The sequence below is a fragment of the Ambystoma mexicanum genome, chromosome 7p, assembly GCF_040938575.1.
Source record: "Ambystoma mexicanum isolate Mex_15411 chromosome 7p, UKY_AmexF1_1, whole genome shotgun sequence".
NCBI classification, from domain to species: Eukaryota; Metazoa; Chordata; class Amphibia; order Caudata; family Ambystomatidae; genus Ambystoma; species Ambystoma mexicanum.
In genome coordinates this window covers 151376274-151952989 of record NC_090939.1, presented here as the reverse complement: position 1 = coordinate 151952989, position 576716 = coordinate 151376274, and the positions used below count along the sequence as shown (strand labels likewise).

General features: G+C 46.5%; 1 protein-coding gene, 1 long non-coding RNA gene and 1 pseudogene across 2 annotated transcripts; 1 reads left to right on the top strand and 2 right to left on the bottom strand.

Annotated features, from left to right (window-relative positions):
* Nucleotides 1-221481: 221481 nt before the first annotated feature.
* On the bottom strand, nt 221482-521050 carry GPA33 (glycoprotein A33). Its single transcript, XM_069635968.1, has 7 exons — nt 520806-521050; nt 422059-422210; nt 344334-344547; nt 256729-256893; nt 256192-256308; nt 231093-231219; nt 221482-222184 (listed from the first exon to the last, which is right to left on the bottom strand). Exons 1-7 carry the CDS (start codon nt 520846-520848, stop codon nt 222025-222027), a joined length of 978 nt encoding a protein of 325 aa, XP_069492069.1. The 5' UTR covers nt 520849-521050; the 3' UTR covers nt 221482-222024.
* Nucleotides 225212-228384, bottom strand: LOC138526549 (large ribosomal subunit protein eL8-like; annotated as a pseudogene).
* A 20219-nt stretch (nt 521051-541269) lies between the features above and the next one.
* Nucleotides 541270-542281, top strand: LOC138526519 (uncharacterized). The gene is made up of 4 exons (XR_011283603.1): nt 541270-541367; nt 541474-541561; nt 541658-541735; nt 541850-542281. It is a non-coding gene; the product is annotated as an uncharacterized lncRNA (long non-coding RNA).
* The last annotated feature ends 34435 nt before the right edge of the window (nt 542282-576716 follow it).

Genomic DNA, 576716 nt, shown 5'->3' with positions numbered 1-576716 from the left:
TGGTTGGGTGCTGTATGTATGTTTTCTATGTAAAGCGCTTATGTGTAAGCGCTATATAAATAACACATCATTAGATCCTAGGTGTCATCAACGGGGGGATGCTGAGTTAAGATTATCGTCACTTCACACATCTGCTGATTTTCAAGGGTTTTGTTGGGTTAAATCTGATCACCTTAACTAAAGTTTTTTCAATAAATATATATGTATTGGGCTGATTCACTAAGCTCAATTTACACCAAAAATGGCCTTAAGTTCTACTTACGCTATCTTTTTTGAGCTTAGTAAATGTAGTCTTGCTTAAGCTACTTGTTTAGCCTAGTTAATCAGCTCCATATATCTACTGTAGGTGCTTGGCACACTCTATCTTAAAGGAAACAACCTTTAGTGCCATATAACTCTGGTGCCAAAAATGTCTCGTTTACAGAACGCTTTCACGCGATCGAGTACTGTGGAATTCAGAGTAGGCTAACGAATCCCTTGTGAAATGCCAACAATGTAATTACTCCTAAAACAAAAAGTGGCACCACCTCACCAGATAATATGCATTGCCCCGAACTGGTACCTGGCAAAACTAGCCAACGCAAGAGAGCTAAAACAGAATGAATAACCGAAAAGGTATACAGGGACAGAACAACAATGGAAGTGACGAGGCAAGTGTAAAGCTGGAGACCATGCATGGTCTGAGTAGGCAGGGAGTTGTGCAGATTTGATGGCTCTGTACTATTTTTTGCTCTCTCTGTCTCTGTTTTATGGGGTGTCTCAGCAGCCCCGGCATAGCATGTCAGTGTCATATTTTTGGTATAGCATAATACACAGATTTCTGTGAGACTGTAGACTTTTTCTATCTAAGCATGTTTTGTATACTGTACTGTACCAATGCTCTTAAATGTAGTAGAATGGGCATGTTGGTACTGTGGGAAATAAAGCAAGATAGCACAGTGGATCAGTATATCACATGTGACCTATCACAGGCCTGACATTTAACCGGGCACTCGCACTTGTCTGCCCACAGTTTACTTTGCACAAGAAGAGACAGGTGGGTGGTCAGATACCATTGCCACAGCGGCATTACAGTTTCTGTAATGGTGTTTCTATTTGAATGAGTGGACCTGAAAGCTGTCGGTACATGTGCCAGTCCAGTTAGACTTGTTTTAGGTTGATACATTAATGGACTCATTGTTACATTAATGGACTCATGATTCTTGGTCAATTGCCACCAAAGCAGCCTCTTTTCACTGCCCTCTGGGGTAACGCTGCTGGAATTGGGAAATATTCTAGCCTCTTTAAAAAGCCACTTTTAATGGCAGCGTGGGCATCTGTAGATTTATAATTTAAGCTGTTATCGGAGTTGTTAACTGGGGAAACACCCATGTCTTAAGCAAGTCCCAGAGATGTCTGCTCCCGCGACGGAGAAAAACCAGCCTCCCATTAGAATTAGGTGAACACTTAGTTTCAACCCTTTTATATGCCTGGTGGTCATCTATTAAGTATCCATTGGCAGGGAATTGAGGTATAACCCCGTAAAAAACGGTGATACAGTTATACTAAAACACCAAGTGAACAGTCTAAGGCACACGACCCTTTACTGGGCTAGTCTGATTACAATGGTACGAGGACCTGTCGATCAATGTCAATAATTGCCCATGATGTCAATTCCTGAGCATATGATGACCGTATAATGGCAAAGACGGACATGTGATGTGTTCACCTGGGCAGTGCCTTACTTTTTGTGATTACTTGTTATTCAGAACACATGGTATGAGATGTTTGTAACTTTAAGTAAACATAACTCTTGCCCATATGCAAAACTAACGTTGAATTGATGATGCTTGGTCAATGCGACTGTACTACACATCCAAACCTTAAAATGAATGCACGCCCATGTTATTGGAATTCAGATGCCGGAACACACCCAAAGACCTTGGAAACATCCAATGCACAAACAGAAGCAACTTTGGTACAATCCATTCTTAGGGTGGCCAAATTGAGTCTTTTGTACAGAGGTCAGAAGTCATATGGAGGGGCTCGGTGGGGGAGTCCCCAACCAACCCATTGCTTAGACATCTCGGACCTGTGATCCTCCCCATGAACCAGATTGTCTTTGTATTACAGAAACTTGGCTATCGGAAGCCAGTCCACCATATATTATTCAAGCGCTCCCCCACACTTATGCTATGCTTCAGGGGAACCCTTCCAAGGGGATGGGGAAGGGTTGCCATCATTTTCAAACGTCATTTTCTGTGTGCCGAAGTCACTTCTAGCCCTTGTATTCATTTTGAACACTTACTAGTTCGACTCTCTTTTTCAGCTAAAGAAACGGTACACTTTCCTATAGCCTAACGCCCTCCAAAATGGGACACCCTGTTGGTTATGAGTTTTGTTGATTTCATCTCCTCGCTCGCTTTCTGTTAGGGAGAATTCTCATTTTATGGCTAATTTCCCTCCCCTAGTGAGTCCCCCAGCAGCTTTGCTGGATTTCTAGAGTTTATTTTTTTCACTTGGTAAGAGTGTGAGCTTTTCCCCCACTCTTACCCATGTTTTGCCTTGTGTCTTTTACCTGTTTTTGTGATTATGGACTCTGGAGTACACCACTTCAGTAGTCACCTTCTTTTGTGTGTTACACAGCACCATCAGTGCAGTGACACAGGGTTGTCTTTTAGACTTCCCACCAACTCCATTTCTGAGGCTGACTACAGTCCCCCAGAAAAGGGTAAAGTTGCCATTAACTTTACTTAGTCATTTAACCACAGATCCAGTACACCCCATCTTACATGGAGTACTGGAAAGGGTTGCTCCGTATACCTTTTTATCTGTACCTCCTAGAGCATTGTTTCGCTCTTTTAACATTTAGACTTGGCTGGTGGCAGTGGTATCTACCCTAACTTTCCTACCGCAATTATACTATATAAAGGTGGTATTGTTTTAGGCTATTATATTAGCCTCGAACTTAAACCCACATGACCAAATACTTTTTCTTTTGGCTCCGGTTGGGTTTAATCACCATTTCTTTTTGTTAGTCCTTCTTGTGTTTTACTTTGCGCGGCAAACCAGTTTTGCCTCCTTTCTTCACTGTCTTTTGGCGGGCTTCTGCCAAGAAGCCCTGCTCTAGGAGCCTGGGTGTCTATGTGGGCTGAATGTGAGGGAGGGGTGTAGTCACCCCCTGCTCAGGGTATCCTAGGAAACCCAAGTCACACTTTGCCATGATTGGCTGAGGTGGCTGTCCGGGCTGGACAACCCCCCCTGCTGCGTGATTGACAGCCAGGCTGTGTGAATAGGGGTTTTTCGCATAAAAGGCAGGTCTCTTGGGCTAAAAGTCAGTCGCCACTGGAACTACAAGGAACCGAAGAGAAGCAGAGAAGAAGGCGGCTGCTGCAACTACCCCGTCCCGGTGAAACCCTGCTGCAGTCCTGAGCTTTCTACCCTTCAATGACCAGAGAAGATCCAGTCCGGAGTCTTCTTGCCTTGAGCCTGGTGGGGATAACCAGCTCATCCTCCACAGCCAGAGGATCCTCCTCTTGGTCGAAATCGCTGCACACTGCTGTAGTGGTCCGGATAGCCATCTGAAGAGCCCCTCCTGTTTTTAAGGAGCGCACCTTTTATTCACCGTCGCTGCTGCCGGCCTCATCCCTGTGTGGTGCAGACCCCTCCAGACGTCGTCCTTCACACCGAAGTTCGAGGAACCGTGGGTCTGCAAGAAACTACCAGGAACAACTGCCGTGGCACCAGCCTTTTCTTTGAGTAAGGTACTGTGTTCTGCTTGAAGAAGTAGGGTGAACCCCTTTTCTTCGCCTCCAAGGCTTGCCCTTGTTTTCCCTCCTTCTTATAACTTTTGCTTCCTCTGTTGACAATATCCAAGTACTCCTGGCAACGTTGAATCTCGAACTATCCGACTGTGTGATCCTCGACAACAGGAACCCGGTTCCACTTGACACTGGCTCCGGCCTAATGACGCTTGAATTTCTGTCTGAATGTTCTCTGATTCTGTCTGTCTTGACAAAAGTATTGCCTGTAATTTTTGCCCCCAACTCTCTCTGGTTAACTCAGGTGGTAAGTGTGTTTTTGCCCCGGTAACATTTCTTTCTGCGGATACGCGTTTCTTTAGTAAGACCGAACTGTCATTACTGTCAAAAAGTGATCGCAAGTGTATTCCTGGTAACGTCTTTTGTTTCACAACACCGGTCCGTTAAAACATAGGGCACTTACTTTGAGTTAGAGTGTACCAAAGTGAATTAGTTGGTTGTAGTGTATTTTATGTGTGATTTTCAATTAATAGAAGTGTTCTGTTCATAATGAATGGTTTAAAAATAAATGTACTTATATTTTTTACCTGAAACCTTGAGTCAGTGTTTCCTTGAGTCACAGTAATTGTGGTCCCTTTGTGTAATCTTTGCTACGGCTCATATACTCTTGAGATAAGCCTGGCTGCTCTGCTACTGCTACCACTTTAACATTGTAGTACAGGCTTGTGCCAAAGGTAAAACTTGTATGGCCACCTGTAGTCTTAATTGTGTGTAGTGGTCCCTAAGGGCACTGCACAGGATTCTGCCTAACACTGGTGTACAGCGGTGAGGATTTGGAAGTAGAGTGATCACACTTAGAGTACTACTGTTGCTTGGGTTCAACTAACCACAAGGCTAACACCACTAATTGTATTTAACTAAGACATCATGCCAAATATGGAAAGCTACACTGAAGAGGGTCTCTTAAACTACACTGCTGAGGTTTTGAGAACCATGTGTAGGGAGAGGAGTCTCTCTGGTAAAGGAAAGAAATCCGAATTGGTTGCAAAGATAATAGGAAAACAAAGTCTGGAGAGTGGGTCAGAAGGGCCTACCCCTCCAGCAAATGTGGATACTGATGTTTCTGATTCTGAGAGTGTTACTTTAAAAGGAGTAGATGAGTCCTTGTTAGGAAACCCTACAACTCCTTTGCCTGCTCAGAACGCACAACCTCTGTCCACAGGGACCCCCACAGGTCCTGTACTTACTCCTGAGTTTATTGCACTTGAGAAAATGAGACTTGAATTGGAAGTGAAACGTATTGATGCACAAACTGCCATGAAACATCAAGAGTTAAGGCTCAGAGAAATGGAGCTGAATCATGAACTAGAAATGAAGAAATTGTCTTTAGAAAATGCTTCTCTCCCAGAGTCTTCTAGGTCTTCCAGCCCTAAGAGACCCCGTATGCCAAAGGAGATGATTGGTATGTATGAGACTAAACTTGATGTTTTGGATTGGTTAGCAATGTTTGAGTACAATCATGGGATTCAAGGTATCTCAGGGAATCAATTGATTCCTTGGCTTTTCTCTAGGCTCCCCCCTGTTCCAAGTGATGATGTAATGGAGTTGGGGGAGGAGGATAAACAGGATTATGAGTGTGTGGAACTAGCATTAATAGCTAGGTTTGGGAAGACCCCTTCCCAGTATCTTAAGAGGTTTAGAACCCTCAAAAAGCATGATGGTACCCCTTGGGCTACCTGGGTGTGTGAATGTTTGAAAAACTTAGATGGTTGGGTTAAGGGTTACAATGTGAACACTTATGAAGGTTTGAGGAATCTTGTGATGTTGGAGTCTATTTTTGATGTCTGCTGTCCTGAGCTTAGACAGCACTTGGCTGATTCAAAGGAGATAGATCCTAAGAAGCTAGTTAAAGCTGCTGACTTGTGGGTTGCCAACAGTGCTACTCACAAGGATTCTGGGGCTACTCAGAAAAAAGATGAGGGGAAGCAGCCCAAGAAAGACAACAAAGGGAATTCCAATAATTCCAATCCAAAAGAGGGCCCCAAACATAACCAGTGTAAAGCCACAAGGGAAACCGAATCAGGCTAGTGTACCATCTGGTCCCAAACCAGATGGAGGTCAGAACAAACCCCCATTCCAGAGAGCATTTGGGAAATGCTTTGTTTGTGGGTTAACTGACCATGTGAAAGGAGATCCCAGATGTAAGGGTAAACCTTCAGGGGTCCAAACTGTCTCCTTAGCTTTCTCCCAGGTGGATGAAGTACCTATAGCCAGTGGAAACTTTCAGTTACTAGATGATGAGCCCATGAGAGTCTCAGCTAGTGTTTCTTTAGTGTCCTTGCGTCTTCGGGAACAACAGAACTTAGATGTCTATAACTCAATCCCAGATAATACTAAAGAGTATTACAAAGATCGTGTTCTTGTGAATGGTCAGGAAACCCCTGCCATCAGAGACACAGGAGCCAGCATAACTTGATTAATATTTTTGCAAGGTGGAGGATGTTGCTAAGGCACCCAAACACCTAACCAAGTTAGCTGGAGGCCCTGTGCAAATGGTTCCCCAGTTACCAGCTCTCATCCAGTGTAATGACTTGACTGTCAGAATACCTGTTAAGTGTGCAAAATAACGTACCTGGGAGGGTTCTGCTGGGTAACGACCTTAAAACTCTTAGAGTTGTGTCTAGTACCCCCAGGTCCCCCAGCAGAAGGAAGCAGGAGCTCATTAGGTCTGCAAGGGAGAGAAACTTGGGAGGCTCTCCTAGGGACATGATAGAGGAAACTATCACCCCAAGTCCACAGGACTTACTTACTGCTATTGCAGGTCAGAAAGAGACAAAGGGGAAACCCAAGTCTGCCAGCAAGAAACCAGCAAGCACTCCTGTGCCCAGAAGGACATCTCCAAGCAAGACTGTCCAAAGTCACATCTGTGACTCCTCCATCAGCTAAGGCTGAGTGTGAGGTTCAACCCTGTATGGTTCAGCTAGATACTGAGGAATCCGATCTAGAGGAAGATCTTACTCTGGTAAGAGATCTTGACCCTGTTGACCATCCTGAGCTGAAGTCTTTACTGGCAGAAGGAGGACCCAACAGGGCAGACTTCAGCAAAGGACAAAGAGAGTGTCCTACCCTGGAAGGTCTTCGCCTACAGGCAGCTTGTCAGCTCAATGGGACTAAGCCTGGGAAGTATAGGTTGCACTGGGAAGATGGCCTCTTCTACAGTGAACCAACTGGGTCAACCCCTGGAGACTGCAAAAAACTTGTAGTACCTCTAGTGAACCGACTCCAGTTTCTGCACTTAGCCCACGAGATACCTTTGGCTGGTCACTTAAGCTTTAAGAAGACCAAGGAAAGGCTCTCTCTTTACTTCTACTGGCCTAAAATGGGTTAAGAAGTAGACAAATTCTGCAGAAGCTGCCGCACTTGCCAAACCTCTGGCAAGAGTGGAGTCAAGAATGTGGCAACCTTGGTGCCTCTCCCAGTGGTGGGAGTTCCTTTTGAGAGGGTCTGGATTGACATTGTTGGTCCTCTTAACCCTCCCACATCTTCAGGCAACGGGTTTATCCCGGTTGTAGTAGACCATGCCACTAGATTTCCTGAAGCCATACCTATGAGGACTGTTATGGCTCCGGCTGTGGCTAAGGCCCTACTTGGTATTTTTACCAGAGTAGGTTTTCCTAAGGAGGTGCTATCTGACAGGGGATCACATTTTATGTCCCACTATATGCAAGCCATGTGGAAAACCTGTGGAGTCACCTACAAGTTCCCAACTGCCTACCATCCCCAAACCAATGGGTTGGTAGAGAGGTTTCACAGAACTATGAAGAGCATGATAGGTGCTTTAGAAGAACCCCTTAGAAGAAAGTGGGACCTTCTACTGCCATGCCTTCTCTTTGCATATATAGAAGTCCCTCAGGAGGGAGTAGGATTCAGTCCCTTCGAACTTCTCTATGGCCATCCAGTCAGAGGTCCAATGGCCCTGATTAAGGAGGGGTTGGAGAGTGTTCCTTCCCCAAAGCCAGTCAGAGTGACTGACTATGTGATAGGTCTCCGGAGGAGAATGTCACACATGATGACAGAGGCAAGTGATAACTTGAGGGCTTCTCAAGTTCTGGTCAAACATTGGCATGACCAGAAGGCTAACATGGTTGAGTTCTCTCAAGACCAGCTTGTTCTTGTTATGGTCCCCACAAGGCAGAGTGCCTTGCAGGACAAATGGATAGGACCCTTCAAAGTTGTGGGTAAACTTGGAGAGGTGAACTATCTGGTGGATTTAGGCAATCCTAAGGAGGCTCCCAGAGTCTTTCACACCAACCGTTTAAAGGCTTATGTCTCTAGACCTGACATAGGAGCTTTGCTTCTAGCTTCAGCTCAAGAGGAGGAGGAGAGTGAACCTCTGCCTGACCTCCTCAGAGGCTTACCTTTAGATGAGTAAGTGGAAGGAGTGAATCTCTCTTCCAGTCTCACATCTAACCAGCAGGATGAGTGCAAGTTACTGTTGAATCAGTTTGCCTCCCTGTTCTCACTTTCACCAGGCTTGACCTCTTGGGGCCAGCATGATATATTCACTGGTGACTGTTTGCCTGTCAAAAGCAGGGGGTACAGAATGTCAGACAATGTAAGAACCCATATAAGGAATGAGGTCAACAAGATGCTTGATCTCGGGGTTATAGAGCCCTCTACCAGCCCATGGTCTAGCTCAGTTGTGCTTGTACCAAAGGCAGGATCCACAAAGTTGAGATTCTGCGTGGACTATTGTGGACAAACTTGGTGCAGCCAAGTACCTCAGCACATTTGACCTAACGTCAGGCTATTGGCAAATAGCCCTGGCAGACCATGCCAAGGAGAAAACTGCATTCTCCACCCCAGCTGGCCTCTACCAATTCAAGGTAATGCCTTTTGGACTAAAGAATGCTCCTGCTACATTTCAGAGGATGGTCAATCAAGTTCTGAATGGGATGGAGGACTTCTCATGGCATACTTGGATGACATTGCAGTGTTCAGCCCTGCATGGAAAGAACATATTGAACACCTAGGATATGTATTGCAGGCTCTGGAACAGGCCCATCTGACCATAAAGGCAAGTCAAATTGGTCAGAGTACAGTGGTCCACCTTGGACATGAGGTAGGAGGAGGTGAAATAAGGCCATTGCTTATCAAAGTACAAGCTGTACAAAACTGGGCCATCCCTACTACTCAACCCCAAGTAAGAGCCTTCTAAGGTCTCACTGGGTATTACAGGAAATTCATAGAGAACTAAGGGACCATAGCTTCTCCCTTGAATGTCATCTCCTCTCCCAAATATCCAAAAAAGGTCAAGTGGAATGAGGAGTGCAATCAAGTCTTTGCAGATCTGAAGAAAGCCCTTTGTCAAGCTCCAATCCTAAGAGCTCCTGACTATCACCAACCCTTCATTGTACAAACTGATGCTTCTAATGTAGGTATAGGTGCAGTCCTTAGTCAACTGGATGAGAAAGGTTGGGAACACCCCATTTGTTTCATCAGCAGGAAGTTAAAGAATCCTGAGACAAGGTGGGCAACAATAGAATGAGAATGTTTTGCTATTGTGCGGTCACTGAAGAGGTTTAGACCATACTTGTATGGATCTACCTTCACCATTCAGACTGACCACCAACCCTTGAGATGGCTGATGTAAATGAAAGGGGAAAACCAAAGTTACTCAGATGGTCAATTTGATTACAAGGATTTGATTTTTCCATTGAGCACAGAGCAGGGAGTCCTCACCAAAATGATGATGGTCTCTCTAGGATGTTTTTAACCGACTAGAGGTATGAGATCCATCCAGGAGTGGATTAAATCCTCCTGTCCCATAGTCTGGGGGGGGGGGAGGAGGCGAGTGTTAGGGAGAATTCTCATTTTATGGCTAATTTCCCTCACCTAGTGAGTCCCCCAGCAGCTTTGCTGGATTTCTGGAGTTTATTTTTTTCACTTGGTAAGAGTGTGAGCTTTTCCCCACTCTTACCCATGTTTTGCCTTGTGTCTTTTACCTGTTTTTGTGATTGTGGACTCTGGAGTACACCACTTCAGTAGTTCCCTTCTTTTGTGTGTTACACAGCACCTTCAGTGCAGTGACACAGGGTTGTCTTTTAGACTTCCCGCCGACTCCATTTCTGAGGCTGACTACAGTCCCCCAGAAAAGGGTAAAGTTGCCATTAACTTTACTTAGTCATTTAACCACAGATCCAGTACACCACATCTTACATGGAGTACTGGAAAGGGTTACTCTGTATCCCCTTTTATCTGTACCTCCTGAAGCATTGTTTCGCTCTTTTAACATTTAGACTTGGCTGGTGGCAGTGGTATCTACCCTAACTTTCCTACCGCGATTATACTATATAAACGTGGTATTGTTTTAGGCTATTATATTAGCCTCAAACTTAAACCCGCTTGACCAAATACTTTTTCTTTTGGCTCCGGTTGGGTTTAATCGCCATTTCTTTTTGTTAAAGTCCTCCTTGTGTTTTACTTTGCGTGGCAAACCAGGTTTGCCTCCTTTGTTCACTGTCTTTTGGCGGGCTTCTGCCAAGAAGCCCTCCTCTAGGTGCCTGGGTGTCTAGGTGGGCTGAATGTGAGGGAGGGGTGTAGTCACCCCCTGCACAGGGTATCCTAGGAAACTCAAGTCACACTTTGCCATGATTGGCTGAGGTAGTTGTCCGGGCTGGACCCCCCTGCTGCGTGATTGACAGCCAGGCTGCGTGAATGGGGGATTTTCACATAAAAAACAGGTCTCTTGGGCTAGAAGTCAGTCGCCACTGGAACTACAAGGAACCAAAGAGAAGCGGAGAAGAAGACGGCTGCTGCAACTACCCCGTCCCAGTGAAACCCTGCTGCAGTCCTGAGCTATCTACCCTTCGATGACCAGAGAAGATCCAGTCCGGAGTCTTCTTCCCTTGAGCCCGGTGGGGATAACCAGCTCCTCTTCCACAGCCAGAGGATCGCTGCACACTGCTGTAGTGTTCTGGATAGCCATCTGAAGAGCCTCATCTGTTTTTAAGGAGCGCACCTTTTATTCACCGTCGCTGCTGCCGGCCTCATCCCTGTGTGGTGCAGACCCCTCCAGACGTCCTCCTTCACACCGAAGTTCCAGGAACCGTGGGTCTGCAGGAAACTACCAGGAACAACTGCCGTGGCATCAGCCTCTTCATTGAATAAGGTACTGTGTTCTGCCTGAAGAAGTAGGGTGAACCCCTTTTCTTCGCCTCCAAGGCTTGCCCTTGTTTTCCCTCCTTCTTATAACGTTTGCTTCCTCTGTTGACAATATCTAAGTACTCCTGGCAACGTTGAATCTCGAACTATCCGACTGTGTGATCCTCGACAACAGGAACCCTGTTCCACTCGACACTGGCTCCGGCCTATTGACTCTTGAATTTCTCTCTGAGTGTTCTCTGATTCTGTCTGCCTTGACAAAAGTATTGCCTGTGACTTTTGCCCCCAACTCTCTCTGGTTAACTCAGGTGGTAAGTGTGTTTTTGCCCCGGTAACATTTCTTGCTGCGGATACGCGTTTCTTTAGTAAGACCGAACTGTCATTACTGTCAAAAAGTGATCGCAAGTGTATTCCTGGTAACGTCTTTTGTTTCACAACACCGGTCCGTTAAAACATAGGGTACTTACCTTGAGTTAGAGTGTACCAAAGTGAATTAGTTGGTTGTAGTGTATTTTACGTGCGATTTTGAATTAATGGAAGTGTTGTGTTCATAACGAATGGTTTAAAAATAAATGTACTTATATTTTTTACCTGAAACCTTGAGTCAGTTTTTGCTTGAGTCACAGTAATTGTGGTCTCTTTGTGTAATCTCTGCTGCTGCTCATATACTCTTGAGATAAGCCTGGCTGCTACGCTACTGCTACCACTTTAACATAGTAGTACAGGCTTGTACCAAAGGTAAAACTTGTATTGCCACCTGTAGTCTTAATTGTGTGTAGTGGTCCCTAAGGGCACTGCACAGGATTCTGCCTAACACTTTCATGTTCTCAATTAATTATTATTGGCGATTTCAATCTTAGATTCAATGATTCGCTAAATACCCATGTATTACACCTGCAAACAGCTATGGCCGACCTGCAATTTGTTCAGCTCATCGAAGGCCCTGTGCATGAAAAAGGCCATACGTTAGATCTAATCTTTGGAAATCCTGGAAAAATGACAGCCTTTGTTCCCCATCCTGTACTCTGGTCCGATCACTTCATTATCCCTTTCACTTATTCCATTGACGCTAAGGTTCCACCACAGCGCCCAGTTGCTAACAAGGAAGCATGCAGCACCTTTGGAATTGTAGAACTATATTAAAGACCAATTCCCAAGGTCAATGGCAGTGAAGGGAAAAGAAAGTAGTCCTTGCTGGTTCTGCAGGAGGCCTTTGAAAGTGCCGCAGAGGCCCTGGCCCCACTCATCTTAAAGAAAGGGAAGGGGAACTCATCCGCCCCATGGTATTCACCTCAGTTGCATTACTTGAAGATTGTATATAGACAAGCGGAACACAGCAGGCGCATCCGGTATTTAGATACAGATCAGTGCACAATGCAATGACAGCGCATCATCTACTACAATGCTAAAACATTGTACTTTTCAAATAGAGTATGATCCGTGCTAAATACTCCTAAAGAGATGTTTGCAGTAGCCAACGAATGATCCTCGCAAGCACAATACTCCCGCTTCCCAGAATCTATGCGATTCTCCATCAACTGTCTTCTTTCAGAAATGTGCTGATATTCATGACACAATTACAAAGACTCTCTCCCCGTTGAGCGAATTACATTCCCCTTGCAGATAATCTCCACCTAGTAGTTGGACAAACGACTTCTCGGTCTTTCAGCCTACGACAGTGACTGAGGTTTTGGATTTTATTTCCAAGCTTCGATCCACTTGACCTCTTGATCCCATTCCTCTTAGAGTTCTGAAAGATATTCAGTCTAAGCTAGCTCCAATGATCTCAATGGCAGTTAATGCGTCTCTAGGCACTTCATCCCTGAAGCATGCCCTTGTCACACCGCTCTGAAAGAAGCCATCCTTGGACCTGTCTGTCCCTGCCAACTTTTGCTCAGTATCTCTTCTCAAGTTTCTCATGAAGGTACTGGAAGCAATTGTCACCCTGCAGGTCCGAGACTATCTGGAAAAATAATTTGTATTAGATCACAATCAATCTGGCGTTAGGCCCTGCATGAGCACTGATTGAGTTCCGGTGGCAGTCGGTGATGACTTGACTGACAGGTTTCAAACAGCTGTTTTGATACCCTAGACCTATCGGCAGCGTTTGATATAATTGATCATGACCTCTTGTGTCAATGCCTTGAAGACAGTATTGTTTTCTGGCTTAGCCCTCAAGTAGCTAAAATCATTTCTGGCCAGCCGGTCTCGGACGCTCTCCCTGCCTCCTTATAAGGCAGAAGAAGTCTCTCAAGAATGGGGAATTCCTCAGGGCTCGGCCTTTTCCTCCATCTTATTTAACATATACATAAATCCTTCTATGCCCATCATCCAGTCCTTACCATGTTTTTTTCCCCATATGCAGATGATACACAATTGGGTTTTCGTATTGATCAGAACTGGCTCAAGTTATACGGGGACAAGACCGATATTTTGAGTATCGTCCCTCCGTCTACAAAAAAGTCTTTGGACCGCAGACTTTTGGCCATCGGACCTCAGTCCTCTACCCACACCGGTTAAATTGGTAAACAAATCAAACTTGGGGATAAAAGCCCTTGTCTCCGGCCAGATGCAGTGCTGGCCACATGAAAATGTTATGGGAAATTCTTCTTTTCTTACCCCATGAACTCCGGGCTCCTCTGCTTTCGGCATCCATTTCTGGTGTCATTGATTATTGTAACCCCACATTGCTGGTGCAGCCCAAACACCACATGAATTGTCTACAAGTTTTACAGAACTCTGCCTGCGAGGTTGGTAACTAGTGCACCCAACTCGGCTGGTGCTTCCCCGCTTCTTAGGACACTGGATTGGCTGCCAGTGGACTGTCGGATTACGTTTAAGACCCTTTGCCTTGCACATCGGGCATATTATGGCAAAGGTGCCACGTATCTTCAGGAAAAGCTTTGTGAATATATACCATCTCGAGTACTTCATTCTGCTGATCGCCTCCTTTTGACTGTACCGCGATTTCAAAAGAGCACGGAAGGCCGCGCCAAAACTCTGGAGTAGTCTTTCCGACGCCTCTCTGAGCTACTGAATACCATCTAGTGTTCAGGAAATCTCTTAAATCCTTTTTGTTTCCATCTTGTGCTTAGCTGCCCTGTTGTCTACGTTTGCTACCTTTGTTTCTCACTCTCTACTCACTTCCTGCTCTTGCTTTAGCGCCAGGATACCCCTTGGGTCGCAGCCGCGTACTACAAGTCCTACTACCAAATCAAGCTTGCCTGATCCACAGCCACTTTCATGAGGCGCACGCATGTTATGTGTTATGTTAATTGCACTTATCAAGCGCACGTACACCCGAGGGCATCATGGCACTGAGAGGGAGGACGAGGGAAGACGAGAAATCCAGGGCGTCATTTTTAAAAGAGCGGAGTTTTCAGGTTCCGCCGAAATGTGAGGTGGTCAGTAGTCTCTCTGAGGGGGAGGGGCAGGTTGTTCCATCTTTTTGCGGCCGCCACCGAAAAGGCACGGCCGCCTTTGCGGAATATAGGTTTCATCATGGGTGTGTGCAAGGCACTGTAGTCTGCGTGGCGGTGAGACCACAGGGAATAAGAATGTATACATGCTCACACACACACCCCCATCAGTGGGGCCACATTAAGCAACGTTTACGTGTAAAATGAATGGCCTGCAGACGCCATATTGTGAAAACCTTCCCTGAAGTGTATTGAAAACGGATGTGCCTGCCATGGGACAGTGACATCATCATTCCAACGGATATTCCCCTTGGAACGCAAATGGAATGCTGTTGTTGCAACACGTCGGCTTCGTGTCTGAGCCTTGGAGGCAGACAATGGTTCTTACATGAAGTCGGGTGATGTTTGTCCTACTCCTCACTGATGAGCCCCAACAAGGGCGAAACATGTTTGGGGATGCTTGTGGTCTCGTGTAGAAGGGATGTGGCCTAGCAGTTCGGGCTGGACTGCCCCTTTTGGGGTGGGGCCAAGCCTGATTTGCATATGGTCTTTCCCCTTCTGTAATAGCTTGGCAGGCAGAGAACGGTGGTCTGGAGGGTTGACCAGAGCATTGCCAGTGGTTAAGATTCATTCTAAACCTTCCAGCCATCACCTCTTTGTTTTTGGTTTGTCCTCCAATGACGTATTGGAAGTCCAACTGAAATATGGCGGGCTTTATTCAAATGCGTGCTAAACCACTGAAGGGAAGCCTGAGCTGATCCATCATGCAGGGCTGAACTCAGCCTTTCTCAGCCTGAAACCAACCAATGCAACAGTCTGCACTACAGCTTAGGTGCACCATTGTTTGTTATTTGAACGGGGACACTTTTTAATTTGGGCAACACCTATAAGCTGAAACTGTTGCACTAGAGTACAGATGCGGAGAAATGGCACATGCGGAGGCACACAAAGCTTCTAGGTGTTGTGTGCTCAATTACCCGCCCAATGACTGCCCAAGGCCATGCTAATCCCTATGGCCATTCCCACCCATTTCTGCCTCTGCCCACCCAACACACCACCTCATGGGAACTCTGAGCTTACTTTAATCAAGCCTTATCATCAACCTTTGCACTTAAAGTGCCTGCAACTCGTTTTATATGCACTCTGTGTCCTTCACTGAAGTCCTGTTAAAACAAGCATTGGCAAAGCCAACAGTTTTGGCATGTGTATATGTATTAGGCATTTTCCATGCACTACTGTTAGATGCCCAGGTACTCGCACCATTGTGCACCTGCTGCCATCAATGGGCAGTTAATACCACTAAGGCTGTGCCTGGCGTGTGCCTTTCCCATGGCTACACAAATGCCCAAACTGTTGACATTGCCAATGCTTGTTTAAACAAGTTTCCTGACTTTCTTAAACTGTACACACATCCACTGGTGCAACCACGTTAGATCCAATGACCAGCAATCCATCAATGCACAGTGCCTCCTGCAGAGAATAAGCGTATGCTCCCCTCATTAAAAATCATTGTGTCAAAAGACTATACAAACGAGAGAACTGCTGTGCTTTGGGATCCCACTTCGGCAACCCTTTTTCCAAAATCTGATTACCATTCCAAGCCAGGGAATACGCAAGTGAGGCTTCATTTTGCAATTCGAAGAGAGACGTACTGTTGGGCAGTCTCTTTGCTACGGAGCTGATGGGACTCTGGGGAACTGTTGCTGGCCATATTCTCGCTTGGAGAGAACACTGATGCCCCTAATTTGTCATCGACCAAGAAGGAAAACCAAGGGCTGCTGCCTACTCACAGCATTGCCCTGAAATTAAAAATACCAGAGAAAAGCTTTGCTTTATTACACCCCACTAAATGACTTGAAATCAGTCCTGGAAATGGAAAAAATGTACTGGGGGAACAAGAGGGTGATAGGGGTGTGGGTGAGACTGAGGGGCAGAGGTAAGTGTCGAATGACGTGCGTGCCCTGAATATAGGATGCTGGCTGCTTTGCATAAAAACAAAGTGCATTTTGGGAACATAAGAATGACCACCAATTTATGAAATATGTTTGTGCGTGGTTTTTAAACGTGCATTCCTTCTGAGCATTTAATGCACACTTGGTATGGTGCGTGTTTCCTCTGTCAGAATAGTCACCCTGACAGTAGAATATGTGCAAAGTCTGAGGCATATATACAGCTTTGCACAATTTCATTAAATTAAGTTCAGGCTCTTGCAATTTGAATTTCAGATACAGTCTGTGAAAATCAGAGAAAGAAGTTGTTAGGCAGAATCCTGTGCAGTTCCCTTAGGGAGCACTACAGAAGATTAAGACTACAGGTATATGCCAGAAAATCCACTTTGGTATCAGTCTGTACCACAAAGATTTAGTTGGTAGCTGTGGCTAAGCAGTCAGACCTATCTCAAGAGGGAGATAAGCATTATTCAAGGTTTACACAATAGGACTACAAATCTATGGAACAAGGAAACACTGACCAAAGCTTTGTATCAAAAAGAAATATATATATTTATTTTACACACTCTGATGTTCACACACAAATCACTATTATTAAAGCAAGTTAAAAGTCAAGAAAAGTATACACAACTCCCTATTTAAATTGTAGCCAAGTTTGAGCAAGATTGAAAACTGAGCAAAACAGCACAGTGTAAACCAAGCAGAAATGGCACACTAACAATTTCTCAGAAGGGAGGGAAAGGACAAGTTATACAGGTTTAGACTCTTTAAAACACCAGCAACACTTCCCAAGTAGATTGTGAACAAGTTAGGCAAGGCAGTACTTTAGCATGTGCAATACCGAGGTGAAAACCGAGCAAAATGGCACTTCACAATATTAAAAAGGGGAAGGAAAAAGGTGGCTATAAGAGTTAGGTGCACCAACACATTTCTAGGTGAGAAGCAATCTAGAGAAGGCAGTTGTAACAGATTTAGCCAGAGTCAATGGGCCTGTGCCGGAGTCAATGGTACAAGGCAATGTGCCCAGGATCAAACTGTTCTAGTAGCTGCAGTCAAGTCTTTATTTAACGATTTGAAAAGGTGGTTGCTGAAGGTAAAAGATAATGTTAGACGATAGCGGCGGCCAACCCAGTAGATAAATAAAGGATTTAAAACACCTTTAGCAATACCCAACGAAACGGGAGGCCTGGCGGAACAATGTACCTTGAAAGTGGAAGAGGCTCCTGCGGTGGCGGTAGTTCCTGGCAGTTCCTGCAGTTTGGGGGATCCAGCAGAGGAAGAGAGGCTCTCGTCGTGGAGGAAGGTTCTAGTTACAGCACTGCCCAGGGATGAAGCCAGCCGCAGTGCTGCCAAAACGAATAAAAGGTACGCTCCTTTAAATCGCGGTCATGGTGGACGGGTGCCTTGCTATCCGGTCTCCTAGTGCAGGGCACTGGCGATTCCACCAAGGCAGGTCCTGGAAGGCGATTGGTGAACTGGTTGGCCCCACCAGCTCAAGGGAAGAAGACTCTTGCAGAGGAAGATCTTCTCAAGTTGTTGGAGAAAAGTGGTGAGGATCTGCAGCAGGGCTTCACCGGTGGTTCAGTCGTTGCAGGGGTCTTCAGCGTCTCTCCTCTTCGGTTTCCTAGTTCCAGTGGTGACGTCTTGTCGTCCAGTCGTCAGGACCCTGCTTTTATGCAGCAAGACCCCCATTCATACAGCCTAGCTGTCACTCACACGGTGGGGTGGCTCCCCTGGCGGTAGAACCCCCCAGCCTATCAGGGCAGAGTGCTACTTGTCTACCCCAGACTCAGTGGTGCCGAGAGGAGGGCTTCTGTGCAGAAGCCTGCCAAAAGGACGAACACAGGATCCCCGACCTGGGTTAGGATTTCAGAGAAAGACACGAGAAAGAAATATTATTAAAGTTCTGGCAAAGAAATCCTACCAGAGTAAAGTTAATATTAAAATAAACTGGTGGTATGTTAGAGGCTGTCAGTAAAAGTGGTAGCCTCGAGCAATGGGAAAATCTCATAGGAAAATATTCGCAGTCAAATATTTACGGTAGTAACCACTGCCACCAGCCAGAAACTTTTGAGAGAGGGACTGTAAGGTACCCCTCGAAAATGAACGTTAGGGAAGAAATATTAACCCTTCCCAGTACCTCCATAGTAAGATGGGTTGTACTGGTTTAGTTCATAAGTATTGACTAGTAAAGTCAATGGGGACTTTACATGCCCAGGGAGACAGTAGTCAGTCCCAGGGAATGGAGGGTATGTTTGGGGGTCGCTAGGGCACGGAGGGTGCTGTGTACCACACATGTTAAAAAGATGATTCCTATGAGGGTGAGAAAAACCCCATAGACCATAAGCACACACGATAGCCTAAAATACACACTCGCAATCTGTCTAAGAGTGGGAAAAAAGGGTCTCACTCTTAGCAGGTGAAAAAAAATAAACCCTTTAAATCCAGCAAAGCTGCTGGGGGACTCTATAGGCAAGGGAAATTAGCCTTAGAATAGAATTCTCCCTAACAGAAGAGTCATATAAATCATTGGTACGACGTCCCATGAGTTCATTTTATTTTTAAAGTGGTACCCTTTGTTCAAATGGTCAGGAAAAGCTTCTTGGGCGCAATTTCTTCTCCTGAGGCAAATCTATAACCAGCTGGACCCGGAGGATAAAGCACTGCCCAAGGCAGCACCTCTGAAATGCACAGGAAGCGCCCCTGGCTCAGAAGCCAACACGTTTCTTTTGTTCTCAGCAGCAGACCTTCTGATGCATGATGGGTAATTTCCAACTAAAAGACCTGCACAGCAGCTCTCACCTTGCAAAGCGATGACGGTTCAAGCCAGCAGCACAACAAAGCACCCTCAGCAGCACAACAAAGCACGCCTTGAACATTGTTATTTCTGGCTAATCAAATGTTCTTAACATCATGCATGGAATCGTTCTGGAAGTTTATGATGAAGATTCTCCATATCTAACCGAGTTTCTTAGACAACTAATTTTATTGTGTGTCTTAAAGCTTTGAACGTACAGTGGGTGAATAGATTGTTCAGGCTTGCATTATTTTGCATTCTGGGACTTTTCGTTTTTCATTCAGGATGTGGAAAATTAAGCTACAATGATATTATTTTGGCTTACCATGTAGCTGTAAGGATTTACATGTTGTCATGTTGCTTTCCTATGCAATTATTTGCATTTTGCTCTACAAGACAGTATTATTGCAGACTTTAGCATACAAAGCATAGATAGTTGTGCCAAGTAAAGCTTGGAAGATATGTGGTCAAGTGTCTAAATTGAGAGTGTTTTAAACCCCCCTGATTCACTGTTTAGCCAAAATGTGTGATCCTGGGCAAATAATGTAATCTTACTCTGAACTGCAAAAATTGGAATGCTTCTACGTGATTAAGTTCCCACCCTTACAATGGGGCAGATTTTCAGGCCGATTCATGTAATTCCTCACAAAAGTGTCGCACGCGGCTGGCGCACAGCGTGCCCGTGCGAATGTCAGCGCCAGCCCGTGCGATAAAATCAATTTCCGCGCACAGTGTATTCATCGATTCTCGCCTCCAAAAGCAGACGTGGCGCAGAGTGGCGCAGCGACCCTGCAGCAGCGGCAGTTACGACCCCAAGAACGCCCTTGCGCAAGGAAAAGCCATCAAGATCGCAAAACCATCGCAAAGGGCTGCGCCAACCCTGTACCAGTTTACCGGACTGGCAAACAGCAAACGCAAAGCGGGGAACGTGTATTACGGGTTTCGGGAACACGCGTGCGCGAGAAGTCTCACACGCGATCTGGCTTGGGGGAAGCGTGTGCGTGAATTTCAGAGGTGCGCGAGAAGTTTCACACGTGAACGGGCTGGGTGCGTGTATTTCAGAGGTGCGCGAGAAGTTCCACACGCGATTGGCCTGGGCGCGTGTATTCCAGAGGTGCGCGAGAAGTTCCACACGCGATCGGGCCTGGGGGAGCGTGTGCGTGTATTTCAGGGGTGCGCGAGAAGTTCCACACGCGATTGGCCTGGGCACGTGTATTCCAGAGGTGCGCGAGAAGTACCACACGCGATCGGGCCTGGGGGAGCGTGTGCGTGTATTTCAGGGGTGCGCGAGAAGTTCCACACGCGATTGGCCCGGTCGCGTGTATTTCAGAGGTGCGCGAGAAGTACCACACGCGATTGGGCCTGGGGGAGCGTGTGAGTGTATTTCAGGGGTGCGCGAGAAGTTCCACACGCGATTGGCCTGGGCGCGTGTATTTCAGAGGTGCGCGAGAAGTTCCACATGTGATTGGCCTGGGCGAGTGTATTTCAGAGGTGCGCGAGAAGTTCCACACGCGATTGGCCTGGGCGCGTGTATTTCAGAGGTGCGCCAGAAGTTCCACACGCGATTGGCCTGGACGCGTGTTTTTCAGAGGTGCGCGAGAATTTCCACACGCGATTGGCCTGGGCGCGTGTATTTCAGAGGTGCGCGAGAAGTTCCACACGCGATTGACCTGGGCGCGTGTATTTCAGAGGTGAGCGAGAAGTTCCACACGCGATTGGCCTGGGCGCGTGTATTCCAGAGGTGCGCGAGCAGTTTCACACGCAATTGGCCTGTGCGCGTATATTTCAGGGGTGCGCGAGAAGTTCCACACGCGATCGGGCCTGGGGGAGCGTGTGCGTGTATTTCAGAGGTGCGCGAGAAGTTCCACACGCGATTTCAGCAGGGTACGTGTATTTCAGGGGTGCGCAAGAATTTTCACACACGATTTCAGCAGGGTACGTGTATTTCAGGGGTGCGCGAGAATTTTCACACGCGATTTCAGCAGGGTACGTGTATTTCAGGGGTGCGTGAGAATTTTCACACGCAATTTCAGCAGGATACGTGTATTTCAGGGGTGCCGGGGAGTCCTACTTGTGATTTGGCAGTGTGGGTCCTCCCAGGTGTCCCCTGTACACCCTCCACGGCCCCTGCAGGCAGCCCACACCACAGGGGACTACCCTGCATCCCTGGTCATGTCCCGCAGGCAGCCCACCCAACATGGGCATGCCCCCCAGCAAAGGCACATGTCTCCTTGCACTACTGATCACCAACTCATGTCCCCTTGCACCCCCACCCCCAGCATTGCGGGGCACCTGCCAGCAGGCCCCCACTCATGTCCCACTCATGTCCCCCTGCACCCCCACCCCCCAGCATTGCAGGGCACCTGCCAGCAGGCCCCCACTCATGTCCCACTCATGTCCCCCTGCACCCCCACCCCCCAGCATTGCGGGGCACCTGCCAGCAGGACCCCACTCATGTCCCCCTGCACCCCCACCCCCCAGCATTGCGAGGCACCTGCCAGCAGGCCCCCACTCATGTCCCACTCATGTCCCCCTGCACCCCATCCCCCAGCATTGCGGGGCACCTGCCAGCAGGCCCCCACTCATGTCCCACTCATGTCCCCCTGCACCTCCACCCCCCAGCATTGCGGGGCACCTGCCAGCATGCCCCCACACATGTCCCCCAGCCAACATGTCATCACAATCTAGATCCCTGGCCCTTATGGTCAGCCTCCAAATGCAAAACACCCACTCGAGTATTGCATCCACCCACTTAGAAATGGCAATGACATGATAGAACCCCAATAGCAAGTTTGGAAATGAACACATGGCCCTCACATACACCCAATGGGTGTCAGTGAATCTCAAAACCCATATCATGATATGCATGATACCAATGAGATGATACTACACATTGAAGTTTGATGAAAAAAATGTATTAAAAACAGCATAAATGGAATTAAAAATAAACAAATGACAATGGGAATCAAAAAACAAAAGCAGCATGTCCGTAAAATAATGAAAAACGACAAATCATAATCCAAAGGAAAGGTGTCCAAAGTCACAGTTCAAGAAAGTAAATCCAAGGTAAAAACAAAACCGAAAACCATTGCTCCATGGGTAAATCAAAAAAAAAAAAAAAAAAAAAAAAAAAATCCAACAGTCAACTATATACAGATAAACAAACCAGGGTCCATGATCCCAACTGAAGAAATGAAACCTACATAAAATACCACCTAATAAAATAAAACTATATACAAAAATGTGGCCCATTGTCCAAAAGGTCCAAAATAAATAAATAAAGCAAAGGAAACCTAACACTAACTACATAACTATTTACAAGGGCAGCGGGCTAGTCCGACGGCTCACTGGTTGTTGTCATGGGCCAGGGCATCATCGAACTCCTGTTCAATGGCTTGGAGGCGGGCATGTTCCCTGGCCCCAAGGTCCCGCAGGGATAATGCAGTGTCCAGCTCCAACTCCCTGCGAAGACCCTCGAGGCACTCAGCCCGCCTCAGCGCCCTCCGCATGGAGTTCTCCGCCCTGACCATTGTGAGCCGTTCCTCCTCTGCCCGCTGCTGCTCCGCACCTATCTGCTGGCCCAACCGCTCCCACACGGAAGCCACTCCCATTCCAGGGTTCTCCTGCCCTCTGGCCGATGCCTGCACCCCTGATGTTGATGGCCCCGAGCCATGATGCCTCCCATGTTGAGCCTGCCGCTGCCTCCGACGCAACTGCCTGTGCCAGCACGACGGCATCCAGGCTGATGGAAACCACTGACGCCGTCGTGCACGTGCCCTGCCCGATGATGCCATCACATCCTCCATCTGCTGGGGTCCAGTTGCTGGTGTGTCCACCCCTGCTGGACCTCCGACTCCCGACTGTGGCAGGGATGGGATCCCCACCGAGGTGGCTGCATTGGTCGGGGCAGGTCCACAGGGGGCCCTGGTGGCATCTGGGCCGGAAGACGGCATGGAGTACGACTGGCGCATAGCCTCCACAGAGGAGGAGAGGGTCGCCAGAGTGCCCGACACATGTACGAGACCCCCGACCATGACCGCTCCCAACTGGGCCACGTTGGCACGGTGCTCTTCGTGATGACGTGCGTGCTCCCCCCGGGAAGCACGCACCTCATCACGAATGACAGCCGTGCGCAACGCGACTCCAATCAGGACCTTCTCCATACGGCCAGGGGTCCCCTCGTCCGCAGGTGGAGGGGAGTCAGATGACATGGACATCCCCCCCCTACCTGCGGACGGGCCTGGGATGGGGCATCCCTGCTGGTGCATGGTGGTGCAGTCACAGTGTCAGGGACAGTGACATGCACAGGCACCTCCACGGCGACCTGTGCTGCCTCCTGCCCCTGGACTGCACCACTTGCACCAGCAGGGATGCCCCCACCAGGCCCCATGTGCGGCTCAGTAGCGGCCTCCTCCTCCTCTGTGGAAACCACCAACCTGGATGGCTCCACACCGTCTTGTGCCGTTGCAAGCCCCTGTGGGGGCTCACCCAACCCTTCCGCTACAGCCGTGGGGGCATCCCCGCCGCTTAGCTCCACAGCGCCGTCTCCGCCCTCTTCTTCACTTTGCGCTGTGTAGAAGGAGACATAGAACACAAGCATCAGGGTACTGTACAATGGTCCCCTAGATAGGAAGCAATAGCAGATGAGTGGCACTGTCAAAGATCAATTCCATCATGTCCCTCCACAACACATGGGTCAGTGCAGGCAAAACACATGCAGTAACAGGCATGGCGCATGCTATGGACATAAGCAAACATGTCCAAGGGACTCTTGAAGCATACAATGTTCTTTTTGGACTCACATGCATCATGGGTCATGCCTATCACATGCACACACTTCAACGTACTTTCATCCATCTGGACTCGTACACCCCAGACACAGTGGATGCAAGGATAACTAGGCTGCATCAGTGAATCTGAACATTGTCACAGACATGTGTCATGCATCCATGGCATCCACAAGTCACAGACACGCAGGTCAGAAACACAGACATGGACACCATACATGTACATGGCATCAGCACCCATCCCTCACCCACACCCATGTCCAGGAACAGAGACTGGCATGCTCTCATGTGTCCATTCCGCATAGGGCTCCCCATGTTACATTTAAACACATACACCAACCGTGTGCTTCACACATTACTGGTCTCACATGCATGACCATGATGTCCCTGCACACACACACGCGTACATGGCCTATGTCACACATACAGGCAAGTATCAGACAACCAGCACGCTGCAACATGCCCTGTCTCACACAGCAATGCTTGGCCACTTACCGCTCGACTCCAGACCGGTCTGCCTCTCAAGGATCTGGGCATGGAGCGCTGGGCGTACGCGTTCCAGGACCCTCAGCTGGATGGTACTCATGCTGCCACGGCCCCCCTCCACGAGGCGCCGGGCCTTTATGAGGGTCCTGGACCTGAAGTCCTCCCAGCGCTTCTTGACTTGCTTGATGTTGCGGGTTGCCACCCCCTCCGCGTTGATGGCAACCACAAAGTCGTCCCAAGTCCAGTCCCGTCCTTCCTTGTCGGCGCGTGGTGATCCGAAGAGGGCATCATAATGCCCCAGGACAAGCTCCACCAGGACACCAACTTCCTTCTGACTGAAGCTGGTGGCCCTCTGCCCCTCTGGCTGGGGGTCGCCAGTGGTCTTGGATGGTGTTTGCCCCGACATGGCGACCCCCAAGGCAGGCGTGGGTGGGCAACTGGGTCCTGGGGCTGGGCTGTGGAATGATGGTATCCCAGTCGGGAGTGTTCTGTTCCAGCAGGGGTGGACACAGCAACTGGACCCCTGCAGATGGCTGATGTGCAGGCACCAAATGGCAGGGCACGGTGGCAGCAGGCAGGCAGCAGCAGATGGCTTGTGGGAGGCTGCTCGGGGCTCTGGGGGGCAGTAATTCGGCCTTTTGGGCAGGAGCGTGGTCTTCCGTGTGCTTACGAGTGATTCCAGATTGATATGGAGTGATTTGGCACGTGAAAATTCTGCACGTCAGCGTGTGAATCGAGGAAAGGTCCTTAGCGCGTAAGCGCGTCAGCACGCATACGCGATTCCATTGGACCAAAGGCCCTTAGCGCGTATGCGTGTCTGTGACGTATCGCGCACGGGTGTTGCTTTTCGTGGGGTGCGGTGCGTGTGTTTTGCAGGCGTTGGGGTTCACATGCTATTACTTCACAGCGGGTGGGTGTTGGCTACGCGTTCTTCTACACCCGCGAGCCCCTGAAATACACTTCCCCCCGCTCCCCCAGGCCCGATCGCGTGTGAAAACACCCGCGAGCCCCTGAAAGACACGCGCCCAGGCCAATCGCGTGTGGAACTTCTCGCGCTCCTCTGAAATACACGCGCCCAGGCCAATCGCGTGTGGAACTTCTCGCGCACCTCTGAAATACACGCGCCCAGGCCAATCGCGTGTGGAACTTCTCGCGCACCCCTGAAATACACGCGCCCAGGCCAATCGCGTGTGGAACTTCTCACGCACCCCTGAAATACACGCGCCCAGGCCAATCGCGTGTGAGAAAATTCTCGCGCACCTCTGGAATACACGCACACGCTCCCCCAGGCCCGATCGCGTGTGGGCCTTCTCTGGCGCACATTTTTTTCCTGCGCAGGGACGCTACCGCCTGCTTTCGTGTGGCGGACATGTATGGGCCTGTGTGCGTCTTTGGCCGTGCGCTGTTTTTCCCTATTCGATTCCATGAATACGTGTTGTAGGCGAGCGTGTGGGCGTTCTGCGCACTTGCCTCCTGTACTTCCCCCGTGACGCCCACATTTTCACGAGTTGTTCCCCATTCTGCGTGTGACGCCCCGTGTTACGCCTACTTTTGTTATGTGCGCCGCACTATGTGCGAATTCGCTGTGGCCTTATCGCACGGCGTTCGATGACCTGTGCGCCAGCGTGCGCCGCGCACTTTTGCAGCGCACATCCCACATTTTGCGCATGCACGGACTTCCATGAATTGATGTGCGATGTTTTCTTTGCGATAATCGCACTTGCACTGCGATTTTCGCTATTTCACTGCGAATTGCACGTTTTCGCACGCGTGCGCCTTTTTTTCGGCGCACATTAATTCCATGAATCGGCCTGTTTATGAGTTTACAGACAATATGGTGTTATGGTGTACTCCGGTGCTCCTTTTTTAGTGGCTCCAAAGGATGTACCCTACAACTGCATTATTGTTGCACTAGCCCACCCTCAGCCCCATATCACTTGATTTGATTGGGAGATGTATAGTCTTACCAGCCAGTCTGTGCACCAGAGGTTCTAGTACAACGGACAAACTGTGGCAGAACTAAAATTAATTTTCTCCCCTGTTGCTGCCAGTCACTGAAGTTGCTTGGGCCATCCAGAGTACTGTCCCACAGGAGAATGACAAAGTCATTGCTATGTCCTGTTATGCTATAATATTGCATCTTTTGTTGCACACCATCTGCCATTTTCACACTTTCTCGGAGCATCAGGATATGCAAGAGATGGGGAAGGGGGCTAATGGAGTAGCAGGGGGGGGAGGGCATGATTGGTTTGTTTCATCATTGACGGGTACAGACCTGAAAAGATCGGGCTTTCTGTGCAGTGTAAGATTTAGATGTTTTGTGAGCTGTCTGGAGCAGTGGTCAGTGTGCACTCCATGATGCTAAGGTACCGGTTTGTGTGATTGCATGCAAGTCTGTTAAAGAGCTGCTTGAGGAATGGGAGGGGGAGTTGCATGTATGTGTATATGGGATGGGTTAGTTTGCTGTTTAGGAAATTTGAGCGCCTTTGGATGGTGTATGTTCCATTGTATAATCTGTGTTTTTCTGGTGGATGGATTGAGTGCCGCAAGGTATTGCCAGTTAGGGTTGGAAGTAGAGGATGGATTGAGTGCCGTGAGGTATTGTCAGTTCGGGTTTGAGGTAGAGGATGGATTGAATGCTGCAAGCAATTGCCGGTTATGGGTTGGAAGTAGAGGATGGATTGAGTGCCGTGAGGTATTGCCGGTTAAGGTTGGAGGTAGAGGACGGATTGAGTGCTGCAAGGTATTGTCTTCTAGGGTTGGTGGTAGAGGGTGGATTGAGTGCCGAAAGTTATTGTTACTTGGGGTTAGAGGTAGAGGATGGATTGAGTGCCGCGAGGTATTGTCAGTTAGGGTTGGAGGTAGAGGATGGAGTGCCGGGAGGTATTGTCAGTTAGGGTTGGAGGTAGAGGATGGAGTGCCGGGAGGTATTGCCAGTTAGGGTTGAGGTAGAGGATGGAGTGCCGGGAGGTATTGCCAGTTAGGGTTGGAGGTAGAATGATTTTTGAAGTGGTTATTGTTACTGTAGCTTTCTCCAATCAATGCTGAATTTGTTTGCATGGACACACCTGCAAGAGTGCACTTTAAGCAGCAGCAGCAGCACGCAGAAAACTGAAGCCTTTTGCTTCCGGTTGTTTTTGCTGGTGACTCACCCTGGAGCCAAAGACCAAAAGAGGGATGGACCAGAGGAGCAACTGGCAAGGGAGCCAAGCACTAGAAAAGAGTGACTCACCAGAGCAGCCAAAGAGCGCAGGGTTAATGGCCCAGAGCACTGAGTCCTGTATAAACAAGCATAGACAAAGTCGACAGAGTTAGGCATATGACTGGCACTCATGCCACATGCCAAGATAATCACACCAATTTCCAGCTGCTGCCACCTTTTGGCCAGGCCATCCCGTAATGGCAGTGCCTGGCAAATGCCTATTCCGTGCCTACCCAAAAGCCAAAACTATAGTCTTTGCCAATGTTTGTATTGAACTGCAGAGACTGCAGCCAAATGATTACTGGCAACTACCAAGTGCATTGAGTTTAAGGTAGGGGCTTGCCTGAAGGATTTAATGTCTGTTTTAATCAATTGCCAATATTTACACATGAAAGTATTTATTAAGAGAAAAGGATACAGGAACAACATAAAATGAACATTAATGTGTCACCTGTCATAGTTACATTAACTCCCTGTACCATTCATGTAGAAAAATGACACTCTACCTACGGACACTATGATATGATTGTTTATTTAGAGCCATGTCTCGTTCACATTTAATGACAATCACAGTGTGTTAAGCTATTTTTGTAAGTGTGTGTTTGGTTGAATAAGGTCTGTCAAATCCTGGGTATTGCCGACATAATCATAGAATTGTTGGTTTTAAACCCAAACAAAGCTAACGAGAAGTTATATTGTGTTGACTGGATTAATACCTTCTACAAATGTATGCAACATCAAGGAGGTGATACTAGCAGATTTCCACCCAAAAAATTGTGCATTCTTCCACCCTATTTGTTGAGAGTCCCGACACCAGCTTATAAACTGGCTATCATACGTCTACGGTTTATCTTATGGCACACAAAAGAGGTGCTGACAAAACGGCATCTAATGCTACCTATTGTTAACTTTTGTCGCTTTTGTACCATAAGAGGGGTGCCAGAGACATTAGAACATCTGATAACCCAGTGCCCGTGTTTGAGGAACCGTAGACACATTCATTTTGCAAAACATTGTAAACAGCTGGGGAATCTTGAGGAGGAAACGTTGGTCTACTATCATGAGTTGCTCTCAATTGTCGATCCAATTGGCTGAAGTGAATTTCTTAGCAAGTTTACAACTGGTGTCAGATCTCAATGTACAGCATCCCTGTGTGCGATGTTGCATAAATATGTAATGTTTAACCAAGCAGTAACCACTCTGTAGCTGGTGTGAGACGTCATTAATGACCGTTGCTAGAAATGTGTCCACATGGATATGATACTTGCATCCAGACCAGAGAAGCATGAGAATAATTATTTTTTTTTCTTCTATATTTTGTTGATTCAATAATGTGTATACATATACATGGGTTGTAATATGATTATGGTTGGAAAAATTAATTTGAATATGTTCTGTTTTTAGATTGAGTTTGTACATTTTTCTTATTGTAATGTGGTTGGAAAAAATGAATTTGAATATGTTCTGTTTTTTAGATTATGAATTTGTTTGTATACTTTTCTTTCTTATTGTAATGAAAGTGTAAGGTTGATTAATTTCAACTAAATCAATAAAAAAAATCGTTGTTTTAGTGTAAATGATGATCAACAGATTAGATGTGTGTCAAATGGTAACTTGTTTAATTTGTATTCACAGTTGGATCAAAGATTTAATATTTGTCAAATATAGTGCCATTTCATTCCAAGATATGTCTGGTCTACTCTAGTCTAGCCCCAAATCAACAAGCGCCACTGTAGTCGGAAAACCAAAGGCCAAGCTCAGACCTGTCATGCCCCTCCCCCATGCCCTTTCCCCACCCCTGCCGACTGCTATTGTCATCCCACTCCCTCCTTTTTGAAAGAATCCAGAGTACCACTAGTTCCCTTTTTCCACTTCCATCACTTCTGAAAATGTGAGCTGCGCAAGACACACCGTTTGGAAGACTCAGTCAGGGGCAGAGAGCTTTCTCAACTTGGGGGGGTTCGGGCCTCTTGTCTACATGGAGCTACGCTCTGGCAAGACAGTTCTTGTTCCGGCCAATTCCTCCCCTGCTCGAACACAACTCCTATCCAGGATAATTGACATACTCTGGAAAAATGAATTAACATCTTTGCTTTCTGAAATTGTGTTGTTAAGCTCCCAGCTCATTTGAATGAAATCTACTGTACCCCAGAAACCATCTGGACAGAACCCCAGCTTGGATAGAAACTCCTGTGTAGGCACCGCTCGTGGAAAGCCGTGTGGGTGTGTGCGCCAAAATTACAACCTTCTCTCAATGTTTGGGTATTAACAAGGGATGAAAGAATATCTTGGCTGGTGTATTATTTTTTTCTGTATCAAGCTTCTCCTTTAGAGAGGACATAGAAAACCAAATATGAACATTAATTCAGAAATAACTCTTGCTGGATAATACAAAGTCAATTGGCTATTTGAAGTGTATCGGTTACATACAGAATTGTATGTACTCCGATCTTCGTGTAACGGGGCTGATCTAGCATGCATGTCCCAAGGAAAATGTGAAAGTACAGTGTAAAGGAATGGAAATGTTAGTTAAAGGCAGCGTAGAATTGCCATTTTACCCATGTGACTTGTGATTCAAAAATCCTAGAAAATAAGTAATCAAACAGAAAACCTACAGTCTTATACACATTTCTGGTTTTCGGCAGTGCATGTATGATACAGTAATATACTGGCGACTTGCGCCACTCATGATTCAATGGCGGAGCAAACTTTTTCCACAATTTGGATTTTGCAATCGTCCTTATGTAGCGTGGTGGAGGGCTAACGGTATCCAGTCAATGGGCCTCATTACGACCCAGGCGGAGGACCATGATGCTGTTAGCACCATGGTCCATGCCGGTGTCCGCCATGGCGGAAAGGGGAATTACCACCCCATTCCGAGGTTGGTGGGGCGGTAATTCCCCATGCCGCCATGGCCCTTCCCCATTCCCATTTTTGCCCCATAGGGCTCAATGGGAATGGGGAAGGCGCTAATAACGGTACCGCAAATTGCGGTACCGTTATTAGCACCAAAGTCCCTTTGCGGGTCCCTACTTTAACGGCTGGAAAAACCAGGCGTTAAGGTCGGGTCCCGCAAAGGGACCTCGTAATCAGGTGTTAAGGGTTTAACGGCGCCGACACCTTTTACGGCGCCGTTAAACCCTTAACGCCAGGGTCGTAATGAGGCCCAATGTATCTAAAACATTACAGAGTGGACCATAATACCGAAAAACACAGCAAACATGAAGAAATGAAGCGTAGTGAGGTAAAGGGGTTCAAATGGGTCGGGTTGGGGTAGTGGTGTTTATTTTGATATTTGTATGGCGCACCGAACCCAGAAGAATAAGGCTCTTTTTGCATAAGATGGTTGGTTACAAGAGTTGCTTCCATGGTAGGTTACATACTTTAGTTACAGTGGTTACATCTTGCATTAGGTTATGATCTTACATAGTAGGTTACAAGGGTATATACGGTAAAAAAAGAAAAACGGGGGGCTGGGGGGCCGGGGGACCCCCCACCCCACCACAAGGAAATATACCTGAGGAAATATATCAACCTGTGCTAACTACCTGAACCACCCATGATGCACCAACAGAATAGAAAAAAAACAGTTCAATAAAAGACATTCAAGGACTCATAATGAGGCAACAGAACAGATGAACCAATCAAATAGTGTCACTTCAGGGAGTACATACAATTCTGCATGTTGTTTTCAAATACACATTTGTGTTGTTTGAAACACGATAGTCTGCGTCTTCATTACCATAGAAGTAGGATGCAAGTTGAAGGCTGTATTGCATGCAACTGAGCAATCCAAGAAATCCTGTAAATAAACAATTGTTTTTAGGAATTGCTGGTTATCAACTGAAAGGCCCCCTCCCGCGTCTACAAACAGAGCACTCGTTATGAGGCTCCTAGAAACAATGTTTCAATAATGGAATCATATGTCCTGTCCTGGGCAATCTAGGTTAGCTATTAATGTGCGTGTGTGTTCCCTCCCGTAGTTATATTCTACGCAAACGTTTCTGAGACAGCCCTGCAGTTGGGTGAATACTGCACCGCTCGCCCGCTCAGACACTCCCTCCTAGCGAGCTGTACAGGGGCGACTTATATAACTTGCACCAAAACGTTTATCGTTAGGAAAGTCGTAAATCGCTCCTACATCATTTAATGAATTGGTGTTAACTTACTCCTGGCTATGCGAGTAGTTTTTTTTCTCTCCATGTGTAAATTAAGCGTACTCCGGAAAAAGCTTCGTGAATCGAACCATAATCTAGTATTGAAAGACACACACGTGGGAATTTTTTAAGGTGCACATGGAGGGCTGTTATTAAAACACACACTTCGTAGTGTTGTATATTTGTCTGGTAATTACAAAGCAGGAAGCGAGCTCTGGAGGAGCAGAGTGTATTGACTGAGGTCAACAATAGGATGTTCATTAGAGACATACCTTGGGGCTCATTACAAGTTTGGCAGTGTGGGGAAAACATTGGTGGTAATCCTAGTTGGCTTTCATCCAAGAAATCGGTGGTTACAGAAATACCGGGTTTTAACTCCGCCACCACTACTTGTAATCTGATGGTAATTCCGCCAGACCAAGTGGCGGTAGTGGATTTACAATTTGGTGGAATATGGGTGGATTTACCATCCACGATGCCACCAGACTCGTCAAGAGGCCCACAGAGCAGGCATTTATTGGAAGTTTTAGAACACCGCAAGAAGGTGATGTGATTATTTAACAACATGTGGTGCTATTACCTCACTGGTCACACCAATCTATGAGTGTAATTAAGACGCCGTTGGAAATAAATGAAGACTGTTTAAAAAAAAGGGGTTTGGGGTTGGACAGAGGATAAATGAAAGTGGAGAGTGGCACACATGCTCAAGTTAATAGCAACTTGATTTCTAAAACAAAAGGAATTAGAGCTTGAAAGACACACTTAAATAAAGTGAACACATGGTCATTTATACCCATGTTCCTGTGGTTTCAGAAGAGAATGCAGAGTTGTCTAGAACTTACTGTACCTGTGCATATCGAGTGGCAGATATTATAGATGTTGCTGAACTGTGAAGTAGAATTCAGCTCCCACAGACAGTTATTTTGTGGAAAGTCGGAGCCGGCGTGCCCCTGAAGAAATTCCCGTAGACTCTTTTTTTTAATGCAGAAAGAGGAATGAAACATGTTGGGCATATGCAGTATGAGTTTGTGCAAGAGTATATTGAGTTTGGGAATGAATGAACAGCGACGTGTAGCTCATTGAAGCGTACTGTAAAGCCATGGAAATGAATAAGTCAATGCTGGCCGCCATTGCAGATCTCCAGCCATGGAAATGAATAAGTCAATGCTGGCCGCCATTGCAGATCTCCAGCCATGGAAATGAATAAGTCAATGCTGGTCGCCATCGCAGATCTCCAGCCATGGAAATGAATAAGTCAATGCTGGCCGCCATTGCATATCTTCAGCCATGGAAATGAATACGTTAATGCTGGCCGCCATTACCGATCTCCAGCCATGGAAATGAATGTCAATGCTGGCCACCATCGCAGATCTCCAGCTATGGACATTAATGTCAATGCTGGTCGCCATCGCAGATCTCCAGCCATGGAAATGAATAAGTCAATGCTGGCCGCCATTGCAGATCTCCAGCCATGGAAATGAATAAGTCAATGCTGGTCGCCATCGCAGATCTCCAGCCATGGAAATGAATAAGTCAATGCTGGCCGCCATTGCATATCTTCAGCCATGGAAATGAATACGTTAATGCTGGCCGCCATTACAGATCTCCAGCCATGGAAATGAATGTCAATGCTGGCCACCATCGCAGATCTCCAGCTATGGACATTAATATCAATGCTGGCCGCCATCGCAGATCTCCAGCCATGGAAATGAATGTCAATGCTGGCCGTCTGTGCAGATCTCCTTTAATGGAAATGGATGAGTCAATGTTGGTTGCCATTGCATGTGGAGATCTCCCTGGATTCACTTCATGCATGTGGTGAAAGCCACCAGAACCCGGGTGGATCCTGTGTTTCCAGCATTTCACCTCTTTTATTTATTTACTTATATTTATATAGCGGGCAGGCAGCCCAAGGGCATTGAGGCGCTGTTACTTGCAAGAGCTTAGTTAGAAGGGCACAGGAATAGTAGCATTCAATGGCACATTATGAATACTACAAGGCATAGTACTGATATTCAGACTTGTACAATTGGTCATTACATTACAGCTTATGCAGTGGGTCATATGAAAGGTATTCAACTGATGCGACGCATATGATAGGCATTCAACTTTCATGTGGTGACTCCCTAATCCGGTTCTACTACGGGCAGGGGCGAATCGGAATATCTAGAAAAGGCACGGCCATGCAGTGACAAGCAGAAGCTCACGCTTTTTTCCAACGATTCAGGCACTCTCATTGGAATGATGCCCTATGGCTCACAGTTTGAAATAGCATTCTCTATCAAGCTTCATTGCACCTGTCTAGTGACAGTAGCTGACCAATCCCAGTGAACCAGTAACTACAGTACCTGTGTTCAGCACAGAGAAAACCAAACAGAGGAGTTAGGAGCATGTCCATAGGTGCACTAAATTCTTATCTGGGTACACAGCTGTGCAGATTACCTGTGTGGGAAAGGATTGGCTTAGCTGAGAGTTTCTTTTCGATGCTGCAGCTGCTGCCGAGAATTGGAAGATCCAATTATGTGTAATAGTGTTCCTGTTTCCTGGAAGTCTTGGTTTCACAGATCGCCTCATTAGCTAATGTTTGAAGGCCTGTTGAAACGTGTACACGGCTCAGCATGTTGTGCTTGCCCTGCTGCCTTAATTATTGGCAATACCTTTAATAGACATCTCTGGGATCCCAGTTGGCTTTTACCCAAGAAAGCGGACAGGAGCGCGTTGGCCGCTGACACCAAGTATTGGCGTACGTTGAAAGCAGATAGAATCTCACCATCTGAGGGGGAAGGTTGGGAGCCGTCGGTCATGGCTAACAAGTTTCTATCTTCCAAAGCCAGTTTGATGGTGATTTCCCATGGCTCATTCCTGGCTCTTGGAGCAGTGTCCAACAGTGCTGCCATCTTGATTTTGACCTGCTGCTCGGGCAAGAAGTGGGCGGCGCAGGAAGTCATCGTAGTGAACCTCTACGTTGCCAACGGACTCTTCAGCATCTTCTACAACAGTGTCACTATCATCAATGAGTTCTCGGCATCATGCCTGATGGGAAGGATCCCTTGCAAGATCCTCCAGCTGGCATACATCGAGCCATCAGTTGTTAGTATCTGGGTGACCTGCATGCTTTCTGTATTCTGGTGGCTCAAACTCTACCCTGTTGGCCCCTTCTCTCGGGTAGCTCTACAGAGACCTTGGATTGCCCCAGCAGTGCTGGCAGCTACCTGGGTTTTTTGGTATTTACTTTTGTTGCCTTTACTCTTCTTTGAAACCAGACCAAATGTGAACAATTCCATTAGTAGCCGGTGCTTGTGTCTTGCCCCTTCCACCGCAGCTGGGTTTACGTACCAATACGTCACAGTCGCTATGGGCATAGTGGTTCCTGTTGCTATACTTGTCGTCAGCAATTCCTGCATCATCCGCGCCATCATGCGGCACCGCTCCAGAGTACACCAAGATGGCAGCATTCAGCAGAACAGAAGTGGGGCACATTTCCAAGCAGCTAAGAATGTTCTGGTGCTGACGATCTTCTTCGGGATCTGCTGGTGCGTCCTTACTAGTACGTATGCATTGATGAATGCAAACCTAAACATGTTAAAGATCATGCTGAGGAGCAGTGCAACCAACCTCTACTCCATCCTCAGCCCCATTATTCTTTGTTGGGGCAACAGGCACTTTCGGGAATTTTGCTGGAGGCTGTGGTTGAGACTCTGGGGCAATAATGCAGCTGTTGTGGTTCGGAATGACTGAGAATGTGTCCATCTGTGGAAGGGAAGGTCGAGGGGACTGAATCACTACTCAAGAAAGACATTATTGGAACGGTATCCACATCTGGAGAACCACTTTGTGAAAGGGGATCTATTTAACGATGATCAGAGCTAAGTGATAGTGGTTGTGGCTGGTTAAATAGAAAAATGTACTATCTGTTCAATTAATTTTATTAAATATGTATCTCGGCCAGAATAAAAGTTGTGGATTTTGCACATGGGTGAACATTTCTTGAAAGTGTGCACTCACTTTGAGATATATAAATATCCACACCTGCGTGTATTTGTATATATATATGTTTATATCGAACAAGAAGGAGGAAATGGCGAACCGCACTCCCGCGGGCCAGGCATGAATAGCAAAACTCCAAAAACACAGTGTTTGTAAATACGGATGCTTTTAGGGGGTAATTCATAGAATTCAGCGCACAAGTGGCGCACGCGGCTGGCGCACAGTGTGCGCGTGCGAATCCCTGCGCCAGCCGCGTGCGCTAAAATCCATTTCCGCGCACAGCGTATTCATGGATTCCAGCCACCAAAACTAGCCGTGGCGCACAGTGGCGCAGCGACCCTGCAGCAGCGCCAGTTACGCCCCCAAGAACGCCTCTCGCGCAGGGAAAAGCCATCAATATACCCAATCCAGCGCAAAGGGCTGCGCTAACCCTGTACCAGCACAGCAAGCGGGCTACGTGTATCACTGGGGTGCGCGGGAAGTACCTCACGCGATTGGCCCGATGCGAGCAGGGTACGCGTATTTCAGGGGTGCGCGGGAAGTTCCACACGCGATTTCATCATGGTACGTGTATTTCAGGGGTGCGCGGGAATTTCCGCACGCGATTGGGCCCGTGCGAGCATGGTACGTGTATTTCGGGGTGCGCGTGAAGTTCCACACGCGATATCAGCAGGGTACGTGTATTTCAGGGTGCAGGGGAAGTTACACACGCGATTTCCGCAGGGTACGTGTATTTCAGGGGTGCGTGTGAAGTTCCACACGCGATATCAGCAGGGTACGTGTATTTCAGGGTGCAGGGGAAGTTACACACGCGATTTCAGCAGGGTACGTGTATTTCAGGGGTGCGCGGGAATTTCCACAGGTGATTGGGCCTGTGCGAGCAGGGTATGCGTATCTCAGGGGTGCGCAGGAAGTTCCACATGCGATTCCATCAGGGTACGTGTATTTCGGGGTACGGGGGAAGTTTCACACGTGAAATCAGCAGGGTACGTGTATTCCAGGGGTGCGCGGGAAGTTCCACACGCGATTCCATCAGGGTACGTGTATTACAGGGGTGCGCGGGAATTTCCACACGCGATTGGGCCCGTGCGAGCAGGGTACGCGTATCTCAGGGTTGCGTGGGAAGTTCCACACGCGATTCCATAAGGGTACGTGTATTTCGGGGTGCGCGTGAAGTTCCACACGCGATATCAGCAGGGTACGTGTATTTCAGGGTGCAGGGGAAGTTCCACACGCGATTTCCGTAGGGTACGCGTATCTCAGGGGTGCGCAGGAAGTTCCACACGCGATTCCATCAGGGTACGTGTATTTCGGGGCGCGGGGGAAGTTTCACACGCGAAATCAGCAGGGTACGTGTATTTCAGGGTGCAGGGGAAGTTACACACGCGATTTCCGCAGGGTACGTGTATTTCAGGGGTGCGCGTGAAGTTCCACACGCGATATCAGCAGGGTACGTGTATTTCAGGGTGCAGGGGAAGTTACACACGCGATTTCAACAGGGTACGTGTATTTCAGGGGTGCGCGGGAATTTCCACACGCGATTGGGCCCGTGCGAGCAGGGTACGCGTATCTCAGGGGTGCGCGGGAAGTTCCACACGCGATTCCATCAGGGTACGTGTATTTCGGGGTGCGGGGGAAGTTTCACACGCGAAATCAGCAGGGTACGTGTATTCCAGGGGTGCGCGGGAAGTTCCATACGCGATTCCATCAGGGTACGTGTATTACAGGGGTGCGCGGGGAGTACCACACGTGAATTGCACGTGTGGGCCCTCCCAGGTGTTCCCTCTACACCCTCCACGGCCCCTGCAGGTGGCTCACACTACAGGGGCCTACCCTGCACATGTCCTGCAGGCACACCATCCACCATGGCCATGACCCCCAGCCAACCCACATGTCAACTTGCACTACTGCCCACCAACGCATGTACCCCTGCACCCCCAGTCACCAGGGGCACCCTCCACCAGGCCCCACCCATGTCTCCCAGCACCCATGTCTCCCAGCACCCACACCCCCCAGCCACCAGGGGCAGCCTCCACCAGGCCCCCACCAATGTCTCCCACCACCCCCACCCCCCAGCAGTGCAGGGGCACCCACCACCAGGCCCCCACCCATGTCTCCCAGCACCCACACCCCCCAGCCACCAGGAGCAGCCTTCACCAGGCCCCCACCCATGTCTCCCACCACCCCCACCCCCCAGCAGTGCAGGGGCACCCACCACCAGGCCCCCACCCATGTCTCCCAGCACCCCCACCCCCAGCCACCAGGGGCAGCCTTCACCAGGCCCCCACCCATGTCTCCCAGCACCCCCACCCCCCAGTCACCAGGGGCAGCCTCCACCAGGCCCCACCCATGTCTCCCACCACCCTCACCCCCCCAGTCACCAGGGGCAGCCTCCACCAGGCCCCCACCCATGTCTTCCAGCACCCCCACCCCCCAGCACTGTGGGGCACCTGCCAGCAGGCCCCCACCCATGTCCAACTCATGTTCCCCACCACCCCCACCCCCCAGCACCGTGGGGCACCTGCCAGCAGGCCCCCACCCATGTCCAACTCATGTTCCCCACCACTCCCACCCCCCAGCACTGTGGGGCACCTGCCAGCAGGCCCCCACCCATGTCCAACTCATGTTCCCCACCACCCCCTCCCCCCAGCACTGTGGGGCACCTGCCAGCAGGCCCCCACCCATGTCCAACGCATGTTGTACACCACCACCACCCCCAAGCAGTGCAGGGGCAGCCACCACCAGGCCCCCACCCATGTCTCCCAGCACCCCCACCCCCAGCACTGTGGGGCACCTGCCAGCAGGCCTCCACCCATGTCCAACTCATGTTCCCCACCACCCCCACCCCCCAGCACTGTGGGGCACCTGCCAGCTGGCCCCCACCGATGTCCAACTCATGTTCCCCACCACCCCCACCCCCAGCACTGTGGGGCACCTGCCAGCAGGCCCCCACCCATGTCTGCCAGCACCCCCACCCCCCCAGTCACCAGGGGCAGCCTCCACCAGGCCCCCACCCATGTCTCCCACCACCCCCACCCCCCCAGTCACCAGGGGCAGCCTCCACCAGGCCACCACCCATGTCTCCCAGCAACCCCCCCCCCCAGCACTGTGGGCACCTTCCAGCAGGCCCCCACCCATGTCCAACTTATGTTCCCCACCACCCCCACCCCCCAGCACCGTGGGGCACCTGCCAGCAGGCCCCCACCCATGTCCAACGCATGTTCCCCACCACCCCCACCCCCCAGCACTGTGCGGCACCTGCCAGCAGGCCCCCACCCATGTGCAACTCATGTTCCCCAGCCAACATGTCATCACAATCTAGATCCCTGGTCCCTATGGTCAGCCTCCAAATGCAAAACACCCACCCGAGTATTGCATCCACCCACTCATAATTTGCAATTACATCACAGAACACCAATTGCAAGTTCCGAAACAAACACATTTCCCTCACATACACCCAATGGGTGTCAGTGAATCTCAAAACAGATATCATGAAATGCATGAAACCAATGAGATACCACACATTGAAGTTCACCAAATAAAATATGTATTAAAGGAAACATAAATAGAATGAAAAATGAAGAAACAGAAACGTGAATGTACAAAAATGAAAAGAAGCATGTCCGTTAAAAAAAGCAAAACCAAAAATAAAATTCCAAAGTAATGTTGTCCAAAGTCAATGTCCACAAAACAAAATCCAATGGGAAATAAAAAAGAAAGCCATTGCTCCATGGTTAAAAAGTGAAAAAAAAATACTATCCAACTGTGAACTATGTACATGGGAACAAGCCAGGGTCCATTATCCCAACAAAAGAAAGGAAACCTATCTAACTACACTAACTAATAAAATAAACTATATACAAAAATGTGGCCAATGTCCGAAAGGTGAAAATAAAATAAAAACAAAAATGAAACCTAACACTACCTACATAACTATGTACAAGGGCAGCGGGCTAGTTTCACGGCTCACTTGTGGATGTCCCGGGCCAGGGCATCATCGAACTCCTCCTCAATGTCCCGGAGGCGGTCCTCCTCCATGGCCCCGAGGGTCCGCAGGGCCGTCGACGTCTCCACCTCCAAACCCCTGCGGATTGCCTCGAGGCACTCGGCCCGCCTCAGGGCCCTCCGCATGGAGTTCTCCGCCCTGACCATTGTGAGCCGTGCCTCTTCCGCCTGCTGCCGCTCCGCATCTATGGCGTGGCCCAACCGCTGCCACACGGAAGACACTTTCTGTCCTGGGTCCTCCTGCCCTCCGGCCGATGCCTGCCCCTCCGATGTTGAAGGCCCAGAGCCTTCATGGCTCCCACCACGTTGCTGCTGCTGCTGCTGTGCCTCTGCCCGTGCACTGCCTCCTGCTGCCTGCACATCCTCCGCCGGCTGGGGTGCAGTCGTTGATGTGGCCACCCCTGCTGGACGTCCGACTCCCGACTGTGGCAGGGATGCCTCCTCCACCAGCCTAGCCGCACCGTCAGAGGCAGCTCCACAGGGCACCCAGGTGACTGATGGGTGGGAAGATGGCACAGAGGACGACTGGCGCGTAGGGGGTCCAGTTGAGGAGGGGGTCGGAGCAAGCCCCATCAGACGGAGGAATCCGGCCTGGGTGACCTGTCCCAGCAGGCTGACGTGGTCAACGAGCCATTCGAGATGACTTGCAGTCTCTTCATGAAAAGACTGCAGGTCACCTCGCATGGCCCGTTGACGCAACGCCACACCAGCCAGGACAGGCTCAACCCGGACCTGGATAGCCACGTCCGCAGGTAGAGGAAGGCCAGTTGACGTGAGCTCATCCCCTGCCTGAAAACGGGTCTCTGGTGCTTGCATGGCCTCCTCCTCCACCAAACCCCCCACCAACCTGGATGTCTCCGTGCCATCTTCCCCTGTTGGGCCCTGTGGGGTCCCAGCTGCCCCTTCTGCTGCCGAGGAGTCCAACTCCAACCTCCGCCTCTTGGACCTCCCCCCGGCAGCTGCGGCCTGTGACGCGGCACCGGCCTCCTCACTCCCCGACGAGATGACAACATGGGAGGGGAGCCGGGCCTTGCGTCTCCGGCTGGCAGTGGGATCCCCGCCGCTGTGCTCCACAGCACCTTCTCCGCCCTCTTCATCAGTTGACGCTGCAGACAGGGAGAAACAAAACACAGGCATCAGGGCACTGTACAATGGACACATACACACATGACAGTTGTACATGAGTGGCATTGGCAAACCTCAGACATGTCATCACAATACCCAACACACATGTCATTACAACTCGCACACATGAGCCATACCACAGCCATATCGCAACTGCCACCACCATACATACACATACAACAGCATGAGCAGCCAAAGGTGAGCCAGACATCACATGCAACACAGGAAGTGCACCACACATGTACACACACCACCACACTTGCATGCATGTGTACACCTCTGCCAAGTGTCGCACTGTTCAGACGGGCATCCATGCCACATCTGCCAATCAGGCTTCCACATACCGCTGTCACATGCATCCATGTTGCATCACTGTTGCACCCTTGTCAAATACACACACATGCACATGTACACAGTGCTGATACATGCAGCCAAAAACAACATACATGCGTGACATCATGGACATGTCTACTAACATACACATTCATCCAAACATGTGTGCCCACACAACTGCATTTGGCATGCAAGCCTACACACACAAGCACCATCCATGTCTCACACATTACAGCCCTCGCATGTGTCAGCCCCTCGGCCCTGTACACCCCCACCCATACTCGACCCCATACAAACAGATGTGCAACCTGCACACTACTGAATAATCACCACACGCACTGCTCACAATCAGGATGCATGTACACTCACCGCTCGACTCCAGACGGGTCTGCTTCTCAAAGACCTGGACGTGGAGCGCTGGGGATATGCGTTCCAGGACCCTCTTCTGTTCTTCCGACAAGTGGCCCCGGCGCCCCTTGGCATCCGCTGCCTTCAAGAGGCGCCGGGCCTTGTTCAGGGTCCTGGACCTGAAGTCCTCCCAGCGCTTCTTGACATGTTGTAAGTCGCGGACTGCCACCCCCTCCGCGTTGATGGCAGTCACGATGTCAGTCCAGATCCGAGTCCGTCCTTCCTTGTCGGCGCAGGAACTTCCGAAGAGGGCATCATACTGCCCCAGGACTTGCTCCACCAGGACACCAACTTCGGTGGCACTGAAGCTGGTGCCCCTCTGCCTCTCTGGCCGGGGGTTGTCAGTGGTCCCAGATGGTGTTTGCCCCGACATGACAACCCCAGAGGCAGGAGTGGGTGGGCAACTGGGTCCTGGGGCTGGGCTGTGGAGCGATGGAGTGGTACCCCGCTCCCCCTCACGCGAACCCCTGATATACACGTAGCCCGCTCCCCCAGGCCCGATCGCGTGAAAAAGTTCACGCGAACCCCTGAAATACAAGTAGCCCGCTCCCCCAGGCCCGATCGCGTGAAAAACTTCCCGCGAACCCCTGATATACACGTAGCCCGCTCCCCCAGGCCAGATCGCGTGAAAAACTTCCCGCGAACCCCTGATATACACGTAGCCCGCTCCCCCAGGCCCGATCGCGTGAAAAAGTTCACGCGAACCCCTGATATACACGTAGCCCGCTCCCCCAGGCCCGATCGCGTGAGAAAGTTCACGCGAACCCCTGAAATACACGTAGCCCGCTCCCCCAGGCCCGATCGCGTGAAAAACTTCACGCGAACCCCTGATATACACGTAGCCCGCTCCCCCAGGCCCGATCGCGTGAAAATGTTCACGCGAACCCCTGAAATACACGTAGCCCGCTCCCCCCAGGCCCGATCGCGTGAAAAACTTCACGCGAACCCCTGATATACACGTAGCCCGCTCCCCTAGGCCCGATCGCGTGAAAAAGTTCACGCGAACCCCTGAAATACACGTAGCCCGCTCCCCCAGGCCCGATCGCGTGAAAAAGTTCACACGAACCCCTGAAATACACGTAGCCCGCTCCCCCAGGCCCGATCGCGTGAAAAAGTTCACGCGCACCCCCGAAATACACGTACCCCGCTCAATCGCGTGTGTTACTTCCCGTGCACCCCCGATATACACGTGCCCCGCTCGCACAGGCCACTTTTGTAATGCGCAGGGACGCTACCGCCTGCCTTCGTGTGGCGGACGTGTTTCGGCTTGTGCGTGTCTTTGGCTGTGCGTGGCTTTGCCCTATTCGATTCCATGAATATGTGTGGTTCGAGTGCGTGTGGGCGTTCCGTCTGCTTCCCTGCAGTACATCCCCAGTTACGCCCTTATTTTCGCGCGTTGTTCCCCATTCCGCGCGTTACGCCCCGTGTTCCGCCCACTTTCTGGTGTATGCGCCGAGGTTGTGTGCTTTCACTGTGCGCATCGCGCACGCCTTTCGGGATGTTGCAGTGACTTGTGCGCCATGCACAGCTTTGGCGCACATCCCGAGGTAAACACGTGCAGGGACTTCCATGAATCGCACACGTGCGCCTGTTTTTTTGCGCTTGCGCCTGCTTGCTCGTTTGTTCCATGAATCGGCCCCTTAATGTTTTCAAAAAGAAAAAGATTGTACAAAATAATATATAGTACAATAAGCAGCAACACGTAGACAAACAGAGGCAGGACGCTGTGGTGTACAACCTGCAGACAACGCGCTTCGCGCTACACTGAGCACTTGATTACGTGAGGGGAGAAAGAGTAAACTGATACAAATACACATGGAAAATGCAGTCCTATTACTCTGTCAGTCAATTAAAAGAGCCATGGCTATGGATGGAAATACAGGCGGCCATGATGGAAAGGGGTAAAGTGCATGCAGAAATATAAGTAAAGTAATAAAAGAGCAGAAACAAACCGTCATTGAATGTTGAAATGAGGGAAAAAGCCACAAATTAAGTACATAGTGCACATAAAAATCTACAAGAGTGTGGCAATGCAGATAGCAAAATCTAAACAGCCAGTTTTAAAACCAAATGTAACAAAAATTTCATAGATTACAATAAACATGCACATTGTACAGAACAATACCCCGTATTGGCAATCAGTTGGTGAAAAGATGACAATCATACAGTGTAAAAACCATCAAAACTAGGAAGGGGCATGACCAAAGCTATGGGAGATATATACAGGATACATTACGGATACTGACAACAGTAACCAAATTATGCGATAAATAAATGTAATAAATTACAAATGTACTATAGAATATAAATAGGACAAAGAGCTAAATTGCTAATGTAAAAATGAAGATGAAGTCATCATCAAGGGAGGAAAATGAAGTAATAATCCCAGATTCGCAGAAAAATAACCAATCCCTGGTCCCATATATAACATAGCTAAAATCGACACATATGATTACAAAAGGTTGAAACAAAGGTAAATAGTAAAACCGCAATATTAAAAACTCAGCCATATCTGACCATATACAAAAAATAATTATACACCCAGACATCCAACTTGAAAGTCAGCCTAGGCTACTAAAGCAGGCAGTGATCACTGCAATTGTGGTAAATAAAAGCATATGTTATGTGTTATATAAAGTGCAAGTGCAAGGAATGTTCACCAATAAAGTGCAGCAAGACAACAATGTGTCTATCAAGCCTAATGATGGCGAAGCCATACTAAAGTGCAAGCGCAAAAGCAGCAGGAACATTCCTATTTATCAAATGCCTCAGTTGGCGATAAAAGTAAACACATAACAGTAAAAGCCCAGAATGAAATTGCATTAACTAGATGGAATGCTAAAACGGGCAGGACCAACAACCGAAGACAGAGAAAAAAAACAAGTAGCAAAATATATATACAATAGTCAGTAAAAAAAACATTAGGTACAGGGACGTTAAGGCAAAAACTTAACGTAACAAAAAGCCCCTGAAATTCAGCTAACGCCACTTTAACTTCACCCCCTGTTGCGCAATGTATGACCACAGTGATATCATCACTGGTGACATCTATGACATACACAAAAGTCAATGTATTCAACAAATTGGATACTATTTAAAGATAATTTTTTACTTTGTACAGTGTTTTTTCCAATTTTAACATGTTAATCACTTGCAAAAGACACATGTTGAATTGTAAAACTTCATTTCTTTTGTATACACATATAAAGTTAGAGTATTCAATTGTTTGTCCATGTCCATATGTGGCAGCTTAACATATATCCTAATACATAGTTGTTCCTTGTTTTAAAGCGCTTATCGTGTCCTTTAGAAAAGGATACTTGCACAAATTAGTCTTACAATAAATCAATTGAGTATTTACATATGTTTATGTTAAAACATAGTAAATAATGTGGGTTCCACATGTGTCTCTTTCTAGTTATTTCTGCACATTTTGTTTGGAACTGTATATACATATTATTTTATAGTGAACATCTCTTACATATATTTGGCACAAACAGGACCATTTTAAGCAGTGTACATGTGTTTTACTTTATTGCTATTAAAAGAAAGTAAACATATTCGTGAAATATTCCATATCATCTTTTACCAAAGAACTACACAGGAAAGCTTCACAAGTAGTGATGTGAGGCATGCGTAGCTGCTTACTGTTTTAAACAATATACTCATTCTTTGGAACCATTCTAAAATGCTAATATCACATATGTAGAAAAATAACGGTTGTCTAAATATGTGCAAATACATAGTGATCTGATGTCTGATACCATTAGTTAAATAATAATTCAGGTCACACGTGCTGCTATTAGTGATGTCACAGATGGCATTCGTGATGTCAGCAGGGGTTGTGAAGTGAATTTCAAGGGTTTTGTTATTCCATATAATTTTGCCATGCCCACTGTATATTTCAGAACACTACCAGAGCACTAGCCATGGCCAGTGGGCACAGCCTTTTTTAAAACACTAATACGCCACAAGCCATGGCCTTCGGTGCATTCTTGTTATCTCCCCATAATGCCATATCCCCCATAATGCCATTTTGCCTATAATTCTAAATTCCTTCTCTTATAATATGTGCTCTTGGACTTTGCAAAGGGAACGCGCCAAGTTAAGCCGTTCCTCAGTTTCCCAATGAGCTGAATTTCAAGGGTTTTGTTGCATTATGTTTCCTCACCTTAACTGCACTTTAACTAAAGTTCTTTCCTTGAATTTCAAGGATTTTGTTATTCCATAGTTTTTTTTTCCGCACCACATGGACACAGTGTATTTGAAAAACACAAACGGGCCGTACCCACAGTATATTTGAAAACACAAACGGGCCACAAGCATGGCCTCTTGCCACGGCCAGTGAGAACCCCTGAACACAAACCAGCCACTAGCTAGGGCCTTCAGCCATGCCCACTGTATATTTTAAAACACTTGCAGCAATTGTGGCTGTGTGGTCGAGCAAGAATTTACCTTTTTTGTCTATGGAAAATTAATGGGGTAGGCCGAAACTGTGGGTATTTTTTGTTTTCTTAATAACATTTTTATTTTTTACCAAATTTTGCCCAACATTTGCAGACTGGGGGCCCACACTTACAAAATTGTCTGAAAATGTCAACCAAATTCATTGTATAAGTCAAAATTTACAAGCAATTCATTTTTGGGGTTTCCTGTGGAAGTCCAACTCACCTCAACTAAAACCTTTTTTGTAAATTAATTTTTGCCATAGCCGCAGGTATAATTATAATTAGGGTTTCCTGTTTTTATTGTTTCTTTTTTTTACTTCTGGGGGTGTTTTTCCTGTGTTTTACAAAAATATCAGAATCTGCGTTTATCAGTGTGTCCATTTAAACAATCACGGATATCTGTTTTTTTCCAGTGTAAACACACACAAATTCCTTTATTGTTTCATGACGTGCATAATTAGGGTAATATCTCTAATGACCAGCTCTAAGAATAACATATGCACAGCTTTGAGAGGTTAACCCCGAAAATCCACTCTAATACAACCATCGCTCAACGACGTTCATCAACCACAGACTGATTTTGACAGTGGTATTGTTTTGTAGAAAAGATGGCAGGCTTTGAGAACTCACAATTGTTTTAGGCAATGCACAGTGAGATTAATCGATTTTCCACGGATCACACACGTTAGTTAAGTGGCGTGCTATTGGCGGTCTGTTGGTGACTTTTGTGATACACCGTACAACCCCAACTAACCACATTGAAGCAGCACTGAAAAGGGGAAAAAAATTACTGGATGCAAGAATAACATATGTGCAGGTACTTTGGCCCCATAGCGAAAATCAAAAGTTTTCACCCATGAATATATGCATAAAAGTGAACATATATCTTAAAGTGAAATATACAAATGTAGTTCAATTGACATTCCCCTTAGAAGAAAGTGTGCAAGACAAAATAGCATTGGACATTAAAAACATTTTTTTTTATTAACACCAGAACAATAGCCTGAGAGAGGAAATCTTCCACTAAATATGCTGGCAAAGTATAAAAGGTGCTCACCTTTAAATCCAGCAATCTGTACTGAAAGATTCCCCGGAAAACAAAATCCCAATACAAGACAAGTGCTTGTGGTCTTGTGGGTAAGTGTCTGCACTAGGAACATAACAACCTGAGTAAAATCCTGGTAGCCAAATACTTGAGCAAGCTTGCCAACCTTAAAACAACCCAAGGGGTTTGAAAAAAACCCTCTGAAAAAAAGTTATGCTGTCCACCCACATGTGTCCTTTACTTGAGCCCTGGAAAGCAACCACAATAAGAGGAGAATAATTGCACCAGTGTCCAGGACTGCAACCTCTCTTGCCACATCCTGGGCAAATACTCATGACTTACTTGCTCTCTCATAATTTTCCTTCCTCACCCCAATGGCTTTCAACAATACTCTGCTTTATAAAGATAAGTTAAAAAGTACACATACCATTGTGTCACTCAAACCTATAAATCCCCATAGAACTATGGTGGCAAAAAGTGTACAATTGTGGCATTATTCCTCCCATCTTGACTGGGAGACTACAAACACCAGAATGCAATTCAGCAAAATGCAAAAAAAATGGTCTCTCAGAGAGCGCTGGAATATAAAAGATCTTTAAACCATATTCGGGCATGTTATATATATATAACATAAGGTTATTCTAGTTTGCCTTCATGTGTGCAAGCTGGATTTGCAATTCTCCATGTATTAGCAGCTCCTTACTCCGCTATAGATGTTCTTTTAACGAGGGCCTCGTGTTAGCTTGCCCTTCAAAGGACTGTCATGATCTCTGCTTCCAAAAGGTCAGGGTTTTCCCAACTCCCTTGGAAGCAGATCCATAACCCAGGTTCCGAGTGCCAACCAGTCCCAATTGGGACCTTTTGGACCCAGTCCTGGCGCCAGTGGCACCAGGCTCATAAATATGCCCAGTCCCAGCGCTGGAAGCTCCGGGCTCATAATGCTTGGGTGGACTTACCTTCAGCAGACCATGCTGCTTACTTGCCTGCCAGTTGAGCCTCTGATCCTCTTCTGTTTGGAACTACTTTTCCTGTTGGGTGGGGCTGGAGCCACTCCCTAGATTCAGAACACTGGAACTCTTCTGGAAGGCAGGAACTCTTTTCTTACCAGGAACTCTTTTCTTACTTAGGCGTGGCTGTGGAAGGAGACACCTAAGCACTACAGGAGGCTATTTAAACCACACCCGGTGGATGAATCTTGCTTTGCGTTATTCTGCAACCTCTGCAGCAGAACGCTCATCGTGTCTTCTGCATCCGGTCCTGGGCCTAAGGAAAAAGGCTTACCATCCTGAATCCAGTCTTCAGCAACACCTATAAAGACAAGAAAGAACAGGTTAGCATTCCGGCATCTGAAAGGCAAAGGCTTACCATCCTGAATCCAGTCTTCAGCAACACCTACAAAGACAAGAAAGAACAGGTTAGCATTCCGGCATCTGAAAGGCAAAGGCTTACCAACTCTTCGCACGCTCCGGAGGCCTTCGGCGCTGCATCCCGCATCTGAAAGACAAAACAAGGTGCGTTTAAAGACATTGGGGAACTTTAATACTCACGTGCCATTACTCCTTTCCACATCTAATCCAGTGGGTATTCCGGCACCCTGCAGCCGCTCCGAACTCGTACCTGCAAAATAAAAAGACAGAGCGCATAGTGAAGCAGGCAACAAGCGCTTACTTACGTGCTTCCAGGCGCTTCTATTCATCACACGGGCTCCATCTTCAACTCACTTCAGCCCGTCATCCGCCATCGCCGGAACCCTGCAAAACAAGAGACATCATTACTAAAGACTTTAAAGACATTTGAATGACTCGAAACTTACCGTTCGTGCAGTAAACGACGGACAGCAGTCCTCTGAAGTCAAGAGGCCTGCGCTACCTATCCAGTGAAGAAACTGGTTACAGCACCCTGCCCCGAGGCAGATGGAGAGCTCGGCATTCACTTACCTAAGGTGAGAGCGTTAACCTTTGGGGGTCTACAGGAGAGGAGAAGAGGAAAGAGATAGGGACACCCCAATAACCCCAGTTCATTAACCCCATATTTTCTATCTGCAGACATCTTACTCTACACGTCAGGCATACAGTGCACAGAGGTCCAGCCCAAAGAGCCAACCGGGTGCTACACATCACCTTTGAAGACCGGCGCCTCTGCGAGAATCAGGTGAGCGTTACAGAACGCAAAGCCTACCGCAAAACTCTCGCCCAGGCGCTATGGAAACCTCGGATACTGACCCCCTAGCCCGGTTACTTGGGGAACTAAGGGCAGAAGTGCATGCAGCTCGTCAGGAAACGAATGCTCTAAGAAGGGAACTAATTATTTCCAAGGAGAGAACAGACAATCTTGCTAGACAAGTGCTACAGTCACAAGCCGGACAGACCCCGTTACCCGCATCAGGGGCAAATCTTCCTTCAACATCCTCTATGAATCCAGTGCAGATCAACCTACCTGGGAATGTACCTCTGGCTCCGCCCGAACGATTTTCTGGTGACCCAAAGAGGTTTGCAGTATTTATCAATCAGTGCCGGTTGCACTTCTTATGCCGGCCAGCAGCCTTTCCAACTGATCAAGCAAAAGTAGCTTTTGTACTTTCGTACCTTAGTGGCAATGCGGCAGACTGGTCGATCCCTCTAGTTAATCAAGATGATCCGGTTCTCCATGATTTTCAAGCCTTTCAGCTTAGTATGGAAAAACTGTTCGCAAGACATTCACAGGGGCAGGCCTTGGACAATGAGTTTCTTTCGTTGCGACAGGGTAATCAAGACCTTTTGGCTTATATTGCATCTTTCAATAGACTAATAGTGGAAACTCAATGGCCTGAGGACAAAAGGATTACGCTGTTTTATAGAGGTCTACGTGGAGAGCTTAAAGACGTTTTAGCCCAAGTAGTGAATCCCCCACAAGACTGTTCGGATTATATAGACTTGGTCGTTCAAATAGATCACAGGCTGCAGAACAGGAAGGCCGATCGTTCCAAGTTTGATGCTCGAGTATTTTCCAAACCGCCAACTCCTTCCAAAGGAGTAGACTCCGGGGAACCCATGCAAATAGGGGGTCTGAAAGGTCCTCTAACACAAAGGGAGCGGGAAAGGAGGAAACAGTTGCAATTATGCCTATATTGCGGAAACTCAGGGCACTTTCTTCGAGACTGTCCGGTGAAACCTGCCAAGAAGGCAGTAGGAGCTGCAGTTACCAAAGTTACAAACTCTGAGCAGGGAAACGACCTCGCCCGACAAGAATAGAGGTCCTCTTGCCGAGCGTGAAAACCAGTTCCGTGACCTCGCATTTCGTGATACCTATGGTCCTCATTAGCCCTGATAATCCGGATCGATTACATGCAATTGAAGCTTACGTCGACAGCGGTGCCATCGGCAATTATGTGGATCATGAAATGGTTTTGAGGATGAATCTAACTCTTTGTCCCAAGGCTGTAAAGGACGTCATTACTACGGTGGATGGTACGGAGATAGCCTCCGGGCCAGTAACGCATACCACTCAAGAGGTGACGCTAGTAAGTCAAGATGGACACCATGAGAAGATCGTGTTCGATGTGATCAAGGCCCCTCAGTTTCAGATTTTTCTAGGAATACCTTGGTTAGAGAAACACAATCCTCTGATCGATTGGCGAGCAAGAACGGTCCAGTTTCCAGAATGTGTCTCTACTTGTCACCCTCCACCTGGTGTTGCACTGGCCGCAATTTCTTCAGAGACTCCCCAGTTACCTCCCGAATACCTAGAATACCAAGATGTTTTCCGGAAGGATCAGGCTAACTCTCTACCTCCTCATAGGTCTTATGACTGCCAGATAGACCTGATACCTGGATCTACTCCTCCTTGTAGTAGAATGTATGCCCTCACCGAGCCTGAGAAACTTCACCTTCGACAATACCTGGATCAATACCTGGCAAATGGGTTTATTCGTCCTTCCAAGTCCCCTGCTTCTTCAGCTTTGTTCTTCGTTCCAAAAAAGGAAGGAGACCTTAGAACTTGTATCGATTATCGCTCCCTGAACCAGATCACCGTTAAGAATAGATATCCGTTACCTTTGATCCCTGAACTCCTGGACCAAGTCAGAAAAGAATGCATATATACAAAGCTGGATCTTAGAGGAGCTTACCACTTGGTACGAGTAAAAGAGGGCGATGAATGGAAGACGGCCTTCCGCACCAAGTATGGGCTATTTGAATATCAGGTCATGCCCTTCGGACTTTGCAATGCCCCGGCCGCCTTTCAATATTTTATGAATGATGTCCTCAGAGAGCTCATAGATGTATGTGTTGTTGTTTACATTGACGACATCCTCGTTTATTCTTCATCGGAATCTGAACATCGGAAACACGTGAAAATGGTCCTCGAAAGATTGCGTCAACACAAACTTTTCGCTAAGTTGGAAAAATGTGTTTTCAACGTGACAGAAGTTGAATTCTTGGGATTCATATTATCACCTGGCGGAGTGCGTATGGATTCAAAAAGGGCGATGCAGTTCTCAAATGGCCATCACCATCCTCCGTAAAAGGTGTGCAAAGCATGTTAGGCTTCGCTAACTTTTACCGCAGGTTTATCCCCGAATTCTCTCGAATAGTCCAGCCCATCACTGCCTTGTTAAAGAAAAACAAACGTTTTGAATGGTCTACCGAGGCGGAACAAGCTTTCCAGGATTTGAAGATTAAATTTATCTCTGCACCAATCTTAAAACACCCTCGCCCCGAACTCCCCTACATCGTGGAAACTGATGCTTCAAGCCTTGCCATGGGGGCAGTTCTATCACAAAAGGACCCGGTAACCAATCAGTTGCATCCCGTGGCATTTTGGTCCCGCAAATTCTCGCCTCCTGAAATCAATTACACGATTACTGACAAGGAACTTCTGGCTATCAAGTCTGCCTTTAAGGCTTGGCGGCATTATCTGCTGGGGGCCCGACACACCGTTACTGTGATTACGGATCACTGAAACCTGCAATATTTGAAGACCGCAAAAGCCCAATCCTCTAGACAACTCCGTTGGGCATTATTCTTTGCCGGGTTTGACTTCATAATTACCTATCGACCTGGTACAAAGAACGGTAAAGCCAATGCCCTTTCTCGGATGGGAGTGGAAGAACACTTGGTCAACCCTAAACCTGTACCAATCATTCCCGAACAAAGAATTCTGGGTGTAATCGCCACAGAATCCATAGAGGAAGTTAAGGATAAAGCCAGGCAACTTGTAACTCCAGCAGACATACAGAATTGGCATCTGCAGGGAAAGGACTTTGCAGTAAAGGACAACTTATTGTATTTCCAAGAACGATTATACCTACCCAGCACAGATTTACAGAAAAAAGTAATCTCTTGTTATCACGACTCTTTAATGGAAGGTCATCCCGGTATAGCCAAGACCTCAGAAAAGATCAAGCGCTACTTCTGGTGGCCGTCTTGGAAAAAAGATATCAGAGACTTTATAATGTCCTGTGGAGTATGCGCCCAAAACAAGAGTCAAAAGGAAAGACCAGCAGGCCTCTTACGCCCTATTGACATCCCACCTCGCCCTTGGCATACGCTTTCTATGGACTTCATCACCGATCTACCTCCATGCTCCGGATACAATACGATTCTAGTAATCGTGGACTTATTCTCCAAGATGGCGCATTTCATTCCGCTCAAAGGCTTGCCAACAGCAGCAACTCTGGCCCGAGAATTTCTCGAAAACATCGTCCGACTGCACGGTTTTCCTTCGGTTCTAATTTCGGATCGAGGTAGTCAATTTATTTCTCATTTTTGGCGAAGTTGCTGTCGGTCGGCTCAAATTGATGTGAGACTATCGACCAGTCACCACCCTCAGACCGACGGACAAACCGAGAGGACCAATCAAACTCTGGAACAGTATTTACGCTGCATGCTGCAACAAACTGAAAAAACTTGGAAAGATATCCTTTGGATAGCCGAGTATGCCTACAATAACTCTGTCCATTCGGGAACTGGTCACCCTCGAACCTCGGAGTTGGATCCCCTCCAAGACCTTGAAACACCAGCAGTAGACTACCTGCATTCTACAATCACCCAAGCCTTTAAGGAAGCTGTTTCTCACCTTCAAAGGGCTAAAGAACAATACAAGAAAGGAGCAGATCAACATCGGAAGGAAGCCCCTCACTATCAAGTAGGGGATCAAGTCTGGTTATCCACCAAATATCTATCTCTAAAAGGGCCACGCACATTCAACCCAAGATACCTTGGTCCCTATTCCATCACTACCATAGTAAACCCAGTAGCGGTCAAGTTGGACTTGCCCCCGCACATGAAGATACATCCGGTCTTCCACGTCTCTCTATTAAAACCTGTGCAACCTCAAACCCGACTAACCAAATCTCCAAAACCTATCCTAGTGGATGGAGAACTCGAGTTTGAAGTCAAAAGCATTCTGGACTCCAAGATCTCCAAATCTAAACTATTCTACCTAATTGACTGGAAAGGCTACGGCCCCCACGAGAGATCCTGGGAACCTGCTGAATATGTCCACGCTCCTCGCCTAATCAAAAGATTTCACCGAACATTTCCTGACAAGCCAAAACCCCCGGAGAAGCCCGGTTTGGGAGGGGCCTTGAGGGGGGGTACTGTCATGATCTCTGCTTCCAAAAGGTCAGGGTTTTCCCAACTCCCTTGGAAGCAGATCCATAACCCAGGTTCCGAGTGCCAACCAGTCCCAATTGGGACCTTTTGGACCCAGTCCTGGCGCCAGTGGCACCAGGCTCATAAATATGCCCAGTCCCAGCGCTGGAAGCGCCGGGCTCATAATGCTTGGGTGGACTTACCTTCAGCAGACCATGCTGCTTACTTGCCTGCCAGTTGAGCCTCTGATCCTCTTCTGTTTGGAACTACTTTTCCTGTTGGGTGGGGCTGGAGCCTCTCCCTAGATTCAGAACACTGGAACTCTTCTGGAAGGCAGGAACTATTTTCTTACCAGGAACTCTTTTCTTACTTAGGCGTGGCTGTGGAAGGAGACATCTAAGCACTACAGGAGGCTATTTAAACCACACCCGGTGGATGAATCTTGCTTTGCGTTATTCTGCAACCTCTGCAGCAGAACGCTCATCGTGTCTTCTGCATCCGGTCCTGGGCCTAAGGAAAAAGGCTTACCATCCTGAATCCAGTCTTCAGCAACACCTATAAAGACAAGAAAGAACAGGTTAGCATTCCGGCATCTGAAAGGCAAAGGCTTACCATCCTGAATCCAGTCTTCAGCAACACCTATAAAGACAAGAAAGAACAGGTTAGCATTCCGGCATCTGAAAGGCAAAGGCTTACCAACTCTTCGCACGCTCCGGAGGCCTTCGGCGCTGCATCCCGCATCTGAAAGACAAAACAAGGTGCGTTTAAAGACATTGGGGAACTTTAATACTCACGTGCCATTACTCCTTTCCACATCTAATCCAGTGGGTATTCCGGCACCCTGCAGCCGCTCCGAACTCGTACCTGCAAAATAAAAAGACAGTTAGAGCGCATAGTGAAGCAGGCAACAAGCGCTTACTTACGTGCTTCCAGGCGCTTCTATTCATCACACGGGCTCCATCTTCAACTCACTTCAGCCCGTCATCCGCCATCGCCGGAACCCTGCAAAACAAGAGACATCATTACTAAGGACTTTAAAGACATTTGAATGACTCGAAACTTACCGTTCGTGCAGTAAACGACGGACAGCAGTCCTCTGAAGTCAAGAGGCCTGCGCTACCTATCCAGTGAAGAAACTGGTTACAGCACCCTGCCCCGAGGCAGATGGAGAGCTCGGCATTCACTTACCTAAGGTGAGAGCGTTAACCTTTGGGGGTCTACAGGAGAGGAGAAGAGGAAAGAGATAGGGACACCCCAATAACCCCAGTTCATTAACCCCATATTTTCTATCTGCAGACATCTTACTCTACACGTCAGGCATACAGTGCACAGAGGTCCAGCCCAAAGAGCCAACCGGGTGCTACACATCACCTTTGAAGACCGGCGCCTCTGCGAGAATCAGGTGAGCGTTACAAGGACTGACAGTAGCGTGGTTTAAAGAAAATAATGTGGATGCTGTGTGTTTTGTTAGTTTGTGTTGAGTTATTTAAAACTTAGAAAATGCACAGCATCAGGGACTGTGGACTGTCTCCCATCTGTGCGGTAACCGGGACCGACCCTCAAAGTGAGGAAGGGGCTGCCCCCCTCAGGTCATGTTGCTCTAAGTGGTCAGGTATCTTGTGCTAATTTATTAGGCAACATGGCCTGAGGGGGCCAGCCCCTTCCTCGCTTTGAAGCAAAGCAGGGTCAGTTCTGTTACTCCATGGATGGGGGTCCCAGATGCGCATTTCCAGTGTATGGGCTACACATAGCCTCGAATTTCGGGAAAACGTCTAAAAACAAAAAAGGCTTTTTTCCCCTCACTAAGTGCCCACCTCATGTTTGCCAGCCCCTCACCCCCAGTCACCTTACTGCCTCCTCACCCCCACCACACACACTGTTTCTGTGATGCAGTTCGCCTTGAGGTGTCGGCTATTCGTGGCTATACCCCAGTTTACAACCAAGGGTATGGAAAAAATGTTTGAGCCTAGTGTTGCAAGTGTTGCAAACTTGGTCCGTAGCTCCCCTACAACACTCTACCTTGGTGGCATTTGCATGTTTTTTTCCCTGCGTTTTTCTGCATTTCATTTTCCGATACCCTCGGGTATAACTGCGGATATCTCTCGCATGGTGAAAAAAAAATGCTGCTGTTTCATTTATAAACACCCGGTTTCTTGTCAATTTACCCAAGATATAGCTATCTATTTTGGAGAAGGGGTCACCCTATTTTCTGTCAAATACAAAAAAAAGGGACTGGGCAGAATACCTCCCAACCAGAAAAGCATTGCGAGTCAACGCTTCTTGCCCATGTTGTTTTGGACCTGATCCAAATCTGTCCAGCGGTTTTGGCTGTGCGGTCTGGCAAAAATGGACCTTTATTGCCTGTGGGAAAATGAATGGGGACTAGGCTGAAACTACATGTTTTGTTTTCTCATTAACTTTTTTATTTCTCAAAGAATTCTTCTGAACCTTTTCAGTCTCGGGGTGGGCGTAGGGGGGGGGGGGTCGTGACAAACATTTTGTTTGCATAGTTTCAGCCAAATCCACTGCACGAGTCAAAAGTTAATGGCAATTCATTTTCTGGATTCCCTATGTAACTGTCTTACTGTATCTATATATACACACACCTGTTTTTGGAATATCCTCCAAAAGTTACATTGCTAATACTGTGATGGGAGTTATTGCCCTTTAAAATTGTACAACATTAAAGTTTCAGAACATCATTTATTTTACTTTTCTCCCTTGCTTTATTTACAAAACCCAGTAGCCTGTTCCTTATCTCAGCTCCATTGTGTGTTCTGCACTTTGTTGCTGGTGATTCTGCTACAAGTATTTCCTTCTACACAGTCTCCCGATTTTAATGCAACTGGCCATATAGAGTTGGTATTATAAAAACAAAAATAGAGAACATACTAATAATGCTGGATTAACAAAAATAGAACTGTTAATAGTGCAAGTAAACAATAAAAAAAGATTTTCTTTTTTTAAAATTGCTATGTTAGTAGACTTTTATAATGAGCACATCACCGCCACAGTGGTCTTAAAGTGCTGAGCCGTGTCCACGTTGAGGAGAATTGTGAACCCGCCCGGGGTGGCAGCCAGACCCATCTGTCATATGTTAACAAGATTTTGCAAGTCACAGAGGAGTTTCGTGACCAAATAGATTAAATACGCTGGTGGCCCGAGTTCCTTTATAATATCACAGAAGGACAAAGTGACTTGTAATACCCCTTTTTATTTACAGTAGGAAGAATTTAATTCTGTGCAAAACATGTTTGCACTCAGGGTCAGACTGGGCCATACAATGCACTCGGGCACCAATGAAAAAGTGGCCCACAATTTGCAAATGGCAGTTCATTCCTTTTGAGACACTGTTTGAATAGTACCCAAGGGGGAGGTTTTTGATCAAATGTGATGCAAATTGTGCATTTAAAAGAATCTTTACTCAGCAACACTGGTCAAAGCTACTAGCCACATAGCGTAACTCATCAAACTGGCCCACATTGGCTAAAAAAGTGGCCTGAGTAAAATCCTGGTAGCCAAATACTTGAGGAAGCTTGCCAACCTTGAAAAACCCAAGTGGTTGTGTAGACCCTCTGAAGAAAAGTTACAATGTCCAACCACGTTTCCTTTACTTGTGCCCTGAAAAGCAGCTGCAATTAGAGTAGACTTTGACCAAAAAACTGTCCCACACCAGCATTTTTTGTTTTTGGTTTGGCCATGAGCCTATTGCCCTGTAGGCCAGCCCGAGCCTGGTTGCACTGTCATCCCGTAATACTTGGTCTTAGAATTACTGTATGTAAGAGATCTTCCAGTTGATACATATAATCAATTCAGATTTGGTTCAGTGGAAAACGAATTAGCATGTAACGTGTGTGATGATTCACAAGGTGTTATCACTTCTCCCCTTCTCCCCAGGGGGAGCCCTTTTCCATGAGGCTAGGGAGGTGCGGCCACTGGCCACTAGCCCCCCTAGGGGTGGTTTCATGTGGGATGACTCCCCCTCTGGAGATAAGGATGATCACCTGAGTTACAGCCCATTGAATGTGGTTACTCCCCGACATTCCTTAGCCCTAGCTAACGTCCAGAGCCACTGCATTGAAAGCAATTGTTGAAGCATAGGGCCTAAAACCAAAAGTACTAGGTCAAATAAGAACACAGGAGAAACAATCATTGGCTTTGATAACACTAGTACTAGGTGGCCCCATGGAGGCATGAGGATTAAGCCAGTAACAACAAAGAAGAAGGACTTATGCAATCTGCATGAGAAAAACTGGATACAATGTATAAAAAGGAACAAAGGACTAGATGTGTCAAGCCCAGCCGCGGAACCAAACGCAGCTGTAACAAGAAGCACAGTAGTGGCAGGTGCTATGGTATCCAGTCCAGTTGGGAAAAGCACCTGGCGTCCAAATTCACCAGAGCATGAAATTCAAACACCGACCAGCAGCTGGGGAAAAGTGGGGAGTGGCAAGAGGATGCCAAGAAAGTTCTCTGTCGAGTAGAGGTGGACCAAATCCCAAAGTCAGGAAGACGCTGCAAAGCCACAAGTGCAGAGGTCAGAAGCCCACAGATCCAGAGAAGTGTGCCCCAGACCCAGGAAGGCTGGAAACATACCAGAGACCTTTAAGAGTTAAGCGGAGGTACATAAGAACCAGAGGGGAGCCAGGGGTTGGCACAGAGGCTAAGGTGGCTTTTCCCGGCCCAGTATTAGCGGGCATAACGAGAGAAGGGTCGAGGAAACCACTAGCCGCCAGAAAAGGTTCTGGAAGCCAACAGTGAGAAAGAACTGTGACAAGCAGTACCAGGAGAAGGGAGTCATTCCACTGAGATCTAATGAAGAGCTAAGATAAAAACGCCAGGGGAAGGGAGTCATTCCCAGAGGCCTTGTGGTGAACTGTACAAAGTAACACCAGGAGAAGAGAGGTATTTTCTTGGTACTGGGGACTGAGAGTTGTACTGGAGACACCAGGGGAAGAAGTCATTCCTCCTGGTTGTGTTGGGAAGTGCATACATTTGCACCAAGAGAAGGAAGTAATTCTCCTGGGTATTGCATAAAGACTGAGTGAAGCCGTAATCCGGAGGAAGGGAGTCATTCCCCTGCCATTTTCTGTTGGAATAGAGCATTCTCTAGACACTATTTAAGAAGCAGGAGAAGGGAGCCATACTCCTGAATAAGGAACTTTCTGGTAGTTTATCCTTTAGTTATAGTGTGAGGGTTATAGTAGAATTTGACACAGGAAGGTGGAACTTTGACGTGATGGATATTGTGACAATCCCTTTAGTTTTTGTTTGAGGCCGGGAAGCCCCTCCTAGAGGTAGGGATAGTGAGGTTTTCTATTCAAGAAATACAAGTCTATAACCAAAACCATGCCTCCTTTTTGTCAGCTTCCTTCTTTGACACCCTTACACGTGTTGCAAAAATATGTTAAAAGAAATTACAAAAGATTGTTTCATTGGAAACGACAGCACTCAAAAATAAATCAATTATGTGTCCTAGCAATTAAAGCAAAGAATGAGTTAGATGGGAATCCAAAGAAATATTAATAAGCATTTATACATCATTTTAGCAAATACTCAGAGTGGTCAAATTTATTAGACAAAATAAACATTATTTCAGGAGTTATATTTTGAGTAAATCTTTATCTACATCTTTATACAACATTATCCTGAAAATACGAAGTACACACACTACAGCAACACAGTGAGTAACTAAGTTGTAAAAGCCCACAGTGACCTACAACAAAAAAATGTGTTAAGGTGGTAAAACACATATACTTCAAAATAGCAACTAATTCTGGTAGAGATCATAGGCTACAGAATGAACCACAGGTGTTGTAAACAGAGGTGTGAAAACACCAAATCAATCTGAGCATAACAGAAATCAATTGACAAGATAATTTATTGCACGCCACATTGGTATTGCTGAAGCTAGTAAAAGTAGTTTGAAAATAAATGCTTCAAGTTAAAGCAGTACAAAATGTACTGGAGGTGTAAGAGGGTCAAGTGAGTGGAGGGTAAGTGCTTCACATTATGTCAGTACAAGGTCAACTTTAGCAAAAGAGTGTTGACGTTCATCGACAACTTGCGAGAACTTTTTGCCGTATACAAAGAATAAACAACACCTTCCTCAGGACCAACAGAAGAAAGACTCTGTACAATGGAGGCAATGCGTGAACACTAATAAGTGAAAGGGGCGGAAGGGGGAGTGACCATCAGAAATTTCGAAAATAATGAAGCTAATTATTAAAAACACCACTTACCAAACTATAAGTGTTGATTTGGGCACATGACGAGAGAAAGCAAAAAGTGTTCAAAGCTGTATCTTAGGTATGAAGCTCACCAAGAAAAAGCAGGGGGGCACCTAAAAAAAAGTCAGAAAGCAACCAGTCTATAAATACTGGAAAGTTAAATGCCTGACCATAGACAAATTGTACAGTGCAAAAGGAGGACCAAGTCACATTAAAAAGTAGATCAGACCTTCAGTGTAGGAGGTTAACAGAGGAGGGGGCTCATAAGAGAATTGAACTAGTTGAAGTCATTAAAAAAGAGAAAAAGAATACTGAAGCAATCGAACAAGTCATCGGGATTAAGTGCACAGCGAATAGAGGCCTGGCGATGATGGGTCTGGAGGGCACATTGGAGGCCATCAAGTATAAGTCAGACCGCAAACTGTATGTGATCATGATGATGGCGGCTGCCCTAGTGGTGGCTCGCAAATGGAAGGCAAAATGCCCGCCACAGGACCACAAATGGGTGGCAACAATCTGGAGTTTAGTTGCAGTGGAGTGGCTCACCTACTCGATACAGGGGGACTATCAAAAATGTAAGACAGAATGGACTTTTTTACTGCAGTACCTTCGGCGGGGTGCCAGGGGAGCCTGGTGCCCAAGAGCCATGGGCCTATTGGGGATAACAGAACCCCCGGGCGAAGGGGTAAACTGAATGGGGGTATAAGGACGAGAGACCCAGCCTCAATAGGAGGAAAAGGGACCAGGCGAAACAGGAACCCGGTGCAGAATTCTCGAACCAGGAGGGTTGGGGGGTAATGTTCGTTACCAGTTACTGTTATTCATAAATGCCAATAAAAACTTATTAAAAAAACAAATGAAGGGGTCTTAAGAGCATGTACCTGACAGTAAATCAGTCAGTGAAGTAGTAACCAGAATACCCCAAACCCTTACCTGAGCAATGCTTCCCTGTTCGTAAAACAATAATGCTCACAAGGCAGTGGCAGCAAGCAAAAGACTGCAAAAAGATTTGTGGACCTAAATACCAACAAATGTTTTACTCTTGATGGTGCCATCATGCCAGGATGCAATGACATCACTGTGGTAGCGTAGATGTTGCCTCAATCTTACTTCAACCTTTATTGTCAAATGACTCCTCTCTCTCAGTGTTGGCAGATAGACAGTACAAATCTAAATGTAGCTTACCTTGCCTTCAGAACTGCTAGTAGAGATGAGAAGTTCACCTGCCACACTCTCTTTGTGCTCACAAATGAAGCAACAAGAGACCACGGCAGGGAAACCCTCGAAATGGAAAAAACCCTGTGTGGCTTGAGTGCGCTGGTCTGGAGGAATAGGGATCGTCGCTAGTGAGCGTTGATTTCCCCCTTGGAATGGAAGGATGTAGGACTAGGTATTTTCTAATTCTCGAGGATGTAACTAAAATAAGAAAAGGAGAGTTAATAGGGCAATTTCAATATGGGACGGTAAGAGTGGAAAGAGAAACTAAGGTACCTTTCTGGTATACGGATATGATTGAAAAGAGTGCAGACTGGCAGGAAGTCTTGCTGATTGTAAACACGCTTGATTCCTTTAGGAACAAGAAAAGGGAAAGGATTGGATTGAAAGCAGGGAGAGCTTGACTCAATAACTAATCTGTTAGGAACTTCCGCTTACCAAAGGCGCTAAGGCGAACGTCTGCGGCATGAGCGGAAACAATTCTGGGTACTGTAGTTTTGTATCCACGGGACTTCTTTTGCAGAGAAGGAAGCTAACACAAGAGTGAAGAAACTATTGAATGAGGGATACCAGCAAGACACAGATTAGATACTTGATAAGGAACGGCACCTATGTTCGGAATAGGGGTCTGCGTTCTCTTAGGAATGGCAAGGTTAGCATCCGAGCCCAGCAGACGCGTGGAAGGGGGTTGCCTGGAAGCACAAAAGAAAGAGAGGTAAGGAACGAAAGATGTCGGGAAGAAAGGTAAGGATTCAGTAGAATGTTCAGAAACTATTCTTCGATAACTCACGTAGCGCAACCACAATAAGCAGTTCAGAAATACTGTTGCCAAATCGACCAGGTCCGTCGGCTCTTCATAACAGTAGGCACATAAGATTAACAGACTAATGGCAGCTCTACTCAGGGCACAAAGCCACCACATTTATCCATACCTTGACAACTGGCTAGTCAGGGCGCTGTCTCCGGAGGCAGTACGTCACACAGCTACCACTCTCATGCATACCCTATACGAACTGGGATTTTCTATCAATCTCAAAAAATCACAGCTACTACCCACTCAAACTCTGACATTTCTGGGTTTTATATGGGATACGAGGACTGAGAGGATCTTTCCCTCAACGGACAAGATTGCAGCAATCAAAAGGGCTACAAGGCATTTCCTCAGCAGAACAATAGCCTCAGCCTGGTAGTACCAGCACCTGCTGGGAATAATGGTGGGCTGTCTCCTCGCTGTACTTCATACAAGACTCAAGATGAGGAGGCTGCAGCTTCATTTCTCAGCTTCCTGTAATCAGGAGAAGGGTTCTCAGGCAGAGCCAGTCAGCATACCACAGCATCTCCACCAGGACCTTGTCTGGTGGGGTACAGACACCAACTTGCTGGTAGGCAGGCCACTCCAGCAGCATTTACCGCAGGTCACCATGACCACAGACTCAAGGGATGGGGGCTACCCTGAACATCCACAGTCTCTGTAGAATCTGGTCTCATCAGGAGCAGCTGGACCACATCAACTGGCTCGAGATGAGGACCATCTGGCTTGCTCTCAAGGCCTTTCTCCCCATGATCAGCAGCAAATCCTGACAGACAGCTCCACCTCCATGTATTACATCAACAAGCAGGGTGGTACCAGGTCTCTGCCTCTCTGCAGGCTTTCGATATACACCTAGGAGTGGGCACTGTCGAACAATATTTACTTGTCAGCGGTCCACCTTCCTGGTGAAGCCAACCTGGAGGTGAACAGACTCAGCAGACTGGGGATGGACAATTACGAGTGGCAGTTGAACGAAGAAGTCCATTGCAGATCCTGTGGAACAAAAGCGTACGCTTTTCCCTCCTGTTTGGTTCACAACGTCATCTGCAGTATCAGGGAGTCTCGGAGCCTCCGCCTCATCCTGCTAGCACCATGGTGGCCCGCGAGACCCTGGTTCTCGGAACTCCTCTGTCTATCGGATCAGCCCCTGGTACACCTCCAGGTGGGCCCAGCCCACTTACACTCCCAACAGGGGGGGCACAGTGGTTCACCCTGCTCCGCAGAAGTTAACCCTTGCAGCTTGGTTCCTGAACAGGTTGCCCTGAAGCATCTGTACCTGTTGTGGGATAACCTGGCAATCATACAAGGGTTAGAAGTGACTCTGCTACAAGACAAGAGCAAATGAACTAGGTTTTCTTACTGGGTAGCATCAAAGAAGAATGATCCATTAACATGCTTGCTGGATGACGTTCTGTCCATCTCAGTGTACCTGGCTCATTCAGAAGTGCAGGTGGACACATGCCGGATGTATATAGTGTCCATAGGGGCCTACAAGAACTCCAGTGACAATATTTTCTAATTCTCCAATCCAGTGGTTAAGAGAAACCTGGCGGGACTAACCAGGTTATATCCGCCTATCAACGGCCACATCCAGTCTGGGACCTTAATGTGGTGCTCAATGCCCCGGTGCACAAACCATTCAAACCCATGGTGTCCGCGGACAGCAAATTGGTTATCATTAAGACAGCCCTGCTGGTGGGCCTTACATCGGCACACCGTATCAGCAAAATTCAGGCACTGGTGGCTTCAGAGCCCTACACAACATTTGACTGTGACAAGGTGGTGCTCAGAACGCATCCTGCCTTTCTTCCTAAGGTCGTCTCCTCCTTTCACCTAAACGAGAAGATGGTACTCCCAATGTTCTTTGCTGACCCTAAGGATGAGGGCCAGAAGGTACTGCACTGTCAGGCTGTCAGGCGTGCTTTAAGATTTTATCTGGACAGGACTAAGAGCTTCCATAAATCAGACGTGCTATTCATCACATTCAGAGGATCAAAACCGGGTTGTCAAGCATCCAAGGCTTCTATAGCAAGGTGGATGGTTATGGCGATCAAGAGGCATACAGAGGCAAAACAAGCCTTTGCCAGCAAACATGCCTGCCCACTCCATCAGAGCCAAGACCATGGCAGTGGCTTTCCAAATACACGTGCTATGGCAGGCTATCAGCAAGGCGGCTACGTGGTGCTACCCCTCTGCCTTTTGCAAGCCATGGTGGTTGGATGCCAGAGCCAAGTCAGACGCAGCATTTGGCCAGGCAGTTTTGAAGAACTTGTTTTCTTGAAAAGAGGCAACTCTCCTCCCTGAGGCTGCACGTAGTGACTATCGTACTCCTAGTCCATAGTCCCCTTTCCTCCATACGTCCCACCGTCCTCCCCCTTAATAAAACATGTGTCATTAGGCAATCTTAATATTGTTGACGGGTCAAAGGGGACTGAGGAGTGACGCTGGTGGGCGTAGTCATGGGAGCACGTGCATCTAAATTTAAAGGGGAAGATGATTTCTTTCTGGTGAAAAAGGTTTAGTTTCCATTCCTAGCGAGAGACGCCCCATAGAACAGGGAGGAAAGGGGAGTATGGACTAGGAGTAAGTTAGTCACTATGGTGAGTGACTTCTAATGAATTCCATATAGTGGCTAACTAAAGAGGCTTCAATGGTTTTACATCTGATGTGAGAACTGTGTTCAGAGATGCAGATGTGTGCTGCTCTTTTCATTTGACCAATGTATCTGGAGCCACAGGGGCACTCGATGCAGTAAATGACACATTTAGTTTGACACAATTTGTCATCTCTCTAATTTCCCAAGTGCTGCCTCTAATTGTCAATCTGTTCATTTTTCGAATGAATTTGCAGACTGTGCAAGAGCCACAATGGAAATGAACAGTTAGTGGTCTCAGATTCCACAATTTTGTTTGTTCTTTCTTTTTTAAAATTTGAGCATGCACCAGATGGTCCCTGAGATTCCTAGATCCCAATCAGGCATGCCTAATTGCACTAGTGGGCACTAATTCCTGACTGTTTATTTTTTTATTTCTGTCTGTTGAGGCAGTGAGTAAATACACAAGTGATACAACTAGGCTGAGCATTGTTGGTACGTGGTTCAAAAAGGGGTTCCCTAAGGGTAAACCTTGCTCGTTTCTTGGAGTGTGAAATCAGTTTCTTTGGATAGCCTCGTGAATGCAGTCTATCACCCAAAGTGTCTCCATGGAGGTAAAAGTGCTCCAATTTAGTGCAATTGCGTCTGAGCCGAAGATATTGACCATATGGTAAATTATCTTTGAGACTGCAAGGGCGAAAGCTAGAAAAGTGAAGCAGAGTGTTGCGATCACTGGGGTTTCTTTTTTTTTTTTTTAACTTTCTTTATTTGTCTTGACAACACACCAGAAACCAACAGGGCGCCACATGGCACCAGCAATGAGCCAAAGAAACCAGCAACATACATAATGAGCAACACATCATGCGTCAATTACAGTATACAGAGAGTGAGGCAGTAGACTGGACATTAACAACTGTATCAGGGGAAGACATCATTCATGGGGAGCCTTCAGGGGACGACACGACAGAGTTTGTGGGTGAGGCCATGGCAGCCATATAGTCCCGAAACTTCCGCCAGATGTCTCTTGGCCTTGAGTGTGAGTGTTGCATTGCATTCCAGGATTCCTCAGTATCATGAACTCATGTAATTGACCTGAGCGGAGCCAACACAACAGTATACAGCGGACTGCCAACAGCATGCCTAGACCTGCAAGTTTTCTTAGAGTCGCGGGGCAACTGTGGAAGATCATGAAACAGGCAGTGTAATGGGGTGGGGGCTATAGTGTGTTCAAGGATATCCGATAGTGTGGAGCAGACGTTTAACCAGAATTGGCTGAGACGGGGGCAGTGCCATAACATATGAATGTAGGAGGCTCGATCCATGCCAGACCTGGGGCAGCTGGGAGGAACGCTGCTGAACATGAGATGTAGCCTTACTGGTGTATGATGGCATCTGTGTAGCACCTTGAATTGTATTAATTTAAATTTAGTGTTATAGGATACATTGTGGGTGCGGGAACACATTCAGGACCATCTCTCGTCAGTGAGCTCAACTCCAAGATCCTCCTCCCATGCGCGTCTCAGCCCTGTAAAGGAGGGGGCCGCCCCATTCTGCAGTAAAGAGTACAGTCTCGACACCTTGCCCTTGAAGGAGAGGTAGGAGCAATGTTCCGCCACTATAGGCTCGTCAGGGGGTAAAATGGGGAAATTAGGGAATTTGGATTTGAGATTCTTCCGTAGTGAGGAGTATTGTAGCCATACTGAAGGCCAGCGTCTAAGGGGTAAGGGAAGATCTAGCAACTCAATAAAGTTCTCCTGTTTGTAGGCATCTCGGAGTGCCAGGAAGCCAGCATCTGCCCAGTCAGATACAACTGATTGTGGGATATGCAGGACATCGGGAAGAAAGTTCCATAATGGCAAGTCTCCGTGGAACGGGTGAAGCGTGCCGACCATTGTCCAAAGTTTGGTCAATGCTAAGGACGTGGTAGCAACCGGGTCTGCGGAGTCTGGGTCAGGGGGTGCTGGTTTGAGAATCAAGGAACCTATCACGCGGTCCGAGACCGCCAGTTTTTCCAGCCGAACGTGTGGGGGGGGGGATCAGTGGTATTAAACCAATATGACGCAAACTGCGATTGGGCTACTACCCAGTATCTGATGAAATCTGGAGCGTTGAACCCACCCAGTTCCTTGGGAGCGGTCAATGTGGACAGCTTAAGGCGGACAGCCCCTGAATGCCACAGAAAAGTGTTGCTTATCTGGCGCAGTGTTCTGAAAAAAACATCCCCAGGCCACACATGGAGGTTAGTGAATCGGTACAGGAGTTGGGGTAATACCACCATTTTAAGTATTCCAATGCTGCCTGCTAGTGAAATGGGGTGTTTGGACCAGCTGGAAGCCCTCACCGCGAGGCTAGTTAAGTAAGTCTGATAATTATCCTCGTGAAGCTTGGCCACGTGGCGGGAAACCACCACCCCCAGGTAGGTGATGCTGGAAGGCGACCAGTTCAATCCACATAAATCTGAGGGAGGATGCGTGGAGTCCGTAAGTGGGAATAAGGTGGACTTGGAGCAGTTTATTTTAAGGCCACATATGTCCCCAAAGCGAGCCACATCCGCCAGTATGGGGGCGAGGTTAGAGTCGGGAGACCGGATGTACAGAAGAGCGTCGTCTGCATATAGGGAAACTACATCAGATTGGCCGACTTTGCGCAGGCCCCTATGCGAATGTGATTGGCGTACCATGTCCGCAAAGGGTTCCATAGCAATAGCGAATATAAGGGGGTAGAAGGGGCAACCCTGTCGTGTGCCTCTGGATATCTGGAAGGGAGTGGAACATCTGTCCTTGGTACGAACTCTGGCCGACGGGGCAGTGTAGAGCAGCTTAACCCAGGCACGAAAGTTGGGGCCGAACTTGCACCTCTCGAGGACTCGCCATAGGTACCTCCACGAGACCAAGTCAAATGCCTTCTGCATGTCTATGGTGGCTGCAACCACCTGTGTGGTCGGACTGATTCTGCCGATTACATTGAAGAGCCTCCTCAAATTCAGGGATGTAGACCTGCCCGGGACAAATCCCGCCTGGTCGGGGTGGATAATGTGCAGCATGTATGGGGCTAGGCGGTTGGCCAGCAGTTTAGCATATATTTTAACGTCGCTGTTAATCAATGACAGCGGTCGGTATGAGCCGCACTGAGTAGGGGGCTTACCCGGTTTGAGGAGCACTGTTATCAGTGCCTCCCGGAGAGATGGAGTGAGTATACCCTTTTCACACGACTGCTGCCACAAGGCCAACAGTTGCGGAATCAGGATTGACTTATATCATTTATAAAAATCCATGGGGAGCCCGTCAGGGCCAGGAGCCTTCCCTGATGCCAACGACGCAATGGCCTCATCAAGTTCCTCGGAGGTAAACGGTCTCTCCAGGAGAAGGCTGGTTTCAGTGGACAGTACTGATAGGGGAAGGCCCTCTAAGTAGGAATCAATTTCCGGAACCTGGGGACCATTGGCAGCAGAGTACAGGGAGGTGTAGAAGAGCTGAAACTGGGAGTTGATGTCCTGCGGTGAGGTGGCGAGTGAGCCATCAGGTCGCACTATCGCAGGGATATGGGGGGCACCGAACTCCCGGCGCAATAGCCTGGCGAGCATACGACCGGGGCGTTCACCCTCTCTGTATTTCCTCACCACCTGAGGGGAGTCTAGGGATTTAACCTCTCGCTGGGCGAGGTCGCGAAACCTGTCTAGCTCAGAAACCCAGTGCAGTCAGAGTGATTGGGGAGTGGTCTTGGGCATATTGGGACTCAAGGATAGCCAGGGCCGATTCGCTAGCAGAAATGTCAGAACGGATTCCTTTAAGGATGCCGCAGCACTTAGATATGGCCATCCCCCTCACATATTTAAACGATTCCTACAGGACAGCGTGCGATGTTACTGAGTCTTTATTGATCTCAAAGAATTCCTCGATGGAGGATTCAAGTTCGGCTGCGAAGGCCGGGTCGATAAGCGCATATGGTCCCAGCCTCCACTGCCTAGCTTTTCCGGCACCCTGACCCCAGTTTAGGGACATGAGTACCGGTGAATGGTCTAAAGCGTCCTAGGAAGGATAGCCAAGTGAAGCAAGGATCTGACCAGTGTGTCCGTTATAAGCCATCTGTCTATCCTGGAATGGGAATCGTGAACCGAAGAGTAGAAGGAGAATGTGCGGGAATCGGAGTTCATTAGGCGCCATACATCCACAAGTGCCAGACGGGGAAGGGATGTAAGGATAGTGTAGGCTATCTTGGAAAGTTGGCGAGGTCTGGTGCCTGACCTATCTAGGGTGACATCTAGTATGGTATTGAAATCGCCCCCCCCCCCATAATATTGGGAGCAGGGGGTAACTTTCAAGGAGGGCAGCTAAGTGCAGGTAGAATTCAGGGTCGTCGATATTAGGACTATATATATTCAGGATGGCTATCTCTTGGTGGAGCAGTTTGCCCGTGATCAATACGTATCTGCCCAGAGGGTCGATATGCGAGTGGTGGCATGTGAATTTCAGGCTCTTGTGTATCAGAGTAAGGGTGCCACGGCTTTGCATAGAATAGTTAGTATAGTACCTCTGGGGCCCCCATTGCCTCGCAAACCGCTCACACTGCTCCGATCGGGCATGGGTTTCCTGTAAACATAGGATCTTCACCCCATGACGTTCAGCATGTAGCTGTATCTGTATCTGTCTCATCTTTCTGTGATTGCCTAACCCCCGGATATTCCAGCTCCTGAAGGTCAGGTCAGTGTTAGCCATACTTGTGTGGGTACTGCTTGTATTCCTGCCACGGGGGCACCAGCCACAGGGAGCTAGTGGATCCGGCGGTGCGTGGAGCCCCGTCTGTGTACTCAAAACGCATTGCCTTGGCACATGGGGTGCCTCTAGTGGCCGTCAAGACTTTTTTAACCATAATGTCCCCTCCCCATCCCCCTGCCCACATTCCTCCCCCAATCGGAGGGACGAGATCCAAACTAACCCATATGAACCAAGAACTTCTAGGCATCAACGCCTGGGGGACTGTTAGCTGCCGGGCAGTGGTGCACCGGACTGGGGAGAGCGTGAGGAGAGTATGCAATCTAGTAGTATTTGCCATAGTGTTCGAGGCATGTACAGGTAATAGAGGGGCCATGGCTAATGGGAAGTAAAGCCAGTGAAGCCGGAGGGAAGCAGCCATGGGTCTCGATATACCATCTGGGGAGCAAAATGTGGAGTCCGAGTGGTAAGGGCGGGACAGTGGTCCAGGGGCCCACCCTCGGGGGTCTGGTACTAGTCATAGAATAGTCACCCGAGATGGGGTCTTGTCAGGGAGTAATGCCTCTGGAGACAATGGGTCAGCCTGGCACACAGGGCCACAATTGCATAGGATAAAAGGAGCAACGTGAACAAACCAGCAACCAATAAACTTCACCAATAAGGTGCCATCATAGGGGGAGACGCCAACAGGGGTCCCCCGCGTGTCCTAGGCACAGCAGTATGCAGAGTAGGAACACATCCCATCTAGACAGTAAGTGGCTCAGCCCGGGATGTGTTCGTCTATAAATTTGGAGGCCTCCTCTGGGATAGTGAAAAAGAACGTCTGGTTGGAGTGTTCGATTCTCAGCTTTGCGGGAAAAAGCATAGAGTATTTAACCCCTAAGTCTAAAGAGGCTGCATACCGAATGGCCCCGGACATGTCTGATGGTGAGGTCTAAGAAATGTATCCTTTCCTTACTATATTCCATGGTAAATTGAATGTTAAGGTTACATAGATTAAGCCATGAAAATGTAGTAAATGTAGTAGGGATTGTTGGGGGTCAGTTCAAAGGAGGTTTCAAAAGCTACCATAAACAATTTAGCCAGGCTGGGAGCAAACACTGCTCCCATGGCTCCCATGGCAGTACCTTTAACATGTACGTATATTTGTTTGGTTTGTTTGCAAGCCTTACCTGATAGTAAGCCCTTTCACGCTTTTGTGTGACCCTTGAACCACTTGTTTTTTTTTTCTTTTCGGCCACCATGGAAAGGGAGAAGGGACTATACGTAGTCCCTTTTCCCTATCCATGGCGGGCATTTTATTTAAAAAATGTTTTCAATGTAATTCAATGGACGCCATGCAAAGGGAGAAGGGACTACAAATAATCCCTTCTCCCCTTTCTTGGCGGCTATTTTCTTTGTTTACTATGGCCACCACGCACAGAGAAAACTGACTGTTTCCCTGTCTTTGGCAACCATTTTTTTGTACTTTTTTTTTTCCGGCTGCGAAACGCAATGCGTCTTGCAGCTGAAAAAACCCCCACCATTAGTACCCTGGTCTAACGGGCCGGGGTACTAATGGCAATAAGCCCCTTGACTGCAGGCCACTAACGCACAAGGAAATCCCCCGGGCCCTTTGTTGAAGCCCTCGCTACGCTGGGTCCTGTAACTATGGGCCCCGGGGGCATTACCTTATGCGGTAATTGCCCAGAAGTCTCAGGGCTTATTGCCTAATTGATCATCTTAACTATGATGATGTATAAAGGTTTAGTATTTCTTTGGATGCCCATCTAACAAATTCTTTGCATTAATTGCTATTTCACATATAGTTGATTTCATTTTTGAGTGCCGTTGTTTCCAAGTGGGACAATCTTTTGTAATTTTATGTATTTTCCAGTCGTCGCTGAATAAGGTTTGCAATTTAAAATAAATGATAACATGCAGAAAAATTCTTGCTCTCCTGTGCTAAACCCCAGCAGTGCACACATTAAACATACTACCTTTAAACAATTACTTGTGAATTATTGAAAATTATTTCTGAAAAAAAGGAATCGGAAACCTTAGTCACACCTTCATTCGGCACCCTTGATAACATGTTGACACCACGGCAGCCAATAAGGACGTGAGGATTGCAGCCATTATTAGGTGAGACTATCCTGCATTTCCTTAGTCCATGTGTCCCCCCCTAAACACAGAAACTCTTCCCAGACATGTGACATGTGCTAAAGGCGATAATTGCCCTGTAGGCTGGCTGAATGCTCTTAGTATTGACTTTCATCACTGGTAATACTTCTGCCTTGGTTATGCCTTTACTCAAGATGGTGGATCCTTACCAGATGGTGCAGCCAACCTACATCCCCACTGATTAACATATTAAGTGCTACTGTGTTCAGTTGCATCTTAGATTCTGCTTCCTCAGATAGAAGGCATTGTGACATCATAACGGAACTGTAATAAGTTGTTACAGTTACGTGAAAATTACATTTTGTACAGGCGTGGAAGGCTGCAATACATTTTATATACATATACTCACACATGTATATTCATGTTTGTGACTGTATAGTTTTTGTCACTTTACAAAAGAAAATGAAAAAACATTTTCCTATGTACCTTGTCCATCACATTTTCCAGAATCTGGCAAGTAGCTGTTCTGTCCAGATATGAACGTCCATGTCAATCTAAGTGTGATTTCATACAATGATAATGATAATGATGTTTAAAATCATTGTTGAATAAAGTGTTTTTTTGCACTGGAATTTCCATACACGTGTAAAAACCTGCTTTCGGGATTTATATCTTCTCCCGCCATGGATTATTCATAGATTCACATGCTATGAATATTCTCTGCTGTCAGGCTTGGAATTCTCTGTAACCTAGAGCAGCTTAGACAAACTGAAACCTTTAGTCACTTTTGTGCTCTAGCGTAGTCACTTTGGGTCATACTGCCCACAGCTAATAGGAACATCTCCCTTAGCTCCTCCACTGTCAGCCATCTTCTGATTTCTTACCACACATTTGTGTTGGGAGTACTCAGAAATCTCTCTCTACATTTTATCTACAATAAAACTGTATTATTTATCATCTTTATCATGAAAAGCATTTATTGATGATTTGTCGACAACCATTGTAGGCAGCGACGGTGCAGAACCCGTTTCCAACTCCAGGAGGAAGAGCTTTTTCAAGGCCTGTGCCCGTTATGGCTTAAAGAATGTGTATGTCGAAGACCAACATGACGACTGTCTATATTGTCTACAACCGGATCACGTAATACAAGACTGCAAGATCTGCCAGTCCTTTTCTGATAAAATGCAACATGATCGTCATTGACGCCTAGTCGAGTGGCTTGAAGATGCCGAAGTTGAAGACGCCGGTGGGGCCTTTGACTCCGCTTCTGTATGGAGCCATGCCTCAATTCGGCAGGGCAGTGCAGCCCAGCAAACCACCTCCAGTAAGAGGTCTAGTTCGCACAAAGAGATTTCCAGCGGCAGGAAGAAACACTGGGAAGTGTCTGGCAGCAAGCCAAGATAGTCTCATGAAACAGCGTTGCGATCCTCTCAGAAGACGGTCAGTGCCTCAGGCGTTTCTAGGGACAGGGAAATCCAAAGCCCTTTTTCCCGATCAGCGGACCTCAAATACTCGTAAGACCAGTAAGACCATACAGCTTCCAAAAACAGTTGGGCATTCTCTAACGTCAACTGTCAAATCTACTCTTTCGATGGCAAAATCGGCGATGACCAAGCCCTAGTCGACACCCAGACCTCCTTCAGCTTTGGCGACGCCAAGACCTTCAGCCCTGTCGGCGAGTACCCAGCCATCAAAGTCACCCACGACAACAAGCAAGTCTGCTACCCCATCGACAACAAAGGTACCACTGTCAACGGTATCATCAACAAACCTGTCGACAACTAAGGCAGTGTCATTAAAAATGGTCATAACCACAGCTACTACAACATCATCCACCGCCACCAATACTGTGTCTGGGATGGCTGAGCTCCAACGCTGGTCTTATCCCACTCTTGGAGTTGGGGTAACCCAAGAGGCAACCATAATAGTGGAGCCACGCCTGTCTTCTCCTGATGAAAGGGATGAGAAGGATGTCATGTCCCCTTCCTGTTCTCCACAGAAGCCTAACAAGCCATCACCGTCCGGGGAGAGGCCGTTGTTGCCACATAGGAAAGAGGGCCCAATAAGGCCATCAGTCTTACCACCCTTGCCTCTGATCCCTTCTGGGGTCAATTTGCCTCCAGTGCAATCTGCTCAATCAAGAAACATATCTCTGAGCATACTAGCCACCCTCATGACAATGGTGTCAATGTTGCAGCAATGTCTACCAGGCCCGTCACCGGCCCCAGTACCATCACAATGACCGACTGGAGTCACCCCCGGTCCCTCGAGAGGGTTGGAGCAACTGTCTGACACAGGGACCGACACAGATCCAGAACAACAAGACGATGTGCCTTCTATTCATACTTCGCACATGGATGACTCCTATGATACTCATACGTCCCGTCCCCTTTCCTCCATCCTTGTGGGCGTCCCACAACATGGGGATGGGACTAGAAACTTTGGCACAGAAAAAATGTGCTTCCCCTTAAAATTCATTATAGCCCTTCAATGCCTCACCTCCGCGGCGCATGTCAGCCGCAGGAGGATTTGCAAGATGTGCTTCTTGCGACTGCTCATTCCCAGCCTTGGACCCCCCCCATGCACCCTGTCTTCAGTGTTTGGGGCCTGACCACCACTGGGACTCATGTGTGGCCTGCAGCATTCTGGGTCACAGGGCATTGAAGAATCATCTGTAGCGGTGGAGGGAGATCTTCCACATTTCTCCTCCACCCCACCTTGAAGACTTTGTTTCTGGGACCTCTCATCAATACAAGGTGGGACCTCTGTTCAGCACGGCTCCACAGCACATAGACTCCTTTTCGGGGGTTCCCACAGATCAGGGTTTCTTGAATTCCCATTCTGGCATGCCTGAAGCTGTTAAGGCTAATGGCTTCGAAGCTAAGGGGCCCCGGGGTTCTTCTGGGGGTTCCGGGGATAGACCTGAGGATTCCCAGGCCACCGGTTCCCAGGCCGAGGGGCTCAGGGGCCCTACCAGGCTGTCCACATAAAGACGATCAAGCTTGTCTTCTTTTTCTACACCAGGGGGTAAGGGATCATTGAGTGCCACCTCCATCAGTCATTCCTCAGCTATATCCAGCACGGCTACCAGCTCAGGTGCGAAGAGCTACCAGCCTACCGGAGCTTGCTCTGAGGCCATCACCCTTGGCATTTTGACTACCGGACATCCGGCTGAGGGCTCAGCGCCTACCAGAGGGATCTCTGAGATCGACGCCTCTGCTTCGGGTGCAAGTCACAAGCTATATCCTCCCGTGTCTGAGACCTCTTCTAGCTCAGAGCCTTTGCACCCTTCCCTCCCAGGGTGTGGTGCAAGGCTTCAAAATGGCGCAGCGGCACATGGCAGAGCCTGCCAGCCAGGTGGCCATCTTGGATCTGGCTCAAGGCCCATCAGTTCTTTCGCCCATCGAGTGGGCTTTACAGGATGATTACAGCCCCTTCCCTCTGTAAGCAGCAGCTGACCCTACAGTGCAGGGTTTTGGATACCCTCAGGGGTACATCTACCCATCACAGACTTACAACTATGTGCACCAGGTGCCTCGGCGCTTTGACCAGGAGTGGAGGCCCAGCGTTTCGGAGGGCAGGGCCCCTAAGGTCCCAGCGGCTAGTAAGGACCACTTCTTCGAACGCTAGGTCTTCCTCATGCGTTCCCCTCATATGAAGGGGCTCTTGAAGGACATTATGAAGGAAGTCATCCCTAGACGGTGCCACCAACGCCTCTCCCTCACTAGCCATTGGACTGGTCTTCGGATCCAGACCTGAGGGAGACCCCTCCGGCTCCTGTGTCACAGGGCCTGGATTCCTCTCAGCCTATGAAAAGGGTGGGGGCAGTGATGATGATGATGCCCAGGACGACGAGCCCTTGGCATACATTAAGGCCTTTCATGACTGCCTTCAGGCCCTGGCGTAGTTCTTGGGAGTCCCTCTTCAGGAGGAAGCCCCTCAGGAGTCGGGGGTGCTTGCAGAGGTCTTGGGGAAGGGTAGCATGGTCCGGTCTGGCATTCCCCTCCAGAGGGACGTGCTGCAGGTGGCGCAGAAGGTCTGGGAGAACTCCAGGGCCAACGCCCAGATGAACAAGAAGTTGGACAGCAGGTTCAGGCTGAAGGACAGGTAGCTTATCCTCCTTGCCTCCCACCCGCAGCCCCATTCCACTGTGGTGGACGTGGCCTCGCTTTATTCGAAACCATTGACATCATCTTCCTTCATGGGAGCCTCCTCCAGTTGCCTTTTCTTGAGTCCTTGGGAAAAAGCTGTTACTCCATCTCAGGACTGCATCTGCAGCAGGCCAATGTAGATGCCTTCTTCGCTGCGGCTAACCAGAAGCTGTGGTGGGAGGTTGGGAAATGTCTGCCCGACCTCTCTTTGGACAAACAAGCCTCCTTCAAGGCCAGGCTGGCAGATGCCCGGGACCTCATGTAGTTTCCAGCCTCCCACACCGACACAGCCAGCAGATGGCTGTGCCTTGGGGTCGAGATGAGAAGGACGGCGTGGCTGCATGCCACAAAGTTTTCATCTGATGTGCAGGGCGTGGACCTTTATCATTCATCCACCGATGATGAATTGACGAAGAAGAAAACAGCCACTCAAAATGCCAAGTCCTTGGCCATCCTGACAAAAGCCAGGTCAGAAATCCTTCCCTCAATCTCAGAGTAGGACAAAGTTCAAACTCTGAATATTCTCCAGCTTCGAGGGGTTCATAGACCGCGGTACACAGAGGCCTGACCGGTCACCAAGTGACAGCAGAAGGAAGCAGCAGAGGACGTTGTGCAGGTTTTTGCACTCTGCCTCCTCTGCCCCCTCCTCTGACGCCAAGAAGCATTGACGTCTGGGTCGGAGAACTCAGCTTGCCATTTGGCTCTGTTCCAGGACACGTGGCAATGTCTTTTCAGCAACCCGTGGCTCCTATCTGTAGTGTCCAGGGGCTTCAGTCTCCCTCTTTCTTTTCCTCTACCATCATCTCCTCTTCTTCGTCAGATCGGGTCCCCGGCTCGTTTACTGTCTCTATTGGAGATGTAGGCAATAGAACCGGTTCCTCTTGCAGACAGGGGCTTTGGTTACTATTCCAGGATTTGTGTGGTAACCAATAACAACCAGGCCGGCCTGAGGGTAGTCCTGGACCTATCATTTCTAAACCTGTCTTTACTGCTGGAACGCTTCAAGATGATTACTCCTGCGCACATAGCCAAGTGTCTTTGTGCAGGGGGCTGGATGTGTTCTTTGGTCCTCAAGGATGTGTACCTGCATGTACCCACATATCAACTGCATCAAAGGTTTCTGCGGTTCACAATTATGTTGTACCACTTTCAGTACAAAGTGCTGCCCTTCCGCGTGAACTCGGCCCCTCGTGTCTTCACGAAGTTGAGGAATGCTGTGATGGGCCTTTTCCACTAGGAGGGCTAACACCTGTACCCTTATTTGGATGATTGGCTGGTGAGGGCAGGGTCGCCCAAAGCAGTGGTGCACTCTGCCAGACATTGGAGGATACGCTTCATCAGCTGGGGTTTTCCCTAAACTAGAGGAAATCTCAGTTATGTCCTTCTCAGGATCTGGTCTTACTAGGGGCACGTTAAAACACTACCATTCAGCGGGTGTTCCCCACGCCTGAGAGGCTAATGTCCCTCCGCAAGGTGGCAGGGCACTTTCTGGCCAACTCGACCACCTCAGCATGGTGGTTCCAGCACATCCTGGGCCTGATGGCCTCCTGCGTGCTGACTGTACAGCACGCCCATCTCAAGATGAAGCACCTCCAACTCCACTTGGTGACCATTTGGGATCAGGAGACGGGGTCTCATTTGGACAGGATTCCTATTCCACTGCTCCTTTTGCCAGATCTTTGCTGGTGGCTGATGGATGGCAATGTTTCAGTGGGAGCCCCCTTCACCTGGCTAGAGTCTTCCCTGGTGGTGACGACGGATTGAGGGCTACTCTGGAGGGCTATGCAATTCATGGAGCATGGTCCAGGACGGAAGCCCTCCTACATATCAATCTGCTTGAGCTCCGGGCAGTGGGCCTGGTCCTCAATGTGTTTTTTTCAGCAATGCAGAAGCAAATCAGCTGAGTTGCTTGGGGTTCAAGTTCAACATCTACGTGTGGGAGTTGCACAACAACTCCTTGTTGCCCCTGTTTGAGCATTGGGGGTTCACAGACCTGGACTTGTTCACCTCTCTTCTGAATGCCAAGTGCCCCCAGTTTGCCTCATGGGCAGGTCAGGGTCGGGGGTCACTGGGAGACACCTTCCAGATTTGCTGACACAGCCGCAGGTATTACGTGTTCCCAGCCCCCCCTCTGCTCCAGCGGACCCTCCACAAATTTCGGAATTCCGTGGGCTGCAGCCTCCTCTCGATTGCCCCCCACTGGCCTTTGAGAGCCTAGTTTTCGGATCTTCTGCAGTTGTGCTGCCTGGGTCCCCTCCATCTTCTGATCCCTACCAGGGACTTACTGATGCAGCACGACAGGGCAGTGGAGCATCCAGCCGGCCTGGTTCCTGACCAGCTGAGGCTTCAGCATGCTCAATTTTCAGATGACAACTGGAGCATTATTCAACACACCAGAAGGCCCTCTACTCAGTCCCAGTATAAGAGCAAATGGACTAGGTTCTGCCTTTGGGCTCGCGACAAGGGTCTGGGTCCTGTCTCCTGTCCTCTGGATGACGTTTTTAGCGCTCCTGGCTCGTTCCAGAGTTCAGGTAGATACCTGCTGCACTTATTTGGTGCCCATTGGGGCTTACAAGAATTCCCCTGAGCATTTTTCTCTGGTGCATAGGCCGCACCCGGTCTGAGACCTCAATGTGGTTCTGGTAGCTTTCTAACCCAAACGTTTCAAGAAGATGGCCTCTGTGGACATCCGCTTGGTAACTGTAAAGAGTGGAGGGGGGGTATCTGTACTTCTGCCCCATACATGGTAGGCTAAAGGCACAGAGCATACCCAGCAAGGCTCTCAATTTGGTAAAATGTGGTGGGCATACACAAAGAAAAGAGGATCCAAAGTTGAAACGCTCCTGTCCCCTGCACACTGTCAAATCCCATCATAAGACAGTTAAATAAACAATTCTGAAGATATGAAGCATTTATATCAATGATCTATTAAAAAAAGAGAGACTTTTTGGTTTGTAATTAAAAAGCACAGAGATGTAATCAATGAACAATATTGTCAACAAGCATGTACATAAAGTCCAATATGAATGGCTGACGCGTTTCGAGCTTATTCTCTCTTCTTCTTGAGCCAAAATTAACTGCGGACAGATAATGTATAAAGGGAGAGATGCTGTGAGCACGTCTATCAACTCAAAGATATTTATTACATAAGTCAAACACAAGTTGAAAAAAAACAATCAACACATTTTCTTAATGCCCAGATTAAGTGCCACTATGTTATCTGGATTCCACACTCCCCATGACTGGTTTCACAGATATCTTAATTCCATACCCGGCTCACCTAGATTGAGACTCAACTAAAAGGTCAGAATAGTGAGGAGTGAGTTCAACTCCTGTGGGTTTACCTTTACCGTCCTTCGTGCCTGTTCACCTAATTCAATATAGTTCTAAGTCATATCTCGAATCAGGAAATCATCGGAATCTTTACATATTATTTGGGTATACCTTGGGTCTGTCCTGTGGTGCTCCTTACTTCAAAGGTAATCTTTGTGTCGTAAGAAAATGACAACACAATCATAGAGTTCGTGATCCTAAGAAAAAATAGAAAAGGGAGCCTACATGTAATGCTACCCAAATGTCTCAGTCTCTGGAAAGGGAACTGAAATTGCTGAGAAGTCATGAAATGATTAGAGTCATCTCACCGTAAGCATGGTGCTCTGAATCACATATATTGTAGTAATTGGCGGTACTCCAACCTTCAGGCAGTCTGATCTATGAAAGCCTCATCAAAACAGGTTCATCCCTGTTCCTCTAAAACCATCAAGGACCCCATTGACACCATTGCTAAGGCCCTTGATTATTTTTGCAACCACTCCTTTGCCTCAGGATCCTTCCCCTCCCCTCTGAAGCACTCTCTTGTGCATCCACTTCTCAAGAAACCCACAGCTGATCCTTCTTGTCCGGCTAACTATTGCCCAATTTCCATTACTCCCTTTCTGGGCAAACTCCTGGAAAAGTTGGCCATCTCTCAGCTTGACCTTCATTCCAATTCTGTTGGCTGTCTCCATGACCACCAGTCTGGCTTCAGAGGTGCCAGAAGCATGAAAACCGCTCTTCTGAACATCGATGAAGGTCTGCTCTCCAACGTTGACTCTAACATTCCCTCTGTCCTCATCCTGCTCGATCTCTCTTCTGCCTTCGACACTGTCAACCCTACCATCTTCCTCAGCCGTCTCCGTGAAAACCTGGGTATCACTGATCAGGCTCTGGCCTGACTGACCTCTTTCCTCTCTGATCGACCCTTCCAGGTCCAACTTGGATCCTTCCTATCATCTATCTTCCTCTCTACCTGTGGTGTTCCCCCGGGGTCTAACCTCTCACCCTGGCTTTTCAACCAATACCTGGCAACTCTCGCCCACTGTTTTGCCCTTTTCTGCTCAAATTTCCAGTGCTACGCTGATGACACTCAACTAATTTTCAGGCTGCCCTCGGCCACCTCCTCTCCCTCTCTCATCTCTGATTGCCTAACTGCCATTCAAGATTGGTGTGCCAGCAAGACGGAGATCCTCCTCATTGGCACACCTTCACCATCCTTTCCCCTCACTCTCTGGCCAGCCTCCCTTGGCCCTCCTCCTACCACCACCTGCGAGTCTAAGTACCTCGGGGTCATCTTTGACTCCACACTTTCCTCTCCGCCCACATCTCTGATGTCTCTAAAAAGTCAAACTTCTTACTGCACCTCCTCAGAGGTACTCTGCCTTTCCTCTCCTCCCCCCAGAAGCTGATGGTCTCCCAAGCTGTGGTTCTCTCTAGGTTGGACTATTGTAACAGCCTCTTTCTAAATCTACCTGCCTCTACTCTCTGCCCTCTGCAACTAATTCAGAACAGGACTGCAAGACTTGTCCTTGGCCTCAAGCCCTGGGATCTTATCTCTCCAGCTATGAAATCTCTCCATTGGCTCCCTGTGGATGCAAGGATTAAATTCAAAATCCTCTGCATTGTCCACAGGCTTTCTGGGGCCTGGGTTCAAAATACCTTCGGCTATCCCTCCGCAAATGCCTCCCTCTCAAGATCTTCGCTCCTCTAACTCCCTCAGGTTCAGTTGTTTAACAAAGAAACGAGCTGGGGGTAGATCTCTGTCTTCGGCTGGGGCCTCCCTCTGGAACAGCCTACCTGCCACTCTAAAACTTGAAGAGAACCATCCCCGGTTCCGGAAGCACCTCAAGACCTTCTTCTTTGCTTCTGCCTTCGCTCCCCCTCTCCCCTGCTGATCTGTTCTCTCTTGGCACCATGCACCTGACCACCCTCTGTCCTTTGGGCCCAGGTACCCCCTCACCCTGCCACCCTCCTGCACTGCCTCCAGGCCACCCGTTGCACTGGGGTCTGTATCTGTACCCATACAGCCCCCCCTTTTTCTTCCTGCACTTATCAGATCTACCCTGTCTGCTGCCTTAAACCCAGCACTGCCAATTTCTGGCTGCACTACCACTGTTTGTTGCCTTTATTATTTATTTATGTATTATTATTTATCTGTTTCTCCTTTGCTCCACACTCTCCACTTCTCCCCTCTTCCATGCACTTTTCCCCTCCCCCTCTCCCATGCATTTGCGCGTTCTCAATGTCACTGGGCCTAGTAAGATTGTTGTTTTGTTCTCCCCTGTTCCCTTCCCTTGCCTTGTCGCTCTCTGAAACACTTGTGTATGAGCACGATAGAAATAAAATATCAATATCAATATTTCCTCATCTATCTAATCACTGAGAGAATTTTGGCGTAAACTCTTCTTTCTCAGAACCATAGCTTAATTCCTGTAAGATAATGGTGTTGAGTTACTATTAATAGTGTGGACCCACTCCTGTGTAAACCCATTACAAAAATCTATTCAATGTTCGCCAAACTCACCATGAGAGGGTGATAAATCGACATAAGATGCCTTCTGGTGCCCGACCAGCATGCAAATTCAAATGAAGATACTATGCAGCTGAGAATCGGAGGTCAAGCCGCCGTTTCTGCTCAGAACTGCAAAAAGAGGCAAGTGATGTTGTCTGTTGCCTCTAATAATAAAAGATGTAACTGTTGCTAACGGAATATATGTAAAGCGTGTGGTGTCTTACCTGCGCTAAAACGGGCTCTCCAAGTCTGTGTAGCGCATGGTGCTCTTCCGCGATGGTTGTCAAGGAGATGGTAAAGCACGCTGTATATTCAGCGCGTGCCCCTCTTAAAGTAATCGGCTTACGGAGCCCCTTTCAGCATCGGTTACTAGAGAGATGGCCGGCAACGATGTGTGTGCAGCACGTGCCCCTTTCACTCTTTAGACAAATTAGCTGTTGTCGCTAGAGACAGACAATGGACTACTTTCCAAAGGAAATCGCTACGTGGATCAATGAACCATGATAGTTGAGAGTGCAACAAGGAATCCATCTTGAAAGGAATCAAAGACAAATGCAAAACCCATCTAATTAGACAGAATCATGCAAAGGACTTGAAGGAAAGTGAACTTCTGATAAGTGGGTGAAATCACGTATGATGTGAGAATTGTAAAAACGATATATACTAGGAAAAAAACAGTTTGTGGCAGAGTTTGACAGATCCAAAATCGTAGTGGTATGTGGTTTCTTGTGGCTATTAAAATATTACTCAATGACTAATTATATGTTGTTGGTGACAAAAATCATGCTAGGTCTATCAACATCCATGGCAACACAATCTAAGGGATATTCCACCATCACAGTTTATCCTTCAAATAGGAACAAAACATGCATTTCTTAAAACATGTGCAATTATAGCACTTCATACACACATACGTACGTCTTAAGCCGGCAATCAGATTTTTCTGCGAAATATACAAAATGCATTGCAATCTTTTTGGGAATTACAGCAATCCATTTTGCAGTAGGTGTTGACCATTTGAAGTTGTTGAAACAGAAAAACACCATAAAAAGGCTCTTTTCAAAGCCACCACTTCCTCCCAGAGAAAAGTGCATTGGTTCTGATAGGGCAGTACTCCCAAAAAATATTTATGTCTGCGGACTGTCTGCGGACTTCTAAAAAATGCACAGGGCCCTGCACTATTTATTTGTCACTTCTATTTTTGAACTGTGAAAGGCGGCTCTTGTTTTATATTTTTTTTGTTCTTTTTTAAACACAGCACACAAGGAAAGGAGCTGTAAGGAGGGTAAGGAAGGAACACCAACCACAGGGATAAGAAGGGGCAGGTGGAGAGAGGAAGATGTAGGGTGGGCCTTATTGAGGTAGGTAGCAGTTCTTCTCGTGCTCCTTGACGGCAGTCTCGAAAGCACTCCGAAGGTTCTCCCCCCTGCAGTGTACTGCGTCGCAGTACATGCACAATATTGTGACCCTCAAAAAAGGGTCAACAGCATCATGAATGTCCTGTGAGGCAGCTTGGGGGATGCGCTGTCCCACTGGAGTGTCTCTTGTGGTGACAGGAGCGGAAACGGAGGATGCTGCAGAGGAACTCAACCTACTATGTTTATTGTAAGGTACGGCCTAGATATGTCAGTAAAGGAAAAAAAGAGGAAGCCAGACATGTGATGCCATCAGTGATGTCATCAATGACATTTGTGATGTCATCTATGATGTCCTGGGTGTTAATATTAGCAGTGCACGGTGGTGACGTGAGTTATCATTGCTTAGTTTACCATAACTGGTGAATTTCAGGGGGTTTTCGGTTTTACTTGAACCATAACGTCCCTTTAACAAAGTTTTTTTCACTGAATTTCATAGGATTTTAGTAGCGCAACTTAACCATAACGTCCCTTTAACAAAGTGTATTGTTAGGAACATGCAATTTACCCCTCCCCCCCACATTCCTAATTTTACCCTCCACCAGTTCGCCAACTCTCAAATTTGGAGCATGTTCAGAGCAGACAGGAACACCTTTCAGTTGGTCATTACCATTCCCTAAGTCACAGGTGGATCAATTTTATTTCAACCAAATTGCCTAGAAATTATAAAAAGAAATTGAAACATGTGTATTCAGTGCGACTTGTGGTTTCTGGGAAAATGCATCAATTGTATAGTCCAATTAAACATAGGTAATCTTCATATGTGCAAATATGAGATTCCCCTCCTCCAGGCCATTTGCCACTGTTAGCCAGCCTGTGACCAGAGTATTTTTTTATTAGTATTTTTGTTGTTTGAATTCAGAGTTCAGCCTTGATTGATGCACCTGTTTTCACACCTCCCCCCTACATGCTGGTCATGCACTGGCTACAACATTTGGCCTGCACAGCACTGCCTTCAGAGACAGAAGGTCTAGGGGAACTTGGTTTTCGACACCCTTCAGCCAGGACACATTTTATTGCAGTTGTAAAAAGCAGGGCTTTCAGTGGGGAGTCCTTTGTGAATTTTGCCCGAGACCCACCATTTGTCCTTGGCTGAAAGGAACTCACATATTGCATTTTCTAACATCGCTGTGATTTTTTGACATACAGTGTGTTTTTCTGATCACGGTTCACTTTTCTTTTTTCACTTAAATCAGGCATAAATTACTGAAAGTTGGCTTCATGAAGCCTGTGGGCATTAGCCTTACCTATAGGGCATACTCTCCTGTGGAATGACAGACCCACCTCCAGGGGAGGCAGACCCGCTTTGATTGTGACAAGTTCACACATCCATTGATGGGAATAGGGACCTTCCCTCTCTTAAATCCTCACCAACCCCTACCTGCACTATCACCATTCACCTTATCTAGGGCCTGCCTGGCCCCTCTCCAAATCTTGAGCAAAACTTACTTCATATCCAGCAGGATAACCTAAACGCCTCCTCAAAAACAATCCTAGTAGGTGGTCTCAACCTGGCCCTCCATGAGCTGGATGACCTATCTTCCAAATCATTATCTGACGCACTCAACACACTTGGCTTCACTCAATACATCACCAAACCCACACACAACATAGTTTGCACACTGGACTAGATCGCGGACCACAATTGCCAAATCACCGCTCGCACCAACACATCCTGTCCTTCGTTGGACCACCATATTATCAATGTCTCCATCACACAGCCAAACAAGCCTATAGCTCGAACCAACACACTTCCTCCTGCTGTCTCAAGGAGCTCTCGGAAGCTCACCAGAGTCAATTTCTTACCCCTGATCAACATTCCCTGCCCTCAGGCTCCCTTTGCCTCAAACCCCACCTCACTAGTGGATACTTCCACCTCAATCCTCTCTAAGGCAGTGAACATCCTTGCCCCCCTAAAACCACACAAAGCTAAAATGGTCAGAAGCTCCAATTCATGGTAAACCCCTGACCTGCTATATTTATGCACCATGAAACAACAAGCCCAGTTAACCTGGCTAAAAGACCCCACCATCACTGCAAAACAGGACTTCACCGAAGCCTCCAAACAATATTAATCAGTCATAATCACAGCTAAGTCCAATTCCTTCAATAGAATCAGCAATGCTAAGTGTGACACAAGAGAAATATTCACCATTTACAGAGAACTTGAATCCCCTGCTGCTCCCCCTACAATCATCATTAATGATAAAACTCAAGCTCAAGCATCCAAGAGGCACTCATAGGCAACATTGACACCCTGAATAGGAAGATCCTCTCTCAACAAGTGGCTTTCAACATAGTTCCCATGACCTCTCGGAACAATTGCTCACCTCCTTCCCCTAATTCCTTCACCTCCAAGTTCTTCTTCAGGGACCTCTCCAAAATCGAAGCCACCAAACTGACTAAGTCTGAAACCCTCAAAATGCAAAGGTGACATCTACCCTGCACCCCTCTCAAAGATTGTGCTGACATACTAACCACATCATCACAGCTATCATAAATACCTCCTTCACTCAAAGCACTGTTCCAGCCACCCTCAAAGAAGCCTCGGTACTCCCTCTCCTGAAAAGAAAATCCTTGACCTAGCCATCCCCACAAACTATAGGCCAATCACCACTGTCCCCTTCCTCCTACAAAATGTTCAACCAAGCTGCCTACCTTCAAGTTCATCAGTTCCTGGAGGACAATCACATCCTAGGGATGCATCAATCCAGATTCCGCCCAAGGCACGGCACAGAATCTGCCCTGCTTGATCTAAAAAATCAATTAGATGAAATAAGGGCATTACTCCTCTTAGACTTAACTGCGGCTTTGGACCTAGTCAATAAGCAGATCCTCTGCCACCACCTCACCACTCACGCTCATTTCTCACCCTCAGTCACTGCCTGGATAGAATCCTTCCTTAATGGAAGAGTGATGAGAGTATTCTCAGAGATTGCCAATGCCTCTCTCCCTCTTCTATTACCTGCGGCATGCCACAAGGATCCTGCATCACCCCTACGCGCTACAATATTTTCACCAGGTCTCTATTCCACATTCTAGATTCATTAGGCATAGCTTACACTAACTATGCCGATAACACACAAATCTTGATTCCCCCTTTGAGGCAACTACATAGATGACTAACACCCTTAACACAATCTATTCCACAATTCAGACCTGGATGGCAGCCAATCACCTCTGTTGATGCACCAGCAACAAGACAAACATCCTGATTATTGGCCCTCGAAGCACCCTAAAGTCCCTCATTGATCAATATTCTGCCTTCACAATCGATAATTGCTTGATCACGGTCCGTAACACTGTAAAGACTGTAGGGGTCTATTTAGATGCATCACTCACCATGACCAGACAAGTAAGTGCCATTGCCTCATAGGCAGACTATACTACCAAGGTCCTTAATGCAGCCCAGACCTTTCCTCTCTAAAACAACTGCCTAACTATTGCACGTGCAATCATTGGCTCAAAGATTGATTACTGCAGCATCCTGTTCAATGGCACCTCTTCCACAAACCTATTCAAACATCAAGTAATCCAGAATAACTCTCTTAGAGCAGCCCGGAACATCCCAAAAAGAGAGCACATCTCGAAGGCTAGAAGAGATGCACACTAGCTCCCCATGCGCGAGCGGATCATTTTCAAAACACTCTCCATCACCCCCAATTGTCTATCCAACACAGCACCACCTTAACTGTCCAAATGAATTGCCAAAGTTGACTCCTCCAGACCCACTCGTCTTGTCTCGGCAGGATAGCTCAATGGCAACTTGCTTGACTTGGAAGCAAGACGACACGGAGCAACACAGGCTCAATTCCCAGGTCTGCACTTAGAAACTGCTGGGTATTAAGCGTGTTATAAATAACCTATCATATCATATCACTAGGTCCCCTTACACAGATAGACCAACTGTGCCCAAAGTGAAAAGATGCAAAGTTAGAGGCTCCAGCTTCCTATGCCTTGCTGCCAAGCTCTGGAACAACCCCCCCACCCCTCCTTGAGGGCAGAGAAGTCCTTCTGGATCTTCCGTAAAGCATTAAAAACTCAGCTTTTTACATAGAACTGACCAGGAACTTGCTGTTCCTCTGCACAACGGCCTGCTCTGTAGGATAATTGCCACCTGGTTTTATACCCATGTATGATTCTGTATGTTTTCGATGATAACCGCCGTTTGGTCACCCTTTCTCACATTGTACTTGTATGCAACTCAGCCAGTAATACACTAGCTTGACAAATACTTTGTACTTGCAACAGCACCTCAATGCCTATGGGTTGTATGTGCGCTTTACAAATGAAGTACATAAGCACATTTGCGCTGTGAGTACAAGGCTGTTTCTTTCAATCATTAATAAAATACACTTTTAACTATCTGATGTTCGATTTTCTGCTGAAAAGTGGGTGTGAATTGTCACAATGCACCCCCTTTTGATGGAGGACAGTTTCAGTGAAAATGCTGCATTTAATTCTCAGCCAGTAACGTAATATGCTTTTCCAATCTGCACTTGGATTACATTTTTGTTTTAGCCTTCTCTGGATTTTCACTGCAGACAGATACCCACATAGTCTGCCTAAATAGGATCCTTTTCAGCATGCAGGTTTCTGAATGATCACAAGTCATTTCCACAGTGGGCCCATCAGTTCCATTGGTTACACCCCACACTGGGGTGAGGTACAAGGTACAATTTTGCCATTGTGGGCATGCCTTATATGTGCTAAGGCGCTGCCAGGTTTTAACCCACGGGTACATTTTGGACCAATCATGTTTGCTTTTTCCTATACTGCCCATGGGATGCCGAGGCAGTTCTTTCATTCACAGCATGAATGTTGCACTGAAAAGTCATGCGGCTAGTCCCCTTTCAGGGTGAATGGCTTATGACTTGCAATATACCAGTGTAAGTCACACATGGTCACAATACATTGTCGCACTGTCCTGTAGCTGCAGCGGGCTCCAGAGCCGCAAGGGGCGCGAATGCAGTGACCAGGGTTTGCTATACAGATAAGAGGCAAGACACCAAGTGGTGGAAGGGTTTTGAAGTACTGCCGCCGCCAGGCCATGTATGGCAGACATTTTTAGTGGCAATGGCCCGCACATTCTGTTGTATTTCACACTTTCAATTCTGACATATGTACAACCTTTCTGCCGAAATATAACTAATATTTAATCTGGAAAGGACATTTTAAGTAGCTGTTATTATTATGACAGTTATAATGATGCATGTTCATTTTGACTTATTGCACAAAAACCCAGACTCGTTGGAGTGGAAAAGGTTGCTTTAATGTGACAGGTCAAAGCTTACAAATAAACGCTTACCTGGCTCCCTGGCCTTACAAACTATTTACACAACCAAATAACAACTAAAATGTTAATTTTCCCAACAATTAAATAATTAAAGAAATCAACTTGCTCCCTAAACATCCCTTGGTCCTAACAGTCTCCTTACCACTTCTCAAGGCGTCCCATTTTTCCTCTGGGGCCATGCCCCTTCAGGTTCAATACCTGCTCCCCCGGGGTAGTCCGCTTGTGCAAACAGCACCACCCCATCCTTTCCCGTGCCATTCCCCATTGTGCTTCCCTCCCCCCACATCTAAAGGGGCCATGCCCCCACCACCACAACAATTTCCCAGACCCATCCAAACTCCCCTCTACACCAAATTCCTCTTTTCTATGACCTGCAGCCAGTCTGACCTGCCACATCAGCAACGGATAATATACATCACACAAATCTAATGCCCGAACCTGTCGCATAAAACTACCAAAAGTACAAACTGAAAACGGTACCCTAAAGCCCCCCAGCAACTTTTTACAGAAATTTGATCCAGAGAAAACAAAATTAAGAGATGGAAACCCCCCCCCCCATTAAACTAAAACCTGATTTCAGAACCCAACAACAAAGGGGGCGGGCGGGCGGGTCAAACCAAAGTCCCCAATCGTCACCTGCTTCCCGAACCTTCCCTGTCCCTTAAATACCCCTGAATACGCTCTGCACACAGCCACCTCGCTGGCCTGTGCAGCGTCAAAATAACCCCGGGGGGAAACGCTTCGTGTTCCCCCGGTGCCCCTTTTTGACTTATTGCACAAAAACCCAGACTCGTTAGAGTGGAAAAGGTCGCTTTAATGTGACAGGTCAAAGCTTACAAATAAACGCTTACCTGGCTCCCTGGCCTTACAAACTATTTACACAACCAAATAACAACTACAATTTTCATTTTCCCAACAATTAAATAATTAAAGAAATCAACTTGCTCCCTAAACATCCCTTGGTCCTAACAGTTTCCTTACCACTTCTCAAGGCGTCCCGTTTTTCCCCTGGGGCCATGCCCCTTCAGGTTCAATACCTGCTCCCCCGGGGTATCCCACTTGTGCAAACAGCACGACCCCATCTTTTGCCGCGTCATTCCCCCATTGTGCTTCCCTCCCCCAAATCTAAAGGGGCCATGCCTCCGCCACTAGAAAAACCCTCCCCCGAGGTGTTCTTTCTGCCCCACCCCCCCAATCCTTCCTACTTCCAACTCTTTAACATATCTCTACCAACCAGATAACTTCCGACAGATAGTAAGTATTACCAATCATAGATAACTGGACACCATCCTCCCTAAATAACAAATCCTTCCTGAACAATATCCTTGTGGTCTAAAACCTGCACCCCCACAGACATTTTACCATCTCCCTGTTCATGCCCTTCCATGCTCGCTCAATTGGTCCTTCACTTCTCGCTCCCCTCCAAACTCTTCTAGGCAACAACTTGGTCCAAACTACAGATGCTTGTGGCCACATTTCCCAAACCCATAACAAATCCCTTTTCATTTTTCTAAGGAGAGCCACACCAGTATCCCTAACCAGGTCATTTTCCGCAGCATGAATAATCAGCCCATCTGGAGTCCCGTGGCGCTCCCTCAACCCAGCCAACATTGGGAGTAACTGATCCCAGCGAAGCCCCCCTAAACCTGGCCATCTTACCAAAACATCTCCATAGCTGCAACCCAATTGCCTGCCAAAAACTCTTTTCTCAGCCTCTTTCCCAGCCCACTTAACCATGAAATTACCCACCATCCAGAACTGTGCCATCTGCCCCGGCCTCCGAGCAGTATCTGAAAAAGAAATTATAAATTACTGACAAAAACCAACATTATGTTTAATACAACACTCCTGAAAATTCTTAAAACTATTCTTTCAAACATCCCGTTTATCCAAATCCCTGACATACCCTTTGTATCTTTCAGACTTCCAACGCCCCAAACTTTTCACCTTGTCTTCAGAATAGCCCAACCTGCTACCTTCAGATGCTGCCCCAATCCTAAATTAATGAGTTCCAAAATCCTCTGCCTTCTCACCCACCGCTAACAAAGCTTTCCTTGACACCCCCAAAACTTGCTGCGCTAACAGTGGCTCTCCCTTCTCGTGCTGAAAAACCAAATCTAACCTACCCCCACAACGCTTCTTCCAAGCCAAACCTGTCCGACCCGGGCATAACTCCTTACTCCCCCGCCCCAGCAAAACCCAAGAGCCCTTTCCTTCTGATCTGTTTTAGACCTCTTGATCTTGATGTCCATACCCACGTTAGTGAACTGAACATCTTCCGATTCCAGACCACCAACTCCCCTCTTCCCCCCCACCAACTCAGAAACCCTAAAAGCCCCAAAGAATAGCCAAGTAAAACAAGTTGTAAACAATTCACCTTCCCAGTCCGACCAGCAAATTCCCCCTATGGCCTGATACAGCCTAACTAGCAATTCAGCCGATATCGGTCTCCTCTTAACTTTTTCCCCTCTTGCTTTCCCTTGCCCGACCTTCAATCATCCTGCTTGACATTTCTCCCCCGCTCGGTTGAAACCCCAAAACCACTTCCCGTAGAAAGCAATCCCTGCCATTTTTCCCAATATAGTTACTTTGGACCAACCCCTATCCATGCACCTCAGTAGGAAATTAGTGACATTGTCCCTTGTCCGCTCTTCCGCATCCCCCCAACCTTTCCAACTACGAGCCCCTCCTCTTATAAAATCATCCCAAGCTCTCCTGTAAGCCTCTCTAGATGCCAGAGCCAGCGAACCCTCCACCAATGAAAGCGCTCTCATCTTCCTATTTTCCACAGCTTCTCCGGAATTCTCTGCCCCTCCTGTTCCGCATCTGGAGCCAATCCACGGAATCTCTGCCATTGAAAACGAGATAACGCATCAGAGATGCCATTATCCTTGCCTGGCACATGTGTTACCTTGAAAATCACATTCAATTCCATGCAACGCAAAACAAACTCATCAGCCTCAACACCCTCTGATCCCTTGCTGACTGTCGATTCACTACATGGACCACGCATTGATTGTCTATGTTGAAATTCACCTTCTTGTTTTGCAACTCCTTCCCCCACAACTCCAACGCCACCAACAAGGGAAAAAATTCCAGGAATGCAAGGTTCCTTCCCCCCTCCAACCAAAGCGATGGCCACTTCTCCGCGCACCACTTTCCTCCCCAAAACACTCCAAAACCTCCTGTGCCTGCTGCACTTTGCACTTCCCAAGAAACCCGCTCTCCTTCCAACCACATAGAAACTCCATTAAAATTCTCCAAAAACGAAGCCAAATTCTACCATCTTCCCTCACTGCACCTGTCCCTCTTATCTGATGAGGTGGGCACTTTGCTCCTGCCATCGACCTTGCCATGTTTCTGCAAAAAATCTGCCCTGGGGCCACCACTTTGAATGCAAAATTCAAATGCCCCACCAAACTCTGCATTTCCACTAGCATCAACTTCTTGGCCCCTACCGCTTTCTCTAGCAATCCTACCCGTTTGCTCACCTTGTCGTGCGGCAAGCGTGAGGTCATAGCCAATGAATCCAGCTCAATCCCTAGGAATGTCAACACCACTGCAGGCCCTTCTGTTTTGTCTTCCGCTAAAGGCACGCCCAGCTCTCCCATCAAAACTTGGAACAACTTCAGCATCTCTTCACACTCTCCTTCTCCTTCCGCCCCGCTAATAAACAGGAAGTCATCTAGGTAATGCAAAACACTTTTACAGCCAGAGGTGTATGAAAAGACCCATTGCAGGAAGGAACTGAAACGCTCAAACAAGGCGCAAGAAATTGCACACCCCATTGGTAAAGCTTTGCCGATGTATATCCTGTCTTCAAATTGCAAACCCAACAGCCAAAAATCCTCTGGGTGCACTGGCAACAATCTGAAAGCCGCCTTAATGTCACACTTGGGCATAAAGGCCCCACACAGCTTTCCTCACCAAGTCCACAGCCTGATCCACACTTGCATAAACAATCCCACATTCTTCAGGAGCAATGAAATCATTGACAGACATGCCTTCGGGCCATGACAAATGGTGTATCAATCTGAATTCCCCAGGGGCTTTCTTAGGCACCACTCCCAGTGGGGATACAACTAAATCACCCTTTAAATCAACAAATGGCCCTACTATCCTTCCTGCCGATATTTCCTTGTCCAATTTTTGTCTCACCACATCAACATTTTCGTTGGCTGACCTCAAATTTTCCGCCCACAGACGCACCCTTGGCCCCTGATAGCCCAACCTGAAACCATGTCCAAAACCTTCACTCAAAATTCTCGCTCCTTCCCTGTCCGGATAAAATTCCAACTACTTCTCCAACACATCCAATTTAACTGGAGTAAAAGCCTTTTCCCACAACCCCTCTGCCAGATCCTCTCACCCTGCCCCTGTCTCTCCGTTGGAAACACTGAGTGAGAGAGTGTTTTCCTGCACATTTGCTACATTCATGCCTAAACCTACAGAAGTTCCTTGTGCAGCCATCCTTGTTAAACGCCCAACACGCTGTTGAGGACTGCCCTCTACCTCCTCCCCCCACCCCCTCCTGGGCGGGGCGACCAAGAAAGGGCCGGAAAGTCACGGGCAGCCCACTTGCTGTGTGCAACGTCGGGGCAGGTCTCGTTGGAGCCATCCATTGCAACCATAAATCCATGTCTATCTCACCCCAAACCGCCTGACTGTCTTCAGCCATCCTCGCTCTAAATTCCTCATCATTACGCACCCACGCAAAGCCCCAGAAACTTGTAAACGCCTTCCTGATCGCATCCATATATTTTAGCAAAGCCACACACCGCTCCGGAAATTTCTCACAATATACACTAGCGTAAATAATGAACGCTGATGTCCAGTTTTCAATTGTTACCGGGACTCTTGGGCGCGAAGCCAACTCTCTCTGCTCTTCCTTAGAACTCTCCTTTGCTCTCACTTCCCTATGAAGAAATTTAAAAATGTCCACAAATTCCCCTGCCTGAATCTTGTCCTTAGTTGCTGCCATTAAGTGCGCCCCCAAAGGTTTTGTGATGCCCATGTAAGGTAGCTTTTTCTCCTTGCTCTTCACTTCGACCTCATTTACTTTTGAAACCTGTACCTCGAGCGCCAATGGCTCAACCACTTTATCCGTTTGTATCTCCACCGAGCAAATTCCCTTGTCACCCCCCATGGCTACAATAGCCTGTACACCAATCTCTTTCCTTGTCTCTTGCAAACCAGACCCTTCATTTCCTACCCTCGTTCTCGTATCCCCTCTCTGCCATGCAGATGACCAATCCCTTTCCCGCTCACCTCTTTCCGTTCTGCCATCTCCTGTCTGCGGTCTGGCCTCCACTCTAATGCTCCTCATTTCTTTTCTTACTGGGCTCCTACTGCGGGGACAAAACATGTCAGCCGTCTCGCCCAACCAATTGCTCCCCCGACCTCTTGCTCCCCAAACCCCTTGCTCCCATCTTTCCCGAACCCACCTAGAACCCCTCCTCTCTTTACCTCCTCTCATTATTGCTCTATGACCTTCATCCTCCCACTGCCCCACATATTCCTCAATCCCAACTTCATCATTCTTGAAATCCCATTGTTGATGAGAGCTCATGCTCGGGTCTCGTGGATCATTTTCTTGTGAGCACGGGGCATCCTCCCCATCACTCCTTTGACGTCTTCTCAGCGGGGCTGCGGAAACCCCTTCCTGGTCCTCTTCTCTCGGGCGAGGCGTGCTCCCCTCCACCCTGTGATCCTCCTTGCTAGGGGCCCTGCTGCGCCCTCTAGACTGACCTTGCGCTGCCCAAGGAGGGGCCGTACCTAAAGCCTCTCCATATTCATCCTCTCGAACAACGGGGGCTGTGCAGCGCCCTCCGCTACCCGTCCCCCTTTTTGGTGGGGCCATTCCGCGCCCCTCCCTAACATCACTTAATGATGGGGACCTCTCTCTCGTTCTCCCAACTACACTTTTCCTCAGGTATTTGCCACACTTGCCCCTCTGCCCGGCTGCCGCGCCCTGCACCCCATCACACCCATTGACGTGGATCTCTTGTCCTGTCCCTTCTTGAACATTCCTCAAATCCTCCACCTCCTCCTGACGAATATGCCCTCCAACCCTAACCGGTTCCTCACCTAAATGCAATTCCCCCCTAGAAGCTCTCATATCGATCTCCCTCCTCAACTTTCTGCCCCTGGATTCCCATGCCTCCCCTCTGCCAGCCGCAGGGGTGCAAGCCACCACTGCTGCTAGAGCCCCATCTGACGCTGCTCTGCGCTGCGGTCTACCACCACCCACTTCTATTTCTCCTGTAACCTCCCCTACCGCCCCTTCCAGTTGGGCTTTAGATGCCCTACTAATAATCTCCAGGGCCTCGCTAAGTGCCCTAGCATCCACTAAAACCTTCTTGCTGGCGCCCTGGCCCACCATTGTACACTAAAAAATATGACCCGGGTTCTAAATAATGCCCCTATATAATTAATAACTAAGCTAAACCCCTGGGAAGCACCTAACTGCGGACAACTGACCCCTGTGAAGAAAAAGGAAAGAAGAAATTAGGTGAAAACCAAGATAATAAAGAGAGAGTAAAATAACTGTCAACCTTCCCCACTTTAAAATTACCCATAGTTCTTATATAAAATTACTAACCCTTGCTCTTTTTTTTATTTATAATTTTGCATCTATCAAAGGATGAAAGGCAGAGTTTGGCCCTGCCGGGATTCGAACGTGCATAGGCAGGCTATGCATGTGTGTCAAAGCAAAGCTCTAGGCTCTACGCTCTACGCTCTACTCCCTGTGCCACTTGACCTGCTCTTACTTCCACCCACTGCCTTATCCTTGTAGACAACCATTATAGCAGGCACAAAACTGGTCAATCACAGCAAAACAAAAACAAAGCACAAAATGTAAATTCTGTTAATAAATGGCAGAAAACACAATGCCTTCTACCGTGCTGTCCCGGTCCCATTAATAAATGGATTTTGCCCCCTAACGGGATACGAACCTGCTTAGGCAGGCTTTGCACGTGTTGCCTCTTACAAGGCCTGAAAGGAGGACGCGCACACGGATGGATTTCTCAACACGTCTTTATTTCACTTTCACAAACAGTAACTGGTGCTTCTCGCGCCTTACCCAGAACTCCCTTTGTTCCCCAACTCCTCATTATAAACTCTGCCTCTCCAACGGCGGGGGCTGAACAAGTTAACCCATTGGTGACCGGCAACACCACCCCCGAACAATAGGTCCAAACATAAACTTAACATTCTTCAACAAGCCTCATAGGTCTCTTGATGGTTCGCCGTGGTCTCTCATCTTGGGCAACTGGCCCAGACGTTCCCTGAGATTCTGCTTCATGGCTTGTCCCTCCAGGATCTCCTACCAGAGGGGTCCACAGGTCGTCTCACGGCTCTCGCGGATCTGGGGAACACGGTCTCTGAGGTAGCTCCGTTCCCTCTCGTCTGACATAGCGCCTGAATTGCTGACAGTTCCTGGTGACAGCTCTGTTTTGATCTGCGGCTGTCACCATTGTACCTTTCACTGCGGTTACCCTCATGGGACTTGGGGCAAACCGCGGATCTGTCTTTCTGGGCGTTGGCTGTTGGACGAGAACTTCATCTCCTATGTGGAAATCTTTTGTCACTGTATGGCGGCGAGTGTCGGTGTCTTGTCTTGCTCTGTCTTTGGCTTCTGCATCCCTTTGGAGTATGTCCATGTCCGGTGGTTCATCGCTTGACGGGTTGCGTGGTATGCGGGTTCGCACTTCGTAACGGAGCATTAGCTCGGCAGGTGTCTTGTTCGTGGCTTCATGGGGTGTGTTTCTATAGTCTCGTAGGAGTCGACACAGTGCCTGGTGGGGATTGACTGCTTTGACTCTGGCCCTCTGTATCGTCTTTTTAATTGACGCCATGAAGCGTTCCGCCATTCCGTTCGCTTGCGGGGGGTTATCTTCATGTGTGTGAAGCCCAGATGCTTCGCCAGTGCCCCGAAGTCGTGGCCACAGAACGGTGGTCCATTGTCAGACTTGACTGTTTTGGGGATTCCCCACTCGCTGCCTACTTCCTCCAGTGCAGCTGCTACTTGGGGAAACGCTGTGGTGGTAACCAGTTTGACTATCGGGAATCTGGAATGTTCGTCTATTAGCAGCAGGAGATAGTCACCCGCTTCCGTGGGCCCATAAAAGTCCATGGCTACTCGCTCCCACGGGCGATCGGGTATCTGCGTGTGCTGTAGTGTGGTGGGTTTTCAGCCGGGGCTGTGCACTGGCAGGCATGGCAGTTCTTCACCCATTCCTCTACTGCTGCATCTAAGAAAGGGAACCAGACGTGGCACCTCAGCTGTTTTTTGGTGTTTTCAGCACCTCTGTGTCCCTCATGGGCCGTTCGGACAACCTCGCTCCTTAGTGTGGCAGGGATGACAATCCTGCACCCTCTGAGAAGAATGTTGTTGTCTTTGACAGCCAGTTCCTTGTGCACCCTAACCAGTCTCTCGATCTCCTGCCTGCTCACTCCTGGGTGTGCTAGCATTGCTCTGTGATGGTCTTTCCACTTGTTGGTCAGCGTGAGGCTGATAGCGGGGGCTGTCGTAGGGTCAGCAGCTGATGCGGTGGCGACCATCTCAAGGGATAGGGCCAGAGGTAGCGAGTTGGATGCTACGTACTGCACATAGGCGACATCGCCTTTCCGGGTCAATGGAGATCTGACTGGATGTCGCGACAGATAGCGGGGTTGAGGTCACCCCCGGGACAATGTATAATGTCATAGTCATATTCCTGTAGACGGATGCCCCACCGCTCAATCCTCGGGGGCATCTTGGTGTGTGGGTTCCCGAACAACGACGACAACGCCTGGTGGTCAGTGATCAACGTGAACTGTTTCCCAATGAGGAAGTTGTGAAAATGCTCACATGCCCAGACCGCTGCCAAACTCTCCTTCTCCGCCTGGGAATAAGCCAGTTCTGGGGTTGACAATGCCCTGCTTGCATAAGCAACTACGTGTCTGGGGTTGATGTCTTCGCCGCTGGTTTGGGCTAAAATGGCACCAAGGCCAACCGGGCTCGCGTCAACCACCACTTCTGTGTGCCATGAGGGATTGAAGTAGGCAAGGCGGTGGGCTTCCGTTAGGGCGTGTTTGATGCTGGTGAAAGCCTGGCGGCATGCGGGGGTCCACTCAAAGGTCGAGTCTTTTTGCAGTAGCTTCCTCAACGGGTCAGTGAGAGAGGCGTAATGGGGTATGTACCTCACACAGTATCCTGCCATGCCGAGGAAGGAGCGAACATCCACAACCTGCTGTGGTTCGCCGAGGTTGGTGATTGTGTCGACCTTGTTGGGTTCCGGCATCATCCCTTCACTGGAGAAGATGTGTCCAAAGAATTTTAGTTTTGTCTTGCTGAATCAGCATTTGGTGATGTTGAATGTGAGGCCCGCCTCCTGGAGCGCTGCACAAGTGGCGTGTACGCCTTATCGTGGGACTCCTTTGAAGACCCAAAAACAAGGATGTTGTCGCTGTAGTTCAGCGTGCCTCTTATGGGCCTGATGATCTGGCGTATGGCTTCCTGGAAAATTTCTGCGGCGGACGAGATGCCAAAATTCAGTCTCCGGTAACTGAAGAGGCCGTCGTGCGTCTCGAATGTTGTGATGGGCCTGGAGTCAGGATGCAGCTCCAGCTGGTGGTAGCCTTGGATTAGGTCGAGCTTGGAGAACATCCGGGTATTGTTTAGTTGCACAATCATGTCCTCAATGCACGGGCCCGGATGCCTCTCCTGTTGAATGGCGGTGTTTGCTACCCTCATGCCCACACACAACCGGATCTTGCCTCCTTCCTTGGGTACGACCACAAGAGGGGATACCCATGGTGTTGGCCCCGTTGCCGGTTCGATAATACCATCGGAAAGCAGTTGTTGGAGGGCTTCTGACACAGCCGCTTGCATGTGGAACCCAACTCTTCTGGGGTGTTGTGGCACCGGTCTCACCGAGGGGTCGATGTGGAGTCTGATGGGAGGGGCCTTGAGTTTACCCAGCCCTGTGCATAGGTTGGGGAATGTTCTAGTGATGTCGCCTTGTGTGATGAGGTTCTGGGATTGGTAGCATGCTATAGTGCCGACAGAGTCTCCCAGGTTCAGTCTGTTCGAGGTTGCAGTAATGGTGTCTCCCGCCTTCACGTGTATCTCAATCAGTCCGAGGCGGGATGCTTTATGATAGCTGAGTAGGCATCGGCTTCTGGCAAGTGAGCGGATGATGTGAATGGTTGTGTCCACTTGCCGACCATTCAAGAGGAGCCGTTGTGTGAAATGCCCCACAGTCTGCAGGGGGCTGGCAGCTCCCCATTGAAAAATTCTCGAGTGTGATGGTTCGAGCGTCGGCGGGTTCGGTGTTTTAGCGTAGTCCTGTTCGCCCATGATATTAACAGTAGCGCCTGAGTCGACCATGAATTGGAATTGGCAGTTCCCCATTTTGATTGGGATTTTGGGGGCTTCCCTGGCCTCTTCAATGTCAAGTATAAGATTGACGTATTCGTCCTGGTCGAATTGATCATATGGCGTGTTGTATGCTGCTTCCGGCTCGTCGTGGTAGAATGTTTCAGGCCTATATTCTGCCGGTGGGTAATCATACTCATCCGTGAGATATCTGGTTTGATCTATCTGGTCTAGTTGTGGTGGGTACCCCTGTGTTTGGTACTCATCGATGGCTCTGACATATCGCCTCGGTCGTTGCCCTTGCTGGTAGTATCTGGGTTGATTGTATTGTGGGGACGACGAGTGGAGAGGCGTCCTGGCGGGCGCTTGAGGGCGCATTGGAGGAAATGGTATGCCTTCTCTTCATACAGAGTGAAAATGTCCCTCTCTTCTGCAGTTTGTGCATCGTTGGGATAGAGCTGGGCATGACCCGGAGTGTGGGAAGGACATCCCACAGTGGTAGCATTGTCTCTGTTGGCGTGGAACCTGCGTAGCTTGTGCTCTGTATGGTTGCGACCCTCTGTCGCCTTGACGAGGGGGCTGTATGGCTGCGACAAGTTCATTGGTGTCTTGTTTGGGGTTGCCTGTGTTGCTCATAGATGAGGCTTGGGCATCAACCCTCTCATGTATGCGAGCGAGCTCGCTGACTTCTGGGATGGTGAGGGTTTTTTTCAGTAGCTGTTTCTTGAGTGCGGGGGACAGGCACCCTTCTATGACCCTCAGCCTTATCGCTTCTTCTAGGGAAAATGCGGCGAACTGGCAGTTTGCTCGCTTCACTCTCAAGTGGGTAATGAATTCATCGACTGTCTCTTGTGGCAATTGGGTGCATTTGTTAAATGGATACCGCTCGTAGTCGCGGTTGACTTCGATAATGAGGAGTTTGTCTAGAGCCCCAATCAGGTTTGTGAATGTGGTTTGTTGAGCTGCGGGGATCGTTTTCACGACTGTCTTTATTTCCCCCCCACACCAGATTGAGGAAGATGTCTCTGATATTGGGGGGGTCGCCATCACCAGACCCTCGCACGTAGTGCTGAAAGTCTTCCATCCAGTCAGTCCATCTCGGCCCCTTGGTGGCTTGGTGTGCCATGGAGAATGGCGGGGGCAACCACAGCTGTATTGGTTTCATCTCGTGGACCAGTTGGGGGGTCCAGGATTGGACACCTGGATGCTCATGTTGCAGGGCAGTGGGGGCCCGCAGGCGTACGGTCTGTCCAAATGCTGCCTCAAATTCTCTGGGCCGGCGTGGCAACCGCGCACAGACGATGGCGTACGCTGGTGTAGGCCCAAACACGCAGGTGAGCGTGGACTTGCACACACTTGAGAGTCCGGTGACAAGGATGGGCCTTTGGAGAAAAAAAAAGGGCTGGAGGTGCAGCCGGAGGGCGTGGGTGGGATCACCGGCACGTGTCGCTGGAGCGGACCTGGCGGACTGCCAGGACCAAATGCGCACTTCCCAGAGCTCGCGCAGCTGTCGGGCATGCCGTCCCAGGCGTGACGATGGAGGAGTAGAGGAGTTTGGCGTGTAAGCAAACGCCCATGTGCACGCGGCGGATTGCCGTTGCTCGTACTGGAGGAGGAGGAGTAGGAGGACACTCGGCGGACATCCGAGAGAGGATACGGCGGATTGCCAACGGAGGGCTCTGTTGTGCGCACGGACAGCCTTCATCGCCAGTGTTGCCTCTTACAAGGCCTGAAAGGAGGACGCGCACACGGAGGGATTTCTCAACACGTCTTTATTTCACTTTCACAAACAGTAACTGGCGCTTCTCGCGCCTTACCCAGAACTCCCTTCGTTCCCCAACTCCTCATTATAAACTCCACCTCTCCAACGGCGGGGGCTGAACAAGTTAACCCATTCGTGACCGGCAACAGCACGTGTCAAAGCGAGCACTCTGCTCGCTGTGCCACTTGACCAGCTCTTACTCCATAAATGGATTTTGCCCCATAACGTACTCTACCTACGTTCCGGGCTCTTAAAAAGGACGGATAACGTCCTTAACCCCTGCACAGCTGTACTTGAAAGGAGGGAACGTCGCGCGCAGGAGCCTGAAGCAGCAATTATTTAATAAAATATACAAATTAAAAGGACTGTCGGAACCGCGCACCCCCAAAAATGGACACCGCCCAAAAACATGTGAAATACAAAGTAAGTGGGGGTACCTTATATACGGTACCCCCGGCTATGTGAAACTTTATATATTTTTTATTTTTTTGACAAAATAATATGTTAAATAATTCCCCTAACCTCCCTTAATACAACAAACTAACCTACCTCACCTCACTTTACACTAGTCACCAAGTCCTCACTACCAGGGAAGGCTCGGGAGCAGGCGACAGAACTTCTCAAACCAAAGTCCCCAACCGTCGCCTGCTTCCCGAACCTTCCCTGTCCCTTAAATACCCCTGAAGACGCTCTGCACACGGCCACCTCGCTGGCCTGTGCAGCGTCAAAATAACCCCGGGGGAAACGCTTCGCATTCCCCCCGGGGCCCCCTTTCTGGATAGAATGCCTCTTTGGTATATTAATGGACTTCTGTCCCTCTGCATTTTGATTTGGAGAGGAAGGCTTATTTCTCTGGCAGAAATCACCAGGGAACGCGGAATTCCCTACCAGTATATTAAACATCAAGAGCGGAAAAGTTGAAAAGCTCTCTGATGGCTGTACAAAATTAAAAAATGTAAAATGTATTAACCCTGCAACAAAGTCTTTTCTCTCTCTGTAACAAGCGCCACTATACTCACGGGCTGATGTGCGCTCTACAAGTACGAATAAATAAATAAATAAATAAAAGAGAAGCGCACAATCGTTTTCCGCAGTGATCGGCTCAGCCAGACGCATGAATGAGAGCGCACAATGAGGTAAAAAGAACCACCCACCGCTCAGCTCTGAAGGCTGCTCAAGTAATGGCGGGCACCTCAAGTAGCAGGTGACGGGCCATTGTATGCGTTGCTAGTGGAAATGCTAAACTAAAAAGCTCTGAACAGTTGAGAAATGTACCAGATAATGGCATTGGAACTTAAATACAGTAAGCACGCATCAAATATCAAAAGTCAAAGGAAGTCCTGCTTTCCACTACTCGAGTAATTCAGCCTGGTCTCTTGCCATTCACTTAGATGGTGCTGGGCTCTGAACCCTAGCATCTGAGGCAGAGGCTGCAGCCCGGGTGCCCCAATGCATGTTTGAAAGGCTGGAGTCCACCTCACGCTTCTGGGATTTGGAGCTGAGAATTGATTATATCAGGTAAGCACCTCTAAAAGAATTAAAACCGCTGTTTACAACGTTCATTTGATGTTTGATTCGTGAGAAGACAGAGGGAAGGTTCCTTTCCTGTTAATAAAATTACTTCCAGCTTCATCCTGCAGGCTTCCGTGAAACGGGGGAGATGAAAGACAGCCGATGGATGTGCCTTCGTACTTAATGTAGCAGCTGCAGAATGTATTTTTTTGTTTGTGGAGGAGCCATCCTTAAACTCTTCTTTCAGGGAAATGTTACTTGAATATCAGTTTATAATCTGCATTTTATCCCAGAAGAAATCTGCGTGAGAGAAAGTGCAGTGGCACACCCTCCCCTATTGCCTCAATGACGCACTTGCCAACGACGAGAGCCTTCCATTTCCAGAGCTGTGTTTTCACATTCAGGCACCAAGTGGGCGTGCCTGGCAGAGTTTGGAAGTGCTAGATATAATGGCACGTTGCCAAAAGTACAAGAACGTGTCCCTCCCTTGCTGCCAGGCTGACAGAAGGGAAACAGCAGCGAGGAATACATTTTCGCAAGCCATGTTCACTCCGTCCATGCAGTGGGTGTGAGGGGACGAGGGAGCCGGTGAGCTTGGAAGTCCCACAACAGTGACCTGCGACACACCCACCATACATAGTGCTGACAGACCAAACTTGCACCCATCAAACGCATACACGTCTCCCCTCCTGTCATACCAGCCACCCCAACCCACACTCCCCTTATCCCATTCCCTCCCTAAAGATCCCCTTATAGATCCCCTGAATAAACAGGCAGGACCAGTTGTCAAGGTGAAAGTTAAAAGTTTTATTGAACATCGAGCCAGGAGTTATTTTACAGGTGATCCGTTTCTCCACCACACCTCAGGATTCTGCACTGGGTGTGGCTTCCTTTGTCCCTCCCCTCCCTGTCAGGGTCCAAGAAGTCCCTGTCGGACCCCTTCCCTACCTATACCTTCCCTCACTACCCATGGGCATTTTTTCTTTCTTTTCTTTTCCCATTGAGTTTCATTTTTCCCAATACTTTTCGTTTCCTTACTTCTTTACCCTTCCCAATTCTTTTCATTCCCTGATTCTTTTCAAACCCCAAGCCTTTGATTTCCGCAACTCTTCTGAGTCACCCCAATACCTTTCCTTACCCAATTGTCCATTCCCCAATTCTTTCCCATCCCCCAATTCTTTTAATTCTCAAATTCCTTGCATTCCCCGTTCTTTACGAGCCCCTCTTCTTTGTTGCTCAATACTTTACTTCCCCAACACTATCCATCACTAACCTGTCCCATTCCCCAGATCCTTAATTCCCCACTTCTCTCCATATCCTAAGTCTTCAACTCTTTTCATTCCGCCAATTATTTCCATTGTCCCAACTCATTTAATTCCCCCAATTCTTTCCATCCCCAATTCTTTCCATCTCCTATGTCCCGTCCCCTTTCCTCCATCATGTATGGGCGTCCCTTGCGAGGGATGGTAACAGAACCTCTTTTCCACCAGAAAGACATTTCCCCTTTAAATTTACTGGTGCGTGGGGGGCGTGGCCGTGGGAGCACAGGCTTCCCTTAACCCCGCCCGCCCACCCGCACCACACCCCAGTCCCGTTTTCCATGTCGACGGGAACAGATCGCTCCACCAGCTCTCCTGGGTGAGGCCTACCCTCGTGATTCCACACGTTTCCCCAGTAGTTTATCTAACTTTTTTCTTTCTATTGCAGACTTGGGAACACCATCCACCGGTGCGCTCTGTCCCTGGCACATGTCAGCCCGACAGGCTTTAGCAGGTGTCCGCCGTGTGACAGTTCCTTCCCAACAACAGAGCCCCACGTGCTCCGTCGTCGATGCCTTGGAGAGGACCACGGCTGGGACGGATGCTCTGCGTGTGACTCCGTCACACCCTGGTCACTCAAACCCCGACTAGAACATTGGAGGGAACTCTTTAACAGGACTCCGCCGCAGAACATCAAAGACTACGTCCGGAGGAAGACACAGAAGACAGGTGTGTTGTTTTCCAAGGTGCCCCGCAGAGGCGACTCCTTTCCAGGGAAGCCCTCTGGTGGGAGGGTTTAGTTTGGCCCTCACAATGGCGCAGGGTGCACCGAGGCTCACAAAGCTACCAGCCTCATGGCAGAGGGGTCCAAGGACCCTCCTGGTCCTGCAGCCGGTCGGTAGGCTTACCGCCTACCAGGTGTACACCCGAGGTGCAGGGCCAGGCAGAGCCAGTGCTGTCGAGCATGTAGGCTGAGCCTGCGAACATGCCAGCTGCAGGTCCACGTGCACAAGGCATGGACAAAATGGTGGCTAGAGACAAGATGGCTGCCATTCCTGAACCTCAAAGGCGGGAAGCATCACAGGTGGGCATGGAGGCCCGTCAGCCCACCCAACAGCAAAGGAGAAGTGCTTCTAGGACAGCATAGGCACCACTGACACCAGTCATCTGGTATACGTCTTATCCAAACATCCCGGTGTCCGGGTACAATATTCCCATGTATGGGCAAGTGCTAGGCAGAAAGCTGGCATATTCGGCACCACCTCCCGCGCAAGACCATTTACAGCCAGCCTGTGAGGACAGGTTATTTGACAAGTTCATGACACTCATGCGCTCCCCTCAGATGGGCACAACCCTCGGTATTATTAAAGACGTGTTGCCTCCGGCGACCCCAGCGCAGGCCACCGCAACACACCTCATGCCTACCCCGCAAGCTCCACCCATCCAGCAGCCCAGCTCAGAGGCTCCAGCAACTCTGGTGCTGTCCCATATACCCACCATGGAGGACCCTCCGAGGCTCACTGGCGCCACCCCGCCAGGGACAGTTGAACAGCAGGACTCAGATGAGGATGAGCAGGATACGCCCCCATCAGTGAAAACATTTCATGGCAGAATTGCCGGCCTTTCAAAATACCTGGTTATCCCCCAGCCACAACAGGAGCTTACTGAAGCTGGAGTACCGGCAGAAGTCCTGCAGCATCAAGGCCGAAGCTCGGTTGGGCATCCCCCTACAAAAAGATGAGGAAGCGTTGGCCAAAATGGGCTGGCCCAAGCACCACTCCACACAACCTGTCAACAAGAAGCTTGACGCTAGGTTCAGGCAAACCGAGGGTGGCAGCATACTACGCTCTACACACCCGCAACTCCTGTCATCAGTAATTGCAGTGGAGTCTATCTATGCCACACCCCAGGCTTCCTCGTCCAGTACCGCCACTACAGCCCTACTCAACAAGGAAGAAAAGACCCTTAAATCATATGGCAAGGTGTATTCCAACACAGGTCTACATCTCAGGCAGGCCAATGCAGACACCATCCTCGCTGCGGCTAACCAATGCCTGTGGAGGGAGATCACAGATTTCGTGCCCAATATCCTGAAGGACAAGCAAGCCTCTTTTAAGGCAGGTCTGGCAGATGCAAAAATCAGTGCCCAAGAAATGGAGGCATCGGTGGGCCAAATTGACATGGCAAATAGACCGATTTGTCTGGCAATAGACATGAGGCTCACTGCCTGGTTGAAAGCCATTAGGTTCAACGAAGATGTCCAGGACAAAATCCTTGATCTTCCATTTGAGGGGGGGTGGATCTCTTCCACGCCTCAACCAATGAGGAGCTTGACAAAAAGAAAACTAGCTCCCAGACAGCAAAATCTCTGGCCATACCTACAAAACTGGCCATAATCCATTCGCTTAGTCTCAGTTTCGCTCAGACAAGGGGCGCTCATTTGATAGCTTCTGCAGGTTCCAAGACTGCAAAGCCAGGCAGCCGGACAGATCTCCCAGTCAACACCAGAGAAAGCATCACAAAACAGCTAATAAGGGGTTCTTTCAGTACCCCCTCCTCTGCAGCAGCCTCTGACCAAAAGAAGCAATGACGTTCCAGTTGGGGGCAGGTTGGCCCTGCACAGTCAGACTTGGCAGGCGAAGTTCACAGACGCTTGGGTCCTCTCGGTAGTGTCCTGGGGCTTCTGGCTACTTCTTCCCTCTCCCCCTCCCAGTTCCCTTCCACAGATCGGCACATCATCACTCTTAGCTGAGATTCGTTCCCTAGTTGAGAGCCAATCGATAGAGCAGGTCCCCCCTCCCAGCAGGGGCAGGGCTTTTACTCCTGCATCTTCGCTATCCAGAAGAGGAACCAGGCGGGCCTGCGAGTGGTGTTGGATCTGTCTTCCCTGAATCTTTACCTACCCTTGCAGAAATTGAAGATGGTGATGCCAGCACTTATTGCAGAGACACAGTGTGGGGGAGACTGGACGTGTTCCCTGGATCCAAAGGACGTGTATCACCACATTACTATTGTGCAGCCTCACCAGGCCTTCCTCGGGTTCTGGGTCATGGGTCTGCACTTCCAGTACAGAGTGCTGCCCTTTGGGCTAAATTCAGCTTTGAGAGTCTTCATGAGGCTCATGAATGCGGTGGCTGCTGTCCTCAGATCGGAGGGGTTGCATGTCTACTCATACCTCGACGAATAGCTAGTCAGGGGTTCCTCTCCGGAACAGGTCTGGTACTCGGTGGACAGACTCATCTCTACACTATTTGAACTGGGGTTTTTGATCGACTACCAGAAATCTCAGCTCGCCCCCACTCAGACGTTGGTATTTCTGGGCCAGTTGTGGGACACAAAGTAGTAGAGAGTGTTCCCCACGGGGGCCAAGGTGACAGCGATCCGATCAGCAGGCTCCCATTTCCGCAGCAGATCAATCACCACAGCCTGGTGGTATCAACATCTTCTGGGAGTGCTGGTAGCATGTCTCCTGGCAATCCCTTACGCCAGGCTCCCCATGAGGAGGCTCCAGCTGCATTTGGAGATGGGCCCCTATCTCCATTCCACGACACCTGGACCACGACCTCAGATGGTGGCAACAGGAGGAGAATATTCTGGTGGGCAGAACCTTCCATCTGCCCCCCCCCCCACAAAGTACACCATTACCACAGATTCCTTGCTCTACGGCTGGGGAGCCACCCTGGGAGCACACTCTGTGCACTGCCTTTGGACCCAGACTGACCGGCAGAATCACATCAACTGGCTGGAGCTCATGGCTATAAAGTTGGCACCCTGGTCTTTTCAACCGACCATCCAGGGCAGGTCGGTGTGCATCCAGATGGACAATACGACCTGCATGTTTTATATCAACAAACAGTAGGGCACCAGATCCCCGCAAATGTGCGAGTTGACCCGAGACATCAAGGAATGGGCCATCAGCCAGGGAGTGTGGCTCACAGCGGTCCACCCCCTGGGAGAGTCCAATCTGGAAACGGGCAGGCTCAGCCCTCTGGCTGCCGACAATTACGAATGGCAACTGAACGGGAGCTAATTCTCCAGGAAGTGTTCAGCAGATGGGGTCACCCAACAGCAGACTTCTTTGCGACAGTTCCCAATCTGACATGTCAGCAGTTTGCGTCCTGGGGAGGAAGGGGACGCAACTCTCTAGGAGACGCACTCCAGATATCCTGGGACGGGATGTGGGCATATGCATTTCCACCCACAGCGCTCATGCAAAAGGTAGTGAGCAAAATCAGGAGTTCCAAGAACCTCAGGATCATCCTCGTGGTGCCTCGCTGGCTGATGCGGCCCTGGTTCTCGGATTTACGGCAGATGTCTCTTCAGCCAGAGATTCTACTCCCGCTCGAGAAGGGCCCGCTACTAGCGCAGCAGGGAGGCGCAGTGCTATATCCCTCTCCAGAGGCTAGCCCTAGTGGCCTGGTTCCTGAGCAGCTGACTCTCCAGCACCGTCATCTGTCTTCCAACAATCTGGAGATCATCCAAAATGACAAAAGCCAAGTTACCCACAAGCAGTACAAAAGCAAATGGACAAAATTCTGCTTTTGGGCTAAGGAACACAGTGTGTACCCACTGACGTGCACCCTCAACCAGGTTTTGTCATTTTCAGCCTAGGTCTGGTTGATACCTGTAGAACATACCTGGCCGCTATCGGTGTGTATAGGAACTCTGACTCTCTCGTCCTATCTTCGGCCAATCCTGTTGTAAAAAAGCACTTCACAGGGCTGGCCAGGATGTACCCTCTGGTCAAGTGTCCTCACCCAGTCTGCGACCTGAATGTAGTCCTAAGCACTATAGCACATAAACCATTTGAGCCCATGGGCACGGCAGACATTAGGCTGGTCACATAAAAGACAGCCCTTCTGGCCAGGCTTACTTCGGCTCGCAGAGTAAATGAGATCCAGGCGTTAGTTGCCTCTGAGCCATTGTGTATTTCACAAGGACAAGGTTATGCTCCGTACACACCACAAATTCCTTCTGAACGTGGTTTCATCCTTCCTTATCAATGAGGAGATTGCGCTTCCCAGACCCCAAGGAAGATGCAGAGAAAACGCTCCACTGCCTTGATGTCAGAAGAGCACTGAAATTCTATCCAGACAGAACTAAGGGCATCCGTAGGACGGACACATTGTTTGTGACATTTCGAAAGCTCTAGGCCTGGGCAGCAGACCGATCTTCAAGGCATCCATAGCTCGATGGATGACAGTGGCAATCCAGGAGGCATACAAGGTGCAAAGTAGGGATCCGCCACAGGGCATGCATGCACATGCAGTGAGAGCTAAAGCGACTGCAATCACGTTCCAGCGCCATGTTACCTGGCAGGGGATCAGCAGAGTGGCAACATGGGCCACGCCTTCGGCTTTTTGCAAGCACTACTGCTTGGATGCAGTAAGAGCTAAAGCGACTGCAGTCACGTTCCAGAGCCATGTTACCTGGCAGGGGATCAGCATGGTGGAAACATGGGCCATGCCTTCGGCTTTTTGCAAGCACTACTGCTTGGATGCAGTAAGAGCTAAAGCGACTGCAGTCACGTTCCAGAGCCATGTTACCTGGCAGGGGATCAGCTTGGTGGAAACATGGGCCATGCCTTCGGCTTTTTGCAAGCACTACTGCTTGGATGCAGTAAGAGCTAAAGCGACTGCAGTCACGTTCCAGAGCCATGTTACCTGGCAGGGGATCAGCATGGTGGAAACATGGGCCATGCCTTCGGCTTTTTGCAAGCACTACTGCTTGGATGCAGTAAGAGCTAAAGCGACTACAGTCACGTTCCAGAGCCATGTTACCTGGCAGGGGATCAGCATGGTGAAAACATGGGCCATGCCTTCGGCTTTTTGCAAGCACTACTGCTTGGATGCAGTAAGAGCTAAAGCGACTGCAGTCACGTTCCAGAGCCATGTTACCTGGCAGGGGATCAGCATGGTGGAAACATGGGCCATGCCTTCGGCTTTTTGCAAGCACTACTGCTTGGATGCAGTAAGAGCTAAAGCGACTGCAGTCACGTTCCAGTGCCATGTTACCTGGCAGGGGATCAGCAGAGTGGCAACATGTGCCACGCCTTCGGCTTTTTGCAAGCACTACTGCTTGGATGCAGTAAGAGCTAAAGCGACTGCAGTCACGTTCCGGCGCCATGTTACCTGGCAGGGGATCAGCAGAGTGGCAACATGGGCCACGCCTTCGGCTTTTTGCAAGCACTACTGCTTGGATGCAGTAAGAGCTAAAGCGACTGCAGTCACGTTCCAGAGCCATGTTACCTGGCAGGGGATCAGCATGGTGGAAACATGGGCCATGCCTTCGGCTTTTTGCAAGCACTACTGCTTGGATACCAGTGCCAAGGCCGTTGCAGTATTTAGCCAAGCGGTGCAGCACAATCTGTTTAAGAGGTCAGGCTCTCCTCCCCTGGGCGTTCTGTCAGTTGTAATCACCCATACAGGATGCAGAAAAGGGGATGGGACGTACAAGTAATTAAGTATTACTCACCGGAGTGACTAATGTACTCCTAGTCCATAGTCCCCTTTCCTCCATACACCCCACCATCCATCCCCCTATAAGACCAGTGAGGTTGTTAGACTTTAATACAGCCAACGTGTCAAAAGGGGACTGAGGTGTAGTGCCGGTGGATGGGGTTAAGGGAGCTCCCGAGGCTGTGACCACACACACCAGTACATTTAAAGGGGGGAAATGTCTTTCTGGTGTAAAAGAGGTTCTGTTCCCGTCCCTCGCAAGGTTCGCCCATAAAGGATGGAGAAAAGGGGACTATGGACTAGGAGTACGTTAGTCCCTACCGCGAGTAACAATTCATTCCTCCATCCGCCAAGTTTTTCCTTCCCCAATACCTTTCCCTCAATTCTTTTTATTGCACAAATCTTTGCATTCCTCAAGTCTGTCCTTTAACAACTTCTTTCCATTCCCCAATTCCTTCCCTTCCCTGATTCCTTCCATTACCCCAATTGTTTCCATTCCCATGTTTCCTCCCTTCCCCACTAGTTTTCTTTTCCCCCTTATTTTACATTACCCATTTTCTTTCATTCCCTTACTCATAACCTTCCCAAACCCTGCTTGGAAGGACTTCCAAGGCCCCTACACTTCCCCTTTACACTCCTGGGTGCCAGTCTTTCTAAGCTGTTGGCTGTGCAGTCCCCTTGTGGTATATGGCAGTGCTTTCGGTAGAGATTGACCTGTGACTATGCCATGACTCTCTGCCGGTTCCTCCCAGTCACCTGGTTGTGGCTCAGCCTAGAAACTAGCGACTGTAAATGAAACAACCACTTCACATCATACACATGCAACAAACATTCAAACCCTGGATTGATGCAAGCAAGAAGCTCCCTGGTCTATGGCCGGTGGCGTGACAAACTATGAGGGGGGACACCAGTCCCTGGCCTTCACCTCTGCACAGAGGTGCTTCCAATTCTGACATTAATGCAGCTTGGCTCCGTTCCCTGAGCACCCTCCGCCAGCAGACGGAGTGACAGACTACGTTTGACCTACCGATTTGGCTCATACTCGGTGGGCCCTGCCACCATCTGTGGATGGTGGCATGCTGCAATATGGAGGGGAACCGAAACCCAGCCCAAACCCTGTTTGTGGCCATCTCAAGTTCCGACGCTACCGAACTCCGCTCCCAATCAGGAGGGCCCACCGCCCGCAGATAACAGCGTGAGGAACTGTGAGGGGGTCTCCCGCCCAATGCCCTCAGTGTAGGCCCCACGTTGTAGTTAATCACCTGCTACTCATCCTGGCACTCCCAACCTCGTGCCTCGTTCACTTCCAACCCACTCCCTCCAAGGCGACCCTTGGCTCATGATCATTAAGGTGGCCCCAAAGTCTGACAGGTATACCCTATCCCCCCAAAGTAACCAGGCGGTTTCAATGTGATTCGAGGGTGTTTGATCCAACCCATGACCATGCTTTCAACATTGTTCCCATTTTAGGTTCCCTTTCTCCTGCTTCCTTCCCCTTACTCTATTCTTCTGTGGGAGTATGCCCCAGCCACCATTCAGACCCTAGAAGCTCAGTGCCCCAGAAACAATTACCCATCTTTGAAAGTGTTCCCCCCTACTACCGAGAAGTTCCCCTCCCCCCAGTGTTACAAAGCGGTTTCCCCACCTGTATTACAAGCACTTTTGGGGGCTTGTGCTCTGCTTGCTCACGTTCAGGACCCCCCTTTAATTGGACAGGTTCATACCGGGCCCACAGTGCCTACACCTCCTTCTTGGGCATTTGAGTGCCTGCAGTTCTTATCAAAGCCTGAAAGAGTACTCGGCTACAAGACTGAGCTGAAAAGAAATAATTGCATTTGGCTTTATGCCAATGAAAGGCTAAGCGCCCGTCACCTTTTCTGGGGAATCAGCACCCACCCCCTCCTCCTCGGTCCACCACCCGCAAAGCCCCTAATGTCTCCTTCTGGACCCACCCTGTAAAGGAAGGGACAGGCATCCCCATGTCACCCGTCACCCAGGGGTCACCTGAAAGTTTCACAGTAATGACTTGTTATTTCACAATGAAAGCAAGCAATAACAAAACACCCTTTTAAAACCCATATTGCCGCCATGATATCAATTGGAGTGATACACAAAGGAAAGTCCCAATGCCAATGAAATAAACTGCTCAACCAAAGTGTGGGCTCCTCGGTGAAGTTTTATTCTGCCTTGCATTGCCTTGTTCTCCTAGCGTGGCACGTTTATACATGACAATAATCAAGACAGCTTTGCGAAATTCAGTCCGTGGATGACGAGTCCCTTTCACTACCCTTGCATTGGACTCGTCATGTAATCTTCTTTGGGGCTCCCTAGGCGTGCCGCACAGATTACTGGTGTAAAAAATCAGCCAGAACCGTCTGTTATTCCTCAGCGCCCTGAGGGTTGGTTGGTTGGTTGCTTTGAGCCGACAGATTCAAACGCACAGGTAGTGCCCCAACAGTAAACCGTTCTGCTGCTTACGTGACAACTGCACGCATGCTTCACTAAATTGCTCCGTTGTGGATCCCGGCTCCTTCTCCACTGGCTTGACCAGCCCCCACCACTGCCCTCGATGCGCCCCGCCACGTAATTAGTTATCAGACATGGCACTGCTCCATCAATTGCACTTGCCCCCAAAATGCACTTGCACTGCACTCTGCACGTTACTTTCACATGCCCGAGAGGAGGCCTGAACCTGGCAGCTTGCTGTTGGTAGCAGCATGCTTTACCCATTGAGCTATTGGTGGCCCTTCTCTTCAATTTACCGCCCTGCATGCCCCTGCCACGAAAACAAATAATGTCCAACTTGTGCAACAATCTTCTCATGCTTTGATTTGCAGGAATATAGTTTCCCCACCAGAAAGTGTCCTGTTCATACACTTAATACTCGCCTTACACTAAATTGAGTTGCCAAGGGGCCACATATGCCTCTTTAACTGCGGACATGCAAGTTTGAAACCTAAGGAATGTTCAACTTAGCCATCGACATCCTGATCCATTTCCGGTAAGATAGGTCGCGGGTTGAGCGCCCGCCGCTGCGATCCATGAGTGATGTGAGAGTCGCAGGCCTGAAACACGGCAAGGCCAACCCAGCTCCCTATCCCTCCAAGGTCGACAAACCAGCACCAAACCCAATAAGAAAATATTGGCCCTCATTACGACCCAGGCGGTAAGTTACCGCCTGGGTCGTACCCTTACCACCATGGCGTAAACTACGTTCACGCCATGGTGGTTGGCGGATTTACCGCCCCATTCCAAGGTGAGTGGGGCGGTAAATCCCCATTTCCCATTTTACCCTTCCCCATTCCCATTTTCGCCCCATAGGGCATAATGGGAATGGGGAAAGGCAATAATTACGGCACCGTAAATTACGGTGCCGTAATTATCGCCAAGGTCCCTTTGCGGCATGGATTTTAACGGCTGCAAGAAAGCAGCCGTTAAAAGCCATCCCGCAAAGGGAACCTTGTAATCAGGCGTTAAGGGTCGGCGCCGTTTACAGCGCCGTAAACCCCTTAACGCCTGAGTCAGAATGAGGGCCATTGACTTATACCTCACTCTACCACTTCCACATGCCTGATAGGTGGCTTGAACCCAGTGCCTTGCTATTGGTAGATGCATATTCTGATAATTGTGGCATACAGTGCTTTAAGTGGGCCGGGGCTGGGCCTCGGCAGTCTCCTAAAAGTGGGGTTGAGCCGGGACCCTGCCAGGGTCCCGGTCCCACCACAACATTGGCGGGCTGCATTATCCCGTTGCAGCCGCAACGGGAGATGCGCCCGTCATTAAGTCAGGCGAGGTGACAGAAGTGCTAGCCAGCCGCAGTGACACTGTTGCTGGCTGGCACTTCTGTCAGTCACTGTAACTTCCTCTGATGACCCCCCCACCCCCTTGCGCGAGGGATCACCAGAGGAAGTTACTGTGCCTTTGTTTCCCCAAGTCGACGAGGCGTCTTTAACCCTCGGCGAACCTGGGGATTGCATTCAATATTTCGAGGTTTATAAAAGGTGACTTGAAAATGCACAATTCAAGCCATCTTTTATAAAGCTTTGCCGATGGACAAAGACGCCTCGAGCTTTGTCCGTCGGGAAAGCTTTATAAAAGATGGATTGAATTGTGCACTTTTCATACCATCTTTTATCAAACCTAGAAATGTTTAACAAAGATGGCTGGGAAAGTACACAAACCATAAGGTACACACACGTATAAATTCTATATATTTGTGTGCGTACCTTACTATGGTTTATGTACTTTTCAAGCCATCTTGAAGTACACAAACCATAGTAAGGCACGCAAACAAACATATAAGTGTAAGCATTTATATATGTATGTGCGTACCAATGTTCCCTCTAATTATTTTTCCCTAAGTGAGGAAATGGTTAGCTTCTGTGCGCACATTATTTTCCATGTGCGCAACTGAATAACGAGGTAAGCCACTTTATGACTATGTGTATTTCGTGAGCTAGCATTTTCGAAAAGTTTGGAAGGGAATGTCCCTTTCTCATCCACTGCAATTCTTTATAAATCGGTGTAAAAGGTGCATCATACAACACTTTTCCCAAACGCTTATTATAAAAATCAAATATTTTATATGTGATTTATAAGTAGAGCTCATGAACCAGTCCAAGACTTTCAAATATGCCATAATACCCACCAAAAGTTCTCCTGAGCAGAGAAAAAAGCGTGTATGCACAAAAGCTTTGTATTCTAAGGATAAATAATAGGTTTATTTGAGGCCATTCCTTTGTTGACACTGCTCAGAGACCATGTAGAAAGTGTTTAATGCCTTTGAAAAAAAACCACTCCTTTTTATTACAAAAGCAAATATCGCTCATCACTGATGTGACTGTCAGAAAATTCAGACAGGATACAAGTTTTCCAAATGGAATAATGGCACCTAAAACGAAAGTGCCAGAAAACATGCCACTATAGGAGTTCAGGTGGCACTTTAATTAATTCAAGGGCCAGGAGCATGCCTCTGAATTTGTGCAAGGACGATCAGTGCATCAGAATATCTGCACCACAGAATTAGATGATGATGAGAATTTCTGGGCCTCAGCTTACTATTCATGTTATATTGTTCTGTGACTTGTGCCAAAAGTTACTCAAAACAAGTCTTACAGTTTAGAGGCATACACACTATACCTTTTTACTCCCTAAAAACAGGAAAATGTGTCCAACAAAAAGGGAAACCATGACCATCAGGAGCCTACACCCTGATTCTATCCACAAAGTTCCACTGATAAGTTTTTGAATCAGCGACCAGCAGAGCAGTGGCATAGGTAGGAACTCTAATAGTATTACTGCCTGATCTCAAGAGGAACTTTAAGGGAAAAGAACAGGTTTCTTCTGGAGTCCCATTGAAGAAAATCACATATATTTGCTTCTTAAATCGATAGCAGCAAGGTTCACAGGTACAACAGATTAAGTGTTGTCTTCTTTAACTAGGGACACCTCTCCTGAAATTCCCTGTTATCAGTTGAACAAGATGCATGGGGATGCTAGAGGCAATAAACACAAGCACAATTATACTGAAAAGCCCTCAGCAGCTGAGCATAGAATGAAACAGAAGGTGCAGTTTTCTAGACTGTTACTAGAGTTTCCTATCCTTTAGCAACCAAGAAAAACACATGTCCTTCACAGTACTGTATTGCCAAAATGTCTGATTTCGTTTTTGAAAGTTGCTGATTTGTTCTTCAACCCATAGGAGTCTTCTCATGTGCCCTTTCACCCATACCCCTCCCCGACTCCTGTGTTAGCCTCCAGTATAAGGTGACAGGGCTCTAAAAAGTGAGGGATTGTAGCAGTAAAACACTCACTGGGATTTTTGCATGCCCACAATCCTTTGCAAGCAAAAGATATTTTAAGCCTTACTATATCATGTGCAGTTTAAGAAAATATCATGAAGAAAATGTCATGAATCTGCAGGTGCACACTTATTATCAAGTGCATACAAGATTGTTTGCAAAATACCCCACCCCTTTAAATTGATGGATAGGATTATATCAGTGCTCAGTGAACCGGTTTTTGTATAGCAGCGAATTACCATATAATTTGCGAAGGTCTCTGCTCCATGGAACTCTGAAAACTTGGAACAGATGCAGATTGTGTGTAAAGCATTCTAGTTATCTGAATATACTTTGCTTGAATGCTATATACGAATAATGCCAGCCATAGCCCATAACCATTGTCCCTTGTAGGCCAAGTACATGATGCGCTCCAGTTATAGGGAAATGTTAGCAATGCTAAAGTAGGAGGCGCTGAGCCCGGCATTTGCCTACTCAAAAGCCTAAGAGGGCAAATAAATATTTAAGTTTTATAATGCGTTAACTTGCAAGGTGCCGGCTACAAAGTGCATGTGTGACATATGTACAAAAAATAGAAAGCATGGGATGAGGTTCCACAACAAAGTAGTTTGCTTACTTACAGTCTGTATCCAATATTTGAGCGGACAGTTGGGTTACATAGTCTGGGTGACGCTTTTGCTAAGGCATCATGAGTAACTTGAACATCATTCATATTATGACAAACATAAAAGATGTGGATGTAGGTACTAATCTGGCAACCTTTTTCAGAGCCAAGCAAGGCAGAGTCAATGTTGGCTGACAATATCTGAATGTGATCTAGGGTGGAGGTTCGAGTCATAAGGTATAGGTGTGGTAAGAGTCCAGTATAGTAGTCATGGGTGGGAAGGGACGATAATGTGGTGAATGTGTGCAAGCATATCTTAGTTGTATTTTCTGTTCATGGAACCACATTTTCATATTAGTTTTTAACCTCTTGTGGGTGTGTTATATGTTTAGGTTCTTAAGGTCAAGCTTGCACAGTTGGGCAATGTTAATAGGCTATACCAAAATATCAAGACTAGTAAGTATAATTCAGATTTATTTTGAGTGAAAGCAAATGTCGTGTACCTTCTATGGTTTGTGCCTTGTTAAATCCTTTACAATAGGTGGGAATTGGCTGTGTGCGCTGCTAAAATTCTTCTGAACGGCACCCAGAAGGAAGCTGGGCAAGCGCACATGCGCACAGCTTAGAGGGAACATTGGTGCGTACCTTACTATGGTTTGTGTAGTATGCAAGGCATCTTTTATAAACATAGAAATATGTTAATAAAAGATGGCTTGCATAGTACACAAACCACAGTAAGGTACGCATACAAATATATAAAATGTTTGTGTACCTTAGTATGGTTTGTGTAAGTTTTTAAGGCCACGCCCATCCCACAAGCCATGCCCCCAAAAGAGCCCCTCCCCCTCGATTTCTTACCCCACTTAACGCCCTGGAGCTGTCCCTGTTACATTGTATGCACATATGTTCCATGTAAAGCGCTTAGGTGGAAGCGCTATATAAGTAAAGATCATTTTCACTTCTCTGGTGCATTGCACATACAAGTAATGTCCTTAGAACTCAGTAAGGTGTCATAGAAAATGCATGCCCTTTTCTTGCGCCTCGGCGACCGCATATTGAACCCATCCACCAACATTTAACATATACGCCCTTAACAGTTCTCGGTTCCGTTGTTTTTTTAACGTTAATTGCAAGCTCCCCTCGTGTTTACTCAGGTAAGTGTCTGGACGAGACAGGGACAATGTGTATAGAAAACCGTGGTCTTTTTGTGAGACGCCGATGCTTGGAGTCAACTAATATCAGGAGTGCCTGATCTACAAACTGGCTCCAAACAGCACTGAGTTTGTGTCCGAGTTTGAACAATGATCACACTGTCCACGGACTGTTCTATAGTGCTTAATACAGTAAATATATCTGTGTAAAGGTGATAAGCTATGGATATGAGAAGGGCGGCACACTTCAGAACAAGGGGAGTTTAGGGGGGATGGTGTGAAAACATGTTCTGGGGAAAAAGCGGATTATCAAGCCTTGCTTTACATCTGGGGTAAAGTGAGTGTCTGGACAAGATGGAAACAATGTGTATGTTTATTTATTTATAACGCGCCGGAGCCCGAGGGCATCAGAGTGCACATATACACGCAAGACAACAACAAGACGTTGGGGGGGGAGGAGATGTGGATTGGGTCAGATCTGCTGAAAGAGGAACGTTTTCAATGTTTTCTTAAAAGTTCTAATGTTCGGGTCTGATCGTAAGGATGCAGGGAGGCCATTCCCGATTCAGGTTGAGCAATTTGCAAAGGACCTGCCCAGCCCTTTTGATTTCTTAAATGGCGGACGAGCAACAAGTTTGGCGTTCGTTGATCTTAGAGATGGTATGGATTCATACCATGAAGTAATTGACTTCAGGTAGCTTGGGGATTTCCCATAGAGGCGCTTATGAATTAAAGTCGCCACTTTGAATTGACACCTGGCCGCAGCAGGGGGCCAATGACGATGGATGCTTTTTTTTTGTATCAGCACTTACTACAAGCGCACTACAATAGTCTATTCTTGATAGAATTGTTGCCCGCTGGGCGATGGTGGCTGAATTATCCTCGTTAAGATATGGGCGAATGTTCCTGAGCAATTTTATGTGGTACAAGCAGTTTTTGATGACCAAGTTCACATGGGATTCTGCACTTAAAGTGCAGTTGGTTTGCACGCCGAGTGTTTTAATTTTCTTCTTTACTAGGATGCTACAGTCCTGAATAGAGAACGACTGGTAGCAAATAGAGAGTTTAGCCCTAGCTTGGGAGGAGTCAAAGACAAGGAGCTCGGTTTTGCCCTTGTTGACAACACATCCAGTTGTCTACCATCCAGGTATCCACTTGATTGTAGATGTTTTGGAGGAGTAGGCTGCCGGCTGCATAATCCCCTGAGATCTCCAGGACCAATTGAGTATTGTCTACATAATTAATCCAATAGTACTCCAGATTCTTCTAAGAGGCTGCATAGAGATAGTATGTACAGAAAGCTGCAGTCTTTATTGGGAGGCGCTGATACTGGGAGTCCAGTAGCCACGGAACCAAAGTACGGCCTTGGCTCGAGGACCGTGCAGGTTGTTCTGCCTGGTCATGCTATGCAGTCGAACGAAAGAGCAGGACAGCTCCCACCACCTAGATTCCACGAGGTCTGTGGGGCTGAGGCTAATATACGAGGGAAGATTGATGCGCCGCATAAAAGGTATGTGGTGAACAGGAGAAGTGCGAGCCTCGCCGAGTAGGGGGGCTCTGGTCAAACAGTATGGGGGAGACTGCCATTGGGGGTCATTAGGGTGGAAGCAGGGAGCTGCCAGCTGCGGGGCACAAAAAGGGGGATAGTCGGACAGAGCTGCCGGGTGCACCATGGCAAGCAAGGGAAGGGAAAGTGGAACATGGGAGAATGGGGAGGCTGGGCAGACGGGCCCGGCCTACTGTGGCGTGCAGGCTAAGGTAACGCTGCATGGGGAGTGGTGCTCCCCATTCCCCTTCCAGACTTACCCTGGCTGTCTTAACGCCATGAGAAGCAGGACCAGGACCAAAGAGTGTGCCCCTAGCCCTGCCTCTCCTCCGTAGCCAGGGTCGGACTGGGACAAGAAATAGGCCCGGACACCCAAAAAAAAGTGGCCCACCCCTCGCCTCAGAAAAGTAGCCCAACCCTCGCCTCAGAAATGTGGCCCACCCCTCGCCTCAAAAAAAGTGGCCCTGAAACCATCATCCGTGAATCGCATCAATTTGCGACTTTACAGAAAATGCTACTTATGGAGGGTTCATGTGTCTGTTGCATGTTGTTATGTTTTGTGTAAACGCTTGAGAAAGTGATAACATTCCTTTTGTTCTTGTTTAAAAAAAAAACATCACAAAATACTTATTTTGCAGTACCAGACTCCAATCATGTCTACTCGTTGCCACCAGTAATAAAAATAGAGTTTATTCAATAATGATGACACAATAACAACACAACTCATAAAAACTTTGCATACAGTTCTGTGACAGGGTCCACCGCTCCTGGAAATCCTGCTTCCAGCTTCATGAAAATCCTGGAAATCACTCAATCAAGAGTTCCTGCAACAATGCACTTTTATGTGCCACCAGGTCGATTATGTCCAGATTTTAGCAATTGGACAAGCATATTCCACTCCACAGACATGAGCATAAAGGCTTCGAGGTTGTCCTGGCAGAGGTGGTTTCTTAGGCGGGTTTTAATATTCTTCAATTTCGAAAAACTTCTTTCACATGCTACCTGTGTGCAAGATAAGGTCAAGATGAACTTGTATGCCAAATACAATTGCTGGTAAGCACTGCTAAAAAGTTCATACCTTTTTAGAATTGCATAGCAACATATTGCACAGTTACGGCATGTATTGCATTTCTGTACTAAAGGTAGCTCTCCAAAATCTTGTAGTGCTGGATCTTCACTATGTAGGGCTTCAAAGGCATACTCTTCTGGTAGTTTCCTCCTCACTTTAGTCCACTTACTTGCAAAGTCAGTCTGAGAGTTCTTCCCTTAACCCCTGTAGCATTATGGAGTCATCCAGTCTTTCAAGCAAGGAGCAAATATTTGTAAGAGCATTGTCGGGTAGACTTTCATTGACATTTTTGGGATCCAGGCATGCTATATCTGCAGCAAGAGATGAGTGGGTTTTAAAACGACTAGTTAGGCTTTGAAGAATGTTGTCCATAATGGTATTATGTACAGTAACTCTAAACCGGTCTTTAGCCAAGGTGATTGGCTCATCCCTTGCATTCATTCCATGCATCCTCTTTTTGTGGGGCACTCTCCCCTCTGGAAGTGCAGTTTCCACTCCTTTATCATAGCCTCTCTCTTCCAAGCCCACATTGGCCCATTCTGCAAATTTTTCAGCTGCAGAATAGACAGAATCAAAATTTCTTGACTGTGCAGCAAGCACTTTTGTAGTGTCCGAGACCATTCTCTGTGCCTGGAGGATGTCCATTCCACTTGTCTGGAGGTACTTAGATAATGGGGTTGTCGAATTAAATACTCTGAGATATAACTGGGCTGTGAGCACTGTTTGGAATTTGCACAGAGCCTCAGAAATGTTTAAAGCTTGGTAACGGACGTTTGCATTGAATTTGTCTGTATTTGAGCCAATATTATTGAGTGCAACAACCACATCAATGAACATTGCTTTGTTTGGGTTATTAAAGGAGCCAAAAACTTTCCGTAGTGCTGCATCCTTTGCCCACCACCTTGTTTCTCCTATTATTTGGATTGTGCAGCCTTCCACAGACAGCTCACGCCACACATCCATCCTTTTGTAGGACTCCCTGAAAAAAACGGCACAGGAGTTTAACAGGCCAAACAAAGACGTGGATTCATTTGATGCTTGTGTCCCTTCTACAAGTACAAGATTTAATACATGTGCATATACCACCAGACATGTATTTGACCAGGGGATTCCTTACTGAGCCAGGATGTGAGACCATTGTACTGCCCCTGCATATTGGATGCATCATCGGTTGAATTTCCAATGCACTTGCGTAGGTCCAGACCATTATCTTTAATAACACTCTGCACCAACTCAAACAGCCCCTTTCCAGTAGACAAAGTGCAGTTGGTTACGGCTAGCAGGCGTTCATGTACAGTGTCAGTAACGTATCTAATAATTATAGAGCTCTGATCAGTAACGCTCACATCTTGGGTTGAGTCTATCTGAATGGAAAATATTCCTGCTTCCTTTATTTCTTGACAGATTACCATTTTGATCAGTTTGGAAATGGCTTCAATCACATACCCAACTGTAGTCTTTGACATGAAGGTCACAGAAGCACCTCGTCCTTGCCCAGTTTTCTTTTTGGATTTGGTTTGAATGTCCTCAATATGTTCCTTTAGAGGTCTGTCATGATTACTTAGCAGCAGAAGGATTTCAAGGAAGTTGCCATGATCCAGCTCTTCGTTATCCAGCTCGGCCATGGACTCTGATTTTCCACGAAAACTGAGCCCCCTTTTCCCAATGACTTTTACAACGTCAATAACGCGCTCCAATATGTCTCTCCTTTTTCTGATTTGCTCACTTTGAGCTAATTTCTGTCGGTGAAAGAGTAAACCGCCTATGTCGACCCCTGATAAGGTCAACATATATGAATCTGTGTACCTCCGATGACCTTGGCCTGTCTCATGTTCTGCAATGCGCTGGTAAAGACACCTCCAGTTTTTCATCCCGTTGATGAAAAGACCCCTCTCTCCATGTTTAGTAAATGCTAAACAAACTCTGCAAAAAAGGGCCTTTTGTATTTCAGAGTAACTTAACCAATACCGTTTTCCCCCATCTTTCCTCAAAAAGGCTAAGCTTGCTTTAATGTGTCTATGTTTGGGAGGTTGAATTGAATGGTGCTGAAAGAAATAGTAAAGTTGATCTGGTTTTGGACGTTGAAACAAATAGTCCGCCACCTGTAGATCGTCTTTTCGTGCTCTGTGCTTCACACCCCCGTTCCCTGAGTCTTCAGTATGTTGTAAAGCAGATAAAGATTCTTCCGAATCACTAGTACCTGCCACTTCCTCTGGGGGGATGATGTTGTCTCCACTTATTTCTGGCAGACTAGTTTCCGACACTTCCTCCTTGGGAGAATCTTCAATTGTTTGTGATAGACTGGTACCACCACCGGCTGCCACTTCCTTGAGACGGACACCCTCAATTATTTCTGGCAGACTTGTTTCCGACACTTCTTCCTTGGGGGAATCTTCAATTGTTTGTGATAGACTGGTACCACCACCGGCTGCCACTTCCTCGAGATAGATGCCCTCAATCATTTCAGGCACACTGGTTTCAGACACTTCCTCTGGGGGGGCACCTTCAATGATTGCTGTCATTGTAGTTGCTGCTGCATCTGCCTCTGTTGAGATGTCCCCAATAACTGCAGAGACTCTGGCTTCTGTCACTTTCGTACCTGAAGAAGATGCCTGGTCACCTTCCTCCACTTTTCTTCCAGCAATGCCACGTGACATTTTGGTGGTCTGACCTGTAAATAGATCTTCAATTTTTTTGTTTTGCCGGATTTCCTCTTCAATCTGCTTTTTCTTCTTTTCTCGTAGTTTTTCTGCTCCTCCCTTTCTTTTTTTAATCCATTTCTCTCCTAAAAAATAAAATTACCTTAAATGGGCATCAGATTCCTGCCTTTATCACAGTAGGTCTAAGTAACCTATTTGTGAAGTCTCGGCAATTTAATTTGACCCCATTGTCCCATGTACAACATGTTTTCGTTTTGAGTATTTCTTTCCTTTCCATTGTTTTCCTATTTTGAATTTTCTATTTTCGTTACACTAATTGTTCTATTATCAGCCTGGGAGGTCCTATAAATATTTATTTAAGCTTAATTCAAGCCCACTGGCTTGATTGCAGCCTCGACACTCAGCGCGCGCCCCTCTGGGGGAACCGCGATCACGTGTCGTATTTAACAACGTTGCTTAGCAACGCTCCGATGCGGCAAAGTCAGCCTGCTATCGGCAGACCACGAGAGAACTGCTCCGCTCCCTTCTCTTGACGGTAAGCCTCATGTTAGCTTTCTCTAAGCATTTATGCGTTTAGCAACGCTTTAAACCACAAACGTTTCTTTGAATGGCACTAACAGAACTTCCTGCTTACAGATACCGCTCTTCAGTGATACACATTTCGCTGATTTCGGTGGGGCAGTTCGTTTTTGACTATGACAGCTCAAATACAGTTTGCTACGTTTGACTTACCTGTCCCAGGTATTTGGCTATTTTCTTTGACATATAGTTATACTAACCTATTGCTCACTACAACGACTGATTGGTTCTTCTTTTTGTTTTCTTCTATTCGGTCTACCTTTCTGCTTCTGCAAACACAACTTGTTGGCATGTGTTTTACTTCGTTTTTTTCTTTGGTATTTGTTTTAATGATGTTTTTCTAATTGTGTATGTGATTTTGCACTGTTTATTTAAATCATAAAAATGTACGTATTATGGTTAGACTGGCCCTGATGAAGGAAACATTTTTCCGAAATGTATTGGCATAACTTAGTCTGATCATCGAGTTAATTGTGGCAAAATCTTCCTCACTAAGATATCATTAGTGGCTATTCTCTTTTTTTCAAAAAAACTATGGTTTTGACAGATAAAATCATTGTTGAAAAACAACAGCATCTTTGAGTCTTTTTCGAAGTTACCTTAAAGGTTTACACTGAACTCAGAAAATCTGCAATAAACTACCACCCAGATTGGGATTCTAGAGAGTGGTGTATGACTGGGTATCTTACCTAGTCTTATGCTTCATTTGTTTTTTGGCTTGGGTGTCTCCAAACCTTTTACAGCCTGCTCCTTCACAAAGAACTACTTTTGAAAAGACTTGTTTCTAATAGTGATTTTGTACACCAATAACAAGTGGATTAATTTCTCAGTGGTGCCCACTCATTTTGCTTCCTGCTAAGTAACCTGACTGCCACATCCAAACCAGCATTTCATAAGAAGAAACAAGTGCTTTCCATTAGATCAAACAACGCATTTCGAGCCAACGCGAGTGATTCGGGAAGGATAAGAAAAGAAGAATGGGATCTAACCCAATATAAATAGATTCGAACAACACCATTGAGTGAATATTTTTTGAAATCTTGGAAATGAGATATAATGGTATTGATCATCAATAAAAGTTTGTTCAAATAGCCCAGATTTGAGAAAGGCTGTGCTGAGCCGAAACACGTGTTATACAGGGCTTTGCAATTCAATAAAATATATCCAAGCCAAGAAAATTAATTGGCGCAGAAGTCACAGAGGTGTCTTCTATTTTTAATTCCATTAGATCAATGTCAGCATTTCCAGATTTGACTGTTCCCCAGCCTCACCATAACCTCCCTCCACAAAAAAGAGAACAATATCCAGCTGGGTCTATAGAATGCTGAATCTAACAGTAATACAGCCTCATGCCATTGCATGTAAAATTAAATGGATGCATGCATGTTCTTAATCCTGGCCAGTGGCCTGTCTGACGTCTCAGAAGAAATGGTAACCAAAAAGGAAATCTGCCTCAGCCTTTTCATTAACTTATGAAAAACACAAAGGGCTATGCAGCAATACATACATATATAGCAAGTGAATTCCTATTGCATGCACACAAATGCACACATTTGTGTAATAATTCTACCCTCCACCCTAGTGGATGCTCTGCAACAGGGCCTTCGAGAGAGGTGTAATCCTTGTTTTTCTTTTGCCCTGGCACACATTAAGTCGAGATGCAAATTCCCAACAAAATTTGGCCAGATTGACAAAGGATGGAGACTGGTTCTCTAACTCTAATTTGGGTGTGGAGGAATAAGATAGGGGTTCTGCCTGGTCACTGTTGCTTATAGGCTGAACTGTAGCCTAGGGAGGTCAGGCTCCTAGGGGGTGACAAAAGGTGTGCATAATAAAGGCCGCCAAAGTGGCTGAAGTGTGCTATACAGGACCACCTTACATTACACTGCATTGAAGATATACAATCACTAGTGGTTACTTACCCACAGCAGGGATGGGCTCGCCTGGCTGGCTGTTGGTAGCCTGGCTAGAGTGGATACTTCAACAGCGACCTGCCTGCAAAAACAAACAAAGTAAAGATGTTCAAATAGACAGCAAGGGGTTGTAAAAAACTGTGTGTGTGTGCGTGCGTACGTGCGTGCGTGCGTGCGTGCATGCGAGAGAGAGAGAGAGAAGAGCAACTGGGGCGCTTTGAAACACAATTTACTTGATGTATAAGCGCCTTACAAATGCACAACAAATAAATAAAATATAGGGAATGAGAGCGCAAGAGAGAGGAGCATTTGTAGATTCACATTTTCGTTAGAAGGAAGGTTGCACTACTTCTCCCGAGCAGACGGGGTGAGCTTGGGTGAAGGAGGGAATCACCTGGACTTGTGGAAACCTCGTGGTGCAAATGAGCAAGTCCTGGTATGGTGCATATAAAACACACAGCCCAACATGCTAGAAGTAAAGTAAATTAATGCACAGCACAGTAAAACAGATGGTGACATTTAAAGGTAGGGGGTATGTGCACGTGTGCAAACTGAAAGCATGCCAACCCTTATGCTATACTGCCTGCACACACAGCTCTCTAGTACCCACTCCCCACCAGAATATGACATTGACGAGCCTACAAAGTAAAACGTGTTGAATTTTCTGCAGGGCATGCTGGCTGCCTGCTATCCTATTACAGCCCTGGGATGCACATGGACATGGCGCTCAACCATAGTAAATCTGCACCACCTTTGCTATTCCAGTGCTGTGTGGCTGACGCTGTTATGGGCAGTTGCGTTTGGATAGCTGCATCTTAATTGAGCGGTAGAGGGGCAGTAGAACCCCATGGAGACCCCTTCAAAATATATTTGGGTACAAAAAGGTCATTGTTAAGGTTAGTTTAAAAATTCATGGGTGGGACCTTATATTTGAAATGTGAATAGAAATGCAATTTCAGGTGAAAAAGCCACAGGTATGTATTTTGTTTTACAATCTAGGTTCGTTACTGAAACCACCAGACCCACCACAAAGCACCAGCCAGTAATGTACGAACGGACAGAGGTCCAAAGACATGCCCACGCCACGCTTGAAGCCAAACACTAGCCCACAAGCCCATCAAAGCTTACATTTTGCTCCCTTAGCTCACCATAGCACTCAAACGCATTATAAAGGACACTGACAAAATGCCCAAGTGCGTCCGCCCAGTCCGAGTACAACCAGATCAAATTCTACAGGACACACTCAGCTTACCTCAGGAGTCTGCAGCCTGCAGCTCTCTGCGTGTTTTGGACTACACCTCCCATGATCCCTCACAATTGAATTTGCTGGCTAGTGCTGATGGTAGTCGTAGTCCAAAACATCCATAGAGCCAAAGATTGCAAGCTCCTGCTCGTAGACCTGAACACAGAGCCAGTTTCCTTAAGATCTGAGCACATGAACACAATAGCAGAAGCTTAGCTCCCACTAACAAATCCAAATAATTCCCCTTCAGTCCCAAAGCACCAAGAGAACCGAAACATGACCCCAGCTATGCCACATAAAAGTTATGAAAACACTGCAACCAATAGTTCTTTTTTTTCCAGATGACATTAACTTAGTATGGATAAGCGAAGTGCTTGCCTTCTAAAATAAAGACACTGCACATCACCACTCCCTCTTTTCAAAGGTTTATTCGCCTGTACTACTAATGGGAACTGGGATGCTCACCCAGAGATACTTCACACTTTAAAGATTAACGGTTTAAACAGTGTACATAACTAACAATGCCCTGCATAATTTGCAACCACTTACACAAATGCATCTCTACGGCAAAAACGCACAAGTCCATGTGCACCGCTCCATGCACTCACACAACCAACCTTCAGGGAGGGAGCATTTGAAATGAAAACAGACCGCAGCAGGGCACTACCCGTGCAAAACCCCAACTCCTTCAAAACATGAGAGCGTGCACTGTCTGTCCACTGACTGCAGCCTACATTTCACAACACACGAAGTCTGAGGAATGACACATAACGGGGACTAAGGCAATTGTACATCATGGGCGCAAATGCAAGAGGTTTTTTGATAATGCCCGAAAAAGAATGCACAACATATAAAACTTGGACGTATGGAGGGAGCAGGGTGACCTTGGCCCACACATGGTGGCTCAAGAAGCTGGTGCGGTGTAGGGGAGAATGCGTTGACCTATCAAAAAAAATCACAAGTGCCTAAGACTGATTTCTTTGCTGTATGTCCAAACCTAAAGGTTCATGCATGCGTTAGAATCAGAATGCAGTCAATAACATCAAAATGGATTGGGTTGAACACAGCTGGTGCAGGACAACACAGGTGTGCACAAGGCCTATGCTCATGACAGATACACAGGATATGATATGGCATTTATAACGAGCGCGCCTGCCTGCACATGTACACACGACCGATGATTGCAGCCCCTTTCCTTCTCCAGGAGCGGTTCCCTTTGCGACCATTTACACATTTCTATGTGATGTGGAGTGCAGGATGTCAAGATGCAAAAACAGCACCAGGGCGGATCGTGGAAGTGCTGGTGCAGCTGTGAGCAAGGCCGGCGGTCCGAGGTGAACAGCCAGTTAGGATGTGAAGCCAGGCCAGCAATAAACGCTCCCTTCCGCTTCATCCCCAGAACAGAGGAGCGGGTCTCTATCCCCGGCGGTGACACCCCCCCCCATTCATCACCCCTGGAAGAAAGTGCAGCGAATCAATCTCCTGACACCCTCCCTTTCTTTTCAGGGTCTAAGATCATGGGCTGGTCGGGACCAGCAGATAGTCCGCCGCCCCCCAACCCCCGAGTGTCGGGCACTGCAGATTAGGGCACCCATCTGCTTCCCACCGGCCATTTCAGAACCTCTTCCAATGAATAGATCGTAGCAGGGACGGCGGTATATTTATAGGGGTCTAAACATGTATTGCTGTGCGAGGGGGCGGGGCCACGCGAGAATAAAGGGGGATTCCATGAACACTGGTGGGATAATACGCCGCTGCCCAGCGCCTAAATGGCTTTTTCATTGGCTATTAAAGCACATTTTAATTAGTTCTGCGGCGCACGGGCACAGTGGCAAGCATTAAACACGGGAGGGGGTGCTTTTTGATTTGAAGCACCCCGTTCCCACTTCTTCTTCCATTGGCTCTCGACCCCCCTCTCTGTTTGGGTACCCAGAGTGCCCCTTAGTTTCTAGCGGTCGATAGCTGCGGTGAGATACCGGAGATATTTACGCCCCCAATGAAGAAAAACCCTCCGTGCCGTGTCCGTGGCCTGTGTGTATGTGAGGGGAGGCGGGGGGCCGGCGGGAGGGGGGGAGACACACATGATTCTTTCCTGTTGTCCAATGTCCAGGCTGAGCTGAGTCTCTAGAACTTCGGCCGGACCGGACTTCTTGCCGGGGCCGCCTGCTGCACTGTGACTGTCTGCGGTGTGGTGTGGTGTGGTGTGCGCGGTGGGGTCCGTGCTGGCTGCTGCTACAGACTGCAGTGCAGACTCTGTGGTGTCGTGCTGTCTGCCGTGTGTCCAAAAATCATCATGCCCAGGATGGGTCAAAAGGCCCAACTATATCCTAGAGCACACTCAGTCACGTGGACCAGTCCATGGCGACACGGAGTCTGTGAACGGCCCAGTCCCAGGCACAAGTTGCTTTCAACTTTGGAAAGTGCAACAAATGTGTTGTTGTTACTTCCTTAAATTGAAAGCAACTTGTGAGAGAGTGAACTGCCGGGGGTCGTCGAGCCCGCCAGCCCTGCAGGAGGCAGCCCCAGGCCAGGCCCGCCCAGCCTGCTGAAGGTGTTATTATATTATTCATAGCACACACACACGGAACGAAGCACGCCCCCCTCGCCAGTCGCCACTTACCAAGCCTGGCGGGGCGGCCCGGCGGCGAGCACGGAGCACCAGGCACCGGGCGGGCAGTCACTACAAAGTGGCTGCAGTGCACAGGCGGCCGCTGCCACGGCGGCTCCACATGCATGCAAATTAGTTATTGATGCATGCATGCTGCATGCAAATGAAATCATCAAAGCAAGGTAACAATGTGTATGTGTTGTTACCTTGCTTTGATGAATAATTTTATGCTGCACAGACAGTAGCACAGCCCGCCCGCAATGCCGGAGGCCGGCAGTGCGGCTGCGCGAGCGGCTCCTCACAGCTTGGCTGTCGGCAGCAGTCCGACGGCGACAAACAAGTTGCATTAAAAAAAATTGCCCAGTTTGACCAGGCCCGGGCCGCGGCACTAAATTAAAAAGAAAAAATGGCCCAGCTTGGGCGGGTCTGCCTGCCGCAGCACTGGCTCTGTGGCACAGCTGCCTGCAGCAGAGCCACGCTGGCGCCGCACGTTATAAAAAACCGGCCCTGGGTGGCTTGACGGAAAACCGGCCCCCAGGTCCTTAAAGTCCATCGGCCACGGGCCGATCGACCGATATGGCCAGTCCGGCCCTGCCCATAGCCCCCCATGACATGGCTTCCCCCTTCCTTATTGGCAGGGGCAGACCAGGTCAGAACCCCCCCCCGCTCCTCTTGGCTAGAGCAGGGCTTGGTGGGCGTTCCAGCTAAGGGCAGCGTCCGCTGAAAGCAGTTTGCAATGGTGCGGTCATCTAGCATTCTGCAAGCAACCAAGGAGAGTCAGTTACAACGTGCAGCACGATTTTTACATGCGGCTTGACAGTGAATGCATCAGCCATTTTAAAAGGAATGTTTGTGACTCGCTGCTATGGGACTGTTAGTAAAGAAAACTAAATGTTGATAATAAAAACAAACCTTTTTGGAGGTGTTAAAGCTTAAAATCTGGAAGCGTGTTTTCATGAATGCAGATTCTCTTTAGAAAAGTAAAATGTTTTCGAATTATGAGCAAAATGTTCTCGTTACGTAATGAAAAATGAACATTATTTGTAATCTCTACATTAAAAAATAAATTGTTTGGTTTTGGTGAATCAAGGATTTTCTTCACGAGCTAACAATTAAATGCATCTCCAATATGGCCATCAGCATGGAAGAGCTAAGACCTCAAAGAGTTCCTGTGCAGAAACTTGTGGGCGGGGATAGGCAGGAAGGGGTGGGATTACCCATAGGGATTAGCAAGGCAATGGGCGAGGAATGGGTGAATTTATAACCAAGCAACAGTGTGGCCCCTCCTCAAATGTTATTTGTGTGTGTCCTTTGTCAGAAGCCCTTGTCGCTATGTATACACAAATCAATATTTGAATGCAATAGTTTGGGCTCTTTTGCAACACCTAATAGCCCAAACTAAAAATGGAGGGAGGCACAAAGTGACATAGGGAGGGGCATGTAACCATGACAAAAGGCCCGCAACCTGAGTCCTCTGATTGGCTGGTATGCACAGATGTCACTACCCAGTGCCGATAGGTGTTATGGTTACTTGACCCAGTAGACATGGTTTTATTGACCAAAGAAAGATGAAGATGAAACAGCATGCCAGCCCTACAAAGATTTTAATTTGTGCCCTAGATATCCTGTACATCAGCGCCTTGGTGTAAAGCACTCTATAAATAAATCAATCAATCAATCTCTACAGCAGAACCCCTAGCCTACTGAGGTACATTCATATTACTGCCTTTCATATAAAGGTATACATGTTGGCATCCATTTTAAAACCCTACACTAATGCCAACTCATGTTTTTGTATCAAGTCAACACCTCAAATATTTACTCATGAAAATCAGTATGACCCACTGATTTTAACATGTAGACAGTTCCCATTACTTAAGTGTACTCTGAAGAAAGACAGATGCATTGTTTAATGTTGCTGAACTTTTATTATAAGTCATGGTATACTATGCAAACATTCAGCTCGAATTGCTTAATCACCACAAAACTGTACCTGTTGATATAAATAAGCAAGTCCCTTTGCACTGAAAAGCATCACTTGTAAGCACACATTGTCCAGTGTCCATCAGGAAGGGTACTGTTGATGATTAAGCAAGATGCAAAGTTTCAACCTTTGGCTCTCCAGATGGTATGGACTAAAACTCACATAATCCCTAGCCAGATAGTCAATGATGAAGGCTCATGAGAGACATAGTCCAAAACATATGGGGAGCCGCACGTTTCAGACTCTTGTTGCAACTGGATCCCCAGGGGCTAGGGCAGGAGCCAGTGCTCACGAAAAACCTTAATAGGCAAGCTAGACCTTGGGAATAATTACATAAATCTCTGGTCAGGCAGACACGAGCGGGGGGAGTTTAGAAGAGATTAGGAGAGGATCTGTCCCCAGAGGGAGAGTGCCATTATCTTGGTTATGTTTAAGCATCATTCAAATTTCTTTTTTTCCAATTTTTTATTGTGTTCCAATTTAAATGACTTAATACATTGGATAAAGAAAGACAAAAGGGCCTTCCCTTGTTACTTTTCACAGGATCAATGCATTGTTACTACAGCTTTATGTATCTGAGGATTCGAAAACTAGATCTGGAACTTAGCAATTGTAGGATCAGATGCACACTTCATGAATGTATTAAGCAGGTCTAGTGTGAGATAACCATTAGGAACCTTTAATTATTTTATTAAAGTATTGCCTGCATTGGATTAGACTGAAAATATTATTACAATTCTGAGGTCCGCTCCTCTCCATTTGGCCTTAAGAAGAGATTTTAAATGCCTTCACGACTTATTTTGTGTTGGCAATTTAGAAGCTACATAATTATCGTCAGGGTCTTTATCCTTTCCCCAATTTGGGTACATGTGCCCTATGCACTCCTTCAACGGTGACCATGTTGGGAGGCCTTTCATTAACTCAATTGCATCTTGTCTCTCCATCCCCCTCATGCATCCCAATTGGGTGAAAGTTTTTCGTCTGGAGTGATTCTCTAGATCCTCGAATTTCAATGAGAGAAGTTCAATTTCCCCAACTACAGTGTCCATTTATTTAGTCAGTGTATCATATTTGACCTCTGTCCAGCTAAAATGCGTATTGTTCTCTTCAATTCTGTCTGCCTGTTGAACAACTTTGGCATTTTTATTTTTGACCTCCCGGACTAGCTCAGTGACAGTTTTGTTGGAGGCCTCTCTGCTGTCATATAATCGCTGCATTTCAGCGATCGATTCTGACATTTTTGTTTGTTAGGACAAGGCTGCCACCATGCTTTTATCTGATGTCTTGTTTGATGTAAATCTAGAGCACAGACTGAGTAGCTCTGAGTAGCATCTAGTGTAGAGCTGACTGACCGTGTGCATATCGAGTCGACCAATTGCAATCCTGAGAAAATGCATTGCGATACTGGATCCAAACTTCACATGGTTACCTTTGGCTGGGCCGCAGTGCAGAACTCAGAGAGCGGCTTCCCGGCTGGCATCCCGAGATGGCACAAAGACCAATTGAAGTTAAGTGTGACGACAATTTGTAAATCCTGGCCAGCTCAGTCCTTGCAGGAAAGTGTAAACTTCCCTAGAATGCCCCTGAACATCACTCCTTGCCTAGACACATTCAGGGTGGGGTAGTGTGAGCATACAAAATGCCATACCAGCGACAGGGTCACATTTTTAATGCAGGGGCCCTAATCAGGGCATTGTTCACCCCAGATAATTGTGATGTGGAGTGTGCACACATTTAATGAAAGTGGGATTGCAATAAACCCAATTGCATTATGGTGTAATAACCCCTCACCCTCCACTCTGCCCGCCTATAAATTACTGGTCAAACAACTTACGGAAGCCATCATACGAGCCAAATCATCTGTTTATAATTCTAGGATTCCACAAGCTAAATCCAGTACCAAAGAATTATTCGCTATTTTGAATGAATTTAAGGGTAAGCCCTGCACTACCCTGGGCCCAGTGAAGGCTAATGATCGGTGCCAAACAATCCATAACACCTTCACTAATAAGCTGAGCCCAGTTCCCACACAGCCTTTTCCACGCCGGAGCAGGAGCGCCTCAGCCTCGTGCAGCACACCCATCTAGGAAGCGCCATAGGTAAACTCCAGGCATAATCTGAAATTGCCCTGTAGCCCCTCACTGCCCCACTGATCCGCGCTCTGCGCAGCTTATGTGTGCTACGAATTCCCCACGGATTAACACGCTGAAGCGCTCGTCCATAAATGAATAGCAACTCATGCTAATTAATTGTATTTCTGCTTCAGCTACTGAAAACCCCACAAGGCATCCTGCCTTAAGATGGCCGCCGCCCTGAAACCTACTGCTGCCTGACTGTGTCTGGCAGTGCGCCTGTCCCTCATCGCATCGGATTGGCTGCTCACAATATTTACACCGTCCATCCAATCGCCGGCAGGCGTTGCCGGCCAATGAAGTAAGGCCAGGAAAGAAGGCCACATCCTGACTGAGCTGAGCCCAGCTCACACACAGCCTTTTCCACGCCAGAGCAGGAGCTCCTCAGTGTCGTGCAGCACACCCAGCTAGGAAGTGCCAGAGGTAAACTCCAGACATAATCTGAAATTACCCTGCAGCCCCTCAGTGCCCCACCGATCCGCGCTCTGCGCAGTTTATGTATGCTACGAATTCCCCACGGATTAACACGCTGAAGCGCTCGTCCATCAATGAATAGCAACTCATGCTAATTCATTATATTTCTTCTTCAGCTACTGAAAACCCCACGAGGCATCCTGCCTTAAGATGGCCACCACCCCGAAACCTACTGCTGCCTGACTGTCTGGCAGTGTTCCTGTCCCTCATCGTATCGGATTGGCTGCTCGCCAATATTTACACCGTCCATTCAATTGCCGGCAGGCATTGCCCACCAATGAAGTAAGGCCAGGAAAGAAGGCCATATCCTGACTGAGCTGAGCCCAGTTTACACACAGCCTTTTCCACACCGGAGCAGGAGCTCCTCAGCGTCATCGCCGTGTGCTGCAGGAGCAGCACACCCATTTAGGAAGCGCCAGAGGTAAACTCCAGGCTGTTAAGATGGATTTCTGAACTCTGACCTGGAGGGGCAGAGGTTCAGAAGGCCAGCCTAGTTTCTTGGAACAAGGTAACCTCTGGACAAGCCAGACCAATCAGAGTAGCTCCGGCAGGCGGTCAAGACTAAGTCTCAGGAGGGGTGAGGGTGACTGAAGGACCTCAATGAGAACACAGAGCAAGGACACTTACAAATTACTCCAGACAAGTGTTATATCAAAAATATAGACACATTTATTACAAGGCCTTTGTAACATAGACCATAGCAAATGAATCACAGTAACACTAGACCATTGGGGTCTAAAGGGTTAAATGCACGAAATATGTCGACAACCTAGATGGGAAGGAAACAGGCAGTGCAGATAGTCTTTAGGCCCAGTTCGACATCGAAAATATACCTAACTAAGAGGCATTCCAAGCCCCAAGAAGAGAGGAGCCTTGTGCTCAATAGTACATGCAATGCAAACGCACGTGGTTGTTCCAATGGGCAGAACAGGGTCTCTTCAGGGGTCTCTGGCAGCTCAGGAAGGTGGATGAAGCGATGCAGAACGAGTCCCCACTATTCAGGAAGGACCTCCACTTGAAGGCAGAGGCAGTTGGAGAGTTTGGGATGGAGTTGCTATTTTGCAATAGCAGTGGAAAGGAGAGGGGCCCCCAGGGGCCACTCATGTGTAAAAATGGGCCCTTATGCTAGGAGCCACCTATTGGGATATTGAGTACTCAGCAGTCCCCGATGCAAGCAGACCCAAACTTTGTCAGATCAGTCCACTTCACTTGCAGGTTCGAATGCGGCAAAAAGGACGTCTCGGCCCCTTTTAGTTCCTAAAATACAGCGATGATTCCAAAATGGGACAGTGTCGATTTCTCCGCTCCGGGTGGATGAATAGTCCCAGTTTCACTGCAGCAGGCTTCAGGGGCAAGAGGGTCACAAATGCAGTGGACTTGCAAAGGACGTTGCTGCAGCAGGGCAACACAGTAACCGTGTTTACTCTGGTCCTGGCGCACTCATCACACTTCAGACCTGGGAAAGCCAAGTGTACGAAATTCAGTGTGAGGGTGCCGGAGACACAGAGCTAGCAGTATACCAAGTTTCGAGAGCCTCCTCGAAACGGCAGCGATGACAGAGCAAAGCAACTGGGTAAGCTGGTCAGTCCACTGGTTGGACCAGGAACACTTCAGAGAAAGCTTACTTGCAGGGTTTGATGAAGGTGCCGAGAATAGTTGGTCCCACTATTCCAATGGGTCGAAGCAACTTCGCAGACCCTCTAGGACGACTAGATGCAGAGGGGCCCCACAGGACGACAGCGGGCTCAGGGTGCCAAACCTTCCAGCGGGACACCAGCGGTTCCTCGTCTCAGCTTCATAGTTGCAGGATACTTGGATCCTATCCCTTGTTCAGTGAAAACTCAGGAGATCGACATGGTAGTGGTGTCTTCAGCCTCCTCTTATCCAAAGTTCCCTTCGCGTAAAAATGGAGAGGACCCAATGGGAGATCTGCTCACAGACACACACTCCATACGTGGACCAATCACGGACCACAGTGGTCCTAGTCATTCATGACACTCCAGACTCTCTGGCACCCAGACGTTCCAACTCACATCATGAAGGTGCACACACAAGGCATGGCCAAATAAGGAATGACCCGGGTCGACTCGACCTGGAGAAGGTGAAGGGGCAAGATGGCCAAAGGACAGGACAAAGAACCTTGTGGCATGGCCATTTTGGAGCCAGGCCACCTATTCGTGCCAAACGCGATTAACATGGCAGGAAAGGTTTAAAAATAATGAGAAAAGATAGCTGCCACCAGTCCTGTCCATGACACATCTGCACAGTTCATAAAAAGTCCAGCAAGTGTATCTAGGGCCTTTGGAAATGACTACAGACCCAAGTGTGCTGTATGGTAAGATACATTGCACACTTGTTACATGTTGCACAAAAGTTGCAACATTAGGAAAGGACTAAGGGAAACAAAATCTCCCAGTACTGACTGTCTTAAGTGCATGTCAGTTTCCCCATAAAAAGTGAGCGAAAGCCCAGAGGAGTGCAGCTGAGGGATGTGCTTTCTGGCAAAGTCAGTCAGTGGTGTCTAACCAGCAGCAAAAAGTTTTGGGGTTGACACATGGAGGAAAAATTACATACAATTATGAAATCTTTCCTAACACAGTCATAATCTAAAATTGCCCTGTAGCCCCTCACTGCCCCACTGATCCGCGCTCTACGTAGCTTACGTGTGCTACGAATTCCACACGGACCAACATGCTGAAGCACTCGTCCATAAATGGATAGCAACTCATGCTATTTCATTTTATTTCTGCTTCAGCTACTGAAAACCCATGAGGCATCCTGCCTTAAAATGGCCGCCGCCCCGAAACCTACTGCTGCCTGACAGTGTCTGGCAGTGCGCCTGTCCCTCATTGCATTGGGTTGGCTGCTCGCCAAAATTTACACCGTCCATCCAATCGCCGGCAGGCAATGCCGGCCAATGAAGTAAGGCCAGGAAAGAAGGCCACATCCTGACCGAGCGTGCCGCGCTGCGAGCTGCTCCATGTCCCTGTGCTCCCCAACACCTCGACCTGCTCACCTTCAGTGCTCCATCTTCACCAGGTCCGACCTCCCTACTATTTCTGGTGAGACTTTGCACATGCCATCATAACTGGCTGCAACTGACAATTGTACTCTGCTCACCTCCCCATGTCAACACTAACACTATGATTCCCTTGCCCCAAAGTGTATTTGTCTAGCTTGTCCAATCTATATGCTTTGTTATCGCCCAATCTCAGCAGTCCTGGAAACCCCCTCACTGCACTTGATGTAAAAGTAAAATAACGTTCGCCCCAGGTGTAACCCTCTCCTTGCCTGATGAGGCTGAGAGTCCAGAAAAATCACAGCAGTGCTAATGCTCGATTTCCTACTACTGTCATTACCATGCATATGTATATTTTGCACTTCACCTGTTGCTTGGAATATCTTCATTCTTTCATTATGCACAAGTATCTGCTTCTAACCTACTGCTATTGATATTCTACTGTCAGCATTATGCACATGTATTCTTGCACTGCTAGTTTTAATGTCAGCTACTTGCACTGCCTCATTCCTGGGCGCTACATGCAGTGATTCAACTGAATTGTGTCTTCATTTTGAACCTCCAATTGCACGACTACTACTGTATTGCCCATTTTGTGTCCCACCCAATCTATACTTTGACTGCACCAAGCACAACACACTGCTAGTGCCACTCTCTATATATTGATCTGACTTCTTGAGCCCCACCTGCCGACCTGTCCACTAAATACAACCACCGCTATTGATCGCTCCACCCCCACAAATGCATCACCCATTGACACACAATCCAGCTCTCCCCTACCCACATCTAACACCAAACACTACTACCACTCCTCCTCGCCGCATCGCACAAACTCTCATCCTAACCACACTCTGGCTCACCTACACTATGCCCCTCGCTCACTCACACACCACTTCTCTAAATCCTCAGCCCCATCTATGGACAACCTCAATGCCAGCCTCACTCCACAACCACTTCTCAGCCAAACCCACTGATCACCTCTCCCTCACCACCAGACTCTATAGGCTTAGGGCCCACTTAGAGACCAGCACGCACACACATCCCCCTCACCACACTCTTCAGAAACTCCAGACTCAGCTTTTGCACCCCATCACACCAGCCCTCACCCATCCCAAGCACTCCCACCCATCAGCCTGTTCACCTCCTCTCTCAGCCCAGCACCCTCTGCCCTCCACTGCTGACCTCAAGCCCTCTTCCGGACACCAATTCACACACCTCCACTACCAGCAATCCTACACGCACCACCACACTCAAATGTGCCCTCGTTAACACTCGCTCCCTCCCAGCGCACGCCCTAGAAATTAATGACCTCATCAGCTCCCTTGACCTCGACCTGCTAGCAGTCACGTAAACTTGGCTACATGAAGCCTCGGGTCCAGCTATCTCTCACATTACCAGCCGGATCCACCATTTTGAGACAGGACCGCATGACTTCCAAAGGTGGAGGCCTAGCCCTCATCGCCAAAGATACCCTCTCCATCAGACTATGCAACCAACAATGGGAAAATAATGCATCTCTCATTTATGCTAAGCTTACGCTCTCCCCTAACTGCACCATAAACATCATTGTCACATACCGTCCACCTGAAACCACCCCCGACTTCCAAAAGAAGCTACTACAAACTCTTGGTAACAACCTAAAAAGCTCCACCAAAACCCTTCTACTAGGAGATCTCAACCTAGGTCTTCATGACCCTAAGGACAAATCAGCCGCCTCACTCGCTAAAGAGCTCACTGACCTAGGATTCTCCCACAGACTCTCAAAACCGACACACTGCAAAGGTTGCTCCATTGATTGGGTCACTGACCACAATTGCTCAGTTACCATAACCGATAGTTCAGCCCTCCCTTGGACAGACCACCATTGCTTACAATTTACTATCCCAACTAAGTTTTCCACCAAAGTACTCTCCTACGCCCCTCCAGCCAAAGTCCGAAGTTCTAAGAAACTCAACAAGGACAACCTCCTCCCCTTTCTAGACATTCCCGAACTCATGCTTCCCTTCACTAACAACCCCACTGCACTTGCCGACATCTACTCCCACACTCTTACCAATGCTATCGACACCATAGCTCCGTTAGAGGACAAGAAAGATAAGAAGTCTATGCACACCAATTCCTGCTTTACAGATGAGTTAGCACTCTTACGCTACCACAAATGCCTAGCCCTAGCTAAATGGCAATCTTCTCCCACTCCTTTCACCCTATCGGATTTAAAGCTAGCACCTCTACTCACAAAAAAAGCTATTTACAAAGCCAAATCCAAATCCTTCAATCTCAGAATAACAAATGCCAACTCCAAAACTAAGGAAATGTTCAATATTTTCAAAGATCTCATCTCCCCTCTCACCGAATCAGACGAAATATTGAGAGATGGAGCTTGGTGCTCCAGCATTCAAGCAGCCCTCCTCAACAAAATTAAGCTCCTTCAAGGAAAAATCCACACTCAACGCAAAGCCTTACCCAACCAGGGAAACTCACCCCCTACTCCCCCACCTCCTCATCCTGACATTCCACAGTTCCCCTTCAGAGATGTTACAGAAAGGGAAGTCCTTGATCTCCTCCAACACATCAAATCCTCCACTTGCAAAGGAGACATCTGCCCTCCCACCGTCATCAAAGAGTATGCTGACACTCTTACCCCCATCATTACGGCATTCATCAATGCCTCCTTTTCATCTGGACTGTACCACAAAGCCTCAAAGAAGCGTGGGTCTGCCCCCTCTTAAAGAAACCCTCCCTGGATCCCACCTGCCCCAACAACTACCACCCCATCACCACTGTACCCTTCCTCCTAAAGATCCTTGAGAAAGCCGCCCATTCCCAAATCCAACACTATCTAGAATCCAACGACATCCTGGGCAATAGACAATCAGGCTTCCGGAAAGGTCACGGGACAGAAACAGCCCTGCTAGATCTTAAAACCCAAATCACCAACATCATGGACAAGGGCAAGCCTGCTCTCCTACTTCTCTTAGATCTCTCTGCAGCGTTTGATCACAACATCCTGACCTCCCACCTCTCCAACGCTGCCTACTTCTCCAAAGAAGCCACATCATGGATAACCTCCTTCATTGAAGGCAGAGCCATGAAAGTCTACTCCAACCAGGTCTACGCACCCCCTGACACCACACACTGGAGTACCTCAAGGATCATGCACTGCACCCCCCGCCTACAATCTTTTTACCAACCCTCTGTTTGACCTACTGGACTCACTCGGCATAGCATACACTAATTATGCCGACGACACACAGGTACTGCTCCCCCTCTCTGATGACTATGACCAAGACGCAGCGGCCCTCCTCCAAATCTACACCACTATACAACTCTGGATGGCAATAAATGGCCTCTGCCTCAACGGGGACAAAACCGAGATTATACTCTTGGGTTCCAAAGAAATCTTGCCCAAACTAAACAAAAAATATGACAATTTCACTGTTGACAACACTATCATTCCCGTTTCCTCCACCGTAAAAACCCACGGCGTCTATCTAGACTCAAAACTCTCTATGACTCGTCAGGTCAGCACGATTGCCTCTGCCTCGGCCCACACCACTAAACTCATTAATGCCATCAAACCTTTCCTCTCCCCTCAAAACTGCCTCTTTATCGCCCGTTCTACCATCGGAGCTAAGTTGGATTACTGCAACGCCATCCTAGCAGGCACTTCCGCCAAAAACCTCAACCGACTCCAAATAGTGCAGAACAATGCACTATGTGCAGTGCTTAGTATACCCAAAAGAGCACATATAACTCCTGCCAGGCGAGCTGCTCACTGGCTACCTGTTAAAGCACGGGTCAAATTCAAAATTCTAACTATCACGCACAAATGCCTGAGTCACACAGCGCCATCCTATCTAGCGGAAACTAGCAACAGAGTCAACTCAACCCATCCCAAAAGAAGTCAACATGCCAACCAACTGCACATCCCACTTATCAAAAGAGCTAACGCCGGAGGTCTAGGCTTCCCACACATTTCTCCCAAACTATGGAATGCCCTCCCCAACAAACGCAGAGCAGAACCATCCCTCCTCATCTTTCGGAAAGCCCTTAAGCCCTCTCTGTTCAACTAACCTCTCTCATTCCCCTAGCATGAACTCTGCTTTGCCCCTCTGCTCCAATTATTTCTAAGTCATGAAAGTCACCAACAACTTCCACACCCAATACAAATTAAATATGTTTATAATCTCAACTGTATTAATCCCTACTGTAACCTTGAATATACCACATGTACCATGCTTCTTGTAACAACTAAACTAAAACAGCTGCCCTGTAACCATTATGCCAGCTTCCGCAGGTAACCAATTTTCCAGCTTTTGCCTGTAACCAATATGCTTACCACTGTCATGGTAACCAACAAGTCTTTGTGACAGCGCCATGATGCCTAAGGGCTCTGTGCGCTCTATAAATGCTAATAAATAAAATAAATAAGGTCACTTACCATCAAAGCTCCATTCAGTTCTCCAGGGACACACGTAATTTGATGGAAGATTCCACCCCTGTCTTCTCTGAACATAAACTCCTGATAGCCCTCAATACTCCCTCTTTTGCATTTGCACCCTGCACTGAGACTGTTATTTCCCAGATCATCACTGGCATGAAACCCCCCTCATGCCGGGGGGATGTCTGCCCCTCTAGTTTCTTTATTAGTTGTACTGACGTGCTTTTTCCATGGGTAACCAAGCTAGTCAATCTCTCATTTGCTGAGGGGTCTGTCCCACCCTTTCCCAAGGAGGCTTGGGTCACTCCCCTTTTGAAGAAGGACAACCTTTACCCATCATCCAGGGAAAATTATCGCCATAACAAACGTTCCTTTTCTTCTTAATATCCTTGATAAAGTTGCTTACTTACAATTTCAGAGATTTATTGAACAAAACAACATCCTCACCACACACCAGTCAGGCTTCAGAGCCGGTCATGGCACTGAGACTGCCATGTTAGATCGCAAAGCAAACCTGCTAAACATTGTTAACCATGGTCAACCAGCACTCCTAATGCTTTTGTACTTAGGTATAATGGTTTTGTTCTTTTTTTATATCAGTCAGAATTGACCAGCGACTTGGTTAATTTTGTATCTGAGTTCTATGTTGCGTCTTTAGAGGAAAACAGAGAAAAAACCATCTAACAGTATGTAAATTGTTAGATTATGTACTCTTAAAAGAGACGTCAAGTATAATTTGAAAGTATAATTTCTTTAATTTATTCAAGATTCTATTCCACCCTTGTGGGTCAGCCTTTTTGATAACGTGTTTTGTCTCAAGTGCCTTTTTTCAAATCTGGGCATTATTTAACATCTTATTCAATTAATCACCATTGAACATTAAAAAATGACAGAAATCAAGGATTAGTGGCGGGGAGATTTTTCATGGTTTGGAGAACAAACAGAAACAAATAAAAGAGAACAAGAAAAAAGAATATATGCCTAATTAGTATGTCTCTAATATACCAAACGTTTTATATACATTGGTCACGTTTGTATAGTCTCCTGCTCACATCCCTTATGTCAGATTAATCAGAATACGCTGAATAACAAATAACGTTTGGTATACATTTGCCATACTTTTATGGACACATGCTCACACCCTTTATTTTAGATTAATAAGAAACAACATTACTCAGTTTAAATAGTTTTCATATGTCTGCTGAATAACAAATTGGAATAGTATTTTACCACCCTGGTAGTCTATTCTCATGTAGTTTGCCCCATGTTATTGGGATAATCCTACCTGTAATAAGATACATAATCAGATATCTAGAACAGTCCTTGTGAATGTAAATCTTCCCTCATCACACTTGCTTGCGCTTCCCATTCAAAGCAGAATATGTTGTATTCATGTTTTGCTCTACTTGAATTACATTGTATAACAATATTAATGCTTATTTGCATGAGGCCCCATATCTGCTCCAACATATCATGATATATTAGCTTAGCTGCTGTTACAAATTCGTCTTACTTGCATCCGTCCATTCACGTCAGCTCTCCTGTTCTATCCGAGCAGCCGGCGCCATCTCACTAATATTTATGGCCGCTACCTAGGTTACCCGGAGACGCAAGCCATCTTCGCTTTCCGCTTATCTTAATGCCACCATATTTTGGGATCTTGTTTCAAGTCCTTAATGGGTAACTGTAATACGTGCCCAACATGGTAATTCAATTCAAATGTACTCAGTATTTTACCAATAACCTTTCGGATTATCTGCCATTCTAAATTTAGTCGAAAGTTGTTTTAGGTACATTTTAGATTTTGCCTATTTAAGCCAATTCCTCCAAACAATGTAGTGCTCGCTAATTTTTCATTATACATGGAGTTTAACACGGCAGCATTTTCATTGTATTTCTTACTGAATTCTTTTGGGGGTTATCTTCCTTCATTGGTTATGTCATATAGTAGCACAAGTAAGCTTTCAATTGTATTTTTATATAGATTAGGTACACGTGGTCAATAAGTTTAAGCATTCTAGTGATCACTTACTATGGCAGGATAGACCTTCAGCCCGAGCCTTTTGCGATCGACATCCTAATCTTGTATCCTAGCGCATCATTTATATCAGTGCCCGTAGAGCTTAACGTTTTCTGCTTGTTGTATTGCTGACGTAAGAATTGGTTTAAATTATGTCTTTTTCCCATATCTTGCCTAATTCAGGGAAGCTACATTACATTGCCAATCTCACTTGGTAGAAATTGATCCATTATAACCCCTTATTGGTTGTTTTCATTGTATTATCACAGAAATTAGGCCATCTCGTTGTCCTTGTTTAAGCCAATCTCTGTTGCTTTATATCTGCAAATTAACCTCGCCTCAGCTTGCCTAAGCATTGTCTCTCTGTTCCCTCCTCTTTTGCCAAGATTGATCTTTTGTAAACCTATGGGTCTGATATCTTTCTTGTTGTCTAACTGGTGTTCAGTTTGCGAGTGATGTGCTAAAGGAAATGTAGGGTCCTGGCTACCAATAGTCGCCATATGTTCTCTTATTCTTATCCTTAACTCTCTAATTGTGCTACCTATATAGATTTGTTTACATAAACAGATTATGCCATAGACAACAAATATTGTTCTACAGTTAATACTGTCTAAGATTTTAATTGTTGTCCATAAAGACATCTGTGCTCTCATGTGCATATCTGCACATCGTGCAGGTTCCACATTTTCTAAACCCTTTCTTGCTGGGTTGTAACCATGTTTTGGGTGGTGTACCCTATTCATCTGGTAGCAGCGATGGGCTGAGACTGTTTTTCAGAGTTCTAGCTCTTCTGTAGATGATTCGTAGTTTGACCTCTACATGCTCACGCATGTGTGAATCCAACTTGAGTAGATGACAGTTTTTCCTTAACATGTTGTATACCTCATGATAGTTACTACAATACTTGGTAAAAAATTCAACTTTGTTATATCCCTTATTCTTCTCCTTGTTCCCCTGAATCAGAGTTTGTTCTTGTGATAGTTGTCTTGCTTTCTCCTGTGCATTGTTGATGTTCTTTATTGGATGTCCTCTTTGCCTTAATCGCTTTGTTAGCAATTCACACTCTCTGTCAAAAACATCTGGGTACTGACAGTTCTGCCGTGCTCTGATGAATTCGCTGTTGGGATATTCCTTTTTTTTTGTTTCATAATGGCAACTTGTCGCAGAGAGTGTGGAATTAACCCCGGTTTCTTTTATGTATGTGTAGGTTTCCAAATGGTCCCCGACTACGTGTATTGTTAGATCCAAAAAGTTAATATCAGTCAAACTACTTTTACCTGTGAGTTGTATTCCGAAGTCGTTTGCATTGATTCTGTGTGTGAACTCGTCAAGCTCTTGTGCTGTTCCCTTCCATATTAAGAGGAAATCGTCAGTGTAACATGTCCATGTAACAATTTTTTCAGAAAATGCCACATCTCTGTAAACCACAGAATCTTCAAATTAGCCCATGAATAGATTTGCAAAGAGTGGCGCATATTTAGTGCCCATTTTATTTATTGGAAAAAAATATCATTAAAGATAAATATATTGTAATATAATGTTGCTAATGTGATGCCGATTCATCCTTGAATACATACTCTAATGTCTTGATTGCTAAGTCATGCCTTATCGATGCATATAGGGCTCGGACGTCCAAAGTGGCTGTTAAGAAACCAGATTGCCATTTTATTATTTTAAGGTTGCTTATTACATTTGTAACAGCAGGTAAGCTAATAGATCCCGATGTGTTGGAACAAATGTAATACCTCATGTAAACAAGCATTAATATCCTTATACGACGTAATTCAGGTTCCATGTGTTAATACCCCCACAAAAATAATGCAATACAAAAATATCACCATATTTTTGCGGGGATATTGAGCCATGGACCATGCGGGGGACAACCCACAACCCCTGCACTATTTTTAAATGTGCGGGGGACACCCCCGCAACACCTGCTCCCACAAATTATCCCCCCCAAAAATATCACCTATGGCGAGACAAACGACCATATGTACAGCGATATTTTTGTTGGGGATAATATGTAGGGATACCGTAATTCAAGCAGAGCAAAACATGACTACAACGTATTCTGCTTTGAATGGGAAGCGCAAGCAAGTGTGATGAGGGCAGATTCACATTCACCGAGGATCGTTGTAGATATCTGATTATGTATCTTATTACAGGTAGGATTATCCCAATAACATGGGTCTAACTACATGAGAATAGACTACCAGGATGATAAAATACTATTCCAATTTGTTATTCAGCAAACATATGAAAACTATATAAACTGAGTAATGTTGTTTCTTATTAATCTAACATAAGGGGTGTGAGCATGAGTCCATACAAGTATGACAAATGTATACAAAACAATATTTGTTATTCAGCGAACATATGTAAACTATTTAAAGTGAGAAATATTTATTCTGGTTAATCTGACATAATGGGGTGTGAGCATTAGTCTATACAAATAGGACAAATGTATATAAAACGTTTGCTATAGAAGAGATATACTAATTAGGTATATATTATTTTTTCTTGTTCTCTTATTTTTTTCTATTTGTTCTCCAAACCCTCAAAATTCTCCCCACCACCAATCCTTGATTTCTGTCATTTTTTTAATGTTCAATGATGATTCATTGAATCAGATGTTAAATAATGGCCAGATTTGAAAAAGGCACTTGAGCCGAAACACGAGTTATCAAAAGGGCTGACCCACAAGGGTGGAATAGAATCTTGAAAAAATTGAAGAAATTATACTTTCAAATTAGACTTGGTGCCTCTTTTAAGAGTATATCATCTAATGCTTTTGTATTTATCCTCTGCATTTGATCTTGTGGACGTAACTATCTTGGTGGACAGACTACACTCCATAGTAGGCTGTTCCAGCCTGGCTTCTCATTGGATTGCTTCCTTTTTTGGACCCTGGAATGCCAGAGTGACCGCCGGGGAGGCTTGTTCCAGGTCCACATCCATCACTTGTGGCGTCCCTCAGGGGTCTTGTATCTCGCCGTCCCTGTTTAATATCTACATCATCCCCCTCTTGAGACTCTTAGACAACCAGGTCGTCATGAAACTCACAGGCCTGTATGCCCAAGACCGAGCCAATCCCAACATTATCTACTCTGCTATCTATGATTGGATGGCTATTAATTCTCTGGTTCTCAATGCTAAAAAGACTGAACTTCTGATCGTGGCCTCTGGCCTTAAACTTAAATCCCTATCGCAGGAATAGAACAGCTTTACTATCTTGAAAGCTGTCACCCATGTAGCCAAAAAGGTGAGGATCCTGTGCGTCACTCTGGACGCTGAGCTAACAATGAATCAGCATGTTGCCCAGATGCGTGCCGCATGTGGCCTTGTCAATAAATGACTCTGTAGCATCCGGCCTTTTGTGTCACATGATAATGCAGCCATCCTAGCCACCATCGTTGTCAATTCCCGCCTGGATTACTGCAACAGTCTCTTGAGCGGATGTTTCCAGCTCAATCCATCCTCCCTTCAGATAACAAAGAACAAAGCCGTTTCTGCCATCACTGGCCTATCTAAACAGGCACACATAACAGCCTCCAGGCAGGAACTTCACTGGCTCCCTGTGAAGCACATAGTTGCACATAAAATTCTCACACTGACTCACAAATGTGTACTCAACACAGCTCCAAAATATCTCACTGATCGCCTTCTGCATTACGTCCCTTCGCGACCCTTAGATCTAAGAATCAACTTAACTAATGCAGCCGAGGTTTAGGCTGGCCAAAGCCAGCAGTCACAGTTTCGATGTCCAAGGCCCTATTGCTTGGAACGCACTCCCCAACACCCTCAGAGCCACTGTAACGACTGTTGAGTTAAAAAAAGGTTGAAGAGTCACTCTTCAACACCCCCCTGACTAATTCCACTGCTTTCTACTACTGCTTTGCTCCGCTGCCTCTTGAATGTCAGAACTTGATCGCCCTTTTCCCCTACCTGTCCCCTGTCTGTCTTGTTTTTGTCATTTGTGCGCCCTGAGGCCTCCGGGCGTGTGGGCGATATATACAAATTCAAATAAATAAAAATAAACCACAGTGAAAGCTTTGAGAGGTATATGCACTCCTACAGACATTACCAGTAGGTTTGGGGGTAAAGTTCCATCCAAAAGTGTCACAGTTCATTGAAATGTAGGCTAGGATTCCATGTGTGCGTGCCCCTGCCCACTGGCGTAAAGACAGGTGGAGGGATGGGATGGGGCCAGCTGCCACTTCCTGGCGACATGGGAATGGGGTGCTCTGCCTCCGGATCCGCTGAGCATGTCAGACAGGAAGCTCCCCATGCTTCTTGGTTCCTGTCTGCGTGGAGCGCAAGAGCTGGAGGCCTGGAGTGAAGACAGAGCAGCAGCAAGTCCGCCGGAAAGCAGATAGCAGGTAATGCCCTGGGCCAGGTAGAAGCCAGAGCAAAGCGAGGGCTTTACCAATAGCCGGGGGAATTACCAGGCCCATTAATGCCCCCCCACCTGCAAGGGTAATTTTGCTATTAATATCCCGGCACATTGTACTGGGATACTAATAGTGGGGGGGAGGGGTTTAGTTGAGAAAGGACGCGTATGCAGTTTCTCAACTTCCAAAAAAAAAAAAGATGGCCACCATGGAGCGGGGCAGAAAGGACTACACGTAGTTCCTTCTCCCTTTCCATGGTGGGAAGTCGTGCACAGGAAAACTACTGTTCCCAGCGCTATCGAGGGACATCCAAGCGGAAGGTTAAGTGGGGCGGGGATGGGAAGGAAGATGGTGGCATCCAGCTCTGAGCTGGGGTTTTACTGTGTGATAATGCCCCCGTTCTGAGCCTACTCATTGGCTGGGATACCAAGTCCACGCCCCTTCCCCCGCAATATGAGAGAAAGAGAGAGAGAGTGTGTGTGTGTATGTATAGTTTGAATGTTGGAAAAGACAGTCGATCACTCATTTATTTAGTAGTATTTTGCAGGATCCATTGAAATCACTGCAGCATTACATGTGAATTTTGCATCGGTTTGAGGGTCATGAAATCTCACATGTGCGGCCGCCAATCTCACGGGCCACGGCACGATGCCTATACTGTCGTATTTGATCTCGGTTGCTAGCGTGCCAAGTCGCTGAGGGTGGTGCTGTGGCAGGCTACGCTACACAGAAAACAATTATTATAGCTGTAAAGACATGATTAAGTGAAACTGAGACGGCTTTTACAGGAACCCTGATATTATAGTCTGACAACACACGCTGTGGGGTGTTCTATCCCACGGACTACCCGTCTTGTCAATCGGCAATTACTCTGTGCACTCGTTCATCAATAATATTATTATGGACACATGAAGGAGCCGTCATGGAAATACTTTCAGCTTCCGGTTCGCAACCAAAGGACTGAGCCTTCGTGTGTAGGTGTGCGACTGCTTCCAATCTGCTTTGGGGTAGTGCCATCTAGTGGCAGCAATTCACACCTTTCTTTCAGTCTAAGGTTCAAGATGGCCGATTTGTCCTCACGCCGATGAGTGCAGCGTGGTAGTGCAGTATTATGGTGTATGCGATAGTGGCTTTACAGTTAGGAAGAACACTTGTTCAAATGTTTCTAATATTGCCAGTGTTCCTCCAAACTGTCCACCAAAAAAATGCACCCAGAGGCTTTTTTTAAATCAAATACCGGAAAAGGGGTAAAATGACCTCAATCGAGCGAGTACTTTGAGCCACAGACTGCAATTGCAGGTCCTTATAAGTCAGTTCGGATCTGCAGGCCTTTCGGCTCTGCAAACATCTGAAAAAGAAAGTCATCTTAATTTGCTAAGGACAAGCACACACCGTGTTTAATTAACACGCCAACTGTGAATCCTCAGCTCCAGAACGAGAATTCATAAGGCCAATAGTGCTGGCTTTTGAATAGGCACTGTATAAGCATGTGTCCCGTACTACCATGCTAAGCTTGCAACCTTTTAACTGCTATTGGCCCCATATGCCCAAACACTTGCACCATCACCAGGGATTGACACCATTTGCATGAACTTCCCTGAAATGCACTGTCAGATTTTGCCGTGTTTGGGGGCGAGGGGCAGTGTGTGCATATGTATGCAGTAATAGCGTGCGTGTGTGTGTGTGTGTGTGTGTGTGTGTGTGTGTGTGTGTGTGTGTGCGCGCGTTTGTGTTAAATGTGACCACTACTGTGTGTGTGGGGGTCAGTGGGTGTGTGCAGAAGGTGTTTGGTGCCAGTGTTGTGTCTGTGGGCACTGTGTGTGGGGCAGTACACATGTGGGGGCAGTGTTTGTGTAAGGGGGATGGGTCTTTGGGAGCAGTGTGTGTCTGGGATGAGTGTCTCAGGGAATGTGCGCGGGGATCAGTGGTGTGTACGGGTGAGCAGATTGTGAGTGATGTGGGGTGTGTGTTTTGGGGCAGTGTGTGTGGAGTCAATGGGTGTGAGGACAGCATGAGGGGCAAGTGTATGTGTGGGGGCACTGTGCACACGATGGCTTGCATATCGTTTTTTTTTATTACTATTATTGAAAAGACTACATTTTAAATCACAAGGATCAAACTTTTGTTTCAAATTTTCTTCCCGACAAAGGGTAGCCTGTGTGATCTAATAACCACACAAATTAATATTTCAAATTTTTCAAGCACCGCAAAGCTAGACTATACAGATTGACACCTGTTCATGTTAAATTGACTAAATTCAAGACTTCATCAAAGAAATACAAATTCATCAAACTTCGATTTTCAATAGCAAAATCCATATAGTCCACCACAGCACAGCAAAGTTTAATGTTGTTCCCTGAGATGATCAGAGACCCCCAGGCTTCCATTTCTCCGTCACGAGGAGCAAAATCCCCTAAACGCAACATACGTTGGCTACGAGTTCCTTCGCAGCCAATTATTAGATGTTTAGAAGATTCAATATTGATCTGACAGAAACGGCAGGGATTATCGTTCACTGTTTTATCGTGTCTTTGCCTAAGAGTTTCTTTTGTTCTCAGTGAGTTAGTGCGAAGTCTTAGAAATTGGTCTCGATGATGGCGTGAGGGGCAATGGAGCAAGTATCGAGGCTGCACATTTAGTTTGTTACCGCCAAAGCCCAAAGAGATGGGGGAGTGCAAGCTTGCTCGTCTTTGTTGCTTAATTATCCAAGCCCAGGACTCAAACTACTTCTTTGCACATTGTGGCCGGTTTAACAGTTCGTGGTGGTTAATGTCAGCTGCAGTGAGAATTGCAAGTAGTTGGTTAGCCCATGTTTTTAATAGACTTGATTGAGTACTGTTACTCTTGCTTGCAATGATCTGATGAGCAGGGGTCAGTTAGAAAAGAGCATTTTTCGCCATACAGTGAAAGAAGTCCATACAATTCTCTTATGAAGAGAGTTCAGTGAGAGTTCATATCTTAACATTGTCATGGAGGTGGACTGTGGCAATTTCAGAACGTAATGCCAAAACCGACCCTCCAGCATCTGCCAAATCTGTTCGTTTATATTCCATCCAGCCTTTACACCGAAAACGATCACTGGAACCACTTTTTGAAAGTAGAAAGTCTGGACTGGTGCCAAGGAAAACTTGCCATAATATTTATTGATCTTGGCGCCTTGCAAGGCAAGCCGTGTCATCCGAATTTTTAGCTCATCAATCCAGTGATGTTCACAAATAGAGTTGTTAAACTGGAATCCTAAGTACCACATAGAGGCCACAGAGCTCAGGATTTCACCGGCAAGCGTCCACCTGAAAGATGTGTCCTTCTTTGTGCCAGAGCTCCCAATTGTCAGGATTTTAGTTTTAGATGTGTTTATTGAAAGATCGTTAGCAGACAGGTACTCGTGTAATTGCTTGAGCAAGCGCTGGAGTCCGATCTGAGTGCGGTCCATCAGGACAAGATAGTCCGCATAAACGATACATTTTACTGGCATGTTGTTTATCTTTGATGGAAAATAATCAAGGTGTGCCGGCAAGTCGGCCAAGAATAGTTTAAACAAGCAAGCTGCCAGTGGGCACCGTTGTCCGAGACCCTTTTCCATTATTATCGGGTCAGATAACTCTCCCTTGTTGTTAAGTCTAGCACGTATAGACGTATGGTCATGGGGGGCCATGACTGGTTCAAGAATTTTGGCCGGACACTTCCACTTCGACAATTTTAGCCAAAGCATTCCCTGATTCAAGCTATCAAAAGCTTGCTTCATATCGATGATTGCTAGATGTAATTTTCCATTGGCTTTCAGGGTTTTGAGTTTCAAGATGGTTAAAATCAGCAGGTTGACCTTGACTCCCACACCGTTTGTGAAACCCGTTTGGCGTATGTCTGAGATCTGTGACACTTGTACCCAAGAGACCAGCTTTTTTCGCAGGTTCGAGCCAAAGGTCTTGCCAATGGTCTCTAGAAGGGCAATCGGGCGATAGTTGGAAGGATCATCCCGATTGCCCTTCTTGAAGATAGGAGCAACGATTGCCGTGCACCATGACTCAGGAAGCTGTTTAGAGATTGCAATTCGAGAAAACACCTTTCCAATAAAGATGGCCCAATCTTTCGGGTGTTTTTTAAGAATGACGTTCATTATCAGGTCCGGGCCAGCGGCACGTGAGTTTTTTAAGCCATGAATAGCTAATTCAATCTTTTCTGATGACATCAACACCACCCAAGGGACGTCATCCGAGTTAGTTGTCACGGCTGGCTCTACTTGAGGCTTCATAAACACTGTGGAGAAGTGCCTTGCCCAGTCGACACCTGAAATCGTGTTGGCAATGACAGCAGGACGGTTTGAGTGGCCAGCATTCAAGATTTGCCAAATTTCTCTGGTATTTTTTTATACTAATAGTTTCATCATTAGTTCGGCACGGTCTTGATCAATGATAATGGCGTGGGATTTGGCCCAGTTACGATAGCATGTCCTTCTGCTTTTGACTGCTTCATACACATCTTCTCCAGGGCAAGTTTTTTTTTAGAATCTGCAGTACCCTTCTCAAAGATTTGTTTGCGTCATGGAGGACATTACTGTATGGATGCTTATGGGAATGCGCAGATTGTTAAAAATGGTCTGGACAAGTAATGTGTACAGAAAGCAGAGGTGAATAGTCTACTCCCTGTCTATGATCGGAGTTTACAAACCTGGACCCAAGATTCTGGATTTTCCTAGCGTTAATTCTGAGCCGATTTCCACCAGCTTTGGTTGTGACTGGTTGTTGGTAAGTTGAAGCAAAAGGGGCCCATTCCATCAGACAGTGCAGTCGCAGGAGTTTATGGTCGCTGTTGTTTGTCCATTGAATTTGAAGATCCACAACCTTTTCTTCGACGTTGCGAGAGACCCAGATATAGTCTAATATACTCTGGCTCTCCTCACAATGCCATGTAGCCTGTGGTGGCTCGTCGCCTTTCACATTCCCATTCAACATCGTACAGTTGCGAGATGACATGGCTGTCGCCCAGATCGGTCCTCTGTACGAGACTGCATGATTTGGAATGCTCCTAGAGATGTGAAGGGCAATGTCACGGTGGAACCAAGAACAGTTTAAATCAGCACAGCAGGTAACTGATAAGTTGTTATAAGCTAAGGTTGCTTGATCAATTAGCTGCGTGATCGAATTTACAAATTTGATGGTGCTGATTTTTGCAGGGTTCCAATACCCGTTTATAAGCAGTATTTCCGATTTTGTATTATATCGTCGTTGGTGTGGATAATTGTGCTTTGGACAAAAGCATTTGGATTAACTGAGGCCAAAGATGACCACCATTGAGTTATTTTTATCATTGTTAATAAACCTGAGTGTGGGCGACCTTTAAGATTTTTTACTGCTGGATTAAGAAAGGTAGTGAAGCCATCACGCATTGGTGCTTCGCATAGCCATGTTTCCTGAAGACAAATCATCAAGAGAAGCCTTAAATCATTAAATAGGTGCCTGAAGCCATGTGTATTCCATGATAGGATTGAAACATGGTGTTCCTCCACCTCCAATTATGGCTAGTGTTGTACCCAGCGCCCCCTATAATGGACTTTGGTTGGGGGTGGGGATCCTTGGTTTGTCTCAGTTTGAAGCACATTTTGAGAGCTGCTCAATGCTTTCCTTAGTGATGAACATCTGTCTTCATCATTTAAATTTTGAGACACTTTTGAGGACTGATTTAGTGCTCACGTGCTGTCACATTTCAGCAGCCTTCAAGATCGTGTTGCGAACTCCAGCAGACTGAATATGCAGTAGAACTTGATCAGATGATTTTTCGGTGGCATATTCAACGATCTTGATGTCATTGGAGTTGATGGTTCGAAGAGAGGACACACACTTGAATAACTTCATTACGTTTGTCCGATTTAAGTTGACTTCGTTAGCATCGACTTGAATGTTTTGAAGATGTAATTTAGAGATGTGGATTGATGCTTCACAAGTTTTAGTCAAGTGGACCCTTGATTTGTAATGTACACGATGATTTCGCTGGTTTATCATCAGTTTAGGATTTAAACTTGAGATAGCTTAAGGCATTAAGTCTCAGTCCACCACCACAGCCGTTTATCCAGGTGCTTTATCAGTTGGGAGCTTCAAGGTTTCTGGTTTGTCCTTGTTTAGCGACTGATTAAACAAGGAATGTGAAGCTGGTACGTGATGGCTAGGATCAGTGGGTGCACTGTTATCACCTAATGATTCGTCATGATGCGAATAGGTTGACAAGTCGCAGAGGTGTATGGGGGAGGATGAGGATGTTGAGGAAGTTGATTCTTCAGAGATTATTCGTCCTCGTTTGTATGGGCATTTTTGCTTGCCCTTCCCGGAGGCTAGTGTTGAAGCGTTGTTGGCAACCGAGACTGTGGTTATAGATTTAGCAATGCCAGTTCGATTAAACAAACCGATTTTAGGAGGCGATGAAAGATTCTGGATGATTTGTTTGGCATGTGAGCACCCTGACAACTTGCTTCTGTTAGGTGGTCTTGTTAGAAGAGCTTTTTCAGCCGGTGCCTTTATGGTGACATCGGACTTGACAGTCTCGATGCTTGTTGCTGGTTTAGCAGCACTGGTAAATATACCAAAGGAGATGAAGGTCTTCTCTGGTCTGTCCGTAAATGCATGAGCTGAGGCTTCAGAATCAGATGGGACTTTGACAGCGGCTGATCCATCGGCAGTATTTTCAATTGAAATGAAAGTGGATGATGATGATTCGCCACGTTTGGCCGCCTATGGGGAAGGTGTTGGATTCACAGGGACATGGTTTGGAAGAGTGGGCCGAGACATCGTTGTTTGCTTATTCGTCTGACTTTGCTTGGGCTCAGCTTCATGTATAAGCGAAGTTAGGGTCAAAAACGACACAGGAGCAAAAGTGAGTGGATTGAGGTCACCTGAAAATCCTGATCTTTCATTGGTGCCAGCGTTCACATTGGACACAATTCTGGCGTTGTGACACATCCATTTAACTGAGTCGAGCAGGCCTTCAGCTAGATTGTCATTTTGGCAGTGATGACGCGCAGCTGAGTCACACAGCCGCTGCTGCCACTGTACTGTTAGGTCAGCTTCAGTTTGAATCCGGTGTTGAAGAAAAGCATTGGATTTGTCAATTTGTTCCATTTTGGCAGACAGATTTGACAACATGGCACATTGGTCGCGAATGGCCTCATTTAATGATTCATAAAGTTTTACAAAGGGAATCATAGCTAAAGACAAGGCAGCGAGAACATTGTTGTGAATCTGAGTGGAGGCTGCGGCAGAAAGGCTGGACCTAGAGCCTTCGTTAGGTAGCCGTTCGGACTCCACAACAGAAATGTCAATGGGACCTTCATTAGAGGCGTGTCTTGCAGGCGTTAGGCCTTGCATGTTGCGGGACCCAGGTCTTTTATGAGCCGCTTTAAGACCAGTCGTTAGTGGAGTGCTTACATTGTTTTTAGTCAGGTCTGAACGTGGGGGAGGTGGCAATAGCAGGAGCGGGCTAGCTGGCATTGGGAAATAACTGTTTTTGGGTTTAGAAGGGACAATGTAAGAAGGAATGAGCGGCCGTGGCACAGCCCAATTTAAGGGTTGCTCTGAGTTTTTTGCCTCCACTACTTTGCTCTGGTCAAGATCTGGTGCGTGGCGCTCTTGTGTGGCATTCAGGGGAGACAGGGGGCTGCCTGTCTGTGACATCGTCTTAGGAGGAAACAAAGAACAGGCATTTTGTGATTCAGTAAGGAGTGGAATAGAATCACAGGCAGCAACGCCCAGAATAGAGTGACCACCAGTTGTTTGCAAAGGGACAATGTCAAGATCACCGGCTTGATGCATTGGAGTAATGCATTCGATGGGGATGGTCTTTTCGACTCCAGTCGTACCGGCAATCGATTGGCCGTTTGTTAATAGTCTGTCAGCCGCTTCCATTGCCGTGTGGACAAGGCTTCCGTGCTGGGAGCAGACAAAGACAGAGGAAGGTGCAGCGCTGGAGGTGAGGTCATAAGCGGGTTTGGCTGTCTCGGAGGACATGATGGGTGAGCCGTATTCGACTTTGCCGAAATATCACAGTCGTGCGTTTCACCAAAAGTCTCTGTTATTGCTGTAGTTGCTATAATTGCTGGAGTTATCAAACAAGGGCTCTCAGAGTTCCCAGACTGGACAAGTGTCTCTGGATCAAAAGAGGTACTTCCGCCAATGCAGGTGGAGATATCTGGGTTGGCAAACAAGTCAAGGCGTCGACATTCGGGACACCCATTAAGCCAGCGTCAATAATATCAAAAGGCGAGAAATAAACATCCGAGGTGTCAGCACTTGCCAGCATATTTGGCTCCCCAAGAATCAGAGCCGATACTGGTTCCACATCAGACAGAGAAAGCAACGCAGTTGTTGCAAGTGTTACGGAAGCAGGAAGATGAAAGTGCATGGTTTCAGTGTTACGCTCTTGATCAAAAGTCTCAGAGTTTGGCAGCATTGTTATGGGCGAGCGTAAAGAAGATCTTACAGGAGTGTTGACAGATTTGATCAACGGCAAAGTGACAGTTTGTTTGCTTACCTTGCCGTGACTATCTCCTGAGGATTTTGCCGACGTCCAGGGATTAATCATGCGGCACTGTTGGAGTGTATTATGGTGCGTTAGAGGGCCAGTCTTAGGTGGGTCAACCATCACTCGCCGCTGCAGCCCACAGCAGACTGGGCAGACTGGGACTCCGTGCCGGGCTCCACGCCGCGCTCTGCACGAGAAAACTGTTTAAATAAAGATGAAGGTAGAAACAAGACAGGGCACACCATGTAGCTGCAGCTCCTCTAGTGAACAGAGTACTGGGCCCACTGGGACTCAGTGCCAGACTCTGCACCTGCATATAGGTTTGTCTGGAACGCTTGGATAGCCCAGTGTTCATTTGTAGGGGCAGTGTATGTGTAGGGGCAGTGTTTGTGTGGCAAGCAAAGTGTGATGATTGCCAATGTGTGTTAGGGGAAGTCTGCATGGAGGCAGTGTATGGTGGGGGCTAGGTCTATGGTGGCAGATGTAGTATTTGTGTGGGCAGTGATATGATATGGCATTTATAACGCACCTGTAGACAAGTGTTTCTAGGTGCGCATGACAAGTAGGGGGAAATAAAGGGAGGATAAAATAACGATCCTACTAGGCCTTGTGTCATTCAGATCATGCAAGTGCGGGGAAGGGGAGAAGTGGGAAGAGGGAAGTGCAGTTAACTCACAAGTGCAGCCAGCGGGTGGCTCAAAAGTGCAGAGAGAAGGGACTGTATGGATGCAGATACAGATCATTAAGCGGGGAGCCCGGAGGCATTGCAAAGGCAACCGGACATGCAGGAGCCTGGGCCCAAGTTCAGAGGGTGACCAAGTGACCAGTTCGCAGAGCAGTCAGGTACATCAGCAGGGGAGAGGAAGAGAGAAAGTGGAAGCAAAAAGGATGGTCTTGAGTTGCTTCCAGAATCGGAGGTGATTCCGCTCAAGTTTGAGAGCGGCAGGGAGCCCCCATCCGAGGAGATGGACCTGCCCCCAACTCTCTGCTTGAAAAGGCATCTGACCCTCACAGATTTGGAGGTGGGTTAGCGGAGAGCTCGCGAAGGAAGATGTTTTGGAAGAGAAAGTTGGAGGTAGAGTGGTTCCCGGCCCCAGAAAGCATTGTGGACGATGCAGACGGTCTTGAACTTGATCCTTGCAGCCACGGGCAGCCAGTGAAGAGATTTCAGAGCTGAAGAGATACGATCCCTGGACTTGAGGCCAAGGACACGTCTTGCAGTCCTGTTCTGGATAAGTTGTAAAGGTCGAAGAGTAGAGGCAGCAAGATTTAGAAACAGGCTTTTGCAATAGTCCAGCCTAGAGAGAACCAGAGCTCTGGAGACGGTGAGCTTCTGGGGGAAAGTGAGAAAAGGAAGAATACAGCTGACAGTTTGACTTCTTAGAGACGTCAGAGATGTACGGAGAGAAGGAAAGGGTGGAGTCCAAGATGACACCCGGTTGCTTAGCCGAAGTGGGCCCAGAGTGGACAGCTAGAGAGAGAGGGGGTATACATAAGGAGTATTTGCATGCACTTCGTGTGGAAAGTGTGGACGCAGTGTGTGGGAGCAGAGAGGTTGTGCATGTGAAAGGAGAGTGTGCACCTGTCATGCTTCACAGCAGCCTGCGCCAATGCAAAACACACACCTTCCAGTTCCTTTCTTTCCATCGATGGTGTTGCCATGGAGACCTGACGTGCAGCGGTACACCAGCGTGCCACAGGCCGGCTCTGCAGTGTTTAAATCTCTTCAGTACCACGGTGCTGGCACTTCTGATTAAAGTGAGCCCTTAGCGTTTTGGTTTCCATGCCTTCTCTTGTGCTCCCACTAACCTGATTATTTTCTTTTTGGACTTCCCCATTGGATTACAATTTTATGTTTTTTCTACGCGACAACTGGCTCCCGACCCCTCTGCTTGTCCCTCAGATTGTCTCTTGGATTCCTCTTTGCTTTGTTGACCAGATTACTTCCTTGACTTCCTGTCTGTCTGACCCTCCTTTGTGGACCTGTGGTGAAGTTGACCCTGCCTTTGGCAATTAGCAGTGCACTGGACTTTGGACACTATGCTGCTTATGGGACACTTTGGCTGTTGTTAGAGCATCCTCGTTTTGCCCGGAGTCGGTCCCTCTGACCTTACTAATATCCCTTCTCTTTCATGCCTAGGGATCCCATTCTTCTTCACCACTATTCTCCACGCTGTCCTTCAATTTGGATTTGTATGTCCAAAATACCAGGTAGGCTCTTTACCACAGAGTACATAGTGTATCCTTGTCCCTTCATTTTCTACAATTCTCCTTTATTCTGCACTTCACAGAACAAGACAGAGCCTTTTTCCCCCCAGACTCTCCCCTTACAGAGATTCAGTCCACCGCCAAGTGCTTCGCAGGTTAGTGTTGTTTTCGGTTTATGTGTATATACACTACTATTGGGGCGTTACCAGTAAAACAACTTTCTTTGCATTTACAGCATGGCATTTATACGTGGTGGTATTGTTGCTCTTTCATGTGAATAACGAACCCCCCTGTATTGGTCAACGGGGTGGGGTGGATTGTGCTTCATAGAAAAGGGCACCCTCATAGAGGAGAACCCTTCTTGGGGTTGTACCAGAATGAAAGCAGACAGACTGCTGGGATTATCTGATGTACTGATTGCACCTGTGGGGATAGTGTACAGTGTGCATGGGTGGGGTAGTGTTTGTGGATGAGTGGCAGTGTGTGTGGGCAGGCAGAGTGTGAGTTGTGGGTGAAGTGTAATTGGAGGCATAGTCTGCAGATAGGGTAGGGGGGTGGAGTGTGTATGGAGAAGTGTGTGGGGCATTGCATGCATGAGGCAGTGTACACTGTGAAGACAATATATGTGTGTGCAGTCACTGTGTGGGTGGCAGAGTGACTGGTGTCAGCGTGTGGAGGAATTGTTGGGAGGCAGCATGTGGAGGCAGTGATGTGTGGGATTGGCAGTGAATGGGTATGTGCGGGAAGTGTGTGTGGAATGGGTCTGTGTTTATAACATATCCACATTGCCTCCCGAACGGGGGGGGGTATGCGCTATGCGTGTGCGTGTGTGTGTGTGTGTTATGCAGGCAGTCAAGACTAAGTCTCAGGAGGGGTGAGGGTGACTGAAGGACCTCAATGGCAAGGACACTTACAAATTACTCCAGACAGGTGTTATATCAAAAACATATACACATTTATTACAAGGCCTTTGTAACAGACCATAGCAAAGAATCACAGTAACACTAAGTAAACCAATACATCACACTCAATACAATATATATATACAAGATCAGGGGGGTTTAAAGGGGTGACTGCACGAAATATGTTGACAACCTAGATGGGAAGGAAACGGGCAGTACAGTTAATCTTTAGGCCCAGTTCAACATCAGTTATTCACCTAACTAAGAGGCAGTCCAAGCCCTAAGAAGAGGGGAGCCTTGTGCTCAATAGTACATGTGAGGAAAACACACGCGGTTGTTCCAATGGGCAAAACAGGGTCTCTACGGGGGTCTCTAGCAGCTCGGGAAGGTGGATAAGGCGATGAAGAATACGTTCCCACTATTCAAGAAGGACCTCCACTTGAAGGCAGAGGCAGTTTGAGAGTTTGGGATGGAGTTGCTATTGTGCAATAGTGGTGGACAGGAGAGTGGCCCCCAGGGGCCACTTGTGCGTATAAATGGGCTCTTGCGCTAGGGGCCACCGGTTGGGGTATTCATCACTCACTGGTCCCTGAGGAAAGGAGACCCAAACTTCGGCAGGTCAGTCCAATTCGCTTGCAGGTTCGAGAGCGGCAAAAAGGACGTCTCGGCACCTTTTAGTTCTTGAGATCCAGCGATGATTCCCAAATAGGACAGTGGCAATATCTCTGCTCCGGGAGGATGAATCGCCCCAGTTTCACTGCAGCAGGCTTCAGTGCAAGAGGGTCACAAATGCAGCAGACTTGCAAACGTCATTGCCGCAGCAGGGTATCACGGTAACTGCGTTTACTCCAGTCCTGGCACACTCGTCTCACTTCAGACCTGGGAATGCCAAGTGTACACAATTCGGTGTGAGGGTGCCGTGGACACAGAGCTAGCAGTGTATCAAGTTTCGAGGGCCTCCTCAAAACAACGGCGGAGACAGAGCAAAGGTCCTGCATATGCTGGTCAGCCCACTGGGCCCCGGGACCCTTCCGAGAAAGCTCACTTGCAGGTTTTGGTGATGGTGCCGAGAATAGTTGGTTCCACTATTCCAATGGGTCGAAGCGTCTTCACAGACCTTCTAGGACGACCAGATGCAGAGGGATCCCATGGGACGACAGCGGGCTCAGGGTGCCAAACCTTCCAGCGGGTCACCAGCGGTTCCTCGACTCAGCTTCGTAGTTGCAGGAAGCTTGGATCCTATCCTTTGTTCAGTGAGAACTCAGGAGATCGACTTGGTAGTGGTGTTTCCAGCCTCCTCTTATTCAAAGTTCCCTTCGCGCCAAAACGGAGAGAACCCAATGGGAGATCTGCTCACAAACACACACTCCATACGTGGACCAATCACAGACCACGGTGGTCTCAGGCATTCAGGACACTCCAGACTCTTTGGCACCCAGGATGTGTATTGGGACCAGACATCCCAGACCACATCCTGGAGGCACACACACAAGGCATGCAGAAGCTCGCGAAAGCATTGGGATTCGCAGGAAAGTGCATGACCAAATAAGGACTGGCCGGGGTCGACTCGACCTGGGGAAGGGGCAAGATGGCCAAAGGACAGGACAAAGAACCTTGTGGCATGGTCATTTTGGAGCCAGACCACCTATTCGTGCCAAACACGGTTAAAATAGCAGAAAAGGGTTAAAAATAATGCGAAACGATAGCTGCCACCAGTCCTGTCCATGACATCTGCACAGTTCATAAAAAGTCCAGCGAGAGTATCTAGGGCCTTTGGAAATGTCTATACACCCAAGTGTGCTGTATGGTAAAATACATTGCACACTTGTTACATGTTGCATAAAAGTTGCAACATGAGAAAAGGACTAAGGGAAACAAAGTCTCCCAGCACTGACTGTCTTAAGGGCATGTCAGTTACCCCATAAAAAGTGAGCGAAAGCCCAGAGGAGTGCAGCTGAAGGCTGTGCTTCTCTGGCAAAGTCAGTCAATGGTGTCTAAACAGCAGCAAAACGTTTGGGGGTTGACACATGGAGGGAAAATTGCATACAACTATGAAATCTTTCCTAACAAGGTGATCGCATTTAATGCAACAAAACCCTTGAAATTCAGCAGAAGTGGGAAGTGATGATCATCTTAACTTGGCACCCCCTCCCCGGTTGATGACCCTTAGGATAGAATGATGTGTTATTTATATAGCACTTACGCACAAAGCGCTTTACATAGAACACATATGCACACAATATCACCCAACCGGAGTTGTTACTCATTTATCAACCTCAGAAGGACGAAAGCCTAAGTTGGCATAGTCAGGATTCAAACCTGAAACCTGCAAATCACACACAGATGGCAGCAGCGAGCGCTGAACCCACTGAGCTATCTTGCCAGCCTCTAATTTTGTTTGTCATTGTGAATCCTATCTGCTATTTATGTGCTCATGTGCTTTGCAACGGGGGGGAGGTGGGAGGCAAGTTAATATGATCATCCCTTCCCACATCTGCTGAATTTCGAAAGGATTTGCATTTGTGTTCATTTTATTGTGGAGCGCACCCTACCCTTAGGTACCTGGGTGCTTTTCTTACGGTTGCATATGTTACAGATTACATACAGTTCAGACAGTACAGGAATTAAATATAATACATCAGTTGCATATGTTACATAATTACATAAAGTTAAGACAGTATAGGAATTAAATATGATACATCAGGACAGGTACAGAGAAGGCATTTAACGTAACAGAGGAGCATTTCTTACAGTTTGTGTGAAGCTAGCCACATTTGTACATTTTTTCTGAAGTTGGTGAAGGATGGTCCTGCTCTTAAGGTTACACGCAGTATGTTTTACTTTTTAGCTGCTAAAACCGGGAAACTACTGCCCCCCAGCTTTCTGAAGCTAGAACCTCTGGGTTTTAAGGCAGTGTTGTTGCGCGAATCTGTTAGGACGGTCAGAGACGTTTCATGAGAATTTGTCGCTCAGGTATTTGGGTGCTTGGTTAGAGAGACATGTATGGGTGAGTGAAGTGTTTTGAGCGCAATTCTTTGTTAAATTGAAAGCCAATGTACACTGCGTCTCAACTCCGAAATGTGGTGGGATCTAGGGAAGTTCAACGCCGATCTAAGTGCGTTATTTTGCATTGTTTGTGACTTTTTCATGTTCCGTTGGTTAGTTCCTAAATAGAGGGCATTGCAATAGTCTAATTTAGATAAGACAAGTGCCCTGGCTATAGTGGTGCAGTTGGCCATCGATAAGAAGGGTCTGCATGCATTAATTTGCAGGTGTAGGCTGTGGTCGAAGCCGTTGCGTTTATTTGTCTAGTCAGTGTTAATGAGGAGTCAAGGTACATGCCTAACGCTTTTACCTCTTTAGAAACTTTTATATTGTTACCGTCAATATTGAATGAGTCAAACTGTTTGTCTCATCTGTTGAGTCTGGTTTGAGATCCTATAAGGAGAAGCTCTGTCATGTTATCGTTAAGCAGAGTCCATTTTTAGCCATCCATGCTTATATGATCAGGTAAATGTCATTCACAACTTTTGAGTCGATTTTATAGTCACCAGTGATGGGTATGAGAATTTGGGTGTCATCCGCATAGTTGGTATAGGAGACACCCAAATGATCTAGATCATCAAAAAGGGGCTTAGTAAAAAATATTGTAGAGCGTAGGGGATATGTAAGAACCCTGAGGGACTCCACATGTGACTGGTGTAGGTTCTGCGGACGCAATAGGTGAGAACTCTCTTGTAGTTCTATTATCCAAAAATGACTGGATCCAGGGGTTAGCTTAGTCCGAGAAATGTGCTGCAGTCGTAAGGTGGTTGCATACAACTGCGTGATCTACTAAGTCGAAGGCAGCAGATAGGTCAAGTATTAGAAGGAGGGCTAGCTTACCTTTGTCTCTTATGTTGTCCGTTTGTGTTTTCAGATCCATCAGGGTGTTTCAGTACCGTGTCTAGGTCTAAAGCCCGATTGTCGTAGTCCCAGAAGCGTATTATTTTCCAGATGTTCCTGCATCTAGGCAGCCCTGTCGAGAATTGTCAGCAGGAATGGGACTGTGGTGATCGGTCTAAAGTTTGTACGGATAATAGGGTCAAGGATTGTATATTTTTACAAATTTTCAACAATAAACAACCAGTAAGAGCTACTAACTCCCCACCCCCCTCACCCTCAACGGTGGTAGCCTCCTGAGCCCCACAGAGATACACAAGCCTGAAATAGGTCCAAAATCCTGATCCTGTGCGGACACCATTGCATCAAATAGTCAGACTGAAGGTAGTCCAAGACCGCCCCCCATCTTTTCGTGAATGACTCGGTTGAACCTTGTAAATTATGCGACAATTTCTCCATTGTGAACAGGGACCATACCTTCTGCAGCCAGTTAAAACCCACGGAGGTTCACATTGCTTCCAGTTCTGGGCAATCACTGACCAGGCCATAATAACTAAGTCCATGAAGCATCTCCATTGTGTCATGGAAAACGTCTCTGCTGCGTGATCCCTCAGTCCACACAACCATACCTGCACTCCCAATTGATCCACATATGGGAACATCTCCTTCATTTGGGATTTCACCTCTGTCCAGAATACCTGGATCCCTTTACAATCCCACCATATATGCCTCCAAGTACCTTCCCCCCCGCATCCCCTCCAGCATGATCTGGAAACTTTCAGGAACATCCCATTCAGACACTCCGTTGTGTAGTGCCACTGCAATGCAATCTTAACCCACATTTCCCACGATTGGCTGGAGCGGGTCAGCTTAGAGATACTCCCCCATAGATCTTTCCACTGTTGTTTACTGATGGGTTTCCCCAGCGTTCGTTCCCATTTCATCATGTAGGACCACTTGGTCTCGTCTGACTGCACATTTATAAACTTGTACAATGTTGAGACAAAGTTCTTCGACCCTGTGTTGGTTATGGTGTACTGTTCTAAGAGAGTGAGGTCCCTCTCAGCTCCCCGTTTGATAGCAGGCATCACTAGCCAATGGCGAAGCTGTTCATACTTGTGAGTCCTTCAACCTTAGAAGACTAGCGCAGATCTCAAATGACTTGACCTCCCCATCCTGGTAAATTTCACCAATCTTAGTCCACCCTGCTTGTTCCCATTTCCCATAGGCCCCTTTCTCCATCCCCGGGTGGAAATCCGGGTTCCCGAACATAGGAGTAAACGGGCCCGGAACTGTCGTCATAGCCCCTCTTCCCGTTTGATCATCCCATGCTTCCAGAGTAGCCGCCATAACTTTGCTTATTCGCAAGTTAGAGTGTCCACCATATATGCTCTTCCATAACACGTCTCCTAGCTGGGTTCTTGCTACAGCTCTATCTTGCTCAGCCCATATCGTTGCCCTCCCCCCCCATCCATTCCTTTATGACCCATAGTTGCGCCGCCTGGTAATATCTGAAGAAATGTGGGAAAGCTAGGCCTCCATCTTGATGCAATGCAGACAACACCCCCCTTGCCACCCTGGGTGGTTTCCTCCTCCAGACAAAAGAATGTACTATTTTAGTGAGGGCTCGGAAAAAGGTCTTGGGGATCGAGATTGGTAGAGCCTGAAAGAAATATAGCAACTTAAGAAGGACCGACATATTAACCGATACCATGCACCCCCACCATGAAATCATCATTGGATTCCAGCGTTCCAAGTTCTCTTTTGACTTTTGCCAAAAGGCCTGTGTAGTTCTGTTCATAGAGGGTCTCCACCCTGCCTGTGAGTTACCCCCAGGTATTTAATCCCGACATCTGCTACCTTGACATTTAAGGAAGTCGCTACCCGGCTTATTTCCGCACCATCCCCTGCCAAAACCAGTATTTCTGACTTATTTCTATTAATTTTCAACCCAGACACCTCGCCAAACCTCACCAATTACTGACACAGCACCGGGAGGGGGACGGGACGGGTCCGTTAGGAGCACCAGCATATCATCCGCATATGCCATTACCCTATGCTGGGTGCCCGCCATCTCTACCCCTGCAATCATGGGGAGTTCTCTGATCCTAATGAGGAACGGCTCCAGGAAAACAGCATATAGCAATGGCGAGAGTGGGAATCCCTGCTTGGTGCCTCTCGTTAGCTCCACCCTTTCCGTGATCTCCCCATTCAAAGCTATTCTAATTGAGGGGGTGTTATAATTGGCTCTAACAATTTTCATAAATTGGTCTCCAAATCCTATACCCTCCATAGTCCTAAAAGGCATAGACCATTCCACCAGGTCAAACGGCTTTTCGGCATCCAATGCTAGGAGAACAGCCAGGGTTTGCTTGATCCCTATCTTTTCAATTAGGTGTATGACTCACCTAATATGGTCATGGGTTTTAAGGCCTTGTATAAAGCCTGACTGATCCTTATTAATCAATTTGGGGAGCACAAGAGTCAGCCTTGCCGCTAATACTTTCGTGTAGATTTTGGAGTCCAAATCTGTTGGGCTATGGGTTGGTAAGAGCTCGGAAGCTGTGAGTCCTTGCCAGCCTTATGAAAGACCAGAACCTTGGCCTCGTTCATTGATTGTGTCACAGAGCCTTCCTCCCTAAAGGTGTTAAATAGGGCCGCTAACAGGGGGGACAGAACGACTGCATATTTCTTATAGAAAGCTGCCGTGAATGCATCGGGGCCCGGTGCTTTATTTACCCAGAGTTCTCTTATGGCCTTCCTAACTTCATCCTCCCTGATTTCTCCTTCCAATGACTCTCTTTCTTCCTCTGAAAGCCGAGGCATGTTTATCTCACTTAAGTAAGAATATTGGGCTTCACCATTCGGAGCATCCGAGGAATACAGCTGCTGATAATAGTCTCTAAAAACTTTCCCCATATCTTTCGTGCGGCTTACCGTCTCCCCCTGCCTTGTTTTTAGTCTTTTAATCGCAAGTTCTTGCTGTTTCGCTCTCAGCTGCCTGGCTAGGTATCTGTCGGCCTTATTCGCCTTCATGTAGTAATAATGCCAAAGAAATAGGAGATTACGCTCAGCTTTTTTTGTGCGAAGCGCATCAAGTTGAGCTTCAGTTTGCCTTAGCTCTGTTTTCAGGAAAAGAGTGGGCGTACGAGCAAGTTCCCCTCGAATGTCCGCCATTTTCGCCTCCAATTCCTTCTCCCATGCGTATCGCTGCTCATCTTTTGCAGCTTTCAGGGCTATCACATGCCCCCTAACCACGCCCTTGAAGGCCTCCCATGCCGTGTCTGTACTAATATCCCCCGTATCATTGAGGGCCCAATATTTCTCAATCTTTTCCCTGACTGAATTTTCCATCACCGGGTCCTGGAGGACCCCATGCGGGAACCTCCATCGCCAGAGTCCTGACCTCTTCTCCGGTGTTTTCAACTCTATCCATACCGGCGCATGGTCTGATAGGGAGATGGGCCCTATATCCACTTCCTGTACATGCCCCAGAAGTCCCACTGCGGCCCAGAAGCAATCTATCCTGGACATTGAATTATACACGAGAGTAGAAGGTGAACCCCTGTTGACCCCTCAATTCCCTCCATACATCACAAAGCGCCAGTTGGCTAATTTTTTGATGGAGCAGTTTTGAAGGACCTCCCGGGCCTTGACGACTACCCAAGCTCCGATCCACTGCAGGGACCCAAGCCACATTCAGGTCGCCCCCCAAGATTATCTCCCCCTCCGCAAAGGCCTCCAGCTTCTCTAATACCTCTCTCAGAAAACCATCTTGCCCCGTATTCGGTACATACACTGAACCTAAGGTGAGCGCCTCCCTTCCATTGTAACATTAACAAATACAAATCGCCCCATTTAGTCCGTCTGTGTGTTATGTAGATGGATGTGTGTCCCATCGTGAAAGGCGACTAAGACCCCAGCCTTCTTGTCGGCCAAATTGGCTTGCATTATCCGCTTGTACCCCCTAATGCGCAACTTTGCTTTGCCCCGCACTCTAATATGCGTTTCCTGTAAAAGCAGAATGTCCCCTCTATCCCTTCTTAGGAAGTCCTCCACCTTCTTCCTCTTAACCGGGGCATTGAGACCAGGACATTAAATGTCAGTAGTTTCAGCTTCCCCATTATAGTAGAACTTTCTCATTGAGTATGCTCCATTTGGATCTCCGCCGCCCCACTGGCCACCACCCGCCCACCCCCCGAACCCCTAACCCCTCCCTCCCATCCCCCAACAACCCCAACTGTCCCGAGGAGGGCCCAGAAACCTATGGTTGCCAGGACGCACCGTCCTTCGCACCTGTCCCTTGGTGAACTCGGGGAAAAACACCTCAGGGAGTCCTAAACCCCGCATTAAGTCCCACACGGGCCACATTCCATATGACCATTGAAGCACAACTACCCCTAGTTCCCAGGGGTACCTACATTCCCTTTCTTCCGAAGCCTGCCACCCCATGACATGCCAACTGCTAGAAGATCACAATGGTCTCCCTTCTCCTGTCTGTTTCTTTCTGTGCTGGACCTCCTTCCATTCCCATACCTTTTTGGTATGCGTGTCCCTGCGCTGCTGGCGCCTCCTCCTGAATGCCCATCACCTGAAGACCCTCTTCGCAAGATGTCAACCTTCTTGACTTTCCTTCCCAGGAGAACAACAGACCAAATGGGAAGGTCCAGTTGTATCTGATCTTCCTATTCACCAATTCCCTGACCACAGGAGCCATCGCCCTCCTCTTCTGCAGGGTCACCTGCGCCAGGTCCTGATATAGGTGTATTTCCACTCCATTCATTTTTATATGGTCCATTCCCCTGGACTTCCTCAGGATCTCCTCCTTCTGTGGATAAGAGGACATCGTCGCCACCACCACATCTCCGGGGTGTTCCCCCGGCTCTCCCGTCTGCCTAGGTCCCACGCGGTGGACCCGATCAATCTTGACCAATTCCGCATCTTCCTCTGCAAGTATGTCTCAAAACACTTCTTGAACTACCATCTTCATGTCTTTCTCCTCCACCGTCTCCACCATATTTTTAATTTGAATATTCACCCTACGGGACTGATTTTCCAGATCTTCGCATTGTAACTCTAAGTTATGCGTCAGGCGAACCAGTTGCTCCTGTGTTTCACTATATGGCTGAGTTTCTTCCTCCAGATTTTGTACTATCTTTTCCAAGGTGTCAGTCCGTTCTTCGAGTTTTGCAACATCTTGCCGAATGTCCTGGACCGCCTGCTTCATGTCCTCTCTCAGGCTGGCGAACTGATCCTGCACCCCGGACATAAATGTGTTCTGTAGGTCTTTAAACCAAAGTTGCATGTCTTCCTTCGAGATCAGGTGAGCCTGTGTGGGGGCTCGGCTCTGGGCCTCGGGAGTGTCTGCCTGAGCTTTTCCTCGGTGGCCGCCCGCCGTTTCGCCCGCCCACATCTGGACTAGGTTTGTGTCTTGCTTAGTAGAGGGCGAGTTCACCCCCGATGGGCCTCCCTTTCCTTTGCTCTTAGACATCCGGTTTCACCCGGTAAAGCCTTTACCACCCTTATGGCTTCCCTCTTTAGCTGGGACGTACTATTTGCGGGAGGCACCTCGTACTCCTCAACCCCCTGGGAGTTCTCCTTCTCTCTCCTGCGACAACTCCCGAGGTCCTCAAGGGGTTAGTTCGTAGCCTCTCTCTCCATCTGTATGCGGGACCCCTACTTCTCGAATGTCCAACTCCGGCTTTCCCTCCCTGGTCAGGCCACCATGGATTCTCCCGATGATGTCCACTGCTCTTTCTCTGTCCCAGAAACAATCACACTGTTTCCTGCAGGATGGGCAGGAGTAGTACCGAACTAGGCGCTCCCAAGATATGGCTTATTATTGCTCGGACTCCAGCATCGGACCATTGCCTCCTGCAGCACCAGCCAGTCTGGCCGGCCAGGTCGCCTGTCTTCTACCTGTTGTGCATTCTGTAGAGGCTCCGTCACAGCCACCAATGGGCCCCGATCCTGATCGCTGTCCGGGGGGGAAAAATGGGGACAGTCTCCACCCCCCTCCACCAACGGGCCGCCTGTTGCCTCCCGGAGCCCCCTCAGCTGCTCGGGCCCCTTGTAGCCTTTTCCCTCCCGGGGTCCCTGCAGCCGCACTCACCTCCAGTCCTGATGCTGCCTTTAAAGCAAGGCCGATGGGACTCCTCTGCTCCTTGGCCTTCCGATACTCCGGGGGCGGCGCGCCACCAATGTATGTACTTCTGCCACCCCTCCGCGGCAACGTATCAGTAGGGGGCGTTACGGCCGCTGCATCATCAGAGGGGGGGGTCCACAACTTCCCTGGATCCCCTATCTCAGAGTCACCGGTGCGGCCACTGTCCACCTTTAACCGCCCTTATTTTGGTGCTTGGCGGCTGCTGCCTGGACTCCTCCGGAGCCTGCCTGCACAGTCCTCTGACGTCCCACCCCCCCGGCTCTGCGCGGCGGGTCCGCTCCTCGCCTCACGGCAGCCCGGCCCCACTACGCCCACGTGCAGCCCCAGCGACAGGAGCCGCACGAGGCGCGAGCAGGCTCCACACCCGCTGGGGGGGCACCTCCACACCAGGCCTCCACACAGCACCTCCACGCTGTCCACCTCTGTGCCCCTCACTTGTCCCCGAGTCGGCTCCACTAAAGCACCACTGGGCTCGCACCACACCGAGCCCCGAGACTCCGTTCCTCCCCTGTGCGTTCATAGCTGTGTATGGTCACTACGGCCCGCAGCCTCCTCACGCTCAAAGTAGGCTCCCCAATTCCTCCAGGGGATCCTCGGGTGAGCAGGTCACAATTTTCCCGCGCTTCCAATGCTTTTGAAGTGCTTTTCTGGTGCGGCCCGGCAGGAGCGACCACTACGTGCGTCTCCTCGCACCTGCCGCCATCTTGGAATCAAGGGTAGTCTTTTTTAATAGAGGAAGGACCAAGGCGTCTTTTAGTTTGGTAGGTACTGTACTCGTTTCGAATGAGGAATTAATTATTGAAGTAATAAAGTGATAAAGGGTGCAATCGCCTTCGCTGTCTCTTTAATAAGTATTGCAGGGTAGATGTCCCCCTGACATCTTGAAGGTTTCAGTTTCGTAATTATGCCCTCAAAGTCCTTAGTAGAGAGAGGTGAGAAGATGAACAGACTGTGGAAGTTAGGAGTAGATACCGGTGGCAGGTTTGTAAGGCTTTCTGTATTTTAGAGCACCATGGTGAGTCTCTGTGCCAGTCTCAGGTGGGGGTATGGGTGACATTTGCTCTCGAAGGATGCTGAATAATTCTTTGGTACTCGATTTAGCTTTAGAGATTCTATCATTGTAGGTATCACTTTTAGTCTTATGGATGGCATTTTTATAGATTGAGGTGGCCTTTAGGACGTTGTTGTTGGTGTAGTAGGCTGATTTTTCCAGAGAGTTTCTGAAATTCTTTTGTTTTTTCACAATGTTCTGTGTTGCGGGGTGAACCACGTATTTAAGTGAGTGGGGTTTGGCCTTTTGCATCGTCAGCGGCGCTATTGTGTTGATGGTGTCATGTAGTGTGTCGTTGTAGAGATCTACTAAGACAGATGGGTAATTGGTAGGGATAGGGGAGTTGATGATAGGTTGTACTGGGGGGGGATTAGTGCCTGTGGTTTTAAGTTGTGTAGGTTCCTGGTAAGTCTAGGGGGAGTGATCGGGATACATTGGGTAGGTAAGTTACTGTCCTGAATGGTAAATAGGATAAAATGGTGATCGGACCAGGCACGCAGTGTGTTAGAAAGGATGTTCATTTCACAGTTGATGTCTACGATCCAATCTAATGTTCTTCCTTTGCTGTGGGTAGGTTGAGAGATACGATGAGGGAAGCCCAGTTCTGTTATGCTGTTGGCAACTGCTAAGGCATTATCATCTTTAGGGTTGTGTAGTCCTAGGTTAAAGTCTCCTAGCAGTATGACTTGAGACCCTGGTTTGATGTTTGCTGTGAGAAGTGATGTAGTGTCTTCCTTGAAGAAGAAGCCAGGTCCTGGTGGTCTGTATATGAGGTGAATAGTTGTGGTTCGAGAGGCTGTGATGGGTAACTTGATAGCTAGCAGTTTGCCAGAGGGGAATGATTGGCTGGGAATAGGTCTTCGCTTTAGTGAGGGTTTTGCAATAAAGGCGACACCGCCACCTTTGGCGGAATCTCTGTCTAGGCTTATAATGGTGTATTTGTCTGGGATAGCGAGTGAGAGTGATGGCCCAGATGCTGGGTGAAGCCAAGTCTCAGTTTGGCTAGAAGTCAAGGTTGGTATTGGTTATGTCAGCAATATCTAATGCGTGAGCAGTCAAGGATCTAGCATTTATGAGCGCCCCCTTGATAAGTGAGGAAGAGCTAGTTGGGTTATTTTTAGTGCCAGTGGTATTTTTATGTAAAGGCAGCATGTTTGTGATTCTGTAATTCGATGGGTTAGCTATTTTAAGTCTTGTTGGTGCAGATTTATTAGGATTCTGTTCATCGTTAGTTTGTGGGGGTCTGGTTGTCAAGGATCTAGTGCCTAATCTAGTATTCCTAATTTTGGTTGGACATGGTTGGTTGGCAGTAGGTCTGGTAGCGAAGAGCTTAATCCATTGGGCTGGTGTGACTGGCTGGGAGTTACTTGGCATGCTTGGAGCAGTGCAGTTCGGATTGGTAGCCTTATGGAGTAAGGGAAGTAGGAATGAGGTTGGAGTGATACTGTCAGAAAGAGGTAGTTAGGTGCCCATGTATAATGATATGCTTGGTGTCCTGGGTGAAGTGTGTTGAGATGTATTAAAGGTCTGGGAACTATAGTTATCATTACCATTTGCATAGGAAGTTGGAACATATGAAGCCATGATGAGTAAAGATAGCAAGGTAATTGAATTTGGAGAACTTGTGATGCTTATGGCAAGCATGTGCATGGCTAGGATAGTGATCCGAATGGCTGGCTAAATCTGGTGATAACACATTGTAGCGGAAGCATGAGAATCTAAATGGTATATGCTACGTGGGCTGATATGAAACATTATCAGCCTGATTCCGGAATTATTTGCGTGAAAAACGCAGATCTGCGCGCCTTTCTGCCTGAAAATCCCTGTTTGAAGTATGGGGATTTTCGGGCAGAAAGGCGCGCAAATCTGCGTTTTTCACGCAAATAATTCCATGAATCAGGCAGTAAACCTATACATTGTTGCATTAAATCTGAGCACCTTAATTGTTCCTTAACAAAAAAAATTAAATGCATTTCAAGGGTTTGGTTATACCATAGTTTGTTCAAGGGCCACTAACTATGGCCTTCAGCTGTGCCCACTTTACATGTTGCACCTAGGATTCCTTGGGGCACACTAGCGTTTGGCCCTGGACAGTCAGCACAGCCTTCACTCATTGTGGCCATGACCTATGGCCGTGGCTGCTGCACATGTTGCACAAATAGGTTTCTTTGTGGGCCACTGGCACAATGACCCATTACCCCCTGCCTAGTATATGTGATCACAACAGATGTCCTCCCATTTATTTTTTCCCTCTGTTTCCATATCCCTGATAATTACTGTGGTATTCTCACACCAATTACCACAAAAACGCAAAAATATTCAAGGGCCCTCACAGGTGCCCACCCCCCATGTCCTTCCTTCCTTTCCCCTAGGTGCCTCCACCCACCTCAGTTGATTTACCTCTCTGCCCCCATCCCCATTAATCCCTTTCCATCTGTTTCATTTGACACATGTTGGTTTGCGCATCGTCTGTTGTTATTGCTGTGATCTTGCGAAACTCCCCATATAATGTAAAAAACGTCAGAACTGTAACTTTCTCCCCAGACCACCCCCAACTTCACATGATGTCTTCTTTCACCCGCCCCACCCCTAGACTGATACGATTTCAACCTTTTTCCTCCTCCAAATGGCTTTTTTTTTGCACTTTCCGTTTCTGCATTCCACCCATCATCGCGATAATCACTTGCATCAAAAAAAAGAAAATGGTGGTAGAAATAACTATTTTTAAAATTCTGGACTGAATAACCCCATACCCATCCTGGAAATGGAGTCAACGCTTCTTGACCAAGCCGTTCCTTATTTGATCCAATTGCCTTCAGTGGTTTTTGTGCTTTGGCTTGATAAAAGTTTGACTTTTTCTCTATGGGAAAATGAATGGGAGTAGGTTGAAAACAGTGTTTTTTTGCTTTCTTAATAAATTTTTCATTTCTTAATGAATCACACTATGGTTAAATTGAGTATTCAGATTAAGTTAATTAATTTTCTTTGAAAGTTAAAAATAATTAAGTAGACATTACAGCAAGTTGCATGAAATGTGAGGTACATCATACTTATGATAATTGATGATGCTGTAGTTAACTACATACAATATCATATATAATAAACGTCACAATATTAAGTAAAACAATAACATGGTTCGGGACAAACAGGTGAGGACAGACACGACACGTTAAGGGAAGAATAGGGAGAGGGAAGAGCAATAAAGGGAGCATTTTAGGTTAAGTAGTCATTAAAGGCATTTCATTTGTTATGGAATTTATGTAAATATTTTGTTGATAAGGAATACATTTTTTCAATTCTGTGAAAAGAGCAAACAGAGTTCCACCATAAATAAGTTCATTTACAAACATTTTTCCAATTAGACACAATGAGATGGAAAGCAATATATACCAATAACCGTCATAATATTATATATACACAAGAAAATTAAATAAATCACACGAAGTAATATGCGAGATATAGGGATTTGCTACAGCTCTAATCATGGCATTACATAATGTGAGAGGCAAGGAAGTGTCTGTTGCGAACCAGCGTGGACTATTGCTGCTTTACTGAGACTGCAGCTTGAACACTGACTGAGGGATTGTCATGGCAGCCGTGCTGAATTTGAACAACGAGATGCAGTGATGATGATACAGCATCTGAAGAGTATAATATCAGAACACAGAACAGGACATTAGATATCTTGGTCCAAATCTGGTTGGAAGAAATGCTTGATCTTGCGGATGTGGAAAAAATGTATATATAGGAAACAAGGCAATAATGGGTTATGAAAATTTGGGGCAAATTTCTGACATTGTATTGAATCTGACAATTTCATATTATATGATGTGTACCTGGCATCTGTAAGGGGAGGAGGGAGTATTTATGCGTTTGTAATTATGTATATAGTTTTTGCTACGAATTTCTTTGTTATTTCATGTTTTGTTGTTATAAGTAAAATGAAAATAAAACGAAGAAAAAAACAAAAAAAAAAGAAAACAAAAAAATAGAGATCTTGGTCCAATATGGGTCGACCGGCAGCTGTATAGATTTGCGGTTGTGTGGATGACGTTCTCAATCTGGCACATAGAACCAGTAGATAGTGTCTCGAGGAAGTTACTGTCGATCTGATCCAATTTGAAAGGATACAAAAGGTTCAAAGACCACCACAGGGTCCGTTAGAACCTGAGGGACTGATTGCCCAATACTTACAAGAACCTCCATCAGAATAATTGGAGGTGATTGACAACTGTAGAACTAGTGAAGACATCCACCACCTTATATTTTGGCATGAGCAGAGATTTAACTGTTTTTGTTTGTATAGTTTGTCCTGAAGAAGGTCCTGAGAACTATGGGCAATATTAGTGCCTATTGGGGACCAAAACATATGTAGACACAGGCCACTATTCAATCTGAGTGGTCCGAAAGAAAGGCATACTGCAAAAGAGAATGTAGGGCCAAAGTCACTATTGTAAATAGGTGAAGAGGAAAAGGAACTACAGTGTATATTACATTGTTTATATGTGCTAGAATATGTGGTAAATATTCAAGTGTGTGAAGGCATGAATGTGTATGCGACGTGGTAGTGAGATGTGGTTAAAGCGTGGTGTATACAATATCTATGGCATTTTTATGAAATGTGTACGTATTCTGTTGTGAAAAAGAATTTAAAAAAAGAGGTTTTTTTTGCTAAACTTAATGTTATGAAGAGTTTATTCTAGTTGAATTAATCCAACCTCATTGCCCCTGATCCATGTTTTTGATTATATGTATAATGTGAGAGGCTGCAGAATTTTTTGTAAGCATTTCCATATGCGAGTCCAACATGTCAAAACAAAATTACAGTTAAAGATTGAATGAAATCTGCAGGAGAAGATGGCAGGACCAGCATACACTTTGACTTGAGTTAGACATTTTGACAACCCTTTGTGGCGTAAGATAGGCTCTATGTAATATTAGGAAGTGTGATTGAGTGAGATTTGCTTTAACAGAAGTGGAAAAGCATTGTAGCCATATTTTTAGTCCACACGTCTTGAGTGATTTGTAAGTTCCAATCAGATTCCCACAGGTTATAGAGTTTAACGGAAGTATCAGTGGGCTGATTGAGAATAGAATAGAATTTGGATGCTTTGGTGGAGTGAGAGTACAAAATGAGTTCCAAATATTTTGAGGGAATTTTATGTGTATAATGAGGAATAGCTTTAGCAATAGGTATAGTGAAACTAGAATAAGTTTTAAAATCTGATTCATTTAAATTGAAGCGAGTACAGCGGTCTTGGAAAGGTATGGGAACATTATTCTTAAATAAATGTGAGACTAGGAAAATGTCGGCCGAGTACCATTTATGTAGGATGTCATGTTTGGGTTTATGAGAAAAAGCTTTATTAAACTCTTGTATATTATCACATGTAATAATTAAGAAATTCCATACATGTTTGAAGAAATATAGGAGGGGAAGTATTTTGATTCCCGGCCATGAGGATATTTTGAGAAAGTGAATAAAGGACAGAGTAATGAGTTTTGATTCCAAAATGATCCATGAGGGAGTATTAATAAATTGGGGTTCAGAAGTTAAACATAATTTGTCGTAATAAAAATGATTTCTGGTAGGAAGTCTGGAAAATTCACTCCACCAAAAGGATTACTGGATTTCAACTTATTGAGAGCAATTTTGACGGATTTATCTTTCCACAGGAATTGAACTAGAATTTTGTCTATTTGTTTTAAAGAAGGAATTAGGGAGTACTACTGGTATTATAGAGAGATAATAGAGAATAATGGGCCCAAGAGTCAAAATAATAGAGTCTAGTCTGCCCCACCAAGAGAGGAACAAAGGAGACCAGTGATTAATGGATGAGTTAATTTTGATCATTAATCATATTCTGGGTTAGGTTTAGGGTGGTCTTGAGGTCTTTAGCGACATGGATCCCTAGGTATTTAACAGATGAAGTACACCATTTCATTCTACAAAGAGGTGTGTTTGCTAATGTACATGAATTTGTAAGGGGCAACATTTCTGATTTGTCATAGTTCAATTTATATCCAGAGACACAGGCAAATTGATCTATAGTAGACAAAAGTAAAATCTTTAATTGGGATACCTTTATTGCTATCATTGACGGTAATACTTTGGACTAAAGGTTCTAAAGCTAAAACAAAATTGAGTGGGGATAGTGGACAGCCCTCTCTATTGACTCGTGAGGTGGGAAAAGCTTTAGTGAAGGTGTTCTTAGTACAAATTCTGATAGAGGGAGACGAGTATAGAAGTGACACTGATTTGATAAAGGTAGGGCTGAACCCGTGCCATAAGAGGGATTGTAAAAGAAAAGGCCAAGAGACTATCAAAAGCTTGTCCAGCATCTAGAGCAAGGAGGAAAAGAGGATGAGTAGAATCTATAAAAGAGTGTTGAAAAGAATTCTTGTATTGGATGAGGCATACCTTCCTCTAATGAAGCCTGTTTGATTAACATTAATTAGTTTATGCATAATACCATCCGGATGGCAGGCATTTATCTTGCATAAGATTTTGGAATCTGAATTCATTAGTGAGATGGGACGGTAATTTGTAACCAAAGAGGGGTCTTAGTCTGGTTTAGGAAATAAAATAAGAAGTGTTTCACAAAAAGAACCTGTGCTAGAGCCTGAGGCAACAAAATGATTGTAGAGTTTAAAAAGTTTAGGAGATAGTAGGGATGAAAAAGAATGATCAAAATCTATAGGAAAACCATCTGGTCCAGGGGCTTTACCGATTTTAAGATCCAGAATAGCTTTTTGTATTTCTTGTAAAGAAATCATGTTATGAAGGAATGAAAGGTCTATTGGATGTTCAGTGATCTTTTTTATTAGAGCTGAGATATTTAAGAATATTATCATTAAGAATTGTTTGATCTGCTGAGTAAAGTTGGGAGCAAAACTGAAAAAATACAAAATGAATTTGTTGCGAATTAGAAACTCTGATATTGTGTTGGTTAACTACTGAAGTTATGCAATTATTGTCCTTTTTCTTTTTTAGATAAGCGGCTAATAATTTGCCCGATTTATTGTATCCACCATGAAAGTTGGTTTTGGATCTTAATAAAGAGGAACATCCTTTATTTGTGCTATATTTGTTGAATTCTATGTTTTGCAAAACGGGGCTTTAAGGAGTCTTCTGTGGGATTGGTGAAGTGCGCCTTTTCTAATGTTCTAATGACTTGATGGAGCAAATAAGGTCTTGGGAGAACTTTTCATTTAATTTTTTCTTAAAAGGATGCACAGTGTATAATGAATCCACATAGTGTAGCTTTAAAGGCATCCCAATAGCTATGTATAGATGTATCAAGGGCATTATTAAGGTTAAAGAATTCAGTAATAAAGATATTCCTTTGTTGGATAAAATCTGGGTCATTCAGTAAAAAGGAATTAAATCTCCATCTGGAGGAATGGAAAGGCAAGGGATCCCATTCGTTGACAGTAAGAACAGGGGCATGATCACAAATAATAAGAGGGCCAATTTCAGAATGAAGAATGTTGAGTGCAAGAGGGGAGTTTATAAATATATGATCTATTCTTGAAAATGATTTGTGTGGGGGAGAAATGGGTATATTCTTTTGCCTCAAGATGGCAGAAGCGCCAAGTATCAACAAGGGCAAGATCTTCTATAAAATGGATAAATTGTTTGTGGGATTTTGTATTGGTAAATTTGGATTCGGATTTACGGTCTAGGGTAAAATCACAAATTTGGTTGCAATCTCCGCAAATAATGAGACAATCAGAATTTTTGCTGAAAATAATGTGTTTTAAATGGTTCCAAAAAGATGGGTCAGGAGTATTGGGGCCGCAGATGTTAAGAATTGTGACCGTGTTACGCTCACCTGGTATCCACAGGGACGCCACCCAGCCGGGTTACTCGCTGATATGCTTCTCAGCTTTGCCCTGATGTGGTCTGCGGGGAAGGTTCTGCCTGAAAATACAGGCGGACTGTGTTCAAGACTGACCGACTGGGGTAAGTATCCTCCCACCACCCCCCCGTATGATTTCAGTCCCTCTGGCGCCCTCTCCTCACCTTGTGGTAGAATTAGGCGTGCTCTCTGTCTTGCCTTCTTTGCAGGGGCGCGTTGTCTTTCATGGGCGAGTGCGGTCCAGTTACTTCACTGACGCCAGCCCGTTTGATATTGTGCAGGTAGGTCTTATTGCTGTACTTTAGTTTTGTTGCTATCCTGCCTGCCTTTATTTGTTTAAAATGTCTCCTTTTTCTCACTTAGGTATGCAGAGCTTCAGCGCGGCGAACTGGCTTGGTTGAGCCCCGCTGGTAAATGATGGCACCTTAAGAGCGCTATGATGCGGTAAGTAAGCGCTATGCGCAGCGCTGCAAAGTCTTGCCTTTGCTAACCTGTGTTTTCCTTCCTTGTAGATCGCGGGGTTCTTCAGCGCAAGTGGAATGTCCGGAGTGGTGCCAGCCGAGAGGCGACCAGCCAGGTAAGCCTTTTGAGCAGTTCATAATTTGTAAATGTCTCTACTGCTTTCTTTAATGTTGCCTCTACCTTCCTCTTTCAGGTCGTTCTGTCCGGGAGGCGTGCAGATTCGAGGAAGATGTTCTCAGTAGCTGTGAGTGTTTAAAGATGAAGACTGCAGGTAAGATGCTGCTGCTAATGATGTTCCTTTCGTCTCCTTGCAGGTTCTACTTCTCTGAGGTTCGAGGGAATAGCTGGACACAGTGAGCGTCACGTTGCAAGCTGCAAAGTAACGCAAAGCGTGTTGTCTTGCTCGGGTGTGGTTTAAATAGCCCCAAGAAAATAGTCCAGGTAAATTAGTCCCTAGGCTACCAGACCCAAACCACTAGACCGCATAGCTTGGTTCTTCGGAACCAAGCTGTTACAGGTTGATGAATAAAGGCACCTTTCTCCACCGTGTGTCCTCGTCATTGCACTGGCGACGAGGATTAACCTGTGAACCCACGCGCCTGAGCCAGCCTTGTGTCCTGCATTCCCTGAAGACTCTTCCTCCTCTCCATCCAATGGTCGTCGCCGCTCTCCGTCCGCGGGCCCCCGGCACACGAAGCTGCTTGAGGCGGGGCCCGATTTTTCACTGCTGCACGGCCGTTGCAAGTCGGATGCTCCCTGGCAGTGCGCTGCGCTCCCCGGCGGGGTCGGCGTGGACTGGCACCGTAGTCCTGCAGCAAGGGAGATCAGCTGTGTGAGGTGAGATGGCTGAATGCAGCGTAGGGGGCGGGCCGGCAGAAGGCTTGCAGCCAATTGGAAGCACCCACGCACAGTTAGACGGGCCCCTGTAAAGACTGCCCCTGCACCGTCCACTGGCTGAATAAGGGGCGGGCCCAGCATTAACGCCGTTCGTTGTCTGCAGGGCCACACAAATCCCTGGGAAAGGCTTACGCGCCGATGTCTGCATTGGCTGAAGGATTTAGGTCCGGACTTGTACTGTGATTACTCCCAACCTTGTTAAGTAAAGCCAGTCACTAGTGTACCAACCAAACCGTTTTCTCACCCCTCCAAGGCTAATCTTTGTTTCACCAAGACTCTTGTGCCGCAATTGGATTCCTGCATCAGTTGTCATGCAGCACAGCAACGCTCGCCCCCCCCCCCCCCGCCTTCTTGCCCAATCCGGGTGAGCCTCCCATTGCCTGGGAACTATGGGTGGACACATTTAAAGTGTACCTAAGGGCTTCAGGTGGTGCCAGACTGTCAGATAATGACAAGGAGCGGCCCTTCTCAATTGTCTTGGCACTGAGGGTCTACCAGGTCCAAACGTGTTGGCTTCCCCCCCCCCCCCCCGACAATGGTGAGGGTGAGGGCACCCCCCAAGGAGCAGTGCTGGCCTATGAAACTGCCCTCAACAAATTGGAAGGGCATTTTGGCAAGAGGGCCAACATAGTCCTTGAGAGGTATCACTTTTTCCTCGAGGGCACAGGGTCCTGGTGAAGGGATTGACTTCTATGTAACGGCTTTACGTACAGTGATAGCCACGTGCAAGTTCACGGGTGTGGTGGAAGAGTACATTTGCGACCAGAGTATGATCAGGACGAGTAACTCGAGGGTCAGGGAGAGATTGTGGACTGAAAAAGACCCTCCTCTGGAAAAAGTGATTGAAATTGCCCGCGCCATGGAAGAATCCAGAAAGGGTGTGAAGGAGATGACTGAAAAGGGTGACATTGTGCACATGGTTCAGCCATGCAGGAGTGAGGATGCTAGGGCCAGAGACAAGGATTCTAAGGGGACGTTCAATACTAAGGATGTTTGCAAGAGATGTGGTTGGCATGGGCATTTATCGGGGTCAAAGGAGTGCCCAGCCACCACGATTGTGTGCAGGAGGTGCAAGGGCAGAGGGCATTACGCCCGTATGTGCAGGAACAATAGTCAAGCTAAGGAAACTGCACGAATGGTTGACCCCAATGAGGTGGATGATGAAGTGACTGTCATCGGTTATGTAGGCTCTTCTCAAGCTGCGAGTGTGTGCGCTAAGGAAGGTTTATTGTCGAGTGTTGGTTCTGCTAGGAAGAGCGCATGGGCCACTGTGAATGTAAATGGAGTGCCTGTTGACTTGATGGTCGACACGGGATCCTCCTATACAATGGTTTCACCAGAGCTGTATTGTACCAAGTTTCAGAAGAGGGTATCCCTCTGACATCAACCCTTGCGCCTATGGGCGTGTTCCCATTAGGGTACTAGGTTTCGATAGGGTTGATGTAGAATTTCATGGGCGGAGAGTTAAGGGTAAACTTTACGTGGCACACAAGGGTGATCCGGTCATAGGGTGGGAGGAGCAGGCTGCCCTGGAAATAGAAGTTCGCCCCGGGAAAGCCATCCCAGTTGTGTGTGTGAGTGAAGAGAGTGGAAGTGGTATAGATCCTGCTGCACCGTTGATGACGGATTCCCTTCAAAACAGGTTTCCCTCTGTTTTTACATCCAAGTTGGGCAAGTTGCGTGGTTTTGCACACAGGATAGTGTTGAAGAAGGGTGGCACTCCTGTTGTGCACAAGGTCAGGCGGGTCCTCATTGCCGCTCTTGATTCACTCAGGGTGGAGCTAGAGAAACTCATGGAAGCATGTGTGATTGAGGAAGTGGCGTCATCGGAGTGGTTGGCTCCCATGGTTCTGGCACGCAAATCTGATGAGGGCATGAAAATGTGTATCGATCTCAGGGACTTGAATTGCAACATCTGGATTGACAGGCATCCTTTTCCGAACATTAGCGAGATGCTCTCTCTCGTGGGGGGGGGCGTGCGTCGTGTTTTTCTACCTTTGATCTTTCCTCTGCCTATCATCAGATAGACCTTCACGACAAATCACATCCTCTCACCTCCTTCATCACCCCATTTGGAGCATTCCGCTTTCGCCAGATGCCCTTTGGTTTAGCTTCCGCCTCTGCTGTTTTCCAGCGAGTCATGCAAAAGCTGTTTACAGGTGTCAGTGGTGTGGAATACTTCCAGGATGACATTTTGGTTTGGGGGAGATCGCGTAAGGAGCATGATGAGTCATGCAGGTCATGGGCATACTGGAAAAGAGTGGGTTTACTGTCAAGATGAGTAAGTGCAAGGTAGGTGTGGAGAGTGTGACTTACCTAGGTCATACCTTGGATGCTGAGGGGATTCATCCTAAGGAAGATTTGTTGAAGGTGTTGCGTGAGGCGCCTCCCCCGGCTAATAAGGACCAACTGAGATCTTTTTTGGGTCTGGCCAAGTATTATAGCAGATTTATTCCCACATACTCCGACAAAACTGTTGCCATGAGGGCTTTACTCAAGAAGGGTGCACATTTTGATTGGTCTGACCGGTGTCAGAGTGAGTTTGAAAACTTGAAGGCAGACATGGACCAAGCTCCTTTCTTGGCGTCCTTTTGTCCATCGGGGAAAACTGTCTTAACCGTGGACGCTAGCGAGTATGGTGTGGGTGCTGTGCTGGAACAGTGGCTTGACGGCGCATTTCGTCCCATTGCATTTGCATCCAGGGTGCTTAATGAGGCAGAGCGTAGATATGCGGTAATAGAGAGGGAGGCTCTGGCTGCGGTCTGGGCCTCAAGGCATTTTAGAACCTTTTTGTGGGGTGTTGAATATATACTGCGCACCGATCACAAGCCATTGGTGCAGGTTTTAACCACCAAGGGATAATCCCAGGCATCCTCTAGGGTTATGCTTTGGATGGCTGACATGGGAGAATATAATTTTAGAGTCGAGTATGTACCTGGTCAAAGAAATGCTGTTGCAGACTGTCTCTCTCGCTTTCCGCATCAGGGATGGGGAGGAGCTGATCAAGTCCAGGGGTTGTCCTGTGACGATTGCACCCTAGTAGCTGGGGTGACTCCTGCCATTTGCGAACAAGTATGGAGTGAAGAGTGCAGTCAGGATCGGGTTTTGAGTAGCATCAGGTCTGCTCTTAGAACTGGCATTCGTGATGAGGAGTTATCTAGGCTGTGTGGTCATGTGTGGCCGGAGTTATCAGAGGGCCCATGGGGTATCGCTATAGGTTTAAGGTTGATTCTACCAGAGTCACTCAAGGGCATACTTGTAGAGTTGGCTCATGAAGGACACCTCGGAAGGTCTATGACTAAAAGGAGGCTCAGGATGGATGAGGATGTCGAGAGGGTTGTCAAAGACTGTGCGGCGTGTTCAGCCAGCGATAAGAGCAAGGCGACTGTTGCCCAGCCCATTCATCCTGTGGAAGTACCTCAGGACGTGTGGTCCAAGGTAGCAGTAGATATAATGGGACCCATAGATTCCTTGGGGGGTGGTTTGAGGTTTTTTGTGGTGTTGGTGGACTACACCTCCAGGTGGGTGGAGGCTACGGTGCTGGCTTCTGCGACAACTGAGAAGGTGATAGACTTCCTTTCCTCGGTCTTCAATAGGGAAGGTGTGCCCGCTGGTGTGGTCACGGACAATGGTCCCCAGTTTGTATCAAGTGCCATGCAAGAGTTTTTCTCTAAGTTGGGAATCGGTCAACACAGGGTGTCCTTGTATAACCCGCAGGCCAATGGGCTGGTAGAGAGCATGAATCGTTTTGTGAAGGGAGCCGTACAATTGGCGGTTGTCAATGGTCTGCCGTGGTGCAGCGTGGTGTCTGAGGGGCTCAAGGCCTATAGGGTGACTCCAGCTTTCACGGGTTTGTCCCCATTTGAGTTGATGAGGGGGAAGAAACGCGGCTCTAAATTGAGGGTTCCTGCTCTAGGTGGAGGTGGTCAGTCACATGTGGACATGCAAGAAATAGGGTGCGTGGCAAACAAGCGACTTTTTGGCAGGCCCAACTAAAACCTTTGTGAGTGGAGGTTGGGGACCATGTTGTTGTGAAGAATCCGAGATTTGTGACTAAGGGTTTGAGCAAATTCATGCAGCCACGTGTGGTGACCAAGATTGCTCGTGGTTATGTAAAGTTGGAGGATGGTACCAGGTGGAGTTTGAGACACGTGGTTCTGGTGAAAAAAAGGAGGTGTGGTCATGCGCGAGGAGAACGCCTTGGATGTAGGTGGTGTTGACAAGGGTCTTAATGGAGGTTTTCCTGCCGTGCCGTCTGTGAGTGTTGATTTGGGTAGTCACGGTACGGTGGGTGGTGGCAGTACCGCAGAGGTCACTAATGCAGAGGATGGTCCTCCAAGGGGTACTGTTTTGTCATCTGAAAGTCGAAGGTGTGCTGTAGAGGCTCCTACAGGTCCAGGGGGTTCTGCGCGTGTCGAAGGTTTCGAGGGTGATGCTGGCTCTATGTCAACCCAAGGGGAGGTAGCTGTGACAATCTCCAGCGAGCCCAGCTCTGACGTCGATCCCTGTAAGTCTCTTCCGGCTAGGGTCAGGAAGTTTCCTGCTAAGTATAAGGACTTTGTCCTAGGTTTTATAACAGGATAATTATTTGTTGAGGGTGCCCTCTGTCCTTCCTTATTCCCCTTTTCCGCCCTTCCTGGCTCTTGTTCTATCCCTCGTTTTCTTGGTGTGGTTGTTGTGAATGGGTGTCCTTTGTGTGCGTGTGTGAGGGGGGGAGAAGTGTAGTAAATAGCTTGTGACTCATAATACACGAGCGTGGAATGCTACAGGTAGAATTCCACGCTCGTGCTTCTGAGGTTTGAAGGTGTTGTTTACCTTTGTCTGCGGGTCATTACGAGGAGTAGAAGGAGGGAGCTGTGGGTGTGGACACGGCTGTTACAGGTTGATGAATAAAGGCACTTTTCTCCACCGTGTGTCCTCGTCATTACACACCGCTTTCAATCCAAAGCTCATCCGTCTCTACCATCTCTCCATCCAAATACAAAATACAAATCCACTTAACCCCAAACCTCACAATTTAACCATCACCAATCCGACCTCGCCCCTCACTGTATCTCACCCCACTGTCCCAAGACCTCACCCCTCATTGTCACCTTTCACCCAAACAACGTCACACCTCCCTACCCCCAGCAGACCGCACCCCTGACATTCCTCCACCATCCTCCCTACCTCACACTTGCCTGCTATGCTCACCGCTTTGGAACACTTGCCTGTGTATAGGCACTATATAAATACCATACCACCCCTGCCAACCTATCCCACCCTATCTCGCAACTTCTCACTGACACCATAGCTCACCCCTGAAATTAAAATGCTTACTTTCAAAGTTCCAAACGTGTCTGCAAGCTAGTGTGCGAGTGTCCCTAGCCCATAACATTAGTAATGGCCACAGTAAAAACACTACAGGACAGTGAAAATAATACTTTACTGTGTTTATAAGCACTGGCATCGCCAGGAATCAAATTTAGGAGGGGTACAAACAAAAGTGTGTGGGGGGGGGCTGCTATGAAAGGTAATGTGTGATGTCACAAGCACTCTTGCAGAGAGGCCCACACCCCACTGCACCTCCCCTTCCATCAGAATGCAGGCACAAAACCATTCCGTGACTAATGGCCCATCATTAGCAGTTGTGTGGTATATTCTGATGGGAGCGGCTGCAAGCTGCTCTGCAGTCTGCACACCATGGAGGTCGCTGTGCATAAGTCAGGCAGTAACACCCGAGAGGTGCCTCCTGCTCATGTTCATACTGATGCCAGAATGCATACCAAGATCACTGCTAGCTTTGAGACAAAAGGAGAGTATTTGCTGTGTGATATGCAGACATTTGTCTTAATGAGTGTCACAATTAACACTGCGAACAGAGAACATTCACTTCTCACCTCAGGTGGGGGGGCACACGGGGCCCAGGATTTCAGAGGGGGGTGGGGCATGGGCCTCCTAGAAACACCACTGTTTATAAGTAATGTCACGTGTCTGCAAACAGTAACTTGCTGACATGTTAGAATTTCCAGTTGGAGCCCACATATTTACTGCATTCATGCTTCTAAATGTCAAATGCAATAAACTGCAAACGCCAACACTATTGGCTATGCCAATACTTGTTTTCTTTTGCGAGTATAGTAGTTGAGCATTATTGACCCGTCTTCCTGTTAAACGCTACACCATCCACTTAAGCCAACTGAGAGTGGTGTTCTGCGTCACAATGAGGCAATTCATTTATGAGTGAGATTCCCAGAGGTACTTGAGGTGACGTGCGTACTCACGCAGCAGTGCGCCGGCGCACGTCACAGGAGGAACACAATTAAAATAATGAACGCTTCCAGCAGAAGTTAGTTCCTCGTCAACCACTGTGTGTGTGTTTCGGGTGGAAATCATTGGCGATGCACTGAGAACTCTTCAACTCGCGGCTCCCTGTGGGGACCGCATAACAATTTCTTTTTTTTTTCCAACACTTTATTTTTCATATAAACAATAATAGTAAAAGCAATAATGCTTCACAATCAGCATAAACAATGAATTTTACAAAAAGACAAGAGCATCATAAATAATGCAAACCAAACAGAAAACCAACCGTAGTGTAACATAACCAGCAAGATAACCACAACCACACAAGACAGCACACAAAAAACAAAAAAAAATAATAAAAAAGGAACCCCACCCTTTTCACTACATAACATTTTCTGAGGAGTAAAAGCCCCGATCCCTGCCAAGTGATGTTGGGACGTGCGGGGCGGGGCGAACAGACGCACTCCAAAGAAAGCCGCCACCCTGCATGAGGTGAGGCGCTGCAACACAGCAGCAGCAGGCAGCCCTCACCAGCGGAAAGCCATGGGAGTGGTGGAACCTGGCGCAGTGGAGGACAAGACGCATACTGTTAAAAAGAAAAATGTTTAAAACAATCTTAATACGAAATAAAGCATAACTGAGGTGGAGCCAAGTCCAGAGGGGTTCTCCACCTGCTGCAACAATGAGCACTGTCTGCCAGCCGTCACCAGACACCGCCAGGCAGATGCCCTGACTGCAGCCTTTGCCAGGCAAGGGTGCTCATGTGATGGACCTGCCACTGGAGGAGGACACCCACATTTGAGTCGCAGAGAAGGCCACAGGGAAAGCAGGTGGGCACAATGTAGGACAACACCTCAACAGAGGTAGAGCAGGGGGTATTGTCCCCCAATGTGGACAACAGGTCGAGGAGTTCTGGTGCACAAGCCAGGGGGACAGCTGGGGGCAAGCAAGAGCAAGCCAAATTCACAGCTGTCCAGTCCCCGAGTTTGAGATGTCAGGCATACCTGCCTCACTGGGGCTGAGGTGGCTACTTTGGAAGGAGTGGTTGGAGATGTTCTTCAATGCTGGGGACATTGACGATGAGAATAAATTGAGGATTCTCTTCTGTGTAGGGAATGAGTTGCATACGTTGTCGAAAACACTTCGCAATGAATCGCTGGATGGCATCTTCACGCGGCTTAGTCATTTAGCAGCAACGTGTGCGTTCCCAGATGAGGAGGATGAGCTGAGTGGACAGATCATTCAGAGATGTTCGTCTAACCAGCTCAGGATACAAATTAAGAACCGGGTATCCTGTTGATTTGCATACTGTAACTAGGAAGGCTGCAGAGCTGGTCACGACACAAGCCACTCATATGGAGGGCGCCATGAAAGGCCTGAAGATGGAAGTGGTGCAGGCGGTAAGCTCAGAACACCAGTCCTGCAAGGGGCAGAGGAATGCCGAGAGGATACTTCAGGGACACTGTACACAACACGCACACACAAACACAGAAGAGTGTGTGCTTATTTGTAATGTGTCCTGCAGTGGGCAGTGAATGTGGGAGATGCCTCAAAATTGGGCATTTAGCAAAGGTGTGCCGAGTGCTGCGGTCTCCCCCAACCAAACAGGGATCCAATCTGTCACAAAAGGGAAGAGAGGTGAAGATTTCAGTGCTTGCTGAAGACGGCCCAGAGTGTGAGGAAGTGCAGTATCAGTATGGGGTATGGGACATACATTGAACAAAACATGTGTCAGCAGTACTACAGAGTATGAAATCGAAAAGGCGACAGCCACGATGTACAGTCACTGAGTGCGAGCCCGTCCTAGTACTGATTGACATGGCGTCATCTGTCAATGTGAGGTCATCAGCCCAGTTCAGGAAGCTGACACCATTGTCAATTGGTAAAACCAAAGATGCGGATCTACACGTACAGAGGGATGTTGCCCATCCCTCTGCAGGGTATGTTCTATACACAGGTATTCCATGATGAGGTTTCTACAGCTAAAGAGCCTCTAATTAGTTGCCACATGGCTGATTACCTATGGCTGGTACACTGTGTACAATATGCATCAGGCTGATGTGGAAAGACATTGCAAGTAATATCAGGACATACTTAAGGGGATTGGGTACCAGGTGGTTGAGGTGGTACCGCTACTTATTGACCAGACGAGCATCGTCAGAAGCGGCCAGTGAGTTTCCTGGATTCTGGTGTGGCTTGAGGTGTGCATTGTGCAAGGTTCTTTCCTTGAATCCAAAATCTGAGCGAGTGAAGCTTACCAATACTGTTGCGCAGCACTGTTCCTTCATACCGCTTTGCCTCCGGTATTAAGCTGGAAAGCACTTGGAAAGAGCGAGAGTAGGTGGTAAGCAATTTGGTGGTTGAACTGAGGGGGAGTTCCTGCCTCGGACCAATGTGTGTTAGAAAGGAACAGTGATGGGAGATACTGTAGAGGCTACTGACTTTATGTGCATGGAAGAACCATTATCTGCCCACAGTGGGGACATAAGGTAGACGGGGTTGGGGGGGTACATGGTATCAGCTGCGTTAGTTGCCAACCGTCCTTTCCCGGTTCCTTTTTTGGTCGATGTCCGGGTCTCGCATCGACCACACTTTACCTAAAAAACTATGTATCGGACCATAGTCCGGAAGACCATCCCTTGGATCAAGCCATGGAATCTCACTGTTAACCATCTATCTGCCAGGAACGAGGGGGCTGTGGGGCTGCCCTCGGCTCTGATGTACTTGATAGAGATTCGAGACCTTGGGGTCAGCAGATACTGGGCCCTAATCTAACAGCGCATCAGAAGACACAAGACCCTGTTATCCCGGTAGCTATACGGAACAGCATACAGCAAAAGCAATAGCTGCACATCATGCCCATTTTTTTTTACAGGATGCAACTAATGAAGTGGAGGGGTTAATGGCTGCACCATTATTCCCACGGGACACATCACAACGGGAGATATCTATCAGTAGGTCTAAAAGAGTGTTGCCAACTGATAATCTGGACAGTGCAAATAGCTCTGTGCAGGCCTCTACGAGGGGGTATCTCCTCCCCATATCCCCAACATGCAAAGGCGCAGCTGGGGTTGCTCAGCAGATACTACCAGTGCCCCAGTCTTCCAAAGGGTCGTCCTACTGATCAGTCTAGGCTTGGATACTGGATCCCCCAAGTTGAGGTTCCACTATAGAAACACCTCCTAATAGGCCAAAAATGGAATGGATACACCATCCTTTTTCTTTGAAAAATATACAGGTGAAATTGATGCTGTGGCACTCTTGAAAAGTGGGACAGTGTTGGAACAACTAGACTGGGAAAACATTACGCCTCCAGAGAGGCCATCTAGTATTAGACCTAACACCAACTGCTCACTATTGAATGAGGGCGTTGCAAGTCAGGACTCTGGTCTGGTTGGTCTTATCTAAGGTTTTGACTCCTACAATAAATAGACCAACATTGGGCTGGTCCATCTGCAACAATTGGGAACAAAATTGACAAACAGGGAGCAAACCGAATGGGGAAATCCACCAAGAAACAGAAGAAGGCCGATTGTGAAAAACATTTGTGGGCCTAGGACAATAGAAACAGCGAAGAATCAATCTTGCTACTCCCTCTTGAACAAATTGACCCAATTTGGTAGGGGCAAGGAACGAAAATAATGGCTACTTCTATTGAAACGATGACTCGTCTGGGACTGGGATCAATGTAAGTACCATGGCAGCACTATCGGTCGTATTGGCCCCATTTGCAAAACTGTACATGTCAATCAATGACCAACTGAAAGGCCAAACAACTCATTGCTAGGATTCATTCAAAAACGCTCTTCTTGGAAGGGTTTCATCACAGCAATTATTGGGAAGTTGGAAAAAAATAGACAAGAAAATACCCACCAACTTCATAGTATTTTAGACCCGGTAATAGAAGAGCGAATGAACAGAAAGCAATCCAGGGGTAGAAGTGATTTCGGTGGCCTAGATAGCCTGAGAACTGCACCCGCATCAGCACCTATGAGGGCCGGGGAAAGGTTGGGCTTGTACCAACCACTCGTCCAGTAACTAAATCGAGCCAGACAGAGGCCTGTCCAGAGCTGATGGAAACTACACAGGGAAAGTCTACTAACAAAGACCCTGTGAATGTTTGCTAGTTTCACTGTCTACAGACAGCCGCTCGGCTCTGTTGGAATGTAGGTCTCCAATATCCATTGCTTACAGCCCTACTGATCCAGAGGGAACTCACCCAGAGGTAATTACAACTCTTAGAAGATTCACTTACTGACCAACTACTTGATGCTGATCTGAGTTTCCAGTGCAAAGCAAAAAACCGTGGGTGACAAAGAAGGGCCGTAAAGACTGCGCTGCCAAAAATGCTGCCCGAGCCTTGGATCATCCAGTGAAAGTTCGATCTGAGGAAGGAGTGTCCGAACAAAAGAATGTGGAACCATCCAGCCATGTGCTCTCTGAAATCTTGGAAGTTCCAAGCTCTGCGCAACAGTGCAAGACTTTCAGAGGTAGGAAAAAGAAGGGCATAAAGTCAAGCAACTCAAGATGTCAAAAAACGCTCCTGCATTGAATCACAATAGGACCAATGTAGCAATGAACTTCATTAACAACTTGTTAGATGTTGAGAAGTTTTGAGCCCAATTCAGGAGCCTACTGTGAGCAGACTCCGAGTGGTGAAGAGAAACAGAATGCCTTGGGCGTCTGATGAGGTGTCAAGCTCTGTTTTGACCAACAAATGGAGGCCGGAGCACGGGTCCTAGCTAAGAAGACTTCACAATAAAAAATTACAACGTTTTTGACCTCCCACAATGAACAAAATAAAAGAAAAAGAGCTCCAGGGCCACTGAGATGCGGTAGATTCCTCTGCCAACAACGAGGAACGTCAGAATACTACTCACAGTGAGGGAGCTGACCCAGGAGGGGCCACAACTCGGCCCAAAGACATTTTAAGCAGGGTAATCCTTCTTGAAGGGAGGGATATGCAGCGGTCAAGTTCTAACTTGCCCATGCCCCGTGTCCCTGTACGAAGGGTGCGACTCCCAAAGCTTTGGGCTCTTTAACCACTTCATTGGGCTGGGTGACTACCCCCATACTTTGTGGAGAAGTCACACTTAACCAGGGTAAGCCTTTGGAGCTATTTTCTATCATACAAGGTCGGCACCTGATGCATACTGATGACATCGACCTTGTGGCGTTCCCAGAGGAAGGGGCTGATTGATTGGTTAGCCATCTACATTCAAACTTAGCGGCATGCCTGATCTTGGAGGAGAGAGACACTACGTACTGTGGGATACGAATTGAACATCCCGGGAGACCGAATTTCAGCTCATAGACCTTAAAAAAAGATTCCAAGGTGACAAGTCAAATACCTCAAGTAAACCCTTGGGCGAAATGCCAAGAGTTACCATGGCGGATACGGCTGCACAGGAACATGATTAGTCTTGGCTGGAGGCGGCCATCAAAATGTTTGAATCTGCTAAGTGCCTAAAACCCGATGACGAAGTTCACTGTTATATCATGGAAAAAAGTGTGTGGGCTCAAAAATATACTAAAGATGGCCCAAACAAACTATTCTACGAGACAGACAATTCCTTATGCTACAAGAGACTATGTCCACTAGACATGTTGATATTGAAGGCTATGCAACTTTATCTAAGGTTGCCAAAAAGGGGCTGAGAGGGTGCCCCAGTGGAGGTTTACTTATTGCGGTGGATGCAAGTTTAAAAACACAGCGTAACGAGATAATCACCCCCTCAGATAGCAGGTAATCAGAGTGACCTTTTTACACTCTGGGAGGTCTTTGTCAACGTTTACTGGAATCCTGCCTCCGCCACCAGTACTGGAGTATTTGAGGAGGTGGGAGGCATTATAGAAGCGTGGTTTGAGGCAGGTTTTCTACATAACATCATAGTGGGAGGGGATTGTAATTCAGACTACAGCGTGGGGTATCCCTGCATCGGTTCTGTTGTGGATGGAATGAAGGTGTTGACTTTGGATACCCCAGGTCTAAGGTGGTACGAGATAATGACCTAGTGGGGTTTGAGAATTTGTTTACTAGAGAATCTCAGCATGAAGAGGCAACTTCTAGCTGGCACAGGGGAGGAGCACGTTCTTGGATTGATCACTTGTATGCCTCCTCTGAACTGGAAGCCTACTGTTTGCCTTTGAGACCGAATGATTTGGGCGTTAGTAATCTTCTTACCCTGAATCTTACATGCAAGTTCCCAGCCCGTTAGCACATACTCCATCCTTCAGCGGCCTTTTGGTATGTTTGATTGTAAACTTCACTGAGTGCATACATCGGTGCTCAAGGATAGTATCTTGTAGGAAAAAGATTCTCCAGTCCGGAGCTTGGTTGCATGCCCCGGACTCTAGGATTGCTCTCTCCAAGCGCGAGAAGAGGAAACAGCTGAGAGACTTGAGGAGGGGGTTCTATTTCTCCAGAATCTTACCTTGGAGCCAAGAAAGCCATCCAGGATGGCCACAGGACATACCTTAAATCCATCAATATGTAGAAAAAAGAGGGGGCGAGGTGCGCATTGTATACCTGCTGCAGTTCAGTTGCTCTTCTCCTCCAAGCGCTTTCATGTCTCTTACAATCTTAAAGGAGGCCTCACCCTCCCTCTCTTTTTCTACTTAAATCCATCAAGCTGAGCAGGCTAAATGTTGACAATTGGGGGAGGTTGGAAACGCTGAAATCAAATGATATGGTGGATTTGTGGGCAATTATTAACAAAACTATGCTTTCGCCTGCTTTGGTAGGCATTATCCCCAAGGAAATCTGGGCTGAATATTTTTTCATCTAAATATCCAGCGCTGGTCAATTCTAACTGTGAGGTGGGACCTTTGAAAAAGAGTTTTCTATCCCCTAACTAGGGACAGAGGAGGATGTGATCTGGGCCATTAACAAGGCTAAGGCATCCTGTGCCATGGGCCCAGATGGTCCAGCGCCGGTGTTAATCAAAACCACATCAGTTATGGGCCAGAGCGTAATGTCCTTTGTTCAAGGCCATATGGGAGACGTGTCAGCTGCCGGAATCATGGAGTCCCTGATAATATCAATTTAAAGAAATGGGCTGTGGGGAACACAAACAACTACAAACCCATCGCGTTACTCGATGCCTGGAGAGAAATCTTCACAACTCTGCAAATAAGATAAGTCAACAGGGTTTTTTCGAGGTTGGGGATCCTTTCTCGATATAAGCTTGGATTCAGAACCAGAATGGGGACAACACTCAATGCAACGGTTTTGGCACATCTAAGGGCTCTGATAAAAGGGGGTGAATTGGCAACAGCTTATAAGGGCCTCTCTAGATATGAGCTCTGCGTTTGACAGAGCGAACCCCTGTCCTGTGGAAGAAGCTGTCTAACTGGCAGGTTCCTTGCCACTTGCCACTCCTTTTGGAAGGACTTCAGAAAAACACTTCTCTGAGAGTCCGTGCACTAGAGCAGGGAGCTTTTTGAGGTCAGTCAGGTCGTATGTTGGAGTTAAGCGGGGGTGCGTTTGGGCCCCCCTCCTATTCAATGCTTATATCTCACACATTGACAGACTGTGGGAATAGGACATTACTTTCCCAGTCAGAATGGGCCATGTTAGGCAGAATCCCGTGCAGTGCCCTTAGGGACCACTTGTAACGCTCACCTGATTCCCGCAGAGGCGCCGGTCTTGACTGGGTGAATGCCGTATCTTCAAAGGTGATGTGTAACACACGGTTGGCTCTTTGGGCTGGACCTCTGTGCACTGTATGTCTGACTCGAAGAGTAAGATGTCTTAGGTAAGTGAACGCCGAGCTCTCCATCTGCCTCGGGGCAGGGTGCCGTAACCAGTTTCTTCACTGGATAAGGGTGCAGGCCTCTTGACCTCAGAGGACTGCTGTCCGTCGTTAACTGCACGAACGGTAAGTTCTGGGCACTTCAAATGTCTTAAAAGGCTTTTGTAATGATATCTCTTGTTTTGCAGGGTTCCGGCGATGGCGGATGGCGGGCTGATGAGAGTTGAGGATCGAACCCGCGTGAGGAATAGAAGCGCCTGGAAGCACGTAAGTAAGCGCTTGTAGCCTGCTTCACGATGCGCACTAACTGTCCCTTTTATCTTGCAGGTACAAGTTCGGAGCTTTAGAGAAGCTGAAGGGTACTGGAATACCCACTGGATTCGGCGTGGGAAGGAGTAATGGCACGTGAGTAATAAAGTTGCCCAATGTCTTTAAACGCACCTTCTTTTGTCTTTCAGATGCGGGATGCAGCGCCGAAGGCCTCCGGAGCGTGCGAAGAGCTGGTAAGCTTTTGTCTTTCAGATGCCGGAATGCAGTGCGAAGACCTCCGGAGCATGCGAAGAGTAGGTAAGCCTTTGTCTTTCAGATGCCGGAATGCAGCGCGAGGCGTTGGTGACAGCCGATGGACCAGGTAAGAGATGCGCTGCCACTGAAGACCGTAGTGCTAACCTGTTCTTTCTTTGTCTTTACAGGTGCTGCTGAAGACTGGATTCCAGGATGGTAAGCCTTTGTTCCCTTAGGCCCAGGATCAGAAGCAGAAGACACGATGAGCGTTCTGCTGCAGAGAATGCAGAATAACACAAAGCAAGATTCATCCATCGGGTGTGGTTTAAATAGCCTCCTGTAGTGCTTAGGTGTCTCCTTCCACAGCCACGCCTAGGTAAGAAAAGAGTTCCTGCTTTCCAGAAGAGTTCCAGTGTTCTGAACCTAGGGAGTGGCTCCTGCCCCACCCAACAGGAAAAGTAGTCCCAAACAGAAGAGGATCAGGGGTTCAACTGGCAGGTAAGTAAGCAGCATGGTCTGCTGCAGGTAAGTCCACCCAAGCATTAAGAGCCCGGCGCTTCCAGCGCTGGGACTGGGCATCTTTATGAGCCTGGTGCCACTGGCGCCAGGACAGGGTCCAAAAGGTCCCAATTGGGACTGGCTGGCACTCGGAACCGGGGTTATGGGTCTGCTTCCAAGGGAGTCGGGCAGGTCCTGATCTTTTGGAAGCAGAGATCATGACACCACTACACACAATTAAGACTACAGGTGGTGACACAAGTTTTACCTTTGGTACAAGCCTGAACAACTATGTCATAGTGGTAGCAGTGGCGGAGCAGCCAGGCTTATCTCAAGAGTATATGAGCAGTAGCAGAGATTACACAAATGGACCACAATTACTGTGTCTCAAGCAAACACTGACAAGGTTTCAGGTAGAAAAATAGAAGAACATTTATTTTTAAACCATTCGTTATAAACACAACACTTCTATTAAACTTCAATAAAAACCACACGTTAAATATACTAAAACTAACCCATTCACTTTGTACAGTAAGTCTCAAGGTAAGTACCCTGTGTTGGCCTGAACCGGTGTTAGGCACAAATACACATTACCGCGGATACGATTGCAATCACTTTTTGACAGTTCGGTCTGCTAAACAAACGCGTATCCGTGACATGAAATGCTACCAGAGAAAAAACACACTTAGCACCTGAGATACCCAGAGGGAGTTGGAGGCAAAAATCACAGGCAATATTTTGGTTAGGCAGGCAGAATTAACGAACACTCAGAGACAGGAGTTCAAAAGTCAAAGGGCCGGAGCCCGGGTCGAAGACATCGGGGCAGGTTGCCGAAGATCACACGGTCTAACAGTTCACGATTCAGCGGAGCCAAAAGTACTTTGATATTGTCAATGTTCAGAAGCAAAAGTTATAAGAAGGAGGGAAGACAAGGGCAAGCCTTGGAAATGAAGAAAGGGATTCACCCAGTTTCCTCATGCAGAACAGTACCTTGTTCCAATGGTGCGGCTAGTGCCCTGGCAGTTGTTCCTGTTGGTTTCCCGCAGACCCACGATTCCTTGAGCTTCGTCGAGAAGGAGGACGTCTGAAGGGGGTCTGCACCACACAGGGATGAGGCCAGCAGTAGCGACATGGAATTAAAGGTGCGCTCCTTAAAAACAGGAGCGGCTCTTCAGGTGGCCATCCGGACCACTACAGCAGTGTGCAGCAATTTCGACCACGGAAGGGGATCCTCTGGCTGTAGAAGATGAGCTGGTTATCCCCACCAAGTTCAAGGGAAGAAGACTCTGGACTGGATCTTCTCTGAGTTGTTGAAGGGCAGATAGCTCAGGACTGCAGCAGGACTTCACCGGGACAGGGTAGTTGCAGCAGCCATCGTTCTCTCCGCTTCTCTTCGGTTCCTTGTAGTTCCAGTGGCGACTCTCTGACTTCTAGCCCAAGAGACCTGCCTTTTATGCGAAAAACCCCCATTCACGCAGCCAGGCTGTCAATCACCCAGCAGGGGGGTTGTCCAGCCCAGACAACTACTCTGGCCAATCATGACAAAGTGCGACTTGGGTTTCCTAGGATACCCTGTGCAGGGGGTGACTACATGCCTCCCTCACATTCAGCCCACCTAGACACCCGGGCGCCTTGAGAAGGGCTTCTGAGCAGAAGCCCGCCAAAAGACAGTGAACAAAGAAGGCGAACCTAGTTTGCTGCGCAAAGTAAAACACAAGAAGGACTTTAACAAAAAGAAATGGTGAATAAACCCAACCGGAGCCAAAAGAAAGATGATTTGGTCAAGCGGGTTTATGTTCGAGGCTAATAGCCAAGAACAGTACCACGTTTATCTAATATAATCATGGTAGAAAAGTTAGGGTAGATACCACTGCCAACAGCCAAGTCTAAGGGCCTCATTACGAGGTATGCCGATAGCCATGCCGCTATTGGCGGCATTGCTGCCGGCAAAACCGCATCCGTGTCCGTGTCCTCGCAATGAGGATTTACCGGATCATTCCGAGTTCGGATGGCCCGGTAATTCCTCACTCGAGGACACGGTTCATCCCCATTCCCATTCAGCCCCCATAGGGCTGAATGGGAATGGGAGAGGGAGTAAACAACGGGCCATTACGAGATGGCCCATTGTTTGCTCCCTCTTCCCCTCGCGGGACCCGGTATGCATGCCTGGTTTTCCCAGGCGTGCTTAACGTGTCCCGCGAGGGGACCTCGTAATGTGGCGGAACGGGTTGAACGGTGCCGCAGCCTTTTACAGTGCCGTTTAACCCGTTCCGCCAGGGTCGTAATGAGGCCCCAAATGTTAAAAGAGCGAAACAATGCTCTAGGAGGTACAGATAAAAAGGGATACGAGTTAACCCTTTCATGTACACCATGGAAGATGGGGTGTACTGGATCTGTGGTAGATTGACTAAGTAAAGTTAATGGTAACTTTACCCTTTTCTGGGGGACAGTAGTCGCCTCAGAAATGGAGTCGAGAGAAGTCTCAAAGACAACCCTGTGCCACGGCACTGAAGGTACTGTGCGACACACACAAAGAAGGGGGCTACTGAAGTGGTGTACTTCAGAGTCCACAATCACAAAAACAGATGGAAACACATAGCAAAACACAGGTAAGAGTGGGGGAAAAGCTCACTCTTACCAGGTGGAAAAAAAATAAACTCCAGAAGTCCAGCAAAGCTGCTGAGGGACTCACTAGGTGAGGGAAATTAGCCATAAATGAGAATTCTCCCTTAAAGGCCACACGAGGCTCGACTGGCTGGCATTTTCAGACAATCTTGTTTTCTTCGGACATACCCAGATAGGTTTGCAGCGCAAGCTGGCCGTATTTTTCACCTATGCTGTAAAAAAAACCAACTTACTTGTCAAAAGATCAAAATCCAAGGTAGTAGTGCTCTCAAATAAATCAAACCCTAAAACTGTGTGTTGGGTAGCGTCAGAGCAGAGGCTTGAAAGAGCTCCGTCTATTCCCTACTTTGGATATAATGTAACAAAAAGCTGCTCTATGGTGGAAACTGAAGCCCGCTTGAAGATGAAAGCAAAACCCCTGGCCTCTGTGGAACATTCTCTTTTATGGCCTAGATCTTTCATTGCTCGACATGGGAGATACTCTATACTCCATACAGGGTATGATCTGGAAGACGACATTGAACATACCCCAGAGTTTACCAAATTGTATCATGAGGCACGAATTAAGATTGGCCTCCCTGAAATTTAAATATCGGTGGAGACAATTGTGCTCTTATGCAAAAATTGCTGATCCTGTGCCGTTGTCATTATATGAGGATCTGGGGATCCTGCCAATGTATGAATATCTGGGAATCCTGTGTCCGCGTGAATTGATGCCCTCGATGACCGCTTTTAAAATGTCCACGATTGGCCTCCTTGGTGAAATTAGAGTCTGGAGGCACTTGTCGGTAGGCCACTCACATCCAAGCAAAAACTATTCAGTTGCGATTGGTGCCAAACAATTGACAAGATAGCCACTAACCAGTCTTCTAGGAAATATGCAGGTTTCCCCAAGGAAAAGGGGCAACCTGCAAAAATACCTTTGTCTTTTTCCCTCGCCTGGGGCTAGAAATATTTACTTGCGATTCAAATTAAATATCCTTCCAACATTGGATGGGACTAGTAAATGGAATGCAGGTCCAGGGGGTTCGCAAATATGCAGATTTTGTAAACAGGCATCCTCTGAGGAATCACTAAAACATCTTGTTCTGTTTTTTTCCGGCTCGACAGATCATAGAACAGTACATTTTGAGATGCATGTGGGAGTGGAATCCTCTGCGGATACATTTTGGCCACGCCTTATGGGGGGGGGGGGGGAGGATAGCAATGCACTTGTTTTTGCACTTTAGAACTTTCTAAAAGAGATCTTGGACAAGCTTACATGGAGATTTAAAAGAAAAGGAGTTATACCTTTTATCATAGTGTATAGACAGACATTTTTTGTTTTTTATGGCATGATCTACGATTTCTACGATTCAATTGTTGTGTTACTGGTGTTTATAATGTATGATATGGAAATTGGATGACAAAATGTTTTATACTTTTTCTTTTGGGAAAGACTTGCTCTGTTTTGTAATTGCCAAACTACAACACAATACAATAAATATTGACCAGACAGTGCAGCCGGCGGCCCTGTGCCACCACACAATACTGTTGCACTTGAGGAAAAAGGTTGAAGAGGAACTGAGGCGCATGGAAGAGGCAGACGCAATCGAAAAGGTGGTTGGTCCCACGCATTGGACGTCGCCCATTATTACTGCGCCCAAACCGAAGCAGCCAGGAGAAGTACAGATATGCGTGGATGTGTACCTCCCTAATAATGCCATGGAGAGAATGGCATCCAATGCCCCCGCTGGATGACTTTCTGGCTGACTTGCAGGGAGCAGCTGTGTTTTCAATCAGATCCCCCTTTAATGAGCGGGCTATCACCATATCCCCCTTTAATGAGGATTCACGGCCGATTAGGACATTCTCCAACCACATTGGTTTGTTGAGGTACAAATGTTTGAGCTTCAGGGTGTCATCGGCAGCCGAGGTGTTCCAGCACATGGCATGGGGCGTGCTCAGCGGCCTCCAAGGGGTGATAAACGTGAGCGACGATGTCCTGATCTACTCTAAAATGGAGCAGGAACACCTAGCACTGATGGAAGCAGTGTTTTGGTGTCTTTTGGGGAAAAGGGCGATGCTGCACAAGGCTAAGTGCCAACTCCTGAATGGCAGGGGTCCAGTTTTTTGCATTAGTCTTCCAGGGATAGGGGATCTCGGGGGACCCCCTCCCCCAAAAGGTGAATGTAATAAAGGTCTTCCTACCCCCCCCTGGCAATCTGTCATAGGTATGTCTTTTTTTTTAGGCATGATTAATTTCTGCGGCAAGTTCATACCCAACCTGGCTGCCATCACAGAACCTCTGCAAGCACTCAGACGGGATGCCGACTAGGTGTGAGTGCCAGAGGCTCAGACGGCGTTCGCTGATGCCAAAGCCACCATCACGATTGAAGCCATCATGGCATTCCAAAAAGGAAAAGTTCAGGAAACAAGCCTTCTCTTCCTACGCCCAAAGACTATGGAACCTCCTCCCCATCGGCATCAGACTCACCCCCACAATTCAGAAAATAACTCAAAACTCACCTCTTCAAGGAGTCTCTCCTCAACACCCAAGCCATCACATCGCCCCTGGCACCAGCTGACTCATTAGATGCCACCCGCGATACAGCTGTACCCACTCTTCTGTGCCCCTCTGTATCCCACCCCAGCTGTATAGCTGTTCTGTTACCTCTGAAATGCATCTGTAATGTTGTACACCTCTAAGCACGCTGGTATGCATCGGTATGGGTTTATACCTCTGTAAAGCCCTCTGTTGCTTTCCGAAGGTAGGTCCGCAGGAAACAAAATACAATAATTCTTCGATTTGGGGAAGGAATCAAATCTTGATGGATATCAGCCCAGTGGGCCAAGAGGCCATACTGATCCCGTCGGACAAGCGCAGGGTGAAGACACCCATTGCTTTTGGGAGCAAAGCACTGATGGCGACAGAGAGAAGATACTCCCAGATAGAGCAGGAGGCACTGGCGGTGCTATGGGGGTGCAAGCATTTTTATCTGTGCATATTTTGGCAGCCCATGACGGTGAGAACGGATCACAAGCCGCTGCTGCCTATCCTGCAATGTTCAGCGTTATAACCTCCTCAGACATTGGATAGGTGGATGCTGTAATTGCGAGACTATGGGGTAATGCTTTAGTTCAGGGCGGGTGCAGAAAATCCGACTGATTATTTGTCCTGACATCCGTTGGAAGTGGTACAAGGCATGAAATGGCTAGAGCATGATGCCGAAGAGGTGAACATGGTCACCCATCCGACAGTCTCCAATTCCATGTCTCTATGTGAGATAGCGGAAGCAATGGCGAGCCAAGTGGGATGCAACGTATCATGGATCAGCTGCATTCGTGGACAGTGAAAATTGTTCCTGGTCGAGCAGGTGTCGAGCAGGTGCAATACACACTGGACATGAGATTGTTTCTTCAGAGGCTCTGGAGAGTTAGGGACGGCTATCAGTAGGAGCTAAAGGGGTTCTTCCAAGAGATTCCAGAATTGTGGTACCTCCAATGTTGATAGAGTGGGTGATTGGAATAGCCCAATACGGGACATCAGGGGGGCCACAAAGACAAAAGCCTGGTTGTAGGAAAAAGTATGGGTCCCCGCCTTGGAGAGAAGGGTGGAGATGGTGCTGTCCTGCTGCAGGTGTGGTGCCTGGCATTGGGAAGGCTACAGAAACAGCCCCCAAGAGAATCACTAGTAAGTGCGTGGGGACCCTGGCGACTGGTCGGTGTGGACTTTGGAGCGATCCTGCAAAACCGCCACTTCATGGTGACGCTAGAGGAATTTTCTAGGTAGCCAGAGGTGCGGTTTGTGCAGTCAACTGCAGCGGAGACAGTAATACCCATGCTCATGGATGTTTTTGCAGCACACGGACTGCCCCGGATGCTGAGGTTGGAAAATGAACCACTGTTCCAAGGATTCCATGTCTAACAATGGCATCAAACATTCACAACGCCTCGTGCTTGTCCAGGGCCAATAGGGATGCGGAAAGCTTCATGCGCACTTTGAATAAGGTGTTTTGTATAGCGTTGGAGCATGGTACTGTGCTGGAAACGGCTCTTATGACGTTCCTGACAGCATACCGCACTACCCCACATGTGACTACAGGAATTGCCCCGGCAGAGGCACTGATGGGTAGGAAGATTTGGTCTTTGGAGCAGGAGTCCAGGAGGTGTATGGACAAAGATGCCGACAAGATTCCGGAGGAAAGGCAGTGGTGTAATGAACATGAATCTGGCACTAGAGGCATCGAGCTGTCCTCAATTCAAGTAGGAGACATGGTGTGGTTCCGGAACTGCAAGCCTACAAATAAGCGGTGCCTTCCGTATGATCAGGAGTCCTGGAATGTGGCACATCGAAAGCGATAGATCATTTGTTTTGACTTCACGATAAATGCGGTATCCACATCACTTCATTTTCCACAAAGCAGTTTGGTCCATAAAAAGTTCAATCTAACACCTAGCAAAGATAATTTGTCTTTTGACTGGGACATGTTTCTGGGCCCTCTTCATTACAACAGACTTTCCCTGACACAGGCACCTGCTCCTCCGTCTCGAACATGGACATCTATATTCGTCTCTCCCAGGAGACCAGAAGAGAGAAAATGGTGGCTATCCCATAAGGGGGACTTGAATGGCAGTGCTCTCAGCGTTTTTTCTCTCAGTCTGTTCTTAGAACCAGATGTTGGGAGCAAGGCGTGAAAACTCTGAGCGTAGGGTGAAGGTCCATGAAGAACTTTTTGGTGAACATTCCATATTTAAAGATTTTTGCTGGGTCTTTTGTGATCACAAAAGACCCAACTTCAGTGGGCCTTCACTCTCAAGTTAGACAATGTCACTGCATTCTATTATATCAAACAGTGCAAGGGTGACCTGCTCCAAATCTTCTAAATTCAACAAAACCATTTGGGAATTCTGTCTGCTACTTTGCTTCATGAAGAGTATCTACCTGGGGTATGCAATGCAGTGGCAGATTGGCATTCCCACCATCTCAAAGACTCGGTAGGCTCCCCTCGCAAGAATGACCCCTTTGGGGACTGGTGGCTATGGACCTCATAGCGTCCAGACTGAACTCTTAACTTCCTCAGTATTTTAGCTGGAGGTCAGATCCAGATGTTCTAGCTGTGGACGCACTTTCAAATGGGTTGGGTGGAGACTTACAGTAGACTTTAACACTACTTCCAAATGTTTCACTTCACGTGAGATATAAGCCATCTAACCTGGTTCTTCCAAATCAATTTTTCCCGGCCCCCAATTCTTCTAGAGATGCTTGTAGATGTCCCAGTCCTTCTACCCTCAATACTTCACCTAGCCACCATTCCTGCAGGGGACCTTCATACAATGCCATTGGATGGCTTGCTTGCACCGATGGCCTGGAAATTATGGCCAATTCAAATGCACCCTGGGCTTTTCGGCTGGGGCTGTGGACTACCTACAGGAATCATAAGCCCACAGAACACCGACATTGCAAGTTTCTGCTTGGAAATCTTGGGTGGGCGTCAGTTTGTTTCTTTGTTTTATTATTTGTAATGCGCACCAGACCCAAGGTTATCAGGGCGCAGCAGTTACAAGAAAATGCAAAGCTTAGTTACAGAGAATCATAGTGAAATACATTACTTACAAAGCAGGGTATACAGATATTTACAGATATAAGGCAGGGGTCCCCAACCTATTGTGCGCAATGAGCAAAATGTGCATATCAAATGAAATGGTGAGCAACATCCATTTTTTGACGAAACATGTCAGCGCTCAGGTGGTCCACAAACGATTGCAACACAAATTAGAAATGTAGTAAACTTAAGACTGCTTATAGAACATTTTAATTTGCAGTACAATAGTTACCTTGAACATGTGCAATTCTAGTAAAGGAAATTTACAAATCCTTAAACCTCATTTAACATTAAGTGTTTTTTTTACAGGAAATGTTGAGGAAATTGAGTGGTCAATAGTACATTTTCAGACACATAGGACCAGTCAAGTTGTTAAAAAATAATAGAACTAAACAATCATTACCAGGGGTTTCAGGTTCTTGAGCAAAATATTTTTAAGTCATTTCATGCAAATGTTTGCACAGTAAAATCGGTCAAAAATGGAGCACTGATTTCCATGCGTACTTTGGCATTCTGCCCAGGGATTTTCTGGGATATTTAGTGGCCTCTTACATTGGTGAAAAGGTTGTTGGGAATTCAAAGAATACTTTTCTGAAGGATTTGGAGCATCTTTTCTCTGCCCAAAAAAGATTTGACACAGGACCTATTGGCAAACATTGGTCAAAACTTTGAGAATTTGATGACCACTTCGTAGAGGGATGTGGTGGTGTTAAGTATTTGGATTAATTGGCATGTTAATTTAAATTTATTAAAAGACACTTTTTAATTTTGAAAAATGTGGCTTGCATTTACCTTATCTGCCCATCATCTATGTGGCAGATGGGCAGAACATCAAACAACCATTTTTTCCACTTCAGCACTATGTAATAATAAATATAGGTGACACTCAAATTAACATCTAAGGTAAAGCTTATCTAATATCTACTATTAGCTTAGCTAATATCTAAGGCAAATGCATGGTGGCATTCAACACAAACATATCTTGTACAAAAAAAGCAGTGCATTCACATTATTTAAAAAAGGAAAGTTGGGTATGCATGCCACTTATTTGAGGGTTCGAAATCGAAATTCAATGAGCAGGAGCAAAAACCAGCTCCTGGGTGTCAGGCATTACCCAGTAGGCAGGAGCTACCGCAAGATAACCAGAAGCTACCAGAGATGCTCCTTTAACTTTGTGTCCATTCTGTATGACCCATTTTGTTAAAATGTGTATTAAATGTGTTCTAATTCTTCTTTATTAACATTCTTAAATGCTCATAGTTAATGTCACATTTACAAGTTTGGAAGGCACGAGTTAGGACTAGGAGCCAAAAGTAGCTCCTGGACGCTGTTGGTTTCAAGCTAACCCGCTCTACTATGCTAGAAGCAGGAGCTAAATAGCTCCCAGTTCCCCTCAATTTCAAACCGTGTAATGTGTCCGTTATGCTCTGAACTGTACAAAGGAACATAATATGAACATTTTCTCCAGGACACAAACATGGTTCATCATAAGTAAGGACATTTACTGAAAAATGATTTGCATGGTGGCAACAAACTCAAATCTTGCATGTATAAAAATAGGTAAACATGCGGCACACCATTCATAAGCCATTGGGGGAAGACTGAGTCCAAACAACTCAATATGCACGAGTGCATCTTATTTTGATGGTCATGAAACATACACCACAGAAGTTACTGAGACTTTCTTGCAATATATTTTGGGACAGAGTATCTTATCAGTTATATCGTTTTTTGAATGAGTGCATCCAGTGGTTCACCAACATTGAAACCACGGCCAATTTTATGTTATCCTGCACACACATTTCATTTTCAACTCTGGACTGTATTACTGACCTTGAAGAAGACCTGATACCTATAGGTTGAAACACGTGTTGGCTTTAACTTTTACTTGATTTTGTTTTGCCATAAATGGCAAGTGAAATTATTTGACTAGTGATTAGTCATTCATCTTAGAATTTATTTGTGAAACACTGGTTGTTTATTTGTATTTTGTGGAGCACACATTGATCAGGACAGTCAGATTAATTTAAAAATAACCCCGCTGAAACCACAGCAGGCTCATTGGTCAACATTCTCGCACAGTCTCCAGGACTCTGTCCTGGCTATACTGCTACTGAACTCTCATCCCTTCAGCACCTCCTTCTAGGTCTCCACAACATGGCCCAGAGCAACTGGCGAGCAACAAATTAGGGTTCTGTGAGCAACATGTTGCTCCCGAGCTACACGTTGGGGATCACTGTTATAAGGCATTGTGTACAAAATCATGATTACCGCCATGGGGGTAGCCGGTAGTGAATCAGAGTGAAATACATTTCTTACAAAAGCATGACATACAGATATTTACAAATATTGTGGGCATAGTACACAAAATTGCAGTTACTGCCATGGGATAGCCAGTGGGCATTACTAGTTGCAGTTCAGTTACACAGGCAAAGGATTATGCATCGTGTGAATTAGTGGTTGTTAGGCAGAATCCTGTGCAGTTCCCTTAGGGAGCACTGCACCAGATTAGGACTACAGGTGAGAGCAATCAATCCCCTTTGGTATCAGTCTGTACCACAAAGATTTAGTTGGTAGCTGTGGCTGAGCAGTCAGACTTATCTCAAGAGGGAGATGAGCAGTATTCAGGGTTTACACATTAGGCCCATTAGACTATGGAACAAGGAAACACTGACCAAAGCTTTTAGTTGAAAAGTAGATATACATTTATTTTTACACTTCTAATCAAACACATGTATCACAAGTATCAAGCAAGTTAAGTTAAGGAAAAATATACACACTCCCTATATGAATTGTAGACCAAGTGAACCAGAGTGAAAACTGAGCAAAGAGCAAAACGGCACAGTAAAAACTATACACAAGGGATCCTCTAACAATTCCTCACAAGGGAGGGAAAGCACAAGTTATTCCGAAAAAGGTTCTTATACACCCTAGCAACACTTCCCATCAGTTGTGAACCAGTTCAGCAAGACAGTGCATAAGTATAAGCAATACTTAAAAATGAAAACTGAGCAAAATGGCATTTCACAATGATTATGCAGTGGGAAGAAAGTAGTTATAAGAAAGGGGTGCACCACACAGTTCGAATGGAGAATCAATCTCGAGAAGGCAGATCTAACAGATGTGTCCAGAGTCAGTAAGCCTGTGCCAGAGTTAGTGGTACAGGGCAAGGGCCCAGGAGCAAAATGTTCTCGTAGCTGCAGTCAAGTCTTTGGTTAACGATATTTGAAAAGGTGGTTGAAAAAGTTGAAAAGACAATGTCAAGAGAGAGGGGGCGGCCAACCCAACAGGTAGGTAAAGGATTTAAAACACCTTTAGCACTACCGCGAAAAAAGGGCGGCCTGGCGGAACAATGTTCCTTAAATGAAGAAGTGGCTCCTGCGGTGGCGGTTGTTCCCGATAGTTCCTGCAGTTCAGTTGATCCAGCAGAGGAAGAGATGCTCTCGTCATGGAGGAAGGTTCGAGTTACTGCACTACCCAGGGAAGAAACCAGCCACGGTGCTGCCCGACGAATAAAAGGTACGCTCCTTTAAATCGCGGTCCGGGTGGACTGGTGCCTGGCTATTCGGCCTCCGAGTACAGGGTATGGGAGATTCGACCAAGGCAGGCCCGTGAAGGTGATTGGCAAACCTGTTGGACCCATCAGCTCAAGGGAAGAAGGCTCTTGCAGGTGACGATCTTCTCTCGTCGTGTGGAGAAAAGTGGTGAACCGCTGCAGCAGGGCTTCACCGGTGGTTCAGTCGTTGCAGATGTCTTTGGCTTCTCTCCTTTTCGGCTTCTTAGATCCATTGGCGATGTTTTGCTCTTCCAGTCCTCAGGACCCTGCTTTTATGCAAAAAGATCCCCATTCATACAGCCTAGCTGTCACTCACACAGTGGAGTGGACATCTTGGCGGGAGAGCCTCCAGCCTATCAGGATAGAGTGCGACATGGGTTGCTGAGGCAACCCTGTCCAGGGGTCCTACCCCACCTCCCACACAATGGACCCACCCCAGACTCCGTGGCGCTGAAAGGAGGGCTTCTCGGTAGAGGCCCGCCAAAAAGAAGAACAAAGGATCCCCGACCTGGGTTAGGAGTTTAGCGAAAGACACGAGAAAGAAGTCATATTACAGTTCTGGCAAATAAAACCTACCGGAGCAAAGTTCATATAAAAATGCACCGGCGGTATGTTAGAGGCTGTCAGAAAATGTGGTAGCCTCGAACAATGGGACAATCCCATAGGGAAATATTCGCGGTTGAATATTTATGGTAGTAACCGCTGCCACCAGTCAGAAACCTTTGAGAGAGGGACTGTAGGGTACCCTCTTGAAAAATGAACATAGGATTAACCCCTTCCAGTACCTCCATAGTAAGATGCGTTGTACTGGTTTACTTCATAGGATTTGACTAGTAAAGTCAATGGAGACGTTACCTGCCCTGGGAGACAGTAGTCAGTCCCAGGGTATGAGTCTATGTTTGGGGGTCACTACGACACCCCTGTGTCACACATGTGAATAAAGATGGTTCCTATGGGGTTGAGAAAGATCCCATAGGCATTAAACACAAAAATAGCCTAGAACACATAGCAAAAAATGCCAAAGAGTGGAAAAAAAAGAGTCTCACTCTTAGCAGGTAAAAAGAAACAAACCCTTCAAATCCAGCAAAGTTGCTGGGGGACTCTATAGGTAAGGGAAATTAGCAATAAAATGAGAATTCTCCCCAACAGTGGTCGGTGGATTTCAGCAACAAGATAGTATTGGGTCTAAAGTTTTGGTAAGACTTGTCTATTCTCAGTGAAGGAGGGAGGGAGTTCCATAGTTTGGCCACTTTAATGGGGAAACTATTACCTCTAATCGTGGATAGTTTGAATCTAGGGATGGACAAGCGATCCCCATTTGCTGATCTGGTTGGTCTTAGGGATGTCTGTTTATGGAATCTCGGAGAGGTAGATAGGGGCCGAGTTGTTAAGAGATTTATGGGTAAGCGACAGAGATTTTAGGAGGCCTTTGTCATTGGTCCGGAGCCAGTTATTCTGTCGTCTGCTCTCCGAAATGTGCTCTCTTCTGGAGATACTTAGTTGCTCTCTTGTAAGGTTTGGCTTCTTGTAATGATGGATTTGTTAGAGCCTATGTAAAGGGCGTTGCAAGGATCCAGATGGGACAGGATGAGGGTTCTGGCCAGGATAGTGCAGCAGCTGTTGGAGAGAAATGGCTTACCGGTTCTAATGATTTTACACGTGTAGGCCGTAGAGGACGCTAGCTGGAAAAGGACAGTGTTGAATCGAGATAAAAATCCTAGTGTTTTTACCTCCTGTGCTACCTTAATGAGGTTACCGTCAATTAAGAAGGAGGAATAATCAGGGCCTAGTTTTTTTGGGTTAGTAGGGGTACCCAAGATAATGAGTTCTGTTTTATCATCTTTCAGGCATAGACCGTGCATGGCCATCCATACCTGGATGATGATCTACGCTCTGTTCACCAAGGCCAAATCCTTGTCATAATCCCTTGAAAGTGGAGGAGGATCTGAGTATTATCTGCATAGTTAGTGTAGGTGATATCGAGATGGTCCAGATGATCGAAAAAGGGGCTTGGTAAACATATTGTACAGCTTGGGCGAGACACAGGACCCCAGTGGCACACCGCAGGTGATGGGTATGGGGTCTGCCGCTGCTGAGGGCGAGAAGACCCTCATTGTTCTGCCATTTAGGAAAGATCTAATCCAGATTATGGCCTCCTTGGAGAAGTGTGCTGCTGTGTCGAGATGGTTACATAGAATTGTATGATCCACCAAATCGAACGCAGCTGAAAGGTCCAGGTGGAGGAGAAAAGCTGATTTACCACTGTCTCTAAGCTCATCGACTTGGGTCTTGAGATCAATGAGGGCAGTCTCCGTTCCATGTTGTGGACGGAAGCCCAATTGTCTAGCTCCTAGCAGGTGGTGTAATTCCAATTTTTTTTGTATTTGCATGTAAGCCACCTTGTCTAGTATTTTTAGCAGAAAAGGGACTGTTGTAATTGGCCTATAGTTGGTGGGTGTTAAGGGATCTAGAGTCGGTTTTTTCCAAGAGTGGGAGTACCCATGATTGTTTGAGGTTAGTGGGGATGGTGTGTCACGCTCACCTGGGTCTCTGCGGGAGCGATGGGGTCCTCCGATTCCCTTCTTTCTTCTTCTTACTGACTTAGCTTGGAAAGGTGATCTATCGAAAGGAATTAGTGGCCTCCCAGGTAAGTATCCCACCCCCTTCACGCCTTTCCCCTGAATGATGCCTGCTTAACTAAGGGATATCTCACCTTCTTTATTGATTTGGTGCGCTCTTCATCCTGCATCTGCAGGGGTGCTGCTGGTGGTGAGAGCGATTCGCTGGCAGGTTCGCTGCTGTGGGTTTGACTCGAGTCCAACTGAAAATCCTTTCGTCGGTCAGGAGGCGATGCCCAGTTAACTCCGCTGGGTTCAGTTTAAAGTTCTAACCAGCCTATGTGAGATGTCCAGTTACTTGGCTGGGGGTCCTAAACAGTTCGGCGGGAGGAATGAACTCCCATTAATAACTACGTCTTTTCGTCTCTTTACAGGACGGGAGTCTTTGGGCTAACGTGAAGAAGGGGAGCGGCTCCAGCTCTGCCGAGGGGCCGGCTTAGGTAAGTATGCTAATTCCTTGTAGCGCGGGAGGAGGGGTAAGAGTAGCACAAACTTACTGCTTTCTCTGTTCTCTTCTCTCTTCTTCCTAGAAGCTGCAGCGTCGGAGTTCGGAGGAAGATGAGAAGCCGCAGAGATGAACGCTGGATCTGAACAGAGGTAAGCGTGTGCATTCAGCAACAGAAAACACGCAAAGCACGGGCCAGTCTCTGGGCGTGGCTTATAAAAGGCAGCCATGCTCAGAGACTAGAGCGCGCTGCTAGTTCCTGGTTGGCAACTGGGAACAGGAAGTGGCAAGCTCAGCTACCTAATCCTGTACTACAGGTATTCCTAAGAGTTGCAGCATGGATCTTGGACCAGAAAGGAATTCTTTGCACGCCAGGCTCCCACCCAGATTCCCAACTGTCCTCTCCATATGTTACCCCTAGCTAGGGTTGAAAAAGGCGTAAAAGAGGGTCCCTGGCCAGTACCTATGACAGTCCTCCCCCTCAAGGCCCCACTTAAAAATGTGTTTCCCGGCCCGGGTTTGGTGGGGTTGTTTAGGTGGAACCTACGTAATAACCGGGGAGCGTGAATGTTCTTACTTGGTTCCCATGACCTATCTTGTGGCCCGTACCCCTTCCAGTCTATCAAGTAGTACAATGTCCCACTTACAACTTTGGAATCAAGGATCCGTTTGACCTCATACTCTGGTTCGTCCTCATACTCTGGTTTGTCACCCTCTACCATTACTGGAGCTAGGGATGTTTGTACTGTAGTTTCTGGGTGTACAGGCTTTAATAAAGAAACATGAAACACTGGGTGTATGCGCATGTGAGGTGGCAGAGCTAGCTTCATGGCTACAGGAGTGATTACAGTTTCGATGATAAAAGGGGCAAGGAACTTAGGTTGGAATTTATTAGGCCCCTTTAAGGTGATGTACTTGGATGCTAACCATACTGAGTCCCCTGCTTGATAAGTCGGGGCTTCTTTCCGGTGACGATCGGCATACTTTTTCTGGGTTTCCTTGGCTTGTTTGAAATGTGCAACAGCGTCCTTGGCTGCCTGTGCGATTTGTTCATGTAGGGTCTTGACTGCTGGTATTTCTATTGCGTCTGGTGGATCATACGCTGAAGTTCTTGGGCTTCGTCCATATAGGATTTAAAAGGGAGTCAATTGTGTTGAGGTGTGTGTTGAGTTGTTATATGCATATTCCGCCATCCACAGAATATCCACCCAAGCGTGGTCTGTCTGGTGCAAGACAGCATAGGTATTGCTCCAACGTTTGATTTGTGCGCTCCGTATGCCCATCAATTTAAGGGTGGTGGCTGGTAGACAACCAGATTTCCATTCCAGCCAAAGAGCAGCATTTATTCCCGAATTTTGCCACAAATGGACTCCCTCTGTCAGAGATCATCACGGATGGGAACCCATGTAACTTGATTATGCTTCTAGGAATATCTGGGCTAGGGTCTGGGCCGATGGTATCCCTTTTAAAGGTGGTAAAGTGGGCCATCTTGGAAAAAAGGTTGACCACTACCAAGATGGTGTTAAATCCAGAACTAGGAGGCAGATCCGTAACCAAGTCCATAGATACAGTGTGCCAAGGTGCAGGCATAGTTTCCAGGGGTTGTAACAGGCCAGCTGGCCTTTGTCTTGAAGCCTTGTTCTGGGCCCATATCCCACACGTATTTATGAATGCTTTGGTGTCTTCCCATCATGTTGGCCACCAATAGGATCTTTTGATTTTTGCAAGAGTCTTCATTACACCAGGATGGCCTTCTAGTAGTGACTCGTAGCTGGTAAGTATTTCTTCTTGTAAAGCTCGCGTTGGAAGATATAGTCGTTCTTGGTAGTATGGGTGAACTGTAAAATGAACACCTCTTTTGTCCCAAGCTGGTAATTTGGCCACTGACATACAGTTTTTGATGCCTTGTTGGAGCACGTCCAACGGTGAAGGGCTGTCCACGCAAAGGCCTAAGATCTTGTTACCGGGGATGATGTTTACCGGGTCGAGGTCGTTGTATGCTTTTTTTCCTTTCCCAATACGTGATAGAGCATCAGCCTTACCGTTCTTGGCTCCCTGTCTGTAGGTGATCACGAAATCGTATTCAGTTAAGAACAAGGCCTAACGTAATTGTCTGGAGGACTGTGCCTTGGCAGAGCTTAAGTATTGCAGGTTTCGATGATCAGTTATGGTTGTAATAGTGTGCTTGGCACCGAGTAAATAATATCTCCATTCCTTGAGGGCGTCTCTTATTGCTAATAGCTCCTTATCGGTGACCGCATAGTTTAATTCTGCAGGTGAGAACTTCTTAGACCAGAACGCTACTGCTACTGGGTGCAAGCATCCAGTTTCAAGATTCCATTGATAGGACCGCGGCCATAGCGGAGCTTGATGCATCACTTTCCATGACATAGGGGAGATTGGGTTGTGGATGCTGTAATACAGGAGCTGAGGTGAATTTGTCTTTTAGGGCACAGAATGCCTTCTCTGTGTCAGGTGTCCATTCACATTTTTGGCGTTTATGCAGAAGTGAAGTTATTGGGTGCACCATGTGAGAAAAACCGGGTATGAAACGTCGATAAAAGTTTGCAAAGCCAAGGAAGCTTTGCACTCCTTTCAGAGACGTGGGTGAAGGCCAGGTGAGGATGGCTTCCACCTTCCTGTTGTCCAATTGATGCCTTGTGGAGACAGCACAAACCCAAGAAACTCCACTTCAGTAGCATGGAAACTACATTTCTCAAGTTTGGTGTACAGATGGCTTTCACACAACTTGTGGAGGACTGCCCGCACATGCGATACATGTTCCTGTAGATTGGCCGAATAAATGAGGATATCGTCAATGTATACTACGGCACATACATCCAGTAGTTCACATAGCATGTCGTTCATAAAATGCTGAAATGCCGCCGGGGCATTACAAAGTCCAAACGGCATCACCCGATATTCGTGAAGGCCGTACCTGGTGTGATCTGGCAGTCGTAGGAACGGTGGGGCGGGAACGTGTTAGCCTGCTATTTAGCAAAAACATCTTGAAAGTCCTGGTATTCAGTGGGCAGTGTTCCAAGTAGCCCTAGCACGGGAGCCGTCTTCAGGAAAGCCGAGAGTGGATGTATAGACGCGCGGTATTTGTCATAACATTGACTACTTTCACTGGGAAAGGTCAATGTTCTATCACGCCAGTTAATCTGCGAGTTGTGTGTTTCCAACCAAGGTATACCAAGGATCATTTGGAACTGTGGGGCTGCGATGAGATCAAAAGAGATTTCTTCCCTATGTCCATCTTGGCAGAGCAAGGTAACTTCAGAGGTACACTGGGTTACTGGCTCTGAAAGCAATTGCGTACCATCAACTGCGGTCACGTTTTTCATGGAGGCCTTGTTCCGAACCGGCAAGCCTATCTTTTCTGCGGTCTTCAGATCCATATAATTTCCGACCGCGCCACTGTCTACGAATGCTTCGAGTGCATGCAGTCTGGAGGGATGTTGTGGATTTATGATGATCACTGGGATGGCAAAGTGTGAGGTCATGTGTATCCTTCCCGTGCTCGACAAACCGACATTGGAGTTTTCCGCCTCGTCCGTGTCTTTACCCCTTCCGTCGATAGCTCCCACTGTTTTCCGAGGGTACTTGGCCAGGCAACTACGGAGGAAGTAGTATAGACTACGACCACAGTATAGACATAATTGCTCCAGACGTCTTCTGTCTTGCTCGGCTTTGATGAGTGGGGGTCAGACCACGCCCAATTGCATGGGGTCAGGATGTGCTTCAACAGAGGGGCGAACTGGCGTTTCCCTTGGGCCACACAACGCTGTACGGGGACGGTCAGCTTTCCTGTTTTGTAAGCGGTGGTCCAATTGAATGGCTAAATCAATGTAGTCCGCACAAGCACCGGGGAAGGGGGGGGGCTACTACCTGTGCCAGTACGTCTTTGAGCTCTCCTCACAGGCCTCTAAAATAGGGTGGTGCGCTTTTCCTCAGGCCAATTTGCTTCGTCTACCAACTGATTAAATGTTGCCACATAAACCAGTAGATCCTGACTGCCCTGTCGGAGGGATAATAACTCATCGTCTAAGGTCTAAGGCTTGACCCTGTGTGTGACGGGTGAAAGGTTTCGCAATTTCACGCTGGAAACATTGCAAAGCAACGGGTCATCTGTTTACTAATGGGACCGACCAATCTGCCGCATGACCCCCCCAGGTATGACAGTACAAAGGCCACCTTAGACTGGTCTGTTGGGAATAATCCAGGTTTACATAAGAAATGAAGGCGGCACTGATTCACGAAAACCCCGAACCTCTTTGGATCTCCTGTGAACCGTTCTGGCGGAGCTAGCAGAATGTTACCCAGAACAACCACCTGCATGGGGGGTATAGGTTGAGGTTGTGAAGTTGGACCTGCCATAGCCCCACCTGGCAATCGGGCCAGGCCATGCACCCACATGTACACTTTTATCATAAGTTTGTGCATGCTTCAAAACGTTTGAAATTCACAGTAGCCAAACATGAGATATTAGCGCATTACAAAAAAAAAAGCACAATTTATCTATACTTCTGACATGCACAGAACTTTTGCAGTATCTGTAAAATGTACCGTATTGTAGATCAGAACTCCACTAGTGCGCACATCCATAAGTATAATGATGTGATATACAATAGCACACATGGTACCTTTGTATCTTGTACTGAATGTGTTCCTCCACTCTGCGAGCTGCACCCTTTTTTGTTAACCCCTATGTTGTAACTTAAGCCCCTGCTGGGCTCGTGTGAATGTTCCACGTAATGGGACACGTAGGAGAAATGTCATCATGACAATGAAAGCACAGCACAGCTGCCTCTAGAGCATGAACCGAGCACAGAATCTGGCAACGCGGCGGAAGAGCAGACGACCCTCCCACCCAAGAAGATCCGGATCGCACCAGTCTTTGTGAAGAGCCTGAAGACGCACAAGGACCTGGTTGACCTCCTGCACACCTTTGCACTGAACCAACCTTCACGACCAAACCCCATGGTGAGCACGTGAAGGTATCGATCACCACAGTGGAGGACTACATAAGCGTGATGGATGCCTTCTCCGTACAGGGCCTGCAGTAGTACACCTTCCCACTGGAGCGAGTGAGGTCCCAGAGGTTTGTGATCTGTGGCCTCCCGGCAAACACCAGCATTGGAGACATTGCAGAGCAACTTGCAGAGCACAACCTCCCAGTGAAGAGCGTCGTACAACTGACCTCACCAGCGGACAAGAGCAGGACATATCCTCTGTTTGTTGCCACCCAGGCACTTACCAGTGATGGAAAACCCGCCGACCTGACGAAGATAACACGGTTATGCAGCTGTGCAGTCACCACAGAAACAGCGAAGGGTAGACTAGGACCGATCATGTGCTTCAACTGACAGCGCATCGGCCACACATCTGCCTTCTGCCACCAGGAGCCACACTGCATGCAATGTGAGGAGACCCACACATTGCAAAACTGCCCCCGAGCCTGAACAGAGCCAGCAACCTGCGCCAACTGCAAGGGACCTCACCCTGCCAGCTACCGCGGTTGCCCAGCCCTGACCAGAGCTAAGCAGGATGAGCAGCAGAGGAGGGTACCACAGCCACTGCAATCTCCACGGGACCCACCAACCACTACAAATGGCTCACAGAGGAGCAGCGGACAACACCAACCACACCAAAGCATTGCACATCACTAGGACTCTGAACGAACAACTGCCACGCAGAGGAACAACCTGCCTCGTCCGCCACCAGACCAAGGCCCAGCGAAGACCCTGAGGACACCCACTACATCTGGGCTGAGCTACGCCACCATTCTGATGCCACCACCCAACCTGCCACAACCTGCCACCTCAGTGCAGGAAGAGGGAACAGCGAGCTCCATCGACTGGAAACCCATCATTGTGAAGGTCACAGCTTTTGTTGCAGAGCTGAACATCGACCCAACCATGACGATGGTGGCAAGGCTCATCCTGAGCCTATTCCAGGGCAAAGAAATGAACCAACATGGCATCTAAACCCAGCTAACCCATTGTGATGTTGAATGCCAACGGTATCCAGAAGAAGACAAACTCCTTCACCTGATGGAAACGAGAAAGTTGAGTGCTGCTTTGCTTTCAGAGACCCACCTGCAAGGAAACCAGAAGCTGAGCCTGATGAACCACAGAGTTTACCGGACCACGGCAGTGATAGTTAGGACTATTGACCACCATGAGATTGCACTCCCACCCCTCAGAAGCATTGAAGCCACTGGAGTGCAAGTCAAGACTACAACAGGACCACTCGGGATGATTGCAACTTACTGCCCTCCGAAAGCAAAGCTAGACCTCTGAGACCTGGATGCTTTGCTGGACTCGATGGGTCTGACAATCATCGAAGGAGACATCAACGCCAAACATCGATGCTGGAACTCCAGGACTGCCAACCAGAGGGGACGAACCCTGCTGGCATACTCCAGGAAGAACAACTGTGTGGTAGCAGGCCCGATTGAGCCCACGCACTACCCAGGTGTAGCGAGTCACAACCCAGATGTGCTGTACATCGAGCTACTGAAGAACCTGCAACACTCTGTAGAGCTGGAAACACTAGTGGAGCTGACCTCTGACCACAATCCAGTAGCAATCACTGTGGGAGATGAGATGGATCCCTACCAGCAGGCAGAGAAGTACAACTTCAGAAGAGCCGACTGCAGCCACTACAAGGAAGAGCTGAACAGCAAGGTCACACCAAACCCGCTGAGCACCAAGCAAGACATTGACAGGGCTGTGGAACACCATGATAGTAGTCCAGCAGGCAATCAAGAGCAGCGTTTCCGAAGCAGAAGACAACCCGATGTTCCATCTATGACCTACCGAGAGGAACAGTCAATCACTGAAAAGAACCGGGGCTGACGCCAGTGGCAGAAGTACTGCACACCTGATCTCCTGCAGAAGTTCAACACGCTCACAAGACTCCTGCGGGAACAGATCCAACAGCACCAGGGAGAGAAGTGGGAGGCCGCAACAGCCCAGTTGAAGCAGACGACAACTCAGTATGGAGAATGACTCCTGACTGGGAAGAAGGAGCCAAGCCCACCAATCCAGGGACGAACCCACTTTGCAGCAACAAGGACAAGGCAGAGGTCCTTGCCAAGACACTATAGGCTTCGGTCACCCCGAACAAGGCAAGTAGGCTCTCATACAGAGAGGAGAAAGAAGTTGAAAAGCATCTCGCAAAAGACCAAACCGGGTTGGGATCAGAAGATATCAAGGAGTGCACAAGCTCTGAGGTAGCAGGACTTGCAGAGAAGCTGGAGAACGGCAAGGCACCAGGGAGCAAGGGAATAACCAACCTGGCAATCAAGAACCTCCCGCCAGAATCAATGGAGCACCTCACTGAGATCTTCAATGCATGCATGAGGCTCCAGCACTTCGAGTTCCTGGAAAGAAGCAAGGGTCATTTTTTCCCAAAAGCCGGCAAACCACCAAGGGATACTGCAAACTACCACCCCATCAGCCTGCTCTCTGGATTATCAAAGCTCCTAGAGTAGGTCCTCCTCGCCAGACTCGGCGAGTTCGCCTCTGAAAGAAATCTGCTAGCAAAAGGAACAGTTTGGATTTTGAAAGGAGCATGCAACGACCCATCAGCTGCTGAGAGTGGTGGACACCATCAGCCACGGATTCAACATCATGAAGTCCATGGGAATCGTCTTCCTGGTTGTCGTCAAAGCATTCAACTGAGTCTGGCACAAGGAACTGCTGCACAAGATGATTGACCTGGGATTTCCAAACATCCTGGTGAAGACGATAGCAAGCTACCCGGTAGACCGCCCCTTCCATGTCGCCATGCGGTCCGAGATGTCCTCATCACATCCCATCTGAGCAGGCGTGCCACTGGGACTGAACGTCGGACCCTTCCTGTTCAACCTCTTCCCCAACGACATCCCAACAGATCTCCACAAGACCAACCTGGCGCTGTATGCGGACGATGTTGCAGTCATCTCCCAGTCATTCAGCAAAAAGGATGTGGCAAAGAACCTGCAAGCTTCATTGGATACCATCTGAACCTGGTAAAGCGACTGGCGGATCGAACTCAACACCAGCAAGACAACTGCAACACTGTTCACCAGAAAGAAGATCAAGGAGCACCCGCACATCAGCCTCAACGGGGAGGCCATCAAATGGGAGAGCAGCAGCCGCTACCTCAGTGACACCCTGGACAGCAAACAACTGGGGAAGCCACATCGAGAATACTCAACAAAAGGCAACAGGAAAGATGGCAGCGCTCTACCCACTCCTGAAGACCAAGTCCATGCCCCTCCGGACAAAGATCAACGTCTACAAGGCAATCATCAGACCTACCCTGATGTATGCCTCGCACAGCATGGAGGACCTGCCATGAACGAAACCGGAAGCATCTTCAGATAGTCCAGAACAAGGCCATGCAGATATCGTCTGGAGCGCCAATCTTCACACGGATAGCAGACCTTCACAGAGACCTGGACATCAAGATGTTGGACGAACATATAGCGAAGCAGAGTAAGAAGTTCTGCCAAGGACTCGATCAGAACCCGAACCCTAAGACCCACTGCCACCACTGCAAACCCCTTCGACTGCTACCCATGGCCCATCACGGCGAAGACCCTGTGAAACCAGCCCTACTGTGACAAGTCCACAAAGACCAAGAAGAACACTAGCCCACGGCTATACACTCAACCCGAGAAGATGGAGTAATGAGGCTCAAGCCTTGGTATTCAAAAATCATAGCTGATGGATAAAATTCCTTCAGCAAGAAGAAGCGCTGTGCGCCAGTCTTACACCACCATGACTCCTGCCTGCAGTGTTTCACCGCAACGCGCATAGCCAGACAGAGGCCCTGCCCGCAGATACTTTCTCAGATTGCCAGTCCCCTGGCAATATAACACTGTGCTGGCTGCCATCTTGGTAAGGTGCTGGCTGCCATCTTGGTAGGTCTTAATGGAAGTGTGGGGGCTGGAGTTGCTCTGCGACCACCAAGTCTTACTCCAAAGTTGGTCTGCACCCCTGCAAGGGGTTCAATAAGCCTCCCCCACACTGGTGACTCTTTCCAAACCCAGAAAACATGAGATTCATGCAGGAAATGGGTCTAAGCTCGGATCTCATACCTTCATCCTCCGCTAGCTGGCCACGTCCCCGCATTTGTACCCTTTGACTGAACTTTTTGATAAATGTCTGCACAATGTAATTATTTCCATTTCCAGAATGACCAGCGATAAAGAAAACATTTTAATTGTAGGTTTTGAAGAAGTGAGAACAACGTTTCTCTGCTTCAAATTAACAGACCTCTGATTTGATGCAAGGGGTTTCAGTGTTATGTTGCAATTAGGCACGAGTCTGTATTCCTTATTCCCAATTTAGATGGAAAAAGAAGGCAACATCCTTTTAAGAGTCATAGAGTTACTATGTACCACTGATAGAGGAGCGTTTGATGACAACAGATGTGTATCATCTTACTTTGTTATGGGACATCTTGCCTATGAATCAACAGCCTCTTTGGTGGTTTGTGAGCTGGATATTTTGTTATCTGGTGGGATACGAGTATGTCTGTGAATGATTTATGAAGTACAATTTAAATTAGAATTGCAGATTAAGAGCTACAACTTAATGCTGTATTATGTTTCATAGATGTGGACATAGTCCTTATTTGCTGCCCCTGGAAGCTTACAAGTTCCATTAGCTAGACTTTTTCTTCAGTTTTTGTTTCAATACTCTTGAATGAACACAGTATATTGATTATTAATTATTTTGGAGGTGCATGGCCAAAGTGAGGGAGGTTCATTCTCTAGAGATTTCCAGTTTTGCCGGTGGTAGCAGCCTCAAGTACTATGAACCTCTCAGCTACATTTTTGAACTTTGTGTAATTAATTGGTGACCTCAGACAGTTATTTCAAGGAATTGGATGGGCAGGTCATAGGTTGGAATGTGGAGAGCGCTTAGTCTGCCTTGCATAAATAAAACAATTAAACCACTGAAAATTCACATTTTAGTTGATATTTTGGCTTACAGAACTCACAAAGCAAATACACACCGAGCTACTGCCAACATAAACACTCCAGATTTTTGCCCATGTGCCACCAAACCACACCCATGCCTTATTGCCATCCAGTCCCACCCCAAAGTATGTAGGGAACACCAACATGGCTTGGCTAATGCTGATTTTCCTTGGGTAAGGAAACATGATTGGCACCCAAGATGTGGCTGGGACAGTCGGACAACAGGGAAGAAGGACACAGAAAGGATACAGCGAGGAGGCTTTATAAAGGATCAGATGTAATTGTGTGGGCGTGGCATCACAGGCTCAGCGTCAACACAAAGAATGGTACATTGTGTCACTTTGGTAGTAGACAAATGTGGGCATAAGTGAACTTTGCTGCCAAATGGACAACTCCTAGGAGGATGTGCAGCACTACACTCTGCCTTCTGCGCTGCCCCACAGATCTATGAATAGCTTATAGTTTCCCCCACGTTTCCATTTTCGGATTTGTAGTTCTACATTTATAATATAAAAGCCTGGATAGTACAAGACAGCCACGCACATCACACCAGTGCAACCAGCATCCAGGGCCTCATTGGAAGAACTAAAGGTGCATTTAAGAGCATATTTACTGCAATTTGTCAATTTAGGAACAAATGCATTCAAAACATCTCTGCAGGTGATTCATATAACGCAAACCTAGCTAGAAAGCAACAGTGGATTGCTGCTTAATCAGTGACCCAAACCATTGTGCTTTGATTGGCTTATTCAGAGCACTACCAAAACTTTGCACTGCAAGCCACCGTTTTACTGCCATCAGCGGAGTGGCACTAACAAAGCCAAGACCTCCACTTCCCATTTCAAAATGCATAAACCCCAGTTGCATGAACAGTCTCTCTGCAACCACATCACCGTGTGACAGTGTTATACTCATCACAAGATGGGCTTTTAGCACAAGCCTTCGGCAGGCCAATAGCATTTGCCCATCGGGCCAAACGCATCTTTAAATGCCATGATTAAATGTCAGCAATAAAATGGGCACAAACACGTGAAAATAATGAAAGGGTTTAACAGAAAACACAGACACACAATGCAAACAAAACGAGTAGAGCAAGGAAACACTATTCTGCCAAGCCTCATACATCTGGGACTCTGCCGATTAAGTTCACGGCAGAGACACCCAGAATGTTCATGTTTCAGCAAATCCCAATGCTAGACGCAAAGGAGGGACCAACGACTCCACTACCCATATTAATAGCTTTTGCTCCACTAGGTTTTGTGTGCCTTGAGGGTAGGCAGTACGAGTTAATTACAAGGATTTGATACATCAAAAAGAGGGATAAATACCCACTGTACTAGGATACAAAAGAAAACGTACAATCTCAATTTCTAACTAGCCGCGATAACGAAGAGCCTTGGTATCAGCTCAGGGAACAGAAAACTCAATGCTAGAACCCAGTAGTGGTGCAAGTGAGTGAACAATTTTCAAAAACCAGAACTGTCAAGTGCCCTCTCCTACACAAAATGTTGGTTCGACATTCGTGGTCTCTGTTATAAAGCAACTGGCTTGGACGTCCAGCTGTCCCCTATCCCACTGAAAGGCTTTCTGCCCATCCACTGGGCTCTTGCAAACATGTAACCCCACCTAAAAGGTGCAAAGTAACAGTATTTGATGACCATTTCAACCAGTAATTGCAGGGTACAAACATATTTTTATACAGTGCAAAGCAAGACCGGAGTGTTGGCGAAGGATCAGTAACCACATGGAAAGAACACAGTTTCCTGAAACACACCTCTCGCAACTTTCATAAAATTGAACAGACGTTTGTACTGAACTAAGTTAGGCTAAGCTAGACAAGTATGGAATAAAGGGGAAAACATGTGATCACGAGCAAAGTGGATCCTCAAATACAAGCTGCATCAGCCCCACCCCAACCAGACCTACAGCCTTTGAACCCAAGCAGTTGGGTTCCCCAAGGTGGATGAATTCAGATGCTTTTGGGGGTGATCCCATTGATGTCAAAGGAGACCAACACTTTCTTGGAGATTAATGATTTGTGGGAAGGTGAGCCCACAAACGGTCTACGAGATATTTCAATGGTCTAGGAGGTGCACATGATTTAGAAGAGGATGGCGCCATTCAAATGAGAACGAGGCAAGCAAGCAAGCAATTCTACCTATAGATTTAGCAGAACTTCACCAAGACGTGACTGGGGTGCCTAGATCCTCATGGTTAAATGTACAATGGTAGAGCTTAATGCACTTTGTAGCACTAGGTTTCATCTTCGATCTCCACCAAATTCTCAACTCTTTCACCCCCTGTCCCCATCATGCATCAAAGCGTGTGCTGTAAGATTTTGTATTGCAGCATTTCTGTACATTTTTCTTGTCATTTGGAAAAATGTTTTAGAGCTTGGCAACAGCTTTCCACTACAGGCCACATGAATTCATTTTTTTAAATGAACAGTTTTGGAAAGAGCATTAGAAACATTTTGCTAAAAACAGGTAATAAGTTGTACAAATTTAGCTGGAATCTCCCCATAGTGGTCTGCTTGTTGGGTAACATTTAGGGGACTTTTAGAGAAAATATGAACACCAAAAGAGGAATTGAAGTACTTGCACAACGATATTATGTGTTCCAATACGTTTCCTCCTCCCATCACGTGCAAGTAATAACGATAAACCAAAAGATACTTCCCCCATCATCAAGAGCAATCAATGAAAATGCAAAGCTGTTGGAACCATTCAAAATATACACACTTTTTTTTATTAAAAAGAAAAATAATGTCAGCCCTAAAAAATAGAAATGATACAGATAGTAGGATCAGAGACCAACTAGATTTAAAAACTGTCATCCGAAAATGTATGTATTTATTTTTCTCCAAAATGGCACCTCGAACAGAGTTTATTCAGAAACAGCGAGTGTGGTCAAATTGTTAAAAAATAGTAGCGCCAATTTAATCATGTTCTTTTGGATGCAGTCCCTGGACCAGATGCCAGCGCTAGCTATTCGCTTCATCTTCACCCCACTGTATCAAATGCAGCCTGGTCTAGTACACATGCTGCCAGTGAACCCAGAGCAGCCATTAGACCTGCGGTCATAAGCCGCACTGAACCAGCACAAGTTCACCTACTGTGCTTCATGCAATCTCGGTCTCTAGTATCTGTACCTGGCTTCAGAATGCCGCAATCCTACCCACGTCATTCAATGGCTCGCTTAAAACGCAGCATCGTAAAGGCTGCAAAGTTCATCTTTCCCCCCTCCACCAACTCCCCCACTCAGGTGTCTAGGCGTCTACTTCATTTGGAATCATTCTGGGCTTGTTGGCTGGTGGCATGGGTGGTCCTGCACTTCTCTGGTCATGCTCTTCGTCATCGTCATCATCATAATCGTCCCGCTGTCTCCCCGGCTTTCTTTGTTCAGTTTGCTCGGCCTCTTCTCGTTCACTGAAACACACAATAATTGAAGTATGAGCGAGCACAAGGAATTCAAGGAAGTGGGTCATACTGTTCTGCCATTCCATTCAATCCCATCATATGTTTACAGACTACACATGCTCCAAATGGTCAATGGGCAGTTATTTCTGTTCTAAAGATTGCGCTCTACCTTTTGGAGCTAAGTGAAAAATCCTTGGATGGGAATTTACTGGCAGTACAATATGGAGTGATCAAGATGTTAATTGTCAAGTTTAAAAACAAGTTTGCCAAATGTTAAAGTTTATTTCAGAAGAAATGTTCAAAGGTGAAAGTGGAAGGATCCAATACAAAGGGATTAAACATTTTTGGATGGAAGGATTAAATTAAGGTTTCCATTTTCTCATTAAAGGTATTGTTTATTGGTGATTAGGAAGAACAATGCACCATGACCCCATTTTGAGGTTTCCACCAGGGTATTGGGGGACTAAATAATGAGGTTAATATTCTGAAGGCATGTCATTCCTGCTTCCAGGCTTCGCAGTGAATGACACCAAAACATCTCTGGCATGCTTCCCACTTCTCCTCCCAACCTTTCTCTCTTACACAGTGAAGGTCTGGATTGCAGCCTCCGGGCTTAGCCATGAATGCCCCCCCCCTGACATCTGTGGCTCCTAAACCTCACTGGTGCATCAATTTCTCTTCCCAACCTCGCTCAGTCAAGATTTGTAATTAATCATCCAGGCTTATCTGTGAATCTCCCCCGACTTTATGCGCACCCTACTCCTTGCACTTTGGAGCAATGATCGGACTAATGTAGCTGGTTACAAATCCCTAATACACATACAACAATAAAATAAGTGTTCTCTTCACAAATGTTCGACCACGTAAGAGAATGGCAGAGATGCATGTAGAAGCTTTTATCCAGAGATGTATTTACATCAAATGCATAAAACCGCTGAGCACAGAGACTGAAGGAAAGTTATGTTTCTGGCAGGGATGTACATTTTATTAAATTACCCATTTAAACTGTTAACACATTCTGTAAACATTGAACAGTTGACTCAATGCCTCCCCACCACGGCCTTCTGTCTGGTTTCTCAGGGAGAGGTTCCCATCTTCTGTTGGATCACTGTGCCCCACCAGCGCAAAATAACAATCTTGTCTGATCTGCACAGGTAAGATGCAGACATCAACTGCCAGGAATTGCACACTCAGAAGACTTGACCACGTCCTACAAGACATCTTGCCCATTTTTAAGGTCCATGTCAATCACAGTTTCATGAAAGCCTTCTGCCCAAAGGGTTTTCAGTTGAAGGCTAAGCTGGAGAACCCTCAGTGACAGTTCAATTCAGTCTATTGTCATAAATTGCCTAATTACATATAACGTGAACAGCTCTCGATCAAAGAAAGTTTGACTGGAAAGCATTCCACATATATGCATTCTAAACTATTGGCTTTGATACAATCTTTCTTCAAGCACAATTGGAAAACATTCAGAACATTATTTGAATATTTTAGATTGCATTATAAGGTTAAAACGGTTTCAGACAGCCAAGAGGCACTTCCCAAAAGTCATTCAGAAGCTGCATGACTGCAGATGCAGAGAGGCAGAGCCTGGAGGACAAGACATGACCCACAAGACATAACCTGCCTGGGAAAGAAGCGAGCAATCGGAAAACTTCACGACCAGTCCAAGACGGTAAATCCAGTGGAACGTCCTAAAATGAGCACTTTGCCAAAATGTTCCATATTCTGATTTGTAATGCTTGCTTCAACAATATGGAGGCAAAACTAAATCTCAGAGCTGAGCTGGCTTGGAAACCACTTTTGAATGCCTTTACCCTAAGTCAGTAAAAATCTTGCCAATTTTTCCAAATTCTATTTTTTGACAGTTTCAATATTTCGGGGGCAAGATTTGCCAACTTTTGCAACATACATTTTTCTTTTCCATGATTACACAATTAAGAGGCACCCAAATATGGGTGGTATTGTTTTGGTACAGGGTGCAAATATACCCTGTACTGCCCTTCATACCTCTTTGGTCAGGTTATGTCAATCCATCAAAGCAAAGAATAAAGGGTAGAGGCATCCGTGCAGGAGGATTGAATAAGCTTTACTTGTAGAACTCATCCATGGCTGTAGGAGATTGCTTTTATGGATCTAAAGGGTTATTCAGAGGTTGTTCTGTATACCCGCATTTGCCGCTGGCTTGCCAAGCCACAGCATCTCAATTGGGAGTATGATTTGAGGTTTTAATGTGTCACAATGGCACATTGAGCCCCCCACCCCGATTTGGTGGTTGGAGGAATTTTAAACATTTTACAAGTGAATAGAAAAGTCGGATGCAGAGCATCAACTCAACTGCTTTATTGCTAATACTGGGAAATGTATATTGTTTGTTTGGCTATGCTAGTTGTAATGCTCACATATTGGCTCTGCAATAGAACAAATATACATACATGCTAAACAAGAGTGAGCACATTCTTAATGTGTTTCCATTTGGTAGTATGAAAGACACGATATTGCAAGTGCAAAAACCTTTTGATTTAGTGATACAACTGTGTAGGGGAAATAGTGATATTACCTGAAGTTTATCATAAACACAAGGGTAATAAGTATAGGTACATAGAAAATATTGCTGTCCAATAGTAAAGCCTGTAAGCTGTTCAGGGATGGTAGTTTCTCGACCCAACCTTCTCCAGAGCATTGCTTCAGCACTATTTACTGCCACACAACCTGCCATATCCTCACATAGGCCTTTCGAACATCTTTGTGGTAGAGGTTAGGCTTTGACATGAAGGGTATGATGGAAATCTCAACACCAGCCTTCTTCTTTGTTGTTGCAACATCCTTCATTTTATTCTAGATGTGTTGCCCCCCCTTACCTCTTCTCCTAGATTTGATGTTAAAAGCAAAAACCCAAGGATAATCTCCCGAGACATATTATAGGAGACATTGTGTAGAAGAAACAGGCAAATGGAATGGCCTAAAAGACCTCTACACTCCAACCAATTCTTGCAAATCTTTTTTTTTTTTTTTTTTTTGACAACTGTCACATTTTATTTGTATGTACAGAACAAACATGGTTACTTTAGCCCAGCTTGGTGGCCAGTTCCTTTGCCTTGGCCATCTCCAGTTAAGCCACACGGGCCACAGACTTGGGGCCCAAGATGCCACCACACCAGTGACGACGAATCTCGTCGTATCTGTCATTGTAGTTGGTCATGACAGCCTCCACCAGCTTTGCTAATGCACCTTTATCTTCTGGATTAACTTGTGTCAAGGCAACAGAAGTGCAGGTCTTCCTGTGGACCAGACGTCCCAGCCTCGCCTTACCCTTGATGATACAGTACGGGACACCCATTTTACGGTACAGTGCAGGTAGGAACACAACCAGCTCGATAGGATCCACGTCGTGTGCGATTACCACCAACTGGGCCTTCTTGTTTTCCACCAAGGTGGTTACTGTGTTGACACCTGCCCGAAGCACCGGTGGTCTTTTCGTAGGGGCATCCCCTTTGCCGGCAGCCTTCTGTTCTGCACGAGCCAACAGTCTCTGCCTCTTTTCTTGTTTAGTCTCTGGCCTGTATTTGTGCGCCAGCTTAAAAAGCTGAGTAGCGGTCTGCCTGTCCAGTGCCTGTGTGAACTGGTTGATTGCAGGGGGCACCTTCAGTCGCTTGTACAGGATGGACCTCTTTTCTGTGATTAATGGGGCCACTATTTTCCATAAGGGCTTTTCTTCAGGTGCTCACATTTTGGACAGAGCACAGGGTACACGCCAGAACAGTGCCTTAATACTAATTATGCTATAATTAATGTTCTCTTTTCTTCCTGATCTTTTTTGTATCTTAATCAATCGCAATAACATTCTCATTCTGCTCATCATCAGGCAACATATGTTCCGAATACAACTAGTTTTTAACTCCCACCAGTAGTCCTCCAAAGAGGCGTCCTTTGTTGCCCTTCTAAGCACCCACAATGAAAATGGTAACCATCTAAATTACTAGAGTACAATTAGGTTGTATTTCAACAACAACTCGGCAAAGCTGTCCTTTTGGAGGAGGTGGGAGTGGCCTCTCGTGCTCCAGTTAGCCACTCTACAATTTCAACAACTAGAAAGGGCGGGAACCGATGGTACACTTCTCAACGACTCCCACCCCCCTCTGGTCATCAAACTGGAGTGTGGCTCACGGAGTCGAGGTACTTTATGCGCCACCTGTGAACACTGCTTACATTTCGAACAACAATCATTTGATACACTCTTATCTATTATGTAACCCAGATAATTCAAAGACGACTGATTTGAGTGAATTGAAGCAGTAGTTTCAAGCAGTATACAGTGGACTCATGCCATTTAACAGCTCAATGAATACAAAATCGCAAGATTTTAAAATTCGTAGAGTCAGCATTTTGTGAAACAAGCCCAATAAATCAGAACGATTTATATCTTTTTGCAAATTAGCAATTTGAACTTGCAAAACATTATTGATAAGAGCAGGTCGTTAAAACTATATGATCAAGGGAAACTACTGCTTGATTGCTCACTGTTTGTGACTCTGCTGAAGTCCGTGCTGTTGCAAGAGTCTGATTGCCACAGTTAATGGCAACCGTCAAAGGTACATTCCGGGCATCATTAACCTTTGAGTCTGTTGATCGATTCTGCATTGGCAATAAGTCAGCAGGCTCTTTCTGGGCAAGAGTGTTACTAGAATGCACTAGTCGAGCCGTGGCTGGGTCATTGTCATGTGCCAAGTCTTTGACAGCCAGCTAGTTAGTGTAACTGCACTCTGTGAATACCTGCTCTTCTGACGTAGTTCTCTCTTGCGTTGCTTTTTCGATCTGAAACGCATCACCAGAGTCATTGTGGAGTTAATGGGCTGCTCGCTGGATTCTATAATTGTGTCGCTGGATTTGATAATTGCGGATTGTTTAGCCAATAGCTTTTGCCGGCGTTTTTGCATGCATCTTTCCTTTTGGGTGGGGTTGTGAATAGAGGAATCAGCTGGTTCATCCAACGCATGTCGGCCGGCTTGAGTCGTGGCAAGATTGATCACTTCGTCAGTTACAGGTTGCGACTTACTTGACAGGTTGCACACGTGTCCAGACCTGCTCTTATCAATAATGTTTGCAAGTTCAAAATTCCATCTCCTTGCCAACTAATGTCTTCATGTATCTGTCCACATAGTTCTAATATGATCCTTATGGCAAATTGAAGCACTCCAAAACTCGCATTGAAACTAGTTTCTAGGGTGTCTCATACTGGGCTTGAAGCTGGAGTGGCAATAGCGGGCTCTAATAGACAATCGTTGTCTCCCCCGGTGTTTAAATCAATAAGCCGATTTGGGCAGGCTGATAGTCGCTGGCTATTTTGTAGTTAGGGAGAAATTGGCGGTTTAGCAGCGGAAGACTAAACTAATGGCACTTGGTTTCCATTGTTACTTTACGACTCCTTTACCCTGCTGCAATGAGTAACAGTTCGAACAGAGGATTGTCGGCAATTTCATTCAGCTATTGGTTGTGCCGATTGCGCTGCTCGACCGTAGAACCGGACACATTTGCCACCCTCGCTTTGGCAATGGGAGGTGCCTCATTTCCTGGTCGAAAAAATAAGGATCTTCAACTAGTTGGACTGATTAAGAGGGCCACTCGAAATTAATGGGTCATGTGTCGATTAGTTCAAGCTAGTAGTTCCAGTAGTCGTCTTACATGTTGAATTTGTTAATGACGTTTACCTGGCATCTCTACTTACGGCGCCATAGAAAAAGAAGAAGGGTTTACAGCTGTTGCAGGTCTGTCGGGAGACTCGTCCCACCTATGGACCACTACAGACCACTTGTGCAACCACTTGTACACTGCGCCAAAGTGGAGCTTATGCAGTAGTCCAGTAGAACACTGCTAAGAGACTCCTCCTCCAAGCAAAGGTAATGGCGAACAGACTCAGGCTCCTGCTACTTCACCACTAGAGACCACTTGTGCAACCACTTGCTTAACAAAAATCCATGTGTAGAATGGTATGAAAACAAACACACTGGGTTGAATAAAACCTTTAGAAAACCTTCAAACGCTCAGATATTTGCCAATAAAGGTTAGATACACAACTTAAAATCACAGAGTTTTGGTCAATACATTTGTAAGGTTTTATACAGATTTAGTAGAGGTAACCTTAACTTACCCTTAATGAAAGTTACTGCAGTGTCTTTTTTTAGTTTTGGAATAAATGCTTGGGCCATGCCTGCTGTAATAGCCTGTACTGCACACACTATATGGTATAGCCTTTGGACCAGTACATGGTACACACAAGACATTCCTTGTAAGCCCTGTAAGTAGCATGCGGCACTATATGCAGAGCACACTGGTCATTTGACCAAGCCCTGTGGCCCCTGCATACAGGCTCATATGGCAGGTAGGTACTTTGAACATTTGTCCAGGTCTCTTCCCCCCCACTAATCTACACACCTCTGTTGATCAGTTCAAATTGTAGCCACTCACCTCACACTGATGTATGTGATGGGAAGGGGGCGAGCATGCACACCCACCCTTTGAGGGTGTGTGAGAGCCATTCATCAGCATTCCCCTCACCCTCTGTACTCTACTCATTCACCCACTCACTAGAGCGTGCTGCAGACCCAGCTCTAGATCCGCTTGAACTCCTTTTTCCTTCGATTTAGGAGGGCGGGCAAGGTACACGTTTTGGTTATATGTCGAAATGACACTACCACCATTTTGACTAACTCGCTGAAAACAGGGCTTTTCAATAACTTGGATTCTCTTTCCAAATGGTGGATGGCAGACCAATCCGCCCCCATACCCTCAGTCTCGCCAACCTTTTACCACTGCACTCGTGTTTTTTTTTTTAAAACCCTGCCTCCTCTTCTTTTCAATTCTTTGATGTAACGTCTGTGACAGCCTATTTATTTATTTATTTAGTTTGACACTTATATAGCGCAACTAGCCCGGAGGCATCTGGGAGCTTGTTCTTAAGGGGGTGGTTACAGTAGTTGCTTATCTAAGACTGACAAATGTAGTTACAATCGTTACAAGTGCTTAATGATCAAGTTGCATAGTATAGAAAAGGCAAATGTGTAGCTCAGGCTGCAAATAGATACATAGTATAGACATGGCTAGTGTGTGGGCAGCGCTGGGCTGCATGTTTAGTTCAGGCGAGTTGCACTGCAGACTGGTAGACGCACACCTCATGTTACAGGGGCTGCAGAAAAGAATCGGGCAGCGGGTAGAGTCAGGTGGGTTACAAGGTATAATCAGGCATGAGGGCAGCACAGGGCTACATGGTTAAATCAGGTAAATTACATTACAGGCAGGCCAACTGGCAGAAACACACCTCATGTTACAGGGGCCGCAGCAGTCAAACAAGCATATGGCGAATGAATAGAGCAGTACATCAAAGTTCAGCCTGCATGTGAGGAGCACTACTAGGTTCCGCAGTTAGGCAGTGTGCACGGTGCACCGGAGGTCACTTGAAAGCAGATTTAAAAGAACCGTCTAAATCGAAATCTAACTGGACAAAGAGAAACGGCACAGGTCGGGAGTGTACCAGGTTGTAAGTTGCAATTAAGCAGTGGTTGAAACTTAAGTCAATTTTGGGCATCCCAATCACTTCACACAAGACCACTAGGAATAGGGGGTATGAAAGACAGGTGGCAGCAATTACAATTGCGTTTGGATGAAACGTACGCAAGATATTAGAGTGTATATAGGTCATCAGAATTGCACAGTAAGCAAGGCAAGGCGAGTGGGCGTTGGTGCATCAGACTGCTACTGCGAAAGTTTGAGTAAGTACAAATCGGGTTGCGATTAAGGATGGGCTGGTGGATGTTAATCTGCCTTAAATTGGGTGTGCAGTAGTCGGTGAGGACACAGGCGGCATGGCGTTCTAGGCAGTCAAGCCATTTTCGTGTCACATTAGGTGGTTGCAGAAAGCTAAAGTAGGCTACAGCGCAGGCTGTAAACGTATCACATTAGGTAGATGCAGGTAGGTAAAATACAGGTACAGCAGGAGGGGGAGTGTCATAATGGGTATAGCGCGGAGCTGTACATTTTCACAGTAATGGAGCAGAAGGGGATAGGTCGGTGGTCTGGCAGTTAGTTGGGAAGGAACGCTGTAGATAGTAGCAGGCGCAAACTTACTGAGAAAGAAGTAGTTAGATGCCGCATTGGGAGCTGGTTTGAATGCGAGTGGACATGACTTTAGCTTCATTTTTCATGTGCCTGACCAGGCACCAGACAGGGAGCAGACGGGGCCTTGAGGTGTGGGCTTTCGGGTTGGGGGCTGGCTTCTCGCCTGCCGGCGTCTGATTCGCTGGATAAGCAGAGCAAAGGCAAATCGGGAGCCATGTCGTCAAAAAGTTATGAAACAGGGACTCGCCAGTTTGTTTTTATAAGTCAAAAGTGACTCAACAATTTCTTCTCTCAACAAACATGGCTTTGAACAAGGGGGCTGCCTTTTTTTGGGTTTGTGAAACAAATGAAATGCAACAAATCTCCAGTTTCAGGAACGTTTGTTGGTTTACTCCAGACAGGATTATGGAAAGTTGACATGCTCAGAATACAACCCTGCACAAACCCCCCCCCCTCCCCGAAGTAAAAAAAAAACACAAACCTGTACAAAGAAATCAACAAATGAAGCACATCAAAATGTGGTTGGCGGACATTGTTAAACCTTCGTGCAGCAGTGTTTTATCTCAGAGCACACAGAAACTCCTATCGGCTGTTAGGCAAATGCACCAATTACTGCTAATCTTCACCTATCAGGGCCAATTTGCAACACATTTGTTAAACTATTTTAGTTAGCCAGGTAACTTGGGCACCACGATGGCTCTAGTCAATGGTGGCTGAGGAAAATAAGGTGGTGCGCTTCAACGTCCAAAGTAATGATTCCAACTAGCTGGAAAGTAAGAAGATAATTCAATGTGGAACTTACGCCATCTCATAGTCTTCCTTGTCCTCTCGGTCGCGGCAACAGCAGCAGTAAGCAATGATCCCTATCAGGAGAATGCCAGCAACACTTCCACCGATAATCCCGGCGTAGAAGCCAATGTTCATGGATGCTTGGAGGAGAAAATTAGACTGTCAGAGAGCTGGAAGCATGATCTTACACTGCCACACAGAGGCTTATAGACGAGTGGAGTCATTACTACATATCACCATGCATAGTACAAGCAGTGTCCACAAGCGGACAAAGTCAAAAACTCCCATCAAATCGAGCATACAAATCAAAATGTGTGACGTTTTACACAGCTCATCAATTTCTATGTTACCAATAAATAAAAAGGGGACGAACCAGACACTCCAGTGTTGGTTACAAAAATTGATATTCCATATAATTTTGGCAATATATACTTCCCTGGCAGTCTTATTGATAGGGGTTTACCCAGGAGACAGAACACAATCATGAGATTTCTGCATACTCACTCCTATAGAAGAGCCTACGGGAATATTAAAGATAACAATTGAAAACAGGCTGGGTTTGCTGAAGACAGTCTTTCTGAGCCCAGCTTTCTTACTGGAGCAAGACAGCACGCTAGCTGCTTGCTCAGTCATCCAATGCTGGAGACAACCCTGCTAGCCTCATTCTCTCTCCCTCATCTTGTGCAGGGGACACCCCCGCATTGCCCAAGTCTCCTGGCAGTCCCCACTCTGTTCCCTCGTATGACTTCACCACCTGCTGACCCACCAGCATCTACATCCAACCTTCCTTCCTTCCTTCCTTCCTTCCTTCCTTCCTTCCTTCCTTCCTTCCTTCATTCATTCATTCATTCATTCATTCATTCATTCATTCATATATTATGCCATGTCTCGGGTTTAGATTTCATCACCACAAGGAGACCATAATAGATACATTACCACCAATAGAAAGCCCTGAACTTATTAACATTAATGCATGCTGCTACTGAATTGAATGATGGTTGCCATAGGCACTTTTGCCCAAGATCTCAAGCCAAGTACCTTTATAATAAGGAACATCAGTACAGTGATGGGTGGGGGAAGTGGGAAATCACTTGGAGGAATCAATATGTGGCCCAAAGTACTGAGGTACAGAACAGCCAGTACTTGTTCAAAGGTGTGTGCCTTGTTATCACATATTTGAAAGATGTTGACCAGTGTACCCCAAAATCGCCAGTGACATTGACGGTGCATATGTGATACCAGACAGGTGCCGTGATTAGGTCTCCACCGTGCAGTTAACATTGAGGATTAACCATATGTATAACACATGTCAATTCATATAAGGAAAATATCTGATTATTCAGAGCAAACTATTGCTAAATAATTCAACTTAATAAAACTGACAACTTTGAAATTTTGAACAAGGTTTAACCAATTATGAGAAACAATCTCCCCTCCTTCAAACAATGTGATTTTAATAATCAGAAATGTCTCAAACAAATGTATAAGGGTCCGATTCCCAGCTATCAAATCAGCCTGTGTTTCTTTTGATAACAGGTCAAATTTAAGCCCAGCAATCTCGAGACAATTCTCCATACATGAAAGATGATGGTATGCAATTCCAAAAGTACATGGCAATTTTGTTGCAGATTCTAACAATGCAAGATGCTGCAATATCATTCTTGACAGTTTTACTTCTCTGTTCCTCGAGGGTTTCAATCCGTCATCTTTCTGAAATGTGTAACCTTCCCATCCTTGTTCATTCAAGCAAATGTGATTGCAACAATAAACTATTTCCATGATCATTACCTTGAAGCAACAATTTGATTTGTCGTCAATACAACCTACTGGAGACTAAAATGCATTATTTGGTAGTGTAGCTTTCCTAGGGTTAGTCCTTAGTGAGGGTGCGTTTCTTGGAAAATTACAAATCCACATATTCAGCAAAATACAGTTCATTTAGGCCTCTAAAATGAAATCAGATGGCATCAGTCAAAATACTGAAATGGGATTGTAATGTAAAAAGTTACGGTTCTTAAATTCGGTTTTATATCTTGCCCATTGTGGAGTATTTTTATGTCAATCATTAGGTTAAAAAATGTAGACCAGTTCCCAAAATGTGCCTAGCTCTAAAGTTACTGTCAGAAGATTGTTCCTGCTACATCTAAAATGATGAGGTCTGCAAGGATAAATTCCTAAAACTTCCAATTCTACATGGTCGCTATACCTATAGGTTTTGTCTGACTTTAAAACTTTGTGAGGCGCATTCCTTGTATTTGTGCTGAAGTCCATCAGGCAGAATGGTGGTGTGTCCATGCATGGAACACTGAGGCTGCCATTACAGTGTGCCATGTACACATGCTATTGTAGAAATAAATGTAGGACTAATGTTGCTGATACTTCTAATTGTATTGAAAATAGAAAAATATGTGTTTCTAAATCTTAAACTAGGTAATTTACATCTAGTTACATTTAATATTGGTTTACTCAATGACCATCATTGCATTTTTTATGTTAAAAACAAATGTATATTGCCAAATTCTGATTACCATGACTGCTGGTACAGATGCTTTTTTTATTTAAAGGAGAGTCATATTAGTCCTATTAGTTTAACAACATCAATGTCAAATTACATTTTGGGTTATCAACAAACTCAGGATCTTGGAAAAGTCAGATTAACGATGTCCCTATTAAAGTAACAGACTTCATAAGTTTATGTATTCAAAATATTCAATTAAGGTGGTTTGGTTATTTAGTGCATATATTTTACAGCACTTTTCCCAAAGCACTCCACAAAGTAATAAAATGGTACAGCAAAATAGAAAAGAAAAAAAAACTGAAAATGAATCACCAAAAAAAGTGCAAAACATTCAGAAAAAGAAAGGTGGTGAATGTTTAAACATTTTTTAATTTTATGAGATTAGAATAAGAACGGATTAGAATTCCACAGTTTGGGCGCAAGCAGTTGAAAAGAATGAATGCGCGAAGAAAAAGCAAATGAGGCAGAACAGAGATTATCTGATGGACGGTAAAGTGAAATCAAAGCACATGAATAAGGAGGGGCTGAACTGGTAGCCACTTAAGGCAAGCCAAAACAGATAAATGTGGTAAAAGAAGGTGGGGGAGAAGAAATAGAACCCTAACTACAGAGTGAAGAAGCAAACAATTGAAAAAAGAAAATGTTGGAAGACCAACAAAGTAAATAATAAAATGAGATGAGACCAATGTTTGAAGCAGTGTTTTTGCAGAAGAAAAAGCAAGCAGGGGGCACATTTTCTTAATGTTAAATAGATTAAAACGACAAGAGCAAACAGAAGAAATATGAATCTGAAAATAAAAAATAAAAAAAGGATCAAATAAGACACCAAGATTACATGCTTCAGATAAGGGAAGAAATATTTTGGAAGAAGACTGAAAAAAATAAGATGACAGTTTTCTTAGTATTTAAAACATAGAAAATGAGAAGATGCCCAAGAAGAAATGGCGACAAGACAGAAGTGATTAGAATCATTACGCAAAGAACAAGACAGGAACATCTGGGCATCCTCAGCATATAAGTGCACCTGAAAACCAAAATCTATCATCACAGAGAACAGGGAATAAGTGTAAAGCATGGCTAGAACAGGAACCAAGAGAGACCCTTGAGTAACACCATAGGAGAGAGAGGATGAGCGTAAAGTTAAACCCTTACAGAAAACGGAAAAGGAACAATTTGCAAGATAGGAAGAAAACATTTTAAAACCGAACCTGCAAACCCAAAAGAAGAAAGCATCAATAGTAAGGTACAGTGGTCCGCAGTGTGAAATGCAGTACAGAGCGCAAGCAGGATCAGAACGGAAGAACGTTTACAGTGACTAGCATGAACAATGATCAGATACAGAAAGAAGAGCAGTTTCAGTAGAATATGATCAGAAGGAGAGAGATTTCTTTTAAGAAGAGGAACAACAATTGCAGTTTTAAATGCAGAAGGAAACGAGTCAGAGGCAAAACATAAGTTAAACAAGTCAGTGAAAACTGGGGCCAGGGCAGAAAATATTGGTTTCACCAGGGTCACAGGAAGAGGGTCAGAAGGAGCAGCCGTGGGGTGTGATCAAGAAATGACAGAAATATCAGCCTCAGTAAGGAGGGAAAAAGAAGAAAAGGAAAGAATAGTACAGGCTGAAGGATTATTCGAGAGGGACACAGAAGGTGCAGAAAAGAGGCAGCAGAAAAAATAGACCCATTATACGAGGATGATCTAACATTGTCCATTTTTTCCACAAAGAGGCAAAATCATTAGAAGAGAGGAAGATGAAGAGGGGTCAACTGGAGGAGGAGGAGCGAACATCTTATTAAGAATAGAAAAAAGGGGAATCAGCATGTACATGAATGAGTGATTGAAAATAATTAATCTTAGCTTATTTCAGAGTAGAGATATAGTGAGATGAGGATGACAGATCATAGTTAGAACTGGGGGTTTTATATTTGAGCCAGCAACGCTCAGCTCTGCGTGCTTGGACTGCAAGAGATTTAAGCAGGGTGGAAAACCAAGGATGAAAAAAGGCCTGTCCTTGGGAGCGATTATGGAAGGAGGAGAAATTAGATCAAGCCACAAATATCCACATAGATATTATTGAGAATATCCTCGATAGCCAAAGAGGACATCGTTGCTGCCAATGCAAGATAGGAAAGAATGGAAGAATCAAAGACGCACAATTTACATTACTTCGGTCGCAGGGTGGTGCAGAGGTAGAAACTAAAATAAATATCAGAAGAGGGCAAGCTACGAGTATTGGTAGATTCAACTGAGTGGTTATCAAAAGAGAGGAAAAATCAAATCAGGAACTCTGTCCTTAGAGTATGTAGGAGCGGGAAGCTGTTTAAATTATAAACGGGAGTAAGAAAAATTAAAGGGTTAGATTGAAAATCAGGCTGAGAAGAATGGATAGTAAAGTCACAAACAACAATAAAGGTAGAATCAGAGGAGGACCGAGCTAACAGAAGACAAATCAAAATTATTGGGGGAAAAAACAAGAGAATCAGGGGGACGATAAATAATCAGAATAGAAAGGAGGTAGAGAGGACTTCATTCCCCAGGACAGTGCTCCGGGCCCAGGACCGTCCTGGACTGGAGTCCTGCTCTGTGGAATGCAGGGCCTAGTTCTAAGATCGATGTGTAAGAGCGAGGAGGGCTGCACTTACTCAACTTTGTGCCCGCCCGGCTTCGGCCTTCGTTCCCCAGGAGGTCAGCACAGTGCAGACCTGCCTGCACTGTCCTGGTATTGGGGAATGAAGGCCAGGCAGACCAAACGAGATAAGGTTAACATCAAACATATTTTGGAGTTTTGCAATAATATACGTGCTCCAAACCCACCTACTCCCCTTCTTGCTGTGAACGTGGTTTGGGTACCACTGTTCTTTAAAAGGACAGGGACAGGCTGAATGGCAATGGAATGATGGGTATCCCTTTGTTCATTTACGGTTGTGTTTACAAGTCGCAAAATATGAAGAGCTATTGCCTAAAAAAAAAATTGTTAGATAGGTGGTCCTGATGAGATGGATCCAGTTGGACACACTTCCCACCTCGTTGTGAGGAGAGCTGGCATTATACAAGTAAGTCATAACCACGCTGAGAATTTCATTAAACAAACTAATGCATTTTGGGAGTTGGAGTCTAGTTTATTTTCAATTGACCAAATGAAAACCTTCAACTACAAAAAGCAACTGGCACACCTTCAGTGGCATTATCAGTAATTTCTTTAAGGGTAGGTGATGCCCTATTTATTCAAAGCAAAGAGTCAGCACGCACTCACCAGGGGTAGGGGGGGCAGAGGGTGCATTAGTTGTGGATCGAGTGGTGCAAGCTCCCCACCAATCTCTGTAGGAATTCTGTCCTGTCCTTGACTTCTCAGACCAGGTGAGACCGCTGCAGTCTTTTCAAATGTTCTTTATATCCCTTTGTCAGGTCTCCCCCAAAACAAGGTATTTGAAAAGGTGACTGGGTTTCCCCCAAAACAAGGTATTTGAAAAGGTGACTGGGTGCGCCCTTTTCATATCTCAGTCGATCTATAATGCAAGGTTCCTAAAATAAATGAAGCGTGTTGTGCTTTTCCGGCTCGGCAGTCTAATGTGAGCTCATCGAAGATCGAACACTTTAATGCTCTGCTCTGCACTCTAGAGAGGCAACGCAGCAGCCCTGCGGTCTCTTATTGGCTTTAGGGCATTCAGTTATGAATTCTGGTCCCAACTCTGCTTCTTCTTGTAGATAAAAAAAGCCAATTGGTTCCAAAAACATATTATAAACTGTGAAACTGTCTCGCATACCTCTGAAGTCTCCTTCGTGAACGGTTCTTTGGATATCTCTGCAGTCTCATGCGAAAGGTTTTCAGACGCTCTGTAGTCGCCTGTTGGCGGTTTAGTCTTGAGTGACACGCTGACGCAGCTATGCAGTCTTGTTGAAAGGCTTGGTGTAGCTTTGCGGTCTCTTGTGAGGACGATTGTCTTTTGGACAGTTTAAGGGAGCTCTGTGGTCTTAATGGGACAGGTTCCGTGTAGCTCCAGAGTGTCCTGTAAAAGCTCTGCGCCCTTTATATGCCAGCAAAGAAAGAATGTCTCATTCTGCACCTTTTTCCTTGGTGGGGTGTCAAAGGGGGCGAATGGAATGAGCAAGCGTGTTGATACAAATATGGACAAATTCCCAGGTTATGTTAATGTGGCTATGCAGTTTCTTGTGACAAGTTTAGTGAAGCGCTGGGGTTGGTTTGGTGGGTGTCTGGGCTGCCTGCCTACGAGGACTATTCCCGCAGAGGGCCAAGTCCTGCAGAATGAATGAAGCGGTTTGGTTCCCAAGTCTCACACATAAACGGACTTCAAGCTAAGGGGACGTACTAGCCCCTGAGGGGGCGCTCGAGGGACGTCCCACATAGCGTGGGCACCCCTCTGGCAGCCCCCCCCGCATGGAGGTTCCCACCCCTTCCGCTTTGTCACGGTGGGGGGAGGGCGTCCCCAAGGGCGGGCATTTCCGGCCGGGCCCTGGGACGGCCTACAAATAGGGATGAGGACTCCAAAGGCGGCCTCTGTTGCATCACCTGTGTGGATAAGGTCGTTGTGGGAAGTGGAAGGGGTGGGAACCTCCCTGCGGAGGGGGGGGCCTGCCAGAGGGGCGCCCACGTGCTATGTGGGACGTCCCTCGAGCACCCCCTGCAGGGGCTAGTACGTCCCCTTATCGGTGTCAGCCCCCATTGGCTCCCCCCACCCCTTGTCGTGTACAGATGACATCCCTTGGAACCAACCTGATCAGTCAGTGAATAATATTCCAACAACCTTTTACATTTTGGAAACACAGATCACAGTTTATTGGAGCATACAACAAAATTGGGGGCAATCCCAGCCGTAAAGCACCATGGTTCATGACCATCTATACCACAAAAAGTCCTAGCCCCCAAAAAGCGTGGAGCATCTTCTGACTGTTCCGGTGTCGCCTTGCCGCCTCCATGCAGGTCGCAAGGCACTATTATTCACTGACTGATCAGGTTGGTTCCAAGGGATATGTCTGTACACAACAAGTGGGGGGGGAGCCAATGGGGGCTGACACCGCTAAGTCTCAGGCATTGGGTGGATGCTTTCAGCATGTCTCACACGCACTGAAGTGCCGTGCTAAATTCAAACAAAATCTACTATACTCCCTCAACAAAAAACCCCAATCACTATTGGGAAAATTCTGAAAAGAAATGGGACCATGAGTTAGTTACAAAATAAAGTCGAAATTATTAGCAAAAACAACTGTACATAACTGAGTCAAATGCATTGTGGTAAAGCAAAACACAGACCAAGTAATATACGTCTGGAGTTCCTGTGCCTCAGACAGCATGTCCCGCAAACGGAACTCTAGTTAGGCTATGCTGGTTGTGCTAACCAGTTAGACGGGCACACGGAGCACTGTTTTTAAAAAAAATAACCCAGACCCATGTGGCGTGAACAAACGCTGCAAGTCCTTGCAGCGAACCTGGCCACAGCCTGCAGCATGGCCACTTCACATCTATGTGGCCTGGAGATTGTTTCTTTGTCCGGCTTTCACCCACACTTTGAAGTGGGGGGCGGTGGAGAGATGGCCAAGCGGTCTCCCGCCCACTGCCAACCAACATTTAGTCATTGGTGCCACCCCAGGCCCCGCCCCCTCTGTATTTTGCCCTACCTAAGAGGCATGGGGGGGGGAATGAGGGTGCCCGTCTGTCGCCCCTTCTCTTCCTCCCCCTTCTTGTTTTTACACTTGCTCCCTTCCTCAGCTTAAGCTGTATAGATATTGTCATCACCAGTGGGATGCTTGTGTACCTCACACACAGCCTGTGGTAGCAGCATCAGGCCCTACACCAGTCTTTCTGTATTTTATTTCAATGGGCCTTCACACCTTGAAAGCCGGTGGGGGGGTGGGGGGTCTTTGACTGTCAAAGTATGCATAATGGCTTTTATATAAATGTTGAGTCACAGTTTTATTCCTCCCCCCAATGGCTGTCTTTCTGTGTTTCGCTGTCCAGGGGACATTAAACATGTCCCCTTGATGGTCTGCATGCGTCACATCTGCCTTTTCTTACGATTTTACAGAATCCAAGTTTAGCTTTAGCCTGTAACTTGGAATACTAGATATATTCATTAAGGAGGCCACATAATGGGCAGTGAAAAGTGTTGGTAAGCATGAGAAATAATTCAAATAAAACAGTTTTCCAAGAAATGTTGCAATTCCTGATCATTTGATTGTGCGATCAGAGGGCATACAACAATGCATTTATTAAAACTGGCTGAGCCCTAAAAATGTATATGGGGTCATTTTTTAAAGTGTTACATTTACGCTGCACTCTTTCAAAGTCACCCGCCACCAATTAATTGATGATGGCGTGATTAAATAAACAGTTTTTGGATATTCATCCCTTTGGGCGTCATCAACTGCTCTCTTGACCGTTGATTGGTAATCACACTATTACAGAATTGTCATAGCCCCTTACTTGAAATTGTGCTTTGTTCGAGACTCCTATCCTAATGCAGTGAACAGTTCCATTCGACCCAAGCAAACGTTCTAAATATGCATATTTCAAGTGTAGGCGAAGGCAAATGCGTCGATCGAGACGTTGGTGACCAATCCGGATAGAGACTAGAGCCCTATGCCTAACATATAGGGACTTCAAAGCACATGGTTTTGATTAAAAAAAAACTTTAGTGTGGAACCATATCTGTGCAGAGCGCCTTCTCCTCAGTTCAGATCTGTAAAACAGTGTCTACGATTCAATTTGTATCAACACGTGATATTCTTGTTAGAAGAAATCTTATCGATCCAAAAGACAACCAGTGTAGATTCTGTTGCAACTCCGACACAAAGGAAACTTTGAAACACATCATTGTGACATGCCCAGCTCTTGTAAATCTAAGAGTACGTTTTTTCAAAAAGTATGTAACTTATTTTGGTTTAATGTCTCCGGAAAACCGATGGGCTACTATTTTGGAGACCAAAATTATGAGCATTCAAATAGCCACCTTTAATGTTCTCAATGCTTTGAATGTAGGTGCGAAGATACGGAGGTTGATTAGAGAATCAGATGAAATATATTTATGTGTGATGTTCCTGCTTTCGACGTAATTTGTTTAATTGCGTTTTAATTGGAGTTTGCTTCACGAAATCGGTTATGTTATCTACCATTGGTTAATCAGTGTTCTTGATCCTTTCCTTTTATTGGGTTCATTTGTTTTACCTGTTCAAACTATCTTTATGTAAAGAATGCATCTTCTTATTCAAGGCAGGATTTTGTGACTTATCCGATTGTGATTTTTTTAATGACATTTTTATATTTTTATTCCTTCTCACTTCCTTGTTTCGTGAAATTATTGTATAATGATAAAATGTTTTGAAAAAGTTGTTTTCTCAGCTGAATTCAAATAAAAAAAAATATAGGATATTGTTGATGGTATTGTGATGATGGCAACTACTTGCCAAATCTATAGAATTTGCCTCCGGGGTTGTTTGCAAAATGTTTGTTTCACTTGAGTAGTTTCAGATGAATAGTTCCAGATCTAGAAATGTAATGCTGATCATGCTAAAATTCAATATTAATCCGATACCAAACACATTAGGACCCAACATTCTTTTAATATGGTACAAGTTCCTGCTCTGAACATTGCAAAACAAGTAGAATAACGTGAGTGTATTCAGACCCATTAATGATGCGATTAATATCCCTCGAGACATGCCCAGTTAATGTGTGTCTGGTTCTAGTGTCGCATGAATAAATTGGCTAGGGACAGTGTGTACCTCTGTACCTAAGAAACTCCTCAAACTTGCTTATAGTGTTCCCCATTAAAGGGGAATATATTTTACATGTTTAAGCATATCTCTCATAAGATCATAAAATATTTTGAACAGGAGACCAATATCTGCTCGTGAAAAAATTCTATGGCCGGATTTTCAAAAACGTCTTCAATCGAAATTTACAGAAATTATATATCCAGGGTTGCCAACCTCCATTTGCCTTAAATTGTATAGTATTTAGTGGTTTATAATGTGCATGGCATCGCGTAAATATAACAGAAGAGACAGTAACATAGGTATTAAGCAAACAGTATTTGTATTTATTGATTTATTAAGCACCTTTACGCCAAAGCACTGTACAATTGAACATAATACATAAACAAACAATATAACAGTTGAAGCAAATACATTATCAATCAATCAACAAAACAGTGAAAAGAGCAATTAACTGAGGGGGATAGGCAGGGAAGGGGAGAGGGAGAGGATGGGAGGGGAGTGGTGAAGAATGGTAGGAGGGGGAGGGTGAGATGGGGAGGTAGGAGAGGGGGGAGATAGTTAGGGGAAAGAATAAGGAGGGGGGAAGCAAGAGGAGGGAGGTGCTTCAAGGAGGCGAATGGAAGAGGAGAGATTTAAGGAAAGTGCGCAATGAGGTGAGGATGGGGGTAGACCGGATAGCAAGAGGGAGGGAGTTCCAGTGTAGAGGTGCTAGGAGTTGGAAGGAGCGGAAACGGGAGGAGGCACAAGGGGAGGGAGGTACAGTGAGAAGGAAATGGTCAGCGGACCAAATGGGATGGGAGGGAGAGTTGAAGGAGAGAAGGGAGGAAAAATAAGGGGGAGAGACACCATGGAGAGATTTGAAGACAATGAAGAGAAATTGAAATTTAAGTTGGGAGCGAAAAACGAAGCCAGCCAAGGGAAGAGAGAGAGGTAGAGATGGAGTTACGGGTGATAAGTAGACAACGGGTACGAACAGCAGAGTGGTAGATGGATTTAAGAGGGGCAATATGAGAAGTAGGAAGTCCAAAGAGTAGGGAGGAGCAGTAGAAGAGGCAGGAGAATATGACGGAGGAGATTAAGACTTTAGTAGCATGGAAAGTGAGAAAAGGACAGATTTTGCGAATATTGAAGAGGTGGTAGCGACAGGTGCGGGAAGTGAGGGAAATATGTTGGGGGAAGGAGAGAGAGGAGTCAAAGAGAACCCCTAAATTACGAGCTTGAAGAGACATAGGAAGATTGGAGGGAGGAAAGTGAATGAATGGGGGAGGGGGCAGAGAGTTAAAGGGAAAGAATACAACTTTGGTTTTGTCAGTGTTAAGAGAGAGAAATCGGGAAGACATCCAGTTCCTAATGGCAGTAAGGCAGGAGGAGAGTTTTTGGTGAAGGTCAGATGAGAAGGAGGAGAAAGAGAGAAAGAGTGGAGTGTCGTCGGCATAGAAGTGGTGGGAGATGCCAAGCGAGGAGATAACAGGGGCAATGAGGGAGGTGTAAAGAGAGAAGAGAAAAGGATGAAGTACCAACCCTTGGGGTACGCCGTATTCAAGAGGATAGGTAGGAGAGGACCGGCCACCCCAGGAGACAGTAAAGGAGCGGGAAGAGAGATAAGAGGATAGCCAGTTGAGGACAGAGGCTTTGAAGCCAAAGGAAGACAGAGTGTGAGTGAGAAGGGGATGATCGACAGTGTCAAAGGCTGCAGAGAGGTCGAGTTGAATAAGGATAGAGGATTGTTTGGCATGGTGAGCAGAGAGAAGGGAGTTGTAAATAGAGGTAAGAGCAGTTTCTGTGGAATGTTTGGGACGGAAGCCTGATTTTAGGGTGGTAGGAGAGGCGAGTTAGTGACAAAGGATGAGAGCTGAGAGTAGGTAAGGCGCTTGAGAAGCTTGGAGAGGAATGGGAGAAGAGAGATGGGTCTGAAGTTAGAGGTGAGAAGAGGATCAGCAGAAGGTTTCTTCAGGATAGGGATGATCGTAGCATGCTTGAAAGCAGAGGGAAAAGTAGCTGAGGAGAGACAAATGTTGAAGAAGGAGGTGAGGTAGGGGATAAGAAGAGGGTAAATCTTAGGGATGAGAAGGGAAGGAAGAGGGTCAGATGGGGCAGACGTGGGGTGTGCTTTGGATAGTAGGGTGGAGACTTCAGAAGGGGAGACGGAAGAGAAGATGGACATGCAGGGTGAGGGGGGGTTAGAAGTGAAATCAGAGGGGGTGTGGATTTCTTGACGAAAGCTAAGAATCTTAGAGGAAAAGAAGTTGGTGAAATCAGAAGGGGAGAGTGTAGAATTGAAGGAGGGATCAGGAGTGGGGGGAGAGAGGAGTCGAGAGAGCTTGGAAGATACGGCGAGGGTGAGTGGCTTGAGATTGTAGTAGGTTAGAGTAGTAAGAGGATTTAGTAGAGGCAAGACAAGAGTCGTAGAGTGCGTGGTAAGAGAAGTAAGAGGTTTGGTTAGAAAGCGAGGGAGTTTTGAGCGAGAGTCTCGAGACGACGGAGAAAGCGCCGTAGAGAGGAGTTGAGGGGTAAGCCAAGGTTGAGAGGGTTTCCGGGTTGGGTAGGAAAGAGTAAGGGGGTAGTGTCGGTCAAGGGAGGAGGAGAGGGAGGATAGAGCATCATTTGCAGATAAGGAGAAGTCTTGGAGAGCTGGAAGGAAAGAAGAGCAAGTGTCAAAGAGGGAGGGGTCAAAGTTGCAGAAATTGCACCGTGAGTAGGTTGGAGGGGAGGGGTTAGGAGTGGTGGAGTGTGGGAGAGGAGAAAGGGAGAAAGAGTAAGGCATGATCAGAGAGATAGATAGGAAGAGTAGAGAGGGGAAGAGGGGTAGTAATAATTGAAGATGAGGTCCAGGGTGGAGCCAGAGGAGTGAGTGGAGGAAGGAAGGAAGAGGGGAAAGGAGGTAGGAGTCAAAGATAGAGAAGAGGGGAGAGGATTGAGGGGGAGAAGGGAGATGGAGATGGAGATTGAAATCGCCAAGCACAGATAGAGGGGAGAGGGGGGAGTAGGGAAGGAAGGGTGGCGAGAAGGGGATTTGGAAAATTGCATAACAGAGTATTCAAGGATAGGACGAGTATGGAAGGATCTTTGCTGTAGAGTCTTGTAATGGTGAAGACAGAGACCAGTGTTGCAGTTTCAGGTAGGGGCAGTGATCAGGGAACCGAATTAGGAGAGTGATGGGGCGAGGGTAGCAGCAGACCGGTCCAGGGCTAGAAGGTGACCGTAGGGAGTTGATGGCTGGCTGTTCAAGAATGGGGTCATAGACAGTAGCCAATTGATTTTTCAGGTAGTCAAGGGTCAGGGGGTGACTGCAAGCAGGCGACGACAGGCCACTCAAGGGCGAACCAGAGTGACCGCACTAAGACCGGAGCCGGTGCCACATCATCAATACGAGCGTAGGTGGAGGGTCCAAGCGGTCGGTGTTAGCAGATCGTGATGCAGCGATTCTCCAGACTACACTCGCTTATGTGGGGGGAGGGGACCGCAGGTGGCACCATGCGCGGTCGAAAGGCACCAGTGGAGGAAACAGGTAGTGGATGGCGCAAAGCAGGGGTCCACCGTAGCTGCACTCACACTTCAGTAGGAAGGGCCGCAGGCAATGGGACCAGGAGTGGTGTGGGCATCAGCGAAGAACAAAGTCAGGCAAGGAGGGTGGGCAGAAGCAGCAAAGTTCCGTGAGTGAACCCGCACTAGAGCGGGAAGAGTTGCTGGCAGCGAAGAAGTGTTGGAATCCTAAGCAGCCGCAATGGGAGGACTTCAAACTTCAGAGGCAGTAAGGCTGGGGCCGGAATCCTAAATAGTCAGCCAGGAGGAGCCAGGTTAGAGAATGCAATCCCATGCAGCCAGATCGATTTCAGGCGGGGCGGGCCGTTGGCAGTGGCTCAGAGATGGCAAGGACGTACTCCAAGCAGTCACGGCCCTGCCAGGACCCCGAGAGTCAGTGTGACAGGAGGATGTTCTAGGGACAGAGCAGAGGCGATCTGAGGATTGAGAGAAGGTGCTGGGTGATACGAAGAGTTGGAGACTCACTGCGAATGGTAATGATGACTGCAGGCTCCAAGACCTCCCACGCACTAAGAGGGCTGCCGGTAGCGGGAGGGAGCCAAGGAGGTGGGACTCCGAGCAGCGTCACCCCGCGGGACCCCAGTAGCCAGAGTGGAAGCGTGACGGCACAAGGGGTACAGCGGCAGGGCAGGCACCAGGAGAGCACAGTGGCACAGCAGGATCCCAGTATCCAGAATGGAGACAGGACGGCACGGGGAGAGTAGCGGCAAGGCAGGCACCAGGATCGAGAAAAGGTGCCGGGTGACAAGGAGCCGGAAACTCACTGAAGTTCCACCGAGCACCAGAGGAGACGGGATGGTGTTGGCGACTGCAGATGCGGAGTCCTCTCACGCACCAGGTGGGCTGTCGGTGGTGGGAGGGAGTCAAGATGGTGGACTCAGAACGGCCTCACCCAGCTGGGACCCCAGCAGCCGGAATGGAGGCGGGACGGCACGGAGAGTATAGGAGGCCTCCAAAACAGCCACGGCCCAGCGGAGACTCCGGATGACTGAACAACGACTGCAGGTGCTGAGTCCTCTCACGCACAGGAGGGCTGTCGGCGGTGGGAGGGATGGTGGACTCTGAGCGGATTCACCCAGCCAGGACCCCAGCAGCCAGAATGCAGGCGGGACGGCACGGAGAGTATAGGAGGCCTTCAAGACAGCCACGTCCCGACAGAGACTCCGGATGACTGAACACCACAACACAAGGACTGCTGCAGGCGCTGGGCGAGTGCTGGAGGCAGAAGAGCACACCGCAGGCCCGGCCGTCCACCGAGCGGGAAGGATCACTGCAGGAGCCGGGTTGGAGGAGGAGGCCTCACGAGGGGCGATCCAGAAGTAGGCGAAAGCGGATCAGATTTTCGTCAGGATCGCAGATGGAGGGGCCCAGGAGTAGGGTAGCCGGAACGGAGAGAGGTAAGTGTCAGAATTGCTCTTCAGATTGCTTTATTTTTGAAAGATTCAGCCTGTTGAGAGGAAGTGCGGGCTCAGGCTGCCGGCTTCTGCGCCCCCTGGTTGTGCTTTTTTTTTGCTACCTGTATAAGTGCCTAACAAGTGAACAATGAATAAAGTTTTGAATAATATACTCCAATGTCTCAATAATACACATTTCCACATATTACAGGTCTCAGTGTTGGACATTTCTCATACTATGTTTCGGGCAGAAAATAGATGCTTGTCATCTAATTCTTAATCTGTTCTATTTTTAGAGTGAACATACCTCCTGTCTCCATGTATCCAATTTAGCATGGAGTACTGGTTGCATCTCTAAGGTCACATTTTTTGTAACGAACATCCTGATGCTTGTAAAGGTTTCGTAGGGTCTGGTCTGCCCATTAATATATATCCCCCCATTATCAGCAGCTTTGATAATAAGTGCAGTCTCTAGACTACATGCCCCAAGTGCCTTGCTCTCCTGTGTATTTAGGTTTTGATAAAATGGATAGTTTCTTCTTAGCCCATTTGTCTAAAGGTTGGTAGAATTCAGTGGTGATAAGAGAACAAAAAAAATGTATCAATACAATTGTCTGTGGGTGAGATAGAAATGATTAGCTTTATTATTAAGTTCATTCAATATATTGTATAGTTCCTATGTGTCACCATCGTCTAGTGACAGAAATGGTTCAATATTACTTAAGTCTGATGAATTCTTTAAGTGAAAGGTGGAGCCATCTTCTCAGGAGTGGTTTCAAATGCTCTTCAAAATGTGTAAAGGCTTACGATAAACCTTCACATTAAGTGTTGTGGTGGCGTCATGAAGGATACAGACAACAATTTCCAAATTCAAACAATCCATTTTTATTAACATAAATGTTAGGATGAAAAGAGGCCTAACTTGCCCTATGTTAAGGTGGGATTTCCCTACCTAAATAAAACTAAGGAATTTGTGTCCAAAACCTATGCTTGCTCTCACAACTATAACTATACAACATATAGGGATGTCAGCAATCAACAGAAAACAGTGTTCAACACAAAGTCCTGAGCTTCTTCCAGCTCACAACTTAATTTCAGTGCCCTTCCCCAAATATAAAACATTACAACAAAACCTGCCCCAAGTTCCAAAACAATTCCAAAAGAAACAAAATGTTTTTATCTTCCACAGTTTGGTTAATGTTATTTTCAAATGCACAGTTCAAATGATTTTGCAGTTTTCCCACAGGTTGAAATTGTCTATCAGGCTGCAGTGTCCTTGGTCTGCCTGTTCTGGTCACCTTTTGGTTTTAAAGCTTTGGATTCTGTTTAGCAACAGTCTTAATTCAATTTGATGTTCAATAATTAAACCTCTGGCTTAAGGTTTGTGTTTCCTTCATATAGAGTTCAATAAATGTTAATTTCACTTTAACTATATAATTCAATGTGCGGAGACCTTTGAAAAAGTGTTTCTCATCACACGTTCACTCCGATGCAAGATAGTCCCTTTTGTTTAATGGTAGACAAATAGAACTGTTTGTTTTACTTTAATTGAATAGATCAGTATTCAGAGACTCGAGAACATGTTCCTTGCCACACGTGACCACTCTGATACAAAGTATTTCCTTTTCTTGTATACTTAACCAGCAAAAAAGTTAATTCCATGTTATTTGAACTGTTCACTGTTCTGAGACCTTCGAAAACGTGCCTTCTGCCACGCACACAACCACTGTGATACAATGCATTACTTAAAATGCTTAAGTTCACACATGCACACCAGTTTCTTAAGCCCCTGAAACTCACTGGTTGCTTAGGAGGTTTGTGCTGCAGCACAGATCACACAGTCTTCCTACTCTAGTGCCAGAGCGCCAGCTTGTGCCCCTCAGACACTCCTGGGGTGTTTCTCCGCCACAGGGGAACAAGCACTTTAAATAGAAAGGAATGGGGCAGCCTTCCAGCACAGCTCCCTTCACCTTTCTTGATCCGATCCAGGGAGCCCTCACTCCCATGTCATGCTGAACGGTCCTCTGCTGCAGGGACTGGCCTTCTCGTCCTCCTCCTGTCAATTCCATCTGCCACTGGGTTGGGCTCCATTTATACACTTGCAGCCTCTTGACAGGCTGCAGGGGTGAATGATTATTCAGTCCTGCCTGACTCCCATTAAAGGGACATGCCTGACTTTCCGTAGTCTTAGCAGGCATCTTCCTCTTCCCAGTACTAGAGGTGTAAAAGAACAGTCTTCATTGCTCTTAGTTGCTTCTTCGTCCCAGTACTGTTATGTGTCAATGGTGGAGAAATGAGGGGAGCTGGCTTGTAATATCCCATGCAGGTTGGGGAGGGGTTGGGTTGGGTTGGTTGTCACTCAGAAAAGGGAGATACCATGTCTCGCCCAAGGGTACTGCACTTCCAGTTCCCAAAGATGGTCCACCCAGGTGATCCTCCCTCACTTCTCCGGCCCCAGGGTCGGGATCCAATAGTGGCCTTTCCCTGGCCACCTGTGCAGAGGATCCAAGGGTTTCTGGAGTTAGAATACCCTCAGGTTTCTCACAGTGTACACTAAAAGCAAATGATAAGCCTTTGTGCAACAATTTCATTGTGCAGATGCAAGTACTTTGGTGCTCAAATTATTGATTAATCTCCCCATCCTTTTGCATTTTTCCAGAGGTCGCATTTGTGATCTTGTTGTGACCCCATGTTTGTCTACTCTTTCTGGCTCTGTTCTGTCTCTCACTGTGTTGGTAAGTTTGCATCCTTATTTTCTCGGATTGTAAATGTAACCGTTGTAACAGTTTGCATTTTGTTCCGCCTCTTGTAGCTCATTGGTGCTAAAAAAAAGAAATAGCCCTTTGAGCAAATCTGTGTTGGAGCCTCCTGAAGTTTTTTTGTTCACGGATGAGCAGCTGCCTTTATGCATTCCTTGTCCATGTACTAATGAGGAAGACCCTAGGTGTACTCTCTGGACATCTTGCACATGTTGGTATTACATTTGGGTTGGAAAGTGAATAGCCTATCATCTCTATACCTTTTCCATCATCTGAAATATTTTCTAGCGCTTTTAATTTGGATCTTATTGTGGTATTCATTTGAAGTGCATTCCAGAATTGGGGGGTTTTTTTTGGCTTCTAGTGAATCCTTCAGTTAATTTGCTTCCTAATGATTGCAATCTATTTCTCAGCCGTGTATGGCGTTTCTTTGCATGCTGCATTTTAATCATATTGAGAGGCATGTGGACAACATGTATCTCCCCATTGCATCACTAATTTCTCAGCATCTTTGTCCTTGAGGGGTGGCTCATGCTCGAGGTATTGGTTTATCATGGAAATCTCCCAAAAAAAGTGTTAATTTCTCTCCAAAGTGTTCTTGACTTTGTAGAACTCTCTTGTAATGTTTGCACTTGAAACATCCTTGACGTAACTGCATGTTCAGTGCTACCTCTTGCTGCCAATAGTGTCCTAATATTACTGTCTCGAATGTTGCAAGCAAGAAGGCATTTCTCAAAATGATGTTCATGGGATGTTTGAAGGTATGTATTAACTGGTGTCAAGTACCGAAATGGGCACATGTACCCCTCGTGCAATGTAACCAACCTACTTATCTCTTGAAAATCCAAAAATTAAACAGCTGCTTGGTGGTGGGAAAAGAACACCTTACCGGTTTATTTTGTCTCACAGAATATATATTTGGCACTGGGTTTGAATGTTACTGTTTCGAACCACATGTAGTATGCTTTAATTGTGAGTTTTAAGAGTCTAGCATGTGGTGGACTTGTTGATACCCTTCAAACCACACAGTATCTTGTATGAACATTCTCCAAGCCGCATGTGCTCTTCCCAAAAAGATATTAGGAACATTTGTATTGGTATACAAGTATTCATAAATGGTGTTCTTGGTTCATTTAAGTAGCCACTCCTCAGGAGTACATATAATAACACCCTTTTGGCTTATTGTTCACATACCTGATTATATGTTTTATGCTGACTCACGTTTTACCCACTCTGGGCTTTTTCAAGGCTCTTCGGAGTGTTAACTTTTCTGGTGGTTTACAGCCCTTATTGAATTGTGCCTTGCATCATATTTATTTGAACCAGTTACCTGTCGGTTAAATAGTAACTATTCTTATGGCTGGACACCCTTATTGACCTGTTCTTTTTATGACCTTTAGTTAATCTTGTCATTGATTGGTCAGTCGGTAAATTCAGTGGTCGAAGTGGACAGGAGCGGTCAGAAGCAGTGTTCCTCTACTTCTTTTAATTAAGTTTTACCGTGCCTATACTTTTATTTTAAAATGAAACTGTTCCCGAACGGTTTGAGTGTAGGAAGAAGTTGAAACTTGCACTGGACTGGACGTTCCCTTAAACATCAGGCACATGTGTTTTGGGGTTTATATTGTGCATGGGAGGCGGTGTGGCGATGGGGTCTGTGGGGAGTGGTTCAGACCAGTAGGGAGCATAGTTCCACTACTTCCTTTCGTACACTTCGACCACCGGGTAAATTTAAATCAATGTTGGACACCTCTGAAAATGTCATTGTTAATGTCTCAATATTGAGTTTGGTGCAGAGGAGGCCGTTTCTCTGTGGGTTCCGAGCAAAAACCGCGGTCATAAAAATAGTTACCAGTGGTCAGGACATAGTTCTACATTTGGTACACAACACCCAGTGGAACACTAAACACTAAGGGACTAAAACAAATGCTGAAAGGGATTTGGAGGAAAAAGTCAAACAAATCAGTCAAGAATTGAGAGTTTTGCTGCAGGGAGTACCTGAACCACCCCCTCCCCCACCGCCACTTAAAGGCAAACAGCTATTCTGGAAGTATATCTCAAGCGGTGCACATGGGACCGCCAGGTGATTTGGGATGCTGAAGACAAAGGATTTAAACTCTTTGGTTAGGTCATTAACAGAAAATTTAAAGGGATGGAGGAGTAACTAGAGGAAATATTCTGTAGTGTTTATCACCTAACCTCCCAATCCATAGTAACATCCAGGGAATGCTTCTGTGAGGAAATAAGTGAGCCTCCCTTTGCGAAACGGCTACCCTGGTAGTTGTCCTCAGCCAAATACCAGAAGGTCCAACGAGAGAAAATGAGTTTACCTTTTAGTTAGCGATTACGGTTACTCATTAGATTACTCATTAGTAATCTCCATGTTTCCACATTTAATCCCGAGAATGTATTAATGGTCAGGCAACCCCCATGCATTGGGGGCATAAAGAACGTGGGGTAAGGAGATTGTGTAGTAGCTACTTTGTGGAACGCATGTATAAATTACCTCTGAAGTTGACTATCGTATTGTCTTAACACCCCAGGCGTTCTATCCCCGCTAGACAGGTAGATGTGGAACAAAAAAAAAACCTATTTATCCCCATTCCTAAAACGTGGCCTAGACTAAATCTTGAGGATGTATCTATTCCTATTAAAAACAGATTTCAGCCATTTGAGCATTGAAGGAGATGGATTAAAAACCTGTTGTAGATATTGCTCCTGCTGTGGCCCTTGAAGCAGATGCTGTGAAGTTTGTTAGCAATTCACCGATATTTATGCCAATGGAACCTTTTGCCAATTGGAAGGGTGTCGAAGGAGGAGGAGACCGACAAAGTTGGCATGATTTTGGTTATGTACTTATTTTGCAAATGGAGAAAAGGTCCTCAATATCCCCAACTTCTAAAAGGGGCTTCCCTGCCTCAAAACGAATACTAAAACGGTCTGTCAGAATGCCCGTCAACATAAAATACACTATCCTGTGTCAGAACCTACTTCTATCCCTTTTACTATAAAACTAAAGAGTAAACTAACAAAGTTCCTACTTTAAGGAGCTTGGCTCATTTCCCCCGCTTCATGAATGGCATTTAACAAAATGTTCCTTTGAAACAAGAAAATACCCAGGGGAATGACTCCCGTCCCTTGGTTTACAAGTTTCACAACAGTCTTTACACAATGTTCTCTCCTGGAGAATGGCTCCCTTCTCCTGGTGTGGTTCTGCACAACTTCCAATAAAACCAGGGGGAATGATTTGCTTTCCCTGTTATATCTTGAAATAACGCACAACACGGCCAGGGGGAATGACACCCTTCCCCCGTCAGCTTCACGTTAACTTTACGTTTATGACCAAGAGAATGCCTCCCTTCTCTTGGTAGATTTCGGCAGCGTTCAGCACAAGGCCAACGGGAATAACTCCCTTCCCGTGGCACCTTTATCATAACTTTTGCTTTGCTACCAGGAGAATGACTCCCATCTCCTGGTATTCCTTGATGGCATCTTTCCTCAATGTTTCCGGGTTGATGCACACTTCGCCTTTGTGATTTTCTTTCAACAATGTCCCATATCTTGTTTAGGATTGCAGATACTTCCGTATGACTAGTGGACTTCTCTCCGCCTCCAAGCTGTCTGTTGGGGTCCTAGACCCTTCTTACACAACTAGTGGTTTCCTCTTCTCTACTGTTACAGTGGACAGGGTCCCATAACTTTTTCCTGGTGGCCAGTGGGCCCCTCTCCCCCAAATGCGGTTTTGGATAGAATCTCAGACCCTCCCCTGGCAGTCAGTGGACTTCTCTGCCACCATCTACAGGAAGACTCCCTCTGGTACTCGCATAATGCTGGTTCAGGTCCCAGACCCTTATATTGCTCAGGTTCCAAACACTTGCCTTTATCCCGCTTATGCTAGGGCCACTTGGTTCACTCTCCTGCCAAGTACTGGTATGAGGAGGATTACTTGTATCGTTATTTTCAATCAACTTGCATTCCTTTTCCAACTTTACACCGCTACCGGTTCCTGCATTACACCCGCTACCTTCACTGACTTTGGGACACTCTTCCGGCTCTTCCAGGTGTCTTACTTACTTTAAGAGTTGCGCGGATGTTCCTCGTGTCTCGTTCTCATCCTACAGGTCGGTGGTGTAGGCACTGTTCCCGGACGGTGCAGTCCACCTTCGTAAAGTTGCAACAAAGCTTCTCAGCCTCCAGCCATGTTCCTGACCAACTCTACAACTCCAGGAAAAGGATTCTCTCTGTAGGCTTCCAGTCTTCAGCGAATGACGGCTTTCGGCTTCTTCGGAGTGATCTCTGCATCTTCCTTGCTTTTCCCGGGCTGGACTGTCTCCCAAGCTGCTCTTCTCAGCTGGTCTGCATCCAGGACTGTTCTCTAGGTCACAGAGTCCTTCGTCTATTTTTATGTTGCTTAGGTGAGCACCCACCCTACCCCCTCCCCCCAGAGCACTAGAACGTTTCCTCTTGTTCCATGGGCGACTCTTCATGGCTGATTGAGGCAACCTCTTCTCAGTACTTGAATAGGTGTTCATTTTTATGTCTTTGATGATCTTCATCTCAGTTGTGGAACCGATATGATGTTATGATAGCACATGGATGTATAAGCCAAAGGGTGTGTGTGAAAGGGTAAGAGAGTTTTTGTCAGGTTTGGGTTCAGGTGTTGTGCTGCCTATCACCCAGTTGGCCGTCCTTCTCCCCAGGTTGGGAGTCCTTCCCCATGAGTTCCTCTCACAGTAAACCACCCTAGGGGGAATATCGGTTAGCGGCCTCAGCTCCCTTGCCTCGTGAGAAGGGGCTCTCGCATGAGGAGAAGTGACGACATCTAATGAATCATCAGACAATGGAGGTAATGTTGTGGGTTCACACATTTAAAATAATCTAGATATTGAAATTACTGATTTATTCTGGAATATAGTGGGACTTGGCTCAAAGATGGTCCGATTCTTCGATTAATTATATGCGTTTGTAGTCTATAATTTATCTGCAGAGATCCGACACATATTTTACCCATTTTAAAGCGGTTCAAAAATGTTTTTAAAAAAACACTTGTGGATGAAATTCAGGTGGGTTCACTATTTTGGTAGCAAATGATTCACCTAGGCAAAAGAAACAATGTTGAAATTCTCCCAAATAGCTAATGTGATACGTGCTGTAAGTAATTTGTCACAGCTACCGGGAGATCGGCCAGAATTCCTAGCTTAAATGCTTATATCAAATTTGTCCACGAAGAAGACAACCTCTTAGTATTTTTGGGAGGTGACCATGTTAAAATTGGAATGGGTCCACGAGATTATCTATTCGGTACACAGGATGACACGATAATTTAAATAAACAAACCAAGAATGAGTGATCGAAGAAAGGATCACCAGGGGCTTAGGTTTTATTTGCTATTAGTGAATCTGGGCCTTAGATCACAGAATGGCCAAATTACTTTGGACATTGTGGGCGATTTCACTTTTTGTGGTTCAAGAAGAGAGCTAAAATGTCCTATAAATGTATTCCCATCAAAGACTGGCAATTTTTCTGCTCATTTAATTTGAAGGGTAGACCTGAGTGATCATTCAGCCCTGGATCTAGTGCTAAATGTTTCAGGCACTTTTGGGAGGGGGGCAAATCCTGGAGGGCGTATTGTTTGCAAATCTAAAATGGGAAACTTTGGACAAAGAATAGTTGTAAGTAGTCTATTCCTGGAAGATGTTTAATAATATTGGAAGTTGTATAAATGTACACACCATGTGATATTGGAGTTCTTACAGAATATTCTTAAGACTACGCATAGGCTAACCATTGGTAGGATTAAAATGGAGAGGGGGGAATCTGGTTTACTAAAAACTAAGGAATCTAGGAATTCACTAATGGAGGTCTTACTTAAAAATGATAGGCTGAGGACAAAATACATGTCCTGCATGCAATCAGGGAAGAAAGTTCTTCAGGATGAAGCTGGGAAGACTTGTTGGTGGCTGCAGCCAATAAGTAAAAGGTCCTTTGAAAAAGGACTGTGTATTGTCCATCTTATAACTGCTATCTACAAGTTGTAACCTAGGTCCCAGAAGAGACTTGCAAACGTTATAGATTCAGAAAAAGGAAAACATGGAAATGGAGAGGAAATGACTTGCTTGATTTGGAATATTGAACCTGATGGTCCGTGTCCCTTAGAGAGGTCCAGATAACTTTAACCTCAAAGTGCAACAAATCCTCTGGTCTAAATGCTGTCCATGCGGATATTTTTCCAGGTAAATCGAATAAGCTGGGTTTTTCCATTAGCAAAATACTTTACGAGAATGATACCAACACAGTTACTCAATTAGTTGGAAAGATTAAAGGCTAGTCCCATTTTATAGCCGCATTCTAGTCCCAATATATAGCAAGCATTGGGAAAGCCAACATGTTTGGCTTTTGTTTAGGCAATATAGAAGAAATAGATGGCCTTTTCTAGACACATACATAATATTCCCAACTACTCGCACCATTTGCCAGCTGTATCCATTTTATGGAAAATTAGTACCATTAAGCCAGTGCCTTGCAAATGCCTATCCTTTGCCTAGCCAAAACTAGTTGCTTTGCCAATGCTAGTTTGTAATAATAAAAAGTATTTATATAGTTGTTTCACAAAAGCACGGTACATAGAACAGTTATATATAATTATTATTATCATAATTATTATTACCAAGCCAAAGTTGGCAATCATTCATGAACCTCAAAAGGACTAACGTTTGGGTTGGCCTTAACACGATTTGAACTATCAACTGCAGAGTATGCACAGATTTCAGCAGGAACCATTCTGCCCACTGAGCTATATTACTGGTACTCCCATGCCCATGTGGGGTATGCGTTTTGGTGAACAGGAGTGCACGCCCTATGTGTGGAAGTGTGCAAAATAATTGGTGTACTTAAAAAGGTTTTCAGATTTCAGGCAGCATTTGAATAATAAATGCCTTAAAAGGGAGATTCTGGAACTCAGTTTAGAGGGCTGGCAGGCAGTCTACACAGTGGGGAAACTCTGGAGACGCTCCCATCCTTTATGTCCGAATCTCCGATCGACCATAATCACCTATGAAGGATCCTCTCCCCCCCACCCCTCCTCCCCGCCCCCCATTTCAGCATGGGAGGATCCATTTACATTTTAAGCAGAGGGAGGAGACGCGGGCGAACGCATGCAACACTTACGAGGCATCACAGCTACGGTTATGTTGCAGAATTCCTTGCCTACCGTATTGCTGACGGTGGCGAAGTAGAAACCAGAGGTGTCTGCAGAAATATTCTTCAGTGTCAAGTCTCCTTTGTCTGCAATGAGAGGTTAGGATTGAATAATGAACAAAACGATAGGACATTTGCAAATCATTTCATGTTTTTATTTTTTACATATTTTGAAGACAATTTTGTGGAACCTCATGCGTTGAGGCTTTTGGAGGACAGACGATCATGCAGACGGTATACCCGTGGGAAAATGTCCCTTGAGCCAGTAATCTGAATGTATTGATGGGTCTCATCACTTACCAAGCTGTGGCCGCTAGGTCTATGAAGATAATTTAAGAAAGAAGGATACCCAGGAGAAGGTATCCCAAATAAAGGCAAGGCGACGGGGCACTCGGTTGTGTTTTGGGGAACACATGAGCTGGTTTACTGTTCAGAGTCTAATATCCAATCAAGACAAGCTCCGCCTGCTTCATGTACGGGCAAGTCGGCACAGTCATCCATCATTACCTACTACTGCGGTCGGGGGGAGTGGTCGCAGCTGATTTTCCACACTGTAACTCTGCCATGTATAGGTGGGGATCGGTGAGCCCTCCTCGGAGAAACAGGTCAGTGTGATCACCTGCCCATACTCCACTGTCCCGGCGATCGACTGCTTTGGCTTGGATGGAGCCACTAAAGAGAAGAAAAAAAAACAAGAGTACATTAGTCCTAAAATAGGTACCAGGCTATTTCATGACGCAACAGGACAGTGAAAGTCTTAATATAAAATCTTCACTCCACCAAACAATGTTAAATCTTGATAAAGTCATTAACAGTCACAATGATGCGATTTAAAAAAAAAAGAAAGTGTAATCTATGGCTACATTAATGAAACCCTGAGCCAATTAGGTAGGCTCTGCAACATTTGAATGAGCATATGACCATTGCTCTCCTTGGAATGTACAGTCTTCTGGTGCTGAAAGAAAGTCTGCCCCTGAGAAAAGAAGCATCCCAGAAGGATAGACATTTTCGATCCCCCACCTTCTAGTTCACAAACCCCTGCCACTGCAAGAGCAGTGGCAAGTTTACATGGAGACTAGAGCAGGCTGTCTGCAACCTTTGGCTCTCCAGATATTTGCACTACACCGAGCATCATCCCTAGCCAACATAGGCACAGTGAGGCATCACGCGAGCTGCCACCGGTTGCAGACCGCTCCCCGAGAGGCTTCAAGGTTGTAGATTATTCACCAAGCTCTTGCTTACAGCACGTTGCCTACACATATGCTAATCTCATTAGCTTGGAAAAAAGAGAAAAGGTCAAACGTTACCAAAACAATGTATTATAATGTGTTCTCCTCTGTTCAAAATAAAATATGATCAATACTTCCTACATACGAGGTTGATGGGCTATTTACATTTAAATCAAACCAAAACCAAACCAGAAAAGCATATCCAAATGAGACTCAGTATCCAATATGGAGGCTCCAACTTAACTAGAACTCAATTCAGCAGAGCACCATTGACATATCTTGAATGGAAATGGAAAAGAAATGATCTTTCAAAGAACCGAATTAGAAAAAGCCAAAGGACTGCATTCATTTTTCTCTTATTTTTTTAAATTTATCTCTGCTGTGTCCACCCAATGACAGTGCATTTCATGCCCAGGCCTTGCAGAGCAAACCCCTTAAATCTACAAAAACCAGCTAGTCAAGCAAGACACTTCATTTGGAGTCACCTTTTACATTTCCCAATAGAATAACTGTATGAAGGAGCCAGGTTAATATTTTTCAGTTAAATCAAAGTCAATTTAGAGCGATGGATGGGCAGCACCGAATGGGTGACCAAGCCTATGGGTTCCAACTTGTTCATCAAGGCACAGCAGTGAACACAAGTTAAAAAAATGGCCTGTTTTGAAACAGGATTTTTAACTCGGAGTTAGTTACTGTTCCCATGAAGGCTAGAGTAGATGGCATACATCATTTCTTGGGTTGTCACAAATCACATGGAAAGCCTCAAAACTCGCTCTATGTGGCAGCAAGGTTTCTTAGTGGGGGCAGAAAATCCATACAGATAAATATTTTTTATTTTTAGAAATAAAATGATGCAGGTAATTTGGTTTCTAAAAATCAGGTCTACTAATATGACCCCTTAGCAACACCCCATGCCAAAAACCGTGCACTCTCTGATTTTTCTGGGACAGTCTCCTGACATCCCCCAACCACGCAATGGGGCAGAACAGGTTCAAAGGTCACACATGTATTCCCGACAGCTGCTACAACACAAAGTTCCAACAGGCAGAGGTGGCTTTTTAATCATCTGCACCTCCGATTTGAAATGGAATTGTGTACTCTACTAAGTCTGGTATCACATTAAACTGAAGATATGCCATGTCTGGTTATGACATGGTGGCCAGTAGGATTACACAATTATACAGTCACATCCTTTGAATCTCATTTGTCTTAGCTTGGTTACCAGTGCTTAGTCATGAAAGGGATGTTATGTATTAGCCATCTGCCCTGGCTGTCACTACAATGGCCATTTGGGAAGAGTGTCCAAGAAACAGCCTTCAACATCCCCTTTCATCCCTCCAGATCGGAAGGCCAACATATCCCCTCCCAGGGCACACAAGTCCTTTCTGGGAGTTCCCCATGGAACCGTTGCTTCAAAGGCAGACCTGACATAAAGCCACTCTCACACCAGGGTACATATCACTGGAGTCCTGAAATTAGCAGATGTGGGAAGAAGGTGGAGCAAGAGTAGTCAGAGGGTATGTGTAGCTCTCTATGCTTCCTGCTCATCCCAACGTCCTGCAGACATATCACTGTGGGTCTGATGTCAGAATGCAAAGGACACTTATTACAGCAGCCTTGATTTGACTGCTGACAACAGTGCTGTTGCACTTTGCGCTTTGAAGGGCAGGAAAACCTGTTTTAGTGGATTTGTTTTTGAACTTTCTGAATTAGTCACTTGACCTCTGTTGGGAATACAGTTCATTCCGAAGTCTTCTGTGGAAGAGATGAAGACAGAGAGCAAGAAGGCAGAGGAAAGGTCTGCTACCCAACCATCCCAGAGGGAACATTGATGGCGTCACTGCGGTTGACCAAGGCCTTACTGTTGCCTGTGAACTGGTACCAGGATCTGGCTCACTGGTGATGAAGAATCCTGTTTTGGTTCATAAGCTTTCTGGATTGGAAGGTTGTAAAACAGGACTTGTCTGTCCCCCGAGACCCTGGATTGGGCCTCCCTGCAACCCAGAAGCAGGTTGGCACTGAATGTACTGCCTTGAGACATCTTCGAGACAGCTCAACTCACTTCCAGCTGCTACAAGACGCACACAGCTGCTTTTGGCACAAAGGATTTCAAACCACTTAATGGTATCTTTGAGCTGTCAATGTCATCTCGACCTAGTAAGTATCGTCGCCATGACTCGACCGCCAGCCAGTTCATCACTGTGAAAGCACCAGACTCGTGGCATAACGAGCACTTGTTCAACCCAACCAAAGAATCATCTTGAACTGAATGAAAGCATACTATTCCCATCTACTCCACAGTCTTAAGCACAGACTTGCCACTGGTTCAACCTAATTAGATCATATTGATGCTGGTTCGGAGGCAGGAAAGCACCCAGAAGCCTGGCTGAGTGCCGTCAAGCAACCAAAACCAAGGACTAAAAGGTATCTGGAGAGGCTCTGTCCCCCTGGTCGAACCTGAAGGGCCATAGTGACTTAAGTCCCTCCTTCTGGCCTTTAAATGACACTTCCTTGAACACCGAAATTGCTAATGACATCTCCTGTCCGAGCACCCATGCTTTTTCACCCAGAGTGTTATTTCTCAAAATCTGCGTTCTCTGTTCTTTAGTGTTTAGTTGTATGCATTTTCCGTTTTTATTCAAGTTCCTATTTTTCTACGGGTACAACCATACTGTTTGCGTTTACCATCAGCTTATACATCAGTTTATACCCCATCCTGTGACGTACATCCTACCCCACCAAAAAAGGTGAACGAGGTATACCCATTAGGCTGTGCCAGTTTCAACTTTGTGATTGGCATCACTGCTGCTTTAGTAGTAGTGTGGGGCAGAGTAGGTGGTTTAGCCACTACTGATCCCTGTACTCCTGCAGAGCAGTAGCCATTTCATCTCACTGTGCTACCTTTCTCTATGAGGCCACCCTCTGCCCCTTGAAGATATTATAACATTTGTATTCTTAGATCAATTTCCTTATCAAGTTCAGGCGATGGGAATAAACCACAGGGGACAGCCTCCAAAAGACGTTAATCCGATAACAGGCATTCATAACCGTGAAGGATTCTGCTGCACGCGGTCAACCACAAATGGTACTGCCTTCAGCCTATATTAATTATGCACTCAAGTAACTACCCTGTCAGAAAAAAGTATACACTTTACACTACACAATGTCTTTGTGATATAGCCTCAGCCTGTCCTTCAGTTGAACCATCAGGGAATGATATGTGGTCACAAGTTTCCAGTTAGACACTACTTTGATAATTACACAAAATAGTCTTCAATTGTAACCTTCACTACATGAAAACAGTTTAATTAAAAATGTATGTGTAAGCCTGCTCACAATATGTCAGGCTCTGTATTTTCTATGAACTGTTTTGTCTCCATCACAGTTGTGTCGCAAAGAGCTAGGTGCCATGTTACAGCATGGGCTTTCCCGCAAGGAACCTTGCAGAACCCAAAAATGAAAGGACAAGTAACACATTCAAAAGGGCTGCCAAAAGAAATTCACTGCCCATGAATTAAGTGCATGCATGAAGAGGGCGAAGTGGGAGACCAGGTTGGAGGAGGATAGGAGAAAGAAGTGAAGGCGGAGGGTGCATCTTGGGATTACAGTCACGCCCAATGAAGCAAGAACAGCGGCACAACATCAATGGGTGGTTACTGCCAGTCAACATGAGGGAAGTGGCATAGTAGGGTCGATTGGCTGGTGGCACTCAGCCAACCGGACCCTCAGAATTGGAAGCAGCTACCAGCAGTTAGTGCCAGCAAACTGAAGATCCTGGCTGGCTAGTCCACCAACATCCGAATCCAGGTGCTAATGAATATTGAGCCCCAATGTTATTAGTCACCTTATCCATCAGTACAAACATCACAAGAAGAGGATTTAAGTTCCAAATGTTTTCTATGTACTTACCAGCAATTGTTGATGGCAATATGCAAACTAGGATGGAAAAATCTTCTCATTGGCAAAACATAGAAATGTTTAGAATAAAAAGGATCTATGGGCAAATGTATTCCAGGTAGTGACAAGACTTTAAGACATTTAAAAGTCAATGGCTACAAATCTTATTCAAAGGATCACTATAAAAGGGAGCCACTAATGGGCTCATATTGAACAAGGCAAAATGATCCCTCCCCCCCATTTTCACTTACCGCCTACATGCTGGTGCATAAATAGTCTAAGTGCTGCTTGACCACAACTGCCCTCACAGAATCAGGTAATGTCCTCACTAAACATATTTCCTGTCTGCAACTAAAAAGGATCAGGCAGGGAGGGATGGAGGCTTGGCAACAACATGGGGGTCTTGTGAGAGCAGAAACAAGGGGCCTTCAGGGTGACTGGCAAAGAGACTAACTGAATTAGCCCTTCCCTCCCTGCATCGCACAGCTGGATACAACTCGCCTCCACCCCCTAAAACCCCACGCTCAAATTTTGTCATGGTATTCCACCTTGAGCATAAAGGAGCTCAGGAAATGCTTGGGGAGAAGCCCATCAGAACTTGTGTCATGAGCCAACTTTACAAAATGGACCCAAACCTCTAATTGGAATCAGTGCCACTTTGACAAGGGGCAGAAACAGATTGTTGTAATGCAAATATCAATTATTGTGTCCACCAGCAAACAACCAGGATTGTAAAACACCTAGATCTCTCAAAGGGAAGGAAGAATTGTGAGGCTGTGATCAGCAGCCGTTCACAAAGGATTTAAGGTGTGTGCTTCCAGCTCTCGGACTGTTACAGGTAATGAAAGGCTCTATCCAATCCAGAAAAGACAATCACTCCAGGATGACATCTTCCCAAATTCAGGTAGATAAGAAAAGCCATATGGTAACTGTGAGAAACCTAGGGGTGTTCTCCCATTTGTACTCCAAGAATCCTCTATTCGGGTGGCCAGGGCACGGCCATCGCCTTTGGATCCAGACCCTGGGGTGGACCAATGCGGAGGATCACCCAGGTAGGGGAATCCGGGGTCATTCTCATGGGAATACCCTAGGCAAGACACGGTATACCCCCCTCATCCGTTATCCACAACCATACAACCCCTCTGTCTTTTTGGGGTATTCTCAAACGCACAGCATCCCCCACCCCATTTCTGCATAATACTGAGAAGAAGAAGAGGCAACCCGGAGGGGTAAGAATTACCAGTGAAAACCCCACTAAGACACAGAACACAGACTACAACACTCTGACAGCAGGCTGTCCCCTTAATGAAGTCAGGCAAGACCAGGCAGACCCAACCCTAATCACACACCTGCTGCCCACCAATCTCACAGGCGTATAAACGGAGGCTGCTGAGATAGAAATATGAGATGCAGTTGGAAGAGCAAGAGGGAGGCTGCCAGGCTGAGACCGGCAGAGGATCCCTCTTCAAATCCCAAACAACAAAAGCAAGCTGGGAAGATTGTCTGGAGCTGAGAAACCTAGAGACTGAGAGCCGTCGGGTAAATCCAGAGGACGACAGAGTGCGGCAACACTGGCCCAGTGAGAAGGAAGGACTGCAGCGTGTCACAGGAGACGTGTCTCCTACGTGTCGGATTTAGGCAGCCAGAGCCTTGCTGTTGAGGTTTAGACAATTGCTTGTTCTCTTGGGGTCAGTGCCGACCCCAAGGATGTAGAGGGGCAGGTGGTGAGACCTGGACCACATTCCCACACCAAAGGACGGAGCCGCTGACATCGCAGCGCTGCCCAATGAGTCTGATCAAAAGAGTGAGAGAGACTCTGGCGAGCAGGTGAAAAGCGGAATGTGTAAGGAGTAAAGTGGGAAATTGGCCCGAACCCAAAAAGGAAGGTGAAAGTTCATGACAAAATAAATCAAGTTGGTCCGAGGCACCGGCGGAAGGAGATCCGCTGAAAGCTTTTGGTTATAAAAAAATGAAAAGTTAAATTGGAATTAGTACGAGCCCGGCGGAGGGAGACTAATTGTACATTGAGTTTAGAGGATCTGAGCCCGGCTGAGGGGGGTCCGGGGTGAACCATGAATTACCAGAGAAAGTGATACCTGAAAGATAATAAGAGCCAAAGTAACAGAGTGACCCAGTGTGAGTGAACACAATATATGAAAGCCAAGACCCTGAAGTGAAGGGAAGTGATGTGAACACTAAAAAGCAACCGAAACTAAGGGCCAAAACAGGGAAATCACTAAGTAGAGGAAAAGTTAATAGAATCCCCAAGAAGGCTCATTTGAAACAGAACTGAATGTAAAGTAAAAGGAATTGATCTTAAGAAATACAAGTACCAGAATGCAGCAGTGTGGAGTGGTCATATATGGGATTAAAGCAAAGCTGTATAACTTTGAAAGTCTCCGACAAAGCAAAGTGAATCTGTAAGTGAGAAGGTTGGGGAATGATATCCCGTTTCAATTATGTAAGCTGGAAAGAGAAGCAAACTTTTAATATTATTTTGCACTCCATGGCATTCTATGAATAAGAAACTCTCAAGGGGAAAGAGACTGTCGCAGAAGGCCCTGGTGTTTGTTCTGAACTGTATCCTCGTGCTAGAGAAGCCAAAGTGTGTGCAAAGCTAGAGTGTGCCGCCTTGCCCCGTGCTGAAACGTGGGGAAGGGAACCAGAGAACGAAGTATTTCTGACCCATTACTTTTTTAACACTATTTCTTTCACAAGACGGTTTCCCACACTATTAGCATATAGAGTAAGGTTTGGCAATCTTTTTTATTTTAGTATAGGCCATATTATTTTGATGAGTAGGACAGTGTTTTCTTCATTTTGATGGTCGTAGCTTGCTCCCATCGTTAGCGATTAGTTTTAGAATAGGCGTATTCCAACCCATCCAAAGTTGAATAAAAACCCTTGATCTACATTCCTTGTGTCTGTCGTGCTTCCGATACCATGCCTTCCTTACATAACTTACAAGGAGGGTCATGACATTCGGATAATTGAGTTACCCAACTCAGGCAAGTGGTGGGTAGAAAGCCTCAATGTTGCAGAGTTCGAAGTGGGCGGGAGCGGTGCTCCTATACTTTTTATTTTTAAGTTTCACGGTTCCTATACTTTTATTTTAAAACGAAACCATTCTGGAACGGTTTAGTTTTAAAATAAAAGTACAGGAAGAAGTTGAAGCTTGCACTTCAGTGTACTGCACTGAACTGAACATTCCCATAAAGAGCAGGTGTCTTTGTTTGGGGGTTTGGATTGTCTGTCGGAGGGGGTGTGGCGATGGTGTTTGTGGGGAGCAGGGGCAGGCCAGTGGGGAACATAGTTCCACTACTTCTTTTCGTACACTTCAACCACTGCAATGTTGACTTTGCCTAATTTGTGGACTTTGCTTGAAAGAAGCCGACAAGCTTGTTAGGTGTCCTCTGACCCCCTCCTCCTCCCCACCCTCCAGTGGGTTTGGCAGTTTAATATTGGGCAAAGTTCTTGATCTAGGGATGGTTGCCCTCCATTTCAACATTGGTTTAGCTAAGACGGAGCTTGTTGCACAGCAGGTTAGAAAAATAATTACATAGGGTCTGTGGAGTGAGAGAAGTAATTACAAGTGATCTACTGGCAAAAGCCTGTGGTGGCACCAGTTAATGTTGTTACACTGGTATTGCCCCTTTACATTTGTTGCTATCAAATGTGCTATCTGATGTAGTTCTGAAAGGTCATGTTGTTGAGTCTGCCTCAAACATATCACATGGGCTTTCTGAATACACAGACTGTGTACCACAATCCAGGCCCATCAGGTAATGAAGACCAAGAGGGCTAGCACCAGGGTCATGAAACGGGCAAACGGATACTGATACATTTCTTAAGAGGGGAGGGGATGGATGCTTTTTGTTTACAAGAAACATATTGAGGTTAGAGTTCAAAGGAAAATGCTAAAGAACCCATCTACACCTCTGAAAGAAACAAGACATATGGGTTAAACTTGCGATCCATGAGACATCTCCATTTAAGAATTTGGACAGCACACTGTTCATCCTAGGGCATTTGGGCACTGTGTGAATGACCTCAGATGAGCATTTGCCGGGGTTGGGAGAGGCATTAATAGATTGGTGGCAGAGTTTTCAGTGCCTTCTTGAAGGTTAGGTGGTCTTCAAGATCACTTAAAGAAACTGATCTAAAATGTAACAAAGATGGGAGATACCCAAGGATTTGCGAGGGAGCAGTGAAAGATTGATTGATATATATATATATATATCATTCAGGTTTTAACATTATTTGGAACACTGATCTACGCAGATCCTGGAGGAAGCCACAGCATATCAATTACTCAATGAAGTTTCTTATATGGATGGAGAGAGACTTGTGAGGATGAAATTGACTATTTTCTCACATCCCCATCATTCCCACACAGTCAGACTACATTTAAATGGGGCAATTGAAGACTCTTCAACAGGATTAATTTCAGCCCACACACTCCTGTCATTCCTGATACAAATGTATTACCATCCATCGTTTGCCAAAATTGTGAGCTTTAGCAATTTTATCCTTAAGATTTAACTTTAACAAAACTGGTGGTGCAGACAATTTTATCAAATATTAGATACCAGCCAAACTAACAGAAGATTGGGTAAATTAGTGGAAGGTAAACTATGGGAGGAGCTAAAAGAATTGGACCAAGCGCATAAAACAAATCTTTATTGATCCCATGGGAAAATCACTGTAATCTGAGCAAAATGATGGACAAAAATCCCTCCCATAAATGTTCTTATTGGAGGTTCTCCAGACATTTGATGAAAAGCATAAGGCAGAACTATTGATGGGCAAATTAAGAAGCACAAGATCACAACAATATGTGACTTGTGTTATGTGATCCGTGAAGCCACAGGCTTCACGGATCGTTTGGACTGCCGAAATAAATGATTGGATCACATTTTAAACTTTATCACCCATGAGTGCTTACATGCAGAAACAATTCCATTTGTTTTTTAAAAATTAAGTGTACATGATGGACATATTCTGTGTGCTTTTAATCTTTAATTTTATTCCTACTAGCCCGTTTGCGTTCGGTTGCTGAAGTCCGGGAGAAACGCTGCCCGGCAAGAGCGGCAAATTGTTGGATTCTGGGACTTGGCTGAACTCTGGTGGATTACTTATCTATCTGCTGGCGGGAAGAAGGAACATGGCATATTTCTTTTACCAGGGCCGCCCTACTGGAGTGAAGGATATGGGTCACTTTACACTTCGGTCCGCAGTCACACACAATAAATACACTACTTCATGGAGGAACATAAATTAGATGCTATGTTCATCAAGGAAACGTGGTTCACTGACTCTTCCCAAGCACTCTTTCACTGGTTAGTGCCAGAAGATTATGGAATTCAATTTATTAAACAGGAATAAAATAGATGAGGGTGTGGGTGGCAGTGATCAAGAGCCTCTTTAAAAAGGTCTCATTTAGAGGCACTCGATTGGGATGCCTCAACTCAGATTGGGCATTGTATTGTGTGGAAGTCACCTACTAGCTCAAAACAAATTATATTCAGCTATCAACCTGCGGCACCAGTCAAAGCCTTCCTGGTACATTTGGATCAGTTCCTGATCGAATCAGGCACCAAGCATAGGGAATTGCTGTGTCTCGGAAACTTCAATATCTGGATAGATGATAGTTCCATGCCGGATGCGAAGGCCCTCTGAACCATTGCAATCAATCATGACTTGAAACCCTTGGAAGTGTCTGCATCGCATATTCAGGGGCACTGTCTTGATGTTCTATGTAAAGGGGTGAGCACTAAGCCAACTGATACATTACCCATTTCTTGGTCCGACCACTTTGCGAGGATGTTCACCCTTAGACATCCCGCGAGTGCGGCTGTACCTACTGAGAATGCCTTGCTTTCTCATTACCATAGATTCAAAGATTTGGATAAGGTAAAGAGCTAAAGAATGCTTTGAATACTGTTGATCCTTCATGGGACTGTGACAAGTACTTTGACAAGTGAGCAGAGATCATGGGCAACATCTTTTTGAGTGGCCCCGTTTAGGTACGGAAAAATGAAAAGCATCTCTAATCCCTGGTTCACTCAAGATCGTCTCCCACTACGCAAGCATCTCAGAGCCACAGAAAAAAAGTGGAGGAAACATAGAACCTCAACTGATGCCGATGTAAAGCAGGTCCTAAAAGAATATAAAAATGCTAGATTTAGAGCCAAGTCCGATTTTATTTTAGTAACAAACTTGGTTTCAAAAGAATTAAATCGAGAGACCTGTTCTCAATTATTAACAACTTTGTGCAGCCAAAATGTCTATTCTCATTCATTGAAACCTCTGCGAAGCAGGCCAATGCTTTTAATTCCTTCTTTTAAAAAAAGACTGAGCTTATTCAGGAAAATATCGTACTCAGTAGTGCGCTTCACTCCGATGGTGTAGCTTTTTATTCGATTGACTCCCCCCTGGAGTGAAGAAGGCACGACTTTCCCCAAAAAGGGTGCCTTTTTCCTTCTCACCAGTTACAGAAGATATGGTACTGGCACTACTGGGAAATCTGAAACCTACCAATGACTCACTTTTCACTATTTCGGCAAGTGTGGCAAAACGGCTGGCGACATAGATTGCACCCTTCATGACAGTTTGTAAATAAATCTTGGTCAGCTGGGTCTGTATCAGTGCTAAAAAGCCCATGGCCACGCCCCTTTTTAAAAAAGCCCAATGCAGACCCCGGAAATTTGCAGAATTACCGACCAGTGGCAGGCCTTCCCTGGCCGGGCAAAATATTGGACAGGATTGTTACATCCCAATTACAAGAGTACATATAGAATGCATATCGGACCCCTTCCATTCTGGTTGCTGATCAGGGTTTCGGACTGAGACCACACTGATGGCTGTGTGGGATGACCTCCATGAGGTGGCAGATCAAGGAGAATTCTCTCTACTGGTCATGCAGGCTCTCTCTGCAGCTTTTGATACAGTGGGTCACTGTATCCTACTTAGATGGCTCAGGGAGATCAGAAATATCTCGAACTAATCCATCAAATCTTTAGCATCCTCTCTCAGTGCGGCAGCAACAGGTGAAGATGGGTGGGTTCACTTCAGACTCTTCCACAGGAGTGCAGAGTTCCCCAGGGATCACTTCCCCCCTTTTGTTTAATCTATACTTGCGCCCGCTGGTGGATTTGATTAGGAAGCATGAATTGACTCAAATCAACTTCCACTGCTATGCGCATGACACCCAGGTGTTTATCAAAATAGGTAACGTGGAAGAGGCTTTTCAGACAGTCGGGCCGGTGCTTGGTGGAAGTTAGGGGATGGAAGTCCTCCAACTGGCTTCTATTGAATGCCAGTGAAACAGAAGTAGCACTGTTCAGGCCTAAACACCTTCCTGATCATATCCGGCATACAGGTCCACCACATTTTCTGGGCTCCGACTTCATGTTTGCCCCTAAAATAAAAGAACTTAGGCTGCGGTTGGCAGGAAAATCTGGGATGCACTGCCCAGGTGAGCGCCAAGGTCAGTATTTGGCACCTTGCGCCTCATGTGACAGGCTCTTCCGTTCATCCCATCTGAGGATCATTCCGTGGTTGTTGGAACCCTGGTGAATTCTCGTCTTGCTTACTGTAATGGGATGTTGGCAGGTATCCCACTCTCTTAACTTTGGCACCTGTGATAATCTCTAAATGCTGCAGGCTGATTTATATAGAAACAAAGTCCTCTCCGATCTCAAGCCTACAGCGATCCTTACATTGGCTCACTGTTGAGTGAATCAATTTTAAAAAATGTTGCCTAGTTTTGAAATGTGCAAACAATCTGGCCCCACCTCATCTATCTTAAGAAAATCAGCTGGTATTATCCAGCTCGGCAGCTGCGATCAAGTGACAAACTGCTACTGCAAATTCCCCTCTCGAACTGTGTGTCCAGAGGGGACCGCAGATTTGGACTATATGGCCCAAAACTGTGGAATAGGCTCCCTTTGGAGATCCGGCCCTCAAATCTCTATCAGTTTCGCAGGGCTCTAAAAACCCACCTATTTAAGTAATCTGGATAGGCGGGACCCTAATGGGGATTGATCACTTGGTTTGGATTAACTCTCTGGTGACACGTTTTTTTTGGCTCTCTTTTCAGGTTGTCTATTCTTTAACCTGCGCCTAGACAAGATTTATTTTGGTAAGTCAATTAATACCCGGTGCTTCAAATCAAAAACACTTACCTGTGGTTGGCTGGGTTCCGAGCCTTACTGGATGGTAATCCCGATCACGCAACCACGTGCAGCTCGATCGCATCTCCGACAGCATTTTCATTCCGGAATGGCCACCATGGAAAGGGAGAAGGCACTACGCATAGTCCCTTCTCCACTTCCATGGCAGCCATTTTCTTTGTTTAGTATGGCCACCACGGAAAGAGAAAGCGGACTATGTTTTGTGGCCACGACAGCCAGTCTTGCAATCGGGAAAAAAAACACATTAGTGCCCCATCTAACAGGCCGTTGTACTAATGGCAATAAGCCCGTTGACTGCAGGCCATTACTGCCTACAGTAATGGCCCTGGGGCCTTCCTTAAGCGGTAATGGCACACAGTCTTGGGGCTTATTGATACAGCAAGATTAAAAACATTTGAGAATGGCAGTGTTTACTATTCCCTCTACTTAGTTAAACTCAGAGTTTAATCATTGAAATATATCCGCAGGCAGCAGTCACCAATTTATTATCCTCAGAGCACAGGGCCCTGTTTGATATCATGGACTAAGAGTAAGTCAGCAATGAAATTGCTTAAAGGAGGGAAAAGGCATAGACCAGACTGTCTGATGAGTGTTTTTTTTAAAAAGCTTTCATTAAATATTTATACTGATTGGACTGTGTTACCCGTATGCACATAGGCTTACAAAGTTAATGGCCAAATCCAAGCTATCCTTGAATGTTAAACCAGGAAGGACTCAGCAAGTGAAGATCACACAGGCTGATGGAGTTGGTAAATATACACCAAGATTTGTGGACAGATTCTCACTAGAAAGGTTTATTCAACATCTTGTAAACCTGGCTCATTCATGCTTTATACAAATATTACACAAACACTTGACAATTTAAGCCATAGAGCCTACATGAAAAAGGCTAAAAAAAAATTAAAAAAATCAAGAAGTTTCCAGCAATATTGGTTTCTAGACACTGAAAAATCCTTCAATGGGATGGACTGAACATTTTTGTTTCAGTCGGATCTGAAGTTGGCTATTTTGTTGAATCCAGGTGATTTCTGCAGTGTGCCACTGCTTTAAAACTTGATTTGCTCTGAAGTTAGCCATTGTATTGAATCCAGGTACCCTCTGCAATGTTTTTAAATTTAACTGGACATTAAAATGTAGCTTTTGTTTTGAATTTAGCTGGAGATTTCAGTTAGCCACTGTTTTTAAGTTAGCTGTGCATTCTAGAGTGTAGCCAATGCACTGAAACCTGTCACATTCTAGAGCGTAGCCAATATATGGAATGTAGCTGCATTTTAGAGTGTAACCAATGTATTATATGAAGTGCATTTTGTATAGCCAATGTGCAGAATGTATCTGCACTTTGAATTCGCCCCCTTCTAAATTCAGATGCATCCACGCAACCAAGAAACCAGCCAGGACACAGGTACATATCACACTCCATGCTTATGGAAATGAGCCAAAGGCACAGTCACCCACCAGCACTATCTGCTACGATACACTACTTTAAGACACATTGCACAACACCCGCCATAAGAATGTAGCGATCCCCCAGGATAGAAATGTGGTCTAGCTGCACACAATGATTCTCCTGCTCTCGCATACTCTAGGCTACCTCTCAGCACCCATCCACATACCAGCTCGACATGGATGGCAGCAGGGTGTTGGCCCCATCTACCTACCTTGGTATTGGCTAAAATGCACACACGCATTCTAAACTCCTCTAATGAATGTCCCATACCTGGACTTCAGTCCCCCAAGGGTGTGCAACCGACAGCATGTTGGGACCATACCAATGGTGAAAGGCGCTATAGAAATGACAATAACATTACACCCAGGTAGATGGGATAGTAGATCGCTTTGGGGACATGATACAAGCTTACTATAGACAGCAGACAGCAAGGGTAATGATGAATGCAGCCAGACTTCAGGTGCACCTTACATCCCACTGAACTGCACTAGCATGCAAGGAAACTGGGTGATCTTAAATGTGAGGAGTCATGGAACCCCAGGTCGTTGCCACTGGATTGGGCTTGCTGGAATTCCACTGGTGACTATTGAAAAAGAGGAAAGGCAATAACTGGTATAACCCTGGTGGGTTGCTTTACCCGGTTTGGATCAACTAAAATAGACATGAGCTCACTTCAGGCGGCTGCTGTATTGTTCCTACAACATTGTGCGTTATGCACTGGGGTACACAGCAAGCCAGTCGCTTCTACCCTACCTATCCACCCCAGTCTGAAGCCACTTGCAAATGGTTTGAATAGTCCCTTCATTAAGGGCCTTCCCCTCTCAGAGGAGGAAGAACAGAGTAGGTTCACAGGTGATATTTTGATTTCATTCGCTGAATGTTTACAATCACCGGGACAGTTACTGAAAGAGTATGAACAATGAATGAACAATGAATGGCAATAGCAGGGTTCAAAACAAACCTTCATAAAATTAAAGCGGTTTATTCCAACGTTCGCACCTCAGTGCGCCAAACTGAAAACGGTCATACGCAGGCCGAAAAATAACAAATTCTAGTAGGGGAATTATACCCAAATATTGGTGAACATCTTACATCTTGGGCACTTCGAAATACTTAAAATGAAGGTGCTTGCAAGACACGTATTCCAAATCCATAACATGCAAGATTCTAAGACAAACAGCCATTAACTTAAGTACTTGAAAGGAAAATTCTGTTCATAGCCCTCAAATTACTGAAACGCCCAAATATGAAGGCGGGTTAGCATTCCCAAGCTCCTAGGCTGATTTCAAAGCAGACCGATTTAGGATAATTGAGGGATCCTTGAGGGATACGTTTCCTAAGTCACACAGTGCCCGCGCTCCGTTATTGACGCGATGCAGGCTATAAATGGGCCCTGTCAGCGCAAAGCGCTGACGCGAAGCCTGTTATAGGCCTGTTAGTGGCCAGTGTGTGGTGTGTGGCAGGAAGCTCTGCCGGTCAGATTTATAATTCTGATTATCACCGTTGCATGACCAGGTGAGACCAAAATGAGCAATTTAGATGGGGTGGGAATGGTAGGAACATGATAGTATTTACTAATAAAGAACTGAAGGAATTGGGTATGAAGGGAGGTTCCCTTTCCCTTCGATCACTGAAGAAAATCAGGAGCCTAGGTATTGAAAGAAGTCCTAGTGGGGGAATGCCATCAAATAAACATGATAATTGTGCAAAAGTGTTCAGAGCAGCACTGCTTAACGTTAGGTCAGCGGCCATAGAGATATATGATCTTATTAATTCTGTGGATCTGGATTGTATTTTCCTGACTGAAACATGGTTTAATGAAGCATCACAGGCCATGTACCATCTTTTGGTCCCTCAAGGATACTCAATACAAACCATTAACAAGATTAGGAAAAAGAGGAGGTGGCATAGCAGCCATTATTCGGGCACCACTCAAGATATCCAGGATTTTCTGGACAATTTAGAAACCTTTTTAATAGACACAGGCAGTAAGCACAAAGAGCTACTCTGTCTAGGTGACTTTAATATTTGGGTTGAAGATATGATTAACCCCAGACGGCAGGGAACTTATGGGGATCTTGGAAGCCCATGAAATGAAGCGGTTAGCATCATCTCCCCCATATCGCCAGGGTCACTGTCTTGATGTATTGATTCATAGAGGGGAGATGGTACGCTTCATAGTTACAATTCCATTGTCATGGACAGATCATTATGTCAGAATTTTTGAATTATTACCACCGGAATAAACTTGAGAATCATGTTGAGCACATGACTGGTCAATTCCGTAGGTCGAAAGATCTATTGAAGATTCCAGGGGAGGATTTGAAGCAAGCCTTGGCTCAAATTAATAATAACTTGGCATGTGAAGAATGTTTCAATAAAGGCAAATAGATCATGGACAGGATAAGTAATGAATATGCTCCTCTCCAGCAAAATAGAGCCAGGAAGATTACCAGCCTGTGGTTCTCGCAGGACCTTGTGGAAAAATGGAGACATTTAAGAGCCTCCGAAAAAATATGGAGGAAAAAGCACAGAGAGCAATCTAAAAAATAGTAAACAGTATCTCAAGTGAATACAGAAAGGCATTTTTTGAGGCCAAATCTAAATTCATGATGGGAAAAATTGATAAAGCTATTAATAGACCACGAGAACTATATGCAGTGGTCTCTCAGTTAGCAGTACCTAGGTGCGCATCAATAGCCTCAGAGATCTCTCAATCATAGGCTGAGGATTTCAATAACTATTATACAGATGAAATAGATTGGATATGAGCAGAAATTGCTGAAATCACCCTAATAGATCCCCAGGACCACCCAGAGACAAAAGAAGTCACTGGACTGGAAAAGTCGGGGATCCAGAAACCAGACGTGGCTAGGAAGGCAGAGTTGGAGAGAATGGAAGTCTTCAGCCATGAAACTGAGGCAGGTTTTAACTCGTTTGCATTCATGGAAGTTTCGGAGGGGAGGGTTTGTTCCCTACTCTCCGAGTTGAAAGCTACCAAAGATGTGCTTTATGATATTCCATCTTCAGTAGCCAAACGAGTAGCCTCAGATATCACCCCATTTGTTACAAAGTTTGTAAATAAATGCTTAATATCAGGCACAGTACCCCAAATTTTGAAGAAATATGTAGGTCACCCCACTGTTAAAGAAAACCAATTTAGATCCCAAGAATCTTCAAAATTATAGGCCATTGGCAGGATTGGCGTGGCCGACCAAAGATTCTAGAAAAAATTGTGACATCCAAGCTGCAGGAACATGTGCACCGTCAAAACCTCCTGGGCCCATTACAATCTGGTTTTCGACCAGGGTTTGGGACGGAAACCGCGTTGTACACAGTATGGGATGACCTATTGAAGACGGCAAATCAGGGGGATATATCCTTGCTGGTCATGTTGGACCGGTCTGCCACATTCAATACGGTAGACCATGGGATCTTGTTGAAACGATTGAGGGAAGTAGGAAACATTTCGGAACAAGCCTTATGGTGGTTTGAGTCTTTCTTATTCAAAAGGAGATTTCCTGTCAGATTCCGTCTTACAAAAGTGTGGGGTCCCTCAGGGATCTTCACTCTCACCTTTGCTTTTTAACTTGTATGTGAAATTGCTTATGGACATACTGAGGAAACATATCAACTTTCATTCGTGTTCCTAAAGGTGTAGAGATCTGAAGATATGTTTGCAATAGTGGAACAGTGCCTACAGGAGGTACAGGCCTGGATGTGTGCTAACCAATTGTTGCTGAATGCCAGCAAAACGGAAGTGTCATTATTTGCTTCTAATCATCATCTGCAACAGAATACACAGATATTGCCACCATGTTTCCTAGGGGTGCAGCTGAATTTTGCATAGAAAATGAAAAACTTGGGCTGCTTGTGGGAAGACAATATGAGTTGTGCAGAGCAGATTAGCACAAAAGGTGCAGTCAGCATTTTACATTTACATTTTATTTTATTGCGATCACTGAGAATCATTTTGCTATTTACTGCAAATGAGGATAGAGCAGTGGTTGTAGGGACTCTTGTAAATGTGTGACTGGCTTACGGTAACTCATTGTTGTCAGGAATACCAGCATTCCAGCTGCGCAGATTGCAGGTGGCCCAAAACGCTGCGGTTAGGTTAGTGTGCAAAGTATCAAACAGTGCACCTATCACTAGTTTGAGAAAATCCTTACACAGGCTAGCGGTGAAAGAGCAAATAGAGTTTAAAACACTTGGCCTGGTTTTAAAATGTGTAAATAAATTGGCGCCAGGTTATATATCCTACAAAATTAAGAGCTATACTCCTAGCCGGCAGCTACGCTCAGGTGAGAAGAAATTACTCCAAGTTCCGCGGTCAAAATATGTGAGTAAAAGAGACCGTAGATTTGGAGTCTATGGACCTAGATTATGGAATAAGCTCCCGGGACATATCAGAGGCTAAAACACTCATGACATTCCGTAAGGCCCTCAAAACCCATTTGTTCTGCTGAGATGTCCCATGGGAAATAGCCACAGGGGCAATTTACTTATCATACTGGAGAAAGACATTCCAAAGGCTAAAGTTTCCATCTGCGCCCAAATACGATTTAGTTTGTCCGGTGCGCAATACAAATGACTCAAAAATTCAAAAATCACAAAGAAAAACAGATTAAGTGGACATTTGGATAACCTCATTGTGGGAAACCAATTATGGGATGTACATTGGCTTCATAAAGTTGAAATATCAAAGAATATGTATAATTGCACAGTTACTGGCACACATTACAGGCATGGGATAAGATTACTTAAGTAATATACGCAGAGGAGGGGTCATTACCAGTCAGTTGCAGCTGTTGGGCCCAAGTGAAATCCATGCAGGCCCAGGATAGTCACCACCTGGTTATTGTGATGACTGTGATTCCGCTCTGCAATAGTACAAGGATGAGTAGGGGTAAAATGGCCCACACAGCCCTCAAACTTTTACAAGGCAAAACCCAATGCAATCATAAAGGTAAAACAGGGACAGTTAGGAGGCATACCTCCTTTGCAGTATCACAGTCCAAAAAAAGGGAATGTCCAATTAGGTTCTATAAAAAAAAAAATATATGCTTTAATCAAACCCACCATCTGCACACACATAGAATGAATAGAAAATACTACACAAAAGCCCACCCAAGAGGAAGAACAGAGAAAATGAAAGACTGCAGAAAGTAGCGCACTGTGCGTATTTCGAGGGGTGGCAGGTAAAGTACTAACCCCAAAAAGGATATCTTGTTGAAAGCAGTAATGATTGTGAGCTAACCAGTGTCTAGTGTCCAAGTGGAAAGAGGGGGCACATCTTGGATTTAGTTTTTGGTGGGCAGATGCAGCCAGACCCAGGGTCGAAAGTAGATGCAAGCTGATAAGGTTCAGTTCGGGCACATAGGATCGTGGAGGCCCCATCGGCAAGCAAATACGGGTGCTCTGTGCAATAGGAGGGCGGCTCTCAAGAATGCAGGTAGGGCGGTGTTAGGGGAATTTTCCTCAAGTCCTACTGGCAGTAAGGCTTTAGTAAGCTAGCCCAGTGGTTTGTAGATCCCCAAATCTGAACATCAGTCTGTACTCGATCAGGGCTTTGGTAGAGCGGCAGAGCAATCAGGCTTATTTTAAGAGGAAGATGTGAGCTGTAGGTAAGTACACTGAATCTTAGTTAGATGGGCACAGCAAAGAACCATTTACACTTATATTTATATAAAAAGTGTATATTATTTTTACACCAGAATCACTTTAAATACTTTGGACGTTTATACTAGAACACTTCAGAATACTTGATAATACACTTCAAAGGGCACTTCACTTTTGTGTTTGTTTGCGGTTACATTTGTAGCAACGTTAGAAAGGGAAAAGACAGGGTTATTCTATTTTCGGTTACTGCGCACTCATGCAGTTTATACGGTAATGCATTTATTCTGCAAACACATAGTAAAGTCACCTAAAGGCAGGAAAATGGTTATTGTAACATAAACTTAGTTCAAGGTTCTAGAGACGGTTTCTTCGCCTAGTCAGTCCTTAAAGTCAAAGAACGCACTCCTAGCTAAAGGCAGTTCCAAGATGGTTTGAAGTCTTGACAAGCAGTGAATTAAGAAGAGTTCCTGTGGATTTCGTCCAGTTTCTAGTGTTATTGAAGCAGCAAGTTAACAACTAACACGGGAGACCTTTAAACAGACTCGAGAAGGGGACACAAGACGCGGCTTGGGTCTGCGGCAAGAGTGGGTAGGGGAGGGGGGTTCCCTGAACACCTATCAATCCAGTGCTCTGGAGCGACTTCTTAGAATCAGGTAAGCAATACCTTTTTTCTCACAGTACCTTCAGTTAGAAGAAAATGTTCGTACTGGATGCTCCGCGATGTTGCAGCTCTGTACCCAACCTCTGGATTCCTTGGTCTGATGACTGAAGGAAGGACAATGGACAGGATCTCTTTGCACCATTTTCAAGGGAGGACCTGTAGCACGACGTTCGGCAACTTCTGGGATCACTCTGCGGTTTTGATGCCTTTTATGTAGTACCAACCAAGGACATGTATCACCCAGTCAATCTTCTTCGCCTCCTGCAGTCCCATGCTCTGTTTAGAGGGTCTGGGCGAGTTAGATCAAGTTCAGCAAAGATTTGGACGGATTCATCCTTTTCACAATGATGCACTCGAAATGGGCAGCAGGTCTCCTGGTATTGGGGCTCTGCAGCTCTGGAAACTCCTAGGACCTCAGAAGGTGGCTCGTTTAAATGTTAGTCTTGGGAATGGTTGTTCCCACCAGCCAAAGGGGAAGGAGGAGTCCAGGAGTCCTTGTCAGAGCTCCTCTGTTGTACAAAAAACTGGGTCAGGACGGCAGTGATCGCTTCATGTTGTTACAAAGGGTATGCAGGTGTCTCTGGTCGGCTTCTTCTTCGGTTACTTCAGCTTCCAGTGGTCAACTTGCTTTTAACTACAGAAGCTTCGCCTTACATACAGTTCTATCACACACTCCTCTGCAATCTCTGAGCATTTTACAGAAATGGGCTTTTGGCTGTTCAATCAGGGAGCTGGACCTATTCAGGCATTCTGGCAGACAAAGAAAAGGAGCTCCTACCCCCATTTACCCACTTTCCGCACTTCCTGTCTCCGCAGACACACTGGAGCCTAGGTGGGGATACCCCAGGGATCCCGCCTGTTAGGACAGTTTTTCTGAAGTCCAACTTAGGGCTTTGTAAAACCATTCAACTGAGGCAGTACAAAACTCCAACCTTGGTATAAGGCTGTACCACCCGAGTTCAGGGTAGCATAGACAGACTCACCTTCAGAGGGAGAGAGGGCTGTAAAATCAGTACAAAGAAATATTATACATATGGTCCAAAGAAACAAATAAAGGGTTTACTTTATATACAAGCAGACCAAGAGTAAGTACTAACAAAGCACATAAACACATTATTAAAAAAAACACAACACTATGCTTTAAATGCACAAATCAAAGCACAGACCTTATTTACAACACCTAACGGTATTTATAGCGTGGTTAGACCATAAATGACTGATTACTTTCAGTTATACAAGGGTAGTAGACTGTCAGTTGAGCAGTGAAACTCAACAAGGAAATCGCAGTCAACCAATCTGCAAATATACTTTTCTGAATAGTGGAACACAGATTCAAGGAACAGTATATACCGCTACTACTTTTGTGATAACACACAGTTATACTAGGCGAGTAAGACTTTTTTGGTATAATGTACAATTACAGCTGCTTTTCAGCTCAGTGGAACACAGGCTAAGATAAGCAAGAACTCTTTACACTAACTGTGTATGCGCCAGGCAGACCAAGGCCAGCTACACCTAAAGGAACACTTTTCAGGAATGGCACACCACTATTCTAGGCAGGATAAGACCTAAGGTTGTAATATTCTATTACAGTTTGCTTTTCGGATCAGTTCAACACAGATCAAGGTAAGAAAAAACTAACTTGTTTTAGGATGGCACACAGCTAACACAAGTTAAGTAAAACTAACAGCAAGTCAGGGGAAGCAAGACCCAATTGGGCACACGCTTAATTTCTCCTAACATGAATAGTAAAGTGAAACCAACAGCATTACTTTTGGGAACGAGGCACAACCAATTCACAGGTGAGCAACTTAACCTTATATATACACTTTTCAGAATAGTGCAACACACATTCAAGGTAAGTAAGAACTTTTGTAACTGTGCACTCTAAGTTACTTGTAAAAGAAGTTGGGTGGAAACTGTAAATATCTTTTGGACACGTGTTATTCTTTTGAAGGCAGAACCCTTTTCTTATCCAGTCCTTCCCTTATTCTATAGCATGAGTTCACTCTGAGGCAGTAGAGGGACCCTAGTGGTCTAGGTGCCAGCTGTAGGCAGGGTGAGATAGGTTTCAGTTGCAGGCAAAGTCAGATGTCCAGAGGAAAACTGTTCACACAGGTTAGTATTTCATTTTAAAGTTAGTTGAGGGTCCAGGGACTTGAGGTTAGTATTTCATTTTAAAGTTAGTTGAGGGTCCAGGGACTTCAGAGAAGACACTCTAGGAGAATTCTGCAGTGGGCCTGGGTGAAATGGAGGAGTGGCCTCCCAATCACAGAAAACACCGCAAAGCTATACAGAAATGACAACGGCTTAAGGTAGGTAAAATACCTCAGGCAGCACAGTACCTCAGCACAGAAGAAGAGTTGCAGCAGGAAGACTTCAGGATTTACAGCCAAAAACCCAGCTGATGGATTCCTTTTTCATGAAGACAGGACTTTGGAAGGACTTTTGCAGCAGGAATCACAGGAGAAGACTCCAGGCAAGCGGTTCCTCGTGGCTGGATGCAGCTCTGTGGATATGGCGCCTTTTCAGGAGCACAGAAGACAGAATATCGCTGGTCGGATTCTCATGGTCTGCAAGGTCCTGCACTCTGATGAGGGGGGATTTCTTGGACCCGAATCGTGCCTCTGGAGATCCAACAGGATGCCCACATATTTTTAGCGAGATTCGAAAGACCGTGCACCGTACAATGGCCCGAGGTCCCAGGAAATTGGGGTATTGCAGCATGGCATAGGACGGCTCAAAATGCAGGTGTTTTTGATTCTAGTGGGTCTCACTAGGCTCTGGGTTGGGGTCATCGTTTCTAGAGTCCCCAGGTCGATGGGAAGGAAGGGCTGCAGCAGGCTCCTACTACACAGCAGGCGCTCCCGTCACTGGAAATTGTCTCAGTTGTGAGCTGTGGTTTTTTTCATCTTCCTCTTCGGTTTTGGTTCCAGTGGTCGACTACCTCTTCAGCTTCCTGGATCAGACCTTTATGCAGTAACCCAGCCAATCAAACAGCCTTTCAATATTCAAACTTGGGCGGTTGGCAGTCCTTTCAGGACAGCCAGCCTTCCAGTTTGTCTTCCAGCCTGACTGCGAGAATGTAGTTCAAAGGGCTGCAGAGTTTTTGACTCCTCCCTCGCTTCCTGCCTTCACAGACACTCTGGAGCCTAACACAAAGAAATGTTCTGCCCTGGATGCCAGGAGAAGGAACAATCAAGGACAAGGAATGCTGAAATGGTGAAAAAGGGAGGACCAGGGTCATTTAGTTAAAATGAGCACCCAATGGTGCCTTTACAGGGGCTGTGCAAACAGCCCCCGGTAAAGGTGCACCAAATTAATAAAAAGGTTCACTTCAACCAGCCATTAAAAGGTCAGTTTGTCCTTGTAACATACATATTACATTTAAAATGAGAAAGGGGATACTCGGTATCACCCCATCACTCCACATAAGGTGGGGGGTGCTTGTCTCTTCCAATACAATGTAAAAGGGATCCAAAGGTTCTTTCTTCCCTTGGAACAGTGGTTCTCACAAGGTTAGCCAGAGAAAATTAAAAGGGGTGCCCCTAGGGCAACCCAGCAACAATAGGCACGTATTGTCAAAACGTTCTCAAAGAGAATAACTTTTAAAAGGCACTATGGATAGTCTTTAAAATGACACCCATAAAAAGAGTACAATATTCTGTGAGTATGGGTAAAGGTTCGCACTCAGAGCTATAAGGAAATATAATCCACCAGTCCAGGAAAACGTTCTGGGGTTGACACAGGTCAGGAAGATGCATCACTGATATGAACATCTCCCCCCCCCCCCCAACACTGCCAAAAGGCCCAACACACACACACAGACAGACCTCCCCCTTCCAGAATGGTAGAAGAAGGGCTAACAAAGAACAACCAAAATAATCATGGCAAAAAAAGATCATAGGCTGCGGTATACAAAAGACACAATGGTTGGTAGAACTCTTCAACTGCCACCAGCCATTAGGTGATTGTCTATGTGACTAAAAAAGTCACAGGAGCTGAGAGAAGGGGGATACTAGGTATCCTTTCGGCACTCCACTGAAGGTGGTGTGTGCCAATCTCTCAGATTACAGAGTTTTGGGAGAGATACCAAGTATCTCTCTATCCTGAAGAGCTGTAGTAACTTGAAGATATGGAAAAAGAATCTAAAAGAAGTACCCTAAGGGTTCCCAGCAACACTGCCCATAAGGAGCTCTGTGCTGCAGTAGTCAAAACACAGATGCCTTTAAGAGCTATGGAGCAGACAGACACCATAGTACAGGTAGATTATAAAGAATAGAGTTCCAAAAGACAGAGCCCACAAAACTTGATAAGAAAAAGGCTTCACTCATTCATGATTAAAAGAGAAAGGTCCAGAGGTCTAGCAGAAAGTGCTGGGGGTCTCGCTAGGAGAGGGGAGGGGATGAAGCATAACAATGATACATTTCCCTAACCGGAGGTCCTAGGAACACTTTGTAGTTTGTCAGGCAGAGTTCTTTAGCTGCCAGGAAGCAGGAAGGCGGGGGGTAAGGGGGGAAGAGTGGGGGGCGGGAGGGTCAATGCAGGGTTCTCCAGCAGTTCAAATTGGTGGGCAACGGTCATCGAAGTGATGATCTCGGGTGTGTCTATGTGCAATCAATGAAGCAGCAGTTCAGAGCTTAGCTGGGCCAATTCTTGGTTGTCACCTCTGGTTACATTTGACGTGTGACCCTCCAGTGATTCGGTTCGGGGCCCGACGTTGAGCAGTCGCTTCAGACCTACCAGGTGAGGAGCTCTGGCTGGGACATGATGCCTTGTTGAGCTAGACAATGGTACAAGCAACGTTCAATGTGGTGGTGGAGCGTAGCAACCAGCGCTGGCAACTTCCCTCTTGTTCTAGTTGCACTGAACACAGAGCAACCAGCTCGGCGAACAGGGGAGCCTTTGCTGGTCTGGCCCTCCGGTTGCTGTTAGGCCCACCTAGGGGGACTCCAGAATAGGATGGTACCGTTCAGGGTCCTGGACCACACAAGTTAAACCCGATGTGTCCTGGGAATGGTATGGGACAGGTCTTCCTTTTGTCTTGGATGATGCTTTCTTCTCCTCAGGCCCAGGGCTTTGGAGGGTGCACCTCTCCCAAAGGAAGTCCATTGAGATCTTTAGAACGAATCTGCAGCCTTAAAGGATCGGAGTGAATATTCTGAATGGGTGGAAAGACCCCTTCTTTTTAGATCAAAAGTCCCCAGGTGATTGGACTAAAGCTAGCCTCCCTTAGTGGTCCCATCCTGCTCTCGAACGAGTCGACTTTGCCCTTCTGATGTCACATCCAAAGTGATTTGTTCCAGAGTAAGAGGAGGGGAGAAGAAAGAACGAGAGAGACAGTAAGAATAAAGATGCTGGAAGCCTTTTCCCTTGACCAGAGCCCTCCTGCCCATCATAATCCCACCCCTTCGCTTCTCACTGAGAACAAAGGCCTTTAGAGATGCAGCACCCTGGTGTGAGGCTACTCCTTTTGAATCAGTGTGCTACCCTTGCTGCCCAGGACAGTTGCTTGCATTGCAGCTGTCTCAGGAGGAGGGAGTTACCTGCCCTCACAACGAGATAAAAACAAGGAGGCGGCCTGGCCCTCAAAGTTCCCGTCCTGCCATTTGGCGGCCTACACCTGGCTGACCAGAATACACATCACCTTCCACAGCAGAGCCAACTCACAGGAGCAGACGCATGTGCGATATCAATTGGAATGTGGCAGTTGTGATCATAAGTAGTACCATGCACTATGCCTAACGTAGGCATAGCTTTTATCTAGCGTTAACCCTTCCACCAGCATGGGTGACTTATGATCATCATAGTTTTGGGTACAGGGTGACATCTTAAATGCTGCCTCTGTGCCGCAGGGACTTGGCTGTCTCTGTGAATGGGGAATATTGTGACCTCTGCACTTGCTCAGTGCCACAGGTAAAGCATATTACATGGATCAGGCCATTGATGCAGCAAGGCACAAATGCACTATGCTTTTATGGAGTCGACAGAAGGGAAATCTGGTTAACCCCTTTTTGAGACGGAATTACCCTCATCATTTTATATGTTAATACAAATAAAGAAGGGCTCTGCACCCTCACAGTTATGTCCTCCTCTGATATGTATAATGCTATAAGCACCCTGGACAAGCAAGCCAGATGGCAACACCCCCCGCCCCCTACAAGGATGGCCACACTAGACATAGAAAAGGGACTCCTTTTCTATGTTTGTAAGAGCAGCAGCTACCAGTGAAGGCCAAGTAGGGGTCAGTGGATGGGAGCAAAATGTGTCCCAGGGGTGGGATGATTTGCGGGAGGGTGTGGGTGGGGTGGTGGAGGGGAAGTGTATATGCAAATTTACAGACTGTAGCCAGTGCTGGGGAGCAGTGCAGACAGCAAAAATAGCAGCTGGAGAGGGGGGGGCGGAGTCAGTACACACACTTTACCATTTAGTATAACCTAGGTTCCCAGCTACCCGATTGGTTTGCGCCTCTCAAAGTGTGAAAATAAAATACAGCCTCACATTCAGCATGCTGCACTTCATTTATAACTTTACCCTTGCCTTGGGAATGGCCCCCTTCCTTAAGATGGCGAGAAGGCCTGTGCTATTCAATCAGAAACATGTTTGTCTTGTTATGTATTTATGGAATTTCTAAAGTGCAAAGCTAGATGGTAAATAACGGAGCGCTGTACAAATTGGTATGTATCCAAGGAGTTACAAGTAGGGTGCAGAGGTGGCAGAGAAGCTGGGTTGGACAAGGCGAAGAGCAGAGGAGGGTGTGGGTGTACTTCAAGGGGGAGAATATGCTTGAGTGAAGCAATCAGAAAGCTGTCCTTTGAAGAGTAGGGTCTTCTGGCCTTCACGAAGTATAGGATGGAGGGGGCCAGTCCTAGCTGCTTTGGTACCTTGTACCAGAAACAGGGTGAATAGCAGGAAAAGGACGCCTTCCCGTCAGATTTTATTTCCACTCTTGCAGTTTTAGGTTTCCAGCCAGGTGATGTAGCTTGCGGTGGGGTGCCGGCCTCTGGTGATGGCGATATTCTCTACCAAGTCGAGGGGTGTTTTGGTTGCGACTGCTTTATGGGTGATAGTCCGTCTTGAACATGATGCTTGCTTGAAGGAGTAGCCATTGCAGCGCTTTGAAGATGGGTAAAATATGATTTGATGGACGGCCATTAAACCATTAAATGGGGCTAGCGAAGTAAGCTCTATTTCACACTCATGCTCCAGAGACATAGGCACAAATGCATATACTATTAGTAAAGAAGTTAAACCCTACTCTTGATGTGGCTTCATAGCCAAATAGGAGACCCGGATAAATAAAAGAGGAGGAGAAATCTTGGAGTTTAAGATTTTGAGTAGGTCCCCAACTATCACCTCTATAATCCTATCTTCCCTCCTCTTCTTTGTGTGATTCTAAAGGCAATTGTCAGAGAATCAGGTTCCCAAGGTCTCGATGGTTGTAGTGGGGAACAATTATACACACACACACACACACACACACACACACACACACACACACACACACACACACACACACACACACACACACACACACCCCCCACCACCGCCCCCACCACCCCATACACCCCCCCCACCCCATACACCCCCCCTAAAAAAAGCTGATCCAGTGATTTGTTGACCTCTTCTTCTCTGGCTCTTCAAATTAATCAAATATTTAGCCAGCCGTTCCATTTAAGGGATTGCGCCAGCATTTTTTAGGAACTCCTTGCTTGCTCTCTGATCGGTATGGCATCTTTGTTCTTGAGCTGTGCTGCATGAACAATTTCCAGCCGATAGGTTTGTGGTGGGAAGGTGGTAGGATTACTCCTCTGCCTTTCAACTGCACAGAAATAATGGCATGGTCTGAAATTGACTTTTCCAGAAACTCTGCCTTTGTGGGTATACACAGTCTGAGTTGAAACTATTTGATAAAATCGAATTAGAGAGAAGGACCTGCATCATGATGGCACTCTGGAAACCCTAGATCGGTCTTCCATTGCTCAGTGTATTGCTTTTGCCATTTCTTACCTCTTGTTGGTGCCAATTAAAAACAGAGGGCCATATACATAAAGAATATAGTAGCACACTCAAATACAAAAGCCTGAAAGTGCCAGATACCACCGATACTTTTGGCTCTAGTTATGCTTGTAGAAAGAAAATGTCATGGCCTTCTTACCAGGATGTACAGCCACCATGTCATTGACAAATGCAGGTCAAAATATGTAGTTGCTAATAAAAAAAAAAATTCTCCCCATCACAACTAAAATGTGGGTTTCTTAAGAAATGTTGAGTAATTTGACATTTGCTACCTTGTTTAGTTAAGTATTCCCCTCTTATCATTGAGCCGATATACATTTGCAACTACGGTATTGTCCATCTCCCCATGAACTTTACAGTTTTAATTATTACTTGTGGGTTTGCCAACTGTTCTGCCCTGTGTCCAAGGTAAGTTCCATCTTACATGTTCCTGAGATAAACAAACTGAAGGCCAAGCACTGCATCATCCGACTCCTTCCCTTTGATGCCCCTTTTTGCCCACAACAACTGTGGCTTCAGTTTCTTAGAGCCCATTGCACTCCCAGAATGCCTGTAGTCCAGCTGCATGCTAATTTCCAAGAAGTGTGGCAACTGAATCAACAAAACCTCAAGGCGCAGATTTTCTTCTTAAACCCCCATCTACCACAGCAAATATGGCGTCCAAGGGCAGGCAGGGTGTTCCGAACAAGACGCACTGTAACCTAAATAGGTGCTAGTTGCAGGTGTTGACCCGGTAGCCTTCTACACAACGCCTTTTTTTGTCTGTCTGCGCCATTACAAATGGGCACCATACATATGGAAATCAGTCTGTGCTGCCACCAATAGGAGCAGTCCAATCTGAACTGCAAAGCTACCCATCTCCTCTGCATGGAAACACAAGCAAATTCAGATGTTTCAGCCTTGTTGGGCCTCATTAGTGAGGTGCAGCTTGGTTCCCTATGGCACAGTGAGGAAGGGACTCATGTCGGCGCATACCCTCCCTCACATAGGGAGGCAAACAACAACCAAAAAAGTGATGGACGCAAGGTTCTCCAGCCACCTCTCATCTGAGGAGAGGATGTGCATTCTCCCACCTGTATTCAGTTCAACAAAAGTGAGGGGTGTAGTGCTAAAATTTAGCTTCACTTGCCCTCAGGCCATATGGCACTCCATTGGCTTCCCTCTAACAAAGCATGGCATTTGCCATTTGTGCGGCCTATTGGTGAAAGATCTGGTTTGGTAATAGGAGCAGCACTTCGAAGTGGATGAACAAAGATGCGAGCCAAGGGAATTGATAGGTATGGAATTTCTGTGGCAAGAAGAAAGACACCCAACTCAAAACAGAGCTTTCCTTGACTCAAGGACATGTTTGACTTAAGTAAATGCATTCAACAAAGAAAAAGGCCACACTGTTGTGGCTGTGGTTGTGCCCGTGGGCTAACGTACCAGTAAGAGGGCAAGAGGAACTAATATTAACACAAGGTACTAGTACGTGTGTAGGTTGGCCAATAGGAAGGTGTGAATGAATCAAGGTCCTACCACTGGTCCAAACCTAAGTGCCCCATTTGGGGTAATAGCATCTACATATAATTGGTATCCATCATAATGCAACACATCAAGGAACGTCATACAAATTATTGTAAGTTAGAGACAAGACTATGTGCAAACATCCGTGCAAAAAGTGAAATAAATGCCCTAAACCATGAGGGAAAATACAATCAATAAAACATTTTTGAGGTTACATACATATAAAATTCCTTCTAAACATAAATCAGAATGCAGAATTGCTAAACAGAAATTATGAATTTTAGTTAAAAAGAAAAGAAGAAAAAATGGAAAAGTCAATGAAGCATAAAAAGAAAAAGAAAATATTTCTCCCAATGTAGAAGCATCAACACTGGAAAAAGGTAACATACTTTTTTCAATATTATATGGTCATTATAAGTACCAATGAAACCCCAGTGTGAATATTTGTTCATACACCAATGGGGTGGGGTCTGACTTAAGTAAATGACCATTTATAATCATGGACTGAGCAGTATTTTGAACCAACATGGCAGGCAGTGCACAAGATCCCCATTTCAGACAAGCCCCTAAACAGTTCCCATTACTAGAGGCACTCAGACTGCCCATAAGTCCGCTGTACGTCTGCTGCCGAGAACTAATCAGGTGGTCTCGTCTAGTCAGTTAAAAAATGATCCTTGAGGCTTCGGTGTCAGTGGGCCAGGGTGCTACCAAAGAGCGGGTGTCTACTGAACCAGGGAGCCAATGGGGTAACCAGGAGAAAGAACACCAGAATAGCTCAAAGCTGAGCCAGCATCAAGCATGGCGACACTCCATCAGTAAGAAGATGGGTAGCCACAGGGCTTCTCGGAAGGGTGACAGCGGGGTAGCTCCTTTCATGGTATCTGCGCCCTGTCAATACTGCTGGAGGGGATAGCACAGGCTCTCCATTTGGTAATGTAAGGGAGGACATGCTTAGCCCCTGAATAAACATAGGATGAAGGGGGTGAAATTCTCACCATCACACACAGTGCTACTTCGTATTCATATGGCGCAACAGACCAATCAGACGCTGTGTACAGTCTTGTTTGAACAACAAACCAACGCGTTTTACAGCACATCATTCTGTCAGAACCTCAATAGCACCAGCACAAAAAACGACCTGGGACCAAATTGCTAACATGCAGGCATGGCAGACACGCTGATCAGATCCCGCTCGCAGATCGCATACCACTGTAGTCATACCAGTGTTACCAGTCATGTGGAGAAAGAGAGGGAAGCATATGCAGAGTGATAGATGTTTAGCAGACCAGATGGTTTAGGTGCTTGTAGCTTTGACCAATAGTCAAATCTGCAATTCTCGATCGAGTTGCATATACACATCTCAGATCTCATAACATCTTGAATAAATGGCAGTCTGGGTTCAGAGAGAACCCCGGAACTGAGACAGCACTATTAGATCTTAAGTCTAGGTTGCTCAGCCACATGGGTAACGGACAGATGGCAATATGCTGCTTGATCTCTCTGCCGCCTTTGACCTGGTAGATCATGCAATGCTGATCTCCAGGTTGGAGGCGGCGGCGGCACGGTTCTCGAAATCAGCAGCCCGAGGGGTCAAATCCTTCATGAGCAATCGCCAATGTAGGGTTAGCAGTACAATGGCAGAAGGAAAACCAACAGAACTTCGGCAAGGAGTACCACAGGGGGCCTGCCTCTGCCCAGTTTTTTATAATATCTTTACTATTCAGTTTTTGGACTTTTTGGAAAGCAATGAGATTGATTTTACAAATTATGCCAATGACACGCAATGTGTCGTCCCCCTGACTGGCAACTTTGAAGAAGGTGGGAGCACAATAAACCGAATATATGGAATGATCCAAAAATTGATGTGTTGTAACAGGCCTGCACTTAACACGAACAAAACAGAACGGATGATGATGCGCATAGAAAACAAAACCTGGAAAATGGGGAAGGATTATGCATCATTCTGATAGAAAGCTCCGAGATTAAAACAAAGCACAAAGTAAAGACCCTAGGGGTTTATTTCGACCAAAATATCAATATGAAGGCACAAGTAGGAAACCTATCTACAGCTTCATATTATACTAAGCCCCTGGCCCATGCATGCCCGCACATCTCAAGAGAAAATAGAGAGCAACTCTGGCTAGAGCATGGACGGCCACCAGACTCGACTACTGTAGTTGTCTGCTGGTTGGGTTGCCTGTGACTGAGATTAATCAACTCCAAGTCGTACAGAATAACGCTGTCAGGAACATTGTGGATTTTGGGAAGAGAGACCATGTTTCCGAGGCTAGGAGGACACTTCACTGGCTCCCTATGAAGGACAGAATTACCTTCCGTCTCCTATTAATCAATCACAAATGTCTCAAGAACACAGCAGCAACATATCTAAAAGAAGTTCTGGTAGAGAAACCTAACTCCCATAACCTAAGATCCAATAACACTGGCCACTTGAAAATTCCAGCTTGCAAACTTTCGCAAGTCAAGAAAGGAGCCTTCTGTGCGATAGCTACTCATGTCTGGAACTCCATACCTGTGAATTTGAGGGAGGAATCGTCAACCTCAGTTTTCAGAAAAAAATTGAAAAACATACCGTTTAGTTGAATCCGGATTCTTTCTCGGTAGCCTGCTCTCCTAATCCCTTAATCTGAATGCTGTATCACCATATACGGTCTGTCCGTCTTAGTGTCAGCGCCCTTAAGCTCCCGGGTCAGTGGTGTGCAATATACATTTTCTAATCTAATAATTGAACAGTAGGTGGGGCAAAATAAAAAGTCAATGCGTTATGATGGTACACACCGAACTGCAATGAAGTGTACAACTGCTTTTGGCACCAAACCGAAACGAAGCTGCTAAAAAACTAGGCCAGGCCAATGTAGCGAGAAGCACTCTCTCTGTTGCACGTGCTACCACTTGGCAAATGAAAACGAGACATGCCTTGCAGGGTAAGGTGCCTTTATGATCTTGCACCTTAGAATTTGTCAAGTTTTAACTGGATGGCATTGTTTTGTAGTCTAAACTAGATAAAACTGCAATGACTGTGCTCTATATATCGCAAGGGTCTCCCTACACGGGAGCTGAAGGAATGACAAATGCGTTCCCCTTCAAAGTTGATTTGATTAGCAAGACGCTGTGCATTCACTCCTTACAATGGTCTTCATGAGCACGGTTGTGTAGTGCACGCCTCTCTGGTAGGATTTAATGTATCCTGAAAGGTATAAGAACTGCCGTAATTTGAGGAGGGGCAAGTTTGTTTGGGGATTTTATTGCGACGACGTGTCCTATTGGTTAGTTTCTTGCTTTGCTACTTCACTGCTGTTGTCATTAAAGGCGCATAGAAACTTGCCTCAATTCAAGTATGTGTCGATGGATTATTTTGCTGTCAATTAGCGCAGAATGATGCCCAAGTCACTGGAGCGGGGCATGCCCGGAGAGCCAAAGGACACGTTTCTAGTTGAACACCAAGGGCCCGTACCCTGGTAAGACGATTCTCTGAATATGGGATCGCTGGAGGTGTGCCCAGAAGCATGAGGGACTTGTGCAGCATACCCGGAAGCATGAGGGACTTGTGCAATCAGCTGATGAAAAGGACAGAGAAGCTTAAAGTCTGTAACCCGATTTCATGTTCATGCTATGTATTGTCATGCTTTGTCTGCCTCTGATTAGTTCTGTAAAGATACATCAGTGTTGTGCTGTCATGTATGTTGCCCCTTTAAGGAGATGTGTCCCTCCCACGTGTTTTGCCATGGCCCAAGCTAATAAAAGGAGCCCCTGCAGGCACGTGCAACAGAACAGCTGCAGACTCCAAGATGGAATGACCCGAGTCCGTGTCTCATTCAGGCCTGCAGGCCCAATACAGTGTAAGCACAGGCCTGCAGCCCATCTTGCCATTGGGCCCTCCTGCCAGAGAAGTGGCCAGGGTCTGCATGTGCGGGTAAGGCTCGTCCTGCCCCTCCAAGACCGGGTGTCCCCCCCGGCAATCCCTCGAGGCACTGGGCCTCTGTGGTGCTGGCGTCCCGTAGCAGCTCAGTAGCTCAGGGGGCAGGTGCGATGTCCATGGCCAGCCCCCCCCCCCACCCAATCACAATTAGGACGGCAGGTAACCTGTTTAAAACTCCTTTCTGGTTAAAAATAATGTCTGGCCCCCAAAGATAGTGAAAAAGAAGTAACTTGTAATTGTGAAATGTTTAAGCACTTGCAACCATGCACGTGTAGAGAAAATACTGAATAATGGGGTAGGTGGCACGGTAGAAACTCCCAAATGAGACTTGGGTGAAAACAATGTATGCATGATTTGTTGTCTGTCAAAACCCTCCCTACCTGAACCTTAATTGGGCAGCCACACTTGGCCGCGGTCTCATTTGCATCGCTTTCTATCCTAGAACAGAAACTGATCAGGCTATATTTTCTCATGTGTCTGTACCATGCACTTCCCCTCCCCCACTCTCCCATGCACTTTCACGTTCTCAATGTCACCGGGCCTAGTAAGATTGTCGTTTTGTTCTCCCTTGTGCCCCTCCCTTGCCGCGCTCTGAAACACTTGTGTATGAACGTGTTAGAAATAAAATATCAATACCCTGCGTGCTTCCCCTATGCACTTTCTAGATCACTATTTGAAACGGGCAGTTAAACTAGGGGAAATGAACTGTGTCAAACTGCCATAAGCATGTAGCGCAGTCGGCGGGATACCTGAAAAAACAAAACTGACTGCAATGGGTAGGTGGGGCTCGGAGGGGAGTGGCAATCATGCAGCACTGCATAGAGTGCTGAATCTTTCAAGGGGTCACCATGAGCCGTGCTGACTCCTCCAGCCTCTGAGAACTGTAGCTATGGGAGAGCAACACAGACTTCCGTAATAAGTCCTCCTTTGTGTAGCATTGTGAAAATGGGTACAGGCAGATCTAGGGGAGTCCCAGTCCCTCCAAAACACTTCCTGTTGACACATTTTTCTCCCAAAACATGTACATTTCTGGACAAATTACACTATTTACTCAAGATGATTGGCGAAACAGCCCACCGAAATAGGCATCATCTAGCTTGACCGAGTGGTCCACTTACGAACGGCCTAAGAAACTAGGAGTTCAAATGTGCACCAGCTACAATGGACTCCTTCAACTGGTACACACAATCAGTAAAAAGATAGTCAAACTCCAAATCTTATGCATTCAAGGATGCTCAAGGAAACAGTTAAAAGAAATTAAAGCTAAACGTTCTAACCTAGGAATTTCAAGGAACGGAAAAGGTTATAACAGATTGTATCAAGTCCTGCACAGGGGTACCCCCTCCGAATGAAACTCCCAAAGACATTTTGGACTCTTACAATCACGCCATTTTAAATGTTGTACCCGACCAACGACCTACACAAATTCATGTCTCCGCTTCGGCTTTCAACCCCAATCGAACCACCAGCACGCAGTCCATCCACACCTAAACGAGCAACTGGGAGCTCCACTCGAATACTTTTGTCCCTCAACACTGTATGTGACGTCTGGCAACTATCCAATCTTTTTGGGTCCCAGTCTTCAAGTGCCTCTGAGTTTTGAAGGGTTTCCGAACTCGCCACCTCAAAATGGCACTGCCACGTTTCCCCTAAGACAGTTAGTGGGGAGGGGGGAGGGGGGACATTCACTAGTCACCATGTATGCACCATGGCGTGTTCCCTAGATTCCCCAGGAACCCAGCTAAATTTCAAGAGGAACTTCAAGTAATTGGAAACTGCTATACACCTACACGCAGCAACCTTAACCAATTCTTGAGAGCCGCCCTCCCACATGAGCCATTGACGCTGTTAAAACAAAAATGTAACTCGCCAACGCAAGAACCGCCTGCTCAAGATTGAAAAACGTTCACCGACAGATTAGTTCAATCAATTTTAGATATCTGTCCAAAAAAGGAATGATTGGTCCAGGATAAATGCATGCAAACAACTGAAATGCGAAAATCTGCTATATCAAGAAACTCAAAGTGACGTGTTTTTCTATTAATATTCAAGAATTCCGGATGCAACACTCCGCTCCACACGCGGTATATCACAATTTGTTATGGGACTTGAGCCGAAAGTGGCAGAAGGAATTAAATCAATACTAATTGGTTGGGAAGGAAAGAATTGTACTGAACTATTGTTAGCTGTACAAAATTCTCATAACCAGCCAGTAAGAAAAAAAACAAAACACAGAAGTGAAATGAATGGCATTACAAATACAACAGCTACAGCCTTTCAGGAAAGGGGAGAGTACCGCAGAAATGCCGGTCTCTGAGGGAGGGGCGAGGAAGAGGAGCTCCCACTCACTGGGGACAATGAGTTTGCAAGAAGGACACTGTAAATCTGAATGCCCAAGTGGACAGACGCAACAGACTGCATAGCCGAATCAATCCAATTCATCTTTTTCGCAGACATTTCCTCCACGCACGCCAGTCATCGAATGTGTTGAGCTCCCAAAAGGAAAACCAGGGAGCCTGTAAGATTGTTGTCCCATTGATACCAATTGATCCATCTGCCCCCTGTGTTAGTTGTGCAGTCAATGGCAAGACTGGGTCATGTTTAGTTGATACCAGCGCTTTGTGCTCTGCATTGAAAGCATCAGAGTTTCTCCACGTACTCCGTTCTGAGGAAGTGATAAATGCTGTTGGCAATAGGGGTACTCGCATGCCTAACCCTGTGCACTGCCCTATGACTGTCACCACCCGTCCCGTTGCCAAAACACAACACTTTCCTGTTAAGCCCATGTACTCCTGTGAAACTATTTGGTCTGGATTTCTTGTGTAATAAGAGCAGCACAATTAACTGTTCTGCAGACTCTATATTCCATGATGTTCCTGCTCGCTGGGAATTTTGGTTGGGTTACAAGAAAATGCTAATTTGAAAACTGAACCGTGGACTGACGCTCCCTTATTGTAACAGGGACTGTTGGACCGTATTCCTCTTAAATTGTGGTCCACACATGCTAACGATGTGCGATGCATGCTGAATGTCGAATATGCGAAAATAACATTGAACCCAGCCAAACCCCTTCCATTTGTTCCGCAATATCCCATCTCCAAGAAAGCAGAAGGTTGTATACATCCTATTACTGAGTCACTGCTGGAACAAGGAATTCAATTCTTCCTATAAAAAAGTCTGGCAAAAGACACTGTTTTGTTGAAGACTTGCCTGCTGTTAATGCAGAAGTGCTACAAACCTTTCCTGTTGTCCCTAACCCTGCTACCATTCTGTCTTGTATCCCTGCCAACACCACTCACTTTACAGTGGTTGATCTCTGTTCTGCTTTCTTCTCTATACCTTGCATCCCGACAGTCAGCACTTGCTGCATTTTCGTATAACACTCTCCAATGTTCATTCACCCCGTTGACTATGGAGTATGTAGAAAGCCTGACCCTTTTATTGCCCAAATTGTTAAAACAAATCTTGACTTGCTGGTGTTCAAAAGGAGAGTATGTTCTGAACAGTATGCCGTGAACGTCTATTGGCGTCTCCCACCTTGAAGGCCTGTGAAAAAGATTAACTCCAGCTATTGACCACTCCCATTCATAAGACACAGAAGGCCTCCAAAGAGAAATTGCAGTCATGCTTGATTCGCATACATTCCCTGGACTATATTTCAGCCGGCCAAGTCCTTTATCCCGGACCGCATTAATGTGATGCTCCAGGTACCCAGACCAAGAAACAAATGGGGGGGTTCCTCAGGATGGGCAGTTACTGCCAGCAATGGGTCTTAGGATATGCCTCAATTGTTAGTCCCCTGTGACAACATTGAAGGTGAGCAATTTTGGTCTGCGCTATATGGGGCAAATTCCCTGATAACTTCAGGGGCAGCCCACTATGTCTTGCAAGAAGTGGTAAGGTGCCTGGTGGGCGCTACATGATGTGCTTTATCTTAGGTCCCTCCCTAATATGCCATAGTAAATGTGTTGGGGTATATTGTATTGTATGTGTTTAAATTGTAAATTTAAATTTGATGTTTTTATTATGTAATAAGTATAATGGACCTGTACCTTATGTTATCATGTGACACTGTAAATGCTTTTTAAAATCTTGTGTTAAGGTTATTTTGTTTAACCAAAATGCACCAAAAAATAAATAAATGTGTTAGTCCCCTTCAAAATGTAACCCTTGATTCATTCAGTGAACCCCTACCCTGGAAGCCAAGGAAGTCTTTGTCAAAATGAAGCAGGAACTGTCAAAAGCTCCAGCTCTGGGCTTTGCCGATTATAAGAAACTATTTACACCGTTCTGGGATTAACGAGATGGGTTTGCACAAGGGGCATCGAATCCGCTACACTGCGATAAACATCATCCCATTTCAGACTTCAGTGCGGTGTTAAGACTCTGTACCTGCTGGTTTGCCTTCATGTTTACAGGCAGCAGCTGCCATGGCTCTATTGTTTGTGAATGTAGCTGCCTTTCATGGTATGAGCAGCTCCTCATCTCCACAGCAAATGTTACCCTCAGTATATTCTCCATTTTAAACCCTGCTTCTATGCTCCGCCACCCCTTCTGATGTGGAACCCCATGTACCCTTGCTAAACCCCGAAATTATTCTGGTAATGGATGGGTATTGTTTATGTAATAATGAACTGGACTGAGTCTCTGCTGGTTATTCAGTGTGTACTGTAAGGAACCCATAGTGACAACAGTACAGACAAACAAGTGATCATAGTTCAAGGGTGTTTAAACTGTATATGCGGGTTGGAAAAACACCTAATCTAAATCTAAGATGGGAGCAAGCTACGACCATCAAACAAAAATAAGGCAATCCTGGTGGCGTGTGGTCAAATAAAAAGTGCTATACTAAGAAAAACCTATTGCCAATCCCTACGCTAAATAAAAAAGAAGTGTGGGATAATGTTCATCAGAAAAGAAGGAAGTGTTCTCAAAATGATAAGTCAGGATATTAGCTGGGGTTCTCCCTTCCCCACGTTTTCAGCACAGGACAAGGTGAGCCTTTGGAGCACAGTACCCGTTCAAGCTTTTTCAGTACATGCTAACAGTTCCGCTCTCAGCAATTAGGACCTTCAGTGATCAAGCCTCTTTTCCATCAGTCAAAGTCTCTTGCCTCCGGGGACCAAATGTCTTCAGCAAAATAACAAACAAAAGTTCCTTTCAGTTTGTGCGTCGGGTGATGCCTTTTCACCCTTGGAGCCCCTTCGTTCGGGCTCAGACCCTTCTCGATTGACAGCCTCCCTCCGCCAGGTTCACTATGGCTTTCAACACAATCTTCATTTGTACTACTCACAAATCATATTGTCTTTTAAATAGTTAATTGTGGACATCTCTCTTCCGGGTTCACACTTGTCAACTTTACAATGCAGGATTTACTTTCCTCTTAATTTCACAATCATCTGTTGGTCAAAGACTTTTGACTGTACAGAGGATTTTACGAGACCCCTGTATGACCCCTTTGACCTCCCCCTTTTCACCTTCCTTCCAAGGCCTTCCGGTTACTGTACTTCAACAGCAGGGTAACCGCCTAGAGTTTCTCGAGTGAACACCCACGTGGTTCTTGACTCTGCTATGCTGACTTTCCCCTTTGCGTATCAATATTTCTTTCTACTTTCGCCGATTGCTACTTTCATTCAACAGTCTGGTCTCTGCATCGGTTCTCCACTCGACTCACCTGCTATGATGAACGGTTCAGCTTTCTTGTATGTTGAGTCAAAGCCAGTACCATTAGGCCATGCATCTCTCACCGGCTTGGCTGTCAGCGTAGGAGGCGCCCGGGTACAGTCGTCATCTGCTGCAACACATGCTGGCTATGGCTATTGTTTGCAGTCTTGGGATTCCTTCTCTGGAGGTTTCACGGGCCACTGTCAATAAGAGCAAGGTCACTTCTTTTCATGGTAACCTCTAGATTCACGCCGTCTTTCTCCTCCTCCTGAACTGCCGTGTTGAGTTAACTCTTCCGTCGTGCGGTCTGCCTTGCTCGTATTGTGCTCTCATGCTCCACCTTGTATCCCTGTGGGGAAGGGCAAGGGCCGTCGGGTGTGAGTGATTCGAGTCAATTGCCTGACCCTGGTGTTGGGACATGTCGCTCGGGTGTCAGTCATTCGTCCTTCATGATATGCGAAAGTGTTCCCGTCACAAAAAGGGGGGGTAGAGAGGTTGAGTCTCCTATGCAATAGGAAAAGAAGCGGGTTAAAATGAAGGGGAATACTGCGTGTCACCCGGAGTTCCCGTTCCACTCCCAGAGGACCCCCCCGCCCAGATCCATGTGATCCTCCGCACTGGTCCAGCCCCAGGAACTGGATCCAATAGCGATGGCCATGTCCTGGCCACCTGGATGACAGATCCTCAGGGACTAGATTGGGAGACGCTTCAGGTTTCTCACAGTACCCTCCATGGTGCTGGACACCTACAAATGGTGATATGTAAAATCTGCCCAGGTAGCCAAATTGATTGTGCTCTCCCATGTGTGTTATCTTGGCTGAAAAGAAGCCGGAGGCCATCAGATCCCAAGTACGCTCATGGATAGTGTCATCTGGCAGCATACAGGTTATCTAAGGTCTACTGGTACCCCCTATCCACAATGGTCTATACTTGCCTGCACTGTTGCAAGTGTGGTTACTCCACTCTGTCCTGGCTATTGTTAAATGATGGCACGATCATTCACAAACCTTTAATGCATTGGGCAATGATCAGGCTCATAAATCGGCCCAAAATGCGGCATTAAGGACATGATTAGGCGACAGATACCCAGTTATTTGTGTTTCAGTTCAGCAGTCTCAAAGTACATCTTTTCCCAGTTTGGTTGTGCTGCAAGATCAAGTACCAGAGTCTGAAAAGGGGCTGTGGTCATGAAAATACTGTACAATTTATTTATTATTTATTTATAAAAATCATGAATTTACCATTGATAACAGAGCAGACGACGTTTGTCATTTACAATGAGGTGAGAGACTAATTTGAATACCAGATGTTGCAGGGGAAGGTGGAAACAAACCAGGAACGAGGACAGGGCAGAATGACAGGTATAGAATGGTGGAGAAAGTGCTGAATTAAGGATGGAGGGGTGATGGAAAGCTGCTGTAGGGTTGTCCATGAAAGTTAGGGAGAATGGAAAACGGGATGATGCAGTAGCGTAGAGTGCTGGCAAATAGGTTCTTCAGAAAGAAGGAGAGCTTGGAGGTTGGATTTAAATAGTGGCAGAGTTGGAGTTGTATGGAGAGGAAGAGCTTTCCAGGGTAGGGGAGCAAGTAGAGAGGGAGCGGAAATGAGAGTAAGCACAGAGGCCTCTAGTGGTGGCAAGGAGTCGAGCTCTGGATGATTTTAACGAGCAAGGGGGAGAGTAGGGAGTGAGATGGGCAGATCGGGAGGGTAGGGCTAGTCCATGGATAGTTTTGAAGAAGTTTATACTTAGCCCTTTGTTTCATAGCCAGCCAGTGAATCTGGTGACGGGCATAGCAGGTAGTGGTAAAGAGAAAGGTTGAAAAAAAATGTACAGAGAAAAAGGGTGAAATGTGGGAGATCGCAAAGTTGAGGACATTGCGCAGAGGAGAAAATCCATAGTTGGGAAGTCCAAGTGAAGTTGAGCATGAGTGAGTGAGACGCCATCCGATATTTGATGGCGGAGAGATAGTTTGAAATGTTTAACAACTGCTAATTAGATGAGGAGTGAAAGGAGGAGAATATCAGTGTCATCAGTTGATAGGAGAAGCTGTAAAAGGAGATCAGGGCGCAAAGAGCTATGGTGTGGAGAGAAGTGGACCAAGGACAGACCCCTTTGGGGAACTCGACAATAATGTAGTGCAGAGGTAGGACTGTTCCAGGATACCTAAAAGTGTCTGGGTGCATAACTAAGCTAGGGCCTTATCTCAGGTGCCAGGGGTAATGTAGAGAGAAGGTCAGAATGGTCGATCATATCAAAGGCAGCAGAGAGGTCGTGAAGAATTAGAATAGATCAAAGGTTTGTATTCAGAGGAAGAGATGAAGTTGCTCACATTGAGGAGAGCTATCTCAGTAGAATACAGAAGCCAGATTGAAGAAGGTCCCAGAGGTTGTATCAAGGATCTCGGTGAGCCTTTGGAATACTACTCACTCTAGAATTTTGGAATAGTGTGGTAGAAGAGAGAGAGACATGGTGAAAGTTGGCAGGACAGGTAGGCTCTAGACCAGGTTTAAGGAGAGGGATGATGGTAGTTTTATAGGATGAGAGGAAAAGTGGCATTGTCAAGAGAAGTTGAAGAGGGAAGTAAGATGTAGAGCAACGCTGGGAGCTATGTGCTTCACAATGTGCGGGCAGAGTGAGTCAGTGGGGGCACAGGAAGGGTTAGCCTTGAGGAGTAGGGCAATCTCAGCACGGTTGGTGGTGGCGAAAGGAGGACATAGTAGTGGGAGAGGAGGGTAGGAGAGTTGGAGAAAATGAGCAGGTAGAGGGGGTAGAAGGTAATTAGTGAGGGTATTGTGAATGGTAGACATTTTAGATGCAAAGCAGCGAGCAAGATCATTTGCAGAAAGAGTAAAAGGAGATAGGTTTAGAGGGTGATAGACCTGAGGAGAGATATTTTTGGAGGCACCTACATTGCAAGGATTGAGCGAAATACGAGCGGGATAGAAGTCACGTTTGGCAAAGTCAAGAGTAGAGGAATAGTTTTGAAGAGCAGTTAGATAGAGTTGGAGATCAGGGGAGTATCTCGACCTTTGCCAAGTGTGGAGCTTTTTCTGCATTGTTGCTTTCAGGGTGTGGAGAGATGTAATCCAGGGTCATGGAGGGGAGGAGTTAGTGTAGTAAGTGGGTAGTGAGAGGAAAAGAGCATAAAGAGCAGCGTTAAAGTTAGTGAAGGCTTCTTCAGTGGATGGAAAGGAGAGTTCAACATAGGAGAAGAGAGAGTGGTGTATGATATGATATATTTTATTTGTATGCTCGTACACAAGTGTTTCAGAGTGAAACTAGGCAAGGGAGGGGAACGGGGGCAAACACAAAAACAACAACGATCTTACTAGGCCCAGTAACATTGAGAACGTGCAAGTGCATGGGAAAGGGAAAAAGGGGAAAAGTGCATGGAAGGGGGAGAGTGGAAGTGCAGAGAAGATAATAAATAAAAATAAATAGGAAATTGAGTCAATAAACAGTGGTAGTGCAGCCAGCAAGCGGCAAGTGCTGTGTTTATGGCAGCAGACTGGGTGAGTCTGACAAGTGCAGAAAAGGAGAAAAAAGGGGGGGCTGTATAGGTACAGATACAGTCCACCAGTGCAAGGGGTGGCCAGGAGGCAGTGCAGGAGGGCGGCAGTGTGAGCAGGTACCTGGGCCCATGGTGAAAAGGGTGGCCAGGTGCAAAGTGCCAAGAGAGAGCTGGTCAGCAGGGTAGAGGGGGAAAGAAGGCAAAAGCAAAGAGGAAGGTCTTGAGGTGCTTCCGGAACCGGAGATGGTTCTCAAGTTTTAGAGTGGCAGGGAGGCTGTTCCAGTTGAAAAACGATTGACCCGGAGGGAGTTAGAGGTAGAGGAGCGAAGAGCTCGAGAGGGGAGGTATTTGCAGAGGGATAGCTGTAGGTATTTTGGACCCAGGACCCAGAAAGCCTTGTGGACAATGCAGAGGGTTTTGAATTTAATGCTTTAATCCAATGGAGAGATTTCAGGGCTGGAGAGATACGATCCCAGGGCTTGAGGCCAAGGACAAGTCTTGCAGTCCTGTTCTGGATAAGTTGCAGAGGGCGGAGGGTAGAGGCAGGTAGATTTAGAAAGAGGCTGTTACAATAGTCCAACCTAGAGAGAACCAGAGCTTGGGAGACAGTGAGCTTCTGAGGGAAGGAGAGGCAAGGCAGAGTACCTCTGAGGAGGTGCAGTAGGTAGTTTGACTTTTTAGAGAACTCCGAGATATGGGCGGATGAAGGAAAGTGCAGAGTCAAAGATGACCCCAAGGTACTTAGCCTCGCAGGTAGGGGCAGGAGGTGGCCAAGGGAGGCCGGCCAGAGAGTGAGGGAAAAGGAGATGGTGTGCTGATGAGTAGGATCTCAGTCTTTCTGGCATTCAGACAAAGATCATTGACGCACACCAATCTTGAATGGCAGTTAGGCAGTCAGAGATGAGGGATATAGGAAAGACAAGAAGTTTGGAGGATGAAAACAGTCCTACACCACCCGGTCAGTGGGAAGGGTGAGCGAAGGTGTAGGCAGGGTCATGAAGTGTCATGACCACTGTGAGGGGGCACAAGTTGTGCCACAAGCAGGCTCCCACCAGAGCCCTGAGGGCCTTAAACCACTGCAAAGGGGTTCCTGGAGCCGGTCCTGGCGCCTTTGGCACCAGGCTCATATGTAGGAAGGAAGGGCTGTTCAAACTCGGTCCCATTTATGTACATAGGCCTTTAAATCCAACATGGAAGCACCCACACAGTCTAGTTCTAAGAACCAAGCCATGCGGTCTAGTGTTTTGGGTGTGGCAGGCCTGGAACTACTTTCCCTGGTACTACTTTACCTGGGCTATATAAACCACACCCTGACTGCAGAACACGCTTCACGTTATTCTGCAACCAGCAGCGGGACGCTCACCGTGTCCAGCTCCTGGTCTTCGGCATCTTCCTGTAACCCTGCAAGGACAAGAACAAACACCATCCAGCACTCATTAGATGCGAGAAGAGGATGTGTAATGGAAGTTAGGTTGAAGTAGGTTTTGTGAATAGAAGAAAGTAGTGGAGTGAGAAGCAGTGGCATCAGGGAGAAGAGATGAAAGGGATGCGGAGAGAGTTGAGATGGTTCTGAGCGGAGAAGAGAGAAGTAGAAGGGAAAGGAAAGGATAGCATGAGAAGTGCATGGCGAGGGTGCACCTGAGAAGAGCAATTCAGGGTACTTACAAACCAGTATCAGGACACAGCAAAGCCTCATAGTCTAAGAGGCAAAGAGGCTGGTCTTCACCCTTTACTGTTCTGCCCTGAACTGGGACGCCCCTAGGGAGTTCAGAAAAGATGACAATGGCCTAGTGCATCAGTGTTGGTCCCTCGGATATTGCTGCTGGTGTTGCTAGGATGAGGAGATTTCTTCCAGATTGGTGTTCCCAGAGGAGCCTCTTGTGGCCTTCAGCTGGACAGGAGACTGATCCAAGACGGCCGCAGGAAGTGATGTCACCAATCCAATTTGGCCACAGTTGCACGCTGACTCACTTTGGCGCTGCCCTGATGGCCGCCTCATAGCACCTAAAGTGATTTTATTTTTAATGTTTTTGTTTGCCTAGCTTGAGAGCAGGCAGAGCGTTGTACAGAGGGTGGGTAGCCAGCCTTTGGGCTGGCATTTTTTTTTAAAACTCTTTTTATTAGTGGCCACACAGGGATACACAGCACTCCTCCACCTGCACAATACGTGTACAAAAAAGATTATAGAAATCATGATCATGACATTTACATAGCCTTACATAGATTCATCGTCGTCAGAGGACAAGTTACACAAATAGGTTCTGAATGGGCCCCATATGTCTTTGGGCCTGTGGGTCGGGTCGTCACATACTGTTCCTCTGCCTCATTTACATATGTTAGTTCACAAAGAAATTGGTTCATGCTGGGTGGGCTCGCATTTTTCCACTTCAATAGGATACATTTTTTACCAATTGCACATGTAACATTAAACAATCTTCTAGTTTTCTCGAAACGTTTGCCTATGTCCCCAAATAGGTATTTTTGGGGCTTCAGGTCTGGGGGAATCGGTGTAATTTCTCCCAACATTTCAGCAACCTCTCTCCAGAAGTTCCTCACCACCTGACATTCCCAATACATATGATAGTCTCCCGCCTGTGGCATATTACATTTGGGGCATGCATCTGACGCACCAGGGGTAAATTTCGCTATTTTAATTGGGGTGTAATGTAATCTGTTCTTGAATTGGATTAATCGCAAACCGGCGTTCAGAGAGACCCTCTGTCAGTGAGCAGTATCTATTCCACTTCTCGTCTTCTATGGGCACCTGTAAATCCCATTCCCATTTTTCAGTTATATGGTTTATAGTGGGGGTGTGGGCCTGTACCGCAGTGTACAGTTTAGAAATTCCCAGGCCTCCCACAGCCGTCGCCATCTGCAGACATGGGTGTGGCTGGGTTCATCTGGGAAAAGTGGCCATTTCTTTTGGAATGCGGAACGCATGCGGTAATATTGAAGTGTCCTGAGTTGGCCACCTCCAAACGCTTGTCCTCCAGGGCCGCAAATGTACCATTTATAAACATATCACCCATTTTCATTTCGATGTTGGGGTGCAAGGATTCCTGTATTGAGCTGTCATGTGTGGAGGGTATACCTGGGTAGTTCCAGAGTGGTACCTCTGGATTGTAGGGTGATTCTAGTTGCAATCTTCTGTATATGGCCTCCCATTCTTTAACCGTACAGCTAACTGGCTTGTATTCACTTGTGTCTCTGTATTGTGTATCAAAAATGACTGATTGTATATTTGTGGGGTGTGTGGTGTATTCCTCTATTAGTGCATGGGGTGTCTCCTGTGTGGTATCGTACCAATGTTTTGCAAATTGAGCTTGAGCCACATAGTAATATAGCTCAAAGTCGGGAGCTGCTATACTGCCCGTGGAATACGGCTCAGTCATCTTCTCCCAACTAATCCTAACAGTTTTTCCATTCCATAGGAACGTCACCACCACGGAACGGAGCTTGGCGAAGAAGGCCCTACCCGGCCATATGGGGATATTAAACAGATAAAGCAGCTTGGGAAGGTTTATCATTTTAAGGACCACCACCCTGCCGTGTAGAGAGATCGGCAATCGTCCCCACATCTGGAGCTTCGTGTTAATGGTCTGCAGTGTAGTCTCATGATTGTCCTGGTATAGTGTGTTCCTATCCCTAGACACCAGGATCCCCAGGTACCTAATGTGTCGATCCGACCATTTAAGTCCATGCAGCACGTCGGGGCACTCGGTAGACGGCGTGAGTGGGAATATTTCGGACTTGGCTCTATTCACCGTGTACCCAGAGTAAGCCGCAAATTCCTGTATTTCCGCCATTATGGGTGCTATATTTGTCCTGGGTTCACAGATGTACAATAAAGTATCATCGGCGTATAATGAGATTAATTGGATGGTCCCCTTTATATTTATGCCCTTATCAGCGTGTCAGTCTCACCGCGGCAGCCATGGGCTCTATAGTCAATGCAAACAGCAGGGGCGAAAATGGACAGCCCTGCCTGGTGCCCCTGCCCAGTAAAAACAGGTCAGAGATGGACCTATTGTTCAGAACTCGAGCTCCCGGTTCAGTGTATAGTAGCTTTACATACCTAATAAAGTTAGGGGCCATCCCAAATGCCTCCAGTACCGCCAGAAGGTAGACCCAGGACACAGAATCGAAGGTTTTCTCAGCGTCTAACGATATTGCAGCTGCGCTTCTCTTAGGGTCTATTTGTGCCATTAGAACGAAGAGCCTACGGAGATTCCGGGCTGTAGACCTGGCGGGAATAAACCCATTTTGGTCAGGGTGGACCAGCCCGGGGACCGCTGGTAAGAGTCTATTGGCCATTACTTTTGCGAATATTTTAGCATCTGTGTTTATAAGTGACAGGGGCCTGTAGGACGACATCCTGTGGTGGTCGTCGTGGCTTGGGGAGAACAGTAATCACCGCCTCCCTCATAGATGGAGGCAGTATATTGCATTCAAGGGATTCCTCCAAAACCTGGAGAAGCATCGGGACAAGCTCTTCCCGGAATTCTTTATAAATTTCTCCCCTATCCCATCAGACCCTGGTGCCTTACCTGATGTCAACATTTTAATGGCTTCTGTGACCTCTTCTGCCGTTATCGGCTGATCTAATGCAGCACGTTCAACCTCGGAGAGCTGGGGTAAGTTAAGAGTCGCAAGATCGTTTTTAATGTCTACGGGCTATTTTTTATCTTGGTTGGAGTACAGCTTGGTGTAAAATTTGACAAATTCTTGGTTTATCTCGTCTTCCCCTAAGAGCACCTCCCCCTGTTTTGTTTGTATACTAGTGATTTGGTTAGGTTGTTTATCACCCTTGAGAAGATTAGACAGTGTCCTACCAGCTTTGTTTCCCTCTCCGTATCTACGTGCACGCATGGGAGCCGCCACATAGTGCACCTCTCTAGCAGTCAGTTTATCAAATTCCTGCAAGTGTGTGCGTATGTCCGCCAACAGTTCCCTGTTCTGTGTTCGGGTATAGTTTCAATCCAAAGCAGCCAATTTACTTTCAATATCCGTTAGTTCAGCACGCATACTCTTCAGCATGCCAACGGACTTGGACAATAGTACTCCTCTGATCCATACTTTAAAGTATTCCCACACAGTGGAGTATTTGCTTACTGTTCCCACATTATTGATGAAAAATTCTGTTATCTCAACATGTAGTGTTTCCACCACCCCTGAGTCTCCCAGCATTCCACTCGGCATTCTCCACCTCCTGGCGGGACAGGGGGCATTCTGAATCTTCAATTCTACCATCACTGGGGAGTGGTCGGAAAACGTGCGGGGCAAGATTTTGCATTTCTGCAGCGAAGAGGACATAACCAATGCAACAAACCAATAATCTATCCTGGACTCGGAGTCGTGAACCAAGGAGTAATACGTATATTTCCTGTCTCCAGGGTGCATCATACGCCAGGCATCCACCATTGACGATTGTGAAAGAATGCTGCTCAGGGTGGAGGCTGTTTTACTAGGGGTTCTATTGACCCTGGAAGCCCTATCCAACACAGGGTCCAGCGCCACATTAAAGTCACCTCCCCATATCACGTTAGACAAACCTTAAGCAGTAATCATCTGGTATACATTTACATAAAATGCAGGGCCGTCTATATTCGGCCCTTACGTATTAACAAGAAGTTGTTGTCCAGCCAGCCTGCCCCATGCAACCACATATGTACCCTGCTGATCCACCTTGTGGCCCTCCAGCCCAAACCCGAAGCTTGGATGGATAACAGTGATCACCCCTCTGGCCTGCGTGGAATAGTCAGTGTAGAAACGCTGGGTACCCCATTTAGGCTTTATGCGTGAATTACTGCTTCCCATTGCATGTTTCTCTTGTAGCATTAATATTTGGGGGCCATGTCTAGTAACATAATTAGAAATGTTCTTGACTTTCACCTGGTTATTCAGCCCCCTTACATTCCATGTAAGCAGTTTTATTTGCATCCCGTCACCAATATTATATAATAACAAATCATCCCAGAGCCATGACCATTGAGGCTGTGTCGTCTGTACCAGCCGAAGAGCGCCACTCCCAGTGCGACCACTTTTTTAACATAAAACAGTCAACCATAGCCAAACTGTAACCTGGGTCACTCTTCTCTTGGTGACCAGAACTTCTCCCTTCAGGAACGTCACTCCCATCCCCTCTCTCCTCCCACATCATCACCCCCAACTTGATGATATGTCCCAGTTAACTGATGGAGCATTCCAGGGGTGGACAAGTCGCTCCACATGACCGCCGATTTCGCCCCAACACTGCAATGATAATCTTAGACGAAGCCGACCAGTACAATTTTCCAACTAATCTGAATTCCATACGGCACAGCGGCCCTACATATAAGCAAACGCCACGTGTGTCCTAGTCCTCCGGCCTGGGCCTGTTTTGTGCCGGTCTGCCCCATCTCGGAGGAAGAGGTATAGAAGTCTCAATGTACTGCGTGGCCTCAGCCTAGGTTACGAAGAAGTGCACCCTTCCTGCGTGCTGTATTCTCATCTTAGCCGGAAACATCAAGGCGTATGACACTTGGCGGTCTCTGATGAGTCTTTTAACCGGTTCATAGGATATTCTGCTGGCCTGAACCCCGGCAGAGAAATGCGGGTATATATGGATACGGCTCCCTTCGTAATGGAGTGTTCCAGCCTCCCTCGCCAAGCGTAGGATTGTGTCTCTGTCCCTGTAATTAAGGAGCCTAGCACTTATCGTGCCCGGCGGAGCACCAGGTTTAGGGGCCGGGGCCGAAGTGCGATGTGCCCTTTCTACTAGGAAATGCTCTGAGAATGCCTCCGGCCCGAATATGGTTTTAAGCAGTGCTTCCAGCTGCTTCTCCATCTGGCCTTTGCCGAATGATTGTCCCACTCCTACTACCCGGATGTTGTTACGCCTCGATCGCAATTCCAGGTCCTCGCACTTGTTTTGCATTTTTGACATGGTCTCCTTTAAGTTGGTTCATGTCTCGGCCGTGGTGCGCTATGGTATCTTCGTTAGTGCTTATTCTGTTCTCTGTTTCCGTGACACGTGCACTCTCTTTTTCGACCCTTGCCTTAAGTGAGCCTATAGTGGATACTATGTCGTCCAGCTTCATGTTCACTGACCGGAACCCATTTTGAACTATTGTTGTTAGCCTGTCTTCCTGTTCCTCACCCTCAGTGCTCAGGGCCTCTTTAGCGTTGGTGGGTACCTCTGCAGCTGTGGTCTGGGTCTGGCCACCTGTGTAGGCATCCATTGGACCTTTTTTCTTGTTGCAGGGGGTCTTGCTTCCTCTTCCCAATTTCTGTGGTTCGCTCATGGTGTTTTCGGATGTTACGCAGCTCTGTGGCATTACCCTTCCCCCCCCCCCCTTTGACACACGTTGTGTGGATACACAGACTTTGGCTGAGAGAACCTAGCAACCGGGGGGGCGGGGGGGGTGTCAGCCGCCAGTGGACTGTGTTCTCCCACGTAGATTTAACAGAGGATACCTGTATGGAGCAATCTAGCATTGTTGTCAGCTAGGAGTTTCCAGTGAGCCTCCTGCCCAATGATTATGTTGAAGGGCCAACTCGGGCTCTTCGCAGGCCCCCAGTTGTCTAGCAGAGCGCTTGAAGGCCATACGAGCACCGTAGGCCAGACAGATCGAGAGCCCAAATATGTCCATCGGTAGAGCAGCAAAGGGAATGAGGTGGTGTCAGCCGCAGTCAGTGGATTCCAGGAGGGCTCTCCCACCCCCTAGACCTTTGCGGCTGAATATAGGCAGATGTTCCCATTCCGGAAGGAGGCCCAAGGGCCGATGTGTCGGATTTTCAGTTCGGGCACCCCAGGCAGGGCCCAACCCAGCTTGTCCCAACGAGCCCGGGAAAGTCTACACCCCTCAGCCCGGTGTTCACTGGAGCCCGGGGAAACAGCTCCGGATGTTTAAAGCTCCGCGCAGAAGCCGGGCCGTGCGCAACCAGCTGTCAAACAGCAGAGGGGCCAGGGGGGTCAAAGCAGTCTCCACCCCATGCCTCTAGGTGGATGGGCTCCTTTCCCCCAACCACCACCTCACCGTCTCCTTACTTGCGTGTTTGTATGGTGCCCACGGCCCATGCGCACCACAGTCGCGAGCCGTTCGCACACTTCGGGGCTCTGAACGGTGCAGTGCGGTCCCCGCTCCGGTCACAGGAAGCCGCCGGCAGGCACCCAGTCCACAGACACAGCTTCGTCCCCTTATGGCCTGCGGCGCAGTCCTTTGCCGTGTGCGAAGGCCCAGTGCTCTACACCAGCGCAAGCCCTGCCCACTGCAGCCTTGCGTCTTCCCGCATCCGTGGCTGCTGGTGACTCCACCGTGGAGCCCTCAGACGGATCGCACGCACGGCACAGGCCGGTCCTGGATCCGACTGGCACAACTTCGGGCAGTAACAACGCAGCCGTCCAGGATTTTCTCAAATTGCAGCCGGGTGTTTGGCCGTCCGTGTCTTGAATTGCAGCACTCCAGGTGGCATCTAGCAGGATTTTCAGTCGGAGCGGGAGCTCACAATAGGCGGCCATTTTCATTGTGCGCAACAGCACCCCCCATGGGATGGCATCTTTTAAAAGTAGCACAGACCCTACCTTATCTTGCCCGACTGGTGCATTCCACTACACACTCGGTAAAGGGGCTGCGATTGAGAACCAAGACTGGACTTCCTCTTATTTCCCCACTGTAGCTCAGACACATTTTAGTAACTGTTATGTGCATTTAATGCATAACGTGCCCTCTGTGCATCCGGTTCCAGAAGGTCTGTTTCTGAATGTGCAGATAGAGTTCACACAGCTCCTCAAATGTTTGAAGTAGGAGTTGCCTTGTACCCGTGCATCTTTTTTTGGATGGGTGGATGCCTACCCCCAACATAAAGTTGATGCTTTCACTGTAGGGAACATTCTTGATTGACTTTATTCCTCCATTTGGGCTCCCTCTTATTGTAGATAATGACTGAAGGACCCATCTCAATGGTCGGTTTCTCAGAGATTTGTAACGCCCTAAATACACTGCACTTACCACCTCCACTCTAGTGGCATAGTTGAGTGCCAAAATGGCAACCTTAAAATAGGACTGCCCAAGGCGTGCCAGAAGACTGGCCTCAAGTTGCCCAAAGCCGTACCACTGGCCATACTGCACATGAGCAAAAACCCTCATAAGAAACATTGCCGGTCTCCCCATGAAATCCTTACGGCACAACCTATGTGAATGGGTACTTCCTCACCAGTGTCTGCACAACATCTAAACCTCCAACTCAAAGATAAGGTTTAGTGTACTGTAAAATCCTAGTAAAAACGGTCTGCTCTTTTCATTCACAGGTGACAGCTGCCCTACCAGAACTGGGGACTGGCCCATAGCACCCTCTGAAACCAGGAGATTATATGTGTGTGAAAGTGCACCAAAAGGAAGTTGGTGCTGCAGCCCCACTAGCACAGACCGCATCTGGTCCTACTCATCATGCAGACAGCGGTCAAGTTGCTAGGACTTCCTCCCTCAACACATGCAGCCAGGTGCCAGAGAATACAGCCGTCCACCATGTACTCTGGAGCCGATCTTCCTGCAACCGCTACCTGTGGATAGGAGACTTCAAGAGCTGCCTTAATTTTGCCCATGCAAGATCCTTACATTGATTTTAACAAGGGCATCCACTGATGCCACCACTTCCGCTTCACCTTTATGCAGACATCCCGAGGAGAAACCCACGTTGATGGGATTGTTCGACATTGTGGGAATACTCCAGAAATGTGCTGTTCACCCAGCTCGATCAGGCTCTGGAACCACATCAGTGACTAGAAACCCCTCTAGAGTTGGGGCCGATTCTTGCCTCCCAGAGAGCCCACAGCTGTCTGTCACTGCTTTACCAGATCTCGTCTCCCCTACCATAGAGATATAGCGCTTTTGCCCACGCAAAGGGCTGCTCCTGAAATGAGTTAAAGGAACCAATGTAACACAGTTTGCTACTGTTTGATCCTTCTCCCAATGCCTCCTCCAGACTGGGAGGGGATATACCTTGCCCGGAAGGTTTCTGTATTTCTTTCTATGCCAGAGCTGCAGGTCCCTTGCCGGTCACCAGCACTGTGCTTATTCTGATGCAAATGTCTGGTGCCTTTAAATCATACCAGACTCTCGTCCCCTGATAACTCTTTCTCACTAACGAGAACCAAGCTGACAGCTCTTTGTTGACCCCTATTGATCCTTTTCCTAAACAACCTCTTGGCTAGAAATTATTTTGAACACGGTTTGTTATTCTTCAGCCTCAGTTGGCACTGTCCTGGCCTGACCTTTTCAAGACTTCGCTTTAGATCAAAGACTTGTTAAGTCAAAGCCATTGCCAAATCATTATGATGTGTACAGCTTTCCTAGTTTTGTCTTTTACCACGATCAGTATTACCTTCAACACTACCTGCCATGAATCACAGGGCTCTGACTCGCATACCTGGGACATCAGTAAAAATACTTTCCTCGAAGTACGCCTTTGACTTTTGTTGAAATGTTATGCTATCTAGAAGGGAACTTACTTCATATGTAGGGTCATTGCATATTCATGGTTGCCCATGGATCAGAACAAGAGTTGCTACATGGGTTACATCATCCCCGTCATCAGAATCATTCTTCTAAGTTTCTCTCAGCCTCCAGACATAAGAGAATCTGGGCGGGGGACCATAGATGAGATGTGATATAAAATGTCCAGATTTAGTGTTAAACTGACCCACGCTAGACTGTCTAAACTGTCCCTGTTGCTGGACAGTGTAGTCAATTATACCACTATGCCCCTTTCCCTGATCACTTATGATTAGGTGGCCCAATGTACTAGGTTACTGCAAAATCGAATGGCGTTGGACACCATCTTGGCATCCTAAAGGGGCCTGTGTGCGCTCTTGTTGGGTCAGAATGCTACATGTTTATTTTCAGACTGCGGGTATAACCTCACGTATATATTTCCCATACATGTAAAACTGTGGCCACTCTCCACAAGGACAATACTTCTCGATCTTTATAATCCCGGCTGACAAGCTCATTTGGTTCCCTAGGTGTGTCCATTTCTTATGTAGTAGTCATGGGGTTAGTCCTGTTAGGGTTATAGTGTCCATTTCTCCTAGCTAAATGTGTATGCTCCTGTATGCAAAAGGTGTCCTCTGGAACCTTTTAGGTTCCAGAGATGGTGCTCCTCATGAAGACCTCCAAGGAGCTGTCCAACAGATTTTGTAATGTGCAATGTCTACACCACGATGTATCAGTTGGATGCTACTAATGAGATGGTCTCATAATGAGAGACTGTTGCAGTGGAAAATAAAAAGTCACTGCACGATATACAATGGTATGCACCAAATTGAAATGAAGTGTATAATTGCTTTTAGCAACAAACCAATATGAAGATGTTATGTAACTAGGCCAGACCGAGTTCTGGCCTGACAAAGATGAGACTCCATGTGTTCCGTTAGATCCACTCGCTCTCTTGCATGTACTTCCGCTTGGCACATCAAAGTGGGAATTTGCCACATTAGTCTTCTTTTGCATAGTTGGCGTTTATCTTTTAAAAAAATATAATTCAGCCATAGCAATTACTTTATAAACAATAAAATACATTCTAACCAATATATTCCATCAATTTAACATTACAAATTACCAATTGGTACAATTAATGCTGGATCAACTCCAACCCCATATTTTCCAATCTAGATTGACTGGTTGAAATCTCTCACGTTACAACTCCAGGATTTTTTTTTTTTTAATGGAGACCCACAGAGTAGTTAAATGATAGGTGAGCAGAATGGGATTACCCCTCAAGAAGAGGCTCCAGTTATCACCCTTAATACTTCCAATCCCCACAGATCAAAAGGCAATTTCTTCCAGTTTGTTGAGTTGACCAACAATGGCACAGCAAATGTTTGACAGACTATCTCACACATCCCACACAGTCTACATTTGTGTTACTCTCTCAACTGGAACCGCCTAGCCCCATTAACTGCTAGCGTGTCCACCAGATTAAATGTCACCCTCAAGTATTCAGTGCATATGAAGGAATTGGGGAGCCCATAAGTATGAAGCGGGTTCCTCTGGGGTAAACTATATTCAATGTAGTTTCTGTTGCTGAAGTTGGTAGATAAGCTAACCCAATTTTGTTCTCTGTATAGGGAATAGATGCTCTCCTTCTGGGTCCTTATAAATGTAGATCTAGTGATAAGTGTATTGATGTTTAGCCTTTAGCACCAGATTTTCCCAATCAGCCACAATATTTGCACCCATTGCCTTTATTTTTAGCTTCCGTAATTTCTTTGACTCTGCATAAAGGAGGCTCTACAAATATTGGCCCCACTGTGTTTGTTAACTTCCAATAGTACATTACGTGAATATTGAAGTTGCACCATTAAAGAACATATGTACATTTAATTATTTCAGAAATTCTATCAGCGGTCTATCTGGGAGACTCAACATAGATTTAATTCACTAGACCTCCAGAATTTGCAGATCCTTTCTTTCTTCGGTCCCCATGCTTCTAAGCCATATGTCAATTTGGGTATTATTTTGGCTTTATAAACTGCTATTAAGGACGTTGGGAAATAGCCTGCATGCTGTTTCGTAAAATGTTTAATCCCTCCCATCAGTTGCCTAATCTTAGCTTCCAGCTTTTCGAAGTGTATTCGATGGTCTATAGTAAACCAGAGATATTTGTATTCTGTAACACATTGAACCACCTCCCCGTTCAGGGTCCATCTATACTAGTTGTCTGGGTTTTTTAAGCCCTCTGGTAGGTCATTACCATAGTTGGAGGATTTGATATTGATGTGTGTTGTAGAAAATTCAGCTAGTGGTTCCAGTAAGGCCTGCAGTCCCTTAGGTGTTAAGTTAATGTTCTCTTTGTGGCCAACCTTACTCTAATGGTGGATTTTGACAAAGAGAACCAACAATGTGTATTAGTCCCATGAGCATGCCCCATCCATTAAGCTTATGTCAGAGCTTATTTCTGTCCTTGGTATCAAATGCAGCACTGAAGTCTATATACACCACATAGTGCTTGGGGACTCTGATCAAACGATCTATCAGATTAACTAGTGTCAAGATGTTATCAATAGTCGAGTAGGACTTGTGGAAGCCAGTCTGGTTAAATGGAAGGATTTGCCTTTGGTTCACAGAGTCCAATTTCACAAGTAGCACTCATGCTTAAATCTTAGACAGTGCATCCAGCAGCACTAAGATGCCTTAGTTCTTAGGGTCACCAAGGGGTTCACGTTTGTAGTCAGGAACGGCAATGCTCTTTTTCCAAGACTCTGGGAGGATACCAGTCTAGCGAATAGTTTTAAAGAGGGGATGTAGAATTTTCCCCCAATTATCTGGGTTCATTCTCATCAAAGCGTTAAGATGCCATCTGGCCCTGGTGCTCTTTTTTTAATGACCAGGATCAGATGTACTTTAAATGTAAATAACCAATTTTGTTCCGTCTCAGGTGGTTTCCAAATACCGGATGTTTTTTGACCCAGAGAGTCTTTTATAAGGTCGGATGCACAGTTTTGGTCAGAGGAGCCGTTTACCAGCTGCCAGAATGAGCGTACCTCTTTATTAGCACATATCTGTATTAGGTTTCTCCAACGTTCAAGACATTGTCTATGGTTACAGAGCCACTCTACCTAGATTTTAAGTTCTAACTACATATTGCCAGTTTGAGAGGGTCGGAGTAAATTATCTGCATTTCCAAGTTCCCCACTTAAAATACTTCTCATGCCCAGAATGCAAAGATCAAACTTATGTGCATGAACTCCAGATCCATTTAACCTTTTATTCGTAAAATTACAGTGTCTAGTTGACACCAATCAAAACTTCAACTCAGTCAGTTGCCTAATGAAGTTGTCGTACTCCACTTAAGTTGTGAAAATACTGTTGGGCCTTACTGACCGACGCCCTCATCTCTGCATCTCCATGGGTGGAAAAGTCCAGTTTTCCCTCCAGTTTAACTCCTTACTCCTCTCACTTATGAAATCATTACTCTTCGTGAGGTTGCCTGACTTCCAGGTAATGCGCTTGCCAGCTGGATTATTTGCCAGGCTCCCACATATTATCCATCCCATACTTCTGTAAGTTAGAGACACAAGACACCATCAGGGCAAAGTGATCGCTTTCATCTCTACAGTCCACATAAGTCCCACAATCAGTGGGAAAAATGTGCCTGGAAGAAGCAATAGTCCAGATATCATTTGTAATGAGAGCTGTATGGCACTCCCAACACGAGAGCTGACAGAAATAGAAGTTCCTCTATCAATTTTGCTAGACTAGCAGGAAGCTGTGTTTACTCCCTACAATTGTCTCAATGAGCACTGATGTGTATGCCTCGATCTTAGGATTCAATGTATCCTGAACAGTATAAGAACTGGTCTGATTTGGGGAGGGGCAAGTTGATTTTGGGATTTGTTGACCAGTGCTGTTGATGTTAGTTTGCTTCCTTGGTGCTTTTGACATTAAAGATGTTTACAAACTTGCCTCAATTGGCTTATGTTGATGGATTCTTCTCTTTCAACTGATAATCTGTAATTCCTATTTAGAATATAAAGGCAGACTGTCACATTTGCCATTGGAATGTAGACAAAATGAATGTTCAAAGCCCTGCAAAATCCATGAATAATATGGGAAGGACTCACCTTCCAACTTATTGCCAATAAGATGTTTACTTTTTAGATTAGGTTTAAGACCGCAAAGGTACTCAGTCCCAGATGTTACCAAGGTACTGGCAGTATCCAGTTAGGCTGCTTCATTATGTTGCCATCTGTGCAAAGTAAAACTAGAATAATGCATGGGTTACAGTTCCATTTGGAAGATCCAGAGTTAAGGTAGTGGTGCTACGGTGCTTAGGAAGTAGCCACTGTAGTCCTATTCCCCCATCGCCAACCCTCTCACTAAACCTCTTCTGTACTCTCACCTGGATCTCTTGGGTCCCCCGGCTAAGCCTCTACGTGCATAGCTAGTCTCCTTTTCCATCATTGAACCGATGAAGCGGGTGTCAGTTGCTGCTTTCGCCGCCCCTTTCTTTCCCTCTCCCACTCCAGCCACTGACTCACACGGACACAGTCCTTGCTAACCTTCATGTCTCTATCTCCAACACCCCGACATCCTTGCCTGTGCCATGATGATCTGCATGAAGCCGGCTTCAAGCGCAATACCTTGTATGACTCCGACCTTGCCTCTCAAACTAAGAAGTTGCTGAACGGATGTGGCGGGCTTCAAGCACATCGACTCTGACTGGTCTGCTGCCTGCTCTAAAGGCAATACAGACTCTCCACCAGCTCTAAGAAGGGGGCCCATATCCAAGCCTGCATCTCTAGAGCCACCTCCAACACGGCTGAACTGTTCAAAGTCTGCAAGGAACTCACCAATCCTACTGCAGTCTCTACTCCTCCTCTGCCTTCCCAGGTCCTCTGTACTGCACTGGCCACCCGCTTCACATCAAAACTCAGAACATCCTGTCCTCAGTCTTCTGCTCCCCTCCCACCTCCCTCACCTGCTCTCCATCTTCCCTTGGCCCCCTTCCCTCCTTCTCTTCTCCTACTGGCACATTGCATCAGAAGAGGTCGCTAAACAAGTCCTCTCAATGAATGTCTCCTGCACAATGATCAAGGACAACATTGCCTCCCTTGCTCCAGCATTGGCTGATTTCTGCAATCACTCCTTTGCCACTGGCTCCTTCCCCATTACCTCTCAAGCACTCCCTTCTGCACCCTCTCCTTAAAAAGCCTTCTGCCGACCCTTCCTGCCCTGCTAACTACCGCCCTATTTCCATTACCGCCCTTAATGGGTAAACTCTTGGAGAAGCTGGCCATCTCCCAACCGATCCACCACACTGAATCTGTTGGCTGTCTCCACAGCTACCAGTCTGATTTCAGAGCTGCCAAAGGCATGGAAACTGCTGTCCTGAACACCTGTGAAGACTTTCTCTCCAAGCTCAATTCCAACTCTCTTTTCGTTCTTATCCTTCTCGATCTTTCCTCTGCCTTTGATACGGTCAATCATGGCACCCTTATAAATCAGCTTTGTGATACTATTGGCCTCACGGACCTGCACTGGACTTGTCGACCTCCTTTCTATCTGACCGACCTTCCCAGGTTTAACTGGGCCCTTTTCTCTCCACCACCCCACTTCTCCACCTAAGGCGTCCCTCAGGGATCAATCCGCTCGCCGTGGCTCTTCAAGGTGAAGAATCTGGGAGTTATTTTTGAAGCATCTCTCAATTCAGATGTTCATATTCAAAATGTCAATTAAAACCAGCATCACCTCAGACTACTGCAACTGAAGTATCAGAAACCAACTGCACGACCTTGGGCCGAGCATTAATCATACAGAGGCTCAACTATTGCAGTGCCTTACATATTGGCGCTAGTAAGGGCAGCCTAGGCTGTCTGCAGGTCTTACAAAATGACGCTGTGTGCCTGGTGAACAATTTGCGTAGATAAGGTACTCACAATTGTACACAAATGTTGCTATTGGGGAAGCCCCCGGATACTTAAAAAAGTACATGAAGGTGCATGTTCCCAAATGAGCTATTAGATCAAGTGATGAAGCACGCATGATTGTTCCAAGCAACAAACAGGTCAGAGGATATGGCAGATCCTTCACAGTACAGGCAACTACAGCCTGGAACAAACTTAAGAAGGAATTACGTTCCAAACCCAATCTTTTGAATTTTAGTCTAAAAACGCTCTTTTTCGAATAGCTATGGACTTTATTGTGATTTGACCAAGGCCTCTGCTTTTTACTTCTTTTCTTTTCTGCGCCCCGATGCCTGCAGGCTCCGGCGCTATATAAATGGACAAATAAACATCTACCTTGCCCCTCTGGCACACTTGATCTCAACCTTCTCTCCTTACTTCCAGTGTTATGTGTACGAAATGCAGTTCTCCTGCAAGCTTACCTCCACTGCCTCCTCTTCCTCCTCTCTCATTCCCGAGAGTCTGACCGCTATTCAGGCTTCGTGCGCTACCAACGATCTCTGCCTTAATGCCAGTAAGACTGAGCTCATTGGGATCTCGGCTCCCTCCTTCACTCCTACTCTCTGGCTGCCCTCGATCGCCTCTCCTCACCCTCTTGTGAGGCTAAAAACCTTGGCATCCTCTTCGACTCCTCTCTCCTTACATTGCAGTCCTTGTCGAGAAGGCGCACTTTCAGCAGCACCTCTCAGAGACATTCTCCCTTTCCTCACCTTCCCCCAGAAGCTAAACGTCTCCAGAGCTCTGGTAATCTCCCGGCTGGACTACTGCAACAGCCTCTTCCTCAATCTGCCTTTATCCTCGCTTCACTCCTTCAACTAGTCTAGAACAGGGCTGCAAGACTTATCCTTGGCCTCAGGCCCAGGGACCGCATCTCTCCAGCCCCAAAATCTCTTCACTGTTTCCCGGTGGCTGCGAGGATAGAGTTCAAGATCCTCTGCATCATCCACAAGGCTTTCTGGTGCTTGGGACAATGCTACATCCAACTCTCTCCCTAAATACCTCCCTCTTAGAGCCCTTCGGTCTTCTAGCTCCACATCTCTGCAGATCTGCTGCTTTTCCAAGCAGAGTGTGGGGGTAGATCTCCCTACCCTCAGCAGGAGCCACCCTCTGGAATGGCCTCCCTGCCCCACTCAGGCTTGAGCCGGATCTCTCCAAGTTTGGGAAGCTTCTCAAGACCCTCCTTTTCTCTTTGTCCTTTCCTCTCTCCCTCCCAATACCCCCCTCTGCCACTTTGACTGGCTGCCTGGTACGTTCTGAGCTCCACAAGGAACCAGGCCCTCCTCGCCCAGTCTACCTCAGCACCCCATCTTCCTGAAAGACCCCCCCAGAGCCACTGCACTGGCCATTCAGGCCCCTTTCCCCCTGACTAGTCTGCCAGGGTGTGCATCCCTACCGAGTCTGGACCACCCGCATCCTCACCCCGTGCCCCCCTGCATCCACCTGGAACTTTCCATCCTGACCTTCCCTTAGTACTTTCCTAGCTCTTCTTCCCTCCTACACTTGTATACCTCCTCCTGCCCCACACCTCCCTACCACCCTAGCATCATCCCTGCCACACCAACCTAGACCCCCTTCACCACTCCCTCCCCCCTGCACTTGCACAATCCGAATGACACAAGGCCTAGTAGGACTGTTATTGTTTTCTTTCCTGTCCCCCCCTCCCATTTTCATCTTGCAGCACCTTGAAACACCATTTGTTTCATCACTGCTTTACAAATGATCAATAAATACATATTTGCCTACTTTTATTAAGGCTGTAGGGAAGACTATACAAAATGAAATCACCTATGGCCCTGCGCCACTTGCAACTGCAGAGGTGGGACTCCAGTACACATGGTTGGGTGCCTGGTAGTGAGGGGGCAATATTTCTCTCTAGGTGTCCCCATGTCATGTGAGATACCTCAAGCCCCTCCTGGATGTTCACTTTGCATTTCAGGACACTCACCTTTTTGCTCAAAGATCTGGGGGGCTCTAGGTCCCAGCATTCACCTTAAAAAGCCAGGATTGGCTCAAGCAGTCACACCTTACATGTGTGGCCACTTCTAATACTCAACGAATTCCAGATCTGTTGCCATCTTGGAATTAACCATTCAATAGAAATACACCTGGAGAAGGGTTCCACTCTGCAATCCCTAAGTGTATAGGTTAATTTACTGCTTTCAGGGCTTTTTATTTGTGGACGTTACAGGAGCAATATGTTGAGACTGCAGAGCACTCAGGGACCACCCCATCACCTGACCACCCCTACGACATCACTGAGTGGCTCATAACCCACTGTGGGTTGTGCAGATCTCAGGCAGGCGGCATTGAAACCATGAATACAGAGAAGGTAGACATCTAGCACAATTGTACTTGAAGGCGAAAGGAGTTTTTTTTTAATCTTCTATTGCTCTTTATATCCAGCCAGAAGATCTTTCACTTTCAATTTTGAAAAATTCAAATCCGAGGTTGGGGGCGTTGGGGAATGGTGCATTTTTATTGTGTACTTAGAAGTCTAAACCTTGGTACTCCTTCCAGCATAAATACCCTTAACCAAGAAGCTAGAAAATATGAGACAAGGTGGCACAGGATGCCCGTAAAGCGTATTAAGGTACTTGTGGAAGCAAAATCGGAAAGAACCATAACGAATGTGACTTCCGTGGACTGCTTAATGCAACCTCCAAAACTTTCTTTGCAGTTGGGTAACGATTTGGATATATTGTTTATCCTGAACGTTTCAACTGTTCAGAACAGCTGCAGAAATAACAGACATCAGAATGTACGGCCAAAATGACCCAGGCGGCTCATCCAGATCTCAATTTGGAATTTCATAACCTAACTCCAGATGTAGTGCTGCCCCAGTTGTTGGCATTGAAACCCACGGTTTAGACACTCTTCCTGCTATTACTGCTCACCATTGTGCTCGTAGCTCATCTCATTTTAAACCAGAGTTAGCCAATCTGTCCTTTATTCAAAGGATTATGCCTGGAACTTGGTTGGTGATCATTTCTCCATTGCTAAAAAAAATAAAAGACCACATATAACCTAGATTTCCCTCTCCTGGTCAATTTTTGACCAATCGCCCATGCACCCTGGTTAGCCAAAGCGCTGGAATAGTTGGTGATTATTCACTCCAAGAATTAATTGAGCCAAAAAGTATCTTCAATATTTGTCAATCAGGTTTCCGCCCAAGACAAGCAAGAGTCTGCATTAGTCACTCTGATGATATTCTGGCCACAAAGGATGCTGGACAACGGTCCTTGTTGGTCATGCTTGACCTATCGGCAGCAATCAGAACTGTTTATCGTACCGTCCTAGTATCTCGTCTCAAGAGTTTAACAGGGATGACTGACTCCACACTAACTTGGTTCACAGATTTTCTTTCAAAGGGATTTTTTTGTTTGGTAAAGATGGGACCACATACAAACACTTGTGTATAGGTACATTATTAATGCCATATCATATATCTGACCCAGCTCTAAGCAAATACAGTGTCCTAAAGGGTTCCCCCCTCACATCTGTTATTTAATATCCATCTAAAACCTCTTATGACCATCCTTCATTCTTTACATCTCAAATTTCACGCCTATGGAGATGACATGCAGATTTCTGTTAAAGCTGCACGTCGTCTGCGAGAAAGCTTTTGCCCTAGATGGATGCCTTGAAGTGGTTTGGCAATGGAGGACTGTGAATGGCCTCCAACTGAACCCATCTAAAATGATGGTCACACTGCTAGGTCTGGGTTTTCTGCTTAATGACCCGGTATGTGCACTTCCACCCTCAATCCTCTTGGGCAGGTCTACATTTTACGCCAAGAAAGTAAATAATTTGGGGCGCAGATCTGTCTCCTAAAGTCAAACTTAATTAACTATCCACAGCCTCCTCCTCCCCCATTCTGGCTACTCAGAAGGACTCTCCACTTTGTCCCTAATCTCCACTTTGTCCCTAACAAACTTAATTCTCTTGTTTGGGGAGAGGGACCCATTTATAAACTCCTGCTTAGATCACACTAATGCCCTCTATACTGATATCTCTATCAACTTGTTGCACACGTTACAACCAATGCAGAAATCTGCAGTATCCTTGATTTTTAATTTCCCTAATCTGCCTCCGAGTATTTTTCAGAGACCACTTAATTGGTTGCCAGTTCAAGCGAAGGACTACCAAACTCCTTCGTCTTACTTTTAAGTGCGTTCATGTACTAACATCACCCTTTCTATGCATGAAAAACTCCCTGTATCATCCCGGAGAGCCCTTTGCTCCGAAGACCAGAATTTATTTTGGATTCCTCAATCACGGTTTTACTTGCATGGTGATAGACAATTATGTTAGAGCCTGAACTGTGGATCGACTCCCACAGGATATTCAGAATTCAGGCTCTTGCTACTTTGGAAACAGTTAAAATCCCTCGCTCCATCAATAAGGTTTTATCACTTTGAGATTCATTAAGATCCTCTGCGCCCTGAAGCAGTTTTCTGCGAGGTTTCCTACTTGGTGACAATATGCATGTTAGAAATGGAAATACAGGGGTGATTGGCCACCAGGGGGTGCTCGGATGCAGTTCCTCTGTGCGCTCTGCTCTCCCAGGACGGTCCTAAAAAGTGGACAGAGTCCCCGCTTTTAACTCCCTCCCTCCCCCCCCCTGCCGGGAGGGTGACCTAAGGATAACTGAGAAGTGAAGGACCTCCACGCCCCTCCTAGTCCAACAATAGAGCAAATTGGGCCGGTGGGGACCAAGTTGAACCAGGCGCCATCCCAACGGTGAAAGCTAAAGTAACTGGGCCCGCCAGAGGGACGAGTGGAAACAACATTGCGAGGCCCTGCGACCAGGCTGTGGAGCCATTGGCGAGGCGACCCGTGGAGACATGTGCCCCCCCTACTCAGATGCTGCCCAGAGCTCCTCCATTGGGGGAAAAGGGTGTACACCCTGCCCCCCAGAGGTGCGGCAGTGCGAGCGGAAGGCCAGATTGGGGGCTGGGCATCGAGCCAGCGCCTGACCGCATCAGGCCTTCCGAGAAGAGGTCCTCGCCGGCTCGCTGAATTGAGGGAGGACATAGGGTGGTGAAGGAGGAGGAATCAGGAAGTGAGCTGCCCCCCCGCGATGCCTGGATGAGATGCACAGGCCCCCGCCTCGGGTCGTGTCCCTACCTCCCCCCAGTAGAGACTAGGAAGCGGATAAAAGGTGGGCTGCGAGCTCCCCTTTGGCTGGCAGGGGAGGGGGCCTTTCGGATCCAGCCCCTCCCGCCCCACCAGGACAGTGACTGGAGATCTAGGGGCCCCAGAGGCAGACATAGGTTAAAAGGCCAGGTTGCTAAGGCTGAGGAACGGTCCCCCCTTTGGAGTGGGCAGGGGCTGCAGAGGGCCTTGGAAAGACTGGTTCCAGACCCCAACATCATAGAGATTTGAGGAGCAGTGGAAACACCAGTGGGGCGAGGAGGTATGGGCCCCCTCACTAGGGGCGTGTGCCCGCCTCCCCGTTGCCCTCACAAGCCCCCCCGCCGAGGGAAGAGGGAGCTGGAGGACCCGGGGGGCACAGGGAATGAAGTCTCCCTGGGTGAGCCAGAGAGGTACTGGTGCAGAAGTGCGGGAGAGGGGTGGTCCCCCACTCCATTGGCGATACTGTTCTCATGCCTTCTGGGGGAGAGGAGACTGCGGCAACCACAAAAGATTTAGCCTCCAGATGGAAGAAATCAAACATGAGGGCTGATATTAGAGGAAGGGTGGACAGAAGAACTCACAGAATTAACAAAATGGAGGCGAGATTGAAGGAAGTGGAGCACAATCCATCCTCCTTGGATATCCTGGAGACCCAATTGGACGTCTGCATGTCAGAAATGAGAGAAGAGAGGCAGAAGTTATAACGAAGTTGGATGACCTCGAAAATAGAGAAAGACGCAATAACCGGATTCTCTTTGGGATACCGGATAGAGAGGGGGAGTCGGAGCATGAAGTCACAAAATCTTCAATGAGGACTATTGGCAAAGCAAAAAGAGAATCCATCGAGTGGGTGGGTCTGCAAGAGTGCCTACATCAGTCCTGGTTTGTTTCCATACCTACACGGAGAAGCTCAAGATCCTGGAGAAAGCCAAGGAAAGGGGCCTGGTAATGTATGGTATGCCAGAGTATCGATCTTCCAGGATCGCTCCTCCCTGCCTCTGGCAAAAAGAAGATTGTGCCAACCCTCACAAAGTGGTTGAATGAGAAAGGGGAAAAGAGGATCCAAGATTGGAACCCTCCCGTCCCCTGCACACTATTATATACCGTTAGCTGACAGTTGAGGATTAAATTCAAAATAGAGATATTCATATACAATTGTGTTGAGTGTTTACACATACTCTTTGAAACAGTTTTTGATTAAAAAATAGTGACATTTAATCAATATTGAATGTTGTCAACAAAAGTTGTTCAGGTGTCTAATATCTATTGCTGACGCGTTTCAAGACAATTTTCTTTTCTTCTTGAGCCTAATTGGACTGTGAATAGATAATACATAAAAAGAAACTATTAGTCTGCTTGCCAATGTCAAATGTACGCAGTGGCGGCTGGTGAATTTGAAAGCTGGTGGGGCGTAAATGTCCCTGGGGTAATTTGGGAGCGGGCGCAGCGAGCGAGCCAGTACCACCCAAAGGGGAACAGGGGGTTCTCCTCTGTTGAAAATGTTTGAAAAATTGCCTCCCAAATGTCCAAACCCACCGCAATAAGACATAAATAGCATTAGGTTTTACATACTAATGGTGGTACATTATTCTTACGTGTGCGAGTGTGATGGTGTATTTTACAGTAGCCTGTATTGAGAATAGCTGGTACTATGGTGTATGCATAAAGAAATTCAATATATAGATAGCCAGTAATGATGGAAAAATATTATCTTGTTGTGCTGTTACTGGCATTCATATGCGTTCATCCTCTTACTAAGGTGGGATTTTAGGCATTTTATGAAAGGGGAGAAACTAAGCTAAAATATTACCATGTAATTTATCTGAATCTTCACACTGGATGCAGTTTTAAAAAATGTTACTTATCAGAACAACCTGATTCTGACTGAGGCTGGTTAAAGAATATAACAGTGCTGTGTGTATGTGCAACGACAGTTTCACTGACACATCTCACTTATTTCTAATCATAAAGATGAATGTCATTGCGTGAACGATGGTCCATGCTTTGCAGCTCGAAAACATGTATAGTTACAGGAATTAGTTCAGTGAATGTCTGACACTGTCCTCCTCTGATAGCACCTTTTTAAGGTGGGCTATTACACCTATAAGCCGAAAAATTTGCATTACAGCACATATAGGTGGAAATGGCATATGAGGAGGATCACAAAGCTTGTAGGTGTTGTTTGGTTATTTGCCCACCCATTGCCTGCTAATCATTATGGCCATTCCCACACAGTTCCGAGTACTGCCCCTCCCTGCCCAAAACACCTCCTCATGGGAACTCTTTGAGCTCGCTTTAATCAAGTCTTACCATCAAACTTTGCGCAAAAAAGTGCCTGCCAGCAGTGCTTTTTCAAAGCAGTCTTCTGAGAGTTAATGAATTAAATGGAGTTGGCAACCCGCTACTGGTGCAATTCACATTTCTTAACTAGATCATTTTCAGCCGCTTGATTTGTAAGTGCTGTGCGTGTCCTTTACCAAAGTCCTGTTAAAACCAGGCATTGGCAAAGCCAACAGTTTCGGCTGGTGTATAAGTATTAGGCATTTGCCAGGCACTGCTAATAGATACCAAGGTACTCGTACTATTTTGCACCTGCGACTATCAATAGGCAGGTGTACGCTGTGCCTGGCAAGAGCCTTTCCCATGCCTACACAAAAGCTCAAACTGTTGGCGTTGCCAGTGCTTGTTTTACTAAGCCATTAAACATGTGCAATATGACAGCAGTGGGCAGTTGCAATAAGCCTTGTTTGATCCTGTGCGCCCCCCACCCATGCCCCTGCCCAAATAAAAGTATCCAGTATTACCATTCATTAAACTTTGGTGCGAGCCTTGTTCGCTGCGCCATGGCCGTGCAGGAATATCTCTCCCCGCTCCATGGCCGTGCAGGAATACCTCTCCCCACGCCATGGCCGTGCAGGAAAACCTCTCTGTATCCCCTCTCCCTTTGCTGAAATGCTGCAGGCACTCACTATTCGGACTGAACAGTATTTTTCCTATGTGTACCAAACTGCCCGATTGATTGTAAAAGAACACGTATGCACGCACGTTATACAAACTCATCGGTTGAATGTCCCTACTCAGTGCAGTCCCTACGTGTACCTCACGCTCACTGCGCAAATTCACGTATGTGCTCAGCCTCTCCTTACTCATTGTACAGTGATTCTGCTGGTGTACCCAGTCTACTTATACTATTAAGGACTACTCTGCCACTATGCATACATGGCAAAAGCAAAACAAAATAAAAAATACCAGGGCATTTGCTCCGAATCCCAGTGTGGTCGGGCTTCCCACTACTGCACCTATCTACCCTTTCTAGCAAGTAGCAACGCTGTGCAGGAATACTTCTGGCTGCATTCCCCCCCACACCATATCCCTCACTGTGCAGCGATAAGTGAGTGTGTGCACAACCCACGTTCCACCGTCATTGTACATGAATGAGTACCACCATAGCCGTCACTCACTATGCCGTATCTGCAGTATCCTCCTCTAACAATCCTCATCAATTAGAATAACCCGCCCAAGCTTATGGCTTCCTTGCCTCCCTATACAGTCATTAAAGGGCCGGAGGCTGGCATAATATAAACAGATTCTGCATTTCCTGTCAAGCTAGCTCCTCCACGCAGCCATCAGAGGATATTATCCGAGAACAGGCGTATTTGATCACCATGGCTCTTTTGTCCACTAAAATCAATAGCACGGAACCCCTTTTTTCTCCCTTCACCCATCACCTATTTTATTTTTATATAGTGCCTCCCACCATTTGTAATGGGTTTGTAGCGCTATAGGAAACATGTCGGGATAGTTCCAGGTTTGCATGAACATCTGCGCCCGGGGGTATCTTTAGAGCTCCCTTTTTTTCCTCGCAGGATTTCGACTACATTCGTGGCATCTGGGGGCTATATATTTTTGAACTTTTGCTATAATAGTGCCTTTCTCTTCTGTGACTTTACCATGTTGGTGGGACTTCAAGCCTGTGCGCCCATTTTTTTTTTTTTATATTGCATGACTATCATGCGACGAGATTCACCCCCCATATGCGAGGTGCAAGCCTTTATTTAAAGGTCACCCCAAGGTGAGGCAGTCTACATCGGTTTTTAAGCATCACCACCCTCACCCTGTTTTGTGCATTGGTGTGCCCTCCACGAGGGCAACATTTAAGGCATCTGAAATGAGTAGGGGCAGAGTTTGCAAGGTAGTTTGCGTGTCCATGCTTTGTGCAGTGAGTGTGTGCGTGTGTGCGGCTGCCTTAATTCCCTTTTCTGGTGTTAATGCACGCACTCCCGTCTGCTCTGGGCGTACTGCAAAGAACTGAAGGTGCAACAGGGACCAGATATCCTTGTCACGGGTGCACCACACGCTTGCATCTGATCTGACACAGCTGGTGCAGAACGGGGAAGGCCGCCTGATGCAACGCCCGGCACATGTGATGCATCGAAAATATGGCTTGAGTGCAAGTGGAACTACACACATGCTGTCTGTCTGGGATGAGGGGTATTGGCCACAGTCCTTGTCTATTTGCAAGGAATACCCTGCGAAACGGCATTTTCTGGATTGCGGACAGGTTTGAAAGTGGTTGGAGTGGTTTTACATGCCAGAGGACCTGATGGTTAAAATGCAGGTTTGTATTTAGCATCTGGGCCAGCCAAATGTACGAGGGAGGGTGTATATGTGCTGCTCTGCAGTGCGTGTCTATACTCTGAGCAACTGCTTCCTATTAAACCGAAATCTGCATGCATTCCTTCCCGATTGCACAGGGCACGGAGGCGCTTTGCACAGGCATGGATCAATCTGTGCCAGTCTGTCTGTGCTCTTCCCTGGGCCCTCAAGCCAGTCGATGTCAACGGCCTACCTACTACTACGGCGTTGACACCGACTAGGCCCTCCCTGGCCCTGATTGAAGGTTCCGACATCCTTTTACTTACCGATGCACTGCAACTGAAGTGGGACCTCTCTCTCTGCTGTCCTGTTCTGCGCCATGGCTGGGCAGCTGCCTGAAACACTTCTCAAGTAGACTGACTGAGAAGTTCTAGAAGGTGGCAACATCTACGTCACCAATACGCCGGCACCCATCACCCAACCCCACCCGCACTTATGAATGTCATTGGCTGGCAAACAGCCAATGTCATTCACTAAATACCTGTTGCTAGACTATGCCCCAATGTAAAGTAAGAGGCTGGCTGGTGTTGCGCTGTTTGCGCACAGAATATTTACTGGCGGAGCCACCCCTCTAGCGCCCTTCCAGTCTCCTACATTGTGTGCTGCAACGTAGAGTGCGTGGAGCTACGAGCTCCATGCATCTACAATACAAAAAAGGTGCGTAAAAGGGGACGCGCCCCTGTGTTGTAACTAGTAGCCAGGCCCAGCCAGCAGTCAACATTGCAGAGCGGTCTGAGTCAGACCATGCTCTGTAATGTTGCTAATTGGGCCTCTCAGGCGGTATTTATTAATTAGTTATATTTTTGGTTTTGCAGCAAAAAAAAAAAAGTAAAAAAAATAAAAAATACTTTTCAGTGTCTGCAGCACACTGTGGGGGGGCCTGGGCAGGGGGGGGGGGGGCGGCGCCCCCCGCCCTATATAAGCGGCCGCCACTGAATGTACGCAACACATCTTGCAGGTCATCTAACAAACACATGTAACATGGGTTAAGAAAGATATACATAAGATTGATTCTCTCCATATACAAGCACATGCCCACTGGGATGTGGATCCACCCCTCATATAGTCTGGTTTAACGAGTATCTCCTAAAGATACATGGCTTACTTTAGTGAGACTACAAAGTCAATCACGAGTCTGAAGTTCCAATTATATGCTGGGTTGTATCTCCCATGTAGGTTCCCTAGGACTACCCCATGGTATATAAACATGTACCTCTCCTGCAGTTCAGGATGCTCCTTAATCTATGAATAATCGTCAAATTATTACAAAATGCGCTGGAAGGTGTGCCACGCCAACTGAAGAATGGAGTGAAAAAAAGCCAACTGGTCATCTATCACTTCTCTGTTGTGAATGGACATCACAACATAAGCGTAAGTAAGAAGCTTGATAATCAATGACTATACTCACCGCATCCACGGTTCTCTAATCAAGCTTGTGTGTCTTGTAGGTGTATCTTTTAACTTCCTACTGAGGGTCCTGGGACAATCGCACTCTCAGCTTATGATCCTGGTTGCTGATCTATTTAGACAGCTGCCTATGGTCACTGTGAAGGTAACCATATTCTGTCAAGACTAGATTTTAAATTTAAATAACACATCAATGATTATCACTATTGATAACCAAATGTAAGCATCACTCACCCTTATTGGTGATGGGATCCGCTGCAGGTTACAGTGTTCTTTCTTGAACAAACCGAAGTTTGCGAAGAATCTACATGTACATGGCGCTGAGTATGTGCGCGGTAAAGCGCGTGTTCGGGCTGAAATGAATGCAACATAACGCTTCATTCAAAAACTTAGACGCCGATATGTATGCCGCTCATTGATAATTTGTTACGTGGAACACATCCTACCTGGGAGCAGGTGGACTGCAGAATCCACTCAATGGCGTTCCGATGCCAGCGTTGGTTGCCACGATGATGGCTGCGAACGCAGAGAATAGAGAGTGCGCCCTCTTGCAAAGGAATATAGACTAGCTGATACTGTCAACAACGAAGGACTCTATTCTCAACTGTGTTACTTGGCGTCCATCTTGAAGTTGACCCAGTAAATCACAGAAATAGTGTGTGGTAGGTATATTCTTGAACTTTTTCGAAAATTAGAAATCCCTGGTGCGGAAAATCATAATGAAAATTCAAGTCAAATGCTCACCAGCTAATTAAGAGAAAGAAAACCAGGTGTTTGAGAATGTTTTCACCAGTGAATTATGAGAGCCATCGACTTACATCCCTGGTAGTCCTATCCTTTGACATGGACATGATTAATGAGATATATTTATAAAGCATTTTTAAATGGATTAGAATATATAGATTACTATAACCGCCATTACGGAGCGTGCTGTTGGCTTTGAACATGGGATAGAAAAAATTTATTTATGCCAAGATGGCAACAGTAACAATATCATTGTTCCCTTCAATACATGTATACTATTACATATGTTCAGTTGCCCTCTGGACATGTTTTTTATGGGATAGCCTTTACGGCATACAAACAATCAAATGAAATGTCGAGGGAGTTCTTCCTCGGGTGAAGGTGCATATCTATATGATACACTGGTTTCTCACTCATTGACCTCTTTTGCTGAGAACCGATACTGTTGTGCTCGTGCCTTTTTTTAAAAACAGGTTAAGGTAATCTTGCATCATTCACCTAAATATGTTTCAAAATGTAAAGTATGAACCCATTACGGGCATCTTCAATTCAATCTTCCCACAAATATTTTAATCCCGATTTCAGGCATAATTATGTTGTTCTCCATACATCATGGCAAAGCAAATAGTAACATAACCTTGTCACTAAAATCCTTCATTAATGCATAAAGTAAATCCGATTTCAAGACAGTTATCAAATAAAACACTTGAGCGAAAACTCGTCATTAAGACCCCTAGGGTGCAACGTATCAAGGAAGTGTATCCAGTACTTTTCTCTTCGTGATAGGAGAGTGATAATCACCCGCTCTGTGTAGACATTTCACATCCTCTATAACCTGAAACGGAGTTGGGCTATTGTGTGGTGGTATTCCACAAAGTGCTTTGATATCAGCGATTTCATACTCTTGCACCTGATATTAGATTTATGCTCTGTCCATCTGTCTTTGACGGGTCTTGTGGTCTGTCCCACATATATTTTCCCACAGGGGCATTTAATAGAGTAAATGACTCCTGAGGTAACGCAGGTTGCAAAATCTCTCAGCTTTATTTTGTTTTACCCGTGTGGGGCTAAGAGATCGTCTCTCCTTTGACCACATTATTACAATGTGTACAGCTTAAACATAGGAATGTGCCCTTCTTTCTGGTCTTCAGAACCAGTTGCTTGTCTTTAGGAGGTCTCTCAGCCCTTACCAGTTAATCTCTCAGGTTACGCCCTCGTTAAAATGCCATCATTGATGCTTTTGGAAACAATTTGTATAGCATGGGAACATTCTGTAGTATTCCCCACTCTTTTCTGATGGTCTTACTTATTCGGAAGCTTTGACGAGAAAATGTTGATAGAGGAGTGGAGTTTCCTTGCTTTTTTCTCTGGTTGTCAGCAGGCGGTTCTTGCTAATTACACTGGATCTTTGTTTAGCCTCATTCAGTACTTCTTCCGGGTATCCCCTTTACTCAAATCTTTCCACCAATCTAGAACATTCTGTGTCTAGCCCTGCTGGGTCTGAAATGATTCTCTTCAGTCTTAGGATCTGGCTGTATAGTAAACTTATGAGCATTGACTCAGGGTGAAAACTTGTGAAATGTAGAAGATTATTAGCATCAGTGGGCTTATGATAGATAGTGGTTGTAATCCTGCCTTCTTTTATTTCTAGGCTGACATCCAAAAAATGTAATGTTGGTATTCCAATTTCCATAGTAAATTGGATACTGTGATGTACTGAATTAAGGTAATTGAAAAAAAGATGTTAATTCTTCTGCAGTACCACACCAGATGCCAAAAACATTGTCTATGAGACGTTTCGAAATCAGCAATTTGGAGGACCATGTTGGGTGGTCCAGTACATACTGTTCTAATCGATACATGAATGTGTTGGCATATACGGGGGGACATCGCCGACCCCATAGACGTGCCGGTTGCTTGTCGGTAGTATTTACTCTGGAATATGAAATAGTTATTATACAATATCAGGTTGAGTAGTTCAAGGATGAATTGTGGATTGCCCCTTAGTTCTGGTGAGTGAAGCAGGAGCCATTCCACTGACTCAATTCCTTCATTTTGTGGAATAGACGTATAAAGACTACACACATCCGTGCTGAATACAATGCAGTGTGCGCTTAAAGCTGCAATATATTTAAGGCAATTCAAAAAGTCTGTGGTATCCCTCAGGTACGTAGGAATCTTCTGTATCAACGGTTGTAATAATCTATTAATGTAGATGGCAAGGGGGTCCAAAAGACAATCTGACCCTGCCACTATTGGTCACAATGGTGGATTGATTAGATTCTTATGTATCTTCGGGAGACCATAAAATACAGGTGATGTTGGTTAAGCAAAAATTCACTTGTCTTTTCACTGATCAATTCATTGTTACATGCATCAATGACTGTGATTTCTATCAGAGCCTTAGTCCTGTGTAAGGGGGGGGGGGGGAGTGGAGGTCACTGTCTAGTTTGATGTAGGTGGTTTTGTATATGCGGGTCAAAACAACTCTTGGGGCAGAGTTCTAGCCTTTCATCTCCGGGTTGTGCGGACTCCATGTCTCCCTCAGTCTCGAAAGAAATGTTTAATCTTAACTTCCAGAGAAGTCTGTGAAGACAGACTTTTTCTGCAAACAATGATGTATTGCAAGTTGGAACAAACTATAGTCCCTGGTTCAATATGTTAAGTTGTCCACTCGTCTTTACTGGAGATGTTCACTTCCAGGTTCTCGCTTACTTGTTCTTTCTTTTTTGGTTTTCTTTTCCCCTTGGTTTGTCTCGTAGTCCTAAAAAAGCGCAAGTATTTCCTGGTCCTGGTGGCCTTTGCGGTCCAGGAAGGCTCCTAGACCTAGTTTCAGCAGTTTCACTCTGGTTGTTACTTGCGTCTATAGGTTGCTGTCTTCCTTCTGATTGAATTGGCTCCCCTACGCTACTAATGCTGCTACTACTGCTGCCAGTGTTGAGTGCGTTAGGATGCTGGGGTTTTCCTTTGTTCTGATTACAATGATAGAACTCACAAGATCATTTAAATAATCAAAAGTGTCCCTCTTGAACTTTCAATGTTTCCTCTGTTCAATGTCTGTCTTCTACCCTGTGAGTTTAGAGTTCACTTCCTCCAATAGTTCTGACAGTCCTCTGCTGATTTAAATTCAGACAATTGAGTCTTAAGTGCGACAATCTGTGTCGATTGAGGTAAGGGATTTTGAGAGTTCTTCAATCTTAAGCAGGATAAGATCCAAGGAACACTTGTTAAGGATCTGGTCCCACTTAGCCACAAACGTTTTACTTTCACTGCAGAGGTTTGGTCTCAGGTAAAACCTCTAGGGATCTTTTGGGATTTATAATATTCAACCAATGTGGTTGCATGGAGTTTTTGTGCAATTGTGTGTCTTATGAGTTTCTCAAGTTGAAATATTAATCTGTCAGGATTAACTTTACTCAGTAAGATTTTCTAAGTGTCCTTTAGAAGTGACAAAATACGTTTAGCTTCTATTGCTTCAAAAGCCAATGTGGTGGCATGAGGAGGTCAAGTGCCAGTGCCTGCCTGTGGGTCTCCTGCCACTCTGCATCGAACGAGTCCGTACGGTCCAGACTTGGTGGTGGTTTGCAGGGCAGTCCAGCGCTAGGGTCCAACTCACCAGAAGCTATCCTGTCATCTGTGCTGAGGCACCGAAGAATCAACTGGTGACAAACAGCGATCTGATGAATCAAGACCACCGAAGGTCATCAACGAAAACCAAAAGGACTAATCTGCACCTTCAAAGCCTTGTTGAGGTCCATAGTGAGTTTCAGCTTCATGGGCCATCCACATAAGGCAAAGTAACCCGACCAAGGAGACCTTCAGCGACAGAACCTTCACTGCTGCCTTTCTGACACTGCTTGGTTCTCTTCTCCTGCTTGACAGCGATGACCCAGTAACTTTTTCCCAGAGGGGGACCATCCTTGTGGGGCATCGTCAAGTAAAGATGAGACGCTATCGCTTAACCTTAACCTTCCAAGGCACCCGAGGTACTTTGAGATGAGGAAGAGGGGTTTCCACCTGCAGGCTTAACAGAAAGGTACTGGATTAGTTTATTGCCTGGCTCTCCTATTGCATCCCAGGAACTTGGCAGTGGTGGCACCTGTAGAAACCAGCAGTCTGGTAGCTAGGGAATCCTCCACAGCTCTCCTGAGCTTCCTTTATTATTCAGTCTTCAAGTCTTTTTCATATTTTTCTTTCACTAAAAGAGCATTTCTTCTGCTGTATACACTGAAGTTAAAAACAAGTTTCCTGGGCTGCAAAAAACAAATTGTCATGGACAGATCTTGCACCTGGCTCTTCATGGCCATGGTGGACTCGAGCAATGAAGGCCCTTCCAAAGGGAAAACTTCATCGCCTAGGGTGCTCCAAAAAGAGTGTCTAGATGAAGCCCTCACCAGAAGTGTCACATTTGCCAGACCTTCACACAGAAGACCCTACAGGACTGGCACAGGAGAGTACTTCTCCATCTGGAGAGTAACAGCTTCCGTCACTTCCCACAGGAAATCTTAGAAGAATGCTGCCAAAAGAAGAGCCTCATCAGTGTAAAGAGGGAAAGCACCACCTGTAAAAAATAATGAACATGGATTTCAGGATGCCTTCTGAAACATCCACGATATCGAAAACTCCAGTTTCTGGTTAACAGACCTCAAAATTGACAGGTAAGGCCCTCTTGTCAATGACTATTACCATTGTGTCATCCACGGACGAATCACCATGCGGTCCTCTATGATGCGCATGTCGCTGTCCATGATACAATAGCCTACGGCTAAATTGCTGTTGGTTAGAGCCTAGTCCACAAAGGATCAATCATGGCAATGCAACCAGTCATCTACGAAGTTATCATTGTCGACGGGTGGATCCACGGCTAACCCACAGTCTACCGAAAACCCTTGTCCAGGACTACTTTCTAAAGGCCCGTTTTCCCAGACTAGTTCCAGAGAGCTCTTGTCCACGACTAGATCGACGGTTGGCAAGCAGTCGATGGGAAATGCATTGTTGACTGGAAAAAGTCTAATGGCCATTAGACCACTACTACTCTGCCGTCCACGGTAACAACGGTAGTAACACCACTACCTCCCCTGTCCTCTGAACAGAATGATACAGGTACAGGTGGGGATTTCCTTTCTCCATCACGTTCGAGATTGACAGAAAGCAACACAAGTTATCCACAGAAGAGGAGATCCGCAGGGTCACTGGGGAGCTCTTGTGGGAAGCCGGAGAACCTGTGATTCCCCAAGGCCCAAATGGAAACGGTTCAGGAGACGGACAATGGAGAGTCAAGGGCCAGAGGGGACAAAGAATGCTGGGATCCCTGAAGTTCCGAAAACAATGCATCTCCCGCAGCAGAGACTTGAAATAATGAACGAACAGAACAGGCAGTGGGCACGCCGGTGGTACCTTGAGCAGGCAAGAAGGATCAAGGGGTGGGCCCTGGAAAGGGTCCACTTCCCACACATCAATCTCAATATGTTCATAGTGTGACCCGGGGTGGGTCGGGAGGATGACGCTTGAGGGGACCTGGAGTTAAAGTTTTATGAGTGTTTGATAAAAAGTGGGAGATGGGGTGATGGGGGCTCTAGATTATGAGCTTTGCTCTGAAGGGACCTGTCCTTATGGGTTCAACTGGTGGTCCAGCACTGACCTAGTGAAGATAACTGGGAAGAACCGGTTGCCTTTGAGGGGGGAGTCGAGGGAAGTTCAGGGCTAGGCGGGGCGGGCGAGGAAAATGGGGACCTTGGTACAGGTTTGCTCTCTTTGGTCTAAACTTTCTTGAGGATGCTCGAATTGGCACCGGGATGCTCAACCGGTAGGGCGGAGGGTGCTCCAGTAGTGGGGTCGGATGATGGCAGTTACAGCAGTCAGAGCACGGGCTGACCACCTGCGGATAGGTACCCTCAATGTTAGAGGGTTGAACTCCTAAACAAAACAGTCACTCTTGGCAAGGGCATTTCAGAGATCTGGCTTGGATGTTCTGTTCTTACAGGAGACTGGTACATTAAGGGAGAGGAACGGAGGATCCCCTGTGGAATAGACGGGCAGGAATATTGGGGAGCTGGTCCTCTGTGGAAAGCGGGAGTGGGTATTCCATTAAACAGAGCAAGTGAGGCCCCCCAAGGCCTGGTCAGACGCTGAGGGGAGGGCCCTCCTGGTCTCGCCCTCCATTAATAAGGGGAAATTTACACTTGCCACGATCTATGCCCCTAATCAGGGACAATTAAGATTCCTGAAGTCCACCCTTCTGAAAATAATGCCCCAGAGACTTCAATTTGTGGGCTGACATCACCCTGGATAGGCAGGCGACGTCTACCAGTGAACAAGAAGTCCCAAGGCCCGGATAGCGGGATATTAAGGACATGATGGATGTATTTGGTTGGAGAGACATATGGAGACACTTCCATCAGCATGAAAGTGGGTATACATTCTACTCACCCCCCACATGGTACTTTCACAAGAATCAATCAAATGTACATTTCAAGGGACTTGGGGGAGGACGCACAGGGTTCAGAGATTCACCCTATCACATGGTCAGACCACAACATGATAACGGTGGACTTAGGCTGGGCAGGAATCTGTCCCAAGAGCTCGAAGTAGAGGTATAACGAATCCCTGTGGAGAGACCCAGTATTTCTCTCCGAATTGACTAAAGAATATTTCCATGCAAACCACACAGGGACGGTTGATACAAGAACGGTTTGGGAAGCGGGGAAGGTCACATGGCGGGGAGATCCTGATTAGGGAGGGAGCTAGAAAAAAGAGGGAGAGAGCTCCAATTGAAGAAAGGCGGAAGGAGATAAAACAGCTTGATAGGAGGGTTCTGGAGATAGAGGGTGCTAGAGGGCCGACCAAGAAGGCCGCTCCCCTGTGAGCTCCCGGCTACCTCCCGCATGAATCCTGTTTAATCGCGGCAATCCTGTGGCAAAACCACTAAATCCGCAAGAAATACTCTATCCTAGCGCCGCACCTCACCCCTGCCGAAAATCCGGAGTGAATCGGGCTCGCCTTCAGCGAGAAATCTGCTGCATAGTGCGGCCCGCACATCCACGAACTGCGTGGGGCCTGGAAACTCCGAACCGCCTGACCAAAATCCTTCATAGACGAACAGGAGCTGCCCGCGGGACCTGCCCCGGTCACCACCAGTAGAAAGCGGCATGGTGGGAATCGCTCGGAACCGGGGCACCGCCCCGCCGGCCCCGAGGAAGGGCTTCACAGCTCACAGCCAGCAGTAGGACAGTGGCGGAGTGAACTCCCTCCAGGTGAGGGACGGGAGGCGCGCGGAGGCTCACAGAGGCACGCAAAACAAGCGGAACAGCGAGACTACGCTTCGCCAACAAATTGGGGTCGCTCTGCGGCATCCCACCATTTTGGTCCATAGCGACTCCCCGCACGGCTGGGTCTCACGCGGCACAAAGTGGCTAAATCTGAACCCTCACCACAGGCCTCATCCGCGCACGCATCGTCTGAGCCTTTGCTACACCCAAAAATCAGACGCTCCGACACCGCAGCCAAGTTCAAGATGGGGAAGCCGGACAAGTCCCAGAAAAGACTCAATTTTGATGCAGGCCCAGCGCCTAAAACGCCCAGGCCGGAACACCGCCCAGAATCCCCGAATAATCAATCGGAGGTAGAGCTGTAGCAACAAACGGACATTAGGGAAATCCTGATGGAACTAAAAGCTGGGATAGGCAGCCTGGACAGCAAGATAGACTCGCTTTCGTCCAAGGTGGACCTGTTGCAGCACAGGCTCAACAAACACAGCGACAGGCTCGACTCCGTCGAACAGAGAGTGTCAGATCTGGACGACGGCACATCAGCACTCACTTCCCGTGTCTCCACGCTTGAGGGCCAAATGAAAACCGTACTCGCCAAAAACAAGGACTTGGAAGGCCGCTCTGCGACGAAACATCAGGATAGTCTGAGTCAGAGAAAGACAACTACTAGTCAGAATGGAAGAACACATCGAAAAACTATGCACAGAGCTATTCGGTCCCGCAGTCCTGTCAGAAATATTCGTAGTGGAAAGAGCCCACAAAATCCCTTCAACAAGGCCCGCTCCATGAGCCCCTGCCTGCCCGATCATCGCCAAGCTCTTAAGCTACAAGGACAGGGACGCCATCCTCAGAATGGCAAGAGAAAAGGGCAAACTACACTTCGACGGGGACGACATCCAGTTTTACCCAGACTTTTCGCCGTCAGTCCAAGCCCAAAGGAGATCGTTCACCCAGGTGAAACGCAGACTACGCGCCAACCAAATTACGTACTCGATGCTCTTCCCGGCGAGGCTTCGCATTCAACTGGAGGGAAGTACCCACTTCAACTTCCCAGAAGAAGCCACATTGTACCCCGACCGGCAGGGATGTAAATCCGCAAACCAAATGCCCGGAGCCACAAACGGAGAAAGAGCGGGGAGAGTCCCGCCGTGATATAAACCCGCGACACTGATCCAAAGTAAGACGGTACCAGCCATCAGGACAATCTTCGCAAACGGGAGGATGGGGACTAAGCCTCGGAAGGCCACCTGCGCCCCGTGCACAGCATGCCTTGTTTTCCAGTTGGAGGGGTTCCAAACGGACGAGTTGGGGGTTGTCCGTGCAAGGAAAATTGTTTTATTGTTGTCTTTCGAAACGCACACCATGCGCCATCGCCTACCCGAGGGCCTCATCCAGAGCCCCGCCGCTGCCCCTCAGGGGCCCTCCCACCCGACGCAGCTCCCAAGCAATCCAGCCATCCCAAGTGTCGGGACACTGCCTCCGGTCTGTCTGCCAATGGGTGCCATATAAAACATCACCGGTACATTCAAAGTAGCAACCTGGAACATTAGAGGGGGCAACATCCCGGCCAAGATACGCAAGATCCTTCAACTACTCAGACGCCACAAGATCGAGGTGGCAATGATTCAGGAAACCCACCTTTTACCGCAAAACGAGCACCTGTGGGCCCGCAGCTGGGGATGCCATCGCTACTTCTCTTCATATTCATCCTACGCCAGGGGAGTCGCAATTCTTCTTCACACTTCGCTGGGGTTTCGCTTGATCCAAACAGAAAGAGATAACGAGGGAAGAGCTCTTCTGGTCCGGGGCATGGTGGAGGGAGAGGAGGTGTTTTTCGTCAACTCCTACGCCCCCAACACAGACGGTGCAAACAACTTTGACTGGGTGCTGTCCCGCCTCACGCAAGTGCGAAACGCTACCATAATCTGGGGAGGCGACTTGAATACTCATCTCGACCCACAGAAAGATAAATCACAGCTAACAGCGCATCCGTCCAAAGCCAGCCTACAAGTGCAAGAGATCTGCAAAGCATTTGACCTATCGGACATATGGAGGATCCAGAATTGGGAAGCCAGAGACTACACATACCACTCAAGCGTTCATAATACGAACTCCCGCATCAATTATCTCCTAGTCTCTGCTCACAGTAACTGGCAATGGGGCACATGCCAAATACTCCCCAAAACCTTCTCAGACCACACCACGGTAATACTCAAATGCCGCCTGCCGACTTCCAGACTACGACCTCCCCAATGGCGTTTCAAGCCCAGATCTCTCGCCGATCCAACATTCGCCACCGAGCTAAGCGAGGAAATCAACACCTTTCTTGACATTAACCAAGGCACAGTCAACTCCACCGGAACGCTACGGGAATCTCTCAAATGCTATCTAAGAGGCGTCTGCCTAGCCAAAGAAAACGGAATCCTGAAACTTATCAGACGCGAGCTAGGGACCAGTGAAACACACCTGAAGGAATTGGAATAGCAGCAAGGCGCTCAAAACTCAGATCACATCCAGGCGATGTTGAAAGAAGAACTTTAGAAACCTGGCTGAACGGGAGATTACATTTCTGGGCCACAATCACAGAATTAGACAATACGGCGAAGGCCAGAAGCCTGGAGCTCTTCTTGCTCGTCTTATAGCGGCAGACAGGAGGCCAACAAGGGTGGACAGCATCCGGACACTGCAGGGAAATATGCTGCACAAAGAAGAAGACATAGTCCAAGTATTCAGGGCATTCTACCAAGATCTATACAGCGCCTGGTCCCCGGCGGATCCCGATGCGATCTGGAATTACTTCAACGACACAGAACTGTACTGGGTGGAAAGGGAACTCCGTGAGCCGCTGAACGAGCCCATAATGCTAGAAGAGATCCAAGAAGCCATTAAAAGTCTACCGCCATCCAAAGCCCCGGGGCCCGACGGGCTAACTGGTGAGTTTTACAAACACTTTGCCCCTCTCATTGCCCCTCTGCTGCTAAATGTCTTCGAAGAAGCGATCGAATCTGGCATTCTCCCACAGACATTAAGAGAAGCCAACGTAATACTACTACACAAAAAAGACAAGCCTCCCAAAGATTGTAAGTCCTACCGCCCCATATCACTAATTAATCTGGACAACAAAATCCTGGCCAAGATCCTCGCCAATAGGCTTCTCCCGCTAATGCCTGCACTGGTACTCGCTGACCAGGCGGGATTCTTACCTGGCCGAAACACCACATACGGGATACATAGAATGTTCGGGGTTCTGGCAGCACTCGACCCCGAACAGCAGGCAGTGGCGGTGTTGCTGGATGCCGAAAAGGAGTTCGACTCCGTTGAGTGGCTCTTTTTGTTCGCCGTGCTGCAGCGGCTCGGACTTGGGAAACAGTTTATCAAGCTGGTCTCGCTCCTCTACAATCAGCCCCTATCAGCAATCACTCTCGGGTCGACTCGCTCGGCACATATCAGCCTCCAGCGCGGCACTAGGCAGGGATGCCCATTATCCACCATGATATTCGCCCTTGTGATGGAGCCCTTAGCAGCGGGCCTAAGGAAACGTCAAATCCAGAGAGGGCTTAAAATAGGACCTCACCGGCTAATAATATCCCTCTATGCCGACGACATAGTCCTGTTCATGCAAAACCCCAGCGAAAACCTCAACCCGATTATGCGAGAAATAATTAAGTTTGGGCTGGTATCAGGGTTGAAAATCAATCAATCTAAATCAATCATTTTTCCCTTGAACACAGACCAAAATAGTTCAAGATGATTTAAACTTCCATTGGGAGAAAGCCCACGTCCGATACCTAGGAATCAAAGTGTCCCTGAACCACCACGACATATTCAAAAACAATTACGAAAGCACACTGAAATCATTAAGAGATAAGGTGAACAGATGGAAATCTCTACCACTCACCCTCTGGGGAAGAGCCTCACTGGTAAAAATGGTAATCTTACCCAAACTCCTGTACCTTTTCGCCAACATCCCCATCCTGTTGTCCCGGCGCTTCCTGGGTAATCTGAGAAGTCTAGTTCTGGACCTCATGTGGTCAGGCAAACCCGCAAGTGTGGCATACTCATCCCTCGTACTTCCCGTCACTAAGGGTGGCCTAGCTCTACCCGATTTAGAACGGTACTACTGGGCAGCACAAGCCCAGTTTCTCAGCCACTGGTATGAGTCCCAATTCGTAAGACCGCATGTACAGGTCGAACGGGCACTAGCCTCACCCAACTTGCTAAGGGCCGTGATTATCAGCAAACAGGCTGTGCCACACACGACGCTGAACATAGTGCAATCCACTTACACAATATGGCGGAAAATGGCCCAAAAGTACAAGATCCAGCTTAGATAGTCTCCTCTTCTACCCACGAAATTCATTCCCGGGATCCCACTCACCGCCGAGAAAGTGTATCTGATCTGGGCAGACAAGTGCAAAATAAATACACTTGGCGACCTCTTCATACAAGACACCGTCATAACACCCCAGTAGGCGAAGGAGAAGGGTAGCACATCCTCCCTTGATATCTTTTTGTACTTCAGAGTGCGGTACACCCTGCAGGCCCTCATCCCATCATTCCCACAACCTCCCACCTGGCAGCTGCTGCACAGAGCCATTCAGGCACAAGGGGAGGGCAAACTGGTCTCATCTATCTACAGAGCCCTGCTCATGGACACACTTCCCTCAAACCCCAAAATGAAGGCAAGATGGGAAACGACACTTCAAACCCCCATTCTAGATGATGACTGGAACTAGATCTTACAACAGACGCAAAAAGTGGCACTCAACTCCCGCTTCAAACAAATTCACTTTAACTTTCTGCACCAAACCTATTATACCCCTAAAAACAGAAACAGACATCACCCCGGGTCAAATGCATCTTGCGACCGATGAGGGTCCCCGGATGCTGACTTCCTGCACCTAGCGTGGAGCTGCCCAACAGTGTCTAAATTCTGGTCAGATGTGCTCGACGAAACCGATGCAATAATTGGCAAGAGGGTGGGGCACCCCCACTAGTGGCACTCCTTGGCCTAATGAGGCCCCTGTCCTCACACATTAGAAAACTGGCAAGCATGCTATTGGTTCTGGCATGTAGAAGAGTGGCCATGGCGGGGGGATGAGGCACACCCCCACTCTTGCGAACTGGACGAGAGACATTACATACTGCCAAGAAACAGAATCAGAATTTACAAAAACACTTCCTCACCACGCAAAACCCCCAGCCATTTGGGGCCCGTACATCTCGCACCTCCTCTCCAGCGCAGCACCAACCGAGACATCTGATCAGCTATCACAGACTTCACCTGTGTAAATTCAAATGCGATAACTGCTTGTTGTGTGATGGGACTGCCATAGGGCGGGGGGGGGGGCGGGCGTGAGGGTGGCAACGGCGGCATGTTGGTTGCCCACTGTTTGGGCTTGTTGGTACACATGTTTACTAAAATGCAAAAATAAAGTTTAAAAAAAAAAGGAGGGCTCTGGAGCAAACTGTGGGACATGAGAGGATTTTGGAGGGAAGAGGGAAGAGGGAGGAACGGAGGCTGTTTGAGGAGGGGGAAAATAACCCGTAACTTGCAATTCTTGAAGCAGAGGTTTTATGAGAAGGGGGATAAGGCTGATGCACTCTTGGCAGCAAGACTTAGAGGGCAGCGTGCTGAAAGATGGGTTACCGAAATTGAAGGGAGAGACACAGTACACATGTCCTCCACAGAAAGGATCCAGGAGGCCTTTGTCTCTTTTTATGAGAAACTCTACGAATCAGATGCCAGATCAGGGGAGGGTGACGCAAACACATACCTTGCAGACATCCACCTTCCTAAGCTGTGTGAAGATGAAACCGGTATCTTGCAGGCTCCCATAACAGAGCAAGAAATCAAGAAGGCAGTGGGGAGGCTACCATTATGTAAGACTCAGGGGGAGGATGTTTTAGGCTCAGGGGGAGGGTGGTTTCTCAGCAGGGTTCTGTAAGTCATTTCTCCCTGTTCTACTCCGTTTATGATGGAACTGTCTAATGACAGTGAGCACAGGCAGAGCCCCAGAATCCTTTTCCATGGCACTTATTTAGTTGATACATAAAGAAGGGAGGAATCCCCAGACGTGTGGCTTGTATCGCCCAATCTCCCTCCTGAACCGATGCCAAGATCTATACCCGGGTTTTGGCGGCACAGGTATATGCCAAAACAGATTCCCCAGACCAGGTTGGTTTCATTAAAGGAAGTCAGGGGTCCGACAATGAGGAAAACCTTCTACTTGGTCCACGAAGCCCAGGGGTTCATGGGGGACCCCACCCTTCTTTCAGTAGATGCGAAGAAAGCTTTTGACAGAGTGGAAGGGGTTCCTCAGAGCAGTGCTTGTTAAATGCAGTATTGGGAAAAGTTCCTTACGGGGATTATGGCAGTGTACTCCACACCCAGGGCAAGTGTCACTGTGAATGGGGGATACTCTCTGTGGTTTAGTCTGGGAAGGGGCACCAGGCAGGGCTGCCTGCTCTCACCGACCTGGTTTTCTCCGTTGAACCCCTCTCCCAGAAGATCAGAGAAGACCCTTGCATAGAGGGTTTCCAGATGGGAGAGCTATAAAGTGGCCCTCTACGCCGACAATGTCCTTCTGCGCTTAATTAACCCTCTGGTCTCCATTCCCGCGACGATCCAACTGATCTAACAATATGGGTCCTTATCAGGATTCAAAATGAATAAGGTGAAATTGGTCCTCTTCCTGCTGGATAGAAGGAAAGAACGCTTAGATAACTGGGAATTAATGTACCAATGGACGTAGGGGACTTATTCGAGGTAAACTTCCCTCCCCCCGATAACTAAAATTAAGATTGATCTGGAAAAATGGTCCAAATTAACAATATCATGGTTGGGGCGCCTTACTGCATTAAAATGGTTGTTATTCCGAAGATCATTTACCTGTTCCAGATGCTCCCCATTCGAATACCAGACCCATTCTTCAGGGACATAAGATGTTTGCTATCCAGATTTCTCTGGCAGGGGAAGAGCCGCAGGATAGCCAGGGAAGTCTTGATCCTGCCCACAGACAAAAGGGGCAAGTGGGCCTCCCTGATATTAAACTATAGGGCGGACCAGCTCAGAGTTCTTATACCTCATCTCAGGGTGGGTTGCACTAGATAACTTTCAGTTTTGCACAACCACTGTCGCGGAATGGCTATGGGTGCCGAGAAGCAAACACCCTCGCAGAATTCACGAGCACCCGATCGTGGGAACTATTTGGGACATTTGGAGTCCTGGCTCAGACATGAGAGGGGTTACAACGTGGCCCTCCCCACTAGGTCATCTGTGGGTGCCGGGGATCAGAGATGCCATTCCGGACCCCGAACACTGCCAGAAATTGTACGAGGTGGGTCTGGGGTCTTAACGGGAACACAATGGAGGAACAGATACAGAGGGACCTCACCCCCTTCGAAACATTTCTAGACAAATGCACAAAAACGAAGAGACTATGGACTAATCTCAGCAATACACAGGGCCCTAGTGGTGTCTGAGAATTGGTCCACGGAGAAGCTCAGAACCAGGTGGGAGGAAAACATGGAGATGGACCTATATCCATCACTGTGGGACAGATTGTGCAGGGGAGTTTCAAAGACTTCAACCGCTAGTCAATACAAACTACACGCCATCAAAATTCATAGGTGGCATTACGATCCAGTAAAATGGTCCAAAAAGTTTCAGAATACTAGTCCCATATGTTGGCAAGGATGCAGGACTAGGGCTCATTACTGGCATATGTGGTGGAATGCCTCAGGGTGCAAATCTACTGGGATGAAGTCCTAGGGTGGATTAAAGAGACTGATGGGATTTCCCAGGCTACGTCACCATTGCTGGTCCTGTTTGACATGGAGGAGGTGGATTGGGTTTACGTCAGGCTTCCAAAGATGTCCTCTTTTCTGCTCCTAGCTGCAAGGGCTTGCTTGACCGTGAAGTGGAAAAGTGCAACCCTCCCTAGCAAGAAGAAATGGAGAAACATGGCAATGAATATATATACAATAGAGAATTAATGCTGCCCTCCATGGTTGAGCTGGACCACAGGAAGTGGAGTGGTAAGAATTTATGGCCAACCATGTGAGGCCGAGTGCAAGCACAACAGCGACTAGGGTAGGATAGAGAGGGCTTTGATGCGGAGTGGTAAATGAAAGTGGGTAGGACATGAACCAATGTCAGACTAACACAGACATTACACCTGTGCTGAGACCAGGTGCCAAGGTTAACGGATTACTAGGCACTCGTGTTGGTTACCGAAAGGGCTAAAATGAAGGGGCAAGAGGGTAGGAAGACTTGACTGTCTATAACCCGATTAACCCCAAGTCGTTTATGTTGTATTCCATAAAAACTGATAATGAAGTTACATTTCAAAAAAATTAAAATGTAAATGCAAATACAAATTCTTGGCATGACTGCAAATTTTCACACCTATTCGAGAATATCTTGTGACTTAAATATGGTTGCTGGCACCCTACATTAGACCTCTTTCTGTAAATCTACCAAGAGAGCTCAGAAGGTGAACACCTCACTTCAAGATCTGTGTGCAATCCGTAGTCACCAATTTGAACCAGGAACAGGCTTGACTTTGCCCTTTTTCCTTCTGGGGTTGTTACATTGAGAGGAGGTTGTTACAGTAACACTTTTTTCACAGCTCTTAGAAGGTGGGGGAAATCAGGCATAAAGTTCTATATGAAAATGTAATCATGCGAGCTTACTCGCTCCTTGTGTGCATGTCTGCAATGTTCAAGAAAATGTAGTTTACAGGCAGTGATCATTAATGTCTTACCTAGTACAAGGAGGTCAACTTTATCCAAGGGAGTCCCCTGACGGTCTCTGGGAATTATGACCTCACATTGGTATGTGCCGTTGTCCCCCATCTTCACCTGGCTGATGAAAACGGAGAGGTCATCACCATCTGGATCACCAGTGAAAGCCACTCGGTCAGTGTAGGTCTCACCAACAGTGGTCTCTTGGTTAAAGAAACGACTGATCAGTTCTGCCTGAAAACCAAAGACAGCAGAGAGTGAAAACAAAAGCATACAATCCGAGCACCAAGAGCACCAAGAGCCAATATGATTGTAATGATGTCGGACTCTGATCTGGCCCAACTGTCTAGGTTGACATTTTTCCACATTTTATGCAGCAATTTTTTATGGTGGCAAGCTCCCATGCCCCCAATTACCCCTAGAATGCCTGCAACGAGGTGGGTGGATACCATGGACAACGTGAGTACCAAGCGCACAGAGAAGCAGGTGAGAAAGTACAACAGGTGCAGCTTTGGCATGCTGCTGTACACACAGATGCCCAGGTCACTGCTACCATCTTTATCAATAACATAATCCGAAGAAAACCACCACCATCAAATCATAACCGTGGTATGCTGCTCTAACCAAAAGCTGCACATCTAATACTCATGCCAGACTGCATTGCGGGACCTATAAACAGCTTGTGGTAGTGCACCCCATACATCTATTGTTGCTGGTATTAGAGGGCTGCCATAGTGTACCAACTGGACTTGTGCAAAAGCATATGGAAACATAAAACAGATTCAAAGCCCTAGGTTTCACACTGACTGAAGTGACACTATACATGCAGGTACAATAATTGTGGGAGACCACACACAATTAGCCACCCATAGTACTACTGGACTACAGAAGCACGCACATGGTGGTAGTGGCCAGACTGCATAATGCAACCTAAGGTACTGCAACCCTGTACGGCAAATGATGGTGCCCAACTTCACAGTGCTGCACATTTTGTACAAGAGTGCACTTTCACTAGCTTTAAAGTGTTGCTACCAGGCTCAACAGTATTGATACTGATATTTTATTTGTATCATGCTCGTACACAAGCGTTTCAGAGCGCGACAAGGCAAGGGAGGTGAGGGGAACAAGGGAGAACAAAAACAACTATCTTACTAGGCCCAGTGACACTGAGAACGCGCAAGTGCATGGGAGAGGGAAAAGGGAAAGGGGGGAGAAGTGGAAAGTGCGAAGCAAAGGAAAAACAAATAATAAAATAAATTTCAAAAGAATTAAGGCAACAAACAGTGGTAGTGCAGCAAGCAAGTGGCAAGTGCTGGGTTTAGGGCAGCAGACAGGGTAGGTCTGATAAGTGAAGTAAGAAAAGAAGGTGGGGGCTGTATGGGTACAGATACAGGCCCCAGTGCAAGAGGTGGCCCAGAGGCAGTGCAGGTGGGTGGCAGGGTGAGCATGTACCTGGGCCCGGAAGACAGAGGGTAGGTCAGGTGCATGGTGCCGAGAGAGAAACAGATCAGCAGGAGGGGCGAAGCAAAGAGGAAGGTCTTGAGGTGCTTCTGGAACTGTCGATGGTTCTCCTCAAGTTTCAGAATGGCAGGGGGCTGTTCCAGAGGGAGGCACCAGCCGAGGACAGAGAGCTACCCCTAGCTTGTTTCTTTGAAAAACGACTGACCCTGAAGGAGTTGGAGGTAGAGGAGCGAAGAGCTCGAGAGGGGAGGTATTTGCGGAGGGACAGCTGAAGGTATTTTGGACCCAGGCCCCAAGAAGCCATGTGGACAATGTAGATGGTTTTGAATTTAATCCTTGCACCCACTGGGAGCCAGTGGAGAGATTTCATGGCTGCACAATGGAATGAGAGAGACACAGAAGACTCATGGTGGTTTGGTATTAACCTTAATTAAATAATAAAGGGGTTGGAAAATGCCTCTCTGTCCCCAATATAGGAGGTATTTCACTACCTCACCTCAACCAAAAATGATGGGCCTGTCCTGTGTCAAGATGTCAAAAGCAAAAAGTATCCTGTGTCTGAAATCCTATCCCAGACCTCTCATTCTAAAAGTAACTCTAAGGTGTTAAGGGTAGTGTTTTTGGCTCGAAAGGTGCACACATGTTCAAGTTTAATAAAAAGGTATAAATCCAAAAGAGGTTTCAAAAATGGATGTTCACAGTTGCAGTGAATGGCTCCTTTCCTCAGGTTTCTCTCCGCCAAAATAAATGTTCCAAAAGAATAACCAAGTTCTTTGTAGTCCAAAAGGAGAACCCTCTTCTCTAGGTGTTGCAATTTACTCCCAGGGAAATGACTCCATTCCTCAGGTTTTCTCCACATGCAATGGAGTTCAAAATTCAAAGGGTATGAATCTTCCTTTGGATTCTTAGGACTCACGAAACACCTAGTATACTCTCCCGCCAGATTCTTTCTCACTTGGTTTCTTGATGCAATTTGGTTGTGGGTCCCAGACTTGTATAGAAGCACGTATACTATCCTTCTAGGTTCTTTAATGATTATTTCACTCTCTCATATGTCCTGTGTACTCCCCTCCCAGGACAATATTGAATGGTACGATTCTTCCTTGAGATAGTATACTTCAACAATTACACTCATGAGTGTGGGTCCCAGACTTGCATGATGCCTGGTATACTCTCCTGCCAGGTCTTAGTTGCATTGTTCACTCTCACTGTTGTCCTGGTGTACTCTACTGCCAGTACAACCTCTCAAAGGGTATGAGTCATCCTTCAGAATCCTTTTTACCATATGCGATTATGGGTGCGGGTCCCAGACTCAAACACTTGGTTTTCCCAAGTTCCCCTTTGTCCACTTATTTTCACTAAGTACCAGCTCCCTTGTTCTAGGCCTCGAAACCAAGCCCTCCCTTCTGGGTTCCTCTGCGGTCCATGCCGCGAAGCACCCCGGTACCCCCCTTCTGCTTTCTCAGGCTCACCGGTATCATTAGTCGGGTTCGTCATCCTCCGCGTGTGGCCCTCTCCACATTGGTCATACTTCAGTAAGCTTCGTTATCTCCAACATTCGCTGGTACTCTCCCCGCTCTGGCATATGCATCAGAGCAGCCCCATGCTCTGTCTTGCATCAGCGGGTTGCATCAGAGGACTCTCGTGTCCCTTCTTTGCTCATGTGTGGCAATCACTAGCTGGTCGATTCTCTCAGCAATCGCCAGCCGGTCAGGTCTATCTCCAGTTCTGGCCAGCTTCATCTTTAAACTCCTGCGATAGTGGAGGGAGCTGTTTGGAGCCAATCGGATTCCTCCAACAGCTAGACCATTCACGTTTGTCTAGCTGAGCAATCTTCATTCTGGCTGCTCTCTTCAGATCAGTCTGTCAGTGATAGCACTGCAGGGTGTTTGAGAGTTCTACGACTAAGCATAGGGGAATATTGAGGATTACTGTCACAATATGCCAAGAGCGTCTGAGGTACTGAAGGAGTGTCCCTAAAAAGGAATGAGGGATACCATGTCTGATCCAATGATGTCACGCCACCCAATCGTCACCTCCACCCTTGTGGTCCTCCCTCAAATATCCACCCTGAGGGTCAGGATCAGGTAGTGGCTGCAGTCCCCTGGCCACATGAGGAGAAGCTACCTCCAGGAAAGGAGTGATGGCATCATCAGACTCATCACAAATGCCACAAATGTAATGTGTGGCTTACCCACACACATCAGAATGTCCTGCTCACCAAATATTCATTAGCATTTGGGCATACATCATGGAGCAGCCAGCTCCCTTTACAATAGTATAGGAATGCATATGAATGCATCACATGGATAACAGAACATCAATGTACCAGGCAGGGCAGGCTAAAGTAGATCACAGGCAACGATTCTCCAACTCTAGCTCCAATTTACAGAAGAGCCCTGGTTTCTATGAAATGGTGGAGCCTATGCACAAGTCTTTTTGCTAATTTTCAGGGAGGTTGCATGCTTCTCTGTACTGCAAGTCTCCATCAGCTGTTCTCACCTGGGACGGTCATAGAGGTAAGTTGCATCATTTCTGTGGTCACAAGAAATGGGTCTGTATTTTGCCATGTAGCAGCAAATTCCTTGTACAGAATAATAAGTAGACTAAACACAAATGCAGCATATATGTTTAGAAAACATCAATGCACTGCAAAAGCCTGAGAAAAATAAAGCATGGATTCATAGTGTTAGGTTTCACCTGGACACAACTGAAGCAAGAGTAGTTGATCTCTGCATCCATTACTTGTGCCAGACTGCACATGGCCTCCTATGGTACTCTAACATTGTGTATTCAATGTTGGTGCCTAACTGAACAGTACCTTATATTTAAAGCCTATGATTGTGTCCTCGTGTACATCAAGGACTGGTGCCCAGCCCCATGGTAAATAGATCAAAATGGTAACTTCACCAAGCATAGCAGAACACCCTCCTCGCCAAATATTTGTCAGTATTTAGCCATGCATCATGGAGCAGACTGCTTCTTTACAAAATAAAAATATGAATGCAGCACAGAGGTGGAAAAATAATCCATGCAATAGGCAGGGTAGACCAAAGGATCTCTTACAAGTAGCATTCTAAATCCATCTCTAACTTACAAAGGAGCTCTTTCTGCTGCAAGATGGCTGGTACTATGGACTCACAAGCAGTTTTGCAATTTTTCAAGAGATTACATTATTCTCCTCTGTATTGGAGGCCTCCCTCTAACTATCAGATGACCTAGCTTAGGGTTGAGGGACTGTTAATGCTGCATAGGGTCTGATGACAAACGTTTGCCAGTGTTTAGCCATGCATCATTGATCAACTTGCGCCTTTGCAACAAAAAGACGCTGAATAACTACTTACGCAGGACATATTTTTCCAACCCATCAGTGCACTGCAAAAACCTCTGAAAAATAGGGAGAGTTTGAGGAGGGGTTGCTGTTGCGTGACTATCAAGATGGCCACACCACATTAATGTTCTAACCCAATCACTCTCACATTGCCCTGGTGCCTGCCTTACAGGGAGCTGCATAAATGCTCTGCATTATAAAAACTCTGCCCCAGAGCGGGCCGATCCAGGCGCCATGCCAGCGAGCCCATTAGTCAGCTGTAGAGTACTGCCAATGACGGGGCGGACCCGGAGGCATCAGAGGCCTGTGGCACAGCCACCATCGGGACAGTCGCTCGGGCAATGGTGTCCTTGCGGGGACTCAGTGTTCGCAGCTGCGGTGGGCTGTGGCCGGTGAGCTAGTGCAACGGACTGTGATGGAGAGCTGGAAGTAGACCGCTGATGATCCAGGGGGAGAAGGTGTGCGATTTCCTCATCCATTTGGGCTAAATACGACTTTGTAGAGTACTCCTTGGCAGGGGTGCAGAGCAGAGGGGCCCCCAACCGCCACCTGGAGATGAGAGCTTGAGGCTTGATGGTAGCATTGGAAAGGCGAACCTGACCCATTGAGCAGTGGCCGATGGGTGCAGAGTTTGTAGCTGGGCCCAAGCTCTGCACTAGGAGGCCGTGAAGATGACACCAGACACAGAGGTGACGGGTATGGGGGGAAAATGGCATGTGAGATCCCAACCCAGGGGGACCCCTCAGGGCACTGACAATACAAGTCCTCTGCAAGGTGGAAGCAACAGCAGTGAGCACACAAGACCCACCATAATATGCCAGTGGTCATAGCTGTGGCAAGTGAGTGCATGTGGCTGTGCCACTGCTAATTCATTACTACTCCTTGAGTAATGAACTATTATGACCAAAGGCAGGGAGGCACCAAGAAGCAGTGAACCTGGATGCCTACGCAGACAGAATCCCCAACCAAGACCCTAGGCATGTGGTGCGGGAGAAGAAGCAGCGCATCACCGGAGCAGGTCCATCTAGACTTTCGTCAAATACTACACAGAATGCAAGCCAGGTTTGCATCAATAAAGGAGAAATGGTATGATATAATTGCCAACATTAACTCACTGAGGAACAAGCTTGATAAAGAAAGCACAAGAATAACTGAAGAAGTGGCCAGGATGAGTTATGCGTGTCTTGCACAAATGGGACTCCTAAAATTGTGCTGAAAACTTAATAATATTCGTAAAAAGGACGTAACTGAAAATAATGGTAAAGGGCCCATGGAAACATTTGTGGAAGAACTCTTGTAGTTTCTTAGCAACCCAATGCTAGCGCTACACTGTTGTTGAGCGGGTGCACTGCACTCTGGCCCCCAGGTCTAAGGGTTGGTGCATTGCTGAGGACCATCATGACCTTGCACCCCAAATTACAGGGATAGACGCAAGATTCTGCACCTTGCCCAGGAAAAAGGCACCCTGCAATATGCACCAAACTAAGTACACATACATCGTTCCCAGGTTGTGGTGGAAATAGACTTGGGCATAGGTGTACGCCCCATGTGGAACCTCAAGTCTGCAGCCCTCCATGAAGAGCGGTTATAAACTACTCTTAGAGAATACACACAGTTATGCTTTGCAACCAACAAAATCAGTGGGCACAATGGGGCTGGTGTGACATGCTCTTAAAGCTTATATATCGGAGGAATAGCCATGGCAACATAATTCGGGGTGCTCAAGACTATTAGGCAAGAATTAGTGGATAGTGAAGCCAATCAGTGCAGACTCGAGAATCTGAATGTAGACCCTCCCGCCGCTGAGCATCTATTAAAAATTAAAAGGGCATTGGATTATTTTGTGAAAACGTGGACAGGGAACTAAAATACTTCTCCAGACTAATTGCAGTGAGGAAATATGGGGAGTGAGACAGCCCTCGAAGGAACCTGGTGCTTCTAATCTGACTGAGTGGGCATGAATGCATCTCACTGATCCAGGATGACAGGGGGAATGTGCACCATACAGACAGGGAGATCAATGGGGTATTTGTTAACTTTTATACACGGCTGTACCGAATTTAGGCTACTAAAAGTACTGAGTCTATGGACTAGCTTCTAGACAACATATCTATCTTCACTACTGAAGTGTGCAAGAAATCATCTGGACCGTCCATTCTCTGTGAAGAGATCCTTAGAGGAATAGAACACCTACCCAAAAATAAAGCCCCACGCCCAGATGGGCTTAGCCCTGAATGTTATACAGCACAATCCTTGCCCCACACCGGTTAGCAATATGGGAGGAGTCCTGGCAAACTAAACTACCAGCCATGGTCAGCGAAGCAACCATTATACTACTACTTAAACCTGGAAAGCCAGTGGAGAAATGCAGATCATACAGACTGCAGTCCCTCATCAAAGTGGACACTAAAATATACGCCAAAATCATCACTAGCAGGCTGATGCTGCTAATGCAGCATATAATCCACCCCGATCAGACATGATTTATCTGACTAGCTTAACAGTGCTTATTGTGCACAGGCTATTAAGCGTGCCGTCGCAGATCAATGCGGATGCCGCTGCGGTGGTGGCCGTCCTGGATGCCCAGAAGGCCTTTGATATTGTTTTGATATGATTATCTGTGAGAAACCTGAGGGTGTCTCCCTAGCAAGTCCCCAGGATCTGTCATCCTGGTGGTCAGGACACAGCCATCGCTATTGGATCCAGTTCCTGAGGGTGGACCAGTGAGGGAGGATCACCTGAATAGGGGGGGGGCGGGGTCTTTGCGGAGTGGGAGACCGATGGGTGAGACGCGGTATCCCCCTTCTTCTAACACCTTTTCCCCATCCTACCACATAGGCTATTCTAAAATACTGCCCCCCCCCTTTTCTAGCAAAAACTTTCGACACAACACGAAAGACAACAGACTAACACCAGAGCCATTTTACTTACTTTAGTCTCGGGAGGATAGCTCAAGGGCAACGTGCTCGCCTTGGAAGCAAGATGACACGGCGCACCACAGGTTCGATCCCTGTGTCTGCGCTTTTAAACCTCTGGGTATTAAGCGCGTTATAAACATCTTATCAAAATCAAATACAAGGGTCAGGCAATTGACCAGAATAATACACCTGACATCCATTTCCCTTCCGCCCACAGGGATGGAAGGTGGAGCACAATGGCACAGTATGAGCAAGGCAGACGGCCCGCCGTAAGAGCTAAATCAGCACCACATTTCAAGAGGAAGAGAAAGACAGTGCAGACCGAGATGGTTAGAGGAGTCTGGCACCACATGGGTGCTCACTCAAGAATCTCTGGGCGATTACCCATCGATACGAGACTACCGTAACCAGAAGGCCTTGGGAAGAGGTGAAGAAAGGTCAAAGTAGTCATACAGGGGTCTCGTTAAATCCTCTGTACCGTTGAAGTCTTTGACTGACAGATGATTGCGCAAGTTAAGAGAAGTGAATCCTGCATGGAGAAAATTAGCACATGAACTGTGTTTTGTAAAGTTGGTGAGAGTGAACCCGGAAGAGGGACTTCTTAAGCCTGAAGATATAAGAATTGTGAAAGCAAGACGGGAGGTGAACTGGAGATACAGGGGTGGAAAGTTGCCATCCAAAGTTCAATAAGAAAGGAACTGCGAGGCCACCCGGGGGCGCAGAGGTAATGGCTGCCTAGGCGCCGAGCTCCTGCCAAGTCTGGGCCTTTCTAGGTGATTGAGCCCCTCCAGGCGGAACCGCAGGGCAGCTTGACATCGGTGCCCCCCCCCCCCCCGAGGCACCCCTGCTCGAAAGAGCGAAGTCCGAGGCCCCCGGGAGACTGGAGAACGAGCCGCGACAGAGCAGCAGCCGCGAGGGAAAGCTCTCCTGAGCGACCAGGAAACAGGAATGGCCCGCTGACGCGTAGAGCCCCGCTGGGGAGCCTGACCTCCCTCTCGGGTGGCGGATCCTGGAAAAGGAGCGGCTCGCCGAGGCAGGTGGGTGCAGCGAGTGGATCCGGCCCACAACGGGCCACAGGAGGCAGAAGCGGCCTGCAACGAGAGGGGGGCTCGCCAGCCGGGCCCACCCCCACCAGACTTCAGCGGACAGACAGAGGAAGCAGCCCGCAGAGGTGAGGCGCTCATCCATCGGGCCTGGCCCCCCTCCCCCCCGCCAGCAGCAGCCCTCCCCGACAGCCTCGCCACGAACGAGGATCTAGGCCCTCATTGCCTCCCCTCGCCCTCGGGGACGGAGCACTCCCCCCGGTGGGGCCGGCCTGGTGGGAGGCTCGGGCGGATGGCCCTGAACCTGGACCCCAGGGCCTAGAGACGGTGACATCGGACTCCGACTTCCCCTGGAGCCATACACAGGGAAGGGGAGGCACACCTGGGAGCAACGACTCCTGCGGCTGAGCACGCAGCAACCGCCAGCCTGCCGCGGCCACAGCTTACCCACCTACCCACCCCCCTCCACAGTGGAGCCCCCCAGCAGTATAGGCCCATTCAGGCCCAGAACAGTGCTCTCGAGCCTTGAGTGACCACACCGAGGAGGCAGGACTGCGCCTTCCCCCCCCACTGAAGAACCCTGCGATCCCGGGGGCCTTGATAAAGGGACGACTTCCGCCGCCTCCACCCAAACAGGTGGTGGCCCCCGGGGCGATCCCCCGGGCGTGTGCCTGCCTGCCGCCCCTCCGTCCCCCCCGGGGGAGGACAGTGAAACCAGACGGAGGTGTGAGAGCGGCGCCGGCGGCCTCCCCGCCCCACGAGGCTACACCGAGACGAGGAGAGGCCCAGGTGTGAGGCCCCTGCCCGGTATGGGAGGGGTGTGTGCCCACCTGGAGGCCATCCCGGGGAAACCCCCAGAAGCTCTTGGCCAGCGGCAGATCCAGCGGAGGGGACTGCGTAGGAGTGCATGAACTGGCTGGAGACCCTACAAGCATTCCGGTACAGGGAGATGGCGAGACCCAGTAGCAGCTTCTCTGGTTCCGGTGGCATGGCTCACCCGGGGACCACGACGGAATCCATAACAGCGATGGAAAGGGGCTTCGCCTACATTCTACAGGAAATTAGGGAAATGCGCTCAGACATTGCCCAGAAGTTCGAAAAGATGGACCAAAGAGTGGACAAAGTGGAGGATAGGCTCCTACAAGTGGAAACCAACCAGCCCTCGTCAACAGCCCAGGAAGTCAAAAATAGACCGGAGGCTCGCGGCCCTGGAGAAAAGGGACGAGGAGAGAGCCAGCAAGATGGACGATAATGAAAATAGGAAGAGGAGGAACAATCTAAGATTTTTTGTGATTCCGGAGACAGAGGGGGAGACAGAAAGAGACTTGACCGGAGTTGTGAGAGGCATTATTAACCTTCGATTTGCGGAGGAGATGACCACAGAACCAACATTCGACCGGGTGCATAGAGCAGGAGGCAAGGAGGGGAGCCCCCGGTCTGTCCTTGCCCGGTTTCACTACTACACGGAAAAGGCCAAGGTCCTGGATGAAGCGAGGAAGGCAGGGGTGATAACCTACAACAACGCTCAGATCACCATTTTCCAAGACCTCCTCGCTTACACCCTGGCAAAGCGCAGAATGTGCCGCCCCCTAACGCAGCTACTCAAGGAGAAGGGGGTGTGCTACAGGTGGGGGTATCCTTTCTCCCTGACTTTCAAATATATGGGCCAACGGACAATGCTGGTTACTGAAGAGAATATAAGAGGGGCTATACGGGATTATGTGGTGGATCCCAACCCCCGAAGGGGCCTAATCGGCCCAGAAGCAATGGACAGGGGGGGGCCCAGGTCAGTCGGGCACCAGGAGGAGAACCGCCCCGCGGAAATACAAAAAACTGAATACTCCGCCGCCGGCACAGGAAGGAGAGCATATGGACTCGGAGGGCTGACGGCGGGGGAATCCCGACTAGCTGCGGGGCAGGACTGGAGATTGATGTCCCAGCGAGGACAGTCTCCCGCTGAACAGCAAGTATAGTGTGGGCACCTGACGGGACGAATCCGGGGGGTGGGGGGGTCAAGGAGATGAGTATTGTACTGCGTGCCTGGCCAAGAGGGGCAGGCTGGTGGTCCGGCCAAATGCCAGCAATGGCGGAACTAACTGGCTGGACGTCGGGTAGGGGGTAGGGGGGGTAGTTTCAAGTTGGCAGGGGTTGGGTCTTTAGGGAGAGGGGAGGGGGGGCGATGGGGGTCTGTTTTAGGGCCCCCCAGGAGGGCGTAAGAGGGTATCCAAGTAATCAAGATGTGAGACTAAAGAAGCGAGATTCGACAGGATGTCGGTGACCGAACGGGAGAGTTGCACAGACTATGGCTGATGGTCTGCCAGCCCTAGGGGTGGGTACCTTGAATGTGCGAGGACTGAACACACCCACAAAGAGATCCTTAGTTAGTAGAGAGTTCAGAAGGGCCAAACTAGACCTGCTTTTCTTACAGGAGACACACTGGGCTCGGGGGAAGGAACCCAAGATGAGGGGAGGAGGAATAGGCAAGATGCTCTGTGCATCGCACGGATCTAAGAAGAGGGGAGTGGCTATCTTACTAGCGAGGGGCGTAGGCTTTGAGCAGGAGGCAACACTGAGGGACCCCGAAGGCTGCTACCTGCTGGTGAGGGGTTCACTACAAGGCGCCCCCTTAACTCTTGCAGACGTATATTGCCCCAACGAGGGTCAAGCTCAGTTCTGGGAGGAAGTAAGGGACAGGCTTAAACACTTTGTGCGAGGCAAGGTAGTGGTGGGGGGGGGACTTTAATATGGTTCTAGACCCGTCCTCTGATAGAAAGTGCATGGGCCCTCCAATCATTAGGCCTGCGGACGAGACCATGGCACGCAACTTCCAGAGGGTTAACGCAGAGCTGGGCCTGGTAGACACAATCCCGTACCCTAGGCCTGATGCCCCCTCGTACACGTATTACTCGGCCATGCACACCTCATTCTCCAGAATCGATTATATCCTGGTGGACGAGACACTTCGCCCATACACCTCGGGCTATAGAATTGACTCGGTCCCCTGGTCGGACCACGATATGGCCCGGATTACTATTGCAGAGGGTTGCAAATGGAGCGCAGAGGACGCTGGAAATGCATTGACGCCCTACTGAAAGACGAGGTCCTCTCGCAGGAAGTGCTAGATGCCATAACAGAGTTCTTTGAGCTGAATGATAATGGGGAGGTGGGCATACACACACTGTGGAATGCCTTCAAGGCGACCCTGCGAGGGGTTCTCATAAAAATAGGGGCCCAGAAGAAAAGGGAAAGGGAGGCCCGGGAAAAGACCCCAAGGGAAAAGATAGCCCAACTCCAACCATGTGGCACTCGGGATCGGCTGCTCGAGCGCGTCACCGCCCTGGAGGACTATAGACTCCAACTGAAGGACCTCCTCCTGCACAAAACGGAGAGAAGCCTCCAGAGGATAAAACAAAAATATTACAACAAGGGGGATAAGGCAGACAGCATCCTAGCCTGGAAGTTGAGGGAGGTCCAACGTAGAAGAATGGTGAAGGCGGTGAAAGACGCTCAGGGGACAATAGGTTACAACTCTCCCCCACATAGGGAGGCCTTCCGCCATTATTATGAACATTTGTACACTTCAGAATATGATGAGGGAGATATCAGAGGGATTCGAGGGCCCGGTCACCGAGGAGGAGATAGACAAGGTACTTAGCGGGATGAAGGTGGGGACCTCCCTGGGGGAGGACAGTTTTACAGTGTACTTCTACAAGAGGTTCCGCTCCACCCTGCCCCCGCACCTAGCGAGGGTTTTCAATTCTGTGCTGGAGGGGGGCATTCTCCCCGAATCCATGATGGGGGACATTATAGCAGTGCTGCCCAAGGAGGGTAAGGAACCCTTGGAGTGCTCCTCCTACCGCCCGATATCGTTACTTAATACGGATGTGAAAATCTTGGCCAGGGTGGTGGGGAGGCGGTTGGAGGGGATAATGCTGAGGCTGGTCCACGGGGACCAAGTAGGCTTTATAAGAGGGAGGCAGGAGTCGGACAATATCCGCAAAACGATAGACCTGTTCCACTATGCGCATGAATCGGAATTGGATGCATGTGTCCTCTCCCTAGACTCCGAAAAAGCTTTCGATAGGGTCGAGTGGAGGTACATGGAACTCCTTCTCCAAAAAATAGGCTTCGGGTCACACATTAGGAGCTGGGTATCCACACTCTATAGAGCCCCCACGGCAAGGGTCCAAGTGAACGGGATGATGTTCCGGTCCTTCCCTCTCATGCGGGGGACCAGGCAGGGCTGCCCCCTCTCCCCTTTGATATACGTCCTCACGATAGAACCACTAGCCATAGTGATCAGAGCACATCCGGGTATTAGGGGGATCAGCAGAAGCGAAATGGAATTCAAACTATCCCTATTCGCAGACAATATTTTGGCCTATATGGTAAGTCCAGCCACCTCGCTACCCCCCCTTCTTATCCCTGGTGGCCACGTTCGGCCGCTTCTCCGGGCTAAAAATCAACACACCAAAATCAGTCCTGCTCCCAATGAAAGAACGAGACCCAGAGTTAGACCCACTGGACAGGCTTGAAGGGATTGCAGTGTGAAAGGCCTCCATACGATACATGGGAGTCTGGCTTACCAGGGACCTGTCTAAACTAACCCCCACCAACTATGACCCGATAATGGCAGGGATCACATCGGACCTGCGGAGATGGGGCAAGATGATCCTGTCGTGGTATGGCCGGATGAAAGCGGTCAAGATGAATGTCTTACCAAGGCTTCTGTACCTGTTCACAGCGCTCCCCACCATCGTCCCAGAGCAGACCTTCAGGGACCTACAGCACGCAGTCTGAGAATTAATATGGCAGGGGAAGACCCCGAGGATGGGGAGGGAGACTGACACTGCCGAGGGAGGGGGGGGGGGTTCGGGCTTCCTGATTTCCACCTTTACTTCCTAGCTGCTCAGCTAAGGGTCTTCTTAGAACACACGAAAGAAGGGATGAGGACGTACTGGTCATACCTAGAGGACATGGACACCCACCCCTGAAGGTTAGGGATCTCCTGTGGGCCCCGCGTAAATCTATCCCGTGAAAATTAAGAGCCCACCCGACCCTGGGAGTTCTCTGGGAAATCTGGAAGGAGGGCCCACAGACATCTTATCTCACTTCATGGCCGTCCCCGATGTCCTCCCTTTGGGGTCTTCCCCTCAACCTGGGCAATAGAGGGTTCTGGAACTCGCAGATTTGGTCAGACTTGGGGATGGAATGGGCAGGGCAGATGTTCCGGGAGGGAGAATTCTTAGCCTATGACGATCTGAGAGACGCACTTGGCCAAGGGTCCCTTACCATTTTTGAATACCTCCGTCTCAAGGGCATATTGTGTGATCAAGCATGGGGCCAGAATTTGAGGAGGCAGTTGACTCCCTTTGAAAAGTTTCTAGACATGGCGACCTCGAGAAAGGGCGCGGTATCGAGCATATACAAAATTTTAAACACCATTAACCTCCCCGGGAGATGTAGTTTCTGCTCATTTTGGGATGATTTGGCAGGGGAAGTCATTTCGGAAGACGCCTGGGCAAGGATTTTCAAAATCGCCTTACATGGAAATTTATTCACCGCGGACATGGAGCATAATTTCAAGATACTACAGGGGTGGCATAGGGACCCAGTGAGACTGTCCAAAATGTTCTCGGGCGTATCTCCAATGTGCCCGAGGGGGTGTGCCCACAGGGGATCCAGGAAACATCTGTGGTGGCTTTGTCCAAAAGTCCAAGACTTCTGGGGAAGGGTTCGAGCCTGGATTGTGGAGGTTTCAGATGAGCCTCTCCCCCAGGATCCTTTGTCAATGCTGCTGGGTCTTTCCTCGGAGGACTTGGAAATACATAGATATCCAAGGATGACGGAGTCAATGTTGCGGGCGGGGAGGGTGGCCCTGGCTCAGAAGTGGAAGAGCCCGGAAATCCCCTCCAAGGATGAATGGCTGAAAAAGGTAAAGAACATGTTCTTGATGGACAAACTCACAGCAATGGTGAACAACGATTTGGGCTCGTTCCTGGCAAACTGGAGTGGAGTGCAGCAGTCCTGGGGATGGGACGTCCACTGAGGCAAAACACTCCCCCATGCTCGGGGAGAGGGGGATCAGAGCTAAGTGGGACCTGTACTGAATGCCCACGACCCGGGGGACGGCAACTTTCACTCAGCCGGCAATAAATTGGTCACCTACCACATCATCTCCTAAGTGCAGGATTCGAAGAGAGCAATTAATATCTCACAAGACTGAAGTTTTTGTAGGATTGGGGGGGTGGGCAATTGTTGGGGAGGGGGGGGGTAGAGGGAGGTGGCGGGACAAGGGGTTGAACGGGCCAGTCAATTGTATTACATGCATTATTGTTCTTTTTTTGCCCGGTATGTTACAATAAGAAAATGCTAATAAAACCGAAGTTTAAAAAAAAAAAAAAAAAAAAGGAACTGCTTTGATTGTTTAACACAACTTGCCAGGGGTCTTCGCCCAGAAAGAGACCCAGGGGGAAGCCATCACCCAACGTGTTCATAGAACAAGAACTTTGTGTTTGTTCGTTAAGAACATCAGGCCTCAAAGGCAAGAGACTTATTTTGAATCTACGAAGAACCTAATAGCTACTATGGAACTGTTAGCTCGTGTTCGGAAGGCTCAAGCTGTGCTCCAAAGTCACACCTCTACCCGTGCTAAAAACACGGGAAGGGAGACCTCAAGGCATTCGCATCCTGACCTAATATTTGGGAACACTTTTCCTTTATTTGAATACCCTATCCCCACACTCTTTTCTATTTAGCCTAAGGAATTGGCTATAGTTATTTTTAGTATATGCCATTTATTTTGACACAACGCCACTGGGACTGCCTTATTTTCATTTGATGGTCGACGCTTGCTCCCATCTTCCAATTAGGTTTAATTTAGGCGTTTCTTTCCACCCTGCATGAACAGTTTAAAAAACACCCTTGAACTGTGATCACTTGTGTCTGTCTTTACTTTTGCCACCGGGAGTTCCTTACATATGGCGGCAGGAGTGGGCTGTGACTCAATTGAAACTAATTAGGGGACCCTACAATTTCAAAACTTAGCCAGAAAGCCTCTATCGCCACCAAGGAATCAATAGGGTTTGACATCCGTAGCAGTAGGGAAGCTACCATTCCTCCTGGGAAGAGAGCAAGGATTCCTACATACTTAGCTTTGATACCCCCTCGGAGGGGTGGGGGGGTTACATTCAATTAGCCCCAAAATCTGGCCCTACCGTTTAATTTCAGGATAGACGTTTTAGCAGGCATTATTATCCCGCCTTTAGGGGACATGTGAAGATTCTCTTACAAAACCATGGCGAGATCCCTTTTGAGGTACGTCGGGGAGACCAAATTGCCGAGGGGATTTGGGAAAAAGCTAAATTTCCTCAGTTTCAAGAAAGTGAACCAGATAAAACAGAAAGATGTAACTTACACTTTGGGGAAGCCGATGAATTGACATTGAAGAAAGGAAGGAAGAGGAACCCACCATCTAGCCAGACTTGGCCTTCACCCAGCAAAATGATGCAGTTCTCGCTGAAGCGTTTTCACAGGCAATCCCAGAAGAAGGTAGTTTAAAGAAAGGGAGTCCTTTCTTCTTTCTAAAAGAAGGATTGCTTTACAGAAAAGAAACCTCCCCAGAGGGTATGGTAAAAACACAATTGGTAATACCCAAAAGCCATCGGAAAGGTTGTACTGGAAATCGTGCATTTCCATCTTACCGAGGGAGCATTTAGGACAGATGTTAGTGGAAAGTTTTACTGGCCCGGTATCCAAGCCGATGTGAAAACTTTCATCCTAACATGCGAAATGTGTCAAAATACCAGCACACACATCCCGGCACCTGCCCCTCTGAATACATTGCCAATTATAGAAGTACCCTTTTCCAGAATTTGTATGGACATAATTGGAACACATGAAACTTCCAGATTAGGAAATCAATTTGTACTTGTGATCATGGATTATGCAACCCAATATCCTGAGACGTTCCCAAAGCGAAATACCACCACCCAGCAAATCCTTAAACATCTTCAACCATATTTCTCCAGGATCAGGTTCCCCAAGAAAATACTAATGGGCCAGGACTCAAATTGTATGAGTAAACTCATGGCCGAAGTCAGAGTTACTCCCCATCACCACCTTGCAAACTTCTGCCTACCATCCTAAAACTGATGGCTTGGTAGAACGATTCAATAAGACCTTACAATGGATTCTCTGAAAACTGGTAGATAAGGATGGGAAAGACTGGGACCACATGATCCCATGGGCACTATTTGCAGGGAGAACCACCCGCACCCCAGGCCTCAACAGGTTGCTTTCCCTTTGAATTGTTCTGCGGAAGAGAGCCAAGAGATGTCCTCGACATGCTCTGGAAAACCTCAGAAGAACAAGATGGGGCTCCTATTCCTATCTCGCCAACTGCCACCCGAATGCGAGAGCATATGAAGTTGGTCTGAGACTTAGTTTGCACTCACATGGCGACTGCTTACAGCCAACAAAAGGCCACTTATGACAAGAAAGTGAGTTTAAGATCATTCTCCATAGGACAGAATGTACTAGTCCTCTTACCAACCTCAGAGCACAAACTGATCTCCAAATGGCGTGGAACTTATGAAATAGTAGAAAGAACAGGAACCTGTACTTAGAGTAGCCCAACCGGATAGGAAACAGAACATGTAATTATATCATGTAAATCGCTTCAAAGAGTGGAAAGAGAACCCATCAGCCACCCATGCCAAAGAACTAGCCTGTCGGGTTCCTGAAGATATAGATAAATGATTTAATTCCCTCAGAGTTATCTACTCAACACCAACAAGATCTAAAGGATGTAGGAATTTAATTTCCTGATGTATTCTCGGACAAACCATGGAGAGTAAAGAATACATACCACTATATCAGAACACCTAAGGGTAAAGTGGTACACTTAAAACCATATGGACTCCCAGAAGCCCATAAGCAGAAAGTGATCGAGGAAGTTAAACAAAATGTTGAAGCCAACATTATTGAGCCATCCTCAAGTCCATGGTCCTCTTCTATCATGCTGGTCACTAAACATGAGCGTTCCTGAAGATTCTGTATTGACTTCCATTAAGTTAATGCCATATCGGACTTCCATGCCTATCTCATGCCATGCATTGACGACCTAATTGATAAACACGGAGCAACCACCTTTCTATCTACCCTAGATTTAACCAAGGGATAATGGCAAGTTCCCATCCATGGACCAGATCAGGAAAAGACAGCATTTTCAATGCCATTAGGATTATTTCAATTTAAAGTCTTACTTTTCGGTCTACACAGTGCACCAGCCACTTTCCAACGCCTCATGGATAAAATCCTTCAACCCTATTCTTATTTCCGTGGATCTTATATTGACGATATTGTCATTTATAGCAAAACTTGGGAGAACCATTTCTTCCATCTTTATACCATCATGCAAGTCCTCAGAAATGCTGGCCTTACTGCTAATCCAGCTAAGTGCAGATTGGCCCAATCAGCTGTAAAATATCGTGGCTTCTTTGTAGGGAACGGGAATGTACAACCACAACATGAGAAGGTAAACGCTGTCCTAGATACACCAACTCCCAAAACCAAAAGAGATCTTAGAGCTTCTCTTGGGATAATAGTGTACTACTGAAGATTTAGTGATATGGGGGGTTTGAGTCAAAGGCTTCCCTAGCCAATGGCTTAACAGGAGGTCGCTAAGGCCTTGCAGAGGAGCTAGATTGCTGCTAGCTCGGAACAAAAAATCACAGTGGAGGAACAAAAACAATATAAATTTATTTAACAGAAAGACGTTTGAGTTTTTTTGTGCCATTGTGTGGCATATAAACATACAAAAAATCTGCATTATAGTGAATTGATATACAGTAGTGACAGTCTATTGAATGTGTTGTTGACTCTCACAACACATTACACGATGTCGACACTTGAATTTGTGTTTCTGGTTCGGTGTTTGGATGATAAAGGCAGTGGCCGATGGAAATGGAACAGCGCTGCACTGAGGATACCGAACTGTCTTCAGGACGTGGGGGTCAAGTTCAAACTTGGTGAATAAGTAAGGCGTCGTCCTATAGTAAAAGAGGCTATGTTAAAAACAGTAAGAAAAACAGCAAGTCCACTGATGGTGAGAAAAGCAAGGCGAAGGACCTACCATGTTGACGTTGATAAGTGCCATGGCTGTGGTCTGAGTAAAAAGGCAGCAGCTGCAGGAATTTCGGCTGCGGGGGTCAGTCTGCAGATGGCAGAGTCCCCAATCTAAATCAAAAGGAAGTCGGAATGACTGGTGAGAATTAATCTGTGCAAGAGCCGTGACTGAGTCAAGGATATTTTCAAACAGTTGCGGCTGTGGGGGTCAGTCTGCAGATTGTCAGAGGACCCAGTCTAAGTAAAAAGGAAGTGGAAATGACTGGTGAGAATTAATCTGTGTTACGGCAGTGACTAGGTAGCCGACTTAATCAAGTACTGTGTCAGGTGGGGCGGCCGTGACTAAGAGTTTACGGTGAAGAATGCAAATAGCTGGTCTCAAGGGTACAAAGTGGGTAAGAGTTATGGGCCAACCTTGTAGTAATTAATGAACCGCACTAGATTTCAGTTCAGAAACCGGTTAATGTGTAGACTGTAATTATTGCCAGTACTTGGCGCGAGTGAAGAGGGGTCCTGGACAAGAGTCAGGATGGATATGAATTTGGCGAAGACATCTTAAATGCGAGGGTTATGTTACAACAAGTGGACTGGGTATATACACTCCGGAAGGAGAACTAGAGCGGTGCCGTGAAACTTACCCGTGCCGGAGTCAGGAAAAAGAGCTGTGTCACTGCTGTCGGTTGCGCTTGACTGGCTGCGCATGTCAGTACTTAAGAGGAGGCCATAGTGACTGCAGGGACTGCGCATGCGTGCGGGGGTAGTTTAAGGGGTTGGCGCGGTCGTACTAAGTGCGTCGGTTCACGTAGATCTTATTAGTCATGTGTGTAAGTGTATACGTCTGGAGGTAGTGTCAGTGGTTGGCGCGGTCGTATTAATGTACGTTGGTTCGCGCGTTGCTTATTGATCATGTGTGACAGTTGACATGATAGGAAATAGCGCCCATTGGGTATACATAGGTATACTGTCCTTGAAACAACAATGAGGAGATAGAATTAAACAGATGCAAGTCACTGGGTTCTACTAATGTTCTATGCCAAAAAATGCAGGTTTACATTTGGGATCGTGTTTTACAAAGTAGTGCAGAGAAACATTGGGGCACTCTTTAACATAGTATCTATGAGATATTACACATGTGAGCGGTTTGCAATTGTTGTATCTTTTTTGTACAGACAGATAGTGGACATTAATACATTACGATAATACTCCCGGTTAATGCACCAGGGTTTTCCAAAAAAAAAAGAATCATGTGTTGAAGTTGATAACAAACAATTGACCAAAACTAATGAATCAACAATTGAGAAAGCGTTATCTTATTACGCACTATGCTATAGCACCGAAGAATTATGCAGGTGTAAGCAATACTGAGGGCGTGGTTTACTTATTAGAGAAGACGCATGGGTGCAAGGGTGACCGTGACTGGATCGAGGCTCGGTGGGGGGATGCAGTTGGACATAATTGCAATTATTAAAAGAACAGGTTCCATTCGATGGAAATGTTTAGACCTTGGCTCACAGAATCCAAACGATAAATCCATTTTTGTTCTAGTCTGCGGAGGGCAAGGTCCCTGTTACCTCCGCGGGAAGGGTTGTTTACTGTTTGCAATACTGCCCAGAAGATGTCGTTGTGGGTGTGATTCATCATCTTGAAATGTGCCACTAGTGGTTTATCTTCTATTTGGTTTCATACGCAGGAACGGTGTTCACAAATCCGTTGTCGAATTTCTCTCTTCGATTTGCCTATGTAAATAAGGTCACAAGGGCATTTGATGATGTATACCGACCATTTTGTTTTACAGTTGGTGAACGAGTTGAAGGTCCACTGGTTTCCTTTCAGATTAATGGTCTTGAGGTTGGCCGTGAGGTTGCAGACGGAGCAATTGCCGCATTTAAAGTGGCCTATTACAGGCGGGAGGTTCCACAATGTGGTTTGGGTACTGTTAGGAGCATCCACTTCTGTGTATGTGTGTACAAGTCGGTCTTTTAGATTACGGCTGCGTTTAAAGGCAAATCTTGGTTTTTCTGGTTTAAAGGATTCTGTCTGCAGCTTGTCCCAATGTTTTAGGACTGCCTTTTTGATAGTTACTCAGTGGAGTGAAAGTGGTGACACAGGTCAATCTAGAGTCGGATAGATCTTTAGTTGTGGGAGTAAGGCAGGTCTCCCGATTGGTGTGTTTGACTCTTTTTCTGGCTTGGCGAACAATGTGGCTAGGGTATCCCCGTTCTTTTAAACGGGTTGCAAGTTCTTTACTCTTGGATTCGTATTCAGATAATGTGGAGCAATTACGTCTAATACGTAGGAATTGGCCATAGGGTAGGTTGGTTTTTAACCCAGAAGGGTGGAAGCTTGAATACTCGAGTAGAGTGTTTTTGGATGTCGGTTTACGATATAGAGAGGTGCTGAGAGAATTGTTTTGATTCTTGGATATTGCTAAATCCAGGAAAGGAATCTGATTGGAACTGTACTCCATAGTGAATTTGATGGACTCATTTTGTGAGTTCAGCCAGAGCAGGAATTTGTGGAGATTAACTTCGGTCCCTTTCCAAATCATAAACACGTCATCGATATATCTTAGCCAGCAACCGATGGAGTCTTTAAAGGTGTTGTGTTCGTTGTAGATGGAATTCTTTTCAAAAGTGTCCATGAACAAGTTGGCCACGTCTGGGGCAAAGGTGGCACCCATGCTGGTCCAGTGGCATTGTTGGTAGAAAGATTGCTTAAAGATGAAGTAATTTTCCGTTAGAGCTAGTCGGGTACACTCAAGGAGAAAAGCGGTGGGGGGTTCTCTTTTTCGCCTGTCGTCTAAGTAGGTTTTAAGAACTTGCAGGCATTCCATTTGAGGGATGCTCGTGTAAAGTGACTCGACGTCGAGGGTAACTAATAGGTCTTCTTGTTCGACTTGTATAGTGTCCAGTTTTTTTAACATAGACGTGGAAGTGATCTACGTAGATTGATAGAGGCTCAAGAACTAATCCGATGCCGGCTACAATTGGTCTCCCAGGTGGATTAGTAGTGTTTTTGTGGATTTTTGGGAACAAATAGAATGCTGGAACGATCGGATGGTTATTGAAAAGGAATGCTTTCTCGTCTTCGTCAATCCAACCTTTGTCATATGCGTGACACATCCGACTGTTGACTTCAGAAAGGATCCTCGATGTCGGGTTCAACGGTATTTGTCTGTAGAACTTGGTATTCGAAAGTTGTCTTGTTACTTCAGTGTCATATAGGGTGTGGCTCCAGAGAACGATGCCTCTGCCCTTATCTGCTGGTTTTATGAGAAAGTGTTTATTGCTTTCTAATGATTTAAGGGCCAGCCTTTGTTGGGCCGGAAGGTTATTCTTAAAGTGGGTCTGTTTGTTGAAAATGTTCCTGCATACGAAACCAAATAGAAGATAAACCACTAGTGGCACATTTCAAGATGATGGATCACACCCACAACGACATCTTCTGGGCAGTATTGCAAACAGTAAACAACCCTTCCCGCGGAGGTAACAGGGACCATGCCCTCCGCAGACTAGAACAAAAATGGATTTATCGTTTGGATTCTGTGAGACAAGGTCTAAACATTTCCATCGAATGGAACCTGTTCTTTTAATAAGTGCAATTATGTCCAACTGCTCCCCCCACCAAGCCTCGATCCAGTCACGGTCACCCTTGCACCCATGCGTCTTCTCTAATAAGTAAACCACGCCCTCAGTATTGCTTACACCTGCATAATTCTTAGGTGCTATAGCATAGTGCGTAATAAGATAACGCTTTCTCAATTGTTGATTCATTAGTTTTGGTCAATTGTTTGTTATCAACTTCAACACATGATTCTTTTTTTTTGGAAAACCCCAGTGCATTAACCGGGAGTATTATCGTAATGTATTAATGTCCACTATCTGTCTGTACAAAAAAGATACAACAATTGCAAACCGCTCACATGTGTAATATCTCATAGATACTATGTTAAAGAGTGCCCCAATGTTTCTCTGCACTACTTTGTAAAACATGATCCCAAATGTAAACCTGCATTTTTTGGCATAGAACATTAGTAGAACCCAGTGACTTGCATCTGTTTAATTCTATCTCCTCATTGTTGTTTCAAGGACAGTATACCTATGTATACCCAATGGGCGCTATTTCCTATCATGTCAACTGTCACACATGATCAATAAGCAACGCGCGAACCAACGTACATTAATACGACCGCGCCAACCACTGACACTACCTCCAGACGTATACACTTACACACATGACTAATAAGATCTACGTGAACCGACGCACTTAGTACGACCGCGCCAACTCCTTACACTACCCCCGCACGCATGCGCAGTCCCTGCAGTCACTATGGCCTCCTCTTAAGTACTGACATGCGCAGCCAGTCAAGCGCAACCGACAGCAGTGACACAGCTCTTTTTCCTGACTCCGGCACGGGTAAGTTTCACGGCACCGCTCTAGTTCTCCTTCCGGAGTGTATATACCCAGTCCACTTGTTGTAACATAACCCTCGCATTTAAGATGTCTTCGCCAAATTCATATCCATCCTGACTCTTGTCCAGGACCCCTCTTCACTCGCGCCAAGTACTGGCAATAATTACAGTCTACACATTAACCGGTTTCTGAACTGAAATCTAGTGCGGTTCATTAATTACTACAAGGTTGGCCCATAACTCTTACCCACTTTGTACCCTTGAGACCAGCTATTTGCATTCTTCACCGTAAACTCTTAGTCACGGCCGCCCCACCTGACACAGTACTTGATTAAGTCGGCTACCTAGTCACTGCCGTAACACAGATTAATTCTCACCAGTCATTTCCACTTCCTTTTTACTTAGACTGGGTCCTCTGACAATCTGCAGACTGACCCCCACAGCCGCAACTGTTTGAAAATATCCTTGACTCAGTCACGGCTCTTGCACAGATTAATTCTCACCAGTCATTCCGACTTCCTTTTGATTTAGATTGGGGACTCTGCCATCTGCAGACTGACCCCCGCAGCCGAAATTCCTGCAGCTGCTGCCTTTTTACTCAGACCACAGCCATGGCACTTATCAACGTCAACATGGTAGGTCCTTCGCCTTGCTTTTCTCACCATCAGTGGACTTGCTGTTTTTCTTACTGTTTTTAACATAGCCTCTTTTACTATAGGATGACGCCTTACTTATTCACCAAGTTTGAACTTGACCCCCACGTCCTGAAGACAGTTCGGTATCCTCAGTGCAGCGCTGTTCCATTTCCATCGGCCACTGCCTTTATCATCCAAACACCGAACCAGAAACACAAATTCAAGTGTCGACATCGTGTAATGTGTTGTGAGAGTTAACAACACATTCAATAGACTGTCACTATTGTATATTCATTCACTGACATTGTGTAATGTGTTGTGAGAGTCAACACATTCAATAGACTGTCACTACTGTATATCAATTCACTATAATGCAGATTTTTTGTATGTTTATATGCCACACAATGGCACAAAAAAACTCAAAAACGTCTTTCTGTTAAATAAATGTATATTGTTTTTGTTCCTCCACTGTGATTTTTTGTTCCGAGCTAGCAGCAATCTAGCTCCTCTGCAAGGCCTTAGCGACCTCCTGTTAAGCCATTGGCTAGGGAAGCCTTTGACTCAAACCCCCCATATCTCTGCACTTCTTAACCCTCTCGAGTCAGGCCCCTTAAAAAAGGAGGGTTCGCCCATTCTTTTTCCTTCCCTGCTGAAGATTTATCCAGAACTTTTCGGATAAAATAGCCCAGCTGACACAAACTTAAGAATTCCGAACCCCAGAAACTTAATTGGAATGATGAGAACAAGATCTGTTATAACACCATGAAGCAAACGCTGTGTCAGAACCCAATCCTAAAAGTAGTCTACTTCTCCAAGGAGTTTGTCTTATAGACAGATGCCTCCCTTACAGCGTTAGGAGCCATCCTACCTCAGGTTTGCGATGGATTAGAACATCCCATACTGTTCACCAGCCGCAAGTTGTTCCCATAAGGAAAAAACTATTCTGTGCTGGAACTGGAAGCCCTGGCCATCAAGTGAGCCATTATCCATCTTGGGTATTACCTATTGGGACAAAAGTGCACACTTGTTACAGAACACTCGACCCTAGTTTGCATTAGCCAACGCAAAGACTCCAAACCTAGAATGCGATGGTTCCCAAACCTACAACCTTATTGTTTCACTGTGGAACACAGAGACCAGGGAAATGTAGATTTTCTTTCCTGGTTCCAACTGTGAAACAAATTTGGCTACATCCCATGGAGGAAGGGTATGTGAGAAACCTGAAGGTGTCTCCCTAGCTAGTCCCTGGGGCCAGGACACGGCCATCACTATTTGATCCAGTTCCTGGGGGTGGAAACGTGAGGGAGGATCACCTGGATAGGGGGGGTGGTTCTTGGGGAGTGGAACACTGATGGGTGAGACGCAGTATCCCCCCTTCTTCATACACCTTTTCCTCATCCTACCACGAAGGACATTCTAAAATACTGCCCCCCGCCTATCCTGCACGAACACTTTCGCACAACATGAAAGACAATGGACTAACACCAGAGCCGTTTACACGACATGTCTCAATACAAGCGTCAGGCAAGGTCAGGCAATTGACCAGAATCACACACACCACTGACGGCCTTTTCCCTTCCCCACAGGGATAAAAGGTGGAGCACAACAGCACAGTACGAGCAAGGCCGATGGCACAACATAAGAGCCAACTCAGCACAGCAGTTCAAGAGGAGGAGAAAAATAGCGCAGACCAAGGTAGTGACAAGGAGAGAGTCGAACTGGTGCTTTCTAACCAAGGCCCGTGAGACCTCCGCAGATGGAATCATAAGACCGTGAATAATAGCCTACTTGTGTTGCAGCAGATGTCTACGGTACACAAGACCCTCCTCTGCTGATGGTCAAGCCGGGGACAGACACTTGTCTCAGTGGTACCAACCTTGACTTCAAGGAGAAAGAAAGCCAAGCGATTCATCACAGCCGGTGAGTCGCGGGGGGACCGATTAGAAAGGCAACTGTGTTGAACGAAAAGTAGCAAGTGGCTATTTGATCTTTGAACAAACAAAGAACTTAATATTTTGGAAGGGGGAACACCAGTAGTAGGAGTACGGCAACATGTGGGTGCGCATTCAAGAATCTCTGGCCGATTACCCAATGTTAAGAGACTACCGTAACCAGAAGGCCTTGGGGAAGAGGCGAAGAAAGGTAATACAGTGGTCTCGTAAAATCCTCTGTACCGTCGAAAGTCTTTGACTGACAGATGATTCTGAAAGTTAAGGGAAGTGCATCCCGCATGTAGAAAATTAGTAAGGTTGGTGAGCGTGAACCCAGAAGGAGGATGCGGACAGCCAGGGGCAAAGCCCGAAGATTTGTTTAAGAATTGGGACAGTGAGAAGCAGTACCAAACAAGAGGGGGGTGGGGTGAACTGTCCCCCTTGTCATTTGGTATCTGAGCCCAGCCGAGGGAGATCCAGAGGCGGAAAGTTGCCACCCAAAGTTCATTAACAAAGCAACTGTTTTGTTGAACACAACTTGCGATGGGTCTGCGCCCAAAATAGGGAGACCCAGGGGATAAGCATCGCCCAACGTGTTCATAGAACAAGAACATTGTGTTTGTCCGTTAAGAGCATCAGGCCTCGAAGTCCAGGGACTTCTTTTTAATCTACGAAGAACCTGATAGCTTGTACAGAACTGTTATCTTATTACGGGAAGGCTCGAGCTGTGCTCCAAAGTCGCACCTTGTCCCGTGCTAAAAATGTGGGAAAGTGAGACCTCAAGGCAATCACATCCTCGCTATTATTTGTGAACACTTTCCCTTTATTTGAATACCCTGTGCCACACTCTTTTGTATTTAGCGTAAGGAATTGGCAATAGGTTTTTCATAACCAATTTATACGCTGTGTCAGACTGCTCTTATACTGCACTGGGGGCGAGAGTGAGGGCTAACTGGCTGCTCTCCGACCCGATCATGTTGGGCAGAAGCACATGTATGGCCTGCCCCGGTCACCTCTGCTTTTAATAATCGTAATAGAGTCCCTTACAGATCTAATCAGAAAAGGTCATGCTCAGAGCGGCATTTGTACATCGGGAGTCCCGGAGATCCTTTCGCTCTATGCGGACGAAACCTTGCTGTACATAGGAAACCAGCAAGACAACCTCAACCCCATAATTGAGGATGAAACGCACTTTAGCCAAGTCGGAAGCGTTCTCCCTCATGGAAAAGACTAGCAATCCTCACAGCAAATACAACCTCAAATGTGCCCAGGACAGCATTACATTTCTGGAGGTTATTAGGCAGTCTCTCTACAATAATAACTATAATGCCCATATCATACAACTGGGGGATGAACTTAAAGACACAATCGTCCTTCTCTTGTGGGAAATAAACACAGATTCATAGACCTAAATTTCACCAGGACTAAAGTGGCACGAAACTAGCTTGGCTGTAGGTACATTAGTTGTGCGAGACTGCACAGCCCCGCATATTAACCATTTGTGTTACTAGATTGCTGTAGACATGAGCGGTTTTCTAATGTACCACCAGCATGGAACAAAACATGCTCAACATAATCATTCAATAAGTCACTCCCCAATGTAGAGAAATCCACCCATAGCACAAGTGAAAATAAAAATAAAAACTATTATATTATTCCTTTAGAGCAACATTCAGTAAATATCTCACTCCAATGGTCCTTACAGAATTGCTACTGCTGTAACAAAGATTAGAGTGAGATGCACTGGTTAAGCATGACCAAGCAGCTGACTGGCACCACATCTCCCCGCCCCTACCCCCTCAGACCTATTTTATATATCACCATTGGCACTCCATCAGTGAGACAAAGTCTGCTCAGGCAGATCTAAATGGATACACACCTACAACACTTCTCTGCATTTTACTCCAGTGCAGGAGTGCAGTGCGGGTTGATGCTAGTGAGGACTTGTGGAGGGAGTAGAATTTGATTTTAATGGTTTTCATGAACTGAGTGCAGGACTGCTTTTCCAAAGCTACCATCCTGACTGAGGAAAGATTCCAGGCAGTAATGCTTTGTGAACTTGTGGATAGTAGACCACGTTGCCGCTTCAAATACTTTTTATCTGTAGAGGTAGCCATGCCCCATGGTGGAATGGGCTCTTGAACCTTCAGGAGGATTCTTTCCTGCCAGCCTGTAACATTCTGAAATGGCCAGAATGATCCAGCTAGCAATAGAATGGTTTTAAAGGTTAACAACCTTAAAGGACATGTGTGTAGAGGCTCAAAAGGTGCACACATTAGGAATTTTAGAACCAGATTAAGGTCCCAAACTGGAACCTGCAAAAGAGATGGGAGTCGGGGGGGGGGGGGGGAGGCCACATTAGTGAGCCCCTTTAGAAATTGTGTCACCATTTGGAATTTTGAAGTATGAACATTCCTTTGACGAGCGCTTAAAGCTGGACATCGCCGCCAAATATCCTTTAATGCTACCAATCTGGAGCACCAGATTGACTAAAGATAGAAAGGATAGAACATCCAGTGTTTTTCACAGAAAATGATCTACATTATTTTCTCTGTACCAGTTGCAGAATCTATTCCAATGGCAACGGTACAAAGACTTTGTTGCTGGCTTTCTGGCCCAAAACAAAATCTCCATATGTCATCCGGGAGGTCCCAAACCTTGCATCTCAGCCTTTCAGAAACCAAGCATGACTGTTGAGTGTCTTGACCGCTGGATGGAGAAGCCAAACCTCCTCTCATGAGAGAAGGTCTTCTCTTTGTGGAAGAGGTACTGGAGGACAGATGGACATGTCCAGAAGGTTCGGGTACCACGCCCTCCTAGCCCAATCTGGGGCAATTAGGATCATGTGTTTCCTGAACTTTTCCAACCTCCTGATCACGAGGAATGACAGGGACTGGAGGAGACGCATACAGGAGTGGAAATTCCCAGTCCTCCACAACGCGTCTCCTAGAGCTGCTCTTGGGGGAAATTCCCAGGAGCAGTATTGTTGGCACTTCTGGTTGAGCCTGGTTGCGAACAGATCCACTTGATATGATAGTTTATTTATATAGCGCCTATACACAATGTGTTTCAAAGCGCTTCAAGGCAAGGGAGGGAACAAGGGATAATACAATGACATTCTTACAGGCCATGAACAGTAAGGATGTGAAATCAACTATCGTACTCGGCCTGACGACATTTCAGATTGGGGAACCCCTCAAGTGGGTTGCACTAAGGATGAAGATCTCTTGAAGGACTTCCTGCGCTAGTTTCCACTCACTGCCGGCTCAGAGCATCTGCCGATGTGTTCTCCTCTCTGGCTAGGTGAACTGATGATAGGGAGATTCCTTCTTGAATTGCCCAGTACCAGAGCTGCATTGCCTCTCTGCACGGTGGTAGTGACCCTACACCACCTCTCTTGTTGAGGTAGTACATGGCCACTGTGTTGTCAGTCATTATCAGGACATTCTTTTCCCATACAGAGGGCAGAAAGGCCATCAGCGCTAGTCTGATTGCCCTCAGCTCCAAAAGATTGATATGTAGTTTGGACTCCGATGCAGACCAATGACCGATGACTGTTAGATCGTTGGTGTGGACTCCCCACCCAGTGAGTGAGGAGTCCGTCACTACTGTGATCTCCAGTCATGGCTGCCAAAAGGGTTCTCCCTTCAGACTGTTGTCCTTGCAGGTCCACCACAGCAGACCTTGTGCGACCCTGCTTGGAACCTCAAGTAGGCCTGACATGTTGCCCGAGAACTGGGACCATTGAGTTTTGAGAACCCATTGAAGGGATCTCATTCTCAGGCAGGCCTCTGGCACCAATAAAAGCAGGATGCCCCATGAGGCTGAGCAACCTCCCAAAAATAGAAGGACGGGAGACAGTGGGCAGTTTGAAATTTGGTGACCATCTGTAGAATGTTGGATGGCAAGCTCTTTCCCAAAGACGTATACAGAACAGTTCCAAGGAATTGGAGTTTCTGAGAAGGTGTCATATGGGATTTATTGTAATTGAGGGAAAAGCACAGTCTATAAAGCGAGTGGTAGGTGACGTTGAGATGATGCAGGACTTGTTCGGGAGAACACGCCCTGATCAGCCATTCGTCCAGGTAGGGATAGACGTGAACCCAGCCTCTCCCAAGACTTGCTGCCTCTACCGCCATCAACTTGGTATAAACCCTCGGGCGGCGGTCAGCCCGAAAGGCAGAACTCAAAACCGATAATGAGAACCGCCAACTGCGAATCTCAGGTATTTTCTGTGCTCGAGATGGATTGGCACATGAAAATAAGCATCCTGAAGGTCCAATGATACCATCCAATCCTGGGGTTGGAGGGCCTGAAGGATCTGAGAAAGTGTGACCATGTTGAAGTTTTACAAGCCCAAGATAGGTCTCAGTCCTCCATCTCTCTTGGGTATTAGGAAATAAGGGGAATACCAACCTTTGTTCCTCTATGCTACAGGTACTGGTTCTATGGTGCCTTTCTCTATCAGGGTTAAAATCTCCTGCACAAGGAGCAGATCTGAAATCCTCAAAGAGTGGTTTCCCGGTGGATTGTTCTAAAAGGAAGGCAGTAAGCGTGGCCTACAGTTTCTAAAGCCCAACCATCCACACTAATGTATCGCCATTCTTCTAGATGCTCAGACAGTCTGCAACCCACTGGTGAACTGTGACTGAAGACCCCACAGAAGTTTTGAGGCGGCTGATGCAGTGGCAGATGGTAAAGATGGCCCTGCTTGAACTGGCTTGGCACCTCTTCCTCGTCCATCACGAGGAAATAATGGACCCTTTGACAAGCCATTCCTCTTGCCCTTCCAACTGAGGTGTAGTAGCGAAAAGATCTACCCCTCCACAGTTGTTCATTAAATCGAAAAGGTTGAGGTGCCTAATAGCAGCACCTAAAGATTTGGCTGGCATCTTCAAGGTGTGCAACTTCAAGACTCTCGTCAGCCTCGTTGCCAAAAAGGTGAGACCCGTCAAAGAGCATGTTGAGAAGTCAGGATTGCACATCCGGTGCAAAACCAGACTTCCACAACCATGCAAACCTGTGCATAACGGTGCTAGCAGCCATGGCTCTGCTGATGCCGTCAGCAGAATACAGACCTGACTGAAGAGGCTCTCACATGGCTTCTATACATTTCTAACTATGGCTAAGAACCCATCTCTTTCATCCCCTTCGAGAATGTGCTCTGCCGCCATAGAAATGCAGTGCCATAGAGTGAGCGTACATTTTGCCTGGGCACATGTGGATTTGGCAGATTTGAGTGCCATACTCCCCATGAAAAATATCTTCCTTTCCCATCCATCTACTCTTTTGTCATCCGTATCAGGAGAGATGGTAGGTTAAGCCGCTTACTTAGATGTTGCAGTAGCTGCCTGCACCACCAGACTCTCTGGAGTGGGGTGTTTCGACAGGTAGTCTGGGTCACTACTGGAAGGGCAGTACCTCTTGGTCAAGTTTTTATTTACAGCCGGATTGGTTTCCGGTGTCTCCCAATTAGTCGCCACCCTTTTCTGCAAGGCAATATAAAATGGTATATGGGATCTGATGGAGAACCCTTATCTAGGATGTCTGTTAGATCATCCTGTATGAATGGCAATGGAGGCCTACTCCACCCCATGTAGTCCACTACCTTGGACATGAGTTGTCTTTAAGACGCATCAGTATGCTCCCCAGCCACTGGTCTCCCAAACTCCAGCTCAGGTGAGATGTCCACCCCACTTGCAGTCTGTAGGTTGTCATAAAGGCGTCTCAACCTTGACTTGTCTGCAATAAAACTCTCTGGTACATTTGGCATACCAAATTGGAGGCCAAATGGACCCTCTTCATCTGAGGGTTCATTCTTCTCATATATGGAAGTAAGTGACTTGAAATAGTCTTTCTTGGTAGTGGTATAAAAGGTCTTCTCAGGTATGATAGGTTTTGTAAATAATGAATTTGACGGTGGGGGAGTCATCAAAACTTTCTTTATTGGTGCCATAGGCTTTAATGGGGTGCTCAGCAGTGCTGGTCAGCTGGCAATGATGGCGCAGCTGGCGTCGATGACCTTGGCGTCTAAGTCAATGTCTAGTGTTTGGCTGGCATTGATTGCGTCAATGACCTCGACTTATGCTTCCGGCTCGACTGATCCTTCGATGTTACTTCATTGGATCGAGGCCTTAACATCTCCCGATGTGGATCGGTTCAGCGTCCCGGGCTCGAGGGTGGGCGCTATTTAGGTTGAGCCCTTTCCTTCCCGGCTTCTTTCGAAGGTGTGGTAGGAGCATGGCTTGGAGGCTTCTTTTTAGTCAAATATTTTGAGCATCTCTGATCTGAAGGCCTCCCACTTAGCCGCAGTGGATTTTTTATTTGGGCGAGAAATTCTCTCAGGGCGAGAAATTCTCTCAGGGGAAGTATCCGACAAAGGCGACCAATGGTGCCTTCCCTTAGACTTCTTCAAGGACGATGAAGAGTGGTGAGAGCCACTCCTTGATCTCGACCGTTTAACCTTCTTCCTCCGAGGAGAGTCGCCTCGACTCGTCGGTCAAAGGTGTTTTGGTCAGGGATAGAAGATTTGGGGACTCGACATACCTTCAATTTCACCTTTCGTTCCTTCAAGGCCTTTCCTGTCATCAGCTGGCACTTGGAGCAGTCCGAGGTGTTATGGTCTACCCCGAGGCAACACAAACATATACAATGCGGATGAGATCAATGACATTGGTTGACCCACAATCGCTACACTTTTTGAACCCGGTCTTCGGGGTTGTCGGTGTCGACAAAGACATTTTCTCGAATCTCTTTCAAAATAACGAAGTTGTCACTGGAAGTGAAGAAGCGTGCCATATTTCTCAAAGCTAACGCTTTTACAGAAAAACGGAACTGAAGCTAACGGGGACTGCGTGTACTATAAATGCCTTCGATAACATCACCCCCGTGATGGAGGCCCTCGAGGGACATCGAGTTGACGCCAGTGACGCACAGCGCCCTCTGCCGGAAAAAAAAAAAAATTCAGAAGCAGCCGACGCTGGATAACAAATATAAAAGATGAGGAATGCTTGGGAGGACACAATCCATTTGAAAAAGCTTTTAGTCATTTGTGAGCCGAGGGGCTGAATTTTGTAAGAAAGTTCACCTGCACACTGAGGAAGTGGAACAAAGAAATCTTCTGGAGCTTCAGTTCGTTGTTAAAGGAGGACCAAAAGTTGCGAGGCTTGAGAGCAGGTGTGAGGAGATAACTGGGAGAGGAGGGTTTGTCATTGGGATCGGCGAGGTAGAGGATGGTTGGCTATACAGGTAATAGGTCAGGGGTGCATTAAGAGAGGGAGAAAGATTTTGGTGAAGCCAGAAATGGAAGGTTATTTTGTAGAAAGGCGGTTTACAGCATGAAGAGGAGTGGCCCGAGAACTGTCCCTCATGGAACACCCACTGTGAGGGATGCGACAGCTGAGAGGACAGTATTCCAAAAGGTGTAAAATAACCATTCAAATAGGAGACCATAGAGTTGAGGGCTGAACTGTGGATGTCAATAAGGCTAAGAGGCAGAGAGTGGTGGCGGACTGCATCAAAGGCATCAGAGAGATCCAGTTGGCTGAGAACCAAGGAGATTTTAGAGTTTAGCCGTAGGTGAGGAAGTTGGAGACATGAGTGAAGTTTCCATGATGTGGCTGTTGAAGAATGCGGACTGGAGCAGGTCAGAGGCAGCTAGTCTCCAGGTAGAAAGGGATAGGCTGAAAGCTAGGTGTTGAAGGATTTGGGAGTTTTGAGGGAGAAGAGAAAGTACAGATGACTGGGTTGTTTGGGACAGAGTTTTTTGTTTGCGGTTGGACAGGAAAATCACAATCTTGTAGCAGGCCAGAAAGATCCTAGATGTTGAAGGTGAGGTGGGAGGTGGTCAAGATTGCTGTTTGCTTGTTGGTCTCTGGGGTCCAAAGTTCTCCGGAGCACTCGTTGGAGGATTGCTGCCAGCTTGTTGTTGGGGCGGCAGAGAATGGGAGAGATCTGCAGCAGAGTGGTGGTGGGAGAAGGATAGGCGGGTGGTCAGAGTGTTTTTGGCTGAGATGGGGAGATTGAGAAGGCATGGCCTGCAGGGTAGAAGTGAGTTTGCAGGGATGGGAGTAGGGAGGCAATATCAGGTTTGTTTGGAAGTAACATTTAGCAGACCCACGGGCAGTTGAAAAAGCAAGATGGGATCACTTTTAGGTAGCTTGTAGAACAGGTTTTACATCAGCATCACAGTGGAGAGCCAGGAGGATAGCAAGACCGGCAACAAGGTGTCCCCTTTCGTTATAATGTCTGAAGGACAAGGAAATGGTATGTCAAGGGCATGGAAATTGGAGGGAGTGGGAGACAAAATGGGTGGCAGGAGACATGAAGGAAACCTATAACTGAGCCAACATTAGCACTAGGAGTTGAACGTTGAGTGCTCCCCAAACTATCAACAATCTTGGAATATTGTCCCCAAATGCTGACAGTTTCCAGCAGAGCCGGCCCCTGGCATCGGCAGTCTGTCCGTCGCACCAGGACCTGCGCTCTTGCGGGTCCCACAGCTACCAAGTATAAGTAACGAGGGATGGGCTGCTTCCAGGTACAGGGCTTTTCTTTGTGCTTGTTTTAGCAAGCCCGTGCTGTCAGCTCCCAACCCCCTGTGATGGGCTTCTAGAGACAACTACCTCTCACCCAACATCCCATCAGACCTGTGGAACCTCACAGTTAGGACTGATCACGTTCTTTGTTGTGGGCCATTTGAGAACCTTTGTTTTGAACAGGGGGTTGAACAGGGACATTTTGTTCTGAAAGCACATTCAGAAAAGCTAGTTGCTGCCCAAATCGGTGGTCTTTGAAGACAATTAAAATATGCTTGAAAAAAAAAATCTCGATAGTATTCATATGTCCGCATTTGGTGTGCTAAATTTTTTGGGAGAATTTCACATTTCACTTGCATCATATAAAGCATGCCTTTGTCAAACGATGCAAAAGGTTACCATTTCACATTACCTTTTGTTATGATTAAAGGATAGTTCCGGGACTTTTTTTTTATTGTCCCTACGGGTCGGCCATGTGTTTGTAAGCATAAATCGGTAGATCGTAGGAAACTTTCCTATGGACCTTACCCGACTTTTCGCCCATTATCGCACTCGAAATCAGCCTCCATTTTGTGATAATCCTATCATTCCGCCGCATCGACCTGGCTCACCTGCCTTTGCGGCACTAAATCAAATCCCCCGCCCCTGAGCCTGACATCAGCAGACGCGTACTGCCCATTTCAAGCACGTCTCGTGTCAACAATCGCTGCGCCTCAGCTATTGACGTGTTGCCATGGAAATGGCAGGACGCCTCTTTCCCCAATAAGTATAAACAGACCGTTTCACAACATACAGCAGCAGATTTTCGATTCCATTCCTCTCTCTGTGTTACTTTGAGTATTCTGTGACTCGTTTCAGTGCTCTGGTCAGCTACCTTCGCCGCTTGTAGCCCGTGTGAACACCTGTACCATCTCTGTAAATTATTTTACTATCTTTACCGCACAATGGCCACAATAATGCCGTATATGTACGAGCCCGAGTACACCGAGGAGGAACTACTGGAAAGGCAAGCACGCGAAAACGATGGGGATTCGGACGGCAGTTGGGAGGACCAGTCAACGGATGAAGAGCCTGGACCATGTCGCATGGACGGCGTCTCCACCTGGTGCACGTGCAATCGGTGCGAGCTAATGCCAACTGAGGAGGAGAACTGCTGCTGCCGTGAAAATTCCGGGTGCTTGGCCTACATTTCGGAAAGCGAGCAAAGTCTGCAGGAAGGCGAGCAAAGTCCGCAATGCATCACCGAGCTGCCAGAGTTCAGGGAATCCTGCCTCTCACGGACAGTGTTGAGGATGATGATGGTGCTTATGCACGAACTTCGTGGCACTGTTCGTCCGCGTAATCCGAGTAACGAGTAAGTATACTCTGTTTGTGATGTCAGTGATGCCACCACTATTTCATGGTCGTCTCCCACATATAAAATTACATTTACATATCATTCGAACGCATGTAAATTTGTTCCATATAGTGCATTTTCTAGATATAATTTTTTTCTAAGAAAAATGACATGTGTTACCTGAATCGACATTGATAAGAAAGTTTGGTCAGTTTAATACAGTTTGCATCTTTTTTTTTCACAGGTGGTACAGGCTGGTGGCCTATCGTTGCTTCACTTGGTGGCTTCACGGGAGGCTCGGACACCGCGTTCGGAGAGTAATACCTGCCTGTGCGGTACTTGCCATTAGACAACATTTCCCCAGTGACAGTGGACAATACCGCGGATTTTCCCTCGATGTGCTGCAACCTCAACTTTACAATGTGTAATGTTTATTATTTATGTTTAATTAAAATCTAAAATAAAGCCCAACATATATTTTAACAATGGTTGTTTTGATTTTTTAAATGAATCTAGTGTATATTCTCCTGGGAGGGTGAGGTATTTATAAACTCACCCCCCTGCCTTCCATGTAGTAGATCCTGCAGCCATCCTCTTACATTCAGTTAGATGGCCTCTCCTTGGTGAGGCCCTGCGGCAAACGACCACCGCCCCGATCCACCCCCCGCCCTATCAAAGGCAGTTCGCACCGGGGTACTTGTGCTGGCAAGTGGAGCTGTCAGGGAGCGATAAAGGCCAAGAGGTGCCAAAGACCATGTACACTTCAAAGTGGTCTATAGAGCATGGGTTGTTGTTCCCATGTCTACCTCCAGACCCCGTGTCTCCTGCCAAGCATCCCCCCTCACGCTGGACGGCCCCCTGCAATCCACATAAGTGTGTCTCCATTCACGAGTCTTCCTGTGTCTTGTCTGCACGACCACCGCCCTGATCCACCCCCCGCCCTATCAAAGGCAGTTCGCACCGGGGTACTTGTGCTGGCAAGTGGAGCTGTCAGGGAGCGATAAAGGCCAAGAGGTGCCAAAGACCATGTACACTTCAAAGTGGTCTATAGAGCATGGGTTGTTGTTCCCATGTCTACCTCCAGACCCCGTGTCTCCTCCCAAGCATCCCCCCTCACGCTGGACGGCCCCCTGCAATCCACATAAGTGTGTCTCCATTCACGAGTCTTCCTGTGTCTTGTCTGCACGACCACCGCCCTGATCCACCCCCCGCCCTATCAAAGGCAGTTCGCACCGGGGTACTTGTGCTGGCAAGTGGAGCTGTCAGGGAGCGATAAAGGCCAAGAGGTGCCAAAGACCATGTACACTTCAAAGTGGTCTATAGAGCATGGGTTGTTGTTCCCATGTCTACCTCCAGACCCCGTGTCTCCTCCCAAGCATCCCCCCTCACGCTGGACGGCCCCCTGCAATCCACATAAGTGTGTCTCCATTCACGAGTCTTCCTGTGTCTTGTCTGCACGACCACCGCCCCGATCCACCCCCCGCCCTATCAAAGGCAGTTCGCACCGGGGTACTTGTGCTGGTAAGTGGAGCTGTCAGGGAGCGATAAAGGCCAAGAGGTGCCAAAGACCATGTACACTTCAAAGTGGTCTATAGAGCATGGGTTGTTGTTCCCATGTCTACCTCCAGACCCCGTGTCTCCTGCCAAGCATCCCCCCTCACGCTGGACGGCCCCCTGCAGACCGCATAATGCCACGACATATACACGTCATTCATTCACAAACACACCCCTGTTTCGAATTCTTTATAACCCACTTCATATTTCTAATGAGAACTTCTTTGCGCTTTGCTAGTCAACCCGTGAAGGTGCTGGTTATCTGCTCTTCGTCTCTGTGAACTTCCGTGACCACTTTGAGCAAACTCGTCAGTTTGCAACCTGTGAACTGCTCCCTGTTCTACGACAAGAAACTACTCTGATCCCTGCATCTAACTGTTTGTTCGTCAAGGTAAGTCCATGTACCATAATCATTTTGCGTCCAATTTTTTAATTTATATCTATTTGCTAGTAGTCATCAAATTGCATCCATGTTTTCTTTTCGTTCACGACAGTACATGCAAGGAACTAGTCACATGTTCTGAGTTTAGTCAAATTACTTTTTCTATTTTTTGAAAGTTATTGAAATACTTATCCGCATGTGAATAACGTGTATAGTTCCAAGAACCAAAACGGACCTTGCATTGAACCTTTTATGTGTCATTTAATGTTTTAACACATTGGTATTCATAGAGAATTGTTGATCTTTACTTTTCAGAACTTTCCATAATGCCTGCCTGTTCCATTGGCGGTTGCCCTTCGAAGACCCATAACAAATCTGAAGGTACTATAATGCATGTTTTCCCTAAGACAATAGATCAGATAAGAGAATGGGTCCGATATTGCAGATATCCAGCCTCTGAGATAGAAAGTAGAGTCCTAGAAGTCTTTGCGGACAAGAGGGGTGATCGATACCGCATCTGCAGCAGGCACTTTAGCCCAGACATGTACTCCACATCATTGCTAATAAGGACGAAAACACCGCGAGCGAGGCGAAAATTGCTCTCAACCGCTATTCCCACTCTATTCGTCCACATCCCTCCACTGGTGAGTCAAGTTTACGTATTTATCTCTCGGCATTGCGGTAGTGTGTAGCATTAGCTAACAATAATTTCCCCATTTATGTATCCACTCAATATGAATGCTGAAGATTCTCCATCCGTGTCGTTATTGCAGTCATCAGCCACTTCAAGCGCCTATTGGGTAATCTTACTTAGCTATTCTGACACTGACTTGTTTTAGGCATGTAAATCAATAGTTTTAATTGATCGTGTAATTATTTTACCTAATGGTACACCACAGTACTCGTCCTCTAGTCTTTGTTTTCAGTTATAATTATTGTTATCCAAAATAATGCAAGTACTGTCTTTCAGGGAGATGCTGAGGAGTCCAACGCATTGACGACAACCGTAGATGTCACTCAGATGCTCGAGGTACGTTTCCGGACAGTTCCATCGATGGAGATCATCAGATCTTGCATTCTTGTAGCGTGATTGTTACACACAATGTTTCTTTCGTTTTTAGCCATTGGTATGTCCTTCTGTCGTCGCCCTCCTATGTGTCTTCTTTTTTCAATATTGTGTTCATTACTAATGAAAGTCCTATGTTTCAGGGAGTCGATGGAGCATTAGTCCAAGAAGAAGGGGGAGCATGCAGTTACGGGTCGGCGCAACAGCTTGCAGAAGTGTGCACCGCAGTTACAGCGTCCCTTGATGTTCTTATGCATTTCGAGGTATGGATACTGACAGATCAATCATGCGAGATCAAATGACGTGATTACATCCGCTATACTTCCTTCTTTATTAACGCAAGTACTATGTTTCAGGGAGCTGACGGAGCTTCTTCAACAAGAACATCACCCCTAGTAGTTGATGCAGATCTCTGGGTGGTGACACTTCCAACGATGGAGCAAATCGAATCATATTTAGATATCCATTATTTATTTTAGACAACTGATCATTTGTGCAGGTCTATTTAGATGAGCCGTTGACGCCTGCAGAAAGTTTATGTTCTTTTAAACAAAATAGAAAACCATACTAATGCAATTACTGTGTTTCAGGGAGTTGCTGAAGCGTCATCTTCAATAATATCATCAATGGAAGTCTATGCGGAGCCCGAGGTATGGATCTTGACAGTTCAATCTAACTAGATCAACAATGCGTGAACTATTGTCGTTTGAATGTTCTACACAATGCGTTCATTCGTGTTTTGCTATTGAGATGTACGTATGGGTATTGGTCCCCAAGTACATTTTGTGTTTTCAATATTATTATACATACTAATGAAAGTTCTATGTTTCAGGGAGTCGATGGAGCCTCAGTGAGTGATGGATGTGCTTATCATGAAAGTATAGTCGTTGCAGCGCGAGAGGAAGTGGAGACATGCACACACGAGTCGGAGCAACAGCGTCCAGATGTTGAAGTTCGAGGAAAGAAAGTTTCAAAGAAAAGAAAGCAAAAGAAGGTTAGTGTCCTGTTCACTATATTATGTTGTCTTTCACTGTCAATAGTTCAATACTGTAAGTTGTGTTTAAACTGAACATCCCTTTTCTAATCTGTCCTCTAGTTGCGAGTGGGTGTAAGAACTAGATCTACACAGACAGTGAAGCGAACGAGAGATGTTGCTTGTCAAACCTTTTGGCAGGGACTTGAGACTGGAGATGCATCGTGCCAATGGGAAGAATATGAAGTGATTGACAACGGAGCTATACCACCACCAGCCATTGATAGTGAATGTCCTCCTGGTAGTTTGGATGCAGTCGTAGATCAATTCACAGAATCCACACCCGCAAAAAATAAGAGCGCGCGAAAGTTGAAGACATTGTTTTTTTCTCCCATCTCCGGACAAGGAACAGATGTTGCAATGGAAGAGAATGAAGTGGACGACAATGAAACACCATCAATATCACTCAGCATAGCGGAAGACGATATCAGAGATTGTACCTTTCATGCGAGTGACATGTCCTCAACGTTACAGGCCGAACCAGCTGGGATGCAGAGTGACAGTATAAGGAAAGAGGCCAAATTCATTGTATTCGATAGCTGTTTGATGGATATTATTATGATGATGAAATGTGGGCATTGGGTTGGTGGGGAAGTATGTGGGGAGCCATTGATTAATGTGACTCGTGCAATTCGAGGCACTAACCTTAAAATACATGCCACCTGTACACAATATCATCCGTTCGCATGGTCTGCACAACCCATGCTGGGGCAACTGCCAGCAGGCAATCTACTTTGTGCAGCGGCCGCACTTTTTAGTGGTTCAAGTTTTAAAAAGTTACAGTATTTCTTTCAGTTTGTGGGAATCCATTTCATTGCGAAAAGTCAGTTCTACAAATACCAAACCGATTATCTATTTCCAGCCATCAGCGAAGCTTGGAGAATGGAAAAAATGTCAATGGAAAGTACATTCGCGGGCAAACGCTTCAGGCTAGCCGGTGATGGACAGTGCGACAGCCCAGGATTTTCAGCCAAGTACTGCACCTACCACTTTCAGGACATGGAAAGTAAGAAAATTGTGAGTTCGGTGGTCGTGCAGGTGTCACAAAGTACATCCTCAGTGGCCATGGAGAAAGTTGGCTTTGTAGCATCATTGCAAGAACTACAATCGCGGGGAATGGTGATCGACCTGATAGCCACGGACAGACACGTTTCAATTGCCAAGACAATGAGAGAAGAGTACAAAAATATAAATCACCAATTTGACGTATGGCATCTTGCAAAAACAATCAATAAAAAATTGTCGGCTGCAGGAAAAAAAAAGATATGCAAGGTATTTCACAGTGGTCCAAGTCAATCAGCAACCATCTTTGGTGGAGCTCAAAAACATGTGAAGGGTCGTTGGAAATTCTACTGGAAAAATGGCGGTCAGTAATGTTGCACTGTAGCAACGTACATCGATGGTCGACAAATGAGCATTTCCACAAATGTGAACATGGCCATTTGTCCACAGAGGAGGCACGGAAGAAGAAGTGGTTGATTCCTTCATCACCCACTCACAAGGCCATTGAAAAGATTGTATTTGATAAAACTATAACAAGAGATTTGAGGGGACTCACGGAATTCTGCCACACAGGAGATTTGGAGGTGTTCCACAATATGTGCCTAAAGTACAGGCCCAAAAGATTGCATTTTGGCATGGAAGGCATGATAAATCGGACTCTTCTAGCGGTCTTGGCACATAACCATAATGTTGGCCGTCAACAAAGTAGGACGACCGGAACTTTAGGGACGCTTCGCTACAATAAGGCCTTCACTAAAAGAAGTAAACAATGGGTGATCAAACCAGTGTTTGAGGATATGCAATATGAGTTTATTGAGAGACTTATCGTAGATGTCCTCGATAGGCACATACATGGAGTGGTGAACGAACCTATGCAGGGGACAACTGCATTGCCACCCAACATTGCCTCTGTTCCATGTCCACCTAAAGCAGAGCTCATTGAGAAATACACATCACGGTTTAAATGATTGTAATTTGATTGTCTGTTCTCTCGAGTCTCCTCATGTTGCAGGCCCATTGCAATTAAACCAAACAGTAATATAAATCATTTTTACAAAAATTATAGAATGTTTCCGTATTACAAACACATGGCCGACCCATAGGGACAATAAAAAAAAAGGCACGCAGACAAGATGCCCTTACACTAACTGCAGCTAACTAGAAATGTGTGCTCGCTCAAAGTGAAGGTCAGCTGCTTTGATGTTTTGCTCGGGTGGCGGAACGGCCCACGACCCAATATAAGGTTCTATTGTGATTTGACCTTGACAGGCCGGGACCATCCTGAAAGACTAAGAAAAGATAATGAATAAAATTTCAGAAACGAAACGATGAGCCACGTTCATTAGAAGAAGTAACGTCGGCAAAGAAGGAGTGGTGTTTCGGGTCTGCCCTACACAGAGACACAATGGAAAATGCAAATATAATGTAAGTAACTTTTGATGAGTTTATACCGCAATTTCATTACTATACAGTGGCTTTAAAGACGGGTTCAGTTGTACTTGTTCGTTCTATGTGTTTTCTACCGCGCACTATCTTGAGGAGAAACATCTGCTTTTACTGAAGCACCTCAAAACCTTCCTCTTTGCTTCTGCTTTCTCTCTCCCTCTCCCCTGCTACAACTGGTCCACTGTCTGCGACCTCGGTCCTGGGCCCTTCCACTCTCCACCTGCACTGCCTCCCTGTCAACCCCTGCACTGGGGGACTGTCTCAGTATCCTACAGCCCCCCCTTCCCAGCACTTGTTCTGCACTTACCTTGCACTTGCCACCAGCTGGCCCTATTTATTTATTATTTTATGCTACTTACCTTGTACTCCACTCCCCCCCCCTCCATGCCTCGCCACGCCTTTAAACACTTGTGTACACCCAGTAGCGCTGTCCTCGCTATGAAATGAATAATTTTAATAAGGATCTGATGGTGAGACTAATTTCATTTTTTATGTTTTTAGGTACATCATTCACTACTGTCTGTGTCACGAGTACCAGACACCGGCGGACGGCTTCTACAGCCGCCAGTTGCTTCTCCGCGTGAACAACGTTACCACTCTGACCATTTTATGGGACGATCGCCAAGTACAAGTATGCCCTTACGCGGTACTAACGGTTAGATGCAACATACCTACCGTTGTGGTGGCCTAGTGCCTCGTTGTTGGAACAGCCATGCGATTATCAGTGCGACAGAAGAGCTTATTTTTATCGTAAACCAACACCCTGTGTACTGCACACGAACATCGCTTCCCTCAAGACGAACTAATTTGGATCGAGAGCAAAGAAAAATGCAAATCGCTGAATATTCTCTAAACATTTGATGTCCAATAAACGTACTTTGCCAAATGTACAATCTTGCCGTTTGCTTTTAAACCACGGTTTCACATTCCGAATTGTGGTGCTGTATTGTGAGATGCTCTAAGACCCTGTGTACAGCAAAGGACCATCGCGTTCCTCAATACGAACTTTTTGGAACATGAGCAAATAAAAATGCAAATCGCTGAATATTCTCTAAACATTTGATGTCAAATAAATGTACTTTACCACATTTACAATCTTGCGGTTTGATTTCAAAGTACAGTTTCATATTCCGAATTGTGGTGCGCTGTATTGTGAGCTGATCTGTGTTGATTTCCGGGGTCTGTGTGGAGTCGCGTAGAAGACGCCTGGGCGCGTTTGCCTACGCAGCTCAGTCACGTCACGGATAGAGGCGGGGAATATGAATGTTTTGATAAAGTCTGTTTCAGGGGCGGGGGATTTGATTTAGTGCCGCAAAGGCAGGTGAGCCAGGTCGATGCGGCGGAATGATAGGATTATCACAAAATGGAGGCTGATTTCGAGTGCGATAATGGGCGAAAAGTCGGGTAAGGTCCATAGGAAAGTTTCCTACGATCTACCGATTTATGCTTACAAACACATGGCCGACCCGTAGGGACAATAAAAAAAAAGTCCCGGAACTATCCTTTAAGTCTTCAAAGACAGCCTACAAGCCATTTATGATTTTGTGGAACTGCATACTAGTATTTGTAGTTTTCAAGATGGGGTGAAAATAACGCAACATTTGTGCTCTTTTTGTTTAGCAAAGAGGGGAACATATCAGGGGGGCGCATTTGTTGTCATGATTTACCCAGTCCATGGATGTGGGAAGAGGTTGCTGCACTGAAGATGTTCTATCTGGCCCTGTGTCAATTTTCATGGTACAAGTTGAGATTACATGTGGGTTGCCAGCGTCTGTCCACTTTTTTTCCACAGTGCTTACATCCCCCTTGGGTGTTTTTGAAGCAAGCATGAAAAAAAAAGCTTGTTGACTCAAAGTTTTTACCAACCAGGATTTGAACCCACAAAACCACATGAACGGGTCTTCAAAGTACACAACTTAATTGGTATTTTGCTTTCCATAGACTATTTCAATTTAGATTTTTGGGTTAAAAGGAGCACACCTTTTATACTTTGCCAGCAGTGTTCTAGGAAAATCTCCTCTAGCTGGTTTTTCTTCTCAGGTATTCATTCATTTTGTGAAAGAATGCTAATTTCTAATTTTAATGTTCTTCTATTAGGAAAGGGCAGGTCAATTAAATGTGTGCATTTCACTTTGTTCAGTCCCTGTGCGTTATTGAACCCGCACAGTTTTTTCCTGGACTTCAGCCCTATTGACATTTAAAGACCTGCGGAATTGCTTACTCTGACTGCCTCAGTGCCTTTCCGGTAAATAGGCTCTGTTACGACTGCACTATCCTGCAGCAAATTTACTATGCCCTGTCTGGCCCAGAGCCAATCCCTGCCCTTACATTCTTGGAACGTGTAGTCACATAGGTATGTTTGGATTACTTACCGGTGATCTTCATTACTCTTTGTACTGGTCTTCCTGTCGCAGTAGTTTCTTTTGAGGTATCCATCTCTACAAATGATTCCCACTCCTGATATTGCTACAACTGTAATATTAACAGTCAGAATTCAGATATTGAACGTCCATTTATTTTATCCCCACAGATATTAACTAATTTTGTGAAATAATTTTTTGCAATGCAAATATGGGGGCCCCACACATCTTTTTCGGGTCAGGGCCCCACAAATCCTAGGGCAGGCCCTGGTTTGAAGGATCCAGATTGCTTTGTTGCTTCCAGCATCAGCTCTGGCTGCAGGCCTCTGTCCATCAGGCCGAACGATCAATGATGCGCCACAGAGCCAAACCCTATTATTTTCTACGAGCATCCCTCCTCATTTTGTGTGTCCATGGAGCGCTAATCGCCACTGCGCTGGCTTTCTTATTTTCACATTTCAGAAAACGGTCTACTATCCCCTTTGCCAGCAGCAGGGAGAAAGAAAGACCTATAGTTGTCATTTCCATAGCAGCCATCTTTAAACATGTTTTTGTTTGTTGAATGAACAATCTCTTGCATCAAACATATGCCTGACCGTGTGCGAGCGTTAAGTCCTTCAGCCAAACATGCCACCCTTCCATGGCACATGTGTGAATAGCACTAGAGCACAAGTGCAAGACTTAATTGACCTTTAATCTTGTTAATGTCTCCTGCTATGGGACGTTTCCTTAATTCTCTGCAAACTAAGTCCTGTTAGTGCCACACCGACACTAAATTAACCTCAAAACAAGTGAAAAAAACCTTGAATTCTGTACTTAAGAGTTACTGCAATTTAAAATATAAATAAAATAGAAAAAGTATTTTTCGTACTTAAATACCTAAATATTTTCGTAGGCTTTTCCAAGTGATATTCAGGATTATGGCTGTTGTGACTGGCTCGTGGACACAGATAGTTGCGGGGGGCACCCAGCAAGAAACCATATTGCCGTAGGCAAAAAGACTTGTACTGTTGCAGGGAACACACAGATTGCCATGATCACATGGCTGCTGCAGCACCATGGTCACATGTCATCGGCGTGCAGGGCAGGGTACCAGGGACGCGACCACACGCATTAGCCCGCAGGCCCAATAAATGAGACACAAGGCAGAAGTGTCCTTCATGGAGTCTGCTGCCGTTCTGCCGCATGTGCCGGCTGAGGCTCCTTTTATTGACAGTCATGACAAAGTCAGGACACATTCTTAAAGGGGCAACACCACACTCCTATTCCATAAACAAAATCAAAGACAACATCAACTGATATCAAATAAATCATCAGTCACAAACAGCAATACTTGGTCCATTTGGGAACTATAGGGCAAAACAATGACCACATACATTGGCGCTCAGTCAGTTACAAACATTAAAACATACACTGATCATTCTTTACATATTTTGCGGGTGATGGTCGGAGTTGGTGAACTGCGGATGGCATGTTGGTAGTTCAGACACATTATAAAGAAAAGTTTATTCAGCGGGCGAGAAGGCAACTCCAACCAGCCCATCACACCATTGTAAGTTACTGGACCATATTAAGAATAACAACCACCTCCGGGATCATTGCTTCACATACATATCCTTACTGGGACCACTTTAAGCACATGAATAACATGCAGGCTCACAGCATCAAGAGGCAGTATTCAGTGAGCTGAATATCGGGTACCATCTTTTTTAAGTAGGGGCTTGTTGGGAGAGGACTATGGAACATGTATGGAGAGGGATTCCACAGCGTGCTACCTATCGATGTCGCACCAAAGGTTGAGGATTTAACCAAACACTGAGCGAGTTTAAACAGTCATCTTTTTCAACATATGTAAGAAGATGAAGGGGTCGTAGTTACAAAAATATATCAAGTTTTATTCCATGGCACATCATAAAAGGTTTTTTGACCCATTGGTCACATTTGTAAAAAAACACAATGACATTCAACATACTTTAACACAAAACAAAAGCTGGTTCTATGACAATAGTATCCTTTTTTTTTTCGATACTGGTGTATCATAAATGTGCGCCAAAGCTAAGGTGATGTTAGTAGCCTATGGGTGACTTTAAATCAATACATTTCATATTTAGTTTTGAAATGGTCCCCATCAATACTGTGTCACTATTGAATAATGCTTTCAAAGACTTTCGAACGTGCACAGACCCACTGCTGGACCACTTCGATTTCACAGTTCACAATTTCTCAGTTGGATACCTAACAGAGACCTTCGAAGGAGCACCACGTGGCGCCGGACCACTCTGTATATGACCTCTACCTTTATATGGCATTTACCTTGGTTTCAAAAGTTCAGTCACTCCTTGGATATTCAATTCATATTTGTGTCGCTCATCACAACATATGCCTTACACTTGGTTCTTTACAGATTTCTTCATACAATGTTGCTGCTTGCTACCTTGGTTCTAACACAGACCGGTCTGCTATCAGTCTCCCAGACTCACCAGCTGTCCCGACTTTACTGGAGTGGCATTGTTGTCGGAGCCAAGGACAGTACCACATCGGCAATCGCTCCTCCCACCTCAGCTATGAGGGAGTGCCCTGGGTACCTTTGACACACAATGCACTTTTCTTCAACTTTAATTCCCGGTCTGAAGTTGCCTTTTCTCGAGGGCTTTTGAAAGTAGCGGTTTTATTCCTCTGGAAAGGCCAAGGGCAATTCCCTTGTTGCAACCCTTTCTGGTCTTGCGGTCTTTCTCCTTGTATTAAACTGCCATCTCGGAACTGCTGCTTCCTCGTGTTTTGCCTTGCTCAGAGTGTGCTTTCGTGCTCTGCCTTTTATCCGTGTGGGGGAAGTGTGATGGAAGTCAGTTGTGTGTAATTATCAGTAATTGCCTGACTCTGCCTGACCCTTGTTTTGGGACATGTCACGTATACGGCTCTGGTGTTAGTCCGTTGTCGCGCACAGTGAACTGTCCGGGAGAAAGTGCGTGTGTCGGAAAGGGGGGGGGAATTCAATTCTTAGGTATCCTACCTGGTAGGATAGGGAAAATGTGTTATTGGGAAGGGGACACCACGTCTCACCCTCTGGTGTTCAACTTCCACTCCCCGAGGAACCCCTCAATCCAGGCGACCTGTGGGTGGGCCAGTACGGGAGGGTCTGGATCCAAAAGCGATGGCCATGTCCTGGCCACCTGGATGCCAGATTCCCCCAGGGATTAGCAGGTGAGACACCTTCAGGTTTCTCACACCCCCATAGGCAGGAGGTGTTAGCAACTGGTATTGCAGCAGCATTCTTTTGGAGCCACGCTACTTCCTCGCCCAGGTGGGAGTTTCTTACTTAGGTGCTGCGGTGGTAATGGCCACGCTGCTTCCTCTCACTTTTTCCTTTCTGTTGGAGCTCCACTTACTGGGCATCATCACACACCGCTTAGGCCTGGGAACGCAATGACTTCCAGCTCTGTCACAAAGCACATTGCATTCATCGCCGTTGGTATTTATTTTTTCAAGCTCTGATTGTGGAGCACAGATCAATCACCACCCGAGGCCAGATAACACTGCAGGATTGAGCCTGTTTGTTGCACACGAACAGAGGCAGCTACGCAACTTCATTTTTTTTTTAAAGCTCTAAAGCTCTGTGCACGGAGCGGATCCAAAACTCACTGCACAAGTGGCCCGGGTATGCCTCTGGCAGAGCACTCCCCACCGCAGGAGTGAGGTGGGGCCACCACTGCCCGGGACTGCTGCAGGCACTTTAATGTGGTGCTGGTAGCTTCCTTCATTCTTCTTTCAAGCAGCGATTTCAGAGTATAGCAGAATTTATTGTGCGTGGCCTGGACTGACAGGGAGAGGAGCGCTGGCATGGCAGAGTGCAGGCATACACTACCACCAGCCATGCAACTCATCAACCTTTTCGCCCCCATATTTGTTTCCAGCTCCAACACATTGTGCTTTATTCTTCACCGCAGGTCGGTCCGGGATTGCCATGGTGACACACGCAAAAGGCAGGCTGGCACTTCTGCATATTGTCCTCTTTGAAAGTCAGATCCCCGAGCGTATTGACACTCACCCAGGAACACAGGGGAGAGGCTGCTCACCATTGTGGGGAGGCAGGGCTGCTGCGAGACGGAGCCGCTTCTCAAAGTAGGAGGGGCTCATTCTGCCACCTTCATTCTCAGCATTGAGCACGGGGGTTCCAAACACTGTCGCCTTTGTTGTGACTGACTTGTGGCCACACAGGCTAGCCAGACAGTTGCTGGGGCACCCAGCAGGGAACCATATGGCTGTGGACTGTTGTATGGATCAACAGTCTGGATATCAGTTGCCGGGGCGTCCGGGCTCACAAAGGGGTTGTGGTCACACAGCGCGACAGTGGCCTAGGGGATCCCAGGTAAAATATGCTGATCTGACCGCATCCAGATCAGAGGTGGCTGCAGTCCTGTGGTCACATGGGATTAGCCTGCAGGCCCAATACTTGAGGCAGAAGTGCCCTTCATTGAGTCTACCGCCATTCTGCCGCACATGCCAGCTGAAGCTCCTTTTATTGACAGTCAGTCATGACACATTCTTAAAGGGGGAACACCACAATGGCCTATAACCCCCATCACCACAGTCCTTATTCTGAGCATACACACACTAGACCGTATCTCTTATTTTTGAAGAAAATAAAATGAGCATTTGCAATGGCAGCATTTCCGGACCATGTTGTGCCTTGTGCCAATATCAGACCTAATGAAGGAATGGAAGGAGGGAGACTAGTAATTGATCAATTTGGCTGCATTGTCTCAACTTTGTTTTTCTTTTTCTATAAGAATACAGTACAAACAGTCAGTAGCCCCTAGTCCATGCCCTAAAGAGATAGCACATCGGTAGTACAGACCACCTCCTAATCCATACCCCCAAGAGATAGCACATCAGTAATACAGACACCCCCTAGTCCATACCCCCCCACGAGATCACATCCGTAGTACAGACCGCCCCAAGCCCATGTAACCAAGGGATAGCACATTAGTAGTACAGACCACCCCCTAGTCCATAGCCACAAGAGATCACAGCCATAGTACAGACCGACCCAAGTCCATGCCCCAAGAAATAGCACATCTGTAGTAGAGCACCTCTAGCCCATGACCCCAAGGGATAGCACATCAGTAGTACAGACCACCCCCTAGCCCATACCCACCCCCAAGAAATTACAGCCATAGTACAGACCACATGCATGTCCATGCCCCCAAGAGATACCACATCTGTAGTACAGACTGCCGCCTAGTCCATGCCCCCAAGAGATTGCACATCAGTAGTACACACCGCTGCTGAAGTGCAGCCCATGATTACATGAGAAAAAAGCTTGGATAGCGTGAGAAGAGCTCTGAGGGTTCTGCAGGAAAGCAGTGAGTAAGGGGAAGAACAGGCCAAAGGGTTTCAGATAGGGGGCATTAGTGGAGGAGGATACAGGCAAGTCAGGAGGCAGGCATAGGGGAAGGTATAGAAGCTCAGTTGGGCAAAAGAATATGCAAGCAAGTGGGGGAACAGAGTTACATATAGAAGGGAACTTTACATTAAAGCATCCACAAGGGAAGGTCTTCACACCTAGATTTATGAGGGGCTTGGACCAGACGAGCATCCCTTTCCCTGTTGTCATTAAGTACCCCTTCTTGAGCAACTACCTGGTAACGGGTCATTTCTTTTCGGCATATCGAGTGGTGCCACTTGTTTCAATAATTGCATCCATACATTACTGAAACAAGTTACACTGCCGGTAAGACATCGCACCCACCCTTATGTCACCCATTCCATCCGCTGATAAACCTGCATGCTCCCTGCTGATTGCTTGCAGCATACCCCATTGTCTGCCTGACCACTAATGAATACTGCCAAGGTCCAGGGACGTCATTTCACCAAAATGCCAGGGGTAGCGAAGTGACATCCCACGACCCTTGACCCTGATGACATCCCAGGAAGTGAAGTAATTTGCCCCTGCCCCAAAGTGATATCGCAGATAGCGATGGAACATGACATTGCACCCATTGACAAAACAGGAAGTGGCATCACATAGCATTGTACATTACGAAAAATATAGTTACGATATTACTATGTGATGTACATTTCATACAAGAATGGCTAGCCATATGTATCATTAAGATCAGTGTGTGTAGACCCATATTACCAAATTACTGTGTATGCAAGCAGACGTCCATGACCAAATGATAATGATGTGTTGTTATATAGCACTTACGGTTGTAGGTCAACTGGTCGAATTTAAATGGTCGACAGGACAAATGGTCGCCACCAAAAGGTTGACAGGTCAAATGGTCTAATTTTATTTTGTTTTTTCACATTTTTTTTTTTTTTAGGGGGGTCCCCCCCAACCCCCTTTTTTTTGCTAAAAAAACCCTTTTTTCCCCCCCAAAAGAAAACCTAAAAAAATATATATAACTAAAAAAAAAATTCTACCATTTGTCCTGTCGACCAAATTGTGTCGACCATTTGACTAGACACCAGCACTTACGCTTAAGCGCTTTATATAGACAAAATATACACCCAATATCACCCAACCTGTGTTGGTACTCATTTATCGACCTCAGAAGGATGAAAGGCCGAGTGAGGCATTTTTGAACAGACTAAATCAGTGACTCACCCCCTGAAGTGTGCCTGAAATAAACATTTAATGAGCCTAGCAATTATTGTATAGAATTCCAGAAAAACACATTTGGTATTCCTATTCTTTCTTATTTAGGGTCAGTGCTGAAAGTGTTAGACTTGTCGCACTCCTGTTCTTATTTTTCTTCTTTTTTTAAGGGGCCTGAACAAGAAAGCCAGCCACCCCAGAAGTAACGAGCCACAGGCCAGGAGCTTGCATTACAAAACACATAATAAAAAAAAATAAAAAATAAATAATTATATATCTGTACATATCAATACATATCTATACATATCTATTTTATTTTTTAGAGGTCGCAAGGGAGATCACAGAGGTCACAAGGGAGACCTCAGGGGTCACAGTTGCGACCTCTGGCGACCCCTAAATGACGTCCCTGCCAAGGTCTCAACAAACGAACTCCGTTTGCCCGCTGCACAGTATCTGCGACTGTCCCCCTGTTCATTTCCACCCATTGTTATTACGGGCCGACATATGCTCGAGGTTCACCTAAGCATACTGCTCACGTCTGCCGCCAGTTCACCGGACTTCACCCTCTCGGCCAATGAACTCTGCCTTACATACGGCCGGAGTGACTTTTGCACAGTGTCTCTGACATACTGTTTAATCCTTCGTTTATCACTGCAAGTTGTGACCATCCCTGCAACAAACGCTAAACTAACCGCGCTACGCACCAATCCAGTACCAGGCCTCCTTCGGTGATGTCACCTCTAATGTGATTTAGACCACCCTGCCAGCAGTGAACCAACTCATGGCACTACTGTGATCTGTACTATTCGTATTAATCTGCCTTAGTGAACCTGTCCACTACACTGAACTATTCTGAAATCTAACTAGCCTGCTATGTTCTCATTGAATGTACTTTTTCTACTGAACTATACTGACTCGAACTAGCCTACTGTGCCTTAGTGAACCTTCCCATTGCATTGAACTTTATCGAGTTGAACTAGCCGAATGTGCCTTAGTGAACCTGCCCATTTCATTGAACTGTATCGAGTTGAACTAGCCTACTGTGCCTTAGTGAACCTGTCTATTGCATTGAACTGTATTGAGTTGAACTAGCCTACTGTGTGCCTAGTGAATGCACCCATTTCATTGAAGTGAAGCATACTACCCTGATCTAGCCTATTGTGCCGTAGCTAACGTGCTCAATGCTTAGAAGTGCACTGAACTAAAACTAATTTACTGTGACTAGTGGATATACCCATCGCCTTGAAGTGTAACCTGCCCTATATCACCTTACAGTGCGCTCATGGCAACCTTCTGCAGAACCACTTACTATGGCATTGTTTCTACCATTACTTAACTCTAGCCCACCCTCCTACTTAGTCCCCAAACCACAACCAACTACTTTGGATCATAAAAATCTTAAACAGGCCTGCGCAAGCAACCTGCCGCTCAGACCCCTAGAATGGATTCACTGTTTTGCCTTACCACCTACGCCGTGGAACCCTTGCCCAGTGAAAGACAAACCTGAGACTCGGCTCTCAACTCTTCCTTCATAGGACATTCAAAAGAAAAGTCCATCACCACTCAATCTCCTATCCAACCACTAGCTTGCCCAAACCCTAATGCAGACAAAACTAAATGCACCTCCAAGCTTAACTCAACACCCGACGATTAGAGGCGCTCTCATCAATGCTCGGTCTCTGGTCGCCCACGCGCTCAACATTGCAGACCTTAGCTCATCCAATGATCTACACTTCTTGGCTATCACTGAAACCTGGCGGCACCAAGTAGCAGGCCCAGCTCTCTCTATTGACATCCCAGACGGATACTCAATATTAAGGAACGATAGGGAAACAGGCAAAGGAGGCGGAATAATGTTTAAAGATGTGAAGGCAGGCGCTCAGTTACCAGTCTTTAGCTTCTCCTCCTAACGCACGTATTCATGACTCCATCAATCTTCAGGGAGGCAGAGTTTCTTTGTTTTTTCAGGCGGGTCTGCATTTCTGTTTCAGGTGTGACAAGTTAATTAGCTCTAAGGATTCTGGTACTTGTATTTTTCGCACTTGATTCTGCTGGCAGGTGACTGGAAACAACCTGCGGAATAGCCTTCATTGCTAAAACTTCCCTTGGTCTCACAGCCACCCCGTCGGCCAGTATCCAGTCTGCTGAACTCCTGAGAGTTAAAATCCCACTCTCAGCATCACAAACAATTTGCATGCACCTCATCTACAGGCCACCTGGCCACATCTCCTTTGAGGAAGATATCTCTGGCCTTCTAACTAATAACACCAAACTAGGATCTCAAATCATCCTGCTTGGGGACTTCGACTTAGGCCTTGGAGATCCCAATGACGCAAACGCCTTCTGTTTAGAAAACAATCTCCCAACTTGGCCTCAAATATAGGGTCTACGCCCCAAAGCACAATAAAGGCAGAACCCTGGATTGGTTGGCTGATTATAACTGTGATACCATCATCCTTAAAAATGAACCAATTGCCTGGTTCGACCACCATGTCATCTCCTTCTCCATCCAAGGTAACGCACACTCCATCTCTACTCCGGCCACCGCACCACAAATCCTCACTAGGAACAACCGCAACATAACACTGCAAAACCTTCGCCCACTTTTCCATAATATCCTCACCCCTGTAAACTACTCAAACTTAGATGCAAATAAACTAGTCAACCTCTAACAAAACCCTTGAAGCAGCAGTAGACAACATAGCCCCTTTCAAACGCACCAAAGCTAAACCAGTAGCCCACCTCAACAAATGGTTCACCCGTGAATTGAAACTCCATTGGAATGCCAAACGAGCAGCGGAATTCACTTGGAGAAAAACGCCCAACTCATCCAGCAAAGCACTATTCACTGCTGCAGCTGCCAACTATAAAACGGCTATCCTCACTGCCAAAAAAAGAGACCTATGACAACAGAATATCCAATGCCAAATCTAAAACAAAAGAGCTTTTAAATATCCTTAGGGAACTTGAGTCACCATCTACAACTGCAGAATCCTGTGTGAAAGATGCAGACTGGTGTGAAGAAATCCAAAACGCTCTCACAGACAAAATTGCCCTGCTCCAATCTAGAATTGAACAACAAAAAAACATGCTTAGCTAAAAACACAGATTCTCCTCTGCCTTCTACCCATAAGACCCCCGCCTTCCCTTCTTCACTCCAGTTTCGGCCAAAGAAGTAGAGAACATCAAAGGCCTCAAGCCATCCAGGTGCCAAGGGGATCTCTGTCCAGCCACCATCATTCAATAAGGTGCCAACGAACTGGCCCCCTTCATTTAACAGCCTTAATCAAATCCTCCTTCAAAACAAACTCAGTTACCAACAGCCTCAAAGAGGCATGGGTCATGACCCTCCTAAAAATAAAAATAAACAAACGTAGACCCTAACAACCCCACCAACTACAGGCCCATCACCACTGTCCCCTACATCCTAAAAATCTTAGAGTGGCCTATCTCCAAATTCAGAAACATCTGGAAGATACCCTTCTGGGCCTCAGACAGTCGGGCTTTAGGCCAAGGCACGGAACTGAAACAGCTCTTCTGGACCTTAAAATTCAGATGGACGAGGCAAAAGACAACAGCAAACATCCTCCTGCTGCTTGACCTCTCGGCAGCTTTCGACCTCATTGACCAGCAGATCCTCACTGAACATCTGGTATCAGCAGCTGCCTTTTCTAGCAACGCGTCCGCGTGGGTACAATCCTTCCTCTCTACCTGCACCACTAGGGTCTTCTGACCATCGGCGTCAGCTCACCCTATCCCCATTCATTGTGGCATCCCTCAAGGCTTGTGCGCATCTCCAACCTTATACAATATCTTCACTAAGCTCCTGTTCGGCCGCCTCGACAACCTGGGTGTCACAAACTAATTATGCTGACGACACCCAGGTTCTCATCACGCTATCGGGATGCTACGAAGAGGACTCCAAATTAATTAACGACCTCTACCTGGAGATCCTGGCGTGGATGGCTGAACATGGCTTATGCCTCAACGAGAAAACAGCTTCTTCTCGTCGGATCACAACCACGACTAAAACTCGACCCTCGTTATGCTTCCATTAACATAGATGGAAACTTGATCAAGTAGCCAAAAATATCAAAACTTTAGGGGTTTACTTGGATTCCACTTCCTCGCTAAAAAAGCAAGTAAATGCCATAGCCTCTTCCACTGCCTACACGAACAAGCTCAAATGCTTGCAAGGCATTCCTCTTGACTACCAGCTGCATCTCCTTAGCCAGGGTGCTAGTGCTCTCCAAAATGGATTAGTGCAACACCCTCTTCGTGGGCACCTCGGAGCACAAACTGAACAAACTCCAGGTTCTGCAGAATAATGCCCTCCGAGCAGCACTAAGCAACCCGCGGCATTCTCACATTTCTAGCTTCAAACAAAACGCCCACTAGCTCCCAGTACGAGACAGAATCGCACTTAGATCACTGAATGACGCTCCCAGACAAATTTAACAAACGGCTATCAGGCAGACCAACCAGAACAAGATACTCGCACTGCCTTAACATTCCCAAATTCACCCTAATAAAGCAGGTGGTTCTAGCAGCTAAACAATGGAATGCTATACCTCGAAAGGAACCATCGTTCTGTACCTTCAGAGCAAAAGTCTTGGCTTTCCAACAAGAAATATTCAACTGTTTGACTAATCACCTTCCCTCACTTCTAGTGTACTCCACCTTGTCTCATTACTGCGACCACTATGTAACCTGCTCATTTGCACTTATCGCTATTGTCTTGTATAATATGAAAATGCATGCAACTTGCTGAGCGCGCTCCAAGTCTCTGGCGCCCAGTTACCTCAGGGTTCAGCGCGCGGTATAAATAAAGAAACTAAACTAAACTTAACGGACCACCACCGTTGGAAGTCTCATTGCACCAAGGCTTGTCCAGAAGCTTGCTTGTTGTGCCCTTTGGGGGTATCCATATATTAGTCTGGAAAGATGAGGGAGGAGACAAGATAAGGGGGGGCTCAAACAGGGTGCAGGTACGACAGAACAAATAGATAAAGAAGAACAGGCATGTTTTGTGATGGTTCCAATGCATATAGAGCCAGCTACTGTGGGCCTTTGATCAGGAATACAAATAAGAAAGGTATGTTGTTATGTAAATGTAGGTAATGGACATGTACCATACAGCTACCAGAATTCCCTGAGGCCACACACCTGTACTAACCAGAAACACCTGAACTGTCCGCCTCCCTGAGGAGTGCAAGAGACATGAAAACGCTTGGAGGAGAACACCATCTGCACTGTAACAGGCTAAATGACCTGGGAACCAGAGTGCGCCCCTCACCCCACTTTGTTTGCAGTAGGTAATGGAAATGTATAGGTGAGGCAATTGTCTAAGAGGAACAGGCAATTCAAGCCAAATAGTCTTTGGCCGTCTTATTAACTACATAAGAACTCATCCGGTCAACCACGTTTCCAAGAGGCCTGAATAACATGCAAGGAAAGGCTACACAAGTGCATCTCTGAAATGTGTAGCGCTTTAAGCAAAAGGGAACTGCAGGCTGTATCTATGCAACTTTATTTTATTAGATTGTTTTGCCATTCACGGTTGCATTAAGAAAACCACAGTCTGCTGTTTACATATAGCTGCCAACTTCCCATGCCACGTTCTTAAGATGACCCAACCCATCAGCCCCCCCCACCCGCACCAAGGACTTCATGACAGCGGTAGGAGATCAAGACTCGCAAAACAAAGAGGACATCTTTGCCAACCTGGCAGGAAAAGAGATAAAGGGATCATGAAAATGATCCCTGCACAAGAATGAAGCATATACCAATGCCTTCTCGCTGCAGTCAACAACAAGTTGATAGTACTCTCCAACAGTGACTATGAACGATATGCATTCAATCAGTGCACGCAGCTACCATACGAGTCCATAGAAGAGTTTGTCATCCGTCTCCAGAGGACAATCACGTACTGTGACTTCACCAACTTTAGTGATGAGGCAATATGACTGAGAATCATAGACGAACGCACCTAGTCACTGTTCAGAAAGCATCTACTCAAGAAACCCCTCTCCCTACAAGAAATACTCGACTTAGCAAGGATTTATGAGCGAGTGGATGCTCAGGCAGCCGCCATTGAAAACCCCAAAAAGAGTGACACCATTGCAGCCATTACGGAGGACAGCCAGGATACAACAAGAACGCGGGACCCTGGGGAAGACAAGGGTTCAGAAGCCCACAGCACCGCCCACAAAGCGACAAACAATGCTATAGGTGCAGATTTTAGTTCCCCCAGAGAGGACCATGCCTTGCCATTGGACAAAGATGCATGTGATGCAGCCAGGAGAACCATTTCCAGGTGATGTGCAGAGAAAGACTTATGCACCCGCTGCATACTGACCATCACCGCTGTCAGGCCCAGCCAAACAGCTAGAACAAATGAGGACCCAGCGACCGGCTGACCCACGAGAGGGTCCAGGAGAATTCATTCCAAGAGAGGAACTTGCATCCATCAGCAAACCAGCCTGACGTTATAAGAGCCATGGAGGATCTGGGCATCGACCCACCCAGGCATCACTCTGACGCTTCCGACTACCAACCCAGCCCACACACGCCCGACTACCAACCCAGAACTGGGCTACCCAGGGAGTCATGGACCTGATCAGGAGTATGGACACAAACCCTCAGCCCGTCCCACGATATGATCATGACCCGTATGAAAATCCAGCGCCTTATGAGACGCCAGAACTCTGAGAACACCACCACTGTTCCCATGACAGGTACAGCAGGGAATATGTGAGACTCATCAGCACCACTTCCAACGACAGCATGGCGCCCAAAGTCGCTGGCCGGATCGGAAACCTATACAACCAGTTTGTTGTGGACACAGGGGCAACCGTCAACGTTATGCATAAGAAACTATCAAACCATAGCAGAGGCGTACACACTGTGCAAATCCCAAGCCCACATATTTCAGTGGGGTGCGAAACAACGGCTACCATCAAAAGGCCTTTTCCACTGTGACCTAACCCACAGGTGTCGCAGAGTGCCTACCGCCATCCATGTGACATCCAATATGAACCGTCTGAGGTCATCCAAGGTCTCCCTCTGGGCACACAAGTGGTGCAATCAATATCCCACTGCACGCTAGACATTGAATGACTCAAAGACATGTTCCTGAAAATGATCTGACGGAGTGGGCATGCTGAAAGACACCGTCCTCAGTCTCCACATAAACCCTAATGTCACCCCAGTACCCCAACATCCGCGCAGGGTCGGATTCCACCTTCAAGCCCAGGTGACTCGAGCTCCAGCTACTCCTGCAAAACGACATAATTGAGAGGGTAGAAGGCCCCACACCATGGGTATCCCCCTTGGTAGTCTTCCCAAAAGACAACGGACGACTGCGCCTATGCGTGGACATGCGCATCCCCAATTCGGCCATACAAAGAGAAAGGCACCCGTGACCCAGCACCGAGGATTTGCTAGTGCGGCTTGTTAGGACAGTTTTTCTGAAGTGCTACCAACTTCTTCAAAACGATTCAACGGAGGCAGTACAAGGCTCCACTCTTAGTATAAGACTGTACCACCGGAGTACATGGTAGCATAGACAGAGCAGTCAGGCTCATTTTAGGAGGAAGAGAGGGCAGTAGACATAGTACAAGTGAAACTGTAATACAAATGATCCAAAGAAACATTGAAACACTATGTTGTTGTAAAAATAAAAGATGTATTTAAATACAGGTAGGCCCAGATAAATCTAGTGGTAAGTACTAAAACATTATAAGAAACAGTATAAAAAACACAACACTATACTTGAAAGCACACAGACCCAAATATAAATCTGATTTGGAACACCCAACAATAGTTCTAGGGAAGTCAAAACCTTGTTATACACATTTAGTATGGGTCAAGTCTATTCTTTGGGAGTAAAAGACCAATGGTTACTTTCAAATGACATTCAGTAATGCAAGGGCAGTAGGCCCTTCCAGTTGTACAGTGACTCTTGTAATAAATCACAAACAGTCAACTGGACAATATGCTTTTGCTGAATAGTGAAACACTTATCCTAGGTGCAGTAAAAACCTATAACTACTTTTGTCATAACACACAGTTATACCAGGTGAGTAAAACCTAAGGATGTAATATACAATTACAGATTCTTTTGAAATCAGGGAACCCCAGATTGAGGTAAGCAATAACTCTGGTAACTTATTTGGGATGGCACAAAGCTAACACAAGGTAATTAAAACCCACATACTTTAACTTCACAATGAAGGGGAAAGTAAAACCCAATGTCACACTTTACTGAATAGTTATTCTAGGTAGGCAGCAACCTAATGTAGACTTATTACGCACAGGCTAGCAGCAAGTCAAGGGAAGCAAGACCCAGTTGGGGGACACTCAGTTATCCTAACAGGACTAACCTGGTGATACCAACAGTTGGAGGACACTCATACAATTACCCTACAGGAATAATCTGGTGAAACCAACACATTACTTTTGTAAAGAGGCACAACCTAATCACAGGAGAGTAAAATACCTTCACATCTACCTTCTACTAGACTGGCAAAACAGTGGCCAAGGAAAAAAAGATGTTAACCATACTTGTAAGAATAGTGCATCACACATTCAAGATCAGTAAGAACTTTTGTAACTGTTCACTCTTAGAATTACAGTTACCAACCAACTCTTTACAAGTAAGTAACACACTTGATTTCTTTTCTAGGCAGAAGTCCAAATCCCTTCAAAGTCTTTCCCTTATTCCTGGAGCATGACTGTTCTCAGTGGCAGAAGGGGGTCACTAGAACTAGTGACCAACAGGCAGTGTTAGAATAAGTTCTTTAGTAGCAAAAGTCAGTGTTTCCTTAGGAAAAGTGGCAAACAGGCGAGTACTTACTTTAGATTTAGAAGAGGGTCCATGGGCTTCACAGAAGACACCCTAGCAGGATTCTAGCAGTGGGACTGAGTACACTGGATGAGGGACCTCGCAATCACAGAAAACACCCCAGGACTACACAAAAATCCCAAAATGCTTAAGGTAAGTATATACCCAAGCCAACACAGTACCTCAGCACTGAAGAAGAGATTGCAGCAGGAGAACTTCAGGGACTGCAGCCAAATACCCGGTCAGTGGATTCCTTGTCCTGGAGACACCAAAAAACCTCAGAAGGGGCTTTGCAGCAGGGATCGATGAAGAAGGCTCTAGGCAAGATTCCTCTCGTGGCTGAATGCGGTTCTGCATTTTTGACGCCTTTTCAAGGAGCACAGAAGACAGAAACTTGCGGTTGAATTCTCGTCGTTTTTAACGGTCCAGCACTCTTGCGTGTGGACTTTTCAGACTCGATTTGTGTGTCTGGCGATACACCAAGATGCCCACGAATTTTCAGCGAGATTCGGAATACAGAAGATTGTGCACCGCACAGTGGCAGGAGGTCCCAGGGTATTGGGGTATTGCAAGAAGGCAAGGTCACAGCAACCCGTGGGATGGCTCAAATTGCAGGTCTTCTTGAGGCTAGTGGGTCTCACCAGGCTCTGGGTTCGGGTTCGTCGTTTTCGGAGTCCCCAGGTCGATTGGAACGAAGGGCTGCAGCAGGCTCGGGTTACACAGCAGGCGCGCCGGTCGCTGGAAATCGTCTTTGCCGCTTTTCCTTCGTTATCCTCTTCGGTTTTCTGTTCCAGTGGTCGACATGACTTCAGCTTCCAGGTTTCCAGTATTTATCAGGAACTACAGTACAACCTCTGCATTCTCTCCCCGCATTTTACAAGAAAGGGGCATCTGGTTGTAAAATCACGACAGCCAGCCCCCTACTGGGATTTGTCCCAGTTGAAGCAAGGTGTAAGACAAAGGATGGGGATGTTTTGGACTCGTCCCCCACTTCCTGTGCTTAAAGACTGACTGGAGCCTGGGCGGGGTGTCCAGGGGACTGCCACCGAAGACAAAACTCACACAAAGGAATTTCCCACCCTGGATGACAGGGGAAGGAACAAGAAACAACAAGAAACACTAAAATGGCAGAAAACGACAGGGGCCATTTTGGTAAAATGAGCACCCCTAGGTGCCTTTACTGCAGCTGTGATCACAGCCTGCGGTAAAGGTGCACCACATTAGTAAAAGGTATCACTGCCACCAGCCATTAAAAGTAAGCTGGTCACTGTAACAGAATTGTTACAGTTTTAATGTGAAAGGGGATACATTTTATCTCCCCAGCACTCCACATGAGGTGGGGGTGTGCTGGTTTCACAGAATAAAATGTAAAAGGTATCCAAAGATCCTTTCTACCCTAGGGAACTGTAGTTCACTCAAGGTTAGCACAAGAAAGTTAAATGGGGAGCCTCTAGGGCAACCCAGCAACAACAGGCGCTTATTGCCAATAAGTTGTTAAACATGATAACTTTAAAAAGACACTATGGATAGTCTTAAAAATGACACTCATAAAAAGAGTTAAAGATTAGGTGAGTGTGGAAAAAGGTTCCCACTCACCGAGGTATTAATGAAAAATATCCCACTAGAAAAGCAAAAAAGTTCTGGGTTTGAACCAGGAAAAGAAGATTTACCAGCTCTGTGGAAATCTTACCCGAGACGGCTCAACCAAGCCACTTACTTTTCTAAATTGGACCTGAACCAAGGGTACCACCAGATGGTGATTGACCCCGCCTCCCGACCAATCACTACCTTTTCAACTCACGAAGGACTATTCCGATACAACGAAGGACTATTCCGATACAAACGACTCAACTTTGGGATTTCATCCACTGCTGAAATCTTTCAGGAGACGATACGCAAATGGATATAACCAGTGCTCAATGCCCTCAACTACAGTGACAATATCCTCATCTTCGGGGCCACTCAAGAACAGCATGACAAGATGTTGACAGCTGTATGCCACATCCTCCACAAAGCAGGACTCACACTCAACGAACAGAAGTGTGCCATCAACAGAAATAGCCTGCATTTCTTCGGCCACATCTTCTCAGACCACGGCATTATGGCCGATCCTGAGAAAATCAGTGCCATGGTCAACCTGAACGCACCTCCGGGAGTCGCAGAACTAAGATCTTTCCTAGGAATGGTGGCCTATTGTGCTCGCTATCTCCCAAATTACGCCACGATCACAGACCCGCTGCGGAATCTCCTCAAAAAGAACTCTTCCATTCGACTGGGACAAGCAATGCCAAAGCACCTTCTTCATCATAAAATAACAGCTGTACAACCATCGCTAACTGGCGTACTTCGACCCGAAGTGGGACACCAATCTCCCTGTCGACGCCAGCCCCGTTGGCCTTAGTGCCATCTTGGCACAGTCAGACCCTGATGACGAACACAACATTGCGGCGTACGCCAGCAGAGCCCTATCGCCCACAGAAAAGGCCTACTCCCAATTGGTGGGCCTTCCACCACTTTATTATTGGGAGGAGGTTCACACTCATCACCGACCACCAGACGCAATTGTCTCTTTGGCAAGACCAAGATGCCCCCTCGCATCGAACGATGGGGTATCAGACTTCAAGAGTAGGACTACAAGATCATTCACAAACTGGGAGGGGATGCCAACCCGGCAGACTATCCAGACACCTGGAAGGGAAAATGGAAAACACTACGACTCAAGAGGCAAAGGACTACATCTCGTACCCATCTGTTAACGCCCTTCCCCTGCCGTCACCACAGAAACATTTGCAGTCAAGAGCAGAGCCGAAATACAGGCAGCTGTGCACCGCACCAATGAGAACAAGTGGAAACACCTCGACACGGAACACGTCACAGATGGGGAAGTCAACAAGACCGACCTAGCGAGACTGGCAACGATACTAAGGGAGCTTGCTACAACAAGCCAAGGGATACTGCTAAGGGGAAACCGATTAGCAGTCCCCAAGGGCCTTAGGAAAGCGCTGGTGATAGCCCATGAGGGCCACAGAGGGGTTGAGAACACCAAGAAGATACTTCCCGTACATGGACACCATTGTGGAGGATGTACTAACCCACTGCGGGCCCTGTCAGAAAGCAGCATCACGTAACCCCCCATCCCCCATGTAGATGGTACCCATGCCCGACGGACCGTGGCAGAGAATAGCCATGGACTTTCACGGCCCACTAGAGGAAGGGGGACATCTACTAGTCATAATAGACGAGTACTCCCGGTTTCCCCTCATCAAACACCAGCAGTCTACAGCATTCCAACACCTAGCCCGCAGTGATCAACAAACTATTCAGTGAATGGGGAATCCCTGTCACGCTGAAGGTAGACAACGACCCGCCGTTTCAAGGACACGACTTCTGGAGACTGGCCAGTCACCTCGGCTTCCACCACCAAAAAGTGACACTGCTATGGCAACAGGCCAACGGGATGGTGGAAAGGTTCATGGTCACCATCAAGCGAACCAGACCAAAGGCCATGATAGACCAAATGGCACAGCCACAAGCGACATGCCAAATGCTGTGGAGCTATAGGAACACACCGCACGAGACGACAGGGCGAACACCTGCGGAACTCATGATGAAATACAGGCCACAGACACGCCTTACACAAGTGTAAGATTACACTCCTGAACAGGATGCCGAGATCCGAGAGATGAAGAAAAGAAAAGGAAAGCCAAAGAATGGGCGGATCGCAAGCGAAGAACCAAAGAGCAACAGCTTCGATCAGAGCGACTGTCATAGTACGACAGAGACAACAAAAAACAGACAGACTCCCGATACAACAAGGAGCCCCTTTTAGTTACAGCAGTGAAAGGACCAATGGTAACCGCAATGGGAGACCAAGGAGAGCTAATGCGGAATGCCGCTTTCTTCCGCAAGCTATACGTATAGGAATGGGAGCCAATGGAGCCGGCAGCCGAGATAGAGGAAGCAGGCGACAAAGAAGCAGGCGACAAAGAGGCAGACGAAGCACTGCAAGCAGAATATTCAGGCGAGACCTGCGAGTCACCCGGCCAACCCGACCGGGTAACCAAGAAACCCTAGCGTCTAATTGAACAGATCTAACCGAGGAAGCTCCATGCTAAGTGAGGGGAGGTGTTACCAAGGGAAAGGAGAATAGCCCATTTAAGGAGGCGGGACTTGGGACAATGGGAGGGAGCAGGAAAGGGAGGGACGGCGGGAAGGAAGGCACCAGAATGTAGGAGGGGCAATAAAGTGAAGGTTGATGAAAAGTGGGCTTGTGCATCATCTGTGAGCGATGCGTGGCAAGGCTCAACAGAGGCCTAACAGCAACCATCTTCGTTTTTAAGCCCACCCCACTTTACATTATGGAATGTTCATATTTCTCATATGAACATTGGCCATGCAAATTGACAGTAGGTACAATAAAAGGTTTGTGGGCAAGGTGAAACATGAGACGGGGCCAGCTAGAACCAATCGCACAAACTCACTACTGTGATGTGCTTTAATTAAAATGTTTGTGTTCCAAAAAACGTTTGCACCTTATAAGCAATTATAATTCAAACCTGATCACTTTGTAACATAAAAATGCTCAAAATGCAATACTCAGCTCTTGACTTTCAATGTAAAATACATTTTAAAAAATCTATGAAAGCAGCAAATAGGTCTTAAAAATCCAACAGCAGTCAGTGTACTAAAGGTATGTTGGTAAAGTTTGTGCGCATTTTCAAAACATACATAACAAATAAATACTTTCAGGCATTGTTAACTCAAGACTACTAAAGCGATTGCATTCCAATATCTAAGTAGCGCCAATGACAAACTCAACTCGTGGCCTGCAACCACTCTTTGCCAGAAAGCTTCAGTATTCAACAAATTGCTCTCCTCCACAAATCTGCCAAAATGTTGTAGTTGCAGCAAGTTAGGCACTTGCCAATAGGATGAGGGAGATTTTCCACAATTCCCATTTCGTTACAATGTGAGCATTTTGGGCCAGCATATCAATCCTGTTTCTTAGCTCTTTCAACTTTCCGGTTAACAGAAGGTTTAGTTTGATACCAAAAACTGCAGACGCCACAAGGAGTTTGGAATGCAATTGAAATATTTCGGACGGACATCCCATTCTAAATGAGTGAACAGCTCGTACTTCATGAAGTTTTCCCTGGTCTCTACCCAGTCAGTATTACAATAGTTTATGTTTGAAAGATACTGGATTTTGCAACAACAAGCTTGGGGAAAATTTGCATTATTCCTCGGTCTTTCCCACTTTACTCTTAAAATTACTCCTAATACTGCCCTTGCTATTTTTATCTGTTTGAACCTTCAAATCGTAATCAATTAATCTTTTACTAGATCCAAGACCTTCCTGTAAAGTTGTAACATACGCCGGCGATACCACGCTTTTAGGAATATTAAACCTAGTTTGTGACTAAGAACTGCTTTCGCTACACAACTAGGAACTCCCTTCCATAGTTTTCCTTCAAGCCTCCCCAGATCTATTTTTGCCCACCAATGGGCTGATTTCTGAGCCATGCAAGGGTGGCATGACTTTCCCCACATAGTAGTTAAGGAGGGGCAATACTTGTAATGTATTTTCTTCATTTGTGATGTAAATGTATTGATTTTTGTAGTCAAGACAGCAATGACGCATTGCTTCGATAAACGTGCGAGCAGGTGGAAACCCAAATAGACCATCTCACTGGTAACCTCCAGTGTCTTGCCTCCTGCAAACCAACCAAAGCCAAATCTCCTACGCCTAGCATTTCCAAATTGAATTAGGTTTGTTTTTATAGCATTCAGCTTCAGGCCATTTTTGGTCGCGTACACAGAAAGAACTCACCAGCCACTGCAGTCCAGTAGGAGTATAATCTAGCAATAGCACATCATCTGTGTACGCGAGCCAACTTACCTTTCATGTCCCTGCAAGCAATGGGGCTAGTGCCACTCTTGAGTTTGTTTCCCATGTCACCAACATCCAAGTTAAACAAGCAGGGGGCCAACACACAACTCTGCCGTAACCTGTTACTAGTCAACTTCAGTGCTAGTGGCCCCATGCATGCATGTTCATCCTGATCTTCAGTTTATTGCCTGTGTGTTAAAAGATTAAAATGTTTACAAGACCAACTGGCGGGCCCCAGGCCTTTAACTCCATCTACAAGATGCTGTGATTAATGGTATCAAAGGCCATTGACCTATCTATGCTCACAACATAGAGAGGCCTGCCACCATTTAATATAGCTGAGTAGGCCAATGTGCCAATAAGAAATCTGTGTAAACTAGTGCTGTGCCCCTTTTAAGTCCTGTCTGGTACCCGAGATGTCAGCCTGTTTTAATCCAAGCTGCCAACTCCACCAACGCTGCGTAATCCAACAATGCTATTGGCCGTTAGTTGTTAGGGCTATTATATAGCATTCTTGGGGACTTAACTCCTCATGAACAGTATTTTGCATTTGTAGTGCGCACTACAGCTCACAGGCATCGAGGCGCTGTGAGAAGACGTAAGAAAACTTGATTATGGGTTACAGGGATGCGGCCCAACAGAGATGCTTAGCACAAAAGTTACGTTACAAGATGCTTTTGATACAGTGTTACTTAGATGCAGACAAAGAGGATCATAGATATGCGCAAGAAACCTAGACAAAGAGCCTTGTTTTGATGGCTTTGCGGAATGCTGAGTGAGAGTCATGGCTCTGATCTGGTGCAGCAGCATGTTCCAGAAGGTGGCGGCCATGGGGGGGAAGCTAGTGCCACCCGAACACACTCTGCGAGTTAGGGGAACCGTGATTTGGTTCGAGTAGGCCAGTCTAGAAGGTCTAGATGGTGTGTGTCCGACAATCCTCTGGGCGAGGTGGGGGGGGGGCACGGCCATGGAGACATGTGTGTGTCAGGGCAAGGGTTTTGAAGACAATTCTGATGTCATGAATTTTGCATGGGTTATTCTTTATTACATTGCCGAATGAATGCAATTATTTCTGGCTCGATAGGTCATCCCGTTCCCGAGATAATTCATCTTTTTGTTTTTGTGGTGTTACGCCGCCATCTACAGGAAGTGCTCATCGAAGCAGATACATGATCCAACACTGGATTAATTTCTATCGCAAAATGTTGCAAAGGACAGTACTTCACCCTCATGATATCAATGGAATTTTGCTACAATTTGAAGATGACATCATCCCACCCGAATCAAAACTAAACATCGAAAGCTGAAACATGATCAACATTCTAAAGAAGGAAGATCAAGACCATGAAGCTGATAGAATTCAACATGCTTTGAGACAGAGCAATGAAAGTGCTGAAGAACATGAAGCAAGACTTACTAATCAGAGAATGTGTGCTTTTAAAAAACAAAAGAACGAAACTGCTGAAGAAACTGAAGTGAGGCTTAACGATCTGAGATTTAAAAAACTGAGAATTGAAATACCGTGCAAAGCCGTTAGTTAAGCTAGTTAATGTATAAAATAATTGCCCACATTTCCAGTGCAGATTTAAACACAATGTTGCTCAAGACATTCGGCACTGGGGAAGTGCTGTAGACGCTCACTGTACAGTGCAATGCAATTTGAATAAGAAATAGAACTGAAAATAAGGAACGCCTGTGTGGGAGGGATGGGGGGCTGAGGGGGGGGGGGGGGGAGTGTGTGCAGCTGAGCAGTCATAAGCAAGTATAAAAACCACCATTTCCCAAATCGGAGGAGCGTGCTTGTGGTGAGATGCAGCAACTATGTGGCCCTTCCTCAAATTCTGCAAGGGTGTACTGTTCAGAGCTTCTTTGCTAACCTGCAGGAATGTATAGTGTACTAAAAAGACACTATACATATGCTCTGTACATACGCTCGGTTGATTAAAGTAATTTTTCCTCCTAAGCAGACTTCAGGCTCAGTGATCCATGTCTTTCAATCACCTACTATAACGTCACCTGTCCTAAAAGTCGTAGGGAAATGATCTCCTGCCTAATTCTTGACCTCTAATACTGGCACCTAATTTTAACAAAACCTCGACCCCCAATCTCGACACTAGTATTTCCACTCCCACAACTCCCTTAAATTAGTTGCCCTAAAACACCTTGCTTTACTCAGCACATAATGTAATCAAATACATTAATATCATCATATTGTTGCACGTAGGCGCCAGTGACCCTGGAGGACAGTAAAGCTACATGAATGTCGCCAGCAGAGGCGAGATTGTGAATAAACTAAATAAGGATGCATCTAGGAAGAACAGCATTTAGGCCCGATTAGATTGGTGCGGGCAAACAAGGGACCGATACCATGGATATGTAAACTTCTGTCCAAGGGCAGGCCAACAGCTGAAAGGGTAATTGGACCACTTTTCAGATAAAGTAAAGTTGCATGCAACTTGAAATGCGCAAATTAAAAATCATTAAGTTATTTTTGCATGTCACCACATACAGATATCTGGTGACACCTCATACCATGTAACATCCAAAAGACAGTTGGAGAAAGGTTTGATATTAAGTAATACAATCAGTTGAAGCCTGAATTTGCCTTGGAGCAATGGGACTACGGGCCTCGTTACCAGTGTGCCGGTCCAGTAACAATGTTGCCGGTAAGCCTACCGGCACAGTTTACTGGACCAGCACACGATTCTACGGGCGGGTGCCGTTAGACCTCGCGGGCAGAATAGCAAACCGCCCACAGAGTTACACGAAAGCACAGGAACCATTATAAACGGTGCCGGTGCTTACGTGGTGCCCATTCCCTTTGAGTCCTATTAAGTCCTAGAACGTTGGGGTTGTAATACCCCGGTGTTACCGGCAAGCGAGGCGCCGGTAAATCTTGCAAGTCCGGCAGCAACCCGCCGGTAGCGCTGGCAGGGTTTCCGCCGGACTTGTAATGAGGCACTGTGTGAATTGGAATTGCCTTGTAAACTTACATTGGCTTTTTCCAGTGTCCCTTCACACCGGACGGAATAAATTGGATGATGGATTCAAGACAAGATTAATCAACATTTCACCAAATCAGAACATCGTGGTATGTAGAGAATACACGTTATAGCCAATTCACAGTTTAGCATTAAAGGGCATCCATTCCTAGCCTGCCACCTATTGGCTGACCAGATGAAAAACATCTGTTTTCCCTGCTTCCAAGGCTGATCACATAAGGTTTAGTCCCGCACAGGATAGATCTGTTAGGCACAAAGGATGTCTAAGAGAAAAGTAATTACGGACAGCCAAGGGAGCCAGGGACAACAGGGCATAGAAATAATGTATTTTATTTTAATTTTTGTTTAGTGCTGGCAATAACCAGAGGGACTCTGAGAAACTTGCATGGTTAAAATATTGCTTTCAGGAAAGGATAGGAAGATTAGGATAGAGAAGTGATAGCACTGGAGGAGGGTAGGGTTATGTGTGGGGAAACAGGTTTTGAGGCTCTGTCTGAAAGCGATGCTGGAGGTTTCAGGGCAAACGCGAAGAGATTGGGTGTTCCATGCCCTGTGTGCCTAGTGGGTAAATGCTTGTTTTTGTGATGATGTGAGTTTGCAGAATGCGATGTGTAGAAGGCTGGCTGGCTTGTCAGGGGTTCGTGTAGGTGATGGGTTTGAGTTGGTCAGGCAGGTAAGATGGAGTTTTGAGGTGGATGGCTTTGAATACAATGCAGAGTCATTTGAAGGCAATAAGTATGGAAGGTGTGTAGTCAGACTGTGCAAATGAACACTCCATTCCGAATTCAAATTTCAATGTTCCAAGGTAAGTGAAGAGATTCCCATCCAGAGTTGTGAATGGAGATTTTTATTGGTGATTACAGCCGGCACGTGTTTCGACCACAGGGTCGTCCTCAAGGCAAATGCTAATTAGGGATAAAGCCCTTTTCCTTGTCCTGAATTTATGATATTGCAAAATTGCAATTAGATGCGTTCTTGTGAACTACCGATTAGGCAGTTCAATATAGCCCTATTAGGCGATCAAATATTGTCATACTATGTTCCGCTTGGATTTCCTGGCTGATGCGTATAAAAGAGGTACCAATACCCAGAGTTGCAAATATACAAGGGATGAAGCCCTTGCGACGGAGATGCGGGTCTGGCTGCTGCGTTTTGTGTGGCCTGCAGGGGGCAAGGGTGGTGTTTGGGACCATGCCGGAATTCTGCCATATTCCCCTGTGTAACATGCTCTGCCCTACGTCAACTTCCTGGGGTCGGAGCCTCCGGGTACTGTGACAAACGAGGGCAGACATAACCTTTCCTCCAACTGTCGCTGGGAAAGAGAGAGAGAGAGAGAGTAAGCTGGAAGGACTTTGAAGCCCGACTTCATTTAAGGGCGCCCAGCTATCTTGTGGCGACAGTGTACCTGGAGATAATAGCGTGGGCGACTTCCCTGGCTTGCGAGGTGCACGGCCCAGATTTCTCCCAGTGTAGTATCCGATCATGGACTTTCCCTCTCCTTCAACTGACAAGTGACTGGCAGTGCCTGAGCTCTGCCAGCCTTCAAAAGGCTGTACCCTGTTGCATACATGTCAACATGCCCCAAGATGACCGATTAGCTTCATTTCGAAATGTAGAACATTGTCATAAAGGCAATTATAAGATATTAAAAACCAAAAAATAAAATACACTAGTTCATATTAAAAATCCCTTAATACTAATAAAAGGGCACAATAGTAAAATTTGCCAGCGCTACAGAGAACTACAAATACGATGCCTTTAAGAAGTGCCCATGGTCAATGCCACTCCATGGGTTTAAGTAGTCTTCGGTCAGGTGCGGCCTCCTGTGCCCCAATAATGCCATCATATGCCTGGTATGGTCACCGTATGCCAAGATATAATCCTACATGGGCAGGTGCTGACGGCGTATGCCAAGTGGAGACGTAGCATGGTCAGCCCAGAGAAACCAAAAGGTAAAGGACACGTCATAGCAGAGTTCTCACAATAAAATATAACCAACATTGAAAGGCCAAGAGTCATGAAGGCATTCACAGTGCATAATAGTCTCGACAATGGGACAACGCTCGTGAGAAGCCACTCTGAAATAAACCTATTAAAAAAAGTGTGTCGTGGTTTATGCATCCACACGTCACATCTCAGGGGTTGAAATTACAGTGAACAAGGATTTAATTGGAAGATATTCACACTAAAGGGCAGCAGTGCCCCAAAGAAAATCTCGTGTGTAGATTGGATTGCCTATTAAAGGGTTTTTGGGAAGTGGTGACTAAAATAAAAATTAATCTGATCCAGGTCGGGTTTTCAGGATACCCCTCATTGATATTCATGAGATACATTTGTATGCAAATGATTGTAAATGTATCGACATTTCCTGAAACCAGTCAGAGTTGGACATCCCTGATGGTCTAGGGCAAAGCACGAGAGTAGCAAACCCAATGCTGGGCCCTTTCTAACGGGGGAAATGCTGGGACTGGAGGTACCAAAGAACCAAGGGTGGCTGGGAGGAGGGGGCCGGGTGGCTGGGAAGCGGGGGGCCGGGTGGGCTGGGAAGCGGGGGCCGGGAAGCGGGGGCTGGGGGGCTGGGAAGCGGGGGCCGGGGGCTGGGAAGCGGGGGCCGGGGGGGGGGGGGGTTCGAGTTGCCAAAACATGCAGCACAAACATTGGGGTGAGTAGGGAGCAAGGTGGACCTAGAACCCGATTAGGGGTGGATAAGAAAGGAGAAACCTAGAAACTGCCCAAAAGGTGATCAAAGGGGAGAGCACCTGCCTAGGGATGGATGTGAAATGAGGCCTCCAAGTTTCCAAGGATTGGATGGGGAGTGGAAGCCCAGGAGGCATGGTTGCTGCCTCCTAGGGTGAATGAGAGGCGGGGCATGGAGACAACTCAGGGGAGGATGGGGAGTGGAAGCCCAGGAGGCATGGTTGCTGCCTCCTAGGGTGAATGAGAGGCGGGGCATGGAGACAACTCAGGGGAGGATGGGGAGTGGAAGCCCAGGAGGCATGGTTGCTGCTGGAGACAACTCAGGGGAGGATGGGGAGTGGAAGCCCAGGAGGCATGGTTGCTGCCTCCTAGGGTGAATGAGAGGCGGGGCATGGAGACAACCCAGGGGAGGATGGGGAGTGGAAGCCCAGGAGGCATGGTTGCTGCCTCCTAGGGTGAATGAGAGGCGGGCATGGAGACAACTCGGGGGAGGATGGGGAGGTGGAAGCCCAGGAGGCATGGTTGCTGCCTCCTAGGGTGAATGAGAGGCGGGGCATGGAGACAACTCAGGGGAGGATGGGGAGTGGAAGCCCAGGAGGCATGGTTGCTGCCTCCTAGGGTGAATGAGAGGCGGGGCATGGAGACAACTCAGGGGAGGATGGGGAGTGGAAGCCCAGGAGGCATGGTTGCTGCCTCCTAGGGTGAATGAGAGGCGGGGCATGGAGACAACTCGGGGGAGGATGGGGAGGTGGAAGCCCAGGAGGCATGGTTGCTGCCTCCTAGGGTGAATGAGAGGCGGGCATGGAGACAACTCGGGGGAGGATGGGGAGTGGAAGCCCAGGAGGCATGGTTGCTGCCTCCTAGGGTGAATGAGAGGCGGGGCATGGAGACAACTCGGGGGAGGATGGGGAGTGGAAGCCCAGGAGGCATGGTTGCTGCCTCCTAGGGTGAATGAGAGGCGGGCATGGAGACAACTCAGGGGAGGATGGGGAGGTGGAAGCCCAGGAGGCATGGTTGCTGCCTCCTAGGGTGAATGAGAGGCGGGGCATGGAGACAACTCAGGGGAGGATGGGGAGTGGAAGCCCAGGAGGCATGGTTGCTGCCTCCTAGGGTGAATGAGAGGCGGGGCATGGAGACAACTCAGGGGAGGATGGGGAGTGGAAGCCCAGGAGGCATGGTTGCTGCCTCCTAGGGTGAATGAGAGGCGGGGCATGGAGACAACTCAGGGGAGGATGGGGAGTGGAAGCCCAGGAGGCATGGTTGCTGCCTCCTAGGGTGAATGAGAGGCGGGGCATGGAGACAACTCAGGGGAGGATGGGGAGTGGAAGCCCAGGAGGCATGGTTGCTGCTGGAGACAACTCAGGGGAGGATGGGGAGTGGAAGCCCAGGAGGCATGGTTGCTGCCTCCTAGGGTGAATGAGAGGCGGGGCATGGAGACAACCCAGGGGAGGATGGGGAGTGGAAGCCCAGGAGGCATGGTTGCTGCCTCCTAGGGTGAATGAGAGGCGGGGCATGGAGACAACTCAGGGGAGGATGGGGAGTGGAAGCCCAGGAGGCATGGTTGCTGCCTCCTAGGGTGAATGAGAGGCGGGGCATGGAGACAACTCAGGGGAGGATGGGGAGGTGGAAGCCCAGGAGGCATGGTTGCTGCCTCCTAGGGTGAATGAGAGGCGGGGCATGGAGACAACTCAGGGGAGGATGGGGAGTGGAAGCCCAGGAGGCATGGTTGCTGCCTCCTAGGGTGAATGAGAGGCGGGCATGGAGACAACTCGGGGGAGGATGGGGAGGTGGAAGCCCAGGAGGCATGGTTGCTGCCTCCTAGGGTGAATGAGAGGCGGGCATGGAGACAACTCGGGGGAGGATGGGGAGTGGAAGCCCAGGAGGCATGGTTGCTGCCTCCTAGGGTGAATGAGAGGCGGGGCATGGAGACAACTCGGGGGAGGATGGGGAGTGGAAGCCCAGGAGGCATGGTTGCTGCCTCCTAGGGTGAATGAGAGGCGGGCATGGAGACAACTCAGGGGAGGATGGGGAGGTGGAAGCCCAGGAGGCATGGTTGCTGCCTCCTAGGGTGAATGAGAGGCGGGGCATGGAGACAACTCAGGGGAGGATGGGGAGTGGAAGCCCAGGAGGCATGGTTGCTGCCTCCTAGGGTGAATGAGAGGCGGGGCATGGAGACAACTCAGGGGAGGATGGGGAGTGGAAGCCCAGGAGGCATGGTTGCTGCCTCCTAGGGTGAATGAGAGGCGGGGCATGGAGACAACTCAGGGGAGGATGGGGAGTGGAAGCCCAGGAGGCATGGTTGCTGCCTCCTAGGGTGAATGAGAGGCGGGGCATGGAGACAACTCAGGGGAGGATGGGGAGTGGAAGCCCAGGAGGCATGGTTGCTGCCTCCTAGGGTGAATGAGAGGCGGGGCATGGAGACAACTCAGGGGAGGATGGGGAGTGGAAGCCCAGGAGGCATGGTTGCTGCCTCCTAGGGTGAATGAGAGGCGGGGCATGGAGACAACTCAGGGGAGGATGGGGAGTGGAAGCCCAGAGTTCAAGTGTAGACGGGAAGGAGTAACCACATATTGGATAGATGCATTCTTGCTACAGAAGGCCACTGTGCTATTGAATGTTTGCATCTGGAGGCAGCTACGGAGTATATACTGCACTGAATCTGCGACAGAGGATTATGCTGCACCGAATGTGCACCAGAGGATTACGCTGCACCGAATGTGCACCAGAGGATTACGCTGCACCGAATCTGCGACAGAGGATTGCACTACACCGAATATGCAACGCATGATTATACTGCACTGCACTGAATATGCAACATATGATTGCATATTCAGTGCAGTGTAATCCTTGTTGCACATTCAGTGCAATGTAATCCTCTGCATATTCAGTGCAGTGTATAACCCTACTGAATGTGCAGAGGATTACATTGCACTGAATGTGCAACAAGGATTACACTGCACTGAATGTGCAACAGAGGATGCACTGCAGTGAACGTGCAACAGAGGGTTATACACTGCATTGAAATTGCAACAGAGGGCTTTACACTGCACTGAATATGCAGAGGATTACACTGCACTGAAACCTGCACTGAATATGCAATAGAGGATTACTCCACTGAATAGGCATCAGAGCATTACACTACACTGAATAGGCAAAGGATTACAGTGCACTGAATATGCACCAAAGGATTACAGTGCACTGAATATGCACCAAAGGATTACAGTGCACTGAATATGCACCAAAGGATTACAGTGCACCAGAGGATTACACTGCACCGAATGTGCACCAGAGGATTACACTGCACCGAATGTGCACCAGAGGATTACACTGCACCGAATGTGCACCAGAGGATTACACTGCACCGAATGTGCACCAGAGGATTACACTGCACCGAATGTGCACCAGAGGATTACACTGCACCGAATGTGCACCAGAGGATTACAGAGCACCGAATGTGCAATAGCGCATTACACTGCATTGCATATGCACCAGAGGATTACACTGCACTGAATGTGCAAAGGATTATACTGCACTGAATATGAACCAGAGGATTACAATGCACTGAATCCTGCACTGAATATGCAACAGAAGAGTACACTGCACAGAATATGCGATGGATGCGGTTTTCATATTCAAACGAAGTATGCACAGATAAGGACCCTACACAATGTGCTTCAAATGAAACCGACACGAAACATGCAATCGTCACAATTAATAGGCTCATTAAGGCAGATGTGCAACTGTTGCAGCTGAGAAAGTACTATTGCGAATAGCCCGGATGTCTGCAGAGCAAAGCGAATGCGGAATGAAGACAGCTGTATGGAGGAGAGCGACATGGTCTAGGCAGTAATAGCTTAAGCACTCAGCTGAGCTAGACGAATGTGGGTGTGCCTGGGTTCATTATTTAATTCCGGTCTGCAACAGGTCCATTACCATTGATCAAGCGACGGAAATGGCGAAAGGTTGGACTCGGAAACACAGACCAGGCTTCCCAGGTTCTGCTTTATTAACATGTTGCCAACTACAGAGCAAAGCGAGAATGCAGCGAGCGAGCCACCCTCTCAGGGAGACAGGAGTCCTTGAGAAGGGATTGCAGCTTGGCTTGGAACACCATTGTAACACGATTTAGAACACACGTAACAGTGGGAATGCGTGATCCGCATTTCTAAGCACACATGCAGGCACCATCTTGGAGACCAGATCACGGGACCTTGAAAGGCCACCCGGGTGGGCAGGTGGTCTACTGTAAACGGGGAGCCTGCAGCGCTGCATGGAGCGCTACGACAGACTGTGCACTACACACTGGTTCTTATGCTCACACACCGGATCAATGTATACGGGGAGGCTGCTGCGCTGCATGGAGTGCTAGGAAAGACTGGGCACTACACACTGGTTCTTATGGTCACACACCGGATCAATGTAAACGGGGAGCCTGCTGCGCTGCATGGAGTGCTAGGAAAGACTGTGCACTACACACTGGTTCTTATGCTCACACACCGGATCAATGTAAACGGGGAGCCTGCTGCGCTGCATGGAGTGCTAGGAAAGACTGCACTACACACTGGTTCTTATGCTCACACACCGTATCAGTGTAAACGGGGAGCATGCTGCGCTGCATGGAGTGCTAGGAAAGACTGTGCACTACACACTGGTTCTTATGCTCACACACCGGATCAGTGTAAACGGGGAGCCTGCTGCGCTGCATGGAGTGCTAGGAAAGACTGCACTACACAATGGTTCTTATGCTCACACACTGTATCAGTGTAAACGGGGAGCCTGCTGCGCTGCATGGAGTGCTACAAAAGACTGTGCACTACACACTGGTTCTTATGCTAACACACCGTATCAGTGTAAATGGGGAGCCTGCTGCGCTGCATGGAGTGCTAGGAAAGACTGTGCACTACACACTGGTTCTTATGCTCACACACCGGATCAATGTAAACGGGGAGCCTGCTGCGCTACAAAAGACTGCACTGCACACTGGTTCTTATGCTCACACACCGGATCAATGTAAACAGGGAGCCTGCTGCGCTGCATGGAGTGCTAGGAAAGACTGCACTACATACTGGTTCTTATGGTCACACACCGGATCAATGTAAACTGGGAGCCTGCTGCGCTGCATGGAGTGCTAGGAAAGACACTGCACTACACACTGGTTCTTATGCTCTCACACCGGATCAATGTAAACGGGGAGCCTGCTGCGCTGCATGGGGTGCTATGACAGACTGTGCACTGCACACTCGTTCTTATGCTCACACACCGGATCAATGTATACGGGGAGCCTGCTGCACTTCATGGAGTGCTATGACAGACTGTGCACTACACACTGGTTCTTATGGTCACACACCGGATCAATGTATACGGGGAGCCTGCTGCGCTGCATGGAGTGCTAGGAAAGACTGTGCACTACACACTGGTTCTTATGGTCACACACCGGATCAATGTATACGGGGAGCCTGCTGCGCTGCATGGAGTGCTAGGAAAGACTCTGCACTAGTGTGCACTACACACTGCTTCTTATGGTCACACACCGGATCAGTGTAAATGGGGAGCCTGCTGCGCTGCATGGAGTGCTACTAAAGACTGCACTACACACTGGTTCTTATGCTCACACACCAGATCAATGTAAACGGGGAGCTTGCTGCGCTGCATGGAGTGCTAGGAAAGACTGTGCACTAGTGTGCACTACACACTGGTTCTTATGCTCACACACCGGATCAATGTAAACAGGGAGCCTGCTGCGCTGCATGGAGTGCTAGGAAAGGCTGTGCACTACACACTGGTTCTTATGCTCACACACCGGATCAATGTAAACGGGGAGCCTGCTGCGCTGCATGCAGTGCTACAAAAGACTGCACTACACACTGGTTCTTATGCTCACACACCGGATCAATGTAAACAGGGAGCCTGCTGCGCTGCATGGAGTGCTAGGAAAGACTGCAGTACACACTGGTTCTTATGCTCACGCACCGGATTAAACGGGGAGCCTGCTGCGCTGCATGGTGTGCTAGGAAAGACTGTGCACTACACACTGGTTCTTATGCTCACGCACCGGATCAATGTAAACGGGGAGCCTGCTAGGAAAGACTGTGCACTACACACTGGTTATGCCCACACACCGGATCTGGGAGGTACCTGATCGAGAAACCTCTTCCACGTTGCAATGCCCCCAGATTTGCTGGCAGCGGTCGTTTCGTACTTGCAGGGCAAGGTCGCATTCTTCCCCCGCGCTACCTGGATGACCTTCGGATTGGCTGTTACTTTAATTGCGAGGGCCGCATCGAGCACTGCAGAGGGAAGAAAGCAAGACGTCAGCAGCGCTCCAAAACAAACCGCATCCATTTTAGAAATGTTTAACGGAGCGCTGCGAGATCGCCGGAAGCGCAGGGCAGATCTCGTTCCAGGATGAACAAATATTCCATATGATACCAAAGGCAGCCTATTGAGCCCCACGTGACACTAAACAGCTTCCCAATTAAATTAAACGCACATAACAGGCTTATTTGTAGAGCAGATGTTCACCCCCAGAGAGGCACCTGGGTAATATTCACAGATAACAGATGCTTATTGTTGCCCAACTTAATGGTACTCATTTTATCAACCTCAGAAGGATGAAAGGCTGAATGGACATGCTGGGATTTGAACCTGTGACCATGAGGTCAAACGCAAGCCCTATCGTGGAAGCCTCTCATGATCATAACTGGGAGATTACATTTTTTTTTATTTTTTAAACCTCAACCAGGAATAAGGACCCTTGTGTAAAATGCCCACAAAACAATAACCCAGAGACCACCCAAAAACCCGCTAACCACTTTCTCCATTTCTGTCTCTCACCCCCACACCTTACAATTACCGCACAGACACACCCAGACAGCCAAGCGAACCACCCTGATAAAATACCCAAACCGCACATGTTTCACCACCTCACCAAATCACAAGCCACTAACCCCCAAAACCAAACAACAATCACTGGGCGTTGCCCATCCGGAAACAATAAGTACCCAGTGCAGAAAACAAAGCACAGCAAGAAAGCTCACATGCACGAGACGCCAGTTACTCCTGGTTCTGCAGCATCAACAGATGAGCACATATTGATCCCATCCCACTCTCCCTCACTAACCAACCCACCCACCCACTCAACCTTACAGAGCTACGAGAGCACCTCGACACCATGAAAATGGCAGCGGTGCACGGTATAAACCAGCATAGCATAGAAAAACTACCAGCAGTGCCATCGCAACTGGCATATTACAGACTATGGGCAGTGGCAGAGGGTGCAATGATGCACCATCGCACATGGTGCCCCATTCAAAAACAGAATGACTAGGCAAGGATCGCAGTCATGAAAGTAGTCAACGGAGCCCCTCTTCCCTTTCCGTAGTGGCCAGTTCCTTTCGGGAAGGCGGAAGTGTGCTACCAATAGGGTCTCAGAGGGGGCTAGTTAAACTGTGAAAGCCGGGACTGACGGCAGAGGGGCTAGTACAGGTGAGGTGGGGGGTGCTCCCGTGCAGAGCGGATGACCCTAGAATGCAGGTTTGCATCATAGAATAAAGCCCACATTCTCATGATAATGGGTGGTACAAGCTTCCATCCCAACAGTCCATGGTGGTGCACTCTAGCCTCAAAGAGGTGGCCTTTTCAAATGGCATAGACCATTCGCAGAGGTCTATACCAGCCATTATATACCCTCTCTGCCATTATATGCCTTCTTATTGACGTCAAACCAAGACTGTGTTGAGGGTATAGGACTCCCACTACTGCCCTCTGTGGCAGGCTATAATCCTATATTAGATACTAGCTAGGCCCCCAAAACTGGACGATTTGGGTAGCGTCCTAGTCGGGCTATCAGTGAGCACTTACTAACGGGATGGAAAGCTTATGGGGGAGGAAGCCTGCAGACCGTGGCGAACCCCCTCCACTCGGAGGAAAAGTAGCCTGGATGACCGCCACCCTCCCTAACCCGTCCAAAGACTGCAACATTCTGCCCAACATCAAGACACTGCATTATACAGACCACTGTACCCTAAAAGTGGATGCTAACTCTATTAGAAGTTGCCTAGGGGCATGCTATCTTTTAGGTATCTCACTCGATTAATAATCTGAAGTTTTATATATGAGTATGGCTGAATTTATGCTGCATATCTATGAAAATGCTTCAATGGGGACACCTTCCGCCATCTTGTAACAGCTGTACCGCCTTAAGTTGCCTATCAAATGATGGCTTTTCTGTAAGATTAGAAAGAGTATTGTTTCTGAACTCCTATCCAGCTGTTCATAGACTGTTTGAAGCAACACAAAAGAGGTGATAGCTGGAAGGTTTAGAATTAATCTTAACCTCTGCCATTGCTCTGAGCAACCCTGCAGCCCATTGTTCTACTCACTGATGAGGCCCAACTAGGCTGAAACATGCCTAGCGATGCTTGTGGTCTCGTGCAGAAAGGATGTGACCAAGCGGTCTGAGCTGGACTGCCCCTTTCAGGGTGGGACCAAGAATGATTTGCATATGGTCCCCTTTCTGTAATGGATTGGCCGGCAAAGTAAAATGGTCTGGAGAGTTGCCCTGGGCAATTGCCAGAAGTTCAAGATGAATTCGGAGGTTGGAATCTTGATTACAGAATTTGTAAAAAACTAGAAGGGCTATTTTGGAAACGAGTGTTAAAGTTACCAAAAGGCATATCAATTACTGTCATCAGACACGAACTTGCATTAGATGAGCTATATCTAAATGTGATTTGGAAATCGCTGTCCCTTTTCCGAAAGATGATAATGCCAAATAAAGAACCAGCGTATGACATACTTGCAGTCAAAAAAGAATGGCCTTATGCGGGAATCTTGCTGCAATGGGTACGAAGTCTAAATGCGATTATCCTAGCCGCCGACAAACAATGCCATGTTGAAGGAGCAACCTCAAATAGCAAAAAGAAAATTGAAAGAATGGGCGTGGATACAAAACTTGGCTAGGTTTGAAGGACTACCCACTGCTCCCAACCTTGGTCCAACAATGAACAAACTGAATAAAATGCCGAGCTATCTGTCATAATTTCCTTTGCGTCATCATCGTGACTGATTTCTGCGTCTACGAATGAATGCCATTACAACCAAGGAAATGCTGTTAATGAGACATGATCACAATACTAAGGACAATTTATGCAGATACTGTCTAACTGAAATAGAAACAGCAAGACATCTCATAGCTGAATGTCACAAACTCAGTGATTTCAAATTTGCTCCAATGAATGGAAAGACGGACGATTGGTGGTACCGCATATTAAGTGGGAGCTCAGTGCACTTAACATGCTCTGTGATAAACTTTATTGTTATAATCATTGACTGAGATAACCAAGAAATCAGGAGGAGAAAAAGCACGAACCAAGTAGTTGTGCATGTGACAGAATGCAAAGATTGATTTAGTTTGTAATAAAAGTTTGTAATAAACTATATGTTTACAATGAAAACAAAAACAAAAAAATGTATTCTATGCTAAAGAGTATGTATTCTATGCTGAAGAGAAAAACCAGCGGCATACATCATCTCATCGGTCGCAACGCCTTTCTAGAGGTTTCCAGATCTACGCACGCAGTTATGCATGCCGATGTGGATCCCTTCCCAATGCGGCATGTGGCCTCAAGCACGGCAACCACTACTGCACTTCGGCTGCAAAGACCACATCCTTTCTGCACGAGACCACAAGCATCCCCAGACCTGTGTCAGCCTAGTTGTGCCTCATCAGTGAGTAGAACAGATAGGCTTTGGGGTTGCCCAGAACAATGGCAGAGGTTAAGATTAATTCTAAACCTTCCAGCTATCACCGCTTTTGTGTTGCTTCAAACAGTCTATGAACAGCCTTTCCATGCCATCAAATATATCTCCTTGCTTACTAGCAGGAGCCTTGAAAGAATCTCTCTGCTTCCCCCCCAGACGGCAAGCCAGAGGAGACCCCAGGGGACCCACCCTCATTCTTCCAAGACTGAAATTTGAGCCCAAAATTAGATTTACTCCGGCGGGGATCTTTCACTCCCTAATATTGAGCTACTTTATCAGACGAGCCTGGGCCCTGCGTGACTCACCATAAGACCAGACTGTTTCGAGAACTGAATTTAATTTCATCACACAGAGGGGAGGGTGAACACGTCATGAAAAGTCTGGGTCCCACAGGCCTTGAGCGGGGCTTTGCAGGTGGCTGGACCAGCAGGGGTGGAAGGAAGGAGTCGGGGACAGAGTGGAGCAGAGTGAGGTTAGAGAGCTCAGAGATAAGGGTGCATGATCAGACTCAATCCTTCACCATTTGAGGGGCAACTGGGTAGATCGGAGCACAAGGAGCTGGAGCTGAAAAGTGTGGACACTAATTTAGTAGGAGAGACGGGGAGTGGAAGGGGATGGTTGAGAGGCAGTGGACAGGATGAGGAAGGGGAGAGAGGGGCTGAGAGAGTCATGGATTATAGAGCTTTTAGCAGGTCCGACTTAAGCACTTTTGGGACCTGTGGCACAGACACCGTTGGTGGGAGGGAGGCTACACCAAACAAAAGGAGTGAGGGATCAAGAATATCTGGTTGCACCCCCCTCATCACAATCACATCCTATAGTTTGAAATGCTGCCTCACAGTAAAAATAAACATGAGTACTCCCTTTCAGTCCCCTTAACCTCTTCAGCTGTGATGTCATTTAAATGATAAACAAGGAGCATGTCAAGGCCAGCATTAGCAGTCCATGACAAGGGTACTTGTGTTCTAGCATAGGTATGGGCGCAATGTTCATCAATAGCAGGCACGAGGAAGGTATACTGGCCATAGTATAAATGCAGGACACAGATCATATGGAAAAGGTGCACATAATCCAGAATAGACAAAATGACTCAGATTAGCCGCCTCGCAGAATGCATAAGTGCTCACGCATAGATACAGGAGACCAATTGGAAGCAAGCAGAAAGCTACACATACCATTGCATAGATAGTGGATGAAGATTAGAATCCACCATGAAGGTGTCCATATATAGATGGGAAAGCATGCACTAAAATCACGTATGTATTTCGTGAATGTGCAGGCATTCCGTGGCTTGAAAAAAGAATCAATGTAAACGATTAGCCCTCCATCTCCAGATACGAACAACGAGGCACGTGAAAGGGTGCGACTGAACATTCACGAACGCAGATCCTTGACCTTTAGTAAGTGCATCACTGTATTAGTTAAACTAGAAGAATAGACAAACAAATGGTACATGTATTTAATGCGTACACTCCTTTAAAATACAGGCACTGTTTTAGGCAACAACAAGCACTTACGTAATGCAACGGATGAAACTCACGTGGCAACCAAAACATTGTGATATAATTAACAAGAAAGCATCAAATACAAATAAAAGACCACAAAGGTAATTGAATATACCTTTAAGTTTCACTGCTTGAAATAACATCTATTGATATTCACGTATTGAAACAAAAATGCCAGTTTGAGTTGGTTTAAAATCGGGAAAAAAAGATGAAGACAGATTTTTCTGAAAACTGAAAGGGTTCAATTGATTTCCGCCATTACTTACAAATTATATAGTCCACTAAAAGGATGGAATTATATTAAGCCGGTCAATATATTCAGCTTTGTGCAAATGAATATGATGCACAAATAACAAAAAACATAAAATCGGTACGTTTCCTTTGTAGTGTGCAAAAAATAAAATGTTAAAAAAATAATTAAAAAAAAAAAAAACAAAAAACAAAAAAAAAAAATCACCCGATATGGGATCATTGCAACAAAAAACGAAAGAAAAAGGTCTCCTCACACACCGTAAAGAAATAAGGTTAGTTTGAAATATCCCCCATGCAGTAAATGGCGGCAAAAATACGGTACGTTTTATTAACCAACATCTCATATGTTCTGGTTTTTTTAGAACTTGTCATGAAAATCAGAAGTCATACCCAACACCACATCAAATGCAACTATGTCGTATAACTAAGAAGTGTCCTGAAGACGGGTCCAATAGAACATGTGAACTAGATTGATTCAAACATGTATCTGTGTTGGATCCAGATGTGTTGACACTTTTCTTTACTAACCTCACCCTTATTTCTATAATTCTACAAGTATCTCTGAGGTAGTAATGTGGTTTGGTTTTGTGACCAAGACGGATGAATTTTTATGTGTTTTAGTATGTTATTTATTTCTATTTTGTAAATGTAAAGATTAGGGGGGTAATTCATGGATTATTTGCGCTGAAAACAAACGGGATTTGTGCGCCATTCTGCCCGCAAATCCCCATTTCTTAAACAGGGATTTGCGGGCAGAATGGCGCACAAATCCCTGTTTTTTTTCCACGCAAAGAATCCATGAATCAGGAAGTAAACTATGTATATTGTTTGAAACCTTGTTGTACCTCTGTCTAAATACAATAGGAGAGGTCCCCAATTTGCAAGGTGTGGATAATTCACACCCAAGCGTGTTAGGAAAGGTAGCTGTTCTAGTGGAATATATACATATATATATATATTCAAAAATCCACGTTTAGCCAAAGATCTCTGCACTCTACCTCTATCAAATAGCTGGTGCTACCGGGCTACAGCTTGGCTAAGCTGACAACATTTCAAAAATGTATCAAACTACAAATTCCAGCCAAGATGTGTTTAAGGCTGAGAATATCATAGCACAATAATGCCCAAGCTCTCTAGACCGCTTTGGTGAAAACATATATATTTTATTTCTTCATTGCAATAATGAGCATCAGTGTTAAAAAATTCTTATTCAATTCTATGCAGACCAGGTAAAAAGCATGAGTACCTCACTGGGTGGAGTTCGCCACGCATTCCGCTCTATTCCAAGAGCTTCGTCAGGCTATTTGTAATCCATTTGGTTGCACTCCCGCTATTGTTTTTAAAAGGTAACCAAGTGGGCGTCAACGCGTTACGTGAGCGCTCCGTCTCACTCTCTACATTGGATCATGTGATCACTACTGCTTTTCTGACCAAACACGTCTTAGTCATGTGACTCTGAGTGACCTGTGATCGAGATATCTCTAAAGCTCTAAAGTTGCACGCAGAATAATAGCCGCCATCTTTGAAGGTCTAAGAGTTTACGTGATCTCCCAATAAATAAGGCTGGTGCCTATATATTTGGAAAGGACCTCTCGCACTCACGCAGTTAATACCCACTTGGTTAGTTACAATCTAGATAACATTTCGCAGGAATAGTCCACTAGTGTGATATCTATCGTTATGATAGGCTTGAAAGAACAGAATTACAATTTCCGTTCTCACGCCTATACAGCTCCCCGGTGATTACCATTACATGCAGAAACAAAGGAATGCAGTCGAAGTTACCTTTCCACATACTATCATGCACCTAGTGGCACTGATATGTTAATATCCTGCACTGCCATGTTATACTAAGTTCTTAAGTTGCTTCCTAATTGGTTCTTATAGCCATAATCGGAAAGTTGGTGCTCGTGCTCATGTAATAATGGATTCCAACAATAAGTGGAATTCACATATGTATATGTATTTCTGAAAGTTAAAATAGTTTGTTTATGCATGTTCAATTGTCTATGCATAAAGCCGTGCAAAATTGCATTTAAATAAAGTGCAACACGTTTGTGCAAATTTGCATTTATATAAAGTGCAACACGTTTGTGCAAATTTGCATTTATATAAAGTGCAATAAGCTTGTGCAAATTAGCTATTTAAAGTGCCAGTGCATTATTCATAGTATCATATACAATGTAAAAACATAAGGTGCTGACTGTATGTTAAAAGTACTTATCTCATTCTCTAAAAAACAGGTACACAATATATTGAATTTTTAGGATACAGTTTAGATGTCCATATGTCAAGTCATATTTTCCTAATAATACATCAGAAAGAGAAGTCAAGTTCATAGTTATTTTTCAATTGGCTCTGAGCAGATTTAAAAGAGATAATAGTAGCTTCATCAATTTCATTTCTATTCATACAGGAACACACATAATTCTGAATCAATATTCAATCCATTAGGTTTTAGTGAGTCAAGTTTACAAATTAGAGTGGCTCCAAGTTGTCGTAATTTGAGTTCTCCGTTTCCCATTCTTTGATGCTGGGGAACATGTGCCAAACCCACAAAAGACATTGCTTTCACATCACTATTGTGTTTTTCTTCAAAGTGAATTGGTAGTGAATAGGTTTGGTCCTTGTTTTTTATGGCCCGATAGTGTTGCAAAATGCGCAGTTTTAAAGGGACCCATTGTGGATCCAATGTAATGTAGTCCACAACTGCATGTAATAACATATACTACATACTTGGTAATGTATGTTATCTTGTGTTTATATTTCCATGATATCCCTTTACTACTCACAAACGGTACTTTGGTTACATGATTACACATTTTGCATTGTCCACATTTGTTGAAGCCCACCTGATGGCTCATATTCTGAAGCCAATTGGAGTAATTCTTTTTTGTTTTGACCGTACTTGGTGCTAAAATGTTCTTAAGCGTTGGTGCTCTGCGAAACGTTACACTAGAATTTTCACTTAATACTTCATTGAGGTCTGTATCCATAGTTAATATATTCCAATGCTTCTGCATTATGGTCTTGATTTGTTCCGCAAGTTGATTATATCCTGTGATAAATCTAATCACTTTATCTTTGCTTTTTAACACAGGATTGAGTAAGTTGGTTCTTTTAACTTCTTCTGCCCTCATATAACCGTCAGTTATAGTTTTTTTAGCATATCCCCCGTTGATGAATCTGCTTCCTATTTTCTTGGCTTCTTTTTGGTAATCATCTTCCGAGCTACAAATTCGTTTTGCCCTTACGAATTCCCCATATGGTATTGACCTCTTCAGGGGAAAGGGATGGTGGTTATTTGCGTGCAGCGTGGAATTAGAGCTGGTTTCCCTTCTATATAGGCTGGATTTCAAATTGTTGTTTTCTATATTGAATTGAACATCTAGAAATACCAACTCTTTTTGTTCATTACACTGGTTAATTCCAAATTGAAGATGTTCTCATTGACGATGTTAGTGTATTCCTCCATTAGTTGTTCACCGTCATTCCATAGGAGGAATAGATCATCTATAAATCTATACCAGACTATTATATGTTTGGTATAGAATTCAAGCTCTTCTCTCCAGGCTACATTAATTTCCCACCATCCCATATAGAGGTTGGCATAGGTGGGTGCCATGCACGAACCCATGGCTGTTCCCCGTTTTTGCCGAAAGAGAACATCATACAGAAAGTAGCATTTGATTATGCGATAACTCACTGATCTTCCATCAAGGAAGTATTTGCAGGCTTTCAGACCATATTGATGTAGAAGTATAAAGTGATGTGACATCTAAATATACCAAAAGATAATTGGCTTCCCAATTGATGTCTTGTAACTTGATTAACAGATCAGCAGTGTCCCGAATATATGAATTTAAACTGAGAACAAAAGGCTGAAAGAAGTAATTCAAAAATCTTGACGTGTTCTCCAATAAACTTCCAATTGATGAAACTATTGGATGACCAGGTGGATCCTCTAATCCCTTGTGAATTTTAGGATTAAAGTAAATAATCGGTGTAGTTGGATGTGTTGTCTTGAGGAATAGGTATTCATCATCAATTAGTGCTTCTTCACACAAATTGTCTAGTAGAGAGAAGAATGTTGTTTTAGTCTCATTCAGAATTGTCATTTCAACTTTTTCATAGTGCATGGTGTTGTCTAGTTGTCTATTTGCTTCTTTGATATAGTTCTCATTGTTCATGACTACCACTCCTCCACCTTTGTTTGACGATCTGATCACTATTGTGAGTTTGTAGTTGTGATGGATTCAGATTTTTGATTCTGTTTTCCGTGTGATTCCAGGTAAAGATTTTAAATCTTTGACAACTAGTTCTTCAAAAATGTCAATGGCACTACATATGATATTAGGACAAAAAACTGATGTAGGTCTCAAATTGCTCGAGCTGCTCATGCCAGTATCAATACCAAACTTCTCTTGTAAATCATTGTCATTTATCATAATTTCTTGTTCCCTTCAATATGGATTTAATTGAAGTTCATTCAGACATGTTAAAGTTGTCATGTCTGACTCTGTAAGGGGAAAGGGTGATAATGTAGTCCCTTGTGTGGTTTGTTTACGTTCTTTGACTTGAGTTGCATAAAACTTTGTCAGTTTGAGCGTTCTAGTAAATTTGAATAAATCAATTCTTGTCACTGTGAAATCATATGTATTGGTGGGGCTGTATGATAATCCAAGTTGGAAAATGGATTCTTCTCCCGGGGATAATGCTCTTGATGAGATGTTGAAGATTTTTAATTTCATGTCTTCTTGCCTCTCGGCTTCCCCTTCTGATTGCTGCCAGATCTTGTGGCTATTTTGTTCATGCTGTCTGGATCGCCTGCCCCTCCTTGTGATCACTTGGCCATTCTTCCTCTTTGTCCTCTTCCTTGGTTTGCTGCTTGGCCTCTTCCTCTTTTGTCTGATCGACTGTTCATGTGTAACAGTTTGAACTCGTCTAAAAAATTCAGCTTTTTGGATATTCCCATTTCCAAATCTGAGGTTTCTATTTCTGAACTACTAGGATCATCTACTTGTGGTGTTGTCGATACCTTTTTTGCTTCTTGTTGCTCCATTCTGGCTTTTATTGGGCCATCAAATCTTTTAGCAAAAGTGTAGATTCTGCCTTGCTCATAGTCAAGCCTATCTCGTTTAAATTTGAGTTGTTTTCTTAATCTTATTTCTCCTTCGAATCTTTCTAAGTTTTTCTCTAATCTTGCCATTCTCTTTTTGCATTCATCTCCTTTCTCAGAGGAAAAAAGTTGCTCTTCCATGTCTTCCATTTCTTTAGTCAACTTGGTTCTAACCAGCTTGGCATACTTGATCAGACTTTCCATCATTCTGAAGGAGCAAGTATTTGTATGGCTTGTCCGTTCCTCTATGAACAAGGGATCCATGTCCTCAAATGTTGGAATTGTCAATATTCTCAGTCCTCTGGGAATGCGCTTGGCCTCTAAATACATCTGTAATGCCATTGCTTCCCACCATTTGGATATCTCTCTTCTCTTGACTCTCTCCAGTTTGTCCATTTTCTGTTGAACAGTCAAACTGGCTGGTAAACTGTTGTCTCCACGGTTATCCGCAATCGGCTTATCCTGATTGAAGAGAATGAGTGCCGCTGCTATTCTCTTTGCTTCTACCTGGTCTGCCATCCTGATATCAACAGTAAGAGTTTCTGTTGTATCTGACTATTAAGAGAAATACAAGAATTATACTCTTAAATATGACTGACCGTTATTGACAGTAGTCTAATCTGAGGGTCTACCCTTTATGCTTTATATAGAGGTGCGTGAACAATGCCCTGCTCCTCTTAATTTATCTAAAGCAAAGGGTGCTATTACGTAGAGATTGAGACGGAGCGCTCGCGTAACGCGTTGACACCCACTTGGTTACCTTTTAAAAACAATAGCGGTACCAAATGGATTACAAATAGCCTGACGAAGCTCTTGGAATAGATCCGAACGCGTGGCGAACTCCACCCGGTGAGGTACTCATCATGCTTTTTACCTAGTCTGCATAGAATTGAATAATAATTTTTTAACACTGATGCTCATTATTGCAATGAAGAAATAAAATATATATATTTTCACCAAAGCGGTCTAGAGTGCTTGGGCATTATTGTGCTATGATATTCTCAGCCTTAAACACCTCTCTGGCTGGAATTTGTAGTTTGATATATATATATATATATATATAACACTGTGTATAGGCGCGCTATAAATGCCATATCATATCATGGGGCCAGGCTTTTGGGCTCTGGTCTTTTTGCCCTTGGTCTTTTTGGGTTTTTCCCCTCTCCTGTATCTGTCGTTTTCATGCCTCTTCCTTTTGCAAAGATTTTCCTCTATGTACTTATGACTCTCTTTGATCAACACTATCTGGACATTCAGAACTTCCCATCCCTTTCCCTGGATCACCTTGGAGATTCAGATCAAAACAAGCCTACCTCATGCCCTACGTTGCTGACTTCCAACCTACGCCTAGCCTCCACAAATTCCTTTCCTGCTCTCGCCCCTTTGGTGAATTTGGCCAAATTCTCCTACTTCAGAAACGTGTTCTCCCACTTTGCAGTCACCCCCCCCCCAAACTTTGGTATACCCTGTAAGCTTTGTGCTCACCTCCCACCTCACAAGCCAACATCCATTGGCTCCTAACGATCTTCTAAGGACTTTGCTCATTACATTTCCTCTAAAATCCAGAGACGTCTTTATGGGAGGGCAAAAGGGGCACTTGCCCTGGGCTTCACAAGTTTGCCTGATCTAAAGACGTCAGTTTCCATTGTTCACCGAACTTAAATGGCACACGTGAGGATATTTGATAGCTTGCTGCTGAGGTTATGACATTGCCTGTGGTGATGTTGGCAAGTTCATTTTGCTCCGATTGCTTCATACTGCAATGCTTCCTGTGTTCACTGTGGTATACATAGTTTGTGCATTCACTACGGCACAGCTGGTGTAGCATTCTCACCATTCTGTGTGGATGTTATTGATGCATGTCTGATCTGTGTTCACATGCAAGATTACAATACCAAATTCAAGCAAGGCTGACCTGGCCTTTCCTATGGCTGAAATTGATAAACCTGCATATATATGTACTTTGTTTTCGAGCACAACAGGTGCTATTATCAGCAATGCACCTGCACCAGATAGCAGTTGCCACAATAACAAACATAGCATGAGTGCGTTGAAGGTCTAGAAATTGGTTTGCTCAGATGTAGTTGTAAAACCTAGGTAGCCACACCCAATGATAAGCATAAAGTGTTTGTCTGGAGAGGTGATTAGGTATAACATTTCAAGAATGTGGAACTAAAGCGTTCTTGCTTGTATCCTGCCATTGCCAGCAGATGATGCAGTGATCCTGGTCAATTCATCACATCACTGACAGTACTGTGCTGTCTTCCATGGAAAGGTTTGCCTACTGAAATGCTGGTGACATTGTGGAGCCAATTACCTAATATTTCTTTTTATGTAGGTTATTTGAGTGGAAGGGGTTCTAGGCAGAAGAAAGTGGAACAGAATTGCAGGCCTGTGGGAAGCATATTTTAAGGTCTGCTCATTTGACATTAAAAACAAAACTGGTTGCTTTTTTTTTGTACAATTGAAAGGGTTTTTCTGCACGTTAATAAAAAATTTCACAAGCCTGTGTTTTGAGCGTATTTAATGCTTTCAAATACAAAAGAGAAACCCAGACAAAACCTTTTTAAGATCAATAAGTATGCTGGTAGTTGTAATACTTTGCTTGATGATGGAGACAAAGGAGCTAGAATCAGTCCCATTTTACATAATGCACTTTTATAACATTATGCTTTTAAAAAAGTCATGTTCGCTTGTCTGATGTGTACTTTCTAAGTCAGTTCTATAATATGTGATTATAAAAACTGGAAAAAAGTGGTAACGTGTAGAAATTGCAAAGTGGGTGCAAATCTCAGTTTCACCTCTTAACCAATGTGTGATCCTGGTTCTAAGGGAACATCTAAGTATGTAATCCATACTAGCATAATTGTCATAAAAGAGGGGATAGGTTTCTTATCAGGTGGGGCAACTAAGCCCTTCCTCATAACAGGTCACTATGAACGTCACGAAATGCACACGTCCTATTGGCTGGCTACTTAACGATAGGGCTCCTAATCATCCAGCCCTCTATGATTGGCTGATTTCTAACCTCCGTCGGCCTCCTCCACCCACGCTAGCAGCACATAGGCCAGACTGCCAGGTGCTTGACGAGCTGGTCATAACCATAGCATCTCACCAATTAGAACATCATCCACCATCACCTAAGTGGTCTGCTGTCAGTTAGGCCTTTTGAACTTGTCCTTGAAAATGTTCTTTTGCTCTGGAAGATACAGGGGAGTAGAGGCGCAAACTGCCCTCGTGCATATGTGTGGCCATCCTGCTCATCGAACTCCTTCTCCCCACGTGACTGAAGACCACAAAATTGAGTTTAGGTGTATTATAAAAAGACTATTTTCCAATGAGCCTCTGACGTCTTCTTTGTTCTCATCCACGCCTTCAGAACAGGTGGTTCATTCCTTCACGAATTGCAACTAATTCCTGTTCCTTCTTGCCGGAAACTAGCTTGGCTTCTTGGCTAGTTCATCCTCGCCTTTCTGAAATTCACCTGTAATTCACTTATTTTCTTAATGCGACACACTTGGAAAAGAACGGCTTTCTTCCTTCTTTTGGTTCGGCTCTGCTATAAGGCGTGGTGGAAGACTCCATTACTCACTCGTACTCTACATATCTATCATGGCCTGCGGTAGCAGCCATGTAGTTATGTGTTACTCACCACTCAGAAATAGGCCGAAGATGTGGAGAAGTGACCTTGGAGATGATGCTGGTACAAGAATCGATATTCAGCCTTCCATCCAAAGACTCAGGCTTCCTCAAAGGGGGGCTCTTTTCTACAATGTACCTCTCTGCTGTTTCAGTTGGGACAGACAGAGGTGTCAATTGATTAAAAGAGTGGGGAGAACACACACCACCAATACCAATGCTGCAAAGGAATACAAAGATATTAGACAGTGTTGAAGTTTAATGCAAGTAATCAGAACAGTTGAATTTAAATGGGAAACTACCTAAGTATTGGAGTGGAGCTTCCCCGGGGTGGATCTACAAGAAATAATACAATGAGCGGGAATATTCTAAAGAGCCTTTTAAAGTATCAGTCCCCACTTATATATCTAACTGTTAACAACTAACCTGAATAAGGATATTTTGAGGAAAGGAATCCAGGAAACAGAAGACAACGAAAGGAGAAAATAAAAAACAGGAATGTTAGTATAGCCAAGTAGCCCCGAACGGCACGAGGGTCGCACTAGTGCCAGGTTGGTGCAGTTTCAGCAGAGCGTTTGTATGCACTTGTAGACAAGTTCACAAATAGTCACTCAATGTCCCAGAATCCAACAGAAGACAAATATGTTGTGGAGAGGAAATAGTAGCAGAGACGGGATTTGTCAATTAAGTATGTACCGGAGCACACATGCTTCCAGAGTAGGTGTAGAAAGGTTCCGGATAGTTGACAGTAAGTCCTCTGCTTTGGTTCCGTGTGCAGAAGTGGCAACCTGGAATGAAGGGCAAGAGACAGAAGGGAGCCGGATCCAATAACGTTCCGAGTCAAAAACCAGACGAGCACGACAGGAATAAAGGAGGAGGCAAGCCGCTCCAGTAGTCAGTCAAGGGTTAAAACCAGGAAATCAGATGAGGAATCGTGTGGAGAAGACCCGAAGTAGAAACGAACGTAACCGCTGGTAGCTTGTAACGGTAATTAGCAGCAACGAGCCCCTTGAAAGACAGTGGTTTTATAGCCGTAAGGGGGCGTGTCTTGCCGTACGTCTTCCACGTACAGAACGTGCCAGCTGACCCCCGAGTACGTCGTAATCTGTACATGCACCATGGCAACCTGTATCGGGTCCACAGAGGAGCTTGTAAAGAAGTTGTATTCTGCAAGGAGGCCCACGGGGAAGCCCGAAGTGTAACAGCATCCCTCCCCCAAAGACTCCGGCAACCCCCTGGCGGAATGGAAACTCCTCAGAAGATCCGGACAATGTAAATTGGAGAGAGGCTCCCAGGTTCGGTCCTCAGGCCCATAACCCTCCCAATCCACAAGGTAGAACAGCATACACCTAGACACCCTGCAGTCCAGGATACGCGAGACCTCATACTCCTCCTCTCCACCCACCAAGATTGGCGAAGGACGTGTAGGCAGACGAGTCCCTTGGACGAAAGGCTTGATCAGGGAGACATGAAAGACTGGATGTATCCGCCATGAGCGTGGCAGGGAGAGCTTGACCGCCACAGGATTGATAACATCAGTAATGGCATAGGGTTCCACGTATTTAGGCAGAAGCGAGTGTTTGCCCGCAATTTGGAAATTACGGGATGCAAGCCACACCTTCATGCCATTCCGATAGACTGGTGCAGGGGATCGATGCACATCGGCATACATCTTGGCACGATCTTGAACTCTGAGTAAATGACAACGTACATCCCGATGAATCTTATTGAGATCTCTTATGCAGTCTCTTGCTGCTGGATTGACAGCCGGCAATACCGGATCAAGTCGGAGTGCCCTAGGATGACCACAATACAGGGCAAAAAAGGGAGAAACTCCAGTTGATGTATGCATACAGTTGTTATATGCAAACTCCGCATAAGGCAGAAAAGTAAACCAAGACTGTTGGAACTGAAGGCATAAACAGCGTAGGTACCGTTCGATAGTAGCGTTAGTTCTCTCAGTCTGCCCATCCGTCTGAAGATGGTAAGCCGAGGAGTACCTGTCCTCAATACACAGAGAAGCTGTAAGTGCCTTCCAGAATTGTGACGTAAATTGTGTACCACGGTCGGAAACAATAACCGAGGGTAATCCAAAGAAACGAAACACATTCGTCAAGAACAGTCTCGCCAATTCTGGAGCCGCAGGCAAGCCAGAACAAGGTATGAACAATGCATAGTTTGTGAAATAATCAACAATCACGCAAACGGTGCCATGGCCCTGAACGTCAGGAAGTTCCACAATGAAATCCATTGATAGCATCTGCCAAGGTTTGTACGGAAAAGGAAGAGGTTGTAACAAGCCTACTGGTTTGGCTCTAGAGGTTTTACACTGAGTGCATATGGAACAAGTCAAAATGTAGTTCTTTACATCACGAACCAGGGAAGGCCACCAAGCCCAACGCCGTAAGGCTTCAAGAGTCTTTTGACTTACTGGATGTGCTGCAATCAAAGAATTGTGAGACCACTGGAGCGCTAAAGCTCTAGCTTGACCTGAGGGTATATAAACGCGCCCTTGAATGAATGGCATACCCTGAATTACTTCCAGGTTGAAGTCAGTGATCTCATTTGGATGGGTTGAGACCCAATCAAGGATGAACGCAAAGAGGGCTGAACCGAACAACCACAAACAACTTTGTTCGGTAAGAGAGGAAGTGCTTCGACCTGTTGGGACTGGCCATCCGCATGTAGGCGAGAGAGAGTATCAGCCGAAACTTGAGCTTAGCAGGACGGTATGTGATAACAAATTGATACTGTGAAAAGAATAAATGCCACCGCGTCTGTCTAGCTGTAAGGCATTTCATAGATTTGAAGGCTAACAGACTGCGGTGATCCGAGTATACCGTTACAAGGTGTTTGGCCCCCAGAAGGTGATGTCTCCATTCCAAGAATGCGTGTCTGATGGCTAAGAGTTCGCGTTCCGTGATGGAATAGTTCCTTTCGTAAGCTGTCAATTTACAAGAGAAGTAGGCAACAGGATGAATCTCGTCCGAATGAGGACAGGTTTGTGACAACACCGCCCCAAGAGCATAACCGGAAGCGTCGGCTTCAACAAAAAAAGGAGGCTCAGGATCAGGATGTTTGAGGACATGGGCGGAAGTGAAGGCTGACTTTAATTGATCAAAAGCTTTCTGAGCTTCTGAAGACCATACAAATGGCACCTTGGCACTTGTCAGAGAGGTAAGAGGTGTAGAGATTTCAGAAAAGCCATTGATGAAGCGTCTATAAAAGTTTGCAAATCCCAGGAATGATTGTAAAGATTTTACTGAATTGGGCACAGGCCATTTCAGGATAGCACCAATTTTGGACTGACTCATGCGCACCCATTGTTAGTAAGATCATATCCCAAAAATTCCACCTCAGAGGCGTGAAATATGCACTTTTCGGCTTTTACAAACAATTTGTGATCTCTCAGATGTTGGAGCACTGTTTTGACATGTATTTCGTGGTCTTTCTGGTTTTGTGAATAGATCACAATGTCATCCAGGTAGACAACAACAAACTGATGAAGGATGTCATAAAACAAATCGTTCATGAATGCCTGAAAGGTGGCCGGGGCATTACATAGCCCAAAGGGCATGACAAGGTATTCAAACAGACCGTAACGTGTTTTGAAAGCGGTCTTCCATTCTTCCGCCTCTCTCATACGGACCAAATTATAAGCTCCTCTGAGATCAAGCTTAGTAAATACTTTGGAAGATCCTAATTGATCAAGAAGGACAGATCAAAGGAAGAGGGTACTGTTTTTTTATGGTTGCTGCATTCAAAGCACGATAATCAATACAGGGACGTAAATCCCCTTCCTTCTTAGGAACAAAGAAAAGTGGTGATGCAATTGGTGATTTGGATGGACGAATGAATCCCATGGCCAAGGCCTTGTCTATATAATCTTTAAGGACTTCGTCTTCTTTGAGAGTGAGGGAATACACTCTGCCAGATGGTATTTTTACTCCTGGTATTAGGTCTATTGGGCAATCATAGGCTCTGTGTGGAGGTAGAGTCTCCGCCATCCCTTTGTCAAAAACATCTGCGCAATCTGCATATTGAGAAGGTACCATAGAAACAACATTATTAGAGACAGCTCCAATATGCATAGTAGGAGAAACCAGTGCCCTGACCGGACTATCCTGGGTAATTCCAAGTAATGTAGTGCATCGGGTATTGCATATATTGGAAGGGAACTGAATCTGAGATGTCGACCAGTCGATGCCAGGGTTATGAAGCTTCAATTATGGAATACCCAAAATGACTCTGTAGGCTGGTGCTTTGAGGATATCGAATATCTCCTCAGTATGGCCTTCATCGGTACTCGTATGTAATGGAACCGTTTGGTGAGTTACCATTCCCGATACAAGAATTGAACCGTCCACTGCATTCATTGTTTCAGGAATAGCTTTGCGAATCAGTGGTATTCTTGACATAGAGGCAAAGCATTGATCAACAGAATTACCTGTTGCACCCGAATCAATCACGGCTGTTGTCTGGAATGAAACACCGTGACTCAGGGAAAATGTAACAGGTAGATGAACTAGATGACTCGGATTCTGTAATGTAGAGTCCAAAGGTGAATTTCCCGACATAGGGACTCTGTCTGCTATCGGGATTTGGCATTTCCCGCCTTTCTTTTGGGTTTTTTGGGACATTCAGGCAATAAGTGGTCAGAGGCCCCACCCCCACAGTACATGCAGAGATTGTGTGATCTACGATATTCTCGTTGAGCAGCAGTAAGTGGTCCCCTAACCACACCAATCTGCATAGGTTCTGGCGCAGGAAGTGAAGACGACGAGGCCTCTGCTGAAACCGTGCTGAACAATGCTGGTTTCTTTTCGCCACGTCTTTCGGATTTACGGGCATCAATCTGAAGGACTAAATCTAGCAGTTCCCCGAATGCTGTGGGGACTACAGGAACAGTGGAGAGGATGTCCTTTAACTCATCTGAGAGGCCTTGATAGAAGACGGCTGTTTTCTTTTCTTCAGGCCAGTCAGTTTCTGCTGCCAACTGACTGAACCGGGCCAAATAGACCAGTAGAGAATTGTTCTCTTGTCGATGCTTTAAGAGTTCCAGGTCAGTAGCTTGAGTAGTATAACGTGTATCAAATACTTTACTCATCATAGCAAGAAGGGCATCACAATTGTAGAGAACATGACTGTTGGATTCTAATAATGGGTTAGCCCATGCAGCTGCAGTGCCTCCTAAACGTGACAAGACAAAAGCCGCTTTAGTTGTAGAAGTTGGAAATGAAGCGGGACGGCACAATAAATGCAGTTTGCATTGGTTAATGAATGTTCGGTATTGTTCAGGATCGCCTAGAAACCATTCAGGAGGAGCTAGAGGGAACTGGGCTGTAAGCATGATCGTGTTTGATTCCTGCTGCGGAGGTGGAAACCCTGATCCCGATGCTGTTGCACCAGCACCTGCCATCTGTGGCGCTGGTGTGTGAACCAAGGCCTGAATGGCGTCCATACGTTGGCACAGGGCATCTTGTGCATTGGTCAAGTCGGTTCGTAGATCCGTGACCATTTGCACGATTTGAGTCAAAGCATCATTGACATCCGTGGACATTGTTCATGGCTGCTAATTCTGTTACTCACCACTCCGAAATAGGCCGAAGATGTGGAGGAGTGACCTTGGAGATGATGGTGGTACAAGAATCGATATTCAGCCTTCCATCCCAGCTCCCCTGAGTACAAGACTCCGGCTTCCTCAAAGAGGGGCTCTTTTCTACAATGTACCTCTCGGCAGTTTCAGTTGGGACAGACAGAGGTGTCAATTGAATAAAAGAGCGGGGAGAACACACACCGCCAATACCAATGCTGCAAAGTGATACAAAGATATTAGAAAGTGTTGAAGTTTAAAGCAAGTAATCAGAACAGTTGAATTTAAATGGGAAACTACCTAAGTAAGTATTGGAGTGGAGCTTCCCCTGGGGTGGATCTACAAGAAATAACACAATGAGCGGGACTATTCTAAAGAGCCTTTTAAAGTATCAGTCCCCACTAATATATCTAACTGTTAGCAACTAACCTGAACAAGGATATTTTGAGGAAAGGAATCCAGGAAACAGAAGACAACGAAAGGAGAAAATAACAAACAGGAATGTTAGTATAGGGAAGTATCCCCGAACGGCACGAGGGTCGCACTAGTGCCGCGTTGGTGCAGTTTCAGCAGAGCGTTTGTATGCACTTGTAGACAAGTTCACAAATAGTCACTCAATGTCCCAGAATCCAACAGAAGACAAATATCCAAACAATGTTGTGGAGAGGAAATAGTAGCAGAGATGGGATTTGTCATCCAGAGTAGGTGTAGAAAAGTTCTGGATAGTTGACAGTGAGTCCTCTGCTTTGGTTCCGTGTGCAGAAGTGGCAACCTGGAATGAAGTTCCGCAAGAGACAGAAGGGAGCCAGATCCAATAACGTTCCGAGTCAAAAACCAGACAAGCACGACAGGAATAAAGGAGGAGGCAAGCCGATCCAGTAGTCAGGCAAGGGTCAAAACCAGGAAATCAGATGAGGAATCGTGTGGAGAAGACACGAAGTAGAAACAGACGTAACCGCTGGTAGCTTGTAACGCTAATTAGCAGCAATGAGCCCCTTGAAAGACGGTGGTTTTATAGCCGTAAGGGGGTGTGTCTTGCTGTACGTCTTCCACGTACAGAACGTGTCAGCTGACCCGGAGTCCGTCATAATCTGTACATGCGCCATGGCAACCTGTATCGGGCCCACAGAGGAGCTTGTAAAGAAGTCGTATTCTGCAAGGAGGCCCGCGGGGAAGCCCGAAGTGCAACATTATGGTTAAGTTGCTAAACCCATAGGAAGAGCACTTTTTGGGTGGCTTATAACTTTGCTCCCCGTGGACGAATACTCACCAAACTTTGCAAAAAAAGTATATGGCCCGCTCTGAATTGCAAAGGTTTTAATTAGTGCAACTTAACTGTCATGACCACTGCGAGGGGGCACAAGTTGTGCCACAAGCAGGTTCCACCAGAACCCGGAGGGCCTTAAAACTACTACAAAAGGGCTCCTGGAGCCAGTCCTGGCGCCTTTGGCACCAGGCTCATATGTAGGAAGGAAGGGCTGTTCAAACTAGGTCCCATTTATGCACATGGGCCTTTAAATCCAACATGGAAGCACCCACACAGTCTAGTTCTAAGAACCAAGCCATGCGGTCTAGTGTTTTGGGTGTGACAGGCCTGAAACTACTTTCCCTGGATCTATTTTACCTGGGCTATACAAACCACACCCTGACTGCAGAACACACTTCGTGTTATTCTGCAACCCGCAGCGTGACGCTCACCGTGTCCAGCTTGTGGTCTTCAGCCTCTTGCTGTAATCCTGCAAGAACAAGATTATTCTGTCTTACCTGAGAAAACACCATCCAGCACTCGGCATCTCAACTGGGCTGCAATCTGTGGAAACCGAGAGAAGAAGCATCACTCACCTTTGAGTACTAGCTTAAGGACTTTTGGCGAACCGCTACCACAGCTGCTGTTCGAACATTGTGACCTGCAATAACGAGAAAGGGAAAGGGAAAAAGAATATTAGAACGCGCGCTTCCAAAACATCGAATTCCATCAGTCTTACTTGAATCCCATTGCGCTATGCCACACTTCCATCCGGAGCACCACAGCAACATCTGCAAAGGAAAAGAGACCTATTCAGGTTTGCTTTCAATATTAAACAACCACACAGAGCTGTACTTGCCTTAACGGATTCTGAGGGCCCGTTTTTCATCGCGCTCTCATCCACTCGCAGCACCACAGCAGCCTGTGAGGAGAAAAAGAAAACACAGGTTAGCTTTAAAAGACAAAGGCGCTGCGCTTCACGCTTTCTCTTACCTAGAAACGTGCCTCGCCATCCGGCACGCCAGCATCAAGACTTTCACACCTGAAAAGGAGATAGACATTAATGAATTTTCCACCATAAATAGAACAAAGACTTACAATTAACAAAACTACCGGCCTACCAGCAGACTCGGGGTCACAGCAGGCCTGGGCCCAAGGAAGGCGTACTGCACCAGTGAAGCAACTCGGGCAGCTCACCAACAAACGTCAAGCTCCCCCGCATAAGAAACGCAGGACGGATAGCTCACCCTACAAACAACTTAAGGTGAGAAAAGAACCCAGTGGGAAGGGAATCGGTCAGAGGGAGGTGGGAGATTCACCCATTAAAGACAGTTATCACAAATCCTCCCTTCTGTAATTGCAGATTCATTATTCAGCACTATGCATCCAGGGTTCCAGATCTCAGAGCCTTCCAGACGCCCCAGGGGATATCAGGTGAGCGTAACATTAACCATGATGTCCCCTTAAGAAAGTTTTTTCAATATATATATATATATATATATATATATATTCAGTGAAAAAACTTTGTTAAAGGGACGTTATGGTTAAGTTGCGCTACTAAAAACCTATGAAATTCAGTGAAAAAACTTTGTTAAAAGGGATGTTATGGTTCCAAGTAAAACCGAAAAACCCTTGAAATTCGCCAGTTATGGTAAGCTAAGCAACCATAACTCGCGCCACCACCGTGCACTGCTAAGACTATCACCCAGGTCATCAAAGATGACATCACAAATGTCATTGATGATATCACTGATGACATCACATGTGTATGTACTTCTCATGAAATATGTGTAGAAGGGATTCTTATTATGTTGCGAAAAAAGTGTCAAGAATCATTGCAAGAAATATACCCTAATAAGTGCATTGAACGATGCATTGATATAAATAGCATCCTATTATGGGGTTCTATCTAGTATACTAAGCTACTCATACAGAAACATAACATTGTGTGCAGTGTACAAGATGAAGGTATGATATTCGTAATGTTAATATGTTGAATAATGAAATGATAATTGTTTTCTTCATAGATTCTTGTGTACTGTGAAATATGTAATAAGTGGCTAATAAAACCCATGTATTACATAATTGCATTACTATAGACAAAACACAAAGACACAAGAACACATACCAATATGGGTATATATAGGGAAAGTGAAGTTAGCAAAAAAGCACAAGTAGTAGCAGAAACAATTCATAACTTAACTGATTAGATTCATGCAAATAAATGATTGCTCTGTTTCAAAGCTGCTATTTACCCTATGTATATGTATCACTTGATGTTATTGGACCCTAAGGAAAGTAGTGAGAGTACAATGTATACAAATATGACCATATACAGGGAAAGTACAGCCATAAAAAAAAAACAGAACTATCAGAAAGTGCTCATAAGTCTAGTGATTATCTTTATGCACAAAAAGGATTGCTGTCTTTCAAGCTTGTGTTTTCCCATATGTATATGTTTCATATGATGTGACTGTACTCTAAGGGAATTACTGTAAGAACCTAGTAGAAGGATATGTCTACAAATAAAATAAAATTCTTAGTTTCTGACTGTTAGTGAAGAAAACCATGTGGCCTAGATATGTCAGCAAAAGAAAAAAATAGTGAGCCAGACATGTGATGTCATCAGTGATGTCATCAATGACATTTGTAATGTCATCTTTGATGTCCTGGGTGTTAGTCTTAGCAGTGCACGGTGGTGTTGCGAGTTATGGTTGCTTAGCTTACCATAAATGGCGAATTTCAAGGGTTTTTCGGTTTTACTTGGAACCATAGCGTCCCTTTAACAAAGTTTTTTTCACTGAATTTCATAGGTTTTTAGTAGCGCAACTTAACCATAACGTCCCTTTAACAAAGTTTTTTCACTGAATTTCATAGTTTTTTAGTAGCACAACTTAACAATAATGACTTTGACTTTATATACATGTCATATGGAACTGACTAGATGTCTTCTTATGAACTTGATGTCCGCGAACTTATTTAATGTTCGCGGACATGTTCGGAGAACAGTACCACTACCTAAACTGTGGGGGGGGGGGGTGGTGGGGTATGTTTGATTGTTATATCATAATATAGGAGCATTTAACAAATTCAAAAAGCAGCACACAAACACATTATATATAGTAATACATAAGAAATGTAACCCATATATGTAACACACTAACCATTCATTTAAATACAATATGTTCTGAAATGGAATATACCACAAGAAGATAAATTGGCTTCCAACATAATTACCTCACAGACACAACAGAACTGAGAACAAGACCAGACCCACTGAATACATAGGATTTATTTTACCAGAAATAGTAAGTGTACTTAATTTTACTCATATTTATAAACATTCTGTATTAGATTAAAAAATATATTATCTTTTTTTTTTCTCACAGAAATGTCTAGTACTCTGGAATGGCTAGAGGACAATTTCCCACATGAAGAAATGTCACAAGATAGTGAAACTAATGGTAAACACTTTATAATATAAACCATTTATTTATTATTTGTTTTATTTACATTTAACATATATATTATTTTTTTGTACAGAGCATACCAAAATAGAAAAAACCTTCAGAAAACCCTGTTATGGATAACAATCTTCACAATATAGAAGAATATGGATGTATTGTTGGCTAATTTTAATAATTTAAAAACTTTTGTAGAAAATCATTTCAAACCAAAAACCTCGTACCATTGCCCCACATATACTTGTCCCTCTTCACCATATCCCAGTCAATTATCCCCAAACCCTCTCCGTAATCCAAAACGTTTTGATGAGACTTCCATCCCTTCTTCACCTAATACCAATCATGTTGAAACCCCAAATTCTCCTGTTTTTGTTTCTGTTTCTGCCTCACCTTCTCTGTCATAAATTAATGATATATGTTAAAGTTTAATTTTTATATTTTATTGTGAATAGATTTATTGTTTTTAAAAAAAAAAAAAAACAAAGTGTCCGCGGACAGTGCGAATGTTCTGAAATGTTCGTACATAAACGAAAATGGAGGTGTCCTGAAGAACACTATATCTGTCCGTAATGTTCGCTATCAACTAAAAACTGTCCTAAGAACACAATTGGTGTCCTGAAATGTTCGTAAATAAACGAAAATGACGTGTCCTGAACAACAGTACAACTGTTCGTAGTTTTCGCTAGCAACATGAAACTGTACTAAGAACACACGAGGTGTCCTGAATTGTTCGTAAACAAAAATTAAAGTGTCCTAAAGAACACTATACCTGTCCGGTACTGTTCGCTAGCAAGATCAAACTGTTCTTAGAACGCTATTGGTGTCCTGAAATGTTCGTACGTAAACGAAATTACACGTGTCCTGAAGAACACTATATCTGTCCTTACTGTTCGCTACCAAGTTTAAACTGTTCTAAGAACACACGCGGTGTCCTGAAATGTTCGTTTCACGTGTGACGCACTTTTAATTACTTCAGAACCCGAACAGTGTCCGTAGGACATCAATGCGCATGCGCTAACCAATCTCCGTGCACTTTGTGTCCTGCGGACAGGCGCTTCCTTCGCGGACTAGTTCGCGAACGGATCATATGACCGCGCCCACGCTCATCGTGTGTCCTGAAATGCGGACACTGTTCGTGTCCCCGAACAATTTAAAAGTACATTTTCAGTTAATCCATAATATTTTTCAATAAAATCTCACCATGGCACAAGTCCCACATAGCAATCTTGAGTTTCTATATACCTTTTGAAACTTTCCGATCCTTTTTTTGTGTTCGATCTGTCCGCGGACAGTGCGCATGTCCGCGAACAAGCACCCCTATAAAAGACCACGCCCAAGAGCTTATTCCCATTGTGTTTCTGGCTATTCTTCAGAACACAGTGATTTTTGCTGCCACCTGCAGACTACACCATCATCGAGATGGCATCCTTGGCTGCTGAACTGCCACTTGGTGCTGCACCTGCTTCAGCACAACCCCCACCCCCTCCACCACCACCACCACCACCACCTCCCCAAGGGCCTGAAGAGGGGAACAGGAGTGAGGATGGGGAGGAGGAAGAAGAGGATGATGAGAATGATGAGAATGAGGTAAAGGAAAACCCTACTACCCGCACTAGGCGTGAGTCTTGGGTGTGGCAGTTATTTACCATTCATGGTAATGTTCCTAAGGCTCGTGCGAACAGTGTTACCTGCAATGAGTGCAAAATGATACTCAGTCGCGGGAAGCACAGTAAGTACAGCTTTGGGACCACTACTATGAAGCGACACCTGAGGTCATTTCACTCTGGGGCTATTCGCAGGGTTGTACCTTGCGAAGAACGTAGCAGGTTGATTTCCTCTACTTCATCCTCTGTTTCTGATCCTGTCACCACAAGGACCACCTCTGTGGGACAGCATCTTCCCCAAGCTGCCTCACAGGCCATACAGAATGCTGATGACCCTTACCTTTCGAGGGTCACAGTTGTATGTATGTACTGTGACACAGTACTCTGCAGGGGGGAGCGACTTCGGAGTGCTTTTGAGACTATCGTCTCAGAGCACGAGAAGAGCTGCTCACTACCCAAATAAAACCCACTCTACATCTTCCTCTCTCAGCTCGCCCTTTCTTATCCCTGTGGTTGGTGTCCCCCCCTTTACCCTCCTCTCCTAGTGTGTCGTGTCTGAAAAACCAAAAAAAACACAAAATTACAAAAATAAAAAAAAAATAAGGCTCTTTTCAGAGCCGCCTTTCCCAGTTAAAAAATAGAAGTGAAAATAAATGAAGCAGGGCTCTTTGTATTTTTTAGAAGTCCGCGGACAGTTCGCGAACATTAAAAAAATTGGGTTGCTACTCCATCACAAACATTGTAATTTTCTCTGGAAAGAAGTGGTGGCTCTGAAAAGAGCCTTTGGGTGGTGTTTGTAAGTCAAAAATTGTAAATGCTTAACATCTACTTCAAAATCATTGTTGTAATTCCAAAAAAGGTCGCAATGCATTTTGTACATTTCTCAGAAAAATCTGATTGCCAGCATAAGTAAGATGGACTCCACATCTGCAAAAAATGTATGTACTACAAAACATAATATTTTCATTGTGAAAAGAAGACATGCCAAAATCTCTTAGAAAGGCACAAACAGCCTTATTAACATTGTGCCTTGCTTTTTCCATTTGTGGACCAAATGAAGAAGAACGAAGCCACATTTGTCTCTGCGCAATCCGTGAAAATATCACTTGAGAATTAGGAAACATGTCCATAACCTTCCTAAGTCCTTCTTTCATAGCAAATTGCAAACAAATTCAAGTCCAACCACTTCATTCCACGTACTGCAAGCCAGTGTACTTCCACATGTGGGAATCCAAGATCTACAGCTACTCCACAGCTTTCTGCATGCACCTTCAACCAATGTATCCACGAATCTCCTAAAATCCAAACAATCTGTTTTCTGAAACACACAGCCATAGCTATCTTTTGTTCTCTCAGCAAAAAGTGTATCTGAGAAAATCTCTCCTGGCACAACACACCCACCAAACTTTCCTGACCAATCCCTTTCAGTGCTTATTCTCATTTGCATGACTTCTGAACCCAAAAATCCCCGGATGTAACTCCCGATGTCCGCGAACTACCGCCATGTCCGCGGACATATCATAACATGAACAGCCTTTTTACCATTTCCACTACACTCTCTCTGCCATTCCCTCATTGGATGTACCTCAAAAATCACATGACCATGCACCAATCACATTCAAGACCTCTGCATCTAACTGCATCATCATAGATCAGCACTGCAAATGTACTCTGAATCTCTGAGTACAAGTGTCATATCATTGGCAAGCAGCATCTACCAGAAATACTGTACAAGTCTTCAAGATTTCTACTTGCAACTCCATGCATATCCATATGCATGAACACAAACTTCAGGTATGCATATTTTCTGTATAGTAGATGAACACATTTTCAAACAGACTTACCTTGTAAAATCTGTAAAATGAATTTACTGTACTTTTTTCAATTTCCTAAAATCAACTATCACTTATAAACCTTTATACTATTTACTTTCTTTATACACACACACTCAAATCATGTTAAACTAACATTTTTTAAATGAAATATATAGACTGCATATATTCAAACAAAATTGCATGCAAACACAATCTATGTTTAAACCTTTATAAAAAATACTTCTACAATTTCATATTTTTTGTTTTTATTTATTTACTTAATTACTTTAAATTAGGCATGACATTGAGGCGCTATTACCTAGAACAGTTTACTTACAGAAATAGTGGTACTCACTAATATATTATAAATTTCACAAGACATAGTAAAGATATTTTTTTTGCTACAGTTAGTCATTCAATACAATTTGTTCATTAAGAACATATCATATGTACTGAACTGATGCAATGTATCTTATGTAAATAAATTAGTATAATGGTTTTAAAGAAGGCACTGAGGATTTCAATTAAAAAAATCAATATCTAAATTAAAAACAGTGCTATATACAAACAAAGTTACTAATTTGAAGCTTTTACAATTGCAGTGAAGACCAGTTTCCTGAAAAGAAGCAGCCGAATTCGAAGAAGAAAGAAAAACTAAGAAGTTACCTGTTAATTTAAAAAAAAAAGTAAGTAAAATATCACCATAATATTTGTATTAATCAAATATACTATAACGTTAATACGAGCTATTTCGGTTTCTAAAAATAGAGATTTTGTACCATTTTGTCCAAAAATTACCATGTCTTAAACAGCGATTCACAGCCAGAATGGCCCACAAATTTCTATTTTTGGACACACAAATTACCCAACTGAACCACTACAATTTTCATATTATAGAACAAACAACTGTTTTAATTATATATATTAGATTTACTATTTGTACTTTTCCACACCACTAGCTTACTTTTTTTTTTGTCATCTGAACCCCAGTTTAGTAACACAAATTCAAGAATACCTATCCCTACTAGTTTTAGTTCCGAATGCACAATTACACACCATTACATACATCTTTATCATCTTACTCAAACACTCATGCACACAGCACACATACATTCCAGAACACCCCAACCCATATCTTCTTTATTTTTTTCAACAGACCCTAAAGAATGCCTACCAAAAGTCAAGTCCGTAGAAAGCAACGCAAAAGTAGAGCAAATGAAAATAAAGGTGTCCAACATAAGCATCCATCTCTAGCAGAATTTGTAAAAAAAGTTGAAACAAAACAGCTAATACAATCATTTAGTGAAACACAAGAAGTTTCAAGTACAACAACTTCGCTTCCTCTATCAAAATGTAAAACAAACCAAAAAACAATTAACAGAAAATCAGCTATCAGTACAGATAAAACTACTTCTTCAAATTTTAATATAGTGCAAAGCATACCAAAAAAAGTATTTTAGCCAAAATATACCGTCACAAAGTCCTTCAAAATCTTATAAAAACAGGAGAGAAATCAGGTTCAAAGCTCAAAACCTATCGTAGGAAATTAATCTTAGAAGCATTGATGGACAGTGCAATTCTTCTCAAAAGAAATGTATTTATTTTACTGTTAAACAAAATGAAACCACTAACAAAACTAATAACTAAATTACAAAAAAGACTTCTCAATAAGCAAAATATCAACAGAAAGAACTTCTTAAGTATCAGCGGAGGTGAATGGAATCACACTACAAGCACAGAACCATATTTTAATGAAGAAGCGTACAAACAAAAGCAAACGCATACAATTGCCATAGCAGTGGTCGAGGTTATGAAAAAGTGAATAATACCATAATGGAACAAGAAGTACTTCTTACAAAAATATGCCCTGAAAACTTAGAATTACCCCTCCATTCAACTGAATCAGAACGTCTAGTGTACAAATGGCCATGCACGTCAATGTGTAACATTCCCAAACAATGTTTCAAATCTTTACGACAATTCCTCAATAAATATGTAAAAAGCAAAGACAAAATCAAAATTAAATTACTGCAAAATATAGATACCTGTCCAGTGCGCAAGTACACAGGACTACAAGGACATTCATTGGCCTGCATTACAGGACCTACTTGTAAAACCACTTTCCATGATATCAAAAGGATATCAACACATAATTCAACTATAAGAAATCTAGTCTTATAAACTGTACTATGCTAAAAGTCCTGCTTTAGCACTAGCAAAGTTAAATAACATCCTTCTACATGGTACAGCAAAAGACCTACTTGAAGAAATTCACTATATCCAGAAAAAATATTTTAGAAGTGAAAGCCATTTACAGAATGAAATAGCTTTAAACCAATTAAGCAACAATTCTACACATGGCAACCTTTTGCTAAACACATACAAAAAAGAAATACTAAAATTTAAAAGTACATCAGCTGAAGTACCAAACCATGTATGTGTATGTTGCCATAGAATTTTTTATAAAAGTAACACAAAAACTGTGGACCCATCATACAAAATAGAAGACAATGAAGATTCTAAATGGTTTGAATTAGCTCTCTACCTTGTAGCAGAAAACAAATATGAAATAACTGAGCCCTTAATACTTTGCAGTTATTGCACTACAAAACTTAACAACCAAACTCCTTCACGTTCTATCACAAATAATTTGGAATTATACCCAGTACCAAAACCTCTACAACAACTTAATTTATATGAGAGCATCATAATTCAAACAGTACACCCATTTCAAGCAATAATACGCCTTCAACCAAAAACAGCAAAATTACCTCCCTCTGAATTGGTAAAAGGCATTCGTGGAAAAGTAGTTTATTTACCATTAAATCTAAAAGAAAATGTGCATACTCTAGGAGTGCAACGTCCAATGCAGCAATCTTTAATTATATTAGTAAATGGAGTACCTACAAAAGACAAAACAATATGGCAACAGCTGGTAGATTTATATAAAGTTAGACAAGCCTTCCAATATCTTAAAGAGAATAATGAATATTACCAAGAAATTAATATTGAAGAAAACTTGAAAGATACAACTTAAATAATTCAAGAAACACAAGAGGCTGGTCAATTTGAGCTACTAGATCCTGCTACAATATCAAATACTTTAGACCATTATACAATTCATCCTTTGCACTGTAATGACACCGTACAAGATGTACTGGAAACTTACCAAATGCGTCAAACAAAAGGATCGCCAATCAGTATCTGGGAAAAAGTATAGAAGCACGTGCTTTTCCTCTACTCTTTCCTACTGGCAAAGGAGGAAGGTATGATGATACACCTATTCAAATATCAGCTTCAGAATACCGCTCATTACGGATGCATTCTGAAGATCCACATTTTGTCTAAATCTGGGAATACATATTCCACCTACTCTTTGAAAGTGAACTAGCAACTTTATGTTACGGAGTTGCACACATATTAAAATCAGGATCACACTTTCAAAATATGACAGCTACACAATTATTAGAGAAAGTGCAACAAAAGGATGAGGTTTTACAATCAAATATTACAAATGTATTAGCAAATATGCGTGGTACTAAAGAGTACTGGTTTCGACGTCATGGAGATGTACGTTGTATGATCAGAAACCTTGGCCCACCCACTTGGTTTGTTACATTAAGTTGTGCAGAATATGCATGGGAAGATTTACATGATTTCCTACGCATATCAAATAAAAACAAAACAAACATAGATATTCTAACACCTGGAGAACTTTGTTCTTTGGATCCTGTTAATGTTTCAAGATATTTTCACCATTGCTTCATTGCTATGCTACATTTTATTTGTAATAAAACTGTTCCTCCCCTTGGAGAAGTGCAACACTTCTTTTGGAGAGAAGAATACCAAGCCAGAGGAGCACCACATATCCACATGCTTTTATGGATTAAAGATGCTCCTAAATTTGGTCAAGACAGTGATGCCACTGTTTTACAGTTTATTGAAAAATATGTCACTTGTGAAATTCCATCAGAAGCCACAAATAGTGATCTTAATGCACAAATTTTACAATTTCAAAGACACAAATGTGGAAAATATTGTCTTCGCAAATACAAAAACAAAGGCAAATACTACACCAAATGCTGATTTGGTTTCCCTAGACCAGTTTCAAATACAGGTCAAGTAAACAACCTCATGTCTTCAGTTAGACATAGTGTTAAAGGTAAGTCACCTAAAAACACATATTACATAAAAAGAAGAAGAAAAATATATCAATGATTATAATGCAATCATTGCCCACTTATGGAATGCAAACATAGATGTGCAGTACATTACAGACAATTCTATTGCAGTTGCACGATATGTCACAGCATACTTAACTCTTAACTAAAGAAGAAAAGACAGAGCTCTAAGACCTCTGGAATGACCTGTCATCAGATAAAACAGTATCTCAGAAATTATACAGCTTGGGCATAAAAATGCTCACCCATAGAGAATGTGGATCTTATGAAGCAGCTGAACGTTTAACTGGTACTTCATTGTATGGTAAATCTGAAAATATAGTATGGCTAAGTCTTGGTCCAGCTAAATCTAGAAAAAGAGTTCTAAAGTCATATGAAGATATAGAAACAATAGCCAAACATGATCCCAACAGCCAAGACATTTTAAAAAACAACTTATTGGACACATACTACCCAAACAGAAGTAATACTTTGGAAAACATGTGCCCATACCAAATAGCCCAAAACTACACATACAAAAATAATATGAAACCTGATGAAAAAAAAGGTGAAGGCTGTGAAGGCAGCTTAGTTAAACTCACTAAACCAAATTTAATTAATCATATCAAATTGTCATTGAAGACTCCTCAACATAAAGAAGTATATTACATGTCCCTGCTACAACTCTTCAAACCATGGAGAAAAGAAGAACAATTACTAGATAACTATGACTCATATGAGGATGCTTTCAAAGCAAATGAAAGCACTATAACTGATGTAAACTTTACACAGTACAAAACAATGTTGCACAATGAACAGCAACATGAAGAAGAACTCCAAGCCCAACTAGATAAGGATACTCCTGACAGTAGTCAACCTTCTGTAACAGGAAGCCAAGAACCACTGGGAGAACCACTAATAACAAATGAGGCAGAATTAGCTATGCTAGAAGTAGAAAACACCACGTGTCAGTATGAAGATAAGGAAGACTTAACTATACTACAATCAAAACTAAACAATGAGCAAAGTAGCATTTTTCAAGAACAAAACAAATTGCACATGGTGTAAAACATGAAAATAAAGAATGTTCCTGCCATAATTATAAACCTATACTACTGTACGTCAGTGGTAAAGCTGGTTCTGGCAAAACATTCCTAATCAAAATCATTAGTAAGTTCCTTCAACAATTGACAAACAACAAACTGTCAGCTGTTGTCACTGCCCCCACAGGTTTAGCTGCCTGCAACATAGGTGGTGTTACATTACACCGATTACTACTATTACCTGTAGAACACCAGAACAAATTAGACTATTACAAACTTTCTGCAGAAGCTGCAATGGAATTACGCAGAGTATTGAAACAAATGAAAATGCTACTAATAGACGAAGTGAGCATGGTCTCCAACCTGATGTTAGCTTTGATTCACCTCAGATTACAAGAAGTACTCAAAACAGACTATGAAGAGCTCTTTGCAGGAAAACACATTATTGTTTTTGGAGATCTGCTTCAATTAACACCAGTAAAAGGTGAACCTATTTTTAAAACATTAGGGCACAAACTCTGCCGTAAAACTGTTGGCAGCATTGGAAATGTCAACCTTTGGCAACATTTCCAATACAGAGAATTAACAGAAAACATGCGCCAATCTGCAGATCTAACTTATGCCAACATTTTAAAAAGTTTGAGAGTTGGTATACTTTCTAAAGAAGCAGAAGCAACATTGAAAACCCGGCACATTAATGCACTTTATGGCGATAATGCATGTGCTACAGATGTTATGGAACAATTAACCCACAAAAATGTCAATTGTATGGCCTTAATGCCAACTCTTGCTAGCTGTCTCAAATTCAATGAAATAATATTAAGTAAAGAAATGCAACCAATAATGGAAATTAGCGCCACAGACAAACTAGATGTACATGGTATGACACTACCCATGTGTGACCAAGCCACAACAAGACTAAATAATTTAGAAAAATCAATCGCAAACACAGCAGGCTTAGAAAAGATGTTAAAATTATCCTATAAATTGCAGAGTAATGCTTAAACGTAACCTTGACGTGGACCAAGGACTAGTTAATGGAGCACTGGGTACAGTTGTTGGCTTTCAAACATACCCACGTGACAACAAAATTCAGTTTGTCAATATACTCTTTGACAAACTTTCAGAAGTAAAACGGATAGGACTCTCAACAGCTAGATTCCTTCTCGTAAAAGATATGTATGTACGCAGAGAACAATTTTCTCTAACTCTTGCATACACAGTCACGATTCATAAATCACAAGGTCTTACCCTAGACAGAGCAATGATAGATATTGGTAACACAGTCTTTAAAGAAGGCATGAGCTACGTAGCACTATCACGCTTACGTACACTTGACGGTCTATTTCTAATCAACTTTGATGCAAGTAAAGTAAACGCTGATATTCCTTGCATTTTAGAATATAATAGGCTTCGCTCACTATACACTCCCCATCTAAACACATATTCTGTTCCACAAAAACTATAACGTTGTAAAAGAAAACTAAATCAAACAGAAATGCAACAGGACGTCACTGCAAATCCTCCAAAGAGAGTAAAAGAAACTAATACTTCATCAAGTACCACAAACAAAAAAGAATCAATTAGAGAAAGTAAACCAGGTACTTCTTTAAAGAAGGAAGACAAACTCCAGAAAAAGCAGTTAGATACAGAACTACCTGGACCATTTAAATACTCAAATATAGGTGGTGGAAGTTGCTATGCAAATGTAGCAATGAATATTCTATTTCAATTACCACCAATTGTTGACAGCATGTACTTACACTTTAGAGACCCACTGTGTATGCAAATGTTAGTACTTCTAGAAACGCAAAAAACAATCCTGACAACACATATAGTGTTTATGGAATAAGACAAGAATTGGACTACTGTGCTGGAATGGTGACATTCACTATCAACTCACAGGAAGATACACAAGAAATTTTAATTTACTTACTACAAGTACTGGAAAACAAAAACATACCTATAAAGGAAATCTTCCAGATTTCATACATGTGGAAACATACATGCACTCTGTGCAACAATGTGACACAAGAAGAAATTCCCAATGAACGCTTCATATATATATATATATATATCTCAATACCAAATTGTGAATCCATTCCATTTCAGCAACTTGTACAAAAAGCAAACCATGGTAGATTATGCTCTACCTGCAATTCAGATAATCGCTCCACGTTAGTAATACAAACACATAGTAAATACGTAATACTAATGCTTCTACGTTACAATGCAGATGGTACCAAAAACAACTGCAAGCTGACTGGATTCACACATAGTCAAATATCACTTGGTAAGAAAACCTTCACAACAATAGGTATAATCTACCACGCAGGAGCCACAACCAATTCAGGGCACTACACGGCATATATAAAAAAGAAATGTGGATGGTTTGAATGTAATGATAGTACCATTACTCTAAAGCAGAGATTACCAGCAAATCTTACAAACGCTTATTTGATGTTCTTAAAACCAAAATTTGATAAATAAACTGTATTTAAACCTTTAAGTAAATTTGTGTTAAAAAAATATAAACTGTTAGAATACTCCAAAAGCTATCTAACAGCTCAAAGATTCTACAACTAATCAGATAAATGAAAACCACTAAATTAGGCCAAGAAATACAGTTAGAATACGCTAATTGGTATCTAACTGTCCAAAATTTAACAATATCCAAATAGATAAATCAAAACCACTAAAATATATTAAAAATATAGACAGTTAGAATACGCCAATTGGTATCTAACTGCTCCAAAATTTTATAATATCAAAACAAATGAAGAATCTGTTACTGCTCCAAAAAAAAAATACAACAAAGCAAAGTATAAAGCATTAGCCAGAAACAACAAGTGAACACTGAAAGCAAACAAACTGTAGCATAACAGAAAAAGGGTTTTTTTTTAATCCAACATGGATTTTTTATTCTCCCACAGACCCAATGATTTTAGCAACAAATACAGAAACTGAGCAAATTGCACAGTACTCTGATTTGTACTCTACTAAATATGAGGGTAAAAAAAAATAAAAGTATGTTGCTTATACAATGTAATAAGTCATTACAAAATACTAATACTAACATGCTATTATCTTTTATCACAGAAATGAAGAAGAAAAACATGGACTCCCGTTACTAGACCAAACAGTAAGTATACAATAATAAGGACAACCATAGCAGCATATCACATCCATAGTATCCAATACCTTTGTTCCTTATACATTTGTTTTTCACCCAAAGTTATAAGCAAATATGAATGCGATATGCTGCGGTGGTTGTTGCCAGGGCATAGAGTCTTGGGTGCATGGCTAAATGGCCATGCACCCAAGACTCTATGCCCTGGCAACAACCACCGCAGCATATCACATCCATAGAGTCAAACATTTCAACTATGATCTATGGGAAACGTAATGTCCACGAACATTGTGAGTGTTCTTAGAACACTTTGAACTTGCCAGCGAACAATACGGACACCGTTTTCAGGACACCCCCTACGAACATTTCAGAACAACGCGATAGTTCTTAGAACACTTTCAACTTAACAACGAACAATATGGACAGCGTCCTAAGGACACCCCCTACGAACATTCCAGGACACCGGGAGTGTTCTCAAAAACGTCTTCAGAACACCCCCATTTTGTTTATTTGCGAACATTTCAGGACACCGCGAGTGTTCTTAGGACACATTCAACTTGACAGAGAATAATACGGACAGTGTCCTCAGGACACCCCCTACGAACATTTCAGGACACCGGGAGTGTTCTTAGAACAGTTTCACTTTGCTTGCGAACAAAACGGACACATATTGAGTCCTTAGAACACCCCCCAGTCAGTTTATTTAGAACATTTCAGAACACCCGTGATGTCCGCAAACAAATCGAACACAAAAAGAACATCTAACACATAAAAAACACAACTTTCATCCTATCTCATACACTCCCACCCTCCCCAAACACTCCTACACACCAACACACTCCACTAAATACACATTTTGAACAAAGTTTCACCGCGCTGTCCGCGGACGTCTGTGAATCCAAGATGGCGGGCGCTACCGAAAAATCTGACCCGCTTCACGCTCCACGTCGTCCAATCAGCGAACACGTTGCATGTCCGCGAACATCACGCAAGACGATTGGCCAATCAGGACACTGTCCGCGGAGCGAACACAGATATCACTAATTTTTTTGACCTACTTTTTGGTCATTTTAAAAAGAACTACTGGACGGATTTTCACCAAATTTGCAAAAGCACGCTTTTGGGACCAAGCCGCTGCTCCTGGTCCAAATTTGGTGGAAATCTGTCCAGCGGCTTGGGCTGTAGGCGCGAGCAAAAATGTTTTCCCATTCAGTCTATGGGGAAAAAAAAAAGTTTTGGGACCCCCCCCTATAACTTTGTCCCCCCTGGACAAATCCTCACCAAACTTTGCAAAAATTCAGAGTGACCCAAATACTTTTTTTGCAAAGTTTGCTGAGGATCCGTCCAGGGAGAGCGAAGTTATAAGCCACCCAAAAAGTGCTCTTCCTATGGAAACAGCAATTTAACCATAACTACATGGCCACTACTGTGGCCATGTAATATATATATATATATATATATATATATATATATATATATATATATATATATATATATATATATATATATATATATATATATATATATATATATATATATATATATATATATATATATATATGTGCTTGCTGCAATATATTTTACTATAAAGCTAGCCTCATGGAATCATGGAAACTTTGTATGCTTGTGTTACTTTGCATCTGTACATGTGTGAACTGGCTTTAACAATTTCATCGTTTCTGTAGCATAAGCCTCTTCATCTTGAGCCCAAGATGATGCTTATCTTTGGTACCATCTTGATGCCTTATAGAATATGCACATTCTCTGGTGTCTGCATCTCTTCTATTGTATGGCAGCTCGACTCTAGCATGACGTCACCAATCTGCTCTCTTGTGCATTTGTCCTTTTCCAACTGGGTTTTCATTCAGCTAGCCATCATACTGTCTTGGATGCAGGTATGGTTTTCTCAACGGGAACCTTGCCTCCAGGATTCTCTTGGATATAGGCACTTCCCCTGGTACTGCTAGAGTTTCACACTCTGGTATCCAACATATAGGCAACATGGGCGAGGTGGTTGAGGTGGGGGTACTTAACCCTTCTCTACAATAGAATTGCTTCCTCTTTAATACAGTGAGCATTGACCTATTGCAAACCACAGCTGTGTGTTTATTTGCTCTCAAAAGGCAACACTACTTGAAAACCATGTCCCCCTTTTAATCTCGCTCTGTCTGGATATGGACACCGTGGGCTACAAAAGAACCAAAGTGTCCTTTTTTTTTAATGGGCTGTGTGGACGAGAATATAAATATATATTCTCGTCCACACAGCCCATTAAACAAAAAACCTTTAAAAACGCCTATAATAGCTATAGCGAGGGAGCCTGTACCAACAAATGGGGCTCGGGGAGTGGGGGGCATCATACTATTGGGTTAAAAGGTTGTATTATACAGCAGATTTTATCTGGACAAACTGGCCAATTGGTTTTGTTGGGTCTCAATCCAGAAATATAATAGATGCAAGCCATTACAATGCATATGAGCATTTCACAACGCCCCCGATAAATGTCAGTATAAAAACATGTTTACACTGGCTGTGCCCATACATTTCCATGCTGGATACACCAATATTTGCCAGAATTCCTACTGGACATAATGCCAGAAATGATACTATAAGAAATCATGTCCACACTGGCTCAGCCAATGTATGGCAGTATCCCAACAAAGGAATATACTCCTGTTGGCTTGGCCTTTTTTAAAAAAAAATATTTCACAATAGGAAAATATGTCCAAACTGGCTGAACAATGTATTCCAGTCTAGACACATACTAACGCTGATCAGGTTTGTTTTATTCTTGATGTACAGTACAAAATATCATGCCAGAGTGAAAAAAAAAGCTAAACTGGCTGTCCCAAAAATGCCAGTCTAGCCAAGTAATAACACAATATCCTACATTTTGTCAACCGCCGGTTGATAAAACAAAGAATGAGGATTTCTTGACTGGGCATCTACTATAGATACATAGTAAAACATGTGTTAATGTGCCCCCACCCTAGACACCAGCTACTCGGCTGGGCACAGATTCATGCGCCCATATGTCAAACTCTCCCTCATTCACGCACATAATATATAGAACAAATACCATCTGCATGCAGCCCCGATGCTCACAGACTCCGCCGCCGCCTCCAGCTTGAACAGGAACCACGTAGCATGGTTCCTGTACATGTGTGCAGGAACCAGAGCAGGAATGACACTGCGCCCATTCACTTTGTACGTGTTGGAAGGCGCAGGTGAACAGCACCCCCTCGAACATACAAATGTGCAGTACCCCAACCTGCATCCCTAAAGGGCTATGTAAGGCTCTGGAAGCAAAATGACCCCGGCCTTGCATGGCCCATTAGACATGCGCGGCTAGACTACGAACCGCCAAAAGGAAAACGCATTTCCTTTTAACAGTTCAAGCCAGCCCAGGAGTGCAACAAGCAGCTGTGGCAGGGTTTCTGCGCCGGCACGGCTGCTCTATTAATGGGCGAGATTTCTAGTGGGTCGTGCCCCCCCACGCATTATGGATGAGCCGCCCCAGGCCACAACCTATCTATGCCACTAATGTTCATTTTAAATCAGAGGCACAAAGGCTGCAGCGCTCCATGCATATGATGTAAAGCGACCATAACTGGCAAAGATGCGACCATTATTGGCAAAGACAGGACAACCCATCTGTGTCACGGTAAATCACATGCATCAAGGCTGAAGCGCTTCATGCACGAGATGTAAGGAGAGTCAGAGGGGGCGACCGACCCCCAGAGCCCCCTCTGGCTTTGCCCCGGACTTCTGTGAGCCAAGAGAAGACTTAATGAGCAGGACCCCAACAACAAGTGGCCAGGTGAGAGTTTTGTAATCTGAAAACGATGCTAACATTTTTCTGTGTGCTTCACGCAGACAGGCCTTGCTCACTTCTTCATTCTTCAGGAAGTTGTGCTTTGACTGCAGCCATCGTGGGCTGGGTGGTGTGCAGATCCCAGCCCGCGAGGAAAGGGTGAAAAAACAAAACAAAAAAGCCTTACCCGAGTCCCCAGTGGGGGGCGAAGGCAGCCTCTCAGCCGTGGGGAGGCTCAGAGTGGGGATTTCCCTGCTTCGAGCCTCCTCATTGGCCGAGAAGCTGGCAAGGCCACCCCCCCCCACCCTGGCGAATGCAAGGCAGCTGGAATCCCGGCCGAGAATTGGAGGATTCTCGGCCGGGTAATGCCTCGGCGAGGGCCAATCAGAATTGCTCTGATTGTGCCCTCGCTAGGTATGCTGTTATTATGGGAGCGAGTCAACATGTCGCACAGGATACCATGGGTATGTTGCTGCAGGCGAGGCATCCGGCCGGGCCGCACGAAAGCAGCCCTCTAGCGGGAAGGGGTGGTGCCCGGTGTTTTGACGGGTATGAATCCTAGTTCCTGAACACAAGGAAAAGGGTGCTTTTTGAAGTGTAAAACACAGGGGGTGTTGCCTCTGTGAAATCCTGTTAAAGGGCTGGTTTTGTTTTGCATTTTTCTTTGAAGTCTTCTCTTTTATTACTGGGCTTCAGCAGACGAGTGTGAAATGAAAAATGCAAATGGCATGGACGTCATTTAGGGGGCGCAAATACGACCCCTGAGGTCTCCCTTGCTACCCCTAAAAAAGAAAAGAAAAAATGATTTTTTTTTTTTTTAATTAAGGCTCATGGGCTGTGGCCAGCAGCACATGGCTCTTTGTTTCTGGAGTGGCTGGTTTTCTGATAGCTATAGTCGAGAAGATGGCTCAGAGGATTGAGCGCTGGCTGCTGCAATAAGTGTGTGCGATCTGCAGGTTCGACCCCTAGCAAGGTCAACTCAGCCTTTCATCTTGCTGAGGTTGATAAATGAGCACCAACACAGGTTGGGTGATATTGTATATATATTTGTTCTATATGAAGCGCTTAAGCCAAGTGCTATATAATAACACATCATTATCTTTTGGCCTTGGATATCTGCTTGCATTCAGTGATTTGGTAATATGGGCCTATACGAACTGATATTAACAATATACATTTCATACAAGAATGGATCAACATGTGTATCACTTTATATTTTTCGTAGTGTACTTCGAAACAATGCTATGTGATGCCACTTCCTGTTTTGTGGAGGGGTGAAAGGTGGTGTTGCATCCCTTCCCTTGAAGTCACTTCAGGGTGCGGCCAAATTACATCTCTTCCTGTGATGTCAGAGGTCAAGGGTTGTATGATGTCCCTTCCGCTACTCCTGGCATTTTGGTGAAATGACGTCCCTGGCTAATGGCCCCTTCCCCTGATGAGTCACAGCTCACTGGGAACGGGCCATTAACATGCCAAAGCCCCTCATTCTGTGTATACTCCACAGGACATGGCTGCAGAACATCAGCCAGACTTGTTCTAGCTAGTCTATGTGTCCAAATTGACATGAAGACAGAGAGGTAATAATGCATACACACTTTTCTGAGTGAAGACAAGTAGGGCAGTGTACAGAGATGTCTGGTTGTCCTGTGCAGGTTACAACATTTCAAGAATCAGGGTGGTTAATTGTTTTACAGACCCCTTGATTTCAGAAATGAGGGTTTTTTTAAATGAATGTTGAAAACAAGAAAAGGGGGCGTTTAAAAAAAGAAATTGGAGACGAGCATGTGTACAACTTTAGACAGAGGGCCATCACCAGGGGGGTGGTGTGCTTGCTACATTTAAACACACATGTGCACACCGGACGCAGAGGGGTGGGGCTGGGAGCATTACCCCCGCCCCATGTAGTGCACCAAAAAGGTCCCCAGGCCACACAGAAAAAACACAAGTGGAGAGTAGAAAGCAAAGAGCACACCACTCCAAAGTTAGAAGTAGTAAAAAGGGGACTTGGCTCCTGGGAGACCTTTTTCACTTTCTACATCTGAATGAGTCTCTGTTGTGCAGAGCATCAGTAGCCGGTCCCCGTCGTACAATCCGGAGGTTCAAACGGTTAAAAACAGTTGCTCATCCAGTGGGCAAGGCCAGACCCAGTGTCACCAGCCAGTGGAGCAGCTCCGCTTCAGGTGGCTGTAGCCAGGAGGCTGTCCCCAGGGTATGGAACGGTGGCAGGTGGAAAAATTCCCCATGGTATGAAATCCTTTCCTGGGGAACTGGGCGGGTTACCTACTGGATCGTTCTTTAACAGGAAAATGGTGCTTCCATTCCTGCAGACTCAAATGCTCCATTTTGGCAACCTAGTTGAATGTGAAATTGCAAAGGAAGGATAAAAAAAAGAGGTGAGAAATAAAACCCCTCTAGCTAATGAACTTTTGCAATCTTGACTCCTAGGAAAGCCATCAGATCTTCACAATATGGGCAGGGCGCTTTTGGGCAGTATTAAGCAAGCTGCAAGCTCTATACCATGGAAGCCTCACTGCCTCGATTTGCAAATTGTGTCCTACAGTTTTGGACTCTCGTCTTTGTCAATTCTTTTCAGGATTCAGAATAGGCTTATCCCGTCTTTTCCCTTTCCATTCATTTCATTATTAGCCCTACTCCCTAAACCAAGGTCCCCCCCTCCCCCCCACCCCTGCAATTCCATCCAGAGGCAGGCCACCACTAGTCCAGGGCCGTCTGACGGAATCTCAAAACACACATGAACAGACATGTTTTAGGGCCACTTGAACACTTGACACCAACATATCAAGTGCACACTCGCTCTTTTTAAGGACAACGCCTCAAGACTAAGTCGAACCCTATGATGCCAAGCCACATGTCCTCCTAACCATTTAGATCTGCAACATCAGTCCTTACTCCCTTCACCAGAGTCCACCCACAGAGGCCCTGCGCTGCCTTGGAACGGTATCAGGTAATATTATCCCCATATATATGGTAGCCATAAATAATATCGCCAGGAAAAGGTCGTGGCAATATTACATGGGTGACCATATATATGGGGACAGGGGAAGAAAATAAAACAAATTAAAAAAAATGTAAAAAAAAAAAATGGGGGTTGCAGGGGTGTCCCATGTGCCATGCAATAATGTCGCCACAAAAAAAGGCCATATTTCTGCTATATTTTTGCATGGCAAGATTTTTGTGGCGACATGGAACCCTTGGAACACAGTAGTTCTACATCGGGACGGGCCATAGAGAAGCACTGGGTCAGGCCTGGCCCTGCCAATGCATGCATCTGAAAGGCGACTGGATCTGGGGTACCGGACGATGGATAGGAAGATTAGAACCTAGGAGATTTCCTCAAATTCTTTAATCAAATTTGGCTGAAAATATACATGGGGAGGGTGGGTAATCTTGATAATTAAGAGAAGGGGAAAATTGCTAAGATGTGGAGGATATCCCTCCCCATATATTTGCGGATAATGGTAGAAAATAAAATATTTTTAAAAATAATAAAACAAATAGCTGAATTCCACTAAATAATCACGAACAAATCACATAACCCAGAACGATGGAACGGGTTTCCGAGCTCACAGGAGAAACTTCTACTATTGTCAAGAGGACTGGCGACTCTTGCAGACACACTCATTGTGTAGTGAAACTCAGATAAATGATTCAATCTGTCCTTTCTTTGGTCCAGCAGTGCCTGGAGGTAGCTCTAAAAGGCAGCTCTAAAACCCCTCATTTGTTTTAGTCTGAGTGATTAGTCTTCCTCTTACTCCCTAGCGCCTCTATACCTCGCGGTCTCCGTGCGCTTACATATATACACAGTGCCCCAGATAAGATTTTGAGGTGGGAGTATGTTACTCCCCATTTTTAAACTTTGAGACTAAATGTCATTTCAGAGTAAAATTTTACAAGAGAGTAAAAATATATGCGACATCCAGCCGACGTGTGCAAAAACTGTATGGAAATCATTACTATGCTGCAGCCTTCTGCATTGTGACAGAATACACCTCTCATTATTTCTCTAAGGTTTGGCCATTTGATCTCCCCTCTATATATTTAAATGTTGAAAACACAACCTAGCCAATTACACAGTAAAGCAAACATGAATTGTATTGCGTTTTGAGGTACAATAGCAGAATTGTCTATTGATGTTTAATTAAAGTCCTAATTTCCTGAGGCTATTACTAGCTAATGGTATGCCAAGGTTATAATGCAACAATGCAGAGAGGCAAGGGCTCCATGCTAAATTCTATACCTAATCTCATGGTCAAATGGTTATTTATATAGTACTTTTGGCAAAACGTTGTACACAGAACATATTCAATCACAATTATCACCAAACGTAAGTCAGTACTCTAATCAACCTCAAAAGGATGAAAGGCTAAGTTGGCCTTACCGGGATTCACACCTGCAACCTACAGATCATGCACAGATCACAGCAACACGCTCTCAACCGCCTGAACTATCTGATTGGCTAGCATCCTTTAGTATCGACGGAGGTATAATAAATCGCAGTGCCTAGATATTGGACGACCATGCATGAAGCACTACATACAGTTAAATACTTATCTGGATTTCACAGGAACATGTTTTGCTGAGTTTCTATTTCAATTACAAATGAATTTGTTTTTGAACAACGCTTGCACTTCCTGGAGAGGCAGGTTTGGGGTGTTTTAATTATAATCTTGAAGATTTGAGAGGCTAGAACACCTGTGATTGATATAATAACAATCACCAACCCTTGAGCAAAGACTCTGCTGCCACTGACCATGTATAGTAATGTACCTCATTGACTGCAAGGTTGAATGTATGTAAACTACACCGTGCATGCTCTCAATTTTACACACCGTTTTCATAATTAGAGTAAACATTAAATTGTAAGTGTAAAAATGATCTACCTCCGTGTTAGGGAGAATTCTCATTCTATGGCTAATTTCCCTTACCTAGTGAGTCCCTCAGCAGCTATGCTGGATTTCTGGAGTTCATTTTTTCCACTTGGTAAGAGTGTGCCTCTTTTCCCCACTCTTACCTGTGGTTTGTCATGTGCATTTCTACTTGTTGTGTGATCTTGGACTCTGGAGCACACCACTCCATGAGCCTAACTTGTTGTGTGTGTTACACAGCACCTTGAGTGCAGTAACACAGGGTAGTCTAAGACTTCCCAATGACTCCTTTTTCTGGGTCCGACTTCTGTCCCCCAGAAACAGGTAAAGTTGCCGTTAGCTTTACATAGTCACTTTTACCTACAGACCCAGTACAACACATCTTACATGGAGTACTGGAAAGGGTTAAAACCTACCCCTTGTTGTCCGCGCCTCTGAGCTTTGTTTTGCTTTTTTAACATTTAGACTAGGCTGGTGGCAGTGGTATCTACCCTAACTTTTCTACCGCGATTATACTATATAAACTGTTTTAGGCTATTATAGTAGCCTCGAACATAAACCCACTTGACCAAATACTCTCTTTTTGCTCCGGTTGGGTTTAGTCGCCATTTCTTTTTGTTAAAGTCCTTCTTGTGTTTTACTTTGCGTGGCAAACCAGGTTTGCCTTCTTTGTTCACCGTCTTTTGGCGGGCTTCTGCCAAGAAGCCCTCCTCTGGGTGCCTGGGTGTCTAGGTGGGCTGAATTTGAGGGAGGGGTGTAGTCACCCCCTGCACAGGGTATCCTAGGAAACCCAAGTCACACTTTGCCACGATTGGCTGAGGTGGTTGTCCGGGCTGGACAACCCCCCTGCTGCGTGACTGACAGCCAGGCTGTGTGAATGGGAGATTTTCGCATAAAAGGCAGGACTCTTGGGCTGGAAGTCAGAGTCGCCACTGGAACTACAAGGAACCGAAGAGAAGCAGAGAAAAAGACGGCTGCTGCAACTACCCCGTCCCGGTGCAGCCCTGAGCCATCTACCCTTCGACAACCAGAGAAGATCCAGTCCGGAGTCTTCTTCCCTTGAGCCTGGTGGTGTCAACCAGCTCATCTTCCACAGCCAGAGGATCCTCTTCGTGGTCGAAATCGCTGCACCCTGCTGTAGTGGTCTGGATAGCCATCTGAAGAGCCTCTCCTGTTTTAAAGGAGCACACCTTTTATTCACCGTCGCTGCTGCTGGCCTCATCCCCAAGTGGTGCAGACCCCTCCAGGCGTCCTTCTCGTCTCCACAACCTAAGCACCAGGAACCATGGGTCTGCAGGAAACTACCAGAAACAACTGCTGTGGCACCAGCTTCTTCCTTGAATAAGGTACTGCATTCTGCTTTGAGGAACTAGGGTGAATCCCTTTTCTCCTCTTCCAAGGCTCGCCCTCGTCTTCCTTCCCCCTTATAACTTTTGCTTCCTCTGTTGACAATATCCAAGTACTCTTGGCAACATTGAATCTTTTTTTTTTTTGATAACACATTTTATTACATTTTTGTGCAATAATACAACAACTTACTAACTACAACCGTAAAGGTTTGCATACAGGTGGAAGAGCAGCGTGAAAGGACATAATTGAGCAAGTTGAAATGTAAGCAACCAGAGGGACACACACGCTATAAGGTATATTGGCAGTTATTACAGCGAGCAGTTGCAAATCCTGGTGTTACTCGGGACGCCCCAAGGGTTGGTATTGTCACATACAGTTTATCAGGGTTACATGATGGTACACAATAATCATAGTACAACAGTGTTCTAATGTCTATTCCCATTTTCCCCAGATCTTGTCTGCTATGCCTGGGCAGCCTCTAGCTTGACTCGGCGTTCCATTAGGATGACAGTGTCTACATCAGTTACCCAGTGATCATATTTTGGGGTGTTTTCAGAGCCCCACAACTGCGCAATGTTCCTTTTGGCAATTCCTGTGGCAGTCGAGACAAGTAGTTTTTCAAAGAGTGACAGTTCCACTGTGCTGTCAATGCCCAAGAGAAGGCGTTTAGGGTCTGTCGGGATTGTGCGACATAAGACCTCGGAGAGCCTCGCGCTACATTTATGCCAGAAGCGTTGAATACGCGTGCACTGCCAGAGAATGTGATAGAAGGTTCCCTCCTCCTGTTTGCAGCGTAGGCATCTGGGGTCGGTCGCTCTGCTCCAATTATACAGGGCTATTCAGGGATAATAAATCCTATGAAGTATCTTGAGTTGAACCAGTCTGATCCGAGCAGAGATTGCACATTCTCTAGGATACATTAGAGTCGCAATCCAGTCTTCAGGTTCTATAGGGCCAATATCATTTTCCCATTTTGTCTTCAGAAGCAATGAAAGGATTATTGAAATAATGATCCGTTATTTACATAGCACTTTCGCCAAAGCGCTGTACATGGGACATAGTTCCATACAATTGTCACCCAACCGAAGCTGGTACTTGTCTATCGACCTCAGAAAGATGAAAGGCTGGGTTGGTCTTGCCGGGATTCGAACCTGCGGACTGCAGATCACAAACGGATCGCAGAAGCGTGTGCTCAACTTGCTGGGCCATTTTATGACTAAATAAGAACACCATATCCGTGATGTCATGGATATGTTTTTAACACAAAACGTACGACAGTCACCCCCTTCGTTTTTGGGTTCAAATGCATGCAGCCTTTATTATTATTATTTTTCTTATTGGTCTTTCAAATTGACCAGTCCACCAACTCGAACCATCCCTGTACACGGGTATGGAGTGGATTAACATAAGCAATGGGAATCGTTGGTGGGTTACTAAAGGGCTTCTGACCTGGGGCCAGATTACAGAAACTTTGCATAGTAGTCGCACCAGGGCAAAATTTGACTTATTTCTAAACACAATGGGACAGATTAGAAAATAAATATCCAGAACTGTCAAATTTCCATAGGCGATAAGTCTTTCTTCTGCTTGGAATTGTGGGACTTGTAGTTTTCCTGTATTTCAAATGAAAAAACTACAAATCCCACAATCCAAAGTGAAAAAAATATCAGAACTTGATGGGCTTCTCACGCATGGCCACAGGAAACTTGAGAGCTCTGAATATTATAAATAGGAGTATCCGGGTTTTTTGCCACTTTTTTAAGTGCTTGTTTTTAGGCGAGCTATGTTATCCAGCCAACTAAGCACACATGGACACGCATTTAAGCATGGCACAGCTGTGTAGGGTTTCAAGCATTTTTACACATCCCGCGCTGGACGTGGCAGGTGGGCAGGCGACTCTGGTTTCTGTGAAACCGGCTTTACAGCTGTGAGTCACTCAGATAGCAAGCAGAGACAAAGTCTGATCGCTTAGTAGGGAAGTCAGCTTAGTCATCCCTGAGGCATTCCAGTTTCTACTAAGCGGACAGTACAAGCGGCAGAACACACAGTGACTATTCGGGTGGGGTGTCCAAAATTATGGTCTGTTCTGCAGGAGCAACCCGCTCCGCTTCCCTGTTAAAATTAAATAAAACCATAGCCGGCCTTGGGATTTGGGGGTCCATGGGTGGCAAAAGGTGTGCATAGATAGTGACAGTCATATTACAGAAAATGATATGACAGAATGAGTCTTTAATACGCAACGGTATCATGCCACGAGTAAGGCAGGAGACAATAAAATGTGATGTCGAGTATATGAATCCTCACGGTTCATATTTACCTATGTGCCAATATCAGGAGTGAGGCTTTTTATTTAAAGTAGCAAACAGTGTGAGCTGAATACCTTGTAGCGACTTCTAATCTTGGCAGATAAGGCATAAGGCATAGTGGGATTTGCCCAAGGGTGCCAAGGGTGCCAAGGGTGCCAAGAGTGCCAAGGGATTGAAGACCAGTCTTCAATTAAGGCACTTGAACACATCTTAGCGTGGGCACCCCAGTGCCTCGTCCTCCCCCCCCCCTCCTCCATGACCTGGCCCCATGGCCCCAACCGCCCCCCCACCCACCACGGAAACCTGCATATGTCATACATTACATGTTGGAAAGAAACAACAGACACCTTGTAAAGTTGGAAGAGTGAAATGCCTCAGCAGCTTTATTTTGCATAAAGTCTTGGAGTTATCTTACAGACGATCCGTAATTCACCACCACAGGTATTCTACTCTGTGTGCGGCTACCTAGGTATCCCTTGCCCCCCCCCTCTCCCTTACTGTCCTCGTCCGATGGACGCCTCGGGTTGAGCCCGGCCCTTGCTATTCACCCCTCTCTACCCCTGGCCGTTGTAGATTTCCCATGACTGACATTTTTGCCCCAGGCCCCCCCTTTTGCTCTAGGTCTTTGTTGGGAATCCCCTGCCCCCCCTCCCCTGACACTTGCAGTGTCCTAGTTTTGGGTGTAGGTAAAACCGGCAGCCACGCGGTGCCTCGCTAGTGTTCAGGTTCCTATACCGGCACCACCACAAGTGCCCCAACGTTACACATCCCACATCCGTACATTTAAGGCCGACACCGCCCTCCGGTGCCGGCCCACAACTTTCTGCCTGCCTATATGGTCAATTCTTTGCGATGCCCATCTATTTTGAGTCCTTTCTACTCTACTCTGTCCCCCCTCCGTCCCCCAAGTGCCGCTTGTACCGGAAGCCCTATCCTATCTATGCCTCCCCCCAGGTCTCCCTTCCGTCTTGCCGAGCCCCTAAATCCTCCCAGTTCCCTCTCCCCCCAGGCCTCCCTGTGGAGTCTGGCCCGGTGCCCTCCTGCCAACGTGTACCCTCTCCCTTCTCCTTCCTTCCTTCGCTTGCTCCTCCACTCACCAGGTCCCCAGTTTTTCCGGGTCCCGCCAGACCCCCCCCCCCCCTCCCTGCCGTTTCTGCCTCTCCCCATCCTAGCTCCATTTCCCCCCCAGAGGCAGACTTCCCAGCCCTATTCTTCCGTACCCCGTCTCCTGTCCCCCAGCTTTTAGTCCTTGCCCCCCCCCTTATTCCTTGGGGCTGGCTTCCTCCCCCCTGTTCCCTCTATTCCCTTGCCGCCCTATCTTGGATCCCCCACCTCCCTCCCCTCATGCCCCCCCTCCTTCCAGGAAGACTTCCCCTTGCTGTTATTTTGTCACTGTTGCCTGAGCCCCCCCCGTATTCTGCTCTTGCTCCCCCCCGACCGACTTCCCTTGATGGTTTTGTTTGTGAGTTTGTTATTTGTTTACCCCCCCCCCCCCGCAATTTTGGGCTTGGAATTGGCTCCCAAGTCCCCTGCATCCCTCCCCTTTTTCCCAGGGCCTCCCCCGAGCCTAGTACTCCTGGGGCGCCGTAAATGTAATCTTGTTGGCTGACCATTCCCCTATGGGTCTGCCATGTAACTCCGCTGGGCGACCTGGAAAACAAAAGACAATTTATTACAAACATTTGTTTTTTGGAGGGTGGGTGGGAAACGAAATCCACGATCCGGCGAGGCAGGAAACCGAGGGAGAATGTGCTGGTACTTGTAACCCGTGTCTTTATGGGGCCGGTCTCTCCCTCGGCTGCCCCCTTGACCCGTATGAGGAGTGGGGGAGGAGGTCGGCTGGGCAACCCCCACTAAGGGGCGGCGCCCGCCATGCCATCTTCCCTGGCGCGTTCGCCTGCCATTCCAGATGTAATTTGTACAAATATAGTGTTTGCAAAAAGGTATTCTTCAAACTTTGGTTTGAAAACACTATCTGTGGAAGGCATTGCAAAAATATGGCGATTGGGTTTTGCTAACTGAAGCCCTGTTTATTGCAGAAGTTTCAAGTTTGTTTTTATTGTGTATACTTATTGTGTATACAGTAGGGCAGATTGTCGAAGCAACATGCTTTTCTTTCAGAAGCTGCAGATACCGATTATTGTGGTGGTTATGTCAAGGCAGGGACTGGCCCTGGAGCAGGCGGGGCAGGTTGCAGTTTACTGCAGAAGGCTTCATAGTGTGATAGAGCCTATTTACAGTGAGTACGCAATTTTGCAGGCCTACAAATGTCAATACTAGCAGGGCTCAATTCCTAAACAAAGTGTGGGGGCAGGGGTTCAATAATGTAGTGGTAGGTCATGTATAAAGTGCCATTATCCCATTAGTATGGCCTCAAAGCGCTTGTGGGGTAAACGGCGTTGGGGGTCTGAAGTCCAAGATATGGTAAAAATTGTCAGAGAGGTTAGAATGACTGTGCATTTGACCAATAGGAGGTTGAGTGGGTTGGCCGGCCCGAGTTAGCTAGCCATGTTAATCAGGCATGTGGATGGGTGCTTTGAGAGGTCAGGAGAGTGCGCAAGTGCAGGAGACTTGTTATTGGTCCAGATAGACCGGATACGAGTTGTGGGACGTAAGTGCATTTTGATGGCAGAGCTATTGTGCCCTGTATTCTAGGTTGGTGTATGGCAGTGGATACGTGCGGGTGGGCGGGTGGGCGACCGCGCCTGCCACTAGAGTCCACCAAAGTGGTGCGTAAATACATACACTTGAGCTCCAGTTAGTACTTTGCTTTAGATGGGGCCATGGACATTTGGATGACCAGTCGGCCTCGAGTTACACTTTACCTTGATCTGGTGTGGTCTTGCAGAGGCAAACAATGTCACAGCCTAGGTGTTATGAAGGTAAGCATGAGGTTGGGAGGATTGGTCAGGTTGCGCGAGGGAAGAGCCAGGTTTTGAGGGGCTACCTGAAGGAGAGATGGTCCTCTATGCAGCAAATACTGAGTGAAAGGGACATCCAGAGAGCGGGAGCTTGGACACAGAAAGAGTATCCTCCTATTCTGGGGGAGTTTAAAGGGGGGGAATCACAAGGAGGAGTACAGAGCCAGATCTAAGGTCTCTGATGGGTTGGTAGAGTATTAGTTGGAATTGGAGGAATTCAGGGCCTATCTTGTGGAGGGCACGGCGGGTAATGCATATGGCCTTGAAGGTCGCCCGTCGCCTGATGGGAAGCCAGTGGAGCATCTCGAGGACAGGAGTGATGTGTTCCTCTGGGTGTGAGGGCAAGGAGGAGTCTTGCTGCAGAGTTTTGGATCCCTCAGAGCTTTCCGAGCAGATATGCCGGGGCGCCCAGATAGAGGGAATTGGCGTAGTCAAGGTGGGAGACGATATCGCTAAAATCGCTGCGACTCTGTGGAGTAGGAGAGATAAGGGAAGATTCATCAGACTATGCACAGGTGAAGTGACATACGCATAGGAGGCGAGTACATGGGGGCAGAGGGCCCAGTTGCATCGTTCTCCTTGAACAACAGGGGCAGGAATGTAATTTTGCCCACTGGATATCTACAAAGTATTTGCACTTTATGCACAAAAATGAAAAAAATAAAAAATCCGTTTGGGTGGTGTACTCCTCTAAATCACTGTGTGGCAGGATTTCTGTCTCCACTCCTGCTGGGTTCAGGCTGGGGAACGTTTTAGCATGCATCATGCAAAATTATCAAGTGCTGCTCATTTCAAAATGAGAAGGGAGCCTCATCAACGTACCCCTGAGCGTTGATTGGAGGGGGCAAGCAAGCCAAAACTGTTTGGTGGGTGGGGAGGGGAAATAATACAGGGGAAGCAGGAGATCCAATAGCAGAATGTTGCAAAGGCAACTCAGCAGGTTAGGGGACTATTGCTGAGATGTTTTAGATGTACACCTTTTCCTGCTGCAAAATGATGTGTTTCAACCTAGGGATGGGTACACTGCCCCTCACTTCACTCTGTGTAGGAACTACTGCGCCATAGAGGAAAACAAAAGCTGCCATCCATGGATATATGCACAGTGAACATACCTTAAAGTAAAATCTACAAATTTGGTTCAATTGACCTTTCCCTTGGACGAAAGTGCCCAAGACAAAAGAGCATTAGTCTTTCGAAAATATTAGTCAACACTGGAAAAATAACCGGAGAGACAAGACTTTGCAATAACCCTGTTGTCAAAGTATAAAAAGCTTCCCACTTTTGGGGTCTGCAACGTGCGACTCTCCAGAGGTTTTGAACTACGGCTCCCAGAGTCCCTCACCATGGACTATGCTGGCGTGAACTGGTAGGATTTGTAGTTCAAAACATCTGGAGAGCCAAAGGTTGCCGACCTCTGATTAGGGACATTTTCCCTGGAAAACAAAATCCCAACACAACACATGTTTGACACTTCACTGTGGTCTTGTGGGTAAGCGTCTGCACTGGAAACAAGACTACCTTGGTGCAATCCTGGTAACCGTACACCTGAGCCAGCTCGCCTGCCCCAAAAACACACAAGGGGGATTGTGACTGCCCTGTGAATAAAGTGGGCAGACGCGGTCCACCAACATGTATCCTCTAGATGCGCCATGAAAAGCATCACATGGTCACAACCAGGGAAAGGGACCTCTCCAGCTGAAATGACTGCAACTTTTTGGGGTAGTTCTCCCGGGTATACCAGAGGTCTTCTGGGGGTCCGCCTGACTCCCAAGGGTTCAACTCCCGTCCCCAGAATAAACGGATGACTCAACCACTGCAGTTTATTGCAAAAACCAACAGGGATCATGCAAGACCATCAAGATTCTCCAGTATGTCTCAGGTTTCCATGGAATGTGTTGCATTTGTTAGGACAAATTACGTCATCCCTGGGCCCTTCCCCAAAAAACCTATCATCACGACTGATTGGGTACCGAGAGTGGTATTAAATATAGAAGATACCTATAGAGATTATTCTACTGGTCTTTGCAGGTCAGGTGGCTGGCCTATTCCGTCCTCAAGAAACTATTACAATGTTGCAGAATAGTGGGCATACCATTGGTTCTTGCCCCTTGTCATCCACCCCTGAGCATCTATTATGTGATTGGCAGAGCTGTTCTCCCAAGGCCTGGGACTCGATTAGGTTCTGTGCATGTCGTCAAGGTGATGTGAACGTCTATGTGCCTGTATTGTATCTGGTAGTGTACCACCTTGTCCTATGAGAGTGCGCTCCTACGTTGCAACACTTGTTGCTTTCCTTGTGGGGGTTGGTTGGTATCGGCTCTGCTTTCCCACCACAGGTGAATGCCCATTGTCTGGCTCGGCTGCATCACATGCTCGTAAACCACAAAATCGAGCTCTTGAGCTTGTATTTATTCAATTTCTCTGCAGCTGATTCCTTGTCGTTTGGAGTTTGGAATGTGTCCGAGTATCTCTGACCTTGGCTGTGAGCCTGCTTTGCGCTCTGTGCAGCCTCAATCAGCTTCCCTCGTCTCTTGCTCTGTGGTTTTAGGCCTTTCCGACTTATAATATGATTTCTGTATGCTCACGTTATACTACGTAACCTATAAGTTAGTCGCACATGGTCCTACCAGGCTCCATATATACTCCTTATTTCTCATAAGCACCTGCAAGCTTGCTCAGGATCTCTCGTTGCCTTGCATGTCTGCGTTACTGCATTTGGCTGAGAAAAAGAATAAAAGCTTAAACAGTATGCATATGTATCACTCCTCTCAGATATATAACTGTGTAAGCATGTTCTTCGTGTATGCAAATGTGTGTACATGTATTGCGGTGAAGGAGTGCATGTGTGCTTCATGACCAACATTGCTATGTTGTGGCGTCACTAATGTCAGCATTATGGCTTCTTAGTTTTTAGTCGATACTGTCCATTAGGGAATTCCATCCACGATCTCAGTTGTCTCCCCTGTACCTACCTGAAAGAACGTGCATTGGATTGGGTCTGTATGGTTGACTGAGGGGATATCTTTCCATGTTCGTGTCAGCAAACTGTGCACTTGGGATTCATCCGAAATAAGATGGGCGACTTCGAGCATTCCTGGCTCTACGTCCCATCATGAACTTGGGGGTGAGGAGGGGCATTCCCAGTACCCTATCGTCAAACCTCTTGCCACATCCCAGGCAAATATTCATGACTCACTTTCCACTCATTTCTCCTCCTCACGTTGGGCTTTCAATATTAAGCTGTTTTTAAAGAGGACTTGAAAAGTACAGAGACCACTTTAAGATACTCCCACAGCTATATACTTACTTAGTATGGCAAAAAGTGTACAATTGTAGCATTATTCCCCCTATTTTTACTGGGAGACTACAAATACCAGAATGCAATTCAGCAGAAGGGAAAATGGCCTTTGAGTTTTGAAATGTACTTTAAGGACTCAAAAAAAGGTAACCTGTGAAAAGGTGACCTGTTTGTGATTCAATGTTTGACAAATGCTGGCTTCATATATGATGTGATGAACATTTTACATTCTATCAAAAATAACTGCTTTTGGTGCGTTAAATATTAACATATGAAAATAATGTAGTTAGTTTAAAACCATTTTGTGTGATAGATTTGAAATTGGCCTGGACTATGTACAGCAACGTCATTTAGGGGTCGCCAGGGCTTGCAACTGCGACCCCTGAGGTCGCCATTGCTACAAAAAAAAGCAAAAAAACACAAAAACATTTTAAATCCTTTTTTAAAAAAAATGTAATCTCATGGGCTGTGGCCAGTACCATGTGGTTCTTTGTTTCTGTAGTGGCTGGCTTTCTTGTTCGGGCCTCGTAAAACAATAAACAGGGGGTTCCACAAGTGTACCACTTTGAGCTGTGACCCTAAATAAGAAGGAATAGGAATAACAAATAATAGGTTAATTTCAGGCACACTTCAGGGGGCGAGTCACCGATTTAGTCTGTTCTTAAACACCTAAAATTCACAAAGCAGACAAAAACGTCCAAAAAGCATTTACAGTAGAGGAGCATCCATTTCGGACTGTGTATTTTGCTTTTGAAAGTTGCAGTTACAGCATTTTTCCATCCTGGTGTCCCCGGACACTTGACAACATCCTTGTGTCTAAAAGCTTGTGTACAGTGTAGAAATTGTGACCATAGCACATAAAGTGGCCCTTGATTTGATTGTGCCACAACTAATGCCTTGTTGTAATGTGTCCATCTTTCCTATCTCCATGGCATGCGGTTCAGGATGTTGGTTTGCATGTATGAGGTAACGAGTGCCCAGAGTATGGGATGCCATGTGAGGCCAACCTCTGAAGCCTGAAAAGTAGATCCCTGCAGGCGTGACATGTGGCTAACTTTGCACCAGACCTGCACATGAACTGGCCTCCTGTTAAATCTGTTACCAGTTTAATGGTATCCACCAAGAGTGAAATTTGCTTTCCGACTTTGAGAACATTCAGACATGCAACTGCTCATTTTACTATTGCCGGTAAGATAGCTGAATGGGTTGACAGCTTGCTGCAGCGATGTGTGTGCGGTCGGCAGGATGCAGGTTCGAATCCCGGCCACGCCAACTCAGCCTTTCATCCTTCTGAGGTTGATAAATGAGTACCAACACAAGCCTTCTGAGGTTGATAAATGAGTACCAACATAGGTCGGGTGATATTGTATGTATATTTGTTCTATATAAAGCATGTAAGTGCTATATAAACATCATCATTTGGCCTTGGACGTTTGCTTGCATTCACGGTAATTTGGTAATATGGGCCTATACACACTGATATTAACGATACATATGGGGATCCAGTCTATTAAATGGATATCACATTACAGTGATATTGTAACCATATTTTTCATAGGGTACTTGGGAACAATGCTATGTGATTCCACTTCCTGTTTTGTCAAAGGGTGAAAGGTCGTGTTGCATCGTTTTCAGTGATGTCAATTTGGGTTGGTGTCAAATAATCACTTCCAGTGATGTCCGAGGTCCAGGGTCATGTGACATCACGTCCGCTAACCCTGGCATTTCGGTGAAATGACGGTGTAGATTTAGGCAGCCAACTGGTGCTTTGTGTGCTTTCAGAATAAACATTCACCTTTGCATTTCTTAATAAGGAAAAGTAACAAACATCCTGTCCAAAACAGTGATCTCTTAAATGAGTCATCACTCATTGTTCCTACCTCATAAACTCTACTAGAGGGAGATTAGCAGTCATTATGGGGACTGCAGCGCCCGACAGGCCGCTGGGGGGTGAGGGGGGAGAGAAGGTGTTTGCCTCTCTAGATTGTTGCATGGGGTTGGGCGGCAACACAATGGCCTCATTCGGACATACAGAAAAAGCCCCTCTTTAAAAAAATATTACTTGTTATAGTCGAGGGAGGCATTGTTGCCTGTGGGGCCCCCCTTGACAACAGGGCCCTGGGCAACCGTACAGACTGCCCATGCCTCGGGTCGGCCCGGAATAAGACTATGGATTATGGTTCATTTAAAATAAAAATGTTAAGATCTTGCTGCCCTCCTCCACAAAAAACGTTTTAAGTCAACACATAAGGCTTTGTTAAAGGGAACCTGTTTGGCTGCACAGGCTCCTTCATGCCCCAGGCAGAGGCACCCGAAAGGCGGCCTTAATGGCGGCAAAAGCAGCATCTGGGGAGTGAAGTGCAGAATCCCCGTGCACACCACCACCCTCTCTCCCCCTCCCTCCCTCCCTCCCTCCGTCCGTGCCCCCAAACCAGGCCCAACTCGCTGCACTGGTGATCGTCAGTGTGTGCCATCTACCACATATGCTTAAATTGTGGAACGAAAATACCACATATGTGGGAAATATAGAATGGTGGCACTGGAGTGCCATGCACGAGCCAAACTAATGATGGCACTCATGTGCAACCTAAGTGGCTTAGTTTTGGCTCATAAGGACAATAGAGATATTTTTTTCTGCATTCACCATGCTATCCCCCTCGCTACACACAAAATAGTTATGCCTCAAAGCGCCGCCTATAAACCAAAACTAAAAGGAATATTTTCACCTGGCTTTAAATATCAGAACAGCAATATCAAACATGTATTTATTTTTTGCATTTGCAGAGCGAACGCAAACCCTCAGGCATCTGGGCGCTTGAAACCAGTTACATGAAGTCCATAGGCAAACAAATTCTTAGATCAATAACTAGGCAGAGGTACATATCGAGTAAGTTATTAAGCATGCAGGTAATATGAAGACAGATTTCTTTCATGGGCTACAGAGACAGGAGCAGTTTTGTGAACCTGAAGACTTGAGCGAGTTACAGAAAATGTCATCAAATAGCCAGGTTTTTAGGGCTTTCTGAAATGCCCAGTAGGGTTCTTCTGCTCTTCGTGACTGCGGGAGGGCGTTCCATTGTTTTGCAGCCACGACAGGGAAGCTCGAGCCTCCCGCTCTGGTGCGCTTGAATTTTGGTTGTACCAGTCTGCGGGTGTAGGGGGTTCTAATAGGCCTATCTGTCTGGTGCATAACAATTGCTTGGGGACGATATGGTAGGGCCATTTTTGATCTACATCTGTGCGTAATGGTAAGTGTCTTGAATAGGATTCTTTGCGGAATAGGAAGCCAGTGTACCGCTTTCCTGGCATCCGATATGTAGTCATGCAAGTTTACAGCAGCTCGTAATGCAATATTTTGAATAAATACTCTAGCACTATATTTGAGAAATGGGAGTGTTACATGCAAAAAAAGGGAAGGCCGCTAAACTAAAGCGGTATGTGGGGGATATGTACCGATGGAGGACACTGGTTCAATATAGCATTCCCCACTGGAAATTAAATGACCACTCTCAGCACATTCTCAAAAGGCACTGTTGCTTCTGTCGCTCAACACTGCGTACGTTTCTATGGTGACCAGAGTTTAGACAGCACACTAGTGTGGGACTACTTGGCTTTCACAGGTCTGCAAGTTCCCTTGTGTTCCATTTACAGAGAAAAACAACAGTTTGCTGCTGCAGGGGAGGGGGCAGACGGAGGGGAGGAACCTCCTCCCTGGCCATCGCAAATCAACTGCTCCAGTAAACAAGTCTTGCCAAGAACTCCTATAAGTCTAGAAAAAAGGGGACAGGGGCAATTACAGGGGCTCAGGGGATGTATTTATTCATATACAGGAGGAACAACGCTCCATCGCAGAAGAATGCACATTAGATAAGAAATCAGATGTGACAGGAGGCAGTGAGCCGCTTACAATGGGGCGAGTTTAAGGGACATTCTGAACAGGTTGAGGAGGAGAGGAAATGGAACAGTCACTGGGGACAATACATAAGATTCAGAAAAACCAACATTGGACATTTTTAAGTGCAGGTAGGCGGTATGGCCAACTGTGCTCGAGACGCAACCGTGATGAGCCACTTGCTAGAATGAACGCAGAGCAAGTGAGAGACAGAGGCAGGTTAGAGGAGAGGAAAATGTAAGCTAGCAGGCGGGTGAGAGGTAGGTGAAGAGGTTAACTCAGGGGCAAGGAGGTAGGCTTTTAGTTTGGTTTTGAAGAAATCTGTGTGGACTGTTTCTCAGATGTCCGGGGGAAGAGAATTCCATGCAAGTTGAGCAAGACGAGAGAAAGAGCGGAAACAAAGCAGAGATTATGAAAAGTATAGAGTTGGATAGAGGGTATTACCCAAATTGTTCGTTTACAATTGTTCGAATGAAAAATTGACCGAATTTAAAGGGTCACAATTGACCATATGTTAATTATATATATATATATATATATATATATATATATACATATACACACACACACACACACACACACACACAGTTTTGGGCCTTCAGAATTTGGTCAATTGTGAAAAGGTCAATTGTCATTCGAACAGTTGTAATACGAACAATTCGTATACAACCGGGTAGAGGATAGATACAGTGGTGCCTTACCATGGATAGATTTGTGACATTTAACTATGGGCCTGTTTTGCATTTTCAGCCATGCAGCCTGGTGACGGTACGAGGATGCTGGCACAGCGGTCCAGTTTAGAGAAGACAAGAGATGCTTGGCAGTGTAGAAAGGCAGTAGGTGCCCGATTTCCCTAATATTCAGGAGGTTGAGGCGAGCTGCTGGTCCAGTTTTGGCGATGAAAGTAGAGAAGGGTCATAAATGATGCAGAGGTTTCTAGCTGAAGAGAAGAGTAGGGGAAAAGTGTCAGGTGGGAGCTGTATAGGCAGAGGAAAAGAGCTTTTGGCAGGGAAGAAGAGTACCTCTGTTTTGTTAGAGTTTAACATCAGAGAGTGCAAAGCCATCCAATATTTAATGGCAGAGAGACAGTTGGACATTTTGATAGAGAGATCAGGAAAAGAGAAGATTTGGGCGTTGTCCGTGAAGAGTTGGTACCAGAACCCAAAGGAGGAGATTAGTGCCCCAAGAGCAGAAGCGTAGAGTGGAAAAAGGAGGGACCCAAGACAGAGCCTTGTGGAACACCAACAGTTACAGGAGTGAGTTGAGAAGTGTTGTTGCTCCAGGAGACAGAATTGGTGAGGTGCAAGGTAACATTTAATCGAATTGAGGGGTGGGGGAAACTCTGGGTGGCTTTTAAGCAGAGAATCAGTATATTCAGTGTCGGTTGGTGAACCTTTACAGTTGAGGGACATTAATATTTGCTGTAACCTTGTACAAGCAGCCAGGCATAGCATGGGAGCCCAGACCAATGAAGGGCTGAAGAGATATAGTGGGGGCCTTCTGCCCCGAGAATATTTTTGAAATAAAATAATGGGTTGAAATGTTCCATTTTATAGCACATTTGTGGCTAAACAAAAGGAGCAAAAAGCCATACAATTTCCAACCAGTTCTGTAGGTTAACATCGAAAAATATGACAATTGCCAGGTCATCAACAGTACACAGGAGCCTTTTACAAAACCGGTACTCTTGTTCAAAGGAGGTTGGCCTGGCATTTTGGTGCTGGACTGCCCTTGTGGGCGGGACAAAGACTGATATGCAAATGTATATTGCTCCTTTGTGAAAAGTACAGGTAGTAAAAAGCAATGGCTGCGGACTCTCAAAGTGGGAAAAAAACTACAGTAACAGGTTATCATGCCATGATTATTCTAGAGAGGGGCGCCTGCTACCTTTTTGGCACTTTCGTAATGCTGGCTCGTCAATATAGGTCAGCATTGCAATGTAAAATGTGCCCATAAATAAATAGCCCCCCCTTAGCACACTTACAAAAGGCGCACACACACACACACACACACACACAAAAAAAAACACACACACACCCCCCCCCCCGTATACATGCTTACAGACACCTGCAACACAGTGTAGACTTATGGAACAGCGGAAGCTCATCCATAATTGGCCGCTGGCCAACTACCCACCACCCAGTTGCAAATTATTAGGAGCCTGCAGCTGCAAGTACCTCATGCTGGCAACAGTAAAGACAGACAAGTGATCACAGTTCAAGGGTGTTATTAAACAGTATGCCTAATCTACACCTAAAGCTAAGATGGGAGCAAGCTACAACCATCAAATAATAATAAGCCAGTCCTAGTGGTGTCTTGTCAAATAAAAAGGGCCTATACTAAAAAAAAAAAATAAAAAAAAAAAAATAAAAAAATAAAAAAAACTGTTGCCAATCCTTGCCACGAAGTTACAAAAGAGTGTGGAATAATGTTCACAAAGTGTTCACAAAATTATAAGTCAGGATGGTATGGCTGGGTCACCCTTTCCCACGTTTTAGGCACGGGGCAAGCAGGAACTTCCGAGCACAGCACACTCCTGTGCCTCTTCAGCATGAGGCTCACGATTCCATTCAATGATACCAGCCAGGTCTCTTGCCTTAAAAGGCCTGCTGGATCACAACAAACAAAAATTCCTTCGGTAGACTTGCACCTTGGGAGACTGCTCTTCGACCCTGTGATCTCAATCCGCTGGGCTCAGATTCACCTTGCAACGTGGGCCTCCTTCTGCCGGGTTCACTACGGCCTTTCACTCTGAATATCAACACAATGTTCTCGGGTGCACCATGCTTTACCCAGATTTGCAGTCATCCCTGAACCGGGTTCCCGTTTGCCAATTTCACTGTTCACATCACTTGCAGGATTTACTCCAATCTTTTGCCTTGGCATCCCTGCGTCGGGTTCATGTAGCCATCTTTCTAATTCAGTTCATGATTTGCTTCATCTCCTCAGAAAACGTTGTTTCCCTTGGCAATCGGTCAGACACTTTCGAGTGTGCAAGGGATTTGACGTGACCACTGTAGGACCACTCCGACACCTCACTCCCACCCTTTCCTAGGGCCTTCTGGTACTTGCAGTTTTCATACAAAACCAAAAGGGGTCAGTGAGAGTCCTTCGAATGAGCACTCTGCAGCTGGCCTCTTTGGGCTTTCCCAAAAGTGCAAGTGCGTGCGTGCGTACACACACACACACACACACACACACACACACACACACACACACACCCCCCTCCCCAGTTCCTTGCAGTGGCAACCTTGGGCTCAGCACCGTTCGGTTTGCCATCAGCTTTCTCCACCTCACCAGTTGTGCTGAACCCATTGGCTTGTCTTGCTTCTGGAGTCAAGGACGGTACCACGGTAGCCAGTGTGCCTCCCTGCCTGTGCTATCAATGCGGAAGGCCCCCCTTGCACCGTTGACATCTGTTGCTCCACACGCCAGCTGTACATCCCAGTCTTACGATTTCCCTTTTGGAGGCTTCGAGGGTCTGAGTTGAAAAGGGACAGGGCAGTTCCTCCTTCATCGTTCCTCTAGGTCTCACCGCCTTTCTCCTCTGTTTGAACTGCCGGTCCGGTGTAGCCGTTTCCTCGTGTGTTTGGCCTTACTCGTAGTGTGCTCTCGTGCTCTGCCTTTTATCCCTGCTGGGAAGGTAAAGGGCCGTAAGGTGTGTGGTTATTGTCAATTGCCTGGATCTGCCTGACCCATGTGCTGGGACAGGACAGGTAAACGGTTCTGGTGTTAGTCTGTTGTCTGTCACGATGTAACAAAGTCTGTGTGTCGGAAAAGGGGGGCTGGGGGTAGAGCTTCTAAATATCCTACAAGGTAGGATGGGGAAAAGTTGTTACAAGGAAGAAGGTTACGCGTCTCAACCTTCGGTGTCCCACGTCCACTCCCTGACGACCCCTCATCCAGGTGATCCTCCCCCCACAGAACTGGATTCAATATCAATGGCTGTGTCCTGGCCACCTGGATGACAGATCTCCGGGGACTAGCGGGCGAGACATCTTCAGGTTTCTCACACAGCCCAGAGAGAACATCACATACATCTCTCCCAGCCAGGCACAGCCTATAGGCCATGCTGGCAGTGTTACTACAGTGAGAGGGGGCGATCCTGTACACCCTCAGCACTGCGGACGAATTTGAAGCCTCAAGGCATTCATGATTCACAGCCGATGCATGAACAGGATCTAGATGCCCAGGGCTCTGAAACCGACACCTGTGATGCTTCCTGGCATGTGGTTTCCTTGGTGGTGGTATGATGGATGTCACCTAGAAATGGAGCGCAGAGGGAGTGGGCAAAACTGTAAGGTACATTGATTTGATGGAGTGTGAGAGAGAGGTTGAGATACGAGTGTCAAGCAGGTGTATGCACACCAGCGTGGGTGAGAGGTGCTGGTGCCTGGATGCGTTTATATGGCTAAGAGCACTTGCATTTTGTCTGCACAAGTGCACAGGCGGGATATGGCGCAGAATGCATGGCGTATTATTTTGGTTATGGGATCATTTTAAGTGACAATACTAACATTGTTGGCACCAATGTCAGTAAAGTGATTTAAAGTGGGCAAGGATGATGAATCTTGTGGGCAGGGATATCATGACAATGCATTGGCAAATACTCCTGTGTTTTGTTAGTGGCCTGGCATCTATTGGATTTCTTTTTTTCCCACATACTCAGAGTGCAGGAAATGCGCCAGACTATGTCATTATGGTATTCAGGTTTTAATATTTGCCCACAGTGATTGCAGCGTTGTTAGAATGGCAAACGTTAGGTATTGAACCAATTGTAAGGGTCCGATCCCTTCTTAGGTTAGAAATGTCCATGGGAATAATTGCCTGCCTCGCAACCGTGAACCGCGCACATTACGAGTATGTGGAACAAATATTATTTGTAAGGTGGTTGAGCAGACTCTTACCACCCAACTCAGACAATAGCAACTCAAACCTAGTAGGATTAACAAATTAAGTGTCGCCTGACAGACTAGCCTCTCACAAGGAGTCCAAGTGTTCATCTATTGGATTTTGTCTGTTATCCTAAGGCACTGGTTGCAAATTGGATGAGCGCACGTGTACATATACCAGACACCGGGGTGAGAATGGGATCGAGCTAAAAAGACAGAATCCAACTTGGCAGTCCCCAAAAAGCCAGAGCAGAAGGATTACAGCTAGACCTGGGGAGTAGTAGTCGATAGAGCACCTTGGAAGAAACGTTGAAAGGGCCAAATTGATCGAGAAACACTGCAAGCCAGAATGACCAAGCTTGTTGTACGCTAGAGACCCAGAGATAGTTACTAGAGAGAACTAGGAAGGACAGATTCAGAAAAAATTGGGCATGCTGGAACTGTGAATGCTCATTCCCACAGGGCACAGAAATATCCATATTGAGAAGAACTATATGTATATTAATTGTTGTTATTACAAGGATTGGGTAATGAAGTAGTGTAAACAGTTTCAATGTAAACTGAAAACACCCATATAAAATTAAAAAATAAATATCAAAAAGAACCATTAAATGTTGGGATTTAAAGTGAGTATGCCACACTGAGATAAACACTTTATGCTTGGAATTGGAAATCAATGTCCTAGTGCATGGTGAGGAAGTCATGCCATCAAGACACATTGCATGCTAGCTACAGGAGAACGAAGTCGAGAGGCAGCCGAGAAAGACAGACACGTTGCATGCAGAGTATGGGTGTAGGATCACTTCAAGAATAAGACCTATATATACTATACATATAGCATCCTGGGAAAGTGGCCCTAAAGAACTTTCCTGCATTAGGACAACAGGAAGCAGAACTCTGCCGGTATCACGACTCTGACGACAAGCATCAAACATGGTACCACTACCAAACCGAACAAAAATGAAATAAATGTCCACATTTAGCCCATTCAGGAATTTTTTAATGGAAATACGAGCAAAACAAACTGGAGTAGGTTCTTACTTCCTGATACTGGCATATATTGGCAGAGCCAGCATGAGCATGTGTGTTACTAGCATTATGGGCAAAGCAAACGGGAGGATATTTGTATGTGGGAATACTTCCATATATTGGTGTAGCCAGGAAGGACTTGGACACAGCCAGCATGGAAATGTTTTTGGTGCACTGTAGAAATACGTTGCATCGATTAGAATTTTCTCCCCTGTTGCCTTAGCAAACGTAAGCCTTTTAACCCAGTTTGTACACAGAAACTGTATTGTAAAATGCACTGTTTTAACCCATTATTTAAAAAGAAAAAGAAACTCCTTGGATGGGAGAACCCCCTCGAAAACCAGTTGATTGTTTGGGCTTCCTTGCTACTCTGTTGCTCATGCATATTTATGGGAATTGGGAAAACAAATAAGTAAAAAATGACTCACCAGCCACCACTGAATAATGGTATTCCCCTAAAAAAAACAGCGAGGCCGAAAATTCAAGGTTGTTTGAATGTATTTTTGCTTTTTTTCCACTTTTTATAAACAAAAATAGATGGGGGTGGGTAAGTGAATAAATTAAGGTTGGGGGAATGTAGGGAGCTTCACCCCCCCCGCATTTAAAATTAAAAAAAAAGTACAAAAAACACACTACCGACATCAGTATTGCTATTTCTTCTGTGAGAATGAATCCCTTTATGGTTAATGAACATGCCTTGACTGCTGGCCTTCAGCCAACTTCTATTCCTTTCCGTGCATCTCTGGATTTGCAAAATAGTCTCTACTGTTATTAATGTGGGGGCTGAGCCGGGGGGAGGGGAGGGGGGCGTTGACATGCTACTTTAGATATGGCCATGCGCTGTTTGTACGTTTGCTCCTGGATTTGGTGGAGCTCTTTCTAAGCAACACTAAATGACATCTAATTCCATTGTTTCTTCTAGTCATTCACTTGATTGTGCTTTATTAAATACTCGGTTGCTGGTAGTTAGCCGATTATATGGTTTCAAAAATTGATTTTCTCGCTATTACAGAATCCTGGTTACACTCGGCTGCCTCCAATGCTGCGCCACTGGGTACAAGGATATAGAATTGTGTGTGAGCCCAGTGCTTCTGCTAAGGGGGGTAATTGCTCTTTATCGTGACCACAGTCTTTGCTTCTTGATTAATGTGAAACTTTACATATTCAGCTTAAGATCAATGCTAATACCACGTCAATATCATTTTGTCGCATCGTCCACCACAAATGCATTGCCTCCAATTACAACTGCATTGATGGCTTCTTTTATGAAACCGCACTTGGGTGTGGCCTGCTGTGTCGGTTGCTCCCCTCACCAATTGTTGTAGATGCGTTGTTGCTAGCTGATTGAGTGATTTGGTTTTCTTCTTCGAACCAGATGTTGAAATCTCCCAGTATGATCAGGTGATCATGTTTTGTGGCGATGGTGTCCACAAGGGATCTTGAAAGTAGGGTTGTATGTCGGTGGTCTGTAGAGAAGGAGGAATTCTAGGTTGGTTAGGTGATCTAAGGCCAAGTGCAAGAGGAGTGATTCGCAGTTTGGGATGTTTAGCGGTGGGGTGGTTATCTTTAGCTGGTCCTTGTAAGCAACGGCGAGAACTGCTGGGGGTGGGCAATGTGTTGCACTTAGATGTATAGGCTGTCTATTACACTAAAAGATTCATAGGGATAGGCAGTCTTTTACACTTAGAAGATGCATTAGGAGAGCCCGCCTATGGCACTTGAAGATGAACTAGGATAGCTTGTCTTTAGCGCTTAATAGATTGATTAGGATAGCGTGTCTATTGTACTTCACCTTGGTATCGCACCTTGAAGATTCATGATGTTAGCTGGTCTATTGCGCTTAGAAGATTAGAGGCTAGACTCTCTATTGCACTTAGTAGATTTATTAGGATTGCATGTTTATTGCACATAGCAGATTTATGAGAGTAGCCTGTCTATGTCACTTACATGATGTATTAGGATAGCCTGTCTATGGCGCTTGAAGATGAACTAGGATAGCTTGTCATTTGTGCTTAGTAGATGTATTAGGATAGCCTAATGCACTTAGCCTTGGTACTGCACCAGACTAAAACACAAACACCACCAGCTCTGCCATCAGAACACAGCGATGACATACAACAGAAATTCGGTCTAGCTGGACACATAAGGAGTCTCTTGCACCCTCCGCACTCCCCCGACCACCTCAGCACCCATCCACATGCCTAACCTTCATGGGTAGCTTCCTGGAACTCGGCGAGCCCACCCAACTCTCTATCTTGGTCAAGTGCACACATGCATTCTAATCCTTCTGACAATTTTTCCATACTTTGTACTTCAGTCCCCTGAAGACGATCCCACCACAAGGGGTCTGGATAGGGCGTTAATGTAATCCAGTAAAACCCCACCACTCTTACTTCCTACTATAACAGACCATTTGTTAAGGTAGCCATATCTCACATTTAGCCTAATTGTGCAATTTAGCCTTGCCTTGCTTTTAGTCCATCTGTGTTAGTCATATCGCAGTTAGCCCAATTGTGTGTGGTACCCAGATGAACCAAGGATGTAGGCATTGTCGTGTGTAAAACGAACCCATTTCTCCCCCCGACACATCGCACCTTCGTAACTTGGTGGAAGGGACATACTCATCCCACACAGCCTGCATTTACATAGAACACAAACACTATTGCACAACACTTCTTCCATACGAATAAAGCTACCTTTAACAAACTCAAACTGGAGCTTCCCACATAATTCTCGGTCTCCTTCTACATAACCCACCCCCAATTAGTACATAGTATACCCACTTTGCGCCCATCCACACACCATTCAGACATGGATGACTAGCAGGGTCCTGGCCAACCTCACAACTTAATGGTTGAAAGGCACACACGCATAAATCGCACCGCCCTATTTTCCCAAACTTAGACACTGGTCCCTCCCAGGGCATTCAACCAACAGCACCATGGGAACATAATTATGATGAAAGGCGCTATACAATTGACCGATGAATTAATTAATTCACCACCGGAGCTGCTAGGTACATATAACGCACCACTTCAGGGGGTGTTAGCCAAAGTCATGGCTACCCGCACACAGAATACAGCAAGGAATATGCCAAAAATTGGTGGTGCTCGTCACATAATGTTCCCCCTACTTACACCAGACTATGCCTCAACACCCCTGACATAAGCATACAGCACAGACCTATGACAAATTCGAGACTGCTGAACACATAGCGAGTCTCTAGCATTCACAGATCCCCCCTTCTCCCCCTCTCCGACTCCTCAGCACCCATCCCACATGCAAGACTACATGGGTTGCTCTATCCCGGAGCCTGCAGTTGCACACACGCATTGTAATCTTATTCCGTGACCTCAAACATTCTGGACTTCGGTACCCAAGGGCGTTCCCACCACAAGAACATTGAGAGTATAACAGCGGTAAAAGGAGCCATATAAATGACAAGAACAATACACGCGTGTTGAGGCCATACTAATTGGATAAAGGCGCTACATAAATGACAAAGTACTACTACTCCTCCAGGACTTTGATCATGGGAGATTTTAATTTTTGGGCCTTTGACACTTCAGATGAAGATACTATTGCCCTTGAGTCTATGTTTGTTGATCTGGGCTTTTTACAACATGTTCGCTCACCCACTCATAAAGAGGGGAATACTCTTGGCTGGATTGCATCTAATAATATTTGTTAGTCAAGTCTCAGCTATTTGCCCATGGTTTATTTTCTGTTTTTCTTTCAATTTACCTGACAGTCTTGTGAAAGTGAAAAAGTCGTGTTGAAATGGTTTATCGTAATCTTAGGGGAGTCACTTACTTGCACCTCGTTTAAAGGCCATTCTGCTGCTTAAACTTCTTTCTCTTGATGATGTTCCAAAGTTAATTGCCTCAACACTTTATGATTCTGCTGTTTTGGCTACCATAGTCACCCATTCCCCGATGAAAACTAAATCAATTAAAATGGGTGTTGAGAAGGGTGCTTGGTTTACCGATATCATCCAGCTGATGAAACGAGAGGCTTTTTGAGAGGAAGTGGTGTATCCATCTTCCGAAAGTAAGGCCCGCTATATTGATGCTCCTATTTAATACAGAAAAGCCATTATATCTGAAAAAAGGCTGATTTCTGACTCTCGTATCAATAATGCTAAATCTGACTCGAGAGTGGTTTTGTATTTGGACAGAACTTGAGGGCAAAGCTTCCAGACATATACATGTGGAGAAGAATGATCCTTGGTGTCAAACCATTCAGGATGCCATTGTCAGAATATCAGAATATTGAAATCCACAAACAGCGAGAAGTCGTGTCCCCTGATTTCTGAATATCTTTGGGATGCCTCCATTTTATTTTAACCATGCATCTATCTGTGAACTTTGTTTTTAAGGTCATAAAATCTATGAAACCCACATTTTGCAAGGGTGATGCGTGCCCAACTTCTGTGATCAAGGATTGTGTCGACTCTTTAGTCTCTATTGTTACTAAAATCATTAACGACTCCTCCATTGTACCGGGTAGTCTCCAAGAAGCTTGGATTTCGGCCTCATTTCAAAAGGAATCCCTTGATCCTAGTATTGCTGGTAATTGTTGTCCCATTTCGCTTAAAAGTCTGGGACCTGGTTGCTTATCTTCAGGTAAAGCACCACCTTGAAACCTATGGTATCCTTCGTGAAAGATAGTCGGCTTTCATGCAAGCCATGGTGCTGAGACGGCCCTTTATTAATCTCAAGTCCAATATTACTGGTATTAGTGATGGTGGTCATACTGCCCTCCTAATGCTGCTGGATTTTTTGGCTGCCTTTGATCTGGTTGACCCCTATATTGATTGAGTGCCTTATAGAGGTAGCCAATTTGTCTCCCTCGTCATACTCATGGCTGAAGTCTTTTTTAGCTGACGGACTAGCTTTAGTCTTTAATAGGAAGAGCAGAGGTATTCCCAGCAATTTGATTTGTGGTGTTCCTCGAGGCTCCCGTTTGGCCCCTATGTTGTATGAGGTTTATACTCATACCCCTTTTGGTGTAATGCAATAGTCTGGGTGTCAAATATATCAACCACGCTGATGATGCACACATACTCCTTCAATTGAAAGGTAGTTATGAAGAAGAATCTAAAATCAAATCATATCTACTGAGTCATTCAGGCCTTGATGGCACAGAATGCCTTGGCACTTGATGCTAAAACCGAGTTACAGATCTTAGGGACGGGGCCCCGTCTTGGGAACCTGCGCATCAGAGGCGTCAGAGGGGCATCAGATTGAGAAGCGTCCCGGGGCAACAGGACACAGATTCAGTGCAGATGAAGAGCGGAGGAAAAAAAGATAGTCGCATTAGTCACAACACCCCTCTCATCCAGTATTCAGGGTCCCGTTTGTCGAAGTAGGGTGCGGTCATTCTGTATAGTCGTTCCATTTTTTTTTTTTTTTTTAAACATACCAGTATTCTTTTTTTAGAGATTCCCATTAATTAATTTATTAGAAAAATATTGCTTTGGACAAACCGGAGTATGGAGCATAAAATGGTTGCACACTAAACCAAAAGGCAGATAAGCCACTGGTAACCAAGCACAAGCAAAGTATGTAAGAGTCCTGGTAATCAAGCAACTTATCTAAGAGTCCTGGTAATCAAGCAACTTATCCAAGAGTCCTGGTAATCAAGCAACTTATCCAAGAGTCCTGGTAATCAAGCAACTTATCCAAGAGTCCTGGTAATCCTGCAACTTATCCAAGAGTTCTGGTAATCCTGCAATTTATCCAAGAGTTCTGGTAATCCTGCAATTTATCCAAGAGTTCTGGTAATCAAGCAATTTATCCAAGAGTTCTGGTAATCCTGCAATTTATCCAAGAGTTCTGGTAATCCTGCAACTTATCCAAGAGTTCTGGTAATCCTGCAATTTATCCAAGAGTTCTGGTAATCCTGCAATTTATCCAAGAGTTCTGGTAATCAAGCAACTTATCCTAGAGTTCTGGTAATCAAGCAACTTATCCTAGAGTTCTGGTAATCAAGCAATTTATCCTAGAATTCCGATAACCAAGCAACTTATCTAGGAGTTCTCTTGCTTATAGAGTCCTTTTTCAAGTCGGTCTCCAACCATTCAAAGGCTTAATTTTCAAGTGTCATTAAAAAACCTACCAATGCAGTGTGATCGCATTAACATTATCTCACATTGAAGACTCCCCGAATTCCGCAGATCGCACTAAGTCCATAATGAAGGGCTATAATTAATGTACCTTCCTGGCAAAGCCTACCACTAAGTCAAAGACAAATAGGGGCACTATCAGGACAAAGCAATCAATGAGTGGACTAAGAATGGCAGCTGACAAAATGCTCTCTGTATTGTGTCCCAAAGGGAGGCAGGAAAATCAAAAACAAAGTGGCCTCAATCCATAGGATTGTAAAATCCTGACTGCAAACAAAAACATTGTTAGCGATTCCGGAGAAAGGCGCCAGTATTTGGATAATTACCACCCAAGCTTTTGGTCAGCCCACCAGACCTCCATCTTGCGTCCCTCACAGATTTCCATGCCATTGCTATCCTGTGCTTGGCCAGGATACAAATCAGATCCTTGATTTTGGATAGGTGTGCAACCCGCCTTCCTCCCCTTGGGAACAGTCCTAGCAAGAAAAACTCAGGGGGCCACACGTGCATCAGTACCCCCCCCTTTCAGCTACACGCTGCTAGAATCGAATCATCACTGCACATGTCCAGAACACGTGCATCATGTCTGCATTCCCCTGAGCTAATCTCGGGCAGCGATGGTCCCTGTTCCTATATATGCGTATGCAGTGTTAGATACGCCCTATGCGTTACATATGTTTGGGTAAGTTTAAATCTAGCGTTCCAGGAGACTTTTAGAATACAGGAGCACTCGCCGCCATTCAGCGTCCATGAAGGACCTCCACACGTCCTGTTCCCACTGCCTACACGCGGCCAGATCCCCTGTGCCCAACCCCTCCAGTAGTAAGTCATACATCCTGGAGATCACATGTCCACCCTCTGACACGTCATACAGCGTATCCAGTGATGCATTGGTTTCACTTTCCTCCTTTGTGCGCAGCCATCTCCGGACTACCCTGCCTACCATTCCCAGGTTTGTCAGGAACTGTCCCTTGTGTATTCACTCACCAGAGACAAAATTCCAGCATCTCATTGTCCTCAATGAGGTCACCCAGCATGGCTATCCTTTGGCCTTCCGGTGCGTCCTAATCTGTCTCACTATGCCTGCTATGGGGATGTTGCCAGAGTACAGATCCGGGGTCCCTAAGACTCTCCACGCTCTTTTCCACAGGTCTGGGCCCAGTTTCAGTAGCCCAGAGGGTCTTGACAATTCCAGGTCTCTCACCAATAGGACTTTTTTTCAAGGTTGCAGCATTGGTTGCAATACTTGGGTGTCTAGGGTCACATTGTCCCCGAGCCTATTTGCCACAAACGGTATTTGCCTGGTCCAGTAGTACAGTTCGAAATTGGTTACTCATCCCCACCATTGCTATGGTCCCTTTGTAGCGTGCTTAAGGCTATTCGGTTTCTCCCCGTTCCCCACCATTGCTATGGTTCCTTTGTAGCGTGCTTAGGGCTATTCTGTTTCACCCTGTCCCCCATAAGAATCTCTCCATCAGCTTTTCTATCCGCCTGAAGAATCCCCGGGATATGGCATAAGGCACATTAACGAAGTGGTACAGTAGGCGCAAGAGTGCCATCGTTTTTGACAATGCTGCTCTACCTGACTTCTCCCAGAACCTCATGGAGCTCTCCACTCCCTCGAGGGCCCTCTGCGTGTGCTGAGGTTGGGTCATGCCACACGTTTATTCCCAGGTATCTAAGCTAAAAAGGTTTTCACTGTCCATTCCAGCCCCAAGTTTGGCAATTGATCCCGGTCTAGACCACTTAAGTCTCCCCAGCGGAAACAGGCTGGAGTTTTCCCCATTTATTCAAATACCCGAGAGTCTAGCGAACTGGTCAACCATGTCCAGTAAGTGCGGTAAATTAACCTCGGGTTGGCTGACATAATAGCATGTCATCCGCATACAGGGACACTGTGTGCAATACCCAATCGATCTCTATTCTGGCTGTCGTGTATTCTGTTCTTAGGAAGGCCCCCAGCGGCTCCAAGGACAGGATGTACAAAATTGGTGACAGCGGGCAGCCCTGCTTGGTGCCTTTCCATACCTCCCATGCCCCAGAGGTCTGCTTCCCCGTTCACACTCTCACCCTGGGTGCCATGTACACCAGCCTCACCCACTTCATGAAGACTCCGCCCATCCCAAGTCTCTCTAGGGTTCCCAGTAGCCAGTCCCACCTCACTGAGTCAAAGGCCTTAGCCGCATCTAGTGAAGCTACTGCGTAGTCTCCTCCTAGGTGGTTTGTGCTGTCTATCATGTGGTGTAGCCTTCGGAGGTTCCATGCAGTGCAGCGCCGTGGGACGTACACAGTTTGGTCTGTGTGAATCATGTTGCTTATCACCCTCCTGAGTCTATTTGCTAGTACTGCAGATAAGATTTTATTATCCAGAATCATCATGGAGAGTGGCCTATAGGATCCGCAGTCCTGTGGCTGCTTTACTGGGCAGTGCTCCTTCGTATGCGTAGACGTATAGGCGCCAGCACCTCAATATATGTCTTATAAAACTCCCCAGGAAGCTTGTCCGGTCTTGGCGGTTGGGAGTCTGGTTATCACTTCTCCAATTCCCGCCCCCCCCACCCCTCTCCCAAGGTGAGCGGCATGTCCAGCGCGGCCGCCGGGTCGCTCTCCAGCTGTGGCAGATCTATTTGGCTAAGGGCTTCCTTGATATCTCTATCATTACCTATATCATCCCTAGTGTACAGGGCTTTGTAGAATTTGGAAAATATGTTGTTGATCTCCCCTTGTGTCCTGGCTACCTTCCAGTCTTCGTCTATAATGCTATTTATCATATCTCTAGGTGGCTCCCAGCTGCATAGCCAGGCGAGCAGTCTTCCAGGCTTGTCCCCTTCTGCATGTATTTTCCCACTTTGCTATGCATTTCTGGTGCAATTCCATCTATCTCGCCTCCTTCAATTCCACTAGCATTTGTTCCTCCCTTGCTTTATCACTTTCAGTACTTTCCAGGGATCTCTGTATGTCTGCCCTCAGGCCACCCATTTCTCCAATCGCTTCTCCTCTTATAACAACCTTAAAGGCTTCCCATAGTGTTCCTGTTTTCGATACACTACCTGTGTTAGTCTCAAAATACTCTTCCATTTTGTCCACCAGGTGATTATTGAAGTAATCTTCAAGCAGGGCTTAAGCTCTTTATCTCCAAGTGGGTACTGGTGCTCTCGTTGGCGGCATCTGCCAGCTCACAATTAGCGGGGCATGGTCCAATACACCCAAGCCTTGTATTCCAGGTCTCAATCTCCCAGGGTCTCTGCTCCCATGAAGATGTAGTCTATTCTGGTATGCATCCCATGTGGGGCTGAGTAATGCGAATATCCCCGTTCCCCTCCATGCCCCTCCTACCAGCTATAGGGGTTCCAGCAGTGCACCAAGTAGTTTAGCCGGGGGCGCTAGATTCCTGTGTTTCTAATCTGACAGTTTGGGGTTTAGTGTACATTTGAAATCTCCTCCCTACACCCACATTGCTCCCCTGTATATGGCCAGTTTTGGGTATAGTGATCTAAAGAACTCGGTTGCATCGTGGTTCGGTGAATATGTATTAACGAGGGATACTTCCCCGTTTTCTAACATACCATGCACCACCACCATCATCCTTCCCTCCCTCCCTCCCTCCATCCATCCATCCATCCCTCCTCACCCTTTTTGAATTCCAGCAATTGGAAGGGGACTGATGGTGCTATCCACACCAAGATCCCGCTAGCATATACTAAAAACTTTGAGCCATACAGTTCCCCTCCCCATTTCCTGGCTATCACAGCCCTTTTCACCGATTCAAAGTGCGTTTCCTGAAGCATCGCCATTTGTATTCCCCTTCCTTTTCAAGTATGCGTGTACCCACAGTCTCTTTATATAGTTGCTCAGTCCCCCCGACATTCCAGGAGACAACTCACAGGCCATTAACTCCCCATCCATGATGATCTTGCAGGGCTGCTCCTTTCCCATTGCCCTATCCCTTGGTTGACTCACCCCTCTCCCTATTGGCCATTTTGTCATTTATGGAGGGCCCTGCTCCTCTCCTTATGTGTCTTGCACCCAGAGGGGAGACCACGGTTGCTCTCCCCATATTGCATCTTAAGGTCTTCTCATTGTTCATACCTCTACTGCATCTTTTTACAGCGCACATGTCACACTGGTATCCCCATACAACCCCCATTTGTAACCTGGTCTTCTGCCCGCCACCCCCTCCCCCAACTCCAACTCCAACAAACGACTTCCAACCATAACCTTTTACAACTGTGGATAACTTGCCTAGCCACGTACTGCATGCTCAGGCGCAGCTACTTTTCCCGCCTCCCTTCTCCTTCCCCCTCCACCTCCCTCGGGTGGTGTATAGCAGCTCAATACCTCCCACCAGCACCTGGTTCCTAGGTAGGGGAGTAAGACGGCCACCCAGAGGCTCCCGTCTCTGATGTATTGGTTCTCATTATTTGCCTTTGTCCTTTGTACTCTCAGATGGTGCCGGGGTCATAGATACTATGATGCAGAAGTAACACTGAAGGGTCCATCTTTATTCCTGCCTGGCAATTGTGGGAGCCTGTGTTCGTCCATCCAGGAATGTGCCTCCTGCGTATTCTCAAAGAAGTGCGGTCTACCATTATGCATAACTTTGAGCTTGGCCGGATATATTAACATGTATCGCAGGTCTGCCCTCCTTAATCTATCCTTGGTCCTTCCAAACATTGCCCTTTGCTTTTGCACCTGGGCCGTGTAGTTCGGGTATATTGCCAATTTGGATGTGTTCCGTGTCATTGTACCCCCTTCCCTAGAGATGTTCAGGATCCTTTCCTGGTCCTTAAAGTTCCTTATTTTTCGCTATCACCAATCATGGGGGTGCTCCAGGTGGCGGTCTCTTGGCCAAGGATCTGTGTGCACTTTGTGCCAGGCCCCATCTCCTGGAGGTTTTCCACATAGCCCGTCGGGTCGCTACACTCCTCAACCTTCTAGAAGGCCCTGTATTCTGATGTTGTTTCTTCGGCCTCTCCCCTCAGCGTCCTCCACTCTATGTTCGAAGTGACTGCACGCTACTGCACGCTAATACTTCCACCATCTGGGTTCTTGGGCTGGCTATGTTAGTAGTGTTCTCCTGCACTCGCTCTTCTGCTCTGCCCATCCTGTCTGCCAGCTCGCGGACATCCTGACGCAGTAGCTAAACATCCACGATTACAGCGTCTGTTTTGTGTTCTAGTGCTGTTTTCAGTGCTGCTATGATCGGGCCCTCTTCCCGCAGGCTGACCAGCTCGTTTTCCATTCTGCTGGTGCTAGCCAATGACTGGGTTGCTGCATTGTCTCCTTTCCAGGCGTATGCGTCCATCATTGTCAGTTTACCTTTGCTCTTGTGTGCCTTGTCCGACTTTTGGATCTCTGCCCCGGTGGCTTGCGGAATAAAATGCTCGTTGTACCCAACTTACTTCAATGGTGCGTCCTTGATGTAGTGGCTGGGCGCTTATGGCGTAAGTTGTCTCGCCTGTACTTTGTGCCCCCTAGCTGTTGCTCATACTGGATCTCCTTTGGTGGCTTTGCTTTTTCCCTCCTTCCGACCTGTCTTGTAGTCTGTGTCAGCCACTCCTCAGCACCTGCCTGTTTAGCTTTTCTGCATGTGTCTCCACACTGGTTGTGGGGCCTTGTCTCAGGGTCTCCTTGCTTTTTCTCAATTCCCCTTCAGCGAGGCAGGTATTGCTGCTTCTGGTTGTGCTGGATTCTGGCCTTAGGCTATAACGTGTGTGGGTGTGCCGTTCTGTCCTTGAGCACCTTCTTGCGAGCACAGTCCCTGGGTTCTGCTGCCTTTTCTTTTTCAGAGCACCTCCTGCAATGTGCGACTGGTGTCTGTGTCCCACCCTTACAGGAGTGGTCACTGCTTTTCACAGTACTGTGCCCTCTGAGCGTCTTCTCCGCTGTACCGGTTAGCACTTATCAGCCTGCCCGTTGTGGCTTGTCCTGCACCCTGCTGCCCAGTAGTGCCTTCGATCCTTCAGGGTGCCTTTAAGGTGCTCCTTTCCTGGGGAATAATGTAGATTAGGGAGAAATGTTTTTTGCGCCAACTATAGAGGTTATAATTCCCTTGTTTGTTGCATTTCAACTTGAAAAAAGGAGATATTGCAATTTTATAATTTATGGCATGTATTTATTAATATCGTTCTTTTCATTCGATTTGCCTCTCAAAGTTTTGCCTCTCTACACGTGTTTCACCGTTCCTATTCAATTTGGAACGGATCTTCAGGAGAGGTTTAATTTCAAACACATTCCAATTAAATAGAATTCTTTACAAAATAGGGGTATGACTCCTTAACTCAGGAAAAAGTGTCCACATGTTTCTCAATTTCACACTTTTCTTAGCTGATTTAATAATATATTTTCAGTGCGTTTTGTTTCGTTTGCCTGAAAGTATAATGATGAAGCAAATCATGAAAATGATTTGCTTCATCATTATACTTTCAGGGAGCATCCCTTACAGGGAGCATCAGGCGGACCCAGAGCCCTCATTTTCATGATTAAGAAAAGGCATACTTTTGAGCCAGAATATATACTTTGCTTCATCCTTATACTTACAGGCAAACAAAACAAAATGAACTGCTCCTTTCCTTGGGCCTTCTATCTGATGTGTTCACTAGTGTGGGACCCGCACCCCAATCATTGGAGGTAAGGTCATCCCACCAATTTCTCGGGTCGCCGCCAAATCTAATCATAGATGCCCCCAGGAAAGCCTCAGTGGGGGGCTCCTACACCCTCTGGGTGCCGATTTATCCACTCAAAGAAAGAAAGGTTCCGTACACACATATCCAGAAGACATACTTTTTAGCCTTTGAGCGCAGCCCAATACAAGAGATTATAAAACATTGCACCCGGGGAAGGGCGCTCAGCCAATCAGGTGGCTGGAAGAGCAGGTGAGAATACACTGTATACTGCCAGGGGCAGCGGTCTCCCTTCCCTGGGTGGTGCCATATTTTTTAATGTGGGGGTGGCAACAGGGAATGCCCTCCCTGTTGCCTCCCCCAATACAAAACATGCCCTTTCGCCACCCCCTCCCTCGTAACCTGCTGGACCGGAGCAGTGTGCCTTTTCCTATGGTGGCGGCCATCTACCCCCACCCATTGCGCAATACGTGCAGCCAATCTCCTGGGGAAAAAAAAGAGAAATCATTTGCATCCCAGATCAACCGCGGTGGGCGAATGGCTAAAACCCACTTGTCCAGGGGTGGACATGGCCAATAATGGCCCACAGCCCTCACTTCGCTCAGGTCTACCCAAGCTCAGGCTTGCAGGCCGTTATGGGCCATGTCCGCCACCCCCATACCCCAGCTATACTATAATTATGAAGAAAAGCAATTTGGATACATAAACTAGACACTTGCCAGCCTAAAGAGCCAGAACTATATGCATTTCTCAGATCTAAAAAACATGTTCGTTTACGTGCCCCATTTTGTTCATCAATCATAGTGCCTGCCAATCCGCTACTTCACCTTGCCCCGTACACATAATCTTGCACATAAATGATAAGTCCTCAATTAAAATGTATTGGCCAACTAAGATGTTATTATCACCTTTCCACGTAACGAGTCCCAATTTCAATCCTGTATTTGTAATTTCCTTTCTTCTCCAGCTGTTACCTCTCTCCCCTCCACGGCTTCCTCGCCTCCCCCTGCCGTCTCCTCCTTGGCTACCTTGCCCTCTCCTCCTTCCTCTTCTGCCCCTCCCACCCCCTCGGGCTTATGCTACACCTCTGCAGGGCATACCTCCGATTCGTACCCATCCCCAGAAGTCTTTTGAGGACGGCAACCTTCACCATATTGCCACTCTCAACTCTCGCTCAGCTGTTAAACACTCCTCTGACATCTGCTGCCTCCTGGAGGAAATTGACCTTGATGTCCTCGGTCTCACCGAGACATGGTTCACGGCCAGCTCTGTCACGAGCTTTGACACCCTCCTCCCTGATGGCTAAAAGATCCTCCCCACGCCCAGATCCAACCGTTCCAAAGGGGGTGTAGCCCTGATCTTCCCCGAGTGGATTCCTGCCGCTCATTCCTAGGCATGCCTACTAATTCCTCTCCTCTCCCCAACCCTCCAGCTGGTCAGATCTCCTCCTTCCTCTGAGTGGGCGGATCTCACCTCTTCCCTCTTGGTCTCGACCACTCAACAACTCCTTCTTGGAGACTAACATCCACCTGGATGCTTCCTGTCCTTCCTCGGGACTCACTCTCTATTCTTCCCTCTGGCCCGACTCACTCTGCAGGACACACTCTGGATGCTCTGATCTCTTCAGACCTTCCCCTTTCTATCCCTATCAACTCACCTCTCTCCTGGAGTGATCACTTTCTCCTTTCCTCCCAGCTCACCCTCTCTACCCCTCAGGCCAAGCCAACTCCAGCACTGCCTCCGACCTTCTCGGTTATCCGACCCATGAAGCGGGTGTCAGTTGAGGCTTTCACCACCACTTTCTCACCCCACCGCCCGTCCTTCCGTGGCTGACTCACACCCCGACACAGCCCTTTCCATGCTCCTGCTATATCTGATACACGTGATGTTCTTGCCCCCGTCATGAAGATCCGCCTGAAGCCCAAAGCCAAGTGCAACTCCTTTCACGACTCGGACCTCGTCACCCTTAAACGCAAGTGCAAGGTGGCCGAGAGGAAATGGTGCGCTTCTGGTATACCCTCTGACAAACTGGCCTGCCGCCTACTCCAAAGGAAATACTGGCTCTGTCCACACAGAGAAGAGAGCCCACATCCAAGCCTGCATCTCTGGGGCATCTAACAAGCCAAACTCTTTAGCTGGCCAATCCTGCTGCAGTCTCTACCTCTCCTGTGCCCTCCCAGAACCCTCTGCATGGCTCTGGCTTCTCATTTCATCTCCAAAACTCAGGCCATCCTGTCCACTCTCTCTCTCTCTCTTCCTCTCCCCCGCCTCCCTCACTACCTGCTCTTCCTCTGGCCCTTCTTCAGCCACCTCTCCTCCCTCCTTCTCTGCCTTCCCCTATTCTCCCCAGACAAGGTTTGTAGACAGGTCTGACCTATGAAGGTCTTGTCAAAACAGATTCACCCCTGCAACCACTCCTTTGCCACTGGAGTCTTCCCTGCCCCCCCTGAAGCACTCTCTTGTGTACCCTCTTCTTAATAAACCCTCTTCCAACCTTTCCTGACCGGCTAACTATCGCCCAATCGCCATCACTCCTTTCCTGGGCAAACTCCTGGAAAAGCTGGCCATCTGCCAGCGTAATCTTCACACTGAATCTGTTGGTTGTCTCCATGACCATCAGTCTGGCTTCAGAGATGCCAGAAGCACGGAAACTGCTCTCCTGAACATCCGTGAATACCTGCTCTCCAACCTTGATTCCAACACCCGGTGTCCTCTTATTACTAGATCTCTCTTCTGCCTTTGACATGGTCAACCATGCCATCCTGCTCACCAGTCTCCGTGATAACCTGGGTATCACCCATCAGGGCCTGGCATGGCTGACTTCTTTCCTCTGTGATCGACCCTCCCAGGTCCAACTTGGGTCCTTCCTCTCCTCTATCTCTAGCTCTACCTTTGGTGTTCCCCAGGGGTCTAACCTCTCTCCCTGGCTTTTCAACCAATACCTGGCACTTCTTGCCCACCGCATTGCCGCTCTCTGCCCCAACTTTCAGTGCTATGCGGATGACACGCCACTCATTTTGAGGCTCCCTTCCACCACCACTCTGACTATCTGCTATCCAGGAGTGGTGTGCCGCAAATGATCTCTGCCTTAATGCCAGTAAGACAGAGATTCTCTTCATCGGCACACCTGCTCTCTGGCCAGCCTCTCGTGGCCCTCTTCCGGCTCCCACCTGATAGATGTGAGGAGAGAAGGAGTGTGGAGCCTCTTATGTCTCTAAGAAGTCACACCACCAGCTGCACCTCTCGAGAGGTATTCTTCCTTTCCTCTCCTTCCCCCAGAAGCTCACTGTCTCCAGAGCCCTGGTTTTCCCTGGGCTGGACTACTGCAACAGCCTCTTTCTAAATCCGCCTGCCTCTACCCTCAGCCCTCTGCAACTCATCCAAAACTGGACTGCGAGACTGGTCCTTGGCCTCAAGCCCAGGGACCGGATCTCTCCAGGACTGAAATCTCTGCCCTGGCTCCCAGTGGCAGCGAGGATTAAGTTCAAAAACCTCTGCATTGTCCACAAGGCCTTCTGGGGCATGGGGCCTCAATACCTTCAACTCTCTCTTCCTAAATATCTTCCTTCTCAAGCTCTTCGCTCATCCGCCTCCAACTCCCTCAGGGTCAGTCGCTTCTCCAAGCAACAAGTTGGTGGTAGATCTCTTTCTTCTGCTGGGGCCTCCTTTCCTCTCTGAAACTGGAGGAGAACCATCTCCAGTTCTGGAAGCACCTCAAGACCTTCCTCTTTGCTTCTGCTTTTTCTCCTCCTCTCCTGGCTGAAACTGAAACTGCACTGCACCCCCACCCCCCCGCTGGCAACCCTTGCACTCGGGGACAGTTTCTGTATCCCTACAGCCCCCTACCAGCACTGACACCGGATGTCTGCACTTACCACCAGCTGGCCGCATTTTTTATTAATTGTCTTTATTTATTTTACTGCTTATACTATGCACTGCACGCTTCCCCACCCCCGCGCTTTTCTCCTTCCCCTGCACTTGCGAGATCTCAATGTCATCTGGCCTAGTAAGATCGCTGCCCGTCTTCCCTCTGTTCCCCCTCCCTTGCCTCGTCGCGCCTTGAAACACTTGTGTATAGGCGCGTTATAAATACCGTATCATATGGCTTGTAGTTTATAAACTAAGAAATTGAATATTCCTTCTATTACCAACATGTGCCCTTTGATGTCTTGCTCATGAAATACTTAAGAGTAGCTTTTATTCTTGCCACTATTTTAATAACCAACAATCATAAATACTAGACATTGTAAAGGCTAACAAATAACGTTGTCATGAATTTTATGTTTTTCCAAAACTGAAGATTGATGGAATGAGTCATAACCATTGGGATTGCTCTTGGCAATCCTCCAAACCACAGATTTTCAGCTTGCTAAATCATTGTAGAAGGGACAAAAAATAAATAGGTCAAGAAATATACTGCACCCATCACAATGGTGTACTACCTTCCACAGCTGTGCTGCAATTATAGGATCTGTTGCCAGAGCTTTAAAGATGCTAAGGGGACAACTGCCAAAGAGTGACCCTGAATATTTACAGTTGATAATCAACACGTTGAAGAGGTGGGGGGGGGAGGGAGAGGGGGCGGGGTCTGCTGTGAACATACTTTTTAAACCCAGCCTACACTCTCTAATGGTCAGTGTTAATGCTGGAATTTGGTGGCGTTCGGGGCTTGTGCTTCTGTGTAAGGCATATTGATTTATGTTTGAGCTTTAAACAAAAGTCAAATGTTGCATAGTTGAGTTGCAGAGAATTTGAAATGGCTGAACTAAGTGCAGAAGTGGCCCTGGTCCTACGGCTTCAAAAAAATTGCTTATGCAACATAACATATGAATCGCAGAGCAATTCATTCATTTGATATAAATGGGACTATCCCAACACCCAAGACAAAAAAAAATGCAAGTCCATAAGGTCCAAGGCGGTGAATTGTCGTCCAATTTACATAGCAATGCATAAAAGCCGGGCCCTTGGTTGCGATATTCTATACTTTGACGATTTATTTTGCTGCATTTTTTACCAGTTTTTGCAAAAATGCAGATGGTAAGTTCGGGTGAGGTATATAGAAGGATCAGCGTTGAAGGGAGGTGCGGTGGGGCGGGTGGTCTCCCCCCACATTTTGCTGTAAAAAACTGGATTTAAAAAAATCTGCATAAAAGGGCAGGAAAACCTGATACATACTTGGTTACTTCGGGACAGGAGGAGTGATCCATTATAGGGTTGACTTATTAGTGAACAGATAATGGGTCATAGGACTGAAATGCGTAGCTCTAATGCAAGCCAAACATGAACGTACTAATGTATGTAGTGATGGGGCGGGGTGGGCGTTTCAAATCCAGTGAATGATAAAACACTCGAATTGGATCTGGTTTTAGTTTTACAGGATTAGGAAACTATTCGTTTTAGAAGAAGTCGACCATTAAGGAGATTCCATCCACTAACCAGTGGCACGCTTTAGTCAGAATGCAAGTTCAGCGCTTGCATTGGCAAGTAGCTTTAGTCAATCAAAGGGTCAGAATAAGCAGTTATTGGCCAGTTGCAGAGATCTTTCCGACTCAGCGGCTTCCTGATTCCTTTCCAAGCAGGATCCCCACCATTGTGCGGTAGGGAATCCTTAATTACTCCTTACTTGCTACTTGTCGAAGCAATTTGTACATGCGTTTATGATCTACCCTTGGTACGTCTCCTGCTTCCCATTCCTGCACATTACCCCGTACTCATGCGGATGCGGGCTCAGATTTGATAACATCGAAAATTGCTTTTACTTTGGCCTGACAAAACTGCCCCACCAGGTTCAGCATAAAATCCTGGACTCTCTGACTGATCTACTCAGGAAAGGAAAGCCCCACTGTACCTACCTCCTCTCCTTGACCCTTCCAACCTCCTATAGCCATTTTGTACATCCTGAACTATTGAAACCATTATACTCCTGGACTAACTTAACCCATCACAGAGAAAGACCTCATTACATGTCTTATTTATTTGTATTTCTTGGGATTTATATTGCGCAAACCTCAAATAGAGAACCTCATATGTTTCATCTGCACCCAGATGCAGGTGTCCTAAGAAAATCAGAGAGAAACTTACTGAAAGATACATTTTTGGTTGCTTCCCAAACAGTAAAAAGGTACCAAGTTACAGAGGTCGTGGGGAAGCTGCCGGCTCCAAAGATTCGGGCCGGGAATGAAACTGTGAATGGGGCACCACCAAAAGATTATCTTCAGATGGAAGAGATCTTGCCAGACAATAGCGAGAGATTTTACTGAATACATATGAAGGGGCAAGCTCATGCCAGCAGCACTTCAGCATAAGGCAGATCAGTTTAAAGGTAATCCTTTCCGTAACGGGCAACCGTTGTAGTGGTCTGCGGTAAGTTGAAACCATAGCGAATTTGGGGAGCTGAAAAATTAGCTACAGAGCAGCATTTCGAACTATTTGCATTTTGTACGACATGGTTTTTAGCGATGCCCACATAAAGGCTGTTAGCATAATCTAAGTACGGGTTTATAGGAGCCTCGACGGCGTGACTATATAGATCTGAAAGGACAAACTGAAGAGCCTTTTTAAGTAGGGCGCAGCCGATAAAAAAAGAATACGGACTACTTTATTGATCGTAGCTGTAAGTGATAAATTAGCGCCCCACATAATCCCAACATCCGCAACCTTGCTAGTAAAGGATATAGGAAGGTCCAGGAGGATCGGAAGGGGTGGACACCTTGCTGGGTCTTTAATAAGGCAAGATGGGCCGAAGAACGTAACTTCAATCTTAGATGGGTTCATTTGGAGGCAGTTTATGGTCATCCATTGCGTACAGTTCTCAGACACTCGTCGAAGGCCCAACAAACGCCTTATACACTTTCATCATGGATACATTTTCAGACTATGTTCTTGCTCTACATTCATCCCGTAAGAATATTGTCCCAGTTGCCCATTTCGAAAATCCACCTACAGGTTTTTTTGGTTCAGGCTGCCATTTTGTACTGCGTATTTATAGTAGGCTATGTACATGTAGGAATTCTAACTCCTCAATGTATCTGCCACAAAGTCCATGTTCCCACTACAAGTATGAAGCAAAATTCTCTAGCTATGGTATTGGAGGGGCATCACGATATCGTGTAATCAGGGCTTTATGCGAGATGCAAAAAAAAAAAAAAAATCAAAGGGGGCACGAACAAAGGGGGTGGGGGACTGAATGTTGGGGCATAGCTTAAAGTGAGCACTGCTTGACCCAAACAATTACCCATGAAAACATTGCGTCTCTCAACATTGCCTCAGATAGTAGGTTTTGTATCCAGCCTGCATACTGTAAATTAATTTCTCTGTGGTCGTTAAATTTATCTTGCTCTCGGCATGTAAACAATTCAGTGGTTAAATCATCTTCATTCTGTATATAAATCACCTATAAGAAAGAGACAAATAGCACCATTGTGAACTCCTGGTGATGTGCACGAAATCAAAGCATTTTGCAAACATAAACACGTCCACAGAATGTATTATAAGAAATAGGTCTGTGCATACGACTAAAGCATGAAACCCTTCAGAGTACGTAATGCACAATGGACTCACTTGCCATTTCATTTGTCACAACACTCGACCCAATAGGACACGTCTGCAAACCACAAGTCCTGTGCACTCATTCACAGAATCCGCTTACAGATGGGAGGCTTTGGCTGTTCGTGAGTGGTGAACAAGGTCTCCTTTCCCTAAATGGTTCACTGAACTTGCAAAGCAATCAGTCCGCGACCACCCCTTCCCCCTCACTTACTGCAAGTGCTTTCAAACTAAGGACACCTCACAGGAGAAAATGCATAGGCTGCCTGCAAGTGACAGAGGGAGCGGAGCACCAGCAATACCCTGGCTCGGGAGCACATCTTTGGATGTGTGCTAATTTGCATACCCACAATGCCTTGCTGGTGTGGTTCTGAACTGAAGTGAACTTCCAGTGATCGTCAGTGCTCAGGCATGGGTCACTTGGCTCAAATGGATTATTCTACTTTCACATTTCAGGTGAAAGTCCTCCTGCCCCCCCAATTCTTTGTAAACATATATCAGCCAAGTATTAAACTAGCTACAACATGACCTCTGAATAATACCCCTCTTTCAATTGCCAGGTGTGTTCCTGTTGGCTTGGACAAGAAAAAGCATTGCATGGGGGAAAAAGAAAATCTAATTGCGACAAACAGAACTTCAGTGTCATTTTGTTGAGGGAGCACCAGGCGCAAATCCAAAACTGCACCGCTTTCCTGCTACTCCCACTTCCCATCATTGAACTCCATGGCACGTCGCCTACTGCACTGCTCATCACATTATCAAGTTGCACTTCAAATGCCACGCGCAACCCAAAAGGGCAGATGCTACCCATTGGCTGTTCAATATTGTGCTACGTTTGGGCCTGTAACTATGGGCCCCGGGGCATTACCTGGGGCGATATTGGCCCGTCGTTTCATGGCTTATTGCCATTAGTATCCCGGTCTAACTGGCCGGGTTACTAATGGCATTTTTTGCTGCGTTTTGAAACAAAAAAATAAATAAATAATAAAGTGGCCACCGGGAATAGGAAAACGTAGTCTTACGTTTTCCCTTTCCATGGCGGCCATGGAGAGCGGACGCACTGGGAACAGAAGTCTTCCAAGCGCGTTCTCTCCCGAGAAAAGAAGAAAGGTAAGTGTCATTGGGAGGGGAGAGGATAGTTTGCGAGGGAGGGGGGTGGAGGGAATAAAAAATAAATGTAACCGAGTCCCCAGCGGGGGACAAAGGCAGCCTCCAGCCATGGTGAGGCTCGAAGCGGGGATTGCCCCGTTTCACTCCTCATTGGCTAAGGGGCTGCCACGCCCCCCACCGGGAACAAACCCAGGCACGTATATGCGTACACTGGATTACACCGCGGTATGGCTCGGACCCGAGCCAATCACGTTAAGCGTAGCCCGTGGATGCACGTCCGCCGGGTACTAATCTTCAGTATGGACCATTGGCTTGGCTTTACTGTACTCTCAGCCATTACTTTCCATCACAAAGTTTCGTTCATCTCACTGTCCCTTACTTAGGCTCTCCCTCCCTCTTCTTACTCCTTTATGGTTTCTCCTTCATTTGGTCCTTCCTTAAAAAGATGTAAACATTCCCTACAGATACATGGCCAGTGAACACTTTGTGCCTTACAGATCAAGTAATACTTGCATGCCTACTATGAAGCCCTATGCACACTCTTGCCTATATTCTACATATGCAAAATGGACAGAGTTTTGTAAAAATCACTTCAGAGATACCAAGCTATGAAAAAACGATCCTATTGTAACCATAGGTGGAGCACTCCCCCTGGCCCCCGTTCTGTTAAATCGATGTAGATGCTTCAGTAAAGTACTGGAATCCCTCAGACAGACACTTCCCAGGAAGCTCAAAGCGGAAGTGGCATAACACAAGCAATAAATAAATAAATAACCCACTGGTTCTCTGATCTTCTCAACTCAGCTACAATCCCTGCGAGACGACCATCGCTCCGAGCAAGGCCCGATACAAGCTCTACAATCAAAGCAATGGAAAAGCTTGGTTGCATTTGGCTACACAGATGGGTCTCCATGTTCATTGTAAATTGACCCAGAAACGCTTACTTATGGGACCATCCAACTGAAGGGTCCCAATTCTGCTACACCCAGGTGGACACATTACTGTGCTATGCAAAATCAAGGCAATTTAGTTATAGGTACGCTGTTCAGATCTACACCCTGCTCAGCCTCTGGAAAAAACCTATGGGGCACAATAGGAACAGGAGACAGCCCGAATCCATGAAAGTCAAAGTAGGACATTGTCTTGGGCCTCTGTGTACCAGAGGCCTACAACATCTGCATACGGCTTTCTGGATGTTTTGAACTTCAACGCCCATGATTCCTCACCATCAATTATGCTGTTGGAGTTGTCGAAACATCTGGAGAGCCAAAGGTTCTCCAGATGTTTACAAAATAACGTGACCAAACAAAAACGTTAAAGTTCATAGAATTTTTTTTGGGATGTGGGAAAGGGCAGATAAGTGGTTGGTGGGGGTCGGGTATAGTTAAACATTGGTGGAACGGGGGGACCCCCACCCAAAAAAAAAAAAAAAAAATGTGATGAACTTTTTCGTTAATTTCATACACGTTTAAATTGCAGGCTTTGAAATGCCGGACTATGAAAGGACATAGAACCGGTTGCAGACACCGGCTGTATATCAACTGGTATATACTCCAATCCTGATATTGTGGGTGTGAGTTTTGGCCTTGCTTTGACTGGTTGAAGTGGCTATCTTTCCAGTTCAGATACATACCAGTGACAGCAGAAACTAGAAAATAGTATAGGTCATTCATTTGAATTAATTGGGGCATGTATTGGCTCCAACAGTATGTTCTTGTACTTTAACAAGTGAACAAACTTGCTCCATGTTTGTGGTGGATGAACATTTTATAGAATTAGTAACTCGCCTCAATCCATCAGCAGGCAAAGAGAATTGTGAAACATTTTACTCACCAAAGAAACTTTAATCCTCCTCCAAAGATACTAGTGGAAGTTCTCTTTCCAGGGACTCAAAACTAACACATAAAATACAGTTGCGTAATTCTCTTATTCTGTATACCAGAGTCAGCATTCCGCAACCAAGATCTCACTCATGGGCTTGCGAAAACCGCAGACCGCATGCTCAGAGCCAAAACCAAGTGAGCTTGTGCGTTTTGGTGACTTACTCTCAACCGAGAGCAAAAAGGAGTTGGAAGAATCTGGAACGCCACCATTTGCTGAACATTACCAGAAACTGAAAGCAGTGGGGCTAAAAGCACATCTGGGGGCCAAATGATGCACCTTGGCCCTGTAAAGATTAATGGAACCCACAGCATTCAACTAAAGCAGGAAACACTGAAATACTGCACTGCTTCTTTCAAATATGGCGCAGATGATTCAATTGCAAGGAGAAATACTGCAACGATAAAATAAGCACATGGTGCCGCCACATGTAATGGACAGCACCCAATATGACATGGATTTTGCCAAACATTAGGAACTTTGCCGAATTGCAAAGCAAAAAGATTTTCAGAGCCTTGCGAGAAACCTGAGGCTGTCCTCACACCTACTCCCCTTGAATCCTCTGCTCGGGTTGCCAGGGAAAGGGAATCGCTTTTGGATCCTGGCCCTGGGGGTGGAGATGCAAGGGAGGATCACCTGGGCGGAGAGTCCTTGGGGAGAAGAGACATGGTACCCCCCCCTTTTTCCCTACAAGACTGACTCCTACCCTTCCCCTTCCTTCATAGGGCATCGTCAGCCCATATTTCTTTCAAGCACACAGTATCACCTTAAAGGTTATCCTTTCAAAACTGGGAAATGGAAGAGGCGACTAGTCAGTTTCACCACTATGGTACTGGGACGGGGAAGCTACCTACAAAAGGTCTCGGCATGTCATGTTAATGACTGTCAGGCAAACTACTCAAAGCTGCAGCCTGTTGATAGGTGTTTAAAAGCAAACCCACACTGCAAAGCAGGGAGCACTTGCCTGGAGTGAAGGTAGAAGATGTGCAGCGAGGGGCAGGCCAGACGCTGTGTGTTCTCAGGGGAGGAAGGAGGTGCCCCGACCCGAGCAGGCCGCAAGAGGGCCAAAATCCCAACACTTGCAAGTGCTACAAGTTCCCAGCTGGAGAATACAGAGAACTCTCAACTGCTGCGGGACGCTGCCCAAGGGTTTTTCAAAAGCGAGCGCTGCTCGCTGTTTCTCCCAACCCCTATCTGGGAACGGAGACCTGAATGAAGAGAAGCGCGAAGCCGCCAGATGAGGCAGATCAGCTCCGATTAGTACGAGAGAGTTGATACTCCTACCGGGGTGAATGTGAGACAGCTAATGTTTGCGCACAAACTAAAAGGTGCATAACAAGAGGGTTTGGAAACCGGCAGCCAATATTGAATACTGAATTACAGAAATTATATGAAAATTGTGGCACAAGTGGAAAACGGATACAGGCTGTAGCGTCGCACAGGATCACCATGTCAGGTGATGCGACCATGGGAAGCCAAACGCTAATGAGGGCACGCGAGAGGCACAAATAAAGCAGTTCCTGTCTAACCTGTATCCAGTGTAGTTGTGCCTCATTGTGCTGCATGCAGAGACCCATGAAAATGAGGACGAGGCTACCACCACCTGCACCCAGCTGCGCGAAGCATTCGGTGTCATAAACAGCCCCAGCAGGCTAACAGAGCTAGCAGAAAGGAGGAGCCTCACAAGCTGCACACCTAGGAGGCAAGAACCCCAGCCCAGCATGCCCAGACAGCAAGGGGAGTCCAGCGGCGTGCCAAACTCAGCCCGCTACAACCTCAAAAGGCTTTATTCATCAGAGGGGACATAATCCTGAGGCCCTACCGCTATGCTAAGTCACACCACGTTACCACCACCATTACCCTATGGAGGGAGCCATATGGTAATGGACCCACTCACCATCTGCAGCATGAGTGCCCCAGCACAGGACTACAACCCTGACGAGGGAGAGCCACATTCCCGCTGCCGTCCCTGCTTCCATTTGACACCACAGACTCCACCAGTTTGGGACCACGGTGGACCAGGTGGATGAATAAATTTGACGCATATCTTTACGCTTTCAGCCCTCAAGAGGACAAGCGTGTCATAGGGCTCCTTACCCTCACTGCTGTGAATTAATCGCTACACAAACATTGAGGCCATCAAGTCACCATTCCTCTAAATGCCATACACGCTAGAAGAAATTCTCGTCCTAGTGAGGACAATCTCAGCGCTGGACCTCCAAATATCCACATTGAGTAAGGTCCAGATCTCACTGACAAAGACAGTAAACCACACGCCACACAGGACACCAGAGCAGAGAAACTACTGTGCTTCCGAAGCAGCTACAACCTCCCACATGACGGATCGTGCTCAGCCATTGGCTAGAAATGCTCATCATGCAGAGGTGAGGGCCACTTTCTCATTATGTGCCGAAATCCCAAGGCATCCAGGGAAAACCATGCTGAGCAATGAAAAAGCACCGACAACTCCCCCATGGCACTACCGGAAGGAAAGACCCAAATATGCAGAAAGAAGACGCAAAAAGGAAAGACGCCACGCCCAGTCAAAGAACTCCCCTTCACTGGACACTCCCCGGAAAGAAGGAGACAAATCCACCACTTGCGCACAAACACGCCCTCAACAAGCAGCTCCGAATCCCAGTTGAGCACGGAATGGAGGAGAGAGGGTATCTCTATGCCTTAGGAAACCCAGCAGCCTCGGAACATAGCCCCACCCTGGCCGTCACCATTCAAGGGAGAGACTTTGACTTCCTCGTCGACTCAGGTGCCACGATCACTGCACTGCTGGAGTGTGAATATTGCAGACTCACCCAAGCACCTCAAACTGCAGAAAGCCTGCATGGACATTTATGCATACGGGGGAGCCTTCAGGACCACCTGCCACCACAAGGGCAAAAAGGACCGCATACTCACTCACATCCTTGCCACTGAAGTATCCAGCTGTGCGTGTTAAGTTTCAAGTAAGCCACACAAATGGGACTCATCCACATATTATACCAAATAATGGCAGACAAGTACATCTTGCCTGCAGCAAAAGTAGCAGCCAACTTCCCTGCCTTTTCAAGGAGAGTGGGAAACTGAAAGGCTGAAAAACCCACCTGCATATAGACAAAATTGTGTAGCCAGTAGCGCAACACTAATGCAGGATCCCATTCAACATCTAGTTGAGAAGGAACTAATCGCCCTCGTTGAAGCCGACATAACAGAACCAGCATCAGGTCCCACTCTGTGGATCTCCCCAGTAGTGTCAGTACCAAAAGAGGGTTATGCGTAGACATGCGTGGACCGAATTAAGCCATATTGAGGGAACATCAACAAACCCCACGCATCACAGATATGATGCACCTACTCAATGGAGCCAAAGTCTTCTCTTGCCTAGATCTGAATAAAGGGTACCACCAAATAGAAGTAAGCGAAGAGTCGCACTACATCACAACCTTCACCACCCATCTAGGATTTTTCGCTCTATGTGCTTGAATTTTGGAATATCATCAGCTACGGAAATATTCCAAGAAGAAATCTGCAATATATGTCACATACCACAGTATCAATTACAGTGACAACATCCTCATCTTTGGTCAATAACAGGACGCCCACGATGCAACACTGATGAAAGTATGCTCCACCCTCAATGAAGCGCATCCAACACTCAATAAGGAGAAATGTGAATTCAACAAGACAACAAGTTTTTCGGGCACGTTTTCTCCAGAAAAGGCATCCAACCAGACCCTGACAAAATCAAGGCGCTATCAGAAAAACCTCACCCGACGAACATTGCACAAGTGTGATCCTTTCTAGGACAGGCAAGTTACTGCACTCGCTATCTGACAGAGTTTGTCTCTACGAGCTCCCCTCTCCGGGCCCGGACCAAAAAAGACCCACATTTTTTTAATGGGATACAGCGCAGCTGAAGGCGTTTGACAAGATTTGGAAGGACATCACAACAGCCGTGTGCATGTCATATTTTGATCCCAACATGCACACCGAGATTACGGTTGATGCCAGCCCTGTGGGCCCGGGTGGCATGCTTGCCCAGCATTCTGGCAGCAAACATGCACTGTCAAGGGTTTTGACCCATGTTGAATTATTAGGCGACAACAAAAACTGAATCAATAGACTGGGTAGATATGGGGATGAGCTGTCGCCGCCCATCATTCTATCCCAGAACAAAACTGAATCAATAGACTGGGTAGATGTGGGGATGAGCTGTCGCCGCCCATCATTCTATCCCAGAACCAGGAGAACCACGCAGTTTTGCGCACACCAAAATGGTCGCCTAACCTGCCACCCACCAGTGCAAGCGTGATGGACCAGAAGCGCCAGGGGTGAAAGCTGGTGCCAAAGGAAAAATAGCAGTGCCTGTTAGATCAAAAGCGCCTTGAAATCACTGCTGTTTGTCTGAAGTGCAAGCTCAAACTGTCGATTTCAATCTGTTCAAAATCTGTTTTTAATTGATGTCAACAAGTTGCCAAAATCATGGGCACAAGACCACTCTAAAGATTCAACCTTCTTGAAGGGGGTTCCACAACACCACTCTACTGTAAGGATGCCCATCAAAACAATGGCAGCAAGGATTAGAGCCGTCAAGCAAAATCCTCCTGTCAAATTCAAGACAACTCCTAAAAAAATAGGTGCAGTACCAGCTTTGGACACAAGCCGGCGCTAGCGGTCTAAACTCTGACAGTAGAACTGTACTTCAGGAGTTGCCAGCCTCCTGAGACAGCTGGAAACTTCAAAGCCTTTTTGGTTAATTAAGAATTTAAACACCTGCTGTTCCCTGAAGACAGGCTGATTCAATTAACATTGCAAGAGGCTGGGAAACCTTCTCACCTCAGAACTACAGACAAGAAGCCAGGAGATCACATGGACATGCTAACCAAATGCAGAGTGGCCCCCTGGCCTGCTGACCTCAGCCGACACAGGAGACTCTTGCAATTGAATGGGGTATGTTAATTTGGGTGTGGACTGTAAACAGAGCTCTGCCTGGCAGAAGAGACATGTGATCCCTGACTCCCAAGTTTCTGGGGGCGGACCCAAACACTGGAGTGAATTGAAGGCAAATTTATGTTTTATAAAAACACTGATAACTAATTGTAACCAGATGACAGGAATGTACAATTTGGAGATCCTTAAAATGGAAATTGTACCTACAATTTGAGTCCAAACTCAATTCCGTACGATGTTCTGAGGCAAAACCCCATGAATTATGGTGATTGCAGACACGGGGTTTGCGCTAGAAATATGAAAATTTACTGGAATATGGGTAGAAAGGCGGTGTACATGTGTGCCATTAGAAAGGCGGTGTACATGTGTGCCATTTTTGGTAAACGTCCGATATTGGTAAATCAACTAAAAATGAAAATAAGTTGTCATTTTTTAATGCAAGCCCCCAGGAAGATCAGAGTTGGGCCAGAATGTACCTTAAGTAATTTGTAATATGTACATGTAATGTCAAACAACTGTGTATCTGGGAAATATGCGTAGTTATGAAAAATGATTCTAAGGTAAAAGCAAAGGGGCGTTTCTTCAATAGATCATAAATTGCTGACATCACTCCGACACACTATCCTTTCTCAAATCAGGGACCAAAGAATCCTTTGGCCTATCAAATCTGAGAGGGTTGGGCATGCAGAATTAGCCAACCCACCCATTTTCAAAACACATAAAAAGAGCCACTGGAAGCCAGACAGGGAGATTCAATTTCCATTTCCTTGTGGAGCACACTGACAGACAACTTCACAACCAGAGATCCAGACTTCAAATCCATCAATCTCCAGAGACCGGTGCCTGACAGACCCAGAGAGCAGAGCTGACCCAGATCGCTGTGACTTCAGAACCACCCGCCAGAAGTCCAGTCCAACCTGTTGACCAGATCCGTAACGAGGCCCAGTCCTTCCAAAATTAGGAGTGAGTATCCTTAGGACTGTGCAAAAATCCAATCTCTTAGTTTAAAATAATCTAATTCAAACTATTTTAGCCTATTAGAACTGCATCATCAGACATCGTGTCCATCCTGTTGATTCAAAACCTTCCAAAGCGCATCTGTCATTCTGAAACTGTAATTTCAATTCTGAAAACCGACTTGCTACTCCTTATAGTTTTTCCGTAATCGCGCTCGACACACTCGGAAAAATTGCCGCGATTTGGCTCAATTTCTTCACTTGTCAAAATAGTAGCTCCTTGCTTTCCTTTGCTGAAATTCGTTTGCAACCTGACAATCATTCATAGAGCATTGCTAAAGTGATCCTGAACTAATTTAAAGTAGCTATCACTCACCCTGAACCTCCTATAGGGAATTAAAAGCCATTTGAGTATATTTTTCACTTCATTGCCACCACATTTAAAAGGATTTTGCCTGTGTTTAAAATCATACCTGTTTTCCTCTAAGCTCGCTGGGGGGAACTGGAACTTTGTATTGCATTTGTGTGGATTCCTGAGAATTGTGCGTGTTACTTCCATCTCCTTACATTGCATAGTGGGGGGGGGGGAGTGAATTGTCAAAGAAAAAGTGATCACATTATCTTTTGCTGAAATCATATCAAGTTTATTTCTGTACTGCCTTTTATTCATCTTTGCATCGCCTTGAAACCATAAAGCATTCTCTGATACCTTATTCCCCTGTTCCTAGTCATAAGTCACCAGAACTGTGCTATTGTAGGATTACCTATTGCTGATTAGTGCTCCATATAGAACAATCAAGAGCTTGACATACAGCTATGCAAGACCTTGGCAAGATCCAAAGATAAACTTTCCTGGTACCCATCATCCCCAATTCTCAACCGAGACCGGATCGTGCTGCTAGCCTCCCTACACCAGATAGCAGTCGACATTGCACACGAAGACCACAGGGAGTTCTTGTCAATGATACGCATGCTCAACGAGGAAAGGATGGTTACCCGCCATGAACAAGCTCATCGAAAGCACATTGAAGGTATGCCACATGTCCCAGCCTGCAATCCCAATCACGTCCAGCACCCCTAAGCAGGATACCCCTCCTGGAAGGAGTCTGGGAAGAAGTTAAAATTGATTCTATGGCCCATTACGATCAGGAGAGTATGTGTTGGTGGTCCTTGATGAACACTCCGGATATCCCGAGATGACGATACTTCCATTCGCTACTGCCACCAGCTGTGATGCCAGCATTGGACCAAATATTTTCAGCGTATGGTGTCCCCAAGGTAGTGAAATCAGACAATGGCCCGCCCTTCATGGGGAATAATTTCAGCAACTTTGCCAAATACATGAGATTCTGTCATAGAAGATTACACCACTCTGGCTAATAGTCAACGGGACTGTGGAGTGGTTTATGGCAAACATAAAAAGAGCTGTCCGAATAACGAACATCACTCACATGCTCATTGATCAGTCCACATGCCAACTCCCGAGGGACTATTCCACATGGCTCCACAGGAGTCTGCCTGACAGAACAAATGTTTGGTTGCCCCATGTGCTCCTGGATACCTCATCGAGAGGAGGGCACACAAGATCAGGAAATAAGCAAGTGCTTAGGAGCGCCTTCTCCCTCTCCCACCCAGTGCCACAGCCTTTAACTATGGGCTCATCTGTGCTTAAATGGCTCCCGTAGCTTCTATGACCATCGTTCGGGTCGTGCTTCATGCCTGCTCTCTCTCTCTTCGGTGGCTCAGCTCGGCAGCGGATGGCATACTGCGTGTCATCCTGGCTTCCCTTGCTGGTACAAAGCTTCCCCTCTGCTTTGCATCGCCCATCAGCGCCTCCAGTGTCTGCGGGAGTGCGCTACCAACACAGAAGCCGCCTTTCAAATGCTCTCCATTCTGTCCCTCAACTTTGCTCGCTTCTGTCTTTTTCTCCATGGTTCACTCGCGCTTCCGAATTCAACTGTCCCTCTGACAGCTTGGCTTACCCAGCGTAAGCTAGCCGGTAGGATCTCTCCTTTTTGCTCAGCTGTTCCAACTCCCACGCTGGGAAAGAGAGTTGCTCAGAGCCTCCCAAATTTCTCCTATTAGACTGCTCGTTTAGCTTCAGTCAAGCAATCTTCCTTTTGGTCGCCCTCTTCCTCGTGTCAGTGTCTGTCATTAGGTTGGTCACAGAATATTGAAGGATATAGTCAAGAGGCTTTGTGAGTTGCTGAGGGGGGATTATTACAATATGCCATCAAAGCAAGCAGAACGGAGGCGACATCGCTAGAAGGGAAAGTGGATACCATGCCTCATCCGGTAATGCCTCAGTTCCCTCCCTCGCCTCCCTCCTCCCCCAATGTGATACTCCCTCAAATAGCCGTCCCCAGTGTCAGGATCAGGTAGCGGCTACCGTCCGCTGACCACACGAGGAAAGGCTACCACTGGGAAAGGACTGATAACATCATTGGATTCATCACATCGACCAGAGTCTGTTGTGTTTAAGTAACACACCACACTACAAGCAGGGTTGGACTAGGGCATAACATTGTTTCAGGCACTAATGAAAAAGTGGCCCACAGTTGCAAATGGCAATTCATTCCTTTTGTGACACTGTTTGAACGGTACCTAAAGGGAGTTTGTTGATCAAAAGTGATGCAAATTGTGCAATTTAAAACTACTAGCTGCATAGTGAAGTAACTCAAACTGGCCCACATTGGCCAAAAAAAATAAAAGGCCCAATTTGATACAAAAAAAAAAAAAAAAAAGAAATTGGCCCACACTAGCATTTTCCGTTTTTGGTTCAGGGATTGCCCTATAGGCCAGTCTGAGCCTGACAAGTGCCAGCATGCACTATGAAAGACTGGGATCGTTTGAAAGTGGGACGCAGCAGGCAGCTATTATCCCCTTTTACCGTATACACCACCTTTTGAAGGCCTCACACATAAAAACCATGCTCAGGGTATGCATGGGTGAGGACAAGGGCTTGGGATTTACCAATGTTGGACAAGACTTCTCCCGTTCAGGAGGCACTAATGGTTACCCAGGTGCAGCAAATGCAGCATGCACAATCCCACTCCATAACTCAATCACTATCCATTTCTTCTACATTCTCACCTCTATGTACTCTAAACACCCGTAGCTGCATGAACAGGCTTTACAGTGACAATGCTGGCATATATTCTTTGTGACTGGCACCATTATTGTTGCAGGATATCCAGTTCCAACTAGGAGTTCTCTTTATACCAGAAGTGGCCCTTTCATTTAAATGTTCACAATATATCTGTCAGAGATGTCACACTTCATACTCAGTTGATGTCTGAGAGAAAGTTGGAAGTGGTAGGTCCACTTTTTAGGTATTAATAATGCATCATCGTTTAAAAAAAAAAAAAAAATAGACATACATAAGTGGCTGACAAAATTGCCCTTAAAAATTCTTTCAGATTCAAGATATGACAGCACAAGTTCATTAATCCTGAAGAAGGCTAGGGGCTATGGAACAAGACCCCCAGAAGCCGAAACTCAAGTTGATCATGTGATTTTGTACAGTTTTGTACAAACCGGGAGTGGTGACAAAATATTATGGTCAAACTCCCTGCAGTCAGTTTTGATGCTCACATGGTTATATTTTGTTTTCATCATGGGATTGTATCGCATAGGAAACAAAGGATTTTGCATTTAATATTGGATCCGTTATATGTTTTTTCAGATCTACGTGATTTTACCGAACCGAAAAGTTTGATACCGTTTTTTCCATTGTGTTTGGTTTGCGTCATATACATTCTGATATATTTTTCACTTGGTTGTTGTGTCCAACATTTATCAATATGTACAATCATTCCAATTGTTGATATTAAATGATCTTTTTAAGTGTATGTGCCGGATGAATGTAGTCTTTTGCATTAGTATACTTCCTTTGGACAGGAGTTAGAATTTTCTTTGGGCACACCAAACTTAAAAGAGGGGTGGGACGCCTTGGCATTCATTTTTTAGGCATCTTCCCACATTTACAAAAAGACATCAGACTACATGTCGTTTCAACAACCAGAATAAAAACGCACACATTTATTTTTTTCAAACAGTTTTAAAAAATAAAATAATTAAATATATCACATTTAGCAACTGCTACCATGTAATAAATGTGTTTTGGATTGTTATTAGATATAAGACTTCAAAATCATGTGCTGGGCACACCTTAGCCACACACCCAGCCCCGGCCCCAAAGGCTTGCGAGACACGCCCCAGAGTTAATGGACCCCACCTTGGTGTACTTTTTCGAGCCGCCAGAGGTAACACAGATACATGTCACTCAAGTCAACAGTGCATACTAAAGTTTAAAATTAGCTTCTGACCAAGACAGGCCACGAAACGGAATCGAAAACAAAGTATTTAATTACTTTGCAGCAAGGCCCAACGCAAATAGAAAGCGAAAGCATTCATAAAAACTGTAACATTTAGAAAGGGGTGGAATACTGCAATAAATAGCTTACTGGGTTCTGAGAGAGAGAGAGAGAGAGAGAGAGAGAGAGAGAGAGAGAGAGAGAGAGAGAGAGAGAGAGAGAGAGAGAGAGAGAGAGAGAGAGAGAGAGAGAGAGAGAGAGAGAGAGAGAGAGAGAGAGTTTTTTGTCGGATTTCTGCACATCAAACATTAGAATCGTCACAAAATAAATGTCTTCAACTGTCATTATCAGGTGCATTTCGGTGACCCAACCTTCTATTGGTTATTACTCATTTGAAATAACGATATCCGGCAGCAAATCTCCGTATCAGCCTGGCTACCTGTTAAGCACACATTCAAGAGTATTTGCCTGGACGGAGGTTATCAGCTTGGCTCGCTGAAAGCAAACCTGTTGGGATCTGCTCCGGAGAGCCGGGGTGGGGCAAGCACAGGGCGCGCCGTGGGAGAGGGCCTTCCCACCGTGCGAAGCCATTTTACACAGGACAGGTCAGCCCCCGGCAGCTGCATCACCCACCCGCCTAGCCCCCCACTAGGGCACCTACCTGCTAGCAGCACCAGCACCGCGGACCTGGCCTTAACTCCCATGACCTCCTCTGCTCCGCACTCCGGGTGACCTGTGGATGGACACAGTGGGAACAGCCGATACAGCGGCGCTTGCTCGGGCGAAGCTCACCTCTCCTGCCAGCCTGAACCCTCCCCTTTCCACCCTGGACAGGCAGGTGCTGGTAGCCAACGGCGAGCGGCCTCTCTCGCTCCTGCAGGTATGTGTGTGTACTCGAGTAAGTGTGACCCCTCCCTCTTCGTCTTTCCGGTATTACCGCATGCAGGTTTCAAAAGGCGGGCGGATACTGAAGATTAGAGTTCAGAACCAATAAACCACTTTGCCAACAAAAAAAGACAGCAGGCACCCATCGCTTGCTTTGAAAAATTCTGGAATGAATTGGAATTAAAAATGCAAACCTTTAATTCCAAAGGTTCAAAGAATCAACACTCTTTAATCAGGGCGATACAATGGGATGTCCTGTGTGTAAAGCCCGACCGATTTCTAAGGGGAACGCGATATATATGTGTACGTATGCACATATATTGTTTTGGATGGTTAATTTAAAAAAGAGTGCCAGTCCCTCCTGCAGTGCGATCATGCCCTATGTACAGGATTCCCTGCCAGCTGTTTTTCTATGTGACAGTAATGAAAACCCACAACCGCAAAGCAGACGCCTTTGAAAGACATCAGTGCGCACTGCCAACAGCCTGGGTTAGGATTCAGGAGTAGACGTAATCTGTGGAGCGCAGAGCCGACTGACCCCTTACCCTGCTTGGTGTTGTACAATGACGACTTGAGTTATTGTATTAGTGTTGGCAATGAGCTTAGGGCCCTTTAGGAACGTGCATGCAATGGATGGGTTCACACAACCGAACCAACTCAGGAAGATGGCAAAGTACTGTATTATTAACAATTATCTAAAACAGGGAGTCACAACGAACATCGTCTCGGGAGGATAGCTCAGCTGTAACATGCTCGCCTTGGAAGCAAGACGACACGTAGCAACACAGGTTCGATCCCCGGGTCTGCGCTTTCTGCGCTTAGAAACGCTTAGGTAGCGCATTATAAATAACCTATCATATCGTATCAAAATTAATGGACATATGCTCGAGTTATCTCAACAATCTTTTAATAAAAACATGGTTATGTACCCAAAATACGTCAGAGGTGACATCATACTACGTGGCAAATAATGAAAAACCTACTAAGGATCGGGATAGGCATAAGAGGAACTTCTAAGTATGTTATCTATAGGAACGGGTAGTATAGCACCAGTGACAATGCGCTCGTCTTGGAAGCAAGATGAAGAGGAGCAACACAGGTTCAATCCCTGGGTTCGTGCTTAGAAACCTCTGGGTATTAAGTGTGTTATAAATAACTAATTATAATAATGAATAACTAGGATTGTGATTGGCTACCCACTATCAGGTGGACAACATATGCCTACCTCTAAAACATGTCAACTTCAGAAACATTAGATACTTGGTTTCTCATTGGTCTTCAAACTATAAGGTCCTTCGTTATATGAACCACTATAATTGGTTGGCACGCTTGTCTGAAACATTCGGTTCACTTAGCAGTACATAAGCCCAGACCCAGGTGCAAGGAGATGGGCCTGACCCCACCTCTCCACCCAATTAGTCCAGCATCCCTCATCACCCATGCCTTCTGCCATGAAGATTGTATTTGAACTTGGCCTTGCAAAGTATCCTTGTTTCTGAGAATACATGGGAGTGTGGGCACTCACTATCGTGTTCTGGGACTCCAAGTTCGAACTCTATTTTCATCTTTGCCTCACGTGGTTTACTAAAAATTCATGATCCCGATGTCCAGCTCCTATAAAATGGTGACTTTGCCGGCATTCTAGTCACTATATAAAGCCAGCTTCTATGATGACTTAGTCTACCTTGTGTTTCAGTGTCTGTACAATTATTGAACAGTTGATTCTCTGCAGCACTTTGTGCACGTGTAATCTTCTTTTTCATATTTCAAAGTTCTCCTAATTCTTTACTTCGTTATTAGTTCCTGTAGGATCCATACATACTCTTCAGCCAGTATCTTGAGACATTGTTCACACTCTCATATGACGTCACAGGCTTCTTCTTTTTTGCTCTTTTTTCATATTCCTTCAGGGAATTCCACCCTCAAATTGTCGTCCCTTCGGGGATACATTCAATAGGGTTGTCTCAATGGGTATTCTATTTCGAACACATGTTGCGGTATTTGCACAACTGCACAAGCTCAGGCTTCCAACATATGGGAGGTAGGGGGTGTGGGGCTTCCTGCAGAGGCATGCAGCTGCTCCTCTCCAGCAATTAAATTGCTACTGAATAAATTGCTGAATAAATTGCTACTGAAACTGCACCTAGCCTGATAGCTGCATCTAGCCTGCCTAGTCTTAGCCACCTCAATTGCCACCGAAACTACTCCTATCGGATTATTATCCAGTCACTTAGCATGTACTCCCTGGGTCTTGCCTACAGGTCACCCTGGCTACCATTGTATATCGCCCTCCTCATCACATTAGGAATACATCCACCTAAAATAAGCACCAAAGTTAACACTCTGAGTCCTTGCACCACGTCCTATTCCACCCATTGCACCTGCCATTTCATGCTCAACACACAACAACCCAATACTGGACTTAAAATGACCCACTATCCAGATAGCACCACCCTACAAAGGCCATGCAACACTGTAGACAGAAACCTTAGACTACGTGCTCGCCTGTCCAAACTGCATGAGCTACCAGCCAAGAAGGCTGAACTATCAAAATCCCGAAACAAAATACAGTTACCCTTGAAGGGTATTGCGGAACCTACTAGGAAACAGCCTAAGCCCAACAGACCCAAAATAAATAACTCCAAACAGGCAACTAAAGGTAGTCAGAACACCACCAGCCCTAACTTAGCTGACCACAAATCATATCTCAAAGGTGCACTTATAAACGCCAGGTCGCTAGTCGCACACGCCACAGAGATCTCAGATATCATTGCTACAGACAACTTAGACTTTTTGGCCATCTCAGAATCCTGGCTACATGATGCGGCTGGCCCAGCCTTATCACTAGCAGTCCCAGACAACTATACAATCCTACGTGCGGACAGACTTACCTCCCGAGGTGGAGGTCTAGCAATCATAGCTAAAACTAGCCTGGACATGAGGATCATCACTACTACCAATATGCAATCCTGTGAATGCCTCACGGTCAAAATAACCATTGCCAACTCCCAAACCCTAAACATCATCCTCATCTACAGACCACCAGGTCCTATCGGAACCTTCTCTGAGGACATCTCGACATCCCTGTCCAATAACCTAAAAAATACATCCCAAACAATAGTGCTAGGAGACTTTAATCTAGGCTATAATGACAATAAGGACACCCAATCGTCAGCGATTGCTCTGACCTTGAAAGAGCTGGGATTCATCCAAAAAGTTGAACTACCCACCCACAACAAAGGTCGCATCCTTGATTGGATAGCAGAACATAATTGCAAAGTAAATATTACGGATTCTGTACCGCAGATCTGGACTGACCACCACCTGCTATTATTCTCAGTGACAACCCACCGGGTCACTGCCCCGTCCTCACTTGCCCCACCCTTGCCAACGAGAAATAAAAAACTAATGACAGTAGAAAATCTAATGCCCGTTATAATACCTAAATTAAACTCACTACCCGACTGCATGGACCCCAATCTGTTAGTCGAACATTATAATGCAGCCATGTCCTCAGCCCTGGATCACATAGCCCCGCTCAAACTAAGAAATAGCAAACCTAAAAAACACCTCAATTCTTGGTTCACGCCCCACCTAAAAAATCTTAGGCTGGCCAAAAGAAAACTTGAAACTATTTGGAGACTTTCCCCATCAGTCAAAAATAAACTCAACCTCTCCAAAGCCTCCTCCCAATACAAGAAAGAAATATTATTAGCCAAACAAGAAACCTACAATACTAGAATATCCAACTCAAAATCTAGTGTCAAAGAACTGTTCAGCATTCTGAAAGAATTGGAAACACCCATTGTACCCCAAGAAAACTGCACCAAGGATAAAAAATGGTGCTCTAGCATACAACTTGCTTTAACAAACAAGGTAGCAAACCTACAAACCAAAATTGCCATCAAGAAGGCATCACTAACACCACACATCCCTCAGAGCTCAGCGCCACCGCCACAGCCCAAGTTGGGAACCCGTTTCTGCTTCTCTAAGGTATCGCCCATAGAGGTAGAAAAGGTCATCCTGGGACTCAAACCGTCTAACTGCAAAGGCGACCAATGCCCAGCACAACTCATCAAGGATGCTGCGAGAGAACTGTCGCCATTTATAACCAAACTAATCAACTCTTCCTTCACCTCAGGTTCAGTACCGATCAACCTAAAAGAGTCCTGGGTACTGCCACTACTAAAGAAGCAAACCCTTGACCCTACCATTCCGACTAACTTCAGGCCCATCACGACTGTGCCCTTTCTCCTAAAAATTTTAGATAAAGTGGCTTACTTGAAATTCAAAGCTTCCTAGAGTCTAACCACCTACTTGGAATCCGTCAATCAGGATTCCGCCCGCAACATGGGACCGAGACAGCGTTAATAGATCTTAAGGCCCAAATAGACGATTGCAGAGACAATGGCCAAGCGGCCCTACTTCTCCTCCTGGACCTATCAGCGGCATTCGACTTAGTGGACCACACAGTCCTCTGTAGTCACCTCGACTCGGCAGCCCACTTCTCAAAAGAGGCCATAATTTGGATCAAGTCATTCCTGAGTAATCGGACCATGAGAGTCTTCGCTCCATCAGCCTCAGCAGATCCAATCCCTATAACATGCGGTGTTCCACAAGGGTCTTGTGTGTCACCCACCCTCTACAATGTCTTCACGAAGCCTCTCTTTGATGAAATGGATCATCTGGGTATCGCCTACACTAACTACGCAGACGATACCCAGATCCTCCTCCCGCTCTCAGGAGACTACGCCAAGGACCTGGCCCTAGTGAACAGGATCTATAGCATCGTTCAGGCATGGATGGCCACACACGGCCTATGCCTGAACGATGATAAAACTGAGCTTATCATCCTGGGCACCACTACCTATATATCCAAACTCAGCCCCGATTACGACAACTTCATTATTGATGGGAACAACATAAAAGTAGCTCATGAAGTAAAAACCTTAGGATTCTACCTAGACGCCACCATGAACTTTACCAAACAAGTTAACTCTCTAGCTTCTGCCACCGCATATACATGCAAACTTATCAGAGCGAGCAAACAATTCCTCTCCACAGATAGTTGCATTACACTTGCCAGAGCCTTGATACTGTCCAAATTAGACTATTGTAATGGACTTTACATTGAAGCTAATAAACAGACCATCCACAAAATTCAAGTGCTCCAGAATAATGCCTTGAGAGCAGCACTCAAGATTAATAGAAACGAGCATATATCCTCGACAAGAAGAGAATACAAATGGCTCGCCACCATAGACAAAATTCATCTCAAAATCGCTTCCCTCACCCACAAATGTATCAACAACAAAGCTCCACCTTACCTCATGGATAGATTAAGCAAAAGGACTTCTTCCAGACCTACCAGAATAGCCAACGCAAACTGCCTCCAAGTCCCGCGTTTCAAACTTGCCACTATAGGAGGAAATAGCTTCCCGGTCAAGGCTGCGCAGTTATGGAACTCCCTCCCGCATGATGTCAGAGAACCTCAGCCTTTCGCAAAATTTAGACAAAACCTCACTAGGTGGCTGAGAGCCAACGACAGCTAACTAGTCCACTTGTCACATTGTACATTACTGTATATAACTATATATTACGTGAACAGGAGCATGCTCCTCGCTCCCCTGTCCTGATCTCTCCTTGCTCCCCTGTCCTTGATCTCTCCCTAACGACAGCTAACTAGTCCACATGTCACATTGTACATTACTGTATATAACTTTATATTACGCGAACAGGAGCATGCTCCTTGCTCCCCTGTCCTTGATCTCCCCTTGTTCATATCTGCTTGCTGTAATATTGCTGATGTCTATGTCTACACTTCCTGCCTTTTCCTGTACTTGCAATTAGCCGAGCATATCTGTAACCAAGCTCAGCGCATCTCTGCACCTTCATCTGATTTCTATGTACCTGCAACCAAGTTGAGCATATTCTTGTCTGTTTGCGCCCTGATACTCCAGGGTTTGGCGCGCTATACAAATAATAAACTAAACTAAACTAAACTAATTAAAGGCTGTGGTTTTTATTGCACAAAGTATAATCATAAAACATATTTTAGTAAATTTATTTATCAGAAACACACAATGATAAACACTGTTATCTTAAGGGCACATGGTCCAGGGGGTGCCTACCTGGCCCCTGCCGCCAACTTCTTCCCACGGCTTCGTGGGCCCCGTTCGTTGACCTGTTATTCCCTTTCTTCTCCTCTTTTTCTTCCTTCTGGGTGGGTGGGATTTGGAAAAGAAAAGTCTCCTGCTTTGGTGGGATGACTGCTGGTGCTCCGTTCGGAGTACCATGAAGGGCTTGATTCCCTCCTCCAGCTCCTTCCTTTTATTCCCCTTCCCTAGCCTGAGGCTACGCACATTTTCATGGGGCCTGTAGCCCCTCCAGCCGAAAGCCATTCACATCTTGGTGTGGGCCCCTTCTCTGCTTTTGTGCTTTTTCTCCTTGCCTCTTCCTGTCCCTGGGCTTGGCCCTTTTGGTCTGTTATCACCCTGGTGTGTAAGGGTTTGTTGTGGTGCGTGGCAGAGAGAAGGGGCGCCAAGCTTCTTCCCCTTTTGTTGCTCAGCTACTTAAGGCAGCGTTAGATGTTCGGTGTGTGTTACCTCACCCAGGGCCCCCAGATTATTCTCCCGTGCCTTCCAGCTACATGGGTGCCCCATTTTCACAGCACTGGCCATAATCTGTGGAGCCCAGAGCCGACTGACCCCTTACCCTGCTTGGTGTTGTACAATGATGACTTGAGGCATTGTATTGGTGTTGGCAATAAAAGGACATTGTTTTAATTGCACAAAGTAAATCATAAAACATATTTTGGTAAATGTATTTATCAAAAAACACTCAATGATAAACACTGTTATCTTTTGGGTACATGGTCCAGGGGGCGACTACCTGGCCCGTGCCGCCACACCTAGATGGGTTCTCAGCCATCCAGGTTCCCCCAAAAGTTATGGCTCTACCTGCATCCTCATGTGGCTAAATTATTTATGACCTCAGCATAGAAATTATCCATTCCTTTTTCCGACAGGTGAACCCCGTCTTTATGGAAAAGCTCTGGGTCTGCTAGCAAAATTCCAGTGTGTCGGATGAAGTGAATTCCTCTGCTGATGCAGACATTCTCAACCCCCCTGTTAAGTTATTTCCTGGCTATGTCTATCGCTTTATAAGAATTGTTCCCCCCCGCCCCCTGCCATACTTTTCTGGGCAACATGGAGGAATAGAACATTTCAGTCTCCTTCCAGTTGTGCGCTATTCCTGCCAGGGATGCGCATATGTCTGCCAGCAACTGTTTGCTGCCTTGTTCTACAAAATCGTTGCCTCACAAATGTATAATTAAGAATTCTGGCGGTTCCCTGAAAGCTGCCAGGTCTGCCAGTCTGTCGTGTATCCCAGACCATTTCATGCCCTTTTACCCCACCACGATGTGATGGTATTTCTAAACACTGCTTTGTCTTTTGTTTCTTCGGACCATCTCTCTATCCTGAAAATGAATGAATGTCCTACGGTTGATGCCGATTTGAGGGGGGTGTCTTGTTCTGTTAAGGAAAATCATGGTTATATTAGTTCTGGCCTTACATATCTTTTATAACAATCAGACCTCGGGCCCCCGATTTTTTCACTTTTTGGGCCCCAAGACCCTGTTAGGCAGAATCCTGTGCAGTGCCCTTGGGGACCACTACACACAATTAGGACTACAGGTGGTAATACAGGTTTTACCCTTGGTACAAGCCTGTACTTCTATGTTAAAGTGGTAGCAGTAGCGGAGCAGCCAGGCTTATCTCAAGAGTATATGAGCAGTACCAGAGATTACACAAAGGGACCACAATTACTGTGGCTCAAGCAAACACTGACTCAAGGTTTCAGTTAGAAAAATATAAGTACATTTATTTTTAAACCATTCGTTATGAACACAACACTTCTATTAATTCAAAACCACACCTAAAATATACTACAACCAACCAATTCACTTTGGTACACTCTAACTCAAGATAAGTACCCTGTGTTTTAACGGACCGGTGTTATGAAACAAAAGACGTTACCGAGAATACAATTGCAATCACTTTTTGACAGTTCGGTCTTACTAACGAAACGCGTATCCGCGGCAAGAATTGTTACCGGGGCAAAAACACACTTAGCACCTGGGTTAACCAGAGAGAGTTGGGGGCAAAAATCATAGGCAATACTTTTGTCAAGGTAGACAGAATCAGAGAATACTCATAGACAGAAATTAAAGAGTAACTAGGCCGGAGCCAGTGTCAAATGGAACCGGGTTCCTGTTGTCGAAGATCACACAGTCGGACAGTTCGAGATTCAACATTGCCAAGAGTACTTAGATATTGTCATCAGAGGAAGCAAAAGTTATAAGAAGGAGGGAAGACTTAGAGATGAAGAAAAGGGATTCACCCTAATTCCTCAAGCAGAACACAGTACCTTATTCAATGGAGAAGCTGGTGCCATGGCAGTTGTTCCTGTTGGTTTCCTGCAGACCCCCGGTTCCTGGAGCTTCGGTGTGAAGGAGGACGTCAGGAGGGGTCTGCACCACACAGGGATGAAGCCGGCAGCAGCGACAATGAATAAAAGGTGCTCTCCTTAAAAACAGGAGAGGCTCTTCAGATGGCTATCCGGACCACTACAGCAGTGTGCAGCGATTTCGACCAAGAAGAGGATCCTCTGGCTGTCGAAGATGAGCTGGTTATCCCCACCAAGCTCAAGGGAAGAAGACTCCGGACTGGATCTCCTCTGGTCGTCGAAGGGTATATAGCTCAGGACTGCAGCAGGGCTTCACCGGGATGGGGTAGTTGCAGCAGCCGTCTTCTTCTCCGCTTCTCTTCGGTTCCTTGTAGTTCCAGTGGCGACTCTCTGACTTCTAGCCCAAGAGACCTGCCTTTTATGTGAAAATCCCCCATTCACACAGCCTGGCTGTCAATCACGCAGCAGGGGGGTTGTCCGGCCCAGAAAACCATCTTAGCCAATCATTGCAAAGTGCGACTTGGGTTTCCTAGGATACCCTGTGCAGGAGGTGACTACACCCCTCCCTCACATTCAGCCCACCTAGACACCCAGGCGCCTGGAGGAGGGCTTCTGAGCAGAAGCCTGCCAAAAGACGGTGAACAAAGAAGGCAAACCTGGTTTGCCGCGCAAAGTAAAACACAAGAAGGACTTGAACAAAAAGAAATGGCGAATAAACCTGACTGGCGCCAAAAGAAAAGTATTTGGTCAAAAGGGTTTAAGTTTGAGGCTACGGCTGCCAGGTGCCTCTTTGCCCATTCTTTTTTCTTTTTCTGATTGTAGGCCCATTCTAGAAAATTATTAATTTCTTATATTATTAGCTCTACATGTGACATCATTGCAATCTTTAGTACCGTTTCCTGACACTTACTATATTGTGTTGCTGTGTTGAGGAAAATGTGCTAAATAAAAACTGGCATTTAAGGGCATGGGTGGGCGACCACAGTGACACCCAAGGCATTACAGAGCGTGCACCCACAACTAGGACCACAATAGCAGCGCCCACGTTGGAATACACAGGCCCATCAGAAAATACCACCAACAACAACAACCCAGGCAAGGGCTCACTCCAGGAAGGGAAAAATGGGGTCACACCGTCCCTAATACCGGCCATAATCAGGGAACTAGAGAAGGAGATACAGACCGGTTCAAGAGATCCTTAGCATGCAACATTGAGCAAGTAGCAAAAGACAAAATATGGAAGAAAGAGATTATAGAAATATTTTCATTATTGGAAGCTGAACAAAAAGGCTGTGATGTATTCAGGGATCCAAAAAAGGTGGAAGAGAAGGTCATTGCTAGAGAGTCACAGGTAGAACAACATTTTGACAACTGGTCGAAAACATTTGACATAATGGCAACAGTAGTATTGGAGAAATTCCCAAATGAGAGCAGGGCACCGTTCGCATACCAGGATAAAATCAGGTAGGTTAGGGAAACCTTTTGGGGGGAGGCTTAGCTCCCTTATGACGATCAGTTCAGGAGGGCCATGGCCACATGGCCAGAAATAGAGTCGGACGAGGTGCAAGCAAGCCTCTACATTCACAAGGTATTAGAAATGAAATCCCCATGTTGCGCAGATAAGAGCACAAAGCAGAAGGGGACCACACCAAGGTGGGAATGGCCGTCGGCACCAGACAGCCGGAGGGGCAACAAGCCCCACGGAAATATGCATAGTCTCAGGCTATGGAAGGGGAATAAAAGGAAGGAGCTTGGAGAGGGAGTCCAGTCCTTCATGGTACTCCGAACGGAGCACCAGCAGTCATCCCGCGAAACAAGGAGACTTTTCTTTTCCCAATCCTACCCACCCAGAAGGAAGAAAAATGGGAGAAGAAAGGGAATAACAGGGCAACGAACAGGGCCCACAAAGTCGTGGGAAGTAGTTGGTGGCACGGGACAGGAAGGTGCTCCCTGGATATGTGCCCACAACATACAGTGTTTATCATTGTGTGTTTTAAAAACATTTTTTTTTACCAATATATGTTTTATGATTATACAAAGTCTCCGGCTTTTGCCGGATGACTGCTGGTGCTCCTTTCGGAGTTCCATGAAGGACTGGATTCCCTCTCCCGTGCCTTCTAGCTACATGGGTGCCCCATTTCGTGGCACTGGCCAGATGTCTGAAGAGCTTTAGGAGTCTGATTTAAAAGATCCAGACACGACAAAACACACTTAGTAAAATTCTCCAGTGCAAAACATAGTCCAAATTAGTAGACAGACTCCGGCATCGTGAACCATTGCTCACCATGCCTACTCAAGCCGAAAAGATGGAGTAATGAGGCTCAAGCCTTGGTATACAATAATCACTGTTGATGAATAAAATGTATCAGCAATTAGAAGAAAGACAGTGCCTAGCGAGACATTCCTAGTGTCCTACCTTCCCCCATGAAAAACGTAACTGGTCTACCACCTCCTCCCCAGTCCAGACTGTGCCTGGTGTCCTTGACACCTCTCGAATCTGTGCCCGCCGTCCTGCCACAGCGATGCAAAAGAAATACCTGGCGTCAGGCCCCCTGCTCCCTCCATTGCAAGACAGCTGATAAAATCGCCCCTCTCTACAATTCTAGTGTCCTGCCCCCTCAACTCAAGCCCAAACTGTACATGGTGTCGCCCATTCCTCCTCCTTATCAGTGCTGGACATGGGAAAAATTTACTGGGGGATCCCGCAAGTGCCAGCAGTGGGGGTGGGGGGTGGGGTGGAGTTGGAGGATGGTGGAGTTCAGAAGGGGAAGGGGCTGGGGCAGTTGAACTCTCCCCAACCTCAATAAAGGGCAATCATGCAGTCGCGGCAGTTTGCCCCATCAGCCGCCGCCCACCCCCTGCCCTGGCATGATTGGACAGGCAGCCGCATCCAATAATCCACAAACAATCCTTGTCTGTAGCATCGGAAGTAAAAGCATATTGCTAGCTTGGACAACCGTGACAGATATATACACCAAAGAATAAAAGTAATAGTAACACTGTCCAAAGCACCAGTAAGGTACTTAAATCAAAAGGAAAATAAATAAATGAAAATGAAGTCGAAAGAATGCAGCAAGGGGAGTTAATAGCTGCAGAGTATCATGGACAGACAGCCAGCGGGTTGCCGAAATGTCCACTGAAAAGTTCTTAATCACTCTTTGACAGCCGGGTGCTAATGGTGCTAATGTTGAGGAAACCAGAGTAAAACATACAACGAGGTGATATGAAGGTTGCTGGATACTGCAAGAAGCCTAAGGGATGTGATATGTTATGTTATTTGGCATATGTATAGCGCCTGTTACCATTCGCTGTGGGGTTGAACGCCCTCAGGGTCCGCAGTTCAAGTCAGTAGAGAGAGTAGTATAGTACAACGTGCATTTGTGCACTCAATATGTGTGCAGCCAGTGTGCAATAGTTCATCCGCAGCTGCATACCAGTACTAGATGTGGTGCGGTAGTTGTGTAAGATCAGTAGAATGTGTGCAGCAAGACCAATGGACTGTGATACGATATGAGACATTTATAACGTGCCCGTACAAAAGTGTTTCTAAGCGCGACAAGACAAGGTAGGCAGACAGTGGGAGGACAAAACAGCGATCATACCAGGCTTTGTGTCATTCATATCATGCAAATGGTATCTGAATTCTGGCTGCAAGGGTGCTTGAGAGAGACGTTATGTGTTCAGCCAGGCTGATTTCGAGGGGTAGAGCTGCGTTCTGCGTTCTAGAGACTGTTGAGGTGGATGTGGAGTTGTGTAAGTATGTGTGCTGCTAGACCAAATTAGTCCAGGGGTGCAGATGCATTCTGTTGTTTGTTGGTGCAGAGGGGAGAGTTGGCATAATGGTGTGTTTTCAGTGTCTGTGAGTTTACCAGCGGCACCTTGTTCCTGTTCAGCTTCCAATGTCTGTCGAGGGCGTGGTATCTCCCTGCTTCTTGATGTCTGAAATTGTTTTGCAGAAGACTGATGGGTGCTGACGGATAGATCTGCCGCAAGGCTCAAGCTACTGGATTGGTGCTAGCAGCGTCCTTGGTGGTCACTTTGCTAAGTAGAATCCCTGATCGGTAATTCTACTTGGACGTTCGCAGATAGTAGGGGGTAGTAAGCAGTAAGTGCTGGAAAAGTACCTTGCTGTGCAATTCTCCACAGGGATTTCGATATGCGTAGGATTATCAAGCGAGGCATTTCACAGTTTAATAGCACAGTGCATATTTGTAGGGTCATGATCAAGTTCATAAGTGCTATTAGTGCTTGGGATGCTAGTTCTGCTAGAAGGAATACCGGTGGTTAATTCTGCTATATACATTCAATGGTAGGTGTGATAAGCAGAATGACTGCTAGAAGGCCCCCTGGTAACTGGTTCTGCTCTTGGATTTCCAGGAGCATAGAATTAGCAGGCAACTGTCTTCTTGGGCTGATTGTGTAGTGCAAGATTGCGTAGCCTTAATCCAGTTCATGAGTGTTATCGGTGAAAAGGTAACGAGTTTAGCAGTCTAGCACAGTCACCCCCGATTAATGTCAATAGATAGCTTTTAGGCCTTTGAGAGGAGGGAGTCAGAGCCCTGCCGTGCCCAGTGAGCGTGTTGACAGACACTGAGCCCTTTGCTTCTCTCAGCGGTACAAAGACTCCTTCATTACTACATAGTTGTGCTTTAGTGCAGGAGCCTCTGTACTCCGGCGCAAAGCTGAGGGCTCTGTGATCTAATCTACTCTGCATGGTGTAACAGTTAACGCTCTCAGGGTGCGTGGCCAGCAGCCATGCAGTGAGGCTGCCTTCTCTTGGAGCTCCCGCAGGATCCTTTATTTGATTGCTATATCAGCCGGTAAACGTAGGCAGTGTGACCTGCTGAGTGCTGCAGAATATGGGAGAAGTGAGGAAGACTTGGCTGGAGTTGTGAGACGGCGAGAAGAGGCTGCAGAAACGTTGAAACAGTCCGGTGGGAAGGGTAGCGAAGCTCCCAAGATGGCGATCGGGAGTCCTGAAAGAGTCGAAAGAAGGAGAATGGCAGTGTTGGTTCTACGGACAGGCGATGGGTGCCCGAGTAAACCGGAGATGCAGCATATCCTGGAGGTTGCCAAGGACCAAGCGGGTTGAACCTGATGGCGGGACACGCAGCTGGGGAAGCGTGTTCAGCGCGGATCAGAGGACTTTGGCCCCATTCCATCCCTGTCAAATGAAAGTGGTGTGGTGCTTGGAAGAATCAGCGGCAGCCCGGAGAAGTGGGTTTGGGGAGGACACAACACACGCACGAAACTGCACCTTACGACTCAGCAATCTGCACCAGATGTGCTTACACACACTGCTGGGAGAAGAACAGTGAACTTTCCCTGATGGAAATCAATTGAGCAGCAGGATTACAGAATGACCACACGAGGGGTAGCAGCACTGCCTGTGCCCTGCAGGGAAAGGAAGAAAATCCAAGCTGGGGCACAGGCTGGACTTCACTTACATGCAGGCTGTGGGAGCGCCTGGGATATGTCAGCATATGGCGTAGGCACTCCCTCTGCGTTATTGACAGGGCCAGAGAACTGGGGCATGGAGAGGATAGACAGCTGCGCAGCCACACGGGCCATGCTGGGATAATCCTGGAGACCCTGCTGTCTGGGCAGGGCCCACCTGACCAGTGGCGTGGAGGAGTGCACTGTATCGGGAGGACACCAGTGCAGAGCGGACCTATATCAGGAAGACTGGTGGCCACCCGGAAATGAAGGTGTGGAACACTCCTGGCCCACGGCAAAGACAGTGAGAATTGTCATGGGTCCTGCCCGAAAGTTGGGCCTGAACAGAGCCCGGCGAGCACTGCTGTAATGGTGCACTGTTGGAAGATCAGCTGAGCGAGGATCGGTCAACACAAAGGCCGGACAAACATCAACGCAGCAAGACGAAGCAAACTAACATGGATGCATTTGATCAGAAGGACACAGAGAAGGGAGCGGGTCTGGCCGAGGACAGGGACAGAGATGCTGTGTCCTCGCTGTAAGGTATTCATGGTGGCAATAGTAAAGACAGACACAACTGATCACAATTCAAGGGTGTTTTTTAAACTGCAAAAGGGGGTGAGATAAACACCTAATCTTAACCTAAATATAGGATGCGAGCAATGTTTCGACTAGCAAATGAAAAATAAGGCAATCCTTGTGGTGTCTTGTCAAATCAAAGGGGCCTATACAAAAAAAATAATTTGCCAAACCTTACAACTAAATCAAAAGTGTGTGGGACAGGATTCATAAGAAAGAAAGAAGTGTTCTCAAATAATATGTCAGGATGCAGTAGTCGGGGTCTCCTTTCCCCATGTTTTGAGCATGGGATAAGGTGGAACCTCTGAGCACAGCACACTTCCCGAGCTTCCCCAGCACGAGACAAGAGTTCTGTGTTTTAGCTTATCAGGAGCCTTGATAGCCAAGTCTCTTTTCACTTAAAAAACTCTTGCCTTCGAGGGTCGGAAAATAACAACCCAAAAAGTTCCCTTCCTACAGTAGGTAGGGTGATAATGGCTCACCCATGGGTCCCCCTCTGCTGGGCTCGGACGCTTCTCTACTGTTAACTTCTCTTCAGTACACTTGTACCCTTTTCATTCACAAATCTTAGTCTATAAAAAATGAACTGCTGACTTCACTTCATCGGGTTCACTCTTGTCACACATACAGTACGGGTTCCTTTCTCAATAAATAGGATTCATCTCCCGTAGCTTTCACTGGGTTGTCGGTCAAAGACTTTCATCTGTACAGAAGCTTTGGCTAGACCCCTGTATGACTACCTTGACCGTTCCGTTGTGGCCTTCCCAAGGCCTTCTTGTATTAGCAGTTTCAACAAACACAGGATTGATCAAGAGTCTCTCAAGCAAGCATTCATATGGGGCCGGATCCCTTTGCATCTGGTCTTCATTTTATTCTAACAGTTCTTCGAACTTCCCTTAAGTTGCTACTTTGCGGCTTTCGTTCAACACAGTTCAGTTCTTATCGGTTCTCCCCTCAACTCACCGGCTGTGATGAACAACTTGACTTTTCAGAATATCTGGAGTCATGGCCGGTAGCAGGCATCTCCCTTGATCCTGCTTATTAGCGTAGGCATGCTCCATGCACTGTTGACATCTGCTGGAACCACTTGGGCTATTGCCCACAGTCTTGCGATTCCTTCTGAGTTTTGATTTGTAAAGGGCAGGTTAGTGTCTCTCCTTTTCAGCCTCTTGATATTCGCTGCCTTTCTCTTCCTTTTGAACTGCCGTGCCTGGACAGCTGTCTCGTTGTGCAGTCTTCCTTGCTCGTAGTGTGCTCTCGTGCTCCACCTTTTATCCCTGTGGGGAGGGGAAAGGGCCGTCATGCGTGTGTGGTTCTGATCAATTGCCTGACTTTGCCTGACCCTTGTATTGGGACATGTAAGGTAAACGGCTCTGGTGTTAGCCCATTGTCTATGTTGTGCGAAAGTGTTTGTGTGGGAAAACGGGGTGGGGGCTGTGTTTCAGAATACCCAACATAATAGGAGTTGGAAAAGGTGTTGGAAAAAGGGGGATACCATGTCTTACCCATCGGTGTCCCACTCCCAGAGGACCCCCCATCCAGGTGATCCTCCCTCACTGGTCTACCCTCAGGAACCGGTTCCAATAGCGATGGCTGTGTCCTAGCCACCTGGCAGATCCTCGGGGACTAGTTGGGGAGAAACCTTCAGATCCCTGACAGATCCCTGGGGACAAGTTAGAGAGATACCTTCAGGTTTCTCACATTGCGGAGTGAAGCACAAGGAGAGAGTCATATACTTGCAGCTATTACCTCACTAAAGGTGTGCCTGGAGCAGAAGGTGAATGCTGTCATTGTTGATATAGGACTATTGAGACAAGATGTACGTTCTCTGTCTGACCAGATAGGAACGGTGGAGGCACAGGTGCAAGAAAATACAACTAGCGTCACTGCCACCCGCGAACAGTTGTCTACGCTGGACGCCAGGATGCACATCCTGGAGCACCGGGTGGAAGACTCAGAAGGCAGAGCCTAGAGGAACAACATAAGGATCCTAGGATTGCCAGAGGGCGAGGAAGGCAGTGACCTGACTACTTATGTTGAGAACGTACTCCTACAAGAAGGTGGCACTGGGACATTAACTCTGGGTTTCACGGTTGAGAGGGCACATAGATCTCTAGCCCAAAGACTCCCACCGGGAGCGCCTCAAAGGCCAATAACTGTGAAGATCATGAATTACAAACATTGAGAACGAATCTTGGCATTCTGTAGAGCAGGGGGGAAGCATAGTCCGAGCAACGGTGAAACTCGCCATTTATCTGGTCTACACGATGATAGTACAAAAAAGTAGGGCTATGTTAGGTCCCACAAAAGAATGACAGCAGGGGGCAAACATACGATACATGCTGATATACCTAGCGAAACTTAAAGTAATTCACGATGGGAAGTCACACTTTTTGGAGGATACGGAAGCCACACATTCCTGGATGGACTCTCAGGAAGTAGCACAGCTCCCAGAGAGAAGAAACAGGGCTCTGTGAAGATGGGAGCTAGTGCGATGGGAAGGAGTTGACTTTTATGAATGCTTACGCAACAATTGAGATGCTACATGCGGGAGCGGACACTCGAAGATGGCAAGGACTGTGGTGAGAGAGAGGTTGGTGCAACACCCCGGTTCATAATTCGTTCTTGATGCCCGTTCTATGGCATCACGCTGCTGTACGACTCACATGGAGGGGAGGAGGGGAGTCCAGGAAACAGTAGAGCCTGTGCACATGTTATGATGCAGGGCAGTTGGTTTCTTGCTTGTTATTTTGGTTAGGGAGAGGGGGACACAGTGGTTCACACCTTTCTGCAAGAAACAGGGGCGTCTCATTAGGAGTTGTTTACAAGTTTGTGGGCCATTTTATTGGCATTTGATGAGACGGAACAGAGAGGGAGAGGGCAGGAACTCCAGCGACTGAAAGGGAGAGAGGTGGGTGGTGGGAAGAAACAGAAAGATAAATGGCTGGTGACCTGAACATAGTCTTGTGGAATGTTAGGGGGCTGAATAGCTTTGATAAAAGACTCAGAGTCCATACTTACCTCAAAAGGAAGAAAGTGCAAGTGGCCTTGGTGCAAGAGACACACTTAACCTCAGACATGCAGACAGTGTTCAGCAGAAAATGGGCGGGACAGGAAGGACATTGTATGGTTCTATGTACTTGAGGTATGCCAGGGGTGAGCTTATATGGATTGCACCACGGGGTCCCCTTCCGACTGGTGAAACTTAAACATGATGATGAGGGAAGGATGGTTCTGGCACATGGATTCATAGAAAACAGGGAAATATACATTATTCATACTTACGCGCCTAATAGCGATGCTACAACTTTCTTTAGGTCTCTTTGTCATAGGATTGGAGGGTTCTGGAGCGCCACGTAGGTGTTGGGAGGGGATTTTAACTGCCTGCTTAATCTTCTACTGGATCGTCGGATGACAAATGTAGCAGGCCCTCCCCCCTGCAACAGCACTGGGAGATGTATGGAGGGATAATCATGGACAGGAAAGAGGTTATTTGCACTATACTGCGCCTGCTGGAGTCTACACTCGACTGGATTACTAGAGAATTTGTTAGGGCGGATTACATGGCTAGAGTCCTCTCAGATCATGCCCCCCAGATCCCGACCTGGTGCCTCTGGGCGGGACTCTACAGGATGATGCGTTTCAGGAATATCTCGGAGAGAGAATAAGGGTATATTTTTAATTAAACACGGGAATCTTTGCAGAAGGAGGCATACTGTGGGATACGGGGAGTGGCTATTGGGGAAGATATGGGGTTCAGGAAGGGGCTCCTAGAGTCACTGGAGAGAGCAGAGACGGAAATAGAACAGCTTAAAGCAAATGGGGACAAGGGGAGAACTTTGTGGGATGCCTACTGGTGATGAGACAGAATTGCATTAAAGAATCGGATAGACTTGGTAGGTTCAATTACGTTAAGCACACCCAGAGAATGCATGCGGAGGGGGATAAGCCAGGCAGGCTGTTAGCATGGTTGTGCAGTAGGGAGGAACCCAGGGTAATGATAAGCGCCGTACAGGATGGAGCAGGGCACTTTGTGACCACTAATCGGGATATCAATTAAGTGTTTTCTGATTATTATGAGACACTATACTCTGCAGCACCGGTAGTCTGCGAGTCTGCAGTCATGGAGGCCCTGGATGAGATAGTACTGCCCCAATTGGACGAGGCCGAGGTGGATAGCCTGGAAGCCCCACTTACAGTGGAAGAGGTCCTGGAGGTTCTGCGGTCAGTACCAATGGGCAAAACTCCTGGGCCTGATGGCCTGCCGGGAGATTTGTATAAAACCTATGTGGCGGAACTGGCACCGAAGCTGCTAGAATTATATGAGGAGGCATGCAAGAATCCATGACTGTACCGATATTAAAGCCTGGTAAGCCTCCTCATGACTGTGGCCTTTATAGACCGTTGTCCATGATTAACCAGGACTACGAACTGGTCAAAGGAACTGATCAGCTGTTTAATACACACAGACCAGACGGGGTACGTGCCAAATAGGAGCGCTGCTTGGAATCTACGGCAATTGCATCAAGTAATAGATGGCACCAGCCATCTGGGGACTGAATGCGCTGTAGCTTCATTGGATGCAATCAAAGCGTCCGACTCTGTCAGGTGGGACTGGATGCACGCAAAATTGCAGAGATTAGGGATAGGGGTGGGTTTCGCAGGTGGCTGGAATTGCTGTACACGGGGCACAGAGCGCGAGTGCGAACTATATGACAGATATCCCAGGAATGGGGGTTGCAGAGTGGTACTAAACATGGCTGCCCCCTATACCTGATGCTTGAGGCACATTGCTATATTACCCATCCATTATGAGTTCTAATACCACTCATGTGGTCACAGCCTTATGACAATGCGCGTATTCTCCTGATGCGGCTACTTTTTCATAATAACATGCGCACTCAGAAAGAAATAAAGAATGCTTTAAAAATGTATGCCTACATAAGTACAATTCGAGCCATTTTGTTGGTCTTTTATAATTGTTTCCTAGTACGGACCCTTTTCCACTCTGAAAAGGTCATAGTCCCTTTTCTATGGCCATGGCACCAGAATGACCTTTAAAAAGGCAGAAGTCCTTTGTTTGTGTTGTCACAACATACTGTGGACTACGGGGAGACTCGCTACGGTGTACGAGGCATTCGGAATAATTGGAGGTAAGCCAGTGATACTGTCTATAGATTGAATGCAGCAGGTTTCGTTAAAATGCAAAAGCATTATTTAGAAGAGAGCAGTACGTGACTGCGACAGGATGTGGACATGCACGCTAGACGCGAGGACTCTTGTTGTGATTATGAGCCCCGCATACTATTTCCAACTCTCGGCGGCATACTTTGCCATCTTGTAGAACATTGTTCGCTACAATCTTTTCAGCCGCATTTCTCGGCTGGACTAATTAATCTTTTTATGCCCACAGGGACATGGGCTTTTTACAGCAGCAGTCGTGTGAATTGTTGTTTGTGTTTTCTTTTTTATCTCAGGAGGTAAAACATGCCATCCGGAGACTATCAGTAGCTAGTAGCCATATGTTATGAGCTGGGGGGCACTCAGTGCCTGTAGCGTCTTGCTACACTGAACAAACCATAGGGATATATAGGGGTTTTATTCTCCCCCTTTTTCCCGTCTGAGGAGCCAGAAAGTACCTCACCTCGTGTTTGCATATATAGAAAGGACAGGATTGAGAGAAGAAATGAATAATGAAACATGTTTTGAAATTACTGCTAAGGACTAAGGAAAGTCATGGGGGACATTTTGTTTCAGTAGATTCCTGTGCCTGTGCGAATGAAGACGGATTCTGAACAATAGTTTGGCAGTACCCGAGGATGGGATTCACAGATTCCTTCTAAAACCCTGTGGGGTGAGTGAATACATTTTTTTCCATTTGGATGGCTTATAGTTAGATCTAAAAAGTACTGGATGGATTTGACACAAGATATTATAGAATATATTTTTTGCCTTCATAGTGACTTGAAGCTAGGCGTACTCTGACGCATATGGAGACAGAGAGAATTTTGAAAACCTAGTTACTGTGGCTACAAACATAAAAGAAATGTAAGTTCAAAATTTGATGCATGTATAAGTATTGACTATGAAATAGGAGTGAAAATAGATACAGAGGACTTAGTTGTATCTCTGTTTGTTTCACAGGGTCTTTAGTAAGCCATAGACACTGTGAAGGATTGGGTCCATACATCTACTCACCATCCCGTGAAGTGATACATGGGGGTGAGTAGTTGAGTGTGTTGATACATGTTATACACACATGACAATAAAAGTCACTAAAGCAAAGAAATATGGGATGACATTGGACACTGACAGCATTTTATGTATGTTTTTTAGATTGAAAATTGACTTACACCATTCCAAACATAAGGACAGCTACTTGTCTATACCTTACGTCCGGAAGAAGGTCTTGTGAATGAAAGACAGTAAACTCTCTTAAATGTGGACCGAAACACGTGTCGACGACGATACAAGATATTCCGGTTAATGTATTGACTGGAAAAATACGACACCTGAAAGTCAAAACTGGGCCAATAACATTTACGATAACTATGTTATGGAAATATATGTATTAAGAGAAGAATACATTATGTGTAATGAATGAAATTTGTTGTTTTAGGAAATGATTGAATGATTGAGTATATCCGGGATTGTGGTATGAAAGTTGAGTATATGAAGTATATGATGATGAATTGTAATTTATGGTTTTAAAACATTGCATACAATGATGTACTATGTGTTTATTGATTAAAGTTTGTAAGAATATGTTTTGAATAGTCCGTGTCATCTCCATCCATTGGTCCAACCCCTGTTATTGTAAATGCTGTGAGGGCAGACAAGAGAAGTATATTATACGTATGAAAGACCTCATCTGTATGCTGGCCAAGAGATGCATAGCTATGTCCTGAAAGGCATCGGGGGGGATCCAGCATTGAGACCTGGATGGTGGACTTGAAAGGTTGGGCTATGACGGAATCGGCGGGTTGGCGTAGGGCTGCAAGGAGAGGGCCTGGAGAAGGATGTGAGGATGTGAATTCCTGGGAGGCATTGGTACACGCCATGTTTGCCCCATTGGATGAAGTACCACCGTAGACCTTTGGCCGCCATCAAGAACTAAATGTCCAGGTGGAACACTGGTATGAACTTGAGAGGCATGAGACTTAATGGGTGGTGGGCACTGGTCCTCTGCATACAGTGGGGTGCATGAACAATGATAACAGACGACCGGTTGCTATCGGGGCAATGGGGACATGTAATGGGAAGTGAGGCAGGAGCTAGTGGTTTGCATGGGGATGGGGTCTCTGCAGAGGGTGCGCTAGAGGCGGGGGAAGCCGAGCTGTCACGATCTACATATTTGGAAATGAGATTCACTGTTATGGTCTGTAACCTTTTTGCCTTCTCCCCATTCCTCTTCTATTTGTTTTGTTTACGAAATGCCAATAAAAAGTTTAAACAAAAAAAAAACAGTTAAAGCTCACAGACTAGATTAGATCGCCCAAGCCTTTTCCTTTGCACCGTGGGACAGAGACTCTCGTGTTAAAGCACAGATGTGTATTAACAAGGGAGTCTCTCTCCCTCGCAGAGGCAAGCCGGATCCGATATCCGGGGAGACATATTTTGCCAGATCTCAGACCCGGCAAAATCCAGCCCGATGACCAGTGCTGCTTCCAGTGCAAAACAGGCTCCCGCAAATGAAACACAAACCTGGTTATCTGAACCTAATCCAAAATAAATGCTCTGCCCTGCCCAATTGAAATTGCCCAGCTTCCTGCACCATACAAAAATATCTGGTGTCCTACTCTGTCATCCAAAATATGCATCGTGCCCTGCCCTATACCACCACCCATATATACCTGCTGTTCTGCCTACCATACCACCCATACATACATCCATTATGTCACCCCCAAACAAAATAGCCTGATGTCCTGCTAGCCATCCAAAACGCACACACTCCTTATCGCCCCGCATTCCATAACTACTGTGCTGCAGATGAATAAGCCATACATCCTGTCCTGTATCACAAAATAACTGAGTTTCTGCCAACAGCTCTCATCCAAAATGCCCTGGTGCCCATCCCCCCACCAAAAGCATCAGAGCTTGTAATAGTATATTTTGGGTCCTGCCCCAAAATCCAGAAAACTACATTGGGTAAAATACCCTAACACAAATATTTCATAACGGGCATCAGGTCCTGTCCCACCCAATGTGTGAACACGTAATCCAATAACAGGGCCTTTCACCTCATGCAAGGGCACTCATCTAGCATAGTCTCCATCAGTACAATTTATTACTCTGTACTATCCAAATATAGAGTAGGGCAGCGGAAAGGTGTGACGAATCCCTTGATGTCATCACCTCCTCCCTTCCCATGAGGCCAGGGAGGAGAGGCAGCTACCCGATAGTCCCCCTGGGGGTGGTACTCAGCGGGAGGATCCCATGGAAGCGGACCCCCTCTGTGGAGGAAGGGAAGACTATCAAGGGAGAGCATGGTATAACAACTAACACTCTAACCCCAACACATCCCCCCCACACTTTTGGGGCCAAATCCCTCCCATCATCTTTACCTCCTTTACTTTATGCAGAGTAGACCTGTCTATGAGTATGAGAAAAACCATACTGTGACAAGGAAGAGTAAGGAAAACTTGTAAAATGATGACTCTGCAGATACTGGCACGAAGAAGTAGAAAGGAGGATTGAAGAGCCTTTCGCGGAACCAAAGTGAACATACTAGCTCTCATCCACACACGAGCTGGCCAAAGATAAAAAGAGAGGAAGGACGTCACTTATTGTCTGATCCTACCTGGAGGAACCATGAGCTGGAGGGAGCTGCCGTATGGAGAACAGGGACCGAAAGAGACCGGGATGCTGGCCAGACAGCAGAAGCGTCACAGCAGAGGAGCCGCTGAGACATGAGGACCACAGCGCGAGAAACTGTTATTCAGCCGCGAGCTGGAGAGTGGAAGGATGATCTGCTGTACCTGTGAGGGACCCAGGGCTGTGGTACCACTGCACGACTTGCAGGGGTGAGAGAAGCCTGGAGAAGCTGGGAGTTGGAGAGAGAAGCAACACATGGAGCAGGGGTAAGGAGCAAGCCCCTGAGGGTGAGAGAAACCATAAAGAGAACTGTGTTAATGAAATGGGAATTGCTCTATGAAGCAGGAGGCAAAGCGAAGACCATGTTGTGACCGTGAGGGGCAGAGCTGAACCAAGTCAGGGCAAAAGAGAAATTCCTGGGCTAAAAGCAGTTGTTGAGAACAATCAAACAGAGTGCAAGAATCGCCATTTCCCTCGTACCAGTCCTTGGAAGAATCCCAGAGGACTTTACGTCTCTGAGTGCTTTCTATCACCTATCCTATCCCTATGACAAAGTCTGGAAGGAAGAAGTTCAAGAGGGAAACTCTGGTCTCCAAGCCAGCCTTTACCACGTTGGTGCCTCCTCTAGTCAGCCTCTCACCGACATCCTCTTTGTCGTTGCCTCTCCCGACATTTGGAGCCTCCTTTCTCCTCCTCTCCCATTAAAGGTGGCACAAGATGGGAGGTCCTCTTGGTCTCCTACCTGTCCTCCAAAACCATCATTAATGTCTATGTAAATGGAACCATCTTGGTCCAAGGCACTCAGCCCAGCCTCCTCCTCGTGGATAGGTGTCTCCAACGTCTTATCAACATCCTCCCTCCTCCTGCTATGCTATCTACCACCTCCCTGGCCCTTTAGCCACCTTCCACCTCTGCTGCCTCTTCTGCGGCTCTCCCCTCTGGCTCCTCCATGGGCCCTTTGCTACCTAGCGCTACCTCTACCACCTCTCTGGCTCCTCTGCTACCTTCCTCATCTACCGCTACGGCTCCTCTACCACTCACCCCCTCCTCTCTGGTGCCCTCTACCTCCTCTCTGGGCCATCCGCCTCCTCCTTCTACCTCTGCCCTCTCTTGCGCCCCTCTGCCTCTTCCACTAGGTGTACTTCTCACCCATACCCCACCCCGGAAGTCTTTCAAAAGTGGCTACCTGGTCCATGTAGCTACTATCAACGCTCGCTGCGCTTTTAAACACTCAGCTGACATCTGACTCCTCCTCAAAGACCTTGATCTGGAGGTTCGCGCTCTCACTGAGACTCGGTTCACGGCCAGCTCTGTCACAAGTTTTGACACTCTCCTCCCTGAGGGCTACAAGATCCTCTCCGAACCCAGGACCAATCGACCTGGAGGTGGTGTGGCCCTGATCTTTCCTGAGTGGTTCCCTGCCTATCCTTCCCACCCAGGTTTACTCATCCTTTGAATGCCTAGTCTGCAGGCTCTCTATCTCGCCTGGCCTCTCTCTGATTTTGGCCACCATCTACAGGCCACCTGGCCAGATCACCCTCTTCCTCTCTGAATGGGCTGATCTCTCCTCCTCTCTCCTTGCCTCTACCTCTAAGCCTCTCTTCCTCTGGGATTTCAACATCCACTTGGACTCCTCTGACCACTCTGGGCCTTTCTGCAACCTTTGCAACTCTCTCTCTCTCTCTATTGTTCCCTCTGGTCTGACACACTGAGCTGGACACACCTTGGATGTTCTCATCTCCTCAGACATCCCCCTCTCTACTCACTACTCCACTCTCTTGGACTGACCACTTCCTGCTTTCCTCTCACCTGAAGCTATCTGTCCCCCTGGAAAAACCTACCCCAGCACTGCCACCTTCCTTTGCGGTCATTTGGCCTATGAAGCGAGTTTCAGTTACTTATTTTGCCTCTTCTTTCTCTCCTCTTCCTACCCCTGTGACTGACTCTCACTCTGACACAGCCCTCTTCAACCTTCATCTATATATCTCCAATGCTCTCGATATTCCTACCCCTGTCATGAGGATCCATCTGAAACCTACCTCCAAATGCAATTCTTGGTATGACTCCGACCTGGCGGTTCTGAAACACAAGTGCAGAGTTGCCTAGAGGAAGTGGAGCACTTTGTGCATATCCTCTGACAAACTGGCCTGCCACCTGCTCCAAAGGCAATACAGACTCTTCATCTTCTCCAAGAAGAGGGTCCACAATAAAGCCTGCATCTCCACGGCCTCTAGCAGCATGGCCAAACGTTTTAAAATCTGCAAGGAGCTGGCCAATCCGACTGCAGTCTTTACTGCTCCTGTTCCTTACCAGGCCCTATGTAGAGCCCTGGCTTCTCATTTCACCACACAGTAAATCAATCCACCCTGATCAGCCGACTCAGTGTGAACCATGGCATCACTGGTCAGGGTCTGGCATGGCTGACCACCTTCCTCTTGGACCGACCCTGCCAAGTCCAACTTGGGTCCTTTCTATCCACTACCTCTCTTTCCACATGTGGTGTTCCCCATGGCTTTATCCTTTCACCCTGGCTCTTCGATGTCTATCTGCCCCCAAATGACCCACCTGATCTCTTCTTTCTCCTCTAACTTTCAGTGTTATGTGGATGATACACAGCTCTCTTTCAGGCTACCCTCAACCTCCTCTTCTCCCTCGCTCATTCCTGACTGTTTACAGCATGGGTGCACAACATACGGCCCGCGGGCCAGTTGCGGCCCTCCATGCTGTTTTTTCCGGCCCGCGAGGCACAAAAACTTTCCTAATGGAGGGCGGCCCGCAAGCAGCAGCGGCCGCCCTCCATTAGTAAAGTCTTTGTTGTCTTCCGGGCCGGACAAAACACTGGCCGTCATTGGCTCAGCACACACGCACCACATCACTCCTATGAGCCACGTAGTGCGTGTGTGCTGCACCAATGGAGTGCCAGCACTACGGCTGGCGTGGCCAGTAAGGCTTGATGCCGGAAGGCATTTCAGCCTTGCTTGCCACACCAGCCGTAGTACGATTCCACTTACTTCGCCAGCGTTCCAGCTTACCTGCCTTCCAGCACATCTCTGGTAAGTGGTCTGTGGGTCGGGTCTGTTCTGCTGTATGTTTGTGTTGTGTATGTTGAGATGGGGGGGTGGGGGGGGCGTGTCGGATGTGTATGAATGTTGGTTTTTGAGTGTTTGTGTTGTATATGTTGAGATGGGGGGGTGGGGTGTGTGTCGATGTGTATGAATTTTTTTTTGGAGTGTTTGTGTTGTGTATGTTGAGATGGGGGGGCGTGGCCGGATGTGTATGAATGTTTGTTTTTGAACGTTTCTGTTTTGTATGTTGAGATTGTGTCGGATGTGTATGAATGTTTGTTTTTGAGTGTTTGTGTTGTGTATGTTGAGATGGGGGGGTGGGTGTGTGTCGGATGTGTATGAATGTTTGTTTTTGAGTGTTTGTGTTGTGTATGTTGAGATGGGGGGTGGGGGGGTGTGTCGGATGTGTATGAATGTTTGTTTTTGAGTGTTTGTGTTGTGTATGTTGAGATGGGGGGGTAGGGGGGGCCTGTCGGATGTGTATGAATGTTTGTTTTTGAGTGTTTGCGTTGTGTATGTTGAGATGGGGGGAGCGGGGGGCGTGTCGGATGTGTATGAATGTTTGTTTTTGAGTGTTTGTGTTGTGTTTGTTGAGATGGGGGGGTGGGGGGTTGTCGGATGTGCATGAATGTTTGTTTTTGAATGTTCGTGTTGTGTATGTTGAGATGCATGTATGGGTGCATGCATCAGAGTTTGTGTGCTGAGTTGGGGGGTTTGGGTCGGTATGGGTGCATGCTTGAGAGTGTGTGTGCTGAGTTGGGGGGTGGGGAGTTCGGGTCTGTATGGGTTCATGGTGTATGCTTGAGAGTGTGTGCTGAGTTGGGGGGTGGGGGGTTCGGGTCTGTATGGGTGCATGGTGTATGCTTGAGAGTGTGCGCTGAGTTGGGGGTTGCGGGGTTCGGGTCTGTATGGGTGCATGTTTGAGAGTGTGTGTGCTGAGTTGGGGGGTTTGGGTCTGTGTGGGTGCATGTTTGAGAGTGTGCTGATTTGGGGGTGGGGGGTTCGGGTCTGTATGGGTGCATGTTTGTGAGTGTGTGTGCTGAGTTGGGGGGTAGGGGGTTCGGGTCTGTATGGGTGCATGGTGTATGCTTCAGAGTGTGTGTGCTGAGTTGGGGGGGTTGGGGGTTCAGGTGTGCATGAATGTTTGTTTTTGTATGTTTGTGTTGTGTATGTTGAGATGCATGTATGGGTGCATGCTTCAGAGTTTGTGTGCTGAGTTGGGGGGTTTGGGTCTGTATGGGTGCATGTTTGAGAGTGTGTGTGCTGAGTTGGGGGGTGGGGGGTTCGGGTCTGTATGGGTGCATGTTTGAGGGTGTGCTGATTTGGCGGGTTCGGGTCTGTATGTATGCATGCTTGCGTGTGTTTGGGGCATAGTGTTTGGTTGGGGGTGAGGGGGCCATGGGGCATAGTGTTTGGTTGGGGTGAGGGGTCCATGGGGCATAGTGTTTGGTTGGGGGTGAGGGACAGGGGGCATAGTGTTTGCTTGAGGCGTGGGGGCCATGGGGCATAGTGTTTGGTTGGGGGTGAGGGGGCCATGGGACATAGTGTTTGGTTAGGGGTGAGGGACAGAGGGCATAGTGTTTGCTTGGGGCATGAGGGACAGGGGGCATAGTGTTTGGTTGGGGGTGGGAGCCATGGGGCATAGTGTTTGGTTGGGGGTGAGGGGGCCATGGGGCATAGTGTTTGGTTCAAGGTGACGGGGCCATGGGGCATAGTGTTTGGTTGGGGGTGAGGGACAGGGGGCATAGTGTTTGCTTGAGGCGTGGGGGCCATGGGGCATAATGTTTGGTTGGGGGTGGGAGCCATGGGGCATAGTGTTTGGTTGGCGTGAGGGGGCCATGGGGCATAGTGTTTGGTTGGCGGTAAGGGACAGGGGGCATAGTGTTTGCTTGGGGGGTGAGGGACAGGGGGCATATTGTTTGGTTGGGGGTGGGAGCCATGGGGAATAGTGTTTGGTTGGGGTGGGAGCCATGGGGCATAGTGTTTGGTTGGGGGTGAGGGACAGGGGGCATAGTGTTTGCTTGAGGCATGGGCGCCATGGGGCATAGTGTTTGGTTGGGGGTGGGAGCCATGGGGCATAGTGTTTGGTTGGGTGTGAGGGGGCCATGGGGCATAGTGTTTGGTTGGGGGTGAGGGACAGGGGGCATAGTGTTTTCTTGGGGGTGAGGGACAGGGGGCATAGTGTTTGGTTGGGGGTGGGAGCCATGGGGCATAGTGTTTGGTTGGGGTGAAGGGGCCATGGGCTATAGTGTTTGGTTGGGGGTGAGGGGGCCATGGGGTATAGTGTTTGGTTGGGGGTGGGAGCCATGTGGCATAGTGTTGCACTCCAAGAGTGAACTCAATAATAAAGCTAAAACAGGCACAGTTAGGAGATGTACATCCTTTGCTTTTTTGAGGAAGCCTGACTCAACGAAGGCCATACTCCTCTTGGGCAACCCAAACAGCAAACTATAGCAGTCCAAAATAACGGAATGTCCAATAAAGGGTCAATAAAATATATATCATTTAATTAAACAGACGATATACAATAACTAAATCGAAATAAATGATAACAATGGAAAATGTGTAGTACAAAATATAAGTTTCAAATGCAATAAAAATCGTTACCCCTCAAAAACATATTCTTTTTCCATGTGTTTAATACAAATTGGGGGTTGTAAAAGCCTCCTGACATGACCCGCCTACCGCCCCGCCCACTTTTACTTTTCGGCCCACTATAGCCCTCATGTAAGGTACTTTCGGCCCTCTGTCAAAATCAGTTGTGCACCCCTGGTCTACAGGGACATCATTTCACCAAAATGCCAGGGATAGCGAAAGTGACATCACATGACCATTGACCTCTGATGACATCACAGGAAGTGATGTCAGTTGACCCCACCCTGAAGTGGTATCACGGCAAGCGATGGAGCACAACCTTTCATCCCTTGGCAAAACAGGAAGTGGCATCACATAGCATTGTTCCTAAGTACACTATGAAAAATATGGTTAAGATATTACTCTAATGTGATATACATTACATACAAGAATGTATCACCATATGTATCGTAAATTCAGTGTGTATAGGCCCATATTTCCAAATTACTGTGAATTTAAGCAGACGTCCAAGGCCAAATGATAATGAAGTATTATTATATAGTACTTACGCTTAAGCGCTTTAAATAGAACAAATATACATACAATATCAGCCAACCTGTGTTGGTACTCATTAATCAACCTCAGATGGATGAAAAACTGAGTTGGCCTTGACAGGATTCAAACATGCAACCTGCAGACTACACACACATCGCAGCAGCGAGCACTCAACCCACTGAGCTATCCCACCAGCAATAGCTATATTACCGTCTATAGTAACATGAGCAATTACATGCCTGAATGTTCTCAAAGTCAGAAAGCAAATTACACTCTGTAGTGGAGACCATTAAACTGGTAGCTGAGGTTTAACAGCAGGCCAGTTCATCTGCAGGTCTGGTGCAAAGTGTTACACTTGTGGAACCCCCTTTTTTTTTAAAAGAGGCCTGAACAAGAAAGCCAGCCTCTCCATAAACAAAGGCCACATGGCACTGGCCACAGCATAGGGGGTTCAATTTCTTAAAACTTTTATTTTTAGGGGTAGCAAGGGAGACCACAGGGGTAGCAAGGGAGAGCTCAGTGGTCACAGCTGTGACCCCCAAATGACGTCCCTGACTGTCTATCCACTATTCAGGGATGGTGCACCTCTAACAACCTCTGCCTTAATGCCAGTAAGACAGAGATCCTTCTCGTTGGGACCCCTTCTCCTGCCTTTCCTCTCTCCATCTGGCTGCCCTCCTTGGGCCCACTCCCCTCACTGTCCTGTGAGGCAAAAAACCTTGACGTAATTTTCGATTCTACTCTCTCCTTCTCTCCTCACATCACAGACCTTGCCAAGAAGGCCCACTTCCGGCTGCACCTACCTTTTCTCACCTTCCCCCAGAAGCTCACTGTCTCCAGAGGTCTGGTTCTCTCGAGGCTGAACTACTGCAACAGCCTTTTCTCAATCTTCCTAACTCTACTCTTCACCCTCTTCAACTAATCCAGAAGAGGGCTGCAAGACTTATCCTTTGTCTCAAGCCCAGTGACCGCATCTCTCCAGCTCTGAAATCCCTCCACTTGTTCCTGGTGGCCGCAAGGATCAAGTTCAAGACCCTACAAGGCTTTCTGGGGACATTGTCCTCTCTATATCCAACAGTCTCTTCCTAAATACCTTCCTTCTAGAGCACTCCGCTCAGCTACCTCAACTCTCTGCGGGTCAGATGCTTCTCCATACAGAGAATGGGGGGTAGATCTCTCTTCGCTGCAGGTGCCTTCCTCTGGAATGGCCTCCCTGCCCTCTCAGACTTGAGCTGGATCACCTGAAATTCCAGAAGCTGCTCAAGACCTTCCTCTTCTCTTCTTCCTTCTCTCTCCCTCTCCTCTGCTAATCTACCTGTCTGCTAGTCCTGACTGGTGGCGTGGTTGCCCTCGCACAGGATGCCACGCCCTCACTTGACCAGTCACCCTGCACTGCCTTCTGGTGTACACAGCACTTCCTGTATGGGACTGCACCTGTGTAATCTTCAGCCAGCCACACACTTACTCAGGGCCCTGCTACCCTGACTGCACTTCCCCTTTACCACTTCCCTGCACTTCTCCCCTCCCCCACTCCCCTGCACTTTCTCGTTGCACTTGCACAATCTGAATGTCTGAATATAAGTTTGTGCCAACAAGCATACAATCTTTGTGTCCCGCGTCTAATTCTGCACCTTTACAGAGGGCAGAGTTCTTCTTTCAGGCGAGTTCTCCAACACCATGGACAGCTTTGGTAGCCATGTTGCCTGCTCGTGTGCAAGGCTAACCTGCCTCCCAACATCATTTAGTTCAAAAGTACTGTGGGTGTGTAAGACGGAGGTGCATCATAACCAATTAAAATGCAATGAGCAGAAAGGATTACCATCACGAACAAGCAATACAATTGGTGGATAATGCTTCCTAAATAGGTACAGTGGGGTGAGTGGATTTGCTTCCTGTAAATGAGATTTAGTGACCGACAGCAGCCCAAATGTCTGAAACCCAAAGGGCACATTCAACTGCCAAGAGATCGCCCTGGTATGCATTTACCACCTGCATGGTTCCAGAATAATCAGTGTTAATTTATAGAGACTCCTTGGCCTTTCCATGGAATCACACTGGTTCACCCAGTGGCAAAATTTTGCCTAGAGTACAATAATCCTGGTATGTTTCTGCTCCTTGAGAAATGGGTTTCAAACGCAATCCCAGGCAGATCCTTGGCTTGAGATGAAATTACCATATTGCCCACCCCCACCATGAAGTCCATTTACTGGCTCCCCATCAAGCAAAGAACTCTGCATGGCACACAAGGCCTTCTCATGGTTCAGCGCCCAGCAAGTCAAGATCATCCTCTGATCACGACCTACATATTGTGAGGAACCTGGGGCATCCTCACTTCTTTTTCCCCAGGATCCTCCTCTTAGGTGGCCAGGGAAAGGCCATCACTTTTGGATCCTGACCCTGGGGGTGGATATGCGAGGGAGGATCACCTGGGTGGAGGGTCCTTGGGGATTGGGGAGAGGATGCGCACAGCGAGACATGGTACCCCCTTTTCCCTATGTGAAAAAAATGAGTCTTTCCCTGCCTACTCCCGGGGATCTTCCATGCAGGAGGGTCCAAGGGCAAGACATGGTATCCCCACTTTTCTACCCTGACCTACCTTACCTTCCCTCTACTGTCGTTGGGTATTGCCACGCATGTCCTGCCTCATCCCAAAACCTTCTGACAAATATTCATCTTCGCAGGAAAGTAAGGAAATCTAAAATTTCAGGGCAGCAAACATCTTTTTCTAACTACAACACTGGCCCTCATTCCGAGTTTTGAGGTAAGTAACGTTCCTTACCGGCATGGCGTAAATAGCGTATCCGGGCTGTCACCAGTCCGCTAATAGAGGTCTATTATGACTTTGCGGGCACAAGCTTTACGCTATGCCGGTAAGGTATTTTGCGCCATGCCGTTAAAGGCACCCAAAATGCCCTTAGCGGCATCAAGTAAGCCCTGTGCTGAAAGGGCTGGAAAACTGCTGTTAGGCTGTGGCGAGTGAAGAGGAGACTCAGACCCCGTGGATACTGGAGAGAGGTGCGTGTGCCTTTAAGGAAACAAGATCTGCTGTTCAGCTGACCTTAAAAGGCCACCTCTACCACCCTTGTGGCTGTAAGCCCTGTGCTGAAAGGGCTGGAAAACTGCTGTTAGGCTGTGGCGAGTGAAGAGGAGACTCAGACCCCGTGGATACTGGAGAGAGGTGCGTGTGCCTTTAAGGAAACAAGATCTGCTGTTCAGCTGACCTTAAAAGGCCGCCTCTACCGCCCTTGTGACTGTAAGCCCTGAAAGGGCTGGAAAACTGCTGTTAGGCTGTGGCGAGTGAAGAGGAGACTCAGACCCCGTGGATACTGGAGAGAGGTGCGTGTGCCTTTAAGGAAACAAGATCTGCTGTTCAGCTGACCTTAAAAGGCCGCCTCTACCGCCCTTGTGGCTGTAAGCCCTGTGCTGAAAGGGCTGGAAAACTGCTGTTAGGCTGTGGCGAGTGAAGAGGAGACTCAGACCCCGTGGATACTGGAGAGAGGTGCGTGTGCCTTTAAGGAAACAAGATCTGCTGTTCAGCTGACCTTAAAAGGCCGCCTCTACCGCCCTTGTGGCTGTAAGCCCTGTGCTGAAAGGGCTGGAAAACTGCTGTTAGGCTGTTTGGCGAGTGGCGGCAGCACAGACAACCTATGACTACTCCCGCATCAAGAACATCAAGAACACGTGCGCAGAAGAAACGTGGTAAGGAGGAAACTGTTGCAGACAGTAATGCTAGCAGTGAGGTAAATCTGCACGGTTCAAGGAAAGCATGTCGCTTTTACACATGCTCATCAACTACTGAGGAGCTACGTGAGGGTGGGGATGGGGACGATAACAACATTATTACTAACACTCCCAATAATAAATCTACTAACAATGATGCAACGGAGGCTTGTTCAGAGGCACTCCATGAGCATGAACATGGACACGAACACAGAACGTTAAGCTGTGAAGCTGTGAAAGCAAACAATGATGCCCTCTAAAGCATGTAATCCCGACAGTGAACAATCTTTATGTCACACCCCACGCCACAGGGACCTCAGCTTTGGCGAGGGGGTGAGGACGGGACGAATGGGAGAGGGCCCCGACAGAGCTCAACACTATCTGATGAGAATGAGCCCAACGCGAGAGACAACTTACTCGAGATGTCACCTGTTCGAGAAGGCGTCCGGGAAGGCGCAGCTGCCGTGCTCGGTGTACAGGGATCCGCGCTGGAGGCGCGACGAGAGCTCGGGCGTCAGGTCCACTCTGGATGCTTGGCACGGACTAGCATACTTGTGGAGAGGGAGCTGGAGCCGGCGGAGTCCTGCAGGAGTCGCTGCGCATGAATGACGGTGTGCATGTGCACAGCGCAGCCTCAGATGGACGCATAAGCCATTCGGATGGCGAGAGAGACATGCCTGTGAGCTTGGGGGAGTGGGCCCCTCCGCTCGTGTCAGGGCAAGTGCCAGTGATGATTAGAGACGCCGACTTCACTGGAGTGTCACTGCAAGCAGCCGAGAGAGGGGGAACGCTACTATGTGACGGACCAACTGCATGTTCTTTTGCATGCAACCCACAGGTAAGATCTGCAGCTATCTCAACTGAGCTCATCCCTGGGGAACTGAATGATGAGGTATTCTGCTCAACGATGGGCATATCTCATGATCTTTGTACTCCAGATGGTCAAACAAAAATACCAACAACAGAGGAGCAGGCTGATTTAAAAAATGACGAGCGCCGTGACTCCATAGATGTAGTTAATAATATACTGCATAACATGATTGCATTGAATAAAATATACAACAACAAATCGAAAGAGGGCAATAACTTGCAAGATAAAACACCACAATACAGAAAGCAGCCCTAAAACGGCAGAACACTCAATTAATGGAGCCAAATGAGGATATCTGGACAAATGTCCATTACAAACGTGCAAAGCAGGCTTTTGCTGTTCCTACCGAGGAGACAAGTGCGGCTGTGCTGGAGGACTTGTCATTTCATCAAATGAATTCACAGAAAAGAGCTGTCAACGCGAAATGGCATGAACCTGAGTTAATACCAATGAATACGCAAAACCTACAGACAAGCAGCTGTTCAAACTCATCGGTCAGTTGTGATCCATCTGACTCGTCTCTCATGGAACGCCCTTTCCCCAAAATAAGGAGGGGAAGACCTTCCAAACAAAGAAAAGTGAAGAAGCGGAACTCTAAGGCCAGGACCACTGAGGGCTGTGACGCTGGCCTGAAAATAGATCTACAAGCCGTTATAATGTCCTCACTTGCGATCACCATGGCCCCTTTCATGAAACTCTATGAAAATTTGAATGATTCACTAAAGGATGCTTCAACCTTGATGGCTCTATTGAGCACTAAAGTTGCCCATCTGGACTTAATATCCAACCAATCTTCCTGTAACTTCAAGGAAGGGTTAAAAGGACTAGACACTTCGCTTAGAGCTTTAAGCGAACAAAAAAGAAATGACTCCTTGGATAAAAAACTCTTAGCCAAAGTTGCCAGAGAGGCACTGGCTCTATTTAAATATGAAGGATTAACTCATACGGGTCCTCACTGTGCTAATGAATCAAATAGCTACAACACACACCGAAGAAGCATACCAACACCTTTAACGGGGTGCCTTGAGTTAAAGAAAGTAGACGTTGGGGCTGCAACTTCAACTACAATGGAGAAGGGATCTCACACGTTGGAGGACCGTGAGCCAGCAGCTCCGACACAGGTGATAGATCTTACTAATGGTAACGATTTGGCTCAAATTGGGCGAGCTCATTCGAAACCAGCCGATGCTGTGGTAAATACAAGTGGACAGGATCAAAACATCATACATGAGGTTGAAAAAATTGTCGACATCTATTTCAATACTGCCTTTGAAAAGGCGAGGGCCTGCAAGAAAAATGTGGGCTTTGTAAACCAAAAGCCAACAACTTCAAACACAGTGCTTCAAACAAGTAAGGATGAAGACACGCCAATTGTTGGTAAAGACGTGGAGAAACCAAATGTATTCTCGATCTTTGGAGGTACTCCTGTAAATTCTGTGACATCAAGTGAATCTAAAACTAAACCTACAAAGACGATCAAAAAACCAAAGAACCAACCGATTAAAAGAATTAACAAAAATACAGGAGCAAGAACATTTTGAGGAACGTAAATTTCGTTCAAATAGTAACGAAAGACTTAACGAAACCCAAACTAAAAGAAAAGACCCTTAGACCCGAGCTGACTAAGGAAGTGGATAGCATCCACTCAGAGATAGTAGCTGTTAATCCAACAATTGAAATTCCTGAAGAGCTTTTGAATATGTCTACATATGATGACATGGAGGAAGTGGAGGTTATAAAAGGACACAATAAAAGCCCCACCAAATCGACTATAGACACACAAAAGAACTTACCTAATGATCGTCCTGTGGAAACGGCGATGGAAATTCCGACAGGCTTGGGTTCCAGGGATCACACCACAGAGGCGGCAGCTTCTTTACAGACGGGGATTTTAAAGTCTCTAAGAATATGTCATCTTGCTAATGACCACGCAAATCCAGAAGCAGACCATAAAAACCTCAGAAGTCCGCCATTTGTGACCCTATATGAAAAAAGGACTAACCTATGCACTAAACTAAAAGCTGCACAAAAAGGTGAAAGAGAGAACTTCAGAATCACCACAAAATGTGATGAGAAAGTAAACTTCGAAGACAATCGAAGAGATGTGGTAGGTGTGAACAGAACATCTGAGGAGAAAACAAACAATTCTTTAACCATCACTCATACGGCCCCACTAGTGGTCTCCCATGGGACACACAAAGGTAAGGCCAAACGAGAGAACAAAATGGAACAAGATTTTAAGGTGATGATTGAGAGGATCGACTCGAAGGATAGGTTGATCCTAAATCGAGCAAACATCACCAGACTATTTGACTTGATCCCAAGCCTACGAGCCATCACGTCTAAAGACATAAAAATTGTCGAATTCCCCAATGAAAAAAGAAATGACAAAATCATTTTACATGTCGGATCTTCATTGATAGCGAACACAATTATCGAGGCAAATGTTGCGCAATTTTCATTGGTATTTGAAGTTTACACAGTGGATTGCGCCAGCCAGGGACACGATTCATTGACCTTACGAGACGATGAAGAAGCGCTAAATTGTCTATACCAGAGTACTGAGTTGCGCTCTCTGAACAAAAAAGAACACTTGCAAATTAAAACGATCGAAGGAAGGCCAAGGGCCGGCAGTCAGTGCTCGAACTTAACATGTGAAGACAACAGAAAAAAGATCTCAAACTTCAATTTCAAGATGACGAACGACACAAACGTATCGGAAGCACCCAAAACAGAAATCATGAGTCTCAATCGTCGATATCTGAAATGCATAATTTCACCAATCTAGGCAAGGAAAATGATGATTGGGGCTGGCTTGCCGTAGCACTTAATACAAAAGATCAACAATAATGCCAGGAAGAGTCAAACTTAAATGTGTGTTCAGTGGCCTCCTGGAACATGCAAGGATTTACACATCTTTTCAACACTAACTGGCTGGAGGGTTTTGCGGTTGCATGTCTGCAGGAGACATGGCTAACCGAAATGCCCATAGCAACCAACTTTGAAGTAGCCATGAATCCAGCAGTAAAACTGGCAAAAGGGCGCCCCACGGCGGGGTTGTTAACAATGGTAAACAGGGCCTCCGGCTTTAGGATTTTGAAATCCTACAACCACTCACCATTTATTCAGGAAACAACTATTAAAAACGGGATTTTGGGATGCAAGCCCGACGACGAAATAACACTTCTAAACGTCTACTGGAACCATCAGAAAGTAGGCAAATGCGAGTTTATAGAGAAAATTGCAGAAATTCTCAATACCCTCCTCGAAGGGAGGGCAAGGGCGAACATCCTGATATGTGGGGACCTGAACGTGGACTTCTTTAAATTGGCAACTGAAGGAAAAAAGGCGATTGCCAATGACTGGCTTGAAGAAATGGAAATCAGACAACTGCAAATGTTGAACGGAAATACGATTGAGGACATCCCTCCGGCCCCGAAGTGGCGGCGGGACGACCAAACATCAACAATCGATTACGTTTTTGTATCAACTGATCTACATGTCAGAATAAAATCGTTTGAAATCAAGAGCCAAACAAACAGTGATCACAACATGTTAATAACGAAACTCCTTACCGCGTCAAAGGATGCCCCCCTGAAATGGAAACACACTATCTCAGCAGTAGCTAACGGGTTAAGACTGCACCTCGAAGAATATGAAGTCTCTGAGATATCAACTGCTTACTGTCAGGACAGTACCGAACTCGAATATGACCAGCTTTTGTTCCAATTCAAGTTAAAGAATTCCGGTTTGAAAAAACCTAATTTGGTTCGAAAACATTGGTTCGATCCGGAAATTCAGAAAAAGAAACGGAAGTTGCGACTGGCAATCCGACAGGCTCGAACATCAGCGAACAGCGAAGAAGTCTTACAAAAACTGGCTAAAGTCCCACATACACATGACTTTGCAAAATGATGCCGAGATAATGCTATCCATCCTAAAGAATAAGAACACAAAAGAGTTTTGGAGGATAACAAACAACATGCAGGCACCGCAAAAGTCAAAAGTCGCTGCAAACGTGTCCGGTGACTGAAACAGCGTGGACGTCCACCTTTGAGGACCTTTATATGGGAACTACACTTGCGTGCGACGAGGCAGAAACAATATTTCCACCTAGAAGTCTGACATATTGTAAAGATGAGATCATGGACATAATTAAAAGGGCCAATAATTCAAGAGCTCCTGGCCCGGATGGTCTAGCGAATTACACCATAAAACAACATCCCGAGATCTGGGCTGAGATATGCGCCGTATTATTCGAAAGAATAAACACTTTGGGTAACTCCCCCAAATCTTGGAAAACGGTGATCATTGTGCCAATTTTCAAAAGAGGGCATAGGTCAAACCCGAAAAACTATCGACCAGTGGCATTGCTAGACGTCCTGGGCAAAGTCTACGCTACCACCCTCCAGCAAAAATTGGTCAAATGGGCATCAGAATCAGGTCACGTCGATGCCAGACAGGCAGGCTTCGTCAAACAAGTGGGCTGTTCTCTAAATTTACTCCTACTAAACTTGGCAAAGATGGTGTCACACCGGGCTTGTCTCTTTAAGAGACAGGGACTGTGTCACGTGAGCCCGACACGTGACGCTTGACGCGAGGGGGAGGGAGTTCCGATCGAGGATTCGAGATTTGTAAAAGAATAAAGAAGACGTGTTACAGATCCTCGGCATGCCTGTCCTTATTGTGAAGGCCCATCCAGGCCTAACAACTGGCGACGAGGCGTCTCCTCAGGCCGCCGAGTCGTCCTCCGCCTCCTCCTCGCCTCCGGCGCCCATCCTGCTCCGCAGCGCACGTCGGGCACCGCCAGCCCGCCAGCGCCCGCTTCCTCCTCCACATCCGCTGCCTCACGCCGATCCCGGCCCTGCTCGCAGCACGCTCCCCCGCGCCCCCTGCGACACGCAGGAAGGACGCGTGCATCATTCCTGAAGAATCCTCCTCCACTGCTGCAAAACGGAAAAAAAAAAAAAATAATAATACAAATGAAACCAACACGTGTGCTCCATCAGCAAGCCTGATCCCAGGCCCTGATTCCAGCAGCAGGCCTGAGCAGCCCAAGCAGCGCAGCAGCAGGCCTAGGCCCAGGCACCCTTCAGCAAGCTTGAGCCCAGGCCCTGATCCCGGGCCCAGATCCCAGCAGCAGGCCTGATCCCAAGCACCCGCCAGCACACCTGACCCGGGCCCAGCTACCGCCAGCAACTCATCGATTTCGAGGTGCATGACCATCCGCCAGCCACAACATCCAGGCTCCAGAGACTGCCAACGGGACCCCGGTGAAAGGTGGGTGTCATCCTGCGCCGCCTGCTAGCCCACATTGCCTGCCACCAAAGCAACGGACCCCCAGATACAGTCGCCCACAGGTGAACCACACGGCTCACCGCCACAATGAGCGCGCCCCAAGATCAGCAGGCCCCGGCCCCCCCGCCCCAGCGGGGAGCACAGCAACCACGGCATGGCGCATGCCCCCCCCTTCTCCATGATGCCACAGCAGACAAAGGCCCAAGGTGGGTCGAATGGTTGGAAGACTTCAACACCTTCATTGACGCCGCGGGAGAAGAGAAATCCCTGAGACTGCGCAGCATGTTTCTGAACCTTGCGGGGAATGACATTAAAATACTGTTGAAAACCATTCCACCAACAGAACAAGCTGACTTCCCAGCCCTTATCGCAGCACTGAACAGACGATTGGTGATTGAACCCAACAGGGACTATGAAAGATACATTTTCAATCAGTGCACGCAGAGGGTAGACAAAACGGTCGACGAGTTCATCACCCGCCTACGAATAAAAGGCGCAAACTGCCAGTTCCACGCTTTCTCCCTAGATGAGGCCATAAGGTTGAGAGTGATTGAAGGGTGTGTATCCCAAACACTAAAGAAGCAACTTTTAAAAAAACCTGTCACGATTGATGAAGTTAGCCAGATGGCAAGGATTCTGGAGAGAGTCGAAAAGCAAGTGACGCAGATAACTGGCACTGCCTCCTCCAAACATGACAAAAACGAGACAATCGCAGCAATGCAGGCCAATAATGCCAGAACTACAGAGAGAGCACCTACTCAATGACCCCAAGAACACAACCCCAGTGCTACCGCTGTGGAATGCCGTATCCCCATGCAGGGACATGCCCTGCATTGTCCCAGAAATGCGGCAACTGCGGGAGAGAGGGACATTTCCAATCGGTCTGCAGAGAGGGCAAACCATTCCCGACCCAAAGACCACCAGTCGCCCCTCAGTTCAAAATACCTTACAGGAATCCACAAGGCCAAGGCTACCAGTCGCGCCCTTTTCAACAAAACCCGAGAAGATACGTCAGAGTAGTTGAAGACGTCTACCCATCGGAAGAACCCCAAGGTAATGAAGAATATGAACAAATATCCAGCATAAGAGATGAGTACGACGGAACCCCAGCCTCCATCTCTCAATACGAGGCAGACCAACGGCGCCTCGAAGATGAAGGCTATCAATACGATCACTATCGGCAAGATGAGTACGTCAACCTCATCATGGACGAAGGACAAGCACGTGAAGCACCCAAGATACCAATGGAAATAGGAGGCCACCAGTTCTGTTTCCTGGTTGACTCAGGAGCTACGGTCAACATAATGGGCGAAAAGGAGTTCCACCAAATTCCCAAGAAACCAGCCTTAGTGCCGTCTGAATCCAAAATATACCAATGGGGCGCTGACACTCCACTACAATCAATTGTTTTCTTCGCCCGTCACCTCATCCACGGCAACCGTGCCATAACGACAAGCATACATGTAATTTGCAGCCCAACGAAAGGAAGGTGCCTGCTCAGCTACAGGACGGCCTCCTCCCTGGGACTCATAGACATACACGTCTGAGACGGTGACAAGATCTATTCGTCAGAGCCAACTCAAGCAGCGAAAGAGAGCGTGTCAAACGTCCAAGCGGAACCCAGGGAGATGGACATGATATCAAAAGACACCATTGTGGAAAAATTCCCACTCATCTGCAAAGGCCTAGGAAAGTTGAAAAGACTGTCATGATCACTGCTTCCAAGGAGTCAGGAACAGCCCAACATCCTTGGAAGCAGGTCCCTAACCGTTATCTTAGGCACCAGCCGGTCCCCACTGGGACCTTTTGGACCTTGTCCTGGCGCCGGTGGCACCAGGCTCATCAAAGCCATCGGTCCCGGCACTGGAAGCGCCGGGCTCATATTATGTATGAAGATGCTTGGGTGGACTTACCTGCAGCAGACCATGCTGCTTACTTACCAGCCACTTAGAAGTCCTCTGTGAACAGGAACTACTTTCTTACCTGGGTGGGGCAAGCTCCACTCCCTGGATACACCACTGGAACTCTTCTGGAACTGGAACTCTTTTCTTACCTAGGCGGGGCCGTGGAGGAAGACGCCTCATCACTCCAAGGCTATTTAAACCACACCCGATAGATGAAACGTGCTTCGCGTTATTCTGCATCTGCAGCAGAACGCTCACCGAGTCTGTTCCAACCTTTCTTCTTTCGATCCTGAACCTGCAAGAATTATACTTACCATTCCTGTATCCAGTCAACAACAGCACCTGCAAAGACAAGAAACCACAGGTTAGCAAGGCAACCTTTACACGCAGTGCTTACTCACCTGATCCATCGGCTGCGGCCATTTCTTCACGCTGCACCTCCGCCTGTGAAGACAAAAGCATTGTTATTACTTACCGGCACTCCGCGAATTCCGGATTTCTTCACGCTGCACCTCCGCCTGTGAAGACAAAAGCATTGTATTACTTACCGGCACTCCGCGAATTCCGGATTTCTTCACGCTGCATCGCCGCCTGTGAAGACAAAAGAAGAGACATTAGACAGGTATTTACTTACGCCCATCGCGCTCGTCACAATAGAACGCCTGCAAATACTCCGGCGTCTCTTCAGCACGAACTAAGCAGCAAGGGAAAAAGACAGTTTGAGCGCTTGCATTTACTTACTCATTTCCAGGCGCTTCACACCATCTTCCATCTCCAGAGTCCTGCAAGACAAAAAGGGAAAAGCATTATACAGAGTCCTGTTCAATATTAACGTGCCACGCACCTAAAGACTATAAAGACTAAAAAGGTGTCCGGAAACTCATCGCTCGTGCAGTTAACGATGGTAACGATCCTCTGAGTTCAAGAGGCCTATGTTTCACCAGTGAAGGAACTGACAACTACACCCTGAACCAGACGCAGATGGAGAGTCCAGCATTCACCTATCTAAGGTGAGCACGTTGACCTGGGGGGGCTCTACGGAGAAGCTAGGAGGAGAGGGAGAGAGAGAGGGACATTCAACAACCCAGACCCTTAACACCCATATTCTTTCACCTGCAGAAACCTCACCCTTCGAGTTCGACACACAGTGAGAAGAGGTTCGACCCCAGAAGCCCATCGAGTCCTGCACAACACTTTTCGAGTCGCAGACACCTTCCTGCCTAGACCAGCGCCTCCGTGGGAATCAGGTGAGCGTTACAGAACGCGAAGCCCACCGCAAAACTCCTACCCAGGCGCAATGGAAACCTCAGACACTGATCAATTAGCCCAGTTGCTCGGGGAATTAAGAGCAGAAGTACATGCAGCTCGTCAGGAAAAAAACTCTCTAAGAAGAGAGCTGATAATTTCCAAGGAGCGAACAGAGGACCTCGCTAGGCAATTGCTACAAACGCAGGCAGGACAGACACCTTTGCCCGCTCCAGGAGGAAGTTATCCTTCTGCATCATCTTTAAATCCAGTGCAAATCAATGTACCCGGTAATGTGCCATTGGCTCCGCCCGAACGCTTTTCTGGTGACCCAAAGAAATTTGCAGTGTTCATCAACCAGTGCCGCCTACACTTCTTATGTCGACCAGCTGCATTCCCAACAGATCAGACCAAGGTGGCTTTCGTGCTTTCTTATCTCAGTGGCAGCGCAGCAGATTGGTCGATCCCTTTAGTCACCCAGGATGATCCGGTTTTACATGATTTCCAGGCCTTCCAGTCCAGCATGGAGAAACTGTTCGCAAGACAACTCAAGGGCAGGCCTTGGACAATGAACTTCTTTCATTACGATAGGGTAATCAAGACCTCTTGACTTATATAGCCTCATTCAACAGACTTATAGTGGAAACTCAATGGCCCGAGGATAAGAGAATAACGCTTTTCTACCGAGGCTTGCGTGGAGAGCTCAAGGATGTGTTAGCTCAAGTTGTGAATCCTCCACAAGAATGCTCAGACTATATTGACTTAGTTGTCCAATTGGACCACAGATTACAGAACAGGAAGGCTGATCGTTCCAAATTTGATACCCGAGTGTTTTCTAAACCACAGACCTTTACTAGGGGAGCTGACACTGTGGAACCCATGCAAATAGGGGGCATGAAAGGACCTTTAACCCAAAAGGAGCGGGAAAGAAGAAGACAGCTGCAATTATGCCTCTATTGCGGAAACTCAGGGCACTTTCTTCGAGACTGTCCAGTGAAACCAGCTAAGAAGGCTGTAGGAGCCGCAGATACCTGTACCACAAATTCTGAGCAGGGAAACGACCTAGCCCGACAAGTGTAGAGGTCCTCTTGCCGAGCGTTAAGATCTGTCCCGTGACCTCGCATTTCGTGGTGCCCATGGTCCTCATTAGTCCTGATCGTCCGGATCGTTTGCATGCAATTGAAGCTTACATCGACAGCGGAGCAATCGGTAATTATGTGGACCGTGAAATGGTATCAAGGATGAACCTACCCCTTGTCCCTAAGGCAGTAAAAGACGTCATTACTACAGTGGATGGCACGGAGATAGCCTCCGGACCAGTAACGCACGCCACCCAAGAAGTGACGCTAGTGAGCCAAGATGGACACCGGGAGAAAATCGTGTTCGATGTGATCAAGGCCCCTCAGTTCCAGATCATTCTGGGAATCCCTTGGTTAGAGAAGCACAATCCTCAGATCGATTGGCGAGCAAAGACGGTTCAGTTTCCAGAATGTTTTACCACTTGTTATCCTCGGCCTGATGTTTCACTGGCGGCAATCTCTTCTGAGGTTCCCAAATTACCTCCCGAATACCAGGAATTCCAAGACGTCTTTCGGAAGGATCAAGCTAACACCCTGCCTCCTCATAGGTCTTACGACTGTCAAATAGATCTGATACCCGGAACAACTCCTCCTTGCAGTAGGATTTATGCCCTCACCGAGCCAGAGAATCTTCACCTCAGACAATATCTGGACCAATACCTAGCCAACGGGTTTATCCGTCCTTCAAAATCTCCAGCTTCCTCGGCTTTGTTCTTCGTTCCGAAAAAGGAAGGAGACCTTAGGACTTGTATAGATTACCGCGCCCTGAATCAAATCACCGTTAAAAACAGATACCGTTACCTTTGATCCCTGAACTCCTGGACCAAGTCAAAGACGCATGTATATATACAAAGTTGGATCTCAGAGGAGCCTACCACTTGGTACGAATAAAAGAGGGCGATGAATGGAAGACGGCCTTCCGCTCCAAGTATGGGCTGTTTGAATATCAAGTTATGCCCTTTGGACTTTGCAACGCTCCTGCCGCCTTCCAGTATTTTATGAATGATGTCCTTAGAGAACTCATAGATGTGTGTGTTGTTGTCTACATTGATGACATCCTCGTCTATTCATCATCTAAAGAAGAACATCGGAAACATGTTAGAGAAGTCCTCAAGAGACTACGTCAACATAACCTTTTTGCTAAACTCGAAAAATGCGTTTTTAACGTAACTGAAGTTGAGTTCCTGGGATTCATATTGTCACCCAACGGAGTCCATATGGATTCAAAGAAAGTCGATGCAATTATCAAGTGGCCTTCACCAACCTCTATAAAGGGAGTCCAAAGCATGTTAGGCTTCGCTAATTTTTACCGCAGATTCATTCCTGAATTCTCTCGAATAGTCCAGCCCATCACTGCTCTGTTAAAGAAAAACAAACGTTTTGAGTGGTCTACTGAGGCGGAACAAGCTTTTCAGGACTTAAAAACTAAATTCATTTCTGCACCTGTTCTAAAACATCCTCGTCCAGAACTCCCCTACATCGTAGAAACAGATGCTTCAAGTCTTGCTATGGGGGCAGTTTTATCACAAAGAGATCCGGTCACACATCAATTACATCCTGTAGCCTTTTGGTCCCGCAAATTCTCGGCTCCCGAGATCAACTATTCAATTACAGACAAGGAATTTTTAGCTATCAGATCGGCCTTTAAAGCCTGGCGGCATTATCTTTTGGGAGCCAGACACACAGTCACTGTAATGACTGATCACCGCAACTTACAGTATCTGAAGACGGCCAAAGTTCAGTCTTCCAGGCAGCTTCGCTGGGCTCTGTTTTTGGCTGAATTTGATTTTATAATTACTTATCGACCTGGCAGTAAAAATGGAAAAGCAGATGCCCTTTCGCGGTTGTGAATAGATGAACATTTGACCAATCCAGAACCAATACCCATAATCCCTGAACAAAGGATTTTGGGTCTGGTCAGCGCTCAATCCTTTGAAGACATCAAGACCACAGTCAAATCACTTCTAACTCCGGCCGACTTACAGGACTGGCAATTAAGGGGAAAAGAATTTTCAGTGGATCAAGACCTACCTTTTTTCCGAGGACGATTGTACTTGCCCAGTGAGAAGATACAAAGACAGGTAATCTCCTGTTACCACGATTCACTAATGGAGGGTCACCCTGGCATAACCAAAACCATGGAAAAGGTCAAAAGACATTTCTGGTGGCCATCATGGAAAAAGGATATAAGAGACTTTGTAATCTCTTGCGGTATATGCGCCCAAAATAAAGGTCTGAAGGAGAAACCAGCCGGCCTCTTACACCCACTAGACATCCCTCCCTGTCCATGGCATACCCTGTCCATGGATTTCATCACGGACTTACCTCCATGCTCAGGGTATAATACCATTTTAGTAGTTGTGGATCTATTCTCCAAGATGGCTCACTTCATTCCCCTGAAGGGCCTACCTTCAGCTTCAGTATTGGCCCGAGAATTCTTAGAAAACATCGTTCGGTTACACGGTTTTCCCTCGGTTTTGGTTTCCGATAGGGGAAGTCAATTCATCTCCCACTTTTGGCAAAGTTGCTGTCGTTTAGCCCAAATAGATGTGAGACTTTCTACCAGTCACCATCCCCAAACTGACGGACAAACCGAGAGGACAAATCAAACTCTAGAGCAATATCTACGTTGCATGCTCCAACAAACTGAAAACCCTTGGAAGGACATTCTTTGGATTGCTGAATACGCTTATAACAATTCGACTCATTCTGGAACCGGAAAGACTCCCTTCTTCTTATTATACGGACACCATCCTAGAACCTCTAACCTGGATCCTCCCCAAGAATTCGAGGCACCTGCTGTGGATCACTTGCACTCGGAAATCACTCGTGCTTTTAAGGAAGCCACTGACCATCTGCAAAGAGCTAAAGCTCAATTCAAGAAAGGAGCAGACCAGCACCGTAAAGAGGCCCCTCACTACGCAGTGGGAGATCAGGTCTGGTTATCCACTAAGCACCTACCTCTAAAAGGACCCCACACTTTTATCCCGAGATACCTTGGACCCTATCTTATCTCTGCCATAATTAATCCAGTGGCTGTTAAATTGGAATTGCCTTCGCATATGAAAATACATCCAGTATTCCATGTCTCCTTACTAAAACCAGTACAACCAGGAACCCGATTGACCGAACTCCCAGAACCTGTTTTAGTAGATGGAGAAATTGAGTTCGAAGTAAAGAACATCCTAGACTCCAAAATCTCCAAATCTAAATTATATTACCTGGTTGATTGGAAAGGATACGGCCCCCAGGAAAGGTCTTGGGAACCCTCAGAACATGTCCACGCACCTCGTCTGGTCAAGAAATTCCATTTGAATCACCCCGACAAGCCAAAACCCCCAGAGAAGACACGCTTGGGAGGGGCCTTGAGGGGGGGTGCTGTCATGATCACTGCTTCCAAGGAGTCAAGAACAGCCCAACATCCTTGGAAGCAGGTCCCTAACTGTTATCTTAGGCACCAGCCGGTCCCCACTGGGACCTTTTGGACCTTGTCCTGGCGCCGGTGGCACCAGGCTCATCAAAGTCATCGGTCCCGGTACTGGAAGCGCCGGGCTCATATTATGTATGAAGATGCTTGGGTGGACTTACCTGCAGCAGACCATGCTGCTTACTTACCAGCCACTTAGAAGTCCTCTGTGAACAGGAACTACTTTCTTACCTGGGTGGGGCAAGCTCCACTCCCTGGATACAGCACTGGAACTCTTCTGGAACTCTTTTCTTACCTAGGCGGGGCCGTGGAGGAAGACGCCTCATCACTCCAAGGCTATTTAAACCACACCCGATAGATGAAACGTGCTTTGCGTTATTCTGCATCTGCAGCAGAACGCTCACCGAGTCTGTTCCAGCCTTTCTTCTTTCGATCCTGAACCTGCAAGAATTATACTTACCATTCCTGTATCCAGTCAACAACAGCACCTGCAAAGACAAGAAACCACAGGTTAGCAAGGCAACCTTTACACGCAGTGCTTACTCACCTGATCCATCGGCTGCGGCCATTTCTTCACGCTGCACCTCCGCCTGTGAAGACAAAAGCATTGTTATTACTTACCGGCACTCCGCGAATTCCGGATTTCTTCACGCTGCACCTCCGCCTGTGAAGACAAAAACATTGTATTACTTACCGGCACTCCGCGAATTTTGGATTTCTTCACGCTGCATCGCCGCCTGTGAAGACAAAAGAAGAGACATTAGACAGGTATTTACTTACGCCCATCGCGCTCGTCACAATAGAACGCCTGCAAATACTCCGGCGTCTCTTCAGCACGAACTAAGCAGCAAGGGAAAAAGACAGTTTGAGCGCTTGCATTTACTTACTCATTTCCAGGCGCTTCACTCCATCTTCCATCTCCAGAGTCCTGCAAGACAAAAAGGGAAAAGCATTATACAGATTCCTGTTCAATATTAACGTGCCACGCACCTAAAGACTATAAAGACTAAAAAGGTGTCCGGAAACTCACCGCTCGTGCAGTTAACGGCGGTAACGATCCTCTGAGTTCAAGAGGCCTATGTTTCACCAGTGAAGGAACTGACAACGGCACCCTGCACCAGACGCAGATGGAGAGTCCAGCATTCACCTATCTAAGGTGAGCACGTTGACCTGGGGGGGGCTCTACGGAGAAGCTAGGAAGAGAGGGAGAGAGAGAGGGACATTCAACAACCCAGACCCTTAACCCCCATATTCTTTCACCTGCAGAAACCTCACCCTTCGAGTTCGACACACAGTGAGAAGAGGTTCGACCCCAGAAGCCCATCGAGTCCTGCACATCACTTTTCGAGTCGCAGACACCTTCCTGCCTAGACCAGCGCCTCCGTGGGAATCAGGTGAGCGTTACAAGGACCCCTTATTGAGATTACATATTGACCCCACAGTTCGGCCCCTCCCCCAACACCCGAGGAGAGTTGGGTTCCATCTCCAACCCGCAGTGTCAGCCGAACTCGGACAACTCCTAGAAAACAATATAATCGAACCAGCGACGGATCCGACCACGTGGGTCTCCCCATTGGTCATCGTGCCAAAAGAGGGGGGACAGCTCAGACTCTGCGTTGACATGCGTGTCGCCAACACCGCAATCCAGCGTGAGCGACGCCCCGGACCCCGAATTGAGGACATGATCATTCAGATAAACAAGTCCACCCTCTTCTCAAAACTGGACCTTAATCAGGGTTACCACCAGTTGGTTCTCCATCCAGAATCCAGAGGCATAACCACGTTCGCCACGCATGATGGGCTATTCCGTTATAAGCGCCTTTCGTCGGCCGCAGAGATCTTTCATGAAACCATCAGACAAATCATTCGCCCAATCAGAGGGGCACTTAACTACAGCGACGACATCCTAGTATTCGGGAAGTCGAAGGAGGAACACGATGTAGCTCTCTGCGCCACCTGCAAAGCCATTCAAGACGCTGGTCTCACCCTCAACGTCGACAAGTGTCGATTCAGCAAGACCAAGCTGAAGTTCTTTGGCCACATATTCTCTGCGGAAGGTATGACACCAGATCCCGACAAAGTGGCGACAATCTTCAGCCTACAAGAACCAAGGCAAATAGCTGACGTGCGATCGTTCCTGGGGATGGCAGGATACTGCGCGAGATATATACCACATTATGCCACAATCACGGAACCGCTCAGGAAACTCCTTCAGAAAGACATGCTCTTTGCCTGGACGGCAGAATGCCAAGATGCATTCGACTCTATCAAGCAATATCTAGCGGAAGCCAGAAAACTTGCCTACTTTGACCCCAACTGGCACACTCAAATCGTGGTCGATGCAAGTCCAGTCGAGCTGGGTGCCATCCTTGCCCAAACAAATGGAGCAGACACCCACCCGAGACATGTGGTGGCCTATGCCAGCAGAGCTCTCTCAAAACCTGAGTCCGCGTACTCGCAGGCGGAAAAAGAAAGGCTAGCAGCAGTCTGGGCATGTGAACACTTTCACAATTTCGTCATAGGAAAAAAATGTACCCTAATAACGGACCACCAAGCCCTGCTCTCACTGTTCGGCAACCCACGAACCAAGATGCCGCCAAGAATTGAACGTTGGGGCGTCCGCCTGCAAGAATATGACAGATAATACATCGTCCGGGGGGGAACACAACCCAGCGGATTAGCTGTCGAGGCACCCCACAGGAGAAGCCACGCCAAGGAAGGGAGATGTGGAATACATTAGTTACGTTACCACGAACGCACTACCTCCTGCTATATCACTAGAGACTGTCGCAGAGGCGTCAGCTGCCGATCCGTCCATAGCACTGGCTATCAACCTCACGGAGCACAACAGATGGAAGACATACAGGAAATTTCTGACGGAACATCCAGACGCAAATCGAGATGAACTGGAAAGGCTGGCAAAAGTTCATACGGAGCTGGCCGTCAAGGACAAGTCCATACTCCTCCGAGGGTGCAGAATAATAATCCCAGCGGCCCAGCGGTCAGACATTATAAAGACGGGCCATGAAGGCCACCGCGGGGCGGACAACACCAAACGGCAACTTCGGTGCCACGTATGGTTCCCATTCCTTGATGCGCTAGTAGACCGTTGGGTACGAAATTGCATGGCATGTCAATGCACAGCCAGGGCCGAAGCTCCAGCACCGCTACAGTCAACTCAGATCCCTGAACACCCGTGGGAAAGAGTAGCAATAGATTTTTATGGGCCCCTCGAATCTGGGGAGTACCTGCTCTTGTTCATTGATGAGCACTCTCGCTTCCCAATCGTGAAGAAGTTGCCGTCAACAGCCTTCGCTCACATAGCAGCTGTATTTGACGAAGTTGTGAGTGAGTGGGGCATACCAGAAGTCATCAAGTCGGACAAAGGCCCACCGTTTTGTGGCCACGACTTTGCAACCTTCGCCAAGCATCTGGGATTCAAACACCAGAAAATAACACCAAGGTGGCCACAGGCCAACGGGATGGCCGAGAGGTTCATGTCGTCTATCAAGAAGACTCTACAAAGAGCCAGACTAGAAAATGTCGACCCTCACCAGGCCCTGTGCAGGATGCTGCGGGACTATCGAAACACGCCACATGAGGCAACGAACAGGACACCGGTTGAGATGATGGTGAAATACCAAGTTCGCACACGCATCATAAGACATCCCACCAACAAACCGGAAGCAGACCTGGAAGTACTAGCGAGAGATGCGGAACGGAAGGAACGGGCCCGCATTCAAACAGATGAGAAAAGAGGTGCTCGCCCAAAAGAGTTCCAGGTTGGAGATGAAGTACTGGTCCAACAGACGATGGTCAAAAAGACTGACCCAAGGTTCTCCCCACAGCCGCTCCTCGTGACGGCCACAAAAGGAACCATGGTGACAGCTGAAAATTAAGAGCGGGAAATAAATCGAAATTGTTCGCAATTCAAGCTCACTGCCATTCAGGGCCAGCAGGAGCGACAACTCCCGGATCCGGAACCGATGCCTTTGGACCCGAGAGACTCACTGTGGTCGCCTCCAAGATTTTTACCTCGCCCAGGAATGAAGAGAGCGCAAGGGCCAGAAGATGATACGCGAGAAGCTACCAATAGTCGACCCCATCGTGTCGTGAAGAAACCGTCACGCCTAGTTGAAGAATGTTAATGTTGTTGTTGCAAGGACATTTGTCCGGGGGTGATGTCACGCCGGGTTTGTCTCCTTAAGAGACAGGGACTGTGTCACGTGGGCCCGACACGTGACGCGTGGCGCGAGGGGGAGGGAGTTCCGATCGAGGATTCGAGATTTGTAAAAGAATAAAGAAGACGTGTTACAGATCCTTGGCGTGCCTGTCCTTATTGTGAAGGCCCATGCGGGCCTAACAGATGGAGGCTATAAAAACCAACACTGTAGTATATGTAGCGTTCATAGATTTCTCGAGCGCATTCGACACTGTTGATCGTGTCCTCTTGTGGACAAAACTGAATCAGTGGGGTTGCCTGGAAGAACTTGTATCTGCAATTCAAGAACTACATACAGTACATCGATCAAGATTCGGCTGGACCAAGCCGGAAGGCTATCATCGGCAATAGTTACAAGCAATGGTGTGAAGCAGGGTTGCCCGCTTGCCGCAGCCATCTTTAGCCTGTTTATAGCGGATATTGGCACCTCAATAGGTGCATGTGGAATTAAGCTCGGTGACAGGTGGATGCTGAAACAATAATTTAATCACTGGTTGAAGGATAGCGTTATGTTTAAGGGAATTACTATCAAGTCCTCCCGGTTAACTTCACCGGTGTCTTGGTCTTCCAAAATATAACGACGTTAGTCCTGGTCTGGTCTTATCTTGAGGTGTCCGGATAGGCCCACCACTCTGGTTCTCCCCTCTCTCCTTTCTCCGTGTCCTGTGGAATGAGAGCAACCCATTAGTTTGGTTTGGTGCCCTTTTATCATAACAGGAGGTTTCAAACCCCCTCCAATCACTGGGAGCCTGGGCCAACCCCCTTCTCATTGGTTCCTGGGACGTTGTCCCGCCTCCCTTAAAGGTTGCCGCCCCGGGCTGTCGCCATTCCCGTCTCCCTTGAGGTGGTGAGTGTTCACGTTGGCCATGCGGCCGTGGCCGCGTGGTGTAAGGACGCATCCGGACGATGGGCGTCCTTCTCCAGCCACATGTAGTCCTGGCACCATCAGAAGGAGCACGGAGGCGGCGATCCGGTCGCTGCTCTCCTGCGTCCCGGCACCACCGCGAGCACGGCTCCCCGTTCCCCGGACCGGGGTGGAACCCAGGTGAGTGTTCCTCGGGCCTGCCGCGGCTGTCCGCAGAGGCTTCTCCCGCGGCTTTGCTGCGGCTGTCTATAGCGGCTCTTTCCGCAGCGTTGCTGCGGCCGCCAGCAACGCGGCTGTTCGTGGCAGCTTCCCCCTTCCTTGCTACAACGGGAAGGGCGGGCATGGATAGGAGGGCGGGCATGCCGCCAGGGTGTCCAGCGTCTCCGGGCTCGTGCGGGTTGAGTGCACGCCGCGGCACCACCCGAGGCATGACTCCACAGTGCAACACGTTCTTTTCCACCGAAAATAAATGGATCTCACATAAGTTGGTTGCTCTATGCCGATGATCTTGTTTTGATGGACTTAACGCCTATTGGACTACAAAGAAAACTAGATGCTGTCCAGAACTATGTAAAAGAGAATCGGCTGCTGATTAACTCAAACAAAAGTGAAATTCTAGTATTTAAGAACTTGAAAGGAGGTTCCTTGAAATCAAGTAAAAAGTGCAGTTGGACTTTGGGTGGAATTCCTCTAAAGATATCGAAAAGTGTGAAATACTTGGGAATGACACTAAGTTCGTGCATTAATGATGGTCCCTGGATAACGGACACGAAGAGGAAATGCGTCCAACTATCCAGCCAAGCAGTAATCATGAAAAAGAAATTCGGGAAGTTCTCTCTTGAACCTTTAAGGCTGTTTTATCAACAGAAGGTCGTTCCAGTATTGATCTATGGGGCCGAAAATGCGCTGGGGTGCACACACGAACTATGGTCCTCTTTAGAGAATCAATTCTGGACAAAAGTTTTGGGACTCCCAAGAGGAACGAAGACGGCTTGTATCAGATATGAACTTTCTCTCATTTCACTTCAGGCTAGAATCACTTGGAATCTACTATCCTTATTCCGTAAGACCAGAGTACAAGAAAACATTACGCAGTTTGAAATTCTCCACAGCGCATCGGAAAACAGTCAGAATCTAGTGTCCATGTGAATGCAGAGATGTGAGAGTCTATTAACTGAATTCCACATTAAGATACTCGCATTACATGAAAACCCGACCGCTGCAAAAATAAAAATATGGCGTATTGATTGGGAGCGAACATGCGCAGAAAGATCAGCAGCGAAACTGATGATAGACGTTCCAGCCGAAGCTCGTGCATTTGCCACGGCACAACGCTACATCAGTCTTTTTCCAGACCCGGAGGCACGTAGGCGTTTTATGTTATTTCGCATGAATTTATTCAAAACTAAAGAGCGAATACAGAGATGGAAAGGGAATAGTAACATGAATCTCATTTGCAGATTTTGTACAAGTAAACCGGAAACATTGAAGGATCTGGTTCTGTTTTGTACTAATTTCCGCAATGAAAGAACTTTACATCTGGGCCCCTGGCAGGATAAACACCCCTCTTTGGATGCGGATGACTGGTGGAACCACACGTTCAATGGAACTGATTTCAAATTGTTAATCCCTCTGACCCTCTTTTTAAGAATAATCGAAGAGCATCTTAGTCTGTTTGATGCCGCTTAACAAACAAGAAACGGCCAGAAGGAGAGCAGGGCGAATCGGATGGTGGAGGGAGGAGGAAGTTGGGAGGAATTTGCGATAAAATGTAAACTGACACATGATTCATGTTGTTTTGTTATGTGTTTGTAAAAGATTTTAAAGGTTTGAATAAATCGTATAAAATTAAAATTAAAATTAGCGGCATCAAGCATAGCACACCTAACACTACCGACATAGTTCAAAGCGGCATTAGCGGTGACCGTAAACAGCGGTGACCATTATTAGCGGTCACCGCTATTTACAGTCTCCGCTAATAAGCAGAACCGGAAGTAGCGTCATCGCACAGGAACGGGAAGGAGCACGGCGGCCATCTTTAAAAACACAATCCATTACCATCCTCACCACACAGGACCCCTGGGACTCTGTTGATTTTTGCAAAACATCCACCTCCAACACCACTATGCCTAAGGCCCTGAAGAAGGGAGCTGCCCGCCTGCGGAAAGAACGGTTCAATGAGGATGAGCTGCAGATGCTGGTGGACACACTGCAGGAGCATGCTGCCACTGTATTCTCTAACAACATGAAGAGAGCGGCAGTGCTAAAGAAGAAAGAAATCTGGGCACTTGTTGCCCAGAAGGTCAGTACTGCGAGGAACACACCACGCACAATTAAAGACTGCCACAAGCGCTGGGACGACCTGCGACTAAGGGTACGAAACATCCTCTCTGTGAACCGCAGCCAGGCCATGGAAACAGGAGGAGGTCCCAGTTCCCCGATCAAACTCACACCATGGGAGGACATCTGCGCCAGCATGATAGGGATGGAAGGCATTTCAGGTGTTGGCGAGATGGAGTGTGGTGCCACAACATCGGGCGATGGAGGTGAGTGTCCAAAGTAAGCATTGCTATGCCAATTCTGATGAAAGTCAACCAATATGTCAGTTCAAAGAGTCAAGCCATGGTCGCCCACACATACACACTTCCACCAAAGTAGGCTGATTCATTACAGACACATGCAGATGCCTGGTGCAAGGCAATCTGGTACATGACACACGCCACACAAAGTTGGAAGTGCCACGAGTCACACAGCGTGCATGGCCAAAATACTATGCATGTTAGATAGCACTACTCCTGGGCAACATGAGTGACGCCTACGTATGCCTGCATTAACCACCCATGTATCAAAGAACGTGCTCATCCAAACACAAATGCCTATTACCCCCAATTGTGTGGATGAGCAAATGTCCTAATGTATGTGTGATGGCTATCAAATCATCACTCATGCCGTCCCTCTATTCGACCCACACAGGCACTGACCATGACAGTGATGGGCAGAACACAACCCCTGCACAGGCCACACCCTGGAAGAGCTCCCGGGATGACAGCAACCGGCCTTCAACTTCGAGGGGACAACCCAGGGGCGCCGTGTACCAACAATCAAGCCACCCAAGGTACCCATTGCACCAGTGCCACCAAGGCCTGTGGAGGGTGAAGCACCACCACCACCTCCAGCCACTTGTCAGCCTGATGATACATGCGAGGCACCACAATCGGAGTGCACGGTCCATCCATTAAAGGTCACGGAACCAGGTGCCTTATCCTTAATAGAGTTCTCTTTTAAGGAGCTGCATGAGAGTGTGAACTCGGGAATTTATGGGTATATGGAAAAGAGACCCGGAGAAGCCTAAAGAACTTACCAGGAAAAGTAACAGTGAAGGAGGGAAAGGTGTTACGAACAATAAGAAACAAAGTGAAAGATGTTATGAACATTTATAAACTGAACGAAAGCCATGTGGAAAAGGCTAGTTGTTGATGAACATTTATGAACTGAATGAAAGGCATGTGGAAAACGCTAGTTGTTGAACTCAGATGGAAGAAGGGTTTTAAGTAAAAAAATAGT

Coding starts and splice junctions, on each gene's coding strand:
- GPA33 (XM_069635968.1), bottom strand. CDS start 520,848: ATGGGAGTTAAGGCCAGGTCCGCGGTGCTGGTGCTGCTAGCAG. Junction 422,211..520,805: donor GGTGCTGGTGCTGCTAGCAG/GTAGGTGCCCTA, acceptor TTCCCTCTGCAG/TGCTCGATGCGGCCCTCGCA. Junction 256,309..256,728: donor CCCCCCGACCGCAGTAGTAG/GTAATGATGGAT, acceptor CTCTCATTGCAG/ACAAAGGAGACTTGACACTG.